The following is a 576716-nucleotide window of genomic DNA, read 5'->3' on the forward strand; positions in this document are numbered from 1 at the left end:
AGTGGAGGACTTGAACCTTCCCTTTTTCCTACAGTCTTCACTATGCTGTATTGAAACTTCTATATAAATTTTCCTATCTGAAAGTTTGTTTTCAGAAAACAATCATGTTTCAGAAAATAATCACGTGGGGATCTCTACTGAAAAAGGGGAGTACTCTTCACACTTCAATTCACATAGTAATTATATCATGTAATAGCTAAGCGCTAAAAACTTTGACCGTTCTACTCGAGTGTGGATTTTTAAGGAAAAGCTTGTAAACTACAGCAAATGCATTGAAATGAAAATGGTACCAAAGGTGGCAGCCCTATGAACAGAACTGAACAAGTTGTTCAGTATTGTCTTTTGTATGTATTTTCTGCACCATTCCTAAAGTGGTCTCCCCTGTTTGTCGATGTAGGTATTCCATTTATGCATTTAAAGAGAGGTGAGGCTAAGGAATTAATTGGCAAGCATGTATTTTGATGCCACTGTCAAACATACTTTTAATTTAAATCCGCTAATGAAAACTTTGGTGGTGTTCACAAGTTCAGGTCTCCTGGGACACTCAAAATGAAAACGTTTCGGTTTTTACTTTTAAAGTTCTGGCTGTAACTGGGCAGCCTCACTAATTTTAAACTGCAGGATTCTGTTAGGCTTGTGATCAGGAACACTCGGGGCTGTTCCTAAAAATCCCAAAGCAAGCTTTATGGAGAATGGCAAAGCTGAGCCTTTAAGGAATAATGAGAAATGAGAGGTCTTGCACCAGCACAAAGTAACTGCAGCAGGGGTGATTACACCTCCTTCCCTGCCCCTGACCGTCCTAACCTGCTTGCCAGGTGACTGTTAGACTACTTTGCAATTGTCAAGAGAAAAAAGAAACAACAAACTAAACAAAACACCCCTCCCTTCCCCTTCCCTTCCATAGCTCATAAGAAAAAAAAGTTGACTAAGGGGGACTACAACAGCCTTGTGCCATGCTTTCCCTTCTTCCCCTCTCTCCCCTGCTGTTAAACAGTTGTGGTGTGGGGCTAAGGCGAGCAAAGTTGACATCGGTCTTTGGTAGACAACAGGAATATTGAGATAGAGGAGGGGACACACTTCCATCCAAATTCCTGCCTCCTGTGTCTCATCTCCTGTCTGATCATAATCTTTGGTGAGAAAGAAATCCCTGAGCATGCCATACCAAGGTTGTCTCTGAACCTGCTCTCAAGCATCCCTACCTCTCCTGTCTGGGGGGAGGGTGGGAGACACTTGAAGGAATTTCCACCACCACACACCCTCTCAGTGCCGCAGCAGGACAGCACTGCTCTGAGATGCAGCTAGGCAGCAGAAGGGACAACATGGGCGTTTCTCAGTCGCTTTGAACACAAGACTATACAATGCAGGGAAGATGCAGCATGACTATTAACGAACAGTCAGCCTGTAACTCAACATTTCACTTCCCTCAAAGACCAGCAAGTTTGCTTCCAACATGTCGGCCTGGGTCCTCTTGGAATTGAGACTGCATCTGGTTGTAATTGGAGAAAATTCCCTTTTCCCCTTCCATGCCATCCTTTCACAAGTGAGAAGCCCCTAGGCTATTGAATCGAAACTCGTGATGGCTCACTGGATTGGAGGGTGGAGGGAGAAAATTTAGCAATCAACTTAATTTCTAATGCATTTAGAAGACCTTCCAGGTGAATTAAAGAAACTTCATTAAAGTCTAAAAGATCAAGAAATAAGAAGTGTTAACCAAGATCTTTCAGGAGAGAGTGGAAACTAATTCTGGGAAGAACTAAAAAACCCAACAAATTTCAGGATTGCTAAAATAAAAACTTGAGCTACGTCCTTTAAATGTTTCTTCTAAAGGGTTCAATTTACTAAAAAAAGGTTAAAAATATGCAATTATTGTGGGCATTTAGTGGTGAATCAAAGGCCAAATTTGCAGATTAAAATCCCATTTAGACAATATAGCTATGAACTGAACACAATTATGCTCTTAATTTTTTTACAAAATATTTGTTTTGGTGATTGTAAAACTTCAAAATTTCATACTGAAGGCTTGCACAGTTGAATGCCTGTTTAAAGACACACTGGCTTAATTAACATTTGTGATTAACACAGCTGATGCTTTCAGGTGGAAGATGGGACTGGAAATGCAAAGCAATTAATTGATTAATATTCCAGAAGAGAAACTCACCAACAGTTTATCCTTCTTCCTGGAGGACACGCTTAGCCAAAATCCCAGTGCAATGCTACTGTTAAGGTCCAGGCTCCCAAGCGCACTCAACACAACACAAAATGTATCTTCACATGAGTGTAAGGAAGTCAGATAAGGTGTATTAAAACATCTACATCCTTCCCCATTACCCAAAACCGGAGTTCAGGTGACCTTGGTTGTTTACACTGCACAAGTGCAACCTTTGTTCCTACATATAACTCTGTTCAGATTTTATTTTCTTATATATATATGGAAAACTGGGGTTGTGCAATGAAAACCAGTTTCTTAACACGCCCATTTCAGACTGAACTTAGTAACTTTTCCCTACACGATGGGAAATTTGGCAAAAACAAGTTTCTGCTACCACGGACTACCGATATTTTAAAAAAAAAATAGCCTATCAAACCAAAAATTACTAAGAGTGGCATCACATCCAATAAATTTTAATATCAATTAGTACAAATATAAAATATTCTTTTTGACATTTAAATTAATATAATAAACACATACTCTTCCAAATCAGACAAGAAATTCTGAGCACAAAATAATACATTACAGCATACAATACTTCTCCCCTTTGCCTGCCCCTTTTTTTCCCCCCTATAATGCATATACAGGGTGGCATTGCTTGTCCATTTTTTTCTGAATAGCTGGATGGAAAGAAGGACGAGAAAGGAAGTGTTGATGGTAGTACGGCGGCTCATTTGCCATAAAGCAGTAGGTGCTTTGCGATGCATCGTATCTGGGAAAGGAGAAGCTGAACTGCACCGCAGGCACCGGGGTCAAAGGCAGGAGTCTCTGGTGCTGTGGAGCAAAGGGGTAGTGGAGACCATCCTGAAACGGGGCGGGTGGGGTCCCCGGGGGGCAGCTGTAGAGTGGAACGGGAGACACGAGGCTGTGCTGGTGGTCCTGTATCTGCCTCTTCAGCTTCATCCTCCGGTTCTGAAACCAGGTCTTGATCTGAGCAACAAAAAGAACGGGGCGGGGGGAGGAGACAAATCAGGGACTTTTGAAAAAATAATGTGCAGAGTCTAAATAGCTGTATCTCAGCTGCCTTTGCCATTTTGCTCCACTGGAATTGACAGTTGGACTGATGCTTTCATCCTAGTTAACCGAGGGCAGAGGATCTGGGGGGGATGTAAAGGGGGAAGAGTGTCCCTGTTCAATCCAAAATCGCTAATCACTTGGAGTCTTTAAGACCGTATATAAGCTTTGCAAGGTCTACGCAGATCGCTGTGCATCAAGGACAAGCAGTTTACCTTAGTGAGAAATAAGGAACTTCGATACCTCCCTGGTAGAAAGTGCCCCCACGTTCCCCGAGTGTTAACTCGTTAATCCCCGAGGGGCCCCACTGCCCTTCCCACGGCCCTGCTAAACCCAGCTGAAGACCGCTACGTCTGCTCAGCGCAGGGAAGGCCGACGCAAGACCGCCGAGCATGGCTGCCCCCGCCCGAAGGCGGCGGGAAGGATCCGCTTCCTCCGGGACCCACCTGGATCTCCGAGAGCTGCAAGGCAGCCGCCAGCTTCCTCCGCTCCGAGGCCCCCAGGTATTTCTGGCGCTGGAAGGTCTTCTCCAGCCGGCAGACCTGCTCCGAGGTGAAGGCGGTCCGCGCCCGCCGCTGCCGCCCGCGGGTCCCGCCCGGCGCCGCCGCCGCTGCGTGCTCCCCGCCCGCGCTCTCGCTCTCGTAGCCCGAAGACTCGTCGGCACTCAGCCAGCCGCCGTCGGGGGCTGCAGAGGAGGGAAGGGGCGGCGGTGAGGTCTCTTCCCCCGGCTGGGGGTGCGCCTCCGCCTCCCCTCGTCCTGCCGAGCCGTTGCACCGACGGGAGTCGAGGTCCCGAGTGTCCCCCCCACCCGCTCCCCTTTTGTCCCTCCCTGTCCCCTCCTCACCCACCTGGCTCCGACGGGTACGGGTCAGTGGGCTCCTGGGGACTGTCTTGGCCCCGCTCCGCCGCGCAGGGCTCGCTGTCCACGGGCTGGCTCGGCCGTGGCCCCCCCCGTCGGGGCTCGGCTCTGACCAAGAGGGGGGTACTGCCGAGCGAGGTGGGGGCGCGGGGAGGGGGGGCGCAGCAGATGTGGGGCCTGACCCCGTGGGGCTTGGTCTCTGCCAAAGGGAGTTCGGCCTGGTTCATGGCGGAGAGTGGCTGGGGGACCGATGGGCTCGGTCCGCTCTTATATGGGCGCTCCAGTCCCGGGCGCGCTCTTTTGCAAGTGTGAACACACATCAAAGTGGGAATCGAGCAGAGATAACAGCTGCCAGCGAGGAGGAAAATTCACACGTCTGCCAAATGTCTACAGCCCCTGGCTCCAGCGTGTCTGAGGGGCCGGGGAGACCCCCTTGAAGTGCAAACCTGCCCCTCTCCCCCGGAGGGCAGGGCACGGGCAGGCCCAGCCCCGCAAAGGGACGTTTAAAGACGCCGGCGGTGCCGATAACAGAGCGGTTTTACCCGCTCCCTTTTCAGCCACGGGGTCCCGCATCGCGCAGGTACCCGAAACCAGCCCCGAGACTGCCCTGCCTTGCCCGGCCCGGCCCGCACCGTCGGGGCGCGGGGCAGGGATGAGGGATAAGGTGCAGGGCCTGCCAGCCCCGCCGTCGGGCACTTCACCTCGGGGGAGCCGTGGAGACCGGCCTCCCTGGGAAAAGCCGTGGGGGGCCGCTATCAAGAACTCCCTGTCCCCAGGGCTGAGCACTCACCCCCGGGGACCGCGGCTGGGCTGTGGAGTTAGCAGGTCCGCGGGCTCTCTCAGCTTGAACTTGGCGCCGTCTGTCTGGCCAGAAAACGCAACCGATCTCCCTAAGAGTTTAGTGGTCAAAGCACTAAGTGAGCAGCGAAGCTCGCACCTCATCAACTTCAAACCATCCCCAATCCACATGTCGCTTTGCGAGAAGGACGATGCCCTTGCAATACAGAGAGGACACCAAGACACCTTCCCAGCAAAGCTTGGTTGGGGAAAGGCCGGCTGGAGAAAGGGGCATCCTGGCAGCTCAGGCCGTCTCTGGGGTCTTCTTGGGTCCAACTGCACCCGGCTTTTAGCCACCCCAGTGAATAAGATCGCACCGACCACAACCCCGCTGGCAGTAGCAATACTTGGGTAACGCACATTCTAACCCTCGATGCTCCTAAAGACCAGAGGAGGCGATCGCCCTCCTTGTAACTGGGTAAATGCACTGACAGGAGCTCAGTTTCCACTAAACTCCTCGGGGTTTCTGCCAGGATGCATAACTGAAAGGAATGGACACCATAAACCTGGGTCTAATGGGGCGGGAGCTGGTTACTTTCTAAGAACAGAGCAATAATCTCGGTTTCCACACGTAAGAGTAGATGTGAGTTTTCTTTCTCTAAAAAAAAAAGTTGAACACCCTAACCAAACCAACTCCCCTCAAAATTCCCTAATTAGTAATGAAAGATCAGGGGAGAAAATTATATTCGTGCTACCCATTTTCATTGTTTCAAATGCTCCCGTAACTCGTTGGCCACCGGAATGGACAGCGCGTTATCGACCCCTCCCACCCCCACAAAGGCCACGGTGGCTTATCCCCCCCTTTGGCCCCAGGGGAGCGATAAAGCCCGGGCACTAGAGCAATGCAAACACCTTACCAAGCCCACAGAGCCCAGGAGCTGGATTCTTCCTGGAGCTTTGCTTGCAACATCAGCCCCTAAGGGCAGGGATGGGAGAGGCTGTACTTGCCTCGGCACAGCCCTGATAGAGAGATAGGCCTGCTCCTTATGGGGTGCTGGGCACGGCCACTAACGGAGGTTCAGTTACTGCTGGCACAAGACTGTCATTTTGGCTGATATGCATAAGCCGGTGCAAATGCCCAAGCAGTTGAACACTGAGCTGGAGACCAGACTCCCTCCCTGGGTCAGAAACACATACCTGTGAGCGCCACTGGCCCAACCAAAACCACTGTTACAGGGGGAGTTTAAACCCCATAGCATTTCCTAGACACGTTTCAGTCAAACACGGATAGGTCACTCTCTGCTCCCCAAAAGAGCTAAGTGCCTGCACATTAATTTTAATAAATTCTGGATTTAATAACTACTCCTGAACTATGCCCCCTGTGTACGGTTCCTCTTTTTCTGGAGCAAACGCACCACTGTGCTCCCTATCTCCATCTTATTCCAGGGCAGCCATTTCTGAATAACCCCATGTGTGGACAAATCCAAGCAGAGAAACTCAGGCTCCACCAAATATAAATTCATGCACAGCAAGTTGTTCCTTCTAATGCATTGTGTACTACCTACAGAGCCTGACTGCCTTGCCAAAGACAAGTTTGGAGGTAGTATCTGAAAATCACCAGGATTCAGGAGCGCCTAAGCAGAGCACACAACTGCTCAGCAAGCAGTGTGCTCCCCCCGGAGGGCCCCGCCACTGGCTCGCCAGCAGATAAAACCTATGCCAAGCCAGGCAACCCTGTGTCCCCTGCAGTCCCTCCACTCGGGCACATGGTGACACCCAGGGACTACCATCTAGGGAAGGACACTTCATCCCTACAGCCAAAATTAAACCAGGCACGAGATGCCCATTCAGTGCTGCGCCCAAAAAGACCAGCATGCACATTTGCATTTATACATTGTGTGTCTTATAGAGGGAAACTGTTAGTACCCCTGAGTAGCTGCTGCCATTTCCCCTGTAATTTGACTGAGGATGAAGGGAAGCAGCTGACCCATCCCACTGTTTGCTGAAAGTCAATGAAAACTGCTTTTTCCTTTTTTTTTTTTTTTTTAACTAGAATCCAATCTGAATTGCCTGCTGAATAAGATGTTTATACCCAACCATATGATTCCCGCCCCCCCCCCCCCCGAACATAGCTGCATATGTGGACCACAAAACCCTGGAACAGATGGGGAAGGGGTAGGGGGTGTTATGTGGCTGTTGTAGCACCCATCACAAAGAGGTGGCAGCTTGAGAAACTTGAAAACTTTGATGACCCTGGATGGATAGAGGCTGTGCAGCTGCAGTTAAATCCTCCCCTCACCTTGCAGAAATATGGTGCTTAAAGGAGACACAAATTTACTGCCATTCAATTCTTCCATATCACTTGAAACTTTTGCATCATTCAACTGATGCATAATCACGATTAAAAAAATAATCTAAGTTTTTAGGGAAATTAATGTCTTTTCATGTAGAATTCTGTGTACCCAGAACTTGGGGATACTGTAGAGTCTTCGAAAATACATGTATTTTTCTTACATGGTTTATATTCAGAACATAGTGGACCCATTTCTCCAAATCGTATTTCAAAATATTTATTGTTCTGCATTTGCATGTAAGCCTTACAACTGTAAGAAACATGCTTAGTTCAAAAAAACTTATAACTTATGTGCACTTGTAACTCAGTATGATACCCTGAAATTTAAGTGCAGTGATTAATGCCAGGATGTGAGAATTACAGCTAAAGTCATCAGGACAGAATGCTCTTTTCATGTGAATTCTACAAGACTTCCAGGGGAAACGGTAGATTTCTCTCACTGGTACACAATGGGAATATTTCTTTTGGGACTTTGTGCGCACACATGAAGTATAAGCCCATGAGAACAGGTAGGACTGTAGCAGCTCCACGTGTGTGAAAGGATTGTTGAGGGGAAGGTTCAGCCCATTATCTAGGCTGCAACATTTCCTGCAGCAGTTACTAGAAGCTCACCCTTTACCAAAAGCTGAAGTACTTGTACTCCCCAAGAATGCTGTTGGTGTGCCAAGTCCTTCAACATACCATCACACCTGTTTTTGTGTGACAGTGTAAGAAAAAAAAAATGGCCACAAATTGGAAGATAGAATAATCATCCTTCTCAATAAAAATCATTTCTAGCATAATTGGGAAAACTTTCCTTCTACTAGCCATATTTGTAAGAAGTAGTCCATGAAAAAACAGTATACTGAGCAAACTATCATACCATTTATCATAGATTAAGAGCTGATGTACTATACTAGGTCACCAGACCTGGGACCTACTGGGTTACTGAGTTACTGGCTCCATCACAGACAGATCTCATTTATCTTTCTGAAAAGCACAGATATTTCAAGGTCGTTTTGACAAAACTGGGTAAGTGGGGATGATAGAGGTTGCAGTAAGAACAGCTATAATGCCACCTCACGCTCCTTGGGGGAAAAAAACCACCCAAACCCCACTATGTTTATCTGCACAAACAGGTTTGTAGGAGGGAGTCTGTGGTAGCCCTTCAGAGGTAAGCAAGCCGACTTTCTGCAGGGAACGAGGTTAACATTGCTGGAAGCGCAGGCAAGACAAAATATGTCGCCCTGCCCCACCCGGGACCATACAGAAAGCCAGGACCGTGGCCAGTCGCAGGGCCGGGCTGGGCTCCCTGCCCCTTCCCGGGTGCCCGGGAGCCGCTGCCCGCGGCGGGCTGCAGGGGCGGCTCCCCCCCGCCCGCGGCCGGTGGGACAATTGATCACGGTTTGTCCCCTCCACTGCTCCCCTTTGGAAATGCTAACTAGGTTATTCAGCGCCTCCTTTGATGTCCTGATAGGTGCTATTAGATAGTCAATTAGGCATCAACGAGATCGATTGTTTTGGAATAGAGGCTTTTCTGTTTGAAGTACCCGTGAACACTAACAGGGCCATCACCCAGTCGCTCCTTTGCCCAGGGGAACAATGCGGGCTGACACACCATCAATAACAAACGCTACTGACTCACTCGGCAGTGCTGCACCCTCTTCCCTCCCGGCTCACACGCTGCAAGCCCAGGTATTCGTATTCAGCAACTGGGGGAGCAAACATGCGCTTTGCATTAAAAACAATTTATCGGGGAAATCTCACTCAGTTCTTTGCGCAACTAATGGACAAAGCGCCTAGATAAGCTAAGTACAAGTTAGCTCGAAACAAAATAGTACTTGAATTCCCATGCAGGCCATCACCACGTTGCCTGAGGACTTGTGACACCTCCGCAGTTGTTCGGATTTGCCCAGGCAGAACAACTAAGCACTACAACAAGAATTAAAGCACTTAACCTACCTGAATACCAAAGAGCCGCCGCGATTAGCTCCCTACTGAACACATTAGAAAACAACACTACGTCGAGGCCTAGGAGCTTAAGAGACAACCGTAAAAGAAAAGTAGTAAAGTCTGCATAAGGAACAAGTCGAGACCAAAAGATCTCTCCTCTTTCTCCCTGCCCCCGCTTCGGTGGGATTTATCGAGTTAATTGTCATCTAATTGCGTATGAAAGAAAGAGATAATGGGCACCAATTAGATGTAATGGCCTGCCAGTGCGAGATCTCTCCCGATTAGCACACAACGCCGAATAACTTCACCTGGTTTGTAAAGAGCTCCCTGGAGTGGCTCCACCGTGTCTGGAATCTGCAGGGGGGGGAACACCCCGACCCTATTCCCAGTCCCCCGCTGGCTGCGCTCGCCAAACTGGGACGGGCGTTAAGGAGCGCGGGCTGCAGACGGCTCCCTGCCGTCACCGCCGCGCGAATTCAAGCGTGTTTCGCCCCCCTACCCCCCCGTGCACGCACTGCAGGGGAGAAAGGCTTTGAAGTTAGTGCTCTGGCAATTTTCCGCTCCCACCCCCTTTTCGTCCCCGGGGAGCCCAGTTTCCAGGTTATACGGCCTCTACCTCGAGAGCTGCCAGGCCGGGAGCTCCAACAGTTCCACCGCACAAGCACTGATGTGCTCCTCCCCAGCTAATCGGCTCAGCTTTTCCATTTGTGGCTGACTTGCAGACAACGCTTTGTCTTGCCGGAGAGCATTCCGGTACTGATGGCTATTGTGATGCGATTAAAGGCACAAAGGGGAGTGCTAGAAACGAAGGGGGCTCTCGGCCGCGCCGGGGGAGCAGCCCGGCAGGTTATCTCTCTGCGGGGCTGCTGATGGGAGATCCGGCTGAGGTCGGCCCTGCGGCGGGTGCGCTGCCGGAGCAGGACCGCTTTGCTCTCACGAGGGACTGCCGGTGTGCAGGGGTCCTGCGCTGGCACTGCTGCACCTGTATGGCTGCCGGGGGGAAAACACAGTGGATGAGCACTTCAAACAAGCAGGAATAAAACTTGAAGGGTTGTCTGGGTTTATTTCTCCCAGATCAAAGATAACACTTGCAAACGCCTTTTAGTAACAGAATCCGACCGCTTTAGCAAAAATGAGATGATTTCACGTACAGTTTTCCAGACCACTGGAACGTAGTAGTTACATTTTAGAGAAAGCCGATTTCTGCAGGTAGAAGAGGAATTATGATGTAGGTATTCGGAAGAATCTGCGACCATTAAGGACTCAGCCAAGTGAGCATCACCTGTCGCGCCCATTCGAGGAACTGTCGGGAAACGGGACGATATTAGCAAGCTAGCGCTGCCAAAACACTGACAAGGCATTTCGTGTGCTTGTTGAGTATACATGTGGGCACGGAGTCATTATGTTAAGTAATCATTAGCACCTTTTCAAAGAGCCCGGCTTCTCCCTTGCCAGCCGCTCTGCCGCTCATACGCGCAGGGACAGGACACCCTCTCAGCCCCGCTCACCAGCCCGCGCCCCTAGCACGAAACCCGCCTGCCTTAGCAAGACGACAGGGAGCCGCATACACGCACCCCGCAAGCAGATCCCCCACCTCCGAGATTGCCCCATGGCCGGTGCCGCTCAGCCCCGCAGCCCGGCTTGTCCCAGCGAGGTCCCCGCAACCCCGGCGGGCTTAAACGGTGGCAGATTGCAACACCACACGTTGTCCCGGCAGCCCCAGTTGCCTCTGGCTTGCACGGAGCGGGAACTGTTCCCCCCACCCCTCCGAGCAGCCCTGGACCTCAGTCGCGCCGTGCTCGGGCGCGGGCAGGGGCAGCCTCGGACCGGCTCTGTGCCGCCCTCCCATCGCGCCCGGCGGCTGCGGGGAGCCCGATGCTGCAGCGGCTCCGCGTTACAAGCCCCGGGGCCAGGAGGGGAGATCTGGGGGAGGACGGGACAGACACCCCGGCTGGGCTCAGCAGGAGCTGCCCCCGGGAGACAGCTCACCCGGGACATTTGGAGACCCCGATAAGGTGTGCTCCTGCCTCTCCCTTATTACTCTTCTGGGGAGGGACACCTCTGTCCCTGCACAAACCGTGTCCCCACGGAAGCAGCTCCCCTCCGCGGGTGGGAGCACTTTGTTCTCCCTCTCTCTCCTCCCGAGCCCTTTCATCTCTCTCTCACTTCCCCCGGGCCCAGCTGCGGTGGTGCCCGTCCCCCCTTCCCTTTCACCCTCCCCCCATTTGGTCCTGCTCTGGAGCACTCCCGCAGCGCTGCGGGCAGCCCCCGGCCCGGCCGGTCCCCCCGGAGGGTGCTGTCCCCTCCCGCCCCCAGCCGCCTATACCGCCGGCTCTGGCTTCTAACAGCACGAAGGGCTATGACTATTCCTTTTGTACGGGTTGAGCAAAGCATTTGGCGGAGAGGTGGGGTTCTCCTCTGGGGCCATACAGGATCATAAGGGGGTCATCTAACCCCTCAACCACTATCCTCTTGAGAACAGGATAGCCAAATCGAGTCTTACGCTTAAGACCTTTTGTTTTTTAGGTAAATGGTATATTTATTGTCCTTGACTGCTTTGCTATTTTAAAAATGTCACTGCTTTAGAGCAGAGAAAATATTCACTAATGCAGAGCTTTCTGGAAACGTCCCAGTTCCTTAATGACATTTGAAAGAGTCCGAGAGAATTGCAGATTTTTTTTTTTCTTCGAATCAATATAGCCGTTTAGTAATACCTGACTTTTGAGAAATAAGCCTCCATCCAATGGGAATTTTTATCTCATGTCAACAAATTTCCTTAATCCCAAACTACATCATATTCCTGAAGAGCAAGATCAGCAAGATTGATAGCACCTGAGCCCCTATTAATTTTCTGAAACTGTTGCATTAGGGCCACATTAATTGTGCAATTGCAAGCAAATACTAATATCTCAAAAGGCTAGAAAAGTACAGCATGGATTACAAGATAATTAAGGAGACTTCCAAATGTGACAGCTACTCAGAAAATGAAAGGCCACAGCTTTCAGCAGCACATAATGTTGCTTTTTTTTACCAGGCAAGTGTACTCAAGCGGCAGATTGGCCCCTGTATACAAAAGAAAATAGGTGTGTTCAAGGATGACTGACAGAGAACCTTCAGACCATTCATTATATGAGCCCAGATTACAAGTGCACCGGAAATCTTCTAGTAACCCCTGAGATCAACTCTAAAGTGATGGAAATTTTTATTGCTCTTTTCATGTTAGTTGGCAATTGACTTTGAAAGATTTATGACAACTTACATCAGTCAAGGATTATTTCTCAGAGCTCTTTCTCTAGCCTGAAATCAGGCCATTTTGATCTTAAGATTTCTAGAGCATTATTCAAATTTAAAAAGTGAATAGCACAATGGTAACAAACTTTACTGTCATTTAGGGAAAACCAGCTTTGAAATGTTACATTTCTTTTGATCATCACCCTCATACGCCATTAGGTGCATGTAAGATGCTGAGATACTATTTTGTTGATAAGAAATTTCAAGGCTAGATCCTTTCCAAGGTCTGTTTAGGCAAGAGGCCCTTACTAATCTACTGAGGTTGCACATGAAAGCGTGAAGATATATTTGCATATTTATTTAGAAAGTAACTTTTTACATCTTAAAATCATACTCTATATGTTATTTAAAGGGCTCCAACAGAAAGCATCCATTCTGCTACTATAGCAAGCCCAGTATTAAGTATTACCATCAGACGTATCCACATATTTGGTTAAAAGCACAGTCCCATCAGAGAAAGTGCCACCTAGGAAGTAGCTGAAGGGCTTGGATACCTGCTTTAGAGGACAGGGAAATTCACGCTTTTTTGCACTCACCCTCAGTAAGTTGCAGGGGAATAAGGACTCTATGCTTCTTTTGATGTAGAGGAGCTCTCTTTTAGGGCAGGATAAATAGCTCTACAATCCTTGTGGAAGGAATTCGCATGAAAGCTGGAAAAAGTTTAGGTTTATTAAAAGATTCCTTTTATATTAGTGTTTTTTCCCACTGTGTCTCTATTTTACACAGTTGCCTATAAATGCAGGGGCCTGAAGTCCACGATTCAGATTGTCCAGTGTGTCTCTGTAAAATATTTTGCTCAGTGCTGCACCATAACTCCACCACCAGGCAGTTACAGACAAAGGCAGCCCAGATAGTGCACATCCTCCTTAGTCATAGTCCACATCAGAGGGTCAGACACCCAGCAAGAAAGCTCTGGGATTCCTGTACCCTACCAAAGCAGGGTGCAGTCCAAAAGCCCACAGGCTGTGCTCTGCAGGCGCTGCTGAGGTCCAGGGCGGGTGCTGGCAGCGCCGCCAAGGTGAAGCCCCCAGAGGCAGCCCCTTGCCGGGGCAGAGGTGGTGGCCGGGCTACGTACGTGAGCGGCAAGGGCACAACACCACTCTGAGGTCCGTAAGGGAGAGGGGGGATGCAGAAAGGCTCCGTCCTCAGCTCCTGCAGCTGCCTCTTGAGCTTCATCCTGCGGTTCTGAAACCAGGTCTTGATCTGGGGGGGAACAGGGAGGAGGGAAGGAGAAGAGATGAGTTTACAGCGGCACCCAGCCCATGCCATGGCCCATGCCCAAGACGCTGCCCACACCGTTGTCATGCCCAAGCCATTCCCCTTACCGTTGCATGCCCCCCATGCCGTGCCCCCGCCGCGCTCACCTGCGCCTCGGAGAGCCGCATCCTGCCCGCCAGCTTGCGGCGCTCGGCGGCCCCCAGGTACCACTGCCGCTGGAAGGAGCTCTCCAGGGTGCTGAGCTGCTCGGCGCTGAAGGCCGTGCGCAGCCGCCGGCCGCCCCTGCCGCCGGGCTCCTCGGGGCCCGGGCACTCGGGACCCGCCTCTGGCGGGGGCTGCCCGCCTGCTCCTGTGGACAGGGGAGAGGGAGAAAAAAGGGTCAGCCAGGCCCGGGAACCTCAGGGGTGTCCGCCCGCCTCCTTCCCCTCCGGGCAGCCACTGCACAGTTGCGCCTTATCGGGGCCCTGGGGGGTGGCACAGGGCCGGTCAGCCCTCCTCCTCCCAGCGCAGGAGCACCAGGATGCCCCGACGGCCGCGGAGACCGCGATTACCTGCAGCTGAGGGGGCCGTCAAGCGCTCCCTGTTCCTGCCGCCTCTCCCGGCCCGCGGGCCGGCGGACTGCTCCTTGCTCCGCTCGCTCAAGCCGGGGCTGGAGCCGGAGCCGGGCCTGTGGCCCGCGGACGATGCTCGGTGCGGGGAGCCCTCGGTGGGGCTCTTCAGGGCCTGGCTGCTCTGGGACAACCACTCCACAGAGAAAGGGGCCTTGGTCATCCTGCCGTGTTTCGGAGATGCCGGGAAGGAGGGTGTGGGGGAGCACGGCTCCTCCTTTATACCGCAAGTCCCGGAGGAAAACGTTGTTTGTGTAAATACACATCAAAGGGCCAGATAAGTATCATCTAATTGCCATCAGTCCTCTCCCCCACAAAAGATACCGTTCACACATTGCCACAGCTCGCGGAGGCTCGGCTCCGCCGTGTCTGCCCCTGGAGGAATTCACTCCGCCGTCAGTGATTTACAGCTCTTGTTACATCCTATCCCGATGCAAATGGCACTTATAGAGCTAGGCGGCCTCAAACGGCGCTGGGGAATGCACCCCCGGGGGAGCGCACAGGGGCCAGCATCCCCGGAAGCTGGCGGGAGAGGGGACGCCGCTGCTCCCGACTCCCTAGAGTTGGCTTTTTCAATCCTTTTCAAGCAGAAGATGCACTGTCTGAAGGGATCTTCTCAAGCCTGCTCCTCTCTGGGCTGAGCACTGTGTCCCCGAGACAGCCTGAGGCAGGCAAGTGGATAAACTCACTCATTGCATTCTCCTGGGGCTGCAGCATCAGGTTATAAGCACTAGGCATAGGGTGAGGGGTTAGGAGGAGAAGGTTGTGAAACAGAAAAAAGTAAAGGTCAAGGCTGTTGGGTTGTATGAATCGACTGGCTTCTGGCTGCTTTTGTAAAGTATGTTTTCTGGACTGAAGAATCAGAAAAAGACAATTATTGCCTTAGAATTAACATTCTGCTGAGATTTCTGCTGAGGTTACAGAATTCATGTCATATCTTCCCTCACAGATCTTTTGCAGCTGTGCAGGTCACACAGGTTTCTCTGCTATCTTACTCTCCCTGTCCTTTGTCTTATTACCTTATGCATGGCTTTCAGAAGTGTTTCCATCCATCTTTGCATTTTGTGTGCACAAGGAACGTTTGGCTGCTGCAGTAATGCCTCTGTAGTATATTGACAAAAGGTTTCTGGTGCTTTACGGGCAAAAACTGCCCGTTCACTGCAGGGTAACCATGAATTCCATCCCCTTACCATCCTCCCCTCCTGTGCAAGAACAGAGTGTGACTACTGCACCATTGATAAGTCCTGTCACACCCCTGCTTGGTATCAGTCTGCCTCCAGAAATCACGACTGCATGTCTGATTTGTCTGTCCTTGTTCCTGCTTTCTGCTTTACACTCACCTCCGCCACCTGCACACAAACCCAGTGCTCTACTGTCCATTCACCCTGTGACTTGCTCTGTTATTCTGCCACTCCTGCTGAATTTCTCAGCATTCACTTGCTCTGTCATGACAGTTAACGTAACCATGCTTCTACCTATTTCTTAGGCTGTCAGTGAGGCAGAGACTTGAAGACTGAACCCCTCCTACTAAGTTTATGTCTAAATCTTTCAATTTATTCCATTTTAATCTTATAAAGATATATATTTTTCTTGATATTAATCCAGTAAAAAGTTTTATTCAAACCCTCTTAGTCTATATTTTCCTAAAACCAACATTTCAACTTCCTGTCCGCTCGAAATATGGTTGCTCTATCTATCCATCATGAAATCCTACCATTTTCTGTGTACTAGAAAATTGTTTCATTGAACCATCTTCAAGTTTGACTCGTGAGCCCCTTCTAAGCTCTGTCTCTCCTTGCTCGTTCATTCTCATGGCATAGCCTGAGTCCTCCTCTGCTCTACCAGTGACGCCACTGTTCAAGACTTTAATTGTCTCTAACCAACAAAAATACAAACACTATTGTCACCTTTATTTAAAGGTGGCTAATAACCGATCTAAAACCACAACCAGGCATGACCAGAGCCCTCCTGGAGCCCTTTGTTTCTGGCCTGTGTAGGAAGGGATCGACATTGCAGCCTGCACTGCAGCAATGACCTGAGCCCACTAAACAAGTTTCCTAGAGGAAACTAAGGGAACTGCTGTAAAAATGTCTAAACAAACGTCCAAGCATTAATGCCTCCTATACATCTGTTACCTACCTAAAGAAGTCCACAAACACCTCTAGCATGGACAAAGCCCTGCAGGACATATATATTTGGGGTTTTTTCACTGTATGAAAGTGTTTGACATCTAATTACTTGAAACCTCATCCATTTATCCTTCCCAAGCATTTTCTGATTAACAATGGAAAGTTTGGAAAGTTTAGAAAGTTTACTCGACTAAACTGTACAAGACTGGTTTTAAATTTCCTCTATTTTATAAAAAAATCCCCTCCCTTTCCCCGCCCCACCTCGAATATTCCAAGCACAGGTTATTAACCAGTCTTTTCATTAGGTGAATGTGAAGACTACTCCCACCACAAACCCGAGGAAATATTTTAAAATACCGGAATTTCTGAGCATTAGCCAATTCTGGTGGCAACACATTTCATAGAGCAGACCAAGCAGGCAGGAGACGGAGAGGGGACATGCAGGAATCTGCTCTGTTAATGGAGTTACTAAATGACAAGTCCCTTGAGTCAGCTGTATTTAACCTGTGGCCTGGCAGTAACATCTCCAGTCAGAACTGGGAATACCAGTGCCTACAGAATCCTGCCAAGCCTCCTTTGCAGTCAGGCAAAATGCTGTTCTCAAGGACTAAATTTTCATGAACATCAGAAAAAGGAAGTGTAACTTTCCTGCAAGCTTCCTTCTCAATTTAAATCTCTCTGATTGCTTTAACAGCATTCTGCATCACCGATGGGGCGAGATTCCATCCCAAGGAGAAAAGTATGTCCCTCATGCCCAGAATTATTTCCATTCTTAGTTCCTACATAATAGTATATATACGTAAAAATACAAATAATATACGCTACTTACATACTTATATAATATATATAATTACATATCTATATAGAAATATTTTTAAAAAACTGTAAACTAGTTTACCTCTATGATGTTATTTTTTCCAGTTTATTTTATGTCAACAAATAAATACACTTGGCAAGCTGTTGGATAGGACAAAAAGAATACATGACATATGATGGTACTCTAAAAAATAGAAAATCTCGGGTTTTAGCATCCACTGATACATCTGTCACACAGTTTCTTTACAGATTTTAAGACATTTTTACCATCTGAGCTGCAAATTACATCTTTATTCACTGCTGGTTTATTAATTGCATTGCATTGAGGCAAATGTCACAGCCAAAAGATGGTGTCAAATATTGAGCTCTCAGAGACACAAATTGATCACTTCGTGACAAGGTTAAACCAAATCTCATTTCCATTATACATAAAATGTATTATCCTGGACAGATGGCAGATGACTTCTGGATGTAATGACTGCTACAATATTTAACAGCTGCTAGTTTAGTTTTATCTAAAATTCTTAAAGCTGCATTCTTTCTATTTCCATGTATTACTCATTAGGTGTTCGTTTGAAAACCTCCTGCTAAACAGTGATTCAGAAATACCATGTTTAAAATCAAGTGATATTGCCAATGGGATGGAAACCTGCTTGTGCTAGTCTTCAGGAATTTGTCAGAGAGTAGGAACAGATAGCACCTTTCACTCTGCTGCTAAAAGGAGGTAGAGACAAAGAGCTCAGACATACCAACATGATTGCCACTAGCAGAAGTCTGAAGATCCATTTACTGAAGATAATGACAATGCTTTATGCAGATGTTTGAACAATACACAGTTGCCCTCTTTGGGGAGTCAGCACCTTCCCCATGAAAATAAGGACCATCAGCTTCCTGAAGACCAAAGGAGGCTGAGGATCACATAATGCCAAATGCCAGGCTAGGCCAGGCCATTCTGTGGGAGGTGATGTAGAAGGGAACATTTTAGCGTCCAGGGGTATTAAAATGAGTCGAGATGTGTCACTTGACACTAACCCCTCTATTTCTTGTGAGCCGCAGCTGCATTCAAAGAGGCCACGAAGTAGCTTTATAGCTGGGACAGGTAGGATGGGATCAAGATAATGGTACTTATATGCAAGGCAGCTCCATGGAAATGTATACACACAACACTCGTCTCAGGCTGAGGAGGTTCTGCAGAACTAGCAAGTCCTGCTTGGATGCCTACTAGGCAGTTGATAACAGATGTATTTTGGGATAACAGCCCAGCCTTTGAGAATTAATTGCTGCTCCACATCTTCCAGCCCAAAGGCCAGCTCTGCCTTAGTAAGCCAGCTCAGGGTCCTGCAAAGGGGCAGGATTGTGCTCTGAGATATCCCCTTCCTACTGAAGCTTTGAAGGAACTGAAGAGAGAGTAGCTGAGGGCTGCCAAGCACCTTGGGTTCCCCACAGGTATAGGAGAAAACTGCCACCACTTGGCCTTGCTGCAGTGGGGTACACAAGAGCAAAGGAGGGGACTATCAGTTTGTAACAGCAGGTGACCCTTTCTTGTAACGGTGGAGGGTCCTGTGAGACTGGAGTAGAGGGAACATGTGGTCCTTGGGAGTAGCTAGGTGGTGATGCAATTCAAGGAGTAAAAAAGGCAGCTTATGACACACAGGAGGATGCCTGTTCATCTGTGGACATGCAGATTCCCTGTGAAGTTCTGCCCAGTGAAGCAAGGGCTGGCTGACATCTGCTATACAATTTATATGGTCTTTGCCCTGGCATGTTTATCCAGTCATTGTAATTTCTGAGAAATCACACTGTAGGACTTAAAAGCATTACAAATGGCCTCTAACCAATCTCTTTATTATCAATTATAATAATCTTCCCTCTTTGACAGAATAAGAGATACTTTTCCATGAGGAATGAAAGGAACATATGTGCAGAGATACCAGGAGGGCCTGGAATAAACAGAGTGACAATGCATAGATGAAAATTAAATGTCTCATCATGCTTGGAATTGATCTAAATCAACACAGCACTCAAAATGCCAGGAGCTCCCATGGCTCCTTACCATAAGGCTGTTACCAGTAGCTAAGCAGAATTGGTGAAATGTTTTAAAAAGATGTATAATCTGCAGAGAGGTGCTGTAAATATTAAGAAAGAAAACACTTACATGTGTTATGTTTTAACAGTTCCTTACCTAAATTTAAGCTTATTAAAAAAAGAAGTCAAAGTTAATATGAATCAGGACCACATTTAAAACATGTACGCCTGTTATTACAGAAGCAATGCTCACCAGCAGATTCTTTTGTTTTAATTTTATTTTTATTAGACAAACTATTATAGTTGGAAAACCAGCCAAGTTTCCGGCATGTAAATCCTTCTTTAGCACGCATTGCTGTCATACTGTCATTGAGAGTGATCTCTATGGATGCTGCTCAAACAAAACTGCTCAGAAGTCTGTAGTTGGCTTAATTCTGTCTAGACTAGTAATTAGACTTTTAAAACTATTAGTTGAAAGGAAGCAGCATGAAAAGGGGTTTTAGAAATGGTTTTATTTTCCAGAGTAGATAGGGATTAATTGTTAGGTGCATAAATATGCTTTAGGATCTGGGTTGTGTTAAAACTATGAATTATCTAGGGATATGAGATGCACCTGCAGAGAATAATGTGCATATGCAAATTCACATAAATCCCACTGGTTTTAGTAATTGTTCAGATCACTTGGACTAACAATCTAATCGAGATCACAAAATGTCACACTTGGGTTTTGAAAAGATTTCAGGGTGTCTAAGAGAGGCTTACTTCACATTTTAGATCAAGGTCTTTGTCAGTCTTTGCTGAAGGATAAATTTTTTCATGATGGTTACTTCTAAAGTTACATTTAAGAACCTACTAAATATAAAACTAAGAATGCATTAAATCAGAAATGTTCCATTATCTTTACTTTTTGTATCCCACAAATACCTTTTAAAGAAATTTAGTTATACTGTGACTAAAGCATTTACCATTCTTGAAAGCAACTTTTCACTTTCAGCTATTAAAGAATGAATCATTCTTTTTTCCTTGATTTTAGAGTTAGCATTTGAGCATGAATTGGCAGGAGAATGAGCTATCATAGCTGGCAGCCCTGGGTCATCTATTACCCTCTGTGCCTGTCCTGGTCTATGCCATACAATGATGCTTTGAAATGCATTGGTCCCGGCAGTAAAAATATTTTGCTGACTCTTCCCTTCCCTTAACTTACACCTAATATAAATCAGATCTTTGTACTGCTCCAAAACCAGTCTGTTCAAATTAAATGGAAATAAATGTTACCTTTTTTTTTTTTTTCTGACTTCAAGGCTCTTCTCCATTTCATGTTTATAGGTATTTCTTCCCCTCTTCTGTATTCCTCACTATACACTGTTTCATCGTATTTTCTTTCTTCCAGTCACTTCCATCAAGTATCCTGCAAATGTTAGTATTAGATGACGAGGAGAATAACTTCGGCAGGATGCAGAACTGTAGCAACAGAGCAGAACTGTAGCAACAAATGAGGCTGTCCATCTACCTTCACTGCATCCCAAAACAGGGAGCACAGACATGTCCTGACATACCCTCGCAGTTTACTGATACGGAAAAGCGGGTCTCCAGCGGGTGAGGACAGGAATGTAGTTAGGTAAGATGCTTAACACTGCCCCTGTAACGTGCAATTCAATATCTATGTTTCCTCCAAGCAATGCAGCATACTTCCTTTGACAGGTTTTACGGAAATGAGTGCATTACACATCGATAGAAGGTAATCAAGATTTAAAATTATGAAGTTGTGTGTGCATGCATTTCTCTAAAAGTTTAAAGGGAGCAGCTGAATGTAAACACATGTTCGTTTAAAAAATGGAGTAGAAAAGATCTCTGCCAGTTCGTGTTTGTCTGTTTCTAATGCGCAGATTTTAGGCAGACATCTGGAAGGCCGATGGTTTTTCATGATACCTTTGCTCAGAGCGCGGCATGTACATCTAAAAGGCTGCAAGGGTCTCTTACGCCATCTCCTGGTTACATTAAGACTTCGCAGCCAGGAAACTGCTACGCAAAGGAAGGGAAAAAGTTGCAGAAGTTTAGCTGAGGCAGTGATAGAATCATAGAATCATTTAGGTGGGAAAAGATCTTTCAGATCATCGAGTCCAACCGTAAACCTAACACTGCCGAGTCCACCATGTCCCTAAGTGCCGCATCTACATGTTTTTGGAATACCTCCAGGGATGGTGGCTCAGTCCTTGGCAGTTAAGACGACTGGCAAGACTTGCTTTCCACCCTTCCCCAACACATAGATGTGCATGGGGGGCTTTTAGCCCTCTGCGGCTTTTAGAAGAAGTCACTTTTCCACTGCATTAGCATATGTATATAACAGAAATTCAGTGTCTTTCTATAAGATCTTTTACATAAGTTCACGTAAGCACACCCTGGCAACACCTATTCTTTTGCCATGTTATCAGTGGAAAATGTAAATAAAACCTTGAAGATTAAAGTGACCAGAATACAATGAGATTAATAACCAGTTTAATAGCATTCCCTGATTGCAGGTAAGTATTTGAATTTGTGTCCAATCTACTTTACTGAGAACACAGAGGGATCCCTGCTGAGTCCCTCTCCCTTCCCAGGTACAGGACTGAGTGGGCCTGGGCACTTAGGACAGTTTTATCTGATCCGTTCTTACAAATTTACAGGAAAGGGGATCCTACAAGCATGTTACAGCTGAGTAACCTATACCAGTGCTCCACATGAAGCTTTCCAATGTAAAAACTGAAACAGAATCACCCTTGCTTCAAAATTAATACTGCTTCACTTAAGCTTCACAGAACATGGAGAAAACTCACTCTGTAGCTACTACAACTTTTTACAGCAACGTTTCACACACACAGTCCTGCTCAGTCTAATCTTGTCTACATAAGTCCAATTCTTTTAGTCTTTCTCTGTTTATGTTTTCTAAACATATTTTTATTAAGGTCCTCTGTTGTCTTTCATTTTGCCTTTATGTATCTCAAGTGCAGTGCCTAAATGGTAAAGCATTCCTGCTGATGCTTCACTAGTGCCAAACAGAGCAAAATAATTACCTTCTGTCATATACAGCGCTCTTATATTACACCTCAGGTCTCCCCGCCTTTTTTTTTCTTTTTGAAAACTACACATGGACTCATATTTGGTTTGTGATCCATTATGGTCCCCAGAGATTTTTTCTGAAGTTCTGCAGTTATTTTTAATTTCATACTTGCCCTTCAGAAATGTAAGACTTACAGCTTAAATTTAAACCATCATGATGATTATTGTGAGTTCTAATCTTCTATGCTGTGTAAGTGTGCTTTCCATCTCACCCTGTATGGCATTAGTAAAAATCCCAGACACAATTGGATCCAGGCCCCACACATAATAATACGGTGTAGGTCGTGAGAAGACTTTGTTATGGTAACCCAGGATAGTTCACCTCCCTCATCAGAGTATATGGAGTCCCAAGCACATCTTATCTTGTTCTGGTAACCTGGGATAGTTTGCTTCTTGCCATCCAAGTATGTAGAGTCCCAAGCACGTTTTATCTCATTACGGTAAGCCAGGATAGTTTGCTTCCCCCCACGTCTGCACATACCCCTACACAGCCGCCAAGTGAAGGCCAGCTGCTGTTGGAATTCGAACAACAGCACCTGCATTACATCAGTTCGCTAATGAGCAAAACAGGACATTGTATGATACGTTAATCAGTGCAGGTTTTATTACTCACCCCTGCAGTGCTTTCCCTTGACCTTCACTCCCGAGCAGGGCTCCACTACGTGGGGTTTCCATGTGATTAGCGTTGGTGCCCCAGGATTCCCACCGTGGTAATGCTACGCTTTTGATAAAGTCAAAGCTTTCACTTACTGAGTGTTGTGACTCTTCCCTGAGGGATCTGCACCTGCTTTTTGCTCGTAACATATGGGTAGTCCTACCGCTACTACATCCCACTCAATTTATCTTCACAATTTAACAAACACTGGTAATCACCCTTTGAAGTATTAACTAGTTGTAGATCCACCTTACAGTATCATCATCTGGATCTTAGCAACCTAAAATATAATCAGGACAAGTGGTCTGTTGTCAAGGGGTTTATTGACTTTAACATACACCATACTGTTTTGTGTTTATCTATTGGGACAGTTATCCTGACAAAGGTGACCACTAGGTTATTTAAAAATTACTTTATGGACAAAGGCATGTTAGCCTTTTAAATTAGTCTCTGTGCTTGCAGATTTTTATACAGCTTTTTCACAGTAACTCTTCTGGTATCAAAGTTTGTCTGGCTGATGCCCCAAGTCATTCTCTTTACCTTGCCTTTCCACTCATTCCTGTGCTCTTGCCCGCTTTTAGTAAGTAATATTATTTTCTGGTTCTCTGGGAACTCACTCATTCTTCCTCAATCAAAAATGCAATCATTCCAACATTATTTCACTTTTGCTCCTTATTATTATAGAACAGATTTAATCAGAATTTCATGTTCTAATACATCTAATTAGCTTGATAGTCCTCCCATTCTGACCTGCATTCCTGTTTCCTGGTTAGCTTTGATCATGATACGCATTTAGAGGGTAGGGAGTGAAACAGCAAGCACTTCAGCCTTTTGCACCATCTGATATTTATTCACATCTCCTGGTAAGCAGAGCACTCTTGTTGTATAATTGAACATTATTTAAGAATCCATTTTTATTGTTTTGCTGGCAATAGCATTTTGACTGTCCAGTTTTGTTCCTAACCTGCTGTGCTCTTCTTTTATATTTGTTCTTGCCAGCACAGCCTTCTTGTTCCTACTTTTTCCAGTTTCCCCTTTTGATTTTTTTTCAGGTCATTGATGAGTCCCTAATGCAGCTACACTGCTCTATCAGTTTTCTCTCCTTTGCATGAGGACGGACTGTTGGTACACTTAAAATATGGCTTGCTTTAGAAACGTCTTTTTAGAAACTCTCAGCTCTCTTGAACTTGTCTTTGCTTTTTAATTCCTTGCCCAGGATCTCATGTACCAATTCCTTGAGTTTACTGAAGTTTGCTTTTTTGAAGCCCACTGTTATTTTGCTTCTTTCATCCCTTTCTTTCCTTTGAATCATGAACTCTGCTGGTAACTCATCTTGATTGCTTTCCACCTTCAGATTTTCAACTAGTTTATCTCTATTAATCACAGTAAAAACTTAAATAGTAGCCCATTTGTACAAATGAAGTCTCCACACTCCCCTTCTGGCTGATGATCCATTACAGACTCCATACTATGGTACCTAGCCCTTTAATTTAAACACAGAAAAAACTATGTAGGCCTGTCTTTAGATTCTAAATCAACTGTACAAATTTTTGACATACATTTTGGTATTCTTTCCCCTTGCCTTTCCTTCCTTCCACGTGCTTGTTCCCTCCAATGCTTTGCAACATCATTTTGTGTACTGCAGGTCTAGCTTTTTCCCATTATTCCCCATGCTCCCAGCACTAGCTTAGACACCCAAAGCTACATCCAAACTGTCCCCATGCCAGGCTCAGACCAAAGCACATCCTGGCTATCATTAGAGGGATACGCAGGTGGTACAGGCAGGGATGTGAAGCACAGTGTACTGCAATATGTCCCTTGGTCTGGACAAACAAAAACCGAGGGACTATTCAAGACATTTCAAAATACATCATCCTTGCAATTTTAGCTGACGAAATTACTGAATATCTTTGGCTGCATCTATCTCACCTTATGGGTTTGGTGACCTACTGCAGTTCCCCACATCTTTCTCTAGGTTTCAGTCTTTTGGTCAGTTATCTTTTATTTACATAAACTAGTTTGGGGGATTTTGTATTCCCAACAGTGTTCTTTAACAGATTTATCCGATCTTTGTCCTGCAGTTTACTTTCATGGAGAAAAGTTACTTTGCTAACACCTGTGGATCTATATACTCATCTCAGGAGTCATCTGCTCTTTTTTGGCCTTTGCCCTTTCACTTCCTTGCATCAAGAAATAGAGAATTAGGAGGTACCTTGAGGAGATATCAAGATACCACTTCCCCAGAATAAGTGACTTTATTCTTTATCGTTCCTTTTCCATGAAGAAACAGTAACCCTAGTCTACATTTGTGCAGCTGATTATCCTGGAACTTTGCATATATCTCTGTAACATACCTTATTTTATTGTGTGTCATTTTTCCAAGTTGTTAAGATAATTTTAAACTTTAATCTTCTTCTTCAGTATGCCTGCAGAGCCTCATACAAACCAGAACATGTTAATGAAGGCATGAAGTAATACCAAATGCAGGCAGACTTCTTCAGAGTCTTACTGGACACAATCTTGCATTTTTATAACAAGCCACTGTCAGCCACTCTGTGGTTATCCAATCCCTATCCATTTAGCAGGTTTTTCTCTAGACCTGTTCTGCTAGCTTGTTCACAAAAAAGGTATTGAGTGTCTGTTACTTAAGTGAATAATTTACTACTGTTACTGTTTATGAGCTTTATGAAATATCATCACAAATAACCATCTATTTGCAGAGATTTTAATTCTGAGTCTGATGCTCAGGCTCACCCATGCCCAGTCAAGCTTTCCAAATTATGTCCCTCTGATAACTGCAACTCAAATTGTCCACTACCCTAAGCTCTTAATTTCATTATGACAATTGAGTTCTACCAGTTTAAAACACAGTATATATTTTAGTGTCTAAAACAAGTATGTCTTTAATCTACATAATGCCAACATCAGAACGAGACCAACCTTAGCATTAGAATGAAGAATTAAATTAAATAATCTTGCAGCTAAGACACAGGACAGATTTACAAGACAGTAATTAAACTCCTGCCTTTTAGGCAAGTTACAAAAGCATCATTTACATTAGACCAAAAATGAATAAAGAGAATGAGGCAAAGACCAGATCTTAGACTAGATTATCGCAATGGCCTGATGTAATACGGCAACTGCCAACTCTACTTGCATGTGAGACACCGAAATATCACTGAACAGGAAGCACACTAAAATAATGCCAGGCTGAAGCTGTCCTCGCATATTTGCAGGTCATTCACAAAGAACCTTCACATAATAGCTAAAAGCCTTCTTCAAACATTGCAGCAGATGAAACTAGAGAGCTTCTCTTTGCAAAGGGAGAGAAGAAGATTCTGCAAATCAAAGTTTCTAGTCTACAGGGGTTGTTGTCACTCATTGATAGATTAAAAACAGCCACATTAAAAGGGCCTTCAAACTTTTTGCTGCAGGAATTTTTGAATAGAGATTGGAAAGGTGGAATTGTTCATTCTCACATGTATTTTAGAGAGTTATCAGAGTATGACATCACATCAAAAACCTGAATGGAATCTTCCACCACAAATTAGTAAGTTATTGGTACTTAAAACAATTACAAGATCTCTTGGGAAAAAAACTCTTATAATGCAAATTGTAGTGGGGGCAGTCAAAATTACTATCTGAAAATTTCTTACATTTATAACAACTACATGAAGACAAGAAGTATTTATAGGTGAAGAATACCTGTTAGTAAGGCAAATCCCAAAGATGACCACTCAGTTAAGCTTGATTTATGGGGCTTGAGTTTTCAAATACTGTTCAAACCTGCATTTCCAGTGCTTTGACACTCCTTCTAAAGCTCAACATGCATTTAAAAATAATTATTTATACAGCATGTTTTGAGAAAGAAGATCTTCTGGGGAAAAAAAAGGAAAAAACTCTAAACAGAACACAACATGTAATTTAAATGAAGATATGCTTTGGGTTGTATTTAAGCAAGTATGAGGGAGAAAAATAATTTATCTGCACTCTTTTCCTCATCACAATATCAAGGATTGAAACCATCGACCATATGTTTAACACTGAAAAATTGTTAACTTCCCTCCTTTCAAACTGTAGTTTATTAATTTGTTATTTAGAAACAGATTTCCTAAAATTTTAATCCTTTGCAAATCACATACTGTACTCACAGAAGTTATGAGTCTCAGCAATGCTTATGAAATCGATACAACACAAGAAGAATGTAGAAAACCATAAAAGCAAATTTAGAAGTGGTTGAAAAATTTACAAGGAAAGAAATTTGTCAGAATCATGAATCAGTGTTGATTCATGACATATTTTCCAGCTTCTCGGTTTGGGCTTCTACGGAACAGTTCATAGGATCTAACTGAATTAATCCCTGTTTCCTGGCAGGCTTCTGGAGGTGCTGGAGCTGGAAACCTGCTTTCAAATGCAGCTAGTGTAACTAGGACACAGTTCCCAGCTCTCTAGTAGGAGGCCTGAAAACCCCAGGATCCTGGGGACAGACACCTGCAAAGGGACACAGAAAGAACACCAATGCACAGAGCAACTGGAAAGGCTCCCAAGGAGCAGATTTCATTTCAGAAACTCCATGGGTCACTGTTTGAAAAATAAACAACATAAAAACAAGATGAGGGAAGTGTGGGAAAAAAAATGAAGAAGAACTAGGACAGCTGGTGGCAATTCTGGCTTAAAGAACAAACTCCATTTTTTCCCAAACATTCTAATTTGGTATTGGAATGGAAACATGGGGCCAGACTGCATAGTCCCTCATTTATGCAATACAATTACTGATGCCAATAATTTTTTGCCAACTAGATACAACTGAACTTGCTTCTTTGACATGTTTTGTCCTGTGTTTTCTTTTAAAAGGACATTCCCCACAAAGAGAGAAAAACTTCAGCCCAACACTTCCTGCTTGTTAGTCATAAATAAGCAGTACAGTTATATGCTAGACATAACTTTATTCTGAAATCTGTGTCACAAGATATGCATATATCAGTGTTCATGGACAAAAGCAGACCAATTTCCTTGTAAAAGAGTGATTTCTTTTTTAATAGCTATTTACATTTGTTGTTGTTGTTGTGGGGTGGTGTCTAAATACAAAATCTTAAATATCTGATTGATGAAAACACCCCAAAGTAGTACCATAACTCAATACTACGCATATATAGCAATGAAGGTCTGATACACTGAAGCATTATACAGAAGACATGAGATGATTTTGAAATTCTTGTATAGCACCAGTTATTGTCATAGAATAAACATAGTATTTCTAGATGTAGTAGTTACTTTAAATCCTGATAAAACTGTAAGAAATATGAGATAATTATCATGGGTGCAAAATACAAATGATAAGTAAATCAAAAAAAGCAATTTCAACAGTCTGACTGGCAACTATATAAAATGAATTTATTAAGATCATGTGATTAGCAAGTTTTGTGGAGTTCCTTACATTAGTAAAGCTTATGCTACTTGTAATTTTACTGTCTTTCAAAGGCAAGGCGTGGCTTTAAGTGAATGATAATTTTTAATTGAGAAAAACAAATAACTACTAATAGAAACAATTCTTTAAAATAAATGCATATAGATCAAATATGTGAAATATATGTCTGAAGATAAGGTTAATCTTAACATTCTTAAATCACTGTTATTATATAAAGACAGGAGGTAAAGTTTAAATGTTTTCACACTTTGCAATTTTTAGAGAAATAGCAACACATTTTACTTTCTTAAGGGTACGTCAGAATACTACAATTAATGACATGCTAAACCTACATATGGTAAATAATAAAATAAATTATCTTAAAAGTAGAACAAGTGTAAGAAAACCCTGTTGAGGACTGAGTTCTCCAGTGTTTAAACCAATAAGAGCACAAAAGTTAGTCTGGTATTAATATATTAGTATGAAAAAGTAACTGAGGTATTTAATGGAAAGACATACCTTGTGTTTGACTGAGAAAGATGAGAAGCACGTGGCTTGCGATATATTGCCATTATTGACAAGAGAAAAGGAGAAGCTTTCCTCTTAAACATTGAAAAAGCTACAACTTAACATGTGCACATGCATTTCTGTCAAATACAATAGTACAATCTGCAAAATACCAGAGACGTGCATATTCCCATTTCTTACATCATTATCCTTCTCCATCACTAAAACATGCCAAGACAGTTAGTTCACATCTGCTCTCCGTATCTCTCAAAACATTTTTTGTAATTTTTTTAAACATAGTTCTAGCAAATCACTTTCAGGACAGAGCTCATTCTAGCTGTTTCTTGCCCTTCCCCACTTCTCTTCCAATACTACCATTATTCCCTCTGGTAGAAATACCAGCATTTGTAACTAATTTGTAGCCTTAACATTTTGGCCTTGCATAAACCTGGGTAACTCAAACTTTCTAGCATTAGCATCACATTTCATTGCCATTTAGAAGGTCTTGTAAGTATAAGCTCTGTAAATAGGTTAGCACCAAAGTTTTACAAGATGCAGATCCACATTTCACACAGTTATTGTCTATTTAATGCTGCTGGAGCACTGCAATCTACAAAAGCAACCTCAGGAGCAAAAGCCATAATCAAATGTGCACACATACATACGTACACAAATTGGCAAAGTGATTCTTGTGCCAAACACAGAAAAAAAAAAAGCATTTTCACATTTACTATTTTCACAAGGCCATGAAGGCAGCAGCAGAGCAACAAAGTGGTACTATTTAGATTCAGGTCTTACTTTCATTTGGAAACAGGTTAGTTCAATGATATTAAAACCAAACCAAAAAAAGTTGCAGCATGGCATTCCTCTCCTTCCTTAGTATGTTTGATGAAAAAGTCAATTATAGTTTTTGTAATATACAACATAAAAGCAAGACGCACCAACAGTCAAAGGATAGCAGAGGATCTATGTCCCTGAATTATATGCACACTGTGACAGGATATAAGTGTACTATGTTTATATAAAAATATACTCAATATTTAATGAACTATACTCTGAACTCTCCTACGCCAACTTTGCACCAGAAGCTGTAATTTTAACTTATTTCCACAGTATTTTTTAGACATTTGTTTGTGGGCTAATTATTTTTTTATGCTAAAGGACGGTGACAAAATTAATCATCCTTTTCATCTATACTCTCTCTTTACTTTTATCTTTATTTTTATTCTTTTGATCTGTCATCCAGTTGCCAGGGAATCAAATCTCATTAGTCAGCATTTTATAATCATTATATTTCTTAACATGGAATTTCAACTTGAGATAGCATTTTAAATCACTTCACTTAAGTATTTGCTTGGGAATTGGTCCAGGAGATGAAGTCAACTTAATCCAGTTTTACAATCTACACTTGGAATAGAACAGATGAAATGTAAATCATTACTGAAATGTTGCCTTCATTCTGCGCAGTGTGTCCTGAATTTTTCGAGAATGTTTTTCTGCTGGTATCTGATGGAAGTTGGCACAGTTGTCAGCTGCCAAGGCAGAAATGTCTGCATCTTTAAAACGAGTTATTCTTTGTCTGAGGTAAGACTGCAGCTTGAAATCTGGTGTATATGTATAAGGATTCTCTTGAAATGCATGAACTTGACTCACAACTTTTGCAATATTTCTTGAAAGAGAATATGGTAAAAAAGATTAGGTTGTTTTGCTGATGATAAAAAAAACCCCAAACAACACCCCCCACGCCCCCCCAAACTTTAAAGGAAATTCAAAGGCACTGAGCATTCTCTTCTATAGTATATGTCCCTTTAGTTAGATGTCAAAATGACTGAAACTGTTTAAACTGCTAACTGTGAAATGTTGCATTAGCTCTCATTACCCCACTGGACAATACTCTATTTTATTTTAAAAAAGTTAGGTGACATACATAATTAAAATAATTACCTAAGTTTAGTCCACTTGTGAGCTCCATTTGTCATTGTGAATCCTCCAGTTTCAAGTTGTTGCACATGCATAGCCAAAACATGGGCTGATGGAATTGTTGGAAGTGTTTTGAATCTTTCTCCTTCCATCAAGCACAAGCTGTCACTTTTTAGAAACACCTAGTTTAAAAATGTACACAGATAAATCTCCCGTTAAGTATCAGGGCAGGTTTTACAAGAAGTTCTCCACTTCATGTGTTTAGCACTACGTATTTATTTGTCATGAATTTTAACTTTTGGCATTGAAGACAACACTATGAATTAATCTGGTGACAAACATTTTAAAGTACACAAATAAAGAAAGTAACTTTAATCAAAAGATACTACATACATAATTTTAATTGTTCTAAATCACAGCCAAAATTACATTTTAGAACTTCACTCTACAATTCAAAATTTTATAGATCACTAAGAGAATGCCTGTGATAAAACAAACATTTAAGATTTTTCAAAACAGAGTACAGCCACAAAGCTCCTGCAGAAATAATCAGAAAAAGTGTATCTAATGTCCTAGCTTGCTTTGAAATTTCTTTCTGGATCTCTAGTCACACACAGGATACAGTTTTGAGAAATACTGAGATGAAAATTAATGTAAACTCTCAGATTAAGAGTCAAAAGTCTTAAACTGAATTAAAGTCTCCTTCATAATACAAAGTAATAATTATGGCTTTCAGCCTGCAGAGGCACCCATTTAAGCAGATCTTGCATCTCCTCCAACCCCAAAGAAGTATTTTTACATTAAAGACGTTATACTGTACCTCAACAGCTTTGAGTTCCTCCATTATTTCAGCTACTTTTGCAGGTAAAATTTTCCAGGCCTTACAATAAAACAAAACATATTTTTGTTTTTCACATTAATGTCTATATTGGAACAAGATTATGTTAAGCAAAATAGTTACAGAACAGAGTCCCAAACTTACTGGTAATTGTCGTACAATAAGATTTTCCAAGCCTGCTAGGATTTGCATCGCAGTAGCAAAATTTCTTTGTTCATAGCAGCATTTTGCTATAAGAAGAAATTTTGATAACAAGCTCACCTGCAGCTGAAAAATATATTAAGATCTATTATATATATATAACTATATATACACTAAATATATATAGTAAATCTACATAAATCTACATAATAAAATTAAATGAGAAGGAAGAAGAGATGCATTTTCTTTTTGAATTTGTTATCAAAATTGTTGATTGTAGTAACATTTCCCTCCAACACAGTTTTCTTTTTTCTGGCACCAACGTGTCCTTGTTAAAGTCTGACATCTATTCTCCTCAGGCAACCTATTTCTTACATTCTACTAGCTTTTGACACCTGCTACTACAAAGCATCCAAGACATCCAAGACGCTTCTAGTGACAACAAACCAAATTGTTAACTGCCCACTCACAGGTGTATTTCAGAATATTTCTTGCAGCTTTGCTACATAGCAACTCATATACAATAACAAATAAATAACCGTCTCATAATTAATAACACAATAAACCAATGACGAACCTTAGACGTGTGACATGTTACAATTTCAGAAGCAACCCAGGTGCCGATACTGTCTGCATTTCTTAATAATTGTAGAAGGTACTGGTCTTGCATGCACTTCGACAGAAACAGATTACAGACTTTAACTGAAACTGTCTCAGTAGAAACAGCTCTATGGAGAAAATGGGGAAAAAGGCAAAAATAATTAATGCTGACTTTGGATTTTCAAAGAAAATCTTGATTGTGAAGATGCCAACTTCTAACCATTTAAAATAATTTTGCAGTGCTTGCAGTTTTCATTTTATAATCTTTTACAAAGTACATAGGGAGCTATATTACTTTTTCTTCCTTATAATTACAAGAAAATTACATGTGATTACAAGATAAGCATACGCAATATACATTTCTGTACATAAAGACACCTTCACCACTTGTTACTGAATAAAACAAACTATCCAATCTCATAAAAAATAATAGCCAGAAATCCAAACTCATTAAAAACTGCAGCCATGTAAGAAACCGAGTCTGACACCTAGTAGCACCAGACAGTTTGTTTCCCATGCCTGAACGCCAAATCAGTATAAAGCAGCTGATTTAGCCTTTGCCATTTAACAATCTGTAAAAGATGAGCTGCTTTAGATGTTCATTCCCTATCCTTAGACAGAAAACTGTACTAGAGGTAGCACAATTAACAAGTACCAATTAGAAGCTAGCTGAATCCACTGAGTATGTAAGAACTAGACCGTAATCAAATATAATTAGGTCCATGTGGCTGGATGAAAACATTAATTACTGTTGAACAAGTCATTTAAATAAGTTGGTAACCACTCTAATAACTATAGGAAAGTCCTTACATATCTGTGAACACTGATACGCCATTGGCTTAGCAGTACAAAATGAATATTGCACAAAGAGGTTGTGGAGTCTCCATCCACATTCAGAACATTCAGAACCCAATCAGCACACATGATCCTGGGCAACCTGCTCTAGCTGACCTTGCTTAAGGCAGGGGGGTTGGACTACATGATCTTGAGAGGTCTCTTCCAACCTCAGCTATTCTGTGACACTGTAACAGTCACTGAGATTTTATATACATGCACACATGCATGATCAAGGAGCCTGTTTCAGAAACCATTACTTTTTTCTTCTGCCAAAAATGAAACCTTTGAACCAACCCCCTTAACACAAGTCTTCAGAAATATTTTGGCCTGACCCACTTTAGATTTCAAAGAAATCACCTTGCAAACGTGACCTACCACATACACATAACGTGCATAGGTACATATACATACACATGTATAAAATCTCCTGAAATTAAAAAATGTATATAAACAGACTATCTAGTCTGTCAAAAAGATATTAAGTATTCAAAATGTTTCTCTCTTCCTGGACGTATTAAAGGTGTAACACAGTAAGTTATTGCGCATCAACAGAATAGAAGGGCAGTTAAAATAAGCAACTTACTTTTGGACAGCAACACTTTTGTCTTTAACACCAAGTGCTCTTGAATTTAGAAAGTGTACTGGATGACATTTATGAAATACTTCCTAAACAAAAAGAGCAAGATATATCTATTGTTAGATCTAGCAGCTCTTCTAAAATACTCAGGGATAAAAATGACAGAGGGTTCCTCCCCTCCCCTCTCTTCAGCAAATTTATCAGAGGGATCACAGAGCCTAAGAATAGAATTAGCCATTCTAAATTTTAATGTAGGGATTTCAAGAGAAAAACATTATTTTAATTCAAAGTCCTATGTAATAGTATGAAATAAGCTTGAAAAAGGGTTGGGAAATGGTAGAGAAAGGAGGCTGAGTATAACATAAGAAGACAGATACTATTTGTACTTCCAAGTAAACCTAGACCTTTGTACCTGTTGCAGTAACGTCAGCTGACAACAAAGCTGTTGTGCACTGTATTCTATTAAGAGATATGGTCCCACTTCATCTGCTTGAGCAAAGGAGACTGGGAATTCTTCTGTAAAACTGTTATAGCATGGCTTTGGCAAAACTGATGAAATAGTGTACGGTCGCTCCCTCTGGTATTGTGCAATTGGTCCCATACCTTTGGAAAGTTTCCAGTTAAAGTTCTGTAGAAAAAAAAAAGTGTAAAGGTACAACTTCTCTAAAGCAAACATTATGTCTCCCCTTGATTTAACTTTCTGGAATGTTTTGTTAGAGAAACACCTTTGTGGATGCAAAACTCTTCAGCTACTCTTCAAGGTTAGCCCAGACACTAATCGGTTTATTCAACGTTGCTATTTTAAGCTAATACAATATGCACAGTTGATGAGGCTGAGCAGAAGGTTGCCAGATCTCAATCAACAATTGGTATTTAAAACGAACTCTGTCTATTCAAGCTTGCTGCTATAAAATGGTTTATATTCTGAAGTTCTGTATTTCATATTTTACTTCTTACTATTTCTTGTACTCCTTTCGCTAGGAATCAAACATCCCATCTTTGGAAAAAGAAATTTTTTTCCATTCTTTTCCCTTCTTCCATCTTCCAGTATCATTATATATGGTTGGACTCGATGATCTTACAGGTCTTTTCCAACCTTAGTGATTCTGTGATTATGATGCAGTGACAATAAAAGAAGTCCATGTCTTCTCTATTCTGCTTGCACTTTATTGGTTGAATTCCCAGTATACCCCATAGAATTCTGCACCTTTATCAAGAGGCGGACTTGAAATTCAATTTGCACATTATTGATACGACTTCCACATGTCATTTTGGTCACTCTGTAGAGAGATCTTTTTTCAGGAAAAACCTACCGTGTAGTCCAGCTTCTGGGGTTACTTTTTACTAGCACACTATATAAACCAGTAAATACAAACAAAAGTTCAGAGAAGTTTTTGCTACAAGGTATGATGTTCTAGCAGGAAACCCCTCACCTCCACTCTTTTCCTATATTTATAGACCTAATAAAAAATATTAATGTTTGACAAGGGGGAAAAGATTTCCTAGTAACTATGATTCACATGTTAGTATCAAGGATGAAGAGTTCAACTCCTCTCAAAATTTTGATTATCTGATCTATTATTACTGAAAGAGCAGACAGGGTACAATTGAGGCTTAAGATGACTTCCACAGTTATAGATCTGTTTAGGCCTTAGGTACTTTCAAAAGAAAATTTAAAATGCAGGCACATAAATTTTACTAAATCAAGGGTCTAGACCCTAAGCTGGATACTCTAGTTTTTGTCAGAAAATAATATATGGAAATGTGCTCCATATACTGAAGTCTGAACAAAAGACATGCCTTTCTGGAAACATCTTCTGAGAGCTTTTTACATAGAGAATGTAATGTTTTTCTGTCCTCCTCGCCCTCCTCTTCGCATTTGTCCATGCTGAAGCAGTGATGAGCACTGCCACTTTTCCTGGCAGAAGCATCCTCAAGCAACGACAACAAGCGCTCACCATAGCCATTTAATGGAGCAACCTGTAAATACAAAACAAGTTAACAGAATATTGAATTCAATTTCCCATAAATTATAAGCAAGACACAATACAGTTGCAAGATTCACGTCTGTCCAAAACCAGACATATTGAACAGAGCCGTCAAAGATAGCATTACTTTTCTTTTACTTTACTTTAATTGTAAGTAGGACAGTTTTTTGTAATAACAATCTTACATATACCATAACTGACTTCAATTGATTTTTTTTTTTCTTGAAGATTCTACTGAAATTCTGACTTACCTTGGAAGAAATAAATTCTTTTAGGGTACACAAAAGATCAGTATTTGTTGCAAAGTCCACACTGTAGCAGTCTTCAATCCAAGCCTGCAGGATGTAGAAACTGCGGTTACATATTTTGGTAAGTGATGTGGAAGGATCCAGGTTTGCACTGGTGAGAAGAAAAAGGCACTTATTTCACCAAAAATGATATTAAATTCCAATTTAAAAATAAGTGTTGAAAAACCCACAAGTATTATTTGATATTGACTGTACTATCTTAAATTCTTACGTTTCACGTCTCTAGAATCCATGGCTCTACGGAAACAAAGAAGTGGTTGTACTTACAACCCATCACTGAACAACTGGCAAAAGTAAGACTCAGAATTCAGAAGAAAAAAGAAGTAAGCACGTTGTCAAATATAGTACTTGCTTTAGTTTCACGCTTACTTGTCAAGAGAGTCTTACAAAAAACCCCATCAAAATTCAATTTAATTAAGTAGTTCTTTTCAGAAACAGCTATTTGCCATTGGGGGAAAAAAGTCAATTGTGCTTTGATAACATTTTTCTCAGGAAATTACTGTACCTGGATAAAGTGCTGCTGATTCTATCAAGAAGAAACTGCAAAAATTCTTCTTGTGTGCAGAAATAGCGAAATGTGTAGAGAAACTGCTGTACATAACCTTCTAAAAACGCATTTCTGTGAAGCACAAGAAAAACTTCAGACAAGCAAGAACACAATTTCTTCTTGCATTAGAGTACAGCAACAGCAAAAAAATCCTCAAAATATCAAGCAGGGATTTTAAATTCTCAAGCTCTACATAAAACCTTGATTCTTTTTTATTTTATTTTTACACATCAAATATTGTGATTGCCAACACTGAAAGCATAATTTGTTTTAAAAAGTTTCTTTACTTGCAATTTTGTGAAGAACCACTTTGATGTTTCTATTATTACCAAAAGTTACATTCTAAATAGTATGGAAGAACATATTTAATCTTCTTTTTTTATCATCTCACTTGATGTTGTTTTAAAAGATTTTTATTATAATAACAGCATAAAAAGTAGATACTTTAAGCAAGAAAATATTTCCTGTAGCTCTAATTAGAGTAGTAGTTGCTTTAACAACAGAATATACTTATTATACACACATTAAAAATGAATGCGTTTTATTTTTTTATGTATATACACACACACACACACACACTCAAGGTCTTGTTAACACAGGCTAATTGTCACGTCTCCCTGATGGCTTATGGCTAACCATGAAAGTTTGGTTTTGATGAACGTGGAAGCTCTGATTCCAAACCAATTTGTTCAGTTTGTGCAAAATGTTAACTACCAGGAAAAGCAGCACTCAGGATAAGTAACTGGGTCTCAGAGTCAGGATGAGCTGGGAGAAGTCGCTGGGAGGAAGTTGCTCCCTCTACAGTGGCACAAGTCTGGTGGAGTCTTTCAGGCAGTTTCCATCTTTCATACTATTACGGCTCAGGTACCTTAAAACAACACTGTCCTCACCCTAGTTGAAGGTTAAAGGACATCTTTGTCCCCATTTAAGCCCTGAGATAAGCCTGCATCTTGAACAGTCCCAAGGATTAGGGCAATAACCTGTAAAACAGAACCTACATGTTTTCACATCTAGACCCTATTAATAAGAATTATCAAATTATATGTTCTGAAGAATTGTTATACTGCTGGCAATAACATAAAGCTTTGATTCCATGGTAACTATCAGAACAAAACCTCAAATAAGTAAAGGATTAAAAAAGTTTAAAGTTATTAGTTTTTGATTTATTATCAAATGCTTCGAGTTTTAATCAAATCCAAACTTAGCAGTTTGTCTTATTTCTTATCAGACTGTTTTTTGCCACTTCTATGCCCATTTCTGTAAATAAGTGTTCATAGAAATAACGCTGAACTTGATACAAGAGAGGAGAATTTATGCAATGTTGAGTAACTAGGATTTATCATGGAGACTATTTTTTCCTGAATTAGCAACTATGCCTCAACCCACTCCCAATTAAGGATGTGCAAAATATACTATACCTAGAATATAAATAAGCCATTAAACCAAGTGGTGTACCAGCCTGCAGAACTCTTATTCCATTTTGATTATTACATTCGCGTTTCTCTGTGTTATAGTAAAGAAGCAATGATGACTCATCTGTAGGTGACACATCCACAGCATCAGTTCTCCCGTTGTGAATGACTGTAGGCAGCACACAGGATTCCACACCCCACTGCTCTGCATGCATGATCTGCTCCAAGATGCAAGCCATGAAAAATGAAAAACATAGGAAAATAAAGAGGAAAAGTCACACAAAATGCCGTCAACTCAACTTACAGGCAAATCACATTTCATACAATTGCTTTTTTTCCTTTTTAAACAATACCAGTAGCAACTACCTTTATTTTAATAATTCTTTTAGATCCTTGAGCAGACAACTACACTGATGCAGTAATGAAATGACAAATGAAGCACAAGCAAAATAAAGTCTGACTTGCCTGCACATATTTCTTCACCAGTTCAAGAAACTGCACTTTTGATTTCATCTCCTGTAGCTGTCCTCTCAATTTGAGCAATATAGATTTAGTTTCAGGACCTTTAGATTTAAAACATACAGCATAAGAACATCAATGACTCTGATTTACAGAAAAAAATTCTTACACGTACTATGCACCCATTTCATTATTGGCAAGTTGCTGTAATCCTACCTTTGCTGCTTCTTTCTTTCTGCAATAGTTTCTGGTAAAACTTTATGGTCTTTCTGTAATTTTTTGTCTCCATCATTAGCAATTGTTCTAGTTCCTATTTAAAGAGAAAAAGGATTCTGATTTCTGATTTCTGATTCTGATCAGAATGGTAAATGCAAGGTTCTAGTAGGAAACTGAAGTTTTAGAAGATAATTATTTTGTTGATAATTTTTTGTGATAATTTGTTGTTCTGTTTATGAAAAAAAGAACATCCAAACAGACAAGAATAAGATATTAACGAGGAAAAACTACCTTTCTCACCTGTGCTTACAGGAGAGTCAGAGCACGCATCACCTGTCCCCAGAAGAGCATTAGTTATGCAACAGTTCTACAACTTAAGAACTGGAGCTGGTTTGTGTATGATGAGACCACATTGAAGTCTGTCTGAATCCATTTATATAAATATGCCGTTAGTTATAATTGCACTTATCTGGTTGTTTTCACAAGCATTTTTAAAAGTTACACTCAGAAGTCATCCAGAATCAGAAGTGATGGGTTCTGAAATCAGTGCAGAGCCCAGAAATGCTCTGTTAAGCAGCTGACCTATATTTGCAGCAAGAACTGAATGTTTGACTGAAAGCAATGGTTTCCAAACAAGTATAATCACATTATATTATACAACCAGGTCAGAAGGTAGACAGGAGAGCTGCTCTATAAGTAAAGGACATATCAATTCTGAAGTTCAGCTTACATATTTTATATTTACGCATTGTACGTAATTGGAAAAATAAACGAAATTTCTATAGAATTATATAACTTAAGCTATGTATAGAAAAAAGTATATTGGCTTTCTCACAATAATATCAAATTTGATGTAAACATTTATATTTGTTTGTATATCAAAGGTTTCATTATTTTACCAACCAATGAAAATGGGCCATCTACTTTGGGTTCAGCTTCTGATTTATTATGAAACAATAAACATGATGTGTGTTGTATTTTATAAAAGTGGTGGCTTTTGCACTTGCGTCCTGAGCTAACTATCAGTGACCCAGTTACATGAAACAGCATTTTAAATGGAGTAAGTTCACTGAATGCAGCAGACAGAACTCCCACAAGCAGGGTGATCAGAAAACACATAGCTCAGAGCTAACATAGCAAACAACAGATTGGTAAATAGGTTAGTTTTAATGGGATGGACTTACCATAAATTAATTTGAGTTTTAGAAAAACCTGTCACTGTTTTTCAGAAAAGCTCAAAAGGTTTAATAACATAGTTCATTAGCAGCAAGAGTCACAAAAGCCCTGTGGATTTTTAAAAGACTTACCACTACACAGGCATAGTGAAAGCACAGAAAAGCTATTATCCAGATTCTGAATTGGAAACTGCTTGCTTTTACTTAAAGGTTTCATTTTGTTTCATCAATTAAAGTGAAACCAAGCTGATTAAGAGACTGTGAACACAGAAAGGGAATCAGAAAGAGTGGCCATCTTCTGAAGTTTGGAAGTTGATGGACAGAAATGGTTTGTCTCCTAAATAACTTCAGGTGAGTAGCAATGAAGTCAGTAGCAAATTCCCAGTCTATTCCACAACATCTTCCATTTTAGGTAGGTCCAGAATATAAACATTTTTGATGAAGCTATACATTCAGTTGTTCTGCTCCCTCTGAAGTACATTTAGTCTGTCAGGACACTTTTCTATAGAACATCCCTTAGTCTAGGGAACAAAGTAATGACAAAGTGACTTTGTTTACTTGGGAAAATTGCAAATTGAAATCGGTCCTTGAAGTGTAAGCTTTTTACATGCTGAAAGGTGGCTCTACCAAAGGATGCAGAATATTGACAGAAAGGAAAGGAGAAGAGAAAAGGAATGGGAAAGGGAAAACTTTTCTCATTGTGAGGGCAGACTTGGACATTGCCCCAGAGAAATGGCACCCCTGGTAGCTGCCTTCCCTCTTGCTCTGCTGTGAGGACTTGGCTTGGTTTGCCTGGATGTGCTCTGTATGAGGGTGCAAAATCAGCAGCTCCTGGACTAGAGGCGATGTGAGGCAGGGGACATATACTTGCCTGCCTAAGGACTAACTTTTCTAAATGTAGATTAACCTTTGCTGACCTTAAGAACCGCAATGAACTGCCTGATAAGCACCTACACAGTAAAGCATTAATTATTTTTATGGCATTTGAAAGTGTCACCTTGATCCATAATTATTTTATTCTTTATGCTAGCTATTTCACATTCCTTCCAAAGAGTACATATTACCATTTTAAAAATCATAATAGCTTGATTAATCCTATTGTTAATATTGTTCATCATATAACAATTGTTTTACTTTTTGCATCTTATTAAATCACAACCTATCTAAGATGCAGACAAGATCCAACAGGTTCCAGTAGAAAAATATAAAAATTCATTATGTTTATGGCAGAATATTTAATTTTGTCATAAATAGAATTATATGTTCTAGCACCCAGAGTTTCTCAGAACCTGCATGTTCTCAAACCACTTACTGGTATACAAAATTAAAAAAACTAAATAAATTTAATTGCATTTAGTTTTAGAAGGTGAACAAAGAAACATTTGAATAATATGAATATTTTCATTGGAGAGATAAGTGTATTAATGAGATGTATATGTGTCTAAAAGGTAGTCAAGCTCAAATGTCTAAATTTCTTTAAACATTCACTCTTTGAAATAGCAACTCCTAAACACTGTTTTAACACATTTTACCGCAAAGCTGTAGAATCAGCTCAACTTTATTGCTGACTTTTAAAAAAAAAAAGTCTGTCAGAGACCTGGGGCAAAAAGCAGGTTGATATAATGCTTGCCAGACAATGAAAAGTAGACTACAGCTAATCAAGGAACTGGTTTCTGAAATAAAACTAGTTAACAGATGATTTAAACAAGGAAGGATAGGGTGGAGACAAACAGGTCTGCCTTGCAAGAGAGGCAGAACTTTCCTCTAGCAACTCAAACTGCCTTCCTGCTCGAAACAGCCACTTATAAGCCTTCCTTCAGACTTTGTAGTCCTTCTGGACTGGATACGGGACATCCATTTTCTCCACTAGATTTCACAGTGAGAAGTTGGCAACTAGAATAATTAACTTTTCTGAGCTTCTACTTTGGCAAAAAACTCATGTTAATTTTCATATTGAGTCTATTTTATTTTCTCAGTACTTTGGTTCAGTCAGTGCATCATTCCCTTGAAATTTGCACAGCTCTTATTCATTGTTTACACATTAACAGTGTTAACACTCATAAATGCCGATGATTAATGACCACAGTTATTTTCTAAATAACATGTACTCCAAGTATAACACATATAAATGCTCATATTATCAAATAAAACTAGCTGAAAACACTTTGCTGTACAAATACAGCTGTTGGCTACATCCAAGTACAATACACAAGGACTTACAAATGTTAAATCCTACACCTATCAACAGTACCAGCAACATCCATATTGTTCAAAATGAGATATGAACTGGTTTTTGGCAGCTGCTGGTATGGAGATTAAAATCATGCTATATATTTTCACAGTTGATTTGTAGCGTTTGGTTTGATGAATCAGGCAGCAGAAAGAAGCTGGGTAGAGCTGCTTATCACCTAACATGTTCATAATCGATTGTCTTACAGCTCAGAATCATCGTCTCCCAACTGCTGCAATAGCAGAAAAATAAACTTCAGTTTCATATTTTTTTCCCATCTTTCTTATATATATTAACCAGTTAAAACTTGTAACAGTTCATCTCATTTCAACAATATTGCTAATAGTTTATTTCAGAAATTGTCATGACTGATGGAATTTGGAAAAACAGCAGGATTTTAGGAAGGTTTTCTTTGCCCAGGTGAAATGTTAAAGATTGCTGCAATAGGAGCATTATGATTCTGTAAGTTTTTATTTTAAACACATTTGGAAGAAGCTAAGTTTCACAGAAAGTCAATGTTGTAGTAATGCCAGCAGAAAGATTAAAATTGGTGATGTTATGGTAGTGCAAGAAATAAAAATAGTCACAAGACCAAAAAATAAATGATATTTTAAACTATTCTCTGCTAAATTTGTAGTAACAAGACACTTTAAAAGCATTTTTAATAAAAAAATGAAAGAACATTTAATACAATATTAATAAAAATATTTTTAAGATTATATACCTGAATAGTCTAGTATACCAAGACTTTTTTATATAAACAGTACAACAGAGAATATACATATCAGCACATACATGCTTTTTTGTGAAAATTAACTTCTTTTGCAATGCATTCAAAAGGTTTCTATGCAGTACAAGAGTATCTAATCTTCCGTTAACCTTATTCTCTGAAGAAAATGGTGGAATATATTTGCCTATGAATTTGATTATGAATTTGAATTCATAATTGAAGATGACAGTCCTTGTAACTTGGACACAACGGGATCTCACAAATTAGGAAGACTATATAAGACACCAAGCTTCTATCATCTGCAAATTATTTTATTCTTGTTTGTCCACCTGGCCTCATATGCAGACCCGATCACATACATTATTTCTGCATTAGTGAGACAGAATAAGATTAGAGTCTAATTTTTGTTCAGCTATTAAAATTTCACACTGATTTTAGATAACACAAGGAAGATTAGTTTACTTATCCTCAGAGTAGTATCCATCTTTTTCAGGTACCGGAATGTGCATTCTCTTGCTCTCTAAATGAATTGTTTACTAATTGCTAAACTGAACGAACTGCACTTTGTATCAATAGTAATCTTCCTCCAGTGGAATGTACTGGGCATGAACACAATATAATTTTCTACAGAGATACCTCACGACTATTTTCCCCGCAGCGTCCTGTATGATCATTGGGTTAGCCAAGTTCTTATGCATTAATGCATATAGTAGCAATGTATAATAGTATGCATTAATTTCATAATCAAATTCCAAAGCAGACTGTAAGCACCATAAATCTTGCTTCATTTTTGTTGTACACCAGTTAAATAGGGAAATAAATTGCCAAGAATTAATAAGATAATTCATCCTTTTGAATCAAACTAAATTGCTGGAGTAGTCTGTAAAATCTTAAAGTAAAAAAGACTGCATGTTGAAACAGAAAAATCAATTTAAGTGCTTATGAAAACTCCTTAGTCGTGAAAATCTGTTCTTTAGTCAAGAATTAGTTATTCAAGTAAGGGAAATTATGCAAACCCATTTTTCTCTAGCTGGCATGCTTACAGAGGATAAACAGCCCTATAGGATTAGAAATAGGAATTTTTGAGTCAATGGAAATTTTTGAAAGTGACAGTCCTGAAAACTTTATTTTTTAAATTTTTATTTATTTATTTTTACACAAACCAGTAGCAGGTCAAGTTTCTCATGCTATTTTCTGCTATAGACTTACACTGGAACATTAAGGAGAAAAAAAAAAGTAGAACATCCTCAGTGATTCAGGCTTTAACTTGCCTAATAACAGAAAAATAGTGATTTTTTTTTTTTTTTACTGAAAACTGAAGTAAGGTCACAGTGCTTAAAAAAAAAAGAATCTAAATAGATCCATTGGGATTTAAACTGGCTATCTGGAAACAAAGAAGTCTAGATTGTATTCTCAGCTGTTCAGTTCTACTTTGTCAAGCTCACTTAAAAAATAAAGCAACAAATGCAACTAACTGCCCATAGTAAGGAAATCCACAAGAGTAGTGCAACTCCTGCTTCATCTTTATTGAACATGTATCTGGCAGAAACAATAAGGATACACAAACTAGACAACTAACCATTCTCAGGGACACAAAAAGATTCCAGGAGTCCCTATACTAATAGGTCTTCTAGTATTAATAACTAATTTACGTAAATTTTTCCTTTTCCTTCCCATGAACCAGCTCCACCTATATAGATTTCTACAGTTTCATATACTATCCTTACTCTGTGGCTTTGGACTTCAAAAATTTACAAAAATATTTACAAACTGAAGCTTGTTATAGATAGATGCACAAATGTCAAAATTAAGTAAACGTGATCAATATGATCTTTAAGGGAATGGAAGACCTTGCTAATCTAAAATAACCCACTCCCCTACCCATGCTCCCACATACCCCCCGAGCTGCTTAAAAGGCACAAGGCTGCATTCATCACGATGATTAGCTATCTCCGAGATGTGAGCAAATAACTGCCATTCTGCTGGCAAACGGTAAGAAGCTGTCAGGGAATTCACTGTGACCAAGGAAAAGGGCTCAGAGCACATGACAAGGAGGACCTCTTGAGAGCTTCTGATACACACCAGCCATAGGCATTCTTAGCTTTTTTCTATAGTATTACCACCATGGGGTTGGTGCATATGGCAGACGGTATTTTTCCAGTCAACTTGAGGAAGCGAAGATGGGTTGTAGGTCAGGGATTATCAATTTCATGTCAGTGCTTTTTATTTTGGAATACTACCCTTACCCTGCTTTATTGATAAGACATCACAAATTTTGAGGATTTTAAAACAGTATTTAAAAGAAGAAAGGGGGTTTCAACTCACTATAATACAATAAATATTATCATACTTTTAACCAGCAAGTAAAGAGGAATCTTAATGATTTTAAATCAATGTACTCACCACTTTTTTAGCATCTATATTTTGTGACTCACTTGATTTCTGCTTTCCAAGGTTTTTCATGTAACTATGAACTTCTGAATCAAAACATTCAGCTCCATAAAATGCACTGCTCCAACCAGGACTACAGCTATGAAAGTCAGATGGATTGGGAGACAAAAGGTAGCTGTTTCCAGCTACCTTTGTTACGGTTTCTTCCTCTGGCTCTACATTTTCTTCTGCAAAGCCTGGACCAATACAACAGCCGTTGCTTTGTAAACATTGCCCCTCTTTTTCTACAGAGAGAGTATTCTGCAGCCTCAATTCTTTTTTGAAATTATCCGAAGGTGACTCATCAAAATCCATTTCAGCTAATGATGTATTTATCATAGGCTCAGCCTTCTCATCAAAGGTTGCTTCCCCTTCTCCTAAAGAGGGTGTATGGGGGGGAAAGAAATAATGGTCATGTGCTGTGATGCATGCTTTGTTGTTGAACTTAAACACTACACATACAAAATACAGTTGTGACACTACCTATGCCCTCTAATAGTATTGTTAGATGCTTATTTTGGCTCTATGCTTTCTTTTTCTCAGCTACACATTGTAAAATGATAAAAGTTAAAGACATTTCAGACCTATTAAGCTTTGGTCAATGCACTTCTGAAAAATCACAAAATATGTTCTGCCCACGTACAACAAGCATTTAAACAAAGCAGAAGCTTTAAAACAAAAGTTAAGTATGTCAGACCTGTGCACGCATTAGTAAAAAGCTTAGCTCTTGAAGTTTTTTCCATCCCTAAGTCCTGTAGCTTTTATTCCATGCATAGAGGGCAAGAATACTCGATACAGCCAAATACATCTGTGTCCCACAGATGTCAAACTTTCTACTCCTACAGGACTCACTCCCTTGAGCTATGATGGGACTTCTTTGCAGTTATAACGGCCACTACCAACCTTGAGGGACTGAGGCGACCGTCAAAGGTTGGTATGATGCGGACAGGAGATTTTATGCCTGCCAGAAGTCTCCCTTTACACTTGAGCAACCCTCCAGGGCTTAGATATGCCACCTTGGAGTCAAACGAACCTAAATTACTGGTGCAAAGAAATCACATTCCCCATGGGAAAGTCTGGCTCTACATTTGCAATCATTCTGAGCCAAAATCGAAAATTGTAGCATAGAATGACAGGAGTCAAGTGCAAACTTACAAATTTATGTTTTGCCATAGAAGTTAAAAATGTAGGGGTATAAGCCATTCTGTAAAGAACACGCAGTTTAACTTCGCTCACAACAGAGAAGTAACCAAGTTTAAATGCTGAAACTTGGCTGTGCTATCTTGGGGAAAAAAAAAAAAGAAATACCAATAAAACAGCAACCAAATACAACCTGTCCGTGAATACACCAAGCCTAGAAAGGGTAATGGTTTTGTTATAATAATGGGATTTACCAGTCCCAGCTCAATTTTGAGTTCAGTTACTGAAAGATGGAACATTTTGTAAACCTTCAATCACAAAGTATGCCAGGAAAAATGCAAAACCCACGCTGAAGAAGTACAAATAAACAATCCACTAATATAACCTCAATGACTGCCCTGAAATGGTGTCCTGTTACCAAATTTGTGATCAAAAGGCAAAACTACCTTGATTAACAGATCATTTGACCCACTGTTCATTTTGCTGTTTATCTTTAAAAAGGCACTTCAGTGGATAGAATAGGGAAGTGGAGGAATTCCTAGGAGAGAGGTAAAGACTATTCTTTTTTACCCGTTTGTGAAAACCCTTTTGATGAATCATTAAAAATGCCCATTTAAATTCAAAAGCAATTCAGTTTCTAGTGTCTGTACAATTCCCTTCCCCAGAATTTGTAAAAAATTTTATTGACAATACCATTTTTTATTTTAATACATTTTATTTACTTTACTGCCTAGTTTTGTTTTCATTCTGAGAAGTGAAAAAAGAAGGACCAGATCTGTTGCACAGTCATCCTTCAATCAATCCTCAACTTCTTCAGTAACACCTAAGGAATCAAAAGCATTTTCTAAAGCTCCCCTCTTTGCCTAGCTAAGCTTGCTATGTTGTATGGAGCTGACTCATTATGACTGTCTCCCTTCCCTCTCCCTACTTTAAAGCATGCCACTAGAACATCTACTGGATGAACACAAGAAAACCACATGTAGCTGTTAGGATTTTGGGAATTTTTCAACAGACACATCTGTCTAGATAAAAGTCAGTAGAAGTAAATGAAACAGACATCCCACTCAATGACATTTGGTCATATGCAAGCTTCATATAAAAGGAAACAGGTCCCCAAGGCATTGATGATGCTCAGATTCACTAACAATGTTCAAAAGTGCTAAGGTGAACGTTTTCCTGAAGACATACCCACAGTGCTAATCTCTCAAAACTTGTGTCATTGATAGATTCCTAGCACACACAAATATCTAGAAACATGAAGTCCCTTCTCACCTTGTGTTTGATCACTGCTTTCCAAAAGGCTATCAGATTTCTTCAGATCTTGGAATACTGTGCCACACTTTGAATCATCTGCCTCAGTTAGGCTGAAAATACAAGAAGATTAAGAAAAACTAATGTTTCATACACTTTTATATTTACATCAGTAGAATGAGATTTTACAAATGACTCTACCATGTATGTGAAGGGTTTCATAGCATTTATCTACCTCCTGAAGTCTGCATGATCAGCTTCTGTTGTTATTTTACAAGAAAAGCAATGTTCAAATGGACATTAAAGCACACTGAGTAAAATACAGAGATTTTCCTTTACAGCATTTGGCAAAATTTCAATAGGAGTATCAGAACACATACAAACAGAAGGCATAACTTAGACTGCAAATTATTGTAATGGGTTTTTCACTCAGGATTCAACCTCTGGATAACAACCTGACTCTAAGTCATCCTTAATAAGAATAATCACAATTTTAAGTCAAAGAAGGTAACAATTAAAAACTACTGTATTCCTTGTCTAAAGTATGTTAAGTAAGCAGTGTCTCAGAGATATTCTGAGGCAGTTCTTGCATGTGATCTAAAAGTTAGACCTGTATTTTTGTACTGGGTAAAATAAATGATGATTTTCTTTTCACTCCTGCTTTCAAAAACTTTGTAACAAAAGTTCATATAGACGATGAGCTCTTCATATATCTCAGTAACTCAGCTGCAACAGTTCAAGTTTCTCCTACCATAACATCCAACTCTGGGGAATTAAAAGCCTAACCTCCAACCAGTTTTCAATGGCTGCTTAAAAATCCCAACACAAATAGGAAATAGGCCAGCATGTCTGGGTCTGATATCTGGAGGTCGTAGTCTATTCTCTCTGAAACTTGCTGTAGGATAATACATCTTTTACCACTGAAGTCTTTCTTAGGCAGTATCTACCAAGCTTCTTTGTCAAAACTTCCAATTTGTAGTTCCAGACCACGACAGACAAAGAAAACATACATAACTTCCACATATAAATTGATTACTGTGAGAAGTTTTTATAAGTATGCTGCATTTGGAGGCTGCAATAAAAAAAACAGGTTTTACTGCTTTTCAGGTAAATAGGTCATTGAAGATGAAATAGTAAAAATGAGAAATTAAGTTAGTGTTTTCTCACTTAACAGGCTACTTACAAAAGATTGCCAGGAGGAGTATTGAGTCAAACTAAATCAGTTAAGTGAAACATTTCTAGCAAAGCTAAATTCATGTCCTTGTTCTTAGGTGTGACCAGAACAAAAGGATATATAAAGAACTAAACTAAAAAAAAAATAAGCAAACTGAACAGTATGAACAATATATTTCACTTTTGATTGAACAGCCTCTTTCTAACAAGACTATCAAGCTCTCCATCAATGTTTGAAAACAATATTGATCATAATTAGGTCTCCATTATTCAGCTATCCTAAGATGGAGTTACAGAGAAGCTTAATAGAAAATATTTTCTGCTAAGCCATTAAGCACTATTTGCTATGGGGAAGGCCATGAAGTATCTAATAGACTGGGAAATTAACAGCTGGCAGGAAACAAAGATACCTCAAGAGAAGCAGCATAACCTTTCCTGCTTCTAGGAAGTAGGGAGAAAAGTATTAAATTGAACTGTAAGAAAGAAAAAGTTCAAAACCACCTACCATAAATGTGAAGATCTTTCTCCATTTACTACCTGATAGAGATTCTCCAGCAATTTTTCATCCCAGTAGAGGTCACAAAACTTCTCACAAATTGTGTCAGAGAACATATCAAACTTAATTTCCTTTAAGTTTAAAATGAAGTTACCTTGTTTAAAAAAGAAAAAAGAAACAAAGAGAGGAAAAAAAGACATTACTAACAATATTCTTACACATCAATGATAATATACAGAAGAAAATGTACATACCCATATCAAAAACTTCAACTCCATTCTCTAGATAGCCATCAAATGCAAACTCCTCTTGTATAAGATGAACCACTTTCTGTAGTAAAGTGTCACTTGTGCTGTTCTGCTGGGGCAGGACTTGGACATCAAAGAGATGAGAATTGTCTTGATTCACTGAGGTACATGGTGTGTGTTCTTGTTCAGTGAAAATACTGTCTACACTGGGAGCACATTCAATTTCTTGGCAGTTGGTTTGAATAACTGAGTTATTTTTACCAAACTTGTTCTGTGTGCTTGTAGCCTCACAGTTTTGCACTTTGCAAAGGGAGGCATCATTTTCTGCTTGCGTGCTCATTTTATAACTTGCAATAGTACTTGAAAGTAGCACTGGCAAACTATGATAGCAATCATAAGCAATTCTTGAACGAAGAGGTTTATTTGGTATTTGCTCTGATACAGCTAAATGTACAGGCACAAATGTCAAAACTCTTTTCTCTGAGTCCTGTTTGAGAATGATGTTATTTATATGAAGAAAATTAGGAGATGTAGGGCAAGCTAAGGAGCTTGAAGGAACTTCAGATAAAACGCTCTTTTCCTGTAGAATATGCGAGGAAACAGATGGTGATGGTAACATAACTACGGAAGTAAATGCATTGCCTGACTTTTGCTCTTCTGAAGGTATCTGGGATGAGTGGCCTGGATCTTGTAAATCACACTCAGGTATTTCAGGTGCAGCTTCAACAACATCTGTGTCCTCAGTACTACAGCTTTTAGAGTCTTCTATATATCCTGATTTGTTGTAGTCAACGTGCTTTTCTTTTCTTGTTTCTTTCTTGAATTGCTCAGAAACTGGTGTGTGAACCTCTCTGAAAAGGAACAAAAAAAAAAATAATTTTTTTAGGACAATTCCAGTAGATTTAACAATGAAGTCTTAAGTTTAACTTATTCTGCTTTAGGATATACTAACTTTGTTATATTTGTATTTTTTTGCAGAATAATAGGCTTAAAGTGAGTGGCAGGAGAGGTGAATGCAACAGGTAACGTAGCTTTCTCACAATTTAGAGAAATCTGGCATGGTACTGGTCCTTTAACTGCTACAAGTTTACTTTCACTGGTAATAGGCACAAATCCTAAAACCAAAAAGACAGAAAGATGAACAATATTAAAATATAAATGCAAGGTAAATAACAATCAATTTAGATAGAAAAAATAATTGTGTACCTGACCAAGAAAGTCTTACATAGAGAATGGATCTAAAGAATATTAAAACAGAGTAAACTTATCAAAGAAGCTGACTGCTTACCTAGACTTGATTCTGAAGGGTCCATTTCATGGCTTTCGTTTTTAAACTCAAAAGCAACATGGTCTTGAGAAGAGATTACTTCTTCCTCAACAGCCTAACAATAAAAATACAAGTCCAAACTGAACTTATTAGTGTTTTCTTTCTTTAAATTCTGCTCAGCACATTACTTCAAAAAAAACCCAAAAAAACCCCAAAAAACCCAAAACAAAACCCAACCCCATATAAACCTAGAGTTTTAGGATTTTCAATTTCTGTATCTGCAAAGCAGCAACCTAGTCATGCTGAGGTGGAGAATTAAAACAAATGACACATGAAACACTAATGTAGAACTGTTTGGAAATCTTGATAACCCCCTGTTTCAAATCAGAACTTTTAGGTAATCAAAGTTTTGAACAAAGTCAGTTCCATGGATTGACTGAACGCCGCATCAATTACATATTAATGTTTTCCATTCTGATAAGAAGGGTGGTAAATGAAAGAGAGATTATGAAATTAATTAACTGGTTCTTCTTATTTCTGAGCTCTCACCCATGCAGGTTGTGGAGTCAGGGCACCAAAATTTGGGGAGTGACCAGTCCAACACCAAGAACTAGAAAAAAGCTATACTTAAAGACTACTTGAAAATTAAAAAAAAAAAAAAACAACACCAACCCCCCAAATTTAACTATACTTGCAGGGGCCAAAAATCTTACTGGAATACAATTTACAGAATTAACTGAAAAGATGTACAGAATTAAAAAAAAGTGGGACTCTTACCTTAAAGACAGATTTATTCAACAATGCCAAAATATTTTTGCTGTTTATACCTTGTTCAAATAAATAATGATTGCATGTCTAACAACAAAAAAAAAAGATAATTTTCAGTCAATAAATAAGTGAGGTATTCTTGGACAAAGTCAAGATAGTCAATTAGAAGTAATCTAAGTTTAGGAAGTCTTATGAACCTATCTTGAGTACCTTATTGACAATTCCAATACAAATTAAAAACACATGCCTCTGTGTCCCTAGGGAGGTAACTTTAAAAACAAACCCCAAAGTGACTGGTTATCGTTTAATTAGGTATCAGTCTATTACAAATAAATTAATAATTTGATATTCAAATCACTAAAATGAGACTTTAGAGACAACTAAATTTCATATAAAATTGCTTATATCTAGTAACCTTGATTGCATCAGCTAGAGAAGGTCTTTCTTCAGGGTTTTTTCTTGCCATATCCAGAAGAAGTTTTTTTAATTTTCTTGGCAATGCTAGTTTGTGACTCGGTGGAACACTGTGTTTTGCAGCCATCCACAGAACTGCAGCAACACCATAAATGCAGACCTATTGGTATAACGTAAGAGACAGGAAAGATGTAAACAGGCCAAAACAAGCTTCCACTTCAAAACCAATTCCAGCAAATTATCCAAAAATTCCCCTCATTCCCCACAAAAAAAAGAGACTAGAGCTTCCAAAGTACAGATCACATTTGGCTTTTGAAGATGCTGGTGAAAATCCCAGCCCATTTCAAAAACCTAGCTGTTATGCATGCAGGGCCAATAATAGTAGCTAATTTTCTACTGTTGGAGCAACAGACATAATTTGTCTTATCCTTTATCTAGGAAAATTACTCAGGAAAAAACTGTTTTCAGAACCATTTTGAAGAATTCCTTTCTCATGTAGAAACTTAGATTGCTGCAAGCTTTAGAGTTCTACCACAAAACCTGGCCACCCACAATTTACTTAAAAAAGGCCATGATAATTCGGGAAGGAAATGGCACACAGTAATCACAAGCTAGCCAGTACGACTCGTATTTTACAGAAAAGATTACACCTATCAGAAGAATGAGGTGCTGTATATTTATTTTAGCAATTATTGTGCTACCTGCAGCTAGACCAACTGAAGTTGCCATGATGAGGGACCTTGAAAAGTACTTGATCTTCACAAGCTTTCTTGTTTTATTTGAAGAATTAAAATTTTCAGACAGAGCCAGATTTAGTCTACTATGTTAGCATGTCCTACAAATGCAATTTTGACAAAGTTAAAGCACCATGATTCTTCACGTCGCCTCTGAAAGATATTAAAAAGGCTCAAGAGACAGAAACCTAAGCACAGTACTAAATAATGTGGTCCTATAAAACAATGTTTTCTAGTACTCTTTTGAGCAAAGTGAACAGCAATGAACACAATGTACCAAGGAAGTTCACTATAAAGAAAATAACCTGTAAAGCATTTGAAGTGTTGAACCAAAGGTACTAGTATGTACAAAAATATTTGAAATAGGAGAAAGCAGCTCCACCAAACAAAAAAAAATAAAATTCTTCCCCTTAGGCTCAGAATTCCAAAAGGTCAATGCGATCATAATTTTAACCTAAATTTATTTATTTAGGAAAAACTTGCCATCCAATCCAGAATATCCTTCAGAAAACTTCCTTTTACTGAGGTACTACAGTTATTGTGACTGGCACTAGACAGTCTTGATTCCCATACCATAATTCTAACTGCATGTTAATAACAACCAAAAAGTTATACAAATATCAGGAAAAAGCCAAACAAAAGGTCAGCTTATTCTATATATAATGTTGTAGAAAAACAAGGAAAAAAGATTACTTCAGATTTTCTCAAGAAAAAGAATAAAGCATAAGGACTTTAGGATTATTAATTTTTACTGTATGGTGAAACTGCTGTATTGTATTTCAGGGTTAGTTTAAGCTTCTGAAGCCTTTGAACAATCTGCACGTTGGATCAAAGCAGTTTAAGAAGAAAGAGCAACTTTAAAGAAGAAGATACATAAACATTTTCTAGTTACAGATAATTTGACAGAAAGTCAAACTCTATCTTTAGTAGATTTTTAATGAAGGGTGTTTTTTATTCTGATTCATGACTATTATGTCCAATTTTAAAGGACTCATGGGGTACGAGATACATATCACTAACCTCTTTTCTTGTTACATAATAGAAAGGTACCATAAATTCTGTTTTCCTGACTCTTAAGATCACTGTGGAAGAGTCTGCAATTCAGATGCAGTTGCAATGGAGACAAATACTCACCTGCTATTTATTAACATTTTAATGTTATTTATTATTAAATAACATAATATTAAATGCTATTTATTAACATTTTTATCATCTTTGGTCTGAGAGCTCCTTATGGCTAATACCTATAGCAAAACTGTATTGGTAAGAGACATAATTCATAGTGTTCCCATAGTAAAAATATGCTAATAGTGGTATTTTTATCCAATCTTCCAAATGAGATTAATGTGTGGGTTTTAGCCTAGACAGTCTAAAGTACTGATCTTAGTGTGACCTCCAGAATGTGAAAACATGACTTCTAAGTCTGTCTTACTCCTAACAAACTGAAAATAATTAAGCCTTATGGAAAACTATTGAATAACAGATTTCTTTGCAATTACTCCAACAATTCTAGAAGGCAAAATTACTTTTTTGAAATTTTATGGGAGATCAATATATAAAAACCCACAGATAATCAAGAAATATTGGGAAAAAAATGCAAAGTATTATCAGAATCTTAGAAGAGTTTAGCTTTCTTCTGCAAGCAGCAGAGGGATACAACTGTCCTTTGATAAAATGCATAGCAACCTACATAACCTACCACATTACCTTCTCAGTATCCACATCCTCCTCTTCAATTTCAGGAGCTAAATAAAATACATCACAAGATTCTAAATGAAAAAGGAACCAGAAACAAAAGGTAAGATATTTGTTTCCTTCTCCACTCCCCCCCAAAAGAAATAAAAGCAGAGCATGCAATGTATTAGTTTACCTTCAGCTTTTGGAGAAGCAAAGAGGATACTTCCATGGCAGTCAATCAGCACAGAGTCCAAACATAAGACCACTGCAAAACAAACCACAAAAGGGCAAGGCACAATAAATATCTGTTCTTGTAACTATTTGACACTAAAAAAATAAATGAAGTAATTTTAAAAATACTTTGCAATGTCAGCAATTACCCTACAATAAATCACAGAATCACTAAGGTTCGAAAAGACCTGTAAGGTCATCAAGTCCAACCATCAACCAACACCACAATGCCCATTAAACCATGTCCCACAATGCCTCGTCCACATGTTCCTTGAACACTTCCAGTGATGGTGACTCCACCACTTCCCTGGGCAGCTTATTCCAGTGTCTCACCACTCTCTCAGTAAAGAAGTTTTTCCTAATATCCAGCCTGACCCTCCCCTGCCGCAACTTGAGGCCATTTCCTCTTGTCCTATCACTAGTCACTTGGGAGAAGACACCAACACCCACCTCTCTGCAACCCCCTTTCAGGTGATTGTAGAGAGCGATAAGGTCTCCCCTCAGCCTCCTCTTCTCCAGGCTGAACAACCCCAGCTCCCTCAGCCGCTCCTCATAAGACTTGTGTTGCAGACCCCTCACCAGCTTCGTCGCACTTCTCTGGACACGCTCCAGCACCTCAATGTCCTTCTTGTAGTGAGGGGCCCAAAACTGAACACAGTCTTTGAGGGGCGACCTCACCAGCGCCAAGTACAAGGGCACAATCACCTCCCTGGTCCTGCTGGCCACGCTATTTCTGATACAGGTCAGGATGCTGTTGGCCTTCTTGGCCACCTGGGCACACTGCTGGCTCATCTTCAGCCGGCTGTCAGCCAGCACCCCCAGGTCCTTTTCTGCCAGGCAGCTTTCCAGCCACTCCTCCCCAAGCCTGTAGCATTGCATGGGGTTGCTGTGGCCAAAGTGCAGGACTCGGCACTTGGTCTTGTTGAACCTCATACAACTGGTCTCGGCCCATCGATCCAGCCTGTCCAGATCCCTCTGCAGAGCCTTCCTACCCTCGAGCAGATCAACACTCCCACCCAACTTGGTGTCATCTGCAAACTTACTGATGGTGCACTCCATCCCCTCATCCAGATTGTCGATAAATATATTAAACAAGACCGGCCCCAAAACTGAGCCCTGGGGAACGCCACTTGTGACCGGCTGCCAACTGGATTTAACTCCATTCACCACAACTCTCTGGGCTCGTCCGTCCAGCCAGATTTTTACCCAGCAAAGAGTGCACCTCTCTAAGCCACGATTTGCCAGCTTCTCCAGGAGAATACTGTGGGAGACAGTGTCAAAGGCTTTACTAAAGTCCAGGTAGACAACATCCACAGCCTTTCCCTCATCCACTAGGCAGGTCACCTGGTCAAAGAAGGAGATCAGGTTGGTCAAGCAGGACCTGCCTTTCATGAACCTGTGCTGGCTGGGCCTGATCCCTTGGTTGTCCTGCACGTGCCCTGTGAGCACCCTGAAGATGAACCTCTCCATAATCTTCCCCGGCACCGAGGTCAGGCTGACAGGCCTGTAGTTCCCCAGATCCTCCTTCCGGCCCTTCTTGTAGATGGGCGTCACGTTGGCAAGCCTCCGTTCGTCCGGGACCTCCCCCGTTAACCAGGACTGTTGATAAATGATGGAGAGTGGCTTGGCAAGCTCCTCCGCCAGCTCCCTCAGCACCCTTGGGTGGATGCCATCAGGCCCCATAGACTTGTGAGTGTCCAGGTGTCATAGCAGGTCAATAACTGCTTCCTGCTGGATCATGGGGAGTTTATTTTGCTCTCCATCCTTGTCTTCCAGCTCAGCGGACTGAATGCCCCGAGGATACCTGGTCTGGCTATTAAAGACTGAGGCAAAGAAGTCATTAAGTATCTCAGCCTTTTCCTCATCCTCCTGCTTTAAATAACACTAATGCTAGAACAGACATCACTCAATAAAGAGACAGCAGATGCATAATCACCCAAAGCAATTCCTGCTGAACAAACACAAGAAGTAAACCAAAACGGGTTCGCAATAAATAAAAGGGCTTAGAATACTGGAAGTTTATTCTCTTTATACTCAGCATTGAAAAGGAAAGGAATAAAACAAAAAAAGAAATACAACAGCTGCACGTACTCTAGTCTTCTCACAAGGTACCAATAAAAGACAGTCAATTTATCTTAAGCGTTTAATCTCTCCTCTCTTCCCTCCTCCAACCCTCAAAAATACATGGTCATTATCTGGAGACAGTTGAGACAGATGTGGCCAGATCCAGAACTCCTCTAAGGTGGGATAGGATGGAGTCCAGTTTTGCACAGATAGTTATAATCACACACACTCTCCCACTGAAAATGTGTTACGTAAACTGGTATTTGCAAGGCCCTGAAATTTTCCATAGTTATGAAAGAAATAACTGACTTCTGGAACTATTTTAAATGATCTGAAGTCTTCAGGAACTTAACATTAAGGTCATGAGATCATGTTACATAAATTCAATGATTCAAAACGTCTGGTAAGACTGTGTCTATCTGTTTGATATCTTCAAAGCACACTGTAATTTAACATGTTTCAATGTAGTAAGCCAATTTGCTAGCAATGTAGGCCTGCCTCTGTAGACTACCATCAAATACGCTGTTTTCTTATTAAAAACAGAGTACTAGGAGAATAGATTCTTGCATTAAATTAAATAAGAGGTTAAAACATCAAATTTATTAATTATTAAATAAAATATTTAAGAGGTCTAAGACTAAAACAAATATTAATTTATTATTGAATAATAAATTGAAGTGGTTTAAGAGAGAAAAATAAAGTATGGAAAAAAGGAAATAATCCTTTTGCTTTTGTAGTTACCTGTACAAAACACATCTAAAGCCATTAAATTGTTCACTATGCTTAATGTAAATAAAGGCTTGCCTACTACCTTCAATAACATTTAAGCTGGACCTGAACAGCAAAGCTTTCCCAAATGGGAACCTTTACTAGTTATTTCTGCAGAGGCAGCTCCCCTGAGAACTCTTCATGCTCACTATCTTTGCTTCTCAAGAGTTAACGCCTCTGGCCCTGAATCTGCAAGACAGTTCACACAAACCGGATCTCAACAAGTTCAATACAACATCAGAATTCTCACCTGGGTTCTCTAAAGCACCGTGAACAACATGTAAGCAACATCCTCTGATAAGAGGAGAGGAAATAAGTAAAGTCTCAATGGAGGGTACAAACAACTTTTGTAGCAGGATTGAATTAAAAAATAGATGAAGAGGCTATCTTTGGGGTATGTTTTCTTACCCAGATAATTCCTGCTTAGGATAATGAAAAAAGTGTAATCGAGAAAGACAGCCTTTTCCTCCAAATCCTAAGTGAATAAATAATAAATAATCAAGCTTGTTCCACATTCCATATATTTAACTATGACTCATCAGCTACCAATCTTACTCTACCAGTGTTAAGACAAAGGATATTTTAACAATGACTTTCTATGATATCAGCTGCACCTTTAGTAAGTTAATATTCAAAAGGAATGCTGAGAGAACTGTATGTGTGTGCGTGTGGGCACTGAAGTAGTAACACCACAGTAAGTCAGTCCATATTCTAAATCTGAAAACAACATTCAACTTCAAGGTAGCTTTATTTGTCAAATATGGAGTTTTAAGTAAGGTGCCTTCCATTTAGTGGTTTGTATCATTATGTTCACTTTTACAGGCTACATAACGTTCAGATCACAACTCAGTCTTTAGTATTTTGAAGACTTATGCATTCTGGGTGCATGTACACACGGTAAAAGAGGCTGACTAGCCATCATGTACAGTTATTCGAAACCTTCACAAACATTAGGAACATGCTACGAGGCTGAAATAATCCTTCTGTTCCAAGGTATATCAAGTACTTAGTTTTAAGGGTAACATTGCTTAAAATGCTCAGAAATCTCCATTTATGGCCGATTTCCTTTTTAACAGTTTTATATTATAAAAGATAAAATAGCTGAAGCTGAAAACCAAAGAGATGCAGTAAGTTTTCTGTACCTTACTATCCAATTGTTTATAGTCAGTTACAGACTTCAAACTCATCCCTGTCCAAACCCTTAAAAGCAGGCTTTTTAACTCAAGAAAAAGGGAAGGCAGAGTGGTGGCGGTGGTAAACTCTGCTCTGTTTATCCGAACTGCTACAGATTTATTATAAGCTAAACCAACATTCAGAATGCCTATGGAAATTTAGGATGGTCTTCTCCCGAGTCACATACAACATATTCCAATTCTGTCGAAGGACAGTTCCCCGTTCCTCTCTCAGAAGTTGACTTCTGATAATTCTGCTATAAACTGAAGCATAGGGAATGTGGAAGAATTAACGTCATGACAAGACCCTGGGAGCTTTAAATGGACAAAGGCCTGTATTGTCAAAAAACATCAGGAATCTTTTGTCACAAAGAAATCCAGGCAAGAGAGGAAATTTTGTTTACATATCTATATAAAACTTATTTCCTTCTGCTTTCAAGATACAAGTCCTAAGTGCTTCTCTTAAAAGACACAGTAGTTTCTCCATCTCCAAAATGTCTAAATACAAAATTTGTTTCACTGCTTGAAGTCATAAAGGTCTTTTTTCCCCACAAAAGCCATCAAAACTCAAAATAAAGAGAAAAGATGACATTCTTCTATATATGGAAGAACTCCAAATTGAGTAAAAATTCTAAGTCACAATTTAAGAGAGTGAAGTTAGAAATACTGCCTATTATTTTTTCTGTCCTCAAAATGAAAGTTGAGATATTTTGCATCAACAGAATAAAGAAAACATTAATAAAGTGACCATAAATAAGTAAATATTTTAAGATAATTAAAACTATACCTGGATAATCTATGCAAGTCTGCAGAGTACATAAACACTCATGACATAAAGCCCAGAGTTCATAGTCTTTCAGAGGTTTACCATACCAGGATAACAGGAGTTTTAGAGAGATCCACTGAAAAAAAGAGTAAGGATGCAGAAGGTTACCAAAAATTATCACAAACAAAAAATGTTTAGTGATGCAATGAAAAAGTAAATCCTAATATACAACGCACTCACCTAAAAGCATTAAGATACTTATTGCATTTGCCAGTAATGAACTAATAATACTTCTTATTGAAAAAGCACTGCACAGTTAGCTGTATAGATGAACCAGTAGTTTAACTGCATAACAAAAGAGTAATTCAAGTGAGATTTCAGCAAGAATTGAAGTGTTTCAGGAAAAGTGAGTTGTTTGGAAGATTGTTCTTATCGTACTAAGGAAAGACTCTTTTAGAATGTCAAAGATGACACATAATTATAGGGACACCACCTAGACTTAAAAATATAAAAATCCAAATGATCACCACCAACAAAAAAATCCTACATTCAAATCCTGATTTATCCTGACAGTTGCATTACAAGTCTTACCTTAAAGATTTCATCAACATTTCTTGTTCTTCTGCAAAAGACATTAACAATGTTGACAGAATTAATGACAGGTTTATTTGAAGTCCAAGCACGTTGTTCTATTTTTAACCACTGGCTGCTCAATTTGTAGTAACAGCATTTGCTTTTCTGGCTATCAATTTAGCTTTTGATAGCTGGCATAATACCTTAATCTGACAAAGGTACTGCTCCATGGAAACTTACTGCTCTTCAGAGAATCCATGTTTTACATTTTGTCTTTTTTTTTTTTTTTTTTTTTTTTTTTGGTGAATATAAGAACTTGACATTGATAGTAGTGCACAGACACCTTCCTGATCAAGCTGTGCTAACAGAAGTGCTTATTGCTACTAGTGGCTCTTGACATCAGCTGGACTTTACGATCTCCATTCATCTACCAAAGGAACAGTAAAAAATTCACTGTAGGCAGAAACCTCTGGGTTAGGGCTGACCTATCCAACTATTTTAAAAAACAGCATAGTACATCTTTTGTTGCATATGCAGCCCTAAGATAGTAAACTATCTCTAAACGTCAACTTTAGGCCATGTTGGGGAAAATAACTACTGGAAGCAATTCAGCATTAACTCTGGAAAAAAAACGAACACAAAACTGGAGCACAGGAAACAAACAAAATTTAAAACCTCTGAACGGTTGTTGTTTTTACAGACACTTTTATATCCCAATCAATGTTTGTAAAATCTAAATAAACTAAGGGTCTCTCTCACACACCATGGTAATACCTCATTACGTTTGACAAATCAGTCTTTGCACTGTCATTTACTGCAGTCAATTTTTCATGATCCTGGCTATGAAACACCCTTCAGTGAGGCACTATTTGGATTTTATCATAAAATACGTAATGAACAGACTACTGCATTAACTTTCATCAAGATCAACAAACAGAAGTAGCTTCCCTGCGATCTATGGGGAGAAGAAAAAGAACCACATTAATTTCTGTAGCTGAAACTTCGTTGGTAATTTCATTTTTACCAGAAGACCTTCTCAAGGAACGTAATATTTTGGGCTTGTGCTGTTTAAATAGTCCTTGAGGTGAACCAGATAAACTATAAGTTTTTAACAAGATGTGCCAGCAAACACACCTTTTGATTTACTTAAAATGTTTTATATTCTGCCTACCTCCAACACACATAAAAATGAATTTGGTGCTTTTATTCTCCTATCCTCCATTGTGGCACGCTGAAAAAATTAGTAACTTCAGCATAGACAGATTTGAAGCCAGGTAATAAGGTTAAGCTTCATTCTCAAATTTTTCTTTCACCAGCATTCTGGAGTGCAAAATTCTTGTTGCAAAATTCAATGTGTTCCATCATTATAGCTAGAAAAGTAAGCTCTTGAACTGTCTGATAAAAAAACCCCAACAAACCATCAGTTACACAGTAGGAAGGAAGAGGTCAGACAGTCAAAGGAATGAAGTAGTCTAGAGAACCTTCAAAATTGAGCTGCATACTGTTCATTGATTACTATCCCTGATCAGTGCTGTGTTCCCTCCTCCATAGCATCCTGGTTCTCACATGCCTCAAATGTCTTTGCTCACAGACACTTTACAATGAAAGAAGCAGCCAAATCTTCAAATTCACCCTGTACAGCTGACATGAATGGAGAGAAATCAAAAGAGAAATTCCACAGACTGACTAGAACACTAAGAAGATTTTGGGATTTGGGAATATTTTTCTAGTAAGTACACACCACTGCCACATGTTCCTCTGTAAGAGAATCCCTCCTCTTAAAGCGTATGTCCCTAGAGGCTCTAAAAGCTGCAGCGGAGAAAGATAGACTTCCTCTATCGCATATACAAATCACCTCTCACTTCAGCAGAAGGCGATGAATGGCTAGCAAGGGGAAGAAGAATTTCTCACTAAACTGGAGACTGAAGCTAGTTATACAGCAGAAAGCTGAAAGGTATTTCTCATCACTTCTGGGATAGCCAAGCTCTCTAGAGGAAGAAAGAAATGACAGAAAGAGATTTAAGCACAGCAGGAAAATAGGAATAAACCCTAAGAGCAGCAGCAAAAGTTTATGATAAGAAAGAAGAAAGTGTCAATGATAGATAACAAAATAGAGGATAAAAAGAAAGTTTCTGAAACTGAAACTCTGTTTCAGAAGAAAAGAGGATGTAGGAAAAGCAAATGTTAGCGGAAGTGAGAATCACTGCCATCCACAGGATGGCCAAATTAACCTGAGTCAGGGAAAAAAAAAGGATGCAGTCTGGTAACAGACTGGTGAACTTTATTTAAATGTATACCCTCATTGTTTCTCTCTGGCAAGCATCCTAAAGAAAGATTAAACTTCAAATATTAATATTGCTAGCTAGTATTCACATGCAACTTGTTCTCCTGTGATACCAATAATTGCACTGCTATTGTCTCTTACTATAATTCAAGTCTCTCTCCACCTTGACCATACCAAAAGATTATTTTTATTCCTGAAAAAAATACCTGAGAAGGTAATTCTTCTAGTATCCTAATTATTCCAAATGCTCACCTTCCTATACCAGAAAGAGAGAATTCTAGAACACTTCATTTGAAGACTGAGGGTTCAGACCTGCCGGGGACTTGTCCTTCTAACATATTGTTAAAGTTATCTGATATAGTCAAGGTACATGATAAGACATGTTTCATCACACATTTACACCTGTGATGAAAAACACATGCAGTCTGGTTAAAATAGTTTCCAAAGGAAAAACAATACACTTCTCAACCTAACATTATAAGGCAATTTTTATTTAAGCCTCAAAGCAGGTATTTAGCACAATGCACACTCAACAGTGAACCTGTTCATGTTTTGGTAAACATTTAAGTGTAAAAGTCCCTTATTTAGGCATCTGCCTCAGGCTTCGCTGTTTTGTTTTTCAACATGCAAGTGTCTGATTCATGGCTATTACTATTTCCTACAACTTCAAAACACCCCACTCAACCACCAAGAAAAAAAAAATTTGAAGTGCTGGAAAACATATCATTAAAATTTTTAGTCAAACCACCTGTAGCATGCATTGTTTCTTAATTATCTGTTCAGCAAAGCAAGCTCAAGACAACTATTCAGCATCTATAATGCCTCAAGTCCACTTCACTTAAAGCATTAACATTATTTCAGTACTGATATAAAACATTTATTATTATCATCAGTGAAACTGCAGGGAAAAGCAAACAAAACTATAATCCAGTGCCTCTTCCTGAATTTTTTTTCTTCATGTTCTAAAACAGACATTTTCATAACAGAAACTATATAACCCAGTTTTTAAAATAAAAAAATGTTTTTCACAGCACAGGAATTTTGACAGAAAATGTGAAAAAACCACGACTGGTTATTGCCTATAGTTACATACTGGTGACATTTTGTTTTATGCCAAAAAGATCGCATTTTAAACCTCACTTCCTGAAAAAGGGTTGTTTTTTCTTCAGTGCTGCAAAGATCATTTAACAGATCTTTTATTTCATTGTTGGTACCAGAATTGTAAAACCAAACTTTTCAAAGCATTCAGACTATGCCAACATATTATATTTATGAACATAACGCTGGCATATTTTAAACAGCCAAAGCAAGCAAGATTTTCATTATTCTTTTCTTAATAGGTACTATTCTAGGAATAGACAACTTTTCTTTCCTTCATGTGTTATTTCCCCAGTGTTCAAGTGTCATTCTCTAGCTACATGGCTTTTCACTTCTCTCATGCTTGACCGGCTATGAATGACCAACAGAAAACAAATGTGTATATGCCAGGTTCCTGTTAACCCCTCCCATGGAAAGGCCATAGCATTTGAATCACAGAGAAACATTCAAAAGCATTAGAAATGAGACACACCTGATTGGAATGAAATTGGTTAGAGAAATAAAAGATCCCCACTCAAACTTGAAGTGAAAAATATTTATTTATGGCATGCAAAACTATAAAAATTACTAGGAAAACCCTCACAAGATACATTGCAGTAGCCAGACAAAAGCAAGCAAGTATTTTTAGTAATGCTTACTAGCAGTAAAGCACACAACATTAAGAAACAGTGTTGGGGTATTAGAAAAATATTGTCCACTGGAGAAGTATTATTGACAGGTAAGAAAAACTGTCTGTTCTCCAGAGTAGACAAGGTTGATCTTCAACCGGATGGGACCGGTATTGCACTTTCTCTGAAGAACAAGAAATATTTAGAGATGCTAGAGATACTATTCTAAAAGCTCTATTCGCTGCAATCGTGCTTATCTGTTATAGAAAACTAGTGAAAGAGCTGCACTGTAGATCTTCTGAGGTGTTTTCCATTTAGCCCAGAAGATAGAAATCACATTAGTTGGGGTTTCACACTTTTTATGCCTTTGCAGTAAATGAACAAACTCTCAGACTCAAGTTTCAGCTTCTTAAAAAAAAATCAAACATTTTTAGGTATTTGGTAAAATTCTGGCACAGAGAAATGAAAGAGAACTGGAAAATTTACAGAAACATCAGTTGGAACTTTGTCACATAAGGGATAGCACAGTATGGCTTTATTTTTGCAATTGTCAGGAGGTAAGACAGAAGCAGAAACTGCTATGCTTCAGAAGCCCGAGGAATAAAATCTGTTTTCCAGAAGAGGAAAAAGAAGCTGAAAACATTAACCCCCCCCACCCCTTCTCTAAGACGACATGTAATACAGTCTGCCATACAGTTCAATGACTACTGAAAGTGAATGACCCTCCTTCAGAAAACAAAAAAGATTACCAGGCTAGAAGATCAGCATTTCAGGGAAAAGACAGCCATTTCAGAAATCTAGGTGTTGCTCACAGATGTCGGTATATTTAAATGCTTTTTTTCTCCCTACAGCAGTTAAATAATCAAAGAGGTTTGGCGTTTGGTGGGTTTTTTTTTGTTTTGTTTTTTGTGTGGTTTTTTTGTTTGTTTGTTTGTTTTTTGTTTTTTGTTTAAGACCAACTTTGGATTTTAACAAGCTCTAAAGAGCATAATATTTTTATGTGGCAGAACCTGAATATTTGCTGGAATTGATTATTAAAAAAAGAATATAGAGCATGAGTCTATCAAACCTTTTTTCTACCAAAAACACAGCTATAAAAACTCTGGTTTCATAGACAACAACCACCCTGCTATCTTCATTTCAGATCATATATATCCCAGTTAGGGTAACTGGAGTAATAGTTACCTTTTCTAATTCACTGTGATTGTCCTGCAAATTCAGTGGGAGCAGGATAAACTCACTTCTACTAAGAGCCTACTTATTTGGAAGATTGAAATTCTGTTCAGGCTGAAAGAAAACTTTATTTAAATTGATTATGAAATATTTGAAGAAAAAGAAGAAGATTTACTTTTCTGTGTGCCAATCTCAAATGCTGGTGCAGGAAAAGCAAACAGGACTTCCATTACAGCTTTTAAATCATGAAAGAATTATGGGAAACTATAACTCTGAGGAAGACTATTTTCTTGAAAGTATCTTCATGTACCCAGACTTAAACTGTTATCCTGATAATCCAGGAGGGCTAGAACATAGGCCTTATTTCAACAGATTTTTTTCCTCCTTAAAAGAACCACTCCTATCAATACACTCAATTTGTGTTCTTAAGTGATGGCAGCTTATTCACCACACCTACCTAGTTGACACAGAGGTTTAAGTAAGCCCACCTCCTCCTCAAGGCAAGTGACTTAAGTGTGGTATCTTTATTTCTTGGTATGAAAAAAAAACCAAACCAAAAAACCCAGCAAACCAGCTGCAGTGGTTTTATAGCGGTCTGAGGGCCTTATCTTAGCCATCCTCTCCATGACAAAGAACATGCAAATTAATTCCTAGGTTTATACAGTTTGGCATAAAAAAAAATAAGACCTCCATTCAGAAAAAGAGATTTGCACATAAGATGAAAGACAGTTGTTTCCATTGCTTGAATACTAAGACGTATCTAGATTTCTGTATACTAACAAGCCTTCTCACAAGAAATCAGTGACTGAAATTGCTATGATCCTTGTTAGAAATACAAACACATCTACCAAATGAAGCAGGTTCATGTAAATTCAGAGTAACAAATGACATAACAAAAGCAGAAGACTTTGGAATGATTATAAATCTGAATATTACTTTGCACTCTCTTCTGAGTATGTAAGGTTGCATAGTCCAGAGCAGGAAGGAAAAAAAAGAGGATGTGTCTACAATAAATGGATCTTTTCCTAGAGTCTGAAGAATGAACCTGCAGGATTTAAAACCTAAATAAAGGACTCAATATGCATACATGTAACTCCCTCAGAGAGCAAAACCATGCCATGTGGTACTTATCCATATTTACTATCCTCCTGCACTATGAATTTAGTAAGTGCACGTTATTGAGGGGAGAAGAGACAGGAAAGGGAAAAAAGCAGTTAGAATAGAATCTTCAATGTTGCATTCATCTTTTTAGCTATGATGAATGAAAGGATCTTTAGACACTTGACAGTCCTAGGTTACTACTCCAGTGGAGGTGTTTGGGCAAGGTGAAAAAAGGGATGGATGCAGACTGAAAATACCCCTAGATGCCACTGCATGGGATGGCTGGAAGACTGGTTACTAGGCAAGGAGAACAAGGCTGAGTTGTCAGTAGACAAGTAAGGAAAAAAACCAACATCTTCACCTAAGCATAATTTCTGGAAATGAAATGTGTGAGGTTTGTGCTGTTCATTTTTAGCAAGTCACAGCAAGGCTGGAGAAGCATCAGCCATGCTGCATTTTTAGCCAGCAGCTATCACGTGGATTGTTTACATCTCTCTAAGTGTAGCACAAGAGAAAACCATCTAGTCAGAGACCAAACTTGTCCACCTTGAAAATACGTAATTTGAGCAGAGAAGAGACCACACTACACTATCTATCAAGAAATTCTAGTAGACTAATATCAGCTCTCCCTCTTCTTATTTGGCTATTTATAAAGGCTAAATGCTTGAGACAACATATCCATCATATTGTGCACATATTTGAATTCTCTCATGAAATATACATAACAAACACAGAGGCAGTAATTTAAGAACACAGAACAGATACAGCAGGTGTACAGTTTTCAAAAACTTAAATGCATATGTAGATTAAAAAAAAGTGGAGTTTTTTCACCTCCCAGTGCAGATGGGATATTGCCATTGATTTCAACGAGGTCAGGTTTACAGTCAGAACTCTGCAACTTTCATAAGCACCTGGGAGGCCCACTGCAAGGTAGTGAACTTTATGTATTGACAGTAATGTAAAGAGTTAAAAATCTACATATGCTTTGGTAATGTTCTCTTACAAATGTAATCAACTATCAAGTATGCTGCTCTAACACAGTAGCGAGAATACTCCATTTGTTAAAAAAAAACAGATTAAAATGGAAGTTGATTTTGCAATAGCATAAATTTCACTGTAGCACTTTACTTTTAAAGAGGAAAAAAGGATCACCATGTTTCCAGTATTAACTCTTAAAGTGTGCAGACTAGCAAAATTTGATTTTCCAGGATGCTAAAGGGGGCAAGGGGGGAAGCAATCACATAGTATTTAAGTCATTTCATCTCCACATAAGTGACTACAGCAACTATATAAAGAAGACTTTATTTTTACTACCTGCTCATTAGTTTTGATTTCTGACCCTCTGCCTCCACAAAGATTATCTTCATTATTGTTTGCGCTCATTGCACCGTTGCTTAATTCTGGAGACCTAATTAGGTTTGATCCATATCTGTTCCCACTGGGTTTTGTCGTTAACACTGAAGCCATCTTGTTAAAATGTGGTAAAGAATTTTCATTTGACCCTTGAAAAGTTTCAGAAGAGTCTTCCAACGCCATGTAATTGTCTAGCATTTTTGCTCCAGCAACAGATCGATTTGGGGCTTTTAGCATACCAGCTGTATTTGGCATTTCAGAGGTAGCATCAGAACAGTCTTCTTTGTAATCAGATGAAGCAAAACCTATCTTTTTACCATTAATAAGTGACATATGTTCTTCTAGATTCATGCCAGACACCTGTGTACATACACACGGAGCTTCTAAAAGAAGATCATTAACCTGGTGATTCTTTGGTTCTATTTTTGGTGGACTACTAATAGCAAATGAGTTAAGATTTCCCTTTGAAAAAGCAACCTCATTATTATTGTCTAGAGGTAGTGACTCTTGTGTTAGCAAGTGATTTTTCCTAGCTAGTGGTCCACTGTTGGTTACAGAAGTAAAAAAGTTATTTGTATCTGCAGGTTCAAGTGGTAGCTTTGGAAAGGTTTTAATTTTTCTCAAAGAACCTTTCTTAAAAATGCCATCTCTCTCCAGGTCAATAACACATGATTTTATATCCAAAGCAACACTAGCAAAACTGTCAGTATACACTGCATATTTGTCCTCTTCTTTGCTTTTTGTAGCTTGAGTTGCAAGTTGAGAATGTTGAGTTTTCTCATTATCCAGAGCAATTTGCATTTCCTTTAAACCACTTTCTCTGCCAGTCACCATAGTAACTACAGAAGAGTCCTTATGACAGGTAGCTGTCACATCTTCCACTGCAGATGAATCACCTGCTATGTTGTTTTTTTCATCTGAATGTAATTTAGATCCCAAACTTCTCTGACACATTCTTCCCTTCCACATGTTATCACAGACATCTAGATGCAAAAAGCAGATGCTTAAATTAAATGGGTATTTAAACCTTCTAATCTTTCCTAGTAAATCATTGTATTGCTTTTCTGCCACTGCTGTTACGTATCTTCAGTATGTTACACAAATGAATTATTTCTAGACAAGTCACTTTTAATCATAAAGGACACTAAATATAATAATTATGTTCATTAAGAGTTATGTCCCCTGCTCCCCACCCCCAATCCACAAATATTTAAGAATGACTTTTTGATATCTGGAAAGGAACCTATAACAGGAAAGTACACAAACATAGTATTTTAAAAATCACTAGATATGTCAGGCAATCTAAAATTCTAGACTAAATACATTTTAAGGTTACCTTGAGAAGCACCAAATGATTCAATTGAAAGAACCCTTCTTCCAACAGCAGACAGGCTTCGACAAATATTACTTGATGAAGCAATCTTCAGTTTTTCTTCACATAATGACAAAATGCTCTAGAGAAAATTAGTGTTAAATACTTATTTAATAACGAATAGATTTGTGAATTTTGACTAAAGTGAATCACGTTAACTCATACAGTACATCTGAATTTATACGATGCTACATTGGAGGTCTTCGTTGCACTGTTCATTATACTGTGTTACGTGGATGGATTAATTTCTTATTTTTACCATGGGCTATCACGAAATTATTTAATACAGTTCAAGTTCTAGCCTACAGTTAAAACACTAAGAACAACTGATATAAATTAATAATCTTAAATGTTATCCTTTACGAGTAACATACTGAAAACATAAAAAGCTATAGTGTGGATTATTTTTTAAACAGCCTTGAATTGAGTGACATAGGCAGGATGGTGAATGTTTTTATTATCAAAATTACATTAAAAGTAAATCCTGAATGTTTTAAAAACTGCAAAATACAAATATCTAGAAAGCATTATTCCCAATTAAGAGAAAGCAATCATTATCAGATAACAAGAAGAAACAGTAGTATACAACTCCAATCTGCAGCCTAGGCATCATTTGATGGCATTAGCACTGGTCTCACACACAATTAACTACAGACATTCACACACTTAAAAACCTGTCACCATGGGCAGGAAGTAGAAAAGAGCTGTCTCTCCAAATGCATCCCACTGTTTCCTCAGTAACTGTTTATCTAGGAACAGACGAGACCTCATACAGCTCTGAAGAGCTGCTCCTATTTCCCCATTAACCTGCTCAACTACTCTTCTGCTGTTTTGAGTGGAAGGAAGAAAATGACTCTGTTGGTTCACATACCAGATTGAGGAAGGACAGGAAAAAGACACAGGTAGCCAGCTGTGCTAGAGTCTAGCGAAAAGCCTAGAAAAGTATATGGGTTTTCCCTCCATACAGCTCCCCCCCCTCCTTTCCACCCAAGAAAGGTCCCAGTGGAAAAGGAACAGAAAAGAGAACAGATAGTCACAAAGCGACCATCATATGTTACCCTAGACCAGCCTTGATCCACTCTATTTTTGGGCTGATGTAAGTAGTCAGTAGTAGCTTTCAGTGCTATAGTGTTATACAATCTCTTTACTGACTATGCTCAAAATAGAAATACAAATAGAAATACAGGAGTTGATCAAGTAGACTCTATGTCAGAAATGGTCTCCTGCCTGGGCAGTCCTCAATCAGGGAGCCAATCTTATTTGCTTTATAAAAATGAATCTATTCATCCTTCACTTGCAGCACTCTTTCTGGAAAGTATTGATTATCGGTGCTATACCATTTAGAATATACACCATCAGCTCAGGGAAAAGAAAAAAAACACCACAAAACAGAAAAACCCAGAAATTTAGATAGCACTATTCTGAAGTAGAACTGAATCCAAAGAAAAGGTCACATTTGGACAGCTGTTATTCTCTGGCTACAATCTGAAAGTCTCCAGAAACAATGCATTAAAGCTAAACTTTCACACATCAATGTCAAGTAACACTGTGTTAGGTAACCAACATTTAGAATGTAAATTCTTTGGAAATATAATCTCAAAAATTCCTATATATCTTCAAATTCTTTCTAAAAATTAAAGCTAAAATAAGAGGCTAAATGGAATAAAATACAAAAACAATTAAGATTTCTAATCAAAAACTACTAAACATCTATATATTTACAGAAAAACTAGTTAGCAGTAATGCTTTGAACAACACTGCTTTGAAAATGCCAAGCAACAGAGGTTTCCTGAGGCATGGCTCCCTCCATTCCCTTCTTAAATGCAATCCAAACACCATTTGAGACATCATACAAATTTCACAGCATAATGCCTGTGCTCTTACTTCTAATGACTGACTCTCTCTCGCTCTCTGTAAACTAAATATTAAATGGGAAGAAATAGTTAATGAGAAAATTTAGATCCACAAGTGTATTCACCCAACCTTCTTAATAAACAAATAATCGTAAAACATTTACATCTACTTTTCAGGTTGTATCTCCATTAGAGTAGGAAGAAAGAAGAGTTTCTGCTGAGTAAGGGAAAACCTCATCCTTCTTGCAAAATCTCAGCATATTACATATAAAGACCATCCCTCTATTAATGTGCACACATACAGGAATATTTTTGTCACTTTTTTTAAACAGAAAATTAGGTAGGGCTGTTTTACCTCAATATCTGGCCTATTTTCAGGATTCTCTTCTTGCATTTGTTCCAGAAGAGTATGCAGATCTTGCCCAAATTCTGATTCTGTCTCAGGTTCTACTATATATTCTATTGCTGCTTTCAACGTTGTACCCAAAGAATAGATGTGTGCCTGCATGAAGTTTAAAAAAAGGCATTAAACATTCTATCAGCTTCCCCTCTCATGCAAAAAACCCTCTGAGATCACAAGGGATACAGCTTACATTGTTTTCATTTTTAACTTACAAGGTAACAGCTTACTGGAAAGGTCGGGCTTCAGTCCTGCTTTGAGGGATATGCTTGTTGCAAACAAAAAGAAATAACCCTGTGCTAGAACCTTTTTTTTCCCCTCACCAATAATCAGTATTACAATTGTTCATCAGCTACAGTTAAGTATAAAACTCAGCCCCTTGTGTGTGTGCAAGTAATATTTAAGTTAGAAGCATGCTGGCAGATTGAAGTGACATTCTTCTTAGCAGGAAAAAAAATATTAGTTTGACAAAAAACTTTGTAAAATACTGCTATATCTAAGTGTTATCAAGCATAAAGAAAGTGAGCAGAAACAATACAGCATAATATCATTTGTCTCTGAAGACACTTATGAAAGAATTTTAAGAAATACTCCACATTTGCCACCTCTGCTTCTCTTAAAGCCCACAACCATGTGATGAGCTCCAATAAAAATGGAGGTGAACCAACAACTTTCTTAAATCTAGTGCTAATGCATTACATTTACCATACAGCACAGCTACCTCTTAATTTTAGAACTTTTCTGCTTCATAAAAAAAAAAAAACAGATCTTTTCAGATCTGCGTTAGTAGTAATGGTAATTTATCCATGATCGGTTATATTTAATTTTTATGTTCCATTCAGAGAACACAATTCAGTAAAATTTATAACCAAGATAGTAAGTGCAAGTTTGTGTAAACATTTCAATGGCAATGCAGTACAGCCAGGAATTCAAGTGTACTGAACACTGCCCTCTCAGGTTTACAGATACATACATAAACAAAAGAATGACCAGATTTGTATATTAAATCTGGTTGTACTAACACATTTGCTATATGCTTTACTATTTTTCACCCTAGAAAGAAGACTGACTCTAAGGTCAGAAGTCATTTCCTGCCTCTGTCCCCCCACAAATTTCTTGTTAAGGTGTATTATTGTCTCTAAATTGTATGAAGGGGAGGTGACTTGTTCCACAGGTATGCATATATATTTACTTTCTAGTGAGGCAGGGCACCTCCATGAAGGGGACTGCAACACGACCTCATTAGGAAGCTGTGTGCATGTGAGTGTGTAGCTTGGACAGTTCCACTTCTCCCCCCTCTTCCGTGCCCGCCTAAAACAAACAAAGCATAAACTAGTACTGACTGCTGGAACCAAAGTCTTAATTTACCCCTGGGACACATCAAGATTAGGACAAAGGTCAAAAAACCAAACCATATGTCATCTGATCTAAAAAGAAAAGATCAAGAAATTTTTTTGCAAAGCAGTATTTTCAGTCTCAAGTTCTACACTATTATACAACTTCACCATTAAGCAGAAGAGGTAACTGAAGACTTATTTTTTTGAGAATCTCAGAGGAACTCAGACAGGAATTGTTACAATTTTTATTTTGATTTAGCAGAAGAATGAATGCTGTTCATCTATTGCAAGAGTAAGGGTTATTCCCCAGCCTCCCCGCCCACCCCCAGCCTTCACCACATTAAGCTACTATAACCCACTCAGTGGCAGCAGCCCTACTGGACTACACTGTTCACAGACTGGCATGATTTTTTTTTTTTTTTGTAAGATAAACCAGACTATATTGGCAAAAGGATACAAAACTATGAAGCCTGAGCAAATAACCCACTAACAAGGTGATGGGAAGACAGTTATTTCTTCATACTTCCTGAAGTGACCACTACCCCCACCTGTACTTATTTCAGCTGCAGAAAATGAACTCCACCCTGGACTAATAAAGCTACTCACAAAGGAAATACAACTCCTATTAATAAATGTTTAGAGTATGGTGGTCTTACAGTCCGCACAAGTTAATTTGCTATAAAACTAACTAGGTATAAATTAACACCGTTCTAAGCCTGCCCAGGACTGAAAGCCAGTAAATGCCCCCCCAAAAAAAATAAAAAAAAAATCTAGGTTTATACTTTAGTATATTCCAATTTGTGGAAGAAATTTAACCAAAATGCCTTCCCCAACATCCAAGAATTTGTGAAGATTGTTTTAAGGGTTTTTTTCTGCAGACTATTTCATAAGCTTTTGAAGAATGAAGAGGAAGTGTAGAGTGTAGAACTTATTCCTTTACTTTGATATTAAATACTCTGTTTCAGTCAGCTATGTCATTTTGCATTTCTCAATGGACAGTATAACAGAAAACAAAAAGAACAAGGAAACAAAGGCAAGCTCTTAAAAGTATACTACAGCTCTATTTAAATAACTTTTGGTATAAATGTTAACATTGTACTGTGGTAGTTTAATATACTCAACATTACTAAGTTATTCCATGTATTTGATATGATCTGAAACAAGTGACATCATCTCTGTTCCACAAATTGACTTTAATAAAGAAAGAAATCTATCACTCCTCTAAGAAATGGAGGAAGAAAAAGTCATAATGTACAGGTTACGGACATACACTACGCAAATCAAGCAATGTCAGAATACCAAATGAAATAATGCCATATAGTGTGGGGACACCTTTGAATTCAGAAGGTACTTCTGACCAGGATAACCAATTTCAGCCTCCCTATATCACTCCTAACATCAGGAATGGGTAGAAGAATTGCTTTATTAGGAAAACTTGCTTTTGGACTCTAACATCCACTATGAAACTGACATAAAGGTTCACTGAAGATACTTTAAAAATAATATATTGCTTATGTGCTTTTACATCACATGGCAAAAGCAACACATTACATTAGCAATTCTTGCCCTTCTGTTTATTCAGTATAGTGTTCTATTTATAGAAATGCTAATGTTAATAAAGGCAGCAGCAGCAAAAAAAAATTAGTCAACTTATTCATTCTTGGGGGGGTGGGCAGGGAGGGAGAAAAGAGAAAAATCAACTAAGACTCAGCTTCCAGACACAGATAGTGTTGTAACACTTGGCATGTCCTTAACAACTCACATCAAGAGACAGTCTGTAGCCATGAAGAAAGAATTAAAAACAGTTTACCTCAAATTGTCAACTTACTTGACATATTTCTTTTTCCCTGTTGGACATTCAGCAAACAGAATACTTGTGGGGAAACTCAGTGAACTAGAATATGGATGGAAGACATTCTTGTTCCTGCCTCCTCTTTTTTTTCATTCAGTTTAAAAGTGGTATTTTGCATGTGTCTACAGGCATCTCTTTTGAGGCTATTTTATCATTTGGGCATTACCTGTATGTTTAAGCCTGTAGAAGAGGTGTGTGTGATTCCTCAGCATCTTATTTCATTTACAGAATGTAGCGTCTATTCCAAATACACAGTGCAGAAGAGTAAAAAAGAGTTTATCTAGTCTTCTCTCAGTATGAAATTCATAAGAAATAAAGTATTTCTTATAATACAGAAGAATAAGAAAGCATATCTGAATATAATCTCATTATATACAACTCAAATACCAACTCCAAAAGCAGGACAGAAAGATCAGGAACTTTACTTTAAGGGAACAAAAAATCTGCCTTTTGACAAATTTTCTTCATCCACATGAGGAAGGATGTGGACATTATTGGACACAGGAATAGGAAGGGCAGAGCAACTGCCTATTAACTCATCCCACTTTTTCCAATGAATAATTTCTGTTCACTGTGGGGTATAACTCTCATCCCCTAGTCTGCCTTTAAAAGCACAAGTCTTTGAGATGCTAGAGGACAGGCTTCCAGTCCCTCCACTTTGCTGTCCTGCTTTAAAGGGAAAGGCCAGTTTCATATTGAATAAAGAAAGAATTTTCCCCACACAGAAAATTGTTCTGTTGAGATACTTCCTTTCCTCTGACACCCAGGAATGCCATTTTGAAGATGGCCATTTCAATCATCATAGTTTGTAATTAATTTCTTATGTCAAAGCATTTAGTGGGAACTTCAACATATTTTTCAACTTGAAACTTTCTTTAATGTAAACCCCCTTTTTACCTTTCCCCTCTCCCAGCTCCCCAAACACCACCACCACCCCCCCTCCCCCATAAGAAAAAGGTGAAAGAAAATCCAGCTATTTAATTAATTTCCTGAGCTGGCAGTAAACATCGTTAATATGTAAAGTATTCAAACATAACCTTAAGTCTCCTATCTAACTGGAGCAAAGAGAAAATTAGTTTGTGATCATCCACTAGGTGGGGCATTCCCCAAGTTTATGCATCAAATCTGCTTCTACTTACCACAACTGCTTAGGCTTAGGAAGAAAATTTCACTTTCTGGGAAAGGAGAGCAAGATGGTAAATGCAATAAATAAAGCGAATTCATAAGTATAAAATACCTAATGCTCACTAGAAGGGACTGCTCTCACAATTAAACCAAGTTTTTTTTAGTATGTTATAAGGAGAGTAACAAACAAATAGGAAAGGGAAGCAAACAACTTCTCCAGGAAGACAAGCAAAAACTGGTACTGTATTGGCAGTTAGGAATTTTCTTAAAGAATTAAGAGGGGTTTTTTTCATTAGTTTCTGAAAAAACACCCACCTGTTTTAAATCTAGCTAAGGAAAATAGTTTTCGAATTATAGGAACTTTTGCACTACAGGATAATAATATTAATAGCTGATAAATAGCATACACTTCAAGGAAGATCCAAAAGAAAAAACAAACCCAAACCCAAAACAACCTCTACACAATTCCTAACAAGACTTAAGTTAAAGACTAAATGTAACTTGTTACAAAAAATACATAGACCATGCTGGCAAGTCTGCACTACAGTATCAGCTTTAGAAAGGATGGGAGGAAAAAGAGTAAGTCACATTAGGAAAACGGATCTCCAGATTTGGTCTTAGAGAGTCCATCTACTCTTAGCCCAAAGTTAGCAAATGTAACAAGGATTGTAGGTAAAATGGTAATTGTATGCATCACTGTGAAGGCCATCATGGAAATAATGTGCCCTTTAAAAATCCAAAAGGCAACACAAAGAAAAGATGTTTGAGAAAAGTCACAAGTGTGATTTGAGGTCCTGAAAGTCTTCCTTTCAGCAACAGGCTAAGGGAGCTCATGTATTTCAGAGAAAAATTTGAAGGTCATAATCATAGAAGTAGTTTCAAATCAAGATAACTTCTAATACTAGCGTGGTTTCCAAGACACAAAGGCATAACAAGTCTCCAAAGTTAAAAAAAAAAAAAAGAGAGAAAAGCAGATAAAAATTCAAAAGGTGAAGATACTACACATTTTTAAAGTGTTCACGCTAAGTACTGGAAACACTTACCAGGGGAGACGACAGCTTCTGCCATCATGTTAAAGTTTTATATCATGAGTGTCAGTTCCAATCAAAAGTTACTTGGCTTGCTGCATGCCATTTTATGACCATTTAACACTATAGGAAGTGAAATCAGAGAACAGTAATGATCCACTCTAGTTTTAAAATCTGCAAATCAAAAGATCAGGAGAGGAAATAAAAGCTCCAAGCCTACACACAGAGTGTGACAGAGGCTCTGTTGTATTACTGCTTGGCAGGGCTAAAGAGCTAAGCTTCTGTAGGAACTCATACTTGCAGACAAACACTACAGAAAAAAGCTGACAAAAGAGCTTTTGAATAGTGACTGCAGAAGCATTTAGCATATTGCAATTACGAATAATGACATTTACATTTTGTATTGAGATTTCACTGAGTTCAGAAATGTAGGTCTTCAGCAGAACTGAAAGACAGACCATAATAGAACTAATACTTCCTGTAAAATATTTCTGACTAAATGATAAGCTATGGGAATAGCGTAAGGCAATTCTTGGTTTTGACATTCATAGCTGACCCTTATTTTAGCTTACAGTTTTTTCTTTTTTTTTTTACTGAGACTGCTGCACACACAAAGATGTTTCCACCCTTCCACAATTCAAAGCATTTAAAGGTTCCGTAAATGAAAGCTTCAGTGTTGCTATAAAACTCAAAGTTTTATAAATAATTCAAGCTAATGCTTGAGAAAATTACTATTGGGAGAAAACATTTCTTATTTACCTATGTCTTTTTTCAATGTACTCACTCTAAAATGTGCCATTTTTATGCAAAAGAAAGTCAGACAGTAATATTCTTCAGCAACAAAATGAAAGGGAAATAGGCCTATTATTTTTAATACTTTTCTTCATTACAAAAGGACTAAATGCCTTTCTGCATAACTGTAATTACTGGAAGGTGATGTATTAAATAGTAGCTTTTTATTCATTTGGCACTTTGGATGTGTAGATAATTAGTCTGCAGAATGTGCTAAAAGTGCTAAATCACTGTAGACTATTCACAAAACATATACTCTAGGTTGAATTGGTAGCAAACGCTGGAAAAACAACATTTTCAACCAAAGCTATACTTGCAGTTTGTCCTTCTGACTACAGTTGCTACTTAGCTTTACCTGAAAAAATTCTTTCCCAAAAGACTTCTAAAAAAAAAAAAACGGGGGGGCCCCACAAAAATGCAGCTACAGGTCAGACTTTCTCAGATAATCCACTCGCAGCTGAAGTCTGCAGGTATTTCAACTCTCAAATTGCCTTTTAATTTACCTAACAACTAAGTGAAAGCTTTCAAGTTTTTCATACATTTAGGCGAATGTCAGGTGATCAGTTTACATCACAAAACACGAGCAAGGCTTCATAGATACAGTCATCTAAAAAGCAATGCTACAACAACATAAGGAAAAATGAACCAAGTAAAATCTTAATGTACTTGGAAAGAGCATGTGTCACATATACTATAACTGAATGTTGTCTAGTCCCTACATTTTATGATGTTTTGGTTTCTTGTGACCTCTATTTATATCATTCAGTTTGAACAGAGGAAGTCTACCTAGTATATCACTCTAATCTCACTGTTTTGTACTTGCGGGCTTCTTGTCTGTAATCATTCATGACAACTGTTTTATCTCCATTAATTTGTCTAAGCTTTATCCACATACAACCTTTTTGCATTTATGTTTTGCAGCAAGAATTTCCACAGCTTACAGCATAACAAAGAAGTATTTCCTCATGTTTGAGTCCACCTGTGTTCATCTCATTGTTGCCACCTACTTCATTTATGAGGGCTGGCAAATACTCTATGGCTGCTGTCATGGCATACTTCACAGATTTCTAGCATAACTTTTCCCTTAGGGTATTCTCTTCCAGGCTAAAGAATATTACTCTACGTAATTGCTTCTTTTATGAATGCTGTTTCACCATCTGGTCCTGGAAATTTATTTTACTGCTAATTTCATCAACTTGGTCAGTAGTCTATTCTGACACTCTTATTTCAGCGAAATTTTTGATAATTCCCCATCAAGAAGAGTTGCAATGTAAAACCCTCCTGAAGGTCCTACAAGATGAAAATGGCTTAAAAAAATTAAACAGTTTTTCTGGTATGGTTTTCTTTAGAAAACTCTTTTATATCTTGTGCATCTGCAATCACTGCAGACTTTGAGTAGCATTTCTCTGTTTTGATAGATTTGGAAAAAATTTTGTTAGTTTTTCAGACTTTTGTAAGCTTTTTGCATAGTTTTTGACTTACTTCTCATCACCTCCTTAGGCTGCTGCACACAAACATCTTTTCAGGTTTTTTTTTTTTTGAGATCTTCTTTGATAGGAGATATGTATTTGTTTAAAAAAATAAATCATACAATAGGTTTACAGCAGTCTCCATGCTACCTGAAAACACTTTATTTTTATTTTTTACATATGGCTATGTAAAACACAGGTGACTGCTGTCCATAGACTAAATTGCCAGCATCTAAATCTAAATTGCCATAGACTAAATTGCCAGCATCTACAGCAGTAATTAATTTGAAAAGCAATATTGTCAATTCAGAGCTACAACTGGGGCGGGGGGGGGGAAGAAGAGTCAGAAAATACAAACTTTTCAACTGGACCTCAATATAGTTTCAAGAAGCTGTTCCCTTAACTATTGTAGCAAAGACTGAGATATATCTTCAGCCACTGGCAGTCACCTTTGTAAACATTCATTTCACTTTAAGAAGTCACATGAGGATGAACATACACAGAAGCTTGACCATGCTATGTGCATGAAAGTACTCATGTGTTTGCAGGGTGAGGACACAAATTAAGGACAGGTTTCTTACACTTCCATCCCATTTTCAGGCTCCCTTAATCACAAAGATCAGCACCCCAACATGGATGAATAGCACACCAATTGACTCCTCTCCTGCAGGAGAAGTATAATTATGACAGGTAAGGAAGAACATCGCAGTAAAACTGCTGGAGACCTCAGAGGTTAGATAGCAAAAGTTAGACACATTTATCTCTAAAGCTTCTTGAACACCACGTGTTTTTTTTAAAATTCCCTTTGAAACTGAGTTTCATGTGTCACAACTCTCCTTATGACTTATCAGCCATTAACCTCCTTACTTTTAAGTTACCCGCCATAGGTAATTCATTTATCACTTAAACTAACACAATTTATTCCCTGTAGGCATAGAAAAAGGAAACCTGGGAAACAGTTATATGCATGCTGGGCAGACTAGCTCTGTCTTCTCTCAACTCTATAAGATTTTTTTCATTCTATGATGTTATTTGTAGTTACTGAAGTTATTTGTTTAACAAAAAAAGTATATTCTTTTTATCTTAAACTTAAGAGAAGGTGCCTACTGGTAAAGCCTGTCACTCTGAGCTGAGCAATGCATTCGCACAATCCTGTGTTGGGGGATGCTTACTCCACAGTTTGGAGCTAAAGAACAGAAGTTCAGTAAACTCAAATAGCATCCCAGTTCCTTTACCATGCCATGAATCATTGACATGGTAAATATTTATTGTATGTAAAATATTTATTGCTGTACAGTAACCAATTCACTCTTCTTTGAAGTAATAATATATGCAGATTTTTTCTAATTTTTTTTCCTACAAGGAACATATATAGAATTACAAATGTAAAAAGCTGGCCAAACACTTCTGAACTTACTGTACCGAATAATACCTTGTCAAGACCCCATTCAAAACACCAGTTTTCACAGAACAGCTGTAGGTGACTGAAGTAGCAAATGAGTAGGTAGCTTTCATCGTATATATCAGGAATGTAAACAGAGGATTGTAAATAAGAAGGATTTGTTTTTTGTTGGTTTTTTTTTGGGGGGGGGTTGGGGGCTAGTTTTGGTTTGTGGGTGGTTTTTTTTTTCCTGTTTGTTTGTTTCATAGGGGAATGATTTCTGCAGAAGTAAACCTTGCTCCTTCTTCTCTAATTGGCCATAGAACTCATGTATAATGTGATAGAGCTTGAACAGTATAGCCCACAAACAACAATTTTTTTTTTTTTTTTTTTTTTTTTTTTTTTACACAAGGAAAGTGTAACATACATATTTCATTCATGTGCTTCTTCAAAATATGGTAAAAATGAAATGTTTGTCATTGTTCCAGGGTGTATAAAGTCTCCAGATCCAGCCTAGCAATGATCACGGATCTTCTAGTAACATGAATATCCACATAAAACAGAGATAAAATTAACAAATGAGAAACCTTTTGATATCAAGTAATGACAAGGAATAATTTTGCTGGAGGTCTTCATGTTGCCTTTAAGCATTCAGGCTTACATTTCAAAAGCATTTTCGAACATCCTAGAGAGTAAATGATGGAAATAAGCAGAGAGTGCAATAGAAAATTAAGTTCTGCCAGTAAGACCAGTATGATGAGTCCACCAAAGAAATTATTTTGAATAGGTAGCACCAGAAACTGACAGATAATTCCACTAGGACTAAGGAAGACAACTTCATCCATAGCTGAGAAAGTATCAGTACTAATCAGAAGAGTTTATGTGGAAGAGGCTGGAGATAAACAACTGATCCAAAATATTTGTGCATCTTTAACATTAAGGAGCCTAGAGTTTTATGACACTACACAAGCATAATAGGAGAAAACAATCTGTCCTCTTTTCCATAGATTTTTGCTCATGATGGGAACTATCTGCAAATTTATCCAACACAGCTCCTCAGGCTTCTAAAAGAATAAACTTCAACTACCACAAGAACCAACTGTTTTAAGACAGAACACCAAGTTCTCTTTTCACTCACAATCTTTCCCTCACAAAACCAAAAATCCTCAAATGCCCTGATTTGAAAAATTTGTACATCAGAGGACCATCTTCCTCAATCTTAAGGAAAATATGTATCTTAGCTTTAATAATGCCATCTTATAGAAACCTAATAGCTAAGTAAGGAAGAAACCTAAAATACTACATATTTTCATTGAGCAGGTTACCTGGACGGTCAGTCATTTATCTTCTGAGGACATTTTTCTGCCTAAGAGACAGACTATTCCTGATAAAACTAGAAGTCAGTCTGTGAAAGGTTGTGTTTCAGATTCAGAGGCAAAACTGTAAAAATATGAGCAATATGCTCAAAAAGCCAGCTAGAAAAGACCAATATGACAACTTTGCAAGCCCAACTTCAGAACTAAGCAACAAGCTGTATGTTTTTGAGGTAATCACATTAAGATATTCTATACATGGGAAAAAAGAAAAAAAGACTGCTGTTAAAAAAAAATCCTGTTGGCCTTGTATTCTTCCTTTGGTTAGTTCTTTGTGTAAAGCAACTAAAGGGTGATATTTGCTCAGTACTAAGTTCCTGAATGGAACCTCAATTGGGTCAGTGATGTAAAAGCAAGAGCAGGATTCAATTTCCTCTTCTATAGCACAGTAGAGGCATAGCTAACCAAATAAAAGTAATTTATTTTTGTCACTGAAGGAAAATACAGCTTTAAATAACACCCAGAAGACAGAATGGTTTAGACTACAAGAGGAGATAAGTTACCATTTGCTGATGACAAGCCTTGCTGCTGTTAGATAGAATTAGTCCCAAGAGGAGGCTACATGAAATTAAGGGAAACAGAACTCAAGAAAAAAGGCACTAGGTGTTTCAAAAGACTTATTTCCCCCATCAGATAAAAACAAAACCAAAAACCCCTCTAGGAGAACATGTAAAAAGTTCTCTTTCTTCCTCCTGTACCGAGAGCTAAAGAAAGAATAGAACAGTAGAGATAATCTCACAGCATTCAAAGCTACTGCTTTTAAAGACCAGGGAAGTGGCAAAGGCAAGACTTACTTTGTACCTTTTGCTGTTTTGATTTGGGAGAAAGACGAAGGCTTTCATATTTACAGAAGGACCAGCTGAGACCTGAGCACTAACTCAGTAATGATCAGCTATTGAGAAACACTGCAGCACCAAACTGTCAGCTCATTTTTCTTCAGTAGGACCAACATATATATACCCTGAACCACACTTTCTTTATCTATTCCCTAGAACAGTAGGTTTCATTTGGCATTTCAACCCCTGCATTTATATGCATATAAAATATTTGTATGTATATAGTATATATCAATCCAACTGCCTTGTCATATTTCATAGGAATAAGCCATACAAATCTTAACTATTTAGTTTAAGAAAAAAAAGTAATACATTTTAGCTTGCCTTTTCTATTTGCACTAATTATACCACTTTGTGTAGAATTGTTTATTTTTAAGGTTGTTGAAACACTGAGACTTTTCTTTTTAGTAATATAAATCAACTATAACTCACTGCGAAGTGCAAGTTGACAGCTGTCACACTCTAGCAAAGAGACAGGCAGTGTTCAGCCTTTTTTTGTTCTGATTCTCTCCCAGGTGAGAGATCAGCATACCCCACTCCTGCCATGACAGCAAAAAGCAAGAACAAGTTCTAGATGAGAAAACAGGGAGAATTGTGAACTTCACTTTCTTCCCATTCTCCATCCCATATTTCCCCCTTCTCTTCAAGGTAATATTCAACTCTATCTTTTTCGGTTCTTTTATTACTGAAAGGTTTTAATCCTGCTGCATACTGAGGTTTCTGAACTACTGCATTTTATCACCCCTAAATAATGGAAGAAGTCATTAAACAGAAGCATTATCCAGTCTGCTTTAGATATAAAAAAAAAGGCAGACAAGGCTGAAAATTCAGTGGTTTCTGTTACAGAGGTTCATTAGAACAAGCAAAATTGAATAGCCACACTATTAAAGGATTATAAATGCAAGTTCACACATGGCAGACATTGGTTCTTCATCTCACTGAAAGCTCGTATCTTAGAAATGTGGGGTTCTACATCAATAAACCTCTGTGTCAGACTCAATGGCAGTTTTGTGATGCAGACAAATAGCTGTTTGAAACGGGTTTGAGACAGTCAATGTTTTTAACCTGAGGCAAACTTGTATTGTAGTGATAGAAATAAGGCTATTAATGAACTCACCAATATTTAACTATTCCTGTTGGGCTTCCCATTGGCCAAATTTCACAAGTCTAGCACTGTACTGCCCAGGGCAAGAAAATGAAATAGAAACCATTTTCATTAGGAAAAGGCTAAAGCTCTTCCTATTTAGAGGAGTGAATCAGGACTCAGTATTAGTTTATATTGAAGATGAATTATTTGATAAGCCCAGTATACCATCAAGTACGCAAATTTTAAAAGAAGCCTCAAATCTGTATTTTTGCATTGCAGTCTTAATGTTTTTCTAGAACAGAAAAACTTACATTCTATACTGCTCTCTACAGTACCATATTAGTAAAACATTACAAAATTAGAGGCTAGTGTTTATACTCAAGATGTTTCTAACTGACTTCTAGCTCAAGATTCAATGAGAACAAAAAAGTGGTCAGTACTCGCTATAGCAAATACAGACACACCTTCCAGCTTTGAGGAGAAGCAGAAAGTAAGATCTTTCCACCAACACAGGCAAGTAACAGCTTCAGTCATCAGAAAGCTTTTATTTACTGAGCACAGCCACATCACATACCCACATATGCATTAAGAATAAAAGTGAAAATGATAGTAAGGGTACTGTACAGAAATTCACCTTTTCTTTGGAGTTACAGTATGGATCATAACTCTAAAGTTTCTCTCCTGTTTCCCTCTCTCTCTCTTTTCAGCACCAATCCTTAACAGTGCAGTTACTAGGGCACAAAGGTAACAGAAGTCTGTAAGGAGATAGCAAAGTTAAAGGAAAAAAAATAACATGACCAGACACCCAGGAGATTCTCTATTTTAGTCCAACACTGTCCTAGAGACCAACAGTACCTGCTTGGCTGCCTTTATTGCCCTTGCACTGTGACAATGCTTACACCAGGAAGAGAAGGACATTACAGAACTACCCTATTAAATGCTGCTCCAAACCGCTTAGCAACACAGTCATTTCAAGGTCTCTTGAGACCCTCAGAAACTGCAATCCTTCCTCCAACCCCACAGGTTGGAACTGTGGCAGCATGAAAGAAGTCACCAATTGGAAAGCTCAGCCACACTTCACTGTTGGCATGGAACGCCCCTTTCACAGCTAATTCCTTCTTAACATCTTTTTCTCCAAAAAGTCTGTTCTACACCTGACACTGAAGCTGACAGCTCCCTGAAGGGCTAGTTTCTACCTTCCTACTCAACAGCAACTGAAGTTGGTGTTATTATTACCACTTTACAAATGGAGAGCCGGTCAGGGAACAAGGCACAAGTCTAAAACAAACCATGTGAAATCAATTACTTTTCAGTCCTGTGAACTGTCATTTGGACAAAGCTTTAGATCTCTTGCTATTTAAAATTCCAACTAGAAACTGACATTTTTAAAAGTGTTGTTTCAGACACTAGGACAGTAATGCATTTCAATTTATTTCCTGTGTCTGTTACCCTTGTGTGCTTGTGAGTGCCAGCTAAGTTTAGTAACTAATTAGACTGGAGTCACAATTCCATTAGAGGTCTGGATCAGTAATTCACCAAGCAGGAAACAAAACATCTCTTGTTGAAATAACTGTAGCTTTATTTGAGGGATTTTTTTTAAAAAGAGTTTAAAGAGGAAGAAGTCATCCAGTAGCTATACAAACCTCATTATGTGCTTCCATTTTAGAAGCCAGAAAACAGGTCATGCTCAAATCAAGCAAAACCTCCGGCTGACATAAGTATTTTAAATCAGCTGAGCTTTGACACTGGAGTAGCGGCTATCAAAGATCATCTTGAACATAATTACTAGTTCCAATACTATTTTTTTCTTTATATTGATATCGTTTCAACTGATATTGAAATATTGATACTATTGATAGTTTCAGTACAAACACTACTTTCCATTGTTCTCAACAAAGCATACTAAGCAGCTGCAAAAACACTCCTTCAACAAAGAACAACTGAGTAAGGTCATCACCAAGATAGGAACAAGCAGTAACACAAAAGATTTGATGCCCCTGTAAAAAGGGGCAGCTTATTGGTATAGTACAAACTATAATACTGAGAAAGCACAAGGGCTCAGGGTTTCCTCAGAGAGATGTGTATAAATCGGTGCTATTCTGCTATTGCATAGTAGGAGGTTACAACTAGGGGTGAGGGGATAGACAAAAGTATCAATACCTTTAAAAAAGAAAAATTGAATTATTGACACCAAGAAGGAAACAGCTACCTTGGAAAGATTACAATATTATAAAGCCTTTGTAACAAGTACATAAGGATTAACCCACTGTAGGTCTTGGAAACTGCAAAAGCAAGTCGAGGTCAGCATGGAATCCCTGGCAGAATTTTATCTGGTACTAAAGTACTTAAAATTCAACCAAACTCTACAAGCAGTAAGAAGAAAGCTTTGAAAGTTCCATGAATACTCAGAATCCCATAGCTGTCTAACAAAATGCATGCAAAGCCCAGAGTAAAACAATAGACCTCTGCCTCAACAAAGGGGAAAGCCCTAGCTTTTCAATCTTCTGTATTGCCCTAGGATGGTCAATGAGAAACAGCTAAGGCAACAGGACACTATTGTAGCACTGCTCTCCCTACTTTTGCAAGGCTCCCCAACTTGCTAGATAAAGAAACAGGAGCAATGGACAGAAATCAGTGGACCCAGCCCTTACGCCACTTCACAATAGACAAGGCAGAGCATTTTGACTTCCTTCCATACAAATGTGTACCTTCATGTATCTTCATCGACCTTTGCAAAAAAAGTAAAAGGGTCAATGTTCAGAGCCACTCCTGACTCAAACAGCTTTCGACTGTATAATTATTGTTTGTGCTGTGCTTGGTATTGGGATCCACTGGGGCTTAACAGGCTTGTAAGTACTGCCAAAAGAGAAGAGTTCAGTAATGAACCTGCACACAGATGAGTTTTATCCAAGAGGGATAAAATGGGCTTGTGTATCAGACAGAACTAAAATTTCAGGTCACTTAGTATTCCCACAGTCTTCCCAAATCCTCATTTCACCTTGTCCCATCCCCTTGGTCTTCGAACCTCTTTCAGTGTATCTATTTATCCACGGAACTACAGGCCTGTCAGCCTGACCTCGGTGCTGGGGAAGATTATGGAGAGATTCATCTTCAGGGTGCTCACAGGGCACGTGCAGGACAACCAAGTGATCAGGCCCAGCCAGCACAGGTTCATGAAAATCAGGTCCTGTTTGACCAACCTGATCTCCTTCTTTGACCAGGTGACCCGCCTAGTGGGTGAGGAAGAGGCTGTGGATGTTGTCTACCTGGACTTTAGTAAAGCCTTTGACACTGTCTCCCACAGTATTCTCCTGGAGAAGCTGGCGACTCGCACTCTTTGCTGGGTAAAAATCTGGCTGGACAGACGAGCCCAGAGAGTCGTGGTGAATGGAGTTAAATCCAGTTAGCAGCCAGTCACAAAGTGGCGTTCCCCAGGGCTCAGTTTTGGGGCCGGTCTTGTTTAATATATTTATCGATGATCTGGACGATGGGATTGAGTGCACTCTCAGCAAGTTTGCAGACGATATCAAGTTGGGTGGGAGTGTTGATCTGTTCGAGGGTAGGAAGGCTCTGCAGAGGGATCTGGACAGGCTGGATCGATGGGCCGAGGCCAACTGTATGAGGTTCAACAAGGCCAAGTGCCAAGTCCTGTACTTGGGTCAAAACAACCCCACGCAACACTGCAGGCTTGGGGTCAAGTGGCTGGAAAGCTGCCTGGCAGAAAAGGACCTGGGGGTGCTGGCTGACAGCCGGCTGAAGATGAGCCAGCAGTGTGCCCAGGTGGCCAAGAAGGCCAACAGCATCCTGGCCTGTATCAGAAATAGTGTGGCCAGCAGGACCAGGGAAGTGATTGTGCCCTTGTACTTGGCGCTGGTGAGGTCGCCCCTCAAAGACTGTGTTCAGTTTTGGGCCCCTCACTACAAGAAGGACACTGAGGTGCTGGAGCGTGTCCAGAGAAGGGCAATGAAGCTGGTGAGGGGTCTGGAACACAACTCTTATGAGGAGCTGCTGAGGGAGCTGGGGCTGTTCAGCCTGGAGAAGAGGAGGCTGAGGGGAGACCTTATCGCTCTCTACAATTACCTGAAAGGGGGTTGCAGAGAGGTGGGTGTTGGTGTCTTCTCCCAAGTGACTAGTGATAGGACAAGAGGAAATGGCCTCAAGTTGCGGCAGGGGAGGTTTAGATTGGAAAAATTTCTTTACTGAGAGAATGGTGAAGCATTGGAACAGGTTGCCCAGGGAAGTGGTGGAGTCACCATCACTGGAGGTGTTCAAGGAACATGTGGACGAGGCATTGTGGGACATGGTTTAATGGGCATGACGGTGTTGGGTTGATGGTTGGACTTGACAATCTTACAGGTCTTTTCCAACCTTAATGCTCCTGTGGATGATTCTATTTGCTACATGCATAAGAGTTCAGCAACTCCTAGAGGAGGAGAAAGGGTTGGGGAGAAATGCAAGTTTGCCAGAGGAGCAAATAATTCCACAAATCTTGTAAGTCTTTCTGTGTCAAGTCTTGGAGACTTGTTAAGGGGCAAGGGATGGAGAACATATTTATGTAAAATCTTAAGTCCAGCTTCAGAAGTACAATAAAAAGAAAGAAAGAAAAAATAGTCACCTGAAGGTGACTTTGGGACTTGCTTTCCTCAACCACATCTGAATATAAAGACTAGTACAGTTGCCAAGTTTACATGCAATACTGGTCACCTCCTAACCACCCCACACCTGCATTTGCCCCCTGACACCAAACAAAGACTCCCAGAAAAAAAGCCCGGGGGGGGAGGGGGGAGAGCAAGCATAAAATCACTAGAGCTTTGCTGGCCTATATAACTACATTGACAAAGCACAGCAACAGGGAGAAATGTTGCATCTCTACCTTTCAAAGACTGTACTACTTCATATTCTATAACACTACCCTTCCTGCCTTATCATTCTCAACTTACTTGTAGTACTACACACATTGAAGATTCACTTATCCTTCCCCCCAAGGAAATATAGAGAACTGTAAACATGACTATGAAGGCTTTAACTACAAAAGTAACAGGTATTTGTATTGAACTATAAAGAAACATTTTTTTTAAATACCTGGAATAGAACATGTTGCTAATTAAAGCATTTGAATTATCTAAGAATACATGCCAGAAAAAATACTGTATTATAAAAAGGATATTAAGCAAGCAAGCACTCCTGCAGCATGCAATGAGATGGTTGACTTGGGAGGCTAATGAATTAGTATAAACAATTTAAATCTAATTTAATTTAACAATGTAGAGCATTTGTGCATTGCAAAGCAACAGATAGTAATTTGTTTCTTCATTAAATCAAAGATAAAATTGCTGATTACCCTTCCCTGAATTATTTTATTGAAGAGGATGGCAAACAATTTTTATATTAGTCATAAAAGTTCATGGCTAGTCCCCAAACAAGCAAATGTAACCAGTGAAGGATACCAGTGAACGTAATATAGACCAGCTGTGGTTTAGGGCAACACATTATTCAGCCAAAATAGATTTTCACATTTTAACAGCTAGTGAACAAATGTTTATACAGAAAATTAATATAGCATTTTAAGTTTACATTTATTTCCACAAAACGTATCTAAACAGCACAAGTTACTATTCACAGTCTTTAAATGTGTTGTAATTATACGTTTAGAATGTTGAGCATTTAGTACTGCCAGAAGTACTAAAAGGATTAAAGCCCCCTCTATTTTACAGATAAATTTATGAACTTGCCTCAAAAGTGTTACCGGTAGTATCAAATTCTGGTGGAACAAAGGCACCCTCTGGATCATCTTCAAAAGCAAAAGGAAACATATCAGATTAGAAATCAGTAGTCTTGCTTGTTTAAAAACCAAACCAATGTGATGATACAAATTTAATGATATACTCATACCTGATATGAAAGAAACTATGTATATAGCAGTATTTTGGTTCACTCATATCTGATGTACAAAGAACTTGTTATCCATGTTTCTGGTACTGTAAGTAAAATAAACTGCTATTTTCAAACTTTCTGCAAGATAGCATAATTTTCCTACTAAGAAACAAAACAGACAAAACACCACCAAAGAAATACATTTACCATGCCTAACCACTTCTTGCCTTCAGACATTTATGTTTGGACCAAGTTATCACCTAAGCTGGTGTGGCTCAGCTGTGTCTTGTAGGTTTGATTTGATTAATGGGACATTTCCATTCCCTATTTTCCACTGCAGACCTGGGGGATAGGGGTTCAAGCAGCAAAAACAACCTGAACAGCTAATTGCCTCTTCATGTACAGGCCAGCACAGAACCCTTGACCCTTCTGCTTAGTATGTTTTAATTATGATAAACGAGTTGAGGAAGCACATTCCACACCTGTGGGCTGCTTAGCAGAGAACTGAGCTACTGCAGCAGCCACTTCTGAGTGAAGAGGTGGAAGGAAGAAAGGAACATCTTAAGAGAGATCAATGTTGCTGCTGCATCCAAGCATGCGTGTAGTATCACACTGTAATTATGTCACATGAACCCAATAAAGAACACCGGGGGATTAAAAAAGTGCCCGACTGAAAATGTACTCTTCATGTACATATTCGACTCACCTAGTCTACCCTTCTGTGAGGCCAATGGATGATTGAGATCATTTACAAGCAAAGACTATAAGTCTCCCTTCTCAACAGGGAGAAAGAAAAAGTATGCTCACAGGCATAGCATACTCAACATAGCTTTAGCTCTAATAGAACTTCCGTGCCTGTATTTTAGAAGTGAAATGCGAAGCTCTTATTGTGAAGATACTAAACTCAGTTATATGGTAGAGAGGACTTTTTTTTTTACATATTGATGATTTCAGCTACCTGGCATGGCTGACTATCCAGATGCCACTAACTGGTTTACAGTTCCTTATGATGTTCCCAATTCTACTTGCCCACTGAGAAAGAGAGGTACACAACTAATTCTGCATTCCCTCCATAACATATTTTTCCCTGGTATTTAGGGTGGCAGAAGGGGAAGGGAACTAATGGACAGAAGATGTTTTGTACTCCCCTCTCCCCCACCCCCAGACTACTGCTCCTTCTTTTCATCTCCCCACTACCTTTTCCCTTTCTTTCGATAGAACACTTTAAAGGCTGTACAAGCATGTAATTTTTACCACTGGTAACGCTCACTGTATTCTTTTAATGTAATGTTTACAATGGAAATTTGTCTGATTTGAAGAGACAAGAAGATTTCAGAGCCCTTGGCAGAACATCCTATTGAATGTTTGTCACTTTAGCACTACAGAACCTGCAGGAAGCAGAACTCGCTGCTAGAGCAGAGGCGACAGGCTGTTCATTTTCTCTCACTGGCAAGCAAGTCCAGAGGTTATAATTTTCTTCTGGAAGAATAAATCCGTAGGCAACAACTATAGGGAAGCAAAAAGGACAACCTCCCCAAGAGCCTATCTAACAAACTATATTTTAACTAAATAGTAACAAGATCTGAGGGAAAGGGGAAGAGAAAGAGTTAAAGACACAGTGGAGTGTGTGTGGGGGAAATAGAATATATACATAACTTTTTTCGCATTCCTAGGAAAAACGCAACTTTCTTTAAAGAGAACTAATGAAAAGTCTCTTCCTCGGAGACTAACGTGACCTCAGGGAACAAAATCTTTGTACATTTGCTTTGCACCGGAATTTGTTATCCCACATTTTAAGCACTTAAATATGGCAAATTCCTGGATCAATTGTTTGCCAGCTATTCAATTAGACTAAAACATTTAAGAAGAAATTGATTTTTTTTCTTTCCCAGCTGCAAGCAAAGATCTTAGTTGAGGGGCATTTTTCATCCACTAGGTTTGTTCTCTTCAATAAGTCTTTCATATACCCTTATGAATACAAAGTCAGGTTTTTTCTTTTTTTTAATTTCAAGTTATGACAAGCTCCTTAAAATAAAGGAAATTGATTGCACATTACGCTATTAATATGTAACTAAAAGCTGACTCACATATCTGAGGAATTTAAGCACAAAACAAATACCACAACAATATGAAGATATCTTTTAATCTTTATTACTTATATTTTATGATGTTACATGCTTACTTGAAACACTATCTTTAATTCTAAAGAAGGTAACAAATATTCATTCGTTGCAAAGTTACCTTACCCTGTTTTTTCTAAATACTGTAATCTAGATTTTGACTAAAAGAATAAACACTCATTCTGACATAGATGTAAAAATAAATTGGGTTAAAGAAAACATAACAAAAACCTGAATAGTGTGTATATGGACTAGAATGGTTCTTCTAGTTACAAGTTGACATAATTTTAAAAGAACTATAGAATAACAGCTGGTGGTTTTTTTGTTTCATAATATCCCTAACTAGCTTAAGACAAAGACTCTTGAGATGGGTCATGTGAAAAGGGAACAGCAACAATAACATGCTTTTTTGTCTGTGCTGAAAAAATTACTTCTGATTGCAAGTTAAGCATTCCCCCATTCATCTGCTATGATAACTGAAGATCTTACATGCTACTACACACTGTTTTTTAGCATATTAAAATTCGTTTCTCAGTCAGTCATCACACTTGCTGAGTCTGAAAATCATGACTTAAAAATAATCCTTTATTCAAGAGAGAGAATGCTTTCCTTTCTAACAGTGAATGTGTGCTACGGCCGCAATCATCAAGGTACATTGAATGTCAGATTTCTCTAGAAACAGAATATATGCATGAAATGAGAATAACTGGAAGAGACCAAGAACATGCTTTACATAGGTAGAGACTTGTGCAGACAGATACACAAATACATAACCTACAGTGTTTAAAATGGAGATAAATTGCATTCCCCTGGGTAAGTCTTAAAACAACTAGGAAGAATCTTCTAAGCAAACTCATAAAAGCCTTTGTTCATCAATCACAAAACTGAGCATGTAGTTTCATATGGACCTATACTCACCCATTCCTAAAGAAGTTTTTGTTTTCTCTTTATTTTAATTACAAGTCTTAAGAATAGAATATTATGCTCTACTACAGTCTCTCACTATGAGTTTCCATAGTTCTAAAACAAATGGCCTGGAAACACAAATACTTACCACTGAGCTGTTCCATGAAGCATACGTTGCCATTGGTGTTAAAAGCCAAAGTGTCAGGAGTGATGCAGAGTGTCTGGAAGATTGCAGAATGGGCAATGCTCTTCAGAGAATGGCAACACTCCAGGCAAATTGCCCAAATATCTTGCTCACTAAGACAGCTATCCCGCAGTGACAAAATATCAGCAAGGGACACATTCTCCTGCCAAGATATGAATTCATAAATTACCTTGGATTTCATGACACTACTTTGTGTATCATAGATTACACTTGACACAACTGGCTGCGAGTAATGTTTCCAGCAAGTTCTCAGACTTTCTAGGACACTGATTAACACACCAAGAAACACCAAGGTGATTTTGCTCTTAACACAGAGAGTCTCTTAAGAAGCACAGTTAACCTGAACAAAGGTATCACAGTATGTTAATATCAAAAAGGACTTACTATGGAATCTATGTAAATTGCATAAACACTGCATGAAAAGTTAGGGAAACAGACCATTTGGAGGTAAAAGCAGAAAGACTAAGTTAAAACATTTTGTTTAACACATGTCTCCCTTCAGCTCTCCCAGGTGCCTTTGGAAAAACCACTTAAAAATTCTCTTCACAGTTTTCCCTACCATCTGTGATCTGGGAAAAAGTACCCTCTAAATTAGCCTGTCTTAAGAATAATGCTGTTGTGAAGTTTAGTGGTGTAGACCATTTAGTAAACACACAAAAGCCAAACAAGCCATAGGAAAAGTGTTCTTATTGTTTAACTTAAAACCAAACACTTTGGTTGTCCTAGGCCTCTCCATTACACCCAGAGTTCTTGGTGATCAAAATAGTTTATGGACTTTGTTTCTAAGTTACTGTCCTAAACTATAAAAGTCAACTTCCTTCGATCCCGTCATCACAGTAAGGCAATGAAGAGTCCAGTTCCAAAAAAATGTAGCTCTAACGTGGCTTTTCTGGTCAAGATGCTCAGAAACAGTGCTTTGTTCAAAGCAGCTAGCCTTTTTATGTACATTTTTTAGAATACAAAACTAATACATTACCCAAAGCTACAGAAGTAAAAAGTTTTCATGAACTTCAAAACATGACCAAAAAAAAGTACAAACAAAACATCAATTCCATCTGTAAGGAAAAATAAGCTAACAGAAAAATGGAAATATCTACAGAAGTTACTTTGCATTACAGCTATACCACTATTAATTACACATAATTACTACATATAAATGAGAAAATAAGACTACAGCCTATACTTCTGAATGATAGTAAATATACCTTGAATTGAAGACGTAGCTGCATATGACATAGAATATAGAAAAAAGAAAGTATCTGATTGTCAGCAAAGCAGAATGTGAGATATCTTAAAGCTCTGAAAACTGTAGTGCTTAAACTTTTAATCCCTTGGAAAAATACAGTTATAACTTTCTTTATGTACCTCAGTACTGGAGAACATCAATGATATTTGGATTACCATTTACAGAAGGGTTAAGAGTTTGTTAACATGTTTTTCAGAAAATTAAGTATTGCACTCATAATACCCTTCAAACAAGGACCAATCTTTAGTCTGCTTTTTGGTCAAATGCATAATACTTAATAAATACGAGAAAAAACAGGTAGGAAATAAAGTGCACTCACTATTATTTGGGAAACTTAACTTCTATTTTCAATATTCTAGTTTTCATCAGCCTAGAGATGGATTGATTTACTAATGGCAGCATTACTACAGTGCCTTCTAGCACCAGTCATGGACCCTGGTCTCACTGAGTTCAGTCCTACATAATAATGAACAGCAAAAGCCCTTACAGTTCAGGTGCATGAGACAAAAAGATCTCATTTTCTTTGTTCTGTGCTCAGCACCATATGTGTAATGCTGCCATCAGATTTTGAGGGTGGATGAGGAAGTTTTGCACATCTCTATGGGTAACTTCTTTGAAGCATGAAGGGCAGCACAGAGGTTCCTGTATCTGAAAACATAAACATATGACAAGGAGCTGGACCACAAACCATTAGGCTTTGAAGCTGACCACACTGATAGGTAGGATGAGGACAGGCTTGGAAAGGAAAGACTAACTGCTTATTCTATGGCCAAGCAAAAAATTTAAAAAAAAAAAAAAAAGAAAAAATAAGAAAAACAAGTTCTATGACCAAAGCAATGAACCAGTAATTATTTTTAACTCTCCTAGGATCATCCAGCTAGGTGACATGATGGCATTTGCCTAAACTGCCAAAAACAAAAAAAGGAATGTTTCACTAATTAAGATGCAAAATTATGAGAGTTTCGTCTGTGCATATGGACAAGAAAGGCTCAATTTAGAGATTATGTGAAATAAATAAAAATTGCAACCTTTAAGACAGCCTTAATATCAAATTCCAGTCACAGTCAGGACTTGGTAGAATTTCTTTTGAGTCAAACTTTGAGGTTGAGCTCTACAGCAGATATTACTCGTCAGTAATGATATCTACAGTTTAAACCTACAAAACCATCTTTGTCTTGTGGTTATTTGGGGAATAAATGAAAGATGATGATGATCTCATGTCAGACAAACTTATCTTCCTTCCAGAAGAAGGGAAAGTTAGGTAATACAGAAAAAAAGAAAAAAGAAAAAAGGCCTATGAATGTTCAAGTGGCTTCCATCAGCAATGGATGGCTAGGTGAAGACGAAAAACAAAGTGAAACACCACTACCACCATACTGCAAGCTTTCCTCTTTCCAGTGTTCCAGGACATGAAGTGATTTACTTCATAGAAACCATGTATTTCTCAAATGACCACACTATCTTGACCTTAGTTTTTAAAGCTGCTATTGTGGCAAAGCAAGGCCTTTGTAGAGAAGGAGGCATTGAAAACACCGAGACATGCATTTGATTAGTTTGCATCCCCAAAGCAATACGGAAACAAAGTTTTCACTGTGGGGAAAAAAAAAAATCCTTTTAAGACTGTAACGCAGGAATTTCTGGCAAGCTGAAGCTTCTGGCAAGCCATGACTTCAGTGCTTTGGACTACTGAAAGTTGGTTCACTCGAATTACAGGAAAACTCAAGCGTGTTACTTAACAGAGATGTTGATGCCTTTTCTCTCTTATCTCATTATCAGTAAAAGGCACTTGTAAAAGCAATTACTGTTTAATAACTACACAAAGTGAACTGGTCAGACAACCATGCTTTAATTATTCACTTTAGTTCTCAATTTTCCCTTATATTTTCTTCAGACGGTATAAAACAGTTCAGTAGCATCTGTAATTAAGCAGAGGAATAGAGAGCAGGAAGAGAAAACAAATTAATTTGTCACACACAACTTCTTAAAAAATTTTAAATTAAATATTAAGGAGTGTGAGACAAAGAAAGTCCTAGTAAAGAAAGGCATTTGAAACATACCCTCAGTATTTCCTACTCTTCAGCTCAGGCTGCTTCTTGCTTCACATATTGTCTTTTGTAAACCACATACATCAGACACCAACCTCATTCCTTGTATTATGTACAGTGATGAGAAGCACAGGCTCCACTAAATGACTAAGCAGCTGAGAGTTAGGTGCATCAGCATTCACAGCCCTCTGGCACCTAAGTCTTTTTGCCAAGATAATTCACACAAACTTCAAAACAATCTATTTCAGAATCACGGAAAACGTGGCAAACACCATTCATTAAATTAATTGCATTTGAAGAAAAACACTGGGTTGCCTGGGTAAGCTCACTGAGTACTCTTCAAAGCAGCCCTTTTTTTATTAACTTCCCTAATCACGAGGTGATAGGTCATGCTCATTCTCTCAACAAGAATATTGAAAAAATTCATGTGCTTGGAATAATTAAATAGAAGGGACTCATAGGAATCCACAATTAAAGTATATTTTGAGCAGGTGAGAAAAATGGGCTCAGGTCTTCCTCACACAGAAGAGTTGACCCTCAGCCTTCTCCAATCCTGAAGAGATACTCTAAATATTTAAGCTGATGTGTATAAAGGAAGCCACTACCACCTTCCTTCTTCCCTCTATTTTGCACGGGCCAGTCTGAGAGGGCCTACTATGCTGAACACTACAGATGATGGGAGGAAGAGCCGAACTGCTGAGCCATTAGATGGCTTATGAAAGCTGGAAGGGACTTTTCATTTTCAAACACACTTTTAAATCCTGATTCAACTTGGGTTCTTGACATAGCAAATAAGAAAGCTTGCAAGATCTGTTTTGGGGCTCACGTATGGTTCACTAAACTTTTTACTGGAAAAAAAAGAAAAAACCCAAAACATTTTGCCCAGACATTCACTAGGGGGTAAGGAACACACTTCATGTGGAAAGATACAAAGAAAGATGAGCAAGAGCAATAAAAAGCAAGTGTAAAACCAAGTACAAATCCAGACAAACATGACGATGGAACTGGGTTTAGCTACAGGTTATTTGGCATAACAACTGAACAAACGGATTTAACTTTTTTTTTATTTCCCAGTGACAAGGCCTTTTTACACAGGGCAGGAAGAAATGGCTGTGCAAAAATCTGGTTGGTGGCTACTGGAAACACTTTTGCCCATGTAAGAAAGCTCCCTTTATCAGGTGTGGCAAGGGCACGTACTTCCCAGCTGCAGCGTTAACCCACGGCTACGACAGCAGTTACGAGACACCCCACTCTCGAGGACCGTGACTTTGCTGTTGTGTGGAGAAGGTGCATGGGGATGGGCTAAGCCCAACTTGGCAGCGGGGATCACCGAGCAGGAGAAAGCGAGGAACCCGCGCTGAATACACGGAAAGCGAACGGTTATGTCGACACGGCCTGGCCGCCCCCGGCGGGGCGGGTGAGCCCCTGGGCTCCGGCTGCCTCCGGGGCCCGGCGCAGCCGGCGGGCTGCTTTCACAGCGCGGGCAGGAAGAGGCGCCGGGGAGGGGGGGCCTGGGGGCCGCCCCTGAGGCCGCCTCACCACAGGTGAGTGCAAGGGCGGCGGCGGCGCCATCCCCGCACCTGCCTCACTCACCTCATCCTCCAGCAGCGTCGGCAGAGGCTCGAAGTCGTAGCAGTTCACCTCTTCCTCATAAAACACGTCCTCTGCAGCGCCAACAGTCTCCATTCCGCCGGGCGAGGGAGCGGAGGCTTCACCTCCGCAGCCTCCCTACGCGCCCGGAGCACGGCCCTCGGCCCCCGCCGCGGCTCATCCCCACACCCGCCTGCGGGCTGCCCCCAGCAGCGACCCCCACGGCGCCGGGCCCGCACGCCCGCCCCGCTTTAACCCCTTCCCCTCCCGGCGGGGCCCGGCCGCGGGGCGCCCCCTGCCTCTCCCAGCGGCCCGTCGCCGCCCGCTTAAGCCCTCGGCTGGGGCAGCGCTGCCATGGCAACGCGGCCCGCCGTCGCCTCGCCCGCGCGGCGCGGCCTCACTGCGGCGGCTCCCGCCCTCCTGCGGCGGCGCCCGCGCCCGCCCCCGCCGCCCGCTTCGCCCCCTGGCCCGCCGCGGCCCGGGGCGTCCCCGAGAGTCACGGGGGGCCCACCGCGAATCCCGGCGTGTCCCCCGCGCCCCCTCCTCCCCTCTCACGGTGAACTCGCGGCAGGAAGGTGGTGGCGGGGCGGTGGGCCCTAAGGAGCGCGCCCGCCGCAGTGCCAGCTGCGGCCGCCGGGGCCCGTCCGCGGCTCGGCTGCGCTCTCCGGCCGAACGGGGACGGCGGGGGGAGGGCTAGTGCCGGGCGAGAAGCTGGGCTAGTGCCGGGCGAGAAGCCGGGGCTGCGGCGTTGCCTGGAGCCCGGGGTGCTGGCAGTCGGTATGGCCAGAGGGCTGCCCCCGCGCTCCCACCGGCGAACGGTTTTCTCCCGTGAGGGGCTCCTCGGGCGAGCTTAAACCCCCGCCCTGGCTGCCCGTGTCACCCGGCACCGTTTTATCGCCTCGACTCTCCAAATCACTGGATTTACTGGATAAACCCCAGCTTTAAAATTGGGCAGGTGACCAGGTATTTATGTGATCACGGCCATAACTCCTGACGCAGTTCAAACTGTAACAAGCACAAACAAAACCAATCTGATACTATCAACTTTCTTTCCATTAGCTCTAGCCCATTTTTGCTATCCACAGGGTTTAGGGTGCCTAAAATAACTTCATTAAGACTCCCTTTGAAGTTGAAGGTTCAAGATCAAGGATTCCTTCAAAAGTACCACCTGCCTAGGCACGTGTTTTTGTTTCAAGTAAACCCCATTGGAAACCGCAAATTGTGTTGTATGAACAGGCCTTAGCTGTTCCCCTGTCTGCCTGGGAAGGGCAATCGGCATTCGGTAACGGACGGGTAACTGCACGCACTGCACGAACCCCTGAGCGGGTGTCTCCTGATTTAGCTTTAAGTATGCATGCAGCCACATCGAAATCTCACATCTCCATTGTAACCAGCGTGGTGGATGGAGAGAGCAGACCGTTTTCTCCTGTAATTAAATTTCACAACTACAGGTACTTGGAAAATAATAGTGCCATTTTCATTATTCTGCTTTCCTGTATTCCTATAATTCTATGTCAAAATGGAGTATGTTAATGAATTAATCTGTGCACAGTGCATCAAGCAAAGCAAGAGTTTTATGTTCTATTTTGTATGTAGTACTCTTTAGAAAAGATTAGTATCTATTAAAATATACATTAACAAACACTATGAAGCAAACAAAGATACTTTGATTAACTGCCCCATAAAAGTCATCCTGCAGCAGTCATAAGATTTCTCCCAATTAAACATTAATTGGATACATTCCACAGTTATGGCATGTTACTGAGAAAAAAACCCAAACTCAGGCAGATTGGAATCTTTCATATATATACTATCTTCTTACGGACATTTTTGAAATAAATTGATGTGAATAAAATGTTTTTCATGATTACAAATGTTTCTGATTTATATATACTTCTAATTTGGTAACTCAGGCTTTTAATTGTGAACAAATATTAAAGCATGGGAAACAGTGAGTGCCTGGTGCTTCTGAATATAAAGCCCAATGTGACTCCAATAACAGCGCTATTTTACTGATAAAATGTTTTTTAAAATTTGTTTTGTCAGCATATTTGGCAAAATGTTTTCCTCAGGCAGCATGATCTACCCAAGAAGAACCCTATCTTCGGGACCCTCACGGGTGGGACTCATAGCTGCATTGTAAAGGAAAAGAAAAGAGAAAAATTTCTCTGGTGTGTAAACCGGGTCTGAGATCTACACTCATCCATAAATACATCTTAGATAAGCACTTCATAGACATTTCTGTAAAATGATAGTTTAAGTCAAACTGATGGTTGCTGCATGGAAATTCACATGCTAGTTTTGAAAGGGGCAATATTTTTTTTTGACTAAGAGAAATTCACTTGCTAAAAACAATTAGTAATTGAGTGATAGGGAATTTCACTGTAAGGTTAGCAGACTCAGGTTCAGACACGTACCCTGCATTATTTGGACCTTGAATCTACGCTTGGGTAGATTTTGCCAGAGTAAGTGGCTGACTGACTCTATCCAAGTGATTCGAGATGCTTGAGACCTATCTCTTGGTTGCTCTGGTTAACTTACTTGCTCTACTGAAGAACTGTTTATACCAAGTGGAAAATGTACAAAGTGGAAAACAAAATGAAATAAACATAGAGGGAGCAAAAGAGAGTGTACTCCAAGTTATAAAATACAGCAGCACAGGATTCCTCTGTAAACAAAAGCTTGCAGCAGACTTTGCCTTATCCTGCCTTGATAGGCAGGACGAACAAGTCACTGGAACTGATATGGTTTGGTAGATTATTCCAGAAAAATTGCCATACTAAGCCTCTGCTCTCATCGGTAATTCTGTTGTTTTGTTTTCCTCATTGGTCTCACGGTTGAGGCAACTGTCAGAAAAGGCATTGTAACTTGTTTGATACAATCCTGTAACAAGTCTCACACTAGAATATTTGTTCTTATTAACTTCTGCAATTAATCATGGCCTGTGGGAGTTGTTGGAGTACATGCAACACTACACAGGTCAGCATTAGAAAAAACCCCACATGTAGATGAAGCTGACAATCTCTCTGCGGTCATATTTTCTGTTGTTTTCTTTTCCACAATATTGCTTAAGAAAGTTGAAGTTCTTAAGAGGTCTTTATAGAGTATTGGTAGGCATTTTTTGAAAGACATTTTGATGGATATGTGTCTGTGGAAATTATCTTCTGAGTCTGAGGTTGGCTGAACATGCAAGTGAATATCATATTAAAACCAGACATATCTCGAACAGCAATCAGGTTCTTAAAGGTGAGAGTTGTCAAAAGGCAGAAATAAAACCATTATTTTGCACTAATAATACTCTATAGCCTGGAAAGAAATAAGAAATGTTAGCATACATTAAAGGAACATACTGTGACTAAAATTGTTTTCGTAAAGGATAGTTGAAACAGATGTCGTTATGGAAGTACCAGAGAGAGGTTTCATTTCCCTGTGATCAGATTTTGAATATGAACTGAGAGCTCTTTAGTAACAATTACACCAGGAATCACAATTATTAGAGAGTTTGGCTTCTTAATTGTAGATTAGAGATGAAAAACTACTAAACAAGTGTAAGCTCCAGGAATAGTGTAGATATTATATATGAGAAACCTCTTGACCAAAAAGTCATTGAATCAACATGGAGTTTTGTGTTGTAGACTTGGTGCATGATCACAGACAATATGGAGGGACTGGATCAAATACATCTGATTTCAGTCTTATCACAGTTTTAGCATGCTCTCCTTAAGTTGTATCTAATTTGTAGTAAATGCAGTAGAGCTAGGGCAGTTTGTAATTTGCGCATAAGCAGTGTTTGCAGCAGAATAGCTGACTTGATTTCTGTCTCTGACAGCAGTCGACAGCAGATGTCTAGAGAAGGTAGTTACATATTGTACTCTTCCAGTACAGTCTCACAGCCTCCAAAGAGTCACAGTTCAGATATTCCCTAAGGCAGTGGTAGTGTCTATTGGTTTGAGAAACACTGGAATATTTTTCTTTAATGAATTTGTCCATTCACTTTTTGAGTCTGAATAGTTTTACTATCCACCATGTCCTATTGCAAAACTCCTCAGCTGACCCGCCCATTGCAAAAAGTAAATTCTTTGTTTCGTCTGAGGCCCCTAATTTCTTGTGTTTGAAAAGGTGGTGGATAGACTCCTCTTTCTATCATTTCTCATACTATGGAGTTGTCATATCTCCCATAGGTCCTGGTCTAGTTGCTCATTCACAGAATAGAAATTATTCCATGATTTCAATCATGCCGTAGCACTTCAAAGTACTTTTTCTAATTGTGTCATTATGTAATTAAAAATTGTGAAAGAGAGGTTGGAACCTGAATGAATGAATGAATGAAAGAAAGAAAGAAAGAAAGAAAGAAGAAATTGGAAACTCTCAAGAGATTTTTGAAAATAATATATTAATGACCTGTAAACTTAAAGGAAGTACTTTTCTTAACCATGATTTACTGATTTAGTTATGAACCTCAGGCCTTTTATTTCCAGATATCTGGATTCATGGGATACTGTCAAAAAAGAATTCAGTGGGTGCTAGCCACAGTTCATGCTAGCCACAATTCATGGGAATTCAGGGAGTGACTGCCAGAACTTCTGTCTCTGCAAAATAATCTAAATACAAGCTACAGGAGAAGGAAATTGTATAGGGTACTACTGTTACGCCACTTTGTGCCACTGGAGATGTCTTTCATGTTCTTTTGTAGGTTTTTCCTTTTCATTATAGCACTTTGGTTATTCTTTTTAATAGATTATATAATCATAATTGACTATTAAAATTTTGGAGTACCAGTCTTGTAGATGAAAGGTACACATTTGTTACACTATAATTAGATTGTACATTCTCTTTTAAGAGTTTTCGTTTAATGGCAGTTTGCCTGAAGGTTCTCGTTTTAATTTAGTTTGGGTGAAACTGAAGGAACTGAAGGATTGCAGTACAAAGAATTGGGTTTTTTGTGTGTATGACTTATATCCTTTTCCATTGTTTGGTTTTTGTTAATCAGAGATCACTTTAATGCCATGGGCTTTTATACTTTTACAGTCTATGAAACTACTGTTCTTCCTTTAGCAGTTATATATATTTCAAGACTGAGAAAAGCTTTCTGCCAGTTGCCAACTGCTGCTGCCTTTGTGGCAGCAGTGAGAAAGCATTGTAATAAAAAGCAAATTATGTGTTGCTGCTATTGAAAAACCTGAAAGAATTAAAAGGTAAAATCACTGCAATTTTTAAACCAGCCCTGTTGCTGCTACGAATTGTATATGAGCATAAATCTGCTTGCCTAAAGTGGCAGGTTAGTTGGTATTCCAAGTACTTCAGAATCTTACAAAGACAATAGGGATGTGATAGCTTTGCATTTCTGAAGAGGATCAGAAAATTATATCATAGACTGTTTACTCTATGGGGAAAACCATATATAGGCATTCCCTTTTCATGGGGTTGAATGATAGCAATATAAACTTCAGAATCATCAAGCACAGTCTTTGGTCATTATAAGGCAGCTGTCACATCATTCTCTTCATAGAAATATCAAACTCCACCTGTTCCTACAGGCTAGGAATCTTCTGATTTCCAGTCTCTACTTATACTCATTCACTTTTGCCCCAACATTGTCTTTTATATTTTAATCTCAGTTCCTGTCTTTTATCTTTTAATCTCAGTTCCTGTTTCTTTACAGATTACCATATAGACAAGCCAGTGGGGAAGAAGACCAACCTGAGGCTTGGGGAAGAGTGGCTGGAAAGCTGCCCGGCAGAAAAGGACCTGGGGGTGTTGATTGACAGTGGGCTGAATATGAGCCAGCAGTGTGCCCAGGTGGCCAAGAAGGCCAACAGCATCCTGGCCTGTACCAGAAACAGTGTGGCCAGCAGGAGTAGGGAGGTGATCGTGCCCCTGTACTCGGTGGTGGTGAGGTCGCCCCTCAAATACTGTGTTCAGTTTTGGGCCCCTCACTACAAGAAGGACATTGAGGTGCAGCGTGTCCAACAAAGAGCAACAAAGCTGGTGAAGGGTCTGGGGCACAAGTCTTATGAGGAGCAGCTGAGGGAACTGGAGAAGAGGAGGCTGAGGGGAGACCTTATTGCTCTCTACAACTACCTGAAAGGAGGCTGTAGAGAGGTGGGTGTTGGTCTCTTCTCCTGAGTGACAGGTGATAGGACAAGAGGAAATGGCCTCAAGTTTTGCCAGGGGAGGTTTAGATTGGATATTAGGAAAAACTTCACTTAAAGGGTTGTCAGACAGTGGAACAGGCTGCCCAGGGAGGTGTTTGAGTCACCATCCCTGGAGGTGTTTAAAAGACATGTGGATGATGCCTAGGGACATGGTTTAGTGGTGGACTTGGCAGTGTTAGGTTAACGGTTGGACTTGATGATCTTAAAGGTCTTTTCCAACGTAAACGATTCTATGATTCTATGATTATGCGTACATCTGTTCTGTTGCCTTTGACTTTGTTTTCGTCTTTTCCAAACAGTGCATTTTCTTAAACCTGTGTTCTAGTCATGATTGCTTTTCTACAACACTACACTTCTGTTGTCTTTTTAATGCTGATAAACCTTAAGTTCATAATTTCCTTGGGTGCTTAGGAAATCTGATCTTTTCAATAAAGTCCTCTTCTATCTACCCCCTTGGTGTATTTCTTTATGGAGGCTTGTGCCTTTTTTTTGTCTTCATAATCTACTCACATGTCCACTGTCTAAAGACTTTGATTTCATTGCATCTTCTTTGAATAGTAGTTTCACTTGTCCTCATATGAAAGACTATCAAAGGATTCTTCACTGTTATCCTCAGGACATCTTTCAATCATCTAATATGTTTTCATCTGAACTGCAGCTGCATCTCCAATTCCTGTATTCTTTCTACATGAACTCTAATAGGTGGCACTCCAGGCATAGATAGCTCCCATCAGGAGCTACTTCAGGGTAATGTGATTTGCATTTAGGCATCTTCACTTTCTTTGTCATTCTTTAAATATCCTATGCTGCTGCAGTTGGATATTACCTTCCTGTACCAGCTGAAATGCAGGGAAAGACGGCGGAAATAAAGATATAATTTGGCCCCAATTGAAGTCAATAGCAAAACTGTCATGGCATAATTTCCTTTGAAGAGAACTCATTGAGATGCAAGATCAAAGACCAGAATTGATTTTATTTGTATACAAATGGGAAAATAACCTAGTAATGATCCAATATGCAAACACATGGCTTTCTTTTCACCCCTGGAAAATTAGGACTAGAGGAGGTAGGAGTTCAAAATCAATCCAGTGCTAAGTCTGGTATTTTGGGAATTTCTGAGTTATTGTCTTATTAATTCAATTAGATTATTAGGTTTGTCATAGGCAGGATCTATCCAGAAATATATGTGTCTGTCTGTATTCACACATATGTACATACAGAGAGACTGATAATGGGATTCTTTCTGTTGTTGCCACTCTGGAGTGTTACATGACTTCGTTTATCTCAGTGTCTTTATACATCCCAGGTATTCCCACAATAGGCTTTTATTGCAAGTTGGAGACTGCTTTGCTTGTTTCACACTGTAAAGTGAGGCACCATGAAAATAAATCACTTCCAACATTACTCAGGAGGCTCATATCAACTGGAAATTTAAGCTGTAAACTTGGAGAGCCAAATTCAAACTATAATTGCAAAGCATCCTCCAATTGATTCTGAACTGCTTTAGTTTTGACATTATAACATTGTCTTCATAACATAATATTGTCTTTATAGTAACTATTGGTCCCCTTGCTCTTTTAATTCATTTTAGTGGCATTCATTTGAAAACACTAGAAAAAGTTGCACAGAAGATTGTTTTAAAAGATAATGTGCATAATAAAGTCTAGTATGATGCCTATGGCAATTTCACGCTGGAAAATAAGCTGCAGGGTAGTACTAGCCATCCTTCTGAGAAACACCTCATAACAATTAACTAGATCTTAAATTCATATCAAAGAAACATAAAAATTAACTGTGTGGAGGCAGAATTCTAAGCCTGGGATTGCTTATATTTCTGACATCTAGGTATTTCCTTAAGCTTTCCTCTACAGAGATCTATGAGATCATCATGACCTGCTTATAAAGGAAAACACTGGCAAGACAAAGTATTCTCCCATCCATGGGGCAGTGAATCAAACTGCATTGTTTAAATCCTTCTTGAAGTTAATGAATCAGCAGGAAAAATCCATCCTGAAGGCCTAATGTCTCCAAAACAATCACCTGGTGCCCCCAACAGGTGATATGAAATCCACGAGTGTCTTTGTTGTTCTATTCCTTTCCCCAGAGACATGACCATGGTTATCCTGGGAATCTTTCTCAATAAAACATAAAGACAAACTAGAACATAGATGACATGGTCAACTAGCAACAGAGATAATATACAATGTTTACAATTTCATCTTTTTGATTTACTGTGATTATTTGTCTCCAATGAGGATTTAGCTACTGTGTTTCATGCTTGGGTCACTGCAGTTCTTTCTTCCTGACATTGAATTGGAAAGGCATTCAAAAATTCCACCTGTGCAAGACAAAACAAACCAAATCTCCTGGGAGCATACCAGGTGCTGTTCTCCATTTTCCTTACAGGCCCTCCAAAATAAAAACATTGCTAATCCAGCAACCTGTTCTCCATTCTTACCCTAGGAGAACAACTGCTCTCCATGGAAGCCCAATGGCTGCTGTACTCCACTGTGAAGCTCTCAGGAGCTGAGATCAGACTGTTCTTGGCAGAAGGCCCTATATTATGTTTCTTTGTGCCAGAGCTGATTAGAATGAGTCTGATCACAATCAATTTCAGATCACAATGCTGAACTCAATCTTTCTGCCAAGCCCTTCAATCAAAAACAAAGATAGTTGAAAGAACTTTCAAAGGTACAGATCATCCAATAAAGTCACTTGACCTTACAAGAGGTGAAGAGCAGAGGTTTTTTGCATGCAAACTGAGGCAAATCTCATACAGGCTATCCGAAAATATTTGTTGAAAAACACAGCGGGAGCCATACTGAAGCTATTAAAGATGCAGATTTCATTTCCTAAATAGTTCCAGAGAGATATTTATTTTTCACATGATACTCACAACTATAGAGGAAAAGGGCATTTGCTAAGGTTGACCTCTGCTATGATAGCTTGAAAGTGCTGTGATTAGAGTGCTCTCCTGGCAGATAGAAGTAGTCCTTTACACAGGCAGGCTGAGTTTGAACGCTGATGCCACACACAGGTGAGTGCCCTTTTTGATTCTGAGAAAAAACCCCAACACTTCTATTTACAGTCACCCTAAATTAAGACTCTTTTCCAACTTCTCAATTCAGCTACTGCACTGAAAAAATCAATTATTTGCACTACCTGAGTCTCAATTTTGTAATTGCTGCCTAGATACTTTGCTGATGGATGCATTAGTAATATCTAAGTATTGTGCCACTGGGGATTCGTTTATAGTGGGAAAGGCTCCTCTGAGGACAAGCAGTCAATACCCAGAATCCAGCCATAAAACTTAAAATACAACCAGAAAACGTAGTTGAGACTGAATCTTGTACATTGCACATGCAGATCAGCAGGAGGAGAGAAACTCTTACCAAAAAATCTCCTCTTACCAAGAGAGCTCATCAGCAGAAGGGAGAAAATAGCCCCTCAGCCTTCACATGATACAGAGCCTGAAGAATTGAGCTGCAGTCTGGTTTACAGGACTGTAGATTTTTAGATTTCCCTGTCTGTTTTAGAACTAATTCAGGGGCAGAGGTAACTGATTTGCAAAGACTCCTAAAGACATGATCATTAGCTGTATGTTAGTGGAGCTCAAAATAGTGTTTAATGAGCCAGGAAGAAAGATAAATTGCTGAGTTCAGCTCAAACTCTATAGTAGCTACAGCGAGTATGTGTTTGAAACATTTATCATTAATTAGGCATCGTCAGTTACCTCCTGGATGAAGCCAAAGCCATCTTGGGCATCATAAAATCCATTGACTGCAGTATATGTCTCCAGAATTTGATAATCCAAATGAATCAACCGGGCAAAACTCTCTTCCAACCTGTTAGAGCTATTGATTCATACAGATCTATAACATGTTATTAGATTTTCATTCTTAGTAAAGACAGTTGATTTATATTAAGAAAAAAAAAGAGGAAAGATTGTGTGTAGCAAGCAGTTAGCTACATGAATATCCCATAAAGAAACTCTTAAAACACACAGGGAGAAGCAGAAAGAGTACAAGGTAGTGCCAATGCCTCCATCCAGTATTGTGTAGGATTCTGCTGATTTCATGGAAGTTTTGGTCTCTGTATTGATGTCTCCATCAACAACCCCTTTCAAGAGGCAGGAAAGAGTCAGCTACTTGTATCTCAGAGGCAATACATCCCAATTTTAATCTGCCTCACAAGGATAGGTAAATTATTTCAATTCAGCCTCTTGAAATAAAACACTCTTATTGGTAGGAGCATAGCCAGGAAAAATGGTTATAACAAACAAAAAAAAGTACCTGCACACAAGCTTCCCTAGTTAGACTTCCCTAATCCTGGCCATGCCTTACTACTGCATGGAATAAGGGGGAAACTCTTCCTGTCATGACTTCTCTCTGAATACCCCCATAAGGCCTGCTTGGGACCTAAAAATACAAGACTAGATTCACTTACATACTCAATGTAACAACCTCCAGCTGTCTTAATGCACCTGATGCCTTCTGGGTTCCCCAGATGTTAGTTGTCTGGGTGGCACAGGACCAGTGGAATGCCTTCTATTCCTGCCTTGTGCAAAAGGCTATCTGGGTGTGACTGGGCCTCCAGGAATGTCCTCCTGAAGCCAGAACCCCCTTGGGACTGCTCTGACCAGTGTGACACCAAACTACAGGACAGTTTTTTTGGTATGAAGGAGAGCCTTCAGGTGCTACAGAACCAGCACAGGAACAGCCAGCCCACCAAGTATTCCTATGGTGAACATAGATTATGGCAGAGTCAATACTGTGTATCCATTAACACTGGCTGTAGCAGTGACTCCTTGGGTTTAGAAGCAACAGAAATAGTCAGACCAGTCTGTAATCTTATTTTGGGGAACCAGAGCGGCACAGAGCTGTCCTAGGCTTGGGACAGAATAAAGTAAAGCCTAGCAGCAGTCTGGTGTGCCAGTTCCCCTCGGCCGTGCCAGGCATACCTCAGCTGCAGCCGACAACCTGGCACTGAGGCTCAATTAATCAAGAGAGGTTATATAACAACAGAATTTCAGCCAGAAAAATTCAAGCATATCTGCACACAAAACCCTCATTGTCCAGTCCAGTCACTTCTGTTCTGCACCAGCTGCTTCTGTGAACAGTTTTTCAGCTTATCCTCAAACAGTATCTGTCCTTGATCATTTAATCAGTATTTAAAGCTGTGGCTGTGATGTTATTGATCCCACTTGTGCCTCCAGCATGTGTTTCTGACAGAAAATCCAGCACAGAAGGAAACTGCAGAACACTCTCTCAGCATCCATAAGAAGAAAAAGATGCATTTTTCTCCTTTCTGATTTTATGGTTTGTTGTATAATAGCAATAATCTCTATTGCTTTCATATACTTGCAATAAATGGCTTTTGAGATCGATGAAATGTCTGAGCTTCACTTTAGCTATTAATCATTCTCAGTAGTCATTTATTGCTTCATATATTACAAACAACAGAAGTTATTCCTTAAACCTACCCATATAGCTGAGGACTGCAAATTTCAAACCTAACTCTGAGAGACAGGTTCACTGATGGCAATCCCTGTGTTGTCTTTTATAACAGTAAGTAATAATAACAGCACTGTGCCTTCTATCTGCAGATTTCAAAACCTACTACACAATGCATTAAGGAAAAATGAACCTTGCTTCTATAGTTGAAGGAGGGGAGAAAGTGAAGATATAGGTAAGAAATCTCTGAGAAGATCCCTTCCCATTTTTTTTCTCATTATTTGAGAAAGCAATATTTGTAACCTGACAGAATTTGTAATACCTGCTCTTGGTGCCATCCTGCTAGCAAAGCTCCTTGGGAGTTAACCTTCTGGCTGCAGCTAGGGGAACAGGTACCAACTGCCCTGGGAGAGAGGCTGTGTTGCGGTTCCTGGTCAACGTCAGTAAGACCGGTGTGAAACAAATGTTCATTCAACAAACTTGCTCCACGCGTTTCCTAATCTGACCAGTCTTCTGTCCCTCTCTTTGCTCCCTACCCTCCTTCTGCCTGGAGCCTAATCATGTTTTTTGGGTAATCATAAAGTAAAAATGGGCAGTGGCCATGAAGGGGAGAAATTCCCTGTAAGTTTGGGTTGGGAAACCATGTTATAACCCTGAGAATAATAGTGTTGGTCCTTCACAAAGAATGAACTACCATGAACTTGAGCACAGTGTGCTATTCTCTTGTATTAGAGGCTTCTGCTTTGACATATAGCTGCCTCTTAGATGTCTCTCCTTTGATCATCCATCATCCTTTATTCCAATAAAAATACAGAACCTATTTCTCAGTTCAGTGGAATTCCATATTTGTTTACTCAGGTGATGACAATGGTATAATTTCTTTGCCTACACATGGGATTTACCAAGTCTGGAAGAAACCATCGTGTCACTAGGACCACTTTGAATGCGAGCGGTCAGTTGCTAAGGAGCAACCACGGTGTTCTCAAGACATGACATGAAACATCTTACTGTTGCCATAGGCAGCCTAAATTCAGCATGAGGTCAAGCTGTGCATGAATCCTGGCTGTCTGGGAGCAGATGTTGTTGGGAGCTCAGAGAAAGAACCCCAGACAATCTTGTCTCTTCCATACGAGTTACATTACATCAGGGTAAGGGCAGATGGTCAATAGGTCAGAATGCCAGGTCCACCAGCAACACTGGCAGTAAGCTGGGGTGTGTACAACAGTATCAGTTTGACAGCACTGCAAATATATACAGCCTTATCCTAAAGATTTGCAGTCAGATAATATGAAAATGGGATGTTCTCTCACCTACTTTTCTTTTCTGCAAGAATCAGAAAGCCAAAGTGAGACTGGACTGGGATATCACAAGTTTTTTGTTTGGGTCTCAGCCAACATGAAGAAACAGAGGAAAAGCAGTTTGAAGGTTGTGACAGCATTTTGATAACAGCCTCAGCTACTGGCTGGTTTTTTTGGTTGGTTGGTTTTTTAACAACTAAAGGACAGAATTCACTTTCTTCTCCCAAGTCTAGCCTAGGTACTCTACTCTCCAATGCTACATTATCTTTAACCTTGCCTCATGGTTTAAAAACTCATTATCCAGATTAGCCACCTCAATTCCCAGAGTTTATTTTAATGTTTTCTACAATTTAATAATGGTTCATCTTGCTGAGTCTACTTCTGCATGTAAAAAAGGTCTATACTATTAATGACAGCAATTTTGTGTTACTGTAGCACACAGTTGCAACAGGCACTGTGTGAAAATAACAGCTGAAAAAAAGTCTGCATTAAAACTTCCCTGGTTTTCAACATGGCCTTTGTCATGTTGCATTTCCATTAGGCTTACGTAAGACACTATGCCATCCTGCAAAGTACCTATGTCTTAACAGTGCCTTCTTATGCCATGGATTACTGCCCTTTGAATATTAGGAACAATATTTTAGTAATGGAAATAGAGATGATTTGCTCTTTACTCTCTCTAGCCCAAGAGAAGATCAGGAGGGGGAGAATTGGTTTCTGTTCCTTATGCATGACTGGCTGAATTGTTTCCACATTTCCAGTCTAATCTAAATTACACTTGTGTAACTCTAGAAGATGACAGAAGAGATGCAGGACTGAAACTGAGAGCTCTTGTAACTTGCTCTTGGAAGTTTGAAAAAGTATTACTGACCTCCTCCACCACCCTCCCTCACTCTCCTACCCTACTTTTCACAAAGACATTTGTTATGGGTGTTTAAATTTGTTGTTCATACAGCCCAACAAGGTCTTGCCAGCCCTCTTCACACCTGGGTGAAAAGCAGATCCTCCATGTATCCGATGAATGCATATTAATCATATTAATCAAATAATATTTTACTTCTAGCTACCCGAGGAGGAATATAAGCTCTCTTGCCTGAAGATAAGAATTGGTGTACTGGGTCAAAACAGAGATCCAGTTAGTTCAGTATCCTGTCTGCTACTGGCCAATAACATACGCTTAAGTAAGAATATAAGAACATAGCATGTACAGAATGATCCTTCCCAACTTTTAGAAATCAGCATTTTACTGTGATTACAAAAAGATCCTTGTAAACTAGTGAACAGAGCACAGGAGTCTGGAAAGATGAGTTCTCTAAATGACTCTTCTTTAGAATTGCTTTGTGCCCTCAGGCAATTCACAAAGGTTGTGACTCCGTTACCAAGTCAGTATGAAAATATTCATCAGGCTTTGCAAGTTGGTAAGGTCTGGATGCCCTTATAAAGCTGTATGTCACTGCAACATTGCTTGTGACACAATAGTCATAAAAACTGCTACTGCCAATAAGGGAGAAATGTGCCATGAAAAGGGGCTTAGAAATGCTCTCACATCTTGAAAACAAAATAGTCAAATGGGATTGTAAATTTATGATCCAGGGAAATTTGTACAGAGTAGAAATGGCAAAGACAAGCTAGAATTACATGGTTGTATTAAAGTAACTTTTTTTGTTGTTTATATTTTAATAAAAATAACAAAAGAGCTAATGAACAGAGAACAATAGCATAAGCACTTTTCAAACAAATGTTCAATGAAAATTAGCACTAACATGATCTTGCAGCCCCAAAACAGAGACAAGGAAACTAGTTTTGTATTGATTTGAAACACAAAGGTTTTCCTAAGACTTGTTATGCCCCAAATTCTCTACAGCATCTAATGGGAGTATGCTATAAATTCTTTCTTCTTACAAAAATGATGAGTTTTTCTTTATTTGCAAATTGATTTCAGAAACCTCTAAGGAGTTCCACTGTTATGTTTTGGAGACAATATTTATCATGTTTCTACCTTGGAGATGCTATTCTGAATCCATCAGTATGCCCACTTGTTTCACAGTCGTCCCCCATCATATTTTTATATCAGTTTTACATAATTACATTAGTGACCAATTTTCAAAATCTAGAAAACAGAAATATAACTCTACAGAAAAAACCTATACCTCATGTTATGTCTCTTGATTTCTATTTGTTCTTCTATCTAATAGAAAAATAACAGGAAAAATAAAGAAAACTAATTTACTCAGTGAATCGTATACATAAGTGGAAAAATATGCATGAGTTTCCTTGCTATATACCAACAAATTGCATATTATCCATCAATAATATTATCCAGTCATGTGGAGTATTAAATAATAGGTTGGCTGCTTTCTGTGAATTTCATCAAATACTTCTTTTATACTTAAAAAAGTCCTACAACTTCAGTGAGAAAAAGGTCAATCAGAAAATTCCAATCATATTCTTCAGTATGTCAGACAGAGCGGAGATTTTAGCTGTCTAACATAATGGAGTTCTGTCTTGCTTCATTTGATAGGCTGTCCTCTTCTATTTTGGCTGCTACATGATTCGGTGATAAATTTTCCTCTAAAAACCTCCAAGCATCTTCCAGGTTATGAAAAATGTATTTTTTTTTTTACAAAACTATAATTTATCTAGTGGCAAATTGTCACATAACCCTTAATACATGTGTAGAACAGTATTTTTCTCATGTTTTTTAAAGTGTCACGATCAAAGCTTATATCCACTGCATTCAGTTTTGCTCAGAAAATGTAAGAATTAATGGTAAAAATTTTATTTTTTAAAAGGTTCCCCTTCAATATCACCTGCCATAAGAAGGTATATGCAAGTTTTTTTGCATAACATTGCTTGATCAGCAGCAAGGAAGTTCCTTCCTATCGAAGTCTGAATGTTACTATATGGCAATATTCGCACCAGATGGGCTTGCCTGTACAGAGAAGCTGACCAGAACAGTTCTTTTTCAAAATATGTTGTTCTAAAAAAGCTGTTTTCCAAAGTAATAAGTTTACTTTTTAAGTGCAGGAATGATGTGTCAGAGGGAATGCATTTCAATCAATTTTGTTGCATCAAAGTCTCTGTGAAGAACTGGAGATGAAATTCACTCTTTGCCACAGTCTTTTAAGAGCAGCATGAAAGCTATTAAATAACATGACTGTGATCACAAGCATTTGCGGTGCGTGATCTGCCTCCATCCACAGTAAATTTTTGAGTCATCATATTGCATTGCAAACTCATTCATAACATATACTTCCCAGAATATTCTCTCTCAGATCAATGGACTCATAGTGCTTCTGTTATCTATTAGGCACTAGGTAATTCCACCCACAAATCCATTCCTCTAAGTATAATTTAATTATAATTTGCTTTGTGCAAGGGAAATAGTAGCATGCAAGTTAAAGAGAAGGATGTTCCATTCTTATGATTGTGAAGAAAGTGGTCCAGACCATGAGTAACCAAACTCAGAAAAGAAATTCTGTCATATCAGCCAAATTATTTCCTTACTGGTACTCTAAAAGCCTGAAAGTAAAAAACAATATGGCAGAAGACGGCTCTAACATAACATCAGCATATCTGGAGAAAATCTAGAAGGGTGTAACAAGAAGGCATGACATATTATAACTGCATAAGCTCAGAGTGGTTGTCAGCTGTTTCATGCCAAAGTCTGTACTAATAGTGGACTATTAGTACCAATCTTTTTTAAAAAAACAAGCCTAGATTAATTTCTAAAATTTGTTTCATGGACTCAAACCTATCTTCCCAAAGCTATGAATTTACCCAGAGTAGGAATAGACCTAGGCAAACTGGAGGGAGTTTGACAGAGAGGACACTTTTCTAAGTTATGATTATTGGCAACAGCTATCCCTCTTTGTTCCAGTTTGTGGAAAGTGATTAAGAATGCCTACTCGTCATTCCTACAGCACTTTGAGAGGTAGAAAAGCTGGTAAAATATTACATTTCTTTTTGAATAATGTTTGAAAAGTAACTCTCATTTTATTGTGCATTGCTGAACCATCACCTGACCATTCATGCACACAGGTCTGTGTATCTGGGAAGGAAACTGAACATTATGGGACAGGAGAAATGTCCTTTGATTGAGTTATGACATAAAGTGTTGTATTATAGATTGCTTTTCTCCATACCATGGCCAGTGGCCAACAGTATTGAAACGTTGCTTTCATTAACGTCTAATTAAATTAATTGCAATTGGTCCTGTCCTCTGCTGTCGTGGGTTGTGTAACCATACTGTGGTCAGTGAAACTAAGTTGAGTTAGTTTCTGTTTTCAGCAGAAAATCAGGGCTACCAGCCTCCTTAGATACCCAATGGATTACCTGAAGTCAGAGTTGAGCTTCTTGATACTGTTCAGGTGTTTTAAAGAGTGAAATGAATACAGTAGTGTTTCCATCAAAGAACAGTGTGTGCTGCATATTAACTGTCTCCTTCATCTTTCTGGAGCAACAAAGTCAATAACTGTCACATTCTGCAACGGTCCGAGCCGCCCCTCAGGACACAAGGTTTTTTCAACCTTTTACTTCTTAAGATAAATCATATTCCCATTAATAGGTAAAACATTACCTTTAGGTCAGGTTTCACTGTTACTGAGAACATCACAAGTAAACAATTGCAGGACAATAGAACAGAATTAGCAAGAAAAACCTTTCAGAATAAATCCCTTCCAAAAGGAAAAAACCAACATTTCAATTCTGATGAAGTAGAAGTCCTGGATGGCATCCAGCAACCAAAACCGAGCAGAAAAGGTGCAGCTTAATATCTTCACTTAAAGGGAGGGAGGTTTTCAACTCCAGTCTGCCGTCTTCCGAGGGTAACCTAGTGCAAGTGCATTTTCTCGATTCATGCAGTAGAGGACACTATTTTACACATCATCACCTCCCCGGCCAGTGTGGTGTGGTAACTAGTCCCCAGTTTCATCAAGCCCTGTCTGTTCTCCAAATACAAAAGAGGAGTTGCGTTAAATTGTGGATGAAGTGCCATGCGTGCCAAGGATGAAATATTATCAAGTCATAATTAATATCAACCCCCGCAATAATAAAAGGATCGAATAGAATTTGCATGTTAAAAGTGTGCGAGTGTATTGCTTGACCCGAGTTGTGTTGTGCATGAGCACCCTGAAACTCCCATCCTGTTCTTCCCGCTAGCATTTACCTGCCCACCACAGCAGAAACCTGGGATAATAAGCAAACTGCCACTCAGTCCTCATGTAATCTCTAAGTTCAGCCATCTGTACATTCCGAACCCAGAATGCACGGCTGTGCTCTGAATTTCCTGGAACTTAATCAGATGATTCTGAGTGCAAGCAAGACACAGACGCACAAAAATCTAGGAAAAATGCATTTATAAAGGTTGTTAAATGATTTATGTCATGCTAGTTGTTTCAATGCTTAACTTAGTGCATCTAGGGAACTATTTAATTAAGTTTTCTTTGAAAGATCCCAACTATTAGCATGTTATAACAGGATTGGGAAATATAACTATATTCTCAGTTGAGGCTTTAATATAAATGTGTAACATTGACCTGCCTGCCTCCAAGTAAGACGCTGAGGAATAAATTTACAATTGTCTTTACAAAAAAATCATCAGCATAAAAATTCTGGAGAACTAGACATTAAGATCTTTTTAACACACTTTCCTCATGACCCGCTTTTGAAACAGTCAGTCATTATGTGAAGCCTTCATATAAATTTGATTAGGAAGCATCAATCACATTACACCTTTGGTGCTGTCATGTTTATTTATTAAGAACAGTCAGAAAGTCATGTTTTCTGGAACAGGATAGTAACTAAATGACCAAAGGCAAAATTTGGGATTCTCCCCTTCCAATTCCAAGATGCTTTCTGGCAACACCAAAGGTTCTCTCTCCTCAGTTTTCTTTAAAGTCATGCTATATGAACATTTTTTACTTTATCTTGGACTCTTTTGTGTTTTCTTTCTGCTTCTCTTCATGTTTGTCTGTGCCTGTTCACAAAGTCACTGCTCAAACAAAACAGTAGGCACACCTCATGTTCACAGACAAAACTTGCCATGAAATACCACGGTATTACTTGTACTGTTTTATATAAAACCCACAAGCATGCATCAAGGTTCTGTTGTGCAAGGAACAGTACAAATGCACCAGGAAAAAAGGATGTCTAGTTGCATGGACCTCAGTCAGATTACATCACCATTAAATTACTTCCCTATGTCATTAACACGTTTTAGTATACTCAAATTAGATTTGTGAATAAAAGTTGCTAGATATTTTTGGCCTGTTATTGCAAGGATTAACAGGTGCTGTGGGTATAAATTTTAAGAAGAAGGGGGTCTCTGAATGGTCTATAGTCTCACAGAATTTTAAGATAATTCAGGTTGGAAGGGACTTCAGGAGTTGTCTCATCCAACGTCCTGCTCCAATTAGGGTCTGCATTGAATTCTGACGAAGTTTTCTAGGGCTTTGTCCAATCATGTCTTGAAGTCCTCCAAGGATGGGCGCTGGTCCAATGGTTAATTATCCTCATAGAGAACATTTTTACCTAATATCTATTCAGAACCTCCCATTTCCATTTATAGCTATTGCCTCTCATTTTCTTACTGCAAAGAGCCTGTCTCTGTCTTGGTAACTTCCTCACAGATATTGGCAGGCCGCTGGTTTTTTTTTCTTGCTCTGCCTTCTCTTCTGCAGTCTAAACAAGCCCAGTTCTTCTCATATGGCGTGCTCCAGTGCTCCAGCTGCCTGGCCATTGTGGTGGCTCTCCACTGGACTAGCTCTTCATTTCTTTCTGTCTGTCTGTCTAATGTTTTGGTCAAGTTCTGCAAGGGAGGCAGATGTACCTGCACCTATTCTAAAGGAAAGTGTGACACACTTTTATCACAATTAATTGCAAAGTGGAAAATATCTTTCATATCACTGCCATAAACTAGAACCTCATAAGCAAGTGACCACCTCTAGGCAGAAATAAAGAGCCACTAACTCAACCACAGACCTTATGAAATCCTCATGGTTCTGAGTTTGGCAGCACTTACCTAAGGCTTTGATCAGCATGACAGCAAACTGTCTTCATTGCGTTAACATCCAGGCTACCTTACAGAAATCTTCACTGCTCACGGTAAATATGACAGTATTACAATCTTCCCAGTCCGCCCGGTGAAGCTAAAGGAAGAGGCTTTTCCATCCTGAAAACTGCAAAAAAAAGAAGAAAAAAGAAAAAAGTCCAGGAGGTTGAAAAGAACAAAATGATTCCATTAGAATATATCCCTTATCACCCTTTACCTTGACATCAGCCAATTTATATTACATACGTAGCAGTTGTCTGTCTATGTTTATATGACTACCTAATTGTTGGTAATAAAAAGATATAAATCATCTATTCATACACAAAGTTATAAATACATCTATTGGTAACAGAAGGATTTAAGTGGACTAGGTTATACATGCTATCCCCCAGCTCAGTTATATAAAAATTCAAAGACTGAACTTGATTTGTCCGTTTCTGATCTGATAGAGAATGTGTATGCCATGTGCATGGCTATTTCAGCCCTTGAGAATGATTCCAGTGAGATAATCACTTGAGGAAGGTATGATTTACCAGAGGTCTGTTTCTGCATCAGTTCAAAGGTATATTAGCAAATATATGGAAAAAAATTGCAGTTTTTGAGGCATAATCCTTCTCATTCCAGAGGGACAGTAAAGCAGAGGACTATAAAGTGCTGTAATTCAAGGCACGCAGCTCCTTCAAGACATAAAGTGTTCCCTTTCTAGGTACCATTAGCAGAATTAGAGTCATAAAATGGCCTTATTTTAGAATATGATCCATCTGGCCCACCTTTGTTAATTAGTAAGAATTCTACTTAATAAATAGAACTCCCAATTTCCTTCAAGGAAGGCCTTGCTAAGATCTGAAAATCAGGATTTCAGAGGGTCTGTTATGGTTAGGACATGTCAGAGAGAAGAGAGTTATTCAGTGCATCTGACACATTAATTACATCTCCATAGGCCAGAAATGGGATATAAGTTTCCAGAGGTGTGAGGAGGATGTGGAAGGAGCACTCATTAATGGTCCTTGTGTGAAAAATCTAAAGCGGTCTTGCGGGGGGGGGGAGGAGAGGGGAATCGATAAAAACCAGCTTTCCATGAAAAACAATCCCATGGAAATAATTTATTCAGTTCTTTAAGTAACTCACAGAAGTTGCAGATAGCATTTCTTGGATTACTAGAATTCTGGACATTATTTCAGGCTTCTGAAAGGCTTATACAGAAATAAGGCTTTACAGAAATAAGGAAGGTTGCCTTCCTGCTTTTACAAAAGGCACAGCTGCGTGTTTCACAGCAAAATGCATTAAGGCACAAGAGAAGTATCTTTCCTTTTGTCTTGTAGTGTGTCAGACATACCCCAGGCATGTAACAAATAATAAATAAAATAACAGCATAAGCATGGCAGGGATTAGAATACTATTACCATACTCTGGAGTCTCTGTCGTGCTCTTTCATCTCACTCTTGGCAACCCACTTGCCAGTTCACATCATAGCTTGAGAAAGATCTGCCAGGATACCAGCTACAGATGAGAACAAGAAACCCAGGATATATTTTTTATTAACTTGCTCTCTGCATGGGTGTATCTCAACAAGACCTTTGAATATAGCTTGTGAGTACTGGCCAGCACAGAAAGAGAGTGCAATTTCTAACATTCCTTTCCAATGAATTCTTAATCTGTATTCGGGAAAAACTGGCTGATATCAAGGCAAAATACATATCCTTGAGTTTTTCCTGCCCTTTCTCTGCCCTAATCCTTTGCTTGTGTATGACTATATTGCATATGTTAGAAAAGTCTGGTGAGGAGGTCTGTCTCTAGTAACAATTATCTGGATTGGTACATACAGGAAGACAAATGTAAACTGTATAATAAATCCTGGAACTCACCCTGGCATGGCACCAATGGAGTTAAACACAGCCCCAAGTGCTGTGATTGCTCCACCTTTATATTTTATCTGACAGTTCTCTTTCTCTCCCTGGATTGTCATGTAGCCCTTTTGCTCTGTCCGTTCACATTACACAGTAGCTCCAGTGGTGTCTCTTTCAATTTTTTCTATACAAATGCATTCCCTGTGATACATTCAAATTTGTGAACGGAAGATTTCCTTAGGCTTACTCCTGCTTTGGCACACCTACCTTTATGCATAAATATTTAATATTAATAATACAGATTAATAAATAAATGCCTGGACAAAATATTGGGAGCATCTACAAGAGTTAATTTTCACAGTATATGTCTTAATGGACTGCCAGCATAAAATTTCCTTTGTGGAGGACTTCCAAATTCGTCCATATCTTCACTGGTTTCAGTGTTTATATCGGCAAGTGGGGAAACTTCCAGTAACATAAACTGACAGTTACAAAGGCTTTGATAACGAAATAGATCCAGATTCGTGAGAAAAGACCGTACCTGTCCTCAGGCAGGGGCAGACAAAGAAACCATTCCTGCATATGGCCCCTAATACTACAGGTTATATTACTACATAGATAAGGACTTGGTGCACGCTTTAGTTTCAAAGGAGAATTGGCAGGTAACGTTCGATATGGGGACATTCAAGTTTTGCAACTGAGAAGTTAACATCTCCTTGAATAACTCTTTAGTGCTTCTCCTCTTTGCCCAGATGACTTTGGATGTGATTTGAGCTGACACCCACAGTTGTGTGTTTGAATAGATCTATTCAGTGCGAGGTTACAGTTTACACGTCAGCTTCCCAGACCTAAAAACCATGAAACTCTTGATTATGTTTGTCAGCCCATCCTGAGTTTTTACTTCGTTATGAAGTTTATTGAAAAAGAAACATTGAGCACTTGATTTCCCTCTTTCGGATCTCTTAAATGTTACAGAAAAACTTACTGAATAATATAAATTGCCCCCAAAGGATTTGTACCTCTCCGTATCAGTAATAGCTTATAAAACAGAAAAGTCTACTTTAAGAACTTTGCACAACTAAGTTCTCTCTTGTTAATATACAGTTTTGGCCTCTCTGATTTTAAAATATATAAATCCAATATAAGTAAAAACACATATAAAAAGAATTACATGATCTATATACCTTCCACTGAAAATTTAAACATTTAAAATGAATGAATTCTGAAAGGAACAGCTTTGAGTGTTATTGACTGAAAAAGCAGATGGTGCAAGGATACATTAGTGTCACAGAGCATTACCTTCATCCTTAGGAGCAGAGATGGCATCTCGATGGATGCACTGAGCTTTTTTCATTGCTTTCTAGGTGGTTCAAGTCATAAAACATAAACCCCCCTGTTTCTTCCTGAAGTTGTGTACTGAAGAAATTAACGTATCTCTGATTTACTCTTTGCATATAGATTGCTTCTCTAAGGGGAAAATTCAGCTTAAGGCTGATAAGTCATTTAAGTCTCACCTAAAACCTTAAAATAGAGTGTAAGTATGACTTAAATTATGCATGAACCTTGAGCTAGCCTTTGCAGAAGGGTAAACTCAGTTTCTTTAAGCCTCACACGTTAGATTTAGCCTGATTTCAATTGCAAGGAAGATGAAGGTTTGGCACGTGAAGGCACCTACTTGTCTTTTTTTTCAACTTACTCTCTTTCCAGAGGTCCAAATCTTTTTCCACCACATAGCCATGTGAAACATGCTTGTAAAAATAATTACTGAGTTTGCTAATAACAATATTTACACTTATCTGAATCCTATCGTAACATAATATGGAGATCAGCGCTAGCCCCAGAGTGAATTCTGTAAGGGTCACAGTGCCTCGCCCCAGGCTCTGCCATGCTTCCAAGGGTTCCCCAACCCAGAGAGCAGAAGCCAGGATGAGGCAAACAGGCAGCTGCCTTCTCCCCCACCCAGCCAAAGGGATCCTATTCATCACAGAAATATATTTGATAAAAATAAAATTATTTTTATTAAGCATGTTATTCTCAGTTCACTTTAAAACAGTCTCAGGATGAGATATTTTGCCAGAGAGACTGCAGGAATATTAAATACTTATCTTTTTCTGGCTTCACTCTGAGGTCATTCTTGCCTCTTATACCATTACCCACCTTCTCAAACAGACAGGAATGGACAAGCCTGTTTGGGGCCTCACTGTGTGAGTGTGACAGACCCAGGAAGTGTTCCCACTCCAGTATGACATTTTAATCTCCATTAATTTTCACCTCCTTTAAAAGAGACTCCTCTGGACAAAGTTCAACATTCGAAGTCTGTGTAAGCATTCCCTGGAGTTTTCTGTTCAGCCAGATGTCGAACGTGTGTCTGGATGGCACCTCACGGAGAACAGCTGTATGTCAGCAGGAAGGAGGAGCTAGAAAATCTCACAAGTCTTTCGCTGGTCTAAGTGCAGCTTCTTGATCAAGGTTAAAATAATTTATACTAAACTGCCATCTGAGGCTGGGCCTTGATCCAAGCACGCACACCAGTCCACACTAACCTTTTGCTAAAGAAGATGCTGAGAGTGCAGGGGCTTGCCCTTGGTATAGAGAAATAGTCCATGCTCCTGGCTACCTCTAAATTTCTCATGGCTTTCAGAAGAGAAGGCGGCATGCAAACATGCCTGTGGCAGCACAACTGCCTCTGGAACTGGGATGCACCTACTCCAGGAACCCCCTAACCAGACCTCAGAAAGACAAACAGCACAGACATTAAGAGGGGAGATTCTGGAGACCTCTGCAGCCTGTCCAGCCATGCTTCACCTTGCACCATTTACTTCCCTGTGATAATTAGGAACCATTCACAGAGGAACTTCCACAAGACTGTGGAGGAGAATCACTTGCTCCTATATATCTGTCATACCTGTGTTCTGTATCACAATTGTGGGAACATACAGGAGCAATAGGGAAGAGAACTTTAATTTGGGACACTGTTTTAAAAAATAATTTATTTGCTTTAGCTGCAGGAACATGCTAATCTACAATAAAAAAGAAGAAAGGAAAATTAGCAGGATTTTTTTTAATGATGACATGACTTGAGCAAAACTGATGAGAAATGGTAAAACTGAAATTAGCCACCAGAGAGAGCTCATTTCGTTCAAAATGGTCAGTGGCTTCATTTAATTTGGCAAAAATACTGAATAACTGTGGAAGTTTACAGACTTCAAACATGCTGTTGTTTATTATTACTATGCATTTACAGGAAGATGGCAGAGAGGATTTGTTTGCCTGCCTTTAAAGGTTTAAGTTGATAACAAAGAAAAAAATTATCAAATGAGAACGTGTTCCTACAATAACTTAACTAGTGGGTGCAAGACAATTCAGACTTGACGCAAAGGGTCCATGTGACAATACATGACTATAGCAACGCATATGCATAAGAGCATTACAGGCAGCCACAGTGAGCGCATTTGGATACTCTTCTCACTCTTGTTCTAATGAATGGAACCAAAACAATCCCCATCGAAGCTGCAAACATGCATGCTTTGAATAATCCATTCAGCCCTAGTCAAACTTGCAGATGAGCTTTTGGAGTCTGTGAACACAGGCTGAAAAAGAGCAGCTTATTTATTCATTTAATATTGAAATGAGAGGAGACGAGAAAATGAGGTCCCAGATACCCATTTTTTATGGGCTCAGTTATGACTCTGAAATTGTGAGTTGCTGGTAAAAGAGTGAAGAGATGGGGAAATGTCTTCTGAATAGACAGCTCTCAGAGTATCTGGGAAGCAGGCACGGACCCCAGGTAAGGCACTTCTTGGCTAAAGGTAGGGTTCATCTCATCTGCTTCAGCCTTCGGAAAGTTAGGGATATGGTATGAGACACTTGTTAGGTTGTCTTTATAGTCAGTAGAGAGAACAAGGCTCTCAGAGAAGGTGATTAGGCCTGCCTGTCTCAGGAAGGACTGAATTACTGATTGAAAGTGGTCAGCTGTTGTCTCTCTGTATGTGATAAGCGTGGTTTAGATACCTAATATTTAAATAGCTGTAATTAGTAGAGATTAATCCTTTAAATGCTCCAGCTGCTTAATAAAGTAGAGGCTCTTCCTCTTCTAAAACCCAGGTTTGTCAGCGAAAGTATGCGCTACAGGTTTCAGCTGATGCTGAAATAAATGCCAACGTTGCACACTGCCTGCCCATTGTGAGTCCCAGCTTTGGCACCAGGGGATGTTGAGGTCCAAAACATTAGTAAATGGTGGCATTCTGACTCCTCCTATATTGGTCAGTCCTGGAGGTAAGGCTGTGTCACAAGGAAGTCCAATCTTAAGTATCAAAAAAACCCCGTGTCACATCAAATATTTATAAATCTAATGTTTCAGGTTTGTTTTTTTTCCTAGCGACAACTTAGACAAGCAGAAATAGGCTGGTTACTTGAGCAGAAATTAAATGAAATACAGTGAGAAGTGGCAGGTTTCCTCTTCTGTGTGGGTTAATGAGACCCTGTAGGACAGCAAGAAGGTGGTTTTAACTGTTCTGATTAGCTTGACCTAAAAGCCACTTCATGATTCACACACTGAAAATGTAATTTAAAATGATCAAATTGATGATCAAATGCAGACTAGTTAACAATAGAGATTTTAAAATACTCTCTTCACAGCATCTTCTGCTCCTTCCAACCCCATGCCAGGTTTTATTGAATATAAAGTCCTGGGCTGTGAACAACTCCCACCAGAAATCTTGTATGTTTTAACACACAGGATACTTTTTCAGCACTCTTTCAAGTGACATCTTTAAATGCACTGGATATAAATTCAGGACGACCACATCTCCCCCTTTCTTCTCCCTCCTTCCTGACCTCCAAAGAAGTGTTCTCTCTGGGGGTGCCCTGTGCTTAGCTTGCTGGTGCAATCTGTCTGGGAAGGAGCTTGCTGAAAGCCTTCGCTGCATGGGAGTGCACTGCTGGATGTCTGCTTTGGGGAAGCTGTCCTAGAAACCTGCTGGGAATTCTCTTGTTATAGATGAACACTGTCCACGCTAGGTTTTTCTGCTATTGCTAGCTATTTTTGTTGGTGGTGCAACTTCATTACTGATGGGGAACTACTGGCATTTTAATCAGGGGCATCTCATTCTAATCTAACTGCTGGTGAAAAGGGGAAAAAAGGAGATATTTGATCCATCCTTCTAGCAAGGCAGAATTCTTCCTGTTGAATAGTACAGAGCCAGAGAGGTAAGACTCTTCAGATGATTAGAGGGAAGACTTGGAACTCAATTCTACAAATAGTAGTTTGAAATGGAACCTAAGCTGCAGGTTCTGCTGTAATGAGAGCAACAGGTTGGACAAATGAGAGAACGATGTGAGACATATATGTAATGTAAATCAGCACATTAAGTGATCTTTGTACTTGTAAAGGACTCCTTTTATATGTGTTAGAAACATATTTGGACAAGGCATATCAAACAGGCAGTTCCTTTTTTTTTTTTCCATTAGTACACAGCCTGAAGTCTTTTCTAAGCCAGAAAATAATACATCTCCTTAATGCGGTCATTGTCCTATAGCAAATTAGTAGAGATCATCAAATCATTCATTCTACTGAAGGCCATTTCCAATCTATCTATCTCATTAGCACAATATTCAATCCAGTTAAAGCTGGGTCAAACTAAAGTGAGCAACTAATGGACTGAAACACTGCATTTTTTATATAAAAGTTCCTGAACTCAAAAATACAATCTCAGATACAAGATCAAATGATAGAGTGTAGCATTTTCTTGAGAAGGACTTTAAAAAATAGATTATAATATATCCATGTCTGATTTCTTCTGGGAGAAAAAAAATGTTATAAAGGGGTTATATTGACGAGATACAACAAAGACCAAGTTAAATCCCAAGTTATAACTTGGAAAAAATGAATGGCTTTTTTTGTGTGTCTGAATATCATAAAAGTAGTGATAAAAGGGATAACCCCACCAAATACCATCCAGGTCATATTTCCGTTTGAAAGCAATAACAAACAGTCTGTAATCTATGCGGATTTTAAAATAATACAGGCTCTAGCACACATTCCTGTTTGCACCTACAATGCCAAGTTTACCAACAAATGACTGGTGATGTTTGTATATATTTACTCGTAAGATTCCCTTGTGTAAGGTACGTTTTATACTTGCATGTGCAAAACAGGCCCAGAGTCTCATATTTCAGTCTGGACATGATCCCAACAGCTCTCTTCTGAACTTCTGGCTACTAATATCTATACTGGTATCACAAACAAGTGATGAGAGTTCTGCAGGGATCCCACGACATGCTTAGCACACATCTACACGCTCAGTTACAGGCAGACATTAGGTTGCTCTGCCAAGCCAGTGGGAGGCAAATGAAATCTCTCTAGACAAGCTGGCAGTTTGCTTTGCCTGAGGTAATAGACTGTGCAATTCACTCTTTGGACATACGCGTGGTGGACATATGCGTGACCATGTAATTTCTCATTTCAGAACCGTTGCTTAACTTAAATAGCTTTCACAAGGGAAAAAAAAAAAAAAAGCCTGTGCTGTTCTCCTTAAAATTGTCTTGAAAATTGGCTGAAACTGACCCTATAAATACAAGTTAATTAGTGAATAGAAGCGTGAGTGTGGTTTTGATCCAGTAACAGCAATATGAAAGAGATACAAACTACCGTACAGTCCTGGCGCACAGTGTAAAAAAAACAAACTAAGAAACTGCAAAATCAGAATCACAATAACGATGGTAGGACTGTAGGAAATACCAAAAAACATAGCAAAATAAATTTGCTTAGCTTATCCAAAAAAAATTAAAATTTTAATTTTTAACATGTTTACCTCTAAATACGGGAACTCCTGCTCGCTAAGAACAGTCTTAGTAGGGATCAAAAATACCCACTGGAAATGGAAGACAAAATTCACGTAGTAAAGACAGCACAGATTTAACATTAAATACTGAAATAAGTAATGCTGAAAAGTGGCCATTTGCTTTCTGGAGGATATACTTAAATCAGAAATTATTATTGGGCTCTGACGTATTGGTCAGTGTAGGTGGTCACTTCTGGCCTTCAAACTCTGTGAAAATATGAGTTATAAGCCCGTGGTCTCAGGAATGGGTAATTTAGCAATACCAACATTTCACTCTTTGCTAAGAGCAGCCAGAGTTTTGAAATGCCAGAAATAGCAAGGAGGAGAGATGGCTACGCTCTCTCTTTGGTAAATTGGTGCACATAAATCCTAACCTTAATTTATATTAATGCTTCCTCTGCTTTCTCAAAACAATGTGGAGATTGTAACTCATGGGTAAGATAAGAAAAATTGCACCTCACTTTGTCCATAAAACGTAATTAGAACTTCACATAATAAAAGGTAGCCAGAGAGCTGGATTTTTAGGGGTATTTGGCACAGTATTTCTCATCAGAATTGTTTTTAATATACAACTGTAAACTTTATATATAGCCATGATATGCAAATTTGGGGTCTTCCTAAGATCTTTGAAAATATGAAGCCAACTTCTTAGTGCAAGAGAACCTTCGTGTTCCCAAAAGCTAATTTTATTGTCATAGCTTTCAACCTATAGCTGTAAGAAAATGTTTTTGTCCTTGAAAAGCGTACAATGAAAATTTGCTTCTCAATTTAAGGTGATTTTTCCCACTCATTTATAACAACAGAAATTGAATATTTTCCAGATTTTATTTGCCCACAGTATTGGTTGGAAAAATGTCTATTTTGTTCAAAATTTTATATTGTGAAAAGGAATCCTGTGAGAAAAGGAATCCTTTGAGAAACTCTAGTTCTAATATCAATGTTTGTAGCTCATTTTTGTTTATTTTTTGTGGGGTGGTGTTTTAGTTTTATTTTGAAGAAGCATCCTTTCTTTGTCTTGAATAATGACCAAGCTGTTTGTCTCCCTGTTCAGCTTATATTGTTTGACATTTCAGGGGGAATGACTTACAGTTCAGAGGCATTAAAGTTATGATCATCGCAAGCTTTTATTTTGGTGAAATAAACACATTTCTCTGTTCTTCCTCTCGCCTGCCAGCACTGACGATGATAGGTATGCTGACAACTGTCAGGACTATTAATGTGCATTGGGGAAAGACAGGGGAAAGGATATAGCAAAGAGCTCTTCGTTTTTGTTGTCAGAAAATTTTTTAAACCAGTAACAAAATCCAACAGGTTAGAACCCCAGTTTTCACAGTTACAGCAATTCTATCATTCAAATCAAATTTGCTCAGTCTTCCTCCATGCTGGCATCTATCAAGACTAAGTGTAAAAACAACCCCAAACCTGATCGCATTTAGGAATGAGATTTTGCCTGTGTACAGTGGAGTTTCTTGCAATGCACTAAAGTTCATGAAATTCAAGTAGCTTTTTGAATGACCCAACCTCCTGGTTACTACACCTGTCCCTGTCAGCAGCCTCCAAAAAGCCAGTGTGCTGGAACCTCTTGTTCAAATTTCATGCTTCCTCTGTATTGCCATCAATGTGACCTTTCCGTATCTCACAACAGACTAACTGGCCTTTAGTGGACTAATATGTCAAAATCTGTAGGTTTAACTATGCCTGTACATACCCTTTATATTTTTTCTGTACATTACTCTTTATACAGACAAGATGCCCAGTTTTGCCCTTGTTAAGTTTTGCAGCACTGTTCTCTTTAATATTAACAACTTTTTCTTCCCCCCACTGTGTTGCCAGGAAAAAAAGAGATGAAAGCAAAAGTGATATTTCTGCGCCTGCAAGACAGACAGCACAGACAACAAGACACTGTGTTGGTGACAGACTGAAGAAATCTTGGCTGGATAATGCAAGGCACAAAACAAACCAATATTCACCCTTCACTATCACGAAACAGATATATATGATATTTTTCTGTATTCTACCCATTACATTGCATACCTTAGTGCTTTGTTCTCTATAGCAGTTACCACCGGTGTCAGTAAATTCTGATCTCTGTCATATAACAGGACCACAGGCTTTTGTAATCCTGGAACAGGTCAGGGATCTGAGGGCAGAAGAAAAAGGTCAATTGTCTCTTTGCATCATTCCTGTAAACCACAGTATTATTACAGTGGTCTAAGTAGTTTAAACCAACCATAAGGAGAGATTCTGCCAGAGCTGCTTCTGCAGTTCTGAATTCAGCTCCAGGAGACAAATAAATACAAACAAATCTGCATGTCAGGGGCAACACACAAAGGATCTCTCTCATAATAGCAGTCTGTGCAACTAGACATAAAATAAGAAAGGAAGGGGAATGGGAAGTACAGAAAAAGAAGTTTCCTCCATTATTGTGTCTTCCTCTTTATAACTTCAAGTTTGCATTAACAAAATATAATTGAGCTCATCGTTACTGAAGAACCTTTGTTTCTCACATAGTTTTCCTCTCCTCTGTAGTTTCCATGAAACAGATGCATGTACATATTAAGTTATATTTTACGATTCATCTGGGGCAGCTTAGCTGAGACATAGCTTTTTGTTTGCTACAAGAACAGCCTGGACTGAATTTTTTTGGCAAATAAATTCTTACTGAATGACAGAGTAAGGACTTTAGTTTCCAAAGTTGCAAAATTATTCCTTCTGCTGCATGGCAAGCCAAAGCAACTCATAGCCAGCTTCTCATAAGCTATCAGGGTACAACCTTAAGGTCACATGTCCTGACTCCACTTAACAGAAATGCATTAACAGAAAGCAGTCCCATAGTATGGAGCAAAATAGGTTCAGCTGTGAGATGGCAGCTTTAATTGACAGTTCGTAGGTGGCTCTCAATGGGTTAGAGCTTCTCTCTAGCCACCAACTCACTACCTTATTTTTGAAGCCTTCCTAATGTGTCTGAATGCTTCACTTCTGCAAGGTAATGCTGAGAGAGCCCAGACAGCTATAGCTGATGCATTTAGCCCCGACTTTCAGCGGTAAGGTCATGGCTAGAATAGAAGTATAGAGGAGCTTCTGTAGTGCTACTGGGGTGATGGGCCGCAGCATGCTGCAAGGTCATCAGTCCTGACCGCTGCACCGGGAACACCTGGCACTAACAATGTGACATTGTTTTTAGTGAAGACAGAGTAAATTAGGTTGCCTTATATAACAAAGAACTTACATTTAGATAAAGCACAGCCAGCTGAGTGTTGGGAAAGAGCTGGCTGGTTATTCTGGTGCTCAAGTTGTCTTCCCTGTCTCTAGTATTAGCTTGAGAGTCTTGAATAGCAGAGATATTCCACTCCGTTCCATTATACATCTGCAGCACAAAAAGTTCTGCAAGCAGGTCTTCAACAGACAGGTCATTAAGGTTTCCTGTGATCTAAAAAGGCAATAGGTTTATAGACCTTGTCATGTACTATAGTGGAAGTTATTTTTTGTATAGTGTTGTTTATGTAACAAGTCCCAGGATGCTTCATGAAACTTTAAGGCTTTTGCACTTGATGTTTGAAATACTGCATATACAGTCACATACTTGGTCATTTCGTTTCTTTTTTTTGCAGATTGCCAGATAATTGTGCCCCACTAGCTCAGCTTTCATTGAAAAATACTGAATCATACTTCTAGGGGCAAAGCTACCTTTAGTAACACTAACTAAGTAATTCAGAGATGTCCACTTGAATCTGCAGACAGAAGCACTAGTTCTAAACCCAGCAAGAATCACATCTGTTCATCTCCCATCTATGGAACTCCAAAGGGGAAACAACAGCAATTAAGTAATATCTTTCTTTTACAATTATTTCCTCAGAAACGTTACAGCAATAAGTGTATCCATTTTAACTCCCTTTTATTATATGACTACGAGAGTATGCATCTATCTAACCAAATGCCTTTTTTTACTCTCAATAACATATTGTATCTCCATAGTAACGTCATATAAATAAAAGACCATTTCATTTGGGAAATTCTATTTTTAATCAAGTAATTCTTCCTCATTTTCAATTTTTCTTCTAAACACATTCAAAAATATATATATAAAAAAATTGTGGCAAGACTTAGTTATTGTAAGAGCATATATTGTGACACAGTCCAAATTACTGACAAGGTATGTAAGCTTAGGGAATAATGAAATGAAACCACCCAACATCCAAATTGGAAATCACTCTTTTCTGTTAAGTATGCAAAATCTCAGGATAAAATATCTCAATTCTTAGTCAGTGCCAAGAGTCAAAATCATCTCAACTCTCTTGGATGCCAGGGTCACCTGAAGTGACCATCTCAATTATCAAATTGCAGTTTTACATCTTCACTGTGTTCTTTGCCTTTGCCTTGGTGTGTCTGAGAAATCTTCCAGTGATTAAGGATCTTTTATCCTTTACTTTTACTAGCATAGGTCCAGTTGGTTTTATGCCAATGTTATCATTTATGCTTCAATAATTCTTTTCTTTCCCTTGTGTTACTACCCCCTCCAGCTTTTATTTATTTTCTCTAAACAAGCCAAGACCGTTTTCTATCAAACTTTGTTCTGCCTTCAAATGTTGTTACATATTGTCCATCTGTACTCTTCAGCTCAAATAATAAAAGAGCTCTACCATCAAACTGGTTAGCAGAATACCCCCTTTTTTTTTAATACAGGTAACCAGAACTGCTTATTGTGTTGTAGATAAATTTTAACCAGTGCCTGATTTTTTTAGCTTGCCTGATATGCCTGAGCACAGTTTTTATTTTTTCTCTTCCCTATTACACAAGTGACTCACAGATACGCTATGACTGTCAAGTTTTCAAATGTTTAACCCCAAATACATAACTATTGTTTTCCTTCCTACATGCATGCCTTTGTCATACCACCTTTGTTCAGTGAAAAAATCTTTTACTTACTATGGCTAGATATTCCTACATTCTGCCATTATTAGTAGTATTTATTCTGAAGCCTGTTTCTAGAAGGTCAAAATATCCCATAAAGACAGTAAATCTTCCCTAATGCTAATATTTCTCTTCCTAATAACATTACAGACATCTTTATCCAGCACAAATTAAACTCTAGGGGCCTAAAGCAGACATCCAACATTATCCAAACCTTTTTATGATCCTTCCTTAAATTGTTTTTTACTCAAACTTATCCATTTTATCATGCTATCCCAATTTTTTTTAGCTTAGCACATTATGAATATGTAATAGTCTTTCACTGCCCTGCCTTTTATTTCTAGCTTTTCTGAACAACATGTACTCTTCCTATTTACGTTGTACCTTATTAAAATTATCCTACCTCAGCTGGGTTGCCCTAATTATATCTGGTTTGACACCCTGCACCATAATTCAGCTTCCTCTCTTTTGCTGTCCAGATGATTTTCATTCCTATGCTAATATTTCTATTGCTTCTCAGTAGCCCCATATGATTTCCAGCTAGATGAGGGATATTTCGTTCATGGTGTTGCTCACCTGACTACTGCTGTCACCAGCTTTTTCTCCTTCAGATTTCTCAAATGACTCCTTCCTTGCAGCATCTTCACTGACCTTCTGTGTCACTGCCTGGGGCATACTGAGCAGCCAGGGGTGGAGTAAAACAGCCCAGAAAGCAAATATCCACTCCCTTCCCATATGAGAGGCCCATCGGTGAGAAAGGACCCGCAGAAAGGAGGACAAGAAGAAAATATATTGAAACTCAAAGTCAGTCATTTCGAAAGGGTTTCACTTGCTCGTAAGATAACTCATGTGAGGAGAGAGCTGGTGGCTGCCTCCTCTCCCCCCCCCAGGTAATTCACCTGCTGAGGTTTTCCATGGTCTCTGGAACTGGTCTTGTTCCATCACCCACTGTATAGGACCTGTGGTTTTGGGATGATGTAGGTTTGACAGAGCACTGGCTTTGATGTTAGGAACAATGGAGACCCAGGTATTTCCCCGAATTTTCCTAACACAGGAATCAAATATTGATCAGTTAATAAACGTATCTCTGGGAATACCAGGCTTTCAGTAATGAAACCAATGTCTATGATGCTGCATAATTTCATCATAGTGTGCTATTATAAATTGTTGTCAGTTGGCAAAATCTTGCACTGGCAGGAAAATGGTAACATGTGCAATGGCTTTTTCCCTACCTAGCATCCATATTTCTACATCTGAAGATGTGAGAAAGTTCTTATATTACTTACTGATGTTGCATCAGCTATAGAGTTGTGGGGTTTTTTTTGTTCTGTAGAACTCTGTGACAAAAATACCTTGAAATTCAAATGAAGAAATAAATTCTAAAAAAATCCAAAGATCTGACATTGGAGTAAAATCTAAGATTTGGGAGAAGAGGGATTTCTTAAAGGACTTGCATCCCAGACAGAAAAAAAAAGAACTGTGGAGTCAGATTAAGGCAAATAGAGAAGTTGTAGCTGACAGTGAGGATAAAAATGGTAGGGTTTATTCTTTATGCAAACAGTCAAGCAAGAAACATTGTTTTGTGAGGAAATGAATGGGACAAATCTGACCTTCGTTATTCCAGCTCCTCTGAACTATTAAATAGGGCAAGTACTGAAATAAGGATTAAGGCTATTTTTGCTGCCACTGGAGCAGCATAAAACAGTCTTAGTGGGGACTGAGATTCAGCCGTAGGACTCTGTTAATTAAAATAGCCACTATTAAGATATTTACTGTCCCTAATAATCAGAGCTATGCAATTTGTACTACTGAGTAAACAAATCATGCTTTAGAAGTTCCCAATTGGCTATTACAGCCTAGTCTGTCAACTGTCATTTAGCTACAAACCCAATTTTCCGTGTAGTTTATTTGCATAAACAACATTTTTTCAAAGAGCTTCATGGAAAAAGAAATCACATTAAACAAAATTAAAATTAGGTTAAAGTAATGTTAATAATCTGACAAGCTCCCTAAAGCCAAACTAGTCAAAGATTTTTTTTTTTAAATTTCATGCTGAGTTTTTTTGATGTGTTCACCTCTCTAGGCAGACTTACGCTGTGTTAAAAGAATGATCATTACTGCTTCTTGAATTCTCTTAATTATGCATGCATGTGCAGGGTTATTTGTAATTGGTCCCTCTCCAGATATTCTCTCATCTCTGTCTGTTTTCATGAAAACTGAAAAAACTATCCATGCCCACTATCACTTACTCACTAATATCTGTTTATATATTTCAGGTGTCCTATACTGATGTGGCCCAGACTGGACAGATATTATCACATTGATTTTCTTTGGATGGACAAGTTGCATCTGCCAACGTTGTGTTATTGGGTCATCAACTATTTTAACATATTATAATCATAGACAAGGTAGTGCTTGCAGATGCAATGAATGTTTAGTTTAAATACAGAACACTTTTCTTAACTGGCATATACAGCTTAATATATTAAACCTAATTAGGTAAGACAGAGACCTCATACAAGGCACCTGAGGACTTTTCATAGATTAAGAAGCCAATGGGGGTCATACTCCAAAAGAGACCTTCAGTGAGCAAATCAGATGGTTAGCCTTGCTCTTCATAGCCTATTGTAACAGTTACAGTCTTCCCCTGATCTTCATTAACACTATCTACGTGCCTTCGCATCTTGTAACATGTACCATAGCTATCTTTTCAAGGTAGGAGCAATATTTTAGTCTCCTACATATAAAATTTATTTTGTTTTAAAACAATATAAGCTTTTTCTCCATGTATTATCCCAGTATCTTGCATTTCACCCATGTCATTGAAACACTGTTTTTTTCACTGAAGAAAATTCTGCCCCTGAGATATTAATCTGAACGAAGATTGTAGGTTAGGCAACACTGCAGGGAATCCCATTACAGTTGAAGCAGCTAAAACATTGTTTCCCACTGAAAAAGGCTGAAGGATGGGCTTGCAAAGTCTGCAGATTTCTGTGGAAATCTCTTTTAATGTGCACCAACTGCCCTGCAGGACCTGAAAGAATTGTTAACAAGTAAGTTTTAGATAACATCTGATCGCCTCTATAAAATCTGCATTGCTCTACAATCCCTAGTGAGCTTTTAGCTTTTACATTTATAATGTCAGATGAGGTTTACTGAAAAAGGAAAGTATTGAAGCTGCTGACTAAATAAATATAGCTAGATGCCTGTGCACCTCTGTCCTGATGACACTGATGCGATGAAAATTTGTCAGCGAAGATGGCGTTTGCAGGTATAGCAGAGTTGCAAAGAACAAGAAAGGTCTTAAACTGCCATGAATGGCTTTACCTTTGGGGAAAGAGAGACTTCTGGTTTTTATAGGCTATTATTTTTTCACATGTCATTCAGCATATGCTTATGCAACCAAAAGTGGTCTTGTTATTTATATTTCACAATATTTCAGGCCAGCATTTTCTTTTCTTCCCCAGAGCTTTAGCTGAGCTGCTCTTGCCTGACTGCCTCTGAGCCTGCATCTGATTCCTCAGTGAATGTGCTTTCATACTGCTCAGATAAAGGGCTTTCACTGCAGTCGTGACTTGAGTGGCGTTGCATATTATACCTTTCTTACGTCTAGACCTACAGAGATGACGACATGCTGATTCATCTATGAATAATCAAAGTGAACTCTCAGACAGTCTCAAAAATAGACTTCTTTGCTCACTTCTGTTAACCCCAAGATGCCTGAATGATACTGAGGTGTGGAAAAAAAAGAAGTGTCATAATATGTGCTGTGTAGGGATGCACATGTGTGTTGTAAATATGATGAGACATAAGCATAGGGAGGGGAATAAGGTTTAACTAAAGACTGCATTCAAAAACTGGAGCTTACAAGTCTTTTTAAGGACACAGCCAGTTACGGCTTTCAGCTTCCAGCTGAACAGATCATCCTTTGATTCTCAGTGCTGCTATTTTGACCCACAACTCACCACTGAATCATATGAATTCAATTTTGTAGTATTAATGTCTCATTTAGACTACTTCACATGCATTAAAAATTGGAGAATATTTTCTTTTTTCTTGAACTTCTTTAATAAAGTCTACCCTTTTCCCTGAATTAATTTTTTTTTAACTGAAATTAGATGCTTGAGCATTGGCCAGTGAGGAGGGGGGGACACTGGACACTTGCTAGCTTTTATAGGGTAGTAGCTTATGGCAGGAGACAGTAGCTGGGCAACTCGGAAACAGCTGCATATCTATTTTCCCCCCTCAGGCTACTGTCCCAACAGAATGAGGTGAGCTTGAATTGAAAGACATTTATTTCTATAATGTTTTCATTTCAGTATCAACAACAGGGCATAAACTTTCACAAATTGTCTGGGAGACTGATGTGAACCTTTTGCCTAAAAATATACCTGAAGACCTTTTTTTCCCCTGTAACTCCCAAGCAATGTGTCTACAGATTGATGTGTATCCTCATTTTTATGGGAAAAAAGTCATATCAGGCAGCATCTGGAATTTACTGTTTTTGAATTGGAAGATTTTATCAATATTTGAGTCAAAAAAGTTAGATATTTGGAGTGTCACATTAATTTTGCTATTACTTCTCAGATCATTTATCTCATATTCCTCTAACGGTCAACCAAAATGATTGTTGTGTTTTTATTTACTGACTGTCACAATTAGTTTTAGAGTTTAGAAAAACATCTTGTGTCCAGTACTCTTTTATATTAAATTAAAAGTTAGAATTAATGTATTCTAAAGAACTTGGAAATAAAGAACTGGTCTCTATCTAAAATACAAATCTCTGTGAGGCCTTTTGCACTGCTGTTTTTTTTTTTTTGTTTTACAATTTACAGACACTGAAGTAAGGTGACCTTCCATCCATAGACTATGGTGAAGCTTAGGGGTGGCCTTGGGCACTGATATCGGCTGCACCTCAATTTAGTAATCTTATTGTCTCTCTCAAAATTAGGTCATCTGAGAGCCAAATCCTAGTTCTTGCCTGTAGGGATATTACACACCATATATTTCTATACAAAAAGATTTAAATGGAACTCTTCACCCAATATTTGAAGAATAGACTCAGTTTAACAGAAATCAATTTTTCTACAAATGCCAGGAAAGTGCATTACTATATTATTTCATCAAAAGTAATATCTGGCTTATGCTGAGATTCCATGCAGTGACTGTGTATTGTCCTTGTATACATGAGAAAAATACAAAGTTATTTGCTGACCCTCAGCTTTGTACTTAATAGCCATGTGACATATTCCATGAAAACTAGCATGTGTAAAGGATCATGTTATTATAGACAGCTGTTAAAGACCTAGAAAGCAAACAATGTGCTACTGACATACAAATAACACCTTCTGTGCACAGTTAAACATTGGTGCTATTTTTGCCAGATTTTAAGCTCTTTTGAGGCCAACTGGAACAGCTGAAGTAGAACATTAAAAAAAATGTTTTGATGCTGGGGCACAGATGGCGGTAGCCCAATGTGTCAAAATAAATGTTTCATTTTTGGTCTAATGTGGGAAAAATAGACCTTGTCAATTACTCCAATAATCGCAGGTGCAATAAATGCACTCTGTAGTGAAGAAGAGCTATTTCAGATGGGCATTCAGAGAAATCCTATGTATCCTACTTCCAACAGCCTGAAAAGGTAAATTACCTTAGGCCAATGACTTACAATTACCTTAGGCCTTTGAAAGGGCTCTAAGAGCCACAATCAAGCTGGAAGCTTTATTTGGCACCTGAATTTCACAAACACAGAGAGACAGTCTGAGAAGGTGCTGTAGACAGTGGGTCCATTAACTTTAAATCAATGACATCTGTATGTTTAGGAAGTTTAGAATGGCTTGAACAGACTTCAGTGCTTAAATGTTTGTCGAGATTTTTCTAGAAGGCTTTGATGGCAAGCAGAATAAACAGGAGAGTCAATCAAATGTAGGTAAATCGTTTTCACTGCTAACATCTGCCCAGGCCTTACACGTCACTGGCATTGAACGGCCACATCAAGCTGGGCACATCCACCGGTCTTTGCAGCAGCTGGTAACACCCATCATTCTCTTGACTGTTGCGTTTGTAACTGAGAGGACAACGTCTACCTTTTGAAAAGGGGCAATCCACCAAGACACCCACTGAAATGTTAAAGTGCTCTTAGGAGAAACTTCAGATAACCCACAGATAACACAGCGTGGGAGAAGATACCAGCTAGTTAGGGGACAACATTTAAAATGGCTTCAGCTGCCGATACTCTGCACTGCTGGGTTACCACTACAACGCAGGGCTTTGTCTGCAAGATGGAGCAGTACAAAGAGTGAGTGATAATCCTCATGCTACAGCACAACAGTAAAATGATTCACGTTCTCTTACCCAATATTTTACTTCCCATGTGAAATTTGAATCTGCTCCAGCTGGTGCAGTAATAGTTCTCACAGTCTGCGCGGCCAGCGAGGAGGAAGGAAAGCAAAGCGAAGCAAAGCAGACTTACAACTGAATCTGAAGGCATCTCTCATTTTCCTGAGACTGCGCCCTTCCAGGCAGCTCTACAGCTTGCTGTTGCAGAACTGTGGCTTTGTATTTTGTCGTCTGCAGTGAGATTGCTGCATTTCTGCTGAAGAGGCGGGATTGTCATTTTTCCCTGGGCACTGCAGCACAGAAGGCAATGTATAGTTTTTGGCTATAAAGGACCTGCAAGGATTGAAAAGCCTGAAAAAAGCCTGTGAATACTATTGCAGTATTCATTGTCTTAATCTAAACCACCTAATTTCTTTCATGCCTCTTTTTTAATCTGCTTACAATGATTCATGTACTGCAAAACATTACTTTTCAGTGGGGTTAACTCTATTTTTTAGAAAAAAAATATTTGGACCAAAATCACTTATTTTTAAATAACCACTAGGGCCGATTCTCTGCTTGAAGATGAAGTGCACAGTGTGGGTTTTATACGGATGACCCAAGAGAGGAGTAAGAAGGGGAATGTGGTGCACACAAGAGGTAAAGAAGAAAACCATGAACCTGTAAGCCGGACTTTTAGGCTTTTAAAATGTTTTTCTTGAGCATAAACCAGGATAACTAAAACTCCGACCCACAAAGATATTTCAAGGAGAGCTATGGATGTCTGAGAAGGTCTGTGAAGTTTACTTCCTACGCTCAAAGGGCCAGCATGAGGAGGGACAGAAAGCAGTAAGAATAGTAGACACCCCAATCCCTTATGTTTGTGAGAAGGACGTTCTCCAGAGGGGCCACAAATATCAAAGGGCTTCAATTTCAGATTGTCATGATAGCTGGCATGCAACTGCAGCCACAGAATCAATTCTGTCTACATTCTACTTTAATTCCAGATGGATAAATTAGGGTCAGCAAGAAATGAAGCAGCAGACAATGACTGGTAAATGACCGAAATAAACTAGGCCAACAAGAAAACGTCCAAACAGGGATTTGTTAGAGCCACAAAACTTGCTAGATGCATAGAGAAGTTGTTGAGAAAGTTAATTGTCAGCATCCCTCAAGTTATTATAGACAATTCTAAAGTTAAGGTTGAGCAATTCAACCTCTCTTATGTATGAGAAACACAGCACTTACTCAAGAAAATTGCAGCACTTATTCTGAGTACAGAATTTAATTTCCAAGGATTAACAAGTAAACACGTTAATTAATGTATGACTTTAAAATAATTAAAATAAGTCCTTTAAGAGATTTAACATCTTTTTCAGTCTTTTATTTGTCCTGAATGATCTTCAGAATAATAATTATGCAAGCGTTTCATATTTGCAATCTTCTACACCAGCCATAGTCAAAAGAGTGGTTATAATTAAATTAAATTATTAATGATTTCTGCCTCTAATTGTTATGACTAGATAGACCGCGGTCTGACTCTTAACTCTTAACTGGAGAAACTCATCAATATCTTATGGTTTATGGGGAAATTTCCATTTGTAAACTACATGCATCTGAAATAATTTGAATTTGAACCATGAGGTTTCAATTCTCTAGAAATATCGCACGGTCGTATTCTTTACTCATAAATTAAGACATTTCCATGGAAAAGAAATTTGTTAAAAGGAATTTAAAGTTGCTAATGCATGTCAGAAATATAATAAAAGGTTTAATTTTGTCCAGCCTGTGCAAAATTGTGTTAAAAATATCACTATTAGGAATCTCGTGCTTCTCTCAGTCTAATTTTACAAGTGGCAGCTTCCCATACCTCTGGGGAGCTACTTCCAATGCAAGTGAAAGAGCAATTAGAGCCACTGAAAAAGCTGCTGATGTTTTAAAAGGTTCATTCCTTTTATGCAGAGTTAGAAAACCTGTAACACTTAGAAAATTGTAGGTTCCATTTAAAACCAGTAGGAAATACTGCAAATACCAGTAATACTTCAGATTAGCAGACATATTCTGGAAACACGGGCGGCTTGCTCAAAACGGAGGGAGGCAGTCACAAGCACTAAGTTGATATCTCTCTAATATTCTCCACAGTTCATTTGTATGTGTGTATGTGTATATATATATCTCTACACATACAAATTCTACACATGTGTACACACGCATACATACACATATATATTTTAGAGCTATATAACTTCCAAGTGCCAGTGAAAGGAAAAATAACCTTTCTGCTTTGAACAGTCTTTTCAGGCCAGCTTCATCCTCTGGTGAGTGACAACAGTGAGGCTCTTTCCAGAAAGGACTCACTTCAGGAAGACACCATCTGGATGCTGTCTGAGCCACACAGAGCAAAGTGCTGAGAGGGAGAATAAAACCCAAGAAATAGCAAGAAGCTTTAGGGGCAACACAGAAGTGGAAAATGAAGAACTCGGGCAAGCGCCTTAAAAGAGAAATGATTCTGCCTGGTAGATTTGCACAACACTGGCGCTTCTGGGGAATGTCAGCAGAGGACCTTCCCAAGCTGACTGTGGTTCTTATATTTCAGTATTCATAAACAATCAGTTACTAGGCAAATAAAATAATCACTGTGAGAAAAAGCAGAAATCATTCCAATCACTTTGCCACAGGTCTATAATCAGAACAACCTTCCTATATGTGGACATTTCACAACAGATAATATAGAAAACCAAGCAGACCTATGTGCTGTGCAGCAGAAGCATTTTCAGAAAGGAAGAATAAAGAAGAGGACACTGTGGATGCCTGGCACTGAAGTTACACAACATGCCCGAGAAAGGACATGGGTGATCATATCACAGGACCCAGCACGCTGCAGCAGGCAGAAGAAATGGAGAGGGTGGGGGGACTGCAGCTTAATTATCTCCCTGAATAAATCCACATCTAGGAGGAGAGAGAAAAAGACAGCAAAGAGCATTCCGCATCACAGCCATGACACTACCCTGTCAGCACAAGACCTGGGGCTTTCAGGTAAGCTGAGGTCAGCACTGAACCTGTGCTGCCTTTCCAGAGGACGTGAAAAAGTGAGTGGAATAACAGCAACGTGACTGAGTGCAGAAACCAAAGTCAGACAATGAAAAATAGGAGGATATGAGAAGAACCACTGTGCATGAGGCTGGAAAGAGAAAAAAAGGAAGATCTCCCAACCCAGGCCAGGAACAGTTTCATCCTGTTCATCACAGTTTAAGGTGCACAGATGTGCACAGGTACCAATGCTGGGACTTTGTACAAACAGTATGTGCAAAATCAGGGCTATCTCTACCTAGAAAATGCCATTCTCTGTGCAGTACGTTAGGATCCTAACACATCGTTGCTTTACCTTTGTTCCCAACAGACTAAAGGCTCAATCATTTTACATCAAGATCAAGTAAACATACCAGATATGGAAGGTGAAACTTTGGACCTAGGAGCTGGAATAAGGTTTTGGGAAACTTTAGAGATCCTCAATCTTTCTACTACTGGAAATGTGAAATCTGGAATTATTTTACCAATTTTACCAGAAAGACAGAAAAATAGAAGATTATAAAGAATGTATTCTAGTATAGGCAACACCCTGGGAAGTTTGCAAGGAAGGAATTCAGTTGGAAACATCAAATTCTTAATGCAGCTCAAAGTTTGGCCATTAGGTACTAGAAAGGAGATAAGGAAGAGTCTGATTTAATGCAGATTGTTACAGGACATATGATAACATCTAGTTAAGCAAGCACCATTGTGGTTTTAGTCAGAGGTTAATGGAGCTTTTCATTTAAAGGAGTAACTAAGAACCTTATTATGTTGCAGAGTATAAAGATTTTCCATTCAAATATACAGTTTAGAAACAACTTGGAATCATAATCATTGAAACGGCACTTAGACTGAACAGTGCCATGAAGGCCAAAGTCAAGGTGTTTGAGTGCAACACAATTTCCTAGGTTCTAAATAGGCAGGTTGAGACACTGTCCTTTCTATTCACCTCTACAATACCTATCTGAAAGTAGGATTTTTCGGAGGCTAAGTCCACTGAACATCAAATATAATGTAACCTTTTACATGGAAAAAGGAAAAATGGAAAAATTTACCCTGTAGTTCCTATAGCACCAAGGTCAAAAATTTGTGTTTGAAGTGAAATATATTTCTGAAAGATACACTCTCTTGAGTTAAAAATTTCAACTTACTATATCACTAAGGAATTGTTATGAAGTTAATTACTTTTGCAGATTAAAGGGCAAGTCCTACTTTCAGTTTTCAGCTCCTAATCACTGGATCTTTTCATACCTTTGCTACTAGATTAAAGAACCTTAAGTATGGTAGTTTCTGCCCATATAGGTACCTGTGGACAGTGACAAATCACTTAACTTTTTTTTTTTTTTCTCCTCTTCTTCTCCACAACCCAAACACATTACGTTCCTTGAAACATATTTCCAGTCTTCAGATCATCTTCAAGGCTACCGTCCAAACATTATCCAACCTTTTGGCATCCTCTCTGAATGAGCATCACAACAGGAACAGGCTCACCTGTGCAGCCCTCTTAGTCCTGCTCAATACACTCCTTTACTCACCCAGGGCTTGTGGTCACTCTTGTGACTCACACCATTTTCCGCAGGCACTTGTGCTCATTTGATTATCCATCACAACACCGTCCTCCTCTTTATGCCCTATTTCTCCTTCATTTCCATCCACGTTTCCTCTAGGTCCTTCCAACTGTAGATGCATGCCAGGATGTGCGACCCCATGCTATGACAGAAAGCCTCCACATAATAAGGTTTGCAGTTTGTCAGTTTTCAGATTAGGTTCTGAACCGTACACTGTGCCTTTTCTGTTCACTGTGCATTCCCTAGGACCCACGGAAACCGATGGAAAGATTCCTGCCTGTAATTTCAGTTTTACAGCTTATTGCTCTTAAGTGAAAAAAGTTTGACTAAAGACTGCATAAATTAAACATCTCCTTGCATCTAGCAGTGACTACACAAGGAAGGAAAGACTGTGCTGAGCTGTTCAAAATGCCGCTTTGTTGGTCTCTTTCATCGTTTCACTGATTTAAATTCAAACCTCCTTATATCCTACATAAGATATTTTATTCTTACTTTGTCTAAGTAAAAGGACTTCTGCTAAAGATTTTTCATCCTACAGCTCCAGGGCCTTTGAAATCATATCCTGTATGTTTTGTCTCTATCAGCAGTTTCCCCGCATCAATCTACAATGAACTACGTAAGCCACTTATACCAGAGACTGTTCAAGTCATTCTGAACTTGATTGGCATATTCTGATCTCCCTGGTTTTGTTAAGCAAGTTGAACCTTAATAACACACTGAGAAGATGAATGGGCTAATGAAGCAGATTGCACGATCTGGAATCATTCCCTTACAGGTAAAGTTCTGAACTGCTGACAGCAAGAGGGTTTTTTTTTTTTTTTTAATTTTCCATGGCTACTTTTCGCTCTTGGTGCAATGCTCTGTTACGCAGCTGTCTGGCTCTGTGTTAGCTACACACTGAAGAAAAATAACATCTCAGTGTAATACTAATGATTAGCTTTTTGTGTAATGAAAAAAAAAAAGAGAGAAAAAGTAACTTTCCCTCTTTTCAGTTCAATATTACAAGAACATTTTAAGTGCATGTCCACACTAAATGGATCCTTAGTCTAAAACAGTCTACCAGTGTATCAAAGGATGCAGAAAATATTTCCACAGTACAACCGTGTACAGCTTATTTTTACCCAGGGGAAAAACATTGTGGGTGAAGTGTAGTTACTTTCAATGTACTATAGCCCTTGACTGTATGTCACGTTGCTTGTGCTGTGCTGTCAGGTGGAATGCAATATTGTTATAATGCTAGAATTAAGGCTTCTGTAGTAACTCAGAATAGCTAGGGATTTGTTTTATTTTTTGCAGCGCTTAAACTATTCCCCTTACTATCCCAGAAGAGATTAGCTGGTCATTTAACTCTCTTCTCCCTGCTTTTTTCTCATATACTAACGCAGGGAAAGTTTCAATAGGTTTTACACAAGATAGAGAGGAAGCAGCCCTCCATGCTGATATGGCATTCGCACGCTGCCTTGACAAAGGAACTGGGGCTTTCCAGGTTCTGGCTTGGGCAATGCACTCAGGGTTAGCAATGAAGTGCGAGTTTTTGAAGGGAAGGGACCTTCCTGGAGCTCACAGCATAATGGCAGGGGCTAAACCTCACATTTGCATTGGAACTCTCCCGGTGCGTAAGGCTAGCCAGCTGTTGGCTTGAGGAGGCCATTGTACGTCCATGTCTCAACGGCCAAAGCTGGCACATCCTACAGTTCAGAGGGACTGGGTATGTGATGCCCTTCTCAGCGCCCCCAGGTATCTTCCCCATAGGAGGCTTTACAGAAGGGGCTCCCACTGCAGGGGAACATGGAATTTACAGGCAACCCATATGTCAATGTGAATTATCATAGTTAAGGTACAGGCTTCCTACAGACTGTAATACAGTTGCACAGAGCCAGGGCAGGGACTTCTTGACTTCGGCTTGCTCCTTCTCCTAATGCTCCTACGTCCTCATAGTGATGACAACACTTGGAACAATTATACAACTACTTAAATACTTTGGAAAAGAACCCCAAATAAGGGGAAGCTCAAAAGAAAGTCTTTCAAGCCACATCTTCCTTTCTAGCACTCAGCACAAGGAAGAGTAGAAAAGCAGGGTCTGTGTTATTAGAAGACTTCAACCTCAAAATTCTTCTGAGAAGGCTTTCTTTAAAAGTTCCAGAAAAAAATATGGAAAAAAGATGGAAAAGAAAGCTTACAGTGAAATGACTGGCTTAACTCTAGATGTACACAAACCCACACATTTAAAGAACACTAAATGTGCAGCAGCAAAGCCAAGGTGTTAGAAAGCAGCATGCACTCAAATAGTTAAAAAATAACATCAAAAGGCAGACTAAAGCTGTGAATGGAAGTTCCAAAGGCAAGCTTAATTCTAACAGTTCCTCAGTTTGGTGTGTTTGATTTTCAGCTTCACTAGTGCTGTTTGAAATTGGTTGTCTTTTTTGTGATGGTTTCTGGATTTTGAAAGAGGACATTAAAAATACAGAAATTCTATCATGTGGCACATGAAATATCTGGTTAATCAACAGCTTTGAGCATCTGTGATTCATTACACAGATTTCTGACACTTATGTTAATGGAATAGCTGACAGCACTAATACACTGTAATTTTCTACAAGGAACAACATTATAAGCGAATAGCCATTTTGCTAGTAGGTTTTCAGATATTTACTGACTGCAGAGGAATCACAAAGCTTGGCTTACATACCCAACCTGGAAACACCCATGGACATCATTGTTTCACCCTACTCTCCCTCTTCCCTATTACCAATTTGATCCCAGTTTCTTCCCAGACTCCAAGTCCCTCTTTTCAATTCTGTGACTCTCCTTTCCCTCCCAGCTTCAAATCAGCCCCCAAGCCAGCTTGTTGCAGCTTCCTACTCATACCAGCATCTCTTCTTCTGGTCAGCTTGTTCCATTCAACTCAATCCACTGCTAGAAGCTCAACCTCTTCTTTTTGGTTTCCTCTAGCCCAGCATTTGTCTCTCCTCATAGAAATCAGATAGTTCCCTCCTTCACTCCATCATGGTGTCTATGAGGGGGAGGCAAGATGGAGAGTTTGGTAGAGAACATGAGAATCAAAACTCCCTGCTTTCCATCCTAACCCTAACTGAGTGCAGCTGAAGTCAATCATTTGTAGGGCAGGTCCCTTAGAGCCCCTGTAGCATGCAGCAGCATGTGATCAGTGAGTGTAGCCCCAGTCAAGGCATACATGTCCTAAGAAGAAGGGAGACTTTTCACAGTAGTATATTGGGATATTTGTAGTGGCTGAAATTGGCATCTGTACTGAACTGCTTACTTCCCAGAAACAGCAAAAAGTGCCCTTAGCTCTTCTTAGAATAGTCATTGTTCCCCAAGTTTTCAAATACTGGGCCTCAAAGACAGAACTATTAAAAAAAAAATCACTGAAAGGTGTTACTGTGGACAAACATACTTTCCTCAAGCCTCTTTGCTGAAAACACTGCAGCTGTTTTGGCTGAACTTTTTAAAATCATCCAACTTAGAGCAGTAACTTCTGAGGGTATAAATCAAGCTAAATGGTTAACTTTCAGCTGTGTTCTAATTAGTAGAGAACAAGGTCTTACAATGGAAAGAATCAGGGAATAAGTGACTGTAACTGCTTACAGCTCAGTAACAAATGGGCTAACAAAAAAAAAGTACTGTGAGAAGAATATGAATAATGTACAAACCCAATCAGGTTTTATTGCTTACTCTTCTTCCAGAGTTTCCCTCTAACCCCCAAATAAGCTCCTTCTGCTGCCTTCCTCAGGTGTTATTGAGTGCCTGGGAAACAAATAAAGGAATGAATGAAAACACTGACTATGCTGGACAACCTCACTCAACAGTATGCTGCAGGTTAAGGGGAACAGCTAGAGCAGAGTGACAGGCTGATGGGAACAGTCAGTCATTTTGTTGTTCAGACAGCAAGGCGCTACAGAATTCAAACAAAGCGTGAAGAGGCAGTAGCACCTATAGGGTATACAGACACCATGTTTTCAAAAAAACCCTTACCTCTCAGGCATGGCCAGCTGCATAACCTTAAGGCAGGATATTTCTGTGAGGTTGAACTGCTCTAGAGTTTGCAAATCAAATTTAAACCCTCCTTGCAGAGAAGTGAACCCTATAATACTGTCCTGAATTCACTTGATGCTTACTTGTTTTGCTCCTGAAAAACTCAGGTAATAGGCTGGTAGGATAAGGGAACAGGGATTCACTTGCACTTTCACAGACCTAGTAACAGGGAACAAAAAGGCATGGTTTATATAGTCAAGGTAATTTGTAGAATAAGCTTTCTTCTTAGCAATTCAATTGCTAATTAAAAAATGATCAACTGGGCACAGCAAAAGAAAACAAACAACCAAACCAAAAGCTCCCTTCCCTGTAGGGTTAACTAAGCAAGTAAAAGCTGCCTAGAGCACCAAGTTACTACTTAAATTGCTTGATTGAAGTCAGCCAGCCAGCCAGCCTTTAAACCCAGCTGATGGATCCTGATTGATCCAGCTGCCTCCTACAGCTTCTTTCTGACTGGAGGATGCTGGTACAGGAACTTGAATTTGTGTTTTGGTAAGGAAGCTGCAGAGCTGCTAATGTCTTCATAGGCCTGACGTGTCTTGCCATAGGCAAGAAAAACTCAGTGAGAGCACAGGTGGTCTCCTTTACAGAGAACCATACCCACCTTCCTTTTTGCTGTGTCCATGCAAAGAAGATTCTATGTTAAAAAGGCTACTGGCCTGATCCTGATGACAGCTTCCCCCCCCCCCCCCCCCAAATAGTCAAGCGGACAGATGTCCTGTGTCAGGCAATCTCTTTGTTCTAAAAAGGTATATAATTTACAGCGGAAGCTCCCTCCACATTTGTGGAGTCACAGTCAGCTTTGTAAGCCTTAATAGTGTCTGCACAAGAGCAATTTCAGATCTTCAGTGCATCCAGGATGCTTAGACTGATGTCCCCACACATGATGAACCTGAAGCAGCTTTGTTGCAGAGCATCCAAAAAAGTTTCCTCCAACTTAGGCTTTTCTGATAATTAACTCTATTGTGCTGTTTCACTCTCATTTCAGCTAACCAGGAATTTTAGGTAAGCTGACTAGTTTTGCCTGGATTTGGCAGATGTCTGTAGGCAGTGGACCTACTAGGCAGGTAGTTTAAGCAGAGAGCTGGAGGGAGGAGGAGTTATACTGCTTAAAGCCACTTCCATTAGGTTTATCTGCCTTCAGCCCTTAGTGTTTGAGCAGAGGTTGCCCAATTGCCTGTGTTGTCTATCAAAGGTGTCCTTGACTTTGCTTTAAGCACAGACTTTGCTTTTGGTTTAGACAGCAAGAATGCTTCAGAGCCGCAGTGAAGGCTCCCTCAGTGGCTTAACATCTGGATAGGGTGCCCACAGGGTAGCTGGCAGGCAGCTGTGTGGTGAAGGAGAACATGTGTTTATGGCCACTGACAGAGGCTGTTCAGTCATATTAGTGCAGACACAACCAACAGACTTATTGGGAACTGCACATATGATCAGGCATAATGTGCAAAAGCGTATGCTTTATTTTTACACCAAAACTCTTTAGATGAGGCTGGGTAGGAATTCTTCTTGTAAACAGTCTATGTGACTTAAAATGGAGTCACTTAGATGATCTGAAATTTGGTCATGAAAACTGGAATTTCTATATGCAGAAAAGAGCACATCATCTTTTTTTTTTTTACAGCATCAGAGCGTATTTTTATCCTGGTAGTACTGTAATAACAACCCTTCAGATTTCTGTTGATTGCATCGTTCTCAAAAAATTATCTTTTTTGGATGAAATTTCTCTTGCTAGATCTCGAACAGAAAGTGAACAGTAAAAAATCTGTTCAGTCATTTTTATGTCATCAATGAATCACCAAAACTAATGCTGACTTTGAAGCTTGTTACATGTGTATGTCTGTGAGGAATTTACTAGGACAATATATCTCTTATACTCTGGTTATTTCACTGACTTTATTTTTGTAGGAAAGAAAATCAGGTAAAGTAGTAATGGTTCACTGACTATAATTGACCAAAACCCCACAATAAAACAAAGCCAGACTCCCAAAGCATTGAAATTATCTCATTTATCTTAAGGAAAAAAAAGTCCAAAGCACAAAAAGCATTTTGGTCAAATTTGATGTTACAAAACATTTTTATATTTATTTAATATCATGTTCTCCTACTCTGTAGTTATTCTGTATATTTTCTGAAAAAATAATATGCAAACAGATTATTGCATAACACATCTCTTCCAAATTAGCCCAGAAATATTCACTAAATTAATTTTTAACACAATAAGAAAAGTGTTTTAATATTTTACGTTTAAATTCCAGAGAGTTTTATCACATAAGATATTCTGTGGAAAGCAGCACCTATTTACTTCTTTGTAAGCCATTATGAAGATGGAACTAGCCTCTCAGACAAAACAACAGAGGTGATGAAAACACAAGCTGAATAAAGCAGCTCACCGCGTGGGTTCTTGCAGAGTGAGTATTTCACTTGGCTGTGTGTGTGGAATATTTTGCATAATGGTCTACAGACCTCCTAGGATTTTGCTATTACAGAATATACATATACATAGTGCTGAGACACAGAGAAGTGGTATTTCACATTATGTCTATGCTTGTTTAGGTCTCACTGTCTATATGGAATGATTAAAAGTAATATTAAAATAAAATCATTATTAAACAGAAAATATTTCATTATGCAAACAAAGAAAAATACTGTATTTTAGTTTAGAGACAGTTCAAGCATATACAGCATATACATAATAAAGCTCAGGCATTTCTTTTTTCATATTAGCTAAAGAAGCAGTCATGAAACTGTTGTATATTGGCTTAAAACTTGACAACCACCTAGTGCATTCTTCTTGCTCACCTTTTAAAAATACACAGTCTGAGATGGATACATTGCACTGCTGGAGTTTACAATATATATTCCAAATTTACAAAAATACAGAAAAACAAGATTTCTTGCACTCAGATACTGAGCATTAACCCTTTGAGTACTAATTCCCACCTGCAACACTGCAGAACACATTCATCTGACTTACATGTTTTTACAACATTCTAACAATTATAATTGTCATCTTTATGTACACTATTAGGAAATATATTCCTACATATTAAAAAAAAGGTAGAGACTAATAAACTGCTAATAACAGAAAAATAATGGGTTGAAGTATGTGAAGATTTCTGCAACATATACACAGAGAATGGTGGACTGATGATCTCTCAAGGGAATTTTGTATTTCCTCTTTATAGAAATGTAGCAATTACGTAAGCCTGTGTTAGCACATGACAGCAAACTTTCTCATGTGGCCATACAGAATTGTGCTTTTTCTTAGTTATGGATGCACTGCTCACTTTCCACTGTAGATATTCTTCTCTCAGCTCTATGCTCCTATTCACTTTCTGCGATCCATTATTATTCTGCACCCTTCCTATTTGAAAAAAGCAGTTTTATTTCACATAGGGATAATTATGATGCAGTTCTGTACTGTGAGTTGATGCTTTGTGTCCAGATGTTCATGGAAACATGAAAAAATTTCTTGCCAAGAGCCTTGTTAGTAGAGAATAGTTCTGACCCTGGAATGCCCTACAATTCAGCAGAAATCATGAACATAAAGAACTTCTCTGAAGGTCAAATTTGCATTAAAGGATGAAGACAATCTGAAATTTTCTAGGGGAGGAAATGGGTTTTCAGAAAGCAAGTAGTGAAATTAATAGGTGGACTCTAAGAAGGTGTGTTTCTGGAAAATGACTGAACTTTCTCTGTACTGACAACTCTGGACTACACTGATCATGTAACTAAATAGACAATATCATATATACAGTGTCTCTGAACTAGAATAAGCTATTTTAAGAAAATAACTGTAGTCCTCAAAGAGTTAATGATAAAACTGCTCTACCTTAACAGATGTGGAAAGGTTATCGTGAAACAGCTTACAGAGTTGTTCAAAAGGCATACTTTACAAAGAAGTGTAAAACTTGTTGAGATAATTGCTATTACACCGCGCAGTGTCACATACAATGAGTAGTGCATGCTCTGTAAAGACATTAGAGTGGACCCTTATCAAAGCTATCATATAACCTTATACAAAGGATTGTGCCACTTAAACTAGTGCAGAGTGATTTTTTTTCTGTGGATTTATACTGCTCTAGATTAATATCAATAGGGTTTTTCACAGCCTTGTACAACACTTTTTTTTGTTCTTTTTTTTAACACATGTAACACTAGAACACAGCAAATGGTATACCCTGACATATGTCATGCAAAATACAACCAATACAGCACCATAGATGTAACAGAGACATTACCTAGCACTTCTCTCCAACAAGAAAAAGGACAGAACAGAGACTGTACATTACACGACTTCACAGGCCATATGCTACAGAAGATCTTTAGAGGCAGTATCACTTTTGTAGGTCTAAAAAGCTGTAATTTTATAAAATCCTGTTTATTATTTCTACCATAGTCACTTCTGATTAAAATCCATGGCACAGTAATAATATTTTGCTACAAAAATAAATAAGTAAAAGTTTAAGATGCTGATATGTTTATAAAAAGTGTCTGAAGTTATTACAGAACAAAAGTGAAAACAATGAATGAAAATGCCATATTTCTAAAGAAATGTTGTTCTGTGTAACAAAAGGATATTGCCTCGCATATTCAATTGTCTAGACTTCATTTTCTAATTATCTTTCAGAATAATTGTACAACTTTCTTTTAAAAATAACTTCACTTTAAAACTGTCAATCCCTTTCTCTTTTAGACTCTTATTAAGAAAATGGAAATAAAGATGGGAAAGCTGTACAATTTACTGATGAGCTACACAAATATGTCATCTTATCTAATTTGGAATAAAAACAAAGATAACAATGGTTTAGGGGGAAAAACCACATTATGATGGCCCATGAACTACACAGTAGTTTCATTTTTCCAAGGGCCAGTTTTGATATTTCCTGTACTATCTGAGCTGTATATCATGGCTTCATGCACATTTCCCTTGAGAATTCCATTGTGATTCGTTGTATTAAACGGCAATGACTGTGTCCGTGGGTGCATTTCAAAGTGAGCTGGATGGTGCACAGTGTCACTTTCTGGCATTTTAGCACAACTATATATTACAGTACTTGCGTCGCTACTTTCGGGCTGGTTGACAGTAGGATATGGATCGCTTTTTGAGCAGCAGGCCCGTCTGTGACCTGACTGGCTATCATGTGTACTGTGGGGACTGTCTGTATGTGAGCTGTGGATGCTGCCATCAATACTTGAAGGAATGTGATAGGCGTATTCTCTTTCACCTGCAGACCTATGCCGACTGAAATAACGTGGCTTAGTTCTGCCTTTCAGACATCTGTGAATGTGCATATTGGGTCTGAAGGTTCCCTCGTTGTGGACATGAATGTGAGCTTCATCATCAAGTAGCTGATCACAGTGCATTTTTGCACAACATGGTGTCACAGGCGAAAGGCAGTTAACATGATTTTGAACTGCTTGTAGGTTAGTAAGTTTGCAGTGGCCAGCCGCTGGATGATTAAACACAGCTGTTTTGTTGGGACATGGTGATTCCTGAAGGCAAGGTGCATGAACTTGAGAGTCACCGTTGACATTAACCTTTGGGCGCACATTAACTTGGACAGAGTAGGTGTTTCTTCTAGATGGGCAACAGGACCACCAGCAATGCCACACATCATCTCGCTTTGCACAGTGATGGATTAGGATGAAAAGCCCCAAGGTAACACAGAAGGCTCCGTAAAGACAGCTAAATATCATATCCAAGAAATGACCTTGAGATACTGCAAGTGCTCCAAATGTCCAAGTGGCAGTAAACAGGAACAGAGTGAATGCTGCGGCTCGAAGCTGAGCCTTAAATGAATGCTCATTTTCCAACAAGGAGGAAGAAATCATGGAGCAGGTTGCCTGGGGAACGGACACAGAGTCTGTAATATGACCATGGCCCACCTCACTACTTGGCATTCTCTGCGGATCTTCTGTCTTTTCCTTTAACTCATACTTGCGTTCAGGATGGCGCTTCAGTTGCACATATGTGCAGAGAAAGTAAACACAGGTGACTAGCACAATGAATGCTACTGGCCCATAAAAAGCACCGAGACTAGGCTCCCATGCCATCCAGCAACTGAAAACAACAAAAAAAAGAGTCAAGAACACTCTATAGCCCATGTTAGATGTGGTGTACAACTGGCTGATGTGAAACTGGGCTTTCTGACTAACTTGCACAACCCAACAGTGCCTCCGAAGTTTGGATATGTTCACTGTGGAGAAAGGGAGTGTGTCTTCAGTATCAATTAAGCTGAGGCATCATTTTTGTATTTTTTAATAGAATAAAATGTCTAGAATAATTTACAGGATATTAAAGCTGAAAATTTCCAAGAAATGTAGGTCAGTTTAGAATCTAGAATGGCAGTGAAGTATAAGATCATTTATGTCAACCCCTTTTTCTACTACTAAAAATGTCAGTGCTAATACTTTGATTAAAAAGAAAATGAGGCATAGTTTATACAATCTGTGTGAGCAATAGAAATGTACAGATTTCAATGGTTTGTATCAATGAACATTGATACAAACTCTTAAGCCTGAAGATTGTTCTTACAGAATTTTCTTGTTGCCAAAGTAGACAACAGCCTGAGTAAAAGAGAGGCTGAAAAAAGACTTCCAGTTGAACAGTCACTGCTTTCTGCAGTGAGTGGACCCAAGAGATATATGCCATTTCTGAATTCTCCACTGTTTCTAAAATTCCTGGGAGTTAATTTGCATCAATTTGAATGTCCTCAGAAAAATTAAGGAAATTGATGGTCTCTTTGTGATACACTGGTAGCATAATATTATTGTAGCATGGATCATTATTTGCTAGGCTTTAGATAATATAACCATAACTGTTTTAGAGCAGCTTAAAGTAGTTCACAGGCCAGTGTGAGTTGAATAAGCCTCAGTCAGCAGCATAATTTAGTAGCAGTCTAACAGGACTGTCCTGAGGATGAATGATCTAATCAAAAAAACATGGGAGAAGAAAACACTTTTGGCTAATGGAATCGCAGATGGAAACTGGGAGAACTTGGGTCAGGGAGAGAATGAATATTTGCCTCGTTTTTACTCTTCTGTATGATCTGCTTTTAGCTATTGTTACAGACAGGCTACTGAGCTGGTGGTATAAGCTAGTACAGGTGTTGCTACGTTCTCATATTCTAAATATTGCATGGATTTCTGGAAAGAGGAATAAGTGACTTTCCTTATCTATTGGACTAGGGCAAAAAGTAATGGGCTTAAACTGCAGCAAGAAAGATTTAAACTAGATTTTCAAAAAGTTTCCTAGCTGTTAGGATAATTAGGATAATAAGCTGTTGGAATAAAGTTTGGTGTATCTATTATTAGAGCATTTAAAGCACCTCAGATAAATAACTGTCAGGAATGGTTTGGATATAGCTAATTTCCCACTGGGTCAGAAAGATAGAACAGGTGATCTGTCATGATTCATCCCAGATCCATTCCAGCTCTAAAAGTGACACTGTGTGACACTTCATACTCATTTAGGCATGTGTGATTGGTTGCAATCCCTCCAATGCAGCAAGGAACCTTCTGATATCACATTATTGTCAAGCCAGGAATCATCTACCACTTACTATAAAAAGGGCAGAATGAATTTTTCTCCCAGGCTGAGAACCTCTCAGCTAAAAAGAGGCAGTCCCACTAGGTATTTATCACAAGAAACTGCAGCATAACTACTTTAAATTTTTAAAATGAGAACGTTAAACAAAAACATACACACATTTATTAATGAGCTTAGAAACACTCCAAGTAGTATATATTTTGCTGTCAGACATGCACATGAGAAGATTCCCTGAAAGATATCTGTGAAAAGATAGGTAAGTTACCACCTATATTTAATTGGATAAGCAGAGAGCACAAAGCTACATGAATACTTGAAGTACGTTTGAATGCAAATGAATATTTGATGTGGAGAATGGAATGCTCCCCAGTGGAACAGTCTCTTGGGATGCTCTTATTTCAAGTGGAACCTCGGTGTGGATCACTTAAAAAATCAGTTCCATAAAAAAAGTTCAAGTTTGTGCATCTACATTTACTGTACTAATACTATTAAAAATGAATAAGGCATATAGCTCACTATGCTCTTGTTGAATTAGAAGCTGTTTTTTCACTCAGTCATACAGCCATCCCTCACCTCTGCCTTATTTTTTGTACAGACTGTGGTACCAGGTATTGATTGGCTATGATGAACATGATTAAAGAAGTATAACCTCTATCACTGTGCCAAAAAGAAAAATGTCTCACATTTATGAACATAAATAATTGAGTCTTTTAATATACTGTTGATTATAAGTGGTTGTCTAATTGGATAAGTTTGAATAAATATATGAATATGAGTTGGGCCCTAGGCAGAGCAAACAGTTAGCCATGGTATGTACTAATTTATTACCAGAATTTAAATTTCAATTACCTATAAAAATGCCTTTAAGGAGCCAAATGCTCACTTACAAACCATTCTCCTTTGTTTCCACTTTTCTTACCCAGAACATAACTAGTTTCAAATATATTACAATAGATGCTTAAAGCAGTAACTAAGAGTGATGTCCTCCAGAGTACTAGTGCTGGCAAAGTAGTAATATATCCATCAGTGTGCCAGTCATTGCCATGCTGATCTTTTACACAGAATGTATTTAACTTTGCAGTCTGATTAATTTTCTGCTACACTTTTATGGAAAGACTTATTGTACTTTATTGATATCTCATGTTTCATGCCAAGAATTAATAACAATGTGATGCCTGGACAGCTTGTGGAGGTATACTGAACACTAACACACTAGTACACTGGAGGGCTATGTCAGGATGGCAAGACATTGTGGCTGGAAAATTTCCAGGTGGTGAAAATCCAAACTAATTAGTTTTTAAGGCGGGGATGGGGGTGGAGGTGGGGGAGGAGGGATTTTTACTTGTCCTTTTTTCCCCATAATTATTTGTAAATTACCTTAAATAAGTCACCTGAAGGGTATCAATTCAAGGTAGATAATGACTGAAAGTATTTAATTAATTAGTGGGTCCATTAAATATGCTATCCATTAGGTATTTTTAATATCCTTTCACTTATTCAGATGTAAATGAGGAGTAATTCTGTAAATGAAAAGAGTTTCTATTGACCGTAATGGAGTCACATTTGTAGAGGTGAAGCAGCAAGTCCCAGATTAAGACATTGCTCTTTCATAGCTATTATTTAACAAAATTTCATAATAAATGTCATCCCAAATGGCATGTCTGTACCCTTTATGAAGACAGTTACATTTACTGGCAGAAGAAAAAGAGTATGTTTTCCTTAAAAGTTTTATAATAGTTTATACTTACTATGGTGCATTGCCTTCAATCCCATAATTATTGATATTGGTTGCTGCTGTAATCCCACATATAATAAAAGGAACTCCGCCACTAATCAGGTAAAATCTGTTGAGAGATAATAACTGGTATTTTAATTTGCCTGACTTGTAGTTGAATACTGCTTTTTAAATAATTGTACCTTCTTGAAGTATCTTGAGTATACAATATTGCTGAAACATGAATGTCCCTAAAACCAAAAAAAGCAAAGAATGAAGTATTATCACAATAAACACTGTACTTTATGCAGCAAACAGCAGAAAGCTTAATATTTAGTATTTATATGGACCCACTTTTAACAATATCTTGATTTACATCTGTAGTAAATGTAGTTACTATTGCAGTCATATGAAGAACAAAACCTTGTCTAATGAAGGAGCCTACATCCCAAATAAAGTTATTCCACTCACCTAGATATTTATATTAATAGTTATTAAATATGTAAGCATTATAAATTAAAAATGTCCAGATACAGCAGCTGTATTCACTTTAACCTGAAAATGTTTGCAGGGAAATACAGTGAAATCACAGAAACATTTTCCTAACTCCTGGATGACAAAAAGCCCCGAGTTCAGTTAGGCAAAGAGAAAAGGGGCAGTCTACTTGGCAAAATGTTTTGTTTCTGCACAGAGGAGTAATCTGGAGAAATCGGGAGGATTGAATATCCCTTTGCATACACCACACATTCCTTCACTTGTTCAGTACCCAGTCTTGCAAATGTATTAAAATGTGAGGGCCTCTAAGACTTCAGCAAGATCTCATTAATATCCAAGAAGAGTGTTAACCTAAGTGTTAATCTTTCTGTAAAGACTTGTATTCGAAGATTGAAAGCATATAGTTACAAACCCCTTTAACCAGTTAAATGCCACTGAACTACTTGGAAGCAGCAGTCATTCCAATGTATGATCATTAGGCTACATTAAAGTCCTAGGGGATGTCTCAGTGAAGTTGGCATCCTACATTCCTGTGTCCAAATTCAGCAAAATAAACCATCATCACATTTTCCATTTATATAAGCAAAACACAAAATTATGCATGGAGCACAGCACTTCCACCGCTGTGGTCTCTGAGGTGGAGACCACTGGCCCCGTGTATGTGAGGCTACAGCTGGAAGGAATGCTGCTCAGTGATAAAAAGGGAAAATGTTCCACTGCACCTAGAAGCTCAGCTGGCTCTCTGAACATCCTGACTCATTTCCTGGTTTAACCAATGCTCTACTGTCAGTAGAAAAAAATAGTTTCCTTTCAAGCCACTCCTCTGGTGCGGGAAACAGTATGCAGGGATACAGATGCTTCCCAATCACTGCGATTATGTTGTCCATCAGGACTAAGAAGAACCTGATAATGTGTTGGACACATTCGGATGAGAATCTGGCCACTAGTTTTCTAAAACGGGTTATAAATATCAGGAAATGTCACAGTCATTGCAAGGCAGGATTTTTACAGAAACAGAGATATAGCAAGATTAAATAAATCGGCATTTAAATCAAACCCATAATTAGTGTTAGAATTTCTTAACCTCTTTCCCGCACCTCCCTGCAAAGCCAAATTAGAGGCCAGGCCTCAGAAAATTTTGTGTTAACATTTACGGTCAATCTTTGTCCGAATGGTCTAAGCTGTAAACAGAGCAGAGAAAACCATCCTCCACATTCATCAAAACCCCCCTTCAGATTTTATAACTTCAAAGTCATTAAATATATATTTTTTCTTCAAACTTGGCTTATTCTGTAGAGCTCAACAAATTCCAATGAACAAGCTGCCTCCTTACAATCCATTCATTCACTGCAGTTTAATGATTGTACATATCTTTTGACTTCAGCATGTTGAATAAGCTGGCTTAATAGCTTATTATTACTTTTAACAAAGACATGTTCAATGACATTTTTGAAATTCAGGAAATGACTAGGGTAAGCAATGAGGCATAGAAAAGTTAATCCCGATTTATCTAAGAAATAGTAAGGAGCAGAAAAATAGGAATACAGAAGCAAGTATAGGAAACTGCACTTCAAACTCATCTGAAGTGATTACACCATAGAATTTACCTACAATGGAACCTATAATTTCACTTTTTGCAGTGCCACGACTTTTTACAGAGTGGATATGTACATTTAAATCACATCCTTGTCTAAAGTCTCATACAAGCCAGTATTTGGGTGTTAGATAATCTACTTCGTATCTCACACTTTCAGCAGGCTGCTGAACGCTACGACAGTAGCATCAGATGTTCTGGAAGCACTTAGCTACACAGTGCTTCAGAAATGTGGCAAAATCTAGCCAAATTCCTGTCCTGGCTCATTGCTAAGAGAAAGAAAATACATTCTAGGAATGACATAAGGTGAAGTCAAATGGTTTCAGTGTACCCGAGGTGCGCTGTACTGATATCCAGCACAGCACACTGCCTGCCTTGTCTCATTGAAAAAAAAAAGTACAGTAGCAAATAGAAATGACAGGAAGGGAAAAAAATATCTGCCAAATAAAGGAAAAGTCAGCAAGAGACAAATGGGATTAAAATAGAGCGAACAGAAGATATAATCAACGAAATAGAAGTTAAATTGTAAGAGCAGGAGTGCATACTCTTGCCCATTTGTGTGGGCTCGTGTATACCTTAAACAGTGTATAAAGGAGAAAAGACCACACTGGAAAGTCACCAAAGACAAGAAACATTGTTCAAGAAGATCTATATACATGTCAGTTGTGAGGAAGTACACTTAAAATTATAAAATTCAGACCAATCTTTCCAAACATTAGTTTCTATGCAATCATTAGTTCTTATCAATTTTTTCTTTTTCACCCAGATGAGATGATTAGGACAAATAATTTTGAAGAAAAAGCTGAAGTAGAATTCATAGGGCATGAATAAAAAGTAAAGAAAATACAGATAATAAATAGCTGTGCTTCATACTTCTAGAAAACCTTTTATCTAAGAGAATCAAAGTGCTTTATAACATTAATTAATTTAGCCTTACAGTCCCCTGTGTGGTCAATAAACATTATCATCCCTGTTGTACAGATGAGAAAACAAGCAAGGAGAAATTAAGTGTTCAAGGTCACAGAGAAAATCTGTTTCAGAATGGGACTTCTTAATTCCCATCCTATGTTTAAACACAAGGCACCTCTCTATTACTGTAAATGAAGGGACTGGGTAAATCATGGCATCCAGGAGTTTGTCTCCAAGCCCAAGAAAGACTGTTGCCTCTCTGTGAGTTCAGAAGAAGCAAGAAGAATATAATCTTATCTGAAGGATCCCCTGGTTAGGGTAGTTCCCTCCCAGTATTCACTAAGCCTTGCTAGTGACTGTCTGCCTGTTACTCCCTACAAAGCCTGACTTGTGGAGGAGGAGCCTGTGTGCGCTATTCCCTGTGCAGCCCTAATACTAATGTCCACTGGTATTTCGCATAGCACTGCCTGGGCATATACACAGAGCAGATTTTCCAGACCTGTTAAAGTGGTCTGAGTTTAAGGGTTGTAACTGGAGAGATGCTGGGCTCTGCTGCTTTTGCCGCTGCAGCCAACTTTCAGTGTTTCTCAGCCATACAAGAGCAAAAGTAATGCTCATTCACAGAACAGTATAATAAGCAGTACAAGGATGAACCTTGTAGATTGAACAAGTACGTGCTTTTCAACCATCTTTTTTCCCCCCTCAAGTATATTTTCTTATTTTGAAAATAATGATCAATCTTTTTCCTACGCTGTTTGCCTAACTTACATTTACTGCTCCCTCTCAGGACTATCTTCTGGTTTTAAAGCTTTAAAGGTCTATGTCCTTTGGTTCAGTAACCAGCTTTTGTCTTCCAATTGCCTTCTCTACTTCCAAGTTACTTTTCTAATTTTTCTCCTTAAGCCAGTGAGCTGTCTCCTCTTCACAAAAGAACATGCAATAACTCAGGACCCAGAGCCAATTTCATCTACTTGTGTTACTCTTCTACCGTTCAAGAACGCAAACAGTGATAGTCAGGCTACCAGTAATGAAACTCTGTAGGCAGCAGTAAGAAGACAGAAGAACCCTGCTCTGACAGATGTGACTGTTATGATGGAGCCAGCGAAGTCAGAGGGTTTGGCTGTAGTCGAGATAGCCACGCATGCAAATCTTTAAAGACTGGGAAACCGCAGGGAGGAAATTAAAACTTTTTGCAGCTAAAATGTGATCTTGACAAGCGATTGATTTATATAATATATTAAAATTGTTTTACAGGGAAAACTGTAAACTATCTGTGGGGTGATTTGGGGCTTTGAAGCAATTGCCAAGCTGTTGCTTCAATAGCCCTTGGGAAGAGTTTTAAAATCTGTACATTGTTGTTGCTGGCCACCCAGGGATGGCCTGATGATTCCTAGCAGGCTTTCACATCAGCATACATTTATTTACTGAAGCTCATTCTAGCACATCTTCACTAACATTATTATACAAGCTAATTAGATTAAAGCTAGCCTGGTAGGCCTCAGCATGCTGCGCTTGCACCTCTTTGCTGCAGTGCAAGCAACACCTACGGCCTGAAAACCAGGCTATGCAGACGCGCTCAAATGATGTGCAGTAATTTGTGGGGGGAGGAACCATCCTCATTGAACATTAAAGGGAACCCCTAAGTTCCCGCTGCAGCTGCCTGAGACCAATAAGTACAATATTTTTTATTACATGCACTGACATAAACACAAAAAACCCCCAACAGAGCAGCAGACACTGCTTGAGGTGATGTCCCTCTGTTGACATCATGGCTTACTGTTTTCCAGCTTCCTTTCAGCAAGAACTCCTCTTGTAAGGCAAACCCTATCACAAAATACTGGGAGCTACATAGCCAATCTGATAGAAACAGGATAATGTCAGCAAGAATGACTGCAATAGCCTGCAGGTAGCATCCATTCTGCTAACTTAACATACAGTATATTCTTCCAAGTTTATTTCCATAAATATTACTCAGTAAGTCAGCAAGTAAAAGGAGAGTTCTACGCAGTGATTAATTTCTTGCTTGACTGTCTGGCTATTCTCTAGTCCAAAACTGTTTCCAGATTAAGAACCTTGACTCTGGAATGAATTCTTGCAAAAAGAACCAGACCTTGGCTTTGTGGGTGTAATGCAAGATTGATTTTAAGTTTTTTTCTGCAGAGGTTGGCAGAATGGCGACATATCAGGAAGTGATTTAATAGCTTCAAATGGTCTTTATTGCAGACATTACTTGATTAAATTGTATGTATATTTAAAAGTATTCCTCTCTGCATGCACAAGTCTAGCAAGGTACATGTTAGATATATAAAGATACTAGTGAAACATTAATTTCTTTCCTTTTCCTCAGTACAATAAAAGATTCATCTGTTTAGCTCTACTTCTAGGGCGCAGTTCATATAGGAAGAGATGTCAATCTATTAGCCACTTGCAAAATAAACATGAAAATAAAAGAGGAGTCACAGCAAGATGGCTTTCCCCTTTATTCTTCCTTGAGCTGGGATTTGATTTTAACATCTTTGTGAAAATAATCCATAGAGAAAATGGTCATTAACTTCTGAGCTAACCAGATGCCACAGTTCAAGTACCCAGCAGGCAGGCAGACAGATAAGTAGCTGCTCTGTAGAAAGCTGAATTTATGAGCCTGATTTTCAAATTATTCTTCCTGAATTTTTCATGCATCACATAATTTCATGGTCCTTTTTCCTGGGAATTCTGATAAAATAAAAAGACGACTTTGTAGAAATGATGGGATTTTGAAAATACACTTTTCATTTAAGAAAAAAACCCTGTCAATTTGAATCCTATTCACAGATAGTCTGGAGTTATGAACATATTTACAAATACCATGTTATTTTTTCTTCATGGCCTTGCTGAAGAGAAATAGCCTATATTTCTTAAGTGCTTTTTCCCTGTCTGCAAAGTAGAATATAAACATGGAGAATACACTAAAAAAAAAAAAGGAAAAACAATCTACTAGTAATGCTAAAATAAACTTAATATTGCAAGTCAAACTCTAAAAGGTAAATAATGGCAGAATTAAGAGTTGTGTGAAAATTCTATTTAGCACCTTTATGTGGCAAAATTGTTAGTCTTTTTAACTGCCTGTTCAAAGTCCATGTTTTTCCATAAGACATTTCACTCATTCAGCACGGAAAGAACAAAGTTCACTGGACAGGTAGTGATTAATTTATATATATCTCCCTTCTTTCTAGATTTTACTGCAATTTAAGAGCTTCACAAACATTAATTAATTAATCTTCATAATGTTGTTGTGAGAATATGTATAGTCTTCTCCATTTAGAGGCAGAAACTAAAGCACAGAGAGATGAATGACAAAGCCATTAAAAAAAGTCTCTGCAGATTTTTTTGCTCAACATAAAGATGTCCAGGCCTCTATTTGACAAAACTAGGCTCTATTTTTTTATTAAAATTGGCTGTGAGATAGGAGTTCAAATACTTTGCTGGATTTGCCCTTAGAGACTCATAATATGGGAACCTGGACAATAAAGTGGGAGAATGTTAGTCAGTGTCAGAAGACATGAAATCTCACCTATCAAACGGCTTCAAAAACACTTGCCTCTCTCATGTGAATCCACTGCACTAGATAGTCATATTGAGCTTCTCTTCCTTTCCGTCTATGTCAGATGATGTCTCATGCACTGCCATGTAGACAGTGTGAGAGTTCAGGCCCTGCTAGTGGAGGAAGCCAAGAGGATGTGCTGAAGTTATTTCTATTCAACTTCCTTGGTTAACAACCTTCATGCCTAGTGTAGCCCTTATGGCTACTTCAGTATTTTGCAGAGGAAAAGGAATTTACAGACTGGCAGTACAGTTACAGTTTGCTTTACCATGACCCTGTAAGACAGTCTGAGCCAGCAGAGAGGACAGAGAAACAAAAATGAATATACCAAAAAAATAAAGAAAGAATTCAAGAACTCAAAAAAATGCTCAGAGGCATGTTCAGAAGGCAGAGAAGGGTGTTTCATTTACATAGAGATAACTATATTGTCTCTTGATGAGCTAGACCAACTTGAAGAGCCATTGTAGCTAAGCAGCAAGAGGGACCTTGCCTTTTTTTTTTTTTTCCTATTTTATTGCAGAATGCCTTGGGGGCTGTTGGAAATCAGAGAGAGATGATTCTTACAGTGCATTCCATGCTGCAGTTTAGCTCTATTGACTTCTACTCCTGCTTAGGCTTAATGAATAAATAACTTAAGTCAGGGTAAGGAGGTACTCATGCTGAATGTACTTCTGAAGGAAGGAAGTAAAATATTAAGCAGCGTGTTGATGAGAAAGAAAATATATTTATTAGTCTTTCTTAAAGAATCTACCTATATTTTAAAAAGTTTACAAAGAGCATGGAGCTCAGAGAGAGAAAACTGTTTATGTTAATGCTTGGATAGAAATAATAGGAGAGAAACAATACCTGTGCTTTGAGTATTTTCTATTTGCGCAATCATTTTATCCCTAGGGAACACAACAGGCCTTTCAATTCTGTTTCCACAGTTAATTTCTGGTAGTAAAATGGCTGATACTCTTGTTCTGAGCAATTCATTGCTACCTCATTTTTCCAGGCATTTTACTACTCTGGCATAGAGCTGTTAGCTGAAATGATTTTGCAGTTCCAGCCTACTGAATCAAACACAACTGCTTCACCGAGCATTGCAGTACACCTTTAGAAAGTCAATTACCATCAGGATGTTCTTCTGCCTTTCAAAGGGGGGAAAAGAACCATTAACCTATCAACCCTCATCAAGACAAGAAATTCTGATAACAGCCTATGTATGACAATGCCATTTTATATAATATGAAAGTGAAATGAAAAGTAAAGCATGCAAAGATAGTGATAATAAGTGCTGTACCCTTATATTGTCACATATTTAATACTCAATTCATGTTATATTAGTATCAATGTTTTATGACTGACAGTAGAATCACCTTGAATTTTAAATAGAAAATATGGATTTCTTTGGTTTTACTTGATGTAATATTTCATTAAGCCTGCCAAAGGAACCAAATGAAATGGCTAGCAGGAGGAAATATATTTTAATTTGGATCAGCTGTGAAAGTCACTGATAGGGGGTTCTGGTCTATGTTTTCATATGACTAAATTTTGAAATCATATTTTTTAAAAGGAATTTATGTCAATCCCGTATTTTATTATGGCAATCACCAACACAACTCCCTGAATACCCTTGTGTTTCATGCATTGTTGAGTTTGACACTTACTTGCTTTGTAGGCAACAATTTTTTTGTCAAGAATTCTTTTTCTTCTGTAGTAGTTTTTTAAGATTTCAAGCGGACCAGTCAAGTCCTTGTTTTGTAAGTTTTACATCATCTGAAAATACATTATTTTCAACTTCCACACGAGGAGAACCTTTGGAGAGTTTATTCAGAGGTTATTTATTCACTACTTGGTAAATTCTTGGTTTTAGGTATGAAATCTATTTGTTGTATTAAAAAGAGATATTCTGAGACCTTATTTTTTATTATGAGCTATATTGCCAATTTAGAGCTCAATAATTTCGATTGCATGAGTTTCACAGGTAATATGTGAAACTGTCCTTTTTCTAGAGAATAATACTCTTAGTTTTATTTTCTGTTAAGTTCTTTCCCTGTACATGCACAGAATGATTCAGAAGATATTCATGACCAAGCAATCAATGTCATGAAGATAGAGACTGTACTGGTAGACCCAGGTGGCTTGTTCTTAGATTTGCTCAGCTGAGCATTCAAGACAGATGTGTGCAAACAGACAACAAAAAGAGAATACAGGAACTCCTGGGAAATATCTCTAGGGAGGACACATTAATTTTCTTCTTCTGAATTCATGTCTTCTTTTCCTTTTTCACTTATATAAATCAATGATCTTATATGAAGGGGAAGATCTTTCCCCACAGTGCCAGAGGGAGCTGAAATTGTTTAGAAGAAAAATACAAGAAATACTTCAGAGATGTGAATTTCCACAAAACCTACATTGTTAATTTGCACATTTTTTGCAAGCCTTGTATCTTTTGATGTGAGATTAAGCCCCTGTTCCAAAGGGCAGGTGATAAAGAATTTCAGCTTTCTCTACTGAACATTTACATGGGCACAGAAACAACTGAAATCTGATTTCCTACAGATTTTGTCTTACGATTGTCTTTGGTGTCTAAAAAGGTACAAGGTCCTCTTGAGATCTTTCCCATAGTTATGCCATCTCTCGATCATTTCACCCTCATTTTGAGATACTTGTCTTTGTCATTCACCTGCCCATCTAAGTCATGTGAAACTTACAGGAGCTTAATGATCTCTATCCATCTCAGGTTGCCTAGCCAGTTATTAGACAAGGAAAGTCTCAACGACAGTCACATACTTAACCAAACAGTTTCTTTAAGGAGATCATAATATAAATAAGAATAAATTTCCATTTTTCCATTACAGATAATTATAGGCAAAATGTGAAAAATGTGAACTTTAATGGTTTAAAAACTAGCAGACAAACAGGAATCTTAAATTCACTGGTTTTGAAAAATGTTTTTTACACTAATACCACAATTTTTACTTTGTTTACTGATTCTTAAATGATGAATGTTGGTGTTACTGCTTACAGAGAAAAAACAGTAGCAAGAAAGCACAGCTCCAACAAGCTAAAAAGCATTTTTATCTCTTCTGCTGGCCCTGAAACATTTCAATCAAGCATCTTATAAAGCCTGTTTGATACAGGCCATTAAAATAATGTGTTTAGGAAATTTAATGTTGCCCCATAAAACCTGCCATTTCTGCCAAAAAAATTTGCCTTCAATGAAAAGGAAAATTACAGCTACATACATAATTGTATGTAAAACTGCTGAATGCATCAGATGGTTTCTGTCACATAACAGTGCTTACTGTTGTACAGAGTACTCTCAGAAATACTTTAAAATTATACATGATCTGGCCACTGTGTAACATACATATTTTTAATATTTAATAGATTCATATTTAATATATATGTCCTTATAAAGAGCTTTGTTATGAAGTTTACAGAACAATGGTAACTACATCTCGTTGTTCAGCATATGCTATGCATAGTCTTGAATGATACCCACCCACAATACTCAAGATATATTTATACTGTCGTTGTACAGGCAATACATGGAGATAGCTCTATTGGCTTTTAAATATCAAAACTTCAAAGTATAAAAGCATTCTTACTGTTTTAGAGGATTTTACCAATAAAGTAATAAACCCCCCATCTTTAAAATATTAGGAGAAAAAGGATTAGGTGCTACATCACCAAAATTAAACAGAGTTAGTGTTTCAGGCTTCTGCATCTCTGGTTTTACAATTATGTGCTAATCACAATCTACTTCTACCTTCCATCTATTTAGGTAATTGGGTTTATTTTCAACTGCATGTATCTAAAATCTAATCACACAGCTAGAGCAACATGTATCCTCAGGCAAAGTGAGAGAACAAACAGTCTTGTTTAAGACTCGAAGAAACCACACACTAAATAAAAATAATATCATTTTGATTATTAAATCTTCTTGGTCTAAGAGAAGTATTCAATCACAAACCCAGAGGGCCATTTAAAATCGAAAAGCATTTACACAGAAGATCCATGGAAACCACAAAACCCTTTCTGTTGAATCTTTCCAGCCACCAAGCTTTTGTCATTGACAAATCAAACCCACATTTTTAGAGAAAAGATGAAACAGTTTCCTGAAGGGAATTGTTTCTGATGTGAAAAGCATACAAGCAGATTTTTAATTCCTCTAAAGTCCATATTCAGTGTACAGTAAAGGAAGGGACTCTGTGCTTTATTTTGGTTCCCCTTTTAAAATATTTCAATTAATTTTTTTGAATAGTTTTAATATTTTTAGGGTTTGTCACAGGTCATATATTAAGGAGGGCATGTCCCTGAAAGTTAAGAAAAATTAATACCTCAAACACCAAAGACATGATTTTTATTCACACAGAATACTGCTTTCAATCAATCACAAAGAAACCATGCAGAAACACTTTCAGGTGAAGCCAGTGAAGACACAGATGTTAACATCCTAAGAAACACCCTAGATGACTTGACATATCAATTCTGAAAGCACTATATTTTTGCTTTATTTACCGAGACTGCACAATGAAAAATCTAAGAAAAAGTATTATGTGTAAGGTTTCTGTATAAGTTAAACACAGGGCTTTTTCTTTTTTCCTATTTCTATCCTTATATTGTCTTTGTTCACAAATACTTGCTGAGAAAAAATATCTCAGTACTTATATGGAGCAGCAGAACAGAATAGAGTGCCTGCCTCAAAAATTAACTTGCACTCCACAAAGACTAGAGTTACTGAAAATTTATGCACCAGAAATTTAAAATGGGAAGCTGCAAAATATAGCTCAGGTAAAAAACCCCAAACTATCAAGATGAAACATTTTAATTTTTTCCAACCAGAAATTCTTCTGAATATCTTACCTCATAACTTCTAAATATGGGCTTTAATTTGTCAGAATAAGAAGACATATAAAAAATGTTGGCATCCCCCATGAATGATAGTTCAGTTTTACAGCTGGCCACATTTGAAACATATATATATATATAGTATATGCAAATACTACTTACACCACAACGGACTCATACAGAAAGAAAACATTAGAAATCCAAAACCTGTTGATTAATTGTGAATAACTACTCTCTTTGACTTCATAATTAGATAGTATTCCAACACTTTTTAAAGTACATTTTATTACTTCCTGTCGTATTTCACTTAGGAATCCTTAGTAATGACAGCTTCATTTTCATGTATTTCAACATTGTAGTATATTCCTCAGTTTTGCTATTTGAAAGAAAGCTGCATTTCCTTTTTTTCATGGCTTAAGTATTAGCTGGACCAAGTAATTTTAAACCCATGTAACAATGATTAATCTATTTGAATGTTTTTCTAGAACAATAACACCAGCCTTCACATAATTGAATACATCACATTTTTGTTAGGGCATAACAAAGTTCTCTAACTTCTTAATGCTACACACATTTACTGGTCAGTGTACACTGACCACGGTGAGCAAAAAAATACTACTCGTAACAACATGCCCCAAGGCAAGAAACAATTTAAAGTTTACTTTGGTAGAGTAAACTATTATACCAAGTAAACCTGCTACTTCAAGTGATAGTGAGAGAAAACCATCTGTGAATAATCAATAATCAGGTGCCTGGACTGTCTTCTGTGATGGGGAAGACAGATTCTCTTTGACAGAATTAGACAATTAAGGGTCAGCCATCACACCTGAGTGCTGTGAGCACTGGATATTCAGTATTCCCATATTAGCACAAATGGTACTAATTTCCTTGTGAGGTAGAGATACTTTCAATTTGCAGGAATGCAAAATCACTTCTGTCACAACTCTATTTTATTCTTATTTCTACAGTGTTTTAGAAATTTTGTTAACCTTCTGGAAAAGCTGAAAGAGTCAGGACTAGAGAATCAGAATCAGAGTCCTCATGGACTGTGGCAGAACGTGGTGGCCACCACATGATGAATTTCTTTTGCTATTCCTTATATTCTCTCATCAATAGTTTTGATATACCATGTGCAATTTGATGAGAATTACTTGTGTTTATAAACATGGTATTTACATATTTTACATTATGTAGCTATGAATTTTAACTTTACATTATATATCTGTGAATTTTAATGATGTTCCGCTAAACTCATGGGGTTTTATTAATGGAATTAAGACTGTTTCTTTTGTGCTTTATTTCAGACTGGGTTACAGCCCTTACATTTCATGTTTGTGGTCCATTCAAGATGAAAGCTAAAAGGAAACAGAACTAGGATGGAAGGAAGAAATAAGGTCCTTGGAGATTTTAAAAACTTGACTGGATGAGGCCCTGAGCTAACTTTTAAGTTGGATCTGCTTTGAGTGGAGGGTCAAACTAGATGATGTACAGATGTTTCTCCCAAACTTATTGTTTTTATGATTCTATGATTAACTTAATATTCATTGTTATCTTTTTGATCTTATGAGGGTCCATCCATACCAGCTGTCAATGCTGAGAGAAGGGCTCTTTAGACCTACTGCTCTTCTAGTTTATATCACTCTGTAAATTGAAACATATGCAGTACTCAGAATGATTCACAGGTGAGTGCGCATAGCTTGAAAATTCCTGTAATTAGAAGGCTATGTGCCTAGAGCCAGACAGAGTTATTCAGAAGAGTACAGTGCATTATCAAAATATAACTGAGATAGGACAGGACTGAGGTCAGAAAAAGACCCCACTTCACGTCCCATCAACAATGCCTACAGCTGTGACTGTAGCCAAGAATAGTTGCAACAAAAGAAAAATTTATGCTATGTATAGAATCCACTATTGCATCAGATAAGGTGTATCCGTTACTTATGTAAGTGTTCCCACTGACTTTGGTCAAGCTCCATATGAGTGAGATGCAGACTTGCATGATTTCGTACTACACAATTGCATTCATCTTTTGCAGAAACTAGTCTACATTCTAAAGAATCTTAGCAAAGTTTCTTCCTTACAGTTTGCAAAAAGGAAAAAGCTTACTTTTCCATGTTTGTTTTCATGGAGAAAATCTTATATTAGGATTTATGCAATGTTATCCACTTCTACAACTTCCAATTTATCATCTTGACAGATATCCAGGTAGCCAAGAACTTAAAATCTTACAAAGTAGGTGTTATTAAATGTAACTAGCAGCACTGAAACATTAAAGCGTGATGGAAATAACTTTCCCTCATGGTTTTAGGCTTTTGGCTTCTTTCTGGAACACTTTCTCCTTCATATTCCATAGGATGTAATTCAATCTGCTAATCTAGAGGCAGCAAAAAGCATTCCCTTTTAATACTATACACAAAAGAATGATTATGGATTACCCTGCTATTAAATCATAGATAAACTGTATTCAGTTGATGACTTGACTCCACAAAACCATGGAAATTTAGATTTATTGGTAAAAATTCAGGTTGGCATTTTGTCCTTCATTCACCCTATTGAAAAGTAAGAAACAAAGGTATAATTGCATGAGTTCATGAGTGTCAACCCCAATTTTTAGCTTTAATGTTGAGGTTTTTTGCTGTTGTTGGTTTTAGTCTTACAAAGCTGAGCTATGGGAGATACTATATATATGACGATGGCATAAACATCTGCTTTTTCCTGTTGTTTAAAAACTGACATACACAGAAATCTATTTTTTGTGATCCCTATCCCAGATTTTAACCAGAAGCAAAAACAAAGCTTTTCCATCATATATAAAAAGGTCAAAGTAAGTTTCTAAAAAAATCACAGGGTTTCTTGGAGCACTCAGCCAGAAATAATCATGAAACTTTGAAAGAAAAGGACAAGCAGAGATAGAGGAGAGTTATCTTCATAAATAAATAATAATTGAGAAATATTAATTAAAAGCTAGAAATGACATGTCATTTCCAGAATGTTACTACGTTAGTAATGTGGAAAAAGGAGATCTGAAAAGGAATGAACAGCAGTCATTGCCATCTTCACAAAACTATAAGAGCATCTCATTGCTCAGCTTTCCGGGTCAAAAGGCTGCCTAGCTTGTCTAGGTATGATAATTGTTGTCGGATTTGGCAATGGCAGAACCTCAGAAAGAAGTAAAGTGTTCTCCTTAGTTGGAAAACACTCTCTTAAATGCATGAAGAGGTAATATAGCTAATTGGTTGCTTCTTCAATATCTCTATAGGAAGACTAATAGTCTATATGAGCAGACAAGTTTAATGTCATTCTTCTATGAGACAATAACAAGAGTATGATATGCCACATTAAGTAGTCCAAAATGCCTTACATATGAATTATAGCCAGCATGGGGTAGCTAGTCTGAAAATAACAGTGGTAGGAATTTGCCCATGATTCCTGTTCCTTTTATTTTTGATTCATGAGAACAAGTTTTACTGACATCAGTAATCCCAGAAATCAAATTCCAAAGTGGTATGCATAAGTATTTCTTGGAAATGAACTCTACCTGTATAGGTGTTTTTTTCTGGAGATGTCTGTAAACTCATCTAAAATGAAAAAGCAGCACGATCCTATGACTGACCACACATGACTCATATAGTTAGCAAATACCACAAATCCAGGGACTCTCCATAATCAACCTATAAAATAAATTATTGCAAAAGTAAAAGACTGGGAGATAAATCAAAGCAATAATTATATCTGAAGAAATTGTTATCTGCTCAGAGATTTATAGGCATAAATTTATGGATAATGTTCGTGGTGAATTACCTATATCTACTGACATGACCACTTGTAATAAGCCTAGCCACCAGTCAAGGTGTGTTGGAACAGGGAACTACTTCTCACATTCCATATATTTTCCACAAAAATCACATAGAAATTTGAAGGTAAATCTCAGAAATCTCCAATTTCTTGGCATCACTCAAATATTGAGAAGCAAATGCAAATGATCTTCAGTAATCATAGTTTTCCTACCTCCTAATCAACAGAAAAAACAATAACTAGGTATCTCTCATAATCAATAGATAAATAAGTTGGGTAGCTCATGGTCTCAGGCTTGCTTTCACAGAGAACCTGGGCCAATGTTCACTTTCAGATAAACTGTTAAAATCTTGAATGATTCCCTTAATACCAAGTGTGATCCAATAATAATGGCATCATCCCTTTACCTGAGCGAGTACTCAGTCAATATAGGCATAATGTTTAATCTGGACATTCTATTTTGCTAAGGTATATTAAATATTATATATTGAAATTATTTTAATCTGTATCATTAAAATTCCATGGAATTTACTGGGTTTTTTTTTTTTTTTTTGTAAGTAGCAATAAGCAATAATTTCCATCTATGAACCAAAATCTTCCTCTGATTATATATGTGTATCTCCCAATGATTCACTGAAAACCCATTGCAGTTGTGGACATTTCAGAGCAGAAGTTGGCCTAATTTTTTGTTGTGTTTTATAGAGTAATGTGGTACCTGAATAAAAATACCTGGAGGATCAGCAGCCAGTTTCTACATGACTCATAACATTTCCAAACACTGAAGGCATATTTGGAACACATTAGTTTCAAAGTCTCTTCTGTCAGAATTTGCTTACATAAGAAAACACAGGAGTTCTTACGAGACCAAGAAGGCTGTAGGAACTCAACAGTAAATAAAGGTTTGAAAAATGAGAATACTGTTACAAAAAATGCTTAAGAACAACAGAATTGTATGGTGGGAATGAACATCAATAGGTCATCTAGTCCACTCAAAAGCTCTGAGGCAGGGTCACATTAAACACCTATCATGACTGGCTTGGGTTTATCTAATTTAATCTATGTTAACAAATTGCTTATGACAGAGTTTCCACAGCCTCCCAGATAATCTGTTTTAATTGTCAACTGTTCTCATAGTTTAAAATATTTTTCTAATATCAACCTATTTACCCCTTACTGCAACTTAAGCTTATTTATTGTCCTGTCTTCAATAATTTCAGAGAATTTTGTTATTAATACATTTTAAATCTCTTATCAATGTTGTTATTAACACTCATAACTAGCAGTAAGGGTCCACAATTTTCACGTGATTTGAGTTCATGTATTCCTTTATTCATATTTAAAACTGTCATTGCAAATAAGGAGTTAGAAGCTTTTTTAAAGAAGTTTAGGATGAGGGTTTCAAACAAAATCACATGAGTCCAGAAAGTCAAGCTCTAAACAGAACATGAAATATCATGATTTTTCTGATGGCACACAGATATTCTGTTTTTCCTTTCCTGCCTTTTCAACTGTGGAACCTTTCAATGGACATGTCTCAGCAACAGGGAGGTGATTTACTATCCCATTAAGAAATATCAGGAATAGGGTTTGAACAGAAATTGCAGAAGATAGATAAGGATAGATACAGACTTTAAAAATACATGATAAAATTTTTGCCTAACTTGAGTTTGCTTGTCTCTTACCTTGCTGCAGGCCAGCGTTTTTCCCTTCCCATTTCCTTGATTAATATTATCACCATCTCAGATGTCCTCATAACTTCTCCTTTCCTGTGTTAGAGTCTGATTGATCTCTTTGAGACTTTCTACATTTCTCCCAAGGTCTGTATGTTGGTCTGCACTTTGTTTCAAGACCCATCCTTTGCTTAGTTTTCTTTACAGCTTACTTTGGACACTTTTTTTGTGTCATTTTCACACTGATTCCCTAATTTTATCCTGAGTCAAAATTTCATCTCCTGATGTTCCTCTTGAACTTCTCTACTTCCCAGTTTCTATACTTTCAATCATTCCACTGAGTTTCTCTCTTTCACAATGTATGCTGTTCTGCACAGGCAATTGTTGCAACTGCCTCTGTAAAATGCAACATATACTCATAGCACTTTGTAACAGTGCAAGACAAAGGTTGAAAAATCAGAAGATCAATAGTCAGAAAATTCAGAATGCAAATTCTGAATACCTTGGTTATACTGGAAGTGTAATTTTTCAATGGAAAAGTATAAAGTTTAAAGTGTTCAGTAGAAAGAGCAGAGAAAATACGATGTATGTACGAAACCTGTTCTACAGATAAGACCTGCTTTCCCTTTACTATCATTTATGAACCATTGTAAAGAACTCTATGGTAGGTAGTTTTGAAGTATTTGATCCAGAAAATGTTACTCTAACCCCAACAGTCAATGGCTGGCTTTTAATCTAATGTATGAGGTCTCTATCTACTCTGGAAGTGATTCTTAGTATATACCTTATTCTTTACTCAGAATACTAAAATTATAAATGTTACATAGGAGAACTTTAATTTCCCAGTCTGCATTAACGTAGCCCCTGTGATTCATTTTTCTGTTTATGTTAAAAGGAAAAGTGATGATAAAAGCAAAAGGCAAAACTTTGAGGCATTGATGTATGAGATGTAGCTTACACCAATGAGCTGTCTTTCACTCTACAACTTACGCACTTTGCTCCTGAAGACTGTTTTGCTACTTACAGCCTTAGCAGTTGAAGGACAACTAAAATTGGTCCAAAGCGTGCTCAAGTTCTAACTGGGTCTACTTTTATAGCATTTTGAAAATCAAATTAAAAATACTCAGTCATATCCCAGGAGGATGCTAACTTTAAGCATTCCTACTTTAAATGTGTGATTTTCTCTTTAATGTCTTCCCATTTGGAGTTTTTAATGAAGACTAAGTTGAAAAGAAAAGAAAATAATCATCCACATTTCCAGTAATAGGCTTCAACTATTTAGGATGTACAAGGTCAAGGAGATCAATGGAAGTATATGTGTATTTTTCCATGCTCTCTCAACTCAAACCCAAGTGAATTAATCTAATGCAATGTTTCCTCCCAAGACTTTTAAGCCCATGTTCCAAACAGACATAAGCCAGAGAATATCACACATATTTGGCAGGAAGTATGCATGGAATGAGTCAGGTCCAAAGCTGAATTTACAACAGTTACAGTTAAATAGGCTGCAGCATATTTAATTTAATATGCGTATCTGTAGATTTTACCAATCTTGTTTGTCCAAGGAATATATTTTTATTTCCTTGAACTTTTCCATCCATTAAGAAAGAAAAATATTCTGAAATGTTGAAATCATGTATTTAAAACTATCATTGCTAAAAACATTTATATGTGCATAAAAAGATATATTTGTTTTTTATCGCTGGTTTATTTTAAGATAACCCATGTACTTTTTATTGTTATAATTTTCTCTTAGAATCTAACAATACCTTTAAGACAAAATTACTTTATGGACTAGTGGCAATGTACTGGTAAATGCAATAACCTAATAAGACCTATGCCATGCTATGATTTAAATGCATAGTGGTTGTACTGTGCTGCAGTTACTATAGACAACTGAATAATTCTATATTATACTAGTTGGTTGCCAGCAGTGTTCTAGTTTCTGTGACATCACAGTTCATCAGTCTGCACAACATGCTTCACTGTTCTTCATGTCTCATGTTTTCTTGCAACATCACTGCTTTCATTACAGTTAAGCTGGATGTATACAGACACCCTCTTAAGAGAGATGTGTCCTATAACAATCTTTAAACAATTTTCATAAGAAAGAATTTGTATCTAATGTGACTCTGGCTTTATTTAAATAAAACAAATGATTAATTTTTAATTTTTCTTAATAATAAATGAGTACAATCATCCACAATTAAAAGTCAGATAGTCTTTTCTGTAACTGTGGTAAGTATTATTTCATGCAGATGAGAATGCTTAGTTCTTTGTCCATACTATGGCAATAGACACATTATTATCTTACGCATTTCTCTTTACAGCTTTTTGCATAATCAAGTTTAATCTATATGACACCAGAGAATCATCTGAGAAAATATTTAGCTCTTTCAAATCTGATAAAGTTTTCTACAAAGCCCCCATTGGAGTTTGAATATATTATCTTCAATGATTTTTAGAACTTGCAAAATTTCCAATCAGCGTTTTACATTTTGCCTGGAGCAGCATATCAAAGTATGGAGCATTTTATCAAGCTTACCCTACCCTCTAACTTCTCCTCTGCAATTACGTATATGACTAGCTCGAATTCTAGAAAGTGTTGAGGCAAGGAATAGTGTGACAAGAATTCTGAATTTCCAGGAAATACCTGGATGTGAACTCATGATAAAAGCAGCTGATAATTCAACCTAATACAGTTCTGCAGATCGGCATCTTGAAGTTACAACCTTTCAAATCTGGAAATATCATAGGAATCATTATAAGTCTCCCTGAAGCTCACAACTTTGCAAGCTTGCAAATGCCATAACTCATGTTATTAACAATTTCTAAGTCCAAGACCATAATTCCCTCATTAAATAACAGGTATCACTCAGACGTTGTCATTTTCTTTCTCGGTTACATTTGTCAATAGTTTATAACTGGGGATAGTTTCAGCTGAAAGTCTTGATACGTGACTTGCTATGCTGTTTAACAGCTTGTTTACAAGTAACAAGTAAATACTTTTCTTTTGTAATAACTGTAAACCATTTCTTTTAATTAATACTAAGTAGCTCAGACACTGTTCTTTAAACAAAGAAGATAAAACTTCACCTACTGCCTCAACATCTCTTAAAGATTTGGTATTACTGGATTTCTACTCTGAAAAGTGTCAACATTGCATGTATCTCGCCTGTACCTTAGCTAATGAAGCTATGGCAGTAAGAAAATCCTTTTTCCACTTTGATCGTAACATACTCTTGAAATAAGATCAAATCAGAGAGGAACCTCTGTTCCAGTCATCATTCACTTAAAGCATTTGATAGTGCATTCAGGTCAGATTTGAAGAATAATTTTGCCTACTAGAAAATGAGAACAAACTTTTGAAATACTTCCAGTTTGAGGCTTGATTCACAAGGCAGATGAAGTGAAACTAGAAACCAAAAGTAAAGCAGGTGGCTCTGTTGCCATTTTGGTCTTAATAACATGATAATTCAGTCACTCACCTTGAAGGTGGCGAAGCAAAGTTCTAACTGCTTCTCTTGTTTGATTCAAAGTAGGCAGGAAAATACCTCCAAACTATGACACCATACAGTGTCAATCCAATGCTGTCTGCAATGAATATTTACATGGCCTGTGCAAAGTGCAACAGCTTTCTCAGGCTACTACTGACAATATATTGCTACTGTGAATCTCCTCCATATTTTAATATTTTGGTTTTACTGAAAATGTTCTTGTGTGCAACAATTAATTCAAAGCTGGATTAAACATTTTCTTTGACCTAAGATAATTTTTTCCCATATGATGGAAATGCATTTAGCTTCAGGCTGAAATTGAATAAAAAGAATTAATGAAAATGTTTCCCTTGTCACCATTTTATACCCTTTTCCACTGCAAATCTTTCAGTTACATTGCTAGCTAGCAACAAAATGCCGCTGGCTATAATCCATGACTCCATCTGACCATATATCAGCCTTTTTAGAATGATCATATTAAATAGCTTGTAATACCAACAGCTTTTCTACCTCAGGTGGCAGAATCTTTCTGGTCATTCTGGCTAAGATCTCAGCATTACAATTCTTTTTGTCTGTTTTTTTTTTTGTTGTTGTTGTTTTTTTGAGAACTTGCCTAAATTGGTGGGCTGATAAGACACAGTACAGTCTGACTGATAAGATCAGCATTTCTGGTGGTACAGTTGTATCATTAGTTGTGTCATGTTTGAATGTCAGAGTTATTAAAATTGTCTTCAGAATACAGCATAGTTCAAAAGATTAGCTGTATAATTAAGCCATACTAAAATTTTGAAATGGCTCTTATTCTTGGATTATTTTAATATCCAATATAATAATACACTAGCTTATTTTGATGTTGAGTATGAGCCTTATTTTGGTGAATAAAATTAAAACAATAGCTGGAAGGAAGACATGGCTTCTCCTATGTTCAATTTTTATCAAATGCAAAAATATTAAAAATGGTATTTCAGCAATATGGCCTTTCTCCTTCCTGGGAAATATGGTAAATATTGGAAGAAGAAACATGGGAATAGTGATTTGCAGATAATATGTATGAAAGCAGCTGTTAGACACTATGTGTATTGAAGCTATAAGTGGCCTTGCAAATACATGAGGATTGCAAAAACTTCCATTGTTCAATAATGAATCAAACTAATTATAGCACAATTTTAAAATGATCCAAAAATATACATTGAAAAAGACAATTTTCTTGTCTTAAATTCCAATAACTAAAATAAGAAGTGTTGATGGTAATGTCAGAGACATTAGTTACATGTCCTGATGACTGACTCTGCTTACATCAAAATATTCCATCCTCTAAGCAAAGGTTGCAATCGAGTATTTAAATTATAGCCAACTTCCTTGAGCATGGTATAGCAGATTTTCAGTGAGACTGTTAGCTTACTGTACCATGGTTCATCCAAATGGTGAAAACCTTACTTGCAGGGAGACATCACTTTCATTTACTCTCCAAAGACAGAACTGTGTCTATTCTAATAGTAAAGAGTGAACTCCACAGATCTCCTGAGGGCTTCCAAGAAGTTCTGCCCTGTGGCATTTCCCATTTATTTCAACATATACAAACTCCAGAAGGTTGTTAAGGAAGAGGCAGATAATCCCTTGGGATAATCAGGCCTAAATTTAAACTTTATAGAGGAGGTTTAGTATGTTCACTGCAGGAAGGAAAAATGGGCTTCCATGGATGAAGATTAGAGAAATTAATATTTAAGAGCATACCATAAAGAAGAAAACAATGGACTGTAATTGATGCTTTTCATCTGACCTCTTTCTCTCTCCCTCTCTCTCAATCATTATTTGATACAAGACGACATGAATTCATAAGAGCCAGTGCTAATGAAAAATGCACTAGAACTTAACTGCATTTCAGAGCTGCTGGTGTCAAGGGGACAAGTAATGTCTGTGTCTGTCAGAATGTAAATTAAGTCACTTCATATGATTCACACTCAAGATCCAGAAATGTACATGGCCAAGAAAATGACATGACATATTTGGCAAACTTGACGTTTAATAGAGAATTTGTTATCTTGGTCAAATTTTGATCCCCCATTACACTGCTATTATACTGCAAGAAATTATAGGCAACTTGTTACAACTGATAGGGGAAATTTTTATACCCTGAGAGTAACAAGTTCATTTTCTGAAGGCCAACCTCAGGAATATTAGAAACCATTAGTTCCTTTTATACTAGGGCTTTTATCTGGTAAAGGACGTAATCATTCTTTAAAAAACTAAATGTAAGAAGTCTTTAGTCCTTATTACTGGAGTGTTTTTAGTACCGCCATTATGGTGCAAAAACATCATATGCCAATTTTCATTGATATCATGAATATTGTTGTGTTGAACTCAAATTCAGGGAATAGCCTGCTTTACTGCTAACTTATTCAGTAAAAATTGCCACATCATCAATTTGCGATGGAAGTCACACTTCCAGTCAGGCTTTCTTGGGACCTGCAGTTAGGCAAATGCGGCAGTACATAGCAGTAGATGCATTTGTGCCCATGAGTTGGTTTCCAGCTGATCAGAATTCAGATCAAGCATCTAAATGTTTATCCTGAGACAAGCAGGGTTAACACTGTGAGCAAAGCACTAAGCAGATGTCGTGACCCCTGTGGTATCATGCAAGTCTGTAAAATCTTCTCACTTCAAGGCAAGAGGCTCATCACAGGATTTGTCTACACAAACCAAAGGAGAGGGTTTTCCCAGATGTGAAAGTTTGACATGGTTTCTCCCCTTTTGCAGTGAAAGTCTTTAACATGATTCGATGTCACAAAGATACTTCACTATTGTTTAGCTGGATACTATGATTAATGTTTGGGTAGCTGAGAGAAATAATGAGCTAGGGAATGACTGTGAAGAGCTGCTGCCACATTCACAAGAGAGGGGGAGGATGCAAGTGGAACACTATTGCATCTTGCACATGCGTGTGATCAGGAGGTAGGCTGTCAGTCATTGCTACGCCGTAAACATGGCCCACAAGGAAGACCCCTGTTGTTGCTACTCCCAAGACATCACTCGGTACTCTGTAAGTGTAAGGATGATGTACAGATACTTGCCGATATACAAACTCATACAGAATAGCAGACACACACACATATATGCCCGTACACATTCATTAGCAGACATTACAGTTCAACTGAACAACTTCAGTTCTAACCTAGTATTTCTAGGTGTGCTCTGTGTGCAAGTTAAAGGACAGTTTCTGAAAAACAGTTAAGACGTTTCAAAATATATGAAATACGCAAACAGCTTTCTCATTCTAAAAATGATTCTTAACTTTTAAAATTATTTAAAGTTAAAAACAATAAGAGAATGGAATTGAAGCCAGTGTATTGAATGTAGGTGCTCTGAGTGTGCTGCTGAAAACTGATTTAATTTGCCTGAGTTATGGTCTTCCCGAAATTATCTATGTTCATTTTTAATAGCCATAGTACTAAGCCTAGTACTTTGAATACAAAGGGAAGGACACACAATCCATTCCTAAATTACTACCTCAGCGAGATACACAATTTTTCTAAGGCACTGCATGAGGTACTTTTCCTAGAAGGCCCACAACTTTAGTAAGAACCTTTTAAAAAGCTTATCAAGATACATTACATAATAAACAAGTTGAAGTTCAGCAGAGTCAGTAACATCACCTGTTATCCATTTTGCCGTTGATTCAGCAACCTTATTTATGCACACTGGATGTTTTTTTATGACAGGTATAGGATATTGGACTCTCTGTAATCTGAAGTTTGCCATATTAGTTACCTTGCAAGATGCTCATTGATTAAAAGAGGGTGGAGGAAATTAGGACACATATTTGTACCTAACCCTGAGATAAAAGGTAATTTAATTATCTGTCTCTTTAACACCAATCCCTGGCCCAGCTGGCAGCTTATTTATTTTTATTTTAAATGTTTATAGTGCAATTGTGCTCAGTAGTTATCTTACTAACAATTACAGTAGTTGACTTTTTTTCCTCTCTTTTTGGAAAGGAACGATTTGAACAGAATACCTTTCAGAAATACTTTCTGCTAGGTCTGTAGTCCTGTCTCATCTGTATGTGCACACAGTATCACATGAAAAATGCATGCACGTATCAGGTATAAAAACTAATACTACCTGTGCCTCAGCTTGGACTGATGAGAAGTTTTGTACATTGCAAGTAACAGCTGAATCTTGTATGCCCCTTCGTCTTTGCTGACTTCAGATGAGTCAGAAGCCAAAACTCTGCCAGGTTTAACAAATGTCCACAGAGGATGAACAGATAGAATTATTTATTTCTATTAAGAATACCAGAGAGTATATTTTACAGGAAGTAATTTCATTATCAGTTGAAGTGCTAAGGTTCAGCATTTCAATACACAAAATTCAATGATGCATTAATTTGATCCACCTCATTACCATCCTGGCAAATTTAGTGAAAAATACCAGAATTGGTTCCAGTCAAAGTGATAGGCCCCGAGAGCTTTAACTCCATAATTAACAGATAATATATATAAAATGTATAATATACTTAATAAAATATATCATGTATAACATATATAACATCATATATGATTAATGTATAAAAAGAGGCAATATTCAAAATCATATTGCTATGAAGAACAAGTTTCAGTAAAATTACACTGCAAAAAGATTTCAGGTTTGATCACTGTACCTAGAAACAGAGAAAACTAATAGAGAACCACATTTTACGTAATAGGATACATCTTGCCACAGCTCAAGGAAAGCTAGGAGAAAACTAGGATCAAGTGTACCTCATTTGTCTTACTTCTGCAAATGAATATGAAATAGCAGGCAGAGAAACTGAAGCAACAGTTACAAGCAAACACCTTTTTCTACTAACAGGTTAGGTCTCCTTTTAGATATTTTGGTATTTACTTTCACTATTTCAGCTAGTATTTATAGTGGATCAAGCTCCTTGAAAAGAATACGGTGAGAGATTTTTTATCATTTCTTGGTAAATTCTGTGACATAGATTTATGTATTGATTTTTGGCAGTAGTCCGTACTTGCTGACTCACAAAAGATAGCCTTATGTCTCATATAGCAAGTGCATATACAAGGAATATATTCATATGTGAACTGGAAATCCAGTCTATCATATACATACGTTACCAGAAAAGACCGAAGGAGAACAGCAAAATGTACAATTCTTGCCATACACATTCATATATTTGCATTCAACAAACCCTGAACACAAGTCAAACTAGGTCTATAGACAGGGATTACTGACAAACTACCTTTTGTTTAAAAGTGTCTTGCAGACCATATTATATGCTTCCCAGCACTGATGGTCGTGACATATAAAAAAGCTTAACTCAATCTCCATTTGAACAAACTTTATATCATTTAGCTGTCTACTGGTGTCAAATGAAGACAAAAATTAACACTCCCTCACCCAAACCCAGACTGGACAAACTGCGATGTTATTTCTTATGTACCTGAGGGATAATATGTATAAAGGATGGCATCAACTTATAGATACAAGAACACCGTCTAGTTAAAACCTTTCTTATAAATGACTACACTGAAATACAAGCATCTTAAATGGATTTTATGGAAATATTGTGATACAGAATAATTCTGACATTAATGTCATTAAAACTAGGAAAGTTAAGATGCCCACAAAAATGATCATTATCCTTCTAAAAGAACAACAATTGCTGATTATGAGTTTGGCATTTTCTTGCTTAAAGCGATTTTTAATTTTCCATATACTATGCCCATTTTCTACATGAAATGAAATTGATCCTTACTACTTTGAATATAGTACTAACCATTATGAAATCATATTAGGCATTTCAGTGCCTGTGTCTCTAGGACATGTGGCGCCTGAATGAGAAAAATAACTTAGAATAATTTTATTTAGCTATTAAACAATTACACTCATGTTTTCTTACAGCTAAAAGGAGGTTTATAATTTCTATTACTAAACCTAAAATATCTACTATTTATTTTCACTGTGTGAGAACCTCAACATGACTGGTACAACAAAGATTCTAATTAGTATAATCTTTTGTGTAACCTGATTGTCCATTGTTTTCCAACTCAAACAAGATTTGAATTTGAAGAACATACACTATGCTGGGTCTGTGTAACCTGTAACAATTTTCTACCTTACTAGCCACACTGCAGCCTTTGAAAATTGGCAATTATTCATTTTGCCATGAGCTAGTAACTGAAAGAGTGAAATTCTCATCTGTGAAGAATGGTGTAGTAAATCATGGATTAGCAAAGTCAGGCACTCTCAGTGAATGTCCTGTTGCTTACACCTAACAAGGCTAATGCTCAATATGGCTCCTCTTCTCTTCACTCTACAAATTTTATGTGAACTTTAATCAACTTCATCTCTAGAAAGAAAATGTTTTAAAAAGCAGAAACTAATTCTGTTAATAAAGATTCCACTCAGCAGAGTCAGACAGCAAAACACAATTCATTTTCCTATAGACTTCTAACAAGTTATGACAGCTTCACATAGCCATCTATAAATGCTACTTAATAAACATTTTGTGCTCAAAATAAAATAAGCTAAGTCTGTTTAAAAGAATACACTAATCTGGATTTTTCACAGCAAAGCCCTAAAAAGTAGAGTTCGTATTTCCTGTCCTTCACTATAAAACTGAGGTCTTTAGTCTAAGTTGACCATTCAGGTTTTTCCATGATCTGTGGGGGAAGAGAGGCACCTCCATAAGACAATTCATCCCACCCTCACACAAACATCCAAGACAGATGGGAGGAATTGTTCTCTGAAAATTCCTCTCTGTCTCAGTCTCCCTCCAAAACCTATACAGGGACACTAGATAACTTTGTCTAATACCTAACTTTTTGATAGCTAAGGTCAAAAACGACAAATCCACTTTATCATGCCTTTGGTTGGTAAGTTAGTGGTAAGGTTTGTTTTGGTTTTTTTCCTATGCAGACTGACTATTTAGTCTTGAAGTTTCAGCATCTCATAGGCATCTGCTAAAATTCTTACTGCATTGCACCTGCCATGCTGTCAGAGACACATTAGTTACTCTGCTCCATCTAGAAAGCTGATAGAGAGTCCAGACTTTCAGTCGTTCCTGTAATAGCATTAGATCTCTGATGTGGAATGAGGAAGGTTGCTATCAGGTTACTAGGCAATCAATACAAGTATGGGCAAGATTTACAGCAGAATAGATAAGGTAAAGGGAGAGTCATTACAGCCTCGTTTCTGATGATTAAATAATGCCTTAACCCAGAGGTTTTTTTCCTCCATAAGAAACCAACATGAACATTTGAATTGTTCCTCTTAAGGTATCTGAACATAGCCAATACCATTTCTACATATTTCCATCTCCTGAGTAGAGTTAACTATTAGCATGCAATAAATATTCCGATTTTTATATACACCTAAGTGACTCAGTTCTTTATGGATCCTATTTATATTCTGTAAAAAGTAAAGAATACAGAAAAAAAACTGGAGTTTGTTTAAAATTTATATGTTTTAGGAATACATTAAAAAAAAAAGTATAGCTACTATTCCATACCTGAGTAGTGGTTGCTTTGGATAAGAAGGTTGGTCACTGTTTTGGCATGGCTGAGGTTTTTTTGTGACTTGCTTATAAATATTCCTGGCAGTTACTCCAATCCATAGCATAGTAGAGAGCGTAGAATAATGTAGCACTATGCCAACCTAAATAAAGAGTGGACAGTTAAACAAGTCAGTAAATGGATCATTAAAACAAGAGTTTTAGAAAAATCTTACTGCATAAGTGTACAAGGAAACATTTTTTTTAACTGAATTTGTAAGTGCATCAATTTTTTATTTCTCGCTGGTTATTTCTAACCAGGGAAAACACTTTTAAAAAGCAGATGGAATCTTATTTAATCTATCATAGATAAGATCTGTGATACCAAATGGTATGTTATGAAACCAAGCCTGTAAAGACATTTGTTTTCTAAGAACCTGATTAATGAAAACTTTTTACACCTGGATTTAAAGTGATGTAAAGCTTAGTGTGTGCTGCAAGCTTTGTTAGCTTATCATGACAATGCAGTTTAAAAATTAATGCGAGGTCAGCATTTTTGCTTGCTATTATCACAGAATCACTAAGGTTGGAAAAGACCTGTAAGATCATCAAGTCCAACCATAAAAAAAAAAAAAAGACACCAAAACCACCCACAAACCACAAACCACACCACCACCCACACCAAAACAACCCACCCACACCACACAGCACCATGCCCATCAAGCCACATCCCACAATGCCACATCCACACGCTCCTTGAATACCTCCAGGGAGGGTGACTCTACCGCCTCCCTGGGGAGCCTGTTCCAATGTTTCACTACTCTCTCAGTAAAGAACTTTTTCCTAATATCCAGCCTGAACCTCCCCTGGTGCAACTTGAGGCCATTTCCTCTTGTCCTGTCACTAGTCACTTGGGAGAAGAGACCAACACCCACCTCGCTACAACCTCCTTTCAGGTAATTGTAGAGAGCGATAAGGTCTCCCCTCAGCCTCCTCTTCTCCAGACTGAACAACCCCAGCTCCCTCAGCCGCTCCTCATAAGACTTGTGCTCCAGACCCCTTATGCTACTATTTCCTTTCATTTTTCAGGAATATCCTGCTGTAGGTCCCTCTCAGCTGCATATAGCCAAGGTTGACTTCTTGTAATGGGATCAGTGCTATTTGTCTGAAACCACATTATTTTCAGACATATTTTAAGGAACTCATAAACTTGGCCATACAATTCTAAAAATTAAATGACAGATCTTGGCATCCTCCCTTAAAAGGAAATACAAACTCTCAATAGTAGTAGTATCATTTTGTCTCCAAGAAACTGGTGTGTTTGTCACTGAAAGTAAAATAAAGTACAAACACCTCTAAAATACTAACATCTTTGTTATGTTAGTAATTGTTATTAATTACTATGGAAACAGTACTTGGAATTTTATCCAATCTTCAATGCTTTATTACATCACCTATGTCTCCATCTGATTATACAAAATGAGGTTACCTGTGAAGCAATAACCTGACATTTTGCAGTGACAAGTAAAATATTGCTATAATTGGAAAGCACATAAATGTTTAAGGAATACAGAGAATTGCTGAATAAAGCTAACACAAATCTATTATAATGATTTATTTGAACCAGTGTTTATTTCTGCTCAACTTAAAATAAAATAATTGATGGGTAAAGAAAAAAAAATTCATGAATTTTGTTTATATTTAGTAATACAGCACAAAACGTGGAGATAGCACCAAATATCAACAGAAAAACCTTTGTAATTTTCTCCGGGACTTGTCTGACACATTAGACGAGGGAGTATAAAGCCTTCATAGCCATTGTCGCTTGAGGTGAAAGAAGCAGAAACAAGAGAATGAGACAACTTTGTACCATTAGCTGGCAGACATTGCCAGTTCAGTGGCTAGTGCTGCCTGGACTTAGTTCATATGCAGCTTGCAGCATTTCTGTAGGGACGCAGTGAATATGACTATGAGCTGCAGGGGGAGTGAAGGAGTAAGGCAGGAGGGAGAAGAGGGGGAGGAGAAAGGGGGAGAAAAAGGAGGCGGGAACCATAAGGAAGAACTGGAAAAATTCTAGAGATTTGGTTCTTTTCATTCTTTGTCATTTCAGCATACCACTGCTACTATATATTCTGTAATTATTCTACACAATTATGCCAAAGAGTCCATAAGATTATGAACAGTAGGGATGAATTCCATGTGACAAGACACATACATGTGATATTTTGACAACATATATGGCCATGTATACAGAAATGATCAGCCACTTAAATGAATGAGATTCCCAAAAGTAGTACAGTATAACAATTTTATTGAACTTTCAAGGAGGCAACTGAACTGAACACATCATTGCTATGTCACACCTTAGTCACATTGCTTTTCTTCACAGTGTGCTCATATTTCAGCAACTTAGTTCCTTCCGATACATGGACAAATTGAACAAACATGAACAAGAGAAAGAAATGCTATCATCTGTACTAACTCTTTAATAATATGCCTCTTTCTCTAAAAAAAAAAAAATCCATTTGCATTTTTTGCTTAAAGGAAAAGAGGATGTATCCTGATGATACAGGACCTCCTCATGACTGACAGATTTGAAGGACAATGGTGACAATCTGGAGATAAAACATATATGACACAACAAAAATGTGGAATTTGGAAGGGTGTGCAGAGCTGTTACACTAAATTCCAAAGGAAAGGGTACCCTTTCTCTGTGTGGTGATGATTTTGTTTCTCACTTCCCATTACAAAATACGCTTTCTGGACTAGAGTTTTTGCTTTTATTCATCCACTAGTAATAATTAGTAAAGAAATGCTTGTCACACCTCATCTTGAAAATTCAGTGTTTCAAAGCAATAGGCTTTGCTTTCTGCCTCTTCCTTCCCCATATTTCCACACCGACATCAGTCATGCCATGGAGATGCATTTTCCTCACTGTTGCACTTAGGGGCTGTGGCTGCATGTTCTTTCGTCCCCTTCGGTGGGACCACCTCTTTCTAGCTCTCCTAAGCTAGGAAGACATCTGAGCCCTACACTAGAAATATATGAGATACCAGCACATGACATAGAAGGGGAAGTCAAGGCTCAACAGAAAGGGGAACAGGACAAACATAGTTTTCTTTAGTAAACTCTCACTTAACTGTGTTAGCAAACGTAAACCTTAGGTTCATGCACTAAAGGTCTAGGGTACATATTTATCTGTGTATATCTTGTTAGTGGATTTGTGCCTCTGCAAAGCTTAAGAGGCCAATAAATAGATACAAATTAAATACTCAAGTGTTCACTTAAAACTATTTTCACTATAAGTAGAACTTCTGTATTTCACATAAAATTCAGTTCCTGAGGTAACTTAAGTTGCACACCATGCAGTTACCATGGTAGTGACCAGAATACACATTAATGCAAAGCATTTTGGCACAAAAAGCTCTCTTGATCAGCTTTAACTTGCACACAAATTTCTTTGTTTTCCCCTAGTTTTTAATTTAATTTCTTTTTTTTTCAATTGTAATCATATTTCAGGTAAGATTGTCCTTCTTCAGTCAGTTCTATTTAAAGGAAGATATGGACATGCACCGACTTTCCATTTAAACTCTTAATCCTGCACTGAAAGTTATTCTTTTCAGCGAGATGAAGGCTTTCAGGAATTTCTGTGTGGTCTATATAACACCACTGAATTTGAATATTTCATGATCTTAAAACATTTAGCCTTAGAACAACCCTGTGCTCCCTTCACAGGTAAAAAATTTAGACCTATAAGTTGAGACCCACAAATCAGGTACCTGAGACCAGGAAGACCATCTTCAGCACAGCATGCACATCTAACTCCATAGGTGCAAAGTCTTTAGCCATCACAGGTTGCTGCTAGTAAAGTTTCCAGCCAGCAGAAGTCTTGCTTGTGCATATGACTAGCTCTGTTCCTGTCTCAGCAGAGCTGAACCATGCAGCACCTTTCTCACCAAAGACCGCTCAAGAGCTCTTAAATAGCACTCTTCACTTGAGACACCCTAACCAGCAAACTTGATCACAGTACATTAATTTGACACCCATTCTTTCAAAAAAAAAAAAAAATATCGCTAGAGCAGAAAGAACTGCTCTTTTCCTCCTCTTTCTATAATATTTTTGTATCTACAGCTCCTACCGGAGTAGTGGTGCATAACTCTAGGACCTTAGTTTAACAGGATTCAAATCCAAATTTCAAACTTCCAGGGGATAGTATTCTAACTTCCAGGCTACTGGCTGGTATGGAATGGGCCTTGCCTCGCTTGCTGAAGATTTATTGCCCTACAGAAAGGAATTCATAAGCAGTTTCACACATGACACTCATCAGGGAGGAGGAAGATCTGAGCCTTGCCAAATTTTACATGGAAGCTTTTATTTGATAAACCATATAGGAGGTTCTTGGAGATACGATTGAAGTGATCATGCCACTCAGTGACTGGCCACTAGGATAAAGAATTATGATTCTGTCTCATTCCCTAACTTTTCCGTCTCCTGAATCTTGTGCCCCTAAGCCTATTCTTCATGCTTCAACATATTGAACTGACGATTTCATCCCCTAGCATCCATAGCCTCATGGCTATCATGCTCTCCTAGAAAGTAGGAGCCATGAGACTGAAATCTTTCAGACTGAGGGTACAGAATCAATACCTCCCCCACATGGGGACTGATCCAGCTACAGCTGTGTCCCCTTGCATCTCATTCTTTACATGAAAGGAATAAGCCTCCTTCTGCACTTTGAAGGAAAGTAATCTGAGACCCTAACTCTAGGAGATGGAAGGGGCTGACTACATCATCCACTGGCTGGCTTGAGCACCTTTCTGGTTAGTGTACTGGCTCTGATTAATCCCATTCATCTATTCCTAACACAACCTTTGCCTTACATGAAAGATTTTGCCATAAACTCAAGACTCTGGATTCTACATCAACAGCCAGCATTCAGTGACACTCAATCAGATTTGTGGGTAATCTAAACAGATATAACCTCATTCACACAGAAAATCTGTGAAGAAGCAATCAACTCTTCCAGACCAGCACTCTAACATCAGTTTTCTCTATAAATCATAAAGACTGCATAGCACATACACAAGTGAGACTGTCTATACAAAATTCTCTCTCAAATAAGCATGCAGGTTTGAAAAGGATTTTTAGATTTTTAGATTCCAGATAAAAATAAACATCTTACCATCTCTGAAAACACATTTTTTGTGTAATTACTTTGCCTTCAAGGGGACATGAAGGTTCTTCCAGCTATCTATCATAGAAAATGGGTCCATTCCCATAGCATTAATTCCTGCTGCTTAAAATTAGCCTGGAACACCTCATTTAGAGGGAGAAGGTGATCCAACTGAACTTATTTTAGAACAACCCTTTTTGGTTAATTATAAAGGATAAAAATTAACTCAGTCTATTATTTCACTTGGGTAAGGATGTTGCAGTGAAATTTGTGTGAAAGTTTTGGGGATAATTACAATGAGAAAGGTGGAGGTTCACTGGCTTTGACACCACATTTTCAGTGATTAGGACAGAAAATGCTTGCACTTAGAATCTTCCCCTATGCATTCAGGAAACAAAAAGTGCAAATTACATTGCTGCAGGGTGAAGCTGTGTTTTGAATTGTAGCAGATGGAAAGATACCTGTACTATAGCAACACTGATGGTGGTACACCTGGAGTGTAACTAATATTTTAGTGCTGCTTGAAACAGTAATATTTTCACAAATATATTTTTAAACCCTAATATCAGTTTTTTTCCAGAACTGAAAAAAAAAAAAAAGGAGAAAGAGACAAAACTTAGACTTGAGGGACACACAAGCCCAAAACAGCTATATAAATATACCTTTCATGAGGTTGAGCGATTTAAAGAATTGCTATATTTCACATGCAGGAGAAAAGGAGTGCTGTCCACCCTACCACCGTTTATGCAAGCTATGGGAAATGTTTAAATATGTGAGTTTCTTGGGAAACCATTAGTAGGTCTGACCTCCCTACCTACTAGTGTTATAGAACATTTTCGGTAACACTAGCTTTGGCACCCTGAAATTAATTCACAGAGTAATCCTCTCAGGGTTATCACAGGAGAAGACAGCCACTGGGACTCACAGGATTTTGAAATATATTGCTGTCAGTAGGCAAGAAAGGGTCTGTGGTGGGGCACAATGTTCTGGGAGTGAACATATTTTCAGCCAGTGTTACCAGGTATAGGAGTCTTGTCTTAGATTGTTTGGACTGTTGCATCTGTTAGCCCTACCTAATTACATCAGACAATTTCTACCAGGAACCAGAGGACTGAGTGTGTCTTGTGTGTCCTGTATCTTTCCTATATTTTAACTGCTGATGATATTGTCTGTTGATGTAGCATGGTGTCAGGTAAATAAATAACTTTATGAAACTGATTAGAAGGCATATGTGAATGGATCCATTCAGTTTCTCTAAGTGTGCATATTTCTCAGCAGCTCAGGATCTGGTCCTATACCATAGCAAGAAACAGCTGTCACTGATAATGCATTTTGTGAAGATACCCCTGTAGTTTCTGTATTACTCAGAACAGATTATTAATAACTCATTTATCTCAATCAATTTTTCATTATCACTGTTAATACTGCATTGTTACCATGCAATCTGCAAAGTAAATAACCAGACAATGATGTTAACAACAGATGGTCATTTGTGATCATGTAATTACACAGCCATGGCTGCCCTACAAACTAATCTGCTACCCTCACTTGCAAACTGCAGATAAAGACAATGGTAAGTGATATTTCAATTTGCTAGAACTCACAGATTAATTATGACACAATACACTAGATATTGTGAGATTTTTATCTCAGAATAATCTGGTGGACAGCTGTGTCATTTAAATGAATACCATGTAATATAAATAGGTAGACTTCGCATGTAGAACGTTACAGGTTCTTACAGATCTACATACGCTATTTATTGATGGTCATGCATAAGGATACACAAAAGACTTCCATAGCATCTCACTGAAAACTAGAGTGATAACTCTTACACTAGTTACGCGAGTTTTGAAGTGACTCTGCTGCTGGCTGACAACCCTTGCTGTTTACAGCCATTGAAGCCAATCAAAAGAACCAGATTAGTGACAGGCAAAATACCTGGGAAAATGTTGGTTTAATAAAGTGCTGTACTACAGATAAACACCAAGAACGTTCATGAGATCTGGAGCACTTCTACAAAATTCAAGAGGAAGAAATACTTAAGACAAACGAACTGCAACAAGCCCTTATCAGGCATTACAGAAGATGACTGAAATGCCTCTCTTTACGCACTGTACAGACTCAGGCTCTATATTTAGAGCAGCTGAAGCCATGCCCTCTCTGTGCATCTCATGGCACTATATCCCTGGAAAGGATGAAGCAAGAGATGTGAAATAGTCCAGCAGTGCAAACAGGGGTCCATGAATCGCAAGTGTACTGGTCTGCTTTGTCTCCTTAGCTTGAGTTGTAATTAAAAGACATAATCATACTATAAACACCAAGCTGCCCAAGTATATATCTAGGGATCGCCCAGTGAAGCCAGGGCCACCCTCAGGCAAATGGTATATATATATTACAAAAGAGCAGCAGTAACTTTAGTTCCACACATTCAATCCAAAGATCAGAAAGGACATTAGAAGTATTTTGGAATCATACTTTTCAACTATACTGTAGAACAGAGAAATACTATGATTTTCAGGGATTATTTTAAAACAAGGAAATCTGAGCTGCAGAGAAGTTAATGCATTGGTCAGCCTATCACAGAAACTCAGGTGACAACCAAACACTGAACATCCCCAGTGCTGGCCTTTAAACAACATGCTTATAATGATGACTTATTTTGAAGAACTTAAGATCCAGGAACAATATATGAAAAGAAAGAGAACTATCAATATTATGTTAAAAGATACAGTTTCAGGTTTTCATGCTATTAGTAAGAATTACTAAGGCAGATACTTACAGCTTGACATATAATTGGATATTTAATGCGATTGATTCCACCAGCAAAAACAGCAAATGTAAGAGCAGTATGGAAACAAAAGTTGAGAAGCATGTGCCATCCTTTTCTACTTATTCGGATTGTGCTGTTGAAAAATAACATTTTAAAATGAAAACCCAACAATGTCTACATGAAAATTATGCTTTGGAAAAAATGCTTAATATGATAGAATTACATTCTCTGATTCTTGAATACCTACTTAGCAATCTACCTATAGGAGAGAGTCTGATTTATACAGCATTGAAATAAACGGTAAAAAGGTAAAATCAACGGTAAAAATTGTAAAGAGTCTACTGCAAGGATCTACTAACTTAAGATTTCCTACAACAAATTAAGCATATGAAGTAGAGTAATAAAAGCAAAAGGCTTATTGCGTGGCTTCAGATATGCAGAACTTTAACAAGACATGTCTAAAGGATTAAATGGAAGCTGAAGATCAGAAGTCATTGCATTAAGTTCACTTGATTAATATTTAGCAGCTTCTACAGTACAACACATTCCTACTCTTTTAAATTGCTAATGGTCTTTAACAGAAGAATGTAGTTAAAATGGCATTTATATAAATCTTTCATATAAAGGAAAACACAAGTTTTCTAAAACCAAGAAGATTTAGAAGTCAAAGAAAGTTTCTTTTATCCAATGATAGTTACCAAGTCTTTCAACCAAACTTCGTCTTAGAAGCCAATACCGCCAGTGTAGCTGTCCGAAGTGCTGCTCTTTGTCTGCAATTTGCCAGACAGCAATTTGATAGTGATCATGGTTTTATATTCAATTGTCAAGTTAGAAATCTTAGGAACAGTGTGTAGACCATCTGGACATACGTCTCAGGAAACATACAGCTTGAGAAAGGTTGACATAACCTTTTTTTTTTATTTATTTCTCTGGTGTAAATCACATTGCTGATATTACTATCCAACAGTAATTCAGATCATTTTAATTTATCTTTTCAGTGAGGGTTAGAAAAATTGAAGTACCTCAGCATAATGCTGACCATTTAACACAAGTGCTTAAAAGTGAATTCTTACCTGTGGTGAACAATGTAGGTGATAATGGAAGCAAACAGGCACAACAACATAACTGCAGTACATGCGTATACCACAGGGTGCAGAAACTCCCCTGGGTACTGGGGGAAAGACAGCACTGTCTTAAAATCCTATGGAGAAAGCAAAATGATTTAACATTGTTAGGCATGTGTGAAACTCTGAGACTTCATTTCAACATGTCCTGTCGTTTCTAGCTGTTCCCCTTCAAGAGCAGGAAAATAAGATGATGAACTTTTTATGTAGATATAGTTCATGAATTTACAATAACATCAGACTGCTCTTTCCTCATCTGCATACACTTTGCAAGACAGAAATTAACCTTTTTGTACAAGCAGACATATCCTAATTAAAAAAAAGTTCTGAAAAAATACAGAGAATATTAAATCTTCAGGCATTAGCAATATCTGTTCCTTCTGATAACATGAACTTTATGTTTGTATTTTACTAGGATATTAAGTACAAAATATCAAATTACCATAAAGGTCTCTAAATGGCATATACCTGGCTGCAGAAGAACCACTCAAAGAAACAAAAGCCATGAGAATACACCCCAAATATCATCTGACTTGCTCCTATATTAAAATATAATTCCCAGTCGATACACCTCCTCTGACCCAGTGACCTTCACACTTAGTTGCAAATACTCACTACCTGCATCAATTCAAAAGCAGCTCAACAGCTATATTAACAGCAGAGTAAAGATGCATGCATTCCTTTTGGATCTGCTAGTGCCTGCTGACACAATTCTTCATGAAAAACATAATGAAAAACTATTAATATCTTTGTGAAATTAACCATATCAAATTCCCATTCTAAATTACTGGATCTCACAAGTAAGAAATAATAAGAAAGCTAAATCTTCAGGTGTGATGGATGGAAAGCAAAAGGAGCCCATTACAGAAAATGGTATGTCTTCAAACTATCTGAATTAAACCAAACATTAGAGGTTCACTGTAATACATTAAGCCACATCCGTTTGTGGCACTACTTTTCTGCAAACAAGTACTATAAATTAGACACATAAACTATTAACTGAGTGCAAACAAAGTGTTGTCTACATGCCAGTTTCCATGTGCAGTGGCACTAACTGTGCACACAAAAATGAATATACATCCCAGCACAGAAAAAGCTAAAATCTGAAAAAGTACTGAATATGACAATCCAGCAAACTCTAACACTGAAAATACTGGCATACGTTTATAAGAGTTATTTCTTATTTGTCAGTTTTAGGTTCCCCTGGAAGAAGATTCAATACATTATTTTCCTGAGGTGAAATCTCCCTTTCGGAGGCTGGGACTGTAATGCTAATACATTTTTTTAATTGCATTTGCATGCGGAGAACTGATTTCCAGCACCATTATTTATGTATATGAACTCTTATACTGCCTCCTAACATCTCTTGCTACTCTTCCCTTAACTACAAGTGGAATAGAAGAGGAAAAGAGCTCTGTGTTTTGATGTGGTAGCTTTTTAACATGACAGACCTATGCTTTTGAGGCCTTCTCTTGATTTTGTTTTTTTTAGTGTGCATGAATATACATTCAGGATACACTGAATTCACAAATTTCAAATAATACTTTAAAAGTCTATTGGCTCAGAACTGCCACTGAATCTCCACTCAAACACCCTTTTTTTGACCATCTTTTCTCCCATGTTTTTATTTACATCATCTCCCCATTAATTCTTTTACCGAGTGAATTTCTTGAGGTACGCTATTATTTACCAGAAATGTTCAGTACAATTTTGGCTTATATTATTAGAGTAGTAATGTAAATACTGGACAATTTAAGTAGAAATACTCTGCTGAAAATGATAAAATATTTACTTCTAGCTCTTACTGATATAATAATATTTTGGTATACCATTAGTACACTTTGTCATAATTTTATGTGTAGACTTGCTTCAGTTCTGTGCATTAAGAAAACTATTACTGTAACTAATATAGTAGTAACAATGCAGTTATTTAAAGAAATAAATATCTTGGATTTTTCTGAAAAAAATACTCTGAAAAGTGAACAAAGTTGTGAAAAAGGAAACACAGTGGAGTTACGCATTTATGTAGCAACAAATGAAAGTGATTTTATTTGAGGTGGCATCATTTAATGTACTAAAGAACTAGCTTTTAATAGTGTAAATGCAAGGATCAACCAATCACTATGTTTGAACATCAGTATAAAAGCAAATGCCATATGTCCTACAGGAATACAGCCATTTTGCCTGCGGAAGGATCAAGAATAATCAGCATCTTAAAGTTAATTCCATTTTAAAATATTTGTTTTTATTGTTATATCTTTTCTAATCTTGTACAGTAAATAAGTGGTAAAACTTTTGAGCACCATAATGCATTATTGACAGTGTAGAATATCCTTTTTAAGAGTTTCGTATATTGAAAACTGATTTCATTATAGATCTATAATAAATTTACCTTGTCTGCTTTTTGATGATAATTAAACCTTATTGATCTGTCAACCTCCCCTGAGTAATCCTCTGGGGAAGACAGCATGCAGAAAACAAAGTGTTTTTTTTCACGCTGTAAGCAAAGAAGCTTAATTGTATGTCACATTTTAAAAAGGTAGGTATCATTTTATTTCCTAGAGGGGATTCAAATGATCATGATATTGAAAAATGGCAGGAATATCTACAGGAAAATGAATACACACAGGACTTTGACCATTACAAACTGCTGTCTACAATTACAAGGCCAGTAAAATGTTATCTAATGAGAAATTGTCATTCATTCACTCTCATAAGGAGGTGTGAAACCATCTTCTTTCAGCTGTAAATGCCACCGTAATATATAAGGCACAACAGAAACTAGTGATGGAAATCAGTGACAGAATAGACTTTTTATCAGCTATTTCATCCAACAATCAGAATTATGAAAACATCAGAGTGCAAATGGGACTGTTTCATTTTTAGTCGAGACTTCATTCCAAAAATCGACTGAAACAGACAGTCAACACTGAACAGTTAAAACTCAATATGAAAGTATAAAGAGGTATAGACAAATTGCATACCAAAGGCAGCCCTGAGACATCTAATACCAGATGCTGAGAAAGCTGAGGGGAAGATACAGTGAACTAATACTAAAAATGTGGTACTTTCACAAAATCACAGCTGCTAAAAACAATCTAGTTTGTGTTGTAAATTTTTGTAATCCATCTACTTATATTGGTAAATTAAACATTTATTTTTAATATATTGTTTGTAATAGTATGACTTTAGAAAGTATAGTCTAACTGGTTTCTGTGTTTAAAGCAGGACACCCGAAATTGTGTTCCCCAAGGAAGCGGCATGCAAGTGCCACAGAAACTTAGAAACACAAGTGCATTTGAACAATCAGTTATGGTAAGATTTAGATTCCTATTTGTATTTAGATTCCTCCTACTTAAGCAAAATAAAACTGAAAAATTAGGTTCCAAATATTAGGATGTTTAGGAGCACCAGAATATGGAAATTATCCATAGAGTTGGGCTCTATGGAGAGCTGAAAACACTGCAATGCATATTGAGTGGACCAGTTGATGTGCTGGAGGGCAGGACTACCATTTGGCAAGATCTCAACAGGGTGGAAAAAATGGGCTTACAGGAACCTCATGAAGTTCAATGAAGAGAAATAAAAAGCTTCCTGTCTCTGGGACAGAGTAACCCTGACAGCAGTACAGGCTGGAGGACAACTGACTGGAAAGAAGCTTTGCAGAAAAGGATCAGAGGGTCCTGGTGGACAATAAACTGAAAGCAAGCCAGTGGTGAGCCCTTGTGACACATAAGGTGAACCACATGTTGGGTCATATTAGCAAAAGTGCTGGCAGCAGACTGAGGGAAGTGATTATTGCCTTCTATTCACCAATTCTGAGAACAAATCTTTTGACTAGTGTGTCCAGTTTGGGGCACTTCAGTATAAGAAAGACATTGACAAATTGGAAGGAGTCCGGTAGAAGGCACCAAGACAATAAGATGGCTCAAGACCTAGATTCTAGGTCTTTAACTTACATCTCCTATCTCCCAAGAGTTGCCCATTTTACTGAGCGCCTTTATAGTCTGGATCCCTTTACCCTCTGGTTGAAGCTGCACCACCAAGAGTGTAAGATCCATTAAGCCAACAGAAAGCAAGAGCAAATAGAAAGAAAGAGCTTGAGCCAGAGGCTTGATTTGTTATAAAGCAAGTGCATTTTGAAGGAGACAAGCCTGGATTTTTATCCCCAGTACCAAGCCAGTTTATGCATTTTACAGAGCAAAAAACACATGTTATTAAGTGTAATTTAATAAAAAGTAGATGTAATCCAAGGAGAAAGGAATAAAAGTGAGATCTTGTTCTTATGAGTAGTCTAACTCCAAGGCTTTGGAGATTGGTGCATTCAGGAACATTCTGCAAAAAAGCAACCTTTTCTGGGAAGCTGGACTCAATACCATCCATATGGGCTAAGCATTCTCTGTTAGGTGAGCAGTATATGCCAGCTGAGGACTTAGGTGAAGAGCATGTGCCTCTTTGCCAGGCCTCTGGATGACAGCAGAGCTTAGAAATCTAGCTATTCACGCTGGGAAGCATCCATGCACATGCAGAGGAATCTAATTCCAGGGAATTTTGCAGTTCCTACTACACCAAATATTAATTTCGCAGATAGCAGGTAAAACTTTCTGGATCATTTTCATGGTCCTTGGTGCTTAAACTCTGCTAAAGTCTATTCTGTAGGTGTAAAAGTAGGTGTTCAAACACACACAAAAAAGAAAAGTTCATTCTTAAACCTCTCTTTATAAGCAGCCTGTTTTGTCAAAGTACTGAACCACATTTCCACAGCCTGTTGTGAGAAAACCCTGTGTTCTCTATGGGGAAAATGTCAAATACTGTAATTATGTCAACCTTCTAATTGACATTTCTGTAATACTTCCCCGACTCGTGAATTAACTTCTCAAAAGCCTTAGACAGGCTGTTAAATTTGGAGAAGACCTGAAACGTGGAAGTTTAGAAGACTGTTTTCAGAATTGAACTTAATGAATAGGCCTAAGAAATTCTGCAATTGTCTCCAGTCACACTGAAAATATTGAAAACATAGCTTTTGTGGTACTGTGATCCTACCAATTTGAAAAGACTTAAAAGATTCAGGGAATGCTTGTAAAACAACAGCAGGATCCTGTTAACTCAGCATGATTCGTTCATAGTATCTTGCCTCTCCCCAATTTCTCATTCACACAGTTTTCCAAGGTTTGCTTCCAGAATAGTTTCAAATTTGCTGGTTTTGTCAGCTCATCTCCTCAGCCCTAATTATCTCAAATAGCCATCCACTGAATGTATGCTACTTTTGCAAATAATGACTCCTTACACTCACAAAGAAAAAAAAATCCAACAAAAACCCCACCTATGGTTTTTTTAATAATGAGATACACTGTGACAAAACACGAAAGGAGTTGTTTATGATTTTATGTTCATTTAACCTATCTTCAGGATTACAATGAAAAATGCTAACAATATTTATTAATCCATTTTATGTTAATTGAGAAGTAGCTTACTTAGATTTAAGAATTTTACTAGTGTTTATTTGGCAGATTTAAGGAAATTACTATTGACAAAGCAGTCTGAGGGGGAAAAGGAAATGCTGTATACAATTACAGTAATATCCATCACTATTGAATTGCCATTCTGTTCTAAGAAAATGAAAGGAGGAACAAAGGACAACATATGTCAAAACACATTCAGCAAATTTTGAAATTCAATGTTAGTGTTGGATATTTTTGTTATCTCCTGAAGAGTTTTTACTCATACTATGGCTACAGGGCACTAGATTGGTCATAACATATACAAATATTGTCTTGAAAAATTAAAATATTGCTATAAAGCTCAGTTCACAAAAGAGCACAAATACGGAGTATTTATAGAACAAATACTTTTAATTAGATATACCAAAGCTTCAGAATATATAAGTTCATAATTTGACGCTAAAATAGAAAGTCATATTGCAGAGGTTCATCGTTCAAGACCCTAGAGGGCTTTGGCCACCTTCAAAAGAAGCTAGAGTGTGACTGTCTCTCTCTCTCCTACAGGTAACAGAAGAAAAGACAAAATAGGGGACTTGTCTAAACACACAGTATATGAAGGGAAAGGCAAGAATATAACTCAGGAGTTCAGTTCACTCTCACCCCTAGGACACACCATTCAAAAGCTGATCAAAAAAAGATAATACACCACTATGTCTGACACTGCTATTTTACTTCCATCCACTGGCCCAACCCAGAGCAAAGTGAATGCATGAGAGCAGTGTGAGGGAAGGAGCTTCTACCTCCTTTCCAACCCAACCTCCAAACTGTACTCTCTCTCTCTCATTGACTTCATTTGAACAACTGTCACAGAGAGAAATGAAATGTCTCTACATGAACCCTCTCACCCGAAGTATGCTCATGCTTATTAACTGTCAATCACAGTTGATAAATCCTTGATTATTGCCTTTCTAAAAAAGGACTCTATGAAATCTTTATTTTAACCCTTTTACAGTTCATAGGCAGAAAAAACTTTGATAAAAGCAGTTCAGGGAACATTGTCTTACTATTTAAAAAGATGGCAAATCAGAATATGTGCTGTACTAGCTATAAAATGGACAGTTGGATTAACTGAGGCTTCTATTTCATCTTGTTCCACAGCAGGATATACATCATTCTGATGGTAATGTAAACCTTCATCACTGTTGCTTTATTGCTGCTCTTCAGTTTACAGATGCTACTTTAGTTTTCTGCTATTACCCCAAAACATAATAATCAGTTATGAATTTTTATTGTTTCATAGATTAGAGAATTATAGATTAATAACATGTATCATGATATTGTAGATAATTTCATTGGCTACATACTATATGCTAGCTATTTTGAATTTGCTGTCAGTTTGTTAGTATTTTAAAATATATTAGGCACTCAGGTGTGAATTAAGAAGATGCAAATAGGCACTTTATATTGTTCATATTATAAATTAATAACTAAGCAGAACAATGAAGCATTTTTTTTTATTTCTGGTATGAGAATTGAACTGCCCAGAAAAACATAGTTTCTATCAAATAAAACAATCCCTGACTTTATGCCATAAAATACTGATTAAGAAATAACACTTGAATGAAAATAATTGCACATAATGAAGCTTTTTTCAAAGTTTTCCAATAGCTGTTTAGAAAGACAGCTGTTGGAAGACATATTTGTGTGTGTGTATATATATTAAAGTGACTTAAGGTCAGGCATCTTTTTTCTTAAAAGTGACTGCAATATATAAGCTAAAGAATGTATCACATTATTTGTTACCATATCAATTGCAAAGCAAGGGTGAGTCTAAGATTCTGTTTTCTTGTCTTGCACAGATAAAAACGGACATGCATACAGGAAAAAAACGAAAGTTGAATTACCATAACAAAACAAACACAAGACCTAAAACAGAATTACATACCAGATGCAAAAGCTGCAGTGAAAGGTGCCTCAGTTGCCTTTACGGTTGTAGAAAACCCAATCTGCTACATCTTATCAGAGATAAGCGTGTGTTTGGCTTTACAAACAAAAAATTAATAGTAGCCCTTATGTCAGTATACGATTTTTGCAAACAAAATGAAACCATGAAATTGGTTGTTTGCAAGCAATTCGTTAACATTTAATAACTACCCAAAGTTTAAGAAGAACAGGCTGAACCCAAGCAGTTGAAGGAGGAGGAAGCCATTTTGGGTGTGGCAGCTGCAAAGTCAACAGGTGCTTTCTTTAATGAATTTAGAAGAACGTGCTCAAAGCAAAATTATGTTTCACAGTTGGGGAAACAAGCGGCTAGGGGAAAAAAGGGAACTCATAGAAGCTGCAGAAAATGAGGTATGTTTGATGTCGTCAAATCTTAGGAACGGCTCTTAAATTCTGAACAATTCTGGAACGGATGAAAAAATGTTCAAGTAACTCTGAGGGAAGTCAGTTCTTACAAAGTGGACGATAATATCCGCATTTAACTCGTGGGTGCCACAGCCTTGTGCTATGATTGGCTGCCATCTGGGCTCCATCTGACAGCAGCAGATTGGTATTCTCTGCACACGTCCTCGCAATTCCTGTCGCCTATGTTTGCTGTCCCTTACACATATACACAATACATTATTTACTCAACTGTAAACATTTCTGTAATGTACACAAGCAGCATCTACAGTGCAATCATGCACCAGCATTCAGGGTCAATCTGGTATTAAGAGTACACATCTGGCTAATCTTTCTACAACTGGTTTATAATAAATATTTTTAACAGTGCAAACATTTTCTCACTGATATATGTTAGAAACCTCTCATTTTTTGTTTGCTTTCCTTTATTCCCTGAATAATAACAGGTCATTAATTCACGCATAATATTTTTGCTTTCATGAAGGTAACTTTCTGTTAAGCTGGATAGTTAAATAACTGCAATGGAACTGTAAGTGTGACTAAGAACAGACCAAAGCAGGCTGATGTGTTAGCGCTGCACAGAAATATTTCTCTTCACAAACAGCAATTTCATAAGAAGGCTATCAGCATTGGTATACAAACTAAAACTCCTACAGGATCTATAAGGACAACACTGTCCTCACTTAAAAGAGCAGAAGATGTTATTCCTCTCCATTTATTAAATGATTCAACATTGCGGTATGCCTGCAACTAATTAGTATGATCAACACAGTGCAGGGCAGGAACAAAAGCAGACCAGCCTCTGAGATGTGCTGATGTAAAAGCACACAGGAGTATGCATTTTTAAACCCTGTCCTATAATTTATAACCATTACATACTAATCGTTCCTTGATGGAACTTTCATTTGTAAGACTGAATTTAATGTCATTTCTGATTAGGCCTGTCTCTGGATACTAAAACCGACCACCAGGTTTATTCACTTACTAGCAGTTAAATAACTTACTTTCTTTAAGACTGCCTTATACTAAACATTACAGAAAACAGAAGGTCAGTTGCTGACAAGTAAGAATGATACAGATGCATGTAAAAAGAGCATATATGTATGGCAAAAGAGAGAGAGAGAGAAATACAGGTATATTTGCTAAGTCATATACTTACCATTAGCACTGCAAAGTTACTGAAGTGTGTACTCTGAATGGTGGTAATATTGCCTGCAGAACTAATTATGTGGCACCCTTCTCCCCACCAGCCTCCATGTCCATCTAGAAGGTCAAAATCCCAGAAGGCTGCAATGGGGTCTATACCCTGTGCAAAGTGCCTCAACCCTATAGTAAGAGGGCTGGTGAGGTTTCCAAAACTGCACCCATCTGCAAAAGCAACAAACTGAATCAGAGAGATGGAGTGGAAAACCCTTTATTGATGAACGCTATGTAAAGAGATCAGATACACTAAGCTATGGGGGAAAAAAGCAATAGACATATACTCTTAATGGTCAAAGTCAAAGGTAGTGCTCACATTCAGGAAAGTTTGCAATAGTGTAAATAAATCCGAACATTTCAGTCCCATAATGTGTCCAAATGATCTAATCATCCTTCACAAAGCAGATTCTTTTTTGTTTCAGATTCTTCAGTTACAACCAGTGTTACACTATTGCCCGTGTAGCTGCAGAAACGGCTCAGTTTCCTGGTATGATTAATAGCTGAGACAATTCTGCACTTTGAAAGTCACATTTAAACATTTTAAAAATGTTAATAGAAATGAGAACATTATTCAGTATCAAATAAAATTAGTAAAATTGCCTGGGTGAATAATTAATCAAAATAATGACTCACTAGCATGTACAATATATCACACTTAGACAAAAGCCTTTAACAACACCTGTTTTACGTCCATCGTATCAGAAAGTATACTGGTGAGTATTGATACATGCAACAGGGCACTACTCCCACTCCAAAAGCCTTATTTTTATCAGTGTCTAGGACATTAACATTGCAATTTTCATTGTAAAGAGTAAAACAAGGTTCTTTCCGATAGCACCATGCTTTAAGAAACAAGCATCTGTAACAACACTGTCAACAAACAGTCGTCCAAAATTTGCATTCTAGTCATACAGCAAGTGCACTTCTTTATTTGCAGGATAATTTGAATAAAGTCATGGAGATAGGAACAAATGCAAACATTTGTACTAAAGAAAGAGACTGTTTCCAGCCTCTCAGCACACTGTATACTCTACTCCTCTATTCTCTACACAATCAAATATACCGTAGCTTTTAGATTAAAGGAAATAATGCATAACAACTCCTCACCTATTTTAGCAAAAACAGCTGGTGTGGCAACCGTCCTACGTTTCCCATCATCTGCAAGATTTGATGAGTTTCCTGTGCTAGGAAAGAGTTTTCCATTCCGAAAGACAATAAACTGTAGCTTGCAAGTGGAGTTATCAACAGATTGCCAGGCTGAAGACTGAGAGAAGACAGACTGTGGCAAATGAACTGAAGCTACTGCTACAGCATTCTGTACAACGAGAAAAAAAAAGAAACATTTAAAATGCAAATCACAACAGGGTTGCTTTCATGATGTTTTAAACTCCTGCACAAGAAATGTATGCTGCCTTCCTTTTCCAATAGACTGGAAGCAACCAAAGAAGCACGAGCTGTAACCATGGGAATAGGATTGGTACAGTGCATATTAAAAGGGAAAACGTTTTGATTGAATGTGAGAGTCTATATGGTCAAGCTCCCTGCTGCAGAGGTGAGAATGGTTCTTACCGTGCCTGCTAGAGGGTCCATCAACACTGCAGATCTGATTTAAAGAGACAACCTCTACCAGGTTTTCTCCTTCACTTAAAACAGAATCGGACAACTTACATTAAAACATTTCTCCAAAAGGGTACTTAAAGTGTATAAAAATAATTTTATTAATAAAAAAAATTACATCATCAGAGAACTGCAAGTGCAGTAAACAACACATTTTATGAATATGTTTTTCTTGCTTCATATAAGAAAAATCAGTTAACTGTGTTTTAGTAATGCAGGATTAAAAATATTACAAGCACTAATACAACAGAAGAAAACAAGACGGCACTAGGAGAAAATGAATGAAGACTGTCAGATCACTGTAATGGCTTTGAATTGTGAGTGTGTTATACACCCTTTTACAAGCAGATAATTCCCTTACAGCAGAGCTATAAAATACACCAAACATTATGTTCTGAGGACTTCACTCATCAAGCATTTTTTTCTGGCCAAAATAGCAAACTAATCATTAAAGGCTGAGATATTTACAAGAAAAAACAAATGATGAGCAATGGGAAAATAAAGAGGGAGTCTGTCCTGAGCCTTGAAGTGAAAAGTGTATGTATTTAAAAACAAACAAAGTACAAAATGTTCTAATTTGCATTTCCCCCAAGGGCAAAGTATAGCTTCTGTGCACATAATTTACATAGATTATCACACAGTTTACTCATAGCACATGTGCGCTACCTCTTCGAGAAGTAAAACAGTAATCTTCACAATCACGTAAACAAACATGATGCTAATATATGTCCATGTGCTGGGAGAAGTACACACGTGAGAGATAAAAGGTACAACAGAAATCAGCAAACTGAAATGAATATGAGAAGCATCTAGTGACCTCACGATAAATGTGGGACAAAAACATGAGTAGTCTGTGATGTCACTGAGATGCTTAAATAAACAATTAAAGGCTTCTGTACAGTTTTCTCTTTATTACCATGTATATTTTGGAAAAGTTTTGTGATTTTAACAATAAAAACCCCCAAAATTCCTTTTTTTAAATAAGTATTCAATCTAGGTGATGCCACATTAAAAGTACTCAGGAAAAACAGAGCAAATAGCAACAGGACATTGCCACATTAGATTTTAAAATTACTATGAAGGCTTTAATTGGAATTAACTGAGCTAAACGTCAAACACTCTTCCTTCCTTAGATTGTTTCCACTGCCTAATTCATTAAAGCTGTCATAATCGGCTTTATCTCACACTTCTAAAAATGAAAAATTTTAGTCTATGATATCCCAAAGTATCTGTATATGCTGAACCTCTGATGATACCATTTCGGCCACAAAATTGTTATCAATAAGTATGTACAGAAATTTTTAGAAGTGTCATTTGTCAAACCCCAGATCACTGTTGAGGACTTATCTGGAGATGTAGAGGACTGTAAGAGAAGTTACAGTGTGATCAACTTTATATTTATATTGGATTTTTATTACTATTCTGTGGTGGAAAAAGCAACAACAATGACATATTAAATTACACTAATTACTTATTATACACAAAAATAGAAAGCTAGAAGCATCTGAATAAGCTTATGATAATGAAACCAAGAGCTAAAGGCACTGGGATAAGCAACAATGTGCTATGACTTGACAAAAGCAGTCCTACACAAGCCAGAGAAAACAAGAGGTTTATAGCACTTTTGCTAAGAGGGGAAATTGCCTAATTCATTGTGGTTCTCTAATTTCTTCTCCATTGGGACTTACTGATATCAATGGGAAAAAGTAATAGTGTAGACAGACCTTGGCTGTGAGACTGGGGAGGCGCAGAGAAGGGGCTGCACATATCTGAAGCACAGAGAGCTGGCGTGCAGGTCTGATGACAGGTTGCACAAAAGGGCAAAAACCAAGGTGATGTCTATGCCTCACCTCCTCACTGTCGCCCTGTCTCTGCCCACACAGAGACCCTTCACTATGTAGCATAAAAGAAAGGAACCTGACCATGGTGCCCCAAGTCTTACCCACAGAATACAGCTTCACCTCACAGAGGCAAAGTCAAACACAGTGAAGAAAAGCTGTACACAGCCTACAGATGGATTTAGTGCGGACTGGCCGCACTCCTCGGGCTGACTGAGCAAATCTCACACACGCAGCAACACAACATCAAATTACTCACATGACAAAAAGACGTATTTACAGAAAATGATTTCATCATTAGACTTCAGGAGAGTGTTTTTCCCTATTTGTCTCCTCAAAACGTACCAAGAATATGAACACCCTTAACAATAACTATTTAGTAATCCTTGTGAAATAATGTCTACAGTCACTTCCTTGGATACAGTTTAATTGTGAATACTGTCCTACTTATACCTGTTATTTCAAACAATTTCTTTTGAGTGCAGGCAGTCTGGTGGAGCAAAGGGGAAAGGGACATGGCTGTTCCTTGACTGGACAAATGTACGTGTAAAGTCAAAATACTTGCTGCACATCAAATATTTACTTTATGTAGAAATTCCTCAGAATTAAACGTCAAACTGCCTGCTACAGCAACATGCCTGCCAACAAACTCTGGCGCTAGGATGTTAATGAAAAGTGCACACATTGAGAGTGCCTACACATTGACAATGCTGTTTAAAAATATGAATAAATATTTGTGAACAATGTTTACATCTAAGATGTGTGAGAATCTTCTTTTCAATAGCATTAGTCATTATTCACAGGAGAGGGATGATCTGAGCATTCAGGCAATCCTTGTTATTGTGGTAGAGGATGGATGGAGCCTGACTGGAGGCTCATTCTTGGATTCTGCTAATCTTATGTGTAGTGATGAATAAGTCAGTTCACCCCTTGCCTCAGTTTCCCTCACATCTGGTGAAATAAAGATGATGGTATTTCTTTCGCTTTCTAAGGTGCTCCTGAGTCCAGAGATGAAACACAATATAGAAACAGACTATTACTAAAACCAGTGACAGTGGCATCGAATTTTGAGTGAATGACTGTGCTTCAGGTGTTTCAAAATCCACATAAATCATCTTATTTTTAAAAATTTTATTTGGATACCATATCATCACATAAGAACCGACATTTTTGACCGTGCTAGTGGCAGCATCTCAGGAAGCTGCTCCACCTCTAAGAACAGAGAAAGAGTGCTGGAGGCAGAGTGACCTGCATGGGAGCTGCAGGTTTGCAATGACACAAGTCAGCACTGGCATCTCATATTTTCCCTGGAAAAGCTTAGAGTCTGTGTCAGCAATTTACTAGCTAGGATTTAGACGTTCTGTGAGCATTTTCAAAATGGAATGTCAATAATCCCTTCAGGACTTCATTTCACTTTTAGTCCTATTAACTGGATTGTACTGGCATTCATTAGAAAAAGGAAATGCTGAACATACTGTAGATTATTCTAAGGAATATTTTTCTGCTGGAAAATGCCAGTGTTTTAGAATGAAAGCCATCGACAGAGATCCACCCATTTGCACATAAATAAGATAGAAACGGTGCAAATTTCAAAACCTCCCAGTTATCTCCCATGTCATCTGCCCAGATACTAAAAAATCTGCTGTGTGACCTGCAGCAAGGGAAAGAGGGCTTATCAGCTCTAAACCAGCTCTGAGGATTTTCCGGGAGGTCTCCTAGGACTCCTGGCTTCCACAACTTCTTAGAACCTGGGAAGCTTTCTAAAAAGCCAAATGAAAGGTTGTTTTGAACACTCTGAATCATAATTTGGAAAGTACAGTTTTGTAAGTACTTTTGAAGTTTAATTTTTTGTTTCCATTTCAGAGCTAATTTTTTTGTGTGTGGAATTTTTCAAAATATCTGAGGAACAGAAGCAGCACAAATAAATCCAACTGGATGCCAAAAGTTTTAAATTTGACAGGAAAACCTAATTCTAAAGAGGAAATGGTCCCCAGGATATTGAAAGCTATGGACTCTTGACATTTTTGCAGCTCATGCATGTGTGACCCTTATTAAAAACGTTTTAAGGGAAAAATGAAAGATTTAAAGTGAAGTTTTTCCCCTGGCAATTTTATTCTGGTCAGCAGTCCATTCATTATAATCAACGCTAGCATTTACAAGGAATTTTTAAGTGTTTAGGGAAGACAGCCTCTTGCCTTAGGTGCCTTTGTGATATGTTGGCCCTTCTACTGTCATGATTCTTTAAAGAGACCTGCTCCCATTTTCAACATTGCTTCCCCATTATCTTTTTCTACTTGTCTAAAATTTAGCATAATATTGAGAGACCATACCCATTATCAGACAATCATTATCAAGGAAGATACTTCATGATCACTGTGAAATGACATAAATAAAATTATTTTCAGTAGCTTTTCCTTGCATATGACTTGATACTAGATTGATTTTGAGTTCAAGCACAGTATTTCTGTTTGAGAGAAAGTATATTTCATAGGAAAGCCTCCAATTTTGAGTCCTCAGAACAGTCATAAGGTATATTTTTCCAGTCGGCAATTTCCTTAACTTAAAAACCAGCACTTTAACAAGAGTTCAGAAGAAAACTGGAGTGGGGGGAAAAAAAAAAAAGAGTAAATGAAATCACCTGAATGCCTGGCAGAGAACTGGAAAAGCATCTCCACTGCTTCCAGATTTTAAAGAATCTGATGAGGTGTTTTCTAGATTCAGATGGAAGATGCCGTGTATTATATTATTAAAGATCCAAGGGTGTTGCCAAAATAGGCACAAGCTATATAAAGTTACAGTAGCAGTAAACAAAAAGGAGAAACTAAGCTCTACAGGTAATAGTCTATATTACTAAATATATACTGACTGAGTTAACAGTAAATAAATTATTTATAGATGTACAATAGACTTTCTTTAGGCCCTCAAACAAGACAGCAGCTCCTTAGAACAACTGAAGATTTCAGTTTGGAGTTTATGTTAAAGGTTTGGCGGTTAACATAACAAAAAAATGCAATATTGTTTTTTCAGCTGTCTCTCCTGGTAGATATTTAAATAATACTCCTCTGAAATTATATCAGCACATGATATATAAGGATGGGCATTTGGCCCAGCACTGTGAGGCTTTAGGTAGACTGTACATGAGTAGTGATCACTTTTTCTGGTATGAAAATTATCATCAAAAAAAATCCCAAAATTTAGACTATCTGGGAAAATGCCAAATAAAGGTTCTGTAAAAAGAATGGAAACAATGCCAGTTTCAAGAAATATGGTTATAAAAGACACATACTCAATGACAAACAATTTGACAGGTCCTAAAAGAGATAGGATTGGTTTTTTTTGTTTTTTTTTTTTTTTTTAAATGGGAGGTTACCAAGCAAGGAAAGTCAGAGATCCCCAGCCATGTTAACTTATCTACATAACCTTGCTCCTGATTTGTCACATTTTAACCCCCCTTTATAGGCTGCTGTTTAAACACAAGTCCGGAAAGGCTCAGGAGTGACTAGGAAGTGAAAAGCAAAATTTGTATAGATTTCTAGAGAGAAATTATCATCAATAGCCCTTTTCTAATAAACATAAAAAAATAGATGTAGCCTCCACATTAGGATTTTGTATTTCAAATTTGAAACTTGGCAAAATCAGGAAATTGATTCATAAAAGTCAATGGGACTTACAAGATCAAGAATGGATTAGCGGATCAAAAAGGACAATGAGTATAATCAGAAAGCCTATGAAAAGGAAAAAAACCCCACTGATCAGTGGAACAAAATGGTATTTTAAGTTTCAAGAAATGGATGGATACTGTGATAATTGCTAAAAACACTTTATATACAGCAGTAATTTCTTCAGATCTATATTAAAAAAAGGACAAGGAAAGAAATAGAGCTGCCATATAGAAAGAATAGGTAGAGAGAAAACAAACTACAAAAAAATCAGGTAACAAATTTTTTATTTAACCTCAGTGAAAGTGTTGATGTTTACATGGAGACAACGTTAGGATCAATAATGAGAACAGGAATATAAAAATTACCAGAAATGTCAAAGCAAAATTCAATAAGAGCTGAATATTTTCATACAAATCTTTGAAAAAACTGACACAGGAAATCAAAGGACAATTATAATTTTTTTTCTTATCTAGGAATCTACCAAGTTGGTCATAGAGCAATGATGATGGCTCTGTAAAGTGATCTACAGTTAGGATGAATGAGTGAACCAAGTTTGGCATGTAGATAAATAGCATAGATCTATGCACGAATGAACAACTTTATTGCACACTTCACAACATCATTCACAGCTGCTGCTGCCATATTCGTCTGTTTCTGTGCCCAAAGACAGGCTATTTTTAACAAGTTCGAAAGAGTTGACTGGTAAATTGCATGAAAATGTGGTGTATTTTAATTACTTCTATATGGATCACTATGTCATTGTTTCTGCGTTCCGGTGTGATGCACTGAAGTTGCTTATGCATTCATGCGTTATTCCTCCAAACCATAGGTCAGTATTTAGGACTTCATTATTAATGCATCCATGAAAATATGGTCAGAAAATGTAATACTTTTTTCCTAAGAAAAGGAAAATGTGTGCAATTCTACAAACAACAACTGACCTGTTAATCTGATACTGTGAGGGGAAAAAAGAAAGAGGGAAAAAAAAAATAAAATACAAAGATAACACAAAGGGAGACAGGGTAGGTTTACCAAAGGTAAATAATGCCAGACCAACATTGATAACTGTTTTTCTAGACAAGGCAATAAAATTCACCTAATTCCTTTGGTCTTCAATAAAATATTGGATGCTGCATAGAAAACTGTTAGCTGAGTTGAGACATTGAGAATTAGTAACAAATAGTTCCAGGTAGATAAGGAACAAGCTAAAACTGATAATGCAATTATTTACTTTGTAAGGGGAAGACAGGCTGGAGTGAATATATCCAAAGTTTCTATGAAAATCAGTTTGGGGACTTCCAATTTTCATTTGATGACCTTGAAACAGAGAGGAATGTCACCTAAGACAATGTTCAAAATCATTTGTTTTATAGATTTATGAGAATTTCTATTATAAACTGGTGAAACAGACCACTTTGGAATGCAACAGACAAGGGAAAGGACCTGAAAGCACTGGTTGATCACAGGATGACTCAGAGCCACTATGATTTAACAATAAAAAAAAAAGACAAATACAGTCCAGAACATACAAGATGACACATTTCCATTAGACAGGGAAATACTCTGATTTTAAAGGCCTAAGCAGAAATATGCTACATGATTTTGATCAACTGGGCTCAGGAGAAATCAGTCCAGAATAGAATGGGTGTAGAGGATGGTTAATAGGGTCACCATTAGAATGAATAATTTGTTTCACAACTGCAGAGTAAATTGTTTAGCTTTGTTAGCTTAGCAAAATGAAAGAAGAGGCAGTGCCTGCTGTCTTTAAGAATACCAGAGGAATAGCATCTAGGGAGGAAGAAGAGTCATGTGAGCAAATAGCCAGCATGAGCACAAGGACAAATAGGACATCAGTCAAGAGCAAAAATGCAGACTTAAAAATACGAAAAAGTTTCCTAGCCTTTATAACGGAGAGGATAGAATAGTTTTCAAAGATTAGGGATACACAAAAAAGTTTACCTGTTCTTGAGAGAGTATTTGAAAACTTTATGATAGAATTACACAATGCAGTAAGAAAAGTTTTAGTTTATGTCTCTGTTTTACAAGAAGTGTCTAAAATTCCTTTTGAGAACTCATGAATTCCCTGAACTTCTTACTTCTACTTACATTGCCAGCATATAGTTAATAGAGTTCATAAAAATCTCACTAAGAAGAAAAAGAGTTTAAAAAACTGTACAGTCATATTAGATTCCAGTGACTCACATCTGCAATAAAAGAACATTGAGCATGGAAAAGATATTATAATTTTTTTGACAAACAAGAAAAAGTTCTGCACACAGGTAAGAGCTGCAGACAGCAAACTTGAAAACTGAGCCACTTATTTAATGTAGACACCTATTTTAGAAATCTAAAAATTAGATGTCTAAAAATAGAACAATTAAACACAGATCTCACATGGAATAGTAAAAAAAATGAAGACATAGGCATATTTCTATTCTATCTTCCTACTATTTGTCCTTAAATTTTAAGAGATCTTTAGCACTTAATTTACAAGAGCTTAGTCTCCTATACTGTGTGGTGGTCAAGACAGCAATATCCATCACAGATAATTGTTAACTACTGACACTCAGATGAACATTCCTAATATAGAATCACATAAAAATGGAATCACCCTAATCATTACACTACTATTCCTAAACAAGAATCCCAGATTTACTCCACCTAAAATAGAATATAAATTGAAGATGGCTTGATGGGCATGGTGCTGTGTGGTGGGTGGGTTGGTTTTTGGTGTGTTGTGGTTTGTTTTTTCTGGTGGTTGGTTTTTTGTTTTTTGTTTTTTTTTTTTTTTTTAAGGTTGGACTTGATGATCTTTCAGGTCTTTTCCAACCTTAGTGATTCTGTGAAGATATCCTTCATTTGTGGTAGCATCAGTAGTAGCACTAGTGGGTGTACCTTGTGGCTCTGAATAAAAGACAAAAATCCTTTTTTTACACTGTTGGATGGGCTAGCAATCTCCCATACGCTCAGGCTGCACCTATAGGTAGGGCCATAATACTTAACTCCGATATTGTGGTGAGTCTAAAGAAAGCCTTTGAAGCAACTCAAGTATCAGTTGAAACAGGTGATTCTACAAAAGCCTCAGAAAACACAATGAATCTGCAGACAACCTCAAACATTATTGCTCCCGTAGATACAATGTAAGAAGAAGGATTAAGAACCACATTTGTAAGTTATTTACTGCTGATAATTTGTTAGTATACTTTTTGTGTATTCCAAAATTCCACATCAGCAATTTCATTTTAAAATTTCCAAGTTTTACCCAAGTTTTCACCTTTTATGGTAATGTATCTTTTGCCCAGATGTTGACAACAGAAAAAACAGTGTAAAGCACAACAAAAATCAATAACGAGGGAACAACATTATATCAATTGAATTTTATATAAGAAACACAACACAAATTTCTTATAATGTTAATTATTAAGTTTTATATTTAATTTAGATTAAGCTTTTATTTTAAGGATCTTTTCAGATTTTTCAGACAGCGCTACATGACTGCTTCAGTTCAGAGTTCCTTGTTACAAGTCAAGCAGAGTCTGCAATAGACTTTGCCATAATGCAAAAAGTTATGTCAGAGAATGCACAAAACTGGCCTTCCTGGGAATGTAAGAGTTCTTAAGAGTGGCTTACGAGTATTCAACTGGAATTTAAAAGGTTTTTTTGGGGGAAGAACCTTGAAGTCTTAAAGGATTTTGGACACACCCCGAAATTCACACTGTAACTTTCCGTTGTTTTCCTCTGGACCTACAGAGACTCATTGCAGCTTCATTTTTAAAAAGGATGGCTTCCGGCAGTGCGCTTTACAGGAAGACTCACCCTCTTAGGAGTTTGATTCACTGGGCCCTTCAGGGATGAATTAACTCCTAGAAATACTACATTTTCTTCTGAGCAGCCTGGGATGAAGGAGTATTTTTTCTTCTTATTTAGAAGCTGAGTTCATCTTTAGGCATTAAATATGTGAGATCTTTCCGGAAAGATGATAAGCATATTTGATTTTATTGTTACATTGATGAGTCTGTGGTTTTAATTGTTGCAGATGCACTCAGAGGATGGGATGGGCATATGCTAAATTGTTAGAGTTTTTAAATATAAAGTCACAATAAATAATCTTGTGAGCTGTCTAGGTGGAACATTCTGTTACATAATTACAAAGCTATCACCATGGATCTTAGGAAGGGCATCATAATTGTACAGACTACCTAACTAACCAAATATCTTTTACAGCTCATTGACCACTGAATTCAATTATACCTAAGTATTACCAGTTTAGAAGAAGGAATTGCTTCGTTATAACGGCATACAGTAGTGTGTTTGCCATGACCACTTTTAATTTATTTTTTTAACTAGGTGAATTGTGTTAATATAGGCCTCATAACAGTCTTACTTTCTGCATGGTCCACAGCTTAGTAATTATCATACATAAGAAACTATTAAAAATCGGAACAAAGAAAATATTTCCCACTACTTAGACATAAAGTGTTAACAAAGATTTTTCTGAAGTTGGAGAAACACAATTTGATTGAAAGGAGAAAGGATACTAGGTGGCTTATATGCATAAGAAAACCCACTCTGTACTAAAGAAAATTCATATGCTTTTTAATAGAGTACAGTATGTACCATTATGGATTTTATGATTTTTCTAAAGTCTTAGATAATTTGTGTATATCCATTTATTGAATATGAGTACACAGTGATGCAACCATTAGGTAATACAGTAATTAAAAATGACTGAACATTGCAACTATTTAATCATATTAGATGATAGGATTTCTAATTTCACTGATGAGGTATTCACACTTAGTTAAGCTAGATAAATATAAAGTTCATTTAGTAACGTAAGCGGGAATGTAGTGAAAAAGATTAATTCAGAAGTTTTTAATAAACTATTTTGATATAATTTGCCTGAGGCAAAGTGAGCTTCTACATTGCATATAATGTACAGAAGTCCAAGTAGTGTTTTTCTGGTGCTGCCTTTTCATAAAGATAACTGCAATGAAATGCTGACATTGCTGCCTGATGACTACTGAAACATTGCTCCTGTCTGGTAATGGAGGAAAGCTGAAACTGCTGAAAATAATTTTAGCAATTTGGGTCTTTTAGGAAGTGAATTTAGAAGTTCCACAGCATGAAATGGCTCAGTATTCTGCAGATTTTGAATGATTTGGATATTATCCTCAGGAATTATCCCTACTGCTTATAGCCATTAAACAGTTCACACGCAGCACAACTCTTACAAGCCATAACTTGGGCAAGGCACACATTTCTAGAAGTGGATGCGAGATTTCTACATTCCTTTGCTATATAGAGCTAGTTAAGTATTTGAAAAACAAAAGTGATAAGATCACCTTTTCTTTAGTTCACATATGCACAATCACACCTTTCTTCACTCTATTACAAGATACAACTTCACTATCCTCACAGTAGTCAGGAAAATACACCTCCTCAGGAGGAGCAAATATGATTTCTTCCCTGCTCAACTGAGTTCCCAAACTCAGTTTTCCATTTTGAAAAACTGATATATTTTAGTCTCCAACTTGCCAAAACAATAATCTACTTCCTGAATTTCAGTCACTCAGTCGATTTATTAGTTTCTACAGTACAGTCAGAAAGCATGTGTCGTGGGAAGAAATGTAAAAAACGTGAGTAAAGTGAGTATAGTTACACAGGCAAGAGAAAGGGTCTGAGTCACAGAAGTGTGTTCACATTTGGATGAAAGTACCCAAGGTCTCCAGACCTTTGAGTTGCATGGTAGTAAAGTGGATGTATATCAATGATGGCAAGCGACATTTTAAAAGAATTCTTGTAACTGAGATGTTGGGTATGAAGGAGAAGACAGACACTCCACTACTGCTAGTGCCTGTAGTTGTTAGTAGCTGTTGCTCCCCAAAGCTCCCATGCAAAATCATGTACCCTGTTCCGTAAGTCTCGCACACATCTTCAGGATTCTGATGCACCCAGTATGGATGCAAAAGACAAGATACTGAGCTCACTATGACAATGAAATGGTAAAGTCAGACTTTCACCTTTAAAGTTCAGTTCTGGCCAAGTGCCATGCTGAACACGCAGTTAGAGCAAAACCAAACATAGCTTTGGTACATAGGTTTCAGTGTGAAATAAGAGACCATAGATATTAAAGTAAAGGGATTTATCCAAGACTACATTTACATGAGCTAGTTATCAGCACTAGAGGGTCAAAATTTGTGCCACAGTGGTGATGTGAGCCTTTGATTCTGTCTTACTTTCTTGACAACTGAACAGAGAAGGAATGGAGGAAAGGAGTCCATCTGGAAAGAAGGTTGTTAATTCATTAATAGTACCCTTTTCCAAGCCATTCTATTTTTGGGTTATATATAGAAAATGGATATTGTCTGATGAATAGTATATTCTCCCATTCCTTTTTTAAAGAAATACTGTAAGTTGTTCTTGCAAGTAATATATTTGCAGATATATTTTCACCAACAATCTAAATTAGAATGGTGAGGAAGCTTTGAAAATAAAACATTGCAGGACACGTACATAAGTTCATCGTATGTGTCGCTCATGTGAAAATCTGTTGTGTCAGTCCTTTGGTTCAGCCAGAAACATTCAAAGCCAAACAGAACACTTTTACCTCCAGCTGAATCACATGTACTCTCCTTGTCCTCATCATAGATTACTAGTTTATCTGGACAGACTCCTTAGCCCAGAACGCATCTGTTCTAACAAGTGCTTGGGGACAATCTATCCTGATTCATTCTACTAAGTTTTTCTGAGGGATTTGTCACAGAGTTATGTGAACATCAAAAATATTTGCTAGAATTTTCCACAGTAAAATTCAATAACAACCACAATGGAAGTGAGGTCAGAGTGAACCTTCCATCAGACCATGTCTCCACCAATCTAGTGATCACTTTATACAGTCCTGTTATTTGAAGAAGGATGGAAGAAATCTAACTCTTATTTCTTAATGTTTCACAGATGCTAAGAAACCATCAAGGCATGTGTGCATATTTCTTTGTTACTGCAAAAATAGTCACTTGACATAGTCAATGTTAGGCATTTAATTTCTAAAAGCTGATTGAATTAAAATTGTGATCCTCTAGTCAAATCAAGTTTTGTAGCTCAGCTGCTATGAAACAGTGATGATGATGTCCTGATTCAGATTTTAAAATCCTAACATACAGTATCAGTTCCTGTCATTAGTTATCACTACAATAAAACTCATAGTTTATATTGGGTGAGGATGGTTTTATACTTCTGGGGCAGTACGCACTGTATTGCTCTCACTCAAGCCAGCACCTTTGAGTTGAGATGCCAAAGAAGGTCACTTAAGACTTCTTATATAGTGCATGAACCCAGCTGAGGTCTGAACAAACCCCAGGAGGAGCATCCCCTCATTCCCATTCAGTGACTGTTGAGAATGAAGATTCCTAATATAATATAATAGATTTCTAATGTAATAGATTCCTTTAAATACTCAGATAGGTGCTAACCTAGCTAAAGTTAGATGGGATGAAACTCATAGAGTAATAAATGAAGACTGAGAGGTAAGAACTTAGATCAGTCTTCTCTCCCCATTTCTTAGATCAAACAAAAGGGAATAACAATAGTCATCTTAATTCTTCCAAATACAAAGCTGTTTTCAGTTTGCAATGTACTACAGGAGAGGATGGGAAAGCATTGACTTTTCGTTTTGCTCATGGCTTTTGAATTAATACAAGTTTTCAAGTATTAATGCTGCAGGGCCTGCATACTGAAAAAGCAACTGCAACATGTTCATTAAAAATAGCTGTCTATACACCATGAAGTGTTCACTTTTTAAATCTTGTAAATTAGTTATATAAGCAGCAAATTTGCAATTTAATCAGTAGAAAATAAATTGGTTTACATTGTTATATGTAAGCATTCACAACATTTTGAATATTTTTGGTCTTCCCTTCTTGCTCTACTGATTTCTAATCTTTTTCAGTAAAGGTCAATTCTTCTGGCATCAGTATATTTAATGTGTTCACAAATTTTTATGAAAAGCCTCTTATTCTAAAGGGCTTCATTTTGTCAGTCAGACACATCAACAGTGTGTATAATTCAGACTTTCTCAAAAGCTTCCACTGCCAAATTTGACTGAATTTTTTTTTTTAAAGTGTGTTATCATTCTTGCTGAATCATTTCCAGTCTCCTATTAAACTGATATGCCTTTATTTTAGGCAGTAGCAATGTTAATTTTCTAACATAAAAACTTAATATGTTCACCATTTCACTATCTTTTTCTTTTGGACTCCCCAGTTTTACTTTCTGCATTAAATAGGATGGGAGTACTTTGCTGAATCCTGCACATGCATTTCTGGACTCTTACTACTGCTACTACCAGATGCTGATATGACTACCTGAGTGTATGAATTAATTATTTAGGAGCGAGGATCTGAAAGAAACGTGCTCAAAGAGGGAAAGGGAAAGAAAATCAATACAGAAAAAAATTAAGTCTCTCATGCCAACTGAAGAACTAACATCATGTACAAAATTAATAACTAACATTATTAGCTGAAAGACAGTGTATTTGAGAAAAACTGGCAGAGTCCCAAATTGTCTATCTCAGCAATGAGAAAGACTTAGATTTTTTTTTATCATCAGGAATTCTGTGTCCTGGGAGCTCTATATAGCTACAATGATATGAAAACACTGCTGCCAAGGGCACAGACTCTAAAAACTGTATTCCCATTTTTTTCTCACTATTGTCTAACATAAGGAATAAGTATTTTTATAGCAAGTATGAGGGCCTAGATAGAATGAGAATGAGACTAATTTAGCAAACTAACAAATGGATTTTGATCCTACTTCCCCAACCACACCTAGACTTAATTGTCTTTTGTTTCTTTTATACACATTACCTGAAAAGCAAAGGTTTTCTCTTGAAAACAGCATTAAGTAAATGTCTCAACTTTAACAAAATGAAATAACTTCAGTTAATGTCCTATTTTCTTCCATACATAAACAAACAAAAAAATTAATTGGCTACTTTGTGCTCTTCTGCCATTCTAAGTTTTGATATTCCCACATTTCTTCAATAGATCTACATTAAAAACATAGTGACAAATACATTCATAAGAAAACAACCATATTCACTAGTTATAAATATCTTACAGTCCATCTCTTAATTTTATCACCTTGTTGGGGCTTTTTGAGGGACACACCAAAACTATATTCTCTGTATAGTTTTGATATCTTCTAGCTTTTCAGATTTTTTTTTTTTAAATGTCTCTGTTCAGAAGCAATAAGCCAAAAATGATGCAGTCTGTATGTCTGAACAGCAGTATTTTCTTACTTTGTAACCTTGACACGGAGAATGCAAGATACTTGTACTTGCTAAGCCATGGTCTATTCAGCATCATTGTGTTAGCATTACTCACCAAGTGGAATTAAAAACTGCACTACAGTTACCATGACAACCAGCTGTCTCCCACATACAGCATCAGTTTGAATTTGTGCAGACCATTTCTAACAATGATTTAAGTCAACAAATTCAGTATTACCCTAAGGTAAAAATCTGGTTTAAGAACAAATAAATATTTTCAGTTTCATAATATTACTTAGCTCAATACATTAATTCCAAGTATGACTTGGGAGATCTTCAGAGAGTTGCAGTGACTTTTCTCAGAAATTAGAGGTGAATGGTAATCTTCTGGTCAATATACAGTTGAGGACCACTGAAATTCTTGACCCAATGAACATGTAAGAAACAATATTCAATAGGGCATTCTACTATAAACAATATTTTAAAATTTCTAGGCAATCATCTTTGTAAAACTGACTCAGTGTAGTAAGTGATGGAAGAAGAACACTGTAATCTTCTAGACAGATATTTCATTTTGATTTTATGGCCTTCTTTAAACTGTGCTGCTAAGAAGAAACAGTATATGATTTGTTGTCCATTGCATATGGAGAAGAGAAGGCATAACTTTCATGGAAGAGTTTGTGGGGAAAATGTATTAGAATATTTATTTAATAATGTTCTAAAATTTACATTTGAATGATGCTGCTGATTACCTTGGGTATTATCACTAACATCAGCACTATACAGATTCTTACTAGAAAATAAAGTGTAATCTACGTTCATCCAAATGTGTTGGCCAGCAATTCTCCATTGGGAAAATAATCTGAAACTTGGAATATAATTTCTGGGCTGGGGAATTCTAAACTAAGTTCCTATATTAGTAAACTTGCAGGTTTTTCTTTTGTTTTGTTTTTAATAATCTATTTAAATACAAAGAGAAGACCCAGTTGCTTTTGAAACAGCTGAGCTATGAAGGAGAGAGGGAACAGGAGTATATCAAATTTATATCATATTTATGACATCTGGTGAAACATCATACAATTGCATACTGGTCATCAGCATGAAGTAGCCACCTGGCAGTTTTCAGATCCTTTTGATCACCAAACATGCTTTCAGTAGAGAGCGGTCGGTTTTGATTGTCATTGCATAATTACATAATGGCAACAATGGCCAGGTCTGCTTGCAGAACAGTAGGATGTAGTGTTATGAGGAGAGGGAAAGCAACATAAAAAACACATATCAATTCTGCATTTGTATATTGAGTGTGGGGAGAGAGGGGAAAGCAAATGCTGAAAAAAAAGTTAGTTAAGCTATTAAAAACATAATGTATGGTCAAACTAAAGGTAATAATAACACTATTTTTTCTGTAAGAAAGTATAAAAAATTTAAAGACAGAAAAATTAATTAGCTTATATATTTACTAAAGAAACTACTAATGTTACATATTGAAGTATGTACATGTTAATGATACATCCTACACTCATTTTTCTGGAAGCAAGTGCCACAACAGATTTCCCATTTGGTATATGGTATAGCACTTGTTGCATCACAGAACTTAAAAACACATCAGAAGAGAAAACTGAACAAATAAATGTAATGCATTTAAAATTAAAACATTCTGAGGCTATAAGGAATCTGAAGCTATTATAAGGAGTTTTAATCTGCTATTGAGAGTTATTGAATCCTAACCCTGAGGAAAATAAGTAATAATAAAAAGTTTTAGTTTGAATATAATGCTTTCAGTTTTAAATAATTTCATTTATGTGGGAATGCTGGTCAGAGGACAAAGACAGAAAAATAAGTATAATCATAGAATCATAGCAAAAAGATTGAGGAAGGAAGTAGCACAGAAATGCATTCAGTCCTGGATTACTGTGGACACATTTGTTATCAGTGACAGGCAATGTGAAATCAAGCACAAACTGAAATCAAACCCTTCTTTAAGGTTATACTAAACCAAACTGACAGGAACACTACATGCAAGAAAGAAAAAGAAATGGATTTCTATATAGCACTTCGATCTTTAACAATGGGAGCGCATAATGTTTAAATGTAAAAACAGAAGAATTCAAGGTAGAAAAGAGGTAGAAAGCAAGAGAAGGAATAAAATATAGCCTGGGGCTCCAAATCCACAAACCCAAACAGGAACAAATTTTTGCCAGCAAAAAGGCTGCACAGTCAAAGGTAAAAGACAATGGGAAAACAAATATGATTGTTACTGGAATTTAATATATCCGTAACAATCCGTTAACTCCTAGATTTAGCTGCAATGTAATATCATAAAATAAAATACAAATTAAAAGTAAATCGAGATGACAATATAGGCAGATGCGAATCATTTTGCTCTGAGGTTGAGTCTATACCCATGTGTCAAAGATGCCTTACTGGGGTTAAAGTAGCATTGCTAACAATTAACAGATGTTTTCTTGTTGCATTTCAAAAAAGTATTGATGGCACCATTAGAAAAAAAAATAAAAAAAATATTATTTATTCTAAAGTCAGGGAAAAGGTCTTTCAGATAGCAATTTAGAAAATAGAAGAAAAATACAGTCTCACCACTGTGTTCCTCTAAAATAGGACTCACCAAAATTTTTTAATAAGCTTGCTGGATCCATGCTGCTTGAGTACAATAGACTTATGGGTGTGTCTGTATTAACATTTTAGTTTAGATTTGGAACAGTTGTCTGATATTCAGATATTATTTTCATCCTATCACATTCATATCTGAATGCCAATTTTCAGACAAATTTCCTGATGGGATCTCTATTGCCATGCTTTCACAAAGTACTCTCACAGTGCACAATGTGGATTCTGTTTCGATGAAACAGTCACAAAATGTAACTGGTAAGATACATGGGACGAGACTAGAGCTAATAAGGCACAAATGCTCTCAAATACATATAATGTTGATGCTGGATTCTCAGTACCACCTGTTTTGCTCCACAGATTTGCACCTGTTGCATTGCATTACTTACTAAGGTGGGATTAAACAATTCTCACTTGGTACAAATTTCTTCTTACCTTCTGTCACTGTGGTGTCTCCTGGTTCTCTTCCTCTTAAGAGTAATTGATATCTGCCTTCTCCTAAGCCTCAACACTAGCTAAAATGGAGCCCTTGCTCTTCCCTACACCATAACCCTCTTCTTTTTCTCCTTCTTTCTAAAACTGTGGATAGCTCTGCAATCCCCGCAATCATTTCAACCTCCACATACAACAACTAGAACTTCTATAGACTCATCATTGTGGCTTATAACAGGTAACCTTACCTGCTGTCTCATTCAAGGACAACTGAAGTGGAATTGAATGGCAAAGCAGTCAACAAACCTAAACTGAGATGGGAAGCTTCATCTCTAGACATTAATCTACATCTCCTGAAATAGATCTCAGTCAGGTTTTCAAAACCTATTGAAAAAGACAGTAGGAGAAAGAAACAGGAAGAAACAGGAAACGAGCAACATGTGGCTCCCCAAATGGTATAGGAACAGCCGATCTGATCTCCCTGTGAGAAAGATTTTATTATAATAATGACATTCTGACACAAAATCTTGTACCCTACTTAATCAGGTGACTAATACAATACTAGCTTGTTTAAGAAAACTGCCTTACCAAGCTCTTGTTTAAGCTCTCATTTCAGAGCAAATTCAGCCCACTTTTGTGGGGCCCTGAAGTTAAGCAAATATGCTGTAACTGCTACCTTTGGCTTTAGGTGGAAGAATTCGGATGGGTGAAGGGAAAATAAGCTTGCCACTCTCCAGAAGTAACATCATGGTCTGGCTTTAAGAGAAATGCAGGATAGCATTTGAAAAGGCCAGGTTAAAAGCTGGAGCAAAACCCCAAAAGCAGTTTCACTCTGTTACTCCTGATTTAGATCTGCAAGAAGCAAGAAAAGTCTCCCCTTTCCCCACAAAAAGTTCAGTAAGAGGGAAATAACATTAGTTTATTTGAATGATAAGGAGAAGAAACCTAATGCTTGACATGCCAGCAGTTTTTCACCTTGTAGGAAGGTTCGAGCTTTGTTTCTGAGGCCCAAAAACACTCCAGCAACCCCTGCTAACCCAAAAGCTGAAGAGGCTTGTGACGACTGGAGTTTTTGTCTTCACTGTATTCCCACTACTATTGTTATGGCAGTTTCAGCAAGCAGAGATTTAAATAATCCTCTTTCATCTTCAGAGGCTCTGCAAATATAAACATTCTTACAAAAATATATTGCTATTTTCATTGCTGATTAACTGCTGAAGGTAGACAGAGCCCCTCAATTCTACTGGCAATCTTATAGTCCTTAAAAACACTAACCTTTTTAATGTTTTAAAGTATGTATTTATTTGGGCACATTTCAATATAATCCTGAAATATATTTTCATATGAAGCAAGGGAATGGCAATAATTTAAAAACACACATTTTGAAAGATGTCTGGCTAGTTAGTGGACTGAATCAATGAACTGAATAAAATAGAAATGTTTATTTTATTCTGACCAGTTAACCTCTTCTCAGATATGCATAAAGGAATTGATAGAATTTCGATTGGCACTTCCCCTCATACAGTGAAAATAAGATTTTCTGTTCTAGAGATAATCAAGTAGGATATTTTTAAGACTAGGTTGACTGAAACAATTAAGCCATTTCAAACTTTGTGTTTTAGATAGGTGAGTACATAATGAACTGAGAGTTCCGGAGAGAAGTCCATAATTATCTAAGGTGGAGAGAAGTCGACAGTAAAATTGAGTCTGCAGGCAAGAATTGTTGTATGTACCAATTTGAATATCTAAAGCAAAATTTTTGCATTTATTATCTTTGCGTATCTCACGGATGGTTTAGAACAGAACATTATAAGGGACAAAAAAGGGTTTTTAAAAGTGACAAATTTTTTTTTCTTATTTTCTACTTAGGCTTCTATATGCTTTTTTCATTCATGATTTTTAGAAAAGGCATCAGAATTTGTCCCCTTTTCAAAAGCTTAATCAGTCTTTACAATCTAATAATGTACACAGTGCTCTTCTGCTACTCAACAAACTTACTAATATTTCTGTTGCTTATGGTTAACATAAAATCCCCACCATAATGTAAAACACTAGTTTCAGTGCAGCTCAGAGACACTCCATGGCTTGGTATCTTACAGTGATCCTATCCAAAGAAAGGTGCTGCAACAGCTGAGGATGAATGAGGAATTCCATCCATCACTCATTTTTCTCAAATTTATTTTCTCTTTTTCTTCCTTTGAAATAATGTCAGACATATCTGCAATACTATAGCTGTGTACTCAGGTTTTAATTCTGAAGCACTACAAAGCATTAATATCTAAAACCTTTACTTTTTATGAAAGAAGGAGAGAAAGTCTCAAACGAGTGAAAACATATTTTATGAAATCTAGAGTCTGATTAACCAATGGGGCAAGCAGCCAGCACCATTGCACTTCTGCAACGACTCTTTGCAAATCAAACATCTATCTACCATGCAACAAACTGATATTTTAGACTTTTAAGACTGCATGGATAGTGTTCAGGCCTACAGAATTTACAAATCAGTGGGCTTCTCATTAATGTAATTACCATATTATTCTGAGTTATTTAATTATATTTCTTGAAAAATTATCTTTTCACATTCTTAGGTATATATATGAATAATATGATTATATTTCTACTTAAATTAATTTCCATAATCATCTTTTATAAGTGTATAGGTACAATTTATACTAATACTTATAATTCCATGGTGCTTATTAGAATAATTTTGACAGCTGCAGTAAACTTTATACTTTCTTTTCAGACAGTATTGCTTCCTTGGACACAATTCAATGAATAAAACAATTGGTTATGAAGCTAACACAGCATTATTTAACAATAGATTTCTTAACCTGAAATTTAAAAAAAAATGTTACATGTAAAGCCCTACTCTATCTCTTTAAAATACATATAGATAACCATTTGTATAAAATAGCATATTAAATATAAAATTGAAAGTTAAACAATAGAAAAACTGGAAAGAGCCATGTTTTTAATTGTAAAATAATTTCTTAGCATAGCTGAAAAAGTACTTTTTCATACACTCAATTAAAAAAAGCAACAGCGAAAGATCCTATATATGCAAGGCATGTGCAATATACATTTTGCAGTAACTTGATACCCTGTTGAAAATGTACCATAAACTTTAGTCAAATAATATAGCTGGATTTGCACCAAGCAAAAGCTACAGCTAGATGTAACTCTGGCAGAGTCTGATTCACAAAAAAGTTTTAATTTTGCAGTTTGCTGTACAGCACACATCCTGCCTGTTGGGTGTGAAGGAGAGTTAGTAATTTCATACTGTGAACATTAATTATCACTTGCCAGTATATACCTTGTGGAAACAAAATCAACTAACAAAACAAACAGAATGCATGCAAGTTAATATCTGCCCATTGTTTTAAAGAAAGAGAAAACATGTACTGTTCACTCAGGAAATACTGATAAATGCCACCTATATAATATTAACAGTTCAAGAAAGAATGGCGCAGATCATCAGCCACTCAAATTTATGCTACTATGCTAATTTACAGCTGTTAAGGATTAGCTGCAGTCTCTTTTCTGCTTCTCAGTGAACATAGAGTAGTTTGTAAAAATATTGCATGATTTCAAATGTAGACTCCGTATTTTCACTTGCTGTAATTTTCAGAAACAAGTAGGTTTGCTTATCCTAAACATTGAGGGTCTTTCCTGCTTAATCAATGAGCAACTTCCACTGGTATTGAAAGAGGCAGAAGCACTGGGTGTAGGCTAAAGTTTGTGTAAGATCGAATCATTTATTGTTGAAAACTGAATTTCTTTACTTTGGCAAAACAGTGATGGAGGGGATGGCTACATGGATTATGACAGGCTAGAGAACAAATGTATAATATATGTTTCAATCCAGAAGAACCTCCAGTGTGCATCCTTTTGCTCACATGGTAAATGACCAATTGATTTTCTTGTCTCTATTCAGCAGTAAATAACTTCACATGCACTGCAAGGTAAGACAGACATCCAGAAAGCCATGGGTTTGTGCAGATGCTTTTGTTTACCTCATAGTAACCAGCTGTCAGAGTCACACCATGAGCAGTTGAAACAAATCAGGAGTGCAGGCTTCCTCTCAATACTACAATGGGGTACAAAATGTCTCTGATATGAAATAAACTTGCATTTGAAATTGTTTTTCCACAGACCTAAAAAGGTTGTCATTTTCATGTAGATACCTTCTACCTTATTTGATATACCCATTGGCTCTGCTAGCCTAGTGATTACATCGACTCATTGCAGATCACACTAACATATGTCCAGTATTACAAAGGTTCTGCCCCTTTTGTAAGCTCCTGAGCCCATCCTTTAGCTCCCCCAAGCTAAACAACTGACATTCATTAAGAAAACCCCACACTCTGAATTTAAGTGGAAAGTTCAAACCCACAATTTTAACGTCCTTTCTTGAAACCTATGACCCAGACAACAAACTATACGGTTTACTAGCACTTCAACAATGGACCAGTTAAAAGGGAAAACTAATCCTATACTTACATATTGTTTCACAATATTCTAATTTTCTGAAAACATGAATCAAAGGATCACCATTCTCATAGGAATGCACAATATTGAAGCTCAAAATCACGGGGTAGATGTCAGAAGAATTTTGCCCACTGTTCTGTTACAGTATTTAATGTATTGCATGGAGGATTATATGACAAGAAATAAAAGAGAGGGATCATCTCTATGGAAACACTATGGTCTACTTCATCAGTAATGGATAGCTCAGAAATGAACTATCCAAATGTTACAAGGCAGTTCAGTAATACAGTGATTTGAAACTAGTGCCTACATAACCAAAATGGAAGTATAAAATGGTTCACACAAATCGCCTGGGAGATTTTACCAGCCACAACCAGCACAGAGGTGATTAAACCTTTAATTGTGCTTTGGACCTACAGTGCATTAAGCCCCCGAAGTTCCTTTCACTATACTATCAGTTTCAAGAATTAGAAATAAACTGTCATAGCATAATTTTTGACAGATGACTTAATTTTACACAGTTAGTACAGTCTTAGTAACTAACTAGCTGATTTCAGCTTTAAATTATGAGTATTTGAAATGAAATTCCACTCAAAAAAGAAAAGGACTATGCTAAAATAGCCTTGTTTTAATCAACATCTTGAGTCTTAATCATGTTTATTCAGGATGCAATTTCTTAGTTTGGTGCCAAGGCATTATTTCTGATTTTGTATTTTCATCAGCCCAGATATAATACAGCAAAAGACAGAGCAAACTGGCTTCTGCTTCAACTTGTGCATCACCAGACTTGTTCAGCAGTGTCCAATCAGTTGAAACTACAAAAAACCCATTTAAGACAGCAGTGTCAGTAGTGGCCTAACCTGTGCTGTTAAAAAAATCAGGTTTTGGTTTAAATATACAAACCCATACTTTAAAGTACTTGACAACTGATAATGGCTTAGTCCAGAAAAAAGTTTAATTACTGGTACAGATTCAAAGTGCTGTACAAGAACACATTAACTGGTCCTTATTTTCATAAGGAATAGCTAACATATCTGAAGATTGGGATGAGTTAAAACAAGAGAACTGGAAAAAGGACACCCAGAAGACAGAAGGCAAAGTTCACAGAGAAAATGAGAGCTAGGAATAGACAAAGTATATTTAATTACATTCTTTTGCTGAATTAATTTTGGTCTTGTCCCCCATACCTCTTCCATCTGTCTGCTGCACTCAGTGATAGGTTCTATAACTGATATACTGCATACTGTTTTTATAGCTGCCAGCAAAGATGGTGATTAGAGTGTGCACAGTTATCTTAAATCTCACGTCCAAGATTTAGCACACCTAAATTTTACTTTAAATGTTAACTACATTATTCTCTTCCTTTTTAACTACTTCAGGTATCTTTACAGGTCTGCAGCTTAGGGATAATGCTGCTTTGGCATAAAGAACATTACAACTATTTCTCTTTCTTGTCTTGTATTTGTGTGGTGCATTTAAGGTCTAACAAATTTATATAATGATAGATTTTACTAAAAGAAGCACAGAAGAAGAAATTCTGGCTACACTGAAGTGCATACGAATTTTACTTTGACTTCAGGGAGACTAGTATTTCATTTACTCTTCTTCTGTTTCTCAAGGTTTAATACCATTGCATAGTTAGCGTGCTTCTAATCTGGGTTCAAAACAAGATACTTCATGTTTCAAATTTTAGTTATTGGTGAGAAACATGTCTTTATTGCGTTCAGTGATAATTTCGTATGAAGATATTGGGAAATGATTCCTTTGTATGTAAAATAAAAATATTTTTTCTGAAGATGTCTGAATGCATCTGTCTTTGAGGGTCTGATGAAAGGTAAACTTGAGCTATCTCCACCTTAACACTGCTTCGATCTCTTGCACTATTTATTACAGACTACATATGGGGTTTATGTCTGATATGCATATGCAAAAACCAGAGATTTTCATAGCAGTTACAAATAAACAGACTGTGCCTTGGGGAAAATTATCCTGCTTGTACAACTGAAAATTTTCTTTTCAAATTAACAGTTTACAGTGTTCCCTTTCTAGGAATTTATAAGGATTTAAAAAACTGTTATGACACGCACAATATTCAAGATCAGGAAAACAATAGTGGGGTCAAAAATCATGTTCAAATCTTCCACCAAACCTAGTAATTAAGCCCATGAAATAAATATGGCATTTCTTAAGAAAAATCAGAATGCTGACACAAAGTTAATAGTGGAAACCTTCACAGAGAGAGATATTTTCTATTACACATCTGATCAGTGCTTGGTATCCAAGGATTCTTAATTATAATGAAGCATGGTTAGAATGGGTTTTGGGAGAAGTTCAATTGCTCACATTTTAACTGGAAAATTTGGGACAAAAATGAAACTCTGAGCACAGTTGTATACCTTGTTTATGAGAAAAATCTAAATTGATGGGAAATCCACACCCACACAGTTTTCTGGTACTTAAAAATTAAAATAAATTCTATTTAAGGCCCACATGAGTTCTTTGTGAGCTGCAGTTTGACTTTGCATCATTTTGCCCATCGCATTTACATGATGCCAAATTAGTGGGTATACATTGGATTCAAAGCTTTGGAGATGCAGATTTAGACCTATATTTATACTATGATTTTGAATTTATCCAATAGGCTGTATGAAATAACCACTAAGTTGTGCTGGCAACTGGCACTTTCTAGGGTACTTAAGTTGACTACATCTGGGTCAGAAAGAATCATCTATGTGACTTAATTAGGCCTTTCTGTATGTGATTATTTTTTCATATGAGTTGCTTTCTTGGGAATTACAAAATGAAAACTGAATGTCATCAAACATTTTTGTTTCTCTTACTTTTGCTGTTATTTAGATGATGTTTTTTATTTTTATTGTAGTTTCTATGTATGTTATCTATTTGAACTGGTACTTACATGTATAATCGGTCTATGCATACTTTGTCATTTTCATGAAGCATTCACAATTAAAGTAGTCCTCAATTGTCTAACAGATAATGGTTGTAGCAACTACATCTAATTTTAATTAGGCAGGATACTAGATAGCCTGCTATGTGCTTGATCAGTTATCCTTTGCGTATGCCCATCTTAAGATGGAGGATCTGTTTTCTGATTGAATCTCCATATCATATGGTAAAAATCAGAGAAAACTGAGAGGACAACAAATAAAGACAATCAGACTCCAGAGTTTTCAAACTTAGTGCCATCAGCATGATACTACATAACTGGTGAGCATTAAAACACCTGGGACAATTAGGAGGTGTGATACTGAGTAATTCCTAATAAACTGAAGCAGACCTGCAAACACTTAGCATTTAAAAAGACCAAGAAAATGCTGTATGTCATCTTGCTTATGGTGAGTTCAGGACGTACCTTGAGTGTGATACTCCCTCACAGAAGTCTAAACAGAACCATATGATATGTTTAAGTATAAATAGCAGTAGTAAAGAAATCTGAGGATAGAAAAGTTAGTTGCACAAGAGTTGCATGTCAGAGAAGTACTGGCATGCACGCAGTAAAACCATAATTCCTGGTCCTGACAATGCTTCAGTCAATCACTACATAAAACAAACAAGACAATTAATCTCAGGTAGCTGGTATACAATGTGAGTAAACCAGCCTAAAGCTCTCTGTCTGTCATATTGACAGCAAAAGTCTTAATCCAATGTATGAATGGTGTTAAAAGGCATTTGCAGACCTTGTGATACATCCTTCCTCATTGGTACTATGCACAAGTGCAGTAAGTGATGGGACTGATACAGTCTTGGACATTTAAGAGGCAACACCAATAGAAGATGCAAGATGGTATGGGAAAGGTTTAATGTAAACTTTGACTTTGGGAATGCAGGTGCAAGTCACAAGAAACAAAACCACAGGCAAATGTTGTATAGGAAGTCAAGGCTCATTAAGCCAAAGGATGGTGAGAAGAAGGGATTGCAGAGTTAAGCCATTCAAAAAAATATTTTGAACCACAGCTGAGCACCTCTGCTTTCACCTAACTGAAGACCACTGATAAAGTTCTCAAATCATCTCAAGAAGAGGCAGACATATGAGTTATTTGGCATAAAACCCTTGCCTTGAATGTTAGGTATAAAACAGTTACAATCACTTCTGAAGACACTGGTGCCTTTGCACTTTACCTTAAATTCAGTAATGACACATCTTGGTGAGAATATCAGATGGCTAGATAAATACAGATTACAGAGGCATTGATATAGAAGCATACTCACTTGAGATGGTATATCACTGAGCACTGACTGGTCTGCACAGCTCTGGCATTCAATATTGTTAGTACTTTTGCACGTGAGAGAAAGCTGCAGGCCTTAAAAGTTGTGCAGGAGAAGTAGCAATATCAAACTTTTCCAAGCTTAAGCAAAGATGGAGGCTTTCACACTTTGAAAAAATTCACATGCCATATATATAGATATGTATATCTCTCTATATAATCTCCTTAGAAGACCAATAATGGATTTAAAAAAAAAATTCTAGCATATCTTTGCCAAAAAATGTGACTCTAACTTCAGTCAGCATTTGTTAAACAAAGACCAACTACTCAGACATGTACTGCGCGCAAGCTATCGAGCAGGAGGAATTCAAGATGAACTCACTCTACTGGATTCAAAAGTTAAAAAGAATAAAAAGCTAATAAGAATTTGGCATTTTGTAGATAATTAGATCACCAGTACCCAAACCTGTCTTGAAGCATATGAGAAGCCAAAATGTATGTATTTAAAATGGACTTAAGTACATAGACCTGATAATAATGGAGATGGTTGTTTAATATATATGTCTTGCATTACAAGTGCCTTAAAATATCACTAGCGTACTTCCATCAAGGAAAAGATTATCTTATTTGCTTGTGGTACATTTAAACAATGAATGTAATTGTTAGGTCCCTGTTTGTACTTCAGATCTCATTTTGAGGAATAAATACTTATGGTTTACATAATTTAATACAAAATAAATTTATCACCCAATTAAAGAATGTTGTCATTACAAACATAATTACCAATACTCAGCCATAATTCAGCAAAGTTTATCGGAGCTAAGCAAATTCAGTAAACATAAATGTTTTCAAAAAGAATTTTCCACTCTACACAGTGCCAATAATTGAAATTTTTGATCTTGGCTTATTAGCTATTAGTTACAGCAAGCCTGCATTCAGAGGAATTAGTGTTAAAACAACTTTTTTTTTTTTTTTGATATGTGGCTGGCAGATAAAAACCTAATTGTACATACTGACATGTCTTTCTCTTCGTGCAACATGATTCTGTGAAAGAGCATGGTATATAAATTACACTGTCTTTCAACATACTCCAGTGGCATTTCAGACCCCATGTTAGTCAACTGATGAGTTGTAATTTGTGCAAACTGGCTGTAGATATTTTTCATCTGCTATTTGGATCGTTATGATATTCATAATATTATACATGTTTATTATCTTTATAATGAAATGGTCTAGAGCAGAAGTAATAGTACTAATAAATACAAATACTGAATAAAAGGAAATGGGACAACTAAAAAAAACCAAACACCTTAAGAATAGGGCTTTGACTGAAGAAAAGAAACACGTTACCAAGAATAAAATACAAATCAATCATATCACCAGTTTGAACCACCATGCAGAGCCAATGTAAAGAATAAAGGAAAGACATAGAGGGAGCATGGCATATGCATGTTTTCCTTTGGATATATTCCAGACTTGAACAATGCTTTGAACTGATTTAAAGGGTTTTAACTCAGAACTGCAAACTAGCTTAGACTTACATATGATATAGTTTTGGACAATACATGATCTGTGTGAAAGAAAATTACCTCAGTTTAATGTTGATTGTAACACACCTTTCTCAGCAATGCAGTGAAACCTAGTAACCCACTGAAACTCAGTGAAAGGTGAGAAGACATAGCTGTAAGTACAGAGATATGGATAGAGGAATTCATTCCTGACTGTTTCATGAAATCACAAACTAGTTTTTGCAAATGAGTCCTCAAGGTGGGAGGACAACAGCACACTCTGGGAATATAGATAGAACGAGAGGAAATAGCCTCAAGTTGCGCCAGGGGAGGTTTAGGCTGGATATCAGGAAAAAATTTCCTTACTGGGAGAGTGGTGAAGCATTGGAACAGCCTGTCCAGGGAAGTGGTGGAGTCACCATCACTGGGGGTGTTCAAGGAACGTGTAGATGTGGCATTGTGGGACATGGTTTAGTGGGCATGGTGGTGTTTGGTTGATGGTTAGACTTGATGATCTTACAGGTTTTTTCCAACCTTAATGATTTTGTGATTCTGTAATATGTCAAGTCAGATATCCTGGAATCTCATGTGCTTCATAGCAAAGAATATGGTTTTGCCAACTTGTTTGCATATTATGTTGAATTTTTGCATGGTTATGTTGGTGCATACAATTACTCCCACAGAAGCAATAAAAACACATGTAGTAATTCATCCTATTAGCAGAAGTTGTATTCATATACTACAGATAATGTCACAATTGCAGAATTATGCTCTTTAAAAATGTTAATAGGAAATAGAAATGACAGGTGAAACTAAATGATTTGCTTAGCCAGCAATGCTGAACTTTGTCTTTTAACAAAGGGAAAGTCAGAAGTCAGAATATAAATTTCAAGCTGCAAATTTTGCTATACTTTCTTCACTAGTGAGAAACAAAGCCAGTTAAATTTTGGAAGTTTTACTTGATGGATATTTTGGCATTTCAAAAATTCTTTTGTTTCTCTGTCATGAGAGTCGTATTTTCTTCATTCCTTACAGATCACCAAAATTAAACAGTGGCCTAAGCAGCTACAAATGGTACGAAGATGATAAAGATTCAGGACAAGATGAAGAAAAAGCCCTGATGAAATGGTCGCTCATGTGAGGACAGATGTACAGTTCAAATGTGGAGCCACCAAAGATGATATATTTGTGAAAAGCCAGAAATCCAATGTACATATAGATCTTTATAATAGCAGTTTTGGTCCTACTCCAAATCTGTAGTGCTTTCACTGAGTAGCTGTTAAAGAAATACATGAAGCATTTCATGATGAAATCTCCGAAACAATTCTGAAAGCACAGAGGGAGAAGACAGAAGCCAAACTTCAGAATTTACGTCATCATGTTACTGTGTTCAATACTCCCATGGCTACAAGGGAACAAAGTGTCCAACCTTTTCTGGGGGCAGGAAATTGGAGAAAAAGTATTCATCTCCTAGCAACACGTTAAAAACCCCACTTTTATTGCTCCAAGGTAGAACTTGCTAGCATGAAATTAAAATGTTGACAAAAGACATTGATTCATGTAGAAGATTTCAGCATAACTGTGGTTAATTAGAAACCTAACTTCTATACATAAATAATGATAATTAACAACACACATTTGGTTTCAAAGACATGACATAGAGCTTTTTTGGGAACTAGCAGCATATATGTTTTAATAAGAGAAGTGGAGTTCATGCATTTGATTTCTAGGAGACCTTAATGCAATTTAAGACCCATTTACAAGATAACTGGGTAAGTGTAACTTAAATCTCACTTCAAGATGCCAGAGCTACAGCACTGTACAAAAGCAGTCATGAAGCTGGATTTGAGAATGGATTCACAGTTTGTCTACATCATTTACTCATTAGAGCATTTTTGGGGCGAGCATTATAGGGAGACTCAGCCAAGCCTCTGGGCACTTGGCTAGGCAAAGTGCCCAACTGCCTCCCCATATTACGTCTGTCTTTTTGCTGACATTATGAGACTGATGTCACAGAGAGTGATTCTGGCATTGGCAGTCAGAGTAGACATAGCTAGAATAACATCGCTTTTACAAAACACAGGATAAGGAAATCTGCACTTAATACCAGAGATCTGTTGATCCTTCAAGCAGAAATATCCCCCAAATATGTTGTCTTGATATTCAAGACATAAAAGCACAGGTTTAGAAAAAGAAAAAAAATAATCCAAAAGATCGGGGAAGACCACAAGCTCTTCTTAGGATTCAGACTGAGCAGGATGTACACACTCCAGTATATGAATGTGCGGAGAAAATTGTCAAGTGATTATAAAATAATAATAGCATTCTGCTGATTGAGGCATATATTCTTTCAATTCACACTTCTTTTTATTGGAGAGAATTTGCAACTTGCAGTCTCATATTTAACTGAAGTAATGCAAAGTAATTCACACCCCTATATCTTGCTATCTAAAGATAACCACTGGCAGCAAAAGAAAAAACAATTCAACCAATTTTAGCCCAGGACTAACTTAATTTAATGCAGTTCATATACTCTGGGAACAAGCGTAGCACAAACACAGACAGAAAACATTTCCCCATCTGACAAAAAAGCAATCAAATAGGAATGCAAAACTTCTATTGCAGAACCTTTACATGCCTAATACAATCGTTTCCCTTGATATCTTGCACTTAGAATCACAGAATCTCTTAGGTTGGAAAAGACCTTGAAGATCAAGTCCAACCATTAACCTAACACTGCTAAGTCCACCACTAAACCACGTCCCTAAGCACCTCATCCACACATCTTTTAAATACCTCCAGGGATGGTGACTCACCACCCTGGAGGTGGTTGTCAGACAGAATAAGTTTATGTCATTATTTGAATTACCGTAGTTGTTCTTACAGTAAAAATAAGGAAGTTCATATCGTATATTCTGAAGTTAAATTATTTACATAGTTTTACAAAGTTTTGCAAGATTAGCAAGCATGACCTTACAAATTACTTTATATAAGTATTTAACTGCCATGATCTCATGGATTTGTCCAGCTTCTCAATGAATTAATTTGCAATTAAATGCAACAAGAACTGAACATTGTAGTAAACTTCAGAAAACCAAAAATCTATTGTTAATAAAAGAAGCCTTTCCATCCCTATAGCGTATTCTACTTAAACATTTGAAAATGCTTTATTGACATTTTACATAATCATACAAGGTAGTAATTATCCCTTAATTGCTCAGGTTGTGGAACTGAGTCGCAAAGAATTTAGGTGATTTAAGCATCAACATGAAGAAAATGGCATGCAGGTAAAAATACAACCCAGCCCACCTGTGTGCTAGTCTGAAGCCTTACCCAAAAGACCACATTTGTGCCTTGTGTTAAACATCGAGGTACTAAAAACTATGTAGCCATAAAACTTTCTATAGGTACCTTTAGTACTGCTTTACTGTTTCTCCCTATCTTTTCCAAGTCCAGACCCTTATTCATCTTTGCGGCCGTTTGCTGACTCAGTATGTTAATGCTGTTCTTGTACTGGAGAGCCAAGACCTGGACACAGCATACCACCTGTGGTCTTACTAGTGCTGAGTAGATCATAGGATGTGGACAGACTGCAGTATCTAGTTGAGGCATTCATGATACGAGTGATCTAGTGATCCTAGTCAGGCTAGAGTATTGAGTACACTAAAAATACTTCCACAAGCCTCCTTAGGGAGATGGCTGACTAGACAATGGAAAAATTAAGAGGCAAATGCAACTAATGCTAAAAAAAGTGCTAGTATTCAAGCACTAAACTTCATACTGTTTTCACAGAAAAGCATTGGAATGGACCAGAGAGCTGTTTCTACTTGAAAGGCTGTAGACAAAAGAGTAAACTTATACTCTTTTGTTAAGTTGTCGTAGTAGCATCACAGGGTTTAGTGATATTTCTGTCACTGATCTTTTAAATTATGAGTGCAGATCAAAGACCATCTCTCCAGTCCCCATACTCTGGATGCTTGGAATGAATTCGCAATAACTATCAAATATGCGCTCAGATCTGGAGAGAAATGGATGATTATGAATATACTTTATATAGGTTTTCACTCAGTTCCAGAAGTTTGAGAACATATCCCCTTATATCTCTTTGCTGTTCATCAATGTCTACCCAACGTTCAGTGCTATTTGTTGAAGTGTTGCTTAAACAAGAATGTAAAAATGTTATGAAATGATGGTTGTACAATTAAAAAAATGCATAATAAATGCAGCAGAAAGAAACATTGGATTTTTAAAAATAGGTATTTTGAATATACAGATATTTGGTGAATGCTGATGTACTTTTTCATAATTATCTATATCATATGACATTTTTCCCCAAAAAGCTTTAAAAAAAAAAAAACAACAACAAACTCCACACAAAAAAAAAAAAGGCAAAATTTACCTGAAACTCTAGTCTGGAAGTCTATGTTTTGATTGAGAAACTCTCTCTTTGAGTATAGAAATAACTATGAACAGTCCTACTGAAGTCAGTAGGTGATATGAATTTGTAATGAAAATGCAGTATAGCCTCTAATGCAAAGGAAACAACATAAAATTCCCCAGGATTGAAAAATATTTTTAATAAACTCCTGTAGATAAAAAACCCCAAGGAAGTGCAGAATGGTAGCAGTAAGGATCCTCAAGTCTTCTATAAAATTGAAGTGTATGCTTCATATTTACTATCCAAAAAAAGAACAGTAACCCAAAAATCTAGATGGCTTCTCATCTGATGAGGTGTACTACATATTTATTATGTGATGCAGCATATATATTATTATTCTTGAATACTACATTTTGTGTAGTGAGGTTTTCACAGAGTGAGTAACAATATGAAGTAGTATACACATTATTATGTAACAAGCCCCCAAACTCTTACTGTTAGAGACCTGTAATTCTTAGGAAGCAATTCAGAAAAAGGTAATGAAGGCAATAAAAAGTCAGTCTCTTCACCATAGTAAAAGCATACATATTGGTTTTAGAGAGATTAAATAAAACCACATATAAGCTATAAGAGTCCCTTTATGATGTTATAAAACAGATGTTTACACTTCAAAGAATATTTGTGGAAAGAAACAACCATTGATATAACCAAATAAATAATTTTGTATGGGTACAACAAATGTATATGATATGTACATGACCATGTACAAATTTTGAGTTAATTTTCTGTTCATAAGAGAAATTTAATTTTCAAGTAAGTATTTAGACGCAAACTTTAGATAGCCTTGCAATCCAAGTAAATTAGCTCTACATACTGCAGAGTAAAAGGAGAGAGCAAATTCCTCCCCTAGGGTTCATAGCACTAGAGCAGCTGTTCTGCAGTCATTACTGCAGTCCATAGGCAGCAGCAGCCACAGCTGTTATACATTACCCTAAACAGGCGTCTTGGACAGTAGATTCATGTAATCATAGACTTAATGGTCATCTTTCCTCCCCTCCAACTCATTAACTCCTCCTCACTGTTATGGGGAGGGAAAACACTTAAGAGATTTTCCCAATGTGAACAAGGAATGTAGAATTCCTGGTATGCTTTTGATGGCTTTCTCCTTAGGAAAATATTCCATATGTACTGCCATGTGCATTGTACAGAACAATGGAAATTTGCCTTCTAAGCAATATCTTTAGACTATATCATCTTCATTTTTCCTTTGCTTTTCTGTATAAGCAAACTTAGATTTTGAAGTGTACATACATTTTTTATTATACTCTGGACATGTGTTTGAAATGTGCCCTCTAATCTGCTCAATAAATGGAATAATTAGCCAATATTTATTGCTAATCTGCACATGCATTTCATACCTAATTCTATTTAAAATTTCTGCCAGCAAAGCAATTGTCTTTCAGATTTCAATTCTATTTTTTAATTAGTCATTATAATAGTCTCCAGTAATTTAATGCCACATATTCAGACTAGTTAGAATCTTTCTAGCTGATCTTACAATTTCTTATCAGTATCTTGGGATGTTTCCACTTTCCCCCCTTTTCTCAGTATTGGACATGCCCTTAGAAGACTGATGATGTTCTCTTTTCTCATTCAGGCTTCTTTTCTCTTTTCTTCTGCCTGTCACAAATGCTGTACTCAATACATTGATCATGACATGCTTCCCAGTCATTTAGCACAGTTCACTGAAGTCACCAGATTTCAGTTTATGAGCTCAGATTTTTTTTCTTTTAAATAAAATGTAATAGTATTCTATCAGTATATTACTGTGATACAGTGTCTCCTCAAGCTATAAATAAAGCAATCCTTAAGAAAGTACATGCAAGTAAAAAAATTGAGGCAGAGATGCACTGTATAGCTATAATGAATATAATTTATCTGCTGTTCAAGAACAGGTGAGCTTAAGACCTAATAGAGACCTTTGGATAAGGATAAAAGGGAAGGAAGACTGGACCAATCTTATGATAGGGATCAGTGATATATCAAATCCAGTCAGAGGATGAATGACTCTTTTCTAGAGTAATTAACAGAAGCAATCAAAGGGTAGGAAGTGGTGATGATGGCAAACCAACTACCATAACTGCTAGGTAAGTAATGCTGGAAGATATGAATCGTCTAACAAGTTCTTGGTATATGCTGGAAATAGCCTCAGAGAGCTGAACAAGTAAGTAGCTACTGGTAAGGACTGCTGTTTCAATTCCTATTTATATAGAGAAGTTGATCAAGAGTATAAAGGGACCAGGTAGTTTGAGTGAAGGTTACCATAAAACAATCAGAATTCTCAAATATTAGGAAAGGAAGGAATTGCCACAGCACATTAAGAACAACGACATTCCCAAACCAGACTTTAACAAACTGAGGAAACAAAAGATACGATCTCTTGGGCAAACATTCAAAAGTTTGGTTTGTTTTGTTTAAAAAAAAAAAAAAAAAAGGGTTCAGGAGAACAGGAAGGTTTAAATAGAACCAGTTCTGGAGGCAGAAAAACAACTTATCCCAAACAGGAAGATAAAAAGGAAGTACATGAAGAGACTTAAGAGTCTAAATCAAGATCTCTTGAACGATTGACATTTAAAAAAGAACAGTACTGTTACCGAAAATTGTAACGAAGAAAACTCTCCAAACCAAATAATAGTTTAGAAAGCCGACATTGGTTTATTGCAGCGCTGGGTGCATGGGGGGATTTCTCCTCCTAACATGCACACCTGGTTAAAATCATGACAGGTATTTAAAACAGTTAACAAAGTTAGTTACACCTACTGATCCTACCCCTAAATTAACTATTGGTTAATACTTTTCTTACTTCATCTTAAAGATACACTTCTCTTTTAATTCAATACGCATGTTTAGAGAGTAGGGGGCTTATCTGGGTTGGGGGTGTTTTCTAGCTAGGAGGTGTGGTTTTCACATTATAATGAGATTATAATGAGGCAGGTTAACTTTAGAGCACTATTTTGGCACTCTATTCTATTTTTCTAAAATTCGTCCTTGCATTAGTCATTATTGCTAGTTAGTGGAGAGTTAGTGGAGACAGTTTTTATCTTGAATATGTCTAAATACCAGGTGCATTTATTACAAAGTATCTTCTTTACATTCCTCCCATTCTTTTTCACTTGTTTTTGACCTTGTGTTTTGGGGTGTTCTGTAACAGTACCAAGAGCATAAACAGTATCACCTATAAAGGAATAGCATCAATTTGTCAGGTAGGGTGGTGGATAAAGATGCTAATTAAGTAACAACAGGTAAGGTGCATTAAAGCAACCAAGAAAATGTTATTAAAAATTGCAAGTAGAGGAAGCAGGAAAGGGTCATTTATTAACAGGAAAAGGTCAAATCACTGATAACAGAGAAAGCTAAAACAGTTTAGGCTTTTTTTTTTTTTTTTTGTCTTTCTTTAGAAAGCAACTAATTGTGACCAAGCATTGGCATAATTTTAATAAAAGAGACAGCACAGCAGACAAGAAAAAACAGGAAAGGGAAAGAGTAAACCAAAATTTAGATTTCCAATTCAGCAGGACTTAGCAATTTAAGAGAGGTGTGATCAGCTGAAACAAAACTTTAGCTGTTAGGCCTGACAACATATGGAAGAGAGGGAGGTCTCAGAATTAAGGCAGCAAAACCAGTACTTACATATAAAAAGGAGGGGGAAAAGCGTATCTTGGGATTCACAGACTAGTTGATTAAATTGGGATATCTGAAAATTTACTAGAACAAATTATTCAAAAATCAATTTCCAAGCACCTGGGGACAATAAGATAATAAACAGACAACACAGATTTGTCAAGAACAAATCATATTAAACCAACCTAATGTAATTTTTTTTTTGGTCAGCGTAATTAGTCTAGTGGATAAGAAGGAAGAAATATTTGCAATGTATCTTAACCTAAGCAAATAAGGGAAATACAGTTAAGCTGAAAGTGCTAAAAGATGAGCACACATGGGCTGGAAATAAGGAATGCAAAAAGCAGGTTTTGACACAAGATTACAGCAAAGAACATTTCTGCTTGAATTCCAGAAGTCCTGTTTGGGTCAGTCACAATTACATACTGTCATGAATGATTTAGACATTGTATAGAAGAAATCAACATTCTAAATAATTTAAGAATAGATTATTCTAAGAATGTATAAAATTATCTTGATAAATTCTGGAACAAGTGAGAAATTTCATGAAAGCAAATGCAAACTATTACATTTTCATATAAAACATTCATAAACACAAAGGTGATATAACTAGTTAGTTCAACAGAAACTTGCAAGTCATCTAACTTCGATGCTCAAAAAATGGATATACTGTTCTGAAATAGGTGACATCAGGGAACTGAAGTGTCATATGAAGATGCAAAATGTTGCTATTTCATTTTGTTTGAAGTTTGAGGCCTCAGCTAGAGTCCATTGTAGGGCATCCCGCTTCCAGAAGACAAATGATCACATCAAGAGTCATTTTATCTGATTTAATATGTTAAATCAAAAAAAAAAAAGAGAAGGCTGAAAAGCAACATGATAATAAAGTGTGTTTCATATTGCATGTGATCAATCATTTTCATTATATGAAGGGAAAGCTGGCTTATTTGCAATGAAGAAAATATAGTTCTGATATCAGGAAAACCTTTTCAACTGTTAGAAGAAATAAGTTCATTACTAGTTGTGCAAGGCTGTGATCATTAATGGCTTTTACGAAAATAAATAAATTTGTCAGGATAGACTACATATACTTGAAGTTGCCAAAAAGAAGGAATTATGTAGAGGTGATACCTCTGGGGTAATTTACCACTTTCTTTTTCTTTCTGTGTAGTTAAGCAGTCTGATCTTAGCCAATTTTGTTTGTTTTTAAGATTCTGCTGAAGCAAAAAATGAAATAACTTTTCTAGAAGAGCTTTATACTTTCAAAGCCAAAAAATGCCATGGTCGATGGACAGGTCAACAGGCCAGAGAGGGAGAAGGAACCACTAGCTAGCTTTCGGGAAAAGAGGACTTAAAAGAAGGATGTATTTATTACTGTTGATGTGAGAGACTCCTAACTAGGAGCCCCATACTCTCCTCATTGTTTCCTCCTGCTACAGCATCTAGAACCAACATACTGAGAGTCACTGAAGCTGAAACAAAGCCAAACTCCATAAGAAATCTGGTTATTCAGCCTACGGAATGAAATTCATACTGCTTGTTTAACTGTAAATTTTTTGAGGTTGACATTTGGAATGAAGCCTCTTAAGAGGCTGCTACAGCACAGAGTACTTTGGTCATATAATGCACCTTTTTAGTATACAAGTAGATGATATGCTGCAAAACCATTAACAAAAGTTCCAAATGCCCCAATTCTCGATTTGATGTCTGGAATTGTGTTGCACATTGAAAGTTTACAAAGGTATAATCCAATTCAGAGAGATACAGAGTACCTTACCACCTACCTATTGGTCAGCTCAGGCTACTGCTTGTCCAGCCAAAGTATACTTGGACGATGGAACTAAAAAGAGCCTACCTTGTAGCTGAGTATGTATTCAAAGTACACATACTCATTCAAAACAAACAAATGAAAAACAACAGGCACTTTGTTGATTCTGGGAGTGATTTTTGGTAACACTATTTAAAGATAGAACTATGAAGATTAGAGTATTTATATTGACAAACAGTTATGCATGACAAAAAGATTCCTGAAAGGAAAAAAAAAACAACTTTCAACTTTGAAACCTAAAATTTTGAATAAAGCATATGTCTGGAATTTAAAGAAATGGAACTCCTTTGTTAGCTTTTGTTAATATATTTGAAAGTCATCCTTTAAGAGATTGAAGAGGGCACGTGTCAGACTGGAACTTTAAAAAGCCTTTGATTGTATTTAGGTATACTAGATAATCTGATGAATTCAAGATCTCAGCGTCTTCACCCAAAGCACTCAGATCATCATTAAAAGTGTTTAACTTAATTTTCAGAAAGTTAAAAAACGATAATATGAAGAATAAACTCCAACTTTGAACACAAATAGTCTTACCGTTCTAGAGCTATCCCTCTACTGCACAAATAAGCGCTGTGCTAACTACCGTGACAAGCTCTTTGCTTTATAGTTATTACCAGTGAAACTATCTGTATTCTGACCATAAAGACTCCATCCTGTCGAAAAGTAAATTCAATTTATCCCAGCTGCATTGTGGGTGTTTATGAATTTGTGCCAGCTTGTGCATAGGTCTGCACTGGAATAGAAAAACTAACACAATCAGAAGCAAAGATTATATATATCACAGATTTTGTTTCAATATTTTAATACATCAGTTACAGCTCATAAGAACATCTTAACGGTTTAAGAGTCATGTTCTATATAATGTTATATTGCCTGCACATAGGAAAATGGCTTATACCGCTTAGTTACTTCTTTACATAAACTGGAGTGCTTTCATTACAGACAATTCTAATGGTTACTTAACACAAATTAATCTAGGCCTCTTTCTGAGTACACATTTCTCAAGGAAGAGGTAACAGGGAGAGAAGCATATTATTATTACATGGTAATAACGCCCCAATTGGACATTTCTGCATAGCGGGTAAATATGTTTTATTTTAGAAGCTTTAAAATTGCTTTATTGCAAACTATGTATTTATCAAAAGCTAAAATACTAACTTTTTAGAGGGTAGCTTTTTATTCCATTACAATTTTTTTATTCAAGGAAGCAGCGTTTTTTAACATGCTATACTTTAAAAAAGGATCTTTGTCTATCCTTGGAAATATCTTCGGGGATTAGCTGTGCACTATCTACATTTTGAGTTACTAACCTGTACAAATTGTTGCTTGGTTCTTTGATTAGAAAGGTGGATTTGATTAAATTTCAGCTAGGTGTTATCTTCTAAGCATTTTGAGTTGTCCCAAGGTATCTCCATGCCTTACTGGTTTTGGATTACATAACAAAACTTTTTTTTTTTTTTTTTTAATTGTTTAGTTCAGGTGAAAAAACACCGTATTTTTCCTCTGGGTCCTTGCAACATGATATTTACCTTTGGTGCTGATTTTATTCACTGTTTATTTATGCATTAAAATGCAAACTCTGTGTTTGTGTGTATATATACTTTTTTTAATAATTTGTAGGGAGAAGCAGCACAAAAGTCTTCTGAAGGTACAGATACCTGTGAATAATGCAGCAGAAGACCTAGATGTTGCTAAAATATTCCCCCTCTATGACAGTTAACAAGCAAGTCTGTGTGAGCAATGAGAGTCCGACTGGAGAGATTACAATTCACATATTACCAAAAATGGCAATGGAATACAGAAATAAGTTACTTAACTTGAGATTACACGCAAGCGAATGATAATTTAAAAGACGTTCTGCAACATCAATAGGATTTGGCAGTTAGGGTACATTTTAACAAATCTTCAACTCCAAGGATGTTCCCATCATACCATATGGATCTCATAGCTGGAAATTCATCAGCAGTGCCAAAAGATATCAAAAAGCTTTCAAAGCAACTGCCTTAGAAAAGATAATATGTATTAACTTAAAACATTTTATAAACGTGCCAAAATTTCTCAGAGTTCGTCAACCTTCTCTCCTCCCTGTACTTGCCCTGAAAGACCATCAAAATATTCTGAGGCTCATAGGAAGAATGAAGCCTGGGTATTTTCCATTGCAGGGCAGCAAAACAAAGATGTGATGGATCAAATGAAATTCTCTCCAAATGAGAGTTCTTGGAATACAAAAAAAGAAGTGGATTTAGCAACACAGAAAAAAATTCTCAACAGGACAGTGGTGGCACAACCTTATTAGTGCCACAAGCATCATTTGATTCTGTGGGAAAGACTGAATGGAACAAAAATGTTGCATAAACACTAATGTTATGCTGGGGGAATCCGAACTTTTCAACCTTTTAACAAAACTTTCTGAAGAAGGGTGTATTCAGGCAGAGAAAAAAAAGCCAATTTCTTTTCTTTTGGCTAACACCCAGAAATGTTTCTCTTTGTTGTGTATAAATGTTCCCTCCCCGCCATGCAGACAAAAAAATTTCTGACCAATTTAGTGGCCTCAGATGGAAGGGAATTATTTGACACCAACTGAGAGAAGATAGAAATACTCCCCACCCCCTCCACCTCAATCTGTTCATTAAAATGTGTCTTGTTGGCGCATGTTATGAGAAAACATGGGAAGTTCTCCTGAAATATTATCAAGTATTTCTAAATACAGTATTTCTATTTACTGCATAAAACTTTAAGATAATTTTTGTATTTAGTCGATGGCAATATTGAAGCCTGTTTTGCATCTGTTCTAAAAAGAAGACATTCTTAATAAATTGTGTGGAAGTAAAATATAACATCAAGATACAGTGGTGTGATCACATGGAACATAACTGAATAATCTAAAGTCATTAATTCTTTGGCATTTCTTTTTAGAAGGAGAGAGGCAGAATGAAAATTTACCTGTCATAATAAAATACAATAAAGGAAATACCTGCCTGAACAGAAAAATCAACACAGAGGTCATTGTAGTGGTTTTGTTATTCCCTTTTCTGAGAAATGATTGTGTTATCTTCTCAAGCACATGAGATAAATACCAATATTATCAGGGGACTATTTTTACAACTAACGGATGTCTTTTGTTAGCAGTCTTCTCTATATGGGACACTTGAGCTTTAGGAGATGTCATTATTACAGAGTGGAAGACAACAATATGAATAATTAAAGGCTTCCAATATCAAAATCCACATTTCACTCAAATAGCTGAAGTACTTATTCATTAAATAATGAATGGTATAGAACTAAGCAATTGTCGATTTGGTTTGGGGTTTTTTTTCCCTTTTAAATACAGTTTAGAAGATTCAGAAGATGACAATCAGAGAAGACTAAGGATCTACTGCTACACGAAGCACAATTTCTACTACCAATCTCTGGGTAAAAGTTTTATATATTGTTTACTGGGACACTTACTCTTCCTGGATATAGAAGACCACTGTCAGGGTATTGTAACTCAATATATACAACTTATGGCCTACCAGAGTGAAATGCAGTATTTTGTAGCTGCTTGTAAAATGAATTTGTCAAAGGGTATAAAGAAGAGTTTAGTCCATTTTTATAGAAAAGCAATTGTGTTTTACAATATATTGAAGCAACCATCTATTTGATAGAAAACAAGTCAGGTTTATAAAAGACAATCTAGAGAACTAAAAGTACTCCACCTGAAAGTATGGAAAGCTTATAAAAGCTGATGTGTTAAAAAAAGATATTGGACCTGTTAGTGCAAGAGAAATAAAATATGAAGAGAGCTAATTTTGCCTCTTCCCTGTCTGAGCCTTCTTCACAGGCAAAAAACCAATAACCTGAGTTTCATTGCCTGGCTAGCTGATGAATTATGTCAACCCTATTTAGTCAACAGATTTCAACACGTGGACCATGGAATGTCTAGAATGAATCTGTAGACTAATTCTAAAAGGTCTATAAAAAAACTACTAAGAAAAAAAAAATCATAGATACTGTATATCAACCAATAGAAGTAGAGTTTCTAAGTTGGTCTATACCACCACTGAAACTATACTAATGGCCCAGGAACCAGAACAGCTGAAAAATCACTAGTACTTGAACCTAAAGGATCATATAGGATTGTATACACAATGCTTCTACACAGCATTAAAACTAATTTCCCAAAATAACAAATAGTAATGTAAATATGTTAGTCCATGTTTTCCATTTCCTAACCTACTGAAAGAGAGCTCTAGTGCAATCTTAAAGTATCTTTAAAATGCCACCCAAATAAAATCAAATAGTCAGATTATCCAAAAGAATAAGACCTCATCTTAGCTGTCAACAAATCATAACAAAATATCAGTGGAGTAAGGGACAACTTTCACCTACAACAGACCATGACAGCAATATTTCTTAAACCATGAAGCTATTCAAGAACATATTTGTGAATAGTCAAGATAAAGCATAATTTTTTATAATTTTGCTATAATCATGCTTACATATATAGATATTTAAGTGGTTTTTTTTATATATATATATATATATAAAAGCCCGAAGTCAAAATTCACAGAGAGAGTTATACAAAAGCAAGGTAATTTCTACAGAACTCAGGAAACAGTGTATCACTGAATCTTTACCATATATTGTATTAGAGAGTAAGCTTAGTAACTTCAAAGCCAGTGCAGCTATTTTGAAGTATTTGAAAGATTATTTTTAGCTACTCATGTTAAATAGTAATTTCCAGGAGCTTACAAGAATTGCACAATTATTTCTAATTTAATAATTAATATTTTAGTGATATTAATTATTAAATTCATTTCTCAACACAGGAACACTATAAGCTTTCTTTAGGTCCTAAAATAAGAAAAAGCAAGTACATATGAGAGACAGCTCCTTTGACATAGTTCTGTCACTACCATTTACAGGCAGGGCAGCGTATCTCAGGCCTTTCAATCAAGTGCATCAGATCACACAAGATGCCGAATACCAGATCTTAAGTATACCATTTTGGCAGAATATGCACTATGCAATACTGAAAGTGCTGTAATTTTCGTTAGTAACAGTAAGACTTTCAGAAATCTCCTTTTCTATTCAGAGAAAGTTTCTCAGCTGTCATTTACTGGAACACAAACATTATTACAGGTTCAGCATCTGACTTCCACTGAAGTCCAGTGCTCTACTGTCTTCTCTAGCAGAGCTGTTGTAAGTACGAAAAAGTAAAACAGTATGCCTGACAGTCACAGACCAAATCCATGCTTCACCTGAGGTTCAAAACATAGTTTATCCTAAGTCACAATTCTGCCTTTTTCTCTAAGAAGAAAGCCCCTAATAATAACTCATTACAAGATATTTCCCTAGTCAAGACTGCGCAAGAAAACCCAGAGCTGCCAACTGGTGGAAGATGGAGAAATGTTCTGGGACACTCCATCTTCAGGCTAGCCCTGTTCTGACACCCTTCCCTAAGCACTTGCTTTTAGTCACTGCCAAAGACTACATAATCCTTAGTCTGGGCCATTTGTATGTTCTTAGTTCTTTAACCTTTGCTAGGTTCAGCATCAGTTAGTTAAGGATAATATTTATACAGTCTAAACACCATATCTTTATGGAGGCCTTTGAAATTCGTGGGCTGTATCCCACATGAAGAAATGAGCACAGGTCCCTTAGAAGACCTACCTCCTCTCATAGTATATGCATAGGTTGTGATTTCTCAAGACCTTCAGGGGAACAGGAGGAGGATATTCTGTTGTGAAAGAGCTGAGGCTGTTTTCACTTCAGGCTGTTTTCACTGTCTGCACTGCCCAGTGCAGAAAAACATGCCCAGACCATGGCTGTGACACTCAGGCATGTTTGTGGTTGACAGGCGTCATTACAATGCTCTGGACTGTATTCAGGGAAGGATGTAGATGTAAACACTCTATCTGTTAAGTAATTTCTGAGGGAAATATGGATATGACAACCATTTGCAAAAACTGCAAAGGGACTAGCAGGTGGATTTAATTTTGTGAAGTTAATTAATGTTGGTATATTTAGACTGTGACATTAAACACAAAACTGCCTTTTACTGTTTTTGTTTTTACTGACACCCTGTTACTGCTTTTATTAGTATTTCCTTCCCTAGATATAGGGACATGTGCTCCAGTCACTAGTATTTTTACATAGGTGTTTAAAGTCCAGGAAAAAGTTCAATTTGTAGCTACATTTCAAGTGTGTGTATCCCTGCACTTGACTTCCTCAGCATTGACTTCTGCAGCTCTTTCTTTCAGAGACTTGATCAGTTTGAACCTTCAGTAAGATGGTAAATATAGTATGCATTTAAGTTCTTAACCATTCACATAACTGACTGAAGGTCAAGCCTATTAGATTTGCTTCAGCTCACATCAATTATCCCCACAACTGAAGGTGATGTAACTACAATTCCAGCTAATTAAGTCTGTAATATTGAGATAGAGTGCTTAATAAGGCACAACATGGGAGAATAAAGTTAACTCTGTCAATCTGCTTTGTAATAATGCATTTTGTCACATAAACAGTCCAACAGCCTAAGATACGTAGATTTGCATTTGGGTGACTTTTTCTGATAGGCATAGGCAAATGTGTTCCTCTTGTGGTAAAATATCCTTCAATGGCATTGCACTAAATATATGCTAATATTGAAAAAGGTAAAGCTTATTTAACATTCTAGAAATAATTTATCACCTGTAAACAAGAAAACCAGACAAATACCCTCCAAGCAGCATCTAGTTAATAACTGTAAACAGAGAAGTATCTATCCAGTCATTCCTAGCAATCAGTGTTAATTTTCACTGTCTTTGCATACCTGTAGATAATCACATTCCTGTTAATTTACAGCTATGTTCTAATCCTTAATTTAAAACTCTGAGATTTTGATTTTAGCACCTGAACAATCATTTGAGAATGTGTGAAGTAGCAGAAGAATACTAGTAAACCTGAGACCTAGGTTTTGTCCAAGGGTAAATACTCAAGGTAGAAAAGCAAAGAAAATTCCTAACTAAAGGGACATCCCAACAATGACCCCATTTGGGGGTGGCTGGTCATAACCTAGCCCATGCATGTGGTTATAAAGTCCTCCTCCATCTTTCTGGTCTCTGGTCACACCATCTGAAAGGATATAGATGCTGGAGTTTGGAAAAGCTGAGAATGCTTTTTCTTCCTTTCTGCAGAGGATTGGGAAAATTCCTGCACTTTTTCTTTGCCCCAAAGCTCAGGAATCAGCTAAGTCAACTAACTGAGATAATTAGATGCAGATTCAGCTCTGCTTGAAATACATATTAGAGGTGAACTGGACCACAACACTAATCTCTGACATATATGCCTGCCCAGAGTTTCAAAGCTAGACTACACTGCATTGTAAGCTACGGTTAAAGTTTTTTTAAATTGAAATGGGAACAGTTTGAATTAGGACTCAAACCCAGAATAAACCTCAATTTAATATTCAGTGTAAATGTAACTATTACAGTTTTAGTCTTTACAGATGGAACTTCCACTGGTATAAACTGATTAATACCATTGACAATATATACAAGTTAAAGATGTGATTCTAAAAATCTACAATGAAACAAGAACTTACACAGGAAATTTTACATGTTCTATTGATGTCTTTATATAAAAAGCTTTAATTTAAAATTGCTAGGACAAGTTACCTTATTTTCATATATTTTCATGATGTCTGCACAGTAGTATTAATGTTAAATATTTTCATGATGTCTGCACAGTAGTATTAATGTTAAATATTACTAATTCAGTAATCTCTAATTGAGAAGGCAGGACTCCATGCTGTCTTACTCATTGGGGATGTTATGTAGCTGATGCTTAACATGAAATAATAATTCTGTCTTCTAAACATAAATGTACTGCTACAGTAGCACTCAAGTTAAAGTACAAGGAGTGCAAAACCCTTCTATCAAGCTTTCTATGACAAATTAGCATTCAACCCTTGCCACTAGCAGAGTGCCATTAATTATGCTTAGACAGCACAACAAAGACAACAGGTGCTTGTAGGAAGGTCATACAAAGGGCTTCACATGGAACTAAGAAGTGATTGTTATGATAATGCAAAGCAATATACAGTCTGAAGAAGAATGTATTTCTTCAAAATTGTTAGTGGTTCTAAATGAGGAAAAATTAGCCAGTATCCCCAAGAATACCACAGGCTTTTAGTAAATTGTAGTACTAAAAAAAAAAAATATAAGCACAGATGTGCCAAGCTGATCCAGCTTGAGGAAATAAAACATTTCATTAAAGATGTTGCAACTTTGTCTTTAACTGGTTTTAACTACAATTTTCTTTTATGCACAGAAGAAAGTCTTACGCTACAGATAAATAGCAAGCTTTTTTTTGTTACTTACAAAAATGATCAGCAAGAAATAGAGGTCTACTTTGCTACTAAATTTGTTACTAAAGATGAAACGATGAATTAATTCATCTGTCCATGGAACAAGAAAGCTTAAAAAGAGGTTTGATGAATATGGCTGTATTTGTATAGCTGGGGTATGCTCCTCATCAAAAGGCAGAAGATACACCAGGATTATTATTAACATGGCTGCAACTATATTATGCAACTAGAAGTACTTTGCAGTCCTTCCCACTTTCATCTGTTCCACTTTATGGTAACAGATTACTCCTGTTCTATCTGTCTCATGCCCATTGCAGAGAATTCTCTAATTTTATTTTCCAAAAGATGTGGTACCAGATCTTTTTTTCTAGTAGTTATAGAATGTGACTGTGTTGAACATTCTTGGACACCTAGAAGTAAAGAAGGGAAACTGCAGAACAGAAAAGTCTTCTGGGCAGTAACATAAATGCGGCAACTATCTGCCCATCATACACACACAGTATTTTAAAGGGAAGCTGCTTATGCTCGAGCGCCTGTCCTGGCCGTTTTCTACAACTGTGGTGAAACACTGCTCAAATACCAGACTCATGTTTAAAGCATTTTGCGTTGTCTGTTGTATAGACAGTACAACAGCCATTCTGTTGTAAAACCAAAAGGCAGCTTCTCTCTTGCACCCCATTAACAGCCATACACAGGTCATGATTATCCTGGTGACGCTAAGTCACAAAACCAATCTATATGATGGTGTCTAGCAGCTGAGCATGATTCTGAACAACCAACTACACCCTTGTAATAAAAGCTGAGCTGTACTTGGAACAGCCAAGATGGTGTGTTTTGTGGCTCTACTTTATTAGTTCTCTCTGTTTTTTAGCAAGAAGAAAAAGGAAGAGGTAATAGGCCAAGAATTTTCTTTTCCCTGGTAACCCACTCAGAATACTACCCCTGTCACCTCCACCTCTGACACCATGGGGGTGAGCACATTTCTACCCTGTGAAAGAGCAGGCCAACTTTATCTTAACTAAAGAATGAGGGTGCCTCCTTGATTTCCTAAGCAGTGAGACTGGCTATTATGATATCACCAACTGATATATAATACAGGCTGCTAAAATCCTAACACTACCTCCATTTCTGATTAGGGGGGAAAAAAAAAAAAAGAGATTGTCTTAAAAGGTGTATTGAATATTCCTTAAAACTCTCCTTTTTTATATACAGATTAACATATTTTAAATTGTGAGTCTGCTGCCCTCCTCCAGGCAAACCACTTCTAAAATCATTAATATTAAAGTGTGAAATACAGTTGAGCTGATATTTCAGCAGATAACTCAATTTTTAAAAATAATATATACTTGTCCTAGTTTAGATGAGCTTCTAAGTTTTAACAAAAGCATTATACCTTTCTTCCAGGTTCCTGGGACACCTGAGATGGGAGAGCCACCAAAAAGTAGAACTGTAAGTCTACCATGTGAAAAAGTACAGAGATCCTTACAAAGGATCCCTTATTAAGGTCTGGTAGAACCATGTTCACTTGGAATCTTGTTCATTCTGTGAATAAACATGTGATACAGGCCACAACAATGGAAATCAAAGGAGCTGTGATGGTAGGAATGGGAAAATATGGACTTGAGGAGTAGATGATGTGACCCAAGGTTCACATTATGTGTTAGCCTTTTTCTTAAGTACCTTATCATATGGTACAATCCCACTTTCTAAAAGCATAATATTCTTGTATCTTAAAACAAGAATGCAAGCAAACCACCACAGATGCCTAGACATTTCTGTGATTTAGCTACTATACTATATAAGTTCTCACTCTGGGCATTTAAAATAACCATGATAAAGTCATGATCAATATATATATTTTTATCTTTCATGTCTATAGCAATATTAAACTTCTGTTTTTATGCAGTGATAATGATCCCCAAAGTATTATTTTGTAGTGAACTATTAAGATTTTTTTTAAAATCAACAAGACTGACATACAATATATATCATAAAAGATCCATAAAAAGATATTTTTCACTCTCTTTCACTGGGATAGTAAATGGCAACTAGTTCTGCCAGTAGAGCAAAAGATGTGCAAGTTTAACTTGATCATTCTCACCATTCTTTCAAATTTCTGAAGCAGGAATTCTAAAAAACACATCTTTGTCTTGGCCTTAGTACTGGAGACATAGGAGGGAAGGGAGGGTCCTCTCTGCTTGAGTATCTCTCATTTAGTCTTGACTGGAAAGCGCTTGAACCCTTGAATAATTAAGTCAATCCTCTTCATATCAAACACGCTTCATCTTCTTAATTAAAAAAACCCAAGGATAAATAATAATTATTACCCTCCCAGAGGTATTTTGAGACTAGCTGGTTAACCCTTACATAATGTGTTAATAATTAATGTACTGTTACATGTTCACTTATTATGTATAATCACCACCTACATTAGAGGAGGTTTGCCCACTGGCAAAATAAAAATAATTCTATGTTTAATGGAAGGTTAAATGAAAGCAAGAAAATGCATAAACAGCTATTTCATATATGACATACAGACTATGAGAATTTAAATTAACTCTGATAAAGATTTGGATTGCAACTCAGTGATTCCCCCCCACTTACCTCATTTCATTTTAATCCACTTTTAAAGCACATCCTACAAGAAAGGAAGCTTTTACTCCTGTGGGAGATAAGAGTAAGAGCAAAATGGAACAGATCCTGGAAACATTAAAATTAATGATGTCTGAGAAATCATTATGGTTGTAAACCTTGAGCCTGACAGTTTTAATTCAAGGCTCACAAAAACTGAGAAACAGTTAAATAAACTGAACGACCAGATGGTCTCAGCCTTTAGGGAATTCACTACAGACAGATAAATTGGGAAACAGGAGTCAACAGTCAGAAACTAAAGATATTCTGAAGTGATATGAAGGGTCTGATTTCTGATGAAAAACTTGAGAAGACCATTTTTCTAGAGAAAAACACAAAAATAAATGGTCGCCCTGAAGACTTTTTTTCTAAGAGATTTTTCAACACTTACATTCCAGAAGGTTCAGACTTGGTATCTCTATGCCCAAGTTCAGATCCCTGAAATGAGTTATTTTTGTAAGAACAGGCATCAATACTTACATTTGTCAAAGGAGGAAGATTTTCTCCCGCTTTGGTTGGATTTGTAACTTCAACTTGTTTGATAAATAACTCAAAGTGATTAATGACCAGGGTGCCAAGTAAGAAGATTGAAACATTGAAGATTTAAATCAAATTTCAGTACGTTATTTCATTAGGTTCAGTAGCTACAGTGAAGGACAAGCATAAGAATTAGTTTCAGTTACCCCAAAATCTTTAGCTTTGTAAGGGGAATTTGTATATTACCTTCCCTCTACTATTTACTTTCCAGCTGGATTTAAATTAAAAAAAGAAAGAAAAAAGAGAAAGAGTGCCATGCCTGCATGAATGATTATTTACTTTGTGGTTATGTTCTCACTACAGAAGAGAGCCATAATCTATTGAAATTCTTCAGGTTGTATAATGCCATGGAAATTTAAGATTAAGGTAATAAAAATCTAACTTCCTTGATAAATATGACTGCTACCACTATCTTTTGAAAAAAAAGTTTAGTTTTATTTTCAAAAGTAGCTGAAAATAATTTGAAATTACCTATTTTTTTTTTATCTGAAAAGGGTATTCTGATAACAATGTGGCATTAATTTAAGTTTTGTATGTCAGTGCACTTTGAACTTCAAAAAAATTATTTCTAGAATCTTTAACTTCAAGTAAGAATAGGACTTTCAGAGTGTAAGTAGCTATTCTGGTGTATCCCCTTCTTCACAGGGGAGCAGAAGTTATGGAAAGAGACAGATTCTTTCAGTATTTGTCTGCTAGAAATGGAATTATTCAGGAATTCTCACATTTATACTACCAGACTGAATCTAGCTTTAAAAGTATCAGCCAAACATCTTAATCACCTAGCCTGTTCAATCAATGTTCCATATAAAACTACTTACATGTTTTCTCACATGTTTTGGTTTAATTCGTACTGTTCATTTGTCCACACAGAAATAAAACATTATCACAATTGGATCTGGCAACGATACTGCCATTCTTGTCAGAAAAAACAAGGATTAAATGGATATGAAAACTGAATTACCATTTCAGTCTTTGGGGGGCTCTCTTTAGGTCAAAACTCAAGCATTTTAGTGACAGTGTTGGGTAGCTTGTACTGTCTAGGAGCTTGCCCGTGGGCTTTGTCTGTTGTTCCTTACATATGCAAATGATTTCACTTTCTAGGACTTCAGTTGTGACAAACATCTCCGTAGTTGAAACATAACAACATAGAACTTGGATTTCTTTCAATCTCTAGCACGGACAATTACAGGCAAGTCATGATAATCTGAGGAAATTATGGGAGACTGGAAAAATTATGCTACATTTTCCTGATTAAAAAAAAAGAGAACAATTTAGTTCAGATGTCTAAGACAGGTCACTAATGATGGATTATTAATATTATCAGTGACTCATTAAAAAAAATTTTAAAAAATCAGCCTTTTTAAGCAAATGCAGACTCATCACTAAACTCTGATGATAACATCATTCTCAGTAATAAAAAAAATCAGTCAACAAGAATATCCACCCAATTTTGCTTCTAAACGATACGGACTGAAACAAATTCTCTTTAATACATCCTTCTGTTTCTATTGAGAGGTGAAAAAACAACTCGTGTATTAAAACTTTGTGTCTTCTGACTTACAAATCTGTGGAAGAAAAGTCAGCTAGTACTAGACCTAGTATTTTAATTTGTCAATCAGATTCACCAGGAAGAGATTAGGATAATAAATTCTGCTATATATGTGATCATATTGTCCGGACTCCTCCTTTAGTATAACTGTTGTATCTATTTAGCTTCCAACAGTTCAACAAAGCAAGTTATTTTCTGTTACAAGGGGTGGGGGGGTTCGTTTGTTTGTTTTTGAAAATGCTGTCCAACAGCTCAAAATTCACAAAATATCACAAGCAAGGAAGATGACTTCTGGTTAGTGGAATACAGGGTAAGAAAGTAGGAGTTTCAGAGGACCTTCCATATTACTTTGAGCTAACAGCAAGAACAGACCAGGAAATAGACAAGGAGTAAGAATTCCTGCTAATTCTGTAGAGTTAGAGAAGTGTGGAAAGAAGTTGGCTCTTAAAGGAAACTAGTCCGTTGTGTGGTTTGTGACCAGTAAGAGGAATAAGAACTCAGAAAACAAAATTAAAGCATTGGAAGACACCCCAGCGATGGCCTGAGAAGGGTTACAAGGGTGGCTCACAAGCCCAGATGGGTTCACCATCAAGAAAGATTATCTACACTGTTCTGGAAGACATTAAACATCAAAATGAAAGTACCCAACTGTTTATTTCAAAACTGGTGAAAAATTCGACCAGTTAGTAAGTAGGACAGATAATACTGAAATTCAAACACGGAAAGAAGAGAATGGCCTGAAACTAACCACTAAAGAGTATCCACAACTTTTTAAAAAAATAATCAACAACGACCAACCAAAACTCCAAGTCCTGCAAACAAGACTACAGTTATATTAACAAAAGCTGAAACGTAAAAAATTCAAGTTAGGATAAACTTTTATTCTTGAATTTTTCTGTTGGCCAAATGCAGATGATCCAAAAGATCTAGAGCAGCCCTTCACTATTTTCTGTTTGGGTTTTTGGGTTTTTTTTTTTGTTTGTTTTGTTTGTGGTTTTGGTTTTTAAAAAAAAAAAACAAAGAATTTACCAGTAAGGTCATCTGTACTGAAAAGGAATGCAACAGCACTAATGAGGTCACTTGGGTCCAGTATTGGCACTACCGACTACAAAACTAGTAAGATTTAATTTAAATCCCTAGAAGAGACTTTTCACCAAGAATCTCTCTCTCACAGACACAGAGATATGTATGTATATACATTCTATAACAAAAATCTAAATCATTCTACAAATGAATTTTTTTCACTACTTTCCCCTGTTTAGTATGACTGTAGGTGGACAAACACTTTATACAGTTTCCAATCCCTATGTTCCTCATTGTCACTAGTAATGTCTACAAGTCTGTCTGTCCTAGAGGGAGACTAAATGATATCTCTTTCTTTTTTTTTTTTTCCCCTGCTTGCCTGACAAGTAAATACATGTTGCCATAAGATGCTGACTGAGAAAAAAAATTGCATGTGCATTGAAGTGTTTAGAAGAAATGGTCCCCAAAATTTATAAATCCCTTGTGGTACTTTCAGACTTTCACATCAAATAGATTTTGGTAAAAGGGACTAATTATTTTTCTTTTCTCAATGACTTTTAAGAGAAGTTTGAATTTTAAATATATTAAGAGAGATAAGTAACTGCTGGTTCCTTCTTCTCTTATCCCAGTGTATTTCTCACAACTTCTTTATGTATTATGGTAAAACACAGAATCACAGAATCATTAAGGTTGGAAAAGACCTTTAAGATCGTCAAGTCCAACCATCAACCCAACACCACCATGCCCACTAAACCATGTCCCGCAATGCCACGTCCACACGTTCCTTCAACACCTCCAGTGAGGGTGACTCCACCACCTCCCTGGGCAGTCTGTTCCAGTGTTTCACCACTCTCCAGTAAAGAAATTTTTCCTGATACCCAGCCTGAACCTCCCCTGGCACAACTTGAGGCCATTTGCTCTTGTCCTGTCACTAGTCACTTGGGAGAAGAGACCAACACCCACCTCTCTGCAACCCCTTCAGGTAATTGTAGAGAGCAATAAGGTCTCCCCTCAGCCTCCTCTTCTCCAGTTCCCTCAGCTGCTCCTCATAAGACTTGTGCTCCAGACCCTTCACTAGCTTTGTTGCCCTTTGTTGGACACGCTCCAGCACCTCAATGTCCTTTTTGTAGCGAGGGCCCCAAAATTGAACACAGTATTTGAGATGCGGCCTCACCAGCACTGAGTACAGGGGCACGATCACCTCCCTGCTCCTGCTGGCCACACTATTTCTGATACAGGCCAGGATGCTGTTGGCCTTCTTGGCCACCTGGGCACACTGCTGGCGCATATTCAGCCGGCTGTCAATCAACAGCCCCAGGTCCTTTTCTGCGGGGGAGCTTTCCAGCCACTCGTCCCCAAGCCTGTAGTGTTGCATGGGGTTGTTGTGACCCAAGTGCAGGACTCGGCACTTGGCCTTGTTGAACCTCGCACAGTTGGCCTCAGCCCATCGATCCAGCCTGTCCAGATCCCTCTGCAGAGCCTTCCTACCCTCAAGCAGATCAACACTCCCACCCAACTTGGTGTCATTTGCCACGAAGCATTAATAAGTTAATCCGTTTCAAGCTTTCGAAAAGACATGGAACTAATCTAAACACATGAAAGAAAGGGCAGCAGTAAGATTTCCTGCCCTACAAGATTACTAGTTGCTCACCATGTGAAAATAGGTAGGGCATACTACAGTTTGTATTATGTAAATATTTTACATCAAACCTATGCCAACTACACCAGTAAGGAAATTATTTACATAAAACTTAACATAAATTCTAATGCTTGTTTTTTCTGTGAACAGACTTCAATTTTATTTGCATATCAATTATTCACCCCTTTCAAAACTAACACTTCTGATACATCATTTATAGGGTAACTATTGCAAATATATTTTAATACTTTCAACTCCTATTTTCTGTTAGTGCAAACTAATTTTCTGTAAGTAGTCTTGAAAACAGCCATCTGACATCAGACAGACCTAAACCATGTATAGAAGTATATGATTTCACAATAACAGGCCTGCTCATACCTGAGTCCATCGATTCTTAATATGAAAAGGAAAGTAGATATTTCTAGAGACAAAAAGCAGTGATAAATATCTCACTTCTTATAAAACTGTGGGTATTTAAACCTCCGATAACAGTTAGTAATATTGAGGCTTTAAGAGAGGTTATATTTTACTTTATAACATGATTTTGTCCATCACTTGGCCTTACTGATACTAAATCTCTGATCCTGATAAGGTCAGCACAGAATGTATCAGCCACACCAAGTAAATAATTATTTATTTCAGTCTTTCCACTGAAATTTGATCTAGCAAACATTTCAGAAAAAGTCAGACCACTTCTAACAAGATTAATGGCACAACAGACCTCTATGTTCTACAACCTGCAGTGGTAAGAAAAGCAGAAAGCACCAGCATAGAGTTATTGCTTGCTCTTCATGCTATCATCAACAATGAAAACAAACCAAGAGCAAGCACTAGTGGGCACACCTTCCTTAATCACAGTCCTTTCAAGAAAAGGATTTGTGGTTTATAATGTTGGTAACAGGAGGAATTTTTCCCCACACATTACCACATTACCAGTAATCAGGAAAATAAAAGGTTTAATATTTTTCTTTGGCTGACTTGCATGAATCTCTAACAATTGAAAATTATTAGCCTGATATAGAAACATAGAATCATTTAGGTTGGAAAAGACCTTTAAGATCATCAAGTCCAACCGTTAACCTAGCACTACCAAGTCCACCACTAAACCATGTCCTTAAGCACCTCATCTACACGTCTTTTAAACACCTCCAGGGATGGTGACTCCACCACCTCCCTGGGCAGCCTGTTCCAGTGTCTGACAACCCTTTCAGTGAAGAAGTTTTTCCTAATATCCAGCCTGAACCTTCCCTGCTGCAACTTGAGGCCATTTCCTCTTGTGCTATCACTTGTCACTTGGGAGAAGAGGCCAACGCCCACCTCTCTGCAACCCCCTTTCAGGTAATTGTAGAGAGCAATAAGGTCTCCCCTCAGCCTCCTCTTCTCCAGGCTGAACAGCCCCAGTTCCCTCAGCTGCTCCTCATAAGACTTGTGCTCCAGACCCTTCACCAGCTTCGTTGCCCTTCTCTGGACACACTCCGGCACCTCAATGTCCTTCTTGTAGTGAGGGCCCCAAAATTGAACACAGTATTTGAGATGCGGCCTCACCAGCACCGAGTACTGGGGCAAGATCACCTCCTTACTCCTGCTGGCCACACTATTTCTGATACAGGCCAGGATGCTGTTGGCCTTCTTGGCCACCTGGGCACACTGCTGGCGCATATTCAGCCGGCTGTCAATCAACAGCCCCAGGTCCTTTTCTGCGGGGGAGCTTTCCAGCCACTCGTCCCCAAGCCTGTAGTGTTGCATGGGGTTGTTGTGACCCAAGTGCAGGACTCGGCACTTGGCCTTGTTGAACCTCACACAATTGGCCTCAGCCCATCGATCCAGCCTGTCCAGATCCCTCTGCAGAGCCTTCCTACCCTCGAGCAGATCAACACTCCCACCCAACTTGGTGTCGTCTGCAAACTTACTGAGGGAGCACTCCATCCCCTCGTCCAGATCATCGATAAAGATATTAAACAAGACCGGCCCCAAAACTGATCCCTGGGGAACACCACTTGTGACTGGCTGCTAACTGGATTTCACTCCATTCACCACAACCCTTTGGGCCTGGCCATCCACCCAATTTTTTACCCAGCAAAAAGTGCGCCTGTCCAAGCCGTGAGCAGCCAGTTTCTGCAGAAGAATGCTGTGGGAAATGATGTCAAAGGCTTTACTAAAGCCTTGGTAGACTATATCCACAGCCTTTCCCTCGTCCACTAAGCGGGTCACTTCTTTGTCATAGAAGGAGATCAGATTAGTCAAGCAGGCCCTGCCTTTCATAAACCCATGCTGACTGGGCCTGATCACCTGGTTGTCCTGTACATGCTGCGTAATGGCACTCAAGGTGATCTGCTCCATAATCTTTCGTGGTACTGAGGTCAGTCTGACAGGCCTGTAGTTCCCTGCATCCCCCTTCTGGCCCTTCTTGAAGATGGGCATCACACTTGCTAACCTCCAGTTCGCTGGTACCTCCCTGGTTAGCCAGGACTGCTGGTAGATGATGGTAAGTGGCTTGGTGAGCACTTCCACCAGCTCCCTCAGTACCCTTGGGTGGATCCCATCCAGTCCCATAGACTTGTGGGTGTCTAAGTGGTGTAGCTAGCCTTTGTCAAAGAAAAGTGGAAAAATATGCAAGTGCTGATTAATATAATTTACCACAACTATATTGAACCGTCGCGAATAATCAGAGATCAAAGAACGTGTAGAAGGACTAGTAAATTACAAAACAGCAAAAAGCAAGCTATTGTATTGTTTAAATATGTGACTGTGGGACATCTGAGTGGCAGAATGACTGGGCAGATGTTTTTCGATAGCTGTACAATATGTGAATCCTTGCACTCTGTTAGTCAGTTCTTGTTAGCAACTCCAAAGGGCTTTTATGATTATTTTCTAGTAAACTATGCGCAATAAATGCAATGTGAATGTGCACATCTTTTATCCTATTTCATTACAATAACACTTTTATTTATTTGTATATTTAGGACTGAAGCATGTTGTTATTAAAAAACTCTGAAATATAATGAGTAAAGTTTTATTCAGTTTGTCTTAACGTACGTCAGTGGTAGTAGTTATTGTAATATAGGTATTTATAAAACTTAATGGAGCACTTGCTGAGCTATTTTTACATGGTTTACATTGCACATTTTTAAATAATACAAAAACTTTGCTGAGTAAAAAGAATCTATAGCAACTCAACAATAAAAAGAATTTCTGGCTCAATGTGTACTATGTGCCTTTTTTCCAATTATCTAATCTAGTTTTTTTCTAATTATCTATCTAGTTGTTATTGAGATGATCTCCAAGGAGTGTGTCTAATAATTATTCATTGAATTTCTTGAATTTGAAGGAAAGTAATTAGTGCTTTCACAACAAAAACACCAGTGATGCAAAAGTAAACAGGTGAATACTAAACACATGAATCAAAGGCTGCTTGGTTAATGTTGTACACAACATAGGTGCAATATTTTGGCTGGTTTTCAAAGTTTGCTGCAAAGGTTTCAATGCAAGCTAAAAAATTTACTTTACATGTGAAGTTTGAAAGTCTTATCTACATATCGTTATCTTGGTTGGACTGTTGGAAGATCATGGAAAAAAGAAAATGAATAAAGCTTCCCCAAAACGGAACTGAGGAAAGATGTAAAGGCTAAAATTTACGATGATTTTCATTGATTATTAGAATGTTGATCTCATAATTCATGTTTCTTTTTTTTCCCCCAAACATGAAAGCTAAAGAAAATTGCACATAATGTTATTAATTGTATTTAATTTTAAAATTTCTTTATTACTGAAATATACTTTGCATATTGCTCCTACCTCTCAAATTCTCCCAAAACATCTGGAAATATTACTTTCTATCCATTGAAGTCCTTCCCATGAACTCCTGGTAAGGTGTATTACTGGTATACAGCAACAACCACCATTTCCCCTTTTTTCCCATTATAGTAGACATGCATGATTTCTCATAATACTAAGGCCACAGGTCAATCTTTTTATAAAATTACTGGAACAGTATCAGTAAGTTAAACTCTTAACTATTTTGCTAGAAGGAGACTGTACCATGCCTCTCTCACAGACCTCTCAAATCAGAATGACATCCTATTTCCCTGAAAACATTGAGAATCCTTGCTGTTCATTAGAAGCCAGATTTAACCTGAAACTGTATTTTAAGAAGCCTTGTTAATCTACGCTTAATTTTTTGACAGAGCTTTATTTGATAACCTAGGCAGCTAATAAAATCCTCCTCCCTTTTTCACAAAGATGCATGTTACTTGTCAAAAAAATTAAGTTGCATCTCCATTACTCCAAGCTTACCATATATTTACCAGAGGTAAAAATGAACTCATCCTCTTGAAGCAAGAAATTTCCCTTGTGTCCTCGAAGCAGCAGCAGTTTTTATCTCAGCATCAATCTGTTTTCAAAGCACTTGACAAAACCAGTTAAGACACCTTTATCTATTTTACATGCATAATCCAGTGCGTGTACAATTTTAAAAGCATACATACATTGATAAGTAGAATGCTAATAAAGATATTGCTGTGTTCAGAGTTAATTTGATTATTTTTCTCAAAGTTGCAGGTCATTTCTTGTAATACCTGACCTGTACGCTTTCAGCATTTTATATAACTTTTGTTGGTGTTATACTGACCTTTGTCAATATCTTATATTGGACTGTGAAAAGGAACTCATGACAAGATTTGGTCCCTAACAATGTGAATTACATTTTCATTGTATTAAAAAAAAAAAAAAATAGTAGCAATACTAAGTATAATGCAAGCTTCTCTAACTCCTCTGTCTTTTGAAAGTTGAGATCAGAATCATGAGACAGTGCAACATATTCTGTCACCTGAGAAACCTTTGTTCCCTTCTTTGAGGTCAAAGAAAAACATGGAAGTGTTTGGCCAATAAATTAGTCCAAAAACTTTACCCCAAACCTGTTTGCCAATAGTTTCATCAAGTAGGTGCATAAGCTGCCGTTATTATTGCTGTGACAAATGTAATTTGGAATCTTTGGAAGAAACCTTATCTAAAGCGAGGGATGCAAGCATCACTGTGAATAGTCATAAAGGTTTAAAATTTTAGGTACATCTGGATAAAGATACACAGAGAGAAGTCATGTCCATCAGTTATCATAGTTAACTAAGTTTTTCTGAGTTACTCTGTACTGGAGAGTGGTTGCAAAGAGCAGTGAGTATATGAAACCACTATGTCTAAGTACCAAAACTTTGAGCATCAGTGAATGTGGGGTTAGCTGTGACATTCGGAGTCTGAGACACGTCCACTAAATTGGTTTTTAGAGGGACCTCCCTGGTCTCAGCTATTTTATTTGGGGAGCTCAGGGAAATGGTTAGGTGACATGAGGAGTCCTCTGCAGAGATTTACACAGAGGTAATGCTGTATTACCTTGTTGCTGTTGCTACCATCCCTTGTCAAGGTAAGTGCCTGTGCTCAGTTAAGATGAATCTTCATTTTCATAAATGCTTTTCCAGCAATGACATTGTTTTATTTGGATTGTGGGCTAAGCAAACACTCAATACAAGAAAAAAGCCAAACTGCCTTTTTTGGGTTTTTCCCCAGCAAACAAACATCTTTTTAATTTACCAAATACAATCATGATATACAGTCTGCCTACTATTTTGTATAGTATTGTATTTGTATTATTTTTTTCTCAGAGAAACATGGGAAGAATATTCAAACAATAAAAACTTATTGAAACAATTCAGCAAAAGTTTTTTGCATTTATCATGTCTAAAATTCCCACTGGAATTTTTTAGATTTTAATTGAAAAATCCCACATTAAAAACAATTTTAACCTTGGGCAATCATAACTATCTATTTTTAGAGTTACTGAAAATATAATTCTTTTACCAAACTTTCAGTTTGTATTACAAAAAATATCAGAAAACCGCTATGACATAGACATTTCAAATACTTCTCTGGCTAAGGGAGCCACACTCAGTTGATGAGTAGATGTAGATGACATTCTGTCTTTATATCATAATAAACCACCAATTTCTTGAAAATTTCTGCACTGCAAAAATGGAAATGTGTATTCAGCCCTTACCAGAACCATCTTTATCATGAGGTTTTCTGCCTATCATAGAATGGCAGTCACCTTATCTGCAGAGCATAAGCAGAAGCATCACAAGCAGCTGAAGGGCAAGATATGCCTGACAGCTTCTGTTGCCAAGAGAAAAGAAAGGAAAAAATTCAAAACTAGCCCAAAAGAACTAAAGATAATTTTAAGTGATAAGCAGTGCATTAGTACGTTATTGGAAAAAGAAACAAAATTACCTGATTAGTTTCTAATGCGTTGCCTTACTCTAGAGAAAAGGGAATCGATGGAAAAATAAATCCTAAAAAAAAGGACATAATAAACATCACAGTAAAGGAAAGAGAAATAAAAATGTCAGAGAGAGATTGAAAAAGTAACGAAAGAGAAATGGGTGAAAATAGTTCTGATTATCTTATTTTGTAGTGGTTATTATAGATTTGCTCAATCAATAAGCAAATTCCTCATGGCCAGGGCTTTAGAAGGTCTGATTTAAGTTCCAAGGAATTCCTAGGCAGGGATAAAAAAAAATTAGCGACAGATTATTTTTTAAAAAGACTAATTCTTCAAAACATTGTAAGGAGTAGTATTTAAAAAAGAAAGAGGATGGCATTGTGACTTGATGTCAGAGCACATGGGTTCCATAGAGTAACTGGTCTTAAAAGAAATTGTAACTCCTTCATGCAAGATTCTTCTCTTATGGATTTGTGTGTATCTAATGCTCTGGGAAGTCAATCAGGAAAGATGGCCTGTCCATCCTATGGCAATAATCACTGAAGCAGGATTTACTCCTGTAATGCTCCTGTGCTTTGCCATGGATTGGATAACAGGTACCGATCAGCCTGGAGAAGAGGAGGCTGAGGGGAGACCTCATCACTCTCTACAACTACCTGAAAGGGTGTTGCAGAGAGGGGGGTGTTGGCCTCTTCTCCCAAGTGATGAGTGACAGGACAAGAGGAAATGGCCTCAAGTTGCACCAGGGGAGATACAGACTGGATATTAGGAAAAATTTCTTTACTGAGAGAGTGGTATCACAATGGAATAGACTGCCCAGGGAGGTAGCGGAGTCACCCTCCCTGGAGGTATTCAAGGAGCGTGTGGATGTAGCATTGTGGGACGTGGCTTGATGGGCATGGTGTTGTGTGGAGTGGGTGGTGTGTGGGGGTTTTTTTTGTTTGTTTGTTTGGGGTTTTTTTGTAATGGTTGGACTTGATGATCTTACAGGTCTTTTCCAACCTTAGTGATTCTGTGTGATTCTGTGATTCACTAACTCTCTTCCTACTCTACAAGTCTCACAACCTATAGGAATACAACAAATTCCAACAAGTTTGTCTGAATACAGTCAGATATGATGAATCTGAAAATGCAGACACTTCTTTCAAACAGTATGAGATTTGTCCCTCTCTACAAAAGATAGCCACATAGCCAGCAAAGTTTTCTGTGATTAGGCAGGAAGGAGCAGGATTTACTCCACCAAAAAGTAGTCTAACTGAATCAGCTCCAAGCATTTATCTTGCTGCTTAAGTGTTATAAGGTGCTTGTACTACAAAATAAGTACTTAGGAGCCAATGCCATAGGAAAATATAAACAGATATAAGATGACAAAAGCAGCTGGATATCTTGACATGCACTGTCAGCAGCTTTATGAAAATTTTATGTACCTGAAGTTCCTCACTGCTAAGTTTTCCTTCATTCAGCTCTGTAGACTTACATGCCTGTTTACTCTACAGAGATAAAATTTGAGGAATTAATATGTATTTTTATGACATTTTATGCTGTGCTCTGCCTGGGTTGGCCACAAGACCCTTTTATGTGACATAACTCCAGTAAATTTATACTTACTGCATTTTTGTTTTATTGCTGTTTATAGATCATAAAAAATACCTGAATAATTTCTTCTATCATTTAATTTTATTTTTTTTAATTTTAATTTTATTTTTGTTTAAGGGTGCAAGGGATTGTAAGATAATTACTAAGAAAGCTACTATTATGTAACAGTATGAAAATGTTGATAAAGACATCTCAGAGATGTTATGGTCAAGCAAATCACCCTGAGCATGCATTTAGACTCTGAAACCTTTCCAGTAATTTCTGAACATTGTATTTTGCAAATGCCCATCTCAGCTCTAAAAGCTATGTTACAGCTATAGCAATGCCATGTGATTAAAAAGTGTACAGTATTTTTCAGTGCATAGTTCCACAGTTAAAATGATCTACCTTATTTCTTATTGGGATAATGAGAGGTCAGTCACTCCTCCTGCATGACTCTAACAGGGAAAACACTCAACCAGAATACAATAACAAGGTGAAATGGAGAAAAAGGGAGAGGAAAAATATCTATGTTTTCAAGACTGATTAAGCAAAAAAAGATGAAGTTGTTCTACATGGAAGAAGTATTGTAGAACGAGCCTCTTACAGTCCACAGGAAAATTTTTGGGAAAACCTGGAGAGTGTACATGTGTTGAGAATGTGTGCCAGGAATGATGAAGAAAAGTTAGAACAAGTTATCAAAAGTCTTAATTTAAAGTAAATGAATAAACTGTACTTAGACATTTCTGTTGATACTTTCCTTCATAACTAAGTGGCCTTAATTCAATTTAGCTGAGTTCATTTCCAAATTAATTCAATTCAGCTGAACTGAATTAAAGCTACTTTGATTCTGTGTAAGGGTCCCTACTTAGGGTTTCACTTAACCACTTTCAAAATTAATTCAGATTAATTTTCCCCAGTGTCTGCATGTAGACAAACTCCTTAAACTGAGTACAAAGGGAAATGAAGAAATTATGCATGGAGTGCCACTAGAAACTTATTTCTAAAATAATCTCTTCAGCAACTCAGAACTTATTAATTTTTAATCTATTATTTAGATTTTCATGCATTATTTCAATATACACATATTGAAACCTACAGAAGAGATAGGCTTGTTCTCTTTCAAGCCCTTTCAACTGTTATGTAAAATGGAGTTGGCACCATTATTTCTTCTTTGCAAATCAGTGTGATATGCTTTCACAACAGCACAATAGAATGTACTAGCAAAGCTAATAACATGAGAAAAAGAGTTCTTAAGAGTTCTAGTGCTAGAAAAGTTTTCCTACACTTTTTTCTTCTTCATAATTGTGTGAAGTCATCACCATGGCTGTACGTGAAATCTGTAGCCTGTTCCCTTCTTGCACCGATGATGTTTAATTTAGTGTCCTAAAGTTGTGAACTTCACTCCAGTACTTGTTCACTGAGCTGAATAAACATCTTCTCCCTGACTCTTCAGGTTATATAACAACTTCACATGACACATATGCACATTTTGGCTACAGAAGGTATATTTCATTTTTTGATTCTCCTAGCCATAGCCCGGTTACAGAAGACCACTTTCATTTTAAAGGAAGTTTATTGTCAGATCCTAATAGTTATTAAAAACTTCCACTATTTGGACTGAAATATAAAGCCAACCAATTTTACTATTGTACCACTTTCAAGAAATCAGCAAATACACGGTAGCTCGTATCAACTGTATACATGTTCCTGAAAACAGAAGGCATATTGGAAAGAAAATCATCATCTAGATACCTTACTCTTCCTAGTGTTAACAGCATTTTAGAAGTAGGATTGCCAGGGCAGGTCTACTCCAGAAGCAACTCCTACTAGCACACACCTGAACAAACACATTACCATCTATCAAGGATGAGCAGTTAATTAGGAAAGCGACTGGTTACCATCTCATGCTTATAGTGTCTCAACACTCACTGAATTATCTTACTTTCACTGATGATTAAAGTTTGACATATATTAAAGCATCTTTGAGCCTAATGCTAAGAGAAAAAGATAACCTTTTAGAGTTTTTAAAATGAAGATGTAAAATAATGTCCCAGTCATTTTATGTTTGCTTTTTTTAAAAAAAGTGATAACAAACTAGGCAAGATATTTCCAGGAATTCACAGATCATTAGCCAAACTAAATACAGACTCCTTTTTCAGTGCAGTGATTCCATTGGGATTATACAATGGTAAATCAGGCCCAAGTAGTACAGCAGTAGGTTTTCTGAGTATTTATTGCAAATAGTCAGCTATCAATAGATTTTAACATTCACTGCTAATTTTCAATTATGTCTAGAATGATGTTCCACACTTTAATGAATCCCCAAGAAAAAAAACACTGAAAACCACTGTAGCAAAAAGTACCCAGTGAGTCTGATCCTCTTTGAAAGTTCATTCCTTAAAGAAACTCTAGCAATTTCACTGTGGAGGAAAACTTAATGCTGAAGTTTGATCCTGCCATTTGATTTGATTTGTTATTTGACAGAATTAAGCTAAACTCTAAGGGTAAGATGCACTTTATTTCAAATACACTACATACATTCTGACATATATTCCCATTAGACGTTTACTTGCTACAGACTTCACTTAAATCAGACATGAAATTTCTGAAAAGGAAGGATTAAAATATAGATGCCAAATCAATCAAGTATACTGAAAGCTCACAGAGACTGAAAACCATTGTTCTGGTGAACAGGAGCTGTTAATAAAATAGTTTGGAATGCATATGTAATCCTATTTTATGTGGAAATCAAGAATATACACATTTAAATGATCAGTACCACTTAAATAGTATATTTGATGTTCTGTGGCGTTTCTGTAGATGACTGCTATCATAAGAATTGCAGTGATAAAGGCTGAAGAAACACAACATAGCTGTAAATAACTCTCCAGGTCAACGAGTCTGATAATTATATGCAACTTTGGTAGACTATATTTAGTAAGAGTTTCAAATCTGTTAGACAGTTTCCACAGTACTGATCAAAGTGAGCTTGTAAAATACAGGGGCTTTCTGTACTACAATATCACAGAAATGGGGTGGGGGGAGTGGGGGTGTCTTGGGTTTTTGTTGTTCTTCTTTTTTAAAGTGTCAAGTCCTAAGCTTACTCTTCTTCTTTCAGAGCAGCAGCATATGCTGGTCAGTGAAGCATATACTGCACAGCTGTTACATCTACTGTATGACCTGTACCATTGAATTAGCCATTATGTTTTTCAATTCTGGTTCATCAGACTTTTGATCTGAGGGACTTTAATCTAAATTTAGCAAAAGAATACAATTCAGTGTTATCTTGTCTATCCGTAATTCATAGCCTCCAGCCTGTTTTGATCTAAAACAATTGGCCGACTTTTTTTTTTTTCCCTTTCAAACAGCAACACAGGATGCATGAAAAGATTCAGCACAAGAATTAATGGCAGAAAACCTCCAGGACTGCAGTTTGATAATGTATGAATATATATTTGCATGCACACAGAGAGGATGTTAACAGATCTGGGCTTTTTAACAATCATCATCACTCCTGTTCTCAGGTTTTTACATTTGCATTCATGGTACATTAAGAGGGAGAACTATTTCTACATCTAAGAACATATATAATATAATTTAGTGTATAAATAAAAACAAGTGTGGTACTGTAAGACCTAGTCCATTAAGATGTCTCAAAAATTCAGATAATTTTTCTTTCGAAAGAAGGAACCAATTTCCTGTATGACAATCTTCTGGATACAACCTATTGTTGAGCAAATCCATAAGGCATACAAAGGTGGATATAAAATATCCGTGCTTATATCCCTAAATTCAACACTTTTCACTAACATTTGAAAGAACATTAGTTCAAGTTTTACTGAAATACTGAATCTTTCTAGCTATTGTAAATAGAATTGTAACTTCTGACTAGTTTTTTTTAAAATTAATTTTTAGTAACTCATTGATACCAACAGAAGAAAGTGGTACAAGGCCTGGATGAAGAGTAGTTTAAAACCCATTGTTTTTCTGAAGTTCATTAAGGAAATCTAAATGTCTGTATTTCATCATGAAGTTCTCTCAGAAACAAAGCAAAGCTGCATATGAGTTTCACTCCCTAAAAAAAGATAGTGAAGCAAATCAACTTCACTTAGAATGACTGTCTGTGTATAACATCATACAATGAATATCTATTTAGAATTCCTTTCTCTGTAAAACAGAGCATAAGTGCTTCATTAAAAACTAATCTGGCATTAAAAACTAATCTGACATTAAAACCAGTAAGTTCCTTCACTGATGATTTGGAAACTCAATTAACACCTGTAAGTTCCTGCACTGACAGTTTGGGAGTACAATAACAATAATTTAGAATAATGAATTAATTCTTATGTAGAACTATGGAATTTTGAAGATGTGATTTTTTACAACTCACAGCCAGGAAGTTCTGCTATGATCTCATCTGTACTTTTCAGGTCTGTATGTACTATGTTAAATAACAGTTCAACTAATTTACAACCTTTCCTTTATATATTTAATATATATTATGCTAACCATACATAAATCAATAACGCAGAAAGAGTTCCCAGTATGAACATGAATCAGCGTATCAATATTCATTTAGTTAAAAATCAATTTCTCATTGAGATGGGCTCAAGAAATACTATGAATGTCTTTGAGATGCCCACTGGGACAGTAGTCATGCAATCTTACATCCTATTTTAAGTGTGTAACACATGACATTGTCTAAAATGGCAGACAAGGATGAAGAATTACAGTCTGTCTCAACTCTCCTAATAAATGCAAGTCTTATCATAAAGTTTGGTTTTTTTAAAAAACAAACAAACAACTCTCTCCTCCTCGTACATCACCAAATCTCTCCCTCTTCCCACACCCTCCAACAATATAGAATAACAGAGCAGAGAATGATCTGATGAGGACTGTAAACCCAGCAAACTGATTTTATTAAGTTAACTATTTTTCCTCTCTCCTTCCCTCACTCTTTTCTACTCCATTTTCCCTCTGTATTTTTTTTTAGGAGACATTCCCAAAGTTCAGAAAACAGGTCAAACTCAAATAGCTTATAGGCACCATAAACACATAATATTACTTGTCCATGTGTGCACTATTCCTTTCAGAATAACTGTTGCTAACCCCATACACACAGAAACCAGGACTCCACATCATTATTTCATCTGTGTATTTTTAGTGAATATCACTGTATTATATCAGCAACTACTGAAAGAAAATTTTTTACTTCACAGTTTTTTATATATATTTTTAGACTGAGGAGTCAGAATATGCTACATAATTGCACCCCTAGGTCTACACTGTGCTTAAAATATAGAGGTAACATACCCGCTTCCTGGACTGAAAATTTGCATTCCACTGCTGACTTCCACTGCATATTCAGTAACAACTATATATCTGGCTATATATGTATATATAGTCTTGGGAAATCTCTCACAACATACAAATTACAGTGTTCTAACTACTACATAGAAAAATCACACAGATTAATTCCTCTACATCCACAAAACCAAAAACCACTCGAAAAAAATCTTTGATACATGACCTCATATACTGCTGCATTTTCCCTGAGCAGATCAGATCCTTAAGAGGAGCTCTGGCCAACACTATCACTTTTGTAAGGAAAAAGATTGTACCTTTCAGTGAGCACATTTATGCCATGTGTAGGGTTTCAATCCTCCAAAAGGAACCTCCTCACCTCTGTGTCATTGGCTATTTCCCCCTGATTATCATATACAGCTGGAGACTGGAAAGTCAGGAAACAATTATAGTTTCTAGGAGAAGAACCCACATTCAGAGCAAAAATTCCAGCCACATCACCTGCTAATCATCAAAGCAATCTATTTTAGTGAACTCTTTGTCATCATCAAACTATTTGTGGTCCAACATAAGCCAACAGGAATCAAACCAACACAGGGGAAAAAAAAAAAAAAAAGAAAAACTTTTAAACACACTTCTACAGTTACTAAAATTATCCATTTAGAAATTGCAAATGCCTTCTGTAACAGCAAAAATAGGTAACAATCAATTAGCTAAACAACCATGTAGTGAAAAAGGTTTTGAGAAACAAAATGTAATTATTTAGTGGATGTTGAAGTATATTCTGTCAGCCAGCATCAATCTTACTCAGTGAAAATAAAATAGGCATTATAAAGAAGGAAGTAGAAAAGAGTAGTTGAATATATTCAATTTATATACAGTTCCATAAAAAAATGTAAAAAGTTGATTATTAGTATAGTAAGAAAATCAGGGTTGGGGTATAATTCCTCAAATGTCAATGCAGAACTGGTAATTTCACTAGAACTCAGTGTTCTCCTTGTTCATTATTACCTTTTTACCATTAAGTTAACTTAAAATATGTTCAAACAACTAATGTACTGTGTTATTAACTGTTACAGTGTCAATGTGGTTTTGTTATGAGATTTATCTTAATTAGCGTACAAACTATTATTTAACAGCAGAATGCACATGAAGGAGTCTGATAGTTTATAACAAGGAAACTAATCTTACAATGCCCTTTGGGAAATCCCAAAGAGAACTTTTCTGTAACAAGAGCAATGGAGCAGAAAATCAGAAGAAAACAGTCTTTTACCCAACTATTGTGAATGAAAGAGTGACAGCATATCTCTCAGATGTATATTGACAGCATACATAAAATCAATATGATTCATGTCTGTCCAGGAACAGAAGCTTGTTTCACAAGAAAGCAAACGTGAATTGAAATAACAGAATTTTATATCAAATACAAGTTGGTAATTTTCACAGTCCTTTTGTCCTTGTATTTATTCTCTTCAACCTATTCAAATTTCTTTTCACTTCTTCATACACATACAAGTAAGAACTCTGAACTGTACATAGCATTAAAGGAGAACCAGTTAAATAACTTTAAGTTTTAAACATAACATGTCTCCGAAACTTCAATACCAGAAACAATAAAATTCAGAAAACACTTCCTGGTGGCTGATATTATTTGCAGAATAAGCTTTTTATCTGCTAAAAGAGAAGTGGCAAAGGGCATGATAAAAAAATAAGGGACATGAGCTTGTAATTACACATTTTAAAGTTTGTTCCAAGCACCTATGAAACAGAAAAAAGTGATACAATAAATTTTGTCTACTTTCAAAAAACATAATGTATATTAATTTTTATACGTTAAAACATATGTTAAACAAATACAAGAATTGTAGAAACCCTTCTGTATACCTAACATAACTGATATTTGTCACACTTGCATGAATAGTATTTTGGCACTGTTTAATTTTCTCAATGTTTAGAAAGATCTGCAAGAGCCAGATAGCCATCCACATTTATAAAAGACCACAGAAGCATGTGCAGAGAAAACAAGGTGTATTGAACACAGAATACCAAACTACAAATGTTGAAGATGTCATAGTAGGCATAAATATATAAAGACATTGTTTGAGAAGGAATAGTAGTAGGACATATAAATATACAAATGTGTGATATGAGCATTCTGGAAGAAGAAAGAGAGGGGTAGTTTGTCTTGTCTGGTTTTGAATTTGAAATTAAACCCGTCTAATCAACTGAACGACAGACATTTCAGCTTTTTCCATAGCTAGTACTCAGTGTACAATCTAAACACACCTGCAACCAAATTTATGCCTGCACAGAAAATACTGGTTTATATATCATATTGCTGTAGTTCAAAATAAGTGGAAATTCTTCCCAGATCTTTTCTTAGTACTAAATGCTTTTACTTAGTATACATTTTATTTTAAAACAAGGACTCAATGGCTGTAATAAGAGATATACCAACAGCTACTTTTCTGTACCTCCTAGATATTATGTCTAAGAATGAAGAAGAATATAAAAAATATATTTTTAAATGTAAAAAATATAATGTATGTGGTTATTCAGAATATTGAATAAATAGATACTATATGTCTGGATAGATTCTAAATTACAATAAAAACCACTAGAGGATAAAATTTAAAACTATATTTTAAATATTAAAGAAGCATGTAGAATAAATATAAAGGGATGGAGCAGGTAAAATATAATAAACTTTAAAATCCCTACATCACATAAGATATCCCTTTGTGACAGTACCAACAACCTACCCATGGAGAAAGAAGAAACAGACATAGAATGGTTACTGTAAAATCTATATACAGTATTTACACCCCAGCAAACTTTCCCGTAAGTTCCCAGAGCAAATTCTCAAATTAATATCAATATCCAATACAAGAAGAGCAAAATGCTTTGGGTGCTAAGACACACAAAGAAAAGGGAAAAGAGAAAAATGGGCAAAAATAGACAATTCCCAAAGGAAAAGGAACAGGGCAAATTCTGGTGTGTAACATGAAAAGTCGTGATCTGGAAGTTTAATCATGACAAATTTTACAATACTTGGAGGAAAAAATATTTTGAAACCAGAATGAGCTATGATATTATGTATTCCAGCATTGAGCCCAGTGTCTCACTGTAATATGCCATACATACAAAACTGAGAAACTAACTTGCGCTTGGTGGTGTCCTGCTTCACTTGGCAGTGTTTTCTTTATTCCATGTTTTCTGCAGTTGTAAAAACTGCAGATTCAGAAAAAAGAAAACTATAATCTTGTACTAATCTGTATGATACAGACGTACTCAAAGTTCATATTTGATGAGGAAAGTGCTGTAATACTCTCTATGAAGCAATGTGCACTGGGAAATTAGAGAAGATCATGATGGAAATGATGATGCCAACATAATTCATGGTACATTTATGATGCCTATCAACTTACTAGTTATTACACTCTAGAAAAAAAAATACAAAATTACCCTAATGATATACTGCGGCACACTGTAGTATAGCAGTATTTTGTTGGGTATGTTGGCTGGTATTTTGTTAATATGGTGTATGTCGTTATGGAACATTTCAATGTGAATCTTCTCAACAGGAGACTGAAAAGCATTTGTGCAATTTTTAATGTAGAAGTGAATGAAAGAAGATCTGGACTGAGGAATATTTAGTCTGAAAGACGGGATCAGAAAAATTAATCAGAAGTAGCCATCTTCTGTGCAAGTTGCAGGAAGTATTTTTACTTTGTATTACATTTTAATTGAAGTCACAAATTCTATACATTACTTTGAATTCTAAATTTCCTTAGCTGACCTTATTGCCTTGAAAAATTCTGTACACATGCATCCTGAACATGGGAAAATGTATCTTAAATGAAACTCAATGAAATTAGTACTCAATGAAATTAGTAACTCAATGAAATTAGTAACTCAATGAAATTAGTAACAATAAGCACAAGGTTAAATGAAAGTACTTTCCATAACCAGGTTCACAGGTGATTAGAATATACATACATTACAAATTGCCAGTGCAAGAGGAAGGTCCCTGTTAATGAAAATGTATGATCTAAAGAGCTAGAAGAGAAATTTTTAAATGCTGTTGTTGCTTTTGTTTCACTGAAAGAGGACAAGGTATTGCTCAAATCTTAGTCAAAACTAATTGTTCTTGCAGAAGTACTGTAGGAAACCATTTTGGAACCTATAGTTGGGTAACTACATGTCTTACACTCTGGCTTTGACACTTCCAGTGTAAATTGTAATTATTATTTATATAAGAATTAGGTTTTGCATTAATGAGAAAGTTAATTATTGCACACTCTACTAAGCAGCTTCCAAATGGATATAATTAATTATCTATAGAGATCCTGAACATTTCACATACAGTGGATGTAGGAGAGGCACTTTCATTATAAGACCTATTTTCTGCACCTTCAAACTTTCCCCTCCACAATTCCTCTTTGGGTTTTTAATTCTGTGCTTTAACCTACCCCAAACGCCTTGTCTCTTGGTGGAAATCTTTGCATTAAGTTCTTTTCTGCACTCCTGTTAACTTCTACATATGAATTTACTATTACGTATACATTATTTGTATGGTCTGACATTAAAAATTTATTTTATGCAAGAAAGAACCTTTTCTTATGTAGTGATCATGTATTTTCCAGTAAGTATCTGAGACAAGAATATTTCTAAAATTGTATAATGTCTCAAAGTGGCATAAGCAAGTAATCATAGGATTTTGTCAAAGCACTTTAGAATTTTTTTTTTGTGCTTAGCATGTCTAGTACCAATCATAGCATCAATTTAACTTTAAACATTTTATCACACGGACATCACCTGTAATACAACCTGGCAAATCAAAAGGTCAGCCTGGCTCAGAGCATATAAGAAATAAATAGAACTGAAAAGTTAGATGGGATGCATGCAGAATATTATGAGGAATTCAAATTTCAGAAGTCATGGATTACATGTGAAATTATAGATTATTGAAATTTTGAAACTTGCTAATTAATTCATGTGTCAGAAGAATAATTAAAGAGAGGAAAAAAACTTTTTATTTGACAAGTGTTTTCAATGAAGCTGAAAGTGTAAGTTATATTAATAAAATACTTTCTTTAAAGTCCAAGCATGAATACTGAATCTACAGTCCTCTATAAACTACACAGTTGATTACGATAGTACAGGATGTTTAAAAATTCATTTTATGTTGAAGTAATTTTAGTGAGTTAGAGGAAGGGTTAACTATACAACCGATTATCTTTGCATGCTGGAGATAGTTTACAGGATCAGGCTGGAACAGAGATAAGGTTCAAAGCATGCTTCAGGTCTGATATCAAATGGGAACCAGATACTGGATTCAGAATGAACGGCACTAGAATTTCAAAAGCGATTCTCACATTGTCCAAGTTCATATGTTACAGCAGCCTTGTTGGTGTGTCGTTATCGTGATATCCTTAGACCACAGCCATGTCATGGGACAGAATTGTCCCTCAGGAGCATTCCTTAGACAGGATCTCAGTCTGGAGTCCCAGGCTGAGAAGATGCCCTTAAGCCTACTTAAACAGAGATGAAAAAAACCACTGTGTCAAAATACAAGCTACTGTATCAAAACCTAGGAAGATATATCTGAGCTATTCTCTTCACCCAGTAGAGTCCAGTCAGGGAGCAAAAGCTCCCTACTAACTGCAGAAATGGGATCTAAGAGAAGACATCTGGGTCTAAATCCTACCAGAAGAAACTTTTGATCTGCAATACTGATAAATAATTCTTTTCAACCTTCCAGATTGGTTACTGGCTACAGAATCAGAATTAGATTTAAAGATAAAAATTTGTGTATCAAACTGTAATAATATTTTCCTTTAGGGTATTTGGAAACACTGCAAGTTAGTCTACAAAAGACCTACCACGTATTTGAACCATAAGCGGATACAGGTATATTTTAACAGTTATCTCCTGAACTTCTCTGAATGGTGGATCTCTTTCAGTGCCTTTTAAAATATTTAATTTTCAAAGCTTTTTTTTTAACTGTTTTTTTACTTACTTATTTAAATTTTTAATATTTCTTCCCCTTTTGGGGGCTCTCTATCCCATAATAACTAGATCAGGTTAAATTATGTACAGACAACCACTGACTAAATTTGTATCAATTTCCTACCATTGCCAGGAATATCACTCTGGGTGAGCTACAAAAGCTTTGATTGTTAAGATAGTTTGTGATCATCTGTTTCAGTATTCTCCCATCAACTGCCCCCAAATTGCTTCATGAGTATTCACTTTTTAAATTTATTAGCGCAATTGGTTAGCAACAATTGTTTATGTTTAGCAAGCGGATGATTTACAGTATTATACATTTGAAGAGGGCTACACTTTTTAGAACAAAAATATATAAACATTCTCTTTTAATAAGCTTTTTAAGGACAATTTTTCACATTTTTATTAGGAGTAAATTAGATTTGTAATTACCATTTGTATTTAGTGATTTTAATTAGATTTTTTTCTTCTTTATGATTAATCCTATGCTAAATAGAAGAAGATTCTAAGAATAATCTCAGCATCTAAGATGAAGTTCTAAAGAGTCACACATAATAATGAGTATTACTTTTAAATATAGTGACTAAACATTGGTAACTAAAACAAGCAACTCCCACCTCCACCACAAATTCTCTAGTTTCCTGAACTTTGCATTGCACAATCAAGTAGGTTTACTGTTTGCCTCCATTGAGCAAATATAGAAATAATTTTGCTAGTGGATGATGATAAAGAATCCCATTTTCTGTTATCAGATATAATTCTACAGATCATTCTATTAAACAATGGAGAAATGCAACTCATTTCAGAATGAATTAAAGGAGCGCTTAGCCTAAAAGTTTCAGAGAACAGCAGTGAATGAAAACATCTTGCTTTTCAGGATTAAGTTAAAGGAATATATTCAGTCTGTTTATTCACATATCACATTTAAAACCCGAGTACACCTTAGTATTAAAACCTAAAGCCATGAAACTAACGTTTAGCTGAACCTATAATCTCCTGTATTGTGCTGTTATAATATTTACAAATTCATATACAGGTGATAACTAATGATCCACCTAATAAAGTCACTTCTGCCAGAATATATATCACATACTTCAAAATTGCTTTGCATGGTAATAAGTTTACTTACTTTCTCCTAGCTTCTTTCTTTGTGTAGTCAGTAGAGTTTCCCTTCTGCAAGTTGTATAAAGTCAGCTAGGTTCAAAATACATTAGGAAAGATTTTACTGAGATCTTTATATTGTGACATTCTGGCAACATTTTAGAAAGGGGCTTCAAATAAATATTCTAACTTACTCTGTGTATTTGACACATGCATGCTGATAGGAGAGATGAGGAATTTGCATTTATGGTAGAACTCTTTATAACAGGACACCAGTGCTTGACCATCAAACTTTCAAGAGATTCATTTACTAGAAATGTTGGTACTCAGTTTCTGAAGGAATACAAAATATATTGGTAGAGCTGATAAAGAAAACTTTCCAATTTATGTAGTCCCATATATATCTCTATATTGCTAATACTATCCCATACATTGCAGACTGTTCCAGGGTTGCTGCTTGCCAAAATATTGTATCTTTTAGGTCTCTGACATTTGGGTTTCATCTTACGGATGTCAAACTCTTCTCTTTTCAGAGACAACTTTCTCTTTCCTATAGATAGACATGTTAACAGTGTCCACAGAAGAAATTAACTCCATTGCAGGAAACAAATTTAACCTATTCTTCCATTATTAAGATGACTCCTTTTTACCAGAAGATCCTGAGAGCACAAACTGCTGTATCACTGACTGCATAGTCCATAGGGAAGATTAAAATGCACCAAAGAGAATATAACTTCAATCAAAATACTTTCAAAGTTCAATAAACTAGTCATATTGCTCAGAAAAGTATCATTTTGTCATAGTAAGTATTTCAAGAAATAAGCCTATTAAACTGTGATTCAGCTGAAGGATAACAAAAATTCAACTCTGCAATACTTAAATTTAATAACATGCTCAGCCAAATGCAAAATTCCATTTCCTGCTAAATCAAAATTTAATTGTTCCATTTCATTATTTGATAATAACAGTGCATTCTATTAAAAGGCATATTTATTATTGTTTTTCTTCAGCTACTACTCAAAAACTCCAACATAACACTCCCCTTCTGTATATAGTTCAGAAGATAGAGAATGTAATATTATCTAGTGGAAGTAAAGGTAATTTCCCTAAAACAATACATTCTTGCAATATAAAATCCCCAGAGAGCACCTCACTAGAACAAATATTTCCAAATTACTTTAAAGAGAATCCTTACACATAGAAAAGTTTGCAGAACTGGACCCAGAGATAGAAACAACAAGACATTTACTAATTTCTATTCACCTCCTGCATTCCTGCATTCCACCTGATTACATTAACGGAATATCTGTTAGCACAGCAAAATATGCTACACCAGTTTAAGGCTACTTACACATTGAAATTATTAACCAGTTTACAATGCTAACACATAACATATACACTTCCCAAATCAGTATTCTGCTTAAAGGTACAACTGAAAACACACTGAAATAGGTAAGTTATATTCACAATTGTACTGACTTACCCTGGTAGAAGAATTCACTAAGGAACCATTCAGATTGCCAGTGTTGCACTTGAAATTCAAATGTTGATCAGGATGGTGATTTGCTGCCCAGCTTCCCAAATCATGCACCACTGACTTGTCAGAATTTGTAGATATTTTCTGGAAGGCAGTGCAAGTCATTCCTGTGAAACTGGATGGCTTGATCATAAAGGCCTCCAGAGCAATATTACGAGATACCTGTGAAAACATTGAGAAGCAGATATGTTGCTAAATCATTAAGCATAATTGTATTATTATATGTGTATCATGTATTTACTGTATATACTTTATAAATGATTGTGTATGCACACACTTCCATACATACTCATAGGGTAAGAAAGAAAAAGGAACTTTTTTAAAAAACTGATCTAGAATTCTACAACAGCATAGCGGGTTTGCTTGAATCTTCTTGAGGAATATATCAGTTATATCAGTTATTATTATATCAGTTTTGCAATTGTGTCATTATCAACCTCAGCAGAATAAATCCTGATTTAAAGCAATACAGTTACAAAGTGAACTAGCAACAGCAGTAGTAGGAATTATTTAAAAATTGAACAAGGATGTGCTTCGTACCTCAGAAATGAAACAGAAATCTTCTTAGTTATTTGGTGGATGGATTGGTTTTTTACAGATCTTGTTCCATTAGAATATTGAACATGACTATATGGTTCAATGCAACACCACATTGTAGGTCTTTGGCCTACCCTGTAGTGAGGTGATGTGTCTAGATGGAGATTGTAACACAGTGCAAAGATATGCATCTCTGCACTGCATTATCTTTAAACTAGTATATTCATTTCAGCGCAGTCCTGTGCATGAGATAAACAGCTCATGTTATAATCAGGTTGACTAGCTTAGACTGGCACCACACTGATTGGACTATATGTTTTCTGCTTCCAGGCATAGATTGTTTAGTGATGTTATCTATTTTGCACATTGATTGCAATGTAAAGATACCTGAGTTAAGCCACAAACTAGCAGGTTTATCAGAAGGACAAATTTACAAACATGGCAGCTTTATAGTACTGTACTTTGCTTCTGTTACGCAATCTAGCAATACAGAAGTACCTTAAATTGATGTGAATCCTTCAGAATTTGGGGCATCATATGAGTTGTGCTGACAAGAAATTACTTCACTGAAGAAAATAGCATTAATTCATACTAATAAATGAATCTAAAGAAAACGTTTTGCATAAAAAAATAAGGGCAGGATAGAGGGTAGCCTAACTGTGTAAAAGTCGTTGTACCAGAACAAATTAAATCTTAGCATGAGGCACAAGTGCATGACTTGATGGTCCTTTTTTGAACTTCCGAAAAGGTTTTTGAATCCACCTTCTTCGGTCGCTGATGATTGTGAATATGTCCAGAATGAAAGTACTGAAATCTCATTAAGCACTTTATTTTACTTTTTGTCAAAATTAGACAAAATCCAGAAGCTTTCAGTAAATTTTTTATTCTTTTCATATAAAAGTAATATATCTATTATTTTTACTATATATATTACTTTTAAAGTAAAAGTAGCCTAAAGATTCTTTTCAATTATTTCTAAATTCCTAAAACATCCCCCTTTTTTAGATTAGATTTCCACCTTTTCTGTCCTTGCCTGAAGATGATTTTATTCTACACTCAAATAAAAATGCCAAAGATCATTAAGAATCAAATATTTTTTGTATTAAAAATCCAGTGGCTGTTTATTGAAAACTCCTAAAACCTGAAACTAGGTCTACTTGGATAATTTTTTTACCATCTGCAGATAGCCTTTCAAGGAGTTAAAAAATCTACTGCTTGCAGAAATCTATTATCCATATCACAGGAATCAAGCTACATGACTCAGTTAAAACTCCTGTGTGCTAACAGGTTTTCTTTAATCTTGGGAAAAGCCACTTAACTATTTATAACTTCATACTTCCTGCTGTAGAATGGGCATAACACTAGTTGCCTATTTCATAATGTGAGGTGATGGTGAATAAGATGTTTGCTAGATAATGTTGTACTGAGGATTCAAGTGATTTCACAACAGTGAGCCCTATCTTTTATGTTTTGAATATTAAATTCTTTAAACACTTGGGGTTTTCCACTCCCAAAATATACCTGTAAAGGCTTGACAATGTTCAAACAGTGCAAACATGCCATTCTCAGCATATAGAAACAGATGGGTAAAGTGCAAGGTAAAAAAATGTTCATTATGTGGGATTGTAAAATGAACTACAAAATGGATACAGATGAACTCAGCACAAAGTTATCCATGGAAACAAGCCACAGTCAGGTACATGTTATGAAAAACTACAAGCTAATCTTGTCTCTAAGCCGTACAGATACCGAAAATGATAATTTGGTGTCCATTTCCTAAACCTCAAATAAAGGCACCACTCACCAGAAGGGCCAAAGGGGATTCTTACCTGGGTAAGCTGAGAGTAGTGCTGAAGGCTGCAAAGACTGAGAGCACAAACAAAAAGCCATGTTGCAATTAGCCTGAAATATTCTGACAGTCTCAGTGGCTGGAGAATGAAATGAAAACTCTTCAGAGGTGGGTTTGAAAACTATTGCACGTGCCTGACACAGGACCACTGAGGTAAGTTTTATCATCAGCTGGAAGTCTTTCTTTTCAAACTGCACATGAGGTGTATACACGGAAATAAAATAAAAGCAGGAGCAAAGAAGCGCCTCAGAACAATACTGAAGGGAAATTAATTTGGCAGTGCTGAGGCATACAGATCCACCCCAGGAGCTCTCAGTTGCCCAGGGCACCCCCCGCCTCTCTGGCTGTGCCCAAGGCCGCTGAGGGGGCTCCCATTTCCTTCCCTCTGGCCCAATGTCAAGCTGAGGCTCCTCCGAGGCCTCGCCTGAACTCCGTGGTGGCTGTGTCTCAGTCTGGCCACCAGCCCCGTTGCCCCAGGCCCACTATTGATCTGGGGCTGGTCTCCTCGCCACGGCCTGGCCTGGAGACCACCAGGCTGTGACTGGGCCCAGCTACCACCACCAGGTCTGACCCTCACCTTGATCTGCTGCCTCGTGTTCCCCACCTGGCCTCATCACCACCACTGAGGACGTGGCCCTGGACTGGGGCTGCGCCCCGGCGGCCCCCGGCCTGCCCCGCTCCCTGGCTGGGGACAGTGGGACAGGCCCTGCTGGGGAGGCCCGGGCCCTCGCGGCATCCTGACAGGAAACTTTTGTCTATATGATTTCTCTAAGATTTTAAATACCATATAGTCTTCTTTGTTTTACTGTTATATGATTGTTAAATGAAACATTAAATATATTATATTTTTTATATACATAGGAAATGATCTAGCATTTTAAAGTTACTACTGGCCGTTCTTTCTGCAGTGTGTTTTGTACGCCATTGGATAGCAAGGGAGACTTAAGAAGATCTAAGCGAAGGTATCCATCCTGGTGTTTTTCTGACCTTGAAATTAGTCATTCCACAACCTCACAGAACTGGAAAAACATTTTTGTCTTCCAAAAATGACGTAGAGTAACAGTCATGGCTCCCAAGGAGCTTTTCAATGTATAGGAACACAGTCGTGCACATGTTATACGACTGACACAGTTTATAGAGGTTCCCTTTTTTCAGTAATTGTATTATAAGCTAGTGACTACCTAAGCTTTGGGGGGTTTGTTTGCTGCTGTTTAAAATAAAGAAAGCAGATGCAATTTCTGTGAGATGGTTTGCTGGCTGGCCTCCCAAAGGAACAGAAGTGTTTGGTATTGCATGAGATGACACCAGAAAAACTCCACATCTTTGTTTATTTACAAATTGCACTCAACAGTAAACTAATTCTTCTACAGAAAACCGTAAGAAGCAAAAAAATAAAGCATGACAAAAAGGTTAGTGACGCAGATCTACATCTGAGTACACAGAATTACTGTTTACAGTAATGTCCACAGCTTCCTGAAGCAGTGACAAGGAAAAAAAAAATCACCTTTGGCACTTGACATTTAAAAGAAATTTAAGTATAAAGTAACAGAGCCTCACATTGCAAAATACTTCTAAAATGCACATTACTGTCTCTATGTATTTAATATAAATAAATAAATACTTTCAGCAAATTTCATTCTTTAACATAAACAGGAATTAAATAAAAAGCTTCCTTTAGAAAACAGTCCAATATATTTTTTTCTTTGCTTGAAAGACTGCTTTTCTAAAAATGTACAGTGAAGGAACTAAGGCCATTATGTTATTTGGCTCAGCCTGTAATTGCCTATAATTCCTTTTTTTGTTTGTTTGGGTATTTTTACTTTTATACCTCATTGCTGTAATTGAAACTAGCACTGAATTTGCTTTAAAATAGTGTCTTCATGTAAATGCAGTGGACAATTGAGAAAATAATAAAGGTTGTTTAAAATCAAGCAAGAAAGCAAACCACCCAGGGAGCGATAAGGCTTTAAAATATTTATCTAAAATTCTAAAAGGATATGTTTCAAGCTTCTGATTTAGATGCATTTCTGCTATTTAGATGTTGGAGCTGGCAAAAAGACAGTTTCTCAGTATCCAAATGACAACCCCTCAGTATCTTAATGACAAGTTCATGTAGGTGGAGGCCAAGGAATAAGAACAATTATTTCATACTGCTACAGCTTGCTTCTAAAATTCTAAAACTAAATTAGAAATCTTTATAACAAGATACACCTTTTTTGATCATTTTCTAAATGCTTTAAGCAAGTATTGTCAAGAATCCTCTCTGAAAGGCAAAAAACCTTCAGGCAACAAGGGAGCATGTCATCTTTCTTTTATTAAAAATTTCACTCACTCAACTTAGACCTTTCAAAATATAATGACAAGAACAACAGAAACAGAGTGAATAGTAAGGGCACTAGGAAGGCAGTGTGAACAGCCTATTGTAAGAATAAATACAATAAAGTCAAGAAAAAACACTTTTTAATACTATCAGTGATACTCAAAAAAATACTTTAGTCCTCCAGATACAATCCAGGAAAAGAAAAAAAAAAATCACAGAATCCAAGTATATCTACATGAATCGGCTACGCTGTATAGCTGGCTTACACAATCTCTCTTCTCTGTGTACTAGTAGGTTGTAAAAAATGACATTTTAAAAATAAATTCTGACAAAAAGCTTTGTAATTTTATGAAATACCTTTGATATAACTTGAATATTGCTGGTCAGTATTTGACTTGCAATGTGTTCCACACATCGTACGATCCTGGTGCAGGCTTTGTCTTCCTTTTGAGCCATCCACAACACATGGTCATTGACCAACATTATATTGCTGGCAATTTCAATAAGAGCATCCCCAATCTGGAAGAGAAAAAAACCAAAAAACCAAAAATGGTATTGTCTGGAAAACTCACAAAAATAGGAAAAGAATACACAAGAGTATAACTGAAAGCAAGCACCTTATTTCTCTTAGTAACCATCATTCAAAGACAGTTTTGATTCTATTAAGAAAATCAAATGGACTGAAAAATAAAGACCAAGAAAAGTGCAACTGACTTCAAGGAAAAGCTTTTTTATTCACAATTTTAAAGCTTATCTTCAAGATACACCACAAAATGGAGTCTCTCATTGGGTGATAAATGGAATCCCAGAATTATCACCCTCTCTCTTAAACTAATTAAAATTGACCATGTCCCTCTATAGAACTGCTTCATGTTTAATCAAAGGACCTTTGGGGGGAAAAAAAAAAAAAAAAAGGAGGGAAAAATGTATTTGAAAGACATTATTGTTACAGACATAGTGGGGTAAATTTGACATATAACTCAGGTGCTGATACAAACCTATATCATCTCATTGGCTATGCAGAAAGTGTGGGCTTATAGCTTTGGATGTTTTAATTCACTCTTGTGGTTAACCCAAAGTGATAAATTCTTGTTTTACCAGATGACATTTTGCAGATTTTGGTAAGTATAACTATGTGTTTCTAATTTTTATTAGTATATTACATTTAGAAAGACTAAACGTCACTGTGAATAATTTTTGGTGATTATTTCAAATTGAAATGAAAATATTTACTTTTTAAAATTCTAAAACTTAATTCAAGTGAGATTTCAAAATTAACATTACCATTATTTTTGAAGGCAAAGACATGCCAAATATACACAAGGTTGTCACAAATAAAACTGAACAAAAAGATATATAGAAGAGAAAAAATGACAGAGAAATATACCTAAAGAAAAGGTCAGGAAGCTAAAAAGTCAAACTAATAGAAACAGAAAAATAAGGCAGATACACAGATAATTCTGTGGGAAGGAAAAAAGAAATTCAGCAATGGTGAAAAAGGTTTAAGGAATGACTGACGTTATGAAGTTAGTTCTACATTTTCAATAAAAACTACATATATTTCACACGCATTGCAAGGGACACAGAAATGAGACTATATATGAAATTTTATGTGACTGTTCCTGAAATATTTAATCTGTCTTTGAGAACATAATTACTAGATAATTCTAGATGGCTTTTGACAATGCGACAGAGTTATTGATACAATGAATAATAATAAAACACATTAAAAGGCTGGAGTGATTTATGAGAAACAATTAAAGCATACACCAATCAGCTAAACAGTAACTTACTGAGGGCAGAACAATAGTTTATAAACATACAAAAGGAGAGAAATAAGAAGAGGAAGTAATTTATATTATAATTAAATGCATTGATGAAGAATAATGGGGTGGCATTAAAAAACCCCAAAATTTGGGCTAATACATGTGCATCTTCCTGGCAAAAAGTTGTAGTATATTGTAAATATGTCCCCAGTGCAGCTGTTGAAGCTCTCTTGTTTGAGAGGTGAACCACCAGATGGGACAAAGTACCACTAAGCTGTATAAAAATTAATAATCCTGTGCTGACTGGGAGAGGTACTCCCCAGAAAGGATGTACAGAAACTGTACCAGTTTAGCTAAAATGGTTTTAAAATTATTTTGACAAATCATAGAAAAACTCTGTGTATGTATTTTCATTAATTTCTAATGATTTTATATAACTGTAGTTTCATCTGCTAGTGACTTCCAAACTAGTGTACCTTTGTTCATACGGTGCCTTGTATTAAATGAAGTTCAATCCTATTTATGATTACAAGTGCAGCCTCCTGTGTGAAACTACTGACACTTTAACTTCACATGTATTTTTGTACCTTATGAGTGAGAGTTAAGAAGTTAGTAAAGAGTAGGTGTTAGTAAAGGGTTCGATGAATGAGAAACCTACTTAATGAACTTGAGAGAGAGGAAAAAGTATAAAGTTCCAAATAGAAGAAGGAAACAGAGATTAATTAGGAGAAATATTCTAAATTATGAAAACAATAAGGGATTAAGAAGTAAGAAATATAGACATAAGTGGTGGAGATGGAGATGTTTCAATACCAAAAACCAGAAACTGAAACCTATTTGAAAAGTGGAAGACATCAATTAAAATATTAGAGATGGTGCTCAGTTTTAATGGATAATGCATCAGGTGCTAAAAAAATAAAGAGGCTTTATGGCAAATGCGACTGTTTCCTTTGAATGGTAATTTTTTGTTTTGTCAGAAAGCAGTAAGATCTTTCTTGAGACAAAATCTAGTTGTAGCTTTGAAACATGATTCTTGGAGAGCACTTAATAATACACTTTAGGTCTGGCGTATAATGACGAAATTGAAGTTGGAAGCTTTCTCAAATAGGCACTAAAATATTAGCTGTTACAATCCCCAGAGCCAGAATGGATCGGACATTGCCAAACCAAAAGAAAACAAATGTTTTAACTATAGCTATCATGTGTACAAAAATTACAGGTTATGAATTCTTTATGCAAGCAGTTACTCTGAAAATTAACAGTAAAAACTATGATGAACATTGCTGTTCTCTATAAAAATCTATTTTTCTCATAGGGTTTGCATAACTCTCTGTATAGATTTCCCTGTAAAAATGCTGTACATTATGCTAAAAGGCTAAAAGTTTCTGTAGGAAGTTGCACTTAAAGACACAATATCTTCTCTTCACATGAAGCGATACATGCTTTCAAAACTCAGTGAAAACCTCTTGATGAAATGGAGAAAACAAAAGAAGCAAGTGTAACTCCTGTGGTCAGATGGAGAGGCACCTTGAGTTCATTCTAATATGTTAGACATGGTAGAAATTAAAATTAAAAAGAAAATTGAAGAAGTGACTTATTGAAAACCAGTTTTTATTCCTAAGCAACAACACCTTTGTCAGTCAGATGAGATGGTTTAGTTGTCCTTTTTGGCATAAAGAAACATATCACAGTATATGCAGAACATTGCAATCAGAATACCAGCAATCAATTTTAGAAGCTACTCTTCTGTGTGTGCCTGCATACATTAAGAACAGGGCCATATGTGAAGACTTCACTTCTAAGCGATACTTTTTTTCAGCCTAGAGAAAATATCTTACATCTTCAACTTCATCCACGAAGACAATTAACTTTTCCATTATATAAGCCAAATATATTACATCCATCTTATCCGCAAAGTTGGAAGCACCTCTTGTGTAGGCTGTCAGCTGGCGGGAAAATTCAAGCACGGTTGTCAAATTGATGTGCATCTGAAAATACATCAGAATCATTAGGTGTAATAAATCAACTAGCTTCATTCTCTTTTACGAACTGGAGATCACATCCATTTGTACAATGCTTGCTATAATTTCACATGGATTTATATGCATCACTAGTACCATGGGCATAAATTTCAGGGACATATGAATGTATCTTCAGCATTAGGTCTTAGATTTCATTGCTGTTATCTGAAGACAACACCACAACAGGCCAACAAATTTTGAAGATTTTTATCTACTTTTTCTAGACTGTAACTAACTGGCCTCATAAAATATTATACCAAGCTACTCAGCTTGCCTTGCCTGTATCTTTAGATCATCATGACAACAACAGTATCAGTGAGGGTTCATATACACAGTGGTGCATAGTGGGAGAACAAGGGACAATGGTAGTAAGTTGAAAGAAGAGAAGTTCAGACTGGTTATGAAGAAAATCTTTTCTGCCATGAGGAAAGTCAGACATTTGAACAGGTTACCCCAGAGGTTGCGCAGCCTCCATCCTCAGAGGTTTTAAAGACCTTAGTGGAGAGGTTAAAGCCTTGAGAAACTTGGTCTAACCTCATTGCTTACAGGAGAATGGACCTTCTAGAGACCTTCCTAATTATTTTATTATCCTATAATTGCACTGGGTCCCTTAATATAGTAATTATTCTTATTTAAGTATGAACACATCTGAAAACAAACTTCCTGTGGTGTTATCTAGCTCTACTATTTGGGAAGAAATGATCAAGGAAACTGAAAGTTATAAAAGTTAGTATGGCAGTTACAGGTCTGTGCCATCCTCCATGCTATTCAGTGTTAACGGTCTTTTTTTCTCATTAATTTCTATCCATTTACTTTTTTACCTCTTTCTCTTTTACTTATCCATAAGAAACCATTTAAGTATTGCTTTTCTGGAAGACATCGAAAAGGCATTCTAAAGTAGGCTTTGTTTCTGCAACTCTTTTAAATATATTATTGACAATGGCAGTGAGGAAAGGCACTTCAGCTGACAAAACTCTGATACAGGACTTCAAGAGAAATTAACATCTTTCTGGTAAAAATGCATGAGGGGAAGACAAAGAAGGAACTGAAGTGAAGCACTGATGACCCTGCCAACATTACTAATGGTCATCTAGACTCCAGGCACCCGGAGGAACAAAAATATTAAAATAAAGGCAATAAACGTTGTGCACTTGTTCCTACTACAACTTCAATTACCAAACACATTGTCTTTCAAGTAAAACATTTTGTTAGAAGTCCAGCTATCCCGAACTTGTGGCTGAACAGACATTTCTTGCAAGCTATTCAATAAAATCAGTACCAAAAAAGGGAAGCCCTGAATTTCATAATGTTACCTGACTAAAAGCATGAAGAACTTGAGTTACTTCTTGTGAATAAGGACATTCAGAATAGTTTTCTTCATCCCAACGTCCAGTTCGATTACATTTACGCCATGCCTTAGACTCTTCTGCACCATTGTGAAAGGCAATGGAGTTAAATGAATACTGGAGACAGGGATGGTAAGCAGTTATCCCAGCCAAAGTTTTCGGCCATCTATGAACAACATGATAATAAAAAATTACAATGTGAAACTTATTATTTAAAGGCAGCTTACAACATAGCAACAATATACAGAATATATGAGAAAAAAGACTATTTTAAATTTTACCTCATTATAACGAATTACTTCGTTTCCTTGGAAAATGTCAAAATTATACAGGTTCGAGTCTGACTGGTCACACATTAATTCTGCATTAATCCCAGGAAGGTGTTTGGTGTGAAGGAAAAAAATATGGATGGCGTTTTCCCCACATTCATCTTTGCAGACTGCACAAAGCAGAGCAGTAAGACCATAACGCAAAAAACCCCAAACCCCTATTACTAAATGCTGTAAAAGTTAAATGCTCAAAATGTGCCTGATAATCTTTGCTTTGCATTTTGACCCAACACTACAAAGCTCTGTCTGCCACAAAGCCCCAAAACCCAAAAATCTCTGAATGTATCAGAAACCAATAAATAAGATTTCAGCAGAGATTATGTCTCATAGAGGAGGAAGGAGCTAGTCCTCAAAATTAACCATTTAGGTATATATGATTTATGTAGTGTGATTCCAAAAGAGTCTTTGAAAACAAACTATAAATCAAAAGTAGCCAGAATTCTTCTGTTTAGCTCATGGGTCTATTTTACAATACTCTTTTTCTGTGTATCATCTGCTGCATTCTCTAGAACAGTACAACCGGGATCTATTTCTTTTGGTACAAAATCCATTGTCATTTCCAGGCTAGTTTGGACATAGCAGGATCAGGTAATTGGGAGAAATCAAACAAAACCAGAAGCATATTATCAGCCAGTCAGCATGCCTGGGAAGGATATCGTTCTTATTTTAATTGCACTGATGTAATGATCAAACCCAACCAATCATAAAAATATTCTGCCTGCCAGGGAAGCCGCACCTTGACAGTCAGCCTTTGCTCAGACATACGTATTAGCCCCTTTTAGTTATACAACGCATGTCCATTTGGACATTATTACATAGTATACTGACACATTTTGGGCTATGTAAGTTTTCCTCGTTTCAAACAAAGAAAAGGTAAGAAGAAAAATATTTTTATATGTCATAGCTAACTGTCACTGGAATAATTCATTTTGTGATGTAAAAACAGTTGATACAAAATGAACCATGAAAGGAGCCGCACAAAAAATTAAAATACGTACAGTAGTATAGTCTCCTTTTGCCCCTGGGCTGAAATATTTTTAGTAAAACATTTGCATTAATGCAATTGGGCCACACTGAGTAGCAGCTTACCTCAAAAGTAAAACTAAAGAGATCATTCTGAAACTAGTATTAGCATAGGTAGCAGAATTTGGCCTTTATGAATAGAAATGATAGGACATAACAACATTACCATTTGCATTTCAGAATTATCTTACAGAGAGAGTTGAAAAACAAAAAATGAGCAAAATATGGCCATCATAGAGAAAAACCTCTTAGTATGTAAGGCCAGTTCATTCTGATGTACAGTGCCTAATTCTTACTGCAGTTGCGCAGTTATAAATAACACCTAGGCTGGTCAACTGAAAGAACCACACTTCCCTAACAGTGGATGCTTTTTTCTTTTTTTTGCCCGGTGAAAGAACTGTTCTTTCTAGCTTTACTTTTGTGGTTCAGCTCTTTCTACTTACATACTTGGTATGTTACCAAAACTTCGAAGACCTTTGTAAGAAAAATGACTGGTGTGATAGCTGCATCTCTGAGGACAAACCTTTGGAACAATTTCAAGTGCTAATGCTGAGTTTGAGCCTGATAAATTCTCTATAATTTTAAATTCATTCCCTCAAATGCCAAAAGAACCTATGGACTCAGCTTCCTTTTGATATAGATTTTAAAAATAAATTTATATGAATTTCTAGAAAGATGTTCAATAGGGAGAGAAATGTGCACTCCTGTTCTTCTGATTTATATAAAATGACAAAAATGCCCCTGGTGTTAGTTTGTGCAGTCTGTAGAATTTATATATATTTATTTATGAAGAAAAGGATGTCATTTTATGGCAAGAACGTGAACTTCATAAAGTTGTCATCTAAAAGATTCAGTATGTGTTATCTGATAGGAAGTATGTGTATTTTAAAAGGTCTAATTAAAATACATTTAAGCATGTCCACTATGAGAAAACACAATGGCAGCTCTTGCGATGACAAAAAAAATCTATACCTGAGATTGTCAAAGATCTCTAATGGATTTTAATCCATATATATGGATTAAATAGGTATATAAATATATGTTCAGCAAATGTGGTATACTCACTGGAACTGAGGCTAACACGTAATCAAATAGCTTCATAGTAAAGAGAAAACAGGTTATGTGAATCGGTTTCTCCACATCTTTCTAATTAATTAATTTATTTTTATTCAAACACAAGAAATAGTAGTAAAAGGCCTTCGGAAAAGTTTTAAAGATAACTTGAAGAGAGGCTTTCAGGTCAGAAGTATTTGCAGAAAGTTCTGGTGTTTAAGAGAAGCTTCCTCTCTCTTCTACTTTTCCTTTCATTAACTATTCAAGCTGAATTCTTATTATAATTCACTTGGTAACAAATTACCTTCTTGATTTCTCAATGGGAATGCCATCATACATCAGTGTTATTGTCAAGCAGGTAATTATATTTTGTTTAAGAGCTTTATGCATATCATTGAAATATTTTAGAGCTAACTGAAAACAATACCAAATTCCACAGAATCCTTAAATTTTTCATCAGTTTATGAGGATTAAAATTTTAAAAAGCCCACCAGCATATGCAGAGAAAAGTAAAGATGAAACAAAAACTACATTTAGTCAACAAAATTGTGCAGACTCTAAGATTCAGATAGCAGGATGGATGTGTTTTCTAATCATGTGATATATTGGTGGAACTGTGTGTGTCCTTAAGCTCACCTCAAACGATCTATTTGTTTTACTAAGTAGTTTTACTTGCTATTCTGATTCTCTTCAATGAAATATTTTACTAACAGTTTTATGTTATTTGGTACCTCTAATCTCAGCTGAACAAAACCAGCAGAACTGGAACAGATTAGAAAAGTACTGAAGATTTAATCTTCTAATGCTTTAATGCAGTGTTATCATATTCTATAATTTAGAAAAGACCAAGAACAATTTTGAACCTTCTCTCATTTAGCTGTAAAGAGGCTACATATTTTGAAATTTTCTATAATCTCACACTGAGGAATTAGAAGAAAGATTCTCTGACTTTCACAAGCCTGCTGCTCTTGAAGCACTATCTGCCATTTCCCATAAAAATCACACAGTGCTCCTCCTTCCTACTGTATTACATAAAAATGACAAGTAAAATAAGTGTCATCTTCGTAACTGACACTGAAGTATCATGTAAGCATGAATATGGTCTGTATCTATATTAATATATGAAACACACTCCAAAATCAGGAAATCATACCTGAAATCTCCCTTGTTGTTAATAACTCTTTCTGCAGGGCAGTAGGGTGCAGCCGTTTCAAGTACCACAATTTCTACTTGTTTAGTGCTATTTCCATAGGAATTGTTGACTAGACACTCCCAATCTCCAGTTGCATCAATGTCAATGCTGGATAGGATAAGTTCACTATAAAAATAAAAGATTAATTTTTGTATATACTTAATTATACAGAGATTGAGTCATTGGTTTTCTGATATTAACTTATCTTCAGAAATTTTCTATGAAAATATAAAAACAAGTTTTGCTCTATGTTATTATAGGAACAGACAATATGTGAGTGATTGGTATTAAGATTTTAGCAGCACCAATTTGGATTGACCACTCAGATCATGACAGGCTACAACACAGATTACCAGTCATCACAAAGGTACATCAGTTATGTATCAATGCCTGTTCTCCTTTCCCCAAATATTAGAAAATTGGGTTTTTTGTTGCATAAATGAAAGCACTTGAAAGTCAGAAATGCATTTCAAGTTGACAACACAACCAATTCACAGAGCTTCTCTTCAGCTGTAATTGCAGCTCCAAAGACAATTCGATAGCAGAATCTGCTGCCCCTGTGGCAGCATGGGAAAAGTTTTCCAGAATAGCCATTGACTTTGGAAGTATAATTTTCCTGATGAATGCAAAATGAGATGAGGCAAATGTTGATATTTCTTTCAGTACTTTGCTACTCACAAACTTCTTTCACACCATCCCCTACCAAATATGAAATGTTGTTACTAATATCAATAAATTAAGGTTGCATTAACTTTTTATAATGAGTGTTAGACAAGTTAAATATTGACACTTTGTGGCTTCTCTTACAATACAAACGCTGTGCGTGACTGCACCATACCAATATTTAGCTGCCTAAGCTAAATATTCTATGTATAATTAGAGAAGGAGGAAATAATTTCAGAAACATTTAAAATCATCTAGAACTGTTCTGGTTAGTATTTTCTGTATATTTTAAATCAGTCGAGAAGGTCTCCTTCATCATCTGGTGGATAGATTTTTATCCAATTACTGTAACTCCACAGATCTCATAGAGAAAAATAGTGCTAACTACTACATTTTAAGAAAGTAATACATTAGATCTTAAATCTGCTGTTGGGCTAGAAATAAATTTACTACAGTTTTAAAGAAAGTAAAGCTTTTGAAAGTAGTTGGGAGAGGAAAAAAGGTAATAATTATCTGAAATATTTACTTTGCTTTACACAAATGGCTCATCTTTGAATATGCCAATTAGAAATTATGTGGGAAGAAACGAGAAGGTACATTATAAAAAGAGAAGCACAGAATTTTAAAGTTATTAAATTGATTTCAAATCTGTATTTAAAACAAAATCTTAAAAAATTCTACTTGTGGCCTTTGGCACTTTTGTAAAGAGCCTGACATTTTGAAAGATATATGGAGAATAATTATATATAATTTATTTTTAATTTTTTGCTCTTTTAAATGTCTCTAAAAAGGTTATCCTTTTTCAGTTTAAACCTTTGTATAATATAAATGCACTTTTATTAACTTGGCTGCAAGAAAGGATCGAATCTAATCTCCTTGTGTATAGACAACTTCTGATACACATGAAAGTAGACCACAATCAAGGTAGGAAGTGATTAGACAGCTGCGTATGTAATTTTTCTTTGAATTATGCATACAATGAAGGATGATTTACTCAAGTACTTACTACAAGCCCATTATCCTGATCCCCAGAAAACAAGCAAACCATGGTAAATAGCCTTTGATTTAAGTTAAATTGCTTCAGAATTTTTTGCAGTTCTCCAGATATTCAGTCAAATTTATCATTAAACAGTAACTTCAAAAATCTCACACTGTTCCTATTTATCACGGCTTTGAGCTCCAAGTACCTTGGAACCCCTTATTTCATTTTTTCAACAAACTCTAACATGTTTTTATTGCAGAAAATATAGTAGAAGTATTACTAGCCATTCTCAGACAGAGTAGCTGAACATTTTCATGTCAAAAGAAGCAATTGTTCTCTTAAGAAGTGTCAGATGAGAAAGCCCAATAGCGGCAGCCTCTTAGCTAACTCTTAATATACCTTCTTACATTCAGGTTGAAATATTTAAGTGAAATTAGCCAGCTGATAAAAAATTTTTAATTAAATCTTCTATTTCATATGTCACAACAATCTCACATTACCTTTATAGACAGCTGAGAAAGAATATATTCCTAGAGCTTATAAAAACAATTATCCATAAAAGCTCTTTTTCACAGAAACAATAGCGTAAATATTCAACTATGGCATCAAGACTGGGAGACTTCCCAAGTGAATAGAATGTATGATAGATGTGCTGATCTTTTGTTATATTCTGTATAAAATATCTATAAACATTTTTAAAACTACATATTTGATAAAACTGGGAGCCACAGTGATTTTAGGTAAATGCAATACTTGAACATATTATCAGTTTTACAGGTAATCAATATGAAGATAAATAAATATAAAGAAAAAGGGTACTTTTTCCATTTATTTAAGTTGCTGAAATGCGTTCTGATGCAAATTTATCTGCCGCGAAACAGATCTCCTGTCATTTGATGAAGTTTCCCAGGTTCACACACAAATATTTACTGATACGTCAATGTTGCCTCTGGTAGAAATGCAATACTTGAACACTGGTTCAAGTTCTTTAAAATGATGTGTAAATCCTCACATTCACACTTTCAATCTTCTATGGCCCTTTCTTCAGATGGTGAACAAAAATAAGCCAGAATATGTTTATACAATATAGAAGAAGCTGTAACAACTAGAACATGGAATTGTCTTCTGAATTGCCATCTGGCCACTGTAAATGATGCATTCATTTATATTCCTCTAGGAATATTTTGGATAGCAAGCCCAATGGTGAAACTGTTCATTTACTTACCATCTGGATATGACAAATGATAAATTGATCTTATACCCCTAGAGAATTTGGGGGACTGGATTAAAAAAAAAAAAAAAAAAAGTCCTTTAATTCTCAAAAAAAGCAGTCAACTTGATCCTTTAACATTTTCTTCACTTATAATCGTTGGTGACTTCAGAGTCCTGGCAGACCAAAAGGAAAGGATGGGCCTGTATAGAATTTTAAATCTCTTCATAAAGTTTTCTAGTAGGTCAGTTACATATTTTAAGTCTTGGCACTCACTGTTACATTAGTGTGCCCAGAAGTTCCATTGGTTTTCTTACTCTTAGTAGAAAGGCATTCTTATTCTCTCTTGGCCATGACAATAAATTTTAATAAAAGGCAAGAACTCTCTTGTGACCTGAGAACATGGCAGGACTCTCTCGTTTAGGAGCTTGACAAGAGCACAACAGAATTAAGAGGACGTCACCTTTGGCTGTATACTTTCCTTGATTATCCTATCTCACAGAAGCTAATAAATGTCAGGCCACAAATGAAATGATCTTGCCTCTACTATGCAGCTTTCCTAAGGACGGAGTATTAGTCAGAAAGAGTTCCTACTTCCTCTACATTAGCAATCATATCCCACTCCTCAGAGGTGTGATAGTTGCTACTTTTGTGGAAATTTTTCATCTACCAAGACATAGAACAAAGTCAAATATTCATGAGATGATGTCAAGGCAAACTGAATATGAAGATTGTTGCCTGATGAGAACAAAAGGATGATGAGAACAAAAGGATGACTAGCAAGCTTTTCTCAAGTTTTCTTTTGAAATTATAGTGGCCTTCTCAGTAAAAACATTGAAAGGAAGAAAGAGAATATACATGTTTCTTCTTCGTACTGCGAAATTTCATGCATCGTAGGATTCCTTTTTCAAATATGATGCCTGGCATATTGAAAAAATAATTAAAATGTACAGCTGACGCAATTGCATGAAAAAGTTGTTATAATATTCAATAAAAGCCCGTGGCTTTGGTCATTACAAAGAGCGTAACCATGATGCAGGCTGAAGCTATACTCATGTAATCAAGTAACCTGTGACAATAGATTTCTATTTGAGGCATATTTTGGCATTGCTACAGCTATGCATAAGTAATTAGACAATCAGAAGTAGGTCTCATTATGCAAAGTTACTCAACCATGTCCTGAAGTAATGCCTTAGGGACATTTACTGTATGCCCCAGCAGCCATTTGCATGCCAGGAAACAGAGTAACAAATAAAGAGGACACTTTAACACCATATTTTGATTGGCTTTCCACAAGAAAGACTTTAAAGTCTAACTTGAGTTCCTGTCAGACTTGGGAAGAACCAACTGCTCTTCCTGGAAAAAATAAAAATTAATTACTCAAACACAGAAAACATTTAGGTTTCCTCATATTCTTCCTCAGACAGATAAATAGCGAATGCGTTTCTACAGCTCAGGCAGAAGGCCTGCGTAACCTGCCTCCAACCCATACCACCTTAAATTATTAATACCAACACAGAATTTAAAAAATGAGTGTTGGTCTCCAGAGTACACTGCTGCTTGGAATGCAGCCTTTCACAGGGGATATAAGGTTAAAACATGGAAAATTAAGAGAAAGTGTGTAAATCTAGGCACTTTAACTGAACTTAAATTGCTAGTCTGATCTCTCTGACAAAATTACTTATTTACCCATGAAAGAAACAGCTTTAGAAGGCTGATAGCCTTTAAAGAAGGCTTGTGTCCAGGCAACAGCAAGAGAAAAGGAAGATTAAAGATTAAAGTTGCTACACATTTTATGCTAGATGTCTAGCAAATATTTTCAGGTGTAATCAATTTGTCATACACATCAGAAATTCAATACCCGTGATTTTCTGTTTTGTCTGATTGAATATAAAAACAAAGCATAACTTACCATTTAATGCCATCCGTAGCTACCCAAGAAACATAACGTGCTGTAACATACTTTTACTATAATTTATCTATCAGCTAATTTGTTCACATCAGTATGCTAGGACCATGGCAACAGTTGGATTTGACTTCAGAGATGACAATGGAAAAGACCTAATTTTAATGACAATATATTGACAGAAAAAAACCCCAACCTACTTTGAAAATGGGAGGAAAGACCCGTATGTCAGTTACTAAACCATCTCGCTTTATTTTCATTTGTATTGTTCAAATTACTTTGACAGAAATGCAAATGTTCAAAAATGTTGTCACAGGCTAATATGATCCATTTGTTAAGTAAACATTTGCCAAATAGCAAGATGTGGTTTCTATAAGTAGATGTCAAATAACCTGTGACCTACATTTATATGCCATCAACTTGTTTCTTAAAATGGAGAAAACAAATACTACTAAGAATGACTAAACCAAATCATCTTCAGGAACAGATTCAGAAATCTAAATAGCTCTACAACATACCACAACAGGTTGGGTTTCTTGTATGGTCCTTTTCTCTCTCATTGAGCTTGTCAGGTAGATACAGACACCAGCTACAGTGCTGCACTGTGCTGCAGCAAAGGGTGTGCATAAAGGTGTTTGCATTTATCTTCATACTCCCACAGTGCTAGAGTCAATACATGCCAGTCTAGCTGGCTGAGAACGTAAAGTGGGGAGGGGAAAAAAAAAGATAAGAAGAGCTCTAGAGCACTCAAAGCTTTCTCTCGCTGGAGAAACCTTCAGACAGCTGGCAGGTCTGTGATGGCACAGCGCTATAAAGCTATCTGAAGGGAGTACAACTGGGCCAGGGCTTATTTAAAGTACTTCATGAATCAGTTGTCTATCATTGAGCTGCTTTGTCAGTTGGTGAAAGTTTTGGGGATGCTCAAATGTGTTTACTGTTATTAATTTTGTTCTACCAGCAAACTACTTGGCTGCAGGATGTATACAACTGCAGTCTTCTGGGGAAATGGTGCTACACCTGCTGTATGCCTTTCATCTGCCCTTAAGTAGTCTGTATGCTGCAATGTTATAACCAGAGGAAGCTTTATTTCATTAGCATAACTCTTGTGATCTGTACACTGTCAGAGGTTCTTAGACAAAAATAACACTATGACAATCAGTCCAATAACCAGAATTGCATAAAAAGCTTTTAAAGCAGAATATTTCCCAGATGATCTAGAAGTGTTAACTTACTTATTACAATTCTTGATTATTTGATTACATGCCACTGGGACCAGCAAAAAAAACCCAAAACAAACCCCACAAAAAAGCCCAAAGAACACACAAAAGAAAACAAACTAAAAAACCACTACATTAATTTTACAATTTCAAATTATTTGTCAAATGCACACTACTTTGACAGAATTTCCCACTCTCTCTAGTCAGTGGTGATGTTACAAATGCAGAAATTAATTATTTAATGAATACTTTATGGGATAGAGTAATTGTATATTAGGACTAGAATACTGACCTGTTTTATATGCTGACCTGCAAGAAATTTGGCAAGATCTAAAAAGGAGATAAGACATAGTAGTTTCCTACATAAGAACTTCAGGAACAATCTCTATTCTTTCTCCAGTTTATAGTGTATCTCCAACAGTGTAAACTTTATTTTGTGATGGCCAGGAGTCATCCAATCAAAACACCATAAACAATTAAAAATACAGTTTTTTTATCCTATAGGGAGAAAGAAGGGGCTGGGACCTATTTTCATGGAATTCCAGCATGCTAACAGAATAAAAAAGCTTTCTATAAGACCATAAGGAATATGTCCTACAGCACATTCTCTAGATTGAATAGACTGAAATACATGAAAAGTAAAAAGTAGTTCAGTTATGCGTTTTAATAATTCTAACATGTTTTGCTTTAAATAAGTGGTTTGTTTCACCAGTATCTAGGGTGACTGACTTGGTAGGAGTACATCAGAGTCTGGACATAAGTCAGAATTGCTCTGATAATCACAGCTGATGCACAGGGTTACAAACTACTGCCTGGACTGAGAGAAAATGTATAATTATACCTTACATTGGTGTTGACAGGAAAACTAATTCAAAAAAAAGCCAGTCCTGGGATGTTCACTCCAAACTGCTGCTGCAGTGCAGCATCTCCTCAGCTGTATAGCCGCAGCTGTTTAAAAGGCCACATTGAAATCATTCTGGCCCTAAGAAATCAAAGAAAACGCTACTCATTTCCCCTTGTGGGGGTGAAAGTGCAGATTTTTGTTCTTAATACTGAACTTAACATTTAATTTCAGTGGTGTGGCTGGATGGACCCATACATAGCTGCAGGAAACAAGCAGAGATGGAAGTGACAGGTCAACATTTAGTGCAAGGCATCTTGTTAATCCAGTCTCAACATCACAAAAAGGGTACTCTTAAAGTTCTTCAGGAAGGACTCCATCAAAATTTTTTACAGTTCTGACTTACTATTTTACTAGGGTTTTTTTATTCTATCAGCCAAAAATACTTACATATATTTTCTGTGAAAATATCTATTTCTCAATCATGTTTCAATAAGCAGTTATCCAAATTAAGCCTACAGTTTTTATGGCACAGCACAATTCTCACATAATTGTCTAATACCTTTAACGGTACAGGGTATCATCATTGTTGCTTTTGCTTTTCATAGTACTGGTATACTTTTCCACAGACTATACTTCGAATTTTTCCTCAAACTGATTAGTAGTAAAACTGTCATTGGATTTTATTTAGGTAATTGAAAGATTTTTAGAGAAAAGGCCTAAATTTAATTAATCTTCCAAATTAATTCACATGAAGATTCTTTTAATCTCAGATAATCAAACCCTTAGCCTGTGCATTTCATAATATTCTGCAATAATTTTAAATATTATCTTCCTGTCTGAGATATGAGAATGTTGCTGATAAAGGTGCATCTGTTACTAGTCTTTTGCTGCCTACAGTGCCTGAAGTAAGCTGTAGACCATTGACTACAGCGTTTAAAGTAATCTCAAAACAATACAGATGCATTGATTTACAATTTAAATTGTTATTTTGCTTCATTTCTTTCCTAACAACTAAGGGTCAAGCAGACTCAATTAGGTGAACCAACAAAATACCAGTACTAACCAATTTCTGCTGATTTCCCTGGGCTTCTCAGCATGACCCTCAGCTGCCCATCTCCAAATGCTCATGACAGCAGAACACAAAGCGCTTGTGAAATATCTGCATTTCTGAGTTAGATTCTTTGGATTTATTCTAACACTTATTTTTTTAATCTTGAGCAGAATGAATCTCCAATATTTTGCCATGATTTGGCACATACCTAAACTACTACCAGTTGTGTTTCCAGCCTAGTAACATGCTCATCAGTGATATACCATTTTCAGACTGTTCTTAACCTAATATCGGTCCAAACCACAACCGCTTGCTTCATATCTTTTCCAGATGTACTCTTGCCACAAACTGTTAAAAGAGTTCAGGAGTCATTTGGATTCTTTCCAGAAAAAATAGGCATAGAATTTCTGCCTTTCTCCCAGAATTTCTGGAAGTTTTGTTCTTTCTTATATGGTATGCCTGCCTGGATCTCAAACTTGTCATAATACCACCTGTCTACTCCTGGAATCGATTTGTACTCATATTAATTTCTTTCAATAATCATATCTTAAACTATTCTTATTCTTATAGTGAAACTGTCTCAGCCAAGTTCCAAATTCTTTACTAATAGCGGCACTGATAATTTTAAACACTTAAAAATTATTAATTGGATTCAAAACCGCCTTTCGATTACAAAACTTATGATTGTAATTTTTTATCCACAACATTGCATTCCTTTTTCTTTTTCCCCCAGTTTTTTAACTTTTACAGTACAAGTGGATCATGATTTGAAACTCTTCCTTGATATCAAACATTTCATTTGCAGATGGAAGCTTTGGAGATTTTCACATAATTATATACCTCTAAAAGCAGCTTTCAGAAATGAATATACACATTTTATGTGTAAATTCTAAAACCAGTTTTCTTACTATTGTCCCTATCCTTGTTACACCTAAAGGGTCAGCTGTAGTTCCATAATTGTCCTATCATCTCAAACATTACTATTTCTTTCATTATTTACTTTTGACCATCCCGTATTGGCATTGACTGCTGTCAAAATGTAAGGAAGCACTAGATGCTTTAAAAAACCTGCAGATTCTTAAGCTTACTTTTTTTTTTTTTAAGAACTGCATTTGGCAGCCATATTTAGAAGACTGAACTACTTAGGAGAGAATTTAACAGAAAAACACTATTTGTGGGGGATCACAGTTGAGACCTAATAGTTTGTATTTCCAGTGGCAAAGCTATCTACATAACATAATAAAAATTACGTCTGAAAAACACATCTGATACTCACACCTGCTATCCTAGGTTTAGCATGTTAGTTCCTCCAGTTGTAACACTACTTTTTATGGGTTCTTAACTTTCTGCACGGTTTAATGTTTTCAGAAGGAGCACTTGTGAACTGTAATGGTCCCAGAGCAGCCATTACAGCTGTCAGAGACATAAGCATTGTTAAACACTCTACACAAGTATTTACAGAATAGAACTAAAAAGACTTTAAAATTGTCATTATAGTCTATAGGGTAAACAAGAAATTTCCTGAAAATTAAAGTCTCTCTACTATTGCGGAGTTTCTTGGTTCATAAAACTAAAATATTTTCCTTTTTTAGTTTAATATTATAATAACTGTCCTGCTAGACTCTCCAAACACTGAAAGGGAACAGGGGGGAAGTTGGGAAAGGTGCTGTGCTGCAGAGAATCATACATAATCTGTCTCCTATGTGGCTTCAGGAATATGGATTGTTTCATTGCTGCTTATTGTGACCAAACTGATAATCTAATATTCCAGGCGTAGAAATTAGGCTGTCTTCATGGAAACAGAGGTCACAATTTCAGCTAGATCCATTCACAGATGATAGGAAATTAGTTCCACATCACATTTACATTTTCATGTATGACTGTGACATTTATACACAGGCATAATAACAGAAAGTTCAACATGAGCAAAATCAAATATTATTATCATTGGCAAGAAATGGTAAATGTGAGCTAGCAGCAGAATTGAAAACACTTTCTCAAGATCTCCTAGAAGGGAATACTCTTTGCCAAGAAAAATGTCACATGCCGGAATACAGTTCAAAACTTACTTTAATTATTATAACAAAAACATTTATTTTAGTTTATTCTGCTTTATCATAGGAGACAAAAAATGCACATTTGGATATTTTATCCTTCTACTGTGCCAGTTAATAAAACAGAAGGGTTTAGTATGATATTTGTGTTGTAAATCCATGTCCAGAAATATCTGGAACTACCCAATAAAATAACCATCTAAAAATGTCTGAATAAGCAGCTTTCGGAACACAACTACACCTCTTTGTTCAAAACTAGCTTCAGAAATCTTTAAATTGCTAAGCAGCACAAACCAAACCCTGTCCTTTAGTGCAATCACAGAAAGCCACAGAGAGTGGACATTTGCTGTAAAGAGTAGGTATAGGAAGGCAAAATATGATACTGTAAGAACTGATTTTAAAATTACCTTTATTTTTACTCCAAGTCTTATACTTAACATATGATAACCTCAGGGAAGCATAACCTTTCTGATGTTTCACAGTGCCTCACACAACTGTGATTTAGCCTTAAGAAATATCACAAATCAGTGTGTAATAAGCACGTAACAAGCATATTAATACGTACTATTGTAACATGTAATAAGCATGCTCTTACATATTATTTTAACATGTAATAATAATCATAATATAAATGAAGTTATAGTATACATGATCATGATGATGGGATTAAAATTAAGAAATGCTGAAGAAAGTTTTTACAATCATAACTTGGCCAATGTTTTCTCATTTTCAACATGAAGGGACAATACAACTCTGTAATTTATATTTTTGAAAACATTTACTTCAAAACAGTATGGGTATTGAAAGCTAGTTTCAAAATTATAGGTCTCTCATGCCTTTAGTAAGTTAATTTTCATCAGCCCCTTGATCAAGGCAGAGGCTTGATTGCATGAGTATTAGCATTTTTGACTGGATGAGGACCATGCTGTACGATGCAGTGTTGATGCCCTTCTATATTGTGAAGTGAAACACATAGCTCAAACAAATGAGCAATTAAAATGTTTTAAGCTTTTAAATAGCTGTTTAAAGATTGTGAGTTTAATTCAAAAAATACTTTGTCTCATTTTGACAGTCTGTATCACATAACTTGGACAAGTCAAAGTATTTTTCCAGTCTATAACAGCAAATATGACAACGTATTTAGAGAACATTCCTTCTGAATACCTGGTCCCAGTGCATACTGCAACATGAGCATCAAGGTCACCTGTTTAATGGCACAGCAAATGGGATAGGTAGCAGATCAACAATCCTTATTAAAATATTGCTATGGTAAAAAATTATTTTTATTTTATAGTCTGGCAAAAATTAAGCAATATAAGGTAAAATTCAGTCAAGCTACTTCTAAACTAGCTTTTTAAAAAGGGTAGGTATTTTGAATATCTTAACATTTTTAGACAATTTATTTCAGTTTATTACTATGCTCTACAAATTGCTTATATAGTGCAAAATATAATTCAGTTGAAAAATATAATGAGGTGATTAACAGCATGTCTTTTAATTTTGATATCATGGAAATAAGAAGAACATGCTTTAATTTAAGTGACTCGGCAGTTACATAATAGCTCATGCACTTGGCATTAATACTAATTGCTCTAATAGTCTTTTTCATTATCCGCTACAGCCATACACATCGATATTAGAAGAAAGCCAGCAGCTGTGAGAATAGGTCAGATCTATGCCTCTAGATCTATAGGACTCCAAAAGGGGTCAAATAATCAGTGAGTAGATGAAATTAAAATCAATAAAGCCGAAAAACCCCAGTGGAGAGGAATTAATTTGACTCCCTTCATAACTTTCATTTGACAGTTCAAGAAGCATTTCAGGTCAATTACATTTATAGAAACTGTTTGAGTGAAAAGATGTTAATGATGATCCAGAGCTAATTAGCATAGCTATTTTCACTCCATCTCCTACAAAGAGAAAGGCAGAACATAGACATAGAATCAGACTCTTTTTTTTGATCAATGATGGAAATTGGCAGAGGACAAAAGGATGTGTGCAACAGCTTAGCAGCTTTTAGTGACAAGCCCATACTCTATGATGAAAACCAAAAATAAACACATAAATTTATAGTAATTTATTAAATAGGATTTAAAAGGCAAAACTGAAGCAAAATTGGAATGATATGGTTGTTGCCAAGTATTAGTTGTCACTTCTTTTATAGCAACCTATTCTACTTCATTCCTCTTGTATTTTTCACATCAGCAAAGATTTCTGTAGATCGCTGTGTCTCTCAAGCACACAGAGGCACACAGATGGTAAAAGTCACAGAAAGTTGAGAAAAATTTTAATAAGAAACAAGTATGAGATTACTTAACCAAAGAATATAGGATCCAGTATGTTGGAGCCTACAAAAATTAATCCAAGCCTTTTAAATTGATAGCTCTTCACAGGTAGATCACAATTCAATCTTCTAGATGGTGTCAGAAAGTAGTTTGGCTGTAAGTCACTCTCATATGCTACTGAAGCTATTCTTAGTTCAGTTTCTTTTCACGGTTTACTGTGTAAGGAACTCTGTTTTAATCTGTTTCAAATCCGTAGTTGCTCAAATCTGAATACTTAGACACAAGAAATATGATTTGGAACCACAGCCATTCATAGCCATGAAAAACCTGTACCTGTGTTTGTTCCGATTCACGCATGCAATTGAATTGCTTCAAATAAAACAACTCCTGATGCATGTTTTAATGAGGCTTTTTGCAAGTGTTGAGTCTGTTCACCTTGCCTACAAGTCTGTTACAAGGAGTATACATTACCGTGTAATTAAGCAGCAGTCATGAATGATGCTGTCCTCCACAAATATGCCACTCTCTTCATCTGTTTCAATCAGGCGACCAGCATGGTACCAATGTACTTGGGTGGTATTGTCAACGTATGTTGCAGTACACTGAAATGGCAAGCGGTCTCCATAAAAAACCACTTGTCTTTGTGAAGGGATCAGCTCAAAAAGAGGAAGTTCCAGCGGCCCAGCTGCAGGAAAAACAAAATAAAACAAAAAAATAGGAAAAAAACCCCTCACAATGAGTTCCTCTCGTGAATATTTTGAAATGAAATAATTGTATACAATTCTAGCTTCCTAGATCTTAACATTAAAGCACTAATATAAAAGATAGTGTTGTGAATTCTGGAAATCATATTTCTTTCATTGGTGTGAGCCCAGATAATCACAGGATTACTAGAATAGCTACAGAAGATTGGTGTCTCAGAATAGTTCACAGTATGGGTGAGGTTGCAAGGGATCTCTTGAGATGCTCCAGTCCAGCTCCTACCCAAAGCAGGATGCTTTACTAGAGAAAGAAAAAAATCAGTCTTCCAATTAAAGAAAAAAATACAGCTATCAATATAGGTACAGTTAACATTAATAAGACCACTTCACTGTCAGTGGATGAAATTCCCACTGTGCTCCAGAACAAAATCTACTCACTCTAGAGAGCCTGAAGTATCTCATACGCCTGGGATTTTCATAATAATAAGGCTAATAACAAAAGTTAAACTTTCCCCTGAAGTTCAACTGTCCCTATGATTTCTCATTTCCCTGTCCCTACTTCCTTCTGCCTCTTCCACAAGTCATCTTTACTCTCTAGATGTTTACTCAACATTAAATATTTATCTAAATAGCTCCTTCTACTTTTTAATAGTGGAGTACATTTCACTATCTTTATTTTATGACTTTTATCTCTCCTGGCTTTCCCCAAGAAATACCCTAGTAAGAAGAATTTTGCATATTCTTATTTTAAGCAGAATCTTACAAAAAACAGCTGCCCTCATCACATCCCCAAATGTGTAAACACAATTAAAAAATAAATAGTATTGTAAATTTGGAAGGCATATGCATTTCTGGGACTGCTGAAAGTCTGCTAATTTCATAGATTTGATAGTGGTTGAAGGCTATATCCTTCAATCCTACAGTGTCCATAGAGACTGAATCTCTAGACAGTATTTGTTTTCTTCCATTTTTATTTCTACATCCTGAAACTACCTTAAAACAACTTCTGTAAAATAGTTTCTATACATTGTGAGATTAATGCTATTTCTTTAAATTGGTAGGAGAACATTGAAAAGGAGCATTTTAGGAAAGGTAGTTGAAACAGAAGCTCTGCATCTAAAGAAAGAAGATCATTTTCTATAGGATAATAAGGAAAAAAGGGAAAACCTTATTTTCTTTTTTCTGATATAGTCTCCTTAGCCAAGAGAAGAAAATTTCTACCTCTGACAATGTGTTATCATCACACAAAATTCTAAAGGTAATAAAAATACTAAGGACTCACATTTGTGATTGATTAACACACTACACAAACACCTTGCACAATAATTTCTAAAATACAACCTTTGCACCTCAGCCTATGATGCCAAAACAATTGACTGAGCCTGAGTCACTTTATAACTTCACTACTCCAATCTCATCTTAGACAAAATGCCTACAGTCTTTCACCCTGGAAATCCTTCTACCTTGAGGAGGAAAGAGAATCTTTAAGCTAGATCTTCTTCTCCCTTATTTTTCTTCTGTTTTCATTTAAAGGCCTCTCATCATTAATATCTATGCAGCCTACAGCGTTGTCAGTCGAAAGGTCATCTTTCCACATTTGCACCAGTAGTAACTACCTCAAACATCTATTTTTCTGACAAGTACTTTAACATTTTTTTCCCCATTTCATTGCTCACCATTTTATCTTCCTTAAACTTTCTCCTCAAAATCCTCTGTTGCCCATAATAAATACAGATGAACTTAACCATGCCTAACCAGATTGCAAGCCATAATCACTGGTTCTACAATTGCTAACATTTGTGGACAACCAGTAGTGTTTGTTCTTCTCCTTACTCAGTATCCCACCCTAACATGCTGCTTTATGTCATTCTGATGTTGTCTTTGGAATACTTGAATTTATAAACCTAGCTTTGGACACTCAATACTATTGCAGAATTTAAATGTTAAATAGTATGTTCATCACCTGCTTTGAATAAACAGTGAGAGGCATCACTTCTACTCTTTTACAAACTAAGAATGCTGGCCACCATAATACACAGGATTTGCACATGAGTAAATACGTGATATTGCTGTCCGGGAGAAGCACGCAGAGGATTAAGGGGCTAGCTACTATCTACTGAAATGTTGTAAGTCTGCTGTGACTATAAAGGGCAGGCTTTAGAAATCCCTCCTTACTTCTGTGTACATCCTGTAGTTTATCTTCTGATTGCACCTATTATTTGTGGACATGGATGCATTACTAAAAATTCCCTTGAAACATATCTAGTGTTTTTATATGATCTTTGGCTTCTGACTGAGATCAGAGAAAGTAAACCAGATTAATACCTTATTCATAATAGCTGCAGGCTTGGTCTCAGTCATTTACATTAAACGTTTTTACTAGAAGATGGAGAGAACCTCTCTCTCCAAAAGGTTGCAATCTTTGTGTGGCATTAAGGAGTCAAATATGGAATATAAGGAAAAGTTATGGTGTAGAAATTTAGCCATAAATTAACGGAATGATTATAAAAATAGCATCCAGAAAAATTAAATATACTGTCACAAGTACAACAGCACAATATACTGCTCACAGAAATAAAATATTTCTCGTGAATAGAGTAATTTTTAACTGAGGATATTGTATCTCGTCAAATGTTTTTGGTCATGCAGTGAGTGACACATTGTGTCATGAGGCTATGAAGTAGTAGGAGTGCGAATTGTAGTATCAATATTTCTTAAGTCGAGCTAAATAACTTCTCTGGCATGTGGATGTAGTGTAACACTATCACTTTGAATTTATCTCTGCCTTTATAGTTGGTCTCTAAGGCTCTCCCATTATCCCTTCTGTTGCTCAGCCTTGGGAATCACCAAACCCAAAAATGGAGTGGGAATGAAATGTTCTGTACAGATTTTGTCAATTAATGACCAGAAGTAAATGAAACCTTTTTTTACTGCAGCATATCAAAAAAGGAGAAAATGATCCTTTGATTGACATCACTCTCATCAACAACGTACTCATTTTCTTTTTCTTTGCAAATCCTTCTAAGTGCCAACAAAGATGCAAAGCGAATGAAACATACCTTTAGTTTACCATTAGGCTAGGATATCCTTCTGACCAGCTGAACCCTTTGAGAATGTACCTATTTGGGTTGGCCAAATTGACAAATAATGCTGCAAACTCATTTTCAAAGTGAAACTAGTAAAATATCTATGAATTATGACATTTGCAGACCATGGAAGGTACACTTAAGTACTTTGCAAGACATCTGCTTTTAATCTCTGTGATGTCTACAAAAAAAATTATTACCAGAGCTAATCTTCAGTTGTTTTCCAGGGATGGTCATGATTTAAATGACTGGGGCTGGTTCTGCAACTATTACTCATGCAAAAGTTGCAGTTGACTTCAGTGACACAGCTCACAGATATGAGGATTAACTGCATCAATAAGAGTTTCAGGATTAGGGCCAATACCCTTTATCCTGAATGGCTAGAAAATGATTGTCTAGCTCCATCAGCATCAGCTGGAAATACTTATTTTAAATCCATAATCCAACAATCCTTCAAATTCAGAATAAAAATAAAAGTATTTACTAATGCTGTACACACATTTTCAAGCTTGACTTAGAGAATAAAGTAAGAGGTAAGTAGTAAGAAATTCTGAAAGTATTTGGAATTATTTTGGTATTGATATGACAGCACTTGAAATATAACAGCTCTGGCAAGCACATCCCTACACAACAGAAATTTTCTCTTTGATTATGTGATTACTAAAGACCAAATAAATGTATGTAATCTCTGATGCTCATGTATGTGTGTGCGTGTGTGTGGCAGATAGAACAGCCTCATAACGTTAAAAATAATTTATGGTTTACTACTGTATCCTGGGAGAGGAGGAACTAACTTAGGGGTATTTTATTTGTTTAATTATTACACGTGTGAAAAATATTCCAAGTTTCTCCTTCCAAGACAATCCACTCTGCTGCCCTTGAGTTTGGAACCAGCACCACCATCTGCAAATGAGAGGTGTGGTTTTCCTATAGGCATTTAGATCAAGGGCTGCTGGAGTGTTTTATAGTCTTTACCTGTCTTGTCTCTCTAGTCAGCACTAAACCATGATTGCAGCAGAACACCACAGGAATCACTGATTGCAGCATGAATCTAAAGGCCTAACCTGTCATTACAGTAATTACACCTTTTTCTTTATCTTTCACTTCTCAGCAGAAAAGGGTTTTGTTGACTGAAGGCCAGATTCTTTATGGGATCCAGTCTTGTATTTCAGATTAGCTCTAGACTAGAATACTGAGGACATATGGAGGAGGAAACAGGTTACACAAATACCACTGAATTAGAATATCACTTAAGAATCCTTCTCACAGAAAGTATATCCCTGCACATTTTAATGCATGCAGTGCCCCAAGATGTATATAAAGTTGAAAAAGAAAATAGAAATTATTTTAATAACCATTAGCTAAAATAGAAAAACAGCAAGGTGCACTGAAGCTCTAAGTAAATGTTCCAATGTGTACTCCCTTAATATCTTATAAAACAGTTTATCTCACACACATGCACACACATTAAATACTTCATGTCTTTGCCTTACCATTCAGTTCTTGAGATTTTAAAAATAGTTTAATTTTCCATCTACTTTTGACCTTTTTTGTTTACTGTTTTAAAAGATGGAAAGGAGAGGAATGTGAAGGAAATACTGCTGTCACTGGACATATATGGAATACAAATGCTTGGAAAAGACATAACATAAAATGCATTTCTAGCCTATATTTTAGTTACATTTTAAATACAATAGGATGACATTTAGAATGTATACACTTCTAATGAATGGACACTACAGTTTTCTGGGTGAATGATCAAAAGCAAATCTGTAAGCACAAAAGCTGACCCATGCAATAGATTTGTCTAAACACCTCAGAAATTTGGTTAGTCATTGGGCAACATGACCAGCACAAGGTGTTGGAGACATGATCAGAGAAAAATGAAACTATGTCCTACCTCCAGCCACATTCGTTGCATTTTCTGCTGCATAACATATAACCTGGGCAGCACAACTCTCTACAGCTAAATAGCTACTAAGTGCGTAATCCTGGTTACTACACTAGTGTATTCCACTGTTCAGTTTACCATAAACACAGTTTTCTGCTATGCATTTTCTGGCCCTCATTAACTGGCTTTGTTTGATATTGGCAGCTTTTACACAGTCAGAAATAGGCAAATCCACAGGTTTCTCCAGGTTGCCCACACATCAGTGCAGTATTACAGTGCTCAGGCCTCAGGACACACCATTGACTTCTGCCTCTTCGTAGAAAATTCAGTTTGCTACAGTGCACCATGAGCTTTTGAGACAGAAAAAAGCCAGAGGTTGGCATTTTGCTTCTTGTTAATCACTTGATTTATTGTATTGCCAATGGGCTTTTTATTTGAACTGAGTGTGCCTACAGAGTGCGGCACATCCTGCTGACAAAAGTGTGAGTTAGAGCTCTAATATTTGTATACAATCTCAGTGGGAAAGAAATGTGCATGGAAAGCACAGTGGGGGGAAGCTAGAAGAGAGGAAAAAGCAAAGGAACTGGTCCAATAAAAAGGATAGATGAAAATGAGGGAAAACAAATTGAAAAACATTAGTTAAAAATTTGAATTGCTGACACAGCAAATTATATCTGTTGATAATTACTGAATGGAACTGAAGAAAACCGAGTGATCTGAATTGCTGTGAAGGCCAGTTCTTCCAAGAAGGGGAGGTGCCAGTACACCAACGCCAATTTCTGTATTGCAAAATTTGCTGACAATAACGAAAGGTTTGGTGTAGAAGGTCACAGACAGCACCATATGCCAAGGAAGTCAAGAATGAATACAGAACTGGAGCCAAGCTTCAGTTATGATAAAAGCTTTGCCTAGCTCCAATTTTAACATAATATCAAGAAAATACAGATGCCAACATGTATTAAACACATCAAAATAAGATAAGCCTTTTGGGCTTGGGACAAGAAAGCTTTGTATCATATTCATTTACCACTCACTGCAGAAAAAGTGGAGCTTTTGTTTGTGTAATAGCTTCTTATTTCTACCAAATTCATAATGCTGGCAGGGCAAGGCATATTCCACACAATTTTATCAGTCCCTTTCACCCTTATATATGCTTTTCAGACAGAAACATAAAGTAGATGTATTTTTTTGCAGCTTCTCTAATTCAATCACAGGTCTGTGTTTATTTTTGTCATGCTAAGTGCTACACTGAAATGGTAGCTACTAACCAGAGAGCAAGACTTCAGACATGTGTGCTGGTTTACTTTAAGTTACAAATTTTGGATTGCGTTTTACTCCTGCAAACTTCTGTAAAGCCATCAAAGCTGAGAAAAAGAGAAAGAAAGGGTGTATGTCTCATGAGCAAGCATAGCAGAGTCAGTGGGCTGAGGCACTGATAAGAATGCTGCTGCAGGGAGCTGAACAGAAGTAGCAATCCTAGGATTTATCCTGAGTTAGAAGTATGGCAAGCCCAGGCTGCCACAGTCCACTGCTACTGGTGCTTCAGTTATCTGGGTTAGCTAACCTCATAAATATACTCCGTATCTACAAACCAGAAGATTAAAGTCAGTGCAGTTATGCCAAGAAGAGCAACAATCATTGCTTTGGATGACAGCTTCACTGAGAAGCACCTGGATTTCATAACTTCTCAGATGTATTTAATTAAAATAAGTTACACCTGTGTAGAAACTACGGAAGGCTGAATTGGAAAAAGTACAATTCAAATCTAGTCACTTTTAGCAAATCCAAGTCATACAGGTTTCAGCCAGCACTCAGGAAGTGGATGACAAGCCCAGCCATGACAAAGTCATTTAACCTGTCTTTCTCTACAGGAGTTTTCCTCAGGGCTTACAAGCCCCTGTGAAAATAAATCATCATTTTTGCACTGGGTCTAGGGACTGATGCGTGTTGTGCCCCTTAAAACCATTTTAAGTGAGGGAGCAGTGGAAAAACACTTTCTTATTTACTGGTGATAGCAGTGATTTACTTGGTAGGAAAGCAGAGGTAGAGAAATACAGGGGTAGCAGGTTTCACTTAATAGCATTTAATATAAAAGCCAAATATCATAACATTAATTTGTCAAATGGTAACAGCTACTTGAAAATATCTACAATAGGAAATTCAAGGTTTCAGTCCAGTTAATCAATTAATCAAAAATATTATCTGCATGAAGGCAGAATAAAGGCCACATTTTGCATTGACACATCCAGCAGACATTTAAAAGAATGGGCAAAGAGTTTTTTCATCACTGATTTCTTACTTATCAAACTGCTGCCACTTTTCAATTTTTTATTTTCAAATTGTCCCAGAAGTCTACTTTAGAAGCTGGGGAGCATTTTATTATTTGCCAAATATTTATTTGCCAAATTATTATCACGAAACTTGAAGACCATGACATATTGACAGCTATGGTATGAGAAGATTCATCAGCACAAATTCCTTCACTGGCAAGAGTCAGAAGCCATTGAAAGAAAGCTAATTTTGATTACTCAGATTACCATTATGGCAAGCAAGCTGGCAGGCTCACGGCTACGCACACTCATTAAAGCTTGCAGTTAATGAAAATGGCTGAGCAGTGGCAAGGTAAAGCACCTAGCTCTACAAAATATATTGATTAACTTTATCTAACTGGGAAGCGCAGTGGTAGCATTCATCTTTCCAAGCCTTAAGCACCACTAGCCACCTTCTTTTTATTTTCATATCATTACTACACACTTAGACCACGGAAACATGGCAGCAGGACGGTCCCAAGAGTGACAGTGATTGCCCCTAATTGCCCAGAGTCCAGCAGGCTGCATGACTACGCATGAATGCTGCAAGAATGCCAAACAAAAAAGAAATGTAAAAGTCATAAAAGATGCTGAACAAGTGACAGTTCTGTTGCAGTAGAAACTTGTCCCAGTCATTGTATGAAATTTTTCCATTCCAAACTCCTCTCAGCCCAGCTGACAGTGTCAGAAACTTCAGCTCTCGACAGCCATTTTTATACATACGGTAGAGTAAGTGCTGTATGATGAAATGTGCTATAAAAATGTGAAATATCACTATGGTATACTCCACTTAATTAGAACAGAGAATGTTAGGATGGAGGCTTTATAGGGAACTTTCCCATGAGAACAATTAAGATTAATTACAACAAACTGAATTAGGTGCTGTTAACTGGACAATATTAACATAGATTTGGTAAAGCAGCTTAATAATTTTATCCAGAAATTACCAGTATAAAATTTAACCCTAGTCTTTTAAAGTACCTGTTACCATGTTAAGAATAAACAATATATCTTCTGGGATATTCCATGGGCTTTAGTCAAGGCTGGCTGTCTTACCATTGCTTTGCTCATGAGCAACTAGCTTTTGGAGATGGCCAGTCAAGGCTCCAAGTGCAGAAGTTTTGAAGATTAAAGAGGCTTCATGTCACTGATATTCTCCTCACTACATCTTAGATAAATTTTCCTTTAGTTATTTTGCATGCTTTTTGGAACAAGCAGGCAAAGAGAATGTAGAAAATAAGACACAACTGTACATTAAAAAACTCTGATGTAGTTTAAGAGTAAGCTCTGATAAGAAAAACAAATTGGGTACATTTCCAGCATCTAAATCAGCGAGATTTCGGTGGTGAAAAGTTCTGTTGAACTATATTTTCATGCGTGAGCACAGATACAAGAAAATAGGTACTAGTAAACTTCATCCTTTAAATTTCTCAAATGACCATTTTAATACTTCTGTTATTTCACATCTGTAAGTTTTAAATGTTATTAATTTTGTGCCCCAAACCTTGCAGCAGCATTCTAAATTACCACTAAAGAAGTTAGATAATATTGTTAGATAATATGTGTAATATTATATGTAGGGCACCATATTACTTTTTTTTTTTTTTTTCCAGTTTGAGACTGATCATATTAGGACGAGAAATCTATAATTTGGAGCCAAAAGGTTAAAGCATTGTTAGTTTCATGCTACCAAATGGCTATCTATTGAAAACTTTTATATTTAAAATGGGCCACTTAGCTCTGATAGAAAATGAATCTACCACACCCGTCTTTGAAAGATCCAAAATGTACAGTTACATTATTTGATTTACATTCTGCTATTATCCATATTTTGTTATTAAAGAAAATCCTGAATTGCTAACATTGTAAAATAGCAACAGTCGCAAGAGGATTTAACTACAGCTAATTGTATCACTATCCATATCTTGCAAAACCTAATCCTGTGAAAGGTTACTAATGGGAATATTCCTATTTCAATATAATTAGACCTATTCATATGATTAGGCACTCCCTGCAGAATTGGAGCTGAAGTCTTGATCCCACGTATTATTGAAGACAATGATGCTCCACATGAATGCAGCAGGCTATCTGTAGGCTGCCAAGAAACTACAGGACTGGAATCTAAATCTGGATAATTAATCCATCACTCTTTGGACTTGAGATTTTGAGTTTAGTCAGTTACTACATATTGTAAAAAAACCCACAGTTCAATATTTACATTGCCTTAATGCAGTAAGAATTACTTGTAAATGAAGAAAGAAATGGTTGAAACAATAATCTCAAACCCATTCCTAAGTTTAAGTAAATAACAAATGAGACCAAAAAAATGTTGTGTGTACTATGAGAGAAATAAATGAAGAAAAAAATTTTCCTTGTTAACTTTGAGCCAGTATTTGTTATTGCAATATATTTCATGTAGGAAAGAAAACTTTAAAGAACAATCTATGTGCAGATGTATAAATTACCATTTTAAGACTTGAAAGGCAATGTCGATAATTAATTTTTGTCACCATATGAAAAAAACAACTTCAGATCTCATTTCTCACCCAACATCCCTAGCACAAAATATTTGACAATATTCTTAAAAGCTAATGCAGAATGAAGCTGAATGCATTCAGCTGACTTCAGGCTTAAATTTAATTGTTGAAAAAGTCTCCTTTCAAAGATTGAATTTCCCAATATCAATCTATTTTTTTCTATTTTTGGCATTTTAAAAGTACATAGTTCTTTCAAAGTTCTTACTATTGCACAGTGGAAACAGACTTTGCTAGGATGAAGAGAAAACTATGTCCAAGCACATCAGGTAAAACTGTAAGGACATTTCAACATACCTAGCATCTGAAACATCGCTATTCCTCCTTTGCTGAGAAAGCAGTTAAAGCCACACTGTATTTTAAGAATATATACCAAGAACAAAAAAGCTGCTTCAGAAAATGAAAGTACTTTATACAGGAAGTATAGAAAAGAAAATGTTCTCTTTTATCCCAATGGTATTACTGTAATTGATTTAAAATGTCTCGAATGTTCTAAATTTTTGTGGTATTTTAGGTAAGATTGCAAAAAAAACTACTTATGAAAATAGACTAGGGAGCTGCATGTGGCCCGAGAGAAATATGCCTTAATGTTCTGCTCGTATTTAAGCATGAGAAATACACATTAGAAAATGTGAGTAAGTAATTAATAATGAAAATACTTTGTACCTTTCTCTGTACCAATTTAAATCTTGAAATCGTCAAGAAATCTCTAAGAATATAAATGCTGTCTTTTCTTTTTTGTTTCACGCCAGTTTCAATGTGAACAGGTACGGAGCATTAGAACAGAAAGTGCTTACATTTTAACCTGACTCTGCTCCTTTAGAGGGTGAATACTCTGATTCTCAGTGAAGTGAGGCAAACTACAAAAGACAAGGTGCTGGTTAAGTACAAACAATTCCCTAAAAACTATATCCCCTCTCCCCCAATATATTATTTACCCCCTCCCAATATATTATTTACCTTTTCTATGAAACATTTAATGAATTGCATTGCAGAATACAGAAGGCAGAAAAGGATCTATCCCTTTGAGCTGTATCCCTCCTTTAGAAGTACGCCTCCTAAGTAGGGGGTCTATTATACCAAAAAAAGCACATTTCAATAATATTTCATGAGTCACAATTTGCTAATTTCACTCATGAGCTAACACTTTAAAAGAAGGTAGTTTACAGAACTCAGAGACTGTGTAATAATTCAAACACTGTTGGACACTCACAACTTGAAGCAATTATCTTCCATTGTTTCTCACCTCTATTTTCAGTAGGATGGATTTTTATTCTTCTTTATTGTTAACACTTTTCTCAGTAGACAGGCCCCTAAGGCATGCTAGAAACCTAATCATACAGATCTTACACAGATAAAACTCCAGCTCTGTATTTTGAGTACTCATTCCCTGTCATCTATACTGAAAGTCCTAATTGACTATTAGAGCTATGAGTAAATTATGAACCAACCCAAACAATTTCTCACTACAAGTTTGATGTAAACAGTTACAATTCTATTCATCACAACCAAAGGGCGCACCACCCATGTATAGAATACACATTTTGTCATAATACACACATTCAAAATAACATACTGTAACAACCCCGCTCAGCCTGGTGAAACACGCTGCAGTTGATTTTCATGAACGTGGAGCACCCAGAGCAACAACAGAATCCAAAACTAGCCTCTGAAAAACAGGCTTTTGAGCCTAGGGGTGCCACCCTACCCCCATCAAGGTAGATGAGACACTACATAAAACCAGATGCTATATCAGCCGTGTTAATTCAAGAAAGGAAAATGACTCAGCTGCGGTATTTTGTTTGCCGTTACTCTGTGCTTTGCAAGTTCTGTTTCCACCATATTTTCCCCTGAGACTGCCTCTTAAAATGAATGTGTCTAACATTTGAGTTTATATCTGTTTCCTTACTCTGGAAGTTTCTTGACTGAGGATGGTATACGAAGAACAACCATTAATATTAGCTTTGCTAATTGTATCTGTTTGCCCTTGTTGGTTGTAATTATTGAATCATCACAGGTTTTTCACAGATGTGCACAATATAGGTGCATAAATAATGCTGTATCTTAGAACTTCTTTTTACTCTTGTCCTACAATCCTGTGTTGAAGCAGTTCAACATGCAAGGAGATTTTCTCACATTCAATACAACCCAGCAAATAAGGAAGTGGGAAACTAAGAAATATTTGGGACAGAAGCATAGTAAAGATACAAGCATCTGATTAATTTCTTCCAAGGAAAAGACTTGTGTAGATCTTTCCATCATAGATAGAGAAAGAGGGTAAACATAGTTTGAGGGGACTACATTTAGGCCGTTCCTCATGAAAGGGTCAGATGCAAAGGGCTAGAATGAGCTCTGCTAACATGGCCTGAGAGCCATCCAAGACTGCTAAAGATTGCTTTATCAGACTTACTGCCAGACTGCCTTACAGCAGACTGCTAGGAAAGGTAAGGACAACAACAGGAACAAGAAAGGTGTCATGCGACAAAACTAGCTAGCCTGAAAGTGCTGTGATGAGATTGTGCGAATGTATATGTATCAAACCATCTGCTCAAGTAGAGCAAAGTGACTTGAAAAAATCTAGGCTTCTCTACATTTAGACTTCCTGAGAACTGACAAGATGCTACATCCAGTTCCTTTAACCTGTCTGCTTTATAGGAAAATAGTCCACACAACAATATGGTGATCAAGATTAGGACAGTAGACTACATAAAGCTGAAAAGCTACTGACAGCAAGAAAAGAACTAAACCTATTCGCTCTCTGCACAGAAAAATGCATAATGATGAGGAATAAAAATGTAATTTATTAGATATAAATGCATTAAACTCTAAGCAAAAAAAAAAATTTCTTAACATCCTTTTATATTTTCTTACTTTTGAAGCAATTTCTTTTTCAATTAAAGAAAGGTGATAGCATGGTCCCAGTTACTTATTTCTAAACATCTGTAGAGAAAAAGTATATGCAAAAAGCAATACTTTCATTTGTAGGAGACCTGCATGAGAAACAGTATTCTGTCCCAGGAGAATTAGATAATCTTTGTGGTGGAAATAAATAAATAAATATGTCTTAAAGCACTATGAAATTATTTTTATACTTTGACCTTTGCAATATTTTCGTATAATTTAGTAAATATTTACATCATTTTCAGCCAAATAATTTATCTAAAGATTATTGATATTATGTCAACTACTTTCTAAACTTCAAATAAAATCTAACTGGGGGAGACAAGAAAGTCAGCACTTTTCCAAACATCTGTTTTGTGAGTCAACGTTTTCTAACAGAAAAAGGCTTCATCAGAATTATATGTCAACTGAAATTTGCAGAACAACTGAACTTTTACTACTTAGTGCTGTTAGTTCAATAGCATCAATACAGCTTTGAGACTGAGAAACTAAATTCTAGTATCTCATTCATCAGTGCAAATGATCAAAACCCAGCTTTAAGAGAAATCTTTCATAATACCCTTAAGACAAGACTCATATAGGTCCTTCCTGAGTGAAGAATTTGGCCTACAGAATCCATTTCTGATGATGATATGCACAAGGGAAAATCACAGACTCCTATCAGACCTCAGGTGGAATTTATAGCACTGGTATTCAGGAAAACATAATTTTCCTCCTGTAAATTGAGTAAGTTTTATTTGGAGTCATGGAGAAATTGTAACAAGGCACTGCATGAAGCCAATTTCACAATCATTTTTCAGAAAGATACTCTGTCCATACTGCTATGAATTCATTGCAATCCCTCATAATTAAGGCAGAAGACAAATGCAAAACTATCTATTATCATCAAACTAACTTTTCAGCCTTATTTCCAACATTGTCAAAAATTGTTTTATAGCTGAATATTTCTGAGAGGTGGAGATTTTTGTTAAAGAAGATTTAAGTAGCTCTTATAAGCTGTTAATGAAATATGGAAGCAGAACCCTGTGAATTCCAAAACTGTGCAGTTACTTAAATTAACTCTTATAAAAATCCCCAAAGCAGCTTTTCAACTGTTTTCAATGGGTGACTACTTTGGCTATTGTGAGTTATCAGATGCATGAGAAAGATTTGCCACAAAGGAATTTGAAAGATTATTTCTTCTCCCATCAAAACATAAAATAAATCTAAAAAGGTCATGGCAAACTGCTCCCTGGAGCTATTCAGAATTTTTTTTACTGTCTAGTTTCTTCTCCACATACTTTGACTTTTTGGTTCATTCCCTAACTCGCCTGCAAAGCTCTTTTCCATTTCCCTTCTATTTTTATTTTTTCCCTTCCTTTCTTCTTTCCTTTGCTCATCCTGTTACTGTGATACCTCAAGACGTCTTCTAGCATGTAGAAGGAAGATCAGTAACTATAAATACAAATATCTGACAGTATGGAAAATGTTCACATGCAGGAGTTTTAAATTTTTAAATTACTTAGTATTTTCTTTAAGATATGTTTGATTTGATTAGGTCTATGCATAGTTCAACACATACTATTTTTAAAACTTTCTCAATAGCTGTTATTATTTTAGTGTCAGACAGCCTTTTATTATACCTAAGTTCAAATTAAGTTACTGAAAATGAAATTTCTAAATGTTGTGGGCACCGTGAGCTGCCCAACAAATATTATGAACACCGTGAAGTACCTGGCAGATATTACAGAGCTGGTGGAAGGCTCAGCAAATATAACCACCATGAAGCTCTCTGCAGATATTGAAAGCAGTGTCAAGCTATTGGCAGTCATTACAAGCCTTGTCAAGTGTTCTGTGGACTTCATAAATAGCAGTGAGAACTAGATGGGCATTGTAAATTCTGTATCAGAGGTGTGGTAAGGAGTCCTATTAGGAATTAAAGTACGAAATTCTGAGAAATTGCTTTCATTTCCTCTGTAAAATTCACAGGCTCATATTCATTGACAACCTGGAAATACCAATTAACAGTCTTTAATCAATTTGTCTGCTCATTCCAGCATTTTCAGAAGGACTTTTCCTGCTGGGAAATGGATCTCTATGAAGATGCCCATGCTTGGTCTCTATAAAATGGCAGCTTGATAGTTGAGAAGTATTGCAGATTTTCAAATGTTCAGTAATACAGGCTACTGGAAAACTTCTCTGACTTTTGCTCACAAGAGCTCATTCCTTATTTGCCTCCAGACAAGTGGCTGTGTTTCTTTAACAAGTCAGATGATGGGGCATATGTAGCTGGTATTCACATCCTTTCACATCTCTCCCAAATTGTAAACATCTTTATCTGCTATTAAAACCAAATTTTTTGTTATTACTCCAGTCAACTCTGATCTCCCTTCTGCTATAAACGTGTTAGCAATGCACATCATTCCTCTTGTCGTTATTAGGAAAAAAGTGTGACTTTCCTTTTGTTTCCATAAGACATTAGCAAAGTCAACATCCCAGCAATTTTCTGTCATTCAAGAAAGTCAAAGATTTGGAGATTCTGCGATTAATCAAGTATGTGTGAAATTATACTTCTGATTATGCAACCCACCAGCATCATCTTAGGCAATGGTTTTTTCTCCGCAGTATGTGATACTCCTAAAATCTCTGGTTTAGTCTGCTCTTTGCTAGAGCAGTTCAGTGTGAGATGAATTTTCTTTACTCATGCATATTTTTTTGTTTCCTTCCTCACACCGTATCCATCATGTTTGCTATGGTGGAAAATCTTTTCCAAAAATCGATTCACTTATAGATCTTCAAATACAGAATTCACCTAACTGAAGCTCACTGTAAAAATTCTATTCATCCCCAGGACGCAGTGCTAAAATGTATAGTTAGAGGTTTATAAAATTGAAAAATACAAAAACGAAATCTGACAGTTATGCCACACTGTCAGAGATATAACTTGAAAGGAACATTCTATAAATCCCTGTAGGTATCATCAATTTCATGCAGTACACAATGTAGAGCTACCATCATGGGTTAATGTTTTAAATTGTAGTTACATGTTACCTAAGATATAGACAGGACAGTGGTGTTCTTGCAATAGAGATATATATATTATTTTGTATGAAATAAGAAACTTGTATTTTTTCCATTCTCTTTCAATCTTAGTTGTATTTTCTGTGCCATATACCTGAATTTCTTGTGCCTATAAACAAGTCAGATTTATTTTTTTCATCATTTCTGGTTTTTAGTATTTTCTCTGGACTCCACTTCAATTTGTAATGTTAAATGAGAGTACAGCTCACCACATATCAGCTGGTTTTCCTTCAGGTTACGAAATGACAGTCCTTGTAAAGCACTGGGGTAGGCACAAACTGTTTCCTCAGCTATTCGAACTGAAGTATTTCTGGCCCATTGCAAGACCCATTTTAGATTACAGTCACAAATGAGTGAGTCGGTGTTGAAATGCCTAGAAAGGCAAAGAAAGATCACAATTGGTACACATGCAATTTTCATAAACATACTTTCTTCTGTTAGATTCAAATTATCTAAATCCGAAGAGAGCTAATTCTAGATAGATGCATAACTATGGATGTATAATTACAAAGATTTCCTGAGACAACTAATACACATTGTCCCACTGACTTCCAAGACATAATGCCAAAATTCTGGTTTTGGTTACAAAACAGCATCACTGACTACTGAATTAAATTTGAGTATGTGCTACTGTAGAAAGTCATACTATAACATACTTGCACCTACTAAAAACTCTTTTAAGTAGAAACTCGACCATGGAAGCATCCAGTATATGCTTTTAAATCTCAGAGAGGTACATTTAATATAAATAACTGGGAATTGTTACTATAATTGCAGGAAAAATACTTAACATGCGTGGTTTTGTGTATTCAGAGTTATTATACAATGTAACACATGAAAACATGGAAAGGTGTAAGATCATAAAGGACAAAAACCAGGGATGCTAGTCAGGATGGCTAGACTGGGCTAATCGGGAATGGGGTCAAGTTGTCAGTGCTATCCATTTCACTGGGACAGGTAGAAGAGGGCAGCTCATCAATAGTGAGACAGACATTGATAACAAAATACTGCATATTTTATATTCGGAATGCATTGCTAGAACCAATCCTGTTTGAATTCATATTCAACTCTGCTATGTTTATTCTAATGTCTTTCTCGAATATTTCAGATTTCCAAACATAAGGAATGATACTTACAGTGCTTTCAGAGCTAGCAGCTCAGAAAAAAGTCCATTCATGAGACTTGAAAAAATGTTCCCTGACAAATTCCTAGAAAAAAGCAATTTACAGTCAGTTATAACAAACACAAGAAGAAAAAAAATTGTTATGGAGTATAATTTTCCCAATGCTAATTAAGAAATTCTGCTTTCCTGACAATAGTAAAAACCTATTTAGATTTGTACATTGTTTTTTCATAAATGACAGCAAAATTCAAATCAAGTCATACAATTTTACTTCTTTTATCTTCACAGTAGGTATACATACAATTCACTTGGTCTAATAAGCAGGAATATTTCTACATATTTAATAGAATAGAATTCTAGAAGAGAATATTCTAGAATTTAAGTGAAAATATTCATACAATGATTAGTCAGTGGGACCTATGCAGTATTTTATGGTATATGTAGAATGCTACTTCAAGGTAAAGAAATAAAAACAGTGTCTTAATTTAGTAACGCTCAGAAGAATTCAAGCAATTCCTTAAAACAGTAATGAGTTTTCAAAGTAACTACAGAAAAAGTTTTATCACAAAGGACTTTAAACAAACTGATTTTTCCCATCCTTAAATAAAGGATATTTCCATTTTAACTGCTGTTTACTATTTCTTGTCTTGATGACTGAATGGATTAGGCTGAATATTTGCAAACAGATGCAATTTCGTTTTGCCTAGTTTAACAGTATTGCTCTGCCAGGGCCTTAATAGTGTAAAAGGTAAATGCTTAATGTCAAGTAATACTGTCTTTTTCTATACCAGTAAAGCGACAAATTAGTGCAGTAGCCAAGATTAACATTTCATAGCATATGAACTACCTACTTTTGAAATACTCATAGATGTTCCTTTCTACCCAGTGCCTGAAACCTACAAGGTTTCAAGAATTCAAGGATGGCTACAAAATTTCAGCTAGCAGTGAAATTTCAGATCTCTGCACTGGAGATTTGTTGTTGTTGTTACATATAGAAAAAAATGTAGACTGGCAAAGAAAATGGTTTCATTACTTTTTCATTATAAAAGATGGTTTTATAATTATTGATTTTACTTCTTTATGTCTACAAAGTAAAGAATGCATACTAAATTGAAGATACAAATTCAGGTCAAGAGCAATGTTCCACCCATGAGAAATCTACCAAGCTGCAAAAGATCTGAACCAGCTTCATAAAGTAAGGAAGAACAAAAAACTCAAGAACCATGCTTTCTACAGAAACCTGTACAGATACATATGAATCAATGAATTCAAGAAAGAAGAGAAAATATTGCTAATTTATAAATTAGTTTAAGAAAGTTATGGACTATTACTGAAACCATAATTAATCTTACTTTTGTACACAATTAATCTTTCACCACTGAAATAAAAAGAAAATTAAAAAAAAAATTAACTTTGAGCACTTCAAATTTTCATGGCAGTTTAAAGCAAAATTCTACCAATACAGAAAAATAAACTGGCTCAGCAATGTTAAGTGGAATTATTTCTCATTATATTGAGTGACGATAAGATGTGTTGATATAATTGAACTTGTTGTTAAGATTTTGTTAAACAGTGCACCTGTTTTGTTTAACAGTTGTGATGCAAAGCTCTTGGAAATGGAAGGACCTCGAGTATCTCTTCAAGTGTGGGTATGTCTAAAGGTGGAAATGAATGTTTGCTTGTAGCTACCTCAATTACTTAAAATGAAATGGATCTACTCACGTGCTTACTAGACATAAGCCCTGACGAGGCATATGCTGAAGCAGCTCAGTGAACTGGGACATTAAATGGACTAAATTAGAAACTGATAACCCTGACATTTACACTGAAGTAAATCAGAAGCAGTTCCACTAATATGAAAGTTACAGTAGGATAAACCTTCTGACAGAGGACAATCATGCTGAACTGAAGCATGGGGAAAGCAATCTGCCTAGCCTTGCGTGGACAGCGGCCAGACGGCAGAAATACGGGGGGTTTCTTTTCTCTACCTCACCCCACTGCAGTATGACAACATTTCTGACCTGATGCAAATCCACTCTTTCCCCTTAAATAGCTAGCCAGGCTTCATACAACAAAACAAACAGAACACCAAGTCTGAAGTTTGGTAATTCTGTTTAGACCAAAGGAAGGCTTTATGTCTGGTCAGTAATTTAGGATACAGGGAAAAGCTGTAAGTCATTTCCACAGCCAATGTAGCAGGGTTCAGCAGATGTATGGTAGCTACGTGCCTGCCAGTGATGCCGATTCTGTATCTACTTTATGTACTTTCCATAGGTCCTGCCAAATCCACCGAGATATCTAGCCAGAACTGACCTCCCTGGTGTTAACTTAAAAATTCCTGACTAATGTTCCACTTACAGATTTTTGGTTTCTTTTTATCATGACAGAGAAGCATGTAATCTTTTTCTTCAGTGGTTTTGCCAGTTCAAAAGTCAGCACAAAGCCAGCAAGCCAATTTTTCATATTCTTTCATATTCTATTGGCAATGACCTGGTTTGAAGCTTCCATATTACTACTAATAATTAGCAAACTAGGATCATGTTCACAGTGCTGTATAAGTCATAAAGGAATACATTTCTATGCCCAAGAAATGCATAATTACAATATCTGGATCTCCAGCACTGGGAATAGCTTCTTCTCTAACAAAACTTTCAGAAATCTTCTTAAATCACCCAATAACGTATGCATTTCTGAGCTAGATATCTGCAGCACCCTGCAAATGCCTGGTTCTGTCAGTTCATGTCATTTATATTATATACTAAAATATCTCCAAATGCATAGTGTTGTGAAATTCCACCATTTCACATATCCTAAAAACCCACTCTAGCTTGATTTAAAAGGACATTTGTTCTACAAACGTCTGTATCACCTAGTTTGCAAACATTTCAAACATAACAAATTAATGCACTCCAAAGCTGATAGCACTTACTATGCCATTAACTTACTCCATTAACAAACATGTTCTTTCTGTTATATCAGAGGTAAAACATTTTGGTTTTATGTATAAGGTCCTACACTTATTTTTTCATATACCAAATACTCTTGTGCTTTTACAGAAATTAATAAAACGGTTTTGCAAAAAGCTTTAATATAAATGACAAATGCCATAAAACAGTCAAAGGGAGTTATGTGTCTCAAAGGACCATTTTGAGGCAAAATATAGGCGTGCTGGTTTTGGCTGGGATAATCTTCTTCATAGTAGCTAGTATCATGCTATGTTTTGGATGTGTGCTGAAAACAGTGTTGATAAAACAGGGATGTTTTAGTTGCTGCTGAGCAGCACTTACACAGAGTTAAGGCCTTTTCTGCTTCTCACCCCACCCCACCAGTGAGTAGGCTGAGGGTGCACAAGGAGTTGGGAGGGGACACAGCCAGGACAGCTGACCCCAACTGACCAAAAGGACATCAGGCTCAGCATATAAGCTGGAGGAAGAAGAAGGAAGGGGGGGAACGTTCGAAGTGATGGCATTTGTCTTCCCAAGTAACCATTACACGTGATGGAGCCCTGCTTTCCTGGAGATGGCTGAACACCTGCCTGCTGATGGAAAGTGGTGAATGAATTCCTTGTTTTGCTTTGCTTGTGTGCGTGGGTTTTGCTTTACCTATTAAACTGTCTTTGTCTCAACCCACAAGTTTTCTCACTTTTACGCTTCCGATTCTCTCCCCCATCCCACTGCAGGGAGAGTGAGCAAGCGGCTGTGCGGTGCCTAGTTGCCGGCTGGGGTTAAACCACGACAAGGTAGAAGCAGGAGTATACGAATATGAAGAATGCTTCACTCTTATGAGCAGTATCAAAAAGCAAGGGTGACAGATTGATCTTCTGTGCAAAAAGGCTGGGACAGGAGGGGTGAAAAATGACAACAGAAATACAGAGAGGGCAGGTTACGGTGCATATTTTCTTGGTGTTGCTAAAATGGGGTCTGATTCACTATGTTACTGGTTTTGTATGTTATCTCTGGCACCAAAGTGATTAGTTTCTTCAATGACAGCAAGAAAGTCACACAAGAATTTATGGTATAATATTATCATAAAGCTAACTGCTGATGATGATTCAGAGGCAGGAAGAAGACTAAATCGAATATACTTTAATCAAACAATTGGAAGCAAGGAGGAAGTCCTGTTTTGAACTTCCAAAAGGAAGATCCAGCAATAGCTGCTGGTTGAAACAGGTTTAAGGCTGCAACATATCAGAACCTGAAAGGCTAACTTATGGGAGACTAAAAAAAATTAAATCTGGTATATCAGTACAGTGGCACCATTCCAGTATTCCACAGCTCTTGGTATTTAGATTAAATATAAACAGAATAAATGTGGATGGCAGCTCCATTACCTACCAGAAATATATTTGCATACATAATTCTGGAACAAAGCACTGAAACATGGCCACTGAGGGGCCAAAGGAGATTTGGAAGATTTGTTGCATTCAATTATGTCACTCCTAGTTAGAATACATGCACCTCATCACAGCATAAACACAGCCTAAGGGTAATATATAAGCCAAAAAAGTTAAGCTTATATCTTAGAAGACATAATAAATATTCTGTTATACTGTCTGAGGCACTGTCAGCTGCATCTGTCATCTGATGTGAAAGCATTTTGGAATCATTTTCCAGAGTACAGATCATCAAATCCAAGAAGGTGTAAAAATTAGATCAGTCTCAAGGAACATAATCACAACTCACTGGATGCAGTAATTTCAGGAGCTGTGTGAAATTTCAGATTTCATTAGTAACTTGAAATTCAAGTCCTATTCACTGAAATATACATCCTGACTGCAATCTACATTATCAAAAGGCTTACAATTTTCTGTGGTTTCTGTATGTATGCATGTTTCCAAAACAATACTAGATGATCCTACTAATTATTTTTTTCTTAATTCAAGAATCCTGTAGGTTGTCCTGTTCTAAAATAGACTGCACAAAACCACCAAGTCCATTGGAGAGTGTTTGCATTATCCCTGAAAGCTCAGGCAGTTCTCATCCTTCATTTTAGTGAAGTGTTTAAACATACTTTCACCCTACTCAGTTTAGATATATGCATCACATCATTTGGTTAAACACCCTATGTCGGTTTGGGCCTAGAGCTGATTTTCCAGCTCTAATTCAAATGGAATTTTTTCAAATGGAATTGGACTTACAAGATTTAGTGAAACACACCGTGTTATTTTGTTTCACCTGGTATTTGTGCTTGTAAACAGTACAAAAAAACCTCATCGCTGTACTTCACAAAAGGTGCATGAAATGATTTATGTCCTTTGCTCCTTCCAGTGGACTCACGGCTCTCCCTACTGGTTTTGACAACAGTCTGCAAAGATCCTTCTGTACTTCATCTCTGCTAAAGTAACACAGGAGAGCTCTAATTACCACAGTCAACAACTGCATAAATCAACACATATGTATATACCTTTATATTGCTCCTTCAGTTATCTAAACCACACTTGATGGCTCTGAAACCAGTTCCACATTTAAGAACTTGTCATCTTTTCCTGGGTACAATTATATACACTGACATTACACTAAGTAAATGCTTCTCTATAACCTTTTCAGAGAGCAGCTTTCTCATACCCCTGAAATGACAAGTAAACACAATTCAGAGGTATCAGTAGCAATGGAAAGGTGACTTACTGTATTTCAAACTTGTTTAAAAAGTTTGATTTTGGGACGTTTGTATGAACTTCCAAGAAAGTGTTAGAAAAGTACCAAGTGGCATTAGCTGGCAGTCAACAAACAATCACCAGTTCTTACACCAGAGGCAAATTGAGATCCCAGCTCAAATAATTACTATCAGCATTATGTCATTTTATGAGATTTCTGAGATCGAGGAACAAATGATACTATGAACGGCAGGGAACAGTTCCCCTTGATTGAGATTGTGGCTGTATTTCTTCACAAAATAATCACTAACCCAACAAGAGAAATGGTACTCTTAACTTTGGTTTGGCAAGGACGACAGTCCCTACAAAAGAGAAAGTCATAACTTTTGACAGCAATCATGAACTGATTTACTCCAGATTAAAGGGGAATTTAGTCTTATCTATTACTATGCCTCCGATTTCCAAAGGACAGACTTTTGAAATAAAAAAATAAAGTAACTAGTGAAGAACTTCTGAAGTATATTAACTGGAATGCAGAATGGCCCCATTTGTTAAGTAAATGGTAGAAAGGCAATTTAAAACCCAAATAAGAAAAATGGAAGATAGACTAAATAGATCAATAACCAAATCTTAAATCTTGAAAAACAAAATCAAGTTTTAAAAAGATCAAAGAAGTAGAGAGACTATAATGAACAGGAAAAGGTTAACAAAAAGACAGGAAGCATAGAGAGAATTACCAAAAATTAAGTTAAACTTTGGAAAGTATACTAAAATAAGGAGCAAAAGACACTTCAACAATACTACTATATATTATAGGTATTTATGGGAGAAGCATACACTAAATTCTGGAAATTATCTTTCCCAAGACCACCTACAGTATGACTACTGATCTGCAGAACTAGTTAAAATCCAAAAAATACCTGGGCAACTAGAGGCCTTCTAGGCTCATTCCACTCACATGAAAACACTAGTACAAATGTTCATGGTTTTCTCCTGCTTATGTAGTATCATGTTAAATGTATACTAAAATCAATAAATAATTTTCCTTGTCTAGAAAAATTAGTGATCTTTTTATATGATTACATGATACATATTCAATAGATGCATATTGATTTTTCCCCATTTCTGATTTGCCAACATTTTTTTCCATTTTTCTTTCTTTCAAAATTCACTCAGTTACTGCATCAAATACAGTGAGGCCAGACTAACATGTCTACAGTTACCAGGATGATCATTTTTTCCACTGACGCATAGACATAACATCCATAAAAGCGTGAAGAACCTGGCATTAAGTGCATTTATTGTAAGGCACTGTAAGATAATGGACAGGATAGAAGGGAGGGGAGTGAGACATTACTGCTGTTCCGCACAAACAGTCTTGTAACTGGTTGTATTTAGTGCTTTCACTAATGACTCTGGCTCAGAAATGTAAGCATGTGAAAATGAAATCTGGTAATAACAAAACCAAGGATTGGTCAATATTAAAAGAACTATCATACTAGAAGAGGTGAAAATTCTTGAAGATGAGAGGTCTAGTAATTTCATTTAAAAATATTATTCAAAGTTAAAAGTGTAACAAGAATGTCACTTGAGAATTATACTTAAGAAAGGTCTAATTCAAATTTCTACTATAAACTGGGGTCTCAGAGGGAAAACAATACAGAAAGCCCTGGATCTACACACACTTGGAAATTAAAGTTAGTCCCATCTTGAGGAAAAGGTAACTATTTACTTAGGATGCACAAAAAGACTAGATGCAAGAAAATACAGTGTTAATGATAGTGTAGAAGGAACTGGTGATACTTTCTGTGGATCTACATGCTCAGAAAAGATTCGCCAACACTGGGACAGGTACACAGGTTACTCGAATGAGGAGGGATATGGCAAATCTCTTTTCCAAAAGGAAACTGTAATGGTGTTGTTTGATCAGCCTGGTAACTAGATGGCATTTAGCATGCATATTGTGCCTCTTTCCGACACCTCTGGTATCAGTGAAGGATGCGGAGATACACTGTCGCACTCTTTCCTGGTCTTCAGAGGAAAGGGATACTACAGGCAAACACTGTCAACAGAACAAACGTTGTATGCTTGCTGTGAATGAATTTCTGTTCCTTACCGTCACAAGACTGAAGTTCTGTATTTAACTTCTAATTAGCTTTTAAGATGGAGACTGGAAGATTTACAAATGGAATTTTTAGACATGTTTTCCTGAGAGAGCAGGGATTTGAACAGTTTCTATTGAGGTTGTTCCTAGCATCTAGAAGCACCTTCCATTTAATAAGGTGACTTCATCATTTTGAACTAAGCATACCTCCTATGGTAATCTGGCTACCTAGTCACAGCCATGTTCACTGTGCACAACAAAAGGAGACACAGCAACCCTCAGTAGGTGAGTGGGGCTTGCCCCATTTGACAACTCATCTGAGATGAGTAAAAAGAGGGGCAGTCTGCACCTGTTCATCAACATGCTTCCCATCATCTGTTCTCACTTGTCTTCATCAGAGAAGATTTGGCATAGTTACTCTCATTAATGTGACCAGTAAGCATGCCAGATTTCAGCATTTTATTTGGTGTTGTCTTGACCTCATGGCAGATCTTTCTAGAAAGATTTCCTTGTTTTTCCAAGGAAACGTCAGAACTGGCTGGAGAAGAAGAAAATAAAGTATGAGATTTGTAACACACTATGATGCAGTATAGGAATTTATTTCCCATTCAGGAATGAAGACAGATGTGAATGAAGATACAGAGCCCTCCTGGGTCTGGCCAAATGTCCATTTAAACCAGGACCTTTCCTGTGAATTGTCCCTTTCCCAGCCAGGAAAGTCGCAGCCAACTTACTCGTTCCTAGTACTTGCCTATGCTGTACCACACCTTGGCCATTCCTTTCTGTCCTTCTCTGAACCTTTTCTAGTTTTAGTCATCTTTCGAGATGAGCAGACTGGGACTGTGCACAATATTCAAAATGCAGGTTCTTTGCTTTTTGCTGCAGTACGATCAACGTTCTCTGATTTGTTCTCTCTTCCTTTAATAATACTCCCTAATATGTTTTTTAAATTATACTGAGCAGATGTTTTCATGGCATTATCCACTATAATCTCAGAACATCTTTCCTGTTTTTTAATGGTTAGCCCAGAACAGATTGTTTTTTTTCCCTTTCATCACTTTATATTTTTCTACATTAAATTTCATCTGCCATTTTACTGTACATTACTTCTGTCCTTCTTCAAAATTGACTCTTGTCTCTAATTCCCTGGTTAAATTAGAATCTAATAGCAAGTTTTGTCATCACACGTTTTCTCTTCTTCCAGGTCATCTGCTTCTCCCTAAAACTGAACAGCCTAGGTATACTATCATAATCTCATGTTTTCTGAGTGCTCTTTCTAGAATAGCCTGATAATCTGTTGATCACACAGGCTCTCTGGCATGCTTATGGGTATGTAAGTTGATTGCTTTGCTCTCTAGAGCATATTCCAGTGCCGTTGCATGTAATAAACTAATGACTCAGAAAGTACCATGACAAATAAAGTGTACAACACAATACCTTAAACAGTCTAAATTGATATTTTTAAGCAATTTGAACTACCCTGATACTCCAGATTTACTTAATACTTCATACATTTCTTTCTTAGTATATGTTTACTTTTTTCTGTAATACACTGCAGGGAAAAAAAAAAGTTATAAAATTCTAATTGATCCGTAATGGATAGAAAGAGCAATGTATCCTTTTTAACCAGTGTAAGTGTCATTTGTGTGCTTGACCTTTAATTGTTTCCAAGGCATGCAAAGAGAAGTGCATTCAAACAGAAACGTCACATTCAGCCTCTTTTCAATGTGGAAATGAAATATATTCCATTTAATTCTTTCAATTCTGATAGATTTTACAATTATGAATAGAAACAACATCTTTAAAATACCAAGTCATAACAATCAAAGGCTCAGGAGAGGGGATTTTTTTAGTACAAAACATATAATTTACTTATAATGAAAGTTTATTGCCAACTGTACTCAGGTAAGCCATGTGACAGTTTGGATTTCTCCTGTTTAAAACAAAAGTGGTGTTATACTCACAGTTTGTGGAGACTGTTAAGTCCAACAAACATTTCTGGTGTCAGGCAACCAATTCTATTATTTGAAAGATCCCTGAAACAAACAAAAAAAACGTGAAACATTAGGTCATATTCATATACACACCTACATAATCACATACAGACTCTTTTTTTTTAAACACTTAAGGAGTTAGAGACAAACGAGAAATAAAACCTTCTTCTGTAATGTAACATAACTGAATTAAATAGATTTAAGAACTTTTATATTAACATTACTGAGCAATACTTCACAATTAAACATACCATACTGCAACTTATACTGATTGCATTAAAATGTGATTTTATATATGTAGCAAATAAAAACAAAAACTATTTCCAATATACAGGATTTTCTTTATCAAAGTTACTAGCACCTGTTTGTTTACTTATGAAAAATACTATGCACTTTGTTGCATGCACTATTCAGCCAAAGTTGACACATTTTTACTCTCATCTCATTGACAGCATCCTTTCTTGCTGAAGAAATCACAGAAACCAGAGGGCAATTAATTTTTGATCTAGTAAAAAGGTCAGTCTTGATAAGCACCTGGCAAGATTTTCTAAGAGCAATACTGTGGCTGTCTCAGCCGACAAATAGTACAAGGCATTATGTTCCGTAACTCTTCTGTGCAGAAAGGTGAGCGGACATTTTCTGTACAAGTCATACATACAACATAATGTATAGGATACTTATAGGAGGAGGCAAAACCAGGTATGAACAATTATGTTGTGATAACATGAATACTGCCCCTTGGTGCATTCTGAACTAGGGTTTAGTTTTTACATATTTGGTTCTCAACCTTGACTCAAATTTTCCTTCTTACCAAGTATGGTTTTTTAAATAATTGCAGTAATGTAAGGATTTTAAGTGATTATACATCCATTAAAATGTTAAAATTGATCTGAATATATTTTTGTTTTAGAATCAGTGGTAGTCTTCCGATTCCTTTGTTATATTGTGCTGATTCCCTATTTTTCTATTGTTAATGAGAACACTAAAGTAATCAAACAGGAGAATAAAGGTTGTAGTTTGACAAATCCATTTATTGCTTTCATGGAGACATATCCAGTTAGCTAGAATGTGAAGGCAATAGCTTTAGAATTCACTACAAAGTCTCCTTCTATCAGACAAAGAATATATTGTTGTACAATTAAATGATGAAAAATCGCATCAGAATGAAAATATTCCTTAAATGCTTCTCAGGGCTATTGAGTAGGCAACAGCTGAGAAAAAAGTGTGGATAACAATATAGTGCAATAATTGCATATTAGCATTATTCTTTAAGTTTTCCTAATGAAAGCTACATAGAAAATCTAAAAATGCAAGTTTAAGACAAACAAACATACATACAAACATACATATCTCTCTATCTTTCTATTAGAAGAGGTAAATAGTAAACAAGAACCTACGCAGAATTCTTAGATGGGTCATGCTTTACTTCTGCCTAAGCAAAGTCTGAACACATATGGATGAAATGTGTCACTGGGTGGGGCATATTTTGGGTAGCAAAGGTAAATTTCATCTAAACTAATCAAAAAAAGTGTATATTTCTCTAAGTGTGGCACACAGTAAAACGGTATTTTTAACAAAGCAAAAGGCTACATCTCTTGTTCTCAAAGTTTATTTCAATGAGTGTTATTTTCACAATAAGATATATGGCAGTGGCTGAAATCTCTGTATTGTAAAGCATGTTTTCTAAAAAAAATTAGCAAAAACAAGAGACAGCTTGCTGCACATTCCTCCACACTAATATATGTTAGATCAGACATAATTCAATTTGTAATGTACAAAGCTGGTATTCCTTTTCAGGAGTAAGACACTTAACTTCCTAATGCTGACTTATAAAATCGATGTAAGAGAAAACAAAACTGTCCTCTGTTGAATAACCGAGTGCCATAATTTTAGTGCTTCATAAATTTTCAGTTTTCATCAGTTTTGTGTGTACCTTTTTGAGTAAACCCTTGAAATAATTCAGTTTCTCATTCAAATACAAATTATAACAGTTCTCCAAATCATTCACAGAAAACATTTTGATGTCGACAGCCTGCAGTTTGTCTGTCTGACTTGCCATAGTTGTATTTCCTGCAGTTGCCCATATTACATCAGCTTCTGCTTTTCACAGCATCATTTATATTTTACATGTGAAATAAGAAGATGTGAATGGAAAGTGCAGTCTTAAAGTAATCACTGTATTCAGCATTCAACAGGAGTTTACACTATTTATTCCTTTTGCTCAACTGTCTGCTACCCAACAGTTGCACAGTACAGGAGTGCAGAGATTTTCTTGTTTACCATGAAACTACACTAATTTGTACTGAACATGTGGCAGTCTAGTAATTAACCATTTCCCTGTCTCTAGATTGCTCCCAGTGTTACTTTTTCATATCAGTAACAAGGGTTTTTTTGAGATCTAGCATGATAAATCTCAACATTGCCATTCCTAGTTTGCTGAAGAGTCTTCTCACTTTTCCCAGTGCCGAATGACTTCCTCTTCCTTGACTTGTCTCTCCTGGCTGACCCCAGGCTCCACCTGTGCAGTCGTCAGATGTGCAGCCCATGACTTGCACAGGTTTCCTGGTTTTCCCACAAGAGGTCAGGGTTGTGTTATTAGAGTATGCGGCCAAAGCAACAATTAGCACTCATTTTGATCATTTCATTGTCTTGTTATCCCTGTATACAGAGTGAGCAAGAAAGTTGCAACCTAATGTTTTTGTTTGTATTAAAAATGTATATGCTACTCTGACTTCATCATTATTATGTCATTGGCTTTCTACCCAACTGCACTAAAACTTAGTAGTTGGTGTTAGAAAACACCTGTATGATCAGAGATGGAAATCTTTTACTTAGGTTGTGCAGTGTTCCCTATACGTAGCAGTTAGGGAATTTAACCTCAGAGCAAAAAAGCAGGATTTGTAAATTTATTTTTCTGTGGATTTGCATTCCTTCTCATCTAAATCTTACCATCCCACAAAAATAATCCCTGTTTTCTCGTAGGTTTTCTCATCACACATAAGACAGCACACATCATGGCTAGGCAGATTTCTGGCACGTGCTGATGGCCTGGTTAGTCAGTACATGGACATTTGGATGCTGTCACTTGGAAAAATATAATTAAAAAAGGGTTCATCTCACTTTTCCTTTAGGCTGAGTAGAACTAAGGAGGATCTGTAGTCCTTGTTAATTAAAAGCAAAAAGGCTCACTTGTAGGTTCTTAGTAACTTAGATATTTTTACCCTCTACAAATGTAGTTTAAAAATCAGCCAGTGCTTTCAAAAGTACTGTGAAAACATTTTCAAAGAGAGGAATGCAAGAATGATGGACAGGGAATATATTGCATAAGTCTTGCTTCCTTAGACAACCATGCTAAAAATAAAAAATATCAAGCAGAGTCAATGTGAGAGGTATGAAAATGGTAGACAAATTCTAAAGCATGACAAAGTTTCCTTTCAAAGAATTTATTTTATAGACCTAGTCTGTGATAAAAGTAAAGTAGACCTTACATAACGAAAAAACTTAGCATAGCACAAAACATTGTTTAGACAAGTTTAAAACACTGAGTTTTATTTTTGATTAATGTCTATAGTGATATATTCTCTGCTAAGTCATTAATTAGGCATATTTTTAACTTTGCAGATATACTTGTTAAGGCATTTATTGGAGAGCACAAACAGGTAATTTTAAATGGGAAAAGGTGAAAAAGAAGGGGGAAATGGAAAAAAAGAAGGGAAAGAAGAAGAAAAAGGCATGGTAAATTTAAAAAGCACAGTGTGTGATTTTCTATTTTACAGCCAGTGTCCTTACGTGATTATTGCTTGGTGGCATATTTGAGTTGCCCAAGGATAGAAATGTCGATACAAACACAATTTTCAGAATAATTCAAATGGAATTAACACTTACAGGCGCTTCAGTTCTGAAAGTCCATGGAAGGCCCCTGGCTCAATTGTGCTGATCAAATTATTCTTCAGATCTCTAGAGAGACATAATAGGAGGAGCAATTAATTATCACTTTACCTACTGTACTACTGTTATACACAAGGAGTGTGGAATGCAATGCAATTCTAACCTTTATTTGTCTTAGCTAAAACCAAGAATTAATTTCTTTTAAATAGTAACACCAAAACCATTACATCATTTGCAGTTTAGAAAAACATATTTTTCCAAGTAAGATGGTTAAGATTAGATGTTAAAAAAATATATCTGCTTGTTTTAATTCTTCTACTATTTGTACTTTTTTAAAAGCTTACCAGCTACTTTTGCCCCAGGAAAAAATTTTTAATCAATGAGTGAATAAAACAATCAGTCAGCAAAGCAAGAGCTGTGCACTTTACACTTAATAAATTTCTCATTTCCACCTAACATAGGCAAAGCAGCTGGCATGTGAGACATAAACAGATAGGTCAGGTTTCTGTCCTGAAATACAAGCAATTTCTCATAATTGTCACATAGGTGCTTCATTTTGCACTGGGTGACAATACAGAGGATAGGTTGTTGCACAGATAAAGAATATTTCACTAGCATTAGTAATCTCATCTGCCTTTGGCACAGGGCTTGGAGCCATGACATTGGTCTCAGCTCAGTCCGCACAGAGATTTACTACTGAATTGTCTCAAGACTCTTCATGATGTGAACCCTGAGGAAATGCCTTCAGTGCAATTAGATAATCAGGCCTAGGAGATAAATGCTGTAAATTCTTGTAGAGTCAGTGTTCATCTTCTGACAATTTGCAGTTCATAGGGAACGACTGGTGAGCAATAATATCAGTGTTGTTTTTCCGACTGGCCACTTCCAGCACATTACAGCACATACACTGCTTGACTCTGCCAAAGTGTGGATGTATCAACAGCCACATGAGTCATCTTATTTATGACTTTTTATTTTACTGCAAATAAAATGCACACTAGGTGAAATCTTGGTTCCACTAACTGCAATTGCCCTCAACAGGACAAGATTTCATGCCAAATGTTTAGTTCACAGTGGGATATATTTTAATTTCAAGGTCAAAATCATAAATAAATATTTCTATATTTTGGTAGTCATTTTTGCAGATCTTTTGAATACAGTTCCAAAAATTTATGTGTCACACCCATTTTGTTTTAGTGATGATGTTGATGAGTGATCTGTCCCTAACAAAGATCTCAGTCAGACCCTTAACAGTCAAGTTCAGCTTTCAGCTTGCAACACACAACACTCAGAGTCCTTAAGAAGGTGACAAGACATTCTGATTACTTATGTACAAAACATTTTGTCTTACATATACGAAATACAGAGCTACCAAATGCACAGCAGGCCAAGACTGCAATTTTGATGGAGAAAACCCTGAAGTCCTTATCATCGCAGTTTAGAAAATATATCTAGATATTCAGTTGCTTAAGTTGTAAAATCCTAACTGTAAACAAGGGTCAAGATAATCACTTAGCATTTGTTAAAGTCTACTCAGCTCAAAGTTTATGCTGCATAATTGGCAAGGTATGATGAGGCTATTTGCCTGAGCTACAATGGCAGTCCCTCACTTGTGGCTAAGCTGATAAAAAGCACAAAACCCAGAAGTGCCTCCTCCTCCCTGCTACCGTGCAGTACAGAGGTAAGTATGCCTGTACTGTCTGGGAAAGGGAGTGAGTCAGAGCCCATGAAATTCCCCATAGTCTCAAGAAATCAGGAATATGAGCCAGAGGCAATGGGAGAAAAGGTGGCACACAGGAGGGGAGAGAAAAAGGAAAGCGTCAGTTCAAGATACAGGTAAAGGCGCCAGAAAGGGGCAGAGCTTGGGCAAGGACCTTGATGGCGATTTGAGCAGTCATAAGAAAGCTGAACAGTCTATGACTGATTTTAGGCATAGGTCTAAGCTCTTTCCTTTCTCCTGGAAATCACATAAGCAAAACGACGGCAGAAACACAGACGTTAAGGTTGGTGCTTGCACTGATTCTTATCTGGCAAAGCACACAACCACCCCATGGACAACAGAGAGGAATTAGAGGCTACAGCCATCCTCCTGCAGGTGTTCTACCCTTCTCCCTATTCCCTAATCCTGGCAAAGCAGTGTTCTTTCTTTGTCCCCTTCCCTTCTACTGGATTTGGATGAAAGTGACAGTAGCTGATTTAATCACAACTGAAATACAGGGGATGATGTTTGTTATCATGAAAACACTCTCTAAGAATTGGAAGAAGCTTTGGGGTTTTTTAAAATTTTGTTGTCAAACATTTTCGTCTTAGTTCCCTGATACCAGCAGCTACCAGATTCATCTTTCTTCTGCCTTCATCTGCTCAAGAAGTTGCGACAATTCCTTTAACTCCCAATTTTCCACACCTTCTCATAAACAAAACTGTTTATACAAAACTTCTGCAGCCTCTTCTCCAGAGTCCCATCAAGCTGCAAAGACAAGTCAATATGTTTGGTAAAAGTTAATCTACATGAGTGTATTTTCATTTGATGGTTTAGGATTTTTTTTGTGTGGGTGAGCCAAAGCCTCATTTTTTTTAAACTTCAAATATTCAGTACTAAACAGTTTGGTCTACTCTGGTTCTGTTCACACCAAACATCAGGGCTTAGCTTTCTCTAGACAGCACTACTGACAATATGCTCATGAATGAAATGTAGAACCTTTTGTTTGTACAGTATGTTAAATATGTAACTACTCGGCTTGAAGGAAGTTCTTTAACTTGCAGAAGTGAGTCCGCGTGGAAAAGACTGAAAGGACACTGTTCTTGTCATGTGAACTTCTGTATTAAAACCTAAAAGACAAACAAACCAAAAACCCCAACCCAATCCTATAAACCCTTTGGATCTATGCTGATTTATCTGAGGCTTTACACTGGGACACATTTGAAAACCACTTAAGAGGCATATCCACATTTTAGGCAAGGAAAACTGACAGTTTTAATCATTAATCTTTATATCAATTACACGCATTCTGTGTTAACTGGCAACTCATCTAAATGCTCTGCAAGTTGTAATTAGGTGAAGTGATCATCTCTTATAGCCAACAGTGGTAACATCTCACAACAAATATGAGTCAGAATGAGTGTCAAACTGTTGACAGGTGAGTTTTAATGCCAGTCAAAATAACCAAGTAGACAAAAGGTCTTCCATTTACTGAAATCTTCTATGTTCTGTTTTATGGAAACTGCTCTGTTTCCCCATAACTTCTAACCACATAGGAAAAACCAGCATAATCCTCAACTATCATCTACAGAAAGAAAAAAGGCCAGTTTAATGTTAACAGAAGGCAGACCATTTCAAGGAAAAGTGTCCATCACTTGCACTGTCCCAAACAAGACATCTGGTCTCCTTGTTTTGGAAATTACGCTTAAATTAGGTAGGTCATTTTAGTAAGGATATTCTCAGAAAATTGTAGATTATTATACTACCCACAATCCTGGCACTTTCTTAGTAATTAGTATTATTCCATAATGTTTCCATATACTTCTGGCCTAACAAAACAGGTGTTTTCTTCCTTATCGTCCTTGAGGACTAAAATGTGATTAAAATAAAGAAATAAAATTATCACAACTGTTAATCACTTACAATTCTTATTTCTGCATTAGGAGAATCTATTTGCTTACCTCCCGCTTGCATTTTTTACAAAATTACTTTTATTAAAATATTGAATTAGCTTCTCCCATTTTCTAATTTAGCAAACAGTTTCTTATAGTGAAGCCTTATAGCAATAAGTATCAACTTTCACTGAGCTAAATAAAGAAACCAGAGTAAATTTGGTTGTATGTTTACATTTTTTCCCCAAGAGCTACTGCTGAGGTTTGGCAAAAGGTCATGATCCAAGACATGCCAAACAGCAGCCCAGCCTGGGCCACACACGTGCACACAGGCGTACATGCCATGCAAGTGATTTTATCATCAACCAAAAGTAAGAGAAAAGGGAAAGAACCCCAGTGTCATAATATTGAATGACCACAGCATGACCCAGTTAAAGTCCAGAAAGAAAGCATTTTCTAACTAACAGTTATGGTTTTGCGTCATTTCTGATGCAGCATTCTAACTTTAAAGTATCTATTCTGAATCTGAATGATGTGTCATTAGTGGTGTGGGTGTATATATCTAGTGGCGTGACCTGAAAATAAATCAAAACCAAGTGCCTCGTACAAGTACAGATAGATGCAAGCTACATGAAGTTAGCTGTAGTCATAACAACTGCAGCACTTACATCAAGGCTGCACAGCTGCACAAAAAATAAAATACTACAATATTTATTGAAATACGTTTCCCCTAATTTTATTACAGTTGCTAGATATACTTGCTGCATGGTACTCTGATCTTAAGTAGACCTGAATCAGTAAAAGAACAATATAGAATGGACCATGTTATCATTAAAAACCAATCTCAAATGGTTACAGTAAGTTAACAGAGGAGAGTTTCCGTTTCACTTCCAAGTCTGAACTTACGTAAATTACATACAATAACCACTAAGCACTGTCTTCCTACATGTATGTAGATAATTTGTAAATATATGCAAATAATAGTCCCACAGGTAAAAACACTCGAGGATTCTTTTACTAAGTATCACAAGCTGCTGGGAGTTTATCATCTTACACATTAATCTTTGAACTGACTTTTACTTACTAAAGACATTTAAGAGGAGTTACCTCAGCAAAAACATCTGACTTAAGGAGGGGAAATCTGTGTTTGAAATATTCACTTCCTGATGGCTTAGCTGAGAGGTAAATGAAACAAGAGGAAGAGGCTACTAATGGGACTTTACGAGAACATTTAATAGCTACTCCAGGCCTCACAGCTATTAGACATCTTCCTTGGCCAAATCCCTGATTATCTAAATGCGTTCTTGAGATTCTTGATGCTTCAAGTTCACAGTATGCACTTACACAGTATAAAACATACATGGCTAAAATATACACAGTCCATTAACAAAAGAACCAATTTATCTTAGACTACATTCTGACATTTTGGGCATTTTGTACCAACATCTATGCCTTCAGACACTGCAGATTCTTGCTCCAACTTACAATATATGTACTGTAGGTATTTTGAATACATATTCATAACAAGAATGTTCAACTAATTCCAGTTTTTCGTTCAAATTCCTGACATCGATACATCTTTCATAAAAAATTATAAGTTGTACCAAGAGGACATCTGTGTTTAGAAAGCTGTCATTATGGTGTGGCAAACTTTCCAAAAAAGCTCTGAGAAGAGCAACCAGTTGTTGAGCAGACGCCAAATACCAGTGAAATATGACTGACTTTCCACATTTTGCATATTACTATGAAAGAACGACAACAGCAAAAGAAAATAAATAAGGTCACATCTTCCATTTCTTTCTCATGCAAAATATTCCATCTAAACTAAACGACACCTTTACCCAAGGAATGAATGCGGACTCAGGACCCTTGAAGGAGATTCACTTTTAAAACATCATTATGATCACGGTGGTAGGAAAGAGGCATAGCCAATGATGAAAGACAACATTTAGCACCTATCCTGCAGTCATGAGAGCAACTGTCAGGGTGAGCAGTCCTGGATACAGGAACAAAGAATTAAGATGATATTGGTAAAATGTGTTTGAAGACATTTCAAATGCACCCATCTGTACAGTACCTATCAGGAGCCAGTGCTCATTATGATACTTTGATGGCCTGGATATTATCAAAACTTATTTTAATCTCTATTGTTGGTGAATGCATTGTCAGTCACACACTGAAGACTGAGAAACAGGCAGGTTAAGAGATATCCATTACCTGGTATCATCATCAATAACTAAAGTGGTCCCATGAAACTCCAGAGCTCTTGTTTTATGATAAGAGTGGATATTTAATCTACTTTTCAGAACCAGAAAAGTTATGGCTGTGTTGCAGTTACGTTTCAAGACATAAGGATAAATCTTTTTTTAGATTATTCCCACAAGATAATAAACATAAACATGCACATAAACATGGACAATAATTGTCCAGTAAAGGTCTGCCTTTGCAAAGGCTATAGGTCTCTTGTTTGTTTAGCATGTTGGTGTATGTTGATTATGTATTTTCCTTTAATTTTCTTTTTTAAGCCAAGCCATTACTGGTTGGATTACCTAAAACAATAGACCCTAAGGACTGGACCAAAAAAATAACCACTGCCCATTCAAGGTACTATTGAATGATCGGAAGTTTCAAGTCAGTCACTTAATTGCAATAATGACATATAGAACAACAGAAAGGTCATCACATTTTTGTTTTTTAATTTAAGGACAATGACTCATTCACATCAAATGTGCTGTGGTAATTTGGCAGTTATTCATTATTTAGGAACATGCCTAAAAATGTTAAACAAAGTGCCAATAATGGCAGCTGAAATAAAACAGATACAGGCTTTATGGCAGTTTACTTGCTCAAAGTATCCCACAGAATGTTACAATATATTTGATTTTAATGGTAATAATCATAGAGCAAGAATATTAGGCTCAGGGTATTTTAATTGAAGGAGCAGTATATCAAATAAGGAAAAGTGAATAAAAAGCTTGGTAAAGCAGGATAGACTTTTGTTGCAAATTTTTTGTTGATACATTTTTCTGCATGTATATATTAGAAAATAACATTTTAAAAGATTAATTTAGCCAATACAAACTCTAGTTTCATTCTAAATATAGCATTAACCAATCAGAATCTGGGATGAGGATGCCAAGACATTTGGTACCTGCCTTTAGTTTAGCGTTTTATTATTGATATCTCAAAATGAAAGACATTTTCTAATAAAGATAAAACATCTATACTTTCCAGATTCTTTTTCTTTGACCTGTTTTCAAGAAGAAAAAAATCAGCAAAATATTCAAATTCCAAACATACACAACTGTTCCTATATATGTTTTCTTTTCCTGGAAAATGCCACAAAACCAGAGATGTATGGTAGGGTCTGAAAGTAATGGCTATGCAAAAAAAAGCACATGCTTGGCAGTTGTAACCTGGGGAGTCGAGATGGCGTGGCTGTGTTGCCCAGCAGAAGGAGTCCTGTGGATCATTTCCATGGGGCTAAAAGAAGACTGAAAGGTCAGAAGCAGTAATTGCCAAGGGAAGCACATAAAGTGGATTTCAGTGTCCACAGCTTTGCAGGCAGCTCGGCAGTGCCAGCAGAAAACACCTCTATGAGTGTTGGCAATCATGCCCTGGTGTACAGCGATAGATTTGGCATAACGTTGATTACAATAGCAGAGCTTGTGTCTATCCACAACTATGTAGAGATGCGACAAGCGCAGAAACCTTTGGTGGCGGGAAAGAGCCAGAGGCTTCCTTAATTTCTACACCCACCAGGACTTCTCTTTGTGTTCATGCCTAGAAGGCAATTCAGCATGGGTTAGGTTTCTTGACACATGCTCTACTCCTTTTGAAAAAAGGCTAACCATTGGGGGAAAAAGAAGGAAAAAAAAAAAAAAAAAATCAGTTCTGCACAGAATTCCAACCTGTGAGAAAACTCTTTGTGAAAGAAACTGGAAAAGTAGGGGGAAAAAGTATACTCAACTTTTTTTTTTTTTTTTTTAAGCGAAATGCACAGACCAAACAAAATGTAAAAGAGACACTTAGTGAATAGAAAGTACTTTCTACTGAGAAAGGTTTAAACTCCAGTGTAGGAATTGTTATTTCACATTCTAAGACTGCATTTATTTGTCAGTTACAGATTTCCAGCAATGTGTATTCAACATGCTTAGGTCAAATTTCAAACTCTGAAATCACAGTTCAACAGCATAATTACAATTTTGAAAATAAAATATGGGAAATTCATCCAGTATTTTCAGAAGTGCATCTGATTTAATTTTCCATAACAAAATAGGGAGATTTGCATTTTTACACTAAATTATCAGAGGTATCATGGTAATGAAAATGTGTTTTATTAGATATGAGAACCATAAAATATACAAACCATTGTATCATGGAGTTTGGGGTGTTTTTTTGTTTTTTTTTTTAAGGAAATGTTTGATTCTTTTTCTGTTACTAAACCAATATTGACTTGGAAGAATACCAGCAATTCTATATTGAATTTCAATTTGAACTTCAGAGAAATATTTTCTTCCATGGCTTAAAACTTCCAAAGAAAAGAAGAAAGAATTCCACCCTGAGCTGTGAAGGAAAGATAAGGACCTGCAGATGGCCCATAGATTAGCTTAGAGTAGTTTTGAGCCAAAAATAAGATAGTTTGCTGTTCAGTGCAAATCAATAAAATAAAAAACATCTTTCCTATAATGTTTATTTTATTGTAGTGTTTTCGTAAGACAAAAGTAGAACACTTCTAAAAGTAAGGTGATTCAATTATAAAATGTCAAGGAGGGACTCCCTCTTTCTGCCTGCTTACTATTTCTGTGTAATCTCATTAAAAGAGTAAGAAACTTAATTAACGATATCACAAAGAACATAGACACTGATTATATAGTAAATCCTGAGCAACCTGCAGTCACTATTTAGCTCATGACGGAGATGGTCAGGACAACACTGCAATAACCTTCATCCATCTCCAGGAACAAGTACACTCAAAGCCATTCCTCCTATTTACCTGGGAATATGGCAATGCCCAGATACATTCCAGCGTCACCTAGAGCAGGAAGCCTTTTCCAGATAAGGAAGGGGAAAAAATTAAAAATAGAGACCATTTGAACATTTAATTCAGCCAATATTAGAGGGAACATTAATTACATAGAAATCCTGTCAATTTAAACTGCCAATAAGAAGTGGTTTAAGGATAACAGGGTAGAATTGTCTATAAGTAGTTGAGCTCAGAGGAATTAAATCTTGGTGAAAGACTGGTCTGGGAATCTGTCCCTGGAAGCTTCTGTTTTATATAAACTGAGGCTTTGATAATAACTTAGGCAAATTTAAGTAATTTAAAAAACAACCATACGTGCCAATAAGAAAGCATGCAGAATTGTCTTCTGCTGCAGAAATCAGGGTTAATGAGTATCCTCTTCAACGACTTGGAAGAACTTCCTTGAGTATTTTCACTGCACAGTTTTTACATTTGCACTTTCCTGCAGCTACTTGCAGAAATTTTAAAATACTTTTTGCTAAAATTTCATATGAAATATGGATGAATGATAGAGCAAACTAGAAGGTTGAAAAGTAAGGAGACCAGAGGATCTACATGAATGTACAGTTTCTACACATTCTTTAAGCTCACCTCCATATACTTTGTATGCTTTACAATGCATATGTTGTGAGATTTTAAAGTAAAAATTATTTTAAGCAAACTGAACAAATTATATTTCTACTACCTCAGAAGTGCCAGACTGATATTAATTTCAAGCCAAAACCTCTCCTATTAAAAATAATAAGAAGTTGGCACATACTTTAAAACTTCTCTGTGGTCATCCCGCTTGAAATGTTCTTTTTCAATGATTTCCATGCTTTGTTGTTTTTTTCCTAGTGTTTCAGACAAAATTACAGTTTTTTAAAATAAATTTTCTTTTGTTTATATAAATGTCTCAGTTATTCAGCTCTAGAATATGCAAAGATTATTAAAAAAAAACAACAAAACCCAATACAGCCGTAACAACACACAGTAGTAGCTGGGGCCACAGGAACAACCACAGGTCTTCAAGCCCTGAAAGTGTACCAAAAAATGGAGGAAACAGGAAAGGAAGCACAAAAAAAGGATGCGGGGAAAGAGGGAGTGTGTTGTTGTTGGAGATAATTATTGCTGAACACTGTTAGTATGTTTTGTTCAGTTAGATATCACTTCCTTTTCTATCCTTCTACCACATCATAGAGTAATAAAACTTCTTTTCCCAGCTTCTTTTTTCATACCTTCCTTCATGGCATCTCTTATCCTACCTTCTTCACATTGCCTCTCCCTCAGCCCCTCAGAAACACCGCTTTTTTTCCACAGTCTTCCTATGTAAGGCCAGGGACCCAGCTATTCTCTCCCACAAAATTAATTTTATTTGTCAAAACCTCGTTCAGGCATGAAGAGGGCAGGAAAGCCCACAGGCGCTTTGGGGAGCCACAACCCAATTTCTCTGTTCCCTGCCTAGCCAGCTGTGCCATGCTGGTTTCCTAACCCGTTATTTTATTTTCAGTTAGTTGTGCAAGTGAATTAATGACTGTATTTCTCAATAAAGCTCACATGCTGTATTGAGAATAAAAGCGTACAGACAGGGGATTAATCAGCAACGGCTAGCTCACTTTAAAGCTGAGAATCACACCCATATATGATAAATCCTAATACAACTATTTTCCTACCAAAAAACCCTGTTAATACCTTTCAGCACTGCTAGAGTTAGAAGTATTAAGGAAGAAACTTTGGTGGCAGCAAAGGTGCTTTATGGTGGCTATTTTAACACATGTATTTATAAATCTGCACTTGATACGTCTTCTTAAAGGATGACAGCATCTGACACAAATCATGTGTTATCTTAATGACATCACTATATAAAACATCAGATGACATTATCATACAGCTGAGATAGCTGACTGCACATTGGACTAACTGAACTATTTGTGGTCCTAATGGGAAACAGGAGTCTAGATGCTCATAAATTCAATTAAGTGATTTCTTGCAATACAGCTAAACTTCATGTTACATAAATTAAAAAAAAAAAAAAATTGTCCATGATTTAAACAGCTCTATAAACTAACTTTACAAGATAGTTTATTTTCTATTCCTGTCATTTATGACTACCAATATAGACTTTTTATATAGAACACCTTATATAATTTTTCTAATGTGCAATGCCCTGATAAATCTATTCATGACTATGCTATAGCAAAAATAATCTTAGTGTCTAATCAACCAGTTTGTTCAACTATACAACTAACGATTTACATTGCAACAAAATGATGACTTACCAGGAAGTGTCCAGGCGAAACTGCTAAGAAGCACTGCAAAGTGTTTTTACACATCCGCATTTTAAAAGGTGTATAAAAATAATTCCTTATAATAAAAACTCTTACAACTAATAAATGTATCTATATTAGTAGACTATTAGTCTATCCTAGGTTAGGAATACAGCTACAGTTGACCCAGAGGAACTGGTATTGTATTTAATTATACAGGTGCTTTGCACTGGCTGACAACACAGGCAAGATGCTTTTCATTCTAACTTGACAGCAGAAGTGATCTGCAAATGAAGACCTTTCATTCCTGCCTACGGTTGTCTAATACAACTTTCTTTCACTCTGTTTCTAAACAATTCACTCACTTTTAACCACTAGTGATTTCCCCTATATTTATTTCCCTTTGCTTATGTTGCTGTCCACTGAATTTCAAGCAGAAATTCCTGGCTTTTGTCATGTTCTGCACATTTTGTATTCAAGCAACAACCACTGTAATAATTTTGAAGATGTTTTTCCATTAAAATCTTTCCCTGGGATCATATTTAATAAAAATATATGTCTTATATTCATTCCTCCTGAAACATTTTTATCTTCTACACCTGAAAAGATACATACAGTACGTTTTGCCCTTTTAAAAAGTGATTAATCCAGTACCTATTCATAAAACACATGACAGTACTAGACTGTGATCTAAATGCTTTTTAGCCAAAAATAAAAAAAGCTTCTTAATATTTTTTTGCAGTAAAATGAATTATTGAATTGCAGATTATGACCATCACTTGCAAGCATCATTCTTACCAAACATATCTGATAATCTTTTCTATAGTCGTGTTATGAACTGTTTTGATACTAGGATAATTAATGTAATATAAATTACTATATAAAGGCAAAAATTTCTTGATTATGAGAGACATAAGGAGCACAAAGATAATGACCATTGCACCAGTAAAATACGACAGCATGGAGAACTCTTCCAAGTATTTCAATTACATACTACATCCAATTTTAATAATTATTTTAGTACTGATCAAGTCAAATTACACCTTGTATTCCAAATGTCTCCTGCATCTCCTCATGAAAGAAACTTTCACAGATGAGGCTTTAGTACTGCTTCATAAACTAAGGTTTGTATTATTGCACAACAATAGGACTACACTTCTTTCGAAGTCTCAAATAATATGACCAAAAGAACAACATCCATCTATGGAAAATTTAGAAAGCACTGTAACATTTATTATTTTATGTTGATTTAATTACAAAATTATATTCTTTTATTTGAAAAAATATTTACCGTTTAGTATGCAGTTTGCATCACAGTACATAAACCTCTCAACTGGTCTTCTGCAAAAGCATCTCTCCTCAACGGCTACTTTGCTTGTCGAGGAAATGAAACCTAACCCTGGACCCTGCTGTGTCTCTCTTTTATTCAAAAACACTAAAATATTTCTTTCTTTAAGAGAGATTTATTCAAGGGGAAACAAAGCTATTTCAAACTAGCATTTCCTTTCTAAGTTGCCATTTTTCCAAGTGATCTCAAACCTTCTCAGCTGAAAACCAGCTAACAACTCTGTGCCGATTTCAATTCTAGGTAACTGTGAATTAAAAGTTCACTATAACTATTTGTGAACTAGCAGAATCTGGCCTTCTTATCAAAAGAGGACTGTGAATCTTCCTAACAGATGGCCTAATGTGAAACTGGTTTATCAGGGAGCAGGTCACTCTAAATTTTCTAAGGTCAATACCAAATTTTGAATTCATCCTTCTCCTGAGTACTCTGAAAATAATTCAGTTCAACAGATCAGCAACAGTTGCCAGAGAGCTCAATAAATAATGCATATGTTATTCTTTGCAGATTCTTCCTTTTGCAGGTTATTTTCATTTAGCCAATATTGAGACATAAAAAATCTGTTATATTTATACAAGCAGTATCAGTAAAGAATGCTGGGACACAGCTAGTCAAATCACATAAAGTATTCACAAACAGGAGTACAAACGTTTCTGAAATAAAAAGCAGGACTGGATAATGTCTTATTCAAATCAATTGACCTGAATGGCAGAAATAATTTTCAACACTTTTAAATACTCAAAGCATATCAAACTCAGAAATGACTTAATGCCCAGCAGAACCACAGTAATATATACTGCCCACATGATGCATGACGGGAAAAGTGTTGGCCCAGGTCCAGAAAAGCACTTAGGCTGTCTAAAGTGAAACTTAAGTGCAACATAGGTCCTAAGTCCCAGAGTGCAATTCACAGCCCCCTCTTCAGCTCCTGTATGCCTGAATGGCTGCAGGTACATTAGCCTTCACTTTTCAAGTTCCCGAAGCACAGAAATGGTGCTGGGCCTGCCGAGCACCTCGGGGCTGGTCTCGTATAAAAGCTCTTTCGGGATTTGCAGACAAGACCTGCCCACACTGCGGCTCTCTGTGGGGCCAGGCAGGCTAAGGGGATGCACTCAGCAAAGCCACAAAAACAAAGCACAGCCCAGCACCGCAGAGAATGGCGAAGGGGTGAGGAAGTGTTGCCATCCATCTTTTCTATGACAACCTACTGATTAGAACTGGGGAAATGAAAGACACTGTTTCAGTGCCTTCCTCGCCGAGAAGGGATGTATACCTACATTTAAAACACACAGGACCTAAAGAAACAGACAGGAATCTCTGTTCCCTAAAACAGTATTTCTGTATTTTATCAAATGAATGTTTATAGCAAACCCCATTTTCTCCTTGTTGATTAAATACCCTTGGCACTTGACCGCTTCTGGCCCCACAGATCTTAAACTCTTGACTATGGAGTCAGTTATGCCTATAAAGAGGAATGGCTTCAGAAGAAGTAAAGGCTTCTAACCTAGGGCTGCACAGGAAAATATCGTGTCAGGCTTCAGCATTTCTGTAAGCCACTCGCTGCCTGTTAAGTCCCTCAGCATGGTGGCTGGTTTGGATCCTCTTCTTACACACCTAATTCTCCCCATTCGCTGTATAAACAGCTTAGGCCTCCATAGAATAGATGAGAATTACATTTTGAAAGCTAAGTATCTGTGCTATGCATGACAGTGCTGAGAAGCACTAAGTCTACTATACCTTGTTGCTGATGGGAGCCTTAGTGACTTCCTCAGCTAGCAAGCTGCTAAATTTTCTGTTTAAGGGCTGTATGTATTATTTACTACCCATTTGGCTGGGCTTTAGTTTGGTTTTAGCTGTTTTCAGATGGCTTCAAAATAGGCCAAGACTAGAATCAACTTTCTCTTCAATCCAGCAAGCAAAAACCAAACAAGACAGTAGTAGCAAACCGGAGCTGAGAGCACAATTAACGTGACACGCGCTCCCTTTCAACGCAGAGAGCTAAGGTACGCATTTGGGATTGCAACACTCATCTCTAAGAATTAATGGCACAGTGCAGTACCCCTAAGAAACACTGCACACAGTACTTCGAAAACAAATCATTCTTTTTAATTTCAAAAAGGCATGAAGCATAAGGCTAAATATAATTTTGCATTTCCTTTCCCATACGGAGTATTTTAAAAAGGGTTAATTCTGGAGAACAGCGTTTTCCTGTGGAACAATATACACTGTGCACATATTCCACTCTTATCCCTTCCCCTCCACTGATAAGTGGTGGGAAAGGGCAACTCAGAGAAAAATGTCATCCCATATCTGTCTCCCACTCAGCACACACTAACCCAATTCTCCAAAATCTCATCACAGTGTTACAGCTCATTAAATTCAGCTGAAGGATGAGAACAGAGCTGCACCACTAAATGTGCGCAGTTTGTGTTTACCAGCAAGAACACTGTATGTAGTGTTGCTTACAACATACCCCTAATACGGAAGCATTCTTGTTGGCAGCTTTGACAATTTATCTATTCACATCAACGTGAAACAGAGGCTGCTTTAAAACTGTTGCTCCTTGTCCTAATGGGAAAAGAAGAATATTAAAAACTATCACAGTGAAATCTCTGTTGCCATCAAAAGGTCGTTGATTCAACAGACAAACAACCTAGTGTTAATGATTTAACAAAACATTTTTCACACAGATTACATGCTCATCCATCAATATATTATATTTTTCACATCAAGAAAATAAAGATAATTTCCTTTTAAAATGCCAATTACAAAGAATTGTGTGCAAATCAAATACAATGCTTAAGTAATTCAGCTTTTACTTAAAGAAATTAATTAAAAACACAATTAAAAAAGAAAAAAATGTTGCCATTGTTTGGAATTATACTCATTAATGGGAGAACTGTCCTAAAAAGAGAACAATGTTGTACAATTTGTTCAGCAGCCTCTTGATTTGAATAGAGCTATATGCAGGCAAGCATATAGGCCTGGATTTCTTCACTCCCTTCTCTCTTGTTTGAGCATGTACATGCATGAGTGAGAAAAATTAAGAGGCTGATCTTGACTTCATGGAAGTAACTAGACCACCGCATTCCTGCCAAGTAGTATATGAAATAAAATAAACATTACACATTATTTCAACCATTCTATATTTAAGAGAAATTAAACTCACACCATAACCAAAAGAGTAAAAAGCTGTTAAGACTGTTTAACTTACTTTGAAAATAAGTTTTTCAGCTCAAGAAAAGTATGTTAGGAATATGTTGATTCTGAAATTGTCAGCATAATAAAAAAGAGCATATGCACATACCTATTATTGTACATACAGAACCACAAAACGAGAAGCTTATCTCTTTAACTGGAAGACTCAAAACAAAATATCCCTCAAATTTTCTGAAAATTAAAAAAAAATATTTATAAATGTGTGTTAATAACATAATAACCTCAAATGCAAGCTCTGTATTATTTTAACATTATATTGAGAGTATCCTGCACTATTTCTGATAACTTACAATTTATTACATTGTTGTCAAGAAATTAAAATGTAGATGATTTATCAAAACATGTGGAGTCAACAAGTGAAAGTGATTATGCAAATGTTCTTATGCAGGTTTCAAAAATACTTTGCAGATAACAAAGTCAAAAATCTAAAGTTAAAATTCAGCAAAACCCATCATCATCGGACCAATTTAGCAGTTTGAGTTGCAACCATGTACGGATTTCTCCATAATTCATGATGACAACACACTTGTTTATTATGTATGAAATATAAGATTTATGGTGTATTTAACTATTCATTTTATTGCTTTTAAGTGTGTGGCGGGTGACTGCTGCTATTAAAAAAATTGTGAGTGTTAAAAATGTTGACAGTTAGGTGAGGCGGTTCTTTTTTTGTTTTGTTTTAAATGAAGGCTCCTCTCACGTAGAATAGAGCTAAATATAGATAGCCATTCTAACTTTGAATCTCTGTAATGTATGGGTGACCGATCCAAAAAAGCATTATATAGGTGATATAAATTTAAAATCATTCCCTGACATACTACCTACAAGTGCAGAGAGCAACAGAATTAGGTAATTCAAAACAGTGATTTCCATACACCAGTAGACTCTGAGAGAGTATGAGCTGAACTGTGCATGAATTTCAGTACAGAATTTAAATTGCCTTTTGGCAAGATATTAGCAATAACCCATTTCTACCTGTGCTTTATTTCCCACTTTTGTAATTTGATTGTGTCTTCAGTGTGGGAGTTTTTCAGGAGGTATAATACTTGAATTCATCTAGAAACTTTCATCAACATTTGGAGTAAGTTGTTACACTTTACTTACTAACAGGTTAGGGTAGTACTAATCTTGTACATGTCAACCATCTGAAATCACAGGGCTAGACATGACTAAGCACTGCTACATTCTACTAAGCTGATAAATCTGGCCATTTACATATTAAATAAAATACAGAGGCTGATAGCCAGAATAATTTCAGCATTTGCATCATCAATACAATTTGATCTGGAAGTATTCTTGTACTTTTGTATATTTTTGGCTCAGTGACTTGTTTCCAGGAACAACAACAACAAAAAGAAAATATTTTATATTTATCTTACAGAAGCCTCCAGAAGGTCCCAGTCAGGGCTGGCGCTCTTTTGTGCTGTGCAAACACATTTTTTCCCATTCTGGATATATATAGAATGATTGGATATAAGCTCACCCATATACAATCATTTGCAGGATCAGCCACAGATGTTATGTTCCCTGCCCTAAAGAGATCAGCATAAAATTCATAGGAGTTTTGTCACTGACCTCTGAGAGATCAGAATGAAGCCAAAGAAATTCTTGTCTTACAACTATTTCAAATGCAAAAGAAACATAAAGTAACAGTTGAAACAAAGCTTAAATAAAACATGATTTAAAGAAATGAAAATGGCCCAGATTGCTCTGATGTTGGGGGAGCGTTCATTTTAAGTTAATTCTATAAACTGTGAGCATTTGCCTGGGCACAGACTCTTCATGATACTGATTCTACTAAAAAGCTCCTTCCCAACCAATCTGCTTGTTCTGACTTAGCTAATGTATTTATGACACCAGTATTTAAGGATCTGCACAAGATTTATAGGCTACCACAGCATGAACTCTTGCCAGTAAAGTCTTAATTACTTTCAGGAAAATGGGGAATGTGATGACCATGTTTATTGTTATAACCTTTTTTCTTTTGAACTAATCAAATATGGCTTAAAGGATTCACTGGGAAGACAAAATATTCATAAAAGCTCTACAACACAGTAATTATTGAAGGAAGTATCAGAAATTTGCAGCTTTCTTAGTAGCAGAAAAAGCCTGTCCCATTTCTGAAAAAAAAAAAACAAAAACAAAAAAAAAACCCCAAACTAAAAAAAGAAAATTACTTAGACCAACATTTCTGGCATTTATAAATGTCCGCAGTGTCACCCAGAAAACAGATAACTACTGTATAGTGTATTAAGATCCTAAGTCCAGCTGGTCCATTTTTTCTAAACTTTAAAAACCATTTCCAAAAATACAAAGCATTTTTAATGGATTTCAATGGTCTCTTTCTTCTTCTACATAAAATCACTCAGAAGAAGGATGTTTTCTTAAAAACAATCTGCTATCCAGGTCCACCCTCCCAGGCATGTCCCTTGGAGCCGTTCCCAAACTATCCCCAAAGCACTAGCATTTCAGCAACTGCAATGACAACTTCTTTTTAATTGTTTGAGATCCTGCAGGCTTCTATCTGAGAACAAAGCGTGCACATAAAGCACATTCTATGGCCATGATTCAAGTTCTTTTGAAAATAAATGATATATTGAAACTGACACTGGATGCTCACCAAATCATAGCCAAGTTCATTTCCCACCCATGCAATTGGACATACTAGAAGCGCAATAAAACTTAAGTAAAGCAACTTTTTCATCATGTGGAACCTAAAGCATTTGGTTGAAGTTTGAAGGGACATTACCATGAAGAAGAGAAGATGAAGTCTGTTTAGCAACGCACAAGTGAAATAATGAATCCAACACAAAAGTCTATTCGATGGTTGGTAGCGATACATTTTAATATGACAAGAACAAGGGAGTACCTAATGAAGTTCAAAAGCAATATATTTGAAGCTGACAGAAGGAAGTACTCTAACACAATATGTAATTAACCTGCAGTCTCATTACTAAAACATATCATCGAGGTCAAGAGCTTAGTAGAGTTCACTAAAAGAATTAGAAATTATACACCTAATGAGGACATTCACGTACACATCAGACAGGATTTCTGAGGACACATTATAAAAAGAGAAAGTTTCTTCCATGGATTGGTTATTTTTTAATTGCCTTTTCTGAAGATTTTTTAATCTGATTATACATCTGAGCTGAAGTCCTGACTCAATAACATGGGTAACAGAGCCACTAACTTTAGTGGAATAGGATGCTCATCTCTGACACTGGCAAGGGGCAAAGTATTGGAGAAATTGCATAAATACTCTGATTTACAGCATGATGATCTAAATTCTTCTAATTAAACCAGTAAAAGCCATAATGTAAATGCTTTCAGAGCACTTTAAAACTGCTTAACTGCATGTTACTTTGTTAGCAAATTACAGAGCTAAGCTAAGCAAATTTAAACAATCTTTAAATGAAATTAAGTTTGTGTATTTATAAAGACACAGTATTTCTTCCACATAGCCCTTCAACAACAGCACTGAGGTACATCTCTTCCCTCATTTATCCCTTCTTAGTTCTTATCTTTATCAATCTATCAATTATTAATACTTCTTACAGGCCAAAAGTCTCAGCTATAATGTAAACTTGGTGACAACTGATTTTGTAATTTAAAGCAAGGGTTCAGGCTGTCCTTTTCTTTTTTTCTCAGAGTTGGCATCCATTTCCCAGGCAACATAGAGAACATCACATTTATTAAATTAAGCCTTGGGATTTCAGAAGACTTTACAAAAGGTTATGTTTGTAATCTTCAATGTTTATTTTACTATGAAACCAACACATTCAGCAATAAGTCAGATTTATTGTGAAAATAAACACATTAGGACTTTATAAATAGCTGTTAGAAAAGTTCCGTATGGTGTGCCAAAAGCCCCAAATGATTGGTTCATGAACTTTTCCTCTGTATGCTCTAATGGCTTGAAAAAATTGTTTATTTTTGACTGGTTATGAATAGATGAGGATTATATTTCATCTACAGTCTCCATTAAAGTATCAGGATTTAGAAAACTTCCAAACTTTTAAGAAACTCACATTAAAAAAAATAAACTGTTGACAGCAGATATACATTATGGAATGGCAAAGTGGAGTGTTATTTTAAAGCTGCATTTACACAATGAGTTACTCAATTTACCTGATTATATCCCCTAAAAAGAAAAGAATATATTGTTGCTCAAAGATGCTGCAAGACTTTAATGGTTTATCTAAATGCCTACAACAATTGCTGCAGCATGGGTTAATGCAAAGAACTGTCTCAGCTTCATCAAGAAGGATCTTGCATTGCCTTGTACTTGCAGCAAATATGCTTTAACAAGCGTAGGAGTCTTGGTGAGAGGTTGGATGCACATCTAGCTGCTCATGATCCCTGCATCCTTTGGTGTGCAATGCCCTCACAAATTGGCTCCCTGGGAATGACGACACTTTCCCCAGTATCAAGGAGTCAGCTCTGATTTCCATACCACTCAGACCTTTTCAGATCTTTCCACCACACAGTCTGCACACAGAGACCAAGGTGCTACCTCCTAAAACCAGGATGGAGAATTGTTCCTCTAAAATGCAGCCATCTTTCTACAACCATGCAGAAAGATCAAAGTCCTCATCCTCAAAACTTAAAAGAATAGCTGCAAAACTATGTTCCAGTGTTTCTGTGAGTATGAAATCAGCTGTCACTACTTTAATAAAAAGCATATCTGGATGGACACTGTATTAGGGAAAGGTTTCTCAGTAGCGCTAACTAATACAGTAATAAAAGGGAGGGCCAGAAAACATTTTGATTTCATGAAAACTGGAGGCTTGGCATTATTTTTCTCATTCAACAATAGAAAAGGAAATCAGTTTCTCAGTGATTTTGAAGGAAATAGGAGAGATGGAGAACAGCTGAGACCCCAGCAGGCAGGGTATGCTTTGTGACAGGGAAGGGCCACCGTTGCCCAGTGGGGAACAAACCTTTGAATCTAGCACTTCCCTGATCCTGGGCAAATGCCTTGTCAGTTTTAATTGTCAAAACTCTTCACTTTTGTATGAATAAAATAAACGCTATCTGTATTGGACTGGTTCAACAGAAAACATTGCCAAGTCACTTCCTTCAGGTACACCAGTGAGTCCCAGTGATGCTCTGCAATTCCAGCCACCCCTCCAACTGAAAGTGTCACCAATGCATTTACACAAAAATTTTCAGTTTTGAATTAGAGAAAAAACTCCTCCCCCAGTTTTGAAAACAAATGTAGGACTCTAATGTCACCTGATATCCATCAGAAATTAGATGACATTCCAACTATGGAAAAAACATGCAGTAGAATTCCTCTTAAGTGAGCAGAATTACCTCCTCCTAAATAAAAGGGTCTTTTTTTTCGTTTGTTTAGTTACTTTTACGTGCTACAGCAGATGTACCACATTTTGTATTAGTTTCTGCTTGAATGAATAATGGAGACATGAGCACTTGTATAAACAAGGAAAGGTATTTAATGAACATATTGTACATACTAAAAGAGGCTGCTTTCTGTTGGAAGAGCGTAGTATGCATTCTTCCAAGTGCATGAAAATCCCATATTAATGATGCATGAGTTTTCTATGAACTGGGCCAAGCATAAACTGTCAACTGCATTTAAAACCTGATAATTGCTCTTTTTAACATTAAAAAAAAAAAAGAAAAAGAAAAAATCCAAACCCCCACAGAAAACAGAAGATGTCTAAAATGATAGTATTATTTTTACAGAGTTTTTCATTAAAGATCTTTTGTTTGTATTTCTATTTTGAAAATTCAAGCCTGCTGGTCCCAGATGAATGTGTTCCTCTAGAACTGCAATTTGTTTCATTGTGTTTTCATTCATTTTCATTCTCTTCATGAGCAACAGTGACATTTGCAAAACCAAAAGAAAAGGACAGAGTAGTTGGAACCTCGTATTTACAGCGTATTTATAGCATTTGGCAGGTTGGACACAGTTTTCTTAAAGATATTATTAGATTTGTCAGCGAGTGTCCTGCTGCTTTTTCAGGACTCTGTGGGTTCAATCTACGAAGGCGAGCACTGAGACTTTAAATGCCCGGCTGCAGTCAGAGCCTCAAGGGAAGCACTTCGGCTTCTTATGCAGTAGGAGCACAAGAACTACAAGACAGGACAAGACTAAAAGTCCATCCAGCCAAGAGTCCTGTATCCAACTGTGGCCAGTAGTGGAAACTCATAGTAAATGTTTATGAGGAACAGAGTGACACCTCCCTCATATACTCTCCCAGCTTTGAGCTGAATGCACCACATCATCATTTAGTCACTGAGAGGAGACAGTGGCATGCCCTGATACAGGGGTTACAGGGACGGCCTGCTGACATGATGAAACAAAGCTGGCTGATGCAATGGGAGGTGCTGTGACTTTTCCTGTGGTTACTGGGAGGTCAGAAGTATAGCACCAAGCACAGTAGGTGACAACTACGTTGTCCCGCTGAAAAGGTCATCAGCATTTCAGACCTCCAGCATGCATGAAGCTGTGCAAAGAATTTCTCTGGCTCTTGAGCACCAGATTCATAGATAAAGGAGGCTGCACCAGTTTTGAAGGCATTTTTTTGCAACCTACTGGCATGGGCTACCAAAAACAGTGACATAAATTTGGCTCAGTAGTTTGAGACTAGCAAGTCAAACAGCAGGTGTTGTGTTGACAGATACTTGGGTGACGACGACTTGTGGATTTCAATCGTAGTGAAAGGTGAGGAAATACTAGAATTCACAGCTGGCTCTCCCAAACTGTGAGCATCTTCCAAAGTCTGCTCCCACAGAGTGCAAATACTTCCGTTAATCAGAAATAACACCACTCATCATCACATAAACTTGCCTTCGCACTGGACTGTGGGAAAGGTAATTCCCCATTCACAGCCTTTAATGCACAGCTTTTCTCAAAGGAAAGATGGTGACAGTGATGCTCCCTCCCTTCTAGTTTAGGAAACCCACGCCTATTTCCAATACACAAGATCTCAGTTGTCATCAACCTTCCAAATACCCTCCTCAACCAGGTATTTGGCATCCTCTTTATGGACTTTCTTAATCCCTGACATTGAAGTTTTCCACTCCAGAACTAAACAACTCTTCATCAAATTAAAAAATAAAGTAGTCACAACTATATTGGTGATGGATCCAACAGCCTTTCCTGACTTGCACACAACAACAAACTGAAGTCTTAAAGTTCTAAATTGCCTCTGCCATGCAAAAGAGTATCTCTAAAACCAGAAAAAAATGCTCAGAGATAACTCAGCAATATTTCATTGCCTTTTTTTTTTCTTAGCGAAGTATGTGACAAGAGCATTTACCTCACAGCAGATTCTCCACCAATTGGCGGAACAGCTCCATATTTCATCAGTACGGCACCGTATTCCATTTTAAGTCTTCAAAGGAAGTTGTTACAGAATTCATAATTTGCAAAATTTTTTCGTAATCTGCCAAGATTTCATTGCAGATAGTAGAAATTTCAATATTAAATCTAGGTCTAATCTGCTGGCTAATAAAAAATGAAAAAACAAGCAAAAAGTTGCTAGCTGGATATCCCCAAACCATATGCATACCCTAATAAGAAAGCACCATCAAATATATTAGAATATACCACAGAGGCTGCTATTGAATCTAAATGAAACTATAAAAATGTAAAATAAATAAAAATTGTTTAGAATTCTAAATACTTTCTTAAGATGAGAAACTATTAACAAGCGGCTTGAGCAAACAGTTCAGGAAGGTGCTAATTTGTCTTATCCATCAGATAAGACACTACTGAAAACATTTCATGGATATTCTCAACTAAGTTGCGTATTTATGTAAGATAAAACACAAGTGAAAATACAAATCTTTAGACACAGGAGCTATAAATACATGATGTGCTGACATTACTCAGCTATATAAACTATTAAAATACGGGTTTCGATACTTTTTTTTTCTTTTCCCCCCCAAAGAGTTTGTTCAAATTCGTCTGTCCAAACAAATCTCACAAAACCAAAAAGCTCTTGTATCTCACTTCTAACAGACAGACAAGTTGGTAGGATAGAAAAGTCTTTAAATTAACATCTTGGTTTTGATGCTTGTACAAAACAAACTTGCACATGGTTTAGGAAAACTTACCCTTACCTAATACAACACATGAGGAAACACAAGCAACCAGAGACCCCAGTACAGCAATGCTCCCTTTGTGATTTCTCTTGCACAGGACTTTTCTGTTTTCTTTCTAACCCCATTGTTCACTATTTTTGCACAGAGACTTGTGCATCTATTTTAAAATCCATAAATATGATGTATTTAAACAGCAGCCCTGCAACGGTTATTACTGTGACCTAGAAACAGGAGCAAAGAAGTTATCACAGTAATTAAAGGGCAGCAAGTGATCTTTGTTTAATTCAGATGTTTTATTGGCAAGAGTAGGCTTCAGTGCCTCAGTCATGCAGCAGCAATGTCTAGGAAACAAATTGCTACAGGCCAATTAATTAATCAGTTATAAAGGGCCAACATGACCTTTGATTTTCCAAGTATTTATAATTATTTTTTAAAAAGACTGAATAACAATCTAATTATACACAAACATATAGAAAATATGATCAATTGTACATACTTTTTCGTAACGGAAGAGCAGCAGAAATGCTCTAAATTTTATATTGCTGTCTTTCATAGCCAATTACGAGCTCTCAGCTGAGAGTGAGAGACCATCATCATTAACTGAATCCAATTTCACATTGATAAAGTTGATCCTATTAAAATACACCTACTGGCACAAAAGGCAACTTTCATTGTTTGTTTCCAATCAGCCATAAGGGAAAGGGGGCACAATCTATTCCTATTTTAATCAATAAGCTCTTTAAATGGCATCCACTGTGTTCCTCACTGACACTGCTCTCTGAAGAACCATTCTGCAGTTTTAATCACCCAGAGACCAAAAGAAAGCACATCATTTTCTCTGTCCCACAGAGCTCTACGCCTTTTCTCTGCACCATCCACTTAGACCTCACCACCATCAGCATTAACCAGATATAAGTAAAATTGTTTATGCGCCTCACAGTTTTGGGTAAATAGTGAAAGTAGTAGACCTGTTCTGGTCAAACATACCAGTAACATCAAAACAGGTTTTAAACTTCAGCTAGTTAGGAGATACTAAAGGCTAGATATTGATTGACAAGAAACTATTAAATCAAAGTGTTTTCATGGCCAGCTTCTCGTCTGTATGAGCTCAGCAGTCTTAAGTCATGCACTTATAAACAGTAATTCTACTGTGTCTGAAACCTTTGCAAGCTGCAGATAAGAAACGTATCAGGACCAGAAAGTGGTTTACTCAGCTGCTCCCTTCAGTGGCTCTGCCTAGGGAAGCACAATTTAAGGCTTAGACTTCTTTCCTAGAATATTACATGATCATGCAGTACATCTGAGTCATCTGAAATGAGCAACAGTTAAACAACTGAACTCTACACACCACATCACTTTCAAGAACCGACTGCCTGAAACAAAAGTCTACACTATCAAACAAATAGAACAGTTTTTTACATGCACAACTTCTCAATTTTACTTAATTTTAAAGAACCAATCAGGCTATTCTACAATGTAAAACTGAAAATGTATGTAGCAAGTTTGACATACATCTATTGAATAGTTAGCGGGTGTTTTCACAGTAAAACTACTAAAAAGTACCAAAAGTATTCAAAGTGTTGTGGTTCCAGGCATTTTTGTAGGCTTGCATAAAAGAGAGGGTTACACCCTGCAGACCTCTGAAATTTGTACAGATGTTCTTACTTCTTTCTATTTAATCAGGCCATGCCTATTACTTAGCAGAAAAGATAATTTGAGAGAGAGTATTTTCATGTCTTAATCACATTAGCTGAGTTCCAAATGAATTGCTACCTTTAGGCATTACTTTTAGTCACAGACAACAGAGTTGCTTGGCTTTTCTTTCTTTCTTTTTTCAACATGATCCAATCACATCTATCAAAATATTACTTAATGAATAAAATTCATAAATAATAATTAACATATAAAGCACTGATGCTAAATAATTTTTATAAATACATTTAAATCAGTACAAAGTTAAATACAAAACTTTTAATAGGCAATAAAGAGTGGATATATGACACATCTAATGTAATGTCTACTATTGTCACAGATATTGTGACACAGATATATCACCCTATTTGCAGGTATTTACAAGTGTTATTGCTATTTATTGCTGTTTTCTAACTTCATGGTGTTTCTCTGCTTTTATGTGGACATAACAATCTTCTATATTAGCGTACATTTTAATAGTGGAATTATTTTTATATGTCATTTTCTCATTAAAAAGTCTCTATCATTGTAGACAGTAGAAAGATTGTATTTCTTTGGTCCTCTGGACACTGACACATTTAGGATTCTACTATCACTCTTAATCAAAATAAAACACTGGTAAAAGCTTCTCCATTAACTCCTGTTCAGCTGTGGCTGAACATGACTTAGACAAAGCCAAGACATCTGTGGCATTCAGTGCAGGAAGCAACACTGCCCTTCATCTTGACCTTTTTTATCTCTGCTGTATTTACAGAAGGAGCAAATTTCAAATACAATTAATTTTTTTGGTTTAGGAAAACCAAAGGCAAATTTCAAATCATAAGACTAAAAGGTGTGGTATGGATGAAAATCTATGGTGGTGAAAATACTAATATTTAATCAAGTTTTTAAAAAGCAGCAAATACAAAACCTGTTGCATAAAGTGCTGGAGTGTGTACTACTTCCTATTATCTGAAACCCAACATGCTGGAGGTTATTAAAGCCAAGATTCAGAAAACATAACAATCTCATTTGGAAGGCTGTATATAGCAAAACTAGCAGCTGCCATTCAGTTTGTCTGAAAATGTGCAGGCATAAAATCATTATGAGAAATGAAAGGATTTAAGTCCAAATTTCAAAAAGAGGAGTGGGCTGGAAATGAAGGAATATTTTTCTAATATTTTTCTAGAAGAAAATTTAGGAGGAGAAAGTAAATAAGCGTTACCCAGGTAGCATCAGGTTGTCAACTGTGAATGAGTTAAATCAGTGAGATGCAAAAAGTTTGAACCACAGTCAAAATATGAAAATTCAATAGCCTGAAATATTCTATATTGCCATGCAGTATAATGAATTTATATCTGTCACTACCAGGAAATGGGATACAAAGTTGACATCAGGTGATAAAGGTCAGGAAACACAAATCAGTCTAATAGCACTTTTGTCATATTTTCCACATTACATAGTATCAAGAATTATTTCCCACACAGTTTTTCTTCTTTACTTAAACGTTCCATGTACACACAATTTCCTGCCCCAAAATCTAAAATTTTGCTTGACACAATGGAAAATACGGCATCTACAACACCTCAGTAAGATTAGTATTAGTGAATGGCAAAAAAATAAGATGTTTCAAACTCTTCGAGCTATTTTAAATAGAGTATAGCTCCAGAATAAATTTATAACTCCGTTATAGGTTCAAGGCTAGCTGCCCTCAATGCACACACATGAGGTGCGTTGCCACATTGAGTACCATATTTAAGGTCTGCTTCTACAAAATTTATTTCTCAGTGACTACTCAGGGAATACAAATGGTTGTTAAAAATTGCATAAAGATAATAGAGAAGAGGAAAACAGAAGGCAAAGAAGAAACACAGCAATTATTTTAGCCTGACAGTGTCACTATCCACAATATTCATTTGTCCAAAATTTTCAGGCATCTGAGCGTGCACATAACAGATCTGACACTTCAGGGACACACTGAACCCAGCAGTGTTTGGCTTGCACAGAGGTCAGCATATGCCCGGAAACTTGACCCATTGGATTTACTGCATGTGGACAGATCAAAAACAAAGCACATGCCCATCTAGTTCATGGATCCATATTTTTGCCTGAGGTTTTCCAGGAAAAAAAAAAAAAAAAAGGCTATGCAATGTGGCTGTAGTAGTGCATCTTTCCCATACCGCTCACTGAGGCTTTGGTCACTTCTAAGGTTTCCCATACAGCTGTCCAACCCCCAGTTATGACATCTGTAGCAATGGTATTTAACAGAACAGTGAATATAACTATACTAAATACAGTAGAACTATACTATAAATCTAAAAGTATACTATAAATCAACCTTCATAAAACAAAATACTGACTGAATTTTACTTATTGGAAAAAAAAGCCACAAATCACTTCTTACATTTTTTTATGTTGACATTGATTTAACTTGTAAAAACAATAATGACCATAAACCAGGGTATGTAAACTAACTATTGCATTGTCTTCCCCTGCTGCATCTTTTAGAGTTTTAAAAAACTAATTTTATATAAATGCAATCACTTTTATTTTTTTAAAGCAATCTTGTTAACTGGTCTCAAGAGCATGTTCCAACACAAGGTTTTTAAGGGAGTAGTTAACTATGCATCTCCACTGCTTTACTGCTTTGCATGCATGCACACCACATGGAGAAAACTCCCCACAATTCTGTTCCTTAACTAGTAACCTACTTGCTCTTCTCACTTTTGGGTCAACTAAAAATTATAGTTAAACCATCATGAATATTCAAGACTAACTATGATCTTGCATTAATCAGCTGAAATACTTAAGGAAATATAGAAAACTCCTGTATTTTTAAACTTCCAGTCTTAAATTGTGTGTCAGCTCACAGGCAGTAAAATCTGCAAAATTTTATAAAAATTTTTGGAAAACACCAGAAATTTCATTCCATACGAAAAACAGAGAGGCAAAATGTGAAATATTTTAAAAGTAAATTGAAGCTTGGTCTCAGTAGGAGATTTCCTGAGCAAACATTCATTAGAACTGAAAGACTTGCTATCAAGCAACATCATCTCTAAGAAAAGATGAGCTTGAACAGGTTCCTGCATCCCGTCCGCTTTCCTGTAAATACCCATCTGACCACCACAGGTCATCAAATTCAGTACAGTCTCTAATCCAGGGCAAAGGGACTGCAGAGTTTATGTGACAGTAAAGTTTGGTTAATAAGTGAGATAATGTGTAGTTAATACAGAGAAATCCAATTTCATCTAGTTAGAAGTCTTTGCTACTCAGATGTCTTTGCAATGTCCTTCCCAGGACGCTGGTTTTCAGGAAGACTGAGGAGCCTACGTGCAGTACTGTACTCATCCCTATGTGTAGTTACTTTGCTGTCACTCACCTGAAAAATTCTTATCTCTGAATCACATTTCTGAGTGCTCCCTGGTCCAGCAGAGATCCAGCACAGATTTTGAGCCCCAGTTTTGGGCCACACAAAACTATGATGCTGCTTCTGAATTTGTAGCTGTCAAAGCTGTGTAGCTACATACATATACTGCTCTGCTCGAACTAACACATATGGCAGAAATAATCTGCAACTCAGATTATCCACTCATGGATAAACAAAAGCTGTCCATATTTAAAGAGAGGAGCATTTTCAGGGATCAGCAAAATATTCTACAGGGGTCCCAAAGAAGGAACAAGGAGCTTAACTGACAAAAATCTCATGAAAATAGTTCAAATGAAAAGGCTAAAGGACAGAAACAACTATTTTCTCATTTCCTTAAACATTCATCGTATTCATTTAAAGTAGTACTTTCTGGAAACCCAGGAAGCAGAATATATCTTTTATGTTAAAAGTAACACTTTCCATTATACATAAGACCCCAGTCCAGTGAACAGGGTGATTGCTAGACTGTCACACAGTTTCATTATAGTAGTGGTGAACCTACCTGAAAGCAATACTTGGTGCCTGTTTTTCTATGTAGGCTTTTGAAAAACACAAATCATGTTCCCTAAAATGACATTTTTTTTCTTAGAGACAGTTTTCTCAAGGGATGGAAGTATATCAACATAGAAAAAGAGTTATTTCTTTAGGGAATAGAAGGTGGGTTCTACCCCCTCCCCCCAATAGCAAGGTAACATGACAGATTTCATAAATTGAGGAAATGAGCATAACATTCAATCTGTTTTCCCATATAAAATACTACTAATGATATATTAACTTACATAACCAAGACTGTCCCAATAAACTTTCCATTTATATGTTTGAAGTATTCTTTGAGATTGACATCATTAATACCAATGAAAAATAATGGGAATCCCACAATATTCTTTAGCGCATCAACAGAAGAACATTCCCCAAGGGAATTATTAAGGAGTACCTATATTTAGCAGTAATATAAAAGAAAACAGTTAGAAAAAAGCCATCACTTCAGCAGTCCTTCTTAAGACTAGAAGTTCACTTCCTCCATTTTTCTTTAAAGGTCTTGCAGAAGAAAGGTGATGGATAATTTTTTATTTGTTAACATGGCAACTATAAATCTGATTTGGAATACATGGTTCTAGGAAAGTTGGCTGTAACCAAAATGTAATCAGCAAAAGAACAGATGATATACAGTGCTTCAGTGAATAATGCTTTCCTGTGGTTTGAATAGGCTGGAGTGGAAGAATCTTTCAGCAACTTTAAAACTGAATATGCGTTACATTCATCACCCTGTTAACGACTACAGGGAAACAGGCACACACTTCTTCAGGTCCGAGGTTCTGCCTAGAGACTTTTTCCTTCTTTCAATTTCCTAATTTAGGAAAGATTCTGTTTTCCATTACTTCCAAATCAAATTTGACCAGTAAAACAACAGAATACTGGGCAAAAGATCCTGCAGTGCAAAATCTATCCAAAGTGGAAACTTCAACAATACGTGAAGTAATACTAGCAGATTTTCCCCATTTTCGAACTGCAAAACCTTTTTTTTTTTTTGTAATCAGTCACTTCTCCCCTGGAACTTCTTAGAAGGTGAGTGCACTGAGGGGTAGGAGAGGATGGCTGGGAGCACAAAGAACGTACTCACACACTTTTACACACTCTGTGTTCCCATGTGCTTCCCCAGCTACATTCTTTTGCGAGTCTGTATATATAGCTGGCTAAGACTAATTTAAAATTCCTCACTTAGACAATGCATTCTCGGCCGAGTGGTACACAGCTGCTCCAGTCATTTAGAATATTTTGCAGGAGGTTGGTCTTGCTTACAAGTGGACATCTTCCCTGATGTCTGCTATAAAATAGCCTATGAGTGCAAATAAAGGGAGTTTTATTGCATTATGTTTGGTAAGTTTCCTTGTGAGAAAATGCTCAACCAAAAAATGAAGAATTAGCCCAACAACAATACCATCTTGAGTGTATGTATTTCTGGGAATTGTATTTGCAAGCTTAATAATGAACAGCAGTCTTTGTCAATGGAAATCTTGCTTCTGTTGGGAAACCAGGGAAAGGGAAATGGTAGGCGGGTGTATTTTAGCTATAAAACCATAGTCTCACAGTTACCTATAGATATTGTTATATAACATTAACATATTGCATTATATATATTACATGTAATAAACTTTTAAAAACTTATTTGCTTGCAATGTTTTGAACAGTTAAACAGCTGCTTGAATGGGAAAACATGTAACTTCCTGCTACAGTGGTGTATTTTAATTCACAAATTCCTGATTTTATTTTCTTGAATTCAAGCACCACAACTACACCTAAAAAAAAAATAAAAATCCAGAGCTAATTTGTTTTTAAGACAGGGTCTTATTTTAAATCTCCACCTTATAAAACTGCAATGTAATATGAAAATATACACAGATGAGAAACTATTTAGGTCAGTTAGCTGTCCAAATACCTTTTTGCAAAGACAACAACAAAAGTGCTCAATATTGTACCAATTAATACAAACATAGCTGTGCGGCTCATAACTAACAAAAAAAAATCAGATTTAAAGCCACCCACTGAGCTGAAAATATTCAGAATTACAACTGTAACACACTGTAATGAAGGATTTCACAAGCTTTATATCCTTACTGCAGACAGTTCGTACATTAAACATTTGATGATGTGAGAAAAAGAGAACACACTGTCCGTGCAAAAACCTTCTGTCTAGCATAGAAACAAAAATAAATATTTCATTGAAAAACCCTCAAACCTGTAAGTGAAGCTACTTTTATTACTTATACAGTATCGGCTTTATCTTCTGGGTGGCCAAGTATGCACTAGGCAAAAGAAAATGAACAAGTTTTGCAAAAAAAGAAACTTTCCCATTCCTTCCTGTTGGACTGCTTGGAATACTAAGCCTTCCCTGAAAATCTGGGTTATATTTCAATATCTTGTAAAATACTGCATACAACCTGGCACAACACACACCCAAGAGGGTTTGTCACACACCAAACTCTTTGGCATTTGAAAAGATTTAAAAGGCAACCTACTGACATATGACAAATTTCCACGGACAGCAGCAGCTGCATGGCCTGGTGCTGTTGCCACTATTAACCTCAGTTACAATTTGATGGCTGAATTAAGTTGTCTGCCAGCAGTTCCAGCTGGCATAATACATTACTATGTGGTGTCATGCTGTTTATCTATGGTCAGTGTTGCGACATGCTGAGCTCCATGTGTTTATCCTCTTTTTACAGATAAAGCTTAAATCCTGGAACTTCATGCAAAGTACTGATTTCTTTAAGTCATAGCCAAGCCAAGCCTTATCAGTTCTAGTTTTATATATAATTTCAGCAAAGTAAACTTATAAACAAATTAAATTCTCTCATCTTTGCACATTGTGCTACCATACGTGACAAGACTTGGGAAAAGGATGGTCCAAAGCTGCAGCTAAATATCACCTTAGCGACAAATAAAGTTTCATATCTTTATTTTTGTTCAGCCTGGAGAAGAGAAGGCTGCAGGGACACCTTATTGCAGCCTTTCAATACTTAAAGGGGGCTTATAAGAAAGATGGGGACAGACTTTTTAGCAGGGCCTGTAGCAACAGAACAAGGAGTAGTGGTTTTAAACTAAAAGAGGGTGGGTTCAGACTAGATATAAGGAAGAAATTTTTTACAAAGAGAGTGGTGAAACACTGGCACAGGTTGCCCAGAGAGGTGGTAGATGCCCCATCCTGGGTTGCCCTAGGTCAGGTTGGACGGGGCTTTGAGCAACCTGATCTAGTTGAAGATGCCCCTGGTCATTGCAGGGGGGTTGGACTAGATGACCTTTAAAGGTCCCTTCCAACCCAAACTATTCTATGAGTCTCTATTTCCTGGCTTTCAGATTGCTTCAAGAGCTGAAATAGTCCCTGGAAGATCAGTACAAACTCAGGGTAACCTCCCGCAAGCTATTTTTGGATGACACCTAATCTTGATTCCGCAAAGATGCACAATCCTATCCCACCTCCAGCCTACATGTGTCCCAGATACTAAGTAAGTGTTATTCAAAGATGCATTTGCAGGATACCAAGAAGAATATAATTTGATCAGAGACAAGCAATATGTAAAGTAGCAAAGGTTGCTGCTAATGCCCACCCGTTTTAAGCAAAGGTGCCCAATTTATTGTCCACAGGCACAAGCAATGCAGCCCTGGTGTCCTGTTTTCTGAGGTGGGTACCTGCAGGTGGGTCAGGCTGCAGACCTCCTCACCCCATAGTCACAATAAACAAAACCTACCTGCTTCCCTCCTGTTATAATTTAACACATATCCTCTGAAACAGAAATGGGAGAACTCTAAACAAGTGTGTTCATAAGCTGTACTGCTCCGAATAGCATATTTATTTCTAACATGCTAAGTCTGAGACTATATACAGCTATGTTTTCAAACAGATTTCAGAATCTGATTTTAAGAATAGTGATAGAGAAGCAATTCTGTTGTCATGGCTCATTTTGAGATGCTGGGAATACTTCACAGCAGTATTTTGACAAACAACATGTTATTTGAGAAACAACTATTTCTGGTCCTCTACAGAGGTAAAAATAAGCTAAAGGGATTTTTTTTACATTTCATTGTATTATAGATCCATCTTCACAAACACTATTATGTTTATTACTGGGAAGCTTTATTTAGGACAAAAAACTCCACAAACTAAAAAATGTTTCTCGTTCCATTTCAAAGTGTATTAATTTCTCTATTCAGTTTCCTTTCCTTAAAAATAGAAACATATTTTAAGGTCAATGAATTCTCAACAGGTAGATGAGGAAGCAAAGACAACCTTCCTGAGCAAAGCATATTAATAAAACGGCTGGAATTTTTTACAGTCCTGTGGTGGTTGATTGCATTCACCACATAGTTAGCTCCAAAAACAAGACAGATAACCCTTTCATTGATATTATGCTAAACTCACACGTTCAGTAGGTTTTGAGATTTTTCCTGCAAGATTAGCTTTTTACTCACACACTGTTTTTAACGGCATTGACCTTTATTACTTCCAATACTGAATCCAAACAAGGAGGCTGTTACCCACGGTCCTGTGCCGAGTCAACAGGAAGCATCCTCGTCTCTGCCATTCCACTGACCTCTCAGGATGTGACCGGGCTCGCTGCTTTTGCCTGCCCTGTGACTGGGCACACTTTTTCCCCTCCCTAATTACAGCAGCAACTATAGTGAAACATTATAACATTACTAACTAGCTGCACTACAACACAGCGCCTGATCACTTCTAAAAGGTTACCTTCTTTGCAGTTATAATTCTCTTTGAGCTGTTCCTGAACCCATATCAAAAGCTCAGAGAATAATCAAGAAACAAACTCTTTATATGCTTTTCTGAGATCAAAATGAGTTTTAAAGGAGTTTTGGTTTTGTTATGTGGGGCTTTTTTGGGGAGGAAGGGGGTGATGTCTTTCAATTAACATGAATGAGAGTCTTTCCCAAGCAAGCAAAATGTGTAAGGAATGCAGAACGGAGCCCTTGAGGTATTTGGGGGATGGTGAGGGAAACAAAATTAAAAGTGACTGAGGTGCTTCTGTTAAAACCATCTACTTTGTACGCACATGAACATTTCCTCATTAAAGATTCATAAGGCCTTTATAGTTTTAATGCACATGTGGCCAGTGTTACAGTTCAATAGCCAGAACTCTTAAAAAGAAAAGGAAAAAAAAAATAAGGAGACAAGGTACTTTACTGTTTTTTAACTGACTCCCTTTTCATGGAGATAGAAACCTCCTTTTCTAAACACCAAATCACAACTGCTGCAAAAGCCTGCCATTCTAAGAAAGGTCTGAACAGATGAAAAACAAATTGGTATTTCTGTTGTAATTCATATTCACAACCACTGCCCATTTCCTGCCTCTGAATTTCTGCATTTTCTTGCCCCAACAAAGGATGAAATCATGTCCCTTAGTCACAAACCTTTTCTACAATCACCAAGCTGTGGGTGAGGAGCACCTTGAATGGCTTCTTAGCTGCAAAGGATAATAAGGCAAAAAAGTAGAAAAGGACTAGGGAAGGGAAAGAAGAGCCCTGCCTGTATCAAGTTGAACATTTGAACACAGAAGGCTCAGCACTGGATTTGTGTAGGTCAGCCTAGAATAATTACGACTTCAGCAGGATCCACCTGCTGTTTAAGAATGCACTGATTTTTTGCTTAATGATAATTTTTTCTGGTGCAGGTTATACTCCAGTTATACTACAGTCTGTTGCATTACAGAGGTGGAGATCTCTCTTTAAGGGCAGGCATAACGGGGATGTGTCTCACAAGCTGCGTAATGTTGATGTCTCCCATCCTGTTACTTTATTTTTGCTGGAAAGATGAAGAGCTTTCTGCTGCTCTTTTCCTTGTCATTTTCTTCAGTGGTCCAAATGACCCATTTGACTTCTCAGGAGTTCCTTTAATCTTTATCTTTGCCAAAAAGCTATCAGCACCTGGTAAAAAGCATTGCCTTTAGACAGAAGACAGGCAGGCATCAGCAAACCCTCAGCAAATTACCCAAGCTTGTACCACAGACTGAGGGAGGACTGAGTTACATGTCATTAGACCTCTGGCACAGTTTTGCCAAGGAAAAGTTTTGCAATGAAGGAAATAACTGTGTAAGGATTGCCCTGCAGAAGGATTACAGTTTTTAACTTGATTTTTCCCCCCAGGACACTCCTAAACCATTTTTTCCAATGCAACACGGACCATCCACTCATTGACCAGATCCCCCCTTCAGTGCCCTGCAAAGCATATCAGAAGTGTATTATTTTTAAGCAATGCGAATTACTTCCTCCTCTTCCTCTGCTGTGCGGCCCTGCGGTATTTGCCGCTCATTCTAGGGATGAGGAACGCAAAACAAACGTCTAAACGCAGGTTTCCAGCAGTGCCCTAGGCCAGCCCTAGCCAGCCCGCTCAAGTAACATGCCTGTGGTTTAAGCAGATGCAAAGCAATAAATTTTTCTCCTTTTTCAGCAGCTCTTTGGTACCCTCCCTTCTTACTGGGTTGGTATCAGCATCCCATCGCTCAGTCACAGGCATCCTGTATTTACATCTTCCCAAGCTATCTCCACTGTGGTACCATCCTAAATTTTCCAACCCTGCTCTTTCCATGTGGATCTTTATTTAATCTCATACTCCATTTCTCCTGCTCCTATTTTTATCTTCTCTTTTACACTTCCCACTAATATTTTTAAAAGCAGAGGCCTTAGTCAGAGTGCTTTAAGTCTTAATAACAGTATTACCATCTATGAAGATCACCTTCATCTCCAGTTCAGTTGAGCACGCATGGTTCCCTGATACTGGTTAATGTGCTATTTGGCTTAGTGCTGTGACACTTCAGCGCAGATGAGAATCTCAAAAGGTATTGCTCTGTGCTACATCCAGGACATGTGAATCCCTGATAAAACAGGCAGCCTTCTTATACACTCACCTCCGATTCTGTCCAGCTTCATTTTATAATAAATTCAATGCTAGTGTCCCTATATTAGTAAAATAGTGTTCTCTGTTTGACTTTCATTCCCCAGAATTATTTGGCAAGAAAAGTCTCTATATCCCAAGATAATTATCTCACTATTGGCTTCAGGAAGACAGAATATTTTTGTAGCGAATGACCACATCTGTACCATGTCAGGCTTAGTTAGAGATTAATAATGGGTACTACTATTCTGCCTACAAATTTTCATGCTCACAGTATCTAACAGCTACATTAAGAGTGACAGATTAGACCATATACTTGCAATAAATGTCAGTCACAAAAGCATGCAACTTAGCTGGTAGCAGCTACAAAGTTCTGGCAAGACAGGCAAAATGTAAATTTGATCAACGTAAGTTTGTTCAATTATACTGCTCGAACTTCAACTCAGTATAAGCTTACTTTGTTATATATATATTCTTGTAATTATAGCTTGTTTAATTATTAAGTATTCCACAGGATTATATAAAATCTATTCATATGCTTATGCCCACATCTAATGTGGGCAAAGGCAATCAGGTTGACTACTGAAGGATACCATAACAGTAAGAGCAATTCCCATTATGACACCTGGATTTCAGGAAAAAAGAAAAGAGGATATTTGATACTTCTCAGTATCAGGTATTTGATACATCACCATGAGGAAAATTTCCAGGTTTCTTATCATGACATTCTATAGCCTACAGCCATAGCAACCCTTAAAACATTATTTTTTTTAAATCTTTTAACAAGTAAAATCAACATGAAAAGACTGATAAATCTATAGTACAATTGTCATTTTTTTATTATCTTATGTTTAATATTTCTTAATTCATTCTGCTAAGATCGGAAGCACTGCTGTCATCATCTAGTCTGACTTGCTTATAACAAAATAATTATTTTAGCAATTGATTCTTATATTGCTAAGCTTGAACAGGTCATTCAGAACTCTGAAACTGAAGCTTTTTTAATACCACAAGACCAAATTCTGACATATGTCAGTCTTTTATTTTGCTTTTCTTTAGGGTTTTTTTCTCTCGTTTTTATAAATTTTTTTTGTGTCTGATTCACTAGGTTCAAAGGTTTACTACATTTGCAAAATTTACCTTCTTTAAAGTGACAATATAATATTAGCTTTTCAGGTGAGAAATTTCTTTTTTTATTAAATGATTTGTATTGAGTTCATTGCACAAATTCTGATATTTATTTATAAGCACATTAAACCACTGATATTATAGTTCCATCACCATGTACAATGACTTGGTAATCAGACTTCTCATACTCCAGTCCCCAATTCATGAAGCTACAATTTTTTCCATCAATACATTTCATTCACATACATTATTGTTAATTATAGTCCAGAGCCCTGTACGTATCTTTGAACTCCTTTCCCTTGTTTTCTTTATGCACACAAATCCAGCAAGCTACTGCAAGAATGACTTTTACTGGGAATTTCCACAGTGTTTATATATGATACACACATATATATAAAATGTCCCAAGTGAATGTTGTTAGATCATTGATTTCATTGTTTAATATAAAACTTAGCCCAAATGTAACATATATCGTTTAAAAGCTTGCATCTCAGCTAAATGAAAACAGACCATTATTGAACTGTGCAAGACCACATCTGAAACACAGGGAAAAATCTCTGCCAGATTGCAAGTTTGAATATTTCAAATCTGAACATAAAAGTGTTGAGGGAGGAGATGGGAATGGATAAAAATCTCAATTTTGCATAATTTCTTTAAATCTTGGCCAAAACACTTTTCCATTTGTTTTCAGAAAAAGCCCAGCTGCTTTTTAATGAATCTCTGTAAGAAGTTAACCCCTGGCTTAACCTAAAATGAACCAAACAACCACCAAAAGATCTGATGAAATTTTTTGCGCTAGAGATTAAAAATACAGAATTAGAACAAATCTGTACTAAGCCTTCAGAAGATACTTTTGCATAGGGAAAGAGAAAAAAGATCTCAAAATAGAAGTTTTAACCTTTTAAATGTTTCATTGACATTTTGGAAGATTTTTAAAGGAAAGTTTTGTACAAATAATCTCTATAATTTTACATTTACCTAAAGGATGGCAACACTTCTTTTAATGAGAGTATCTATTACATTCTAGGAAAATACCGTATACAATTCTACTGAACAGTTATAAACATAGTGCATAAAACATATTTAGAAGGAGTTCTACGGTACAGTAAATTGGAAAAAACTTTCTCAAAAAAGGAATTTTTTACCCATATTCATCATGCAACAAAGCAAGCCAAACTTACGCCAAAGCAATCCAGAAGTATAGGAAATGTGTAGAAACTAGACTGTTGAGCATTATTCTAAGCAAAAATCATGCAGATCAAATTATTTCTGATGTACTTGTTGCTGATGAAAATTGTGTTATATCAAGAATAGACTGACCTCCAGCATCACTTCAGAGAGAGGTTTGTTTAGGTTAAGATAAAGGATACTTCTTAACTCTGGTAATAGCCAGTTAATTTTGAGAAGACAATCGCTGATTAGCTTTCAAAAAAAATCCTCTAATAAAAGTTATCTGCCAATAATGGACAAAAGAACCTGGAAACAGGAAGCACAAATCATCAAGAGGTGGTGTATGTATGGATATGGATATTTTCCCCACCCGAACTGTAACCTTCCTCCACAAGGTGTGGTAAGCTCTAATCACTTCCATTGCCTCTGTCTCCAAGAGAAGAGGAGGAGGGAGCAAAGAGGGATCAGAGGATAATGACCTACAGCAGTGCCTCATATTGTGTTTCTATCAGCCCCTTCTTGCATTGTTCCCTTAAGTCTTTTCTCTGATGTTTCTAGGAATGAAGCAAATAAGAAGCAAAACAGCCACCTTCAATTTAATTCTATAAAGTCAGGTAGGATAAAACTAAATAGGAACACTTAGGCAAATATAATAGTAATAAAAATAACACTTAGTAATCCCTTGTCTTCAACAATATAATAAAATTAAATAAATATATGATTAGGAAAATGCAAGCAAATAAGCCAGGAAAAAAGCTTACACATTCCCAAACTTAACGTACAGAAAATGCACAGAATAGCTGACATGCAAAAGGAGAAATACCAGTAAAGAACATAAAAATTGCTTTGACTTTTAGCATTCTGGGATGTAGGTAGCTTGCTGGATAACTGGCTGATTGACTGTTCTGCTAACTTTCTGGGTAAGTGGTAGAGCAGGCAGGCTGCCTTCCTTCAGGTTCACCGCTGGCAAATTGGCACTGATAGTATACACACATGCGCAAGCTTTCCCTTTTTATAATTTCCTTGAATCCATGCTCATTCTGTCTCACACAGGAGCTGGAAACTTCCATGGGAAATTAAAGGTAATTGCATTTAGAACAAATATCGCCAAACTGGCAGTATTGTTCTGATCTATCAGTTCCTACTTAACTGACCTAAATTTATCCTAGCAACTGATGTAAAAAGTACGCTCCTGTATAGCTCTAAGTTAGAAATTCATTATGATTTCTGCTGTTCTTAATGTCAGAACATCGACTTATGATCTAGCGGTAATACTAGCAAAATAATATTGCATATAAAAGGATTGTTCTCAAAGTCAAGATGGATACAAGTTGCCCGGCTATACTACTATCTCAATATCGAAAGAAGAAAAGGTACCATTTCTAGTTTTAGTTCAGCCTGTGGATTGAAGTAGGAAAGTCAGCAGCAGCTGCTCTCACAGATTACTCTTTTTACATTAGCCCATTACTGAAGTTCGACAGTGAAATCTGTAAGCGAATATAAAAGGTTCTTTCACTCATTCTGCAAGACTGATAATACCTTGCGTGATCCTGTCTGCTTTTTGCTGGCTCACCACACTTCATGAGGGTTTATTTTTCATATATCCCATGTATCATCTTCCACATGTTGTTGAACTACACAATGACTTAAATAGGTCATCAGAAAAGCTTTGGTTTCAGAAAATTTTCTTCGTTTCATGGAAGCCTGACTGTGGATCACAAACAAGTATACAAGCTGTTTACCTTTCCCAGTTATTTTATAAGTTTTAAGTTCTGTGTAAACCCAGTTAATGAAAACAGTATCCACATCTGCTTTTATATGTGACTAACTTACCAGGAATATTGGGCACTCAGTGGGACTTCATATTGTACCACCAGTGACTTCAATAGTGTACACTAAAGCAACAGATCTACAACCTCTGAAACACGCAACCATTAAAATACATAAAAGCACACAGCTAACGTTCTACAGTTCATTAAGAATGCCAGAGTTGTAGTCCATTGAACCTCAACCTCACCAAGGCACATCAAGTATTTAAAGAAATGAATTTGCTAGGTTTGTTTAGCAAAAGAAAGCGTGGCATACCACATGGTAGCATGTTGCACAAGGCGAAGCAACAGCAGCAACAATGACATGCCTATACCAGCTTTTGCATACATTGGCGTGAGCCCAGAGTCCTGAAGAGTTCATGCTCTGATTGCTGGCATAGGCTCAACTTCATGTGTCCCGTATACATCCTTCATAAATTATGGTTCTATATTCTTTGTAGGTATCAACCAGAGTTTCACTTCTCAGCCTGCACCTACCTTTTTTCCTAAAATGCTTGCTAATGAAATGGCTGCTCAGCAGCATGCCAGCTATGTTTTCTGAAGAAACATGGGCTGTTCCTGTGAAAAAGAGTGGAGCATTAGGGAATAGCACCTCCATCACATGGAGCTGTGGAAAGCCACAGGGGCTACTGAGAGACATTAGGAGGGCTGAAGGTATGAAACTTGGCTTCGCTCACTTATGTCAGAATTAAACTAATTCTTTTATTGAGGAATTTTGACACAAAAAAGTTTTACTAGATTTGTGGGGGAAATGAGCCAAAAGTAAGTAAGAATATAGGACTTCATGCATACTTATGGAACTGTTTAAATGATTATACAGGTATAGAATACTACACATAAAAACAAAGTACTTGCCTTGGTAGGTTATTTCAACACAAGAAAAATAAGCAGATAGAATGATGTGAGAACATAAATACAATGACAAAGGACAGAAGTTTTGGGGTTTTTTTTAATGATGCTATAGGAATCACATGCCTAGGAAATGAATATTTCACATAAAAACAGAACTTTTGGGAATTTTCAAAGTGGAGAGACCTGAATGAGAAAACAAAACTTTAGGAAATGTATCCGTTAGCACAGCAACTCAATGCAGGGGTAAGATGATCAGAAATTTCCTTATGAATGAAAGAAGAAAGTCTGCATAAAGACCATTTCCAACATGTCCTATTGCTAACCCCTTCCAAACAGTTAGGTGCCTTCCAATATTCTACATGCATCCTCCACCCCTCTGCAAATATTTATGATTTTATGATACCATTTTTCTACTTTTGTTAAATGTTTTTCCTTTCATTGTCACCGCTTAACATAAATTAGGACAAGGCAAGTAGAAAAGTAGGAAATCGCTGAATGAAGGAGAAATTATGTCAGAGCTATTAGTTAAGATTAATTTTCTCCTCTTACAGTAAGACAGAATCTGAATACATGAGTGGATAGGTATATGAAACCAGGGAGCAGCTGCTGTGCAATAACATAGTCAATAGGAAAAAATAAGTGAAATGTCTTGTTTTGCTTCTGAAGAAAAAGCATTTAATTTGATTTACACAAATGAACTACAAAGCAATGATCACAGACCACTACTCATACATCTGAATGCAAGGAAATAGGGAGAGAAGGCCTGTAACAAAAGGTCTGTATTTTACCCTCTATCTATGTGCAGATGACAGTTCAAATAAAATTTAAAAAAAAGGCGATCAATTTACTGAATTCTCAGTTCTAGAGAAAGCAAAAAGAAAAGAACCTCCCCCACCCATCCAGTAATGTCAGCACTCAACCTGAAAATAAGGACAACAGAAATAAAAATAGGAAGAAAAGTAGGAATCAATTCAATGCCATCAGCAAGAAGCTTTAAAGTTTCACTGGGCTTCTCTAAGTGACAATTTGGCCAGCACAGGCTGGTTACACAAGACCAGAGAAAGCAGCTTTATACAAAATTCCTAAGCCCTAAAATCCCAGTGAAGTTCCCAAGGATATTTATTGCATGTAGATGCTCCAGAGCGGTCCTCCTTGTATTCAACTCTATGAGAGTTTTACAACATGAACATCACATCTGAATGTTAAACTAAGCTGAAATTGTACTTGTCTGAGTATTCAACAAACTGCATTCAAATCCATTTTTTAGACTATAAAAAAGAGTACCTTGTCGTTACATACAAAATAAGTCTTTGCAGATAATAATCTTGCTTTTAGACACATTTCAGGCTTTGTGCCCATAAATATTTTTTTTAAGGATGTATACATTTCATGGTTATTTTCATGATGTCACTAAGAGATTATCATATTTTTGGCTTGCTTAGACAAGGAAAGTGAGTATTACACCATTGTTTATAAATGGTGAACCCTACAACGAGAAAGGGTTTAGTTTAACTTAAAGGATAACAGTACTGTAAAATCATATGGATAAAAATAGGCTATGACTACATTTAGGCCACAGATTAGTAGAAGTAGAAATTTAAAAAAGTTTAGCTATTACAGAAAGAAATATTTGGAGCAGCCTTCAAATTGTTTGTTCAAAATGCAGCTTGAAACTGTTACGGAAGGGGTTTTATGCCTGGACAGGGCATAGAGTTAGAAGTTGCAGCTTATGACATGAGTGTTTGCATATCCAGAGTTGAATCCTCTCTGGGCATCTGCAAGAACCAGCAACATTTTTTTATTTCTCGCTTTATGCAGAACACGGCTTCAGGAGCTTCCCCCGCTCCTCCCTTTTCACTAAAAAAGGCTAAGAGAGGGAATGTTGGATAGTTCACGCTGGCAACCTGAACTGGTCCAGTACTGAAAAAATTTCAGGTGTCTGTGTTGGTATACCTTGCTGGCACACTCGCAGTTAAAGTAACTGTCAGATTTGGACTGATGAGGATTTATTGGTTACGGTGGCAAAGACACATAAAAAGAAAACTTAAAAAAAACCCTGTGACACATAACAACTTCTTCTCCTCTGACACGTTATAATTTTTAGGGACATTATTTTGAACTGAAGTTTCAGTGTTCTTAATGGAGTGCTGGAAAGCAATTAATGGAGTGGCTAGTTTATGGTGTATATGATGAGAGGGAGAGCTGAACAAATTTTCTTTTTATCCCTGGAAACTCAGCCTGGCTGCAACCCATCCTGGTCTTACATTCCTAAATATTTTTGTAAGTTCACATAACTCTGTACAGTAGGAAAGCTTAATACAGTACTCAAAGTTCACTCAAATGGGAGAATTGTCCCTTGTGAGGCACTTGCACTTCTCAGGAATACCTAAAAGCAATTAATGGTACAAAGGGGAAAAAAGCTATCAAATTCTCAACTTAGCTGCTGACACAGTACCAAAAACACTGGGTTTGTTCTGAACACAATGTACTTTAAACTCTCATTTCAGCTGAGAAGCATGTCTTTAAGGTCTTTAAAAAAGTATTAACTTACTTTGCCTTAAGAAACAAATTTGAATATTGAACATAAAAAAAATGGAAAGAACACTTGGTGAAAATAACAAATGCACCATGTGTCTGAGGAACGTACATTAGCTGTAAAAGTTTCTTTCATTGGCCATTAATTATAGCACCATAGGAAAAGTCTTACAGTTATGGTTGAGAGGGTATGCTTTTTAATATTTTTTTTTTCAGGTACCTACAACTACAATATTTTTTTCCTGATTTAGCACTTTCATATTTTTTCATAGACAGAAATTAATTGATTTTAAGAGTTTCAAGCTGCCCCTTTGGCAGTTTTCTGGGTTATAAAGGCATGATAAAAACATTTTATTTATGCTTCAACAAGTTTCTTGCATTATGCTAACTCAAGTGGCTTATTTTTAACTCAAACTGCTTATTTCTACAAGATGAAGCTCACTATCATTGCATAGAACAATTTTATTTTATTCTTTCAAGTTCACAAGCAAATAAAAATATACATTTTTATTCCAGCACAATGTTTCTCTCTGTATTCTCCTCAGCAAAACACTTTCTAAAGTAGAGCATAGAGGAATTTTGTAATTCTTTTTATCACAGAATATGTGCATAGCTCAGACTATACAAACATCCTCTATAGCTCTCCCAGTCACTTTCCATTTCAAGAACGAGGTAATTTGTGTTAACACAAGACAGCTTATCATGTGCTAAGTCTGAATGCAATTTTCTCGTGAGAACAACCATTTTGTACCTACTTGACACACGCAGCACTATACTACACCCAACTAATCAATTCTGTCTATATTAAGAAGTGTGGAGAAAAACTGCCCACAGCTGTTATATTACATCAGCATTCCTAACTACTTCAGACAACTCATTTTGGGGATTTGGTTTTTTTAAACTGAATTGGCATAAAACATAGCCCTCCTTTCTATTTCTTTTCAAGTACATTCTACTTTTTTTTATTTTGCCTTCTCAGAGATTATTGGTGAAGGACAAGTGTCAGAGAACAAGCTATGCTTTCTACAGGCATCCCCAGAAGTTTTGAGGGCAACAAGCTCCCAGGGTCATTGGGTACCCTTGGAAGATTCATGGACTAGCAGGATATGAATGAGTAATAACATGTTTTCATCAGAGACCTCCCAGGCTAGTCTATAGACAGGAACTTTTGGAAGAGAATAACTTATATATATATATAGCTTTTTTTTTTTTTTTAAAGTAACCAAATGAGAAATGTCTGTCAATTGATATCAAGTCAGAGAGAGAAAGACAAAAAAAGGTATCAGTAGGACCTAGAAAACTCTCTGGGAGGGAAGGATGGAGTTTGGAGCTTTTCTTCTGATACTGACTGACTTTTACCTGAGCACACCATGATGTTGAGGAGATGTTCCTATTCAGAACTTGAGGTGTCTCACATTTTATGTCCAGATACTACCAGATGAGGCATCAAACTTTGGTCTTCTTAACTGTAAACATGCTAAAGACCACATTGCATATGAATACAAGAAATATTATAATATTTTTTGGAGTTTGAAAACATTCTTCCATCAATAGCCTACAGCTGAGGGATCAAAACCACAAAATACTGAACACAAGGACTCTGCTGTCAACTTACCTCACAGCTTACTTCACAAGATTAGCTCAGTTATTGATCAACTGACACTAATTTTTATCAGCTTGGTTTCCCAGCATGCTGCACTGTGACTTCATACAAACTGTCCTTGAATCACATTTCTGTCTTTCCTACTTCTTCAGCCAGTCTGCCATTTCTTTATAGAAAACATATACAGCTTGCATTAGTCCTAAATGGTATAGTTCAGCTTTATCATTCTAAAATATTCTATTTTGTAAATACAGAAGAGTTGAAATGAAATACTGACGTCTATGACAAAGATGTTCCTGAAGCTATTGTGTCCCCCAAAACGTTTTCATTTTGTCATGCTAGCACTTCCAACAGAAATCTGTTTTGTCGGGGGAAAAATGCAAATAGTTACACTCAAAAGTATAGCAATGCAACCTGGCAAACCACTGATGTCTTAAATATTGTTACCATACTGCATACATACCAGCAGTTGCCAACTTCGTGCCTAAGCTGAAACCATAGTTCCATGCCAGAACTGGAGGAATGCAATCCCAGCAGCACATTCAGAACGGCATAAACGCCCCTCATGCCAATGAGCAGCGCCTGTGAGGGAATGCAGCACTGGCAAGTCTTAGGTCTCATTATGAAGCATAAAATTAAGAGCAAAGACATGGCCTGGTAGCCCACGTTGTTTCTATCAGAGGGGGAAAAATACCACAAGAACCAGAGAAAAAAATGTGGCAGTTCAGGAGACAAATGAAAAACAGGCTTAAGGTAGAAAGAAAAAATGGGAAACACACTTGGTTCTGGACCCTTGCACTAGAACCATGGGACTGAGTTTACTAACATATTTTTCAGAGTTAATTACTGGTATTTTTAAACAGCATTGTAATATCCAAAAGGAAACATCCTCTCTTTTTAGGATTACTGGGTTTTTTCCGCATTATGGTGTAGCAGCTCTACACAAGCAGATATACAGGTTATTTTCCTGTTGTCTCGTCCTCTAAAATATAATGTATGTGATGTCTAATAGTCTGTGTTGTGACTTTGTACTGGAAAATAACAAATGACTAGAGGAAAAAAATACATTATCTTTCTGTCAGATTATATTACAAGTACCTTGATAGTTACTTCATGCTTGTAAGACTTACAGTACGTATGTCTATTAGAGAGACGGTGATGTAATTCTCATTTTAACTTCTAACTCTCGTGTTTCTGATAGTCATACTAAGAATAACAATAGTTTTATAATTCCTGATATAATGCTAAATCTCTCTTTGATACTGCACACTAGGACATAATAGTTTCTGGAGTTTTGAGAGTTTGGGGAGGCTTGTTGTTTGCGTGTTGGGTTTTTTTTGGGGGGTGTTCAAAAAATGCATGTACTCAGCTTTTGCATTACTAAATGAGTAACTTATTGTTAGTCATAGGATGTAATGAAGAGATCCATAAAGGACCACAGAATTAAAATGAAAAGGTGATTTTTAATTAAGTTTGCCCAGTTTGACTTGTGACATTGATCCTGCCTCTCTTTCTCCTTCTCTGGTTTCTCAAAATTTCTATGCAACAATTGCAAATTAGATAACTTCCTTCTGTGCAATTCATTAAAATACTGCCTGCAGCCAAATAATATTTACTTTGAAACATATTTCACCCTGTACTCCTTTACTTCTACATGAGGACCAACAGTGGTTTTTCCAAGTCCAGTTTTCTGTTTCATGATGTTTTCAAAGGATCCTTCAGGTCTGCTGTTGCCCCTTGCTGCTCATGTAACTAGGTAGGTATTTTCATCAAGCTACAGTAGTCAGGGCATCCATGGATCTGTCTCTTTTTGTACTTACAACACTGAACCCAGAAAATACACATGCGTATTGCGTATATTCATTGTGATGATGGTACTAGGCGAAGAGGAGTATCAGTTCTGCAAACTCAAGTTCCTAGTGCTGGGTCAGGATTTGGTTCATTACATTAACTCTTGCTCTAGCATATTTCTAATTTAATATTGTTCACAGAAAAAAAAAAATACATTCAATAGGACAGCTACAGCTGCCTTCCATCCATTAAAAAAAAAAGAAAATAAAAATATAAATTTTTACAAGTAGACCTATTTGCTAGCAGGATTCTATCAATTTTTAATGACAGTATGTTAATACAAGTGTTTTATACATGGACCCATCTTACTTGTAGTTCTCCTTGTGATACTTGATTACACCAGATTATACTACTATAGACCTAATTTATGTCTTTGTCTAAAACTGAGCCTAAAAAGCCTATCGAAACAACAACAAAAGGATGACCTCTGCCACATCCCCTGCAGCCCTGCTAGCATTTGTCACAGTCCTCTCAGGTATAGAGATGTGCCAGCTGCCTTGGTCTTGTCACTAAGACAGCCTGGTCACCAAAGATGACAGGTTGAGAGTCGTCTCCATCCCCGTCTAACACCCATGCACACCCTGTGCTATTCAGCCCACACCATCCTCGAATTGGCTCCATGGGATTTAGTGAGAGTCACTTCAGTTGTTGTAGTCAAAGCTAAATATTTTTCTGATACAGGACAATTTTCTGCTACTAAACCTGCCTTTTCACTGCTTACAAAAAAGTGAGGTTTATATTTACTTCTAAACTTAGCTAACAATTAAATTTTTGTGACGCATGGAGCTGCGCAAAATACACCAGCAGAGCATCAGTATCCTCTACCTGCGCTCATGTAATTGTGTCCATTAAGACTGCTTCCCAGTCAGGCTAGAAGGAATGCATCAAAAATAAATAAATGACTCAATCTATATAAGGTAGAAATGTAAAATAATTGGCATTTACATAATCATCATTGTACTTTTTCTCTCAAGATGCATTGAGATCCTCCAGTATTACTAGATTTGGAGATATTAGGTAAGCAATACTATTTCACAGATGAAAAACACAGAGAGGTAGAGAGAGATCAAGTGACGTGACAAAACTTGAGTGAAAATTTATGGCAAAATTTAAAAGAAAATGGTTCCTGATTTCCAATCATTTGCCTCAAATAAATAATTCTTTCATAAGAATTTCTTCTTTCAAAAGACTCTTGTTTAACATCAGTACATAAGTATTATATTACCTGACTGTTATGCATTTGCTACAGCATGCATAAAATTCCCTATTTACACAAATACCTTTATGACTAAGAAGAATTAATTACCTTTAAGTAAAAGATGTAGTAGCTAAAAAGCTGTATTTTTAACTGAATGCAATGCCTAAAAAGTAGCATCTTCCAGGATCGGATGATGAGAAAAGGAATCTGTCAATAAATAAATACTGTTGAGCAATGAAGTTGTCCAACTTAAACAGTCAAATGGAAATTTATCCACTACTAATAAAATATTTTTAGCTAAGTAAGGTGATTGGGGAAACTTCTCATTATACCAATACATTTTATTTGCAATAAATAAATAAGTAAATAAATTTGTGGTTTTGCATGATTTACAGGATATAATTCAAATGTTTTAAATGCTAATGAGGAATCCATTCACTTCAAAGTGAGGAACTGAAGATAATATAGTGCTACAAGGATCATTTTTGTATCTCCTTTCAGTCTGATATCAGACTCATACCAATCTCACCAATCCATGCCATTAAAATTGGAAGATATTAAAATGATTTTATAGAAAATGGATTTTATGGAACTAAATTGATTTTACGGAAAAAATACTTTTTTCTGACATGCATTTAATTATTTAGCAATAATTCCCTTAAATATTACAAACTTCATTGACAGATACATGAAGTTAGATATTTAAAGAACACATTCATTTAAGTGGACGTCTCTATATTCTGTCTGTATCAGAATAAATGTGACAATAGCGTTATTGAGTAACGTGACCAAAATTTTCATAATGGCAGAGGACCAAGCACCAAAGGGAGGCAAAATCCCAGAGCATCTGGCCTGTTACTGCCACAAAGGAAGACTGCTGGCGGCGGATGTGGAAGGATTGCCAGGGTGAGTAGGGAATCGGGTCCTAATCCAGGGATATGGTGCAAGCCCAGACAAAAATATCTTTCAGTGGCTGACCATGGCATTCATGATCATTGAAAAAATGACACAGCTAGGCAGCCGTGTGTATTAAGCTCTGAAAAATACAGTCCAATTTACTAGGTTACCACTTTCTTGGTAGAAATTGGTTCTCTCCATGCTTCAGGATGAGCCTTTAAAACCATTCATCTCACAAAAAAGCTATTCTAATTTTAAGTCATAAATAATTATTATCTGGGTAAATATTTTCTTCCCTCTTTATGATCTGTCTGCTGCTTTCCCCTTCCTGTATTTGTAAACAATCTTTATTTCTTGAGTATCTCCAACCCTTCAAACCTGTTATTTGCAATAGAACTGTAGAATAGCTTGGGTTGGAAGAGACCTTTAGAGATCATCTAGTCCAACCCATCCCTGCAATGACCAGGGACATCTTCAACTAGATTAGGTTGCTCAGAGCCCTGTCCAGCCTGACCTTGAATGTTTCCAGGGTTGGAGCATCTACCACCTCTCTGGGCAACCTGTTCCAGTATTTCACCACTCTCATCATAAAAAATTTCTTCCTTATATCTAGTCTGAATCTACTCTCTTTTAGTTTAAAACTGCTACCCCTTGACCTATTGCAATAGGCCCTACTAAAAGGTTTGTCCCCATCTTTCTTATAAGCCCCCTTTAAGTATTGAAAGGCTGCAATAAGGTGTCCTCGGAGCCTTTTCTTCTTCAGGCTGAACAAACCCAACTCTCTCAGCCTTTCCTCGTAGGAGAGGTGTTCCATCCCTCTAATCGTTTTTGTAGCCCTCCTCTGGACTCGCTCCAACAGGTCCATGTCTTTCCTGTGCTGAGGACTCCAGAGCTCAACACAGTACTTCATGTAGGGTCTCACCAGAGCGGAGTAGAGGGTCAGAATCACCTCCCTCAACCTGCTGGCCACACTTCTTTCAATGCAGCCCAAGATATGGCTTTCTGGGCTGCGAGTGCACATTGCCAGCTCATGCCCAGGTTTTCATCCACTAGTACCCCCAAGTCCTCCTCTGCAGGGCTGCTCTCAATGCCTTCATACCCCAGCTTGTACTGATACTGGGACTTGCCCCAACCCAGGTGCAGGACCTTGCACTTGTCCTTGTTGAACCTCATGAGGTTCACATGGGCCCACTTTTTAAGCTTGTCCAGGTCCCTCTGGATGGCCTCCCGTCCCTCAGGCATGCCAACCGCACCACTCAGCTTGGTGTCATCTGCAAACTTGCTGAGGGTGTACTCGATGCCACTGTCTATGTCATTGATGAAGATATTAAACAGATGTCTCTGTTTAGACAATAGATGTCTCTCTGGAAGAACAGTTACCTTAACTTCAGTAATTCATGAATTTTCAGAGCTTCCTTTTTGAACTCAATGTTTATAAATGCCTTAGTACTGAAGATATTGCAGGCAAGCATACTTAACATAACCTCCAGCTATATTAGCTGCTTCTAGAAGTGACAAAGGGAACTATCTTGTTTCACACAAACACTAGCATCATTGTAATTAGAAAGAAAATCTCTTAATCTGACACTGAAAGCAAAAGGGTAACTCAAAGTTCAATGAGCACCAAGAGGAATATGAATTGTTTTCAGTCTAGTTTAGAGTATGTGCACAAAGTACAGATAGTCTCACTCCAGGAGAAAAAAATCATTCCCCATGGCTGTTCTCATCCTTCCTCACCTACTGGAATATGCTCAACCACTTCAAATAGTGATTCAGCATAATGAGTTTTTTTGTAAACAATTACAACAAGCCAACACAATAAGAACTTTAACATGAAAAATGGCTTAGATTTCCCCAGGACTCCTAAACATATTACTAGACAAGGAAAAATAATGGTTGGAGCATTTGTATTTTTGTTCTTCGAGAATATTTAAGGTGAAATTAAACAACAAACTCATTTGTTATCATTATCAACTAGATCTAGATAATTTACTAAATCCATATGGGATTTGAAATACAGGAAAAAGTGGCAAGAAAACTTTAGATGCTTGAAAGGAACTTATACTGATTTTCCTTCTGCCATATTTCTCCAAATAAAAAAAGAAATAGATAAAACCTAATAGTTTCAATCATGCCATGACTACTTACACAACAAACAGCTCTAAGAAACAGATCTTAAAATTGCCCTTTCCCTAAGTAACATCACAACATTTCTCTAAACATGGCTAGGTGGCATTTGGGATGAATTAATGTCATCATCTGAGGTCTCCAAGATTATTAATCTATTTTCTGTTAAAAGTACTTGCATGAAGTTAGGGGCACACTCCTTAGTTGCAAGCTCTTCAGGGGAAAAAAAAAAAAAGAAAAAGGAGTTGTACAATTGGCGTCTGAAATAGTATTAGTTTATAATAACTAGTATTTTTCTTTTTTTAAAACAATCCAAAAAAGAACAAGTAATTCTAAATTTAATTTCTGAAATTTCTAACTTTAAAGATGACATATATTTATGTGTTGAAAATAAAATTGTTTAACAATTTGTTTAAGCATATGTCCCATCCTTCACAGTGTCTAGGAAGAACAACTCTGTTTCTTCATGTCTGTGTGTGTGTGCGCACGCACATTTCAAAAGTATAAGCAGGAAAAGAAATGAAGCGGCCAGTAATTTAAAGAACATAAATTGTATGTTTAAAGAAGCACATCAATATATCAAAATGTAAAACCTTTCTATTTTACTCCTTCATCACTTCAGTTTTGCTAAAGAACATCTAAATACCATTTTTTTATACCAGCTGCTTAACAACATGTTTTTTTTCTATGGTCTAATTTGTTTTCCTTGCCTTTCCTGCCCTTTCATTCCCTCAAGTTAATGTGTTATTACTTCAATTGCACAGCACAATATATAGTTGCAGAACGTCATACTGAAATCTACTGAAAGTAGGTTTTAGGCAATCTTATCTAATAATAGCTGAGGACAACATGTGACTGCATGGTACTGCCACACAGTTGGTAACTTTATGATACAGCAACACTTAATAAAAGTACACACAATCTAAGTGAGACTTGGTCTCAGAGACTTGCTTCAAAAAAGTTTAGTTAGTTTCTTACCTACGCTTCTGATTTTCATCCAAATCAAGAAAGTAGTCAAGGCCAATATAACTGAGCACTGTACAACACCTATGTTTACAGAAAGTTTTTATTTTCACATGGTATTTAAGGAATGATATTCACTTCGTAATGCCTTGTAAGTACTACAAACTAAGCCTAGTGGCACAGAGGTGCATCGTGATCCAGATGCCATAACACATTTGTGAGTCAACCTTTCCAAACCAGCACAAGGCAGTAATTCTTAGTTTCAGAAAACTCAAACTAAGTGCAGAGAGAGTGCCATCTCTACAGATCACTCGTGAGTCACTGTTCACACACACACAAAATACAGTAAAAGCACCTTTTGTGAGATGGTGTTTGTCAAAGCATTTTTACAAACTGCCCAGTAAAAATACTAATATTTCATAAATGTATTTTGATCACTATTACTTATACAGTTTTTTGTTACAGACATTATTAAATGTTTCATTTTTAACATTAATAAAGTATTAGTAAATATAGGATTATCTTCCTATTACTAAAAGGGAAATAACTGTATCCTCAAACATGTTTTTTCCTGGCTGGCTGAATGTATCCCCTGAAAACCTAATACCAAGTTTCCTTTTACAGCAGTAACACATTTTAAGACAATCTGAAATAGAAACCTTGTAATACTCATGCTATGGTTGAAAACAATGCCATTTTCTGAGAAGTCTGCAGAAACAAATACAAAGCAGGTCCAATTATATTTTGAAAAACTTGCATTTCATGAACAATATAAGAGTTCTACAAGGGTCTTAGCTTTAGAGAAATCAATTCTGACTTACTCTTAGAATGGACAGTTAAGGAGCAAACAACTTATGTTTCTCGGTTTGCTTGATTAAAGTTACATAAAATGAGGTGTCATAGTTTGAGATGACTGCTTAGTGAGGTCTCTCACTTGTGTAACACGCTGTTGAGGAATCACCAGAACCTGGGAGGACTGACACTTCTGTAATCCAATTCCTGTTGTGACATGCATTGAAAAACAAAATAATAAGGGCAAAGTTGTCACTAGCTTATTGGAGTAGGGCTTCAAACCATTCTCTGCTCAAAAAGTGGTTTTGAGCACTCCAGGAAAGGAAAGAGCCAGAATATACAAGTCACTCATTTCCACCTGAAATTTTACTTCCCCTCTAAAGTTTTGAAGTTTGACATTGAATGATTTCATTTTCCACATAAGCTAACACTCTTCTAGCTCATGGTCTCATGGTAACCACAAAAGAATCATTTTTTGTTCTGTAGGACCACAAGAAGTGCAAAGACAAATTAAATGAGTAATCCTTAACTCCAGCACACCTGCTTTTCTAAGCACCTGATCTTCTAAACATTATCTTAAAGGAAGCTGGATTTTTCTGCTACTGTACTTCATAAGGTTCTCTACCTCCCCTTTCAGGCAAGGAATAAAAATTCTTTTCAGTCCATTTTGATGAGCCATGAACACCAACAGCAGTTGCTGTCATAATTCTGCATTTTAAGCATCTGAAGCACCGCTCTGAATTTGCTTGTGTGGAAAAGGCAAAGCTGGGGAAACCTCTGCCCAAGGGTTAGGAGCACTCATCCAGATGTAATTCATTCATACCCACTGCTTCCGCCTCTTAGTAGACTATTCCAGCTGTTCTCGCTCCGCCAGTTGAAACTGGGCCTTTGCCGATATTGTTAAGACGTGTATGGGGCCAGAGAACAAGAGAGAGCATCGGAATCTGACGAGAATGCCATCACCTGAATTCTAGTCTTTGCTTCAAGGACCACTTATGGATTTTGAATTAATGTCATGGCCAAATAGCACCATATACAGAGGAGAAGATACTCACTGATTTTTGTCTGGAATGTTGTGGAAAATAAATACAATAAAATTAAGAAGGTTTAGATGGTGATGGTACTTGAGGCTACATACTGTTCTCAATACTGTTTGCAATGTCTCTTCAGGTTGAAGTATTGCTCTAACTAGATAACTAATAAAATTTTACAAAGTACATGCTCAGTATCATTCCCCAATGTAAATTAAACCTAAAAACCAAAAAAACCCCAGAGGAAATGTTTTCCTCTGTTTCTAAACACTAATGCTTCACTTGCAGTACATTAGAATTTAATTCACTAATTTCCTTTGTTGCAATAAATTTGTAATCCTATCCCCTAAATTGTTTTATCTAAAATATTTGTACACTTCTTTATAAACTTCATTATTACACCTAAGATTAAACCAGTTAGTAAATAATACACAACTACTCTTCATTCCATACCACTTAATATTGCCAATATTAAAGAAGTATTTGTTACATCTGTAACTATATGCAGAGAAAATTTAGTGTTCCTTTACATAACTGTTCAGACAGTTTTATCTTAACCCTTCAAGGTGCTTAAGGGATTGCTTCAGACCTTGAAATACACTGTTTATTTTTAAATTGCAGTTAGAATATTCAAATATCTCAGTATCATATACTTTAACCACCTTATTACACAACCATAAACAACATGCACGTCACACACATATTAGTAAAATATTAGCTAAAGTTGATTTTCGTATGTAATTTTTTTTGCATATGGAAACATTCATACAACATAGAATACATTCACACATTCACAAATGTAACAACTACTTTAAATCAACAGCTCTACATAAAGAATGTATTCTTATAAAGCAATATAAAAATAATTCAGCTTAAGCTGCAGGAGATGTTTTAAAATATGCATGATATAATTACTCATTTTAGATGCACTGGCAAAGTAAGTTTCCTATAGATAAAAAAAAATAGCCTTTTAGACTGGCTTGCATGATTATTCTCAAATGAGTGACCTATATATACAGAAAGCAGTGTCATTGCGGTATATCTGTTACTGCTCATTTATTCCATCAAAGTTTCAGAATGTTTTCTTCGTAACTCATTAGTTGCTCCTGAGCAGATCACATGAAAACCTTGCTTCTCTTCCCCCCTCCAAATATTGACTACAAATACACAATCATGGAGCTTTATCAACATCATTGTCCGCTCTAGTGATAAATGTTGTCCAATTTCTTTAGAATATAATTAAAATATGGAATTAAAATTAGAATAGAATTAAAATGGAAGTATTGGAGACCAATGAGTTAAATAACCCAAACTATATGTCAGGTACATTAGTGTTACCATTACATATACCAGTCTTCACTGTGATAGTGTACATAGTGTAGTACAAGTCTTTGACTGGATGTTTATTTTAGTTCCAAATTGATGGCAGTGCTTTCCTGTATTTTCCACGTCCATCCCCATTCACTCATTTTTGTGCTGTTTCTTAACTTGATGACTGCCTAGAAACTCTACTGTGCAGTACAGTTCAGAACATCTCAACTTCATTATCTGATGTTTGTTTTTGTATTTAAAATACAAAGACTTTTTAATTAAAGGTGGAACGAAGCTGATCAGTTACTCACAGTCTCTCCAGGGATCTCAGTCCGAAGAAAGAGCCATTCTTCAACCATAAGATCTTGTTGTTACTCAGAATCCTGCAAGAAGTCAGGAAAGAATCTGGTTAATAGAACATGGTAATTCCACTGAGTAAAAACATGTAATTCTAGTAAATGACTGCTCTGTAAAATACTAATCACAGAATTCTCTGCTTCATTTGCATTTTCCCATCATAGCAGTAAATAAAGATTACCATTCCCTGAAGTGCATACTTTCTTCTTTATTAAATAAAAGCACATTCAAGAAATAAGTCAACAAAGGAATTCTGTCTTCAACTTGAAAATTTTAACACTGATAAATGCCCACACTTCACTAGTAGATTGTAAATTACCACTGGCAAAGGTACTTGTTGGTCTACCCAGTCAGCAAAAAGGCAGATGAAGCAAGGGATATGTTAAAAACTGTTCCACTAGATTAGACGACAATACAGTCACTTTGCAGTGGCTGCTCTAGCAGGGATGTACAACGAATGATGTCATCAATGGCTGATAAACACAGAGAAAGTATTTAATTTTCTATAGGTGAGACAAACAAAACCCCACCCCTTTACCACAAAAACAGACTAGTCCAAAAATCTTTTCCTGTTGCAACATCTGCATAGTAGAAATTCAGTAATTAAGCTATGCCTGGCCCATCAAGTACCACCACCATCATGTACACATGCAAGCTGGCCCTGCATGCAAGCTATTGAAAAAGTTGTCTATTCTTGCTCTACTTGTTAAACTACTGTTGATGTCACAAGTGGCTCTTTCTAGTTTAGTGATTTTTCATCGCTATATTTTCCCAGCTATTTCAGAAGCAATACAGTATGAACACGCATTCATTCTGCTTAAAAACCTTACAATACACAAAAGAAATGCAATTTGGTTTAGAAGCTCAAGAAATCTTTTTTTAAAACAGATCTAATGATTATGCAACACGCAGAAGAAACGTTTGTCTCTGAAAAAAATCTAATTCCAACTGCTTGAGCAATGAGTCTTTTAATGTAACATTTACAATAAGTTATACTTCTCTAGTGCACAAAATTCCATTTCAAAATAAGAGACATAACTTGCAATAAAGATAGAAATAAAACAAAACCAATTTTCTAAAGAAATTTCATGCTCTTAACCAGCAAACTTGAGACTTCATGAATCAACTTTTTACTTTTGTAAAGTTTTAGAACAATGTTACACAAGGCTATCTTAACTTGCCTCGCCTTTAGCATTTCCCAATGCATATGAACAGTAAGTGCTTTGCCCCAGCATACACCTATAACAAAATCTCAAGTCCAGATGCAAAAGATGACACATAACACTGACCCATAGTGAAACAGAAAATAATTACTCATGTAGGAAATTTAAAACACTGTAATGTTAGTAAGATTTTGAGATTTTTGCAGTTTATTTCTAAAATTCATCAGTAAACATGTGTAAATGTATTTTGATGAGATTTGATGGCCCACTGTCAGAGAACATGGACAACAGAGCAGCTCAGATCTGACCTGTATGTCATTATACTATGTTGTTACTGAATACACTTGTGCAGCAACATTACTCCTCTCCCAGAACCAGTTAGTTTAACCCACAAGTAGCAATTTGGGATCAATCATGAACACTTAAATGCAGGCATCTGAAAGCACACAGAAGCCTATGTTTACGACAAAAACTTAGTATGCTCCAATATATGCACAGTCTACTGCCATCAACTAAGAAACTTGACATCTCACAAGATCTTCCTTCTCCTTCTCAGATTAAAAATCATGTGTATGACATTAAATATTTCTCTAATCTACCAACTTTTCACTACCATCTTAGCAATATATTTCAGCAGTGACATGATGAAAGACCGCTAACTGTTTCAATTTGTCTTATTTGTCAGATTTTCTGAACTTTTTAGGTGCCCATATAGTGACTAAATCGGAAAATTGTTTTAAAGTTCTGAATATCTAAACTAGAAAATGTAAATACATGAAATGTTCTATTATTTTATTCTGTTCTTTTATTCACCTTCTGTTCTGAGGCTGTACAGAACTTGTGTCAGTCAAGAAAAAATGAAGTCCCAAAATTAAAATTGACTGGGCTTGGAAAGATTAACATCATAAATTCCACTTCATACTGGGTCATTTGGCTATATGCTGTGTTACAGAGACCATCTTTGAGGTCTATTACAATGACATTAGATATAAATATTATATTTGGACTGTTCTGCATAGCCTGATTTGCAAAGATACATGTACTTCAGAACTCTCATCTCACTTAGATACAAGTGAAGTATTAGTTCTACATTAGTTCTGTCTTTGAAAAATTTTCATGGTGCCAATTTGTTTTTCCAGCCTTCTATTCATTCTGCCCAGAAAAAGAGGGCAGTCTGAACTTTGCTGGCAACTCCGTGAAAATACAGCAAAAGTCAGCAGTACATGGGTCTTCTACTCTCTACCTCTGGGTCACCTTCTGTATGGCCCTAAGCGTGTAGACTGAAACCAGTATCACTGATCCACATAAAACAAACTCCTAGAAATTAAAGAGAACTATCTAACTAATAATAAATCACAAAATTAAACAGAACATTTGATTCATAAATGGAACACTCAGTAAACACAGCTCATGTTCTGCAATACTGCTATCTCATTTAGTCATTTGCTTTTATTTTTCTGAAAGATAGACTGAGTCTTGAAAAATATAACACACACCACAAAATTAAAAAAAAATAAAAATCCTAGAACTTAACTATGTAAATTTGAGTTTCTAAATGAAACCTTTCAAATCTTTATACCAGACTTTCACAGAGACTTTCACACAGAGATCAGGTTTCAGAAATTAAGTTTCCTTCAGGGCCTTCTCTTCTCTACTGTGCCAACTAAAATTCAGGTTTTATAAACAAAGTAATATGGGTATTATTGTTAAAACACGATTCTTCTTCAGTTCAGAATCACAGCTTTAGAGAATCCTAGCATTCCAATAAGGTACAGGAAAAAAAAAATAATTCTTCTCTAACTATTAATACAAGTTATCTGCATTTCATTCAGCTGGTTGGTACACTACATGCAAAGAATCCACCTGTTTTTAATCAGCTTTAGTGATGTCCAAGAACTTGCAATGGGCTGTTATCAAGAAGGATTTGGTTTGTACTGAAGACCAATTCTGTGAATACAATGAACAACTTCACTGGCAAACTTAAATTACATTATTTTCCATACAGTAATGAGTCACTTGTTAAACTTTTGATGCAATTCATAAAATTCTTCCCTTCTAAGGACATTTGCTGTGGGAATGAGGCTAGAAGGGAGGAAAGTTTTGGTTACAATGTTCAATATACTAACTCAGAAATTAGGCTTAACTACACATGATGAAAAAAATCTTTTCAAGTAATCAATGCCTGGTCAAATTGTGACTTTTAATCTTGCTGCTGAATAATTTTCTATATTACTTCTTCAGAAAAGTAACAGAATAGATATGAAATATATGAAGTATGGCTGAAATAGCTAGGCGTCTCTTTTCCCTTGAATACAAACACGCGCTTACAGGGAGATGTTTTTAATTAGAGACCTGCAGAAATTTTGCAGGAAAACAGAGACAAAGGATCATAAAATTATTTAACTTGCAAAAGACCTTTAAGATCATCAAGTCCAATCGTTAACCTAACACTGCCAAGTCCTCCACTAAACCAGGTCTCTAAGAACGTCATCCATACATCTTTTAAACACTTCCAGGGATGGTGACTCCACCACCTCCCTGGGCAGCCTGTTCTAGTGTCTGACAACCCTTTCAGTGAAGAAATTTTTCCTAATATCCAATCTAAAACTCTCCTGGTGCAACTTGAGGCCTTTTTCTCTTGTCCTGTCACTTGTCATTTGGGAGAAGAGGCCAATACCCACCTCCCCACAACCTCCTTTCAGGTAACTGTAGAGAGCAATAAGGTCTCCCCTCAGCCTCCTCTCCTCCAGGCTGAACAACCCCAGTTCCCTCAGCCGCTCCTCATAAGACTTGCCCTCCAGACCCCTCACCAGCCTCGTCGCCCTTCTCTGGACATGCTCCAGCACTTCAATGTCCTTCTCGTAGTGAGGGGCCCAAAACTGAACACATGGCCTTATTGAACCTCATACAATTGGCCTCAGCCCATCGATCCAGCCTGCCCAGATCCCTCTGCAGAGCCTTCCTACCCTCGAGCAGATCAACACTCCCACCCAACTTGGTGTCGTCTGCAAACTTGCTGAGGGTGCACTCCATCCCCTCGTCCAGATCATTGATAAAGATATTAAACAAGACCGGCCCCAAAACTGAGCCCTGGGGAACACCACTTGTGACTGGCTGCTAACTGGATTTCACTCCATTCACCACAACCCTTTGGGCCCGGCCGTCCAGCCAGTTTTTTACCCAGTGAAGAGTGCACCTGTCCAAGCCGTGAGCAGCCAGTTTCTCCAGGAGAATGCTGTGGGAAATGATGTCAAAGGCTTTACTAAAGCCTTGGTAGACTATATCCACAGCCTTTCCCTCGTCCACTAAGCGGGTCACTTCTTTGTCATAGAAGGAGATCAGATTAGTCAAGCAGGCCCTGCCTTTCATAAACCCATGCTGACTGGGCCTGATCACCTGGTTGTCCTGTACATGCTGCGTAATGGCACTCAAGATGATCTGCTCCATAATCTTTTGTGGTACTGAGGTCAGTCTGACAGGCCTGTAGTTCCCTGGATCCTCCTTCTGGCCCTTCTTGAAGATGGACATCACACTTGCTAACCTCCAGTTCGCTGGTACCTCCCTGGTTAGCCAGGACTGCTGGTAGATGATGGTAAGTGGCTTGGTGAGCACTTCCACCAGCTCCCTCAGTACCCTTGGGTGAGTGAAGAGCATTAAGAGTATCCTTTTCTTGTACTTACAAATGCAAAGGTTTGGTGGATAAATACATGGAAAAAGGTGCTATTCATGAACTTGATTTTGGATAGCTTATAACATAATTATAACTTTCAGATGTAACAGAAACTAAGTCATTATTTTAATAAAAGATTAGATATAGTTTGGATTTTTAAAACAAATCACCACTGTGCACCCACTATGATTAAGTATTTCTCACATTTTATTTATTCACAGCTTTTTCACTTGTCTTTTTTTTTCTGATGTGCTAGTGAATCACAGCGATAAATATTGCTACATATTGCAACTAGGCAGTTGGTTTAAATAATTATCAGTTTCTAGCCATGTGCTAAGAATCTCACATTTTAAATATTTTATTCTGAGAGTAGAAACCCTACAAAAATGAGCTCACTTTATTTCAGTGAAGCTACTTCCCAAAACCAAAATCCACTTAAAGTTTTACTTTTCTTTATTAAAAAAAAAAAAGTTTCCTGGAGAAACCTTCTGGGAAGGTATTTATTTTAAAGTTCAGTTTGCAAACTGTCCTTGTACTATATATATTGATCCAAACCCCAAGTAACTGGAAGTTAAAATGGTGGTACTTTCAGCCCTAGCCCTCACAGGATACATCAAACTAAAATAGTCCTGGGGAGCAATCCACTAGCCAGCACCACTCTGCTGATCAGACACATTATGAACTGTTTGCCCACTTCATTGACCCTTTCATGTCTTCTGTCTCTGCTGCCTCTTCTCCCAAGACACCTTAGGGAAGAGTTTACCCCAGGGAGCATGTTCAGAAGACATTAACTCTACACCTGTTTTGTCCTTCCTGGCCCTGTGAAGCCCTCCAGCACTATTCCTGCAGACTCTGAAGGGTTGTCTTTCAAACATTCTCTCATGACTTACAGCGTCACCTTAAAGTATGTAATCCATACGTGCAGTTTCACAATGCAAATGTACTTCTCTGGTGGGCTGCAACACAGGCTGCATGCTATTTCACTCATCCTGCACTGGAAACAAACCAACCAACAACCTCATATGTATACAAGGACCAAAACCATGCCAAGGAGCATGCTAACAACTGAGAAACATAGCTGGTCAATGAGCCATTGTTTCCACTCTCTCCTGGACTCTTTCTTTAGCAATGTAGACATACCTAAAAGGACAAAGCGTTCTAATGGGCTGCAAGCCACCTCTCTGATTTTCTTTCTGGTTCTTCCATTAAAATTAAACAAGCACAAATCTTTTCACAGTTTGCTTAAATGGATGCTACGAATTTTGCTTTTGTGAAACTATGAAAAACGCAAAAAGATGTAATCCTGTGCAACAAAGTCTCATTCAGGTGTAAAACATGCCCAGTATAAAAGAATCAACTGTAGTATTAAAAAAAAAAATAATCAAATAAAAAGCTCTCAATCATAATGCAAACAAACGTCAACTTCCTACAACCCCTCAAGCAGAGCAAGAGAATCTTTTTACCATGCCTTCAAAGTCAATGGACTTGGGTTCACTCAGCATTAGAGAGGAAACAAATTCCACAGCTCAGTCTTCTTCACTGAGATAGTACTGCATCCCACCCAGTAAAGCCTAAAGTTTGTGAGCTCACACAGCAGAGAAAACACATCTCAAATAACCAAATCCAAGAAAGACAAGACATTTAGATGAAGACTGCTATTCCCAAATGCATAGTGAACATAGAAGGAAGTGTGATCCATTACTAAAAATATGTATTTCCTCTGATAATATTCACAGGGGAAAATAAACAAAAACAAACCACAAACAAAAAAACCCCACCCAAACTTCATTAAAAAAACCAGTAAAATGTCAACTTCCACATGATTTTCTGCTGGGCAGCCCAGGAACTGGTTCAAACCAGACTTGACCCAGTCCTGTGTCTAGCTGATAGATGAGCTGAACAACCAATGTCTAGAAAATTAATCCCTCTGAATTCCTTTCTTTAAGGTCCACTCACTGATACCAGCTGAAGGTACACTGAAGTACTACAGGAGAGACCATGCAGGAGATGAACTACACCTGCCTCCGCTGTGCACTTCCTCTTAATTCTTGTTTGTTTTTCCACTTCTCAAATAAAAAGGTGGGTTAGATGGATATCCAAGATAATTTGACAAAAGGTAGAAAGCTCAGCCCATTAAGATTGTCCATGTGGGACATGTTGGGGTTGTGTTAAGAAATTGTGTTTCAAGTTCTGCAGTTTCTTTTACATACTGATTTCAGTGCAAGCAGAGTGGAATATCTTTTATTTTAAAATAAAAAATTAAGTACTAATAGTAGTTAATAATTTCACATGGAAACCTGATAACAGTTGACATGTTGCAGTTTAAGATGCCTGTTCTCTTTATACATGGTGTGTGGTTAGATACAAAAGGAATGTGAGCAGACATCCTTTGAAATACTTGGACACAGTGGTGGGAAGAAAAGTATCAGAATAAGACTGGAATCATTTATATTGAAAAGCTACAGCGTAACACGAAAAACTGTTTTTAAGGTTTTAAAATCCTCGGTAAACCAGAATATTGTTTATTTCCACAACATCCATAATTCATTGAGAGTTGCACCATAAAAATAAATTAAGAAGGAGCTTGCACCACAAAAATGGCAGGAACAAAAAGGAAAAAAGAATGCCTGCTTTTTGTGCCACATATGTAGAGACATATGGAGCTATCATAAAATAAAGGTAGTAATTGCACTTTTTTTTTCCCTCCAAACTGAAGACCCATAGCTGAGCTACTGCCTAGGGCTTCCATAGATAATATCAGAATCATACAGATAAACTGGGGGGAGGAAAGTCATAAAACAATAACAAAACTGATTGAAGAAGTGAAGAGAAAAAAATTACGGAAAACAGTATTGACAGCTCACTAGATGAATGGGGTACGGCAGACACCTACATAATTTGATAACCAAACAGAAAGGAGGAAAAACTTGTAAAAAGATGAGAAGTACTTATCGATTCATTATATATCACTATTTGTGTACAGTAATTCATAGTGCCTGCTACTCTGTCTGACTTTGAGAACACCAAAACTTGAAAAAGCGTAAAGATGAGTTATGAGAATACTAAAGATGCATATAATGGTCTGAAGTGGCGCCTCTCTTCCTTAAGGGGATTGTGGCCCATTGTATTGTCTTTTCAAACTAAATAAAGTGTGTTGTCAACATTCTTAAAAGGAATCATACAAAAATCCTTTAGAAAGTAATAAAACCTAGTCACTTAGCACCTCTAATTCCAACTGGTTTTATCATTATCTCCAGTATATACCAACTTTTGTTAAACCCATTCACTTGCGGCATAATCAGTCCCAAGCATTAGTGAAAAATACTCAAAACCGACCTTCCGCTGTAGAGAATGTGTTACATGTGGCAAAAAACCCCAAACAGCTATAGCTAAAGAAGCAATAACAGTGTACTAATGATCCTTCGAATTAGAACAGTACCAGCAGAACAGATATTTCCAGATCTTGACACTATTTGATGATAGCAAAAGCAGCAATGAAACTATAAGTAAAGAGAAATTTCCTTGTAGGTAATTATTTATTTAAATGAAAGCCCTTCCAAAAGTGCAAAGAAATGCTAATAATCTGTCATACATTTAATGGACTGTAGGAGAAACTGTAGCTGACCACTCATATTATAGAAACATAATACTGCTTTTGTGGAAAATCACTGTTCAATAGCCTCACTTTCAGTAATTCAAAATATAAGGCAAAAATCTTATTTTTGTTGCTTCGGTGTTCATACTGGTGCCTTTTCATCAATAGTCCTCTTGGGTGACATAAGAGTCTGCTAGGTCACATTCAAAATAACAAAGCCAGAGAGTTCTTGCATAAATCATCACACCAACAAATTTAATTAACTAAAATCATATTCAAGAGCATTTTTCTGTAAGCAACATCACAATGCAAACAGTTAAACAAAATACTATCATCACTAGCAGGACACACAACTCATCCTCTCCCTAATACTGGTTCAGTGGTATTAATGTATTAACAAAAGGAAGCAGCAAGGTCACTCTCAAGCAGAAATCATAATATGATTCCTCAACAGTAGGGGAGTTAAAGAGCTCCCAGCTTTTGAAACAAGCCCCCTCCACTACAGGGTGATGTTCATTAACCGAACAAGACAAGAATCAAAGCATTACTAAGTACTTCAGAAAAGAAATGTGCTTGTCTATTTTACGCCTTTTGTCAAGCACCAGCAAATTTCTGAACTAGATGATCCTCTTAAGTAAAATATTTTTTTCCACAAGAGCTTTAAGATTAGAGGATATATCTGTAGATCAGTGAAGACCCAAAGTATCATACTGGATTCTATGCTCAGTTTGATCAATTGTATTCAATAAAGTCAACACCTGGAAAACTTACGTCATTAGTGGATGATTGTGGAAAAATGTTGCACAATATAAACAGTATGTAGAATAAGATTATGCAGTGCTATTTCCTGAAATCATAGAATATTGAATTGCTGGGGGTATAAAAATGTGATGAATCGTCACTATTTTACTACAACATGTACATGTATTTATAACATCATTAAACTGTCTAGATAAATCTTGCTTTTAGAAGTTTTGAACTTGAGTGCAGATAACATTTTCAAATGTAATCTAAAAAGACAAACACATGATCTTTTGATAAGACAGCATTTTCATTACATCTTTTGAAAAAGAGATAATTTTACCTAAGTGAACTTTTGGACTATGCCACTATACCTATCATGTGCACAGTCTTTAGTCAAGAGATAGTTATGTGTGTTTAACTTTCTGTGATGGGTCCTACTGAGTCTAGCAGATTTATTTACACAAATTAAATTTATCATGTGCATTAGTTTTTGAAGATCAAAGATTCTATTGTCAACATTTTCTTTGGAGAAAGGGAGGAATTTTTCAAAGCTCTCTCTACAATGAGAAGGAAATCCATATGTCTGAACTTTCCATAAAACACCATTTCTAAAAGCATATGTAGGCAATTGGTGACAGCATGGGTCTGCATGCCTTCTTGTTCCTGGTTTTGCCTTTGACCCGCTGCACAGCCTTCATTCAATGAATATATATTTAAAATGCAGTTTTAGTGGGAAAAATGAGACTGATACAGAATATAAAAAAAATAACAAGTTGTTTTTCACTGAGTAAGCTGGTGTAGTATGCAAATGGATTTAATGAAGTGATTGTTTATAGGAGAATTAGCTTTTGATTTGCTTGTCATTCAACTCAGTTGATGTTATGGGGAAATTACATTCTTATATTTGTTTCTCATTCAAACTTTTATGCACTTCACTGATAGTTACGGTACAAACACCAGGAGGAGCAGAGCAGCTGAGTGAACGAAGCACAAGAACAATGTGCAGATTTAAGCATTTCAGTGTGCTTGGCACCAATTAGACAGACAAGAGCAGAGAAGCATCTTTATCCTGTATGATAGGAATTTTTACACTCATTTCAGTGGGACTAAGGAGTTCATTGAGGTTCCCCATTTCAAAATGGTTACTGCAAGTAATTTGCCATGGTGATTCATGGCAAGGTCAACATAACAGCATGCCCTTCCTTTCTCCTGGGTTTACACTCTACTGCTCAGCCAAATAATCATCGTCATCCCAATCTGCCTTTCAGCTCTTGCAGGTGGGCCAAACCTGTTGTTTACATTACCTATGATACATTCAGGTGGCTTTAGTCTACAAATAAATTCTGAATCCTTGATTAAGTTCAAGAATTTCAATAAGGTTAATTAAATTTTAATAATCTATTTCATTAAAATTTTTTAAGAAATAATTCACCTTTCCTAATATGGAATTTCCTACACCTTTCTTTCTTCTAAGTCATTTTGGAAAACGATTAACAATTCCTGAGTCAGCATTCCTTGTTTAATACACTTTTTATATTACCTTTTATTTCCTTCATAAGATCTTTTCAGCATTACTCTTTTTGAGCCCACTGCTCTTCTTTTAAACCCTGAAATACCTGCTCCGCTTTTCCCAGTCTTGCAAATTTTGTATGTATTTCTAAAACAGCATTGTAAAGTTTCTGTATGATTTCTGAAAAACATGCTCAGAATTGTCTTCAACATACTCATGTGTCTCAGTTACTACAACAGATAAGCAGTAACAAATGCCAAATATAAATCCAGAAGAACAGTGAAAATTCTTCACTGTAGTAAATTATTTTGATTTCTCTCCAAATTGGTTTGTTTTTATAATGGTTGTACCTTAACTCATAGGTTTTGCTGGGACTGTAATTGTGTTTTGCGAAAGAGATATCTGCAGTAGCATTTTTTTTAAATGATTATGTGTATCATCTGATAATTCAATAAAACACAAAACTCATTCTGGATCCTTTGGGTATATATCTGAAAACTGAAAGCCTGGAAAAATACTGGTCTGACAACATAAAATAATTCCTAGCTGAATTTGAAGAGAAACTCTTTTCTCATAAGGAGACATTTAAAAGAGCTAGGTTATTAAACTAAATTGTTTGCTCTATTTTGCCTCAACCAGTAGGACTGCATGTCAGAACACTCCTCTTAGTCCTCCATTTGGTTTCAAAGACTGAGAAGAATAGAGATTTAACTGCTAATAGAGAGTGACAAAGAAGTTTTTCTGAAGTACTTCAGAAACCTACTGATATATGCTCTGGCAGAATGAGATCCCAAAATTTGAAACAGTTGGTGAGTATTCATACATAATTCAGAGAGCTAGGAACCCTGCATAATGCATACAGGCCATCATATCAGTTTACAGTTCTTTTGGTGGTGCTGCAAGGCTTGAAAATGGTTTTAAAAACTGAGATTCAGGATAGCGTCCAGTTGAGGTAGAAAACTCAGGGCCACAGCGAATTTACGATCTCCAAATCACCTGGATTGGAAGGGACCTCCAGAGGTCGTCCAGTCCCACCTCCTGCCCAAAGCAGATCCAGTTAGATCAGAGCGGTGAAATGGTGACACTTTTTTGTAATGGAGACATTAGCCATTGTGGATTATTTTGGCCTTAAACACTATTCATAAAGTGGACTACAAGAGGTTAAACAATCCTTGAAGAACTTGAATTCAGAAATTAAATCCAGACAGCACAGAGGTACTCTGGTCTATACCTACTGCAGAGACCAGACATTTATGGCAAAAACCAGGATTGTCACAACAAGTATCAGACTGAGGAACCCTAAACATGAGGATGCAGACCTTAAGCTTTCCTTGAATCTCCTTCTGCTTTACCCAACATGGGTCCCTAACTGCACCACGAATATTTGTATTAGGGGTTATACAGCAAAATCACCAATGTGTAGCCTACAGGTTGGGTGTGTTTTAATTCTGTGACAGTGCCTGCATTTTAAATATTTTTTTCCAGGATCCATACATCACAAGTGAGACCATGACAGCAACCTCTGTCATATCAAATCCCAGTTCCATATTGCCCACCCAAGTCAAATTGGAAAACTATTAAAACATAACATTTATTGCAAATAATCTGTATAGAATTTCCATTGTTTCCAGCACTAATTAATATTATTAAAGGGTTTACTTCAAAAATTCCCTATGCTAATATATTATTACTGAATATATATACAGAAAGGAACAAATATTTCATGTCTTCTATTGGAAAATATATTAAGGTGTGCAAAATCAGTACACAGAATTAGTAATAAATTATTACAGGTAGAAGACTCAGTTTACTTAGTTAAAAGTACTAATTTTGAGCCTAAGCAACGTTCTTGTGTCTCACCTCTCAAAGAGATTTTGCAGGTGAAGAGCAGCGTGGTTACCTTAAGAAAATCAGCTAAAGGTAAGATTCTCATAAGACATTTGGGAAGGCAGTTCTCACCCCACATAATGAATGTAACACAGGAGAAATCATCTCCAAGTGCATTTACCTCTCAGCTTCCAAGTTAAAATGGTCAATGACAGTCTCACTTGTGATCTGTCTTTTTTTAATCTTAGCCTCAAATGCTATATATCAGCTCAGGTACTTAAAATTATCTTCCCAAGCCTGTGTTGTTCAATATTTGATGTTCTTTCCATTTTAGTTATATCCACAACCTTTGAAATAAAGCTTTCAACACAACTGTTCAAAACACTGGTATAAATAATACAAACAAAGAAACCTAACATTTGAACCAACTTTCATCACACAACTAACTTTTTCCTGCCCTGCTTTGTCTCTGTTCCTGTCACATTAGTCAATGTTCAGCCCATTCAACCACCTTTTGTTTGATACTTGATTGCAAATACTCAGCTTTACTTTGCAGCATGCATTTTTGCCAAATTTAGCTGTATAGCAACTGTAGCTGACTGCATTGCTTTTACACTAATAAACTCTGGCAGCAATATCCACATGGAATTCCAAAGCCTTTGTATGGAATCATATCCTGAAGCTATCACAGCTATGTTAAATGAAGCTCGGTTATTCCAAATGGTTTCCCCATTCATTTCTTTTAGTGGCTTTTAAGGTTTTCCTAAAATAATGATGACAGAATAATTTATTCATTTTTCAGAAGTGTCTTCAGATCCTTGAATAAATGATGAGAGTGATAGCACCTTTCAGGGGTGCCTGAAATGACACGAAAAAAGCTTGCTTAAGTGAGACCAGTTGCACTTATTTATTTTTTAAAAACAGAGACTGTTTACAGGAAGATCAGAAGAAATAAAAGGCACAAAAAAATGTCAGGGACAGGGAAGAGAGTATAGCTATGAGTACTAATGAAGAAAAACAACTAAAGGAAAGGAAAGTAAAGATTGTCATTTCTGGTACACATATAATTAATCAGTTATTTATTAACTGGTCCACAAGTGATACACAACTTCTGTTGTTTAGGAAAGCAGCATGAACTGTTTGAAGTTAAGTAGAATGACAAAAAAAGAGCAGGTCCTTAAATCCCAAAATAAAGAGCTCAGACATTCACTCTTTGGGCAAGCCACTTTTAAGAGTAATAGACAGCTGGGTGTACCAATATGGAAGATGCATCATCCATCAAAGACAAGAAGGTACAAGAAAGTACAGAGCACAACACACAGTTCTAGTAACAGCCAAAATCAGCATGGGTACCCATCCATTTCTTTTCCGTTAAAATACCATTTTCTCATTTATAACCATACTACGTGCAACAGACATAGTGGTTATTTCTTTACCGATCACCCGCACAAGTGACACTTATCAGATCATCATTTTGTGCTTACTGTGTTAGCATATGAGATGGCTAATATATAATATTTAAGGCAGCAAGTTGCTAGTACAGATACTTAGTCCCATTATTGGATTTAGATTGAAACCATGTAATACTTCTTAAAGGCTGCCAATCTGTATTAGAAAGAAAAGTCTGTAGCATACACTCTCTGGATTATTAAATAACATTTGTAACATTAAACCTGAATATTTCAATGCTGTTTCAATCAGTTTTCCCCTCACACTATGGTATTACAATGACTAAAGGGAGAGTAAATATGATAATTTTCCTTCAAACTTCATTTAAACACACATTTCTGCTGTGTTTCCTGTATTGAATTTAGCTAACTTCAGTATTCCTTGCTAGTTAGGCACCTTTCTCTAAAATATGTTTACTTACCGTCCATCAGACTCCAAGTTCTTATAGAATATCAGAAAAGCACTTACAGAGATTGAGAGAATTGATCACAGAATCATTAAGGTTGGAAAAGACCTTTAAAATCATCAAGTCCAACCATTAACCCAACACCACCATACCCACTAAACCATGTCCACAATGCCACGTCCACACGTTCCTTGAAGTGTGGTGACTCCACCACCTCCCTGGGCAGCCTGTTCCAGTGCTTCACCACTCTCTCAGTAAAGAAATTTTTCCTAATATCCAGTCTAAACCTCCCCTGGTGCAACCTGAGGCCATTTCCTCTTGTCCTACCACTAGTCACTTGGGAGAAGAGACCAACACCCACCTCTCTGCAACCCCCTTTCAGGTAATTGTAGAGAGCGATAAGGTCTCCCCTCAGCCTCCTCTTCTCCAGACTGAACAACCCCAGTTCCCTCAGCTGCTCCTCATAAGACTTGTGCTCCAGACCCCTCACCAGCCTTGATGCCCTTCTCTGGACACGCTCCAGCACCTCAATGTCCTTCTTGTAGTGAGGGGCCCAAAAGTGAACACATGGCCTTATTGAACCTCATACAATTGGCCTCAGCCCATCAATCCAGCCTGCCCAGATCCCTCTGCAGAGCCTTCCTACCCTCGAGCAGATCAACACTCCCACCCAACTTGGTGTCGTCTGCAAACTTACTGAGGGAGCACTCAATCCCCTCATCCAGATAATCGATAAAGATATTAAACAAGACATGCCCCAAATCTGAGCCCTGGGGAACATCACTTGCGACAAATTATCTTCAATAAGTGCCACAGAATAGTTAAAATATATCAAAAGTCCTCCTCTACAAAGCTTTCTGAACTTTGTGTATTAAAGATTAGGTAAAAGCAGGAGTTTCATTTCCAAAAAATAAAGTGTTTCAAAATTGTAACACAAGACACAATATATAATGGCTACTCATTGTAATCTTTGTATCAGGCATTTTTTTGACTAAATAAAAACATTCTCATTCCAAGTCTTTCACAGAAATAAGTGATCATGAACTAATTGCTCCTGACCAAAACCAGCTATACTCAGTATAGGCTTGCGAAAAAATTAGTAAGAATAGCTTGATGTGTTAATTATAGATGATTCTGGTCTAACCAATTTGAATATTTATGTAGAATAATAGAAGACTACCTTAAAGCATTTCATGGCAAGGTAATCACACATTCCCATAAGAACAATATACCTGAAACCAAGCTTAACACATCCACATCAGTGGTCTACCTACAGCAATATTATTTACTGTGTCATGCTCTGATTTTCTTTTCCATTCATTTTCAAAAATGTTTCTATACATACAAAATACATCTTATTTCAAGATGACAACTCTGGAAAGGAATTCCTTTTTGAGGGATTTTTTAAACCTCCATTTCTGAGAAATCTGGTTGTCAACTTTCTTTAAAACAAGAAGTTTCCAGATATCATGGATACAAGAAAGAAAAAAAGCTGACCCAATTGTACCATGTAGGTACACTAGAGGAATCCTTATTAAAAAAAGGTCTTTTTTTTTCTTGCCCCCATAACCTGACTCATGACTTCCGAGCACATGAATTCAACAGCAATGCTTCTTTCCCTCCCCTTCAAACTCTAACACTATAAGCCCTTACTGTAACAGACCTTGGAATCCCAAAATATAATCATGTCCCTGAAATAGCAGGGAGCCGTGTACTTCCCTGCTGCAGGAGGGCACAGGCAGTTACCTCTGCAGTACGCTCCATTGGTTTCCTCTGGAGCCCACAACAAACCTTTGGGATTGCCAACTATTTTGCAAAGGGAAGGAAGTCAGGGCTCCCAGAGCTTGCGAGCAGTGGCAGCAGAACTTGGCACAGCCCCCGTGAATATAGGACTGGAAAAGGGTCGGGGAGATGCTGATGACTGAGCCTACGTCAACGGGATGTTCGCGCTTCCCAGAGCTTTCTCCAGGTAGCAAATGCAAGGAGGAGAGTAAGAATTTGGGAATCTCATCAATCAGCTTCATTTCAAGTGCCCATACTTCCCTGAGGGCTCTTCTGGCAGTGAAATATTCAGACTGTTAGCTCTGAAGCAGTCCTTAACTAAAAGCTATACAATTGTGACTGAATAATCTGATGCTCAACATAGGCATGACTTTAAATTCCTACACTAAATAAATAGAAAATAGTTTTCCTAGATGCTATTTTTACAGTTCTATCTACAAATACTCTATTTGTAAATTTACTTCATTTCAAAATTATACATGCTGGAGATGTGCAACTCAGAAATGTTCCTTTATCAGAGTAATCAATCCTAAAGGGGGGATGTTTTACTTTTCAGACACTATCGTATAGATATTCAGACATTATCTTGGGATTCAGCAGAGCCAAGATAACTGGAGTTTTAAATTGCTTTTGATGTTTCTTACATCTACAGTAATGAATAACATAACAGCTATCTATTGTGATACATGTGCATCCAAAGACCATTATCATGTTGTGGGTACTGGAAACTTTTTATATGTTCGAGTGCTAAACTAAACTGGCTTTTTATAGCCAGGACCAAAAGGGAGCTGTAGAAAAGCAAAAGGCAGTATCTTCTTGGGTCCTTTTTTATGATTTCAATATGCATACTAGAGGATATATAAACACATCATTCCTTACTCTGAAAGGTATTTTCCTTGGCCAATAGAATTTTCTTAACCTTCTTTAAGGGAACAGATTTTCAGATATTTAAAATGGCAAACTGTCTTATGAATGATGCTGAATGTTGAAGCTTATTTTTCATTGCCAAGCCTTCTCTCACTGGTTTTAGCAGAATGGAACTAAGACTATTTTTATTTTGCAATAATCTGGATAAGAACACAGGACATGAATAAACACAGGATTTCAAGCTCCCTCCACTTCCAGTGCAAAATAACATAGGTATCAAGAATAGTTAGATCACAAGCAAAGGAATAATGGAAACAAAAATATTTAAAGTTTCACACAGGTTTTATGATCAAAGACAAAATCCAGAATGGTGTAGTAGAAACAAAAAATGAGATGATTTTCATTAGGACCCTATCCCTGGAAGCTGTATCATGCTTTGTTTTCTAAAGCACATCTGAGTATTCTTTACCCTTAAAATTACACCCATTTATCTAAGTATTATTATTTCACAGACAGTGAATCAAAGTACCAGAAAGAGAATTATTCGTGCGGTTTTGGACTTGTGGCTGAGTTGGCAACAAAATCACATTTCCAGCGTTTCAGGCTACAACTCTGAGCAAGCAACTCTCCTTCCCACTTCACTGATTTCAACCGGAGCATTAGGTTGAATGAGAATTACAGAGCTGAGAATTACGAGAGCAAAAATTGTGAGCAAGAATTAGCTGAGATGCATGAGTCAACTTAGGAAAGCTTAAGACAACTCCAGCTGCACTTGTTTAGGCAAAGCTAATTTCACCCCCAAGACTGAGCTGCTTATTAAATCACTACATAAAAAAACCAACACAGATACATGTATTCATTTTATAGATTCCATTAAACCAGTTACATTTCTGTAAAGCACTAGCTCATCTCTCTGGGAAAGCTTTCTTGGTGCTTTTCCTGTTAAGCGTGAAACAGCTGAAACATCAAGCTCAGCTATGAAACCTCTCTGAGCCCAAGGGCAGTGAAAGCAACGGATCCTCCTGGGGACACCCGCCGACCCAGCAATGGATGGGAAGGGGCTCTTCTGAGCAGAGAGACAGAAAACCTTAAAGCAAAGACCAAATTAATTTTATCAGTATGCCACCATCCAACATGGAAATGAACTGCCTACCTTTGTAAGAGCTATGCTTAGGGATTTGCTCAGGTGATACACCTCAGAGAATAATATGCCGCAATAAAAACTGGTAGCATCATTTCAGGAAGCATCTGCAACCCTTGAGGGGATAATGGTCACTTCCAGTTTTGTCAGCATTAAGCTACGTATAGACCACATCAGTGACCTTAAAAACTGTTATACACAAGGTATCATGCCAGATCATATCTCTGTTAACGCCAGAGAACAAGTGTTTTGCAGGCCTCTTTGGAAAACCAGTGTTGCCAAACCCTAAGGAATATTCAACTGAGCTTTAAAGAGACATTCACTAATTGTAACTGGTATGATTTGATAGAAATTCAAGGATAGTTTGACATGATTTGAGCAGACAAGATTAAAAGGATGGGAATACACCACACAGAGTATTGACCTTGCAAAGTCAAGCCATAAAACCTGAAATCACTTCCATTTAAGCAGATGCTGTGTCCCAAAAGACCTGAAATCCAGTACAAGAAAATCTAACTGCTGATCCACACAGTTCATCATAAACTTAAAGGCAGCAGCAAACAAATCCTGCCTGAGAACACATCTACAGAACTCCATCAAGGTGTCAGATGTTTGCTGTATTCTCAGCTCCCTCTTCAGTGTAGGAGATAAATAAAAAAGATTGCTGGACTCGATGGCATCTTTACAAAGTGCTTTAAGTACTTGGGTTTGAAAGGAAGATTTTGCCTGTCAAGATTTCTTTACATATAATCTCTACACATATTTGAAGGGCATGAGGCTGGAAAATTTACAGCCATTCTTGTTGATGAAGATGACAGCTGAACCCAGCTAATGATGACTACTTTCATTTAACGGCTGCCACAGCTCACGACAGTGGCTGCATTTGGAATTGGTGCAGGAAGGGTTAAATCAGTTGTCACGGTGAATTTCTGACATTGACTTTTATGTAGATACTTAGCTACCAAAAGCAAAGAAAAACTGTGGTGGCATTCATTGACCTTTCATCCACACCTAATACCATCTGACAGAAAGACTGTTCACTCAGTCTGTCAATTACAAATTGCCACTCTGCTCTTACTCTGATGAACTAAATCATCTGTGATATTAAAAACAAAAACTCCCTCTATACCTACCTTGGCAATAAGTCTCATGAAAACATTTGCTGTTGGATAAGTTTTTGAGCTTGCACCAACCTTTTACAGCTGTGATAAATCACCGTTACCATGGTTTGTGTGACTGCAAATTTATATTAAATGTAGATGAAATCATATTTGCAGTTATGGCTTCTACTCCAAAACAAGACGGTTGCTCTTGGACACCTTTTAAAGACTATTTCTAAAGTTGATTTCAGAACTTTAAGGACCTACTGCTAGCACTGCAGCCTGAAATCAGATAGATTCACAGCTATACCATCTGTTCAAGTTCAACTATCAAGAAGGGGGGGATGATGTGGGGGGTGGGGGTGGATAATAATAATACAAGAGCAAAATTAGTGCATAACAACTTCCTGAAATATCTTAGAGTTGAATGAAATAAAAAAGTCAAATACCAATCTCATTTGGAGAATGTCAACAAAATACAAAACCAATTCATAATGCAGTTAACACTACCTGACTGAGCAATACAAATATCTTCAAGATTTTATGGATTTCACCACAAAAGACATTCTGTCTTTTAGTGTTTTTCAAAATGCCAGACTTGGAAAGAGCTATTTTTTTATATTTATCTCTATATTACATATTTATAAAGCTAGTAATGTTATTAAATAGCAAGCAATACAAGTTATAACATTCCCTTGCACGTGACTATAAAGCAACAATGGTAGGGCTGCTCTGTACATCGTGCTTTGCAATTCCACATTTTGTTTAAGACACCTCCTTTATCTTGGATATTATTTCTGCTTTTGTACCTTTACAGACTGAAAAGAATCAATTTAAAAGAGGTTTAAAAACTACAACAAGAATGAATTCATACATGAGCCTGCCACTTTCAATCACGTTAAATTATACTGGTTTAATACTTGAGCCTGCCACTCTGACTCATATTGAGTATCACCAACTAGCTGTGCAAGTCTCACTGAAATCTAGAAGGTCAGTTTATAAGTCTCTTTTTCACATTTATAAGTAATTGCTCACCAAAATAAACTTTTTGCACAGAGCTATAATATTCTCAGAGTACCCATTTCACCAGTGCAGAGTATCAACTTATGTGCTTTAAAAACCATCATCAGAATAAGCTCTTGTCTCCCTCAGCTCAGCACCTGAGGAAGTCTCTCACCACCTACAGTAAAATGTGGAAGGGAGGTCCTGGTCTACAGACAACAGCCAGAAGAGGGCAAGGGGAGAAGACCCAGGACAGAGGTGACTGAGACAAATACTTAACTGGCTCAGATTGAAATTATAAAAGTGAATTCACTTTTTATCACTTTCTCACACTTTTTAGATTTCAGTATTCTCTTCAGAAATGCCCAATAGATGTTTCAATGAATGTCCCAGCAAGTTTCACCATACTCAAATGAAGAACAGATTCAGTAACCTAATCAGAGGTACCCCACTTTAACCATTTGATCACCCTTTTTCTAAAGCATCCATGGTTGTAATACTATCCAAATGATATAGCAGAACTATAAAAAGCTCCTTGGCCTACAATCTGGATCATCTCACTCCCATCTGTAAATCATCAGCTAACCACTGACTAGTCAGCAGTTACACATTTTAGGTAGCAATTTATTGCATAATTTTTTAGAAATATATACAGAATTATTGTGGGCTTTAAAAGCCATGCAAGAATAAGATTAACAGATTTCTTATTTAGCTTCAATATAACTTAAATGACATCATCTGTACCAACAAGCTTATACAGTACATGTGATACTATTTCATTTATATTTCTTTAATCTTGCCACAAGATTTTATAAGCTGTATTAGCCCAAGGCATATAACATTAATAATAAGAGTACAATTTCTACCTGCATAGTTTATATTGCATAATTTTGTAGCTGCACAGCTTCAGAAAGAATGAGCAGCAAAAATCAACTACAAACCACCACTAGCCTCATTCATTCCCAAATGAATTATCACATAAAGAAGTGAAAATTCCAGTATCTTACTTCCTAACATGCAGCATAACTTAAAAAAAATACACTAAGTTTTCTTTCCAACTGGACTCAGTACTTTACAACATTTGCTCTGTTCCCCAGAGAAGGCTATCAAGCTCCTAATAGTTCCATAAGCTCAAAATAAAAGTGGAGCTCTTGGCCATACTGCTTTGGAATGTTAAGTCTGTAAACTAGGCAAAGTATTTTATATGCTTAAGGGTGGTTTTGATTCCATAATAAAAGGAATTTAAATTCCTAAATCCTATGGTGTTATTATGAACCTTCAAGACAGTTTTCTAAACCTCAACAATGTGCCTTTATCTTTAAATTCCTTCAGCTTTCCTACTACGTTTAAAGAGAAAGAACTTCCATAAGGCTGATTAAAATTTCTCTAAGCTATATAGTTTCATAAATATGTTTTCATGAAGAAAGAAGAGCTCTTGAACTTGAGATGGACAGCTTTTGAATCTAGAAATTCAATTTCCTTAGAGAATATCCAAAAGCCACATTACAGGAAGCTATGGTTCCTGACTTAAGGGAAATGGAGGGAAGGAAAAAGTAAAATAACAAAATGTGCAGCTGACCTGAACCTGCCAAAAAATCAAAATAAATATTACCCTGCATATATTGTCCTGAGCACACGTTATATTAAAATGGCAGCTGATATGCACCAATAAATGAAAAGGGTATGAATTTTGTTCAGTATTATCAAAGTATTATTAAGTTAACTCAGCAAATCATCAAAACAAAAACAGCAGCATAAGCTAACTACCTTTATCAGCATTTGTAAGGGTTTTCTTGCATTTATAAGGGTTTTCTTGCATTTTCCTAACATTTAAAATACATTTCTGATTTCTTTTGGTAGTAAACAACACACAAATATAGGAATTATCTTGCTGATTGATATATTTTATTGTACATTGACAACCCTGTTTCTGACCATGTGAAGTAGTGCACACTTCAAAGGAATGACAAAAACCCTACATTGTTTAAAGTCTGTCCTCAATACGCTTATTACTCCGTAACATCAATTAATGTATGCCTGCAGCCCTTTTAATCTACTCCAGTGTAAACAGATTTTCTCACTGTGCATTTTCTTTTCCAAATTTCCTTTTAAAGCATTACATTACCTGCTTTGACAGATTCACTCCCTGCATTTAGATATAGTTTATATAAGTATTAGTTGGTTTTACCAATTTTGCCTTTCACATCAACTAAATTTACTGCTTCATTTAGGTACTTCTATTTCAATCAAAGAACTTTGTCCCAGACTATTTAACTTGGTTTTATTTTTTTATACTGCAGTGGTACACTTTTTTGAAAATAACGCTGTTTTCATAAGTAATATCCAATTTCATTAAAAGCTCCCTCTTAAGTTTAGTGCTCATTATATCCTCTCAATGTATTTGTTTGCTCTTTATGCTGATCCATCTATGTTATTTACTCTTCGCTTGCTGGGGATTATGTCTCTAATCACCCTCCAAAGTTCAGAGTATTGAGTTTTTCCAGTTTCATTTGTGACAAAAAGTAGTATGAAGGGCTATAAGTAGACTTTATACAGTCTAAGTGTAAAAATTTATTAGATGAGGTTTTTGTTGGAACTCAAAAATATTATCGCAGCATGGAAAAGGAAAAATGGAAGCTTTGTCTTTCCTAGTTAACTGATGCAGTAAAATTATTTAAATGGAGACCTGTTATTGTTTTTAAAAAGAAAAACATTGTTGTATTCCAAAATTTTTATATAAAAAAAGTTGAAGTAAAAATTTGATTTTTTAATCCAAACAGGCAAATAGTGATTTTTCATTAGCACTCAGTAGATACAAGTGTAAAATGTGAACAGTTTAAAAATACCAAGTGTAGACCAAATCCTGCCAACCCTTATGCCGGCCAAGGATAACATTTGGCCTTACCTCTTCTCTCCTGAGAAATCAAAAAAAAACTTTTACTTTTTCTGGGTTCAATGCATAAGCATCTAATAAAAGTATCAAAAATAATATATGACATATGTTAATGACTTCTGTGTTAAGAAACAGCCCTGCTGCCAAAGTATTTTAAAATACATCCTTCATTTAATTCTCTTCTCTCCTAACATAGACAGTCAAAATCTGTGTCCTTACAACTATATCGTAATAAAATTCAAGATAATTTTGACATATCAGCATCCAAGAGATTTCTTATTTCTTTATACTTGAAATTTTTCTTTGAAGGTTAACTCATTGGAACCATAGGTTTCCTTCTGGGAATCATATTTTCTGGTCTCCAGACTTTCAAAATATTATTACTGTAATTAACATGTATTTGAAGACTTGATAGTTCTGCATTGCCTTCAAAATCTACTGAATACCTTGTACCAATCAACTTATTTGTGGGACAAAATGACTGAGGCAATCTCAGAACCATGTTGATCCAATATAGCAATCCAGCAGCTATCATATATAAACCCACCCAAAAAAAGTATGATTTTGTTCTTCAGTAAGAACTGCTGAACTGAACCAGTACTTAAAAATCCTTGATAATTTTAGCAGATTTGCCTCCTCTTGTACTTCTCAGATTATTTATGAAATCCAGCACATCTTCACGGTACTTTATAAGTAAAAAATAATAATGACTTTTCATGCAGAAACAACTGAATCACCATAGCATATTTGTTCACATCGATCACATTCTTATCCTTAACTGACATTGAGGACTGCACCTCTTATTTTTAAAACATAATTGACTATCTGAAGACATCACTGTCACTCCCCTTATGCTTATTTTCTCATCAGAACCTCTGTCTCCAGATCAACACTTCGGTGCAGAGAGTAGCCACACAGAAGAAAGCTACTTTTTCCAGTTTGGATTCAGACAGTCAGGTACAGACTTCAAAGCTGATCAAGGAGGACCCAAAACCTTTCTGAAATGGGAAGTGATCCCAGCTTCTTCAGAAGATGAGAATGACTGGCCAGCAAACACATGAACTGGATAAGAACTTCCCAAAAGGCAAAATGGTGCACAAGTATTTTTCTTAAGTGTGTTACACATACTCTAATGTACAATTACTAAGTACTCCTGTGGCCGGCAGGTTTACTTTTAGACTTACTTTGCTGTAGGTAGTAGGCCAGACTTACATTGGCTGGTGCCAGCTACTGCTGGAAGACTATCTAGAAGTGTTAGATAAGTTTCAACTAAAACCACTCCAGCAGAAAAGGAGAAGAAGTGGGGAAATAATAATAATAATTTTTTTTTAAAAAAAGTACTTTCCTACCATCTTCTGTGAAATACAATTGTTTTAGAAACAGAGCAATATATCAGCTCCCCTTCCCAGCTAACGAAACTTCACAAAAAAAGCAGCTTGTAACAACTTGAAAATTAATGTATTTATTTAAAGATTATCCATTTAGAACTTGCAACCCTAAAGGTAAAGGGCGTATTTCAAAGGTGGCCTGCAGGGCTGGTTAAGAGGCAACAGTGACTTTTGAAACTCAAGTCCAAGACCCTGCCCATGGCTTAAACAAACTAGGACAAACCTAATCCCCTGAATTCTGACCTGCAGAGTACAAGACTTGAATTTTCTGATGCAATAATGCTGCTTACAGTAATTTCTTTTTTTCAACAGAAGGATATTTAACCTATATGTGTCAGTTCAAATACTCCATGTATCTTGTATCTGATACAACATGATGTTAAAATTGAAATTCACTGTAGTAAATCAAGCTAATATGAATGAATCTGTCCTAAGAATCCATTAAGTGTCAAAGTCACAAGGCTGTCAGAGGTCTTAAGTAACAGCTGTGATTAACCTGTTTCTTGTTTTGCTGTTCCAGACTTTGTCCTTTTTACCTACCCAGCCTTTTAATTTATGTCCTGGTCATCAGCTGAAGTAATAGGAAATCATAATATTACAAGACACAAAGCATTTTGAAAATAGAACTGGTTCCTTCCCTTTTCAGATACCTTAATAATTTCAAAATGTACTATCCATAATGCTGGCAAACAAAAATAAGTTAGCTGATTTTTTAAACACTTCTGAATGCCTCTCAGTGCCATTATTTCATATTATATTCGATAAAACTTTCAGTGAACATTTCAGAACTGATCCTAGTAAATATCCAAAATTATTTCATCCCAGAAACTTGTAAGGTGTGTGATTAGTTCACTTTCATGAACTCAGTCATGTCATAACGTAAGCCAGAGGTCCACAAAAATACTACACAGGCTATCAAGAACACTGAGGAATTTTGTGTACAGAAATAACGCAGAATCCCTCTGAATTTCTGAACTAATGTATAAAACTATGTCAAGTAATTTTCAAGTATGTGTAACAGGTCTGTGAGTTGGCCAGAGCTTTGAAGATCTGCCTAGTCTGTTTGCTCTCCAAAGAGAACTCAAAGGTTTTTCTACTATGGAAAGCAGGATAGAAATACGGGGTTTAATCCAGATCTTGGTTATTGCTTCCATGCAGTTAGTTGGGGAATTTGGTGGGGTGTTTTTTTTCCCTGTTTGTTTGAGAATTGGTTTTTGGAAATCCATTGCATTTGGCTTGTATCGAAATCTGAGCCATCCCTTCTGGTCTTTCAGCAACCACCACGCTGTCCCTGTGTTGATGTCCTGTTGAGTTCAGGACACAATTGCGCTTTGAAGGGAATCCTGCTCGTCCCCACTTCTGTGCTTTGGTTTGCAGCCCAAAACAGCCTCTGAGCGCACTGATGGGATTTCTTGTGGGTGAAACCAAGTTCAAGCTCTGCTCCAGGAATGCACCTAATGCCTTTCAGAAGGAGAGGAGCACTCAGTCTGTGAGACCAGACTAGAGCTAGCCTGAAATTAAATGCAAACACACACTCCCCCTCGTCCCCAAACTATATATAATGGAGTTCTCCAGCAGCATTTAATACTCCAGAGTAACAACAGAAACCTCTCTAGGACGGACATCCAGTCCTCAGCACCAGGTCTTCCACCGCATGGACCCACAGCGCTGCCTCCATTGGAGCCCTGCACAAATGTCCTGCGCTGCCAGGCGCCTGCTCAGCATCACTCCTCCCACCCAGCTGCCGGGTCCTGGAAATCCCAGGCAAACAGCCAGTTTTATCTTAGACAAAATTTCCAGGCAGATTAAGGCACCATACCTTCTCACCCTCAAGTGTCATCACAGCAGCTTTTGTATTTTACATAGTGATGAGGGAAAAGAAATACTTCTGGTCACCACCACCCCTATCCCAGGAGATGTCAGATGAAAGTACAGGCGAAAGCACAGCAGATGCTCAATTAATTTACTTATACATTACTGAGCTGCTGTGCTTGGCGGGAACTGCTTGGAAACACTGAAAACCCACGATAACTGACCTCCCCCAAACCCCTCCCTCTCACATCTCTGCCATGAGCCCTACAGACCATTCAGTCAGTCAGGCCTGGGAAAGCAATGCAGCGATGCTTTTGTTTATCATCAGGAGCTTTTGCCATTTTATCATGTTATCCATGACTTTTTAATGCATAAAAAGAATAAATCATTTGGCCATTTCCCTTACAACATGTGCAAGAAATCCAGCACAATCATTCTTCTTTGTATTACCATAATGGAAGAAAATGGTAATAACGTGTTAGGTAGATGTGAAAATGCAATAGGACTGAAAGAAAGTGCAGATGAATCATTAAGCCCTCCCTCTGCAACTAAAGAGGTATCCATTATTTACTTGTAGGATGGTATTTCACTACATTGACAATATTCATCTGAATCTGTATGATATTTAGCAGTTCACAGCTTTCCTACAAGCTATGCATCACCACTGCTCCCTCTCATTTTTCTTTTTTTCCTATCATTTCAAAAATAATAATCCTGCAACCTAAATTCATGCTTTTCAAATGACAGAATTTGGAGACATAGCATTTGCCTAGAGGACCATCGGTCTGACTCAGTAAGGTGTTTTGCTTTGTGTTTTTGTTACTGTTCCTAAATATTGAATGTCATTTATGAACAACTTCAACATGTATCTTACCAGCACAAAAATGATACAGTGAGATACCAAAATGCAACATGAACTTTGATTCCACAAATCATTTGTATCATAAACATAACAAAAGTTTCACTTGTTTTCAACTACACACTCAGAACAACAAATATTACAGATAAAACCAGCATAAATTTAGCTTTAGACCAGACTGCAGATTCTGGTAAATGCTAAAATTAAGTCAACTTGCACACCGTCTAGGGTACTCAAACCAGAAAACAAATACTGTAATATTGCATTTTTGTCACAGAGACAAAACATTTCTTATGGGTAACTTAAAGTTTGTATTCTGAGTATCTTCAAAAATAGCAAAGCAATGAACAATATTTTAAAAAATGGATCTTGACTTCAAATACTGGACCAATTACATAGAGCTGATTTCTCACTATAGAAAATGGGAATTAATCTCTTTCACACACATGATTAAAATGAATCACGTACCATTCTATCATCTTGCACTAAAGAATCTATTGATGTATTTCTCAGACTGGGTCAGACTGGTATGAGAAAGTTTCCCCTTTCTATAATCATTAAAGTAAAATAAGATTTTATTCACCTTGAAAGTACACAGGACATGTTCTTAACTCGGTTGTTGAGACGAGTCCCAAAACCTGTAGTTATCACTCTTACCAGACTCATAATTTAAATGCCTAAATAAACTATTGTACAATTGATGTGTCCTGGGAAGAATTAAATTCAGAAAAAGCGTGGTTTGTCACAGAATCGCAGAATCATTAAGGTTGGAAAAGACCCCTTTCAGGGAATTGTAGAGAGCGATAAGGTCTCCCCTCAGCCTCCTCTTCTCCAGACTGAGTCATTCCGTATCTTTCTATTTTATTAGAAATGCCCAGAGTATAAATATTGCTACTTACTGCCAGGTCCTATTGTCAGTTTGTATTTTCTCAGCTTGGCTGTTGTCAAGATTTATTGACAATAACATTGGATATGTACTCCATCAAAATGCTCTATAAATACATATTGTATTAAATGAGACTAACCGTCTTGACCATACATGCTGAACCATAAAACTGTCACATACAGGCCTCATTAACGGTGCCATTACACTGATGTGACTTAGAAAGGCTTTTTCTGTGAAAGTGCTACCTGCTTGCAGAGATGGACAGCAGTCATTTTTACCAACACCAGAGTATCAGGATAGCATCTGGAGACACTACAGATGAAGTGAAGAGCTCTGAACAGAGCAAGGGAACAGCAGCTTCCTTTAATGCCTGCAGCATGGATGCCATAAAAACATTTCAAGATCCTGCTACCGAATTCTGGCAAAGGAATTTGCGCTTGAATACTTTTATAATAGTTTGCACATTGTCTAGGAAAGCCAGTCATGCAGTTTTAAGTTACTGAGGAGAAAAAAAGCTTGCTGGTTTTAAGTGTTTTGGGGTTTTTTTTTATTTTTAAACATAACCTCTCCCCCCCAGCAGCTATGCATCATATTTATGCATCCATTTAATTCCAAATAATTAGTGGTGATATTTTACACAGCAGAAAGCTGAAAGCTAGCTGCATTGTGAAAACCCCTCGAAATATCTTTGCTTTACAAATTGAAGCAACAGTAATTTAACTGTCTAGAAAGCATTTGTGATTAAGGAATTGTCAGCATGAAGATTTCTCCTTTCCCCTAATACCTTGGATTACTCCTTTGGGTTTAGAATTTTTGGTATAATATAATGTATATACTTATACCTGTTACACAAGAGATTATCCATCAATAATACAAAAATAATCCTAGATTACATAAGAATTTACCAGTGAATCCTCGGGGTGATTAATATGTTCTTCCAAACAGTTGTCATTTCAGTAAGCAAAACATACTAATGTCACACACACAAGCTGTAGTTACAGGTTCTCCAACTAGCTGTAAACTTGATCGAAAGCAATGTGAAAAGAGCAGACATCTAACTTGTTTAGCCTGTCGTTATAAATTATAACAGACTACTTTCATTGTTTGATAAATTATAAAAAAATACTAAGAAAGACCAAGAGGAAATCTTTTTAATATGCCTAAAAGGTTGCACTTCCTAGTACAGGAAAGAAACAGTGCCAAATTACAGAAATCACTTTTTTTTTTTAAATTTAAAATACAGGGTACAGAGGAAGACTTTAAAACCAGTAGCTACTGAAACATTAAACCTAATGAGTAACTTAAAGATCAAAGGATGGTAACTTTCAAATCACAAAGCTCTTCATGACTTTCATCTCTGCAATAAAGCTGCTCTACACTGACTTAGAGCTATACTGGTTTTTAGTAGCATCCCTTTTACCAACACCCACCACCCAATAAAAATCCTACTGGCAGCAACAGACAGGGAAAACAAATACAGTTCATTAAAGAAGCATGCAGACACAGTCTGATTATTTTTAAACTGTAACTTCTTATGCTAATTACCTAAAAAATACCGACTACAAAAAAGTTAAGTGGTGAGGATCAAATTGGAAAACGAAATTGAATTAGTTGGGTAACATCAAATAATAAACAAATACCATGAAAATCACTGGGTTCAACATTTCAAGAGTTAAATTAGAGTCAGATTATTTGGCAGAATTCAAAGCAGAAGAACTATTCACAGATGAAGTACACCTGGTGAACACGTTTGCCAGTGTCAAGCCAAAAGACACTTGGAAACTATCCAGTGCTGAGTATTTCCAAATACACAGTGTACTGCTGTACAGTCAACAAAGTTATTTTGATACTACCATGATTCTACTCCTGTATTAAAAGACAGTCACATTTTTACAAGTATTATACTAGATTGGCAGCTTCTCCATACAGAAAGAAACATTGCATAGATTCTTTTGATATTTCTACGTCCATACCCAAAATCTGGTACTTAAATCATGGGTTTGGTAGTATTCATATAAGCAGGTGTGAATACATACTAGAAATAGATTTTCACCAGTTCATTTATTTTAATGCCCAGAAGATACCCATGTCACATAATGCAAAGAACCTCTCCTGGTAAAAGCCACGTCAAGCCACTAACTTCTTGTGCTTTTACAATATTCAGTCTTAATTGAAGAAGGAATGAAGTATCCATTACAGTTCCTACATCTTCCAAAGGTTAATTACTCTCACTTAGATTTCCACTGGCATTTTTATTCTGAATGCATTTGGTTTGAGCTCTCAATTACTGTATCTTATTATTTTCCAGATTAAATTATCTTTTATATCAGACATCTTTTTTCTGTGTACATGCCTATGGGACATGATCAAATAACCTCTTAACCTCAAACAAGTGAAAGAATTTTATGAGAAGACATTTAAGGATACAGCACATATTTTCTAGTTCTTAAATCATCCCAGAAATTTTAAAATATATTTATAACATCTTTTCTAGTCATCTTTTTCTCAGTAGCAGCAAACAAAAGTAATTCTTACTCCTTAATTCTGCTTTTTATTCCCTGCTTTTGGATCCAAGATGATATTATCAGCGCACTTTTAGTAATATCACACCAGGAACAGATGTTTAACTGATTATGCGTCATTATAATTAACTGCTTTTCAGTGACACAATTTTGGAACTGTTTTCTGGAACGTGCAAGTGCAAACTACTTTCTTTGTTCTGGATATATGACCACATTCTTGGCCATGTTAAAATGAATGTTGATCTATTGAGTCCAGCTCGCCAAGTGATCCCGGTTACTCTACAGAGCTGCCCCAGGCTGTAATCATTCCTCCTGACTGTCTTCTGAGAACTTCATTTTTTCCATCTGGATCATGAATAAATATACTGAACAGCAACAAGTCATCAGGAGCAGGTCAGACAAGAGTCTATTTAGCTCACTGTCCTGTCTTTGACAGTGGTCAAGAGAAGATACATGATTATAAAAACTACAGCAAGAAGCTCTGCAGCTAGCCTACTTTTTATTTCTTATGAAACTCCAATCCAATAATTTGTTGCCTCCTCAGTCCTATACTATGGAAAACTGTGAATAACCTTCCCTATTCACTTTTAACATACCATAGAGGTTTTCAGGATAAAAGTGCCTTAGCTATTATTCGTCATTTCCCACACACGAGCTTTTCCATAATTCTGCACATTTCTGTACCTTTTCTTGTCCAGTTATGCCCTTTCTGACATGGAAGAACCAGAACTGTACACAGTGTCCAAGAGGCAGGTGCACACTGTGGGCTTACACAGTGGGAACAAGACGTTTCGTTCTGTTACACATGTTGACTACTGCTAAGCTGTCATTTTCACAGAGTATCATACCTCCAGAGTATCACTCATGCAGATAACAAGTGTCTAGTTCAGAGTCAATCAATGCATAAGTAAAGCTAAAACGTTCCACACACCCTTTACGCTTTTTCACTTAGCATTTATCAATACTGAATTTTATCTTTATTTTATAGGAATCTTCTTCTTAATCACAGAAACTCACAGAAAATCACAGAAAAGTAGAGGAGGAAAAGCCTAGGACAAACTAACTGGCAAACTAACTGTAATAAAACATTATTTGTTCAGTGATCAATAACTCTTTTTCTGCAGAATAACTTCTATTACTATATAGTGCAAAACCAGACAAAAAATATTATTTGAAGCTAACACTGCAAGCTCAAAGTGAGCAGCCATTTCCCTGTAACCACATCCTCACTGAGGGCTGGGGAACCCATCAGCATCCCACAGCATCCTCTGCGGCTGCAGGATAGCCTTCAACTGACTCGCTGTCAGCAATGGACACATTTCTCCAGACATGTAGAAAGTGCTCGGCAGAGCATATCTGTCTCCGATGAGTGGGCAGGATCTCCTCTGCGGGGTCTGTAAATCTTCAAACCATGCACACAGATCTATAAAGGGAAGAAGTGATCTGAATTTTAAGCATTTGGCCTTACTGTAAGAAGTACCGATCCAGTTGATGAGGTGTATCTTATAACTCTTTCACGAATCATCTCCTCTTTCAGGGTCAGTCTGGCAGACATTAGGCACCCTGAATGGTCAACAGTGGCAAAGGCTTTCCTACTAAGGGCTCAAGGAGAGGACTTCCCTGCCGGTCAGTCCCTGGAAGGTGGCTGCCATAATTTACAGGTTTAAAAATCAAAACACCACACACCAACAACAAAAACACACCCCCAAAAAACCACATTAAAAAGAAACAGTCAGCAGTATGGCAGGAAATCAGGAACATGGTGTAGAACAAAGTAACAAATGGAAGGAGAAACGTGGCAGCCTGCCCTAAGCCCAGAGACAGGGATGAAACAAAGGTTTTGTGGCCAGCCTGCAGAAAACAATAGATGTTCAGAGAGCATCATCCTCATGCATGTCCCACAGAGATAATGTGGAGAGACTACCTTGAGGAGGGAGCGTTACAAAAAGATGACTTCTAGATCAGCTAAAAAGAGTAATCCAGTTTAAAATAACATTGTTAATATTTTTGTCTTTGTTTTCCCCCGATCAAAAAATTCAAGCTCAAAATGCGAATTTTTCCACTTCTAGATTCTTTTACCCATTTCCTTCCAGCCTCAGATGAATAGAGTGGTGACCCATACTCAATAAGTAACAAAATCTACTGAACTATTATTAGCATGTTATAAGGCTTAGAGCTGTGAACTAAAGAATACACAGAAAGACAAACCTGAAGCTTAAGTCAAGTAAAGTGGCTATCAATCAGCAGAGCCGTGCTGCAGTCTTTCTGAACAAATACATTGCCAGCATCACTATCAATCAAAATTATTTTTAACAGATAAAAAAAATTAAAAAGGACCAAGAGACCAGCACTCTGTACCTTTTAAAGCCATTTACCTCCTCCAAAACCTTTTTTCACTGGCATGCCGTTATTGCAATTTAATAGTTTTTTCTCTTGGTCAGACCTTCTCCCTCTCTCCTTTCCACTGTGCCAACAACTAAACAAAGCACAAAATATTGGCCTCAACACAGAAGGAAAATTGAAGATGCACTTATTGTTCATGAATACAGAGGGAAGCAGGAAAATCTATCAATCGGCCACAAGAAAATTAGGCCAACTAATGAGAAAGCTAACTTCAAGCTTTTATTCATTTTTCATTAATCCAAAATGTTAAAAGCAGGAGCAGAGCTTCCTCTTTTTTTTTTTTCCCTGGAAGACCAATGCATTTCCCCACGGATTGAGTTAAATGCAATGATTTTGGTTATAAAAAAAGTTTTATCACTGCTCTCTTTTCATAAAGTTAAACACAATGTTGATTACATACAAGAAAGCATACTATTAATAGTATAGATTAATTTTACTTCTTGAAATTTCATCACCCCCTTGCCTTTCAGCTTACTGACAGCGACTGATGATAACAAAAGAAAAGCAGAGAGACGGGTTCCCCCATTGAAGACAGAACCTGGTCCATTTTCCTGAGTTTGATAACCACGTCAGCTCTGGCTGAAACAAATTAGAAACAGTTTTGAACTCTTGAAACTCAGAAATAAACAAAAGGAGGACGTTCCTTGCCAGCATACAGTAGAGCTGTGGTCTTCTTGCCATGAGATGCTCCAAATGCAGGGAGCTGGGACAGGTTCTGGGGGGCGGCGGGGGACCAGGCTGTGGAAAACCAATCCATTTTGGTAAATTAAATGCACAGGAACTACAGCTCTGAGTTGGGATGAAAACTAGAAGAACCTTGTGGGAAATATCACACTGCTACTCTACCCTAGGCATCTGCTTTTAAACACTTTTAAATTGGAGACATGGTACTGGGCTACATCATGGCTGTTTGGTCTGGGGACAGACAGTCTTGTTTTTGTTGATGGTCCAGACTGCAGAAAATGAAAAGCTGTCTAACCATAAACATTTTTAAAGTCCATGTATCATATTTTTACAGATTCCAAAACAATATTAGTAAGTGAAAATTCATACAAAACAGCAAAGCAGCAAGTAAAAACAGACGGGGAAACCCGGCTGCCCCAGTTCTTCAGCCTAAAGCTTCTTCCAAAGCTTTATTAGCTATTCCAATTTCAAAAAGAAAACACCAGCCAACCAAAAAGGCTTATAGACTAGCTAATCATATGGAACCACTGGCTCAACATATAATTCAAGACCACCATTTTGACAGCTACTTTCAGAGCAAAAGAGTAACAAAAACCAACTTTACTTCAGTGCTATTTAATAAATGATTACTTGAGGGATTTTATTTGTTTAAAACAATCACTCTGCCTCAGCTAAAGCAGTACTCTGCAAAGCTAGCATTAAAAAATTATTTGCTCTAATCTGTTCCAAACTGGGGCTTGGCATCTAATCCTGCATTACCAAATAGCTTGGTAACCAAGTATTCCATTTGTAAAGTAACCATAATAACAATACCAAATAGTTGACCTGAGTTCTTCAAAGGTACCTACAGAAAATAAAAACTTAAACAGCATTTAATTACAGGGAGATTCAAGCAACCAATTCCCTTATCCCCTTATGGAAGATATTTTCATTTACAGTCATGTTGTCCAATTAGCAATATTACTGTATTATTTATTCAAAAAAGATGTCATCCTAGTCAGCAATTTACTCTTTAACTGTGAAAATGTTATGACGACCATTTTATAGACCAATTCGATAATGGACTAGTTATTAAATATAGGCACAAATTAATTAATGAGAATGGTTTCAGAAAGAATAGTTTATTAGAAACAAGTTTATAATGATAATCAATGAGCACGGAGTATTTTAAAGCGGTAACTTCATTTGCTGTAAATGCAGAAGATTAGAATCTATTACATTTATTTAGCTCTTATGGTTATTTTTTGTTCATCAGTCTATGTTGTTGACTCTTTACATTGTTATTTATAACATGTAATTGTGCAGAAAGTGGAGAGAATTGTGAATAGTGCCACAATAAATGACCATTAATGGGGTGGGGAGGGGGTCCACATATTAAGTGTTAGGAATTTCATTTTCATGCTTTTATTACAGAAGTAAGGAGAAAGACAAAGTGTTAGAAAAATTACTTTCCCTTTTTCTGCAAATCTCATTGTTTCTTTTTCTGTTTAAACTAAAGTCATTAGCGCTAGAATATCTGCTATAGCTCCATGAGGACTAGCAAGTATATAAATATGCCAGGTAAGTCTTTATTTAACATGAAGAGCAGCTGGCATTCACTTAATACATATGGTATGTCATACAAATAGGTAAATACCAAACATTATGATTGTCATTACGTCATTTTCTGACATTCATATCTCAAATGTTGTCCTCCTCTGCTCTTCTTCAGGTGTACTTAGGGTCCACAAAAAACAGGTCCTCAAATCCTAAGAACTTAATGTGACCCTATCAGCACTGTTGCTAAAGAAAGGAAAGGAAGGCATGACCATCAGAAAGAAACCCAACCTTAAAGATGGCTTCCTGCTCACACTGGATGGACTTATATTCTTACCCAAAGTCTCCCAACATTAAAGGAAAAAAGTATGGAACTTGCCTCCACAAGACTCCAGTATGACATAACCAAGGGAAAGAACAGAATAACTCTGAGACCCTATTGTTACCAAACATGGAGGAAAAACTCCCCATGAAGAAACTCACTACAGATATTATTCTCACATGCACCAGTAATTTAACAGCTATCTGAATATCTGGTGTCATCACTCCCACAGCTTGACTCTGTTTTCTGAGCACCATGTAATCCAAATTCCTTTAAACAATCATGATATCATACTTTGAAGAGTTATCTGAAGCATAATATGACAAAATTTTACCATTCTCCCTCTACAGATAACTACCTTGCTATAGATAAGATGATGTATGACTCCATCAGTGACTCTAGTAATAAATAAGTCTAATGATGAAAACGTTAGTACAATATGATTCACAAAATGCGTGCCCAACACAAAAGCCTTATAATCATGACATTCATTATCGAGGGAATAATGTAATGTTTTCTTCCTTTGCTTTGTGCATTTTGACTGTGTTTCCTTTCCTGCATCCCTTATGTAGCATAGATGGAAAATTGTGGCTTTTGCAAAATTAGTATGGATTTGTCAACTGCTACAGCCATAGCTGAGAACAGTTCATTAACCTGATCTGATTTAAGATAGAGCTATACAATAAACTTAAAATGTGAATAGTGCTGTATCACAGGAGAAAGGAATGCAGTCCCTTAAGCTTAGATTTGCCTACATATTGAAAAGTTTAGTTTTCTGGCTCAAGAATTGCAATAAGAATAACAGCACACATTAAGATTTCATCTTTATCACTATAATTATATGCATTACACACATTTCGCAGTTTAGGAAGGACTGTTACAATATTGTTTGAATGTTATCACAAAGGTGTAGAGAAAACTGGAAATTAAACTTTTCCACTTCCCTTCTAAGAAATACACAATGCTGGGGATGGAAAACAAATCTGTAAAATAAAATCTGTAAAAATATAAAATTACTGCTTGACACAACCACATTCAGACTTCTCTACTCTGCTGGCTGCAGCTTTAATGATAAACTCTGTAAGGAGGCAGAGCTAGAGATTCAAACATTTTTCTTGTTAGTAAGTTGTGTAAAAGGATCAACTCCATCAGCTTGGCCGCAATTCCAGGCACCGCTGAACTCCAGGATTTAATTCAGATCTCTCTGAGGACCCATATCCTCACTCATTTCAGTTCCACTCAGTAAGTTCACAAGAGCAGGATAAAATGAGTCAAGGATCAAAGGTGGTGAGGGAAGACATAATGGAGGGTTTTAGAAAAGAAGGAACTGGAAAGTCATGTAAGACTAAAGAAGCGGTGGAGACCGTGAGCTGAAAGTAGAGGCTGCAACACACAACACTGAAAGTGCAGAGGCTGGCAGAGAACTGGAGCATGCCAGAGGACCAAAAGCAGAGCTGATGAGGAAAGAGATAGGCTTTTTTCCCTTTTTAGAAATGCATTTGCAGTAAAGTGTGCAACACATGTAAACAGTGAACAAAAATAAGATGCAGATGAGAAGAAAAAATGGGGAGAAGTATCAATGTAATAACAACAACAATAATAATAATAATGAAAAGGAAAGTGCAGAATTAAAAGCTTCTGGGAATAATGGCGGATGGGTCCAAGCACAGAGAATGGCCCATGGAAGACAAAGAGAACTTAGCATTTTTCTTAGCATGTAAAGCTCACCTGATAGGACACGTGTCAATGTGTAAAAATTCAGTTACTTAGGAGTGCTGGTAAATTTGATTCCCCAAAATTGGTAATAACTTTTGTTTTTCTTCTTCCCCTCTCTTAAATGCTGGTAGGTTTCCTGTTGCACCAGGTTGTTAGCACATTCCATTAGAGGAACCTTTCCTAACGTTTCAGTATACTTCCTCTGAAATTTCCATAAAATGTACTGTATTAATGAAGTTGCTCACAAACAGGTTATGCTCTTCTTCTGCCCCTCTGCTCTCAAAGAAATTGCTAACATGCACATCAATTTGTAATGCAGATATCAAAATGACTGTTGCCAGGGAACTACTAATAGATAGTAATGTTAAGTGTTCAATTCTTTCATTAAATCCATGCTTTTCTTCAAATTTTCCAGACCTGATTTGGTTACTACTAGTTATAACCTTATTTTCCATTCTATGATGTAGTTTGTTCTTTTCTCAAGTTACAGTACGCATAAAACCTTTACCCTCCCAATTTATACTTTTTTCTATAAAACATACACTTTCTGGGACAGTCTATCCCATAACAAAGAGAAGGGGTTTATGGGGAAACATCGTTTTAATAGCTATTAGAAGGAAGAAATCACAGTAATTCTTCAATAAACAAGGAGAATCATAAAGGTCCATAATTTGGAATTTGGAGGCCCTGACTTATCAGGTTACTTGAAAACCATAATGATACCTTAATGACACAGAAAATCCATTAAACTTCATTTTGTGTTATACAAAGCCTACAGTATATATGCTGAAAATGCATGCCAGTGCCTTTATACCTTCATGAGTTTTGACAAATAGCCATTTCAGAAGACAGCCACTCACCAAAGGAAAGCTTAAAATATAAGTTTAAAAGAATTTGCTTACTTATGCATAGCTATCAGAAAATTTAAATTGTATAGGACCTAGGAATAAATCTCAGGTTTTTGCAAAGATTTATAGGTCTATGAGCATAATACCCATAAACCAGTGTGTGCTTATTTTATTGGCAGAATAGTTTATATATCTGACATACTGCTGTTCAGATAAGATTATATCCAACTAAGTACAGAAAAGAATTGTCAACAAGTCTGTAAGACTATAATAGAAACTGCAAAAGCAGAGTTTTCTTATGACTAACCATACCTTCAGAGTACTCCCAAATCAGTCCCAGGCATGAAAATACAGTTGGAAATGATTTTAAGAGAAGGGTGAAGAATGGCATGTTGCCACAAAAATAAGAACCAAGCCTGAACTGTGTGTTCCCTGTATTACGTAATTGCCAAAGCAGATGGAAAAAAATGTTAATATTATAAATAATACAGAGGTTTTAGCCAAATTATATTTGGGAATTCTAGAACTAGACAGCAAACTTGTGATTGATCAAAGTTAATCTTAGTTGATTAGAGAAGCACATGCCCAACCTTTTCATGTTTTGTATGCTTTTACTGCTGTGAGGGTTTGGATATTCTATCAGGAAGGAAATCAATAGGCAATTTTTCCTCGAAAATCTAAGTCAAATAGCATAAATAGTGATCCTTGAAAACATGCAAAAATATTAGTAAGTAGTGAAAACCAAGCTGGCACAAAGCTCTGACTCTCAGATGTGCACAAGGGAAGCATGTAAGCTTCATATAGATTAATGCATGTTTCCTCTGGCTGTTAGAGCAGGACCTCTGCCTGGGTAAAGATACTCTGCCCTTTAACTTTCAGATTTATGCCAGCTCTGTATTATAAAAACAGGACAAAAGACAACAGTGAGGAAAGTAGGGATGGATTATCTGGAACATGGTTGGATCCAACAGCTGCAAAATTTGTGATGACAGAGGGTCCCAAATAGGGAGAAACTTTGCACAAGAAAGCAGTGTTACTCTGGTTATTTCTGCCCAGAAAGTTTCTGGGTCTGTGTTAATGGCAAAGCAATAAATGGGCTTCCAGAGTCACAGGGGTTAATATGGCCCTGTTGTTGTACAGCATGAAACCATTAAATAAGATTTGTGATTTTAAACCTCTGAAGATGCAGAAAAAGGAGAATGTATATAATACTAAACCTTCAGAGCTTCATTTTAATAACATTCTTCAGACCCCTTCCTTCTGGCTATTCAGACTTGTTTCAAGAAAGTCCTTTCCCCTTCTTCACCTCTCTCCCCACCGCTCCATCACTCCCCGCCTCTTCACCTCACCTCACCTCACATCTTAGAATGCTGTCAGGATATTTAGAAGGGGACAAGGAAAGAAAGAAAAATGTATTTTGAGAAAATGTTTCAGTATGCCTTCTAAAAAAAAAAAAAAAAATAAGAGCCACATTTTCAAATCTTTAAAGAACAGCCCATTTAAAGGGCTGACACTACTTTGGTCCTGAGGGGCAGCAACTCTATAAAGGCAAATTCCACATACATAAATCACCTTCTCCCTGGCCACTACCTCACTGCAATGGATGAGAATACCTACACTTCAGAAACAAATTTCTGTTGCACATACCTTCTGATTGTTAAAATTAAATAGGTTTTATTAATATTAGGCCAACCTACCAAAAAAAAAAAAGAGAAAAAAAGAGCCAGTGACATATACTAAATCTCTTCCTGCTTAAGGCAAACAAGGTCAGTAGCTAACCAACTGACAAATTATACCATATCATAAAACCCCAACTTCATTTAGGACTTCTCAATAGGTATCAGATATACACTTATATGATAAAACTCCCTTCCCACATGCATTACTATCCTCCTGTCTATCCTCACCAGTTTATTTTTACCTCTGGAATGAAACTAAGCGTAAGATCACAATACTGCAAATTTCCCAGTATGCAGAAAAGAAAAGCACTTGGTTTCTAGATGAAATTACCAAATTAAAGAACTGTTCAGTACTGTAAAATAATTTTACCTGTTTCCAAAAGTTTTCATCCCATTCTCTTGCACAAACTGCTTTCCTCAAAGCAAGTTACACTGAGGACTTAAAAGTACCAGGATGATATATGGCACTGTTTTAACTTCTGAAATTCACAGATTAATAATAATAAAGAGAGAAAGAAATTTCAGCATGATTCATTTAACATTAAAAAGTTAATCTGGTAATTATTAAAGTAGCCTTTATTGTATTTCAGACATTATTTGCAAAGAAAGTTCTATTTTCCTTGCTAAGGATTTCCTTGTTAAGAATTTTTTCACCCTCCTCTCGTATTAAAATTTCCAGTAATGCCAATGCATCAGTTTCATCCAAAGAAAGTCATAATTTGGAAGCGGTAGTAGTACTTCCAGCTATTGACATGTAGACAAGAGAATTCAGGTGTAGATATTCCCTTGTCAGAAATAACATAAAGAAAAATAAAATATTTTCAGTTATGGTATTTTATGGCCACTCTAGTTGAATCTGTAACATGAAATATCAAGGAAGATTAGACTAATATCTAATGTTTTTCTCTTCTCTTTATTTTGCTCTCCCCAACCATCTGTCCCAGACCTTCCAAGTCTTATGTGTATTTTATGTCAGTTTGCTTTATGTTAGGAGTTTCTTTCACAACAGCAAACTGGGGGGGTTTTTTTGTTTTTTTTTTTTTAAAAGATTTTTGGAGAGAGCATGTCTAAATATGTATACACACATAAATAATGGAGCAGGAAACCTGCTTTTGATTCTTTTTTTTCTGCCACTGTGAGTGAACACAGGAAGGTAACCAAGGAGAAAATGTTTGTGAAAGCCTTTATAATGAGAATTAGCCTACCTTCTTTAATAACGCTGGTATTTACAAATTAGCAATGCTATGTGAGACCTCATATCAATAAAGATGTGAGTTTTAAGATGGGGAAATAAAACTACTGAATAATATTTTTTTTTCACCCTTTCCTCAATTCTTGCTTTGTTTGCTGTGAGTAGCTTTAGAGTTTAAGCTCTTTGGGACATAAAGAACATTTTTGTGATCTATTTTTACAGCAAGATGCTTATATTAAATAAACCGTATTGATATATCCTAAACTGAATATAGGAGTGTAAGAGACAAGACTGAACATGAAACAAATGCAGTAATATAATAACTTTGAATAACTTCGAGTAGACGTGACATAAATGAATGTGACATAAAAGTAATTTTGGGACAGAGAAAAGCGGGGCAATGCTACTTTCAGAAGACCGCTTAATGTTTGTAAAGTGCTTTGAAGATGAAAACCCCCACGTACATATTATGGCTATGGATTACTACTGGAGTCATGTAGCCTCACTCTGAAATTGAGAATTTGAGGAATTTGAGACAACCTCCAATTCAAAGTCAGAAAAAAATGCATAGATAGAAAAAATATGAAGTCCTACATGATATGGAATTGCTATGAGCCATACACTACCTCAAATTTTCTTCATTTCTATCATGACAGTTAAAACAGCAGATTTCCATAGGTGTGTCTGTGGGTGATATTTGTAAAAATAACAACCTTCAGTATAAATGTTGGTCTTTCTTTTGAATTGAGGGAAGAAAAAAAAAATAGTGATGTTACTATCACAAAGTGATAGCATTATAACTTCAAAATATATTCTGCCTAGTGATATTAAGACATGTATTGAACTGAGAACTTCTAAGACTAAAAGGTTAAACTTTTTAACACCATTTGACAGAAGAAAAAAAAAAAGTAGTACAGAAAGTAACTTACCAATATACAGTTTAGTTTACATGGAATAACTCAGAAGAGACTCTAATCTGCTAATTCCTGAAATTTCAAATTGTAAGGCTTCCACACTGCAAAAAGCAGCAACACAATTTTTACTGTCGTATTCCATATAGTCCAAATTTCAGCAAGTCAGGCAAGAGTTTAACAACTAAAATTTCCATTAACATAGAAGAGAAAGAAAAGTGCAAATAATCTTTTTCTCTAGACTTGTACTTTAACAACCCAATCACATGATTGAAAAAAAGAATAATTGTAAAATATTGATTCAATATAAGAATTCTCAAATATTCACCCATAAAGTCTAAACTGAGAAAACTATATTAGCCTGAAGAGAGATGACTCCTCCTTGTTGGGTCTATACTTCCACGCCTACCGAGAGTGAAGTGGGGACAGCGGAGTGGGGAGAGCGGATCCCATAAACTAGTGATTCAATAACTGTATTCTTCATGGAAAAAAAGACTAACTCCCTTACTCTATCCTGCCCCAATATACAAGACACAGAAATACATGTTGCAAATCAATAAGGCCTAGAATTCCTTTTAACAAGATACATGCAAATATTTTGTGAAGCTACAGCTAAGGGTTTTTTTTATCCACATCAAGCACTTGACTCCCATTTCCAAAGCAGTAAAATACTAAATACAGACAGTGAAACAGAGTCCAGAACAAGGGTTTTTTGTCAGTTCTGTTTTTTAATATAAAATAAAGAGAAGGGGATAGTTGCTTTATCAGCTTATATTTTTACTTTATTTCTAGTGTGATTGTTTATTATTGGGAGCATTCAGGCAGTACTTAACAGCTCTAGTGTTCACATGATTTCAAAGAAACTACGCAAACTTCCCCACCTCATAAGCTGGAAACAATTGGTCCGAACCTGTCAAGAATAAGCATTTCTTCAGTGACTTCACACTAGTTTGTAGTCACTGTGCGTGACTGTGTCAGAAGTATTTCCAGTAGTGATACTTTTAGTACATATATGCCATAAAGAGCCTAAATTGTCAAACTCAGCCAAGGTCCATGGTCACTTAGGTGGAAAAAACATTAAACTAACAAATCATAACTGCTAAAATTTGCTGATAGGCAACGTTACCTGGCATGTAAATGAATGTTACACATTCACAGCTTCATCTCTTAATGGCTTAAGAGATACAGCCGAGATAATTCCTCTGTCATCTTTGCAGGACAGTTAAAAAGTGTTTAGCTTCGATCTTCCCTTCCAAAAGAAAATACCACTAGGGAAGCAGCATCCCTATATAATAAATATATATTTATTTTATATATATATAAAATAAATATATATGAAGATTAAGTAATCTGCCCCAAACAGTTTGGTACATTGTTTCATTACAGTGTTACTGCATCCGAATATAGATTATTTTATTCACCTCTATATTTCTTAATTGTGAAAGCAATCCAAAATGTTATGTCCCATATGTTAAAGCTCTCTTTCTCTCTGTGGGCCCATAAAACTGAATGAGAGCAGGCAGCATCTACTAGAATATGCTCTTTTGCCCAAGTCTTCCACGCAGCTACAGAAACAAATGTAAGAGCGCTAGTGTTTGAACTTTTTAATCATTATTTTCTGAAGCCGGCCAAATTGCACAAGTGTAATTTAATTCATCAAAAACAGTTACTCCTGGAAAATCTTTGACACATTCAATCAAATTGTCATCTGTATGTTCTAGCTACTGAAAATTATTATGTCCCTAACACAGATTTTAAACTTCTTTTTACCTTCAAGATTTAGTCTTAAGTTTACTTATTGAGAAGAAAAAAACCTGAGAAGACAGACTGTAAGAGGAAAGGGGTAAGTTTAGGTGGTACATGGTACTGTACTCGTCTGCATGAAATACAACAAAGAGCGATGGTTTGTATGTTTTATATCAACTACGGACAGCTAATCTGCTCTCAGGTCAATGGCTTTTTCTAATTAAGTTTAAAAAAACTAACGTGGTATCTTTCTAATAAGCATGAGCAAGTGTTACCTGAAATGCGCATGTTTAGGGTAACAGTATCAAGTTTGCTACTGGTGCCTTAAATCATATGTATGTGAGCAAATCCTCCCACTTCAAATGCATCACCTCCCCCATTCCTCTTTTCTCACTTCTGTTTCCAATTCAATTTCTTTTCATTACAGTGAATACATACTTCTGTTGATCTTACGGTCAGCTGGATTCATATACTGGTACTTACCTCATTAGAAGAAAAGTTTCTTAAAAAAAAATAATCTAAGTAAGACTCTGTAAATCAATGCTTAGGAAGAAAAACCTTTGCAGACATGCTGAGTGTGAGAGTTTCTACAGATCTTTAACTAATGGAAAAAAATAGTTTCTGCCTGCCCAAAGATGTCGACATTTTATACTTTTGGGGAGTCCAACTATAACTATGGAGCCAGTTATATAAACTATAAAAGTGAATTTATCACCTAGGTCAAAACTTATGTTGATGTAATAATTTTATTCTAAACCAGCCTATTTAAATTTAGCAGGAAGTGTAGTTATTGTATCTTGTATATAGTTTCCCAAATGAATAATCAGCATACAGCTAATCAGCATCAAGTCACTCAACTTTATAGCTAAAACTGAACTGAAGCATACACAGCACATCTGTACGTTTACAAGCACAAGCTTCCCAGATGTTACAAATTACTATCTTTACCAGTTGTCTCCTGAAAGCGTTGACTTAAAAGAAAATGCAGTAAACAGTGAAGATGTTCACAGTAGGAATTGTCAACAGAACTAAATTCAACAGTAAAAGATCTGTTGATATATGTATTATCTAAAGGGTAAAAGCCACAGAGCTATTAGTGCTTGAGTCCATTACAGGGACATTACTTTCACCTATGCTTGATTATAGAGTTACAAAAAGTTCTACTACTTTACTTACAATACATACCATTTATTCAAGTTTAGCTACGTGCAACAGGCAACAAAACATCATAACCTATTTCCGAGTCACTTGGGGGGGGGGGGGGGAGCAAAGCAAAACACCAAACTATGAGTCATTTTCAATTACAACTCAGAACAATATTGGAGACTCGGTCGTTTCAAATGGTTGTACGCAAACTCTTCTTAAAAAAAGAGACATCAAATTCCAAACTTTATTTAGAGGAGACGCGAGAGAAGGAGAAAACCAGTTAATTACACAGAACTCCAGAAGGCAGTTTACCATTATCGATACCATTCATTTATTGCCCGGATAGTTTGAGCCCATCCCGTCGCGGGCGGAAAGGTGCACCAGCGAGCTCCATCAGTTCTGCTAGCGCTGACATTTTCCAAACCGCCATACCCAGCAGCATGCAATTTACATCAGGGTAAGCCCAGCTTCCCCAGCTCGACCAGAACGCCAGCAAGAGTTTCCAAACTGAGAACAAAAAAAAAAACAAACCCCGAACTCTCGCATACTTTTTGAAAGCCGGGCCAGGGTTGTAATCTGCGCGGAGCGGTTCCGCCTGCTCCTGCGGCAGCGGTCGGGGCGGCGGCGCGCACGGCCGCGCCGAGGGTCCCCCCGCGCCCGGGGCTGCGCGTCCCCCCCCACCCCTCTCCTTCGGGGCACCCCCCGCCCCGCGCCAGCGCCCGCCCGCGGGGAGCATCCCGGGGCGGCCGCCGCCAGGTGCGCGCTGCCCCGCGGCCGCGCTGCCCCGCGGGCCGTACTCACAGGGACACGGTGCGGTTGGGCAGCACGGCGGGCTGCAAAGTTTCCACCAAGTCGCCGCCGCTGCAGACCACTTTGATGCGGAGGGCCGGGCGGCCGGGCCCCTTGGCGCGCTCGGCGGCGCAGAGGCAGCGGTCCACGATGAGGTCGGGGCAGTTCCTGCTGCCCCCGCACAGCCCCAGCGCGGCGGCCACCAGGCAGAGGAGGCGGCGGCACAGCCCGCGCATGCTGAGCCAGCGAGCGAGCCGCCAGCTGCCGCGCCCGCCGCTCCGCGCCGCTCATGGCACGCGCCGCTCCGCGCCGCTCCGCGGGCGCCGCGGTCCCCTCCACGCCTCCTGCGCCCACCCCGCCCCGCCGCGCCTCTCGCTGCGGCCGGCTCCGCTCGGAGGGACTCCCCCTTCCTCCTCCTCCTCCTCCTCCTCCTGTAAGGAGCCGCCGCTCCTTTCCTGCCGCAGCCCGTGCAGCGGCGGCGCTGGGCGGACCCCGCGGCGCGCAGCGGGCCCCCTCCTCCCGCCGCCGCCCGCCACCCACCGGGCGCGGCCCCCCCTCGGGGGCCGGGGCCGCCCCCGCGCCCCGCCGGCAGCCGCGGCCCCGGGGAGCTCCCCGAGCGGCCGCTACTTGCGCTGGCCGCGGTGCTTTCAACCCGCGTTGGGTGTCCGGTAACGGGGGAAAAACAGCCAGATGCGCCAAGGACGAGCGGCCCTGCAAAGGGGGTGCGACCAGCCTAGGCACAGGTTGGAAAATCAGGAGCCAGAAAAATTATACAGGTTAGGAATCTAATTTTGAGAATAGCCATCCTCCCCACCGCTCTTGAGAAAGACGTGTGCAAAGCGCTGTTCGCACCTATGCTGGTGGGAAAGAAGTTTCAGGCCATGGGCAAAGGTCAGCGTAGACCAAGAAACAGGACAGTCCTCCAGCCAGTTCTCCGCTGCCTGGCCCCTGCCATCGCGGGGTGCCGGGGTTCCAGGCAGTTAGCTGACTTCAGACACCTCAGCTAATGCTCTAGACACAGCCTAAATCAAAGGTTTGATCTGTAGTCAAAGACCGCTTCATTGTCCAGGTCATCAAGCAGATTTCTTTCTTTTCTGCTTGTATTTGTGTGTTATTTATGGCACTCTATGGCTTTGGAGCATTCTCAATAGTATTTTATGTTATATGATTAATAACTCTTAGGGCAGATTTTCAGCATCAACTGCAAGCTACCCTGTTTTTTTGCTGAAGATGAACAAAAATTCCAATTTGTAACAGGGACTTACATCTTTAATGGGCTTTTACAAAAGGAACAAGTTCCTCGCCTTCTCTTACTCAATGGAGACCCAGAATGCACATTTTCCTTGCAGGATCTAGGCCAAAGTTAGTAAGAGCCTGCATGGCTGTAAAGCTATTTTAAGAAATTACTAGTTTTTTTAAAACAATATTGTATTATAGTCCCTTAGGGAAGATTTATCTTGCATATTTACAGTGCCTGTTATCACTGCGTGCTAATACCTAATTGGAGCCTTTAGGCACTAAGTTTATTAATAAAGTGATAGAAGGGTTAGTGCCCTTGTGAAATTCCAGGCTAATAGGAACTTTCTCAGGAACAATCTTTTTCTGTACAGTTGTCGATTTAAAGAACCATAAATATTACAACCTCTGTTCTTTTATTTTTAAAAGCAAAGTTGTGTAAGGCTTACTGGCAGACAGCAAAATGGACTGTGTTACATGAGACCACTCAACAGCGTAATGGTTGCATGCTGTTCTTTATGATAAAGAAAACCTCTGTAGCATTTACATTTGCAAATGGTTTTTTAGCGTTAAAAAATTCTGTCTCACCCATACCGTTTTTGAAGGCACAAGTGGAGAATACACATTTACTGAGATACAGCATGGATTTCATTCAGTGTTAACCTTGCTGAGAAGGTATGGAATTTTTCAATCAAACTTAGCCCTAAACACTCGCTAGCAGAATTTTAACAATTTTTCTAACTCACTGATCCTGAAAGTTTTTGAAGAATATAGTTTTATTAAAGAACAAGAAGGTTTACAATCACATTGAAGCAATCTGTCAAATCCTACAGTAAAGGTAGAAAAGCAGTTGTTATTCCTAACATTAAAGGTGAAAAATAAGGAGAGTTTCCTCTCCAGTTCCCAATGCATCTGATCCTTTTATTCTTGCTTTATTACAAATAATGAAACAAAAATCTCAGTCTTCTTCCCCCTCCTTCACTGTCATCTTCAAATATGAAGAAAGTAAAATTTGTATGATGATTTACAAGCACAGATGATGGTTCCTGCCCTGAGATCTCGCAGTCTAAACAGATTCGATTGAAAAAGGACCTGGGCACCTACAAAGCTTGGTACCACTTCAGTTGTCACCAGCCAGCACAGCAGAATAGTTAATGTTTGCGGCAGCTAACTACTTTCCCAGACTTCAGAACATGCATATAATGAGCAGGTTGAAGTTGCAAACAACTGAATTTCCCTTGCTTTGGGAAGGTGGTATAATCCCAGATTCCCTTGTAAGATGGGAAGAAAAAAGTTGCAGCACAGCAACTTGAAAAGCAGAAAACATTGCACTATGTTTGGGTTCCAAAACTGCCAGTTTTAGACCAACTGTGTGCCTACAGCTTAGGTGCCTTTGGACACTTACACAGCAGATAGCATATGATAGAGCATGAGCTCCTCAGATGGGTTTTGGTGTGTGCAAAAAGAGAATTATGAGTTTATAGGATATATTAAAGTCAAAGATACTTGGAGAATTTACGTGTCTGTGTTGTTAAATAGAACTGAGTGAGGATTTTTTAAGTTATAGTTGATCTTGGACCCTTCAATTTCTCTCAAATCTTTTTTAAATCTAGCCCAAGGTTATTGTACACATATATTAGAAGGAACACACTTTAGGATATCTATCCTTACAGTTTTCTCTCTTGGTTTGGTCAGCAACCAGAATGTGATGTGTGCTGGTCTCCTTCTGCCCACAAAGCCAACCAGGAGAACTTAAGAAACACTTAAGGAGCCTAGAATGCCAGGTCCTGCTCAGATGAACATCCTGGCAGTCAGAAGCAAGACAAGAGATTTACTTGAAACATAAAATATTTTCTAATTTTAATAATTTCTTTACAGTCAAATTCTTGCTTTAGTTATTTGATTAAATCATAGAATTGAAGCATAAATTTTCTTAAATCAGGGAAGTAAGAAAATTACTATATGTGGCTGTTTTCTTTGTTTTTTTATTTCTGTGCATCAAAAGTCTTAAGGATTTTAAATAGGTCTCTGTGTGTATGCATACACCATGACGTTACAACAGTACTTGGGAGGGAAATTTTATCCTTTGGCTGAGTGTGTAAGTGTTAAAAAGGAATGTAAATAAATTTAGGAAGACAGTCCTAAAACGGTATTAACCTGAACAAAGATGAACAATATAAAAAGGAATCAGAAGTTAGAAATACAGGTGATTCATTAAACTACAGGTTTACATTACATTGAGATCATGTTCCCAAGCACAAAACAGCAGCAGCACCTGCTTAGCATCACAGGACATTACACAGCAATTAAGTAACAAGCATGTGTTATACAATAATAGGAAATATGGGGAGGCAGAATGTAAATAAGTCAATTTGAATTTTGTCAGGATTTCAAAATTGTATGTTAGTATTGGAAGAGCGCCATGGAAACTTTAATAACCACAAACCGTCAGGGCTTTTGTTTTATTTCTGATCCAGAAGCTGGCACTCTCTCAGCCCTCTAACTCCTTGAACATTGACCCTTTATTGACAGTAGTGAAACAATGAATCATTCACCCCATTTCCTCCAGCGCCTCGGTATCCCAACACCGTTATCCCATCATAACTATCTCATGCTACTGGTCGCATCAGCATAACACCATCTTATGTCTGTAAACCTTTGCAAAGAAATTATTAAAAAAACAAGCCTAGAAGAGATTTGGCCTAGAAAAAGGATAGGTAAAGTAAGTGGGAGAAAAACAATCCAGAGCAGGTTTCCACTGGGACACTTGGAATTCTGTGAAAAGACATTATTTGAAAGGTAATAGAGGAAAAAAGCAGAATGGATAAAAGCACGCAGTACAACATTCTCATAGAAAGAGCCCTATGATTTTTAGCTTCACACAGAGGGAACTAACACAACAGTATTCGAGGTAGGATAGTCCTGTTCCATAAAGAGCTCATATACGGCATTGACAATTTCGAAACAAAGATGATAAAACAAAAGCAAAATTGTCCAGAATTGTCGCCAATCACTAGAATTAATTGGATAAAACTGAGTGTGGAAACAGACTCGGCAAAACAGTCCTCAACCTATTTCACAGACTGAGTAATCTTTTAGGGAAATGCGGAAACTGAGTCATTCAGAACTGGAGTAATCAGAGCAGGGAATCATGTACCGGGGGAACAATGCTGTGTTAGAAAGAACTGACAAAACAGGATTTCCATTTCTGCTATTCTGCATTAGCACAATGAGAAACACCTCCATATTGTTTCTATGTTAAGAAATCATAATGTAAGAAACCCTCAAATATCACTTCGTTGTTTCCCTCCACTTATATTTTGCATATTTACAGTTATAAATATAGTATTGTATCTGAAATCAAAATGGATTTGACCACTTCTGTCCTTGCAGGGTGACAGGTTTCCAAAAAAAGTTACATTGAAATAAGGAGGTCCTTGAAGTTAAAGACCTCTTGTGAAAAAAAACGTGGCTTTATTTGGTTTGTAGCAGAGCAGAGACCCATGCAAAATTCTGTTAGAAACTGAGAATGTAGCTCTGAAGTTATATACAAATAATGATAAGCTATCCGTGGGGAGTAGAATAATTACCACAAAATTGTCAACAGTTAAATAAATAATATTTGCAGGAAAAAGCTAGAGTGTTAGCTGTTTCTCAAAGCTGAGCCAAGCATTTTCCAATGAATACTTGAGTTATTGTGAAATAAACTCCCCTCCCCCCCCAAAAAAAAAAATCATACCTACATGGGAGTATGTATCAGTGTAAAAATCTGGTGACCACCAAATGCAACTCCAACTGTTACCAAGTCCCTCAGCTGCCTCAGAGAACAGATTGAAATTGTTCAGAAATGCTATTAATGGCACATATTTTTTAACATTCTAGCCTTCATCTCTTCATGCTGTTTTATTTACTTGCACAGTAGCAGAAGAATAAAACTTTTGCATGGGCAGCCAAAGGAGAAGCAGCTTTTTTTTTTTTCCCCCACTTTGTACCATCTGATTTCTCACATGGGGTAAGGTTCACGCTGCAAAACTGCACTGAAAATTGAAACACTGTCCTGCAGAAGGCAGAGCAGAGAGTACAGAGGGGACAGCAGCTGCCTTCTGTCCCAGAGACCCAGGCATCTATTCCTGCAGGAATGCAGGGCTTTCAGGAGAGCCACCCTCTCTTTCTCTCACACATGATTTTAAGATGCATTGGGAGGACATATTTTTGGATGTTGATGCACACATGCCAGTGCTTCTCAGTGTTGTTCATTCCTAAGACATGAGAATTCTGAGTGACTTACCAGCATGCCTTGTATCAGAGACAAAGGGAAAGAAAACCACAGAAAAACCTAGCTCCCTGAAAACTGAGTATTCTTCAGGTAAAGAGCTATTTCAAGCTTTATTTTCCTGTCATACAAAAATGCATTTTCTCTCTGTCATCTCCCTGTATAAAGAAGGTCAAATGAGTCTTTTCCACACCTTCCTGAATTGTGAAGATCTCTTAATACCCTCTTTCGTACTTCTAGAGGTGGCAGGTTAGGTACTCTCTTCATTGCAGAAGACACATAAAATGGTAAGTGCATATTCTAAGGTCAGGAAGATGGCAATGGTCATCGACATAAGTAGCAAAAGCAATACCTATTGTGCAACTTCATTAATGGCCTTTAAATACACTTTATTTGTTAACACAGTTTGGGTTTGAAGCAGTCAGAGAATGCCAGAATGATTTGTCAGAAGGGAGCTCTGGGTATCACCTGGTTCAAGACCCCAGTTAAAACAGTGCCAGCTTCAAAAGTACATTTGGTTACTCAGGGCTTGTCTGGTCACATTTTGAATCACTATACAGATGGGGATTTCACAGCCTCTGGGCCCCGCTCCAGTGTTTGGCCATCCTTGCTGCAAAGGATTTTTTTCTCCTTAGCTCTTAAAATAATTTCCCTTGCTACAAATTGTAGCTATCCCCCCCCCCCCCTTCTTTTGCTGTGTACCTCTGGGAAAAAAGTCTAGCTGCCATCTTCTCTTCAGCTACCAATTAGATAATTGGCTGTACCATCTTGTGACAATATATGAACGGTGCAAAATAAAAGTAGTTATTACTCTATTATTTCCCTTCTTAATCAACTTAATGGCAAGGATATTCAACAAATTTCTGGGTTACTTGCTATCATGCATCCAGTGAATTAAGATGACATACTAACCTAACATGTATTTCACTGCTTGCTGTTTTATTCACTTACAGCAAAAGAAGGAAAAACAACAATTTATAATTTGAAAGACAACGATTAAAATAAGAATCTCATTATACAATAAATCCATAAGATAGATGTTGCATTGCCTGTTACATTTTATCCTTGTCACTCAGTTATGTGGAATCCTATCCGAATGCCAACAGTAGCGTTATAGAGAAGATTTCATGCATAGCCTGTGGTTCTGATAACTAACTTTTTAGGTTTTAAGTGGCCAACTGAAAACATAGGGAACACAAATGACAAAGACTAAATGAGAACTCTTACTTATACATGAAGAGAGTTTTTAAAAAGTAAAGTATACCACTGCTTGAACTCATTTTGTAGAGGATTTAAGTAGATCCGTATTTTGTGGCCAAGTTCGAAAGTCCATTGATAGAAGCTCTAACATGAAAAGCCAACAAATCCAATTACCACTAACAGCTGTGCAACAATTCTACTATCAATAATCCCTCAGTCCAACTAAATTCTAACGTGTTTCCATCTTTCTCTAAATTCCTTCTGTCAAAACAAATTTCTGTCCCTGATGCCTTACAAGCAGAAAGTTGCATCTTTTATTTTGTGTCTGCATATTCCCATTTTAATTTCATTTCCCACTTCAAGCCACTTGAAATTGTGTCAGTCACTGTTACGTACTATTTCTTTCAAGTTCCTTTGGAGAGCTCATGTTTACCCCAAACGATTCTTTCCTTCAGCTTAAAGGTGGTTTAGAAACAGACCTTCTCTTCTGTCAGGTGGATGCCTTCTTCCCTCTATTTCCAATGTCTTTCAGATTTTTAGAAATTCTTGAATTTGCTTTTATGCCTTCTATGCATTCTTGGAGAAATGGAGTGTTGCCTTGGTCTCCTCATGCAAAAACATCAAGACTAATCATCCCCTCCATAATATTTTAGTCACCATCCTGTTTCTTAAGCAGCATTACGTCCTTTTAAATCATTCATCTCGGTACTTTTAGAAAGGAAAACCTTCAGTATTAAATCAAAATACTATGTAACTACAGTACTATGTACAGCAACAGCAGCAAATGTCAACCAAAAAAAAACACTTAAAAGAAGTAGTATTACAGGCATGAAAAATAAAAAGCATATGTATTTGCAAATCTTAATTGCTGTTAAGCATAACATAGATGATTCATGAAAACATTATCACTTTTAAAGGGCCCCACATACATCTGAATCTTACTGTATCAGGACTAGATGCTGAGAATGTAGCTGTTGCCTTAAAACTCGGAAATGCTAATATCCAAAAAGCCTACTGTGAAAACAATTTCACGAAAACCAAATCCTTCTAAAGCTCTCTAAAAGCGTGCGATAAGGAATATTAGAACCAGTTTAAACATCTGTGATTAATAACCCATAAATATACTACTTGAATAAGGACAATATTCAGGAAAATAAAATAACCGGAAAAGATCACTGAAATTATTTCTGCTTCTCACTTCTAAAGCTCTGTGTCATACAGGTATTAACAAGTATCAGACACTAAACCTACCACAAAATAAGCTGGCGAGAGCTGGTTTTTAAATGAAGACTTCTAGCTCCTGAGAATCACTAAGAAGCTATTATTCTTTATTCCTTTCTTGTAAAATGCACTGTTTTCCCACTCTATTTCCTAACCTCCTCTCTTAATATGCAAGCACATTCGGAATACTGAATCACACTCCAGAATGGCAGCAATTGGTATGCACACGGTGTTAATTGAGTCAGGAAACATTCCTTACCAGATGGATATGGATTTTTGTGAATGCATAATGGCCCTTTAAGAAGCTTAATAGAAAAGTATGAAACCTTTTACAAACAGCATTCCAAAGCAAGATTGCCAAAAGCAAGTGCACATAAATAGCTCAGATAATTGGAGCCGTATTCCTGCACCCATCCCCAGCGACAGAGAGGGGCTGCTGACCACGCACCCTGGTTTGTATTTGCTTCCTGGCCTGGACTGATCCTTACGTTGCCCTCATCTTCTTTCAAACACCAGAAATTTAGGTTTTGTCCTCTTTGCCAGAGCTTTAGCATTGGTTAGTCACTGAACATAGCTTTCCACTTTCCACATAGTAGTACATTTCTTTAAATCCTGCACGTGTCGCAGAAGCAGCTACAGGCTGGTACAAAGATCTGGGCCCGCTGTGCTATACACATGCCTTCTCCAGGCACAGAAAGTCCTGTCCCCAAACCAAAAATAAAAAAAGGAGAAAAGGAGAAGAAATCCAGCAGGACAGTGGTAACGCAGGGAACAGGGCACAGGCACCTCAATTTTCCATTCCTCCCTGGGCCAAGGGCTTTCTGATACTATTGAAAATTGCAATGGTAGTTTTGATGAGTCTCCCGTAAAGAGCCACCTACATAGTACTATTTATTATGTGTTTTCTTTATCTACATTTTCAAAAACATGGGTATGGCATATGTTTCTCATCATTGACTATGACCTTTGTTTATTTAAAGTTTTGAAAACTCTGACTACTGCCAGACACTATTAAAAATAAACATTTTTAATTGTTTTCATGTTTTATCCTCCCCTCCCCTTTCCACCCAAGTCTGACAGGATGAAACATTGTTTTTGCTTGGGACATAGCTACTTCTGCTGCACGAAGACAGGACTAGAAGGAAGTTGTATACATATTATCAGAATAGTTTTATATTCAACAGTCTGGAAACAAAGCAAACTACCATCTCCCAGCCCCCTTTAATATATATAGGTCTCCCCATTCCCAGGATCTATCTTCAGCTGAGGGGGCAGAAATGAGTACTGAATTGCTCTCCTGCCTTTAGCCCAGCCAAACCTAGCTCTTTCTTCCCAGCAACACAACCTCAACATGAGGCCATCTAAACAAATAGGCAGACTGTTCAGTGCAAGGTGGGTTTTTTTTCCCTCAGGCAGAGAAAAAGCCTCCTGCATGCAAAATGAATTGCTTTAACAACTAGAATAAATGATGAGAATGTCACAACTGTGCTATACCTCTTTCCACCTTCTATTCATCATTTGTGGCTTTGTCTTCAGAAACAGACACTTTTGCTCTGTTTTTTCGTTGTGTTTTTATTTTGGCACAGGTTTAAGAATCTGATTCCAGACCTAGACAAAATGGGTACAAAGTACCAAGGAAAAGTTAACACACAACTTTTTTCAGTCTTTTTGATCAGCTGGCTTTTGTGGTTCATCACTCATATCAGTCTTTTCTGTAAACCTGATTTTGGGGTACAAAGCCATGTTCAGGGAACTGGGATGCCTCCTTGGCACCATGAATTTTACCGCGTGAAGTTTGCCACTCTAATAGCATTGTAGAGCCTAAACCTCTTAGACAGTGTGCTGGTGAACAGGATAGAAATACATTTATTAAAGCTGCCTCTGGATGTCCTGCAATATTATCTATAATTCTTGGTGTATCTACCAGAAGCAATAAGTACCAGACTTTTTTGATACCTGACATACCTCTTTTTCCAAATTAGGCTTCTACTTTATTTCTTAGTCAATAGTAATTACAATGTTTCACTAGGCTGAATCAGTTTCCCAATGTGACTGGGGGTAGATCATACCACATGTCTCCGTTTTCCTCTCTTCCATTATTCTTCCATTTGCCTTTTTTAAATTAAAGCCCCTTAGGCAAAGGCATTTCTTAGTAGGTCTTTGTACACTGCCTGGCACAAGGGACCCCAAACAGAGTTGGTACCCTTCAGCAGGTGCGGTTTTTGCAAAACAGTGTAGAAGCATAATCACATAACATGATCTGAAGTTGAAAACAAAGAACCACGAAGAACTCCCTCATCTTTGGGGGGGGGGGGGGGGGGGGGAGGGGGGGGGGAGGTGCAGTGTTGTGGAATGGGGAAAAAAAAAGGAGGGACAAAGGATGTAGGTGACCCTCATTCTCCATCCCTGTTAGTGTTCCCACCTCTTCCTTCTCCTGCCTTGCAACTACATGGTGCAGTAAAACCTCCCTGGTGAAAGTACCAAGTGAAGGAAAAACAGACGTCTGACTGGGATATTTAGGGACAGCTTGTCAGATGGTGAAGCTGTATAGTACTGATGGAAAAATGATCACAGGAATAAGGCTACTAACATGCATCTTCTCTGGAAAGGTTACTCCCTTTCTTCACAAAGAGGGGGGAAAAATATTCTCAGTCCTTAGTAAAAATTAAGAGTGAGTGAGTATATATGTCTGTCTGGGGCAGAGGGGGTGTTCAAAGAAGGGGACAATGGAAGTTTTTGCATTCCTCCTGACATGTCTGGGGAGCAGGTAGAAAACAGAGGGAGAGAACAGTCAAAGACAAAGCTATTACATGTTGTTTCTTTGCTCAGTTTTGTTCATATGATTACTGGTCTGTCTGTGAACACAAATTCCTTCCAAATATATTAATTTATTTCCTTCCTCCTTTTCTGCTTTCTATGTTAGATCCCTTCTTAGAATAGGCTGCAAGTGGAATTTCTGATCTCTTCTCTCCTTCTCTAACTGTCTTTAACTAGATCTTGATAACAGAAGAAAGTGACATCAACCTTCCCTGCACTTAGGAAAGTCAAAGTCCATGGCCTAAATTAGTGATCCATGATTAGGGATTTGTTCCTACATCTTATCTCAGCAGGTGGCCATAGAGCAGGTGGTATAACCTCAAAGTACCACCGTGTGCCTTATTGCCTCCTGGGGCAGCAGTTACACCGTGTTTATAGACCCTGCCTTGTCTATGCTGGCTAAGAGAGGCAAAATCACTCCTCAACAGGAATAGTGATGGAAAAATTGACTGCAGAAATTTCCAGCCTATGCCCCCTCAGTACCATTTTGCTTGGGAACTGCTGCTATGTTGAGGTAGCAGACAGGCTCTGAATTTCCAGAGAAACTGCAAAAATCAGGCGCCTCCATCTGCTGATGCTGCTGTTCACACTTCCCGTCTCAAACGCACTGAATGGATGTTCTGGATCACATACAGCTCGTGAACCATGGCCAGCAACACAGCCGCATGCAGCCTCCTGCGTCCGTGTTTGCAGAGGAGTAAAACCCTGCTTTCATCTCCTGACTATGCCATCATTTCAGAAACAATAATTCATAATCCCAAATCGTAAATCCAGAATTACTACTGCGTATTTAGATCACCCAGGCAAATAAAAATATTGCAAAGTTATGGTAATATTTAAATTAGTGACAGTATTTCCAAACTCCACGTAGCCAGGCTTTCACCCACTAAATATTGTCAATATAGTGGAACACTTCTTAGTAATCAGGGAGTCCACTGGTGCTCTGATAGCCTCATCTCCTGCATAAGAGAAACTCTAGGAGTTTCCGGAGCTATGTCCTAAGTAGGAATGAAATATAAATAACCATTCAGAAAAAAGATATCCAACTTTGATTTATATGCTTCCAGGAATGGAAAACCTACTGTTGTCTCTACTAAAATTGGCATAAAGATTAATTACTGTCATTTCTAGATAATCTGCACCTTGTCTCTATGAGAAGTTGCTTAGCTTCAAACTGCAGACATGGAACTTTGTTCTACTTTTAATTGATCAATAGGAGAGGTACCTATTTTCAAGACCTATTTGTTATATATTAGAAAAAAATACCTTTAGCCTACAGGTGATAAAGTAAGTGGATTGAACTTCTTGAGATTTTAGATGAAGTTTTACATCCTCCTCTCATTCTCGTGGTTCCTGTCTGACCACTCCAGCATTTTCCTATAGGAATCGGGAACCTGATATTAAGGCAGCTACATACAAGCTGATATTGCTCCTCCTTGAAACCACCCATTTCCACTAACTTTGGTGCAGGCTTGTAGCAAACTGGCTTGAGTGATTAAGCAGATGTTCTATAAATAGATCTCTCTAAAAAAACCCTGAAAGCTTAAACCAAAATTAGACTATTGTGAAGGTACTTCATTGTGCTTTACTGAACAAGGTAGACAAATCCTATTCCAGCTCATCCTAGCAATACGAATATTGGGTTACATTAAGATGTGATGTATTCTGGAAAATTTACCAAGTGGAAGAGGAAAGAAAGAGGCCCAAAGTTGTTCAGCTACAAAATAAAATAAGTTTTCCCTTTTTAACCAAAATCCAATCTTCCTGTGATACTTCCCTTGCAGGTAGAATTACATAACTGAAGTAAATAATTAGATGCCCAGACTCTGAGTGTGTGTGGTTGGGGGGGGTCTAAGATTTGTCAGAAACCTCACAAAGTAACATTGGGTGTATAATACTTCATTTCTCGTTAGTGGCAAACAAATCAAATAGTTATGAACAGCTCTGACTCTTCTTGTAAACAACCTGGAAGTTACACATACTGATTTTTAGAGGCAGGGTAAAAGTTCTCCCACTTTATTTATAGAGGTGGAGAGAGACAAGGATATCCTTTGGACTACTGCAGCTCAAAACTCAGAAAGAGTTTCCTGCTTCCAACTGTGTCACTAGGAAACAGGAAAAGCCAAAAAGAATATTCACCATAAGAATATTCCTCTAGTTTGTATATGTTATATCAAACTACTATTACTACTGGCCATGTGAAAAAAAGCTTAACATCTAGTCTTTCTTGACTTTAGGATATTTATTGTCATAGATTTACACTTCTGAAATCATAGTTAACAGCAGAGTTCCTCTGTGTTCAGAGCACATTTATAGGCTAGGAACAGCTATTGCCAGAGGAAATAAGCAAGAGGGTCAGGGGACAAGCAAATTAAAAACAAACCCAAAATAACCCAAGGATGTACTGCTTTGGTAAATATAAACTTGTTTTAAATGCTGTTCTTGTAAAGAGGATGTCTATATTGTATCAATAAAAATATATTTACTGAAACTTACAGGAATCCATGAGGTATTTATTTTCAAGTGAAACACAGCCCTGAAATCTGTGAAGGTGTCAAGGAGACTTAATAATGCATTCCCCACCCCCCAATGTGTGTTAATCCTGATTAATCCCAATTTTAATGATATTTTACAGCCTGAATTTTTTAAGTTGTTACCACAACACACAGCAATTCCTTAGCATGGCTGCCAAATTGATCTAACCCTTTACTCCACTTTAAGTAAAATAAAATAGTAGTAGTGTTCAATGTTTTCTTCCATTACAGGAAAAAAACTCCTAGCTATCTTTTGCTGAAGATGCACAGCTATATCAAGGCTTATTAGAAGGATCACCCACTTGCTTGTTTTTCAGCATAGGTTATACAAGTGGTATCAGATGGTTTTCAGAAACCATTTCATGTCGTCATTCCAAAAGGTACCACAGTATAACTAACCCTGGATGTAGATGAACTCAGTCCATATGCAGTAGGGAAGACAGGTCATATGATGAATTGTGTAAACTTGAGGTCAGTGGTTTTCTAAAACAAAACAAAAAACCCACACCAAACACCAAAAAAGACCCAACAAAAAAAAATCACACCAAAAAACCCAACAACAAGCTACAAACTCTGCACCCCCTCCCCTCCCCCCTAAAACACAAGCGAACACACCACCACACAACACACAACCAGAAAAACCCACCACACCCACAGACAAAATATCAGAATTAGCTTTTGTAGGAAATCAGGTGCCAGGAAAAAGAAAAAAAATGTTTTTGCTTAGCTGAGACCTAATCTGGAAGCTTCAGAGAAAGTTTGAAAAACAACATTTTACAGAAACATGACAGTCAGATGACATCTTTCTTGTATTTTCAATTTTAGAGACAATTACACTGCCACTGCAAGAGTGTCAGATAAGCTCATCTCGGTTGGAACTGCTGGACCGAGATTCAGCCACAATTTCACAGCTTTGCTGCAATCTTCAGTTGCTTCTCTGTGAAGGTGTAACCTTTCACATTTCAAATAGGTATTTGAAGGCATGTTACTGCCATCAATATTTGGACCTAAGTTCATTCAAAGGGTTGATTCTCCCGGCCAGGGTTTCAGTATGGTACGGTAAAGTATGCTCTAAAATAAGCCAAGTGATCCAACTTGCTTTGAATGAAGTAAGTAAACAATATTTTCTTATCAGTCCATGCTAGATAAAGAACAACTTTGTTTGACGTTTTAAATGATCGGATACCTATGTAAACTAATGGTTGGCTGTGAATACTGATCATGAATAAGTTCAAATATTGTGATAGGTGATAAAACTTTGAGATGGTTGTACGGCTGGGCTGTAACAATAAGAGTCGACCTTAAAAAATAATACTTTTAAAAATAATCTCTTCATCTACTCTCCATTTCCCCCCTCAGTCTAAGTACTTTTATATTCCAGAGAATGGTTTAAGCATTAGGAATGTGTTTTGAAGCCAATTTTCTTGTCTTTATTTTCATACCAAAAAAAGTCTACCACTTTTAAAGCATACAAATTCAATATATTATTTCTTCTCTTACACAATGGGCATTCCTACTGAAGAACTGGAAACCTTACCAAAACACTGTCCCCCAAATGAAAACTTTTGTCTGGGTAGCTCCATCACTAACAGTCTCAGTCACCCCACCATCCTTCCTGCCATACATTTCAATATTTTGTGGTAATGCCGAATATCAATTGAACACATCTTTGCAGGGGGACCATGAAAGAGTCTGACATGTCTTCCCACAGGACATTAGAGTCATCCAGTCATTTCTAAAAGCAGAAGAAAGCTTGCCCTCTTTGCTTCTTTCCTTCCCCCCAAACCACTTTTCTTTTTCCCCTTAATCATCAAGACAGTGGTGATTTTGCTGATACACCAATAACCTGACATGGGATAAACTCCAGAGCAGGAAAATGTCTTCAAGGAGTGTTAGATTGAAAGGCAGGGTCTGTGCTGGCAAAGGCAGCACAGCCCCAGTGGGGCAGCCTGTGCTTCAGCAGAGTCAGGCTGAAATGCAGACCATGCAACACCACCATGCAGTTGTCCTCCTGGTCCATTTTCAGTCCGTTTCCCAACATGAACCAAAACATCCAATGTATCTAAGAATTTCCTCTAAGTCTACAATGGGAAGATCAGAAATTAATACACTTTTGCAGAAGGTCATAAGTGTATTTCTCCACATCACTTAGGAACAGATTAAAGAGTTTAAAATTAACCCAGTACTCAATTTAGTAGCCAATGAAATAAAATAAGAGATATACATTTTAAAACTTGCACATATTTCCTGAATGCTCCTGAAGTACAGTTACAGTAGCAAGAATAAAACCATCAAGAGTGGTGATCAAGCTTTAGTTCTCCCTTTGATGTTTTCTGTGATCATTTGGAGGAAAAGGTCCATAGAAAAAATAAAGGCTTTTTCCCTTGAGTCTGCATAACATGAACAATCAGTTTTTACCTGATGTTTTCACCTTTCTCACATGATTTGAATAAAATTTGGTTTTATCTTGTTTCAAAATAATGGCCTTGTGTACAACTGATGTACACTGAACAAACACTTGCAATAGTCATCACTATGGCATAGTCTTTGCTTTCAAGTATCAAAATTCTGCAGGATGGTTATGGAAGCTGGAGGCATCAGATGTTCCTGCTTGTAAGAATTTCTTCACAGGTGTCGTGGTTTAAGCCCAGCTGGCAACTAAGCACCACACAGCCGCTCGCTCACTCACTCCCCCCCGTCCCAGTGGGATGGGGGAAAGAATCGGAAAAGTAAAAGTGAGAAAGCTCGTGGGTTGAGATAAGAACAGTTTAATAAATGAAATAAAATAAAATAATAAAAATGATAACAAAAATTGTAGTGAAAAGGAAAACAACAACAACAAACAAGAGAGACAAGTGATGCAAATGAAAACAATTGCTCACCACCCTCCTACTGATACCCAGCCTGTCCCCAAGCAGAGGTCCCCCAGCCAGATTTCCCCCTAGTTCATATACTGAGCATGACATCATATGGTATGGAATATCCCTTTGGTCAGTTGGGGTCAGCTGTCCCGGCTGTGTCCCCTCCCAACTTCTTGTGCACCCCCAGCCTACTCGCTGGTGGGGTGGGGTGAGAAGCAGAAAAGGCCTTAACTCTGTGTAAGCACTGGTCAGCAGTAACTAAAACATCCCTGTCTATCAACGCTGTTTTCAGCATAAATCCAAAACACAGCCCCATACTAGCTCCTGTGAAGAAAATTAACTCTATCCCAGCCAAAACCAGCACAACAGGACTACCCAGGAACTCACTCAGAGAAGCCCAGACAGCCCTAGCACATTTATGATTCAGTCAACAACTTTGTTAAATTCTTATCTGTCTAATGTCCCAAGGCAGCCTGGTTTTATGCTCGTTACCAGAAATTTCTTTTAGAGAACAGAAGAAAAAAGTCTACTCCATGAAAAAACAGAGAAGCAAATGGAAGTGTGTGCTCAGAGGGCCCTCAATGGGAATTAAAATAAATGCTCCATGTCACTCCACTTACGACAAGGAATGACTCTGGAAGTAACTCAACAAGAAAAGCTTGTCCTTTGCCCATCTTTTTACTTATTTGCTTCTTCTCACCAAAATGAATGATTTCTGAGTGTCTAAATTGGTCTGAAGAAGGAAGATATTTGTAATGCATAGGGTGTTTATAATAAAACAAGATTACTGAATACTTAAACATATAAATCATAAATGCACTGTAACTGTGACACCCACTGTCTCCCATACTAACACCCAGAGACTTCATCAGTACTGTGCCACGTCAGACAAGGCAAACTCCTGCTGTACCCATCCCCTTTATTTACTAATGCAAACAGTATTACACACCTTATCCTTGTTTTACTCTACTGGTAAGTAGCTTCATAAGTCCACTAGTCACACAGAGATCATTGTCTTAGAGTAGATTACATTAAAAACAGTTATTTTCAAGCATCCAATTTTTTATCTTTTTTTAATAGAGCAACCTTTTAACAAAACTCAAAATCAAGACTCTTCCAAAACAGCAGTAAGATCAAAATCTATCCACTGTTACTTTATTTCACATTACCCTTCCCTATTATATCTACTAGCATTAGGCTTCCTTGAATTTATGCAGGACATCAAAAGGGAAAGCTTTGTGGTACCACCTAAAATTAGTTAATTCTTAGTGTAAGAAAATAAACATTATTCCAGAAGAAATTTAGGACTCTGATCAGCTGGAGTTCATGAACTTCCGGAATAATTTGGAAATCCAAAATGGTCAGACTAAGCCGTCTTCTCCAGCTTGCCCCCTACTTTCCATATCACCTACAGGATGTGTATGCAATTGTGTCAGACCACCATCCATTTTCCAAACCAGACTGTTAACACTAACACATAAAATATCATAAACCCAGGAATTATAACACTCTGTAAACACACTAGCTTCAGAGAGGTGATATTCTGCTCTAGGATATTGTGGTGAAAATACTTCACCAAGAAATAATTGGCCAATTTAGATGTGTAAACTTCCACAACAAGCCCTTCTTGAAATAGGTTAAGACACTTGCTAAAGAAATATAGGATGAAGGAGAGAATTGCTTTGCTTTGTTAATTCTTTGCAGAAAATTGCTTTGAGGGACACACATTCAAATATTTTATAGTTGAATGTATTAAAACGCCACAGCAGGACTTGAAAGAGCTGCAATCTGTCCCTGGCTTACTGGGAAATCTTGCCACATAGCCTTCCACATCTATGATTTAGTTCTCCTACAGATCATTGTTTTTAGTAAGTGCTTTGCAATTTATTAGCAAAAAGATATCAAAGAGTTATTATTTCTATTACATCCTGAGTGATTTTAATGTTAATCCTTCTTCTAGTTTGCATGTCAAAGTTCTCATTGATCTCAACAGAAGCAGGATCAAGACTTCTGGCAACAATTTTGGGAAGCTTAGGATTTTTCTGATGCTGAGCTAAAAGTTTCCAGCAGGGTTGAGGTAGGCTAGATTGATATTTGTCAATGGGTCTTTCTACATGAGTTGTATGATTGAGGCTAACGTATGGGGGGGGGGGGGGGGGGGGGGGGCAGCAGGGAGTGGATTTGTTCTGTTGGTTTCTGTAGGGTGTTTTTTGTTTTTTTTTTAAGATGGACAGATTCACAGATTATTTTTTTTTCTATCAATCCAGCATCCACCACCTGTAGCAGTAGCAACTACTAAACTACTGCGCTTTAGTTTTCTGAAAACTACTATTATATATGTTGTCTGCCAGGTAACCCAAAATTCTTTTGAAGAAGTGTATTAAGTGATTTCAGAAACAGGCAATAGTGCTTTACTTTAGCTGTTCCTTCACTTTCTCAGGTTTCGTTCTGTCATTCAGTAATTGGTTGCAAAACCTGTTGTACAAACTACAGCTTGTCCTATACTGCAAAAGTGGCATTACATTACTTAATTTTGATCCAGTGTTTGCATTATATTCTGATGGCATTCCTAGCTCATTTGCAAAGGATGTCTGCCTGGGAGCCACCACTTTCCTTCTGTGGTATAGCACCGTTGATCTTTTTTGATCCTCAATGACAAAAACTGCAACTTTATGAGAAATAAAACCTATTTACAAACGAGTTCAGTTTGCACTAGCCAAAGAGTAGAAGAATAAGACTTACAGGTGCAGGTGTAAAATATCTGAAAAATTGGTATAGACTAACATAAGCAAACAGATTACTGGGGCTATGTGTCTCCTAGGATATGCATCTCCCAGCATTCATAAGCAGCACTACAGGTTAGCTGAAGTTGTTAAAGCACTTTGAAATGCCAACAACAGCCAGTTTCATAACGAAGACGTAAGTGGGAAATGTGGGGTGGGGAAGAGAAATCGTTCAAACATTCAAGCTACTGTCTGCTCATTCTAGCAGCTCTCCCTGCTCACACCCATAGATCTTTAAAATGCCTTGTTTAAATATCCGCAAATTTATTTCTTAAAAAAAGTTGTCAGCTGGCCACAGACCACACATTCCAGAACTGAAGTAGAAAGGAATGTGAATGGGTGGGTGGGGGAGAGGAAGGAAATCAGAAAACAAGACTAAACTGAGAAGCAGCTGATCCGCACTCGAGCAGTTGCAGTGTGCAAGACTATTTTTGTTCGTAGTACCTCATGTTCAGAAAAATAAGTGGTGAATAGCCATTTACTCTTTTACTTTGAAGGTTTTATTTTAACTTCATCAGTATAACATCACTGATGAGATACCAAAGATAAGAAGTAAATTCAGATAAGCTGTAGGTCGTCTACAGGTCAAAAAGATGGTTAATATTTCTTTATTCAGAATGAAGTAATATCTCAGGAGATACCAATAGATGAATTCTTTTAACCAAAGGCTAAGCAAGTATAGACTCCCAAAGGCAATGAGAATCATAAAAGATTATGAAATAAACCAGTCAGTTTGAAGACGGAGACCAAAGGTTTGCACTACTGCCAATGTAAAACTAGTCCAGGGGTTTTTGCATTTGATGTTAGATTAACTGTAGGTGTGTCAGGAAAGTGAGGGTGCCTAAGTGAGCTACATTTAATATTACCTACCTTTACCTTGGGAGAAAAGAGGGAAGAAAGTAGTTAGGAAGATAAAGTGTTATTAGCTTTTTAGTCTGATCACTATTTAGTCTAGAAATTTATTCTCTAGAAAATCTGCAGATGACACAGACATAAAAATACTTCTCACTTTCTACCACTACTTCTCAGAGTCTGAGTCAGCCTTTTCTCTATTCCTGGAAGGATCTCAGCAGCAAGACCCCAAATGGTCTGTACTGGAAACAGAGAAAGCCCAAGCCACAAGATCTAGAAAGGTCTGCAAGAAGCAGCACAGGCAAAGAAATGGAGCCAGAAAATAGATAAATGAGAAGCATGTATTGCTACCAGCACTGTCAGGATATTTACTTGGATGACAAAAGAAGGAATTGGGATTATCAGAAGAAACACTATATTTTCTTCCGTGACAAAGACCTTAACAAGTTTGAAAAGATTTTCTGCCTGTCTTTTTTTTTTTTTTAAATACTTCAGAGATTAAATTGCTACTGTTTGTCCAACATCTGTGTTGGTTCAGCTGGTTCTGGGCCCTCATACTGGAGTAAGACACATCACTCTACATCGGGAGTTGTTGCACACTTCATTGCGGGAATAAAAATGGGACAGGGCAGGCCAGGCATCCTGTGACGGGAAGATTTGGTTAAACTACTCTAAGGATGAAAAGGTGGAAGTGTCTTTGGTAAAGTGAGGTGGCAGGGCAGCCCTCTGACCACAGAGGAGGGAACCTCTGGTTGAGGTGGGGAATGCTGCTGCTGATCAGAGTCAGCTCTTTCATGAACATACTTCTGCCTGCTATTCAGCTCTTCAAGAAGTTCTTCCAAGAAGCCAGCCCTTTGATCTGGTCAAAGAAGGGCCATCAGTCTGGTCAGCGCTAGTTATATGAACTGAACTATTATCTTGGTAACAGGGAAAATATTATAAGCCTCCTTCACTGGCTGAACAACAGGTCCCTGGAAGGAAGACAGTCACACCAATTTGTCCCTGAAATGGTAATTCTGAGGAAAGGCTTGTCCTAACTACTCTGCATCTGAGCTTTCTGTATCACCCTTCCTCATCATTGTTTGTAGACCCCTCTTCAGAAGCCTTTATAATAGTGAAAGCATTATATTAGTACTCTTACATGCTTCAGAAATGCCACAGTTAATGGAAGAGGAAATTCTTGTTTGTTTTTGCTGTCCCTGTTCCCTTTTGGGGAAAAAAACAATAATCATCAACAGGGTTTGAATGTGGAGCAGGTTTACGTGAGCGTCGCCACATTCAGCATTTTAAGTTCAAAAATATGGTTTTTGCATCCCCCTTCCCTCAAATCTCTAACACAAATATTTCTGGAAAAGGTTTCTAGAGGAGCCAAAATCTCCCTAATCACAGAAAAAGTAAATACAAAAAAATCCCTCCAAAACCAAAAAGGCAGAAGGCATTGCCTTATTTAACTCTTCATGGATGGTTATAAAATGTTTCACACAGACTCTTTTTCCCCCCCTCCTGGAATTTCTGTCAAACTTCCTCCCACCAGCAAAGAATCAAATAGTGTTTAATTGACCATTATGATACTAAACCCTATATGTAATGTACATCCCGTGAAAAAAAGAAAATATGTGACTCAAACATCAGACATACAGATCTCAGAGTTTATACTCTCAGATTGTAGGTATGACAGTAATTGTACTTTCCCACTTCTATATATTTCTTATCATCAAATTTAGAATAAACATGTTCATATAAGTTAGTAGGAAGTTAGTAACATCAAGCTAGAACAATAGGAAGCAAAATGATACTGAAAGAGCAGAGGAAATATTTTACTCAAGAAAATATTTTGGTTTGCTACTATTTCCTGTATGTTGTTCTACTGTTTTCCTCAAAGATTATTCAGAAAGCTTATTCTACTGTTCCCTCATAAAAGTCTATGCAAATGGGGTTTTTTAGTCATTCATTTTTTCCTACTAATGGAATTAACATAAATATCAGATAATAGAACAGATAAAACTGGCTAAAGAGGAAAAAGTAGGAAATAAACTCACAGTTTGAGTTGTGTAACGCTCTATCACCATTATACAGCATGCCATTAATAACCCAAGAGCTTCTTTCAGCCTCACTCTTTCCTAATAAAAGCTCCCCTCCCTACCCCCAAATCAAACTTCAACCTAATGCACCTGAGATTAATTTCCTAAAATGAGTAACACCTTACAGTCCTTCTCTATAGCACACAACTGTAGCAGGCTCACACAATAATGTAGGAATGAAGTTAAATGAAGATGTCATTGTTAACAGCAGAGAAGTATTAGGCTTTGCAGAGTATAGGGAGATAATGATTTTAAACCTTATTTTTATTGCAAGGGTGCAGTACTATGGTTGTGTGATAACTTACCATCACGTGTGTGGTTTTATACTTTATAATAGGAGCCTTATGCATATATTCTCCTTATTCACCTGCAGTCTATGTCTATTCTTTTTGAAAGTCATCTTGCCCTTTGTTTAAATAGCTTTAAAATGTTTCTACTTCTATCATAGCTATGACATATTTAATTGTAAAGTTATACAGTCTAAAACTACCTCTAATCTATTGTAATACTAGATTTTAGTTAGCTTAAGAGAAAACAAAATTGAAACTACTTAAACCTGATATGTTTTGATGATGAAACATTTCTAACTGGATCAATAAATCCAGGAAAGAAGCTAACATAAACACAGAACAATCTATGTAATATATTGTAAGAGTTAATAAGAAAAAAAAACCCACAGTAAAAAGAGTAGATATTATGCTTAAGTAGATAAAACTTCTGAATTTCTAAATGCTTCCTAAGCAAAAGCCTTATGGAGGCAACCCAATATAACTAAGAAACCCTAGGAGAGATTTTTCATTGAAAGGAGGATCAAACATCACATATCCAGCTATGTCTTCACTTTCTAATTGTCCAGTTTCATCATATGGTCCATGGGTCCAGTAGCTCTTAACTCATTAGTATCATTAACGATTATTTGGTGTCTGCAGTCTTCCTTTCACCTGCATCGCTTTGTGCAAGAGCCTTCTTGTAATTGAAACCAGTCAGCCTCCATGTGGGCTGAAGGCATTCAAGGCTGAGAGTTTTCAAAGTAGTCTAAGGGATTTAATTTCAATAACCGATATGCATTTAAATCCCCCAGAGTGCTTTGAATAGTCTCAGCTTAAAATCCAAGCATGCTGAATCTCAGGTGAATCTATTAATTACATTGGTCTGTTTGCTTAAGAAAGGGGTATTCGGTTTATTACAAATAAATACCTTCTCAAGCTTTTTCCCTTGGGATTCTTCTTCATTTTAATTCTGGTATTGGGTCTTAGTGTGAATCAGATATTCAAAAGTTTCTAGAACATTAAACTTGAAATAAGTTTAGACGGCAACTGTGATTCCCTACAATGGTTACTAAAGCTGTATGGAATCACTTCTAGTTTCAATATCATCCATTTCATTTAGCTCTCTACAATTCAAGCTAAAAACAAGGTTAAAAGACAGCATTGTAGGTTCAGCTGTTATCTTAGCTGTGATCATTTCTTCTGCTCAAGAAATGTAAGCAAACATCACCGTTTTCTCTCCAAAGTGAATGTAACTGCTGTGGAGATTACTGTTCAGTACACTGCATCTCTCTTCTCTAATCTGTACATTAAAGCAAAATCTAGAAAGCGTTACATAAAAATTTTCCAGTAGCGGCTGAATGCATATTAGATGCTGCTAAATGTCAGTTGGCAATATAATGTGCATTCTACTGCATGAGCGATCACCGGAGGCAATGCCTTTCACCATCAATCTAAAAATGGTTATGGTGATAAGATAAAGCTAATACTTACACGTGTAGGTCTGGAGACAGAGCTCCTTTTTATTTGCATGGGGAAACAAATGATCTCAGAGCATGGGTATATTTCAGAAAAGCAAAGAGAGGAATCTCTTTTCCAGTCCTTGCAAGGAGACTGGGTTTGTTCACATTAAGAAATGACCCTACAACACATGCCAATGAAATCACGTTTATTTTTAATTCAGTAAAAAAGGAGGTACTTGTCTTTCAGAATGCAGATATTCTTTGCAGTATGTTCTGATTGCAGACAGAGACTGGCATGGATTAGTTATCTAGGGACTATGGAAAATGAGATGTCCTTTAAAGTGTGAGTTAAGTACCACAGAGGTTAGGAGAGCATGTATTTGTAATGACTCACAGCTATTGCTTGTGATAACTCCACAGTGCCATTAGATGAAGAGAAAAAAATGTTGACACTATTGTGCCTTATCTTGAGAGGATGAAAATGCGTATGTTCAGATTGCTGTTATTATTACCATAACTATCACCATAGGGCTGAGTAGGCATAACCTTTTTGTGCTAATCATTGTACAAAACACACACATACACAAAATCTTTAACCAAAGTGCAACAGTCTTAAGTAGAAGAAAAGAGACAAGCAAAAGTTAAAGGCAGTGAAGCAGGAAGACATAAAGTACAAGGATGATGACACAACTCAGCACTGTAAGGTGGCTGTTTCAGGACACCAACAGCATAATTATTTTCAAGTACCTATTTTTTTAAGACAAGAGGTAAATGACTTGTCACCTGCAATACTTTATGGTGGAAACAGAGATGCATAAGCCTCCTGTGAGACCTCCTCTAGAACTTGCGAAAGTTTCTTGTCATTAGTGTTTAAGACTATCCTGAGGATAATCAAGGGAAAAAGATCCCATTTCATGAGAACAGATTAAAAGGTTTAGATCTTTGTTTGTTTTGCCTAATAAAATGTGGCGGATATTATCGCTGTCTATAAATATATCATGGGTAAACGCTAGAAGAGAGGGGAGAGTTTTACAATATTAGACACTGTTAGCATAGGAATAAATAGTTGCAGTGTTCATGGGCAGTCTCTAGCTGTGAGTGAAGAAAAATTCTGGAAGATCTTCCCAAAAGAAGGTCAGTTGGAGCCTGAACTAATTATTTTTAAGATTGCGTTCAATTCATTTTATATAACATGACTACTATAGCAGTTTGGTTGCCTATATTTAATAGCCCAAAGAAAAGTGCCTTCTCTTCACTTTTTGTGGTTTGATTATTGGCCCAAATTTTAGTTGGCTGAAATTGAGTGAAATGAAGTCCCTACTCCCTTCTTTACATATACACAGTTTTATCATCATATCAACAATAAGAAAACTATACTGTGATTAGACATGACCAGGCATCAGCCACTAAAATCAGTGGGGCTCCGTGGGATGTAAAGATCTGCTTACATGGATTAAAGTGTCATGCAGCATCACAGATTACAGTCTCTGACATGTTTAAAGGGAAAAAAACCCCTTACATTATATCCTGCACTTCCATGGAATTAGTGAGGTTAATGTTAGGCTTCCACAGACAGTAATTCATCATTTTTCCTTGTGAATGAATGGGTTGTATATGATTAATGAAGCTTACAGATGACCTGCGATGCATGTTACATAACACAAGGTCTGGTACATTCCCAGTGATTGGCAAAATCAATCATTTTACTTACGCTTCATTACTGCTAATAGTTTTATAGCCACCTTGAAAAAATTATGAAGTAGTAAGGGATGACTTTTCAGCTTGATAGAACGGTTTAATAATTTAAGAATAAATATTTATCCATGCCCTCCAAGCAGTAATGTTTATCCTTTAGTCCATTTATTTGTGCGTTTTCTCTGCCATATAATTTGTATACCCTAGGTTTTACACTTTCTCCTGACTTTCTAGGAGCCTATAAACCATGAATAAGAATGGCATTTCAGGAACCATGCTGCATACCTTTACCATGAAAAAGTTTATTTTAAACAAATTCTTAAAAAGAAAAAAAAAATCAGTTACCTAAATTATTTTTTTTAGCTTTTTGTTCTGCTTAGATATGTTACTTTCTGACTGTATGAATAACAGTAGGCATCTAATAAACAAAGCAGAAGTGTAACAATGTAGTAGATATTTCTTCACAAGTTTCCAGCAGTACAGAAGTAATCCTATACCTTCTAATCACTTGAAATACGGTTTTCACTAAAATCCATTATTTTTCCATCAAAATATTCATGACTGACATCAGAAAACTATTGTAATTATTTATATATGAGAGATTATTCAGATCAAAATAAATTATTTGCCTCCAGGAGATCAGGAGGTTGTTGTATTTTGTTCTTTTTTTTTTGTTTTAACTCTGTATTCTATTCATGCCCAGACAGAGACAGTAAATTTCTGGTTTAGATGCTCACTTACCGAGAACCCTTGCTCATTTATACTGAAGGAACTAGGAGTTTTTCTTATGACTATAGGAGAAAAAGAAAGCAGCTACAGGGAAAAAAAAAAATAAGAAAAAATAGAATACATGGAGTGGAAGGGGATATTTTGAAGAAAACACCGGATGATTCACTGGTGGTGTTCACTGGTTAATGTTCGTTTCTGCAGTGGAGGCTGGCTCCCTACATCACTCACTGACTTAAATGGCTTCATTAGTTTGACATTTATGACACCGTGGCATTCCAAAGGCATGTTTTGATGCTGAACTCTCAACTCCACATAAACACAATGACCCAAATGGCACCAGAGTTGACAGCTTATCCCCCTTGTCTTGTGTGTTACAAGGCCTCCGTCAGTGGACTTCTGAGTTGGTAAACCTAGCTGTCTTTTATGATTACTTATTTTTCCTTATTTTACTGTTGATTCATGTCTGAAATGTGTCCATGTGTTTCTCTACCAGACTGAAATTTTTTTCAAAAGTGGTTTGGGTATCTGGGGTGTCCACAAAAACATTATAAGTATTTGTTTAGTATTGTTTTCCCCTTCTTAACCTCAGCTTATTAGATATTTGTGAGATGTTTCGGGTCAATTCTGTTGCGGATTATGACTGAGAACATTCCTTAAGTCCAGAAGATGACCTTTAAATTAAACAGTGAATAATGTGTCTCTGGGATACTTCTCTGCAGGTGCTCTCTGTTGACAGAGGTATTTTATTTCTGCATAGATATTTGTTAATCAGTTTTTCATTTGGGTGTATACTTTTCAGATTGAAATTCAGAAGAGGGAAGAAGTTTGTTTGAGAGAGGGCATGGTTCAGCCTGAGTGATAAACTGAACACAAAATGGATGCTTCCTCCTTCTGAATTTTGGATTTAAAAGGTACAGCACATGATTGATGGAATTATTGACTAAGTGCAAGAAACTACAAAGAATGGCTCGGAAAAAACCCATACAAAACCTTGGCTTTTAAGTTTATGTTACATCAGTGTTTTTCTAGAGGATGCCAACTTTTCTTCTATACTTTTCTTATGTACCTCTTTGTCCAAACCCTATTACCTGATTGATGTGTCTGTGACATCTGGTGTAATGCTATATCAGTCAGAGAGAGCATCTCCTCACCAGTTCTCCAGCTGAATGCAGTTCAATTGAACATAGTTGAATGTCATGGAGAGAAAGAAAAAGAAGAAGAAGGTAAGAGTTAAACAATGTATGAAGAACCACTCCTTGAAAGATTTCTGAAATGATACTATAACAATATTCTCAAGGAATTTGTGGCATAATGGGTAGGTAATAGTTTCTTACTCCTCTCTGACCTATAGAGTTTATTAGTTTAATGCTGTGTTTTGCTGACATTTTTTAAAAACTCAAAGAGAAACTTCCATGAAAATTCTCACCATTAGCAAGTGAAAGGTTGGAGGGGTATTGATAGCAAACAGGCTTCCAGAGGCCACTTGTGTCTCCTGATCCAGAGATCAGGATCAGATAAACAGCCTGCAGCCAGCTCCTGGAGCCATTTCCAACAGTGTTTGCAGTAATGTCTACACAAAACATGTAACAGAGATAAGGAATTTTGAGTGCTAACACCGGTCTGTAGAGCAAAAAAATGTGGGTTCTCAAGAAAGAAATAGCTAGAGCACTTGACAGAGTGAAGAATTTACTGATTAGTCTTATAATTTATCCACAATCCTTTTCATGTTACCATGGAAGTGGCAGCTGGAACATGAACTTGGGTGTTACTTGCTTTCAGGAAGCCAAAGGACAACACAGAGCATGAAAGAAATGCTTTCCTTGAACACAGCATAGCCCTGGTACCTGCAGGATCCTATTAGATACATCTGAATTTTCCCTCAATACACATATCCCGGACACTTTTTATATCTGGAACCTGGGCTAGTTTTTAAGAGAAAAATCAGTCTCCATAAATCAACAATACAATTAAATACAGCAAAGGGTGAAATTCATTGTAAGTCAATGGTAACTGAATGATACTATCATCGCTGATTTGCAGAATATCAGGGTTCTTACAATCCCGTATAAGGTGCCGTTATAAATGGCTACGTGTCGCAAAGGGCAAAACAGTCATTTTGCATTTACTGAGGAAACTGGCTTCCAAGTGGCAGAGGATGTGGATGTCCTTCTGTACATGAAAATAAATCTAAAGAGTGGATCTCATATAGGAGAAAGCTGAGATAGCCATACAGCGAAGAATTTTATTGCAACAGTTGCAAGTCGTGGTTTAACTGTGGTGTAATTATATGTAATTTGGTTTGAGAGCTTGGTCTCTGGTATCCTGTGAATACATGAGAATCTCAACTCTCATTTTAAGAGTAGTGCCTTGTCCTGATCTGAACAGAGTGAGGTTTGAAATTGCGGAATCTGAAAGTGCTGAGATAAGACTGAGTTAGGCATTGAGATCATAAGACAAAATGGTGAAACACAGCTTAAAATATCATAATCTTAGACTACTTTTATTATTTTTGTATCAACTCATAATCATGAGTTAGATTAGTTCTGATTACTTTAGGTCTTAATAGATTGAGTGAATCAAGAACACAAGAGCTGATACTGAGTTGTAAGAAATGGTCTTCTGCCTATTATAATCTTCAATATTGTTGAAAAAATAAACAAAATATATAGTTTTTACCATTAATCAACACAAATTAGATTTCTTTTCCTGAGATAAAATGTAGTAAATCTCAGAGGATACCTACTCTGCTTGTTCTGGAGGGCTTGCATGGTAATATAAGAAACTTGCTTTTACATTTTAAACATCCCCCTTTTTATTTTTATGGGAACTACAACACAGCTATGGTAATGCAAAAATGCCACTTCCTCAGAGATAGGAAGAATTGAGAAAAAGTAAATTGTCAGGCAAGATGCTGTCTCTAGCACTTATCCCTCACTGGGGAACTCTGCAGTTCCTTTTTTCACCTAACAATAACTTACAAGGCTAATTTGGTTGTTAGGACAGAAATGCAGCTTTCTGCCTGGGTATCCAAGACGCCATGATTTCCCTAATGAGACTTTAGTTGATGTCTCCTTTTCTCAGATTTTTTCTTTTGAAATTGATGTCTTAGCAGCAAAAGTAGCATAACGCACTCATAGGAAATTACAGTATTTTATGAATCATTAAATGAGAACGGCAGAAATTGAGGTTTATTAACTAAGACAGCAAATGCCTTTGACAATAAATATTTATGACTATACTGAGTTGCCACAAGCTGAAGGAAAAAGGATTCAAATAACTCTCTGTCCATTTCTTGTAAGAAGAGATACCAGCCTAGCCTTAGTCTATGTGTCCTTCCTGAACACATGCATGGAGATAAATAATCCTTTAGCACAAGTACATTAGAAGTGTCACCGGTCACAAGAGTAACTGGACAAAGTCAAAATCACGGCTTTGTTTCACATCCATATTGATTTGCAGAGTCAGAGCAGAGCTAAGGAGAAAAGCTTTCCTCTTCCTACAGCTTTCTCCAGGCACTCTTGAAGGCACTATTAAGGTTTATTGCACAAACATTTCATTTCTAAATGCTCATTTGAATGGTCATTGTAAATTAAGACCACAGAACCCTTTTCAAAGAGTAATATATCTGAGTTTTCATGAAGAGATTTAAAATACCCATTTAGAAATTGTCTTTATTATTTAGGTTATCGATTCTTGCTCAGGAGAAAAACCCTCATTGTTGATGCAATGTAAGTACAGTCAAACTGAATTTTATGGTCAGATCTGTTTAAAAAACATGTTGTTAAAGGATACCATAGTTTTTATATGATGATACAAATAGAAACTTTCAAAAGTCAAACACAGACAAAAATTGCTATAGAACTTGTAGGTCTACATAACAAGACAATTTTTAATAATTTGAAAATTTTATTTTATTTTATTCTTGCATCCCCACCCATGAACTACAATCAAAACAAAAAAAGCTGAAATTTATGTGCATGGTTTCCCATTGGGGGTTTGCTGCACTTGCTATTTGGTTTTAATTATTCTGGAGTCAGAAGAGAATATTTATTTTCTTGTGATAACCCCTTTAATGGACATCTCTGTGAGAAAGCCAGATGGGTAATTTGAATCAGAGCAATGACAAAGAGGGCAAGATGAATGGTGAAATTGCTACAGATGCAAAGATAAGTAGATTTTTGCATGCAAAGTGGTAATACAGGAGATTCTGTAGCAGATCCAGTGCCTATAAAAATGGGCCACAAAAAAGGGATCACGTTAACATCTTTTCTGAGTGTTAAAAACAGGCCATGTATAAGTCATTGTATATGGAATCTTGTTACCAAATGTCAGAGGGGAGGAGGTGGAGAAACGTGAGGTTTAATCTTCTTCAGCTTTGCTTTATGTGGGATTTGACAATAAAGACAGATCTTTCTAAGACCTAAAGACTGATCACTGTGCCTTTATGTCTGAAGCTTCCAAATAGCTCCATACATAATATTTTTCTCTATTGCCTTTTAAAGTTGATCAATGACATACGTGTCTGAACTTACCTTCTGATTAAGCATCAGTACAGATGATACACCAGGCAATTTGTTTAGCTTTTTATTAATTCAAACCCACCCAGACTGCAAATGGAGAAGAAGGTAAGACTATAGGATTCAAACACTTCTGGCTTATATAAAATTTTGAAATCCAAAGACAAACTTTAGGTATGCAAAATTTTAATGAACTTTTTTCTGCCAGACAGTAACAAAAATTTTGGACATTTTTTTATGCCCTATAAGTTAAATTGTCCAAATTACCCTTAGTAGACTGAATTATATTGCTTAGGTGATTTAAGCACTTTTGGAACTTAGGCAGTAGGACTACAGGCTGTTTGGTCTTTATAACTTGCAAATACCAGAATACAGCCTGGAAGTTCAGACAATTAGTAAAGATGAGATTAAGGAACATGTACATTCACACAAGTATCATGAATTTACACAGATTTTTTGTAAGCAGTGGACCTAGTGAAGCCCATCTTCTTTAGGACTTTCTGTCCTTTAGTCTTGCACTTCCTGACCTTCCCAATAATTCCAGCCTGCCTTCTCATTTCTGCTATGGCATGACCCTTTGCAATATCCACCATCCCTCTGGAAGTAACCCAGCTCTCAGCACCTTCCTTGACTCCTATCTCCACAAGAAGCAATTTATGCTGCAGCTGTTTCTGAGTCATCAGCCAGATTTTTGCCTCACTGGTATGTGCCAGACAGAACAGAATGGTACTGAGCCTTGCACTATACGCTTTTCTTATCTGGAGGTACTAACCCAAGTGTCCTTCCAATGCAGTGTCTATCCAGTTTTCACCAAACTTACAGAAACTTTATATGTCTGAACATTTTCTCCTTACCTTAAATTTGTTTTAAATCGGCCAACACATTGCAAAGTTGTTTAGGGAAACAGACAGGAGAACACATAAGACATCATTCCATCCAGAAACAAAACTAAAAAAGAAAGAAAGAGAGTATCCAGATTTCTCCTCCCAAAACCCCATCAAAAGCTCATTTTTTTCCCAGGAAGTATTGTCTTGTTTTAATTCTTTTCTTTTTTTTGAAACTGCAATGTCTCCATATAATCTATTATTGCTGTTCTATGCTACAAAGTAAGGGAGGTGGTTTCAGGGCACACATGAATATGTTACAGCCATGCTGGGGCGAGTTGGAGGCAATCAAAAACAGAGATCTTTGCAGACTCATCGTTCCATCCATCATTAGGTCAGAGCTTCATTCTGGACCTGAAGGAGAGAGGGAACAGTAAGATAGGAGTGCTCACACCTCCCATGAGCATCTTCAAATTGAGAGAACTCCGCTCATTGGGATCAGGGTGATGAATAAGCATATATGATTTGGAAGTGTTGTCAGTGAGATGAATAAGAAGTTCAGTGAGACTAATAAGCATTTCATATTGTCATTTAGAGCTAAGTATGACAGATATCAATGGGGCTGATGCTAGTTTTCAGTCTATTTTATGATTAATTAGGTAGACAGCCTACCGGTGTAGTAGTGCTAACACATTCATAGTAAATGGTCATTTTTCAGGATTGTCTCCTAAACTTTCAGCTTAGAAAAACTTCCAATAACTTCAATGGCAGTGTAAAGGAAGAACTGAACAAAGCACCAAAAGGTGTAAGTTTCCCTTCTCCTGCTCATTGAGAGTGTCTAAATCTTTAGGAAAGGGATATTCAAGAAGTCCAGCATGTTCTTGTTTCTCCTGAATCTATGAAAACCCTTCTGTAAGAGGTCTGTACAGTTTGAAGAGGAAGAGCAAGAGCAGGAAAGAAGCAGATAGGTTTGCTCTAAATCCTGGGAAGAAAAAAGGATGTTAATAATGTATAAAGACTTGTAAGTTCCCCGGTGGTTTGGATCTCTGAATACAGGTTTCTCTGGAGCCTTCTTGTATGGTGGGTACCTAAGGTAACCTTAACGTTATAGTCCCATCCACCTAGATTGCCAAGCAGTTAAGGTGTGCATGAGGAGTTGAGAAGAGGGCTTTTCTAAGTGAGTGAACTGTGAGCCTTCACGTGTCCCCAGGCTTCAGCAGGCATCAGATAACAGAGAATTACAAAGGTTAGACTTTTTCCCCTGCATTGTTCTCTTCTCTAGAGATACAACACTTTTTTCTCTCTACATACGTAGATTATTCCCATGTAGGAGAGGTCAGAACTATTATTTTGTCCGTAACTATATTAACTATGTGCAGGATTTTTTGTGAAATTATAATTAAATGGAATAAAAAGTTTTGGAAGTGCTTATTTCAGCAAAAACGATTGATATCCCCTCTGATAGAATGGCAGCATTTAATACCTCTACATGCTAAGCAGAAGTGGATGTTTAATCATGTACTAAGTCAGTAAATACTGCTAAATTCCCTTACGTTTTCTATTTTATATACTCTTGATTGAAATGTCCCATGTTCTAAAATAGAAACCATTAGTGAACCTGTTAGTTCCTCTGACCTTAATAATGTGTAACCAGAATTAATTATCACATTGAAGCATTTGCTGTAACTTGTCATTAAGTGATTATTGCAGAGCAAGAATGCAGAATCTCAGTGAATTAAGCAGTGACCTATATTTTCTGGTGCTTCTGCTTAAATTTAGCCTTGGTCCAAATGATGGAAGATCTGTCCAATTGCATTCTTGTTAAATGTTCTCAACTGAATAAGTCTGGTTACTGTCATTCAGTGAATAAAGGAGTGCTTTCTTCACAATGCTGTCACACATGGATTGGCATATTGATGGGAACTTTTAATTCATTCAGCTGTGTCCACACCAGAGTCTCCCCAAACCCTGTGTAGGATGCAGGACCCTGCTGTCCCTGAAGCAATGAGAGCTTTGCCACTGAGTACGCTGGGAGCAAGTTTGAGACATAAATTATTAATCTACTTTTACTTCAGAGCACTCAGCAATGGAAAAAAATGTTTCTCTGGGAGCAAACCCGTTTGAATACTGTGATAGACACCAGTAATTCAGCAGTTTAGAATCAATGTGCTGCAGCAATTTACTTGTACCATAATGTATGCCCAGGAGGGTGGAAAAAGTGATAACCTCATGGTAAATTACAGTTTCTGACAACAAATAAAAAGGTTATGGTTATTTTGAGAGAGAACTTTTTCCTCACTTATATTTAAATATACAACCTATCATGAAAATAAATTACATCAGAAACAACAGGAAAGCAATTTTTAAATAAAAACCACTGCACTAGTATGGTACTAATACTATATAGTTATATCTCCCCCCAGCAGAAAATATAAGGACCATCATCAATAATGAGGTACATTTTGAACACAGAAGTATAACATTTAAGAAAAAATAACCATTTATTTGGATCTAGATTGCGTGTGAAAAAGAGAAAAGATGTGGGTAGAATAAAACAGGTTAAGGCAGGCTAGGTGAAGTGGAGACTACATAGCTAAGACAGCAAATCTAAAAGATAAAACAAATATATGCCTCTGGCTGTTTGACCAATAAAACTGCACAGTTGCAGAAAAGGAGGGGGTAAATGCATAGAACAGATTTGCATACTGATGTCATTTTGTTAATTTTTTTTTTTAAATATAGAGCCTAGCTGCAAGGATCAAGAGTAAAATGGACAGGTTGAGGTTTAAATGGAGAAGTTAAAGGTCAAGATTAGAGGTGTAAGAAAAGTGATTTTTCTGCATCTTTTGTTTATCGACCTTGAAGCTAGAAAATGTATTAGGTGGGACCCATCTGACAAAGTGGGGCAAGACCATTTTTCCCAATAGGCTCGCTAACCCAAGGAGCACAGCTTTAAACCAGGGTTTGGATTTTTTTCTTTTTTTGGGGGGAGGGAGTGGGGGGGGAAGAGCAGTGGAGATCTAAGTCCGAAGAGAAATAGAGAAACAGGGGACAAGAAAGGGTGACCACCCAGTGAGGGACGCTGTCATACAACCCCTGAGAAAGGATCATGAGTGGGGACCATTTTCAAGTGCCAGTACACACATGCCCACAGTGTGGGAAACAAACAGGAGTTAGAAATCTGTGCACAGTCGCATAGCTCAGTATTTCTGGAATCAGAGGGGTACAGCACTGTGATGGAAAGACACAGGCTCTGTAGGTAGGTCCTAAAGTTAGGTTAGTTTAGGATTTGGTCAGGGAACTGGTAGACAATATGTCTCGGGAGGCTGCCCTGAAGGGCAAAGGGCCCAGGAGATCCAGCTGATCTTTCAGGGCAACTTCTTCAGAGCAGAACAGAGTGTTCTGATGGGTGGGAAGCTGAAGATGCCTGGCAGGAGAGATGAGGAACTCCTGCCTGGGCTCCAACACAAAAGGAAGCATACAGGGGGTAAACGTGGAGACAGGCTACCCAGGAGGAGTACAGAAATATATCCTGGGCATGGAGGGCCAGAACCAGGAATGCCAAATGTCCAGTGGGGACAAAACTGGTGAGGAATGTGAGGGGCAGCAAGGAAGGCTCCTACAGGGTCACTGGAGCAAGAGGAAGGCTGAGGAAAATGAGGCTGCTGTGTCCTAGTGACAAAGGATACAGAAAAGCCTGAATTGCTCAGTACCTTCTTTGTTTCAGTCTTTACTGACAAGGTTTTCTCTTAGACCTTCCAGCTCTAACTGGCTTGTGCTAGAGTCCAGAGGATGAGTTCCTACCTACAGTAAATAAAAATTGAGTTGTAGACCCCTTAAGCAAACTGAACATAACACAAGTCTTCAGGATTGAGTAGGACACATCCAAGGTGCTGAGGGAGCTGGCTTGCCATCCTCACAGAGTGACTTTCTGTCATCTTTGAAAGGTTGTGGCAGTCAGGGAGATCCCTGGTGACTGGGCAAAGAAAGATGTCACTCACGTTCAATAAGGGCAAGAAGGAGAATCCAGGAAACTAGAGGTTTGCTGTCCTATTACTTGTTCATTGTTGCTAAGCTAAAAGTCAATTTAAAATTTAATCAAACTAGCTTTGCTTTTTAGGAGTTAAAATTAAAACAATGTTTTCTTTAACAGACTACAGGTGAAAAAACCCTGTCACCAATTGAATTCTGCCTTCAAAGTCTCAGTAGAAGCATTTCAATATTTTGCACATTAACACAGACTTCACAAATCATAGAATCATAGAATGGTTTGGGTTGGAAGGGATCTTAAAGATCATCTAGTTCCAGCCCCCCTGCCATGGGCAGGGACACCTTCCACTAGACCAGGTTGCTCAAAGCCCCGTCCAACCTGGCCTTGAACACTGCCAGGGTTGGGGCATCCGCAACTTCTCTGGGCAACCTGTTCCAGTGCCTCACCACCCTTATGGTGAAGAATTTCTTCCTCATATGTGATCTAAATCTACCCTCTCTCAGTTTAAAGCCATTACCCCTTGTCCTATCACTACATGCCCTTGTAAAAAGTCCCTCTTCAGCTTTCCTGTAGGACCCCTTCAGGTACTGGCAGGCTGCTGTAAGGTCTCCCCAGAGCCTTCTCTTCTCCAGGCTGAACAACCCCAGCTCTCTCAGCCTGTCTTCATAGGAGAGGTGCTCCAGCCCTCTGATCACCTTTGTGGTCCTCCTCTGGACTCACTCCAACAGATTTCTCCTATTTTCGTATACACCAGCCCAATATTTGTGCATCTTGCATACTGGAACACATACTAATTGCACAAAACAAAGAGTCATCCTTTGACTACAGATGCTGAAAAAAAACTCATAAAATGAAACAGGGTGGAGAAAGAAGAAAGAATCTTGTCTCCTCAGAGCATACAGTTTACATAATATAGATTTTTACTTTTTTCCCAGCAAGTCTGTTTCCTATTTCACTACATACTTATCTGCTTTGTTGAAACAGCTGTATCTTCCCAGCACAGTATGAGCGAAGATCACAAATAATATTTGTACAGCAATTTTTAACTACTGTACAAACAGAAATAATCACTCTCTTAATTGTCTTTCTTTCTATACATACAGTACATTCTTTATTCTTAAAAGGGTGGTGATGACAGTATGAAAGCCCACCAGAGTGAAAATTTACAGCTTCTATTATTAATTATGTGAAGATTCTTAGTTGCACTGATTTGTCTTGCAGTTAAAAATATAAAAAGCCTTTCTTGCTTTATAATAAAGAACCTATGTCCATATTTGCAGAAACGATGGTACTATCTACCACTTACTGGAGTACCTGGAACACAAGAGCAGCTGAGATGGATGAGACCAAAGACCCATTTAACACTCAATCTTGTCTTTAGCAGTGGTCCCTACAGATGCTTAGGAAATGGTGCAACTGTAGAGTGATTATTCTTGTGGTATGTGCTCCCAACTTTCATGTATCTATGGTTTAGAGACTTCTTGAGTTTGAGGTTGCATCAGTATAAATGTCCTTAATAGCTTTGGTGGGTCTTCTTTCATCACTGTATTAATTACCTTATGAACACATTCATAATTTTGCATTTACTAAGTGGGGTGACAATGAGTTCCAAAGTTAAATTATATGTTGTGAGAAACAGTGTTCCTTTTGTCTATTTTGGGTCTGCTGCCAGACAACTTTATTAGGCTTCCCTGATTGTCAGGATTTATTACTACTCCTCTTGTTATTTTCTTTTCAAAACAGTTCTATGGACACTGCAATCTGACAGCATATCCCCCTGATGTCAGAACTTCTTCAAGCTCCTTTTTTCATAAGCACTAATGCAAAAAGATTAATTTAGCTCTTTTGCTTTAGCACTTCTTTTTTCTTGTCATCTTGAGATGTCTTCACATTCATAAATCCTTGCCATTCTTCCGACATCTCCAGCAGGTGTGCTACCTTGTCATTCTAGCTGCCTGGTCACCATCCCCAGCCGAGTCACATACTGTTACTATATTTTTTCTACATTGGTATGGAATTTCAGTCCACGGGGATGGTGCATAACAGATGCACAAAGTTTAAAGCCATGCCAATTTTGTTACTTCATTTAGTATGTATACATCACTGACATTACCCATTGCTATTACGGTAATACACGATCAACTTCCAGTGCATAAGTATATTACACAGATGACAGAAGCCTACTCATCAAAATAACATATCTATTCTAAGGATGAAAATCCACTGTAAATCTATTTGCACATTTCCTGCTAACATCAGTAAATTATGCATGAGAGTAATTATTTTATGGCCTTTGGTATAGAAACAAAGATAATTGCTTTCTTAGAGTAATTTAAAGCTTCTCTTTACTACTAAAGTAATACAGGGTCCCACTTGGAGCAGTGGGACAGTAGTTAGCTCTTTGCAGCCACTGATGTAGAAGGGAATATTTTATATGGGTTGAAAGGGACTGGACAAGTTAATGAAATGGAAAACAGAAGAAAAATTAAAAATTCCACTGAGGATTACTAAACAGATAGAAACGGTGACTGGTTCGGAAAGGCCCTGGATTGCAAGTGGCTAGAGGCTCTGAGAGGGAAGTTTCCGATACGCTTGCCCTGTCTGATGTTATTTTCTGGACATCTGCTTTCTCTAGGCAGTGTGAGACATGGGGAACTTTGATCTGACCTAATGCAGCTGCTCTCATGTTCCTGTATTTAGTGATAACCTGAGTATTAACACAACCAGTCTCTAAAACACATACAGTTGTATAAAATATGACAGCAAATCCTACTAGCAGATATAACCTAAAGTGTATTTTGGGTCTCTAAATGGTGGTTATATTTGCTTCGAGTTTGCAAATATATATCATTTACTTACAGATGTCTGATCATTTTTGCATCTTTCCATCTCAGGCTTCATTCCACAGACTTCCATTGTCATCTAACTTCTTCCAGGAACATGACGCTTTCACAGTTGTAGAAGAAGAATTTACTGTTGGGCTAATGCCATATAGGGCTTGGAAAGTCCCGATTCTTAAACATCTGCTCTTTTAAAATAAAATTGGGCACATTTTCAAATTAATGAGTGTGATACATTTGTAATATCAGCTGAAAGTGGAGACTGTACCCTGCAGGCAGGTGCTGGAACCCATAATCTTTTAGATTTCAAATCCTCATCAGAATAGAGGGAAAATATCTTAATAAGATGGAAAGATATCCATGAGAGAAGATGAAGCAATTAAAACTTGTTACCTTACTCCCAATTTCTAACTAGGTATATCAAAGAGTTATATAAATATAAATTAAATCTCACAAAACCTAATGAACGTGATTTTATCTGTTCTACAGATGGGTGGAAGACTTGCACTGTGAGCAGGGTGTATGTTAAAACTCCCAGCTGTTGCTTCTGTATTTCAGATGAGACTATAAAAGCTTGTAAAAAACTAAGTCTGTTTTAGCTTTGGTGTGTATGTGTATTTACTTTTCCTAACCAGACGGTTATGTGACAGTTCAGCGCTCATTTTGTGGAAACCTGTGGCTGTAGCAGGAGGAAGTATTCAAAAATAATTTTCACAGAGGAAAGTAACCTACTACAGTTTAATTAAGTTCCTTCCCCAGCTTATGGGTGAAGAAAGGGATTAGATTCTAGAAGGGATGTGTAATAGCTGTTAATGATATCTGTGATATGTCACTTGTGTATACATCTATTCATTTGCGTAAACATTCATTCATTTGATTCAGCACTTCGTTAGACAAACATATGGTTCATCATGCATACTTACAGCCCTGTGTTTGACTTAACAAATTCACACAGATTTGATTCTTTCTTTGAGCAAATAACTTGTGATGCTTCTAAGGAATGGCACATCTGCATTCGAGATTTGGAAATCACATAACAGGATGCAATTTTTCACCAGGATTGCAGCTGAGGGACTTGGTCCAAAACCTGATGAAAGTGTTAGCTGTAGAAATATATCTTTATAAGCTTCCTTTCCTGACTTTTTTTTTTTTCCCAAGTTCACTTGACAGTTCTGTTACCTGATGGAGAAAGGTACAGTCCTTCCCAAATACTTTAAGCAATTGCTGTGCAAACATACCATTCTTTGTAGCTGCTCGTCAGCAGCACACAAGTGCCAGCTAGAAAATAACTAATTTAGCTGACAAGAATCCACTCCAGAGCTCTGTAACATATTTAAACAAAGCAGTTTTAAGACACACAGAGAACAAAACATACCTCTGTTAAGTGCCCCATACACACATTTTGAATTATTTTTATATGTAGGAAAAGATTTCTCAGGTGCACTGGAAAATGTTATTCCAAATATACACCAAAAAACCGTGCTGCCCCAGAAATGCTTCACTTGATATTTTAGACATGTATAAGAAAATTCAGGAGTACAAATCTTTTTCATGTTATACTGTACAAAATGTTAGTGTTCTGTTTGTGTTATGCTCCCTAGTTTGTGACTGATCCACAGAAGATACAACTGTCACATAGTTCTTAGAGACACTAATATCCATGGATGTCAAGGCATGAGGTGCTACTGAACAACAGAATAAGTCTGTACCTTTAGAAATCTTCAAAAAATAACAGCAACTTTCTGCTAAATTAATGTTATGCAATGGGTTAAAAAAGGAGACAATTATAGATTCATTTAATAAATTGTCCTTTTATAGGACTCTGGAGAGATCTATCATTTCTTATAAAATATATAATCCTGGTGACAGGCTTTTGTCCTGAAAATATAGCAATCAAAGTGATGCTCAAAAAAACTCAATGTAAGAAGCTGCAGTAAAATTGGTGCAGATTCTGAGATGGTTCCCATTCTGAATTTTATTCACAATAGGCATATAAACTAAATTTTAAAATAAATGTAACTTAGCTATTAGGGTACCTAACTTGAGATATAGAGGCCATTCGATCTCGTCTAAGCAACCAAGGAGAAATTCTCCCTGAACATCTACATTATAGGCCTATTCCCCTTAATATCCAGGAGCCAGGATATCTATTTGAGTTTAATTTGAGGAAGTTGCTGGAAAATTTGTCTTTCCTTTCTTTTGTGAAGAAAAAATAAACAAGGGCCTCTATAGGTGTGCGTAACCTGTACGATCCCAGAATACTTTCTGCCTCTGGATACTGTCTTTGTCTCTTGCTTTTGTGTTATGATACCCCCGGCTTGTGCTTTGCTCTCTGCATGCCCTGCTTTCCCTGCACAGGCAAGAAAAGGACTTGAGGTGCTGTTGTATGTCCCTGTTAACAGACAGTCAAGACAAAGACAGCAGGACACATGGAGCACATCTGTTCTGCAGGTTAGATGCAGCCCACGGACGTGATAATGCTCACATAGGTAGCTTGGCATGTTTCATAGCGTTTGGTCCTTCATGGTCTCTCCCCAGAATATCACAGACTCATAGAATAGTTTGGGTTGGAAGGGACCTTTAGAGGTCATCTAGTCCAACCCCCCTGCAATGAGCAGGGACATCTTCAACTAGATCAGGTTGCTCAAAGCCCCGTCCAACCTGACCTAGGGCAACCCAGGATGGGGCATCTACCCCTCTCTGGGCAACCTGTGCCAGTGTTTCACCACCCTCATCATAAAAAATTTCTTCCTTATATCTAGTCTGAATCTACCCTCTTTTAGTTTAAAACCACTACCCCTTGTCCTATTGCTACAGGCCCTGCTAAAAAGTCTGTCCCCATCTTTCTTATAAGCCCCCTTTAAGTATTGAAAGGCTGCAATAAGGTGTCCCTGCAGCCTTCTCTTCTCCAGGCTAAACACCCCCAACTATCTACAAATTTGCCCTAAAAATCTAGGAAGATCTAATGGAAAGCTTTACTCCACTGTCTCCATGCAACTCAGCACACTGGAGCTTAGGCTTTAGTCTTCTCCAAGGAAGGAAAACCAGAAGAGGAGCTACTCTGGGCTGCAGGGTAACTGCTCCCAGGAAGGAAGGATGGCTCCAAGTGCAGAAGGCAGGTTGGAACATTTTTTTTGCGTCTGCTTCAGTAGTATAAATAAACAAACATAAACAGAGAAAATAACAACAGGAGGAAGTAAAACCAAAATGAAACATTCTTACAAACTTTTCTTCCCCTGGGGAGGCACTGAGTGTACAAATGACATAAGACAGATGTGGGGATGCTGGATTTTCTTTCCCCCTCAGTGTGATTCTGAAAAGAGCTTCCACAGTTATGATCCCAGGCATTATATAGGAAATCGTATAGAAAATAACAGAGAATAAACAGTTTCCTGCCTGTATAACTGCATTTCACTGCCAATTTTGTACTGGATGGTTATACACAGATGCTGCAAGAATTTGGCCCTGAAACTGGTTGTTTGCCAGCTGTAACAACTGAAGAATTAGATCAGCTTCTGTACAGTGCCATAAAATGAACAATGGCTGTTGTAATACCATATCTTACAGATTCTTCCATGTGTTCATTTTTTTTTTGAATGATGAATGTAAATAGTAAAATGCCATGATATTTTTAAACTTGGCTTTAGAATACTGGAGTAGCTCTGTGGGAAAATCATTTGTCCCTGGCTGTGTATCACTTTCCACCAGTCAAAACTCTGGCTACAATCTGTTTCTAATTAATCAGTAAGACAAGACAGGCCGAGTCTTGTACTGAGACAATGTCATGTATAGTGGACTCACTGTACAGCACGCCAGACAAAGATGTGTTTAGTGCGCTAAAAGGAACATTCCGATTATCAGCTTAATGCTCGAGTCTTAAATTCTTTTGAAAAAACAACGCACGTTAAAGCATAGCAAATAATCTGGATATAGTGAAAACACATAATGTAAAATAGCAATGCCTAGGTCAAACTGGAATATTTAGAATTTTACCCTAAAATTATCTAATTCTTCCAGAAGCCCTGCAGAGTACAGGAAATTCAAAAATGTTGAAAATCGAGCTCCTTGTTCAAAGCTAGCTCTTTGACTATTCACCTTCAATAATTTTTAGAGCTGATAAGAGCCGAAATCATTTTTACAGCTTACAGAGTAAAAGATGTGATGCTCCAAAACATAATGAAAATAGAGAAATTTTAAAAAAGCAGTTTGTGAAAGCCGCTTTTATCTTTTGGCCAGCACTAGTTCTTAGTTGCTGAATAGGGCTCTCTCTTGCAAACCTTACTAACACAGATGGTTCAGCTAAAGTAAGGGGAAGCATTCATCTATCAGCTATGTGCAGGGGCAGATCATAAGAGTGAAAAATTATTTACTTTAGAAAATGGGAGTAATGGAAAGTCTGTCCATGTTCACTTTTATTTTGCTCTTGTTCCTTTTATTCCTGATGTGAGGAGCACTGTAGTGAGTGCTGTGTGTCATTGCTCTTTGGGATGCTGGAAATAGAATAGGAATTGCTCCAGCAACAGAGCTTAGAAATGATAGTCAGCGAGTGTATTTGTGAAAGAGGAGTTATGTCTGTTTATTATTCTGTCTTCTTTTGAAGAAGACCAGAGCTGTCTTATAATCTCTTAAAATTAAAGTCTTTTCAAGCTCTTTCCAGAAAAGTATTTCTGATTTTATTGCAAATATGAATAGAAGTCCAGGGTACTGTTTCTGTACTTAAAAGAAAATAATGGTCTATTATTTCTAGATGGATAAAATAGTGAAATAACCCATAGGCTTGTTTAACTTCTGTTCATGCTATAGCACAACAGTGTCAGATAAAGTGATACTCTGAGTGCATGAATTTAGCTGAAGGGTTGATGTTATGTTGCAGATTAAAATCAGAGATGAAGGGAAGATCTACAGGTTGCTTTGTGTACGAACGACAGTTAGAGATTTCAGCTGACTTTTACATATGAAGCAGTTCTTGTGAGTGGGTGGGCTTTGTGGGCAGAAACTCTCCCAGGACTGAGATCTCACTTGATAATCTGGCTCCAGATGTAAAAATGTTAGCCATTGGAAACTTAATCCAGCAAGAGCCGCCTTTTTCTTTCTAACATTCCATCTATGCAGCACATACCCTTTTCCTCTACCCTTTTCCTCCTTCCCCTCAAGGTCTGCTTCCTTATCAGCAAAATACACAAAAAGGATTTGTTACATATTTGTTTTGCAAGATTTCTCATAATTGACATGAGCACAACAATAATATATATCTTAATTAGACCACTCTGATAACTTTCAACTTTTGGTCTGCAGTAACTTTCCCTGTTGCTGCACTCTACCCAGAACGAGACTGTATGTTCTTCGGGGATAGGAATTCGTGTGAAAATCCTAGTTCCATTGAATATAAATATAGTTTTTAGCTCTAGGATTTTACTACTTGCCCTTCTACCTGTACTGCAAGGCACCTAGTCTGCCTTTGGGCTATAAAAGCATGAATAATAATAGTAATTCACAGGAAAAAAGTAATTGTAACTGAAAGTGGTGAGTAAAACCATACTAAAGTCTGCTGAGGCTAAACTAAATAGCATGTGTCATTTCTCAACAGGGACTATGTCTGTGATGTGCGCTGAGCACAGGATGCTAGGGCTGAGAAAACTCATTGTGGATACCTGGGCTCAGCATTGTTGCAAGACAAAGAGAAAGTTTTCCTAAATACACTGTGATTTTGGGGATAAAAAAACAAAAAACCAGGGGGAAAAAACCCCAACCACCACCATCAAGCAACAAAAAACAATTGAGAGGACAATGACTGCTAAGTACTTTTCATCAGGCATTCTCAGATATGGCTGCAAATCACCAGCAGCCTGGGAAGTCCTTCCTGAAGATTATTGAAAATATTTTGGTTACCTGGGGTTGACTTTTTGGTTTTCAACTTCTAAACTCAATTAAAATAGAATAAAAATAGGAGGGAGTATCTCCCCAGTGCTGTGATTCTGGCTGCTCACGGCATGGCCAGCAGCCTGGGGGAGGTCACACCAGGCGATGTCGGACAGCCCTGCTCCCCAGAGGGGTGCAGGGGCTCTGGCTTTGGTCTGTAAGACTTCTGGGGCAGGAAATTTGCTGCGTGTGTTTGCTACCTCTGAATAGCATACCTGTCTCAAACTACTAATGGTATTGAGTGACAAGACCCTGTTCCAAGACAAAATATTCATGTCACTTATTATGTTTTATACACAATTCCTACAAAGATTTTTATATGGCTGTTGTAATTAAATAAAAATATAATAAAAAAATTTCTTGAAATTAAGATGATTATGGCTTTATCAGAATAACGTGAGCCTCTGATATATGTGCAATTATATTAATTGACATTGGCTATGAAATCCATATTGAAGGTAAAGGTTTCATGCAAAGAAAGACAATCTATACAATTTCTCAATTAAGGAATAGTAGGAACTTACTTCATTGTAAACATGCTACATTTTGCTATCAGAAACATGATGTAAACCTAATTAAAAAAAATGTTTATACCAAATTGTTTCACTTATAATACCTTCACCTGGTGATTAAAAACATTGCAAACAAGCTAGACATTTTCTAACCGTAATGGATAGACTTGGATACTCTTGTTTCCTTTTCTAGAGTACACAGATCTCACGGAAAGGAGTTTATGCAAACACAAAAGACTGCAACCATTCTTCTTTTTACTGACAGCCTTGTTGCCCCTTTCTCTTCTACGGACCTTCTGACCTCATGGCAACTATTATCTCCTCTCCCATGCTTAATAAGCATATTTCAGACTAGATAAAGATATGCCAACTCAGTTGTCTCGCTGTTTGTAACCTAAACAACAATTCATGGTAGTTCAAGCACATACTCTGTATTTGACAACTCTAACTTATTTTAATGTATTAAAAAAAAAAAAAACCTCGTGGAGGACGTTTTATGTTTTTATGTTTGAAAGAGGGGTAGCGCAATAAGAGAGGCAGCTATCTGAACAGTTAACAAGAATGTGAAAGTACAATATCAAGGAAACAACAGCCCCACAGAACTAATCCTGCCACATAGAAATAGCATGAAACTCTCATGTTATACAAGAAGTTCACCATGTAAAAACTTTGCTGTGGTTTCTCCAGGAATTGAACTGAGCATCTGTGTCTTGAACTTTATGTATATGGACAGCCAATCCTCAAATAGCATTAACAGACAGTACAGGGGTGGTGGGTTGTTAGTAGGTTGCTTTGGGTTTGGGGTGTGACTTTTGATGATTTATCACATTTATTACTTTGTCTTTTTTGTTAAGGGAATGGAATTGAGGAAGAAAAACAGCATAGGAGGGTGGACTGAACATGGAGAAATGTTGTTTTGTCTTAGCTTTATTGTGCATTTTCTGTGGTCCTCAGGGCACAGATAAACTTCAGCAGCTCTGCTGTGACTGCCCAGGTATATGTCCTTACACAGTAACAAATACAAGGAGATTTGAGATGGTGTGAAACCTGTTAAGGAGAGATAAACTGTGAGAGGTCTCCTTTCCACCTACATTAACTATGCTCCTGTGTAAGCTAACTTGTTGATAATTATGGCTGCTAAGTGCTGAGTAAGTTTATTCCAGATCTTATGGATTTGCAGTCACATATCAGCATTGAAACAAGTTTATACAAGTCCTTGAAATTAACCTTATCTTTAAAATTTATCAGTGGTATACTTAAAAACAAAGTGGTTTTGTAAATTCATTAGGCTATACTCCTGTGTCTGATAATCCACTGTTTATGTAAACAGAAAAGAGATTTCATTGCTTATTTTTACTCTGCCCTTTCAAACAGAAATAAAAGTAATCATTTTAGGAATTCTGAATTTACTCACTGAAGCCCAAAGACTGTGATATCCTATATCTGTATATATAGATATGCTATCACAGACTTTCTTGAAAGTGGGAAAACCTATAGAAGATTCTGGCATCTTCTGAATAAAGTTTCTGAGCAAACATGCTAGGGATTCATTAATGCAAAAAGAAAAGAACATGTCTGCAATTATTCTGAAATTAAGTAGTCATGAGCATTATAAACTGAAGTCACGCTTTTCAGCATGAACCAATTCTACCTGCTCTTAAACACTGTACATGCCTGGCTAGCCCATATTTAAGCAGATTGTCAATAACTTTTTCAGTCTGCACCTTGTTTTCATCTGCAGTAGTCCAGCTAAAGGAGAAAAGTGACATAACCCCTCAAGTCCTTCTTACATGCACACAACAATTGCTTGAAGTCTGATATTTGAGCTAGACTCCTTCAACTGCTTTGTAACCAAACAGCGATCTTGTATTGTTCACAGAGCTCCCACTGTGGACTCCTTCTCAGGAAAGCTGCATGGTGATGCCATGTGAAAAACCCACAGACTAGTGGGATAATTTCCTGTTAAATGAAATGACATCACTAATGTGATTAATATCCAAAGAACCTAAAGCCATCAAAATACTGGTCATTTAGGAAAATGAGAGATTAGGCGATTATGCTGAACTTTCATGAATTCTTATTCCTGATTGTGACAAGATACTAAAAAGGAAAATTTGAGTCTCTAAATTATTTCATGAAGATCATGCATCTATGAAACATGCTGTAACTAGATACTCACGCCTAATTACAGAAGAGAAAGTGTGTTAAACCTACGGATGTGCAGACCCTGGGAGGAATGTCTTTAACTCATATCCCTTCACGTCTTGATGCAGGCTGCCTGGGTTTCCCAATCCATCAGCAAATGTCACTGCATTATTGCTCATCCTTTGGAAGTTCCAAAGGCTAAATCCAAGGAACTAATGTGAAATGTTACTTTAATGATATTTCTGCCAGCCTGAGCAGATACAAGAAATGGAATGATTTCATATGTTTCAAGCTGAAGTAGGCAGGCACAGGCGTCTCCTCTAGATGCTCAGTTATAAAGCTGTTGCTTTATATTCAGTTATACGTGAATGGCCAAATGCTACTTCTCTGTGTCTGTCAAGGTTGAAAAAATGCCTCACAGCCTTAATTTCCTCTTTGAGTTCACTAGTGGGTTAATTAGCATTTGGAGACTAAGAGACATTTAGCAGTGGAACATACTGTTGGGCATTAGGGGTAAAAAACAGTTATTCATTTTAGCACAGAGGCAAAGAATGACAGAGAACTTGAGTACATAAGCATGTTAAGTAGTATTTCTACCACTGCTAATAAAATTGGGTAAAAGACACAAGAGAAGAGTTTCAGAACCAGTGGGATGTGTGGCACAAACTCTCAATGTCAATGCGTTTGTGCTCATAGTAATTAAAAAGTGATAAATCAAGCTTCCCAGTGAGAACATTTCACATTAAGTGGTGCATTTTGGAAATAAATTCAGGGTAAGCCATGCATGGAAGTCTTCGGGGCATGCAGAATGCTTTACAATATGGCTCTCCTCATGTCAGTTTCTGCACATGGGCAAAAAGTGTGCTAAGCCCACCTATGGAAGAAAAATCGTATTATGCCACAGGCTTCCTCCGTTGTCTTTAGATGCAATTAGTAAGTGTTCCTCACTTGCCAAGTTTAGTCTTACAAACTTAGTTACTATGAAAATCTTTTTTAGTACAGAAAGAAAATGTTCTGCAACTCTCACTCCTGGTTGCCATCATTTGTAACTCAATAAGGAAATCACAAGAAGTGAAAAAATATCTCCTTTTATACTGAGGGCAGTTCAAATTTATCTTCTAAAATCACTATTAGCCATCTGTAAAACAAGTAAATTCGATCGATTCTGTCTATCAGAAATATTTAGTTGCAGACATGTTTTGGACCTTCAACTTAAGAAGTTTAAGCAGGAACTTGCTCATTCACATTAACATACTCCTTCCACATAGGTTAATTTGCTTGGAGGCTTGAGAGTCTGATGAAACTTTAATTGAAGTCAAACAAAGATTTTCATTACCTCCATTGGAAATCCAATCAGGCGTTTGGTCTGCAAATAACATGGATCTAGACATAATCAGTTGTATTTTTCTTTACATTACTATTTACCACATGTCCTGTGACTAACTTTTAAATTATGTGTATGAGAAACAATATTTGAAAAAGTTGTGATATAATAAGCAAGACTATTGACATTTTTCTGGAATGGTATTGAACTCAGTGGTTTTCAATAAAGAGGATGATCTATATTGGCTCAGTAAATACACTGAGCTACCTATGTTAGAAGATTATTTAAGTAGAATACAGTGAACACCCTATAGGAATGGTATTATCATTAACACCAAGATGGCTTGCAAAGATTTAAGTGCTTATCTCGGTATACACCAAACAGATACACACAAGCGAATAAGAACAGTGACATATATCAGTGGCCCAAAGCCTTCCTTAGGCAGACTGCTGCAAATCCACTCCTTCTCCTCCTCAAATCCCCAGTTCCCTAACGTGCTGGGCACCTTACCATTTCTCCCCATTCAAAAAAAGGGATGATTCCTGCACCCAGTGACAGAACAAAAAAGAATTAAATTCTTATCTTTAATAGTTCATTAGTATTTGGAAACTTCTTTAATGAAGTGTTGGAGGAAGTATGCCCTGTGCCTCATATGGCACAGGAGGGACAGAGGGAAGGGGAATGCATATCTGAGATTTAGTACAACAAATCTCTGTTACACAGGTCCTTCATTGACAGACGGGTACCAAGCAGCTGCATCAATCCAAACAATCCTTACCCACTCTGCAGACCAACCTGACCTCAGATGCAAGGGACAATTGAGCCTATGATGCCATCTTCAGAAACAAGAAATACCCAGAGAAGGAAGATAAGAAAGTAGTTTACGGGTATAATTGCAAAACAACGCTACTTTCTTTCCTGAGGAAAGGAAATCTTAATTTATGTTTGTCAGATTTAAATCCACCTCTGCATAGCAAAGGATAATACACCACTCCTTGTCCCTATCAGGACTGTTTGCAATCTGGACACCAGCACAGAGAGAGCCAGAGGTAGCATTCTTGGGAAACATCTGTCCTAGTCGACTAGTGCAGCACTTTTCCTGACTAACAAGCCAGCTGCAATGTAGCACGCATCTCTCTCCAAACTGGCACCTACTAAATGGGATCAATTGCATACAATCTCTGGTTGTTTTGTTGTTGGGGGGCAGGGGGTTGTGTTTCAATGCTGTCAATTAAATCATTAATAAGAAAATATTAATGCATTCTAAATTAATACGGAAATTCAGAGAAAAATATAACCTGCTTCTGCAGCTTGTCATCTGGAGGAAATAATACGTGAACCACTAACCAAGCAGCATAACAAACATTGTAAATCAGTAAGATTGAAATCCCCACAGCATCATCTTTCTGTCAGCCTTTCCCCAAGACTCATAGAGTTGCAGGATGTCTGCCAGAGAAATAGCATAAAATACTGCAACACAGATAAATAAAATACAGGTATCCCATCTAAAAGTTCAGATATGTTTTTCCCCTTTCTAAAGTATTGTTCCTAAAGTATTGTTTTTATAGATATATATCTTATCTCAACATTTCTTAATCTCTTCATTCTGTGTTATCCCCCTGCTTCTTTGCTTTGTCCAGCTAGGCAAAGTTTCAGGGAGAGAAAGGGAGTGCACAACTCAGTCACACACCGCAAGTATCCCTTCAATATCTTTCCACAGACCTTTTCTTACATGTTAGCTGGAAGGTTTCAGGTCCTGCTTCACACTTGATTACAACCAATTACAGTATTTTTGTTGATGGGGGGAAAAAAAGTGCTACCCTTTGTTCTAATGATTCATTTTCAGAAGCATCCAACTCATATGCAACTCATATATCAGGGTAGAGGAAAGGAAGATGAAGGAATTGTAGGCTGTTAGCTGATATACAGATGTTCAACAAAAAGCCTTTTTGCCATTCGTGCAAAGATTAAGTATGGTTCAATCACTACATCTTAATTTTGTAGGTCTTCAACAGCAATAACAGCTGAATCTCTTATTTTTAGCCCCTTTAAATCCTAAGTCTCTACTTCCAGAGGCATTATCAGTATTAGATACTGGTTTCACTAGTGAACTAAAACAACAAGTTAGCATTTTAATTCTTTCACTTGGCAATAGACTCAGACTCAGTTCTCTCACTGGCAAGATTTCAGGAGAATACTTGCATATGGACTGCAAGTAAATTTTAAACTCACATTACATCTCATCTTCGAGCAAAGGAATCAACCTTCAATCCTCTACTTGGACAAAATTCCCAAAGTGCATTACATAGAGGTTTTTAAGTCTTTGGAAAGTCAGCGTGAAAGACATAGACCTTAAACAGATCTCAACAGTGAAAAAAGAGGGACATATATATTGCTGAAACCAGAACTGTTGAAAAGTCTTTACAGATCGAATATCTTACTTGATGAAGAGATTCCCAAAACAATCCCATGAATAGCTGACATTGCTGCGTCAGTATAGGGCAGGATTTTGCAAACCTTCATTCAGTCATTTATTCCCTATCCACCAGCTGTGATAATTCTGAAAAGGATTGAATTCACATGGTACTGAATAGTTCTCTGTCCTATAGAGATGTCTGTGGGTTATCTGAAGCAATACAATTATAGTCATTGCAATGAGGAAATAACTTTGTGGTTCTTTATACATAAATGAATTTTAACTATAAAACATTCATTGTATTTTTTTGTTGTTGTTGGAGAAAAGAAAATCAACTTGTACAAATGCCTGTTTTAAATCAAAACCCAACTGCTGCTATTCTTAAAGTTTCATTTTCTTCCATTTAAAAAATCCGAGATGGATCGCCACAGACTGTACCAACAAGGGGTGAAGGGTGCAGGATCAGTCATATAGTCTTTGCTTTATTTTTATTGCAGAAATCCATGCTAATTTTTTAAATACACATTATATTCTGAAGTTTTTCCAAGGATTTCTCCAGTTTTCTTGCTTGTATTTTCCTCAGAGGTCCAAAATCCTACTGGTAAGCACTCATGCTGGCTGTTCAAAGGAGCAGGATACTTTCCAGCTATTCTGCTGATATGCCACCTGTAGAAAAGTGGTAGTCACTCAGAAGTGAGTGATTAAGAATTGATCCAAAAGTTGGATCCATAAAATAAATACAGTGGTGATCTTTTTTTATGTAAAATCATTGCCAATCAATGTAGGTAAGTTGGCTTAGTAACAGCTTTCAGACCATGAATCTTTATGAATGGTAAAATATTTAGTAGTGAACAATAAAAGCTACACAAAAATTATGTGAGGCTAAATCATTAGCTGAATAACAATAGGCAATAAATAGAGATCTACACTTGTACATATAATCAGGTCAGGTTTTCAGGGACAGCGAAAAGAAGAATACAAACAACAAATGTGAATATTTAAGAATATGCACAGCCATGGCAATTTACAGCTTGCTGCTCCCTCAGATATTGGGGCCAGAGGAGCAACTATTCACAGCTCATTTGCTAGCTCTGAAAGTGCTGGTGGAGGTAGAGACAAAACAAGGCAGAAATACGGAATATAAATTCTTTGTTGTGACCTATAAAAAATAGCCCATTGTCCTTAGATATTTCCAGTAGTGGAATAATTCAACTCGTTCTTTGCAGGCTGAGGCACCAAACAGAAAATACTGAGATGACTTCTTGTGAAAAGCAATTATCTTTTTCCGCTGAACTAGAAAAACTACACAGAGTTATTTGAGACATTTTATTAAAATTTGCCTTAAATACAAGGTAGTTTTTTATTGCAAAATAGTTTGCAGCTAATTGTTTTACATAATATAATCACGTTTTTTTGGCCTTCCACATCCAAAAAGCTGTGATTCAGAGCTTGTAGTAATCAACTTAGTCTATCGGCTTTTTATTAACACTGTTTTCTATTGAGAAATATTTCAAATCCAAACAGATATCTTCACCTCATGACTTTTGACATGTCTTTGTGACTTCACTTGCCCTGATAATAAAAGTCATAACAGAGTCAAAGAAATGAGAACTGAAAGATATCCCAAGGATCTGGTGCTCCATCCTTTTCCCCAGTCCAGAAGACTAGGATGCCCAAAGTCCTACTAGAAAATCTTATTTTAAGAGTAACATAGAGTTGCTGATAGCAGTTTGCATTATTAGTCCTAGGACTTTTACATGAAAGGTTAGTAACTTCCATGCATAAGTGGGGAGGTTCCAGCTGAAAAGGACACCAACAGAGCTGGGACTAGTACTAAAGTCTCCAAAAATCTCAATCCAGCGCTCTGTGAGGCTACAGTGCTCCTTATGCTGGTTTGTCAGTGGGAAGTAAAATCAATTGAAAATCAAACCTTCAGACTCTTCTTTTGTTCAGCCTACATCTCATCAAATGCAAAGGCTATCAGACAGGGAAACTGTAGTGGTCTGGGATGGGATTGTCTTCCCCTTCTTTACTACAGTAGACCCATTTTGGGTGGAAACTTTTCTTGGAAATAGGTGAAATAGATTGATATTTTCCAAAGTGTCATCTTATGGGGCTCTCATTACACCTCTGCTAGTTTTCTTCCAGGCATTTAGAAACTGAGTGATTGTTGCTAACATTATTATAATCCCTGAGCTGAATCTGACTGAATTTGCTGGGCAGCAATGGAAGCAGTGTGTTACCAACTCTCAGGTCGCACTATACACACATTTGTATTTGTAATACTTGCTAGATCTTAAGGGCAAAACTCAGTTCTCCTGTCTGCAATGCAGTGTTTTAGCTGCAGTGCAGATCACTAATATCTATTCTTCCGGTCCAACTCTCAGAGAGGTCACCTATGATTTTGTGACCATCTCGCTGCAATTGCTTTCCACATTCTAGAGTCTTTTTCACAATCGGTGTGATTAGAGGGTACGTATTGCCTTTCTATCTGTGCTAGCTTATTGCTAACCTGACAGATCAGTTCCTGCTTTTTCCTATCACTTTTTAATGCACCCTCATTGCTGACCCTCCAGACACTCTCCCAGCCTGAGTAGCTAAAAGAGTCACCTATGGTATTTGATCTCCCTTCTTCAATATGTAGTGAATATCCAATAATACCTATGTTTTATTCTCCGATATACCTTTGGGTCCCACTTTACACTAATCTATGTGGTGATATCAGAAATGAACTTCTCTTCTGACAGTTGGAACAGTGCTGCCCAGCTACACGGTTCCTTCATTTTTAACCTGTCATGTTGAAGAGCGCAGGAGCAGCAAGAACTTGGATGGAAATTGTTAGAATAGCAGTGACAGGTTAGCTCCTTGTAATATGGTGCTTTCAGATAAACATTTCATAAGAAAACTGGTCTTGTTTTCATGTTTTCTCACTTTCATTTCTTCCCTTTCTTCTGAAAAGCAATGAAAGCATAAAATGGTGGAAGACAAGATTTCCTTAATCAGAGTCCTGGCAAATATCAGCCATTTTCCCACAAATGTAAACTGACTCAGTGAGGCAGGGACTCTATTTTTTCTTCTGCTTGCTTTCTTAACTCTTTCCCAAAAGGCCACTCTGATGAGTAGCTCCTCTCTGCACATGGACCTGCAAGAGCTCTGTTTATTACTTGGTTTGATTTTTGAGGTGACTGTTGATGCACATAATTGAAAAACAGTCTCTTAAGTGCAGAGGAACCAACCCATAAAATCACGCTTTTTCAAGAAACATTTGTACGGATATATGTATAGACATACATAGATATATATACACATGCACAGAGAGTGAGAATCCTTTTACAATCCATTTCAATCACTGCTGTTGTATACAAGAAGCATGAGCCTCCCCCTCCAGGCAGTTTTTGTATATGCCTGTAAAAGATGGCTACATGGTACTTTATACAAGTGTAAGTATTACGAGAAAAAGTGAAATAGTGGTGAATCAGAGTCAGGGAGTCTCTTCCATGAGCAGGCTGGACCAGAGCTAAATGCTGCATTGCACCAACTAAAGGAGGGTGCCTTCCTTCTGCCTGAATTTACCCTCTGCTACACCACTTCAGACAAGAATACCAAGTCTGCAAATGTCTAGGATTATAGCCATGACTTATTCCTGCGTTCTAGTGCCGTGTGCACAGCAAAATTTCATCACCTTAAAAGACTGGCCCTCCAAAAAATGAAGAAACTGCCTACATATATCAACTAACTTTTAAAAGGCTTATTTTTATCCATGACATCAACACTGTTTTAATAAAACTTATCAAATATCAGGTATTTTGTGATGTACCATGCTCCCTGAAGTGAACTCTGTGCTCAAATGCTTTGCTAAAAAACTCACTATTGGCAGCACTAAGTTTTCATTAAATTATTTTCTAAATATCAATTAATCAATTGTTTGTGAATACATAGATATGTGGGATGTTTCAATAATTGGAAATTGATCACTGAAGTTATATGTTATTGTTTCTCTTTCATGCCTTGATAAAAATGCAAGTGTTAGTGGAATGAATTGCTGCTCTTGCAATTTTTTAAGTTTTCCATAGCACTCAGTCATGGGTGCTAGGAATTCAGTTCCTGTAAATATTAATGTCACCAGAGTGTGACTGCATGAGAACATAAACATAACATAGAAAATAGTGTGAGCCCAAACAGAGCTAGTTCATTGTGGAATGACTTAAGTTAATATTACGGAAAGCCTTCTAAAGCACATAGAAAAGTCTAGAAACAAAAACTTGAGCCTACATTTTACACATGGTGCAGTACGAAGGGCAATCTATTGGTGAAAAATCCCAGAAAATATTTTACAAAAATACATTTTATTAATCTCAACAAAGAGAGAAGAAATTTCTGCAGACTCCCACCAAAATGTTCAAAACAAAACCAAAACCGCATGAGCTGAGAGCACCCTCTTCTGATCATTATTTTGGTTTTCAAGTTCTAGATAAAATATCTTCTGCATATGTTGTAAAATTCCAGGGACCTGCTCTATAATCAGGATTACAAATACATAATCTGCTCAGGAGATTAATACAATAAATTTGTTTCAACTACAAGCCAACATTTTTCCTTTAGTTGTTCTTTTTTACAAAGGTGAAGACACTTCTTCCAGTAACTCCTTCTCCATGTATGTCCAGTTTGATTTCCATGAGGCCATCCAGGGACAGAGGTGAAGGAGGCAGGCTGATTTTTTTATTTAGCTCATGTCACCAAGAAATAGATTTAAATTCAGCTGAAAAAAATGCTAGTCTAATACTAAAAGAGTGTATTTGCAAAGATGAAAGAAGGAGGAAAGCGTGGGGGGAGAATGAGAGCAAGAGGAAGAGCAGGGACATAAATATTTTTTCTATAGCTATAGCAGCATCATTTGTACAATGTTCTCACACAGACCAAGCTGAAGACATAAATTCTAACTCCTGCTGTAATTCAGGAAAAAAGCAGAGCGAGCAGTGCCTCTGCCTTTCTACCTCGCTTTCAGTCCCTGAGGACCAGAGAAGAGAAGTAGCTCATTAATATTAGAGCTAATGAAGCCTGATTTTCTCCAGATTTGTGTTTTGGTGTTGATTGACTCTCATGTCTGGAAGATGTAAATTGTGACTGAAGCTTGTTCTGCATTTGAGGCACTTACTTAGATGTGCTCTCTTTACTGTGTATTCTCTAGGATTTAAGAAGACTCTAGCTCACGCTGTAGTGTTTTTCTAGTGGGTAGCAGTCAGATGTCTCTCTGCCTGGACGTCTATTTTCATAAAGCTTGTAGGAATATCCTGTCTCTAAGATTGCTATTCCTTTATCACATTTAGTAAAAATACAACAATGGGTTCAAAAAACTAGGTAACTTGGACTAACAGGCAGATATATTAATACATCTAACCTAACAGACTCTTCACCCCATCTACTTAAGTCTCTAAAGGTTTTTGTTAGAGAGCCCTTGATAGGCAGAGCTGGGGGTAGAGGTTCCCCCTGGTGTAGATAGTGATTCAAATCAGAAATGAAACCCAAAGAGACAAGAGGAGCCAGCAGCCATGCCCAAAAAAGAGTCTCCCGCATTGCGGATGAGGCAGTACATTTGGGGGTGAGTGATCCCACCTCTCAGTGGGAGAGGCTTAGGTACCAGCATGCACTCTCAGCATTGCAGACGTTGAAAGCCAATAGAAATTAAATTGGAAGATACAGGCGCACTCCTATTATGTGATAAGGAAACTGGGGTGGATAGAGACAGCACAGAGATAAGAGGGTCATGAAAACTAACAGAGCAATTTGGATCTGAGAAAGTGGATGCACTATTCACCAGATGCACTCAGCCACACTGGATTGCCAGATGAGGGTTGTCCTTGTCAAAATATAATAAATTAGCCTCTTCAGCCCTCTCAACATTTAAGATTCTGGCACAAACCATTTTAGACAAACAGAGATTGATGGCTGCAGTGTACACAGAAATGACATAGGTCCAGGATGATGCTGAAATATCATTAAAATTGATGATTTTGGCTTGTTCCTCTGTCATGTTTAGTACAGCATGGCAGTGCATCTTGAGACCTGACATTATCATAGAACAATGTAGAGCCTTCTGGGAAGGGAAATGTTAGAGCTAGAATACAGGCATATGCACAGATGCAAAAGATACAGAAACAGTTTTTGATTCTGCTGGTAAAGAGCTGCATGGATTCAAGTAATCTGACAGGAGAGGAATCCAACTCAGGCCATTATGTGCACTTGCTTACAGAAAAGGTAACCTACAGCTGGGTTATAGGAACAAAGGTTCAGATACTGTCCAAAGAGTTTCAAGGTAATGCGTGGCAACCCAAGGCAAATACAACTTTGAAATTATTGGCCCATAAGTGGTAAGTTAGGAATTAGGATTTTAGGATATTAGGGTAGAGAAAAAGGAATTGGCTTTTCTTCCTTTTGGGCTCTTGTAGTGTATTTGATTGGAGGTGCATAGTGGGACTGATCAACGACAAAAATTCTTTACCATTACAGCTGCCTTATCACCTCATTTTCCAAAACTTTAGCAAGGCTTTACCCAGCAGCTGGAATGTGCTGGAAAGGACAGTCGCAGAACAAGGGGTTTGCATTTTTGAGTCTGGCCATTTGTTCCCCCTGAAAGAAGATCCTGTCATCTGTGAGCATATGTGGTCTGAAATGGTGCAGGATCAGCCATGTAGTTGGCATTCATATGTGATCCTTTATGGAAATGTATGGAAATCTCCAAGGTTATCAGTTCTTACTATCAGGCTTCACAAAATGTGGACCAGCAGTCTATGAAAAGGTTGTTCAGTAGAATTAAAATTGTCCTGGGGCATAGGGAGCCTCAGACTTCAAAGTCTTTAGTTATTTGCACATCATACTTTAGCTTTTTCTTCTAAAGAAAAACATGACAAGGATCTCTGAATCTTTCATTATGAAAGAACCTCCAAAAGTATTAGGAATGATACTTAAGCCCAACACTAGTACAAAGATTATAAAGAATGATGGGGAAAGATGATAAAATGATGCTCAATCTCTTATTCATCTTTCTCGGAAAGACATTGAGAACAAGGTTAAATTTATATTTAGCTACTTACAAAATTTTTTCAGACCTTAATCTACTACATTATTAGTTTGAAGATTGTGCCATTTTGAGAGGTCAAGACTGTCAGTTCTTCTGTTCTCAGAAATGCACCAAAGTGTTGTCAAGGCAAGCCTTATAAAACTACAGCAAGGATTGGACCAGATCCCTGTGGCCAACTCATACACTGATAGTGTAGGGTAGAAGCTTTTCCTATAGGTCTTCTTTTCTTCAAAAGGATGGAAAATACCACCATATTCATTAGATATCATGAAATATATTGCAGTGAATGGAAAGCACTTTGATTAGGACTGAATTAGCTACATGCATAAGATAGTTCAGCATATGACTCTAATAGACTAGCATTTAAATGCATATAATTGAACAGATGGTTCCCTTAGAAGTGACAAATGCAGTGTTACGTGATTCTTGTTCACCTTGTCGTGGCTCTCATCCAAAGCAGGTGCTCGATAAACCAAAACTGGAAGTGGACTGAAATGAACTGGCTCCTAAAGAAACTGGGACATAGAAAAGGAGGAGACAATCCCTTCTCCTGCATCTTTCAAGAATACATCAGTGGGCTAGTTTTTCCCACGCTGGCAAATCTCACAAGTTTGTTACTGTTTCTGAGATACAGTGAATGTTGTTTGTAGCAAGATCGTTAACATCCGCATGAGGGCCAGGGGCATACAAGCTGAGAATGTCAATATGTAATTCAGGTTTGAAATCCATTTTATACTCCCATGTTAATTTTTTTGTAACTTTGCCAGCTTGTTCTGCTTCCAAAGCAGTCAAGCCCCAGCTAGAGCCAGTGCTGTGAGAGCTGTTATTCTGGAGCCATTCCTGACCTGCCTTTAAAGCAGAAAAATTATATTCCTCTCCTTTCTGAGAAATCAAATAACCCTGGTAACAAATCTTTTTATTGTTTAGGTTCCAAAAGTTACCTGCTATAGCAAGGGAAGCAACAGTGGTGCAGCTGTTTGTGCATTAATATAGATTAAGTTATCCAGTGGTTAAACCTGGATTGAATTTAAGTTCAGAGCAGAGTTTGAAAATGGATCAGGGTTATGGTTTGTGGCACATATGATGGTGTTAAAATCTTATGGGGTTCTTTGTCTTCTGAAGTTTTGGCTGTGTTTGATCTGGAATGGGAAAATAGGGTCCATTCCAGTTTGGAAAGGAACCCAGAACCCAAATTATATGAGTAAACTCGTATCAAGAGACTGAAATGCCCCCAAATACCCCCTTATCCTTCTCTTTCTGAGGGTGGAAAGTTTGACTGTCAGATGGGACTGAGGAAGAAATATGTCTCCAGATGGAAACTGATGAAAAGGTGAATTTGGCAATATAATTAAAGTGGACCCCTGGTTTTAATTATAAAGTTATATAACAAGTAATGGCAAATCCATTGCAGACTTCAAAATCATATCAAGTTTATCTGCTTTAAGAGCTGTCAAGAACCCACTTCTCTACAGTAAGCAGAATGCACTCCAGACTCCAGCTCGCAGGTTGAGATAGCTTGTTCTTGCAGCAACCTGTTTAATCAGCCCAGAAGACTCCCACGGCTCCGTTTCCCACCATTTCAACAAACCCTATTTCAAGGGAAACTTTTCCAAAATATTTCAACTGCCTTTTAAAATTAATTTGATCTTTTTGTCAACTGTTAGCAGTGTGCAGTGAATTACCTGGGAAAATTTATTTAGAATGCATAGATATTTATAGGAAAACTGTTGGTACAGCCTCTATTCTGCCAGCTTTGAAATACTGAGATGCTATAATAATTTGATTTGAAATATTACAACCTGCAGGAGAAAACCTTGATATAAGGATAGAAGATTCAGGCTTCAAACACAAGGTCTGGTGGTTATGAAGTTACGTTGCAGACTGGCAGAATATGTTAACGACTACAGTGGCTGAAATGATGGAAAAAACAGTCTGGGTCTGAGAAGCCTGAACTTTAGTGTGAAAAGCAGAAGTCCTCAAGAATCCACCTGACAATGCTGTTTTGTTTGATTTTAATTAATCGGTCACTACAAAGATGACCTAGTTACCATAGTACAAATGTCAGCTTGTAATAGCTTTTCCCTAGAGTCCTCCTTAACTAGCATTTGCCATTTACAATTGCTCATTCAGTCATGAAGCGTAGTTAATCAGCTCCATCTACTGCTGCATGGAGTGAATTGTACCAGCAGCACCAGTTCTCCAGTAGCCTCTTCAGATCCCACTCGCAGTTGTGTCTTACGAGCTCAGCTGCAGCACACCACTGGCAAGAGCTGTTAGCGGAAAGCAGAAGGTTTACATCTTTCTGCTTCTTCTTCTGTCATCAGCTTTACTGTTACATAGGTTTTCTTTAATCGCTAATCTTTTTGGTAACTTCATTTTGAATTGCGGGGTGACAATGTGGGGCATCATTTTTTTAATACATTTTCCTATGCCAAAAGACATAACAGTTCTCTTAAAATAATTAGCACAAACAATGAAAAGACTTGCAAGGAAGGAAAAGGAGTTATTTAAATTACTGCTGCACTGATAATAAAGGCCACTGTGCTGAAAACAGGTACTCAAATCAACAGATGGATGCCCTTATCTTATGCTTCCCATATTTGTTGACTGGGGTATTCAGGTGGGGTATTTAGTTGTTTATGTTTTGAAATAAATGTTCTGATAGTCATTTAAAATGCTTTCTTAGTTTATGAGAGAGCTAATGAATGCCTGTTCTAAAATGTCATCTCTCTTAGTATTTCCCTTTTGATTTAGGTGGAATATTTCAAATACTCTCAAAACATCCCAACTAGCATCCCAGTAAGCAGGCTGCATGCGATACTTACCTACGACATAGCTGACTCAGAGAAACACACCAGATGATAACTGCCAAAGTGGAAAGGTAGAAAGGTTTGATACCTTCAAAAGTCTACAATCTCTAAAAATTTTTATTTTAAAATAAAATAGCTCAGCGAAGGATTTTATTTTCATAAGAGATTTACCTTTCCATTAAGAAAGAAAATAACACCAAAGAGCTTATTAAGGTCAGAAATGTTTTTCTAGTCTGCACAATGCTTAGACACCTGTGAGATGGCTGCTAAAACAAAAGACCAGGCTTGCAGGTATTCCATAGAGGAAGGAACTGTATTCCTTGGGCTGGCTGCTGCCTTCAGATACATCAAAAGTAGTGCACCTCCTGCTAACAACAAAGTAAATTACATGAAGTGCATCATGAGTTCGTGCCGCTACCCCCTTCACCTACCTCGTGTCCCTGGTTGTACATCTGCCTCAAGCAGCCTCAAAATACAACGGGACACTTCTGAATACAGAGTCAGAGAAGGTCTCTGATTAGAAATATTAAAATAGAAGTAAGCCAAAGAAAGAGAAGACAACTATCAACCAGAAAATGATTGCAGCAAATCCTAGGTCTTTCCCCTTTACTTTTCACCAGGTATGAAAACAAAGCCATTTTCATTGCCGAGGCTAGCTTCGAGTGCCTCAGCCTCAACTTTGGCCCCTGTTTTTAGCTTTAAAAGAGACTTCTCCATCTCTAATTTACCTCTGAGTTTTAGCCTTCAATGCATTGTCCGTGTATGCCACTTACTTACAAGAGCCTTTCCAGCTAACTCCAAGGAATTTGATACTTTCTGGGGACAGTTTTGTGTGTTTGAATGGGATAATTTAAATGCTGTTCTTCATTCTTCATACACTGCACTGAAAATCTGTTCCCCTCTCCCCTGGAGCAAACATCTTCTACTTACACAAATTCATGCCAAACCAAGCTTTGTTTTTCAAATTTGTAATTAATGCAGTATTATGCAAAGCAGAATAATAAATAATCTGGCTGTGCAGTCTATTTCATGAAAACACGGGGTACTTCAGTGTCTAACTCTGCTTACAATTAGCACATCAGTGGAAAACAGGTCTTGTTATCAGTTGATGCACTGTAAATAAATCTGTCCAGACCTTCAACAGCTTTCTAAAAGAATATTTAAGGTGAATTACCTCCAAGTTAATTGGAAGCTACAAAACTCTAAATGCTTGCTTTAGGCTTGCAGTAAATGTAAATCCCAAGTTTAGTGTTAATACAACAGGTAACTTGCAATGTGTGGATGAACTATTTGAAAAGATTGAGGATTAATCACAGAATCACAGAATCACTAAGGTTGGAAAAGACCTGTAAGATCATCAAGTCCAACCATCAACCAACACCACCATGTCCCACAATGCCACGTCCACACGTTCCTTGAACACCTCCAGTGATGGTGACTCCAGCACTTCCCTGGGCAGCCTGTTCCAGTGTTTCACCACTCTCTCAGTAAAGAAATTAATGTACGCTTCAAATTTAAGAAACTAAATACAGAGCTTTACCATATGGCTTCTGTGAATTTTATGAGAGTAAAAACCGGAAAGAGATCTCAGAGTTCAGTTCTACACCTCATTTCCAAGGAAAAAACCTCATAGAATCTGTTCCTGTGTAAAGGGTTTAAGGTTAAATCTGCAACATCAGAATGTTAAATAAAAAAACATACTTTTTCTTGGCTTGTCCTTAACACAGGCAGTCTTGCTTTGATTTCTTGAATGCATTTGCTTTTATGTGAATAACAGAAGAGCCACAAGGAACCAAAAGCCAGTAGACTGTTCATGAAGTCACATTGCCTCGGTAAGCCTTGCAAGAGGCATTACTGATAACAGTAGAGAAACAAGCTGTCAGTACTCAGCCAGTTTAGAAAACAAAAATATTGAGGGGATTTTACTGACCTAATACTTGTTTACCAGTGTGCAATGATTATACCACTTTCATGGATTTAGTTGTGAGCGGGGGCAAATCTAACCCACACTGGTATTTTGCACTTTCCTTCTCATGTAATGTTCTTCACAGGCAGCACACTGGTAGAAACTGGAATCAAAGTGTCAATATCATGGGGGCTTTTTAATTCATTTCTATGTATGCAGTGTGTCAGATCATCATAAATGTCAAGGTACACAGTCTATAAAAGCACACATACACATTTATACATATATATGCAACCCACACATATATTACAGTCAGAAAAAAGGTATAATAATAAGTGCTTCTAAATTTCCAGGCTGCAGTATAAGAAACAGGTTGCCATATCAATAACTTCTGTAATATCTGTCAGTGATGTAAGCACATAGACAGTTATGGTTTTTCATGAAGTGTAACCATTCTCTCATGTGGGTCATAATTTCACCTGTTTAAAACGTTCCCTTTTTTCATCAAGAGTTATTGCATATCCAGGGTTTTCTTTTCAATTCAAGAAGTAGGATTTTTCATCTTTACCTGAAATTTTTAATGGCAAGTGCCTCAAGAGGAATTTGCTAAGCTGAAAATTAAGCATATCAAATTTTTCCTCTGCATAATAGTTACCCAGGCAGTTGTGACCGAGCAGAGTACAAACATCAGGATGAATGGCCATATTCCATTAAGGATTGGCCAACACCTAAGTATGTCCTCACTTGGGAAAAACATCTCTCTGGATCTAAACTTTTTGGCTCCAGTCCATTTCTATATTCTGCCCTGCACCTATTCAGAAAAGCCATTGATGCCTACGGGAGTTCTGTCTAAAGATGTAGGGAAGAGTGTCGATACCTATTTGTGACCTTACAAAGATGAATATCTTGTTTGGTTTATGTTGGTAGCCCATGCCTTCAAAGCTGTTTCTTTCTATGAAGCAAAACCACTTTGATCTGCAATTATACATTTGCTTATATAATCTGGAAAATTTATGCGTTATTGACAAAGCTAGAAGGAACTAAATACTGAAAGCATAGCAGGAAAACAACATTTCATTGTTTTTATTCTTAAGTGTATTCAACGCAGTTCAGAAACAAGTGTAATATAACTCTTATTTTACAAAGTTGACCATTAAAATATCACAGAAGGACTTACTGGCCTTTGATAAATAGTTTAATATGGGAAGCGCATGCTATAGGAAAGTCAGTTTTGGAAGACAGTCATTTAATAGTGGAAAAGTGAGTTAACAAGAAACTTTGTAGAAATGCTTGAAAAGATGGCATGTCCTTTCATATACCTTTATCCAAATGCAACTCCTTCATTATTCTGCAACTTCCCCTCCCATATCCACCTTCTAAACTTTAAACCAATTTTACACATTAAAATATTTAGAAATACAAATAATATACCCAATAAAATACATTAATTATGATGAATGACAACGGGAAAGAAAATCTGGCATAGTTGTCTATGTGGTAAGGATTTTTAACGTGGAAGCAATCAAAGATACAGAAGAGTCTTTTCATTACTGACATTGGTGAACTACACCCACTGTGTTTACTTCTCTCCCTTTTACCGTCGGTGTTGGTTTCGCTGCTCTTGTTTGAATCGATCTTGTTTGTATTGTCAGGGGCACTGCAACTGTTAGCAACTGTTGCCAGGACTCCATTCCTCTCTCCTTCACCCTCTTCATCCTCATTCTGATAGGAAACAGAACAGCAGGTACTTAAGTGCGTGTTTCACCACCTATTTACTTTAGAGCTGCAGCAAATAATAGGATTTTTCTCACGGCTCCACCTGTAGCTTGCTCCCTGATTTCAAGGGCAAGCACCTACACGCACCAGACAGCTCCTTTCAGCTTGCAAAGCTTCCATTTACAGGAAAAACACTGACTTAAGGAACATCTTACTGCAAATACTTTCGTATGACTGTCAGGCAAAGCTGGATTTGTTCAAATATGGCCCACTAAGCTTTTTTTAAGAGGGCAGCAAATCCATGAAATGCACAACAATAAGCTGTCTTCTGCTCAGGGAAAATACTGGCAAAGGTCAGTGTCTAGAAAGCCGCTAAAGCAAAGCCCCACTCTGGAGATGGAGAAGGTGGGAGAGCTGCCAGACCAGCTAGTCAAGCTGATTGCACCCCAAATCAAGCACCCCCGAATACAAGACACTTTCCTTCTGTGCAGTTGTCTACTCTATTCCCGGCGCTTTGTGATGAAAATCAAAATATTTAAAAGGAAAAAAAAAAAAAAAGGCACAAAACCAAGAGGATCATAAAGAGGGACAAGCCCCACAACTAATTTAATACTAAATAGCTCATACTACTTTCTTTCAAGTCCTGAAACCCACACTTTAAGTCCGAAGTTATGCTAAGGTTAAGCACATTTTTATGTGCTTCACTGCATCAAGACAGCTCTTTGGAGAATGTTGTACAAGCCTTCTGGTGGGTGTTGCTTCTTTGATTAGAAATGGCTCGGAGCCATGAAATTCATGTATGAAATCTTTACCCTTTGAAGTCAGTGGGTTTTCTGTTACTGACTCATAGAGGACACAGGATTAGACATCAACTGCAGCTTCAGCTCTAAACACAAACTTCCTTGAAAGTTCTGGGGTATTTAGTTTGGTTTGGGATATTGCAGAGATACCAGCAGATCCAAGCTATGAAGATTGGATCCAACTTTGTATCTGAAATAAACCTAAATTTGTATAGTTAGAGGAAGGGTCATTTTAATTCAGGCGGGTGTACACATAATTTTAGTTTTCTCCTGATGATTTTATTACCCTCCAAATCAGTGAGTGGCATACAAGCAAGAAAAGGGTAAAAATTTATTTGTGAAATGTAGAATACAGAATCTCTTTCCTCTGGCCAATTTGCTTTTTCCATTTGCATCATGAGAAGAAATAGATTAGACAAGGACAAACTTTAGAAAATTTAAGATGTACAGCCCTATGTGTAGCTGCACAAAAAGGTAATTTAGAAATATCCCAGCTATTAAAGTCAAAGAAAGCTCATTAAGCCACCTGAGTGATCTCCATGCCAGTGCAGAATTGCTCTTCTGCCCAGGGTACTTGCAGGCGGCATGGTTCTTGAGCCTTTCTTCATCTAAAATTAGTAACGGGCTTGAAAATTAAAGTGGAGTCTGGACAATGTCTTCAGACTGCTGTGAGTCGGTGAAGCAGAACAGATGGGGCTAGAAAAAGGGATTATTACTCCTTTTCATTTTCAATTTGCCAAAAAAATCCCATATATTTCATTTGAGAGGGATAAACATAGCTCAACACAACGTTTCATCCTAAAAATACACTGACTACAAAACCTTGCTCATCCTCCACCGAGGCTCCCACAGCTATGTGAGAATTTTGAAACCAAAGGCCAGGATAAAAATCTGCCTATAAAGCATTAAGAGGATCAATCCATAAAATTCCAGTCTGAACCTTAAACAAGCCCCAGGGTAGTACTAAAACTCAAACCTGGAGTTTTACTTGGGGCCTAACTCTGTTATAAATACCTAGCTCTTCTGCTTCAAAACGGTTAGGCAGCCGAGGGACGTGCTGGGGATGGCAGAGAAGCCTTTCTCAGCAGCGCCTGGCACACAAGGCAAGGCACCGGAGCGACAGCCTAATGAATGCACTCAGCACTTCAAAAGTTAATAAAATAAAGAAACCTGTCAGAAGAGTCCTGACTTTTTTCCACCGCTCTCATTTTTTAGAAAGGGAATAAAGAGCAAAACAACACCTATACTTCAAAACTGGTAGGATTTGGGGCATTATTCAATGTAAGAGTCTATTTGTCTCTCGGGTAGGGCTGGCTAAATGTTGTACAGAATTAATTTTACTGCAGAGCATGAAAGGGCATTGCGTACATGCCATTTTTCTTTTCACACAACCGCGTGTGAACAATTCGCAGGAGGCTGATGCTTTATTAGGCTGTTCTTAACTCCTTTCTACTCCCCAAGAGGCAGTTATTACTTAAGCAGAAAATACCGTACGCGGTGCATGTGTACTTGATTCTGTTTGCAGCGTTACAAGGCAGGGCCCTCGTGGAACAGAGACGAGTTTACAGCAGAAGTGTTGTATCACATTGCTTGGAAAGGAGAAAGCTAGTCTACAGAACAACCACAACCGCTAGTTTATGAAAAAATATAGGCTCACAAACTAGGACTATCAAGGGATTTTTTCAGCTCACTATGGAAAAATGAATGTGATGAAAGATTAAGCTGGTTTACGCTATATAAAAAAAATTGTGTTGCAAGTGTTCAACTGTGGTTTTAATTTTAAATGTCACACTAAGTTTTCTCTGGATTCCAGCTGTTAATGAGAAAATGGCAGCTGGCTCTAAGGGCTCTGTTTGGATGCAAATTTGGTAGCATCCAGGAAAGGTACTGTACATCACCTGAAAAGCACTGTATATGGCACCTGCTACTGTGGCTGCTGTTTATACTAACTGAAGTGTTTGCTGACATCTAACAGCCAACAGAATTGAGGAAAGTTGTTCCTTCCATTGAATAATAAAGATGCTCAAGATTAAAAATACTTCAACCTAGAGTGTTGCACACCTGGAGCTTATCGGTGTTTAGAAACACCTCATGATTCTTGCACAGAAATGCCACATAGGCTGAACACTGCCCTTGTAACCTTATTTTCAGTTTTCAAATTTTCCTCCTTTCTGACCAAAAGGGAGAGGTTTAGGTGAAAGACAGATGAAGGCCAGGGAGAATTTCTCTGTTTTATAGGAGAGCACAGTTCACACCTTTGTATAAAAGAGAAGAAACTCAGGATTTTGGGGAGGAAAGCCCTCCATTTAGGCAGTCTGTTATGCAGCTGATGTGAATGGCACATTTTGCCTGAACTTCCTTGCAGCAGGTGGTTCCTCTGCTTTTGCCATTAGCTTTGAAGCTGTCTCCATGGGTCCTGGTTCACGTGATGCGAGACACCACAAGACTGTGGATATGATGAGCTGTTTCACCAGCTTATATTCTAAACTGGAGACCCCAAAGGCTTCAGAAGAACATGATATATCAGTGCCCAACTGCTTTAAAGAGCAAACCAGAAAGCAAACCAGCACAACGAATTCCTATACAAGGCAGAGGGTTACATTTTTTCATCCACCTCCTACATTTATTTACATAATTCTGAGTGCAAATTTTGTATCAGGTCTCATACAGGAATAACAAACTGAGAAGTGAGATTTCTAATTAACTTGTGTCCACAAGAGAATACGATAATGAGGAGAACACATTTATGGTGATGATATTCACACAGAAATTTGTTAAGTACCTGCTAGACAGTGACGTGAGATTTTAGCTGCTACTTCTGTCCTTGCAATGTTTTGGTTTTTACAGTGAGAAATGAGAAATACAAGTCAGTTATGCTCTCCATGGCACCCTGCTCAGTAAGCGGTGCTTGTCCTTGGCTACAGTAGGAAAAGGACATGACAAGCATTTTCCTTATTCTACAGAGTCTTGAGTTGATCTAGGACCAACCAACTGCCCCTTCCTTTATATGCTTGTGTTTGTGTGAGCAAGAAGTGAGTTGGAATGGCTTGCTCACTCCTGATGCACAGCAAAAGGCAGGAACATGCCTGAAGTGTCAGACCATCCCTTTCAGTCATTAAGTCTATCACAAAACTGTACCTTAAGTCTTTCTTCCTTCCTCATTTTAGGACTGTACCTCCATTTAATCCACGTCTTTCAAGTCCATGAGTTCCCATGTCTGCCCCATCTGCAAGCACTAGTACATTTGCCCCAGATGAAAGGGAATCTGACACAGGTAGGCAAAGGCAAGGGCAGTCATAAGTGCCTTTCAAAGATCCAAAGATGCTTAATCATCCAAGCACTGAAACACTTCATTTTCTTACCCAAACTTCCAATAAGCTTTTTTGTGTTTTCTGCTCTATGAGCAAAATGACAACCACTTACTTCACGAGATGGATATGCTCAGAGGGAATTGTCACTGATGCTACCTTGCCAAGAAAAATTACTTTCAGGCTTTCCACTCAAATCCTCATTCAAAACAAGTGTTTGCCCATTTGCAGACATTACCCCCTTAGATGTTATCTTTTAAAACCCATTGGGTGGCTCAGATTTGTGTCTGTTTTTCACACCTAGATCCACACACCTAGATCTAATGACAGCTTTGAACACATTCCTGTGCATTTACAGACCCTATCTCTCATCCAAACAGCCAAAATCCCATATTGATTGTTGAACTATCGAGGCATCAAAAAAACACATCTTGGCTGATCTTTATTGTTTTAAGCTTCTACACTTGAACTCAATATCCTGTTTCTTGAGCCTACCAAGGAGCTTTGCTTAGGCATTTGTGATGCTCTGCTCTAGTTTGGCTTAAACAGTTAACAATCTTTCTTCTTCTGGCTATTTATCCCTACAGCACTCAACCAAGCTTTCTCCTGCTTTTTTTTTCTGTTTTTCTCACTTTCCATGTTTTACTTTTTTCTATTCATTCAGAAATTTCATAAGCTGCTTAAAATTTTCTTTTCTATCATGCATATTAGATTCAGTTCCATAATTAAAATCTGCAAGACAATCAGCTTCCAACTTCCTTGTGATTTCTTTCTCACTGCTTATGAAAGCAGTGCTAAACACTGGAGATGGAAGATGTGACAAAACTTCTTCATGAACATGTCCTGATTATTTCAGCAAGATGACCACTGCCGGACTCAAAAATGCCTGTGCTGATTTGATCCCTTTTTATTTTAAGTATGTTTCACAGTATTTCAGGGTTGTGAGAAGCTCATTAGAGCAGCAAAAAGCACTGCTATAATAATGATGCAGAACAGAAGGTGAATCTGTCTGACCTTCAGCTGCAGCTGTTGAAAGAGAAGGTGTAAGTGGAAGGCTACAGGGATCTAATACACCTAATACGCGAAGCTATCTGCTAGTAAACTGACTCATGTACCATGCATGTGCAGAAGGTTTCATAAATGAAGTGTGATAAAATCTTTTCTTTTTTGCTGTATTGCAGTAAGATCAGGTCACTGGGCTCAGTCTATTAGAACCATAAGTAAGCGAATGTCATTGTTGGGAAGACAACTAGTACCTATGATTTTTGTGATACACCTAGCACATTGTTTGATAAATGGCCATAAAGTCCATGCCAAAGGAAAGAATCATTATGGAAGGGTGCTTCAGGTTTTTTGATCTCTTCCAAAAAATTCTAGGTATACAAATAATTTTTCTTTTTCTCAAGGTTTTTCTGTTTTCACTGTCCTTATTCTAAAATAGGAACTTTCTTAAATACATTTACCATTAGTGCTAAGATAATTCATCCTCTTTAGCAGGTATAATTGAAGCCTGTAGGACAACAATCAAAGAATTAAAATACCTTTGGGAGTTCCTTTGAATTGAGTCGATGCAGAGTGCAGAAATGAGCCACAGCATACTCCAACAGTGCTCCAAAGATGAAACTGAAGCAGATACCGAGGTACACATCAATTGCCTTAATAAAGCAGTTAGCATTTGGGAGTGAAGTCCTGGCTCCCATCATCAGTGTTGTCATAGTAAGGACTGTGGTAACACCTGTGGAATGCAAAAATCTAAGTTCTGATAAAACACAGATAGCAATGAGGGCCGCTACTGCAAGGGCCCTGCTACAAGACAGTTTTTCCTGGCCCTGTGAACACCTAGTATGCCACAGCACTCAATGTATCATGTTTTGGAAAGACGACTTGCAAATGAACTTGTGATTCTGAAGTTAAATGCTTAAAAACATTCATGAAAAATGTTTGCAAAGCTGAGAAGACTGGAAATTAAAATGAGAGATATTTTGGTGTTATATAATGTATATTTATGATTAACGCATTATTATTGCAATACTATGCAAACGCTCCCTTTAAAACATTCAGATATCATTTTGTTCAGTGCAGTTGCCCACTGGCCTCATTTGATGTGAAATCTTTCTTTCTTTCCCCTTCTGTAGGAGTGTTTTTCCCACCTCACCTGCAGTCTGATCAGAACTGAATTACATTCTTTCCCTTTCAGAATATCCTTTATCTGAAATTAATTATATTTAATGTCTTCTAATTCTCTTATTATTCATGTGTTAATTAGTATGTATCATTAGACCTCACAAAAGCCTCACAATTCTGTCTGTGCATGCTAGGTGTTTGGATATGTTGAAATTATTTCAAAAATGACTGAGTATTTTGCTTTCAGCAGCCTCCCCTGCCTCCAAGTCTCCTGTAGCTCCCAAAGACATTTTGCTAATTAAAGAATAACAAGGCTTTAAGGGGAATCTGCATAACATAGTGTGGATGGCAAACCAGCAAAGTAATTCCATAAAACTCAGAAGAGTTTGCAACTTTTGGAAATGGATGCCATGTTTGTGCAATAAAGAAAGCACCTTAATGATCCAACTCTTGGTTTGTTTTGTTTTATCGGCTTCTCACCTATGCAGATTCTGGCTGGAACTGATGACTGGCTTATCCAAAATGATACCCAGGAGAGCACCACCAGTAGGATTGATGGTACGTATGTCTCTAGTATGAAATACAAGATGTTTCTCTTGAGTTCAAAGTGAAACACTAGTTTTGGGTAATGTCCTGTGGAAAGAGCAGGAAAAAAAATATTGTGAAGGTGCAATTCACAGAAAGTTTTTTAAATTATCAATCTGTATTACTTTTGTGCATTACAGTGCAGTAAAAGCTTAACAAACAAGCTTGAAAAATGTTAAACACAGTACTGAAAATTCTATCATGAAGACTCGAAATTGAACTGAAGGAAAAAATCAAAATATGTAATACCCAGTCACCATATTCACAGTTTCATTAAAGGCATCTTGAATTGGAAATTCGCTGAGGATTAGTGAAGGAAAAAATAAATCCATCAATGTGTGGAAAGGATGTTTCATTATATAACACAATGCAAGGAAATTTGAAATCACATATTTAGCTGTGGTTATTCATAAGAATTACCACAATGAGCTACTATGTAAACTAGCATAATAACAATTGTAATTTTATGAAGGTAGAGTGGGTCCTTAACTGCCTCAGATATCTGGTTTATTATGCTTTTCTTTTCGTATACTGTTGCTCAAGATGCGGATCAAAGGTAGCTTCTCTCATACTGCTGGCCTATCTCTTCTATTCCACTTAAAAACAAGGAGTATCTTTACATCTTCACTATCTATTTTTTCTTTACATCAGTGCATCACAGCGTTTGTGCTGTTCTGAGCAGTGTCACTGTTGTGGCACAAATGGTTTGCTTCTAAATGAGTGATTACCAGAAGAAGAAAGTTTGGGCCCAGAGTCAGACAGAATTGGGTTTCATTAGGGAACAGCATACTGGTAAACAAAGCCTGAATTTGATATCCAGCTCACTAACTGAGTGAAATTTGGCTATGTTTGGGCAACAGAAGTGCAGGATCTGAAACTGTCACCAGTCCAATGGATCAAAGTAAGGCAAAAGCTTGCTTTTTACTTACTTAAATGTGCAAAACAGACTTTTTATTCTGACGTTCAAAGTTCAAAATTAAGTGTTAAAGTATTTAAGTTTTTTAAAACATTATTTGAACAAAATTATTGAACCAGAATATCAGTGAGAGAGTAGTGCTTGAATATACTGTAGTCAGATAGCTTTGGCTTCATCTATTTTAATCCAACAAATGATGAACTCCAGGACCTATGTTTGCTTCCAACGCTGAGTGCTGTGAGTCAGGACAGAAGTACAGAACGGTAAATGCACTTTAGCAACAACAATATATGCGTAGACAGGCTATTTGTGCATCCCTCAGGTGTGCTATGAGACATGGAGTCAAAGAAGAGTACTTTTAAAAGCTTGAAGTGCAAGTAATGGATGCCAAGAAACGTCTTCTTGCTCCCAGGTGAGAAAATGGATGGTTAAATTTCCATTTTTAAAAGTATTGTATAAATTGCATCCACAGAACAATACGGTTTCATAGAACTCTTAAAATCAGAAAGTATCACTAAATTATGTAGTCTGACCCTAACCACAAATCATTAAATCCCCCCAGTTATCCCTTGCTTTGATCTCAATCACTTTGATTGGAATAGAGTCCACCTTTCACTCAGACATCTAGACTTAATCTGAGGATACCTGGACATGCAGCATCCACCATTTCTCTCAGTAATCTGTTACAATGATTAAAATCATTCTATCTGTTAAAAAATGAATGCCTAATTTCTAATCTTAATCTGACTTCAGCTTTCTGCCACGTTGACTCTGCCCTTTCAGTAGTAGACTAAACAGTCCTTTGCTAGTCAGCTCTTTCTCCTCCTGAAGGTACAAACACACTGTACGTAGGGTTCTTCTTTGTAAGTTCAACCTATTGAGTTCTTCAAGTTTCTGACTGATAGAAAAAAGGATACAGACAGTAGACTTTAACTCTCTTCATGAGGCAGGAGATACAAAGATGATTTATACCTGTATCATAACTTTTATGTGAAAAGAGGAACTTTACATTAGGGTACCTCTATCAATACTGTGATTTTTGCCAACACAGTTGTTTCAATAAAAGTCATTTTGCCCACTAAAATCGATTTGAATTGTAAGCAGACCAAAGTAAAGCACTCAATAGTTAGGAAGCGCAAAACTTACAGTTGACTGCACAACGTTACTCCTGCTTCTGTCTGCACTCACCCTTGCGCTAAATCCAGCTCTGGCGCTATGGGAAAACACTGAGTCTGTACAATAAAAGACTATAGCATAAAGCATATTTAGGGAAAGAGAACTAGGGTTGTACAGGCAATTGTAAATCTGTGGTTTCCTAGTGTGCAAGAGCAAGCATTTAATACCTTAATAAAAACTGTTAAGGATTTTATTGATTTTGCTTGCAATCTTCTAGGCTGTTATTTAACTAGGACTCAAAAGAGATATTTTTAAATGCAAAGATAAGACTTTCCCTGCAGTGTTTGCACCCCAACAATGTAAACCATCAGCAGGAAACTGAATCCTCCACAGAAGTCGTTTGTCTTGTGTTTCTGTGCTGACCAAAGGGAAGGATGTGGTGCCATGTACCCAGCAAAGGGAAGTGAAGAGACTGGATGATGGTTCCTGCAGAGTACCACAGGCACTTGGGGGTTCCTGTGGTTCAGCCTTAGCATTTATCTTTAAGAAGGAAGACTCTGAAATAGCCAATACATAATAGCCATACAGCAGTACCCTCTCCTTGTTAGCACCCTACAACTGTATCTCCGTTCACCTTGGTATAAAAGTCAAGCACATACATGGGAAGTTAGTTCAAAATATCGAACTTGAAAGTCACACTTTGCCACTTTGCTGCAATTTCCAAGTGTAGACAAGCACTTTGAATATTCCTGTGTTCTTTCGTGTTATTTTTCCTGATGCCAGAAATTTCTGAAGCAATGTGAACAACAAAGAGAAATAGAGATGTAACCGCTTATAGCTGAGTGGCTTTTTGGGGAACAAAGAAAAGGCATTTCTCTAACCTTCAGGCTTTCTGCTTGCCAGAATCCAAAGACACATCATGGACATGATAATAATAGTGTCAGCATTTCTCTAAAGAGTTCAGAAGAGCTTTTATAATGGAAATTTTGAAGCAACCTATACATAGAATCCATATGAGCTCCTCCTGTAATAAACTGAAGGAAGAACTAGTCAAGAAAAAGTATGCAATGCATACTTACCATGCTAAAGAAATGAGCAATGGGACAAAATGAAGATAGGGAAATATTACAGTCCCTTTTTCATCTACACTCCACATGTACCAAAAGTTATCACCTTTTAAAAGAAACAGATTTGCTACTCCTATTACGCGAGTTGCATATGAGACAGTAATGCTGTATCTCATTGTCTTTGACTTGCACATCTGAGGCTACGGTGCCATCAGTCAGATCAAAAGTGAAACAGGTTCATGTAATCCTAGTCTTGGCTTTACTAGAGTTAACTCAAGTACAGCTCAAGTTAACTCCTCAAAACTGTCAAGGCTGCCCCTTGCTTGAGTCTTATTGACAATAAAATATTTACATTAAAATGAGAAGATGCTTTTTCATTCAAGTTTCTGGCCCATGATGGATGGCACCTCAGTGTGTGACTGTTCTGATTTAAATTTGATAATGTGATGGAAATAATCTCTGTGTGGATAGCTAACTCTGCAGCAAAGGCACAGTGTTAGTGCTTACCAAAGTATCAAATTACTGTGTTTAACAGTTTCTCAGATGAATCTGAACCTACATGACTGTCAGTATACATACTCTAAACCCACCAGAAGGTGAGGTATTCTACTTAGGTGAAAGAAGATTAAGCAGAGTTGCTTGGGCTTTATAGAATTTACTAGAGGGCAGAAGTACAAGACTAGACTAGCTCTAGCTTGTAGATGAAGAACAAATCTAGATAGCAGACTATAGTCTCCATACCTGCTCTAACTCTCTCTACTGCTTTTAAAAAAAAAAAAAAAGAGTCCCCTAGAAAGTAGAAAGAGATGAGACAAATCAAATTTCAGTTGGTTCCAGCTGAGTACTTTTGTTCCAGTATCATAAAAATTATACCAGCAGAGATTCTTTCCCAGCAGCTGAGCAGGTGTAGGTCTAGGTCTATGGCAGATCTTTCTGAAGGCAAGAAAAGCTAGTTTATTCCTCATTATAACTTGCCTTTGAAGTTTGGCTTTTGGCTTCTAAAAACAATATTCTAATTTACAGCACTGCTTATCTGACACTTTGTATAGATCTTGCCGTAATACTGATGATTATCAACACTGACTATTGCTGCACTGCCTAAGAAATAGATATAAAGCTAGACCAACAGGCTTCCTTATCACCCTAGGTCATGCATTTTTGGATTATCCCATTTTTCTATGGCGTCTGTTCCCAGCTGATAGCAGAACGCTGCATCTCTGCTTTTTCCTGCTGCCCTCCGACGGCCAATGGACGGTCACAGCAAAGGCACCTGAAGGAAGGACTGATGCTCTACAAATGCTGTTGGCAGTTCCCAACTTCCACTCTAGTGTGATGGGATGGGAGTATCTTTCCCACAGCTACTTCCTGTGGACTTCGTGATGAACTGTACTCCAATAAAAGACTGCTCCACATTACTCTTTATGTAAGAAGCACTTTGGTATCCTGCACAGGGGTGTGCAGTCAGGCACAAAGAGCACATTCTTCTCTCTCATGAAATATGTATGCTAACCTCTTGGGTGCCAGCTAAAACCTGTGATGTACATCTCACACAAGCGCATCAGTATAACTCTGCCAATGCATCATTTTCTTCTCTTCTTGCACCTTTTGAGGGCACAGTACAGGAAAGCTTTAAATAGAATTTTACTGCCTTAACTAGGTGCTGAAAATGTAGTTTTCAGTATGTAATTTTTTTATTGCTTGTTTACAATTAACATATACTTTAAGGAACAGGTAGTGTCACCACTTTTACCCAACAAATAAGTTGTGCAACTGAAATGCAATTCTCTGACTGATGTAGGATGCTAAGAGTGTCATTATATATGGTTAGTATGTTATTACAGTTCCTTTGTCCCTCCCTCAGAGAACAATCAGTCTTCAGTTCTTCACAGTCAAGATCTTATAAGCCACCTCTTTTCCTACTTGTTCTTGAGGTGAACTAAAGGAAACGAAAGATCAGGGCAGGCTTCTCAACATGTGTTTCATCTTCATAAAAATACTTCACAAAAAATGAGTTTAAAATTCAAATTTCCTAAGAACGAAACAAACCCTTTCATTTAGTGTTTGTGTGCAGATATATGTATCCATTTATCTCACCTGTAAAAAACAAAAATTACCCAAAAAAGAACTTCCCGGAAGTAACAAAACACCTCACCTTAATATCATTGATAATCATTCCATTCATTGCATTTCCATATGTTTTCATGCTACTGTAACTTTTTCAGTGCATTTTCCAAAACTGTTTTCTTTCTAAACTGTTCTACATTGGAGAAATATCACAAAAAACACTCATGATGGAAAACTTTTCAACATCAACTCAAGTGGAAAACCTCGCTTATAAAGAGTGATATATGAGCTCAGATAGGTAAGTTGAACATAACATGGTAACAGATATATATGCATATGTAACTGCTTGAATCTTAAGTGAGGCTGACCAAAGGCTCACCAGATAAGATTATACTGAATACAGTTCTGAGATTGTTTGTCAACCCTGTATGGCAAAGATGATGTTCTCAGAAATAATAATTGAAGAGCAATTACAGATTATAAAAGAACTGACAAAGGGAATGGGAGAAGTTACTCAATGTACCATACCTCAAAAAAGAAGAATTTAAAATTCTAGAAAAGTTTGATTGTTAACTAAGAAATCTCCCGAGCCTTGGGAAACTGCAGATGGGCTTGTAGGACAAAGCAAGGTAATGCCTCTATTTAGAGAGAAAGAGTGACTGATGAACATAGAGTCTGAGTAGGAGCCCGTTATATTTATACACTCTTATACACCCTTTAGTTTATATACTTTTGATTTTCAGATCACTAATTATAAATGAGAGCAACTCATTACTGGCCTAGTCATGACCTCCCACCTGAGAAGCCAATGCCATGGAGTGGCCAGGGGTCAGCAGAGTTTCAGCGCTGCATAGCCAAAGGAGGTCTGAGGAAGCCTCTAGCCCAAGGAAGCTAAAGCAGGATTTGTGATAGACATCAACATCCTGGCAGTGACTGCAGCCAGGGAACAGCAGCCAGCTCCCTTTGCAGTCTTTTTCAAGAGGGCAAATGTCTTGTCTTTGTGCATAAAGGAGAGGAGACTGACTTTATGCTTCTGTCTCTTCCTCCCCTCTGTTTTGCCAAAATAATACCATTTGAATATGCCACTTTGCTGACTTTATGGTTTTCTAAGCAGGGAAGTGCACTGAGAGCCCTGCCTTCTGGGCTCAGGCTGAAGACTCAGTGTTAGACTAGACCTGAGCACGCTGAGCCTCTTCATTCCTGCTGCTGCTGAAGGCTTGGCAGGAGGGATGCAGTAGTGAGAGCAAGACTAAGGAAAGCTGCTGGCCAGAAGAAAAGCTATCAACAGCCAATTAGCCTCAAACCTCAACAAATGATGGGTTTGCTTCTTTTGCCAATTAAAAATGTTAATTGAAATTAATTAGCTAACCCTTGCTGTGCAAATAGAAGCATTTATCAAGTGGGAACATATGGGGTCTGTCCTGTGCCCAGTACTGCTCACTAACAAACACGATGACGTACCAAGCGTCTTTTAAAAGAGGAGCATTAGCACAGTGGACAGGATTAGAGTTCAAAATTACCTGAACAACTATCAAAAACAGCCTGAATAAAACAAGATACTATTCAACAAAAGCAAGTACAAAGTCCTACACTCAGATGGGAATTACTAGCTTCCTAAACAAAGCATAGGGAATAAGTGGCTACAGGGCAATAAAGGAGGTAGTGTACTAGAAGCAATCACAAGCTGAACGAGGTCAAAAATGCACAACAACTTTCTGCAAGAGAAGCAAATATCAACCCAGAATGGATAAAGAGTAACAGAGTTCATGAAATGCATTAACTAAACCCTTCCCTCTATGGAGGATATCTGATGGGAACAGGGTATCCAGTTTTGGGTGCTGTACACCAGCAAAGATATGAGCAATTCGATGGGAGAACAATAGCAAAGACAGGAGATCTAGGAAACTGTTTATATGAATTTAAAAGGGGGAAAGTGTTGGTTTGAGAAAAGATATATCTGTCCTGAAATGGTGAAAGGGCTGCTGAAAACTAGCAGGAAATTTGTCTACCGTATCTACATAATGGGTTTGAAATGTAGCAAGGGAGACAAAGATTAGATGTGAGGAAAATACGCTTGTAATAATCACCAGGAAAAAAAAAAAAAATCATCTAGGGAGGTTGTGAAGCAGACACTTTGGAGGTTTGTCTAACTTACTCCTAAAACATCTGTCAGGAAGTAGACTGTAGATACAAATGACCTTGCCTTGCGCCATAAGAATAGATTAAATGAACTCTTAAAGTGTATTTCAGCCTTATTTCTATGATTATTTACACAAAAAGCTAAACTGTAACAGTCCTTCATTGCTTTTATGTTTTTCCAATAAGAAAGGCAGCTTTTTATATCCCTATCCATTACTCTGAGAACGCAGGTGGTGGTGGTGGCTAGACAGCTAAAATAAAAACCAAGCAGCCACTGATGCAGATGCACGGTTTTGGGGTCCAAGAGTGTATCAGTGTATGCAGAATAAGGACTATAGTTAAAAGACATGTTTAGGAAGTGGTTCTAGCAATCAATTTACCCATGTCCAAAATGAAATTGGTCTGGACCAAAACAAAATCAACACCAAACCCTAGCCAGCAATCTCGCTAACATTATTCAAAGTGACTTACTATTATGTGATTACAATAATGTGGTTACTATTATGTGATACATGCTGTTCTACAAACAAGATTAATCCACATTGTCCTTTTCTTAAATTTACTGAAGTTACTTATGCAGGAATTTTGCTGACTACATTTTAAATTTGGCTCTGGCTGTACATGAACCTGGGCTTTGCATTGTTGTACAATATTTCACTTGCACAGCAGCTGTACTGTCTGTTCAAGTTCACAGACTATCAAATCCTGATTGCTTTTTTTGCTGTGTTAGAAACTACTACACACGGCTCTTTTCTCATATCTTTAGCATTTTGAATCATAACTGTTATAAATAACTGTTATTTATAATGTAACTTTTATTTATAAAATACTCTCAGATATCTATTAATGGTGTTAAGGAAATGCAAAGCATCATTTTTCATTCTGAAATTGATTACATAGTTCCATAACCTGTTTTTTTTCTTTTAATATGGGCTGCAGTAGGCACTGCTTTCCTAAAAAAAAAAAATCTGTAGAAAATAGCACCTATTCATAACAACTCAATAGAAAATTAAGAGGATTATGAGACTTCATTTTAAAAGTACTGCATTACACTTGATAACATGGCTTTCTTGAACAGGAGAATTGAAACAAACAGGTGTGGGAAATTTTAATCAAATTAAGATGTATGTGTTAAAATGTATAATTAAAAGAAAAAGTGGCTTTTGACTTTATACATATGATTCCTGCCAATATAAAGGGAGGAAGACAGCATCATTTACTGAAAAGAAGAGCACAGTTCATCTCATCATGCCTCAAGTTATAACTGGAAATTTTTTTATTCTATTTGGTAAAAAATAATAGAATTTTTTTTGGCTTTAGAGTCTGGACTTTATGATAGAAGGTGGTAAGAATTAAGCAGGTTTCCTCTTCCTCTTTCCTGTATGGTGAATAGGCCCTATAACCTTCTGGGCAGAACAGCAGTAAAGGATTATTCTCCTTTGATTGAACCTGATGTTGCTTACCCAGAAGCTGTAAAGAGGAGGAAGGCAAGCAGATGTCAGTTATGTAAGTAGCAAGATACTTCGTGATCCTGGAGCCTGCTAGTTTGTATTTCATTTCCACTTTTATACCCATGTAGAGAACTTTTGACTTTTAGCCTGAATTAATACCTGAAATTAGATCATAAAGTTTCTCTGTGTTGAATTATTAAAGCAGAAATACCCAACAATGGAATAGAGAAACATATTCTCTGGTGAAACTACAGCTTTGAAGGATGTGTGTGTCTTCATTTAAAGATCACCCTTTTGTTTGGCGTGTCAACGTCGGTTGGCAGAAGAGAAACTGAGTATGCAGTGAAGAACAGCAATGAAGGACCTAAGGGTAACTCAAAGAGCATAAAGCAGGTTTAGCAGGTCTTGAACTCTCTGAAAGCCCTTTTGAACTCTCTGGAAAATAAACAGGAGCAGAGTCTTTCATGAGGTTAAGTCCTGCAGTTAAAGGAAACTTTCTACAGCAGTTTCCTAATATCAGCAGAAGAGCAGGTCTGTGGAAATGCTTCTGACCCTTCCCCAGCAGAGGAACCTCAGGCCGGGGCAACCCATGCTCTGCTGCCCACCAGGCTGGACAGAGGTTGCCGCAGATAAAGAGCAACTCTGACAAGCACTAACCATGAAACCCAACTTCTTGCAGTTGTAAAAGCACCCAGCAACCCCTACAACTGCAACCCTTATCCAATTCACAGAAATTTGCATGGCTGAATAGAGGCTTTTGACTTGCCTAATAAAGCCAGAGTGGCTATTTCTAAGAAGGCTGGGAACTGTTCTGGTCTGGGTACCCAGGGTCCCTGGGCTCACTCCAATATAAATGCTCAATTTACAGCTTTTCTTCCTTCACAAGAGCTCTCCCTGACATTACGTGGAAGTAGTAGTACATCTCTTGTTTATCATTCTTTAGACAATACGTAGCCTCCAAGAAAATGCTCAAAAACTCTCAACCAACTTATTAGCTGGGTCTCTGCTGGTAACATCTGGAAAAGTATGTATGGTTTCAAGAATGTAATCTAGCAGAAAATTAAAACTGTCCTCCTAAGAGAAAGCAATGTGCTTGCTTCCTTAATGCTGCTCTGTTTCCAGAGCCATATTCCGAACTGCACCTAGGAAGTGTTCAAAGGGTGTTTTTACCTGTCTCATATACCGCTTCGGACACTGAGGTAAAGTGGTCTTCTACTGTGTATTGTGCCAGTCGGAGTGTGTCCAAACCTCGAACTGAATCATTTCCTCTAGTCCAGTAAAACATGACATCATTGATGTTATAACCCCCTGTAGTGATACACAAGCCAACGAAAGCGTTTATTTTACACAATAATTAATGTGTGTGGAGCACACTTATGGTTCAGCTGTTTCTTATTTGTCTGTCTGAAAGTACAATTAGACATAAACAATGACGGGTTTTGGCAGAACATAATGCCTGTTTGCAACAAAACTCCCAATAACATGCAAAGCCTTATCATTTAAAAGCTGACTTTTTTGGAGGTGGTCTTTATATCTTTTATTCTAGTATAGAATTCAAACTAATAAAAGAGATTAGTACCACATGGTATTCTCAAGGCAAAAGCTATTAAGCTTTGAAGAAATACAGTTTTTATGAATTACAGCACTGCCAGCACTTGGACTAAACATTAAGTGTGCCCTTTGTTGCATCCCAGGCTGCTGTTCCTTGATGCAGTGCATTTGGTCCTCATTCCCATAGAAACAAAGGGGTGAGGAGAGCAGCAGGGCTGCTACATGCTGGCTCTGTGCTCTGAGCTGGGCTTGGGTCGTCACTTGGAATGACATTTTGGCTTAGGAGCTTGGATGCTTCCCAAGGACACCAGCTTAGATGGTCGTGTTTCCCTAGGCCCAACGGCATGGCACGCGTCAGGGGCCCTGAGATATTTCCTCTTAACCTTCAAGTAGTAATTAGGAGCTGAGATGGAACACGAATCATCTATCAGAAGGCAACCGTGTTTTGCACACACTTGTCAATATGCGGCACAATCATAGCTAAAATACCTCTGTAGTTTTTTCCCATTATATTAAAAGGCAGGCAATTTTCAGGCTACTGTATATGATTAATTCAAGATTATGTTAATGTAATTTACATGTTAACAGGGAGCATTTGAAGATCTTTTCCTTTAGCTTGCTTAGATCAATCATTCTTGTATTTGACAGACTTATATTATGCAAGTTAATGGCTTAAGCTTAGGGGACAGAAACAGGAGCAGATGATTATTTTTAGACTCCAGTCAATTGTAAGTAAATTACAGCGTGAGACAATAATGCAATACATTGCACAAGGGTATATGCTGCAAAAAGAACAAAGTTCTAGAATCAAAGATGACAACATGCACTAAAATAAAAAAGAGCATTTTAATATTTTTAAGTTAATGGCTTTGGTTCTTGCAATAACAAAAAAGAACTGATTTCCTAAAGCCATTTAATGTAGGAAAAACAAGAGTTCAGAAATTTCATTTCAAGGAAACTCTGTGCTGGTTACCAATTAAAATGACAATTTCACCCGGAAATTCTTTCCCTGACCATTCTTTAAATGTAAATCTTGTTTTCACTATCACTGGCGGTTTTCTGAAAACGTATCATGACCAGGAATCTCTCCTCACATTATCACATTTATAGCAATTAAAGCCAAAACACCGCTGTGTCAAAAGACTAAGCCAAAAGCATGCGTGTCCAAGCTGAGTTCTCGATTCCCTAAAACCACATGCTGGGAAATTTCCCAGATATGGGAGATGAAAAATAAAAGTAACATTTCTTATAAACAAATGATTGCATTGTCCTCAGCCAAAACAAAGAGGTTCGTAGAAGAAGTTTTTATGCATGACTCCAGGCAGGGATTCATTTTACTTTCCTTCAGTGTAAGTGAACTGCAGATATTTAAACAAAGTCCAAAGAACTAGAGAGTACCACAGTAAATTCTTATTTATTTTTTACAAGATACTGAGTCTTCCAAGCTGTGTGAGATAGGAGAAATTCTCCATGCCCAGATGGGTGATAACAAGCATACCACCAAATGGAGGTTGTTTTTCTTTAATAGAACCTTTTTTGGTCCAAAGTATTTTCATCAGCTGAACAATTAGTAGGTTTTAGTGACCCTTCCTATGAAAATTATTTGAAAATACTAATTCCAAAACTCTATTTGTGAAAACTTTTCATGGGGAGAGTCTTCCCAATAGTCAGTAAAGTTAAATAGCACAGTGCTCCATCTGTGCAAAGTTATTCTTTATTCAGGGGGATTAATATTCTACTAATTGTAAAATGTTTAAAAAGTTTATAGAGACAAAATCCTTAAACCATGTTACTTGGCTTTTACAAGTAATCTCTATTCTCTTTATGTGACACTGAGTTTTCATTCTAACTAATACCTCAAGCCCAAAATGTCTCATTCCTGTACTTCGTTGATACAGTATGAGCAGCTAATGTCAAACAGGGTTAACTACAGGAATAGTAAACTTGGAATTAAACATTCATCATGCCTAATACAAATGAGTTTCTTTACCTTTCTGTTGCTAATTTTAATCTCCCCTGATTGTCAAGCACAAGTTAAGTGCCTTCACATGGCTCTTCACTGAATAAATGCTAAAGGACAAGTTCAAAAAGGAAATAAAATTTCAGAGATGGGCCCAAAACATGAATATGTATTTGGAGTAGTGGCGGGCGAGGCGGGGGGAGGCCTCAGTGTGAATGAATGGCGGCGTTCCCTACCGCATGGCAGAAAGCATGAACCCCACGGCAGCGCCAGCCAAGACAGGAGCCCTCCACATCCCCAAATGTCACAGCTGCCATATCAGCAGAGACTCAGAGTGGCAACTTTCTGTCTCCTAATATATGCCTGTACTACTTTCTAAAGTGTTGCAATAATGGGGGGGGGACACAATAGACATTTTGGCTGAAATGTCTTGCTGTGTAGAAAGTATAAGTCAATTAATGTTGTTAACTAATAATAGCAGAACAGCATGTTGTAAAGGGCACTAGGTACACTTTACTGTGTAAAGCCATTACTTGATAATATTGTGTCATGTTTGTCTTTACATTAGTAACCACTTAATAAAAGGCCTAACACTTTGTTTCAGCTCAAATATTTGCTATGTATTTTACACTTTATTTATAAACATCAGTATTTGTGTGGATGTATATTCATGCTTGCATTCACAATTCTTAACTCCAGGTAAAGGTATTTGCAAGCAGTATTCTAGGATGATGTCATTATTCATCTATAAATTGACATAGCTTATCTTCTGAGGGAAAAAACACCATTTCCAGCATACCCAAAAGAAAGTATTACAGTGCACTAAAGAAAAAGGGCCGCAGCTAAAGGCACACTCTTTCCTTTTGCATGTATTGTTTCTAGCTGTTTTCCTTAAAACTAAACACCAATGTCATGGGAGCATTTGTGAGGACATTACTGTGTTTTCCCCTTGGACAGGAGACACTTGTGTGTTGTTGAAAAAGCAGATGGAATCATTCTGAAAAATGCTTATTTTTAATTATATAGGGAATTCTCATTTTTTTAATCCTGTCAAATAGATTTAAGTTCCTGTGGGACATATATTTCATTCTGGAACTAGAGAAACTATTAAGTGACTCATTAAGCAATGCTGTTGACGTAAAACCATATGTGTTGACTTACCAATATGCTCTTCCAAAGGAAAATAAATCAGAGCTAAATCCAAATTCTAATTCAAATCACTATTTGTTAAACAGATCTTATAAAAATTCTGATTCTAGAGGGACTCCCGTTTGAGGAAGGTTTTAGGGTTGATTCCCTTTGTGGTTCTGTCTAAAATGGAACTTTGCAGCAATCTTCTAATTGACCGTTACCAACAGGAGATAAAGAACATACACACACACCCCTGAATGGTACTTGACAAGTATTGAAAAACCTTCCAAAAGATTTTGAATATATATTGGCATATATTTGAAGATATATTTTCATCTTACAGGATTGGGCATCCTTTTACATTATCCCATGCAAAAATATTTTCATAGAGTCTTATCATATGAATAATAGCAAAAAGTTAACTATAAACATGCACATTTGGGTATTTGCAAAGCAACCATGTCTACAAAGTAGGAGAGAGCAAATTTTAATGAAAATTTTGAGGACATTGATTGATAAAATGAGAACCTATAAAGGTTTATTTAGTCTTGGTCCATCAGTTGATGACATTCTTTCCCAGGGCACTGGCATAGAGACAATTAGTCATAGAAGGATCTGTATATATCCATCTCAGAACAGAACTGTCTAAGCAATTACCTTTTTCTCCAGTATGAAGACAGTAAATTAATTAAATATGAACTCTATGCTTACAAATAAGCCTTACTCTGATTTCTGTCTTTCCTAAAGGAATTATGCCTCAGGGGGGAAAAAAACCCACATACTATCTGAAAGCAAAAAAAAAAAGTATTTCCCTGTCTGTGCTGGAAAATGTCTGCTCACAGAACTCCCCCTGAAGACCAACAGAATAATTGCAGGATGTGCTGCAAAACCAGGCCTACGATAATCTCCTGAGATTTTGTTTAATCCTTAAAGCATGGCAGCATTTCAGTACTGCCATGCTATTTTCAGTGATGTCTCATGCATTTATCTTTGTATACAGATACTATTGTAATTCAACAAGGACTGGTCACATATTGTCCCTTGGCTTCTTTGAAAATTCCAGCCTCTATGATAATAATACCTAGCAGCCCTTGAAAAAGATCAGAGATATTTTTCTAACTGTATAAAAATAATAAGGATTAAGTGTCTTACAGCTTTCTAGTTGCAAAGTACACGTCTGCTTATCCATCGGGTATTTGGTCAGATCCATGCTGCATGCAACAGTTGTGGTGATCCTTGGAAAACAAAAAAGTATTGCTGATTATTAATGGGATAAAATTGTTCATCAGTAAAAATAAAAGCAAACCATGTATACTTCTTGAACTAATATTTGCAGGGAAATATCTATTGTGGGGAAAAAAAATCTAGCATTTGCCATTATTTAATGTGGAAAAGTAATAGCATCCCAAACAGGAAACCACTCCAGAATAGCTGAGTTTAGCAGCAGTCTAAAAGGGCCACCCCTTGCTCCCTTCTCACTTACAGAGTGCATTTTTCCTTTGTTGATATTTTGCAATACATTTTACAATTTTGTTATATTTCTCAAAATGTATTATAAAGGATAATCTTCAATAAATAATGCAAATCAGTCATCACAGCTTGCTTTCCTCTGTGATGACTTTGTTGCAAAACAACTGGAATGGCAAAACACAATTCCTGTATTTGGCCTAAATGAAAGCAAACGGGTCTATTTAGGGAAGAAAATGAGACCTATTATTAAATTTAAGCATTTAATCATATTGGTCAGTCATATTACATACTCGTAAAACTACAAGACCATGCGTATTCTACTTTTACAAATAGACCAGTTTCTTAAGCACAGAATCATGCTAACGTGGAAAGTTTAAAATGTAAGTAGAAGCCAAATATAAAGGCTGGTATGTGGCATATACATACCGTAGAGCATACAATACTGTTCCATTAGGGTATATTCTTATAAGACGATTCTCAACAGTGATATCATGAAGAAAAGACTTTTTTGAATCAACTATGAAGGTATCTGGTACCCAAAGCATTTCCACAAGCCGACCATCTAAGCTTAAACTCTTATTACCATCAAAACAAAGTCTCTCATCAGTCCATCGCTGCCTTAGAAATATGGTAGCCGTGTAGTCCTGAAAGAGGAAAAAAAAGAAATTATCATACAGAATGAGCCACCATTATTCTGTTTTACAAAAATATATGGAAACAGCTGTTGGGCACAAATAGCCTGTGACTCTCCATGTCCCATTCTTAAACTCTGGCACTCTGATAGCAGTTGTACTGGCAAATCTTCCAGCACTTGATGTGAGGTTGACATCATTAAGAAATATTATCTTGAGTAGATTTTGTTCTTATGCTCACTGGAATTTTACAGTAAAAGCTGATGGCCTAAGTCTGGGGCTATAAATCAGCTGAAGTCATCAGAGTTTTGTAAGCAGATACTCTGGCTCCATAAATCTTTACATTTTAGAATGATTTATATAAGTGGCTGCAAAAAACATTTTGTTCACATAAACTACTAAATAATGCATTTTTTAAGAAAACTTTGTAAAAAGTTGTATAAATTCAGACAGACAAAAGGACAAAAGAAGTTAGTGAAATAGGAAGGGAATCATCATCTTTTAGCACAATCTATCCTTTCTGCATCACAAGGGAAACAGTGGTTTCAAATTTATCAAGACCTTGAATATAGCTCTCAGCCCAGTTCACCTTCAAATCAAATATGCCTTGTAATCTTACATTAAAGTCACACTATTTCTTAGCACCTTTTTAATCAACTTTTGATTTTGTGGTGCGTTTTTATCGGTGTAAGTTCATCTTAAGTTCTGACCTTACTTCCCCCTTTCTAAATACTAACTAATACCTACTAAGTACAGAGAGATTCTAACATTCAACTTCTGTGGAAGCCTGAGTAATGAAATGGTGAGGTACTTAAATATATACACACTTTTATTTTGTATATATATTTATTTATGTATACACAATTTTATATATTTACACACACACAAGTATTTTCTAATATTGAATATCTGATTAATGAACTTTGCCTTTTATTTCTATATACTAACATCGGATCTTCAATTAGAAAAGCATACTCGATCTCATAGTTTGTTCAAAAATAAATGATGAAAATGTAATGAAACACAGCTAGAATAAATTAATGTGTGACAGTAACACTAAAAGAGAACAACAATGAGTTCAGCTGTGTCTAATCATAAGGAAAGGGAGTGATTTCAAAGTCACATGAATATATCTTTAATTTCCTGAAATGCATAAAGATTTAGACATTTCATCTGGAAAATAAATACTGCTCTACATGCCTTTCATTAACATTAATACTCAGTAGCAAATTTCTGTTTGTATCTGTAAGAGGTGTGATTTGCACCTGCATTTCTATACTTATTATAGACCTATAACTGGCATCTGTAGTGAAAAATAAAATTCCGTCTCCTAACACACATTGACTGCACAAGGAGAAAAGCCTCAAAGTCACATTGCCAGCAGCTGTAAACACAAGACATCAGCTTATTGACAAGCAAAACAAAAAAGATTGCAAAAGCTACAATACCATATTTATTTCTGATATTGTATCAATGCTTGCAATATCCAGACTCATTCCAACTGACACAGGACCATCTGCAAAAAAGAGAAAGTCAGAATCGGGCACATAGTTCTTTAATACTCAGCTTTCAGGAGAACTGGCTACAAAATCTTCCACAATATGATCCATTTTTTTCTAAATGATTAGTAGCTTTTTTAAAAGGAAGTATTCCTCAAACTTAGATTATGAAAGAATTTTAACAATTTCATAACCAAAATCTAATACTTCTAGACTAACAGTATCTTGGGTTTAACAAACATGTTTTATTTGCTATATATTTCCTGGTTTATAAAGATTTTTTTTTTTCCCAGAAAAAAAATGCTGGGGAAAATGTTGCACAACAAGGTGCAGAAGGTACAACCCCCCTTCTGCTCCGAGGTGCAGAGCAGTGGAAGGAATTCTTCCAGTTGCAACATCTGGTCCATCAGATGTTAGTGAACTAAGGAGTTGCACCTGGCAACATCACATGGTTAATATCTAGACAGGATAGCTGACTACTTTATTTACTGCCTATTTAAGAATACGTTGTCTATACTATGTCACTACATTTTAATGTCTTGCTTTTGACCATTAGCAGTTAACTTGTGATTTAAATACTTATATTTATAAAGGAAAACTAGTCATTTTATTCTCCTTTTCAAATTAATATCAGCTCAAGTTTTATTCAGTGTGATTAAATACCTTACCTAACTAGTTGTCAATGTAATGTTAGTATGCTCAGACTCAGGTTCCTTGTGAATGTGCATTTTACAGTGTCAGAAGGAAGATCACCAGCTGTGTGTTTTAAAATGCAGAACTTGCACAGGGCTTTCATGAAAAAATGGCATTATTCCTGGTTGAGTATGTGCAGAATAATAACAGAGTACATGTACAAGGAAATTCATATTAAATAAGTGCATCTTTCCAAGTAATTGAGAAGCAATGCAGCAAGAAATGCAGAAATACTTTAGATGAGATCTACGTAGCTGATAGTGCCAGTATATCGCAGGCACATTGCTGAAACCCCATCTTAGCTCCTTGCAATGCATTATGTACGTAGCTCTTATATGCCCCCAAACGGCATCTAGAGGAAGACTGGGTCCAACTCTACCCCACTGAGTAACACTGAAGAAAAAATATGTCATCCTAAGTGGTATAAGTGTATTAGGATTTTTATTTTTTTCCAAAATAATTTCCATTTGTAATACATGTGTTAAAGTTGTTAAACATGTGACACTCCTGAAAGCATCTGTAAATGCTTCATTCTGGACTCAATTGAAAGTTCAAATATAAAGCTCCAGCTTAAAGAAGAACTGTAGGCTTGCAACATCCCCTGATGGTAAAGAAGGACTGTAGGCTTGCAGCATCCCCTGATGGTAATCTATGTGTTTATTATATACTATAAATAGTACATAGGGATTAGAAGAAACTGTTCATCTATTGGAAGAAGACTTTGGAGGTTAACTTTGGAACAACACTATTTGACTGAAAAGTTCTCAGACCATTGACAGCTTGTTCTTCTGTTTCTTTCCATTCTTCTCAGGTTTTGATACTCCAAGAATATATTTATGTTTTGTCCCTCCAGGGTTAAAAACTTGACCCTCTAGGAAACTCAGCCCAACTTTCTAGGGTGCAACAGCAACAAAATCAATTGATACTTATGCTTACCGTTGTACTATATCATTCTTACAGCTACCATACTGCCAGCCTCAAAAGATGTGTCAGACCCTCAAAAAAAAATTAAATTTAAAAATAAGTGTGATTTATAAACCATTTGTGATTTTTTTAAAGCCTTCCTCCAGATTCTCATGTATGACTGTAACAGAGCATATTATTGCCAACTGTCACACAAGAATTTGGGGGAACCTCATCATGCAAGGCACATGCTTAACGATGGACCATCCTAGGGAGATGACAATGCAATGTTCAGCTGGCTATGTGAGAATTGTGGCTGGGAATAATCAGACTCTTTCCTAGAATATCATCTTTTATTGGTAGGAACAACACTTGATCCTTGCCTAGTTAAAGTGATACAGATTAGGGGAAATGTTCATTAGCAGCATTTCAGTATCATCAGTGCTATGATTACACATCTGAGAGGAAAAGCTGATTTTCTAGAAAGGTTACCGAAATTAAATTAGGTCTGATTTTTCTGGAATCACAGAAACAGGGCTTTGTACATCTCTTCCTTTCTTTCCTGTTGTGGTATTTTTCAAAATATTATTAACACAACAGAATTGTAGCATTGGCTGACTCCCAACCACCAAAAGACATCTAGCTCAGGTTAAGAGATATTTCAAGCCCAAACTGATTGTCCTAGCACAGGCCTGCCTTGCGGTTCAAGTGCTAAGGAGTGGTAGCGTAGGCAGGACAAAACCATCCTGCTCTGCTAGCCCTGACACTCTTCACAACCCAAGTGCTTGTGCCGTGCATCCAGCCCATCGAGCCAAGCACTCGTGAAAACTCAGCAGAAAATTATACGCCCTCAGATACAGCAACATGCTGGGGAGGAGTTATGCAGGAAGAAAAACCCCAATTATGGAAGGGGTCTTTATTAACACAATACCAGCTGCTGAGAATAGCTTTGCTTTAACAGTTAATTAAATCAGAACAGTATTAATAGTTAAATGCTAATTTCTTTTTTGTGTGTGAGGCTAAATACAATTTATGGTGCCTTACTAAATAGGCAAAGTATTAATAACAGAACGAGTCTTCCCATAATTATCCACCAGGGTTTCCCCTGAACTTCCTCTGAAAGGTCCCTTGCTGACAGTGTCAAGAACAGGGCAGTAGACCAGATGAGGCAGTCAGTTCCTACATTTCCATATGTTTGGCAGGATTTGTATGTATAATGACAACTTCAGAAGAAATCTATCGATCTTCAGAAGAAAACTAAAGTCAGTCTGTCCTGCATTAGTGAAAGGAATCTTCAAAACATGGCAAAGAAACGCCAAAGGGTGTGCCTTGTTACAGCAATGCATATACAATCTAATTAACCTACATTTTAACTTTTACTGAAATTTATGTACAAAGACTGTTACTTCATGCACTTTACAGATATTCACAGTAATCCCATATAGGAAAGCACCCAGAAGCCTGGCAGATAGGATACCTAAAAGTTAAGTTTGGATCACTGCAATGACAACAGTCTGTTAAACTTTGTACCAACAAAGTAAACCACCACTGTGTCACATATGTATTTGTAGCTCTGAAAACCTACTACTTAAATCAATCTGCACTATCAGGAACTGCCAGCGCTGAGCTGTTAGTACTAGGTCTTTTTCATTTAGTTTAAGAAAACTTAGAACAATACTGACATTCAGAAATATCTCAAGAAGGGACGGCTTTTTGAAAGAACACCTCACCCTTGCAGCAATACTGGATAAAATACTATGCAACTCTGACCAAGAATTAGAAGGAAAAATATGACTAGAGTAATTTATTAGTTTCATGAAAAACTGGTTTTGTCTGCCTGATTGCCAGCTTTGCTTTGTTTTAGAGTATTATGGGACTTCCAGGTAAAGTGATACATTACGCTTGGATTTTTTCGGTGCATTTAACTTGCCACCACAAGACATCTTTCTTGACAAATGTACATTACTGGACAGATTAAGATAGGCCTTCTGACAGATCTCAACTGTAACTGTTGATACAAAGACATCAGAAGACAGACCCATTTCTAGCAGGAATCAGTTTCAGTCCTGTTTTTTGTCTCAATGATCTTTCGACAGTGATGTAGCTTCACTAGTACAGTTTGTGGACAAGACAAAAATTGGTGGGGATTGTAATAATAACAGCTTGTTAAATCATTTGTCAAAAAAACATATTTTAATACAGCCAAATGCAAGCAATTAATGTGGGGACAACTAATGCAGGCAGTATGCACAGGATAGGAAACTATCTTGGCAAGCAGTGCTTTTGAGAAGGATTTAGAGGTTGTCATGGCTAATCATTTCAGCATGATCTTTCTGTATCATGCTTTGGCAGAAGCACTGTTGCAACGGGGAGCAATACACAGAATTAAGTTATCTTGCGATCTAGACTGTATTGGCAAGATTGTTATGAGATTACTGTGACAAGTTTTGTTTTCCACATTAAAAAAAAAATGTGCAAACAGCAGACAGGGTTCAGTTGAGAGAGAGAGAAATATTCCAGAAGATAAAAAAAACTCTGGAAGCTTAATATCAGAGCCTGTAACATGAAAATTAAGGAACAGCATTTACTCAGCTCCTCAAAGAGAAGACTGAGAAGTGACTTGCCAAATGTCAGTAAGTGCACAGAGAAGGTATCCAGTAGTAACTTGTACACATTCTCTGACAAAGCAAAGCAAGATCCCAGTTTATGGAAGCTAGAGACAATATGAAACTTCAAATAAATTGATTTTTTTTCTAGCTGAACTTAATCACTGTTCATCATTTAGAGTCTCTAGAACTCAGCATTTAGGGGCAGGGGTGGGGAGGAACGCACAAAAAAAACCCAAAAAACACCAACACACACACGCCCCCCCCAAAAAAATTGTCCTGCATGCAGGAAGCTGGGTTTGGTGGCAATGATAGTCTCATAGTGTCCCTTATTTCCATGGGAAAGGAAGGAAAATCTACATTACCAACTGTATGCTAAAGTTTACAGTTTTGCACCAAGTCATTAATTTATTAAATCACAATTTTAAGGATTCAGTAGGGATTCAAGAGGTATTTCTTTTTTCAGTGTACAACTGGCTGTACATGGGCTTTTTGCCTGTCTCTGAAGGATTAGACATTGCCTAACTGGTACAGAAAATCGTCATCTAAAGACTATTTTATTTCTCATGTACCCTCTGAGCTTGTCTCACTGAATCAAAGGGTCTTAGACATGGCTAACATTCTGATATCTCCTGGTCTCTTTTGGGGTTTAAACTGTAAACTTTTGAGGACTACATTGCCTTCATCTAATTAAACCCATAGGACTTAATATAAACAACATTTGAGAAAAAAATATGGCGACTGGTCTTACACAGAAGGTTGGACCAGACGATTTAATTCACTTTCTTGAATTTAAACCTTAAGACCATGAAATGTATTACTCCTTACAAAGCTAAGGAAAATAATCTTTTAAATGCGGTTTAGAATAACTGATTTAAACATGACACTTTTCTATACCACTTGAAACCAGCTTCCATATTCAAATATACTTAGCTGTGACCTTTTCATAGTCTCTCTCTTTTTAATTAGAACACTTAAATTATCACATTCAATCACAGAACAAAATCTATTTGTATAAAATTATTTACAAGATTTTATGCATCCCTTAACAACTCTCTGAACCTGATCCAAGGCTCACTGAAGTCAGCAGGAATTGCTCATTAATTCAGAGAGGTTTGGCACAGCACCTAAAGGTAGAAAATTGGTCTACACAGTTTCAGCAGAAAACCTGGTGTTGAAATGAGCTTGTATTGCTGAGATAAAGTGTCAGGGTTATGTAGCACATTTAAGGGAAATAACTGTGCATTTTTAAATCCCTTATGTCAGCTTTTCTATAGAAGACTTTCACATCTATCTAAAAGTCTAGGATGGATATTATTATGTTAAGTGGTACTATCTACTAACATTAGTATAGGAGTATTTCATATTCCAGTCCAAAGAATGGCTAAAATCATTCTAGATTAGGTAATTTTTTAATTCGCTAATGGAGCTTCCCAGGTCTATCTGTTCAGTTTATTAAGACTTGCTTGATGAACCAGCTCAAAGAGGGGCATTAAAATGTTATAGTTAAGGAAAGAGAACATTCATAATAGTAACATTCAGATGAGGGCAGAGCCAAGTAACCAGTCCAGCTGGGATTCCTCCGTACTAAACACTGTAAAAGTACCCCCATAATTTGGTAACTGGTATATGCCACCCACCATGGACAAACATAAAACGCTCAGTCAATTTTACTTGTCTGCAGACTTTTGCTATACTAAGACTGCCTTCGACTAATCTAACTTTAGGCACCTAAGATTCCCAGAGATGGGAATGACAGTCTGTATTGGGCATAAATGGCAGCGTTTGGGTAGCAACGGTCTGGAGGGGTGACCTGTGGGGGAGGAGATGACTAAAGTAAGGTGACATTAATCCAGGCTTAAAATCTAGAAATCTATTAGTTCCAATCCATACAAGGAGAGAAGACGACAATTTTTATATTGTTACGCACGGTCATTGGATTCAAGTGAAAAAATTCTTCATAATCCCTTTGTTGATGACACGACCTGAGTTGTATCTGCTTAGGTACTTTCCAGTCATCTGCCAGTCCCAGCACAAGGGCCAGTCCCAGCACAAACCCAAACAAACAGGCAAATGGAGGGCTTATTAAACAAAGAACTTCTGAGCTGCCATAAAATTTCCTTGACTAGTAAATATTTCTGTTTCTCCTGGCTTTAGGAAAAAGGAACCTTCATTTTATGATCATTTGTTTATACCTAATGCTTTCTTTCCAGGACTAAAAAAACATTTTGCTAAACATTAAGGAGCTCAGTGTCTCTGATTTTGTAAGAGTATGATTGTATCTTGGCAGCACGCATCACTTCAAAAATCCCCATTTCCTGCCTGAAGAAAAATTTCAATGAGAAATAACTTTGAAATGACTTTGAATTAGGTTATTCTAAAATTCAAGCTAACCTCTGGCCCTCTCACACTTGATAAAAATCACATTTCAGTCTTCCATTATGACTAGCTAACATTAAGCTCAAAGCACTGTAGATGCCAACAAATAACACCATCTAGTTTTATGACAAATTTCTTCTTGCATATTTATGAGTGCATATCTAACTGACCACACAAATAAACAGAAACATGCACACTCTTGAAAACAAGCCAAAAAAAGGGAGCCAAGTGTCTTTAAAAGGCTGACTTTAGGATATTATTTTTGGTTGTTTCTGTAGATCAAGATACACACACTAGGTTCCCGTTTTACACAAATCCTTTCATGCACTTCACACAGCAAACGGAGATCTTGGGGTTAATATACATATACATGTTTTTCTGTTCATGTTTCTAGAAATACAAGTTTCCATCTCAGAGTAAATCAGCACTGATAGGTTGACACAGTTAGAACTCTGCAGGCTTTTATAGTAGCTGATAATCTCCACCACTATGAGAATACCCTGGGTTATGTTTTTATCATGCATTTGTTCATTAGCCTACTCAAGTCTAACTAGGACTTTGATCTTACAATCTGTTTTCTGTTGGTCAGTCTTACTATTACCATGCAAATATCATACCAAAGAAATTAAGGATCTGGGGGGATAAGGAGGGTAAAAAAAAGTCACAGAAGAGGTGTAAATGACTAAATTGCTACTCTGGCTTCATCAACTATTTAGCAGGTGTGCTGTAGCCATTGATATAATTCCGAGTAAAGCCAGTTATACTGAAATTTTTCTCACAAAGAACAGATACAAGGTACACCAGCTGCAGACAGATAATATCCATAGAAATAAGGAAAACGTTACATGGAACAAAGCTAGGATAGCTGTGGTCACACAGATCAGTATAATCCACTGATTTGTTAGGGTGAGGATTTAGGTGGTTTACTAGCTCTGCTTCTGAGAACAATAGCTTCTCCTGGACCTGAATCTCATCCAAGCTGCAGCCCACCTTGCCAGTAACAGAGAGGAATCAAGGCTGGGCAGATACTACTCCCCACCCCACCCCCAAGCATACATGCCTCTATCACATGGAAAATTATCCCAAATGGTCTTGCAAAAAGCTACAGATCCAAAAATCAGGATGAATGCTTCCTGGGTCACCGTAACGTAAATTATTCCTACAAAAAAGTAATTTCTCACAAAACCACCAATGCTGCATTTAGAAATAGCATCAATAAAATGTATTTTTCAGAGTCTCATCCCATTCCTTCAGTAGTAGGGTTTACATAGATCCATCAAATATTTCTGAGACACAGTGTTTGCATGCCTGAGCTGTGGCGAGCATATGCAGCGATGCTGGCACTGTCTGGAAGCGCTAGACTGGCTCTGCATATGACAGACTTGATCTGTGCTTAAGCTCCTCTGGGATTCACAGGCAAACACAGAAAGTCCTTAGCATCCCTCTGAACAAAATTCCCAGGCAGGAAAAATGCTATAGCATTGCTGCATTACAACAGTTGGTAAAAAACTTGGCTCACATTAGAAAAGGGAGGTTCGTAATTCAAAAGTGCTTTACTGTTGGTCTTAACTACTGTCATAGGATTTTGCAATGAACTTCTGTTTGCTATCTACCAAAGCACATCCACCATGGCAGTGCCAACGTATCTCTAGTACTAGCATGAAGTAATTAATGAAATATATTAATGGCCACTGAACATATAGTTATCTTCCATTATGGATCATCTCCAGTGATAAGAGGTTAGTTTATTTATTAGCATTACTTTTATTTTGCTGAAAGTCTTCTTAGACCATGTAAATACTTTATAGCAGTTGTATCAGCAGCTGAGACAATTGCAATAAAACTAAACATATGAAACAGTTTTCCCTTTCTCCTAAACCTAAAAAAATATTAAGATAAATCTGTATTTTACGAAATGGATTTGGAAATTGCACATGATGTGGAGTGCCCTTATTGAACAGGCTGATAGCCTCACCAGGTATTTGGATGGCAAGAGGTAACAGTATGGTCCGAGAAACTCTTTAGTCAATCATTTTTAAGGGATATAAAAGCCTTCATTTGAAACCTCTAACATTTCTGAATAACTAATTTAAGAACTATTGCCTAGCATTCACTCTAAGTTTATTTTCTGACAGACACATGGTGCTGAGCATCTTTCCAACATGCAGAATACTTTCTTTACAGAGTTCTGCAGGTACTCCAGAGGTCTTCACCTCGCCTTGTAACTCTTCAGTATTTCTGATACATGCAACAGCCTGATTCAAAAGCAAGGAGATGTTTGTCACTGAGATTTCAGGTGCCTAACATTGACTGCACTACAGGGCAGTAAAAATCAGCCTTGGAGCAGTAGAATATGTGGGTCTTCCAATCTGGTGACCGTGGCGTTCTGATGCAGAGAATTGACATTTTCAACTCATTTTCTCTCACAATTCTGCAGTGGACCAGTTCAGTGACCTTTAAGACCCAAGGCAAGAAGCATTTATAAGTAATTCTCTTGCCATCTTATAGTAGATGCACATGGTACTTTGAATAGTAACAAGATTTGCCTGTACTTTAATGAACAGTTCGATATCTTATCTTTAATCAAAAGTTTTTGTAGTTATTATTTAGGAAATATGGGGAAATTATGCTTTTAAATAGGTAAGGTGTTACAGCTTATTTCACTGAGGACACATAAACATCGATAGCCAAGTTTCCAGAGTCTGGAAGTTTTGCTTGTGAATGCCTGCAATAGATAAGTTTCACCTTGGGCCACAAAAGCTATTACGCTATATCTTATTATATCATAGTACATCGTGTATAATCAGATCAGTCACTGTCAAACATTGGAGAAAAAAAGTACAGCAAAAAACATTTGCTCTCATTGCTGAGTTTCAGACACTGCATTATGTTAGGGCTCAATCGTACTAAAATAGCTTTTCTACTTACTATCAAAAAATGGACGTAGGTACTTGTTGTATCCTTTTATTATTTTTTGTATCGTTGGAGGTAGAATTTCACCTTTTCCTTCAGCTTCAGGAATTTCCATTGACCTAAAAGGTATGAAAAAAGTGATGATGTTTTAAAAGAAGACCATCAATTATAGTAGAGATGACATTCCAAGAAAACACTGTATTAGTTTCAAGGTTACTGATGATTACTGCCCATCAGATAACATATCATGAAACATTTGTATATCTGCATTTTACAGCATTGTAGAAAAATAATGATCTAAAAAATATCAGATTTTATAACCTGTATTAGTCTTAGTGGGAAAAAATACCACTTTTGTACCTTAAAGTCTATCGTTTCTTTAAGGTCTATCATTTCTTAACACCTCACCTGAGAAAATAGTTCTGTCTTCTTTAATACCTTCTCTGTAAATAGGGCACTGTTGTTATAATCTAAGAATGTGGGAGGGGTGTTGATTGTTTATTTCAGCATTTAAAATTAAGCTTGTTTTTACATAATGAAATACATTCAATTTAGCTCCTGGAGAGAGACAGAAACAAGCCTCAGAGATTAGAGCATGAAAACACTTTCAAAATCCTGCTTTTACAACATAATTTTAAAACAGGTTACAGAAATAATCCTGTAGGGCAAAATCGGTGAAGCATAATGAGAATGCAAACCACTCCTTTGTTCAGAAACAGCTACACATACAATCCACAGAAGTCAAATATAAAACAGCAATTACGAACCCCATTTTTGCCCTAGGGCCCCTGCAATATGCAATAGCCTCATTGGGAGGCTGAGTGAAGGGACTAGAGAAGATACATACCTGAATTGCAATTCTATACTCAGAGCACCTCAGGATTCATTTTTATATATTCCCCCCTTCACCTTTTATGGATCTTGATGGTTAGCAGGTATGGGAGGGACACCTGGGGCCATTAAGGGCTGTTACACTGTAAGTAGCAGTCCCGTAGCAAAAGATATCACAGCTTTGCTCTTAATTTCTGCCTAACCCCTATAGTGAGCACCTCGAGAGTGCGAGCAGGGTGAGCTCACCCGTCACAGATTCAGGCTGTGCTCTTCATAAATTAAAACACAAGTGGTACTGACTGCTCGTTGCCAATGATTTGAGAAAAGTGGGGGTATGACTTTTCTTTAATTATGAAGGTGAGAAGCAAATAATTGACTGAGGCAAGGAAGCCCAGCTGGCTGCAGGCAGAGGCGTTGCCTCTGCTGATGGAGAGCAGCCACCTATATATTCAGCAGGAGAGGCTCCCTATGTTTCTTACCCGCCACACCAAAAGCGATTGGTCTCTAAGAGTAACCAGCTCTACCCCTTAGTTCTCCTACAGTACAGGCAAGAGCTGTAGTTATGGTGGCTCAGCCCTGGGGAGGAGGATGTAAGTACAAATTGATTGTTGGGGGAGCACTGGTGTTTTGTGGTCCCTGCTAGTCCTGACAAATCCTTAGTGATTTCTCCCAGAACTACTCCTGAAGCCTCTCTTTGCTCTTCCTAATGATATTTCTGGGTCTCCTGCAGCCTTCCAAAGCTTGCTCCTTTGATTTGAGCTTTACTATGTTTCTGTGAGACCTTGAGCTGCTCTACCAGGGAACTGGGGGTTTTATCCACTAGGAATAATCCAGTATTTTAGACTGGCAAAACTTAAATGCTAAAATAGTTTCACTGAGTGCATGTGGCTAAATCACACTGTGATTTTTAGATGTGGTATCCACTGTCTTTAAGTGTTGCTATTGATGCTTAATTTTTCTGTTGACCAGACCCTATTCCCATATAAGTAGCTATTTTTCATTAACAATCTTGTATAACTTAGATACTTGAATGATCCTATTTCCCTTATTTTGCCCCTGTTTTTTTATTTCTTTATTGTTAGTGAACTATGTTATTACTTTACTATATGTTAAATATGGTCTTGAGTAATGCCAGTGTTGAAATAAGGAATGTTTCTCCTGTAAGTTGTGTCCTAAAGAAACAAGCACAGTCATATGTCAATATAAATAAAAAGCCCAGTTTTATGTTGCACAAATGTATTGGAATTAAAAAGGTAGTTGAACATAATTAATTTCTTAAATACTGTACCAGCAACTGATTTTTCTGCTTTTGTAATTTACATATAATTTTAGCTAAGAGTTCCATGAGCTGCATGAGTTTAATTTCCCAGTTTTACTGGATTGTTCCTGAATAACTTTCACATATTGTGAAGCAGTAAAGGAGAACTTCTCCTTTTTCTACTGCAAGGGTATAATATTGTTCTGTTGATCAGTATGCAATTGTAGAGTGGTCTGGTGTGTTATCATTGACAGCTATTTTCTGAAATATATCTTAAATATTTAGCATTATTGTATGCAAGTCCTTCCCTGAAATCACCTGTGGTACTCTTTGAGATAATTCTTGATTTCCCTCATTAATACATGATGTGTGGCCTCATATCTTTTGTCTTTGGTTAAGTAAGAACTTGTTGGCATGGGAAAGCTGTTGTGCAGTAATTAAGGCTGCGAATTAATAGGGCACTGTCCCTTGTGTGCTCTTTTGCCATACAATCTGTTAGAAGTCCTATCATGGTAAGCCAATATACGAGAGGAACCTGATGCCTCCTAAATGTGTGTGTGCGGTGTTAGTAGCCTGGTAACTTTGGGCACTGTCAGAAGCAGATTGCCAGTGTTGGAAGGCAAAGAACCTACAGATGTTATATGCCTTAAGTGGTTTGGCTTATCTCCATTTTAAGAGAGGATGTCCTGTTCCCTTTAAATTTCTATTCGATTCATGTGTCCCATTCATCGCTAAGCAAGAGTGAGCTCACAGCTGCCTACATTCCTGTAGAAATCTTTTTCTTTTTAAAAAAAAAAAATCTGTCATATAGCCTTATGCAGGGATCACAAAGGATAAAAGCTCAGACTCTTTCCTCTTATGCATGTACATCATCTCATCAATTCATCTAAGCTTCTTTTTTACCCAGTATTTGTGTTTTAAAATTTAACTAACTGCATATGTTTTAGTTCCTGCATTTTCTTAATGTATTTGGAATATATTGACACACATCTAAGTGTGGAGTTGCCTTGAAACAGCTGTTCCAGCTACTGAGGAGAGAATAGGCTTTTACAGAAGAAAACTAAATATATATTTGTTTGACAGCTAGGAACATCTATCTGTTCTGGGCTGTCAATATATAATGTTTTAAACTCTTCAGGTTCAGTGACCCATGTTTGCCTTTATAATGGCTGAATTCTAATTATTTAATTTCCTTAGTTATGCTTATGGCTCAAAAACTTAGTATTTTTACAGGTTAAGCTAAACTTGGAAGGTATAACTGCTTGTTATTTAAGTTAGTGTCTTAATAGAATTGGGTAACAAGGGGGAAATCAGAACATCTGCCCTAAACAGCAGTATATATCACTGCTTAAAACAAAAGTACTGTCTAGACACATCTACTGGAATATTTTTCCTGGCTATTTTTTGTCAGAAGTTATGTATCATGAAAGAGGAGAAACACCTTAGAACTGAGAGAAGGGAGAAACAAAATGCCAAACACAGTATGAGCAAGCTTTTGAAAGAGCCTCTCAGGAAAAGCTGGGGAAAAAAAGCTTTTTTAGGCAATCCACTGACAGGCGAAGGGTTTACAGATGCAAACAAAGGTGTTACTCCTTGTTTCATACCCAATGTGCTCAAGGATCCAGGCTTTGTGTGGTCTTTGTAGATAAACTGTGGCAGAATCACCCCAGTCACTGATTAATTCTCTGCTTCAAAACAGCCACTACTTTCAAGGGGTTTTGGTTAATCGTTGAGGTTGAAACAGCAGTGTTATGTTACCACTTACCTGATACAGGAACAAATATTTAAATAATATAAGTGGTGTTAATCTCAACCAAAAAAAAAATCCCATAGAATTTTCTGGATCTGACCATATAAACCCAAGCTAGCATTCGTTAATTTGAAAACACCCTTACTGAAATAAATGGAGCCCTTCTTGGGATCAAATAGCATATATTTCCTTAAGCTGATTCCTGATAATGATTTGAAGTGCAAGTTCTATTGATTGCTCTGATAAATTTGCCTCAATTTGTCCATTTCTACTTCTTAATAAAAATATTTCTGGGAAAGTGACCATCCAGGCAATGCCCTAGATATAGATTTTTAGTGTGTGTGTCTCTGATGTGATCGTAATGTAATTTAATGTCAAGTGCTGAAAGTGAAGTTAAGAAATGTCATTCAGGAAGGGAGAACTAGAAAGTAAGGTGGAGTCTGATAGCCTGGTGTGACAGTCTTAGCACGTGCGTCGTGGCAGATCATGTCTTCTGTATGTGATAGGGAAGATGAGGCTCTGGCTGTCTCTAAACTTAAAAAAAAAAAAAAACCAAACAAACAAAAAAAAACACAAAAAAACCCCCACCATTATTGATTATAAAGTACTCAGTAGACGAAACTCTTTTCACACATTAGCCAGAGCTTATACAAGTGGGATATCTAAGGGGCCACTTGGGGAGCAATCCTGGCCCTTGCTTCAGTGCGCCTCAGTCCTTGGATACCGCTTAGAAACATTTCTCTGTTTCAGTGCCAAGCAGGATACTCTTTGTTTTAAACAGCATTTTCACCAAACCTTCCTGGTTTGCACACTAGAAAAAGGCATTTGTGTACTTAAGCACCACCCTGGCTGTGAGCGAGCCAAGGGGCAGAGCTGCTTCTCAGCCCGTGTTTGGGTACAACGCGACCGCATCAGCTCACTGCTGATGGATAACTCCGATGGATACTATACAGGAATTCACTGTCTGTGCTTGCGGATACTGTTAGCCGTGTAAAGCTGTAAGAGAGGATTCACAAAGTCTGCCTGATAATAATGAAGGCAATTATATACTGCAGCCTGAATTTCTCAGGGAAATTTGCCTCCTTGTTACTTAGATCCTTCTGAAATTTTGTTGGTCTCTTTGCAGTGTTTTATTACTGCAAAGCCAAGAATCATCCAGTGATTATAGAGTGTGGCAAGTCACAGCTGACAAGGAAGGAAGGTGGAATTGGAGCAAGTCTGTGTTCTGGACAAAGATCTCTATAGCACTGGAGAAGGTGGGGGAGATGGATGTTTTAAATTCCCTTTCAGGGGACTGTTCCAGCTACCCTCACAACCAAGTGGAGGCTTTATCTAAACATGTGTTTGCACACCCACTTGAACTAAAGCTCAGGCAGAATTGTATCTTGAGGAATTTACTGGGAGACCAAATAGGTTAGGCAATGCTACACAGAGAATTGGCTAACAGACTTTAAATCCTTTGGTTAAAGGTGGTAGTGACAATGTTTAACCTGTCCATGCTTGCATTTTCTTATTAGAATTACTTATAAAGAATAATTTTCCCCATTTTTATAGAAGGAATATATTTTAAGTGCTCCATTTCTATCTTAATTCTTTTGTCAACTGCACTGTTAGCAGGGTTACTTGTACACTGAAGGGATCAGTTTCACCTTCCAGCTTAACACAACTCGGCTTTCCCAAAGACGTCACTATTTTATCAACAGAGAATAAGAAGACAATGTTTTAACCACGTAATTCTTTTTAAGACACTCTCCTTTAGTGATGAATGCAGAGTGATGACTTTACTACCTCAAGTTTATAGTACATCTAGGTGGACTGCATGCTTCTGTCCTTGGGCAAAGTACTGTGCTCCAGGCAAGGACCATGTGCCCTTCCAAATTTGCTAAGCATCTGATACGATATTCACACTCTCTACACAGCAATCTTTTGTTTGAAGGATCATTTGCTTAAGTTAAATTCCTTTCTTCTTTTCCCCCATCAGTCTTCTGAGTGGGAAAAAAAAAATCTGTAACTCAGTCAAGGCAGTTGAGATGATTCGTGAAGGACTTCAGTCCTGGATTTCTGTTACTAATATTCAGGTTGCTTAATCTTTGTTAGAGGCAATATTCAACTGTCAAGTAGATTTGGCTTTGTTAGCTGGCCAGATATATTTCTAATTATAAGTAAATAAGCCAAATGATATTATGCATTGAAGAAATAATATTTTTAGGAAATATTTCTTACCTACACAGCATCAACAGAAAAAGAGCTCTGAGACTGCAGCATTTAAGACTGCACATTGTCAGGTGTGGTTTCAAAAGTTCTTGTAGTTCCTAAAAAAAAAAGTTCAGAGGTAATGTTTAACAACACATTTGCATTTCAAATATACAAATTTCACAAGGTTCTCAACACTAAAGATATTGTGTCTTGAATAGCTGCTGCTATTGTTGTAGATATTTACTAATACATTTATAAAAAAACTCCAAAACTTCAAAAAAGACACGGTATCATCAATAATTTGACTTACTAATAGAAGTTGCATTCCAGTATACTACTCTCTTTCTTTTTTGCATCTGTCCTTTAAATATTAGGAAAAGTAATTGTTCTGAAAAATAACACAATCATGTACAGGAGAATCATAAACAGAGTTTGTCTCTGCTATTCATGTTTGTAAATGAGTGTATCTCTGGCATATCAGTACACTCCTCTGAATGGAAAATACATAAACAGCTCTGTGTTCTAAGATGGGTTAAGAGCAACATCTCTGGTATGTGGGTAGTAACAATACCTATGATACATATCTTTGGTAAGTTTTTTGTTAATGAGCAAAATTGAATTGATGTGTTTCTGCCTCTAGCTATTAAAAAAGATCCTTTGACTGTATATAAATAATAATATATAACCATCCACATTCATCAAAATGTTTGGATGAGGATGTTTTCTCCTGAATGGGATTTCTTTGCTTTTGTCAGTATGATTCACATCAGTAACAGTTATTTTAAGTAATCTGTCAGCTCTGTAATCCATTTCTGGATGAAAAGAGTATCAGTCAATAGTTTAAGGCAGTCATACAACAGATCTGAAATTCATGGATTGTGCAAACTTTTGCTACATTCCATCAACGCACTGAAATCTTATTTGTAAGACTTGCTTCAAAACTTTAAAAAAAAAAAACACTATATGACAGGAACATTACCTACCCAGAATCTGCAAGACAACTGTTAAATGTTAATAAATACAAATGAAATATCTGTTGTAGGTTTTAGGAAGGGACAATACTATTTTCAATGTCAGAATGAATTTTGCAGGAGTCTCTTTCACTTTGATTTCACAGTAAATTACTAACAGTAAAGAATTTGAAGCTTCACAACTTGAAGCTTTGTTTCACCATCCTTTAGTGACCAATACAAAATACTAGTGAACTTTTTTACCCCTAAGTAATTTTTCTTTCAGTCTATAGTTCTAGTAAGAGCAACACTAGTGGTATTTACTTAAATTAATGCAGTGTGAATGGTATCTGACTTGTATGTAACAGTGGTGAAGTGACAAAAGAAGTTGTTAATGTCTCCAAAGAAAAATGAGAGTCATTGAAATGGCTTTTTAAACAAGTGAAAATTCTCAGCATCTTGGATACTTTAAGCATACACCAGCCTGGTAAATATTAATGTCAAAATAAATCATACACTCCTACAGACTTCCACAGAAAATAATGCTTGAGACATTAACAGAGCCTGTAATAGAAAGATACAGCACAAATGAGCAGATGGTGTTGTCAGAACATTGCTCTCTAAATGCTGATTCTGTGACACTCCTGGTGCATATCGTGGGATCTCTTTTGCGTATCTCAGTTTGGGTTTGGATGAATACTTTCTACATTCGCTATCTTTATCTCACAGGAAAGTATGCTAAAAATAAGTATTATATTTCTGGTTTCCCAGAAAACCTGTTACTGATTTTATAAGTACTTCATAAAGCTTCTTTTATATTTGGCTTTTGAATTGCTACTATGAGCTCCTAATGCGTCTGAAGAGCCTTTATAAACAGATTAAGGAAACCTATGGATATTTCTGTACTTGTTTAGTTTTAGTTTTTACAGTACTGAAGATCAAAATGAATGGATTGATTACTAATCTCTTTCTAAAGCAACTGGTTTACCTTCAGATCTTGACCAACATCCAATTTAGCCATTTTGTGGGGGGATAGGGTGGGGAATTTTAGTCTTTAACACATGAAAGGTCAAATCCATTCTATGGTATGTGGATTAACTTTGTATGCTCAGAAAAGAGAGCATGGAAATAACAAGAAGGAGAGGATCTCTTATTTCCGTATAAGAAATACTAATCAAGAGATGGAATTGCCATGTCAGCTGGCAGCCCATCACTGCAAAGGGACATTGCATGTCAGCCGAAGAATAGAACTGGGTAGCTATTGAAGGCTTAAGCAGTTTTACAGATAATACTTAAGCTGGATATATAAATCACTGCTGCATGTGCATACACGCTTGTGTGTGTACACACATTTTCTCTGCTGTCCTTTTTTTATGGAGCTTACTGAGCCGGTTTGTTCCATTGAAAAGCCTGCCTCTTGGCATGTTTGCACATCTGGACCTTTCCTCTGTCATGCGTTTCTTTATCAAATGCTATACACTCACAGCAGGATTCCTTCCTGCATATGTAGACCTTATTAACCACTGGTATTTAAAACTAGTTCAGCAGGACCCGTAATATTTTCCTCTTTCCCACAGCCTAGAAAAATATACATAACCTGTTCTCTGCATGGAATATCGAGCCATTTGATTTTACCAGACAGACTACATGCTGTCCAGATTACTGTACATATATTGGCACATCATCTTATTGTAAACATACCATTAAGTAATTCAGGCGAAAGTAACAAATATCTGCCCCAGTTTCCCATATGATGAGACAACAACACTTTCCACTTTGAAACAGATCAAATTAGGACTGTAAAATAGAATCCAATGTTTTGGCATTTCTCCTGGGAATTCAGTATTTATCTTCAGCATGAGAGGAAAAATGAATTATGCAAGTTTCACAAACCTCTGAGACTGAAATGGGATAAGGCAGAGAGCTGGCAGAGGTAGTAGCAGTATCTTAAAATTTCACTGGAAGTGAATTTTGTGTGAATGAATCAAAGGATGAAATGCCTGTTATACTGAAGTATCCTATCCACAAGTGGACGCATGGAAAAGACTAAAAATTATTAGATAAAGACACTTTGTCATATGGTAGTGGCCATATGTCTCAATTCCCATGGCTGCTGTTGCAGGCATCTAAAACTGCAAGTAGAATTATCATAAGCACTACTGACTTTTTATTTTATGGATAGTACAGGCTGAACTAGCATTGCAGTTGCATTTGACTTCTGAATCCAAACTGTTGAATAACAGCACCTTTAAGTGCTTGACTGAAAAGCAGCTAAAAATTCGGGAGGAATTCAGCTAGAGTGCCAAAAAAGTATAACTACCTCCCCTGCTCTGCATTGTCCTACTTGCATTGTCCACTACAGCTGCAGTGTAGCCAATGAGTCTATATATATATTCTTTACTCCATCCTCTGGTTGTTACATCAATATGAACCAATCGGAGGGAAAATGATGGAAAGCTGAAAATACTAAAGACTCAGTGGGAGAAAGGGAGTGGCTATACGGAAGGCAGTCACAAGATAAGGTTCAGAAATAGAGGGGCAGAGAGATAAAAAGGAAAAACTCCTACAGGATATGGCCCCAGAATGCCACCGTCACTTTCAGGTTCTTTATTCATTCTTCACTCCTGCCCTCGCTTTTAGCAAATTGGCACCTGACAGGATATTGCCATCTTCATTGGCTTCTCCAGTTCTGGGCAGTCTTCCTTACTCTTATTATTTCCAAGTTGCGTAGGAAATAATTTTTTTATCTTCCTTCAGCTGTGCGCAAGCAACAAGCCAAAATAAAGAGACAGTGAGTAACTTTTGCTTATCACTTGGAAAAGCCAACTGCACACTACTGATTGACAGTAGTCACTGACAGATAGTATTTTGTAGAATAAAGTGACATGCTATCTGTCTTTGTATTAATCTGGATGCCTGTCTATAATAGCCCTAGTTCTATGATACTTTTTAAGTCTCCCTAAAATACATGGATCATGAAAGAGAAGAAAATGCAAAATTTTCACACATTAAGATTATCATTCATGTTAAGATTGATTAATACTGCAGAGAATGTGGCTTGAGTGAAAAGTAGCCAGAGATTTGGGTTTTATGGGGCAAATTAGAAAGAAGGAATAAAATCCAGCAGCAGCAAAACTCTGGGTCTAACTGGGGAATTGACTGATGGAAGTGGACCAATGCATATGTCTGTATCCTGTTATAAGGGGCACCCGCTTACTTGGCTGACAAGCTGGCTCTTGGCATACCAGCTAGCTTGTCTCTAAACCCTAGGCACATCTGATCTTGCCTAGCACAGAGATAAACCATGCAAAGTCTCCTTGGGCAAGTAAGCAAAGTTAGATGTACTTGGTCCATGGGAAGCAGCTGTCTGGTCATGTTTTCTTTGCAGAGACAGGCAGTACAGGGGCCATTTGTGGTGACAGTGCTATGTTAGCAGTTCGATGGATGTTAGATTTCTACTGTTGATATATCTAGCAATAGTTCAAAGCGAAATACTGGATTGCAGTGATGTTCTGATCAATGCAGTTGTCACATGTGCCAGGTAATACAAATAATAGCTGAAAATGTCACTTTCTCACTGAAACACTCAGGAAGTTGCTCCAATCTGTACAACATCTTTCTTGAGTTTTTTGCACTGAGATGTTTTGTCAAAGATATTGTTCAACAGCAGAAGGTCATATTGTTAAGATAAGTAGAATGAATTTAAGATTCACCAGAAATTAATCTGCTTCTCTGGTGTAGCAAAATGAGCCGTAAGTGAAAATTCACAGTTAAACATTGCTTATGTATAGAGCATTGCATGAGAGTCTTTAAAATTATCCTGAATAGATCCGTATGACAAATAGGTTCATTTATTTTTTAAAAAAACCTTTTAAATCAGCATGGCAAGATTTCAGACTGTATCAGCAACAACTCAGTGATATGTTTCAATATCCCGACTAATATACAAGTTAACATGTAAAATCACTATCCTGAAAATACACTGGAAGGTCATAAAATAGGTCAAAGAAATCCATTGTTGCAGCCATTTTAATTTTTTATAGTGTCGGTACTTCTAACCACAACAGGAGTAGGCACTGGCAGTATGCTGCTAATACTTATGGTATTAAGTATATGAATGCTGTCTAATTGTTAGAGACATTTGCTTTTCTATATTGAGGTCTGTATTTCTCACCAAGTTCCCGTACTATCAATTTCATAAACATCAAAGCTTTAGGGTAACTTACATGACCTATAATAGGATTATTTTATGTTTATCTGTTTTCACTCTGTGCGTTTTAAATAGATGAGTATGTATCTTGGGTTAGCTGGGAAATAAGTTAACTGGCAGAGATGTTGTTAATGTTATACAGTTTTCCTGGAAAATTAATTTCAGATTTAGAACAACTGGGTGTTTAGGATGGCAATACAATTCTAGGAGTTACCTTCATGGAACAAGTGTCAGATGTCCTACTTCCAACCAGCATAACACTGAACTGAAAGGTTATAACAATGTACAAAAACTGATGTAGAAATAAACATTTACGGAACAGGTTTTAATAAATGAATGTGTTCATGTGATTGCTTAAATATAGCACTCATTACAGGCTCTGCTCTTATCTATTGAAAAATCCATAGAAAGTGTGCCAAACAGGCTGTTTCCTAGTAAAAAAGGCAATGGATTAAATAACTCATCTCTACCTTGTTCCTAAAAAATATGTTTTTAGATAGCTGGCACGCAAAAGTCCAGCAGATCAGTGGTGTTTGATTCATGGTTGAGGATTACTGCCATTGGTAACTATCCAAATTAATCAGAAGTTTGTGGGGTTGTTAATGGTTATTTATACGTGTATATAGACTTTTTTACGTAAATCTTTTGCTCTGTTTATCCCAGTTCTGTTATCTGTGCAGCTGGACCTCTACATACATCTGCAAATGTTTGAGAGTCCTCTTGCAACAAGCTACAGGTCTTTAAAATCTGAGACTTTACTGGCTTTTTAAGGTGTATGTCATGCTGCAAGGTCCTCCCACACCCAGTCCCACAGTCAGGGATCACCTTCTGCCCGGCCAGTCTGTGTTCGACAGTCACAAGTCACAGTCCACCTGTGTGGCTGCACCAGAGCAGCAAAGAGCAGAGAGGTGCTCAGTTTTCATGCAGTTTAAAGAAGGAATGTGTCTGAGTCAAGTCAAAGGGGTAGACAAACCTTCAGAGGCTGCAAATGATGAATGAAACCTCAAAGGCACCTTAACAAAGGTTTTGACCTTGCAGGAAGGTGCAAACAGCTTTCACGTGGCTAACACTGATGGCTTGGGTGGTCTCCCATCTCTCAGCTGAGACCTGACAGATGCCTGCGTGAGCACTTTAGGTCACCAAGTTTCTAAAGGGCACCCGCAAGTGCGGGTTGAAAGCTGATACAGTGCTACTGCAGCATGGATACCATACTTCACTAGTTATACAGACCAGGTTAACTTGTTTCTATAGGCTGGAGCAAAATGGAGCCACAATCTTGTTTGGGTGCTGTCAAAATAGATATGATTAATAGAAATAGTAGAAAATCCAGAAAGTTGGACAGAATATGCTGGTTCAGATTAAGAAAGTAACAACTTGATTTGAAAAGACAGGTGAAATCATATCTTTCTGATGCCAGCTTAAATTATTGTTCCTTATGAAAGTTAACAGAGCTAGAAGATTCTAGCTCTTATCCTAGAGGAGAGTCTCCCCACATAGACCGTGATGTCTGTGAGAATGCTTAAGCAAAGCTCATGTTGTAGAAACTATCCAGGACCCAACTAATCTGCCCGCAGCTTCCCTCCATGTAGCCTCTGGCATGGGAGAATGAGGGACATCTCACTATATGTCACTGAACACACGCTTGAGGCTGTGAGGGAAAAATAATAGCCCTGCGGTAGCAGATTAGGCTTAATCATACCCATCTTCTCTCCTCACTGAATATTTTGCAATGTGCCTCTGAGATTTACGACAGAGAATCAGCCCCTTCGTTTGCAATTAATTTTGTCTGCAATTGCTAAGACTTGTTTGTTTGGGGGGAAGGAGGGAGGGAGGGAATATAGCCCAGTGATGCCTTGTTTTCCATGCAAGTTATGAATTTGAACCACAGATTTTTCCTGTTTTGACTCTTCTTATGCATGCCTGTAAACCGCCAGAGAAAGAAATTTTTTTTTCTTGGGACACTTAGTTACCAAACAACTACTTGTCAGTTTGAGTTCGAGGTCTGTAATTCCTGGCTGAATTAGTAAGTGTCCTGTAACCAGGAGATTTACAAACTAACCATTTTGAGCAGCGCAACAGGATGAAAGACTAGGAAGGAGAAAACTGCTTTGAAAAATGGTTTAGGTCTTTTTAAAATCTAGGAAGCTTTTGCATTTGAAAAGAACTGGCACAAATTAATGTAACTAAAATTACTCAGTAGAAACACATATATTAGCAAATGATAATTACAGGAAGAAATGCTTTTAATTGTACAGCCACATGAAAATGTACGTTCTCAAAGTTCAGTGTCCTGGGCTGAGCTGCACACTTTTGTACCGCCAAGGCTGAAGTCAGAGGAGTTATTCTGACTGAGATGTGGAACTGAGCTCAAAGTTAGCAGGAATTCAGTCTAAGAGGAAATCACAAGAGGGGCTTTGAAAGTATGTAGCATTTTTCAATAAAGCATGTATTTCAGATTTTTTGTACTAATACAGATTTAACTAATCTTCCCATGTGGTAAGTGTGTGACTGTTTCAGGATCCTCCTTTTCTTTAAGTACATACTGCTTTAGCTTTATCTGTGGCAGTCATTAGAATTACCTGGAGTTGTGTCATGATGAAGAGCAACCTTTAAGAACCCTATTTATAAAGTTTGAATAGACATGGAAATTATGTATATAGGCAGGTGATTTTTTTTATAATTAGAAAAAAGCCTGCTAGAGAAATAAAATGCTTTCATTTAATTCATATATTTCCTTTCATCATGACTCAATGCCCAACAACAGGTTTAATCAACATCGCCTCTTTTCATTCAAATATTGTACACCTTTTTAAGTCCTGGAACATCTACATATTCATTTGAGGTGAGATGTGCAGATTTGATAGGGAGTAGGGAAAAAAATGGAAGCTGGCTTTTAAATTATCTTTCTAGGAGAAGTTTTTCCATATGCTATTTGCTATTTTTTAAAAACAAGTTTTTACAGGCTTTTGGGGGAAAACTCACTTTTCAGATTTGACTTATTTCATTAATGGCAATTAGTTATTCTGTGATATTTTAATCCAACAGAATGCATCTTAATACCTCAGAGAGGAAAAACTAACATTTTTTAAAACAACTGAGCAGAGGGGGAGGAATGAGAAAGGAAGGCAGGAGTACCCCCAGGAAAGGAGCAGTGCTGGGGACAGCCTCCCGGAGGGCAGGGTGCCGCGTCACCCGAGGGCCAACGCGCCTTACCTGCAGGCGGGGCCGTGGCCGCGGCCCCTCCGCGGCGGCGGGCGGAGGACGGAGCGCGGCGGCCGCCTCCGTGCAGCCTCGCAGCCGGCCGAGGACTGCGGGGGCGCAGCGCCAGGGACCCGGGTTCGAGCCCGCCCACGGCCGGGGGTGGGCGGCAGTGGGAGAAGGCCCCCCCGCTATCGCTAGCTTAAGCCCCCATAGGTGCCTCTAAGCAGCATTGTCCCTTCCCTGCCACTCCTCCTTTGCTTACTCTCACTTACAGCCCTTTTCCGTTTCTAGTGTGTTTGGGGGAAGCGATGCTGGAGAGAGAAGCGGTGAGGGATCCCTGCCAGACAAAAATCAGTGGCAGCACTTCCCACTGCTTCTTTTTCTGCCATGCCTCTGCAACAGAGCTTGCATAAAACTTCCTGCTTACTGCCTTGTTTTCCTTCTTGTAATTGTCACATCCCTGATACCCTGGATAGAAACGTCCATCCTTGTTCTCTGTTTGATGTGGAAACATTCTGGGAGTCTTTAGGTAACACCGTTCAAGTCTTTCTAGGAGTAACTGGAAGAAAAATGTCAGTTTTGCAGATGTTACTTTTCTGTTTGACCTTTCACTTCAGGAGCTGTCTGCAGCTTGCAGATAGATGAAAGTACCACTTTCTCTGGGGAAACACCATTCCACACAACACAAGGTAAAGGAAACCACTTAGGGAATGTGATTCTCAACCCAGGCTGTGTTAGGGGAAGCAAATTCCGACAGCGTTTAAGATATGCTGTCAGAAATCATTGCCTGTAGCTAGGATATGAGGAAAAGGAAAAAATATCCTTCCTGACAGGGTCACTATCACCAGCACTAAAATATGGTCTTGCTGGTCCAAGCTGTGGACGAAGAGAAAGATGATGATTTTGACAACTTCAGTTTCAACTATTAGTGCTGGCTTTTGGGATGAAAGAGTTGGCAACTGTTGAGGAAGGCAAAGGCTGAGAGGTCCCTAACATGCATCTTCTAGCAGTAAGGACCCTCAGATTTTGCTTTCTAGCACATGCCAGTCTCAGTTCATGTCAGGAGTAAGCATGTGTTGTTTGCTTTTTCATAGAATCATACAATCGTTTCGGTTAGAAGGGACCTTTAAAGGTCATCTAGTCCAATCCCCCTGCGATAAGCAGGGCCATCTTCAACTAGATCAGGTTGCTCAAAGCCCTGTCCAGCCTGACCTGGAATGTTTCCAGGGATGGGGCATCTACCACCTCTCTGGGCACTGGAGACCTGTTCCAGTGTCTCACCACCCCCATCGTAAAAAATTTCTTCCTTATATCTAGTCTGAATCTACCTTCTTTTAGTTTAAAACTGTTACCCATTGTCCTTTTTAAGTTTATATTTAATTTAGTAACTGATGTGTTGTTATAAGAGGCTATTTTGACACCACATGCCTGCTGTGACTGCATTGGAAGCTCCCCCCAAGCTACAGAATGTGGGAAGGTCTGAGGCCCAAAACAGGAAAGGAAAAACGCATCTCTCAATGACAAAAAATGGAGCACTTTTCCTCACTGTTGTGTGCCTTTCTGCTACTGTTATTGCCTAAAGCTCTTGCTTGTTACTGCATCTGTGGGCAGGAGAAATTAGAGAAACGTAAAAACCTATATTCCCCGCAAATGCTGAATGTCGATCCAATTATAAGTCAAAAATACATGCTGACGGTGCCTGCTCTGTGGTTCTTCCCCCCCCATATCTCATTTGAACAGTGTGCCTAACTGTGCAAAGTGTATAGTGTTTATCTTTCATTCATCAGTCAAGCAGAAAGAAGCTTGAAACCCAGTGGAAAAAATCCCTGATTGTTTCTATTGCAGAACAGCTGCAAGTGGGAGAATCAGCAAGTTTGGTCTCATGTGGCATTTCATAGCATTAGAACTGAGAAAACAGCTTTAAAGATGATTCTATTACCAACTGGCATAGAAACAATGCTGATGTTTTTTTTATTATTCCCAATAGTACCCCAAGCACAGGTTATATCTAATGGACAGTATCAGAAATCCTTAAATTTCTAGGGATCTCTTTCTACCTACTTCTTGCAACCTATTTCAAGTTCCCACTACCTGCAAGTCATAATTTAAATAGAATAAAAATCTTCTGCCTGAAAACTCAAAGCATCAATGTGCTGTTGCCTGCTTCAGTTCATGGTGCTCAAATGGAGAACTCTGAAAAATAATGTCTTAGGAAAGTGGGAATACAGTACCTGTCTGAATTTCAAGCCTTCAAGAGAGTTGAGATGCTTTTGAAAATCTTGGGCAGCACACATCTTTCTCTCCATATAAAAGCCCTAAGCAGTGGCAGCCACTGGGACTCCAGATCACCTGAAACAGCACCTGGGCCATGGGCAGTGTCTGTTGGAGACAAGCAGGTAAATGACAGTGCTAAAAATTAATTACCATGGCCTTAAATATCAAGGCTGCTAGTAAAACCTGTTAATAAAAACTAAAGCTTGTGCTGGTTTCCTAAAGCTTATACTGGTCCTTCAGGGTTCTGTGGTTCTCATTTACTTTATGTTGGGGCTATTGCACCCTCAGTAAGGGCTGTAGTAGTTTATCAGCAACTGGCTAATGTGAGTCTATGCCCATGCACACAAGCAGACCTGTCCCCCCGAGAGCCAGCTCCTGCCAAGCCCCTGTCCCCTTTGCACCCCCTGCAGCAATGGGACTTCTGAGGCATGGAACCTGCCACCTGCACTTGAGCTAGTCCCAGAAGGGGACGGCTCAATTATTAACCCAAAGCTGAAGTCTTTGAATAGAGCCATTCATCAACTGGGAAATCAGCTGACTCCATCCTCAGGCTGGTAAAGAGTAATGAAATTGTTTCAGGGAACAACTTGCAGAAAAGACTCCGTGAACACATAGAATCTGGATGCCTGCGGTGAAAAACCATTTCACTCCTCTGTGCATTTAGCCCGCTGCATCTGTATTGGAGCCCATGTTGGGTAAGTTGTAGTAGATTTTTCCTTACAATTCGTAACCTCAGAGGGTTGTTTTAACATCCACGGTGCTGATTAAACAGCGTTGTAATCTGTAATGACTTTCAATAGCTGTATTGCCAAGAATAATAGAAAAGATAGTGAACTTCTAGTATCTCTGGGATTCCTGGAGATATGTTGAACTGCTTGCCCGATAACACATAGTCCTTAGAAGTAAGCCAATATTATCATTATCATTTAAGTATCATATTGATACATAAACTCCTTAGTGATACAATGTATTATAAACCAAAATGTCCCCAGTTTTTAATTTGATTACATTAACATTTAATTGGCATTATTTTAGGCATGTTAATGCAAATGTACATGCTTGGAATGCTGACCAGACAAGTTACGAATAAACGCAGTGTTGAGTGAGGACCTGAAAATAATACAATTTTGTACCTAAGCTAAATGCAAAGCAAAAAGTGAGAAAATACCCACCAATCTGTAGATATGATTTAAGTCTTTCCATTTTAATGAGGAAACAGGTAATACCAATGTTGAGGGCTTTCAAAATCTGCTAACTGGCGACTATCTGTTTGAAATTACTATGAACAATTCTATTTCATTACACAGTGTTCCAGTGAATGTAATGGAAAGGATGACAATAACACCATAAAATGTCCTCCATCTTTAGAGTTCTTTAGGGGGAAAGTTTTCTGATTACTATAAATTATGTGGGAAGTAGAGGATGAGTCAGTTAGTGTTCTAATACCTGTTAAAGTCTACTCTCCAATAGGAATGCTTGTCCATGAAAGTCTACATTCTTATACCTACTACAGAGTGCATGAATAGTTGCATTTTAAATTATTATAATAGTACTTAGTGACCTGAGGGCTACATACTCTGCAACTGTTCCAGATTATCTGAGAGGAAAATAATGAAAATATAAAATGGCTCAAATTTAAGAGTTCATCTCTTCCCTTTTTGTATCTTCCTGCCCAGTCACACAACGAATTCTTTGAACATTACCTGTAGCCACAGTCACACTCACAAAAAACAGTCATTTTTTTATTAAGTATTGGATGTCTTCATTTTGTTTTAGAGACATCTTAGTTGCAAATTTTCTCCTCTTGATAAGCCTTTATTTGTCAAGTGAACTTCTTATTTCACTACTTGCTGCTTTTTTCCACAGAAGTCACTGAGGCTCAATGGGCTATTTAACGTTCATCTCGCTTGTTGTAGGATTACTGATATACTGAAATCAAAGCATGTTCTTACTGAAATTAGGGTCTCCTACCCCACCTCTCAGTCTGGAGCACTATGGCTCTTAACTTGAGAGATGCATCTTGCACCTGTACAACTTCAGCTTGGATCGTGGCTTTCAGGCACTATGCTAACCTTTACTCTTACCATGTACTGACAAAGCACTCCAGCGTGAAACCTTCCCAGGAGCAAGGCACCTTTATCTGAAACCACTGTTTCTTTAAAGGTTGTTTTGAGAAGCACATATTTTTGGCTGTATCGCTTGTCAGTTGATTTACAACAGCAAGGCTGCATTTGTCATAGCTTTGTTAGCTCTTGCTACACTATTGAATATGTCCAGGTGCTGGCTTTAATGAAGTACTTATGCTTCCATTATGCCCTGAATAATGTCAATACTCAAGAATTAGATTAAATGAATGAGAAAGCTGAGATGAAGACAGTGGATTTTATTATCTCAGGTAATTGATTTTTAGTGTATGATACTGTCAATGCCTGAAAGGGCAGGTGGATTAACTGATTCTGTCAAGAACAGGCAGGCTTGTGCTGGTCTTGCATCATATACAATTTTCCAGTTTATTATCAGTAGGACAGTGGAAATGTGTAACTATGGCTGGGATGCCTCTTGCTGTTTTGAAGACTTAGTTTCATAGGGTTTTTTACTGGCCTGCAACGCTCGCTTTTCTGTCATGAGCAGAATGTACCTGTTCAGCTATCAACAACAAAAAGCCTCCAACAAGTGTACTACTGAGACATCAAGAAACAGTTTTCACAATCCCCATTACCCCATGGAGCTGTGTAGACATTAATGACATGCATTGTGAGCTTTCTGGCCTGGCTATTACATGGGGTGAGATAAGTACACTGGGGTATAGTTAGCAAGCTCCAGTTGTAAGCAGGGCCAGGAAAAGCTGTGAGGCACCAGGCTCACTCTAGCTGTCCAGCCAGACAAATCTGCTGAGTTGCTGTTGTGCAATCCTAGTGGTAAAGCCGAATTGCTGGCAGAAGGTTGACTTGTCTTCCCCAAAGAGAAGCTGGAGTGGTTACTGGACCTTTCCTACGCTTCCTCATGAAAGAAGCAGTGGTTAGAAAAGTGCCACTTTCTCCTGTCCATGCTCAGTCTACCTAAAGATGCCACCAATGTCTGTGAATGTAATGATCACCTTTTCATCAACTCTGCATGAGAGATTAATTCTTGCAGTTTTTAGTACATATCAAAGCTTCATTTCTTAAGCCCTACCTGCTACGTGATCTGAGCAAGACTAAAGGAATTGATGACATAATACTGAAACTCTACTTTGACAGAAAAGACTTTTTCTAGCCCAAATGGGATTGCACTCTGCTGTGAACATGTACCACATGGCTTCATCTGTTTATGGTTTAGTTTGTTCCACTATAGTCTATATCAGTACATTACATGACATTAGAGAGCCAAAGCTTAGGGAGACCTTGAAAAAAAAATTTTAAAAATTCTTTTGCTTGTAAAAGGAAATAATTTATTTTGCTGCTTCTTTTATTTTCAGCACTGTGTATTTTAAACAAGAGTTCCTTCTATTAATGTACTCCTAACAGTTTTAAAAGCATACTGAGGAAACAAAAAACAAATTTTGTTTCTGTAGTTGGCTGTGCACTACCCCATAATCTAACTCCTACTTGTATTAAATGTAGACTTCAATGCACTATTTATTAAGGCTTAGGAGCTATGTATAAGCACAAAAAGGATTCACCAATGTTTCTTTTCAAAATTAGTTATGAATATGAAGAAAGTGTTTCTCACAGGCACTTGTCAGGCTTTCACTTACTATAAAATTATGAAAGAAGAATAATAACAAGGCATAACAGCCTCTTAAATGTCACTTGAATTATGAGCTTTTAAATTTATCAAATTAAAATATAATGTTCTCTTAAGTCTGTCTTGTGAATATACTGTGTATAAACACCCATTATGCAGAAATACTAACCCATAAGGAGTATTCAGTCCAATAGCTGATGAAGTCAAACTTTCCACAAGCTCATTTTAAGTAGGTGATGGCATCATTATTTTTGGATTGGGAATACCTCTTTGTAAGGCTGTCAGATTTAGAGCAAAATTTCCAGAAAAAATAATTTTTACTTTGAATAACTATGCACTCAAATCACACTATCTGGCCTTTTCTAGGAGCTTTCCTAGGGGAAAATTGGAAGTGTCCAGGCAAGGGTGGTGACGGGCCTTATTCACCAGCTGCCTCAGTAGTCCTTCGGAGGACACAAGCAATCCATTCACCATTAAACGGCTGCTGCAGTTTGCAGTAAGCAGAGTGCTACAGTCCAGGCACAGTTAGAGGAACACAGTGGTGGAAAAATTTCAGATGAAACCTGTCTTCACAAGACAAAACATCGTAGGACTTTTTTCATTTTTACCACTGGTGCATATTTAAATCCCTGCATTGCTGGGGGTATTTAGATTGATAGTTTCACATCCCTGTAAAGAAATGAGTATCCTGATGTTCTGGCCTTCCTCAGGCTGACTCACTTGTGTAACAGGTGGAGGTAATGTGCCTCAATGCTTGTGACTTTGAAATTGCAGATTATAGAGCTAGTTTGCAAGAGAATGGGTTAAATACAGAATATCGGAATAGGTGTCCAGTCCGAAGCCTAAATATCCATGTTTTATGAGAGGCTGACAGATTTCTATCATAGCTTAACATATCAGAACTTCAGGTCATGAAAGAGGATTTCCTCATGTTCCTACTTAAGTCAGGAGTAAAACTTTAATCTGGGTAACAATGGACCTTATTTTCACAGAAAAGCTGTGTTGTCTACATTATTCTTGGGGCTAAAGGGTTTTAAATTGCAAAAAGACCATCTAAGTGTGCAATTATGCTCAAATAATTTTTCATTTTCCTCAGGAGCGCATGGGGAGTTCTTTTGCTTCAAAAGATATAATATCTGTCTGATCTATAAACTAGAAGAAAAAATAATTCCAAGAACAGAAAATGCCGAAGGCAGTTTACACTTATGGATATACATGACATATAAAAAATCTCTTAGTGAAAGTTAATGCAAGCCAACATCTATAGTGGTCTTAACTGCCACATTGATTCAAAATCGCACAATAATTGATGAAATGTGAATGAATTATCTTCAATGACTCTTAATGAACTCAGCAAAGAATCGGTTCGAGCCTACTAAATGAACAGTCCTTGGGATGTGAAGTGCTCAGATGTGCTCAGAGCCCCAAAATAACACTTTTTTAAAAGTTTGTGTGGTTTCAAGGTATTCCAAATGTTAATATTCCTTTTTAGCTCGGCTTTTATTATTTTGGGTTTTGTTATTCTATAGCACTGCTTCTGTTCTGCGTTCTTCTCTTCTGCTCTTTAAGTGTATTATACTAAAGGCTTGGAATTTAGATTAGAAATCATCCTTTAATACTTCAAGTTACGCAATTATTATTATTAACCTCCTGGTCTGATTTACATTACTCTATGATAAAGCAGAGTAAATTGTCTGCAATATTTAACTTACGAGGAGCAAGATTATGAAAACACAGTTCCTCTATTTGGCCCATGGCTTCAATCACTGGTGTCTAAAAATGTGACTGGGCTGATGCTTTTTCATATGACTGGGGTATCATCAACTCTCCCTTGGAGCTTGGGATCTTTAAGGGCCAGATACGGTTAAGTTCAGGATTCTGCCTCTCTTCTGGGGAGAAGGTAGATGACCTGATCTACACTAAAATATATGATCTTCTTTCCATGTTTACTTGCATGAAACTTTGGACAATCCAATATATTTGAGACTAAATGTCTAGCAAACCTGACACAAATTAATAAATGCGTTCAAAAGTAACTAGTTGGGAACTTACGGGGTAAGATATCAGCATATATGTGTATATATACCATACACTTTATTTCCCTAAGCAATTAGATTGAACAAACTCAAAACTGCAGAATTAGTGATTTTTAACAGTGAAATAAAACAGTTAAGGTTTTGTCAGCTCTGTAATGACAGTATGATTACAGAATGTCTACTCTTGACAATGCAGAGTTAAGTGTGATAACTTTAATAGTGAATGTGCTGACATTTTTGAAGCAGCATCAGGTTTATCTCTGAAGTAAAAGAAAACTTTTCAGGAATTTTATTAAAAATGAAAACAAAGTAGAAAATTACTACACTTGGTACAGTTAAAATTTAAGAGAAGGGTAACTTTTTAAGTTTTAGTTAATCAGTTCTGCAATAGATGTTCTTCTGTAGTTTAGTTACTGAAATATATATCAACTAAAAATATTTTGGGAAGCTGTGAACCTAGACATTTGAAATTTGGCCTCCTGGAGGTGAATAGGGAATACTGTCTGCTTTCTGTGAATAAAAATTACTTAAATGACTTCATCTACTGCTGCCATGTAAAATAGCAAATGTTAAGGAAAACACCATTTACAGTATATTAATATATCTTAGGTTTACAGTAGAATGCAAACATGAAATTGGAGGGGTTTGGCCCAAGCTGTAATTCTAGTTTGCTCTGCTCTGCCCATTTCCTTACGGGCTATTATTTTTCTGATCAATTTGTAGGACAGAAATATAAAAAGAAAATGAAAATGGGAGTTCAAACCAAAAAAAGTTGTAATATCACACTCTTATTCATGGATTACACCTCTTTGATGCTGCTACGTATCTGCCTATGTCTTACTGAAGAGTCTCTAATGTTCATTACAGAGCAAAGCAGACACAAGCATGGGCATGGAATCAAGTCTGTACAGGCACTATTTTGTGCCCTGAAATTTAATAATTGATTAGAGAAATATACAGACTGCAGGGAGGAAAAAGAATCTGGGCTTGAGATAAGTGAAAGCTATTACTTAACATTTCTGAAATTGCAGGGTCTGTACTTCTTTGCAGATGTTGGCACATACTTAAGTGAATGAGAAATCACAGTTGATTCCAAGATGAATACTTTAATTAAAACACGTGCTTTGATCTGCTGAACTGATTCAAGAGTTATCTTAAAAGATAGTATATATAGTATTTAAAGCACAGAGGATAATGATTTCTAAAGTGTACATAATGTCAGCAAAACATCTAGTGTTATATTTTAATATCAAATATATACTATACGAGATTGGTTTTCCCAGATGTATGTGTTTCTGTATGTTTATACAATGGAATAAGAAGAATCAGTTCTGACTTATTTTCAATCACTGTGTATCTATGAAAGACATGTGAAAGCTGTTTTAGTAATTAAGACCAATTACTTACCACTGTAGTTGCTCATCAGTACCTATTGTCTTCCCATATTCAAGGGGAGCCTGTGCAGAGCACAGCAAACTTGACTGGTGCAGGTACTTCACCTTTTTATTTCCTAAAAGTGCAGTGCTGCTTATGGTAGTGACACACACAGTGGATGGGAGACGGGTTTATAACTCCCTGAAAGCAATTTCAAGATCACTTGATCCCTTCCAAAGGAGGAAAATGTTTGTATTAATGAAGATTTGCTCTTCCTGCTGAAGGTGGCAGTGTGGTACCATCCTCAAACGCAGGGAAAACCCTCTTCTGCTTCAGCAGCCTTCCTGATTTTGCAGGGCAAACCTGCACTCACCCCGCAGTCCCCTCGCCCGGGACGTGGGCTCACACTAATTACAGAGCAGTGTAGCAGGGCCCGATTCAGGTGAGGTGCGTACAGCAGCATCTGGAAATAGCAAGTAAAAAAGTTATTCATCAGAAAGATTGGCCAAGGCAAGTTGTGTGGGGATTACCAGGGATGGTAATTCTAACCCCAGGAAAAGATCGGTTTAGCTTGTAAGAAAAATGCCTTTCCTGAGGAGCTGGTGGAGATAAGGGTTTCTGCTGACTTGGTAGCCCTGAAGAGTCCGAGGCCAGCACGCTGCCACACCTAACCAGCTCATGTAATGTATATGGTTTATATAAAACACTGCCACACCTTTGTTTAAAATGGTTGATGTACCTGCAGGAGAGCCGGACAGGTGAACAGCTACTGATGCAAAGTTGTTTAATAACTATGGACTGATGTTGAGAGTATGTGGAGTAATGTAACTTTTGAATCTTTCTCTACAGTATTGACTGCTGATGAGTTCAGTTTATAGCCAATGTTACTTACAGGTGCAATGGCTTATTTCAGTCAGGAGCTTTATATAACTACAAGTATTTCCTTGTAGCTGTGTTTACATATCCCTTACCTAATCAGCTCTCTGTATTACGTGAATAATTCCGCTTGTTTGAATGTTGGTTGGTGTTTGGGTAGTTCCGAGTGGGATTTCTGTCTTTGTAAACGCTATAGGAAACTCTGGCTTAGTTATGCAGTACAAGCAGTTAGCGTGTTGTTAAAACTTTCTTTAACTTAGAATGGAAAAATTGAAATTAACCTTTCTGCCTGTATTAATAAAAAGACTGCCTGAGCTATGGGAAAACTAATTCCATTGTTTAGATTTTAGTGGATGTCACTTGAAACTACTAATTAGAGGAGCTCCACCACAAAACTCATTTTATTAGGGAGTAATTTCTTTCCATGATAGCATCTCTATGATGTAATAAAATTTGGTTCTTTTCTAACATATTCTTGTGAGCATTCCCATTGAATGAAACAGTGCATTTCACTTGTTTATTTTGAAGGAACTTGAACCAATGATTAATATTGGAAATTGGGAAATTAGTGTAATAAACTTGAGTAGGCAAAATGACACACTGAGTATTCAGGGCCTTGTATAGGCCATTTTCTTCACTGATTTAATGGAAGTGAAAACTCAAAGTAACAGAACTGCTGCCTGGAAATACACCAAGAAATTTAATGCCTGCAAGGAAACTTACTAAAGAAAGTCAGGGGAGCTATTTATTTGCTTAAATACTGTCAATTAAACATTAATTGAATTTTAAACAACTTCTGTTAAACTTTAAATAGATATTTGCTTCAAGTTACACAGATTTTTTTTTTTAATACTTCTGCCAAACTGGTTTAGATTTGTTACTGTGATAAAGATTTTTCTAAATATGAATTGAATTCAAACCCACAAGCAGTACATTACTACTGTGTGTGAAGGTTAACACACCAGTGGCATAAAAAAAACCCCTGGAAGCTGTATAGTAAAAACATTCACAGGCTTGAAGGGAACAGACTAGGAATAATGTTAACGTTAAAAAAAAAAAAGTACTTGCATGTAATTAATATTTGTTTATATTGTTAGTTTTAAACCAGGTCCTTAACAATATTTCTACATTTGCACACTACATAACAAAGTGTTGCAAGTGCCATTGTTGTTTATGCTGGCCAAGTTGTATTTAAGCAGCGTAATTATTAATATACTGCATGCAGTTAAGAGACTGAAGATCTCAAAGCTTTCCCGTTATGGTGCTGGCAGAGTTGTGCCCAGTGACACCATACTGGGAGAGCTCTCTACTGGAGGTTGGAGGGTTGCTAGCACCTCAGGAACAAGATGAGGTGTTTTGATAAAACCTTACATTATTTAAACTAACGTATTTGTGAAACTATTTAATTTTTAAGCCAAAAAATATATGGCTGAAAAATTAATTTATGTAGTTGATTTTAATTGGCATGCTCAATGTCACCATGGCACTCTAAATCAGTGCTTCAGTACTGACAGACTTATATGAACATCTCTGGAGACTCTTACTTTGAATACAATAACATAGCTCATGTAATCTGCAATATTCATATTCTAGTCTCTAGAATGGAGGGGGAAAAAAATTCAGAACTATGAACACCTATGTTCCTGTTTCTGCAGTGTGATATAAATGCACATAGTTCAGCTTTACTGCTTTTTTTTCAGGGAGAATTACTCTTTTGGCACAGTGCGCATCAAAAGTTTTGAATATATGAGCTAAACTAAACTTGCAGCACACTGAGTGGTAAGTTAGTATTCAACTACCAACATGTTTTTTAAATATCTAAAAATATTGGGTTTCATTCTATTTAGAAGTGCTTTATTTGGAAAAGTTTCTGGTAACCACTTCTCTCAAAGCCTTAAGTCAACCCAGATATTTAAGTTTGGATAGGTCAAGAAGCAGTTTCACCTGCAACAGCTTTTTTGGTTTACTTTTACCATCATCTCCTTAAAGAAAATAGGTACATATTTGCAGTAACATTCTTGAAATATTTCTAATTTGTTTGCATCTGCAGCTATATTTTCTTTACTTTCCATTCATTTGCTGTAGGAAGTGGGAGGAAGCATCTACCACTTAGTTTCCTTTCAAATCAGACAGTGAGGCTTTTAGGCTTAAGAAGTAATTATATTTTTGAGGTACTTGAGGATAATACAGTAAATAAGTGATTCCCAGTGTGTGACATAAAGGCAATAAGCCTTTTAGGAACTATCAAATGCAGCTCTGAAATATGATGATAATAGTTGGAAATTCTATTGCAAATAAAAAGATTTTTACAGGGTAAAGTAAATTTCATATAATCCATGCTGGTTGTTTTCTATAAGTAAATCAGAAAAGATCAAGCAAGTCTGTGTTTTGGTTCCCTTTTATTATACCACATAATTTCCACATTCAGAAAACACCAAACACAGTATCACCCCTCTAGTTGGCCAGTTTTAACCTACATCAACTTTAAGTGATGAACTGGGAATCACTTATTTACTGTATTATCCTCAAGTACCTCAAAAATTATTAATAACCTCAGGTTATTGGAGTGACCTAGACTAAAACAGAGGCGGACCAGAGTGTTTCCACGTCTCCCACAGGCCAAGTCTAGCTCAAAAAATGCATGTAAAGGGGCAAGACTGTCACGTCATCTCTGATGCTGCTGTGCTGGTTCTTCCTGTGGTGACCAGCATGGAGGAAACTCTTGCTGCTTTGCCATGAGACTTACAGCAAGAGTATATCAGAGAGTGTTTACACATCAAAATATGTAGAGAATATTTATACAGGACAATTCCTTTGGAAGCATGCAATGGCACAAACTAAGACAGACAAAATGTCTGGGTAGATCTCTCCCATGTGTTCCTGAACACTTGCAGTGCTTGCTGGGGCAGCGGTGGGCAGCCTACAGCGCAGGAGGGTTTTGCGGCATGGAGCTGCCCAAGGACATGGACCAAACTGCTCCCAGGATGTTTTATGCTACGCCAAGTCTGGGACTATACCCACACTGCAGAAGAACAGTGAGCTGTAACTGTTAACCCACAGATGCTCATTGACCAAAGATGAGGTATGGGTAGAGTCATCGGTCAGCGAGGGATACAGCGCTTGCAGTGGGTGAGCTGTACAACACTTGCATGCCCTCATCACTGTAGCCCACATGGCTGTATTGCATAGTTGCACTTGCAGCTCTTCAATGCAGACACTTCCACAGCCCTGGGCAAGCCCTTGTCTCTGAGTTTCCCCAAGAAGAGATTTAAATTCTGAAGGGATGCTTTTTTCTTTCCAAGAAATTGTATAAATGTCACTCTGATAAAAACAAAGAATATTTTAGTGACCGTGAGGCCTTAAACAGCTGTTGACAAACAAGGGAGGTACAGGCAATCCTGGAAAGCACTATGCTTTGGAGATGCTTCTCAAATACCACCCCACCTCCTTCTCAGTCTGAAAAAGACCACAGGCCTGATAGAGGCTTGTGCTCATGTTGTGAGAAATTACAATATTCCACTGCACCATCTGGGCAATGCTTCTTGTTGTATTTCTTTCTTCTGCAGAGGAAATAAGAAAGGCCTATAGACACCCTGAATTAGGGGACTAAAGAAACAGGCAATTGAAGAACACTTTAATCCTGTATTTTCTTGCTACTGTTAAGAATCTTGAACATGAAAGCAGGAATCTTTTTTTTACATAAACTACATCTGAACCTTAATGAATCTCCCAGCTTTTAAATGTTCGTTTCACAGTCACCTGGTTTCAGCCGCTTAGTCCCCAGCAGCCACGCGGAAGCACAGTTAACGTGGTCAGTGTCCTGCGTGGTGGCACTCAAGGAGGTCACTTGGCTGCCATTTGTTTCAAGTTCCCAACTCCAGCCTGAATGACTGGTATTGCTTTACTCTTGGGCTGGATTTTGGCCGAAGTCCCAAATTGAACTCTGATTTTTTTTTTTTTTTTTTGAATTGCGGTTGAGGGAGTAAGATCAGGACACAGTGAGAAGCACCCGAGGGACGGCGTTTGGCTGGTTGGCATTACGATTTTTTGTGTTGCAGGATTTCTTTTGTTGCTTTTCTCTCCTCCTTGCTTTCTTCTTTTTATAGTCATGTTAACAGTTCCTTAGAGGGTAAGGTAGGTTTATAGATACCCTTACTAAAAGGGTAATTGAGGGAAGGAATCAAGGAAGATGGTTTATTCAAGAGCTGCCTTGCTGATGGATTCACAAGGATGCTAAAGGTACAGAAGACTACATGGAAAGGGATACTGAAATGAGAGCAAGAAGATAAAGGGATTGTGAGCAGAACTGGGTGAGTCTGGAGAGGTGATAGTCACTATCAGTGAGGGGACCTGTCCTCCCCTCTGATAAATTAATGGTGGGGGTGAAGTTGCCTTTATTAAATCAAACTTAAGGGATGGATCATAAATATCCAATTTCCATTAGAAAGAGATAATGAAAACTACCAGGAGGACTTCTAGTAGAATGCGAATTTATTTGAAGACTTGTACAAATGTGTGTTTAACTAAATAATTTTAATGGAAGTGCTGCATTCCTGCATTTTGCCATTTCCGTGCCCCAAGAATTTCCAGACAGCCAGCTGGAAAAAAGGTCAATCTGCAGAACTTCCATATTCACACCCTGGGGTGAAGAAAAGGGGGGGGGTATAAAATCAACAGCTGCAATTGTCTCCTTCAAATAAAGAATTAATTACTGGTGAAGGTAAGAACAATATTCTGTAGTTTAAATGAGTGCAGTTATTGGAACATTAGCAAATACTCTAAAAACCAAATAAAGACTGTAAAGGCTAGCTTTCTGCAGGTGACCAATACCATTTCATCAAAGTAGCTTTAAATGTATTTTATATAAATCTTGCTATATAAGAAATGGAGACAAAGAACACTTCTCATAAATGAGTGCATTTTGCAGCAGATCTTCAGCTTGTCATAGCTGTCCGTTGCTGCTATCATTATCATGTTTGGAAAGATAAGTATATTAAATATGTGCAAAATGCTTGCCAGGCCTCAGTTATTGGCAGTTATTTAGAGCAGTGATGATAGACTGCTACATAAATTATGCCATACTTTGATTAGTATACTGTAAATGCTGTCATCTTTAACTTACAATCTTAGACTACATCTGGGAACAATTTAAAGCAATGTTATTACTGTTTTTCTGAAGTAAAACAAGTCCTTATGCTTTAAATTTAGTTTAGCAGCATTTTGTTCAGAATTTTTACACACAAAGGCACACCAATTGTAACAAATGGGAGATGCCCTAATTCCTCTTCGGGCAAAAGAAATATGTTAAAAACAAAGATGAAAAATCCTTATGTAAAAATATTAAAAGAGAAAGTATTTTTATTAAAAGGACTATGAGGAAGTGAGAGAAGGGAGTAGTTAAAAGGGAAAGAGCAACCAATAGAAGGGGGAAGGGTATAAAGGAAAGTGAAACATTAAAAAATGAAAGAAAAATCAATGCTGAGGCATGGGCTGAAGGATGGCAATGGGAACTGTGTAAGAAAAGACTAACAGCTTGAGGTTGGCAGTGTTTGTGTTTGTACATGCTAATGTAGCCCCCTCTCAGTTCTTCCAGGAGCTCTGTAAGTTTAAATGAGAGGTTACTTTTGGAAAATGTATTTTCCTATTTCATACTGCTAAGCAGGCCTGTGTCACAGTGGTAGGTAATGCTTTTCCCTGAATTCCAGACTGTTCTTTAAAACAAAGTATAAAAAAATAATAATAATGAAAAGCAGCCAGAGCAAAAGAGAAGCAAAATAGACTGGGGCTAATCTGCCAGCACTCAGAGGAAAAAACATTTTTCCCTGCCACAAAGAACCCTATTGTTCCTATGTTAAGTATTTAATTTTGCCTCCGTTTAAACCAAGCTGTCTTAAAGTCTGTTTTCTTAAGATGGTAAAGCATGTGGCAGTTACTGCAGCAGTGTACAGTGGCACAGCTCCAGGGAGGAGCCGACCTCTGCCTTTTCCAGGGTCGTTCCGTTTTTCTCAGCCTGCTTACATTGGTTTCGGTGGAGGAGACTGTGGCCTGCCCTTTGCGGTTGGGAAATCTCACCACGTGTTCGGCACGAAGAGTTGATGTTACATGAGGGAAGCAAGCCCATGACAAATCTAAGCGTTTTGGGAAATGTTGGATATTAATGGCCGATATCCACATATGTCCTTCTTGTAAACCTTTTATTAACAATCTTCAATGTATATGCTTTCATATAGGCTTTGTCACTAAGTGCTGAAACTCAAAATTTCATTTTCTCTGAGCTAGGAAACTTTTGTGCGCATGGGTTTCTTTCCATAGATAACAGAAGTTAAGCAAGTTATCACTATGCGGTGCATTTCCCTGGTAGGGCATCAAGTCAGGGAGATTCTCTCCACCAATATTAAAAGAATTTCTCCTTTATTTAGCAGAAATGAAGCTGCTATTAATATATGCAAGCTGTTATTAACAGATAACTACTCACACAGTACTTCCAATTATTTCCTCCTACAGTCACGCACACTCACACACTTGCAATCATTACCCGGTGAGCAGATGGAGAGGGCTGGCATGCTGCTGTGTGTGCTCCAGCAGACCGGTTTGGCATATTCACAATAGAAGAAACCAAAAGAGAAACATGGGTGGCACTGTCAGTACACAAATATGATTCGACAGGACCAAATAATGTGGATTTTTGGTGCCATAGCACTCTTGCTGAGACTACTTCTGCCTGTGACTAGAGCCTGAGGACTTCAAGTTAGGAGGAGTGTACCAACAAACATAAAACCCCAGAGAAATTACTGCAGTCTTCAGTTCAAGCTCAGACTGTCACTTGGAATTTCTGTTCTCAATATTGCAAATTAAACTGAAAAACAGTAGGTGGTTGTCTTGAAAGCAAGTGGAAAGCTCCTTTTTTGTTGAGTCAAGCACAGTTTGTAAAGTTGGTATGCTTAAAGTTCCTGTACATCTTTGCATGTCTGTGTAATTTCTTTTGTTTGGTCATATGAAAGATAAATCTGAAAAAAAAAGTTCCAAAGTAATATAGTTTTAAAGTACTGTAGCTTAGCCCATAAGAGGATGAAACATCTGAAATCTCCAAAGTGTACTGACCTGGTATATTTTTACACTGTGTGGTATTGTTGCTTGGAGAAGTTCCTTGATGCTAAAAATAATAATTTCTACACTGTTTTCTATCTCCAAGGTTACAAAATCTTTTTAACCTAGGCATAACTAAGATTATACCTACAGGATATATTTTTAGCATGTTAGACTTTTTGTGATGTAATGTTGTTCCAGTAGACACAGCTGAGTTCAGGGGAAGTCTGTTCCATGTGAGAGTGAACATTAGCAGTAAAATCAGTAACTTCTATGGGCAGTTGATCTCTTTTGCAGCTTTTAGCATTGGTCCAAAAATTTTGCTTCATGACCCACAGGTCATAAAAGACCAGCTATCAATTTAGAGAAAGAAGCTCCATGTAAACCTTAAATAAGAAATCTGAAATCTGAGTTAAGTTTGAAATCTGACATTCCCTAACATGTTTGAAACTAGATTTATTCCTTGAATTAAGTTTTTAGAATATTTTCTTGCTTCAAAGTCTTTTTAGTAGACTGAAAACCATAAAATGAATGGAACTGATGCGTCTCTCAGTTCAGATAGTTTCAGAGGGTTGAAAACATGAATTTTTTTTTGCATGTTGTATTTTAATATTTAATTGTTTAATTCCATAAGGGCTAGGTCACTTGAAGGTCTGGTGAAAGCCTCTGATCCAAATAACAGCACTGCTATCTGAAAAGTATGACGATAAGACTGTGGCACATGTCAGATAATTGTTCTGCAGAGTTTTTAAATCAATATCTGCTTGCAAATGAGTCTCTTGATGGTCAGCAGTTACCCGTCCCTCTCGGGGCCTTGCTGGGTGCGGGTTGGGGCTGCCCAGCGTGCAGCGCTGGCGGGGGCAGAGCCGGACGGCAGCAACTGATGTTCTGCCTCTGGCTCCGCATCCCTCCCTGAGCGGGGCTGCTCTGGTCCCGCTCCAGCCGTGCCACCCTCCTTACCCGAGTGTCACCCAGGGCTGCCAGCGATGGTGCAAGCTCTTTGCTTTGTGAATGCAGTTACTGTCACAGAACGAAATATCTGCTGGAAATATCGCCAGCAGGATCTGAACAGGTTGTTAATTCCTTATTGTAAGTATAGCGACCATGCTTGGGGAAGACTAGCACCATACAAATGGGGTCTTGTCTGCAAACAAGAACTGATTTTAGAGCCTGCTAATTTGTAACTAAGCTAGTGAAGATACTGAATTTGTGAGTGCTGGAAAGTGGGTTGCACAGGAGCATTTAAAATGTGATCGTTTCCTTGGAAAAGAAACTTCTGTGCAGGAATGCCTTATAAAGGCAGTCAAGCATATATGTCTAGTCCTTCATGAATCTTTTCAGTTGGGAATACTTTTCAGACCTAAATCTTTCCTTCTCCATACTTATTTACAAAATTTCATCCCCCTTGTAGCTTCCTTTTTCCAAAGGATGCTTAGGGAAAATACTAGAATTTATTTCAGTATACATGAAATACTTGTATTTCATGTATACTGAAAAATACTGAAATAACTGAAACTGAAATAACTGTTGTAGAAAATAGTTTATTAAATAAAATAAATTCCATTAAATCATCTATGGATCTATGGTGCTCTCATAGTCAGACAGGTTGAAGGTTTGAAGAGTTAATGATTTAATGACAGAATGAGAGATAGTGAGATACTTAATTTCAGAAAAAAATACTTTCAATTTGAAAAGACTCAGCTATCTGATGATGCTGAGATGTAGAAAGTCTACTCCTAGAACCAAGACTGTTGGATAAGAATATACTTACACGTTTAAGTAGGTGAAGACACTGTTGAGATTATATGGGAAAACACTGACAATACAAATGACAGTTTAAACTGGATGCCAAGTTGGAGATGTGGTCATGGAAAAAGTGGATGAAGGATGCTTGCTGCATGCGGAATGATTAAAGCATACATTTTGGTATCCAGAGCAGCTTAAGGAGAAAAAGTTAAACGTCATCTGAAATTGTGTCGGCATATTTGGTAAGGGGGCAGATCTGTAACTTCGTTACAGATACAGACTGGATAAGGAATGCAGTGTTGAAGTTAATCACTTGGAGTTGGTGATGGAAAAGGGAAGTCCACTGAGAAAAACAGAAGAATTGGAAAGCCATTTCTATGATGCAGTTGATATACATGAATCTATGGACCCCAAACTGATTCTCCTTTGTTAATATATGCACAAATTCCATACTTCATAAAGTTACAAGTTAGTTTCCCAGTTTAGGATTGAGTGTGAAGCTCGATGCAGCTGGAAATAATCAGACTTAACCTTTTTCCCAAATTTATATATCAATGCAAGCACACCAAAGAACGTTTTGTTTTAAACGTAAATAGTTACTTAAGTCCTTCTGCTGACTCAAAGAGAATTGAAATGGGGTGAAGAAGACTTTTTATATAAAGCAAAAATACTAGAACCTGTGGAAGTAATAAATGTCAATCACCAGTAAATTAAGATATACCACTTCCTAGAATTCAGGATGACTTTGAAGTCTCCCTCCATTTTCTCCCCATTTTTGTCAGTCTATTGAAATGCGAAACTAAAAAAGAGAACATGAAACCTCCTGGAGACTAAATAAAGATGACCACACTGAAATGCTTGTATCCAAAGTCGTGTAAGGCATACATAAATTCACATGGAGAAAAATATTACAGTGAGAATCTGAAAGCAAGTCTGAAAATATCTGAGAAATCACATTTCTATAGATAGTTCTCTGTGATGCTCATGGACACGCACAAACTCAGCACAGGCATGTGCTGAAATGAGGTGAGGTGTAAAAAGGGCAGCAGGTTTTTACAGTTGCAAAGATGTACTGGTTTCCCTTTCAGGAAAGGGTAGCAAGTAAATAGTTCAACACAAAGTGGTGCTTAATCATTTTCCCAAAGCAAAGCCTACTTCCTGTAGCTCTGTTGGAAGGGAGAACATGTTATGCTTCTAGAAAATAGCAAAGCAGGTGGGCTGAATTATCATTACTATATTTATGGCTATGGCTAACAAACATACGGAAATTAGAGATGCTTGGGATTTTTAAGATACCACCCTTTTTGCCACTGTCTTCAGATAGTCCTTCTGGATGGATGCAGTCAACTTCCCTTCTGCTATTGACTGAGTGACATCTGACGGACAACGTGTTTATGTGCTGCCACTGGTTTTCTTCTGCGGATGCTCACTTATTAAAGAACAAATCACTTAACAGAGGGTGAGTGGGTAGTGGGTAGTCAGGCTGAATTCAGACATTGAAAAAAGTATTTATTTTAAAGTTGTTATTTTTCATTTTATGCATATTTTCCACTTTCTGTCTACTTTTATCCTTTTGAAGAAATATTAGGATTGAGTGACTTAATCTGATCTAAATATGTACAGTTCTTTTTTGAAAGTAGCTGCTTTGGGGTGATTTGTATATTTATTTTTGTCTTAACTACTAATGTGTTGCATGATAAATTAAGATTTAACAGAACAAAAATTAATTTTGGTCATAAAACTATACAGAGGAGCTAGTTATAAAACTGTCTCCTTTCTTCAGTCTTAAGATAGCAATTATTCAAGGCCTATATGCATGTTGCTAATTTATTTTTCTTATTTTCTTTCTGTAACTTACTAAGTTTGGGAGGTATTTTGAAGTTCAGTTTGTTAGACAGGGCAACTGGTACTCACTATCTTCCTTTACCAATCTTCCCTTATCGATTCATGGTATATTTACTACTGATTTTTTTTTGATACTTCTGTCTTCTCATTTTCTTGTTATAGCCTCTTAGAGCTTTGAGGATATTTTTTGTGTCTTTTTTTTTTTTCTTCCTTTCTTTTAGTGGAATCCCTTTTCCTAAGCCTCACCTATTTCACTTCACACTGTTCCTTTCTTTTCTTGATGTTGGTGGCCCCGTAACATGAAAATTGATATTGAAGAGATGAAGGTGGCTGTTAGCTGCTCCTGAGAGCTCTGTCCTGTGTAGCCAGGGAGGGCTCCCTGCTCTGTGGGAGCATCAGAAAGTTGGGAATTTTTGCTTTGGTAAGCCACTATTAGGGATTGTCTGCCATGCCTCTCAGATAAAACAATAGGATGTTTTAGGATATCTAAAGATGCAAACCATAAGAATAAAAGATCAAAGGAATCGGAAATACCACCAACACTAGTGTATTTGCTAAAAACCAGTAATAATAGTTTTGCCTAGCTCTATTCTTAGTTGCTTGGAAGGAGAAACAAGGGCTCTGTTGCCAGCAGGGGGGTAACGATGTGCTGTATAATTGACTAATGATCTGAGAAGCAGACTTATAGGGCAAGGTGTTGCCTGTGTTTGGGGCTGTGATGGTTTTATTAAAATTACCAAGCAAATTGAAGAGCCTCTGGAATTTGGTTTAGAATATTTACAGCTGTCATGGGTAAAATATCAGGTGCATGAAATAACCTGAGCAGAAAGAGCAATTGGTGTTTTGTTAACTAGGTACTTGGATAATGAACAATATGACATGTTAACTTTTCAGGACACACTTTTTTTTTACACTAAGTTGTAGAGCTTATGAAGACTAATTGGTTTTGCTTTTAGTATGTTAATGTATCTCTGAAGTTAAATAAAAGGTAGTGCTAGCATCTTTAATGATATTATGAGATAATAGGGTTGCAAGTATGTTGAACCTATAGAATATGGTATTGCAAGCCTGTTATGGAGTTACACCTAATAGATAATTTGCTAATGAATATGTAAACTCGGTTGGCATTTTAAGGTGTTAGAGCATGGGCCTTTGGTACTGCTCCTTTCAAATGACATTTCAGTGCCCATCATTCATGTTGCTTCTGTTTTTCTGAGGCTAAGTGTGGGCACTTGTTTGCATGTTTTGCTGAAGTTTTGTGGACTTCTAACAATAAGAATGTTAACCTGTTTCATTTATTTTGTAAAAATACAATTTGTCTTCAATAGCCATGACGGTTTAGAGGAACAAACCTAACAAATTAACTAGGAAACTGATTCAACTCTGCAACCAAAAACAGGAACTCTTTTTTTTTTTTTTTTTGCCAGTTTCAATAATCATTATTACCTCTGTGTTATCATTTTTGTAGCAATCACAGAAAACCAGTAAATAACTAATTAACAGGTTGCTCTGCAGATCTGAGCACTACGATCCCTATGTCAAAAATAATAGAGATGGGCAAAAGCTATGAAACTTTAACATGAATGGAGAAGAAAACAACCAGTGGAGATGATGATGGGGTAGTGGTTGAGGAACAGACAAGCTAGAGGGTTTTATCTGTTGCTCTTCAAAACAAAATAGCATCAGGATCTCAGAGGAAATTACACTAACGTGGAAGAGGAACCAGCAATACAGATATGGTCTGATGCAAGAAGCAGCAAAGAAATGAAAGGGACTTGTACTGGAGCTGAACAACAGAGGAGACAGTAATGTTTACTGATGACTAAAAAAAGGTGGAGAAGAAATGCAGTAGAAAAGGTGTTATCTTAGGGGTGATACACAGGTTTTGGGTGACAAAATCTGTGAATATCAGTATAGAGACAGCATAGTGGCATCCTCTAAGAAGCAGGTTACAAATATTTCAACCAAGACAAGGAACTAAGAGAAAGGGAAAGGAACTTCAGTCATTTTTATAGATAATGTATCTCATAAGCTTAAGGCTAATAAGCAGCAATACTTGTTTGCAGCAAGATGAAGCTGAAGGTCATCTCATCTTTTTACCTAAATATGAAAAGTTTAATTTTTCCTTTTTCAGAGAACTGCATTCTTTAAAAATAACGCTCAGTGCACACAGACCAATATTGTATAGCTTGTTGCTTGTTTGTCTGTTTCTTCAGGAGTAATCTAAGAGGTTTGCTTTTCACAAAGGAAGTGTTTTGGGTATCTAAATTAAGCACTTGAACTTCAGCTATTGCGGAGGAACCTGGAGATATGGGGAGGACTTGGCCTGCTGTGTTGTGAAAACTGTCAAGTCTGAGGTGATTGCAATGTGGGATGAGTGGGCCAAGGAGCCGAAAGCTGTAAAAAAAAAAAAAAAAAAAAAAAATCTGGCACCATTAGAGCTTTTGGTTATTTGACTTTTTCTAATGCCTGGCCCCTCTTCTCTGCCTGCCTTTGCAGAAGGAAGCTGTCCTAATCGCTTGGATCAACCTCCCTTTGTAGGGAATTCTGCCCCCTCTGGTCCCAGCAATTTAATGTGTTCACTGTCTTTCTGGAGACCTTCACTGTTTATCGTCCGTTGCAGAGAAGCTGGGGATGGAGGGCTGGGTACCTGCTGCCCCCCTTCCAGGGCTGCCGGCTGGTAGGTGGTGACGTGAACCAGCACACTGGGACTAAATGTCTAGGAAAGCCTGAGAAATGTTCAGCCTATCTCTGCTAAGGCCAGTGTTTACACACAGTTTCTTGAAGCTGCTATGGCACTCTGTTGCTTAAACATACGGAGAGTGATATGTCGTCATCTAAATACATACCCCCAGGCTGTGGCACTAAGCAAACACAGGCGCAGATTACTTCAATATCGTTCTTGAGACTGGTGATGGGATGGCCTGTTTCTGTTTAAAATATTTCAGATGTTTTCATACCAATTCTTTGTGTGGAAACAAGCTGCTTATGTTTCTAATGCCTGTATGTTCATTCCCAGGCTCCCTGACTCTTTTTTTTTTTTTTTTTTCATGGCTGTTTCCTTTCCACATCCCAAAGCTGAGAGGTTCTGGCCTTGGATTCCAGCATTATTGCCTTGGTTCCTTCTGTCTCCTGTTTGCTGGAAATGGAGCTAATGTGTCCCAGTGCTCACTCACTGTTGCTCCTTTTCTGAGTCCCGAAGGCAGCATACCTCGTCTGCATGACAGCAAATTCTAGACATCTATGAATTTCATGTTTTTAGATGCATGCAAACACACATACAACTTAGTCTCAATCATCTTGCTCCTCCTCTAAGCTCGTACTATGGCTAGGAAGAAGATGGATATTTAAGATCTATTTTGTTCCTCCAAAGTTGCACAGGATGCTTGTTTTTGTTCTAGGAGTAGAAAAGTGGCACTCCTCTGTTTTGCTGTTCTTACCCCCTGCTCAAGATGTGTGGAAACTACATCCTGAGCTCTCTGGTTTCCTCTTTTTTATTTCTGTGTTTTCAAGCTTCCTCCTCACACTGTCTGGAGCCTTATCTAAGTACAAATGCCTGCCTCCGAGGCTGCTTTTTTTTCCCCTCGTTTTGTTTTCTTATGGAAATGACTGTGACACAGAACCTGCTGTTGCCTTTTGCTGGTTTGTGGATTGTAGTCAAAGGTTTGCCCAAAGGCAGGAGGATCAGCAGGCAGAACCAAACTACTCTGGCAAATCTGGATCTGACCCTCTGCATCTCATGTCACATGAGGCTACAAAGTCCACTTTTCCCCTCCTCTGTCACATCCGAAGGGGAAAACTTCATTTCATCACTGTTTCTTACACCTAAACTGAATGGCTGCAAAATAGCGTGCAACATCGTTCTCTGCTCCTGTAGCTGCAGAAATACTATTCACGTGTTTATCAGTCCATTACTTAAAGTAAACCATCTTCAACTCAGAAATCTGCTCCTTGCAGCTCTATGAAGGACTTGGATGTTTTAAGGCGTAGAAAACCGTAACTATCACAGTTCACAGCAACCCTTCCCCATGGGGCCCTTACGGTCCAGGTGACAACTTCCTCTTGTGTGAAAACACCCCTGCGTGTTTCACGGTCACTGACTAGTGATGGCCCATCCCTCCCCACAAAAGTTTCATCTGTCTCAGTTTAAAGCTGAACTTCCTCAGACAAAAAAAACCTGTCACTGACTGACTTGTATCAAAGAGCTTATCGTAGTTTGTCAGGTACATATGTAATTTTAAAGGACTTGAAACAGGTCAGTCTGAGCATCCATAAGAGGTGTTAGACATGGTGTGGAGTCACGTCTATCTCGCTATGAGGGGGGCCTGTAAATATCTTCCACTTGTTAAATTTGGACTCCTCAGCCCTTGGGTGAGCTCTTTGGTAAGTCCAGCTGACTGAGCTTCTTGAGTTTCTAACTGTAGACAGCGAGTCTAAGCACAGCCATTTGAAAATCAGTCCCAAATTCCAACTATATTTTTTTAAACCTATCATTCAGTGAGGTTTAATTCACTTAATGTGTGGCATTTTTTTAATATAATTGGTTTATTTCCTGTGATGACACCCTACCAGCAAGTATTCTTTGCAGAAGTCTGTGTGTGACTGGTACATAAGCACTTGTACTTTTATCAGTCTTGCTTAAAAAAAAAAGTGAATAGTAATTCTTACTGATAAATCTGTGCAGTTGATATTTATTACAGTGACTTTTATTATGACTTTTAAAGTCAAATTTATTAACTGAGCATTGTATCAACTACACTCTCCTTTTTAAAAGATTTGGTGTCAAGGTGACCAACAAAATTACTTCTGCCATGCTAAACCCTTTAAAAATGTTGGCCTGTTATCACTGGAAGTAAGGTCAGTTCTCCCTTACTTGCACTGCCCAGGCCAATTTTTCTAAACAAGATGACAAACACTTGCAGTCCACCTTCAGCTTTGTCTGCTGAAACACTGCTCCCTGGGCTTTTGAACCAAAGCTGACAATAATTCAGAAAGAATTTAACTGACTAAAGCCTTAATTATGTATATTGTTTTATTTTGTAGATCCCTATTTTCCTGTTCCCAGAAAGATTATAAACAGGAGTGTTGTCTTATCAGATTGTACTAATACAGATTAGGTCAATGTTCGTTTCTGAAGGAGAAAGAACTGGTGTTTATGATGAGGCTGTAGTAATGGAAGGGATTTGAAACCCCATGTCCAGATGTGGCTCTCCAGGTTGTAGCATCAGGACCATGCTCTTCCTGGGGGCAAGGTCTCTGGAAGCTGGTGTGGGGCACAGGGCTGGATGATGTCCAGCTGCAGGCCAGCATGTCCACTTGTCTGGCTGCAAAAAGAAGCCCCAGGAGCAGGAAGGAGGGTTGGTAAAAGTGACGCCTCGAGCAGACCAGGCTCTGGCACAGGCAGGGCACGGCAGCTGGCTGCAGGTGGCCGTGGCCTGTGCTCCAGTGACTTCACGCTCTGGGTGACCAGCAGGGAAGGCACACAGGGAGGGGGAAGAGCCCCAGGGGCTGGGAAGCTGGTGGCCACCACTCTGAGAAGGAAGTGAAAGAGCCAGGGTGGTTGGCAATTTCCTTTGGAGTGGGAGGCTGACAGATCCGAGGCGGGAGCGTGGGGGGACGCGTGGTGCCTGGAAGGGGCCTGAGTGTCCAAGGCTATGCAGAAAAGTTGCTGAGACTCCTCCAGCGCTGTCCTGTGTTTCTTATTTGAGTGGAGTCAACCTGGGAGGAGCACAGGGGCTCAGCAGGGATAAAAGGGGGGGGGGGTGTAGGGTTCCCCTCAGGCCTTTCTGGCAAGGATTCAAAAACTGGGTCTTCCCTGAAGTTCCCCAGGAGATGCAGCCAGAGGTGCAAGCTCATTCTATGGGGCAGGTAGGTGCAGAAGGTGACTTGTCAGCAGTTATTACAAATTTATCTCCTTTAATGTGTTGGTTTTTTTTTTTTCTTGTGGCTGGACCTCATACCTGGAAACGAAGAACGTCATCTCTTCTCAGGACAGGTCATCTCTTCTCAGGACAGGTCATCTCTTCTCAGGACAGGTCATCTCTTCGTGTGCCTCACTGGTGCAAAGGGTATCTGCTCAGTCTTATACGACTTAAAAAAACCAAAATACTTTCTCTCTGCAGCCAAAATGACATCTGCCCCCCGGAGCCAGCGGTGCAATCCTGCTTCACACCACGGGCCCAAGGGAGCCAGCGGCGGCCCTTCCCTCGCGTAGCCCCCCGGGCGCGCACCGCTCCCCCCGGCCGCGCGGGACCCTCCGACCCGGCGGAGCAGCCCAAGGCGCTGGTAACGCGGCAGCTCTGAGGTAATCTGTGCTTTAAGGGAAGCAGGAGGTCAGCCTGCAAGTTAGATGGATTGAGTCATGTAGAGTTAAACTAACCCCTCCCACAGCCATGGACCACTAAAGCGCCCATTTTCATGAGCACCTCTCGCTAAGGCGGCTCAGAGCCGGCAGAGGCTGAGAGAGGAAGAGGGGGAGAGAGGGAGGAGGGCGCGAGCACCGGCACTGATGGACGAGCCAAAGGGTAAGGACGGAAGCGAACGGCTGATCTCCAAAAGCAGCCCCGACCCCCGGCCAGGGGGCGCGGGGGGGAGGGAGGGAGGGCTCGGCGGGGCGCCCCCGGGGCGGCGGCATCCCGCGGCCGGCGCTCGGGCCAGGCTGTGCATATTCATGAGGAGCTCCTTCAGGTTTCCCACTCAGGAGGGAGCTGCGGCATCCCCGGGCGGCGCGTCCCTCCCTCCGCGCCCGCGGAGCGCTGCCGGCGGTGGGCGAAGGCTCCGCGGCGGGGGCTCGCCTGGGTGGGCGCAGCCGTGCCGCAGTCCTCCCCCGGCTGGCATCATCCTCAAGCCTTTGGGCTCCTGGCCGTTTCTGAAGGGACGATGTCAACTTGCGGCTGGGGTGCCCTGGAGGGGGCCGCGGCTGCTCGGGGGAAGCTGGAGGTGGCCGCGGGCTGGCGGGTCCCCGGGCGCCGCAGCGGGGCGGGCGGGAGCGGAGGCTCCGCGCCGGCGTCTGGCAGAAGTTTGGCCGCGTCAGTGCGAGGGATTCCCCCCCTCTCCCTCCCTCCCTCCCTCCCTCCCTCCCTCCCTCGCCGCGCAGGGGAAGAGCCGGCGGTGACTCCCCCCGGCTGCTGCCCGCGGGGCCGGTGCCGAGCTCCCGCGGCGCCGAGACCCGCACCCAAAGGACGAAGGGAGGGGGGGAAAAAAGGGCAAAAACTCAGTGGAAGCATTGGCTGTTAGGAAGCCGCGGTGGAAAGCGATAGCTCCGAGGTTGGAAGAATTGCTGTGCTGGGTACGAGGGGCTCCGGGCGCGTGGGCTCGGGGCCAGAACGGGCTCGGGGGAGCGCAGGGGAGAGGGGGATTCCCTGCTCGGCACCCCGGCGAGCCCTCTCGCCCTCACTGCGGTGCCGGGGATCGGGGGAGGGACTCGGCGTTAGCTGGAGATGCTTACTGCACAGTAATTTTTCTACGGGATACGTGTCTTGTACCAGGGTTAGCCTTTTATAATCAGCTGGCATGGTGCACGTCGCAGCA

At 37.5% G+C, this 576716-nt stretch overlaps 4 protein-coding genes across 5 annotated transcripts; all 4 read right to left on the reverse strand.

Moving 5' to 3' along the window:
• Nucleotides 1-2779: 2779 nt before the first annotated feature.
• LOC132317561 (homeobox protein vent1-like) lies at nt 2780-4402 on the reverse strand. Its single transcript, XM_059821517.1, has 3 exons — nt 4072-4402; nt 3670-3908; nt 2780-3139 (listed from the first exon to the last, which is right to left on the reverse strand). The coding sequence occupies exons 1-3, from the start codon at nt 4400-4402 to the stop codon at nt 2780-2782; spliced, it is 930 nt and encodes a 309-aa protein (XP_059677500.1).
• Nucleotides 4403-30333: 25931 nt separating this feature from the next.
• On the reverse strand, nt 30334-97650 carry KNDC1 (kinase non-catalytic C-lobe domain containing 1). Its single transcript, XM_059821429.1, has 30 exons — nt 97558-97650; nt 92617-92815; nt 89301-89359; nt 71244-71390; nt 69000-69117; nt 67625-68646; nt 59495-59609; nt 54666-54737; nt 54503-54564; nt 52063-52221; nt 51657-51734; nt 50901-50994; nt 50565-50727; nt 49619-50463; nt 49374-49518; nt 47717-47808; nt 45278-45681; nt 38740-38833; nt 38530-38627; nt 38071-38282; nt 36611-36724; nt 36049-36196; nt 35610-35789; nt 34222-34437; nt 33816-33898; nt 32373-32523; nt 31799-31921; nt 31637-31696; nt 30841-30998; nt 30334-30565 (listed from the first exon to the last, which is right to left on the reverse strand). Exons 1-30 carry the CDS (start codon nt 97648-97650, stop codon nt 30334-30336), a joined length of 5736 nt encoding a protein of 1911 aa, XP_059677412.1.
• A 53157-nt stretch (nt 97651-150807) lies between these two features.
• LOC104264621 (adhesion G protein-coupled receptor A3-like) lies at nt 150808-436747 on the reverse strand. 2 transcript variants are annotated; one of them, XM_059821160.1, is made up of 19 exons: nt 436524-436747; nt 390878-390949; nt 335271-335342; nt 331356-331427; nt 321708-321779; nt 320781-320944; nt 304561-304774; nt 291839-292003; nt 288248-288446; nt 286752-286901; nt 283505-283666; nt 278388-278603; nt 202484-202691; nt 201336-201544; nt 192282-192409; nt 191218-191341; nt 183281-183426; nt 155420-155515; nt 150808-152183 (listed from the first exon to the last, which is right to left on the reverse strand). In XM_059821160.1, the coding sequence occupies exons 1-19, from the start codon at nt 436745-436747 to the stop codon at nt 150962-150964; spliced, it is 3915 nt and encodes a 1304-aa protein (XP_059677143.1). In that variant the 3' UTR covers nt 150808-150961. The 2 variants fall into 2 exon arrangements, with proteins under 2 accessions (XP_059677143.1, XP_059677144.1); XM_059821161.1 differs by lacking the exons at nt 335271-335342; nt 390878-390949; nt 436524-436747 and having other exon boundaries at nt 286752-286859; nt 331356-331407.
• Nucleotides 436748-500214: 63467 nt separating this feature from the next.
• Nucleotides 500215-539945, reverse strand: LOC104258512 (gamma-aminobutyric acid receptor subunit pi-like). The gene is made up of 9 exons (XM_059821123.1): nt 539890-539945; nt 533843-533946; nt 524283-524350; nt 522629-522846; nt 521885-521967; nt 517261-517398; nt 507233-507385; nt 506170-506363; nt 500215-500526 (listed from the first exon to the last, which is right to left on the reverse strand). The coding sequence occupies exons 1-9, from the start codon at nt 539943-539945 to the stop codon at nt 500215-500217; spliced, it is 1326 nt and encodes a 441-aa protein (XP_059677106.1).
• Between the last annotated feature and the right edge of the window lie 36771 nt (nt 539946-576716).

The sequence above is a fragment of the Gavia stellata genome, chromosome 9 (assembly GCF_030936135.1).
Source record: "Gavia stellata isolate bGavSte3 chromosome 9, bGavSte3.hap2, whole genome shotgun sequence".
Lineage (NCBI taxonomy): Eukaryota > Metazoa > Chordata > Aves > Gaviiformes > Gaviidae > Gavia > Gavia stellata.

Coding starts and splice junctions, on each gene's coding strand:
- LOC104258512 (XM_059821123.1), bottom strand. CDS start 539,945: ATGTGCAGTCTTAAATGCTGCAGTCTCAGAGCTCTTTTTCTGTTGATG. Junction 524,351..533,842: donor CCTACGTCCATTTTTTGATA/GTAAGTAGAAAA, acceptor TCTTTTTTGCAG/ATGGTCCTGTGTCAGTTGGA. Junction 521,968..522,628: donor ACAGTATTGTATGCTCTACG/GTATGTATATGC, acceptor TTGTTTTCCAAG/GATCACCACAACTGTTGCAT.
- KNDC1 (XM_059821429.1), bottom strand. CDS start 97,650: ATGGAGACTGTTGGCGCTGCAGAGGACGTGTTTTATGAGGAAGAGGTG. Junction 68,647..68,999: donor ATCATTTGGTGCTTCTCAAG/GTAACCTTAAAA, acceptor TTTTGCATCTAG/ATGTCTGTGATAACATGTGG. Junction 52,222..54,502: donor AGGATGTGGATACTGAGAAG/GTAATGTGGTAG, acceptor TTATACCAATAG/GTCTGCATTTATGGTGTTGC.
- LOC132317561 (XM_059821517.1), bottom strand. CDS start 4,402: ATGTGTGTTCACACTTGCAAAAGAGCGCGCCCGGGACTGGAGCGCCCA. Junction 3,909..4,071: donor CCCGTACCCGTCGGAGCCAG/GTGGGTGAGGAG, acceptor CCTCCTCTGCAG/CCCCCGACGGCGGCTGGCTG. Junction 3,140..3,669: donor TGCAGCTCTCGGAGATCCAG/GTGGGTCCCGGA, acceptor TTTGTTGCTCAG/ATCAAGACCTGGTTTCAGAA.
- LOC104264621 (XM_059821160.1), bottom strand. CDS start 436,747: ATGCGCGGGCTGTGCCGCCGCCTCCTCTGCCTGGTGGCCGCCGCGCTG. Junction 304,775..320,780: donor GGAAAACCAGCTGATATGTG/GTGAGCTGTACT, acceptor TTTTTCCTGCAG/CTGGGCCGCTGGAACTTCCT. Junction 192,410..201,335: donor GTAACTTTGCAGTGCTAATG/GTAAGTATATGA, acceptor CTTTCTCCATAG/GATTTTAAGACAGTGCTGTC.